The sequence below is a fragment of the Strix uralensis genome, chromosome 18 (genome assembly GCF_047716275.1).
Source record: "Strix uralensis isolate ZFMK-TIS-50842 chromosome 18, bStrUra1, whole genome shotgun sequence".
NCBI lineage: Eukaryota > Metazoa > Chordata > Aves > Strigiformes > Strigidae > Strix > Strix uralensis.
In genome coordinates, this window is record NC_133989.1 from 15,738,187 (window position 1) to 16,312,347 (window position 574,161).

Genomic DNA, 574,161 nt, shown 5'->3' on the forward strand with positions numbered 1-574,161 from the left:
CAGACTGTCCAGCAAGGAGCAAAAAGACTATAACATGCACCTAAAACTCATACAGTAGATAGAACATACCTCCAATGGGGCCCATCCAGGAGACTAACTACCTTTCACATACACCCGAGAAGCCAGTACTCCTGCAGCATAGCTGAAGGCTGGAGCTTAAGTGGGGCACCAGGACCCATGAGCAGGGCATGTGGGTGAGAGTCCCAGGTGAGCCTGGTCAGGGACATTAAGCCCTACTAGTGCACTCCAGGCCCTAACACTACTCAGCTATGCTCAAGGCGTGGAGGCCACAGACACTTTTCACTGCTGCAAACTCATTCATCATAGGCATGTGCTCAAGCATCCTCTGTGGTAACTTTGGTTAGCAAAGACTGCGGGTTCAGTGTGGCTCCAGAGCTATTAAAATAGTAGTGGGAAAGAATTTCTATGTCATGGTCAAATTCCCTTAACTATTGCTAGATCTGCAGACTCCCTCTATCCCATTTATTCATATCGTATACAACAGGAATATACAGCTGCTGTAACAGGACAGCCAAGGATTCCCTACCTCCAACTGGGAGACCAGTGATGAGACTGGCTAAAATCCAGTTCCCAGGCAGAATCTGCAAGCATAGCCAGGACTAGCATTTCAGGGGGGTTGTTTGCTTTCTTGCAGAAGCAAGGAAGAAGAGGGTGCAGATTTATCCACAGAAAATTTTGATGAATTTTTGTTTAAAAATAGGGAAAAGCAAGAGAGGGAGAGAAGTGCAAAAAAAAGTCCTGACAATAGCACTCCAGGAGAAAATTTTGAGACCTAGTAACATGCAATGAGGAAGGGTTGGGAGGCACATGAGGAAAGGTTTAAATGCTACTTAGGGTGAAATTCAAAGCTTGGGCATGGCCTCAAAGAGCTGTGCTCTCCAGCAATCCTACTTTACAGGGTGCTGGTGCCTGCTGAGCTCCCACTGAAAACAGTTGCTGTCCTATGCACAATCCTTGCTTTGGTTCCAAGTGCTGTGCTTAGCTCGCGTTTAACTCACTCTTCAACATTTCAGAGCTAAAATTTATGTTCTCCCTTTTAATGAACTACCTAGCATAGGAGCAGTAACTTCTTAGGTGAGGGTGCTGGTGATGATACCAGTATAACCTATGACTCCTCCAGTTACAGCCTTCCCATAATAGTTCTTTATCCCGAGCTCCCCATCTCTTGCAACAAAGACTAGAATAACTCCACTTCTTGCCGTGGAAGAGGTTGTTCATCTTAAGTCAAAATGAGTTCCTTGCAAATGTACAAATTATCTGAGAATATGCATTGCATAAACTAGCGTTGTTAGCAAAATGAGTTATGCGAGAAAAGTAAAATCCTTAGTATATGTAACAAAACTGGAGAACGGGTGGCTTTTTTCAGAGTATCAGATCCCATACATCAGTAAGTGAATATAAATCAGTAATTCCTAAATAAATCCAAGCAGGTCATGTTTTGTGAGCTTTTGTATAAAATGGGATCCATTTTGCTAGGAAGCAGCAACAAAGGAGGGAAGAAAGGCTAGATAACTGCATCCTTATGGTTTTAAGCCAGCTAATTCTTCTTTTTCTATATGCCAATTAACAAAGCCAGCTATTTCCACTGTTCCTAGAAAACCTCCTAAGGTGGCATTTAACAACTCCATTTCCACACACCTTATCAATGACACGCTTCCCATGTTATTAAGCTATGATGTGTTTCCCAGCACTGGTGGAATTGGATGTTACTTACGCCATATGACCTCACAAAAGATGAGAGAAAATAGAGATGGTTTTGCACAATATTCTGAATTCGCAGATTAAGTTAGCTGATTAATGAAAGTAAGAAATATTTTAGAAAGGAAAAGGTAATTCCTTTAAAAAGAGTGATTTCTGAAGAAAAATGCTTTCCAGAAATACAGGAGGAGTTATGTCAGCCACTGGGCAAAATCGCTTATTAATGAAAATCAAAGGATGTTGATAGCTTCATTGTCCAAGACAAGAGTCAGGGAGGCAATTCAAGCGGAAGAACTATTGATTGCAAAATGTGCTGAGTGCAAGTGCAAAAGCTCCAGATATCTTCTTGAAGAAAACAAAGAAGAAAGAGGCATACCAATCTATTTTAGACTTCTGGCAAGGGAAAACATCCACTTGAACAAATACAAACAAAATATCTATGATAAGGTAACTAAGGAATGGATGAGGAATAAAATATGAATAAAATGAGAATTAAATTGGAAGGCTAGAGCTGCCACATGTATCTGAATTTATACGAAATTAGCTCTTTGGCATTGCAAACTTGTAGAGGAAATTTATATGTAGCCTATACTCAGAGGTGAATTATCTCTTAAAATGCTTGAAACAGACTCAGTATGGATTTGAAAGTGAAAGAACTCTGGAGCCTATGATGTATTTTTCTCAGTGGTATTTGTGCTCTGTCACTGTGCTCTCATACAGACAATGTTTGAACCTACTCCATTTTATAAAAATATTGTAATATTGATTGAGCAGAGAGCAGAAATCATGATTTCCATTACTGTTCAGATTGCCTTCAAAAGGGAAGAACCCTCTGACCCAGGAGGTGTACAGTCTCAGTGCAGTGCCCAGCAGCAATGATCCTATCAAGCTCAAGAACATGCAAGAAATGAGAATGAACTTTTGTCTAGAGAGAGAAAAATCCCAAGAGCCACAGCCATGGCTCATCTTCAGTGAGCAAGGTAGACCTCTCATTCCCTGCTATTTTCCTTAGCACTATCAAGATGATCACAGGGATGTCCTGTTCAGGTGTCTTCATGCAGACACACTTCCTATATCCTTCCTCCAACTGTTACATTTTGTTTGTAACTCTAAAATACCTTATTAGTGATAATATACTGTCTCTTTTCTAACTATTCCCTGAAAGAGGCTCCTCAAGAGTTAGCACAAGACGAGCCAGCATATGAAGAAACTGCACATGGATGTCTCCAGGACTTAACTGTGACTCGGCTGTTAAACTCCTGAATGGTCCTGGTGTAGTTTTGGCACATGCTTGGCAATAGGTGCTGTCAAACAAGTCCAGAACGTAGTTTGGCACTCAAAATGTCCTAGGGACATTTCCTAATTACTGGTACAGATGAAGCTGTGCAGTTTAAGCCCTCTTCTTTGGCCACAGTTCTCCTGCAGTCTCTCAGCAGAATTTGAGCCTGTCCTGCCCCCATGATGTCAAAACTCCACTCAGGCACCTCTGAGTGCAACCTGAACATCAGGCAGTAAAAACCACATTCAAGAGGCTTCCCCATCCTACCCACTCTTTCCAAAGGTGGGTGAGACATGTTGGGGAACAACCTGGAACCCCCAGTGCTGAGTACAGGGGGACAATCACTTCCCTAGTCCTGCTGGCCACACTAGTTCTGACACAAGCCAGGATGCTATTGGCTGCCTTGGCCACCTGGGCACACTGCTGGCTCATATTCAGTCACCTGTTGACCAGCACCCCCAAATGAAGTATTATATCAAAATGTTGCGCTTAGGTATTTACCAGTCATGCTACAGCATGCTGGCTGAGAGTCCCGGCCTCATCCTATTTGTATCCACTGAAGCCAAGGAGGGGAGTTTGCTGCAGTGCCTGAGGAACAGCACCGTGGATTGCATCTCTATTAATCCAGCCCTCAATGCCTTGTGGTGCCCCCAGAAAAGTCAGAGTAATGGCTACATCCCCATCCTAAAGAATTCTGGCATTCAAGTTCTCACGTTAATTGGTATGCAGGTAGCTAAGAGTATTTCTGGTCTCTGTGTACACAATTTAAGGGCACAGGGGCACATTTAAAGCTGCCTCTTGAGGATGACTCTCGTAAGCCCACTGCCATAGTTGGTAAGTAGTTTCTGTTTGGGAAGAAGATTGCTTCTCAAAGAAAATAGACTGTTTCTACAGCTAGATTAAGACAATTTAAGTCTCTGAAAGGGAGCAGAGATGAGGGAGAAACAGATAAATCCACTAGAGAGCTGATTTAATGATGACAGCGAAATTGGGTGAGAAGATAAATAAGGATAAAGAGTGAAAAATTTTCTGACAGCTGAAAATTGACTGCAAGCGCTAAGGAGAAAATAACCCCTTGCTTAGTAGAAAAAGGCAACAAAATAGCCACAGCTATTCCTGCCAGTCTTTCCTGTGGAAGATCTCCTCTTGACCCCAAATCTAGCAATCGGCTTAAGCCTGGGAGCATCACCACCACAGCCAGGTTTAGCGGAGAGTTTTCTCAGGATAACTGGAAGCACCAGCATGTTGTGGTTTTTCCAGACATAGCTGCAGCCCCTTGCTTTGGAAGGGGGAAAATGAACAAAAGCCCAACCAGCTCTAAGATGTCCTGACACAGGGGTTAAAGTCCATAGCATCAAAGCTAGGAGGAGGCACAACCTCCATTGCTAACTGGAACTAAGCAGATTGGTTTATGTTCTTGTCAGCACTCCCCATCTCTTTCTCCCACAGTGCTAAAAATTCCCGACTTTTCTTCTCAGAAGAAAATGTTAGCTCTCTCCATTCCCACCCAAACCATAGATACTTTTCAGAACGGTTTAGCACCGTGGCAGGGAGGGATGGTTTGTTCATCTTACAGGTCGAGAACCATCAGTGCCGACTGGGGCTGCAGCTGTAGAGCCCATCCTTGTCCTCATGGTCTGGGGAAAGAGGCTGGGGAAGCCTTGGTGGCTCTGTTGTTGCCATTGTTGATCTTCCTAGATTCACCACCCTTCAGGTCTTCTGTGCTGCCGGAAGAGAGTGAGGGATTTAGTTCTAACTGATGCCAGCAGTGCTGCTAATTTCATTCCACCTTCACGGAAGCTTCACTGAAACAAATTACAACTTGTATTCTAGCCCGTTCCACATTATTTTGTTTACGCAGAGGAAAAATAAATTGCCTATAATTGCTCTGATATTATTTACCTGTATTCCTTCACTTGGATTATAACTGCCCAGTATCAGATGGGTAAGAATTTGCAAAGGCTTTTCCCTTTTTCTTCATTTTCTCAATTATTGTTAATTTAGAATGTGTCAAAACATGAGATAATACAGCTTATTTTTAAAAGTTACTATGGTTTAGAAGCTGAACTTCCTTAAAACCCTCTATTAATAAATGTTTCACTTCTCCTGGGAAGATAAGTGCAGTAATGACATTATGTGCATTTGTGAAGCTCTTCAGAAATTCCTAAGAACTGTCTGGTGACTTCGCTTTCTTAGTGTATTGCAGGTATGTACAAGGAGATGAAAGTACATATCTATAACCACAGATGTTTTTAATATTTGGGGAAAAATCCACTGAATGTGTTTTAAGAGTGTTTTGGTAACTATATTTCTCTATAAACGCCACAAATATCTGATTCTACGTCGTGCACTGCAATGGCATAGAGTTCTGTATTGACGTTATTTAGTGGTCAAAGTGTCTGGTTCCAGAAGACTATTGTAAAAAATCCAAATCCAGCAAGTGCTATCTTAATGAAGATTGTGGTTACGGTTCTCTTTATCCTTAAATGTATAATAATCCACAAAGAACATATATCAATGTTTGCATTGAGATGTATACTTATAGCAAGTTTAATGCATTATGTTCTTTTTAGCAGAGAGCTGGGGATGAGTCTCTTTAACCAAGTAATGAGCGATAAGACAAGAGGGAATGGCCTCAAGTTGCACCAGGGAAGATTTAGACTGGCTCTTAGGAAGTATTTCTTTGCAGAAGGGGTTGTTGGGCGTTGGAATGGGCTGCCCAGGGAGGTGGTGGAGTCCCCATCCCTGGAGGTGTTCAAGAGTCGGGTCGACCCAGCGCTGAGGGATCTGGTGTAGTTGGGATCTGTCAGTGCTGGGTTAACGGTTGGACTGGATGATCTTCAAGGTCCTTTCCAACCGAGATGATTCTGTGATTCTGTGATTTTACAAACATTGTGACAGATACATGCTAGCTATCTATTTACAGAAAGTTTTGAGCTATTAAAATGGCAAAATTAATGTTGAACTTACCATACCACTTTCAACATTCTGATTTAAAATGTTTGCTGAAAAGCTTTTAAACAAGAATTAAAGTGTAATTTAACCAGATTTTCTATTTCAAGGGAAGTCTACTGAGTTGCTTTAAAATCTATGAATAGGCATAGGTTCTTTATTCCTGGCTCCTGTATACTTGATAGATTTTTTCCTTACTTGTTCTTGCTTTCAATTTCCAAAATGCAAGATAAGTTTTACATGATTAGCTTAGAGTTTCAAACGCCGTATTTTCCTTTAATTTATGAAATTGGTTTTGCACAGCACATTTCAACATTGCTCATGCTGAAGGAGTGCAAGCTACAGTTAAATTGTATGTTTTATGTCAGTGTGACAGCTGAAGTTGTCGTACGCTCCTTCCACATTCTGTGTGAAAAAAAGAAGTCTGAGTCTTGTGTGATTGTTGAAAGTATCTTGCAATTTTTGGTTGGGTTTCGTTATTTTTTGAAAATCTAGTCCAAGTTTGAAACATTAAATTGGTTCGTGAAAGAACTAAAAATATGTATCTGTTTTGAATAATACATCTTGCAAAAAAACAACTTGCAGGTAAAATCATACTTGCCTGATTAGCAACACTGGCTTTTCTAGATTGTCCATGAAGCTGAAGAAACAAAACCCTTACTGATAGGGAAAGATGTTTCAGCTCCTAGATCAAAAAGAAAAAACACTTTAAAAAAGGGGAAGATTAAATCTTTATGTGTTTAGCATATCATCTCTGTTAAGTCATGGTTTTGTATTTCAACTCCCTACCTAGTGTAACAGCTTGTGATTGTATTTGGAAACTTCTAAATCCCATTTTCTAAGAGACTGAAACTCATAACTCACTTCTCACTGAAATATGGAGAATCCTCCCCAGTGGGTTTGTGGCATGAAGGACCTGTCAGCGGTGTTTTCCATGTGCAGCACAGCTCTAGAAATCCAAGTGGTAAATTACAGTCCGTGTCTTGCAAGAAGTGACACATGTGCTTCACTTTACACACTCCAGATGGGATAATTGGATTCAGTAATATGTTGTACAGCATTTAAACAAGCATTTTTATTAATAATAATTATTATATATTATAATTTTAAAATAATTTCAAAATTATTTTAATTATTTTGTTGTTTAACAAGTAAAAACCTCTTTTTCAGGATCTAGGCTTGCCTGCCTCACAACCAAGATCAATGCCTTGCCAGTCTTTTTGTAGGCAGAAGCCCATCCTGACTCTCCCCTGCCTGCCCACATCCCCATCCCCATCCCCATCCCATCAGTCAGAGCAAATGTTTGGCCTCAGGGTTGGGGTTTTGCTGTTGGTTCAGTTTAGCGCTTAAGAAGTGATCTTAGAGTTTTGCTAGCAAGTCCAATGAGCAAACCCTATTCAAATCAGTGTTGGACGGTATTTTAGTACTATTTTATTTAAGGATCCATTACAGCATTAATTGAAAACAGGAGCGAGGGGGTTTTTTCAGATCTGCAAAATAAGTTTGAAAAGTATGCCCACTGTGGAAATGAAAGACAAAGAAGAGAAATGTATTAAGGGAAATAATTGAGATCTAAGAATCTGCAAACCCAGTGGAAATTTATAACTGTGCTTCCATTTTAATATGACATTAAAACTTTCCAGTCTAAAGCTTCTGGGAGGGAACTAGAGGGAAATATGCAGCAAGATTTTTCACAAACTATTCAAATTCACTGAAAATTACATTCTGTGGAGAAAAAATTCACTGGCAGACTTGGCAAAAAGAAAAGAGATGGCAATGTCAAAATATCATGCTGTTATGAAAAATGTTGCCTTTCAGCACTTCCTTAATGCAACACATTGACTCTTTCACACTGTGTGTACCTTAAACTGCTGAAGAGTTTAGGCAGCAGAAAGAAATGTCTAAATGTATTAATTTATTTAAAATTTCTTTTGCAATTTGCCCTATCACATACTGATTTTTTCCCCCCTTTTTTGTTAGAGACATGTAAAATCTATATTTTACAAAATTCTAGAAAAGGGTTTGTAGTACACAAACACATTGAAAAATTTTAGTTTTCTGTTTTGATGTTGAATAGGAATTAAAAATTTATCCTGAATGTCTACTGCAATATAATTTTTTCATAATTTTAAATCCACGTTCTCACAATAAGTGTTTGTTGCGAACCTGGTTACAAAGCCTTGCTCCTGATGGTAACTGAAGTTACAGGGTCTGCCTCCATCTCCTTTTGGGAAGGAAAGACAACTCCTTCAAAGCCATCATGGGGCCCAACATAAACCAAGTTTAGTTCACTACTAAAACTTCCAAGACTAATGAACTGGGGGGTTGTTATTCAGTAAAATGGAGAAGATGTGCTGGTGACTGATGTTATGACAAGAACATTATGCATAACGAAGAATAGGTAACCGAGGAATAGAGTCCAACATATCTGCGCTGGTCCACAACTTTGCTCTCAGCTCATTTTGAAGTAGCTCTTGGGCACATTGACAGCTGTGGTGTTTGATGAGCCTCCACATCAGGAGCTTTCTCTTCTTTGATTTTTTGCACATGACCTTTAGAGGTTGCCTGTAATCTTCATGCACATTGTGGTCCTGCTTTTCCCCAGTAGAGAAATTTAAAAAGCTCAAACCACACCCTGAGTACCTTACATGCTTTTCTTTTCTACAAGGAATCCTCTCTGCAGCAGTAAATGCTGACAGTTTATCTGCACTGAATAGCAAAGTCATATTAACAAATCCTGGTCCTTAGCTTAGCCCTGGTGCAGATTGGCATCTTTTACCTTAATTAAGTTGGTCCAGATGGACACCGTTATGAAACCATGGATCAACCATGAGCAATTCAGTTATCTGCATCCAAGCCAGGGGAAAGGTTTGATTGTCTAGTTCATGCTAACCAGAACTGTTTGTGAGTCTCTTCTCTGTTCTATGTAAACTCTGTGGTCTAGGCAAAGATTCAAAAACGCTAACAGATTTTAGGTGGTGGTTGAGATCTATAGTTAGGTCTGCACCAATACTGCTTGCTTTAACAATCCCGGTTACAGAAAGGTGCCAAAAAATAGAATAAGAGTAGAGCCAGTTGCAGTTTCTCATTAGAGCTTCTTTTTCCTATAAATTTATATGTATTGCACCAGTAGAAGGGCATATGGAGATGCAAAGACACACTCTGGACACAAAGGAAGTTTTGCTAGTACGTCCATAACCTTGATTTTTTCTACTGGAGGAAATGCATGCTACCTCTAGTGCATAACAGGCCAGTCACTGCAAAGAACAGATCAGTCTGAACAGGCTGTGATCTGCTGAGAAGCTGGTTTTCCTTCTACTAGCTGTGAAAAAGAGAGTCCATATTGGATACAGTCTGAATGTTAAGAGTATAATACAAATGCAACGAGAGGCATCCTTAGGCAGCACAACAGAAATCGCCCCTAAATTTTTGTTGTTGGAACAAAACAAAAAAGGGTCAATGTAACATGATAAACTGTTTCACAGCTTGTGAGAAACCACTTCTGAGCATTTTTTAAAACAAACCTTTCAATTAAAAAACCCCACAGTGACTGATTTCCTAAGGATGGGAGTCCAGATTTCTGTCTTCCTACTTGCCATAAGAACAGATGTCACCTATCTGTCATGCGCAGTGGGAGACACGCTAGTACATAATGCAGAGGCACCATTTTTAGATATCATAAACAGCTGTTTGTTGACTCAAATAGGGAGCAAAAGAGTAGAGAAGATAGAGCTCTGGATTTTGCCTGAGCTGTGCGTAACAGCTGGTCATACTGTCAGTTCTGAAGAGCCAGTATGTTGCAGCAAGCTGCATGTGTGACCTACCTCGGGATTCCTGCAGAGCCAAATAAAGGAGGTATGATTATGGAGCAAAAGACCCCATCACAGTACTGTACTAAATAACTGAGTTACTATAGTCTCAAACAGATAAAATATTTAGATAAGAGCCAACATAGCTTTTGCAGAGAGAAGTTTTGCCCCAGAAATCTAAAAATGTTAAGGCATTAACAGGCAGAAATAAAGATCTGCTGTTGATACACCACAGATAGGGGTTTTTTTTAAAAAAAAATGCATCTTTCAACAGTGCCTTTATGAATGCACTTAAAGGAACTAAGCTGTCACAGGACAAGAATTAAGTGCAAGACTGGACACTAGTTTTGTACGCTTTGTAAAGGGTAGAAAAGAATGGTTACTTTTCAGAAAGGAAAGACAGAAGTCCGAAGGCACTTACAGGATGCCTACAGTTGCCAGGTGGTATCTAGTCCTTTTCCAGGTTACTTAAAGTTTGTTGACACAGTTATTCAGAATAACCATGCATAAAGCATCAGGAGGTCTTGCAGCAAAGCTTGGTCAATAGAATTTCAACAATTCAAAGAAATGGACGTGGAAGGTGACACCTGAATCCTTGATAACTCCATGAGCATTTTCCAAAGTAGTTATCAGAGTCATTTTCCAAATAAATTCTTAATGTCCTAAATGGCCATTAATAAAAAAATTGGGGAGGGACAACACAGCAACACACTGCATAAACCAGTGATGCATCTATATTTGGAATTCTACATGCAGTTGTGAATGTCAAAAAAGTCCAGAGAGAGGCAAAAAGGATGACCAGAGCTGAGGAACCACTTCCCATCCAAATAAATCAATGTAACACTGGTTCTCAGAAGAGATGACTGAAGAAGGTGCATGTGAAGGACCTATAAAATGGCCAATAATACAGAGAGGAAATGACTGTTCAATATTAATTGAACTCAAGAATTCAACTCAATTTTCAGACAACTGATTTAGTAAAAGATACTCAAAATATGTAAATAAGTTGTTGATTTCCTTGGTGCAGGATATTGTTGAGTTCCAAAGTAGAAAAGGATTTTTTTTTTACTTGATGGACATACAATTTGACCCACTATGGCAGTTCTTAAGAAAAGGCTTTTATCTAACGTTCTCAGATCAAGAATGATTTTTTTGGGAAATAGGTTCCTTCTAGTCTGGAAGCAGGACAAAAGTCTGTGATAAAAACAACAGTCACACATCATCTTCAAGTGCTTATTTGACCTAGAAAACCCAGTCTATGCCATGACGGCGGGGTATTGAATTCCCCCACTTTTTAAAAAAGATAAATATTTACTTCCATAGAACGAATGGATGTTAATATTTGAATCAACAGTGCTGTCTGTGCATCGCATACATACAAGTAGAACTTCTGAAAATTGCTCCCATTAGCTGCCGTAGATCGAGTTGTAGAAATGCACAAGGAATTGTGCACTCATCATCTTCCGACATGCCCAGTGGAGATAGCATCAAGCAAGAGCAGTAATCAGCCACGACATTCTCAGCTCCTGGTCTGTGCTTCGTGTCATTTAAAAATGAATGTTCTTACTGACCACTGGGCAGATGACATGGTTGGGGGCAAAATGTTTTTGATTTTACCTGTGCCCTGTTTAACTCTGAGGTTCCAGAAGTCAGTCCTTCACTTTTCTGTAGTCCTGACACAATCATTTTCAGCACTTCCTTACCTGTGAGTGTTTTTGATGCATTGCCCTTCCCAGTGTTGCCTTTTCAGTAGGCACACTCACGTCTTGTGTGCCAAGGCAAAGGCAGACTTATCTGTAGGTAATAAACGTAAGATAAAACAGTGCAAATGTTCAAGCTATTTGTAACTGAGGTTATTCTGTTTAGATACAGGTATGTACAGCACTTTTCCCCTGACAAGCTCAAGTTCCCTAAAGTAATGATTCTGCACCCAAGGCACAGCTAGAAATAAAATTTGCTCTAGTCTTTGAGCTGTGCCTGTGGTTGTATCATGGTCTGGGTCTGTTGGAGACATCACCTTCCTGGGAACAGATAGCTGTCAGTCTGACACTGCATTTCTGCACAGTTCAGGTTCAGTCTGGCTGTGCTGACAGCACATGGGCAGGACACGACCTCTAGATACTTCTGAATGTCTTTAGAAATATTCCAAAAATCCTAACATGATCCAGAAAACAGTGTATTGCAGGATGGTTATTAAAAATCACCAACTTCATTGCAGAGTAGAGGGTGCTAATAAAATGTGATGTGCTATTGGTTTTGATGGAGAAAAACCTGTTAAATGTAATAAACACTACAAATTTTCTGTCCTCAGGCAGAGCTAACTAATGATTGCATGTAAGTCAAGAGGAAAAGAGATTTGCGATATGATGCAGACAGTTAAACTCGATAGCTGTTAGTAGACACAACTGTGCTAGACACCTGTATGTCCTCACAAAGATGACCAAGATTAACGTTTTCTGGGTAGGTTTTGGCACCAGTAGCAACACTCATTCTCTTCAGTGTCTTTCGCAGTTAGTTTAAATCGTTATGAGTACAGTGTCTTACTAAAAGCAGCCCTTTCTGTTATATGTGCAACATATTTTAATTCTGAGAACAAAAGGTTTTTTATAGCAAACTATTTCCTTAATGCTCTTTCTGTGCTAAAGTTTCTGTTGCTGTAGTGTTTGGTATGAAGCAATGTATCCAATATTTGTTTTGACACTAAACAGACTTCTGTTAGTATGGTATTACCAATAGGAGTAGAACAGAGTTCTGCAGATCCATAGAGGATCATACAGATATTCAGGTGCAAACCCTTAGCTTGCTTCACTAAATACAACTTTTATCTGAATTTAGCAAATTAGTAAATATTTTAAACAATACAATTTTATAGTCCCAAGCCGTACAGAAGCTGCTGAGCCAATATCATCCTAATGCAGTAGAAATGCTAACAGCACAGGACTGAACCCGCAACTTCTTTGAGTATGTAGACAGAAGTAGTTTAAACAGTAACACCTGTAACTTCAGGTACTTACAGCTTGAGTACAGCAGTACCATATATCTTAGCAAAATGCTCAGTCGTCCTACAATGTCTCCATTGAGTGTGCCCAATATAGCTGATCACACCAGGGGTGTCTTGGAGCAGTGGGGTTCTTATCCCAGGGTGTTTGGATTCATAAAACTTGCACTCTCTGCTCTAGGCATACTAGGAGTCTGCAGACCTCACGTTAGCCTTTACATAGATGTTCTGCTCCATCAGAGCTCAAGCAGAACAAGTTCACCTCCTACACAAGGTCTTCACCACTGTCAGCTCATACACAGGTTTCAAACCATTCTAAACTAATAATCAAAAGCAAGCACAGGTTGACTAGTTATTGACAGAGACACAGAGGGGGCTTACATTTTGGAAGATGTTCTTCATTGTCAGTTCATGGTGTAGCCAAGCAGGAATGCTGAATGCCATTCATCGGATTCACTCACAGATCCTTCCCTTTTTTTCAGATCATTCGGGTACCCTCAACAGTCCAGTGCCAGCGGGGCAACTCCAGAGATGCACAGACACTCCAGACTAGTTCAGGTACTTAACCCCACCTAGATGTGCTAGTATGAAGCCCTCAACAGATTTGTTGAGATGTTTGCTTTACCCAGTGAAGCAAAGAAAGTTAGTATTTAGGATGTACACTTCAGTAGTTCTACCAGTAACATTAGTTTGTTTCAAGACTTGATGTTATCTCCAACAGAGCTGTTGCTTTCTTCCTCTTATTAGTTCTTTTATAGATGTACAGGCCTTCACAATCCAGTTGTCACTTGTAAGCTTCTTCATTCCCCTCTGTGATAGAGGACTCTCTCCCTGGGTAGGCGACATCAACCTGCAGTCAGGATATCGTTCATAATTTTTCCAGTTAACTTGAAATACCTTCCAGCTCATACTGCTTTGAATAACAAAGTTGTTGATTTTATCTTCTTTCTTGATGAGAAGTGGTTTTATTAATTCTTAAGATGCAATGTAATTAAAGGGAAAAAACATTACTTTCAAAGCTCAAATCCTGTCATTATTAACACTTTCAAAATATTTTAGTGGAATAAACAGAACATTGCAAGACAAGTATTTTGAAATAGTCATTGCCAGTTGTATCTACCTACAGACAGTGACTACATCAGATATTGTACATCTGCTTTTCTTTAAGAGGATATGAGATGTCTTCTGCTGTAGCAGACTCAAAGCTGCAGAAGTTGCAGTGCTTTTCACAGGGTACATGCTCCCAACCATTCAGAACTCATTCCTTAGCAACCCAAACTCTAGGATGTGGTTTGCTGGCTGCAGGGGCAAGAAGAACATTTTCTTTGCCCATTTCTCCCTCCTTCCCACCTCTTCCCAAAAATAAGATTAAATAGATTAGAGGATAAGGCATTGTGGTTTTTACTGCCATTCTGTACTTAAAATAAGCTATTCAAGTGTTGAACAAACGAGTCGGCACATGCCAGAATCTGTGGTCTGCATTAAATCCCGTCCTTGCATCTCCAGAACTGTTAGGACTAAACACACTGGTTTTTCTTAGGAAGTTATTTTTAAACCCATCATCATGTGAATACCTTATTATTTTAATTTTGTTGGACTGTCTCGGTGAGACACCCGTGCCGGAATGGTGCTGAACTGGACAGCTGCTGCCTGCGCGCAGCCTGCGCGGCCCCTGCGCCCCGACCGCCCGGGCTCGGCACCTCAGCCGGCAGAGGGGGGGCGAGCTCTCTCTCAGGGAAGGCGAGCTCTCTCTCAAGGGGGTGGTGGCACATTTTTATGGACGATGACCGTTGTCGGCACTGTCTACTCACAGGTGGGCAAGCGGCTCCCTGCGTGCAGCGCAGCTCCTGCTGCCCCCCGGCTGTAGTGCTGCCCTTGCGCAGGGAGTCTGAGAATTCGTCTTGGCTGGGACTGCTCAGAAGCTGCTCTCCTGGCTCAGATAACTCCAATCTTGATATTAATGTACTTAGTAAACATTAGGACTTACATACGGAAAGTGTGTCAATTTAGACTCAGCAAATAAGATGAAGGAAATCTTGTATAAAAGGAACACGAAGTTATATGACCAAGCATGAGCAGAAAAAGAAATGCCAGAACAGACATGATCAGGTATCACAGGGTCCAAAGCACATAAGAGATGATTTAAAGTAATGACTTATATAGCAATCTCCTAAATTAGTCTACTCTGCTTGATTTTGCCGCTTTTAGGGGGACATATTTTCAGGTTCTCTCAGTAACCACTATGTCCCTAACCTTGCACTTTTAGTCTTTCAAAAATGTTGGTTCTCTCTAAAGGAACAGCAAATAGCCCAGGATTCAATAAAACTGTTAAAATCAGAAACACCTGTCTCTCGTTCTTCAGAACTGCTTTTGTTACAGCATTTACTTTTAAGTTTGCAGTTAACAAGGTTCCAAAATACTCAAAAAGTAGAATCAATGCATAAATGAATCAGTTTCACAACCGATATTTCAAAATTAAATTAGACTGAAAGCACCTGAAATAAGTAACACTGGATCTAAGGTCTCTTGACATAAATAACATGTGATTAGAAACAGGCAAATAGGACAGAGAAAGTAGAGACTAAAACCAAGGCTCTGTTCTGCACCTCTCCGCCATTAAAGATGATCTATTTTCATTCAGCAGATTTTTCTTAAACAAAGATCTGTTATTTAAATGAGGTAGATTGACAGCCTGTTTAGCATATCTGGGAAATAAACTCTTCCTGAATGTGTACCTTTTTCCATCAACATGTAATACTAATTCTGTTAAGCATGTACATTAAGGAAGTATCTACTTACCCAGAAAATTTATTCCAGAAGCCTTCTCTTTCTTTTGTGTCAAGTTGGTTATAATCTCATTTCCTAAATTAGTTTCTCTTTCAGAAGGTACAAAAAAAAAATAATTAAAAAGCAGCATATGCTTCTACACAGTAGAAATGGAATGTCTAAATTAACACTAATCAAATGTTACAACTTGAAAGATCCACTTGGTTCTACTTACCCACACTGTAAAGACTCAGAAGATATAGGTGCAAGGAGCTGCTACATTTCCTTTGATAAAACAAAAAGAGGAGGAAATTGTGGTGCCCACCATTCCTGCAAGAGCCTTCAGGCTACTAGACAACTCATCTAGTAAAAGATTTGTGGTTTCATCACAGAGGCAGTTACATTTCAGTTGAAGTGAGTGGTTTCTAGCTCTAAATATGGAAATTCTCAAGTTCTTAAAAATATTTAAAATATTCTGACAGGCACAGTTTGTATGCAGTATTAATATTTTTTTCTTGCCAAACCCAATGAGAATGGATTTCAATTTTTTTTGTTTGTTTGTTTAATAGAAGCTGTGCCCCCGCTACAGTCCTGATCTGTAGTTAAAATGGACTATTCTGTTCTCTCACTGGCATACAGAGTTCTGGTTAGCCACCTGTGCAAACAGTCAGGAAGACTTACTGAAAATGCCTATATACATCTAAATGAATTTAGGTTTTACTAAACTTTTCTGACTGCTAGCCCTGGAGGCACTGGAGAGAGTACAGGGAGGCACTGAAATTCACTACATTTCTCTGTATTTCTCCTTGCCCAAGGGAAATAATGAAAGAAATTAGAATCTTTCCCTGAGTTATTAAAAAAAAAAAAAAAAAACAACATGCAAAGGTGAAGAAAAAAAAAAAAGGAAATGGTTGAAATAAGAATAAATATCTAAAATTACATCAGTATTCCACATTTCCATCCTTATTCCAGATGATTTCTTTGATCCTGCTTACTTTCAGTCGAAGCACAGCAGTAGGTGCATACCCTGGTCCCTGCTGTACTCTTGAGTGTTAGAGCTGAAGATCTAGAAACAGATGGATTCACTCAGTTTTGTAGTTGCATGTAGGGGACTGTGCCATACACGGTTTCCATTTCTTTCAATTTGAAATTGGCCAGCAGAAAGACTGCACAGCTGCAAATTGTAGCCACTCTTTAGATATATTGATGGGGTTTTTTTCCTGCGTTCAAACTGCAGCATTGTTATGCTGTCATCCGGCACAGCAATCACACATCCTGAAAACAAAAACTCATCATTCCACTGGATTCCAAGATAAAATGAATAAAAATCACTTGTTTTCCATATTTCTCCTCAGCCCTTTCTATCACATGTAACCAGATTGAAGCCAACATTCTCTTCCATCAAAGCATTCAAGAGGGGACTGAATTGTTAACTGACTTAACTTTGAACATGCAAACTGCTTTGTTTTCTAGAGGAACACAGAACATTCAGGCAGCTTTGAGATTCATAGTAATTAATTACACTTGTTTTTAGAGAGTTTCTGTTGATGGGACTCATAGTTCAAACCTGTAACTGCATGGAAAGTGGTTGGGAATTGGGAGATCTCACTTGTTTCCATCACTGCATTTCCATGTAAAGGTCACTTCACTCCTTTTCCTCATTTGTAATGATGCTGACTTCTCTTTGTAAAGCATTTTGCAGTCTAGTGACAAAAGATTATACATGTAAGAGATCAGTATTAAAGCAGTAGTGCCAATGTAATACAGCCGGTGTTCAGAGAAGAATGCGGCATGGTACCAAAACAGTGATTAAGGAACTAGAACCATACAAAACCAACAGTTTCCCCATCCCTCCCCTGAGCCTGGCTCAGACAGTGAGCAAAAAGACATGCCAATAGCGTAATTTCCTCAAACAAATCCACTCTTACTATTTTCTCCTCAATTACTTGCTACATTAAACTCCTCTTATCAGAGGATGTACAGTCACCAAAGCAGTCGGTCTGATATGTCAAGAGAATAGAGTTACCCACACTAGAAGAAAACAGTTGTGTTACCCCTTCCTTCTTCCCCTACAGTGTAACTTACCCCAAGAAGAGCACATGTCAGCTCATTTCAGAGTTTGCTGACATGCCTACAAAGGGTGAACTCTTCAACAAGCCATGATAGAGAGCAAGGGACAGCCCCTCCTTACACCACCTCTCTGGTTGTCCACCAGTTAAAGCTGGATACAGGTTTGCACTGGGCATATTGCAGCCCTGTTTATCAAGATTTGGAGGGCCGTGCTCTTTGAATAACTTTCTTGGAGTGGACTCTGAGCATATTTTATTTTTACATTCCCCAGTTTTGAACATAGGGATTGATGTAGAATTTTCAAGGAAACATCAAGAGGAAGATTACAATTGCCCTAGTGCAGCAGACCCTCTGATTTGCATGTGAAAAGTGACTGCCAAGCATAGTTATTGTCCCAGAGTTAACCGTGCTGGTGAGGAATCCTTCAATTTAACACATGGTAGCTTAAGACCAGCACAGATGTTTCATATATTGTTGTCCAGGATGTCCCCAGGCTGTCAGCTGTATGGAAAATCCACAAGCTATGACCCTCACAGAAGGCAAAAATCCTGTGCTAATCAGGGAGCCAGGAGAGAGCTGGACTCTTATGAAAGAAGATTTGGGGCAGCTCCTTCACCCAAAAGGGACAGTGCCCACATTACAAAAAAAAAAAAAAAAAAAAAAGGAGAGAGAGGAGAAAGACTTTATTCAGAAAACTTAAAAACTTCCAAATTCACAGTCATGTTTCAGATCACAAACCTCCCTTTGTTTCTGGAAAAAAAAAAATCGCCGCTCAAACTCACATAAATTGCTTTTTATGAGGTCCATGTATGTTTTGAGAGGAAGAGGCTCTCAAAAAAATCCAACCCTTACTCCTGTGAGATGTTCAGGAGGGAGAGCTAGATTCAGGGAAAAAGACTTTGTTTATGAGCAGCACACATTAGCTTTGCACTGTTGTGCAATAGTCCTCATTATTGAAACATCAGTGTGCAGAACAGAACTGCCTGGTGAGTACCACTGAGTGAGTACTTGTTGAAGATAAGGGATGACTAATAGGGATGAAGAAGAAGTGGAGGCATTCAATGCCTTTTTTGACTCAGTCTTTAATAACATTGATAGACCTTGAGTTTCCCAGTCCCCTGAGTTGGAGGACCATGAGTGTGGGAACAGTGCCTTTCCATTTGTGGACACTAAAATTGTCAGGGATCAGCTGTATCAGCTGAATATTCACAAGTCCGTGGGGCCTGATGAGATTCATCCCAGAGTGCAGAAGAGTCTGGCAGATGTTATGGCAGGACCCCTCTCGATCGTCTACCAAAGGTCTTGGGAGTCTCTAGCCAATGTTATTCCAATTTGCAGGCAGGGCATGAGGGAAGACCCAGGAAACTACAGACCTGTTAGTCTAACCTCAGTTCCTGGAAAAATTATAGAGAAGATTATACTGGGTATTATCAAAAAGCATTTAAAAAATAATGCAATCATCAGGCACAGTCAACATGGGTTCACAAAGGGGAAGTCCTGTTTTACTGATCTGATATCCTTCTACAGTAAGGTCACCCACCCAGTGGATGAAGGGAAGGTGGTGGATGTAGTTCTTCTGGATTTTAGTAAGGTTTTTGACATTGTCCTTCACAGCATGCTTCTGGACCAGTTGTCCATATGTGGGATGAGCATGTTCATGGTGCGCTGGGTGAAGAACTGACTGAAGGGCAGAGCTCAGGGGGTTGTAGTGAATGGGGCTACATCTGGCTGGTGACCAGTCACCAGCGGTGTTCCTCAGGATTCAATTCTAGAGCCAGTTCTGTTCAATGTATTTATCAATGATCTGGATGCAGGAGTTGAACGCACCATTAGCAAGTTTGCTGATGATACCAAACTGGGAGGTGCTGTTGACCCTCTTGAGGGACAAGAGGCCTTGCAGAGGGATCTAGATAAACTGGAACACTGGGCAACCATTAACGGGATGAAACTTAACAAGAACAAATGGTGGATTCTGCACCTGGGATTGAGTAACAGTGGGCACAAGTATAAACTGGGAGACAAGTGGCTTGAGACAGCCCTGCAGAAAGGGATCTGGGGGTGCTGGTTGGCAGCAGGTCAGTAGCAGCCAGCAGTGTGCCCTGGCAGCCAAAAGGGCAAACCACGTCCTGGGGTGCATCAAACACAGTGTAACCAGCTGGTCAAAAGAGGGGATTATCCCGTGTGTTCAGTGTTGGTGAGGCCTCACCTTGAGTACTGTGTGCAGTTCTGGGCCCCACCATTTGAGAAGGATGTGAAGGTCCTTGAATGCGTCCAGAGGAGAGCAACCAATATGGTGAAGGAGCTGGAAAGTATGTCCTGTGAGGAGTGGCTCAGGACTCCAGGTCTGTCTAGTTTGGAGAAAAGGAGGGTGAAGGATGACCTCATTGATCTCTGCAGCTTCCTGAGGAGGGGATGTGGAGAGGGAGGTGCCAATCAGTTCTCCCTGAAATCCAGTGACAGGACACATGGGAATGGTTCAAAGCTGCATCAGAAAAGGTTCAGACTGGACATTAGGAAGAAATTCTTTACTGGGAGGGTAGTCAAACGTTGGAACAGGCTTCCTAGAAAGGTGGTTGAAGTCCCAAGCCCATCAGTGTTTAAGAGGCATTTAGACAATGCCCAACTCCATGCTTTAACTTTTGGTCAACCCTGAAGTGGTCAGGCAGTTGGACTAGATGATTGTTGTAGGTCCCTTCCAACTGAAAATATTCTATTCTATTCTATTCTATTCTATTCTATTCTATTCTATTCTATTCTATTCTATTCTATTCTATTCTAGGCTGAAAAGCTGCCCAGTGGAAAAGGACCTGGGGATGTTGGTCAACAGCTGGCTGAATATGAGCCAGCAGTGTGCCCAGGTGGCCAAGAAGGCCAATAGCATCCTGGCTTGTATCAGAACTAGTGTGGCCAGCAGGGACAGAGAAGTGATTGTCCCACTGTACTCGGCACTGGTGAGGCCACACAGTGCTGTGTTCAGTTTTGGGCCCCTCACTACAAGAAAGACACTGTGGTGCTGGAGCGTGTCCAAAGAAGGGCAACAAAGCTGATGAAGGGTCTGGAGAGCAAGTCTTATGAGGAGCAGCTGAGGGAACCGGGGTTGTTTAGTCTGGAGAAAAGGAGGCTGAGGGGAGACCTTATCGCTCTCTACAACTACCCAAAAGGAGGTTGTAGTGAGGTGGGTGTTGGTCTCTTTTCCCAAGTAACAAGTAGTAGGACAGAGAAAATGGCCTCAAGTTGCACCAGGGGACATTTAGATTGGTTATTAGGAAAAATTTCTTCACAGAAAGGGTTATCAAACATTGGAACAGGCTGCCCAGGGAAGTGGTTGAGTCACCATCTCTGGAGGCATTTAAAAGACGTGTAGATGTGGCACTTAAGGACATGGTTTAGTGGTGGACTTGGCAGTGTTAGGTTTACAGTTGGATTCGATGATCTTAAGGGTATTTTCCAACCTAAATGATTCCATGATTCTAAACAAATGAAAATAATGTGGAAAGATTACATACATAAAACAAGATACACAAATAGGCAGAAGAATAGATACGGTCCTTCTGAGAACTTAGGGACAGATTGAAATAGTTAACAGAGCTTTTAACAAAAGTGTTGACAGAAATAAGGAAAATTTATATAAGGGACCGTTTCATTTAATTACAATTGTTTCCAGGAACAGCAAAACTTGCTTGGATTTAAGAAATTAGACATTCACATGAATATCACATACGCAGCTCTACAAACAGCCTATTCCATTTCAGAGTGATGATAATTTATCACCTTGTGGTATTGCTTTATGATGAACTCAAATACAGCAAGACCAGATGATATAGCATAGGTGGAAGATCTTAGTGGAACTGCAACAGCTATGGATTGTAACACAGCTCAATAGCAGCGGATGCGTGAAACAATGCAGTAAACACTTGAGAAGCCAGAATCCACAATACACACTTTGCAGAGGTTTTACTTTAGTCCTGCTCTAATCTGGTGCCGTGACCTGAATCGCAGAAGTTGGAGTGCGAGTGCATTAGGTGGGCTCCTGGAGTGCACCTTTGGGTGCAATTTTACTTGGAATGAACCTGGTGGCTGCAACACAAACCCAAGGGTGAGAAATGGGGTCTATCAGGAGATATCCTTCAGAAATGTACTCTTGGTCTGAACTCAGACACTAATGTAGGTGCATGTTTTACTTCACACCTACACAAAGCATGTAGAAGCAGCTTCTGTCGTAACTGCCTTGTCTTCACTAGATCCAGATGCTTACACACAGTTTTGATAGATACTATGTTTCTTAATGCTCTCTCAGTAAAAAATTACTTGCAGGTGGCTATTAGTTATTATGGAAAACTTTGATTAGCTATAGTCTACCTGGATTGCTTATCAGTAATCATGAGGAGGGAATATGCAGGCTACATCCCAGCTAACACTGTGTCTTATTCAACTTCCAAAAAAGGAGAAAAAATCCTTAAGAAGCAAAATCAATAACTTTTGGTACAAAAATAATAAATAAATTACAGATAACCTCCACTTCACTTAAGTGACATCTTACTTTCTCAAACACTACCACCAGTATGGAACAAAACAGTTGGCCCCCAGCACGATTTTAAGATGACACGTGAGATTCTGTAATCAGAAATAAAGTTTTACACAACTGTCAAATAATTGCATGTCCATTTGGTAGCACTTACATACCTAACTACCTAACCATTTCCAGGAGAACATTACCCTGCCAGCACCACTCCTTTAAAATGGTTTCCAGGTGCAAACTTCCAGGCAGACTTGAAGTCCATTTGAGAAGATAGGTTTATGGCTAAGCTGCTACACCATAATAGCTGGGGTCAGATTCTCTGATATTTGTATTATCCAGTCACTGGAACAAACCTGCAATCATCATGCAGGTAGCCCAGTCGCAGCATCATGAGAAGAGGGAGGGAGAGTACCAGGGCAGCAAATCACCCTTACGGTTTAGCTCACATGCTTTCCTTGAACTTCTCTTCTGCCACTGCTGAAGACAGAGTATGGGGTTAGGCAGACAGACAGTCTGCCCTGGTAGGCATTTCTTGGTTTTTTATGTTCATCACAGAACTTAACATCTTGGATAGTGCTAAGGATAGGGCTCCATGGGAAGGGCTGGCTTTCTGGAACTCAGCTCTTCTAGTACCAAGGTCTGAAGTTAATCCTCTGATTCTTCTTTTCTCTCCTTCTCTTTTTAAACAAGGTAACTTTCAAGGCTTTGTTTATGTATATGAGTACATGCTTTAAAGAGTCTGTGGAGATTCCAAGTAGGGTGATGTATGGACAAGCTACTAACTTAGATACACCTGTCCTAAGGATTAGGTAGAAGGATACCATAAAAAAACATACTCAGGTTTTTCAGTGGACAGCCAGAGGAAAAGCAAGAAGACGACTGAGAAGAGACGGTTAGACCATGATTTCTTCCCTTTGCTTACTTTGAGGGTAAAAGTGTCTGACCTTGCCTGAAGCTATATTGAATCCTGCCCTGGGGAATGACATGCAGACATCACACAGAGGTAGGTTAGTCCGTAATTACAAAAACTTAAGTGGCATTAGAAGAAAAGAAGAGTAAAGAAACTACATGCAACCTGAAGAATAAAGAGATCAACACTTTGCTTGATGTCCCTTACTGTCTGAAGATGCATCAGAGCTGCAGAGACTGACAAAGAAATGCCATTAGCAGGAGTTCCCATCTCAGCTCTGTTTCTTGGAGGAGAATCTCAAAAGATATGTGCAAGGAGCTGGAAGAAGGAAGGAGAGCAATCTTTGCTCCTGAAGCAGCAGCTCTGAGATTATTTTCCTTCCTTTTGATCAAGATGGATTTTTTCCCTCCTCTTTTCCCAGTACTTATTCACAACTTTCTTTTCTGACTGTTAACCAAATAGGAATGCAGTTGATGATATCTTTCTCCCTTGCTTGTTCTCTGAGCTTGGATATCTGCCACTCCCTGTTTAACAGAGGTTAGAATTCATTGCCTGATCTTTAGGCCAAAATACAATTAAACAACAACAGCTTGTCAGCAATCAAGCTTATGGCATTTGAGACCTGACAAACTGTATCACAAGAAATAGCTATTTGAATCTGAAGTTCAAAGTTCAAACCATCTTCTTCCTTACCAACTTTTGTTAACTTAAACCTGTTAGTCGCAATGATTAATTTGAAATCATTTGGAGCTGCTGTTGAGACCTGTTCATGTTAAGAATAGAGTATTGCACCAGTTCACACCGAGAAGTTGTTTTCTACACAGAGAGAAGGATGTATTCTAGCAAAAAGACATTTTCCCTGTGTGATGGTTTTGGCTGGGATAGAGTTAATTTTCTTCACAGTAGCTACTATGGGGCCATGTTTTGGATTTATGCTGGAAACAGTGTTGGTAACGCAGGGATGTTTTAGTTACTGCTGAGCAGGGCTTGCACAGAGTCGAGGCCTCTCCTGCCTCTCACCCCCCCAGCGAGCAGGCTGGGGGTGCACAAGGCGTTGGGAGGAGCCACAGCCAGGACAGCCGACCCCAGTTGGCCAAAGGGCTACCCCAGACCGTGTGGCGTCATGCTCAGCCTGTAAAGCTGGGGAAGAAGGAGGGGGAGACATTTGGAGTGATGGTGTTTGACAGAGCCCTGCTTGCCTGGAGATGGCTGAGCACCTGCCTGCCCATGGGAAGCGGTGAACGAATTCCTTGTTTTGCTTGACTTGTGTGCACGGCTTTTGCTTTACTTATTAAACTGCCTTTATCTCAACCCATGAGTCTTCTCACTTTTACTCTTCCGATTCTCTCCCCATTCCACTGCAGTGGAGTGAGCGAGTGGCTGTGTGGGTCTGAGCTGCCCACTGGGGTTAAACCACGACACCCTGAAAGCCTCATCTTGGAGGGGGAGGGAAAAAACTCGCAAAACCACCACCAACAAAAAAACAGCCAAGCATTTAGAGTCATTATTCCAAAAAGAGCACAAAGCTAAGGCAAGAAGTGATCAAAAAAGCAGGCAAGAAGTCATCAAAACCTGTTAGTGTTTTGGAGAGAGTTCATTGCAATTAATATATTTCTCCAAAATATTTTGCTTTTGTCAAGGTAGCATTTTCTGATATGCATAATTGACACAATCTTTTTCTTTTCATCACTTTCAGTGCATCTAAAAGCCAAGTTCTTGGAAACTATGCTTCAAAATTCTTCATTACAAAAAGCATAAAATAAATCTGTTCAAGATATTGCTGTACAATGTAATAATTCCATCCTTGCTGTTTTAAAAACAGCATTAGAAAAGAATAGCAGAATATGACATTATATCAGGAGACAAAAAGATGTGCTAGTAAACACACAAAAGAGAAGTGTCTTAAGATGGAGAGTGGAAAGTAATAACAAATAAAGATTTTTTCTGTGAGCCTGGGGAGTCATAAACACTGGGTCAGTGCAGTGCTTGAGCCTGAATGATAGGCCCTGAAACAAAGTTGACCTCTACGTGAACCTCACAACTAAACATTAGCCATTATTAGTATCTGTTAATTAGTAGAATCTGTATTACCATTAGTGTTAATTATTAGTATCTGATCATTAAGGAAATATGTACGCTCACTAGTGAAAGATGCAGCTTAGACAGAATATAACCAGTAGTGAGGATGAAATGCTGAGAGAACGTATCCAACTTTCCTTGCTCAGCCTTGTTCAAGGCTGACAACCCAAGTGTTTGGCCTTGTTAGAAACTCCCTTGGTTCTCCCCCCCGAGCCCTGGTCAGGCTTTGGGTGGAATCCAACAGGAGCATGAAACCAGATGTTTCCGCTCAAAACAAAGGTGCAAGTTATTCCGACTTGCTGAGTTTTGGTCTATAAGGCTGGACCTGCTTGCCATGACTTTGGATGCCTCACCTACGGGTGGATGCATCGCGTAGGACTTCCCACTTGCAGGGAAAGGGACTCCAAATCCTCGCTGCACCCGGGGCTGCCCAGCGCCTGCGGGTCTGGATGTTGGTAACGTACGCAAGTGGGGATGGATCTTTCTTCCTCACTGTTCTCCCCGTCGTGTAGTAATGATTAGGTGCATTGCCTTGCTTAACTGTATGTAGTAATCAGTAAGTGTACTATTCTGTATTTTTCTTACTGCTTATTTCCTGTGGTACTTAGTTATATCCTTTGATTATTAACAGTAAAATCAGCCTCCTCTTTTCACTCTGGTGTCTGAGTTTAATTGGCATCCTCGATCAGCAGAACAGTCAGCTGACAGAAGAAGTAACAGAAGATTTATAATAAACCAAGAGACATTTTTAATTTGGGGTACTTTGAAATAATGATCCTCAAGTAATATCATCATATTGGTAAGGTAGTAGCCAGAAAGAATATGTCAGCAAAGTGATTTTTTTGGCAAGGTAGTGGTAACAGCCACAGTAACAGCTTTGATGTTGGTTTTCCTACAGGTTTTCTTTTCAGGAAACACTCTGAATCCTTGTGTGATATGTGCATTAAAGAGAATACCTATTTGTCTTTAAATCTGGCAAACACATGTTTATAAAATAACCTGATCTGGATAGAACTTTTGTAAAAAAATGCCTTACAATGACAAAATTCTGCTCAGGCTGCCTGTTTGGATGAGAGTGAGTACAATCACTGTTCCTTCCTTCTTCTATTCCTGCTCCAGCAAATTAACGAAGAAGCTTTTTTTTCTTCCTTTGCTTTTCCTGGAGTACTTGAAATGAAACATTTATGAACATTTGGGCCAAGTCAAATGAAATATTTTATTACCAGGGACAGGACATATTCCACATTTTCTATTTTTACAAGCTAAACTTTGTGTATTTCTTCCCCTCCCCATTTTTTCAGTTAAATAAATAACATAAAAACATTAAAATCATCTACCTTCCTAGCCAGAAGGGAAGTAAATAAGAGTTACATCATAGTTATACAAATCTTTCACTTGCATTTGTTTTCTTTGATGAGCCTTTAACTTCTCACAGACTTTAACTTCACAAACTCAATGAATGTCACAATCATAATTGATTAACATTAATGCAGATATACCAGGGAGATGTCTGGCACATCATATTATGACAAACAGAATATTGCACTTACAGACTTTACAGTCTTAAATTTGCTTGCTGAAGTATTATCAGCACTGCAAGCTTGTGTGGGGGAGTCCTTGGATTTCTAACAGCAGCTTCAATGTGACACTCTACCTCTGCAGCATTTAAGAGAGTCAGTTGAAGAGCACCACTTTAAAAAGCAACTTGCAGTATTACATCTTGGCTTGTAGTAGATCCAAATCACATATATCCACTTCAGCAGGTCGCTTGCAGAGCGACCTCCACAGTCCAGAACTTTATGCCTGCCCTGCCTGCATTTTATATTACTCTTAGTCAAAACTGAGGTTTAGCTTTGTTCATGACTTCTGTTAAGATGCTCATTTGCCTTCCGGTTGCTGTGATGATTGTAGGGCCTTCAGGAGTAAGAATTGTTTCAAAAGTATCTGCTTGCTGCCGAAACAACGTTCAAAAAACCTATGCTTTCATTGTGATTTTTGAGCTGTTTTTTCCTTCGAGTATCAGCTTTTGCAGGTGGATAACTATATTAAGATCATTACAGATGTATGTTCTTATCTCCATAACTCTTCTTCTCCATAGCAGTAACCACAGTTTTCCCCTCTCCCTCACCCCAAGTTGTCTGGTTTTAATCTTGAAACTATAGGCATTTCAATGTCATAAAACAGGTATCCGGGGAGATATTCTTGTCTCTTTATATTAGCTCAAATGAGACAGAGAGAAGACAGAAAAGATATTATCAGGTCAGAAGGGACTGATTTCTGTACAGCTGGATGCAATCTATGCTCCGGCAGGGAGAACTCCTGAATGATGAAGCCAATATCCAGCTTCCTTCTCCCTATGCTCATGAACACGGGCAAAAAAAAACAAAAAAAAGAAAGAAAAAAAAAAGAACAAAATGAAAAAGAGTTCATTCAGAACTAAATCTTATCCACAGCTCACACCACACAAGATTTTACAGTTAAAAGCACACAAAATAATTCTATACATCCTGTTTTCAAACCCAAAGGTTTCCCTTTACATTTTTAGTTAGATGACTGAATTTTCACCACTGGCTTCCTTTTATCTATGTTCAAAAAACGTAAAAGAGGTTTCTGTGAAAGTACTTAAGATGCTAACAAATGACAGATGGCATGTGCTCATATGACATAGGACAATGCTCATAACTACATGACTGAGTGTGAGGTCATAACTACATGAGTGAGTGAGTGGCCTAACCCTGCAAAAACACACCAACACGTGCCTCCACATTTACCAGCCAATGCTTAGTAATATTCCTTCAGTAATAAAATAGGCTTCAAAAATCAAGACCCAACTTCACTATAATCAACAAGAACAACTTAGGGAATGCATCTTTGCAGTAAACAGCTTTTTTAGTTTTGCAGAAGTAGGATGATACTTGACCACATCTTGAAGCTAGACGACCAAGTGAAAAAAAAGCAAAAAGGTAAAATCTCCGCTCAGGATCAAAACTTATGTAGGAAAAGGTTAAGCATCTCTATCTGTAGATCTACACCAGCTTAACGATGTGATTTTCAGAGGCAATGACTATCAATAATTCCATCTTGTGCCCATGAACGGGGAGGTGCTCAACAGCACCTAAAATCTAAAGACTTGTCTCAAACATATTTTTTACAATTTATGTGCTTAAATGATTATGCATGAATATGCTAGCAGGCTTCAAAAAATTTTTTTAACTTATTAACATTCTTGTGTCAAAAAAAATCAAGCTAAATAAGGAACCAATATTCTCCAGACCATGCTTCTAATTACATACTCTGTGAACATGCACATTATTTAATTGATAGCATAGTGACACATTATTTAATTGATAGTATAACAGGTGAAAAATTTGTAACCACTTATAAAAAATATACAGAAAACTGTGATAGTTAAAATAATGAAAGTACCACTTTAATGATAGCCCCTATATTTCTGTTATCTGCTTAGTGCTTACTGGCTAGAGACTTGGAAAAAAATATCACTTCAGATAGAACTAAAAAGTGCCACTTTGAACATGAAAACTATCTGGGAATACATTGAACTCACCAAGATTTAAGCTTCTGGCTTTTGAAAATTCTTCTCCTTAAATCATCAATTTTGTACTCATAGATGCCATAGTAATGAGTCCAATGGCCATCTGGAAGAGGAAATATTTTAAATAATTTACTCATGTTGCTTTATGAACTTCAGATTTTCTAGGAGAAGGGCTGGGAGTTGTGCTGTACGTAAGTGGTTTCACTGCCCACTTCCCTCTGCTGCTGTCTCAGACCCTTTTCCTGAAAGGGGCCAGTACAGAGCTGGCTGAATGCAGGAAAGAAGGTGAGAGACATGCAAAGGGATCTAAACAAAAATTACTGGTTCCCAAAGCAAAATGCATGTGGAGAAGAGAAAAAGATTAAAACACTTTTTAAGTGTAAGGGCAGAGCTGCAAAACAAACAGTAAGTGTACTACTCCTAAGTTATCTCAAACTAAGGGTGAAGTCCATTGCTGAAGTGACACACTTCTGGAAAATGTTGTTCAAGTAACATTTAGACCTCTGATCTAACCTCAACACATTAAGATAGCCATTAATAGCTCCAGTCCTTCAACTTTGAAAATGCAAGTTCTTTAAAATCAGACCAGGACTGTGACATTAACAGAAGCTCCCCAATTCCTGCAAAGAACTTCACAGCAGAAAGTCAACAAAATGTTGATTCCTCTGTGTTTCTTGTAAAATATTCCTTTGGGAAGGAGGTCTGCAGCTTGTAAGCTTCAAATTGTTGTTGAATGCATCTGGTTCATTCAATTGGAGCTACAACGAGAAAACACAAATAATTGAGTGAGTTGCTAACTTTCTTCATAAGAAGATAAGGGGAATTTGTGACAAAGACTCATTCAAATGCTGAATCACTGTGAGTTAATGAAAGAGAAGAGGACAGGGCATTAAACTGCTGTAATTGTTTCTATAGATATATAGAAATCAAGTATTAAGACACAACATTTGTAGTAAGAAGTAATATATTAGCTCATCTGAGAGAGGCATCCAGTCTCTGAAAGGTTTTTTAGTGATGCATGCCATAGCATGCCTTGCTTTGGCTTGTACTCAGCAGTCTTGAACAAAAATTAATTTTATATTAAAGGGAGAACTACGATAAGATAGAACAATGCAGTATTATTCTCACCTGAGTATGGACCAAGGAATTAGTGTCATATAAAAATTAGGTTGAATGATTGCCCACATATTCCATTGCTGTACTCCTGGCAAACTTGCCCTTTCTGCCCAGTACTGTATGCCAAATTTTCTCTGACCACATGGTGAACCAAATGTTGTGGCTTTAACAGAAGGCACAAAGGACATGGTGATTCCAGATACCATTTCTCTGCCTGTAAGTATGTCTCAAAATCAGCCCTATCCAACTTTCTTCACTGGCCATCACCAGTAACTTCTCTTAGCACCAATTAATTTTGTCTTTAGCACTTAGCGATAAAGAAATTCCCTCTTGCCTCAAAGCTTGCTATTTTCAGGTATCATTACAGTTTTGACTACATGTGAAAAAGACCCATTTTTCTATAGGTAGATCAGGCAATCTCTGAAGGCAGAGGATGCCAGAAATACGAACAACAACAGCACATTAGAAGTATCCCAGCTGCTATAGCTGTTCCTTGGAAGGAAGAAAAGCAATTTTCTTCTCTTGTTCTAAATGTATTGAAGGAGATATCATCAGTTTGGCTACTTGGAATCACAGTTTTCAGAGCTATATTATACCCTGGGAAGGAGCCAACAGTGGTATTTAGTATTTTAGGTATAATGTCAAAAAAACAAGCCAGAGTCTTTCCTAGTGTTCCTCCCCTGTGGCCATGCTCCTAGCCATGAACATGCCAGACCAGGTCTAGATTTCTTTTATCTAGTTCACAGGCATCTAAATCTAACAGCAGTTATGTAAAATGTCGGCACCCCTGAAGAACCTGAAGTGGAAGACTGATGAACCTCATCCCTCATCTTTGTTCTGAATTCCACTTTGTGCAGAGCTAGTCTGCCACAAAAGCCTTCAGGTCATGCTAAGCCTAGTCAGGGCTCTCACAGCTCCAGGAAACCAGATAAAGTTCAACTCAGGCAGCTGGAATATAACCCCTCTTCTAATTCTAATTCTAATTCAGGCTATTAAACTATGGGGCTTATATGGATGAAAGATAGCTGCACTGGCTGTATCAATCACAGAATCGTCTAGGTTGGAAAGGACCTTGAAGGTCATCTAGTCCAACCTTTAACCTAGCATTGGCAGTTTCCAACTCCACCAGATCCCTCAGCTCTATGTTGACCCTACTCTTAAACACCTCCAGGGATGGGGACTCCACCACCTCCCTGGGCAGCCCATTCCAACGCCTAACAACCCGTTCTGTAAAGAAATACTTCCTAATATCCAGTCTAAACCTTCCCTGGCGCAACTTGAGGCCATTCCCTCTTGTCTTATCACTCATTACTTGGTTAAAGAGACTCATCCCCCCTCTCTGCAACCTCCTTTCAGGTAGTTGTAGAGAGCGATGAGTTCTCCCCTGAGCCTTCTCTTCTCCAGACTAAACCCCCCCAGTTCCCTCAGCCGCTCCCCATCAGACCTGTGCTCCAGACCCTGCACCAGCTCCATTGCCCTTCTCTGGACACACTTGAGTAATTCAATGTCCTTTTTGGAGTGAGGGGCCCAAAACTGAACCCACTCATCGAGGGGCGGCCTCACCAGTGCCGAGTCCAGGGGTGAGATCCCTTCCCTGTCCCTGCTGGCCACGCTAGTGCTGATACAGGCCAGGATGCCATTGGCCTTCTTGGCCACCTGGGCACACTGCTGGCTCCTGTTCAGCCGGCTGTCAATCAACCCCCCCAGGTCCCTCTCTGACTGGCAGCTCTCCAGCCACTCCTCCCCAAGCCTGTAGCGCTGCTGGGGGTTGTTGTGGCCCAAGTGCAGCACCCGGCATTTGGCCTTAGTGAAGCTCATACAGTTGGCCTCAGCCCATCGCTCCAGCCTGTCCAGGTCTCTCTGCAGAGCCTCCCTACCCTCGAGCCGATCAACACTCCCACCAAAATCAACAGAGATCATTTGGAGATACTAGTCTGTATTACCTGAAACAAGCCAAATTGGTGAAATGTGCTTCAAAAGGTATATGTGCTCTCTTCTCCCTGTTTTGAAAAATAAAGATAGCTGTTCATTTAGTAACCTTCAAATACAAGTTGTATGAACTGCTCAAGAACAAAGTTTCAGACATTCTGATTAGAGGTCTTTTGCAGATGTGCAGAGTTTTCTTTCTATTTCTAAAAGGACCAAAACTACACTCATGCTTTAGCTAAATAAGGGAGAGCAACAACCACTCCATTGTATTGCACAACAGTTTGGCTTGGGCTGCTCTCAAGATAAGTAGACAACCTGCCATGACCGCCAAGCAAGGACCCCTCAACAAGTACATCTCAGGCAATCATAAAATAGGATGCTTCAAGAGGAGTGATTTTTGCCACTGCAGAAAACAATTCTGAAGTGTGTAGAGCAGGTCATAATGGAGGGCTTCCTTCTGACACATCTCTTGTGTCATCACCATGAAGCTTGATTTTGACTTAATTCCCGGTTCTCTTTATTGTGAGTGTTCCAGCACATACTAGTCAGCACCAGAGGGGTATCCATGTGGAACAGAGAGCAATTTTCCTCCTGGCAAGCATATTTTTGTAAATGACTGTTCTTATTCCAGCAAAATTTATTTCATACTTTAACTTAAGAGGGGAAAACCAACCCCAAAAAAACAAACCCCAAAATCCCCACCACACTGTGGTTTAAACCACTTCATCTTGTCAAGCAACAACTGGGCTGGTGGCAGTGGAGTGACTGTGAAGCTGAGATTAAGGAACAGTCAGCAAATGCTCATAGCTAAATTCTCTTTTTGAGATCAAAACTTGAATTACTTGAGAGACTAATGATCATGGGCCGGGGTGAGAAGGTCAGACAGGGCAGCTGTCTGCTCCCATTCCTATGCCATCCTCTGCTCCCACACCTCTCGCTGCACTGACTAAGATATTTGGTAAATACTTGCTCGTTGTCCACTGCTGGAGTCAAAGCAAAATGAAAATTCAGGCTAAGAATTTGTCCTGTGGGTGATGCCGAGAGATCTTAAGTTTTCAAGGGAACACAAATCTGAACTAAAGCCTAGCACCTGCACAACATGACTTTAGGAAGGGGAACAGTACTTCCAGCAGCAGATTAATAACAGCTATTCGTTAGGCTTGAGCAGAGGCCTCATTTGCTGCAGCATGGCTCACAGAACCACCATCAGTGTTGCTGGGCCAAGTCCCACAGATTTCAGCTGCTAATATTTAATTTCAGCCCATTTGATGAGCCTCATCCAAGTATACTTCCCAAAAGCCAAGACAGATCTTTCTGAAGAAACAAACAAATCAGAAAGTCTTTCATTTTTTTGTTTTTAAGACAGAAGGCTTCATAAATTATATGAGCTTTACTCATCCTCATCAACTGAGAATTTGCAGTGGAGAAGCTACTGGAAAACATCTAAAGATTTCACGGTTTGCTTATTTACATACATGTGCCAGTGAAGAAGGGACAACAAAAGCAACACTGGTTTCCCAGCAGTCACACTACTGAATACAGTTTTCAAATTCTACATTCCTTGCACAGATACTATAAAATCTCTTTTTTCCACAGGGAGACCCTGCACTGTGCCACTTCCAGACATTATCCTACTATGGTACATATTCAGTTCTCAGCTGCCATCCACAAACAGGTGTCTCTCTTCATGCTATAGTCTATAAATATTTTGCCTTCAGCAGAAATGACTTAAGCAGTATTTTTGAAGTTCAAAGAACTGCTTTATTTCTTTTTCAGTTTTGTGTATTTCTGGCTTTGAGGAGAAGCAGAGAACCATAATTTCTTTCTCAGACAATCCTCTATTCTTCACAGAAAATCCTCTATTTATCACTCAGGTTGGTGTTGAATTTTACTACGAAACTGCCTGAGAGGTTAATTTTCACTCTATAAAATTGCAATCAATGATCAAGTTTAAAAATGCATGTTTAAGAGATCTTGAACTTCTCTTTCACTGAATAAGCGCACAAAGTAGAGGACTGTTGTATGAACCCAAGCTCAGATAAATAACAGGAGTAATTTTATTCTTTGTATGCTACTACCTTGATCCCACAAACCGCTTTATAAGGTGGACCATATATTCACATATCCATGAAAAATAATTTATTTCAAAATTTGATTAAAAAGAAGTCTTTTTTTGCTTTAGGTATAAAGTTTACTTATTTCCCCCCTGCTATTCCTATTATTTCTGAAGATAATAATAATCAAACACCTTGGATTCAGCAATAATTTTCTACAGAAAACTGTATGATCTCTTTCACCAGAAGTATAAATAGTATGAAACATTTTCTTTTTTTTTTGTTTTTTTGTATATTATATTTTTATTTCTTCTCAGAAAAATCTACATGATAAGTACTTTAAAGAACAGCTGTGACAGAGTGAATTTGCTGTTATTTGTAAATGAAAATGTTTACTGTTCTTAAATATTCAGAGGGTTGTTCTATATTCAGGAAAATATGGCAACCTGTCAAACTGTCATTTCTGCAGAATGGTAATTCTGAAAGTTTAGGCTTAAAACCAAGTCACTATTTCATATATGTCAAAACTGTGTTTATACAAACAAGGAAAAGAAAAATCTGCAAATACTGAGAGTCTGCTCAGCTGAGGTTCCAGCCCCTGCAGAAACACAGAAATACACACCTAGCAGATTAAAGTCCCTACAGACAGCTTCTTTGAATGAAACACAGGAAAATATCTCCAGATATTCACTTTTGATGTCACGGCATTTGCTTTGGGATCTAAAAAGATTAGGTTTCATGCAGTCAGAGAGATGGTAAGTCACAAGCATTTTTATTCCCAAAATAATTGATGTTTGAAATATTTATCAGATACGGTGCATTGCACTGAAACACGCATCCACAGTAAGTCAGTCAAGAGTCACATAAGTGAATATCTGAGGAAATCATCATCTGTTTGCAGACCATTTAGGAAAAGAAGTGTTACTAACTGGATTGGGTCATAAAAATAAATGCTGGCTTTTGTGTAGACCATCTTGAAATCCCTTCTCTATTAGGTATCATAAAAATTTACCAGAGCCCAACTTTTAGTTTCTCTTTCCCCCTTTAAGTTCACACAAACACACACAATCTTGAATCCACTGCCAGAGCTCAGGTGCTCTTTGGCCCCTGTTTCCCTCTGGACACTTTGATCTCTTTCCAAGTGTCATCCTGGGATTTACCTCCTGTGAACACTTACTCTGCTCTTTCCAAGCTTTGTAAGAGGATGTCCTTCCCCCTGGTCCCAAGTACTGCTTATTCTTTAGAGGTCTAAGGAAAGTTTATTGAAGAGATCAGAGCAGGGGACCAGTTTTCTGCTCTCACCACCTGACGTCCATCATTCCGAGTTTCAGTTATCCTTCCTAATTCCCAACTTCTTTATTATTCTGTGCCTGAATATGTTGAGTTTGCCTTGAAGTAGGAGACAAATGCAGAGCAAGTAGGGACAAAGCCAGGACAGCTCCTGGAAGCTTTGTCCTATTTGGATGTGAGACAATACATGATTTTCTCCAAGCACAAAGGAGATGGCAGAGGACACCTGAGACTCATCAGGAGGTAGTCAGGGCAGGGCAGCTCTCCAGACTGGTCTGTGTGCACACCTGAGGGCAGTGCTGGACTGCGCACATGCTGCTGGCAGCGAGGGGGGGGCTCTGCAGGATTCAGCACTATGCAGGGCTGAGCAATGGAGGGTTTATTTCCCTTATTTCCTCTAAGGGTCTTTGGGTCAGGTTAATCTCCTTGATACCAAAGTTATAAACCTCAGCAACTTCAAAGGCATGAAGTCTGGGACAATATGTGTGTAAAATAAATTTCATAATCAGAATAACTATGACCAGAACAAACTAAAAACATATTTTTTTTTAGCTTCCTAGACCATTTTACAACAAGCTAAACCTAGAGAGAGGACTGAAAGAGAGGACTCCTGTAGAACAAACACACTGATATAGTTAGCTAGTTAGCTAGGATGCTGCTCTAATGTTGGGGGGGTTTTTTTAAGCTCAGCTTCTTTGAATTGTTCAGCCTGCGCTGCACAGGCATCTTGCTCAGGTCTATGCTGACAACCTCACCGCATGACATTTCTGACCTTCTTTCCTGTTTTATTTTTTCCATTTAAAATAAAGTTTTTATTTCTGAAAAAGATCTGTGTTCTTGTCAAATCCATAAACTCAAGCCAGAATAGGAATTTGCAAGCTTCTTTCTCTCCCTGCATAAAGTTTACACTAGCAACTTATACCAAGATCTGTATATCAGTAATGCTGAACATTGCCCAGAGTCTCAAGACAAAATTGAGCGTTGTTCTGTGGTCTTTTACCTCACCTTTTACAACAGACAGACAAAAACTCAATATTTCTAGCAAAATCAGTGAGCATATGCACCACTGATGATGCCTTTAAATAGCCAAAGTGTGCAGGAGCAGAAAGGGTTATCTTCCCTGGCTACTCATGCTTATTTCTACCTGTTGATCACCAGATCAGGGTAATAGTGTGATCTATTTAATACTAACTAGGTTGGATTAATTTCTGATAGTCACACTGAAATTATTACTCACAGGTTTGTTAAATAGTGGGCGAGGGGAGAGCAGAGAACACTGTCTACCATGATATTCTTGTGTCCAAATTAGGACAATATAGTCTGGATAGTTGGAAAGCTAGATGGGTAAAAAAGACCTGTTTGAACAATTGGGCTGAGAAAGCAGTGCTTATATGCCACCTGAAGACCAGTAACAAGTGGAGTACTGCAGGAACCTATTCTGGGACACGTCCTGTTTAATATCTTTATCAGTGACTTGGAGGAGGCAACAGAGAACTTGCACTTCTACCCTCACTGTCCCCCATATGAACGCTCACTGGACCATGTGTAGAATACCTCACCCCGTTTTGGGCTCCCCCAGTACAAGACAGATATTAACAAACTAAAGTTCATCAGAGGGTGACCAAAGGTGCTGAGGGCACTGGAGCACTTGTTCTGTGAGGGGACACTGAGTGACCTGGGCTTGTTGAGCCAAGAGAAAAGAAGGCTTCAGGGAATCTCATTGCTACCAAAACGTAAATTCTGCTTCTGTCCAAAATATCCTGCTCAGATCTTGCACTACACCTCTAACTTTGGATGTCTTGGTTCTCTCTCTGCTCCACATGTAATGAACTTAATCTAACTAATTTGCTTTCCACACTTACAGTCGTGCAACCTGGGCCAAGTTGTCTCTATCTGTCAGAAAAGCAATATGATAATTTAGTTGCTCAGACTGCATTTCTGATTATCCTGAGCTTCCAGTCAGTGAGAATTTACCTACTTAGAAGCTCTATGTCCAGTTCAACCAGTGGAATTGCTCTAAAAAGGAAAGCAGCTGCCATGACCTGCATGTTTTTCTGGTCAGTCTTTAGATCTGCTCCTCCGAAAAAAAAAAAGTATTATCTTTGTTCTGAGCACAGGTATTGTACTGGACTCTATGTGCCTTTATGGTAAATTAGTTAATTTGCCCATCCTTAAGAAAACTTACATCTGCGTGGGGCAAGAGAGGCAATCTAGACAAAGCACTGCAACATTAAACAAAATCGAGCCCTTAAGGAAGACAAAACAAGAAAAGAAGAATGTGTCATTTATTAAGCAAACAATAAAGCATTGACTTCTTTGCAAAGAACCAAAGTACAAAAACAAAGAGTGTTCTTAGCCTAAGGATTATTTCTCAAGGACTTGTCAGATTTTTGACATGAAACCCTCCCCTCAGACTCGAAGCCTGTACCATTTCAAACTGACAAGTTATAAGGAGGTGCCACCTCCCATCTATAAGTCAACTGAAAAAAGAAATATATGTAACATCTGGAGGGGAATGTGTGGCAGAGTGCCTCTCGTCCCCCCTCCGCCCCCCAAAGCCATAACCACCTGGGGGGTTGTGATGACTGCACCCAGCTTACTTCTGAACTTCGGGGGATGGATGGCAACTTGGTAGCCAAGGGCTGTCTGGAGCGGTAAACCAGAGGGTCTTGCTGGCATGCCAATATGACTATAAGTCAATCATCTTACTCCATAAATAGTGGACAGCCCAGGGCCCGTTGAGCTCTCCAGCCCAGCAGCAGGCTGCACGCCAGCATCTCCCCCTGAGTAGGGACGCCTCTCAAGGTTACTCCCCGAGGTTGAGAGATTCCTTGCCACAACAGACTCTCGGTAAGTGATTAATAGCATGCTAAACTTTGAAATCTTATCTAAGTGATATAAAGGATTGATTGTGCATATATAATCCTGTAGACAAAAAACGTTGACCAAGTCTGGGACTAAGATAGGATCCAGCTGCACCTAGACTCCTCTTTGAGGAGTTTAGAAAGCAAGGGGGTCCTTTCTGAACCTCATGACTCAACAGGAGGTCTCCCTGACAGTTTGTCTGACCGTGTTCTCTATGCAGTAAATAATCAAGTGTACCTTGCCATCAAATATTGTTAAACCACTGTCACATTTACCATTGAATTTTTTTCTATCAATAAAGTATATTGTTGCTTCTCTCTTATGAGTGAAGTGCATGACTCCATCCGTGACAGAATGTGACCTTCCCACAGCAGTGTTTCAAACACCAGAGTCTATCCATCCTAGATCTAAGAGGATATCAAGGCCAGATGCTGCTATGGATAGTCAGCCTTAAAATGGTGATAATATTTTCCTTCCATTGCCTTTTCAAGCACTCAGATCTTTAATAAACCATGATAAACTAAGCCTTTCAAAATTTCGTCCCAAACCATGAATATTGTTTTCATTTTAATAATTAAAAAAACAGGGCAAGCATTGTCGTGGATCCTAGAAAGACCACAGAATCAATAAATTAACACGGCAATTCCACTTTCTGAGAGCTTACTAAATGTGTTCCAACTAACCTACTAGTTCTGTATCTGGAGACTCAAATCTTTGAAGTTTTTCACTGCTTCACTCACTATGTACATTGTCAGACAGCCAAATTCCAAATTATTGTAAGTCTCATAATTTTCACAGAAAGACCATAAGCACAGAAACCCATATACACAATGAATCATTTGCTAGCCATTGTCTTGAAGAACTATATGTTATAATACTACTTATTACTGCTCAACATCTGTCTTAACAGAAAAATCTTGTTAGTCTTATTCTTTGATCCTTCATTAATTAACATACATTTACTTAATCTTTCCAAAATATTTTCTGTTGAAACAAAGCTTTCTGCATTAGTTGAATTGCTTGAATTATTCATTGCAAGTAGTCTGTGCAATATTATTTTTTATTTGCATTTCAGTCTAGACATCTACAAATGCATCTTTTTATCCAGTGGAGAAAAACAGGGTGTGAGTCATCCAACATATATCGGATGTTCCTTTTAGAAAAAGATACTCTAAAGCACTTTCTGTCTTCTGATGGTGAAAGCATCGTGGGCTGATTAGCTTAGCTGTTGACATCTGCATTTAGTTACATGAATTTTATCCATAAAGACTGCAGATTCTCACTGAATACTAAATATTTCTACCTATTTCTTTAAAAACTCTGGATAAAGAGTGTAGTACCAGCAACTCAGTTGTAGACGCTCTGATCAAAACAAGGGAACCTAGAAATTCTGAGGTTGACCTCATGTCTCCAGAACAATAAACTCTTTACGAATGAGTTTAAAGCGTGACTTTGGCAAGGATAAGCACAATGCATAGCATCAAACCATGCTATTGAGGCAGGAGATGAAACATCCTGTTCCCATCAGGCTTGTGTGGGACACCCAACAGTCAGCTCCGTGTGAAATGTGCAGATAACAAAGGAGAACAAAGAAACTCAACTACTGAACAAATCCCTTACCTGTGTGGAATATTAGCTGGACTATACATCATTTTCCGTATTTATGACCTCCTTATTTAAGCAGACATTAACAAAGCTGTGCTGTGTCCCATGAGAGCCCATATTTGTGAACTAACACAAAAATCAGATAGAAAATAAACCAAAATTGTCGGATTCTCCCATGTTAAAGAAGCACTTTCTTCATATACTTTGGCTGTATACATTAGTATGCAGCTGCTTTATAGGTGAAATCAGTATCTTTTGGACTTTCATATTGTCCCTCAGAAACACAGGTACCACTGAGATGAAACATACTTTAAGAAAAAAAAAAAAAAAGATATTTCTTTTTAGTTCTGTAATCATGTGCCTTCTTAATTACTGATGACTTTCACCAAAGATGGGAAATTTTTCACGAGGTTCAAAGGGAAGAAAAATAACTCTGTGATACAAGTTATATTCCTAAGAAGTCATATACCTTTTAGCTTTTTTTGCTACTTTTTTTTTTTTTACTTTTTGCTGTTTATCAAACAGTTTGAATACACTATAATACTAAATATAATTGCTACAATTGCAAGAGCAGTAAAATATGAGTATTCTCTGAGTGGGAAGAGATGACCAAAATTCACTCAGTCTATCAAACCCTACACAGGTAAGTCACAGTGCAGTATAAAAATGCACACAGCATTTTATAGGCGTGTAATAGACATAGCATTTCAGCTGAGAACACTTTGCTAAAATTTTTGCTTTTGGTGAAAATACCAGATCCAGTGAAACTTCTGCTAAGTAAGCTACTTTTTCCAGATCTGCGGGGCTGCATGCCCTCTTTATCCGCTACAGTTTGAGTTCAGATGGAAGATAGGGAAGAGAGGCTGGAGAAGTTAGGAAACTGCCATGGATTTCCTAGAGCTGACAATCCACTCAGTGCAGTAGAGGTATTTCCAACTGGACTGCCTGCAGCCAGGGAAATGGCTGTGCATGTACTGTTTATGGACAGCAGGATGAAGATGTTCTCTATTATTTATGAATGCATTTGTGGTGGAGCACTGGCAGGACCAGCATGTGTCCCAGGCATCAGACAGCCCAGCTGGAATGGGAATGACATCTCCACTCAGACTGCCTCTCTCTACCAGAGAGAGAGCTGTGCCCATGCAAACTCGCCTCTTCTCATTCAAAGCTCACTACCAGATTTCTGTCCAGGACTTTCTGGACAGGAATACAGGCACTCTGTCCTAAACAAAAAGAGAACAGTAGCTTTAATTCATCCACTCAGCAAAACTCCCTTCAATGAAATCTATTACATTAATTTTATAGTTTCTCTTCATTTACAGAAAGGGAAACATTGTGTTTCATAGCTGACTGGCTTGAGCACTCAAGCTGGCATGTACAAACCTCGGGTGAGACTTTTGTTCTTCCCAGTCCCCAGCAAAGCACTAAGGGAGGACCTGTCACCAGTCATATGAGCATCATAATTCCTTGGCAAGGGCTAACATTTTTTTCATAGTTACAAAAGAAACCGAGAATACATTTCTGCTATGCAAAACTTTTCATTAAATTAAATTTGACTTTATGAATGACACTAGTTATAAATAAGACTTACAACCCTAGGAATCATCTGAAAGTTCAGAGAAGCACATCCCATTCAAAGAGGCCTTGTTGGAACACATCCTGTTATCTTTTAGTCAGGGGACAAAGAGGAGCATGTTTAGCTAAAACCAAGCACAATTCATAGAAGACCTCTGGTTCTTAGAAGAGCTGGATGACAAATAGAAGATATAAATGTGGAAACACTTGAGAAAGGCTCTTTGTGCCTGCTCTTTCTGGGAGACACACCTATTTGGTGTCATGCAGAGGTAAAAGGTGATTCCTTCACTGTATCATTAGCACTATGTGATGCAGGAACACCCAAGCTATGGCCAGCACACTCATGCCACGCTCTGCAGGCACCACCAGAGCCATGCACGCAACCAGCAGCCTCACAGCCACACTGGAGTGGGGCTCCCCCAAGCTGTATCACTTCTGCTTCTACTTCTGTCTTCAGTGTGTCCACCATGCCCACACCTACATAGCACTTGAGGTGAGGGGACAGACAGGACAGAGCTGTCACAGGCACCCCCAGCCCAGCCCTGGTGCCAGGGCTGGAGCAGACATGGGGCCCCAGGGGGTGTGGGGGGAGCCCCAGGGCAGCTGGGGCTGGGGACCCCCTGGCACCCTGACACTGTGAAATTATCCCAGGGTTTTTAAACTGATGTGACAGGATGTTTGGGGGAAGAAAAGGTTTCTTAGTCACTTTCACTATAATACTGAAAGGGCAGCTCATAGACTAGAGGAGTGGGATATTTTATTATACAGAGAAAATTGATGTAAGCAGAATTACTACATGATTGGAAAGTTTAAAAAATATGACTCTTTACTCCCTGGATAAAGCAAAGGAGAATATGATAAGTAGAGAGAGGAGCTGTATGCACTAAACCTTATTTGCCACAATGGGAGGAGAGTATGCTACAAGGTACAGGAGAGGTCCCTGGGCTGCGCAGCCCACTTTGCCCATGGTAGTTACACAATTACACAACTATTTCACAATGCTTCACAAATTGTCCCTTTCCAAGATGCAACTATTTTGTCCACCTGGCAGTGTTGTAGTCCCAATCAACTGCAGCAATCTCTGATGAAACAAACAGCAATAGTGTCTGCCAGTTGCTTGACGTCATCTATTTAGAGGAAAGATCAAAACTGTGGGTCATCTGCTTCTCATCTAAATTCCCACATGCTCATCTAACTTCTATGTCTTCTTTAAGCTGGTGAAAACAATCCATGTTCCTTTGTTTTATAGCAGATTTTAGAATAAAGCAGTTATTTAATTTGCCCTCAGTTCTGATGGTACTGCAAGCATATTTGTACCTAGTTTTTCCAAATATGCAATGACTTAGACAGCCATGTGTCTCCAAACCAGGTCTGTACCTTACACAGCCGTGTTAACTCTCCTGATGGTGGACTGCCAGGACTCCATAAGAGGAGCTGAAAGGCTCCTGGAAGCCTCCTGGCCTGGTCTCCACCAAAGATAGGCACACTGCTGGGAAGCGTTTTATCTTGTGCTAGGTTTGTGCATGTGGCAGGGTTTTCAGTAGCGTGCGAGGGGGCTCAGAGGTGGCTCCTGTGAGAAACTGCTAGAAGCTCCCCTGGCTCCAAGTCAGACCCGTCTCTGGCCAAGAATGAGTCAATTAGCGATGGTGGCTGCACCTCTGCAATAACACATTTAAGAAGGGAAATCTGGGAGGGGGAGTGGGAGTTGTGAGGAGGAGTTACGAGGAGGACACCTCTGCGAACACTGAAGTCTCAACTCCCCTGCAGCCCGTGGGGAGAGGGCAGGGCCGCCCCCTCGCCACCCATGGAGGTCACTGGTGGAGCAAATGCTGACCTGCAGCCCATGGAGGACCCCATGCCAGAGCAGGGGGCTGCGGCCGAAGAAGGCCGGGACTCTGTGGGAAGAAGAAGCCCCCACTGTTGTAGTTCAGCACTGGGAGGGCTGCAACAGGTGGGGGTGACCCTCACCAGAGCAGCTCAGGAAGGGCTGTGACCTGTGGAAAGGAGTCATGTCAAAGAAAGTTCATGGAGGACTGCCTCCTATGAGAGGGAGCCCACACTGGAGCAGGGGAAGAGTGTGAGGAGTCCTCTCCCCAAGGAGGAAGGAGAGGCAGGACTGACCATAACCCCCTATTCCCTGTCCCCTGCGCCGCTGGGGAGGAGGAGGTAGAGCAATCGGGAGCAAAGCTGAGTCAGGGAAGAAGGGAGGGTGGGGGGAAGGTGTTTTTAAGATGTGGTAATGCTTCTCACTGTCCTAGTCTGTCTGTTAAGTGCTGTGGTTGTTAGTGTCTGAATTAAATTGATGTTATTTTTCTTCCCCTAAGGAGTCTGTCTTTTGCCCATGACTGTAATGGGTGAGTCATCCCTCTCTGTCCTGATCTCGATTCCTGAGCCTCTCCTTTTGGTTTTCTCCTTCCCATTCCTGAGGAGGAAGGGGTGAGTGAGTGACCACATGGTGCTTTTCTTGTCGGCTGGGCCTAAACCACGACACATCTGGACAAAAAAACATCCAGCAGCACTCACCTGGAAAAAACCCTGACCAGTGCTGGGGCAGTGCAGCTGCAGGAGGAACATCAGAACAAAGTATTAGCCTGCCTTCATATGCAATACCATGATAACACGCTTCATTATATACTGAATAAATACTTCAGAGTATGTATTTGACAAACATACATACACACTTCAAACATCTTGGTTTCAAAGAGTGCACTTGTCTCTTCACCCAGACAATGCCCTTCCACCTTGCAGAATTCATTTTGAATGTCTAGTATCCAACTGTAGTGTCGGGCAACTGAGCTAATACAGACACCTTGATATCACAGGCTTGTGAAAGCAGAAATTAGTCAGATAAAAAGGGTTTTTCCTCTACAGTGTTGAGAAGAAATATACACCCCACAACAGGAGCTATGCTGGGTCCTGAAACAAATTGCTCTATATGTTTAATGACAAGGCACTGACATTTCCTCTGCAATAGATCACTTTCCCTGAATGCATCATTCTCAGCAAGATTTCTGATATATGTTTTATTAGGATATTATTTTTTACCTTAGTGATCCCACTCTAACTAAAAAGAAAACTAGGCAAAATAATGGTAAATATGCTAGATGCTATGCTGGACCTTGTTCTCACCGACAAGGAGGGGCTGGTGGGGAATGTGAAGCTCAAGGGCAGCCTTGGCTGCAGTGGCCATGGAGTTCAAGATCCTTAGGGCAGTGAGGAGGGCACACAGCAAGTTTGTTACCCTGGGCTTCAGGAGAGCGGACTTTGGCCTCTTCAGGGATCTTCTTGGTAGAGCACCATGGGACAAAGCCCTGGAGGCAAGAGGGGCCCAAGAAAGCTGGTTGATATTCAGGGATCACCTCCTACAAGCTCAGGAGCGATGCATCTCGGCAAAGAGGAAGTCAGATAAAAACTCCAGGAAGCCTGCATGGATGAACAAGGAGCTACTGGACAAGCTCAAACACAGAAAAGGAAGCCTACAGAGGGTGTAAGCAAGGATGGATAGGCTGAGAGGAATACAGAGAAACTGTCCAAGCAGCCAGTGATCAGGTTAGGAAGGCCAAAGACCTGATATAATTAAATCTGGCCAAGGACATCAAGGGCAACAAAAAAGGCTTCTATAGGTATGTCAGTGGTAAAAGGAGACTAGGGAAAATGTGAGCCATCTCCAGAAGAAAACAGGAGACCTGGTTACCCAGGATATGGAGAAGGCTGAGGTACTCAATGACTTTTCTGCCTCAGTCTTTACCAGTAAGTGCTCCAGGCACACTGCCCAAGTCACAGAAGGCAAAGGCAGGGACTGGGACAATGAAGAACTGCCCACTGTAGGAGATCAGGTTCAAGACCATCTAAGGAACCTGAAGGTACAAAAGTCCATGGGACCTGACAAGATGCATCCACAGGTCCTGAGAGAACTGATCGATGAAGTGGCTAAGCCAGTATCCATCATATTTGAGAAGTCATGGCAGCCCCCCTGACTAAAAAAGGGGAAATGTAACCCCCATTTTTAAAAAGGGAAAAAAGGAATACCCAGGAAACTACAAGCCAGTCAGTCTCACTTCTGTGCCTGGCAGATCCTCCTGGAAACTATGCTAAGGAACATGGAAAATAAGGAGGTTATTGGTGACAGACAGCATGGCCTCACTAAGGGCAAATCGTGCCTGACAAATTTGGTCGCCTTCTACAATGGGTTTACAGCATTGGTGGATAAGGTAAGAGCGACTGACATCATCTACCTGGACTTTTGAAAAGCATTTGACACTATCCTACATGGCATCCTTGTCTCTAAATTGGAAAGACATGGATTGGATGGATGGACCACTCGGTGGATGAGGAATTGGCTGGATGGCCACACTCAGAGAGTTGCGGTCAATGGCTCGATGTCCAAGTGGAGAGCAATGACGAGTGACGTTCCTCAGGGGTCGTGTTGGGACCAGCACTGTTTAACATCTTTGTTGGTGACATGGACAGTGGGATCGAGGCACCCTCAGCAAGTTTGCCAACACCGAGCTGTGTGGTGCGGTGACATGCTGGAGGGAAGGGATGTGCCATCAGAGGGACACTGACAGGCTCAAGAGGTGAGCCCATGCAAACCTCGTGAAGTTCAATAAGGCCATGTGCAAGGTCCTGCACATGCATCAAGGCAATCCCAAGCACAGATACAGGCTGGGCGAAGAGTGGATTGAGAGCAGCCCCAAGGAGAAGGACTTGGGGGTATTAGTGAATGGAAAACTGACTGTGAGCCAGCAATGTGTGCTCGCAGCCCAGAAAGCCAACCGTGTGCTGGGCTGCATCGAGAGCAGTGTGGCCAGTGAGGGGATTCATCTCCTCTACTCTGCTCTCATGAAACCCCCCCTGCAGTGCTGTATCCAGCTCTGGGGGCACCAACATCAGAAGGACACGGACCTGTTCGAGCAGGGCCAGAGGAGGCCACAAAGATGATCAGGGGGCTGGAGCACCTCCCCTGTGAGGACAGGCTGAGAGAGTTGGGGGTGTTCAGCTGGAGAAGAGAAGGTTCAGGGAGACCTTAGAGCAGCCTCCTAGTACTTAAAGGGGCTACAGGAAAGGTGGGGAGGGACTCTTGATCAGGGGTGTAGGGATAGGATGAGGGGTAATGGTTTTAAACTGGAAGAGGGGAGATTTAGGTTAGATATAAGGAAGAAATTCTTCCCTGTGAGGGTGGTGAGGCCCTGGCACAGGTTGCCCAGAGAAGCTGTGGCTGCCCCCTCCCTGGCAGTGTTCAAGGCCAGGTTGGACGGGGCTTTGGGCAACCTGGGCTAGTGGAAGGTGTCCCTGCCCATGGCAGGGGGGTTAGAACTAGATAATCTTTAAGGTCCTTTCCAATCCAAACTATTCTACAATTCTGTGAAATACTGCAAGAACAGGCAATATAGGGTATCCTTACCATAAATATTTTACAATTTAGTCTTTAAGTAAGCACAAAGGCAAGAGCCTTCTTGCAGATCTTGATGGGGCTGTGAAGTTAACTAGGACATCCTGAAAAAAGGACACATTTTTCCTTGTTTTGAAGTTAGTCTTGTCTTGTTTCAGAGTTGGTCCTGTGCACTCATTTGCAACGAAGCTTTTCAAACTAGTATTATTAGGAGTTTCTACACCAGCTACAAAGAACCTTGAGGTCCAAATTTACAGATGGTTTAAAATGAGAACTCCATTTGGACCTATTAACTTCAATCACCTGAAGATCTGGTCCTCGATATTAAACATTTTTATTCAGTACTATATATTATCACTTCTAGGCTAACAGAAAAATTAAACAATATAATTGTGTTGTGTGAAAGGGGACAGTAGAAAAATATACAGCTTGTGGAGAGAGGAGAGTTTCATCTTATACAATCAGAATTAAAACACTTGTAGAAAAAAAAATTGAGGTTTTGCTTAAAATAGCCTCAGTGACAAAAACATGTCAGTACCCTTCTCAGCTTAATTTTCTTTTAATATACAGCTTAAGAGGCCTGTTTTGTAAATATATAACCAAATTCCCTACGGGAGATCCCCTGTGTAATCACTGTCATAGGAAGCTGAAATAATCAGAGGTTTCAGGCAACTGTGAGGAGGCTCCAGCTGGTTCTGGCAAGGCTATATGCTAGCCATATGTTAGTCCAGGTTCAGCCTGATGCAAACCAGATAAACTGAAACAAGAGCAAAAAGCAGGGAAAATACTGAAAAGGAAGACAAATTGCATGGTTTCCCCTTAAAAATGAAATAAGAATTTTACATGATTACATTTCCAAATTAAACCTCAGTTAAAGTGTAAATTCAGTATTAACTGTTCTTGGTTCTCTGTCTGAACAGTTTACAACAAAAGTTGTTCCAAAACAATTTTGTAACTAGATAATAGAGAATATTTTCATCTACTGAAAGCCTTACTTCCAGCTATTGAAGATTATATGTCCAAGAGCCTGCACAGCCCCAAAACATAAGAAAAAGACCCTAGAAATTTCTTCTCACTGAAGAACATTTCACCATCTTTTTTAAGGTCCCTATCTTCGTTTATCTGCTTCAAGTTGTTCTGTTTTCTTAATTCCTTCTTGAGAAAACTTGAATGAGTAGATTGCTTACATATGTAGTTCCAGTCCCCATACTTAGCAGTGACTGACATGCTCTCGCAGCCTGTGTGTGGTACATTCTGGACTGTGAAAAAGCACAGCTCGCCATGTGCAATGCTTTCAGCCCAGTACTGCTGTCACGCCGCTAGCAAAAATAAAAATCAACAAGTTTTGCACGCAATAAAAACGACGAGAAGGCTTTTAAGACTGCACAATTCTTATTCATGCTTAGTAATTGCTTAATAAAAATTTCCATTCAAATAAATACCCTTATACTTGAGAAAAAGTAGAGCTGCAGAAAGGGAAGCGCAGAGGAGAACCTACCCTGGGCCCAGTTAGCAGAGGCAGGTCTTGCAGAAGTGGAACTCGCCTCACCAAAATGTCATCCCCAGCATCAGAGAAGCAGGAACTGGTTTGGATGCTGTAGTTCCAGACTTCTTCCTCTCCCCTTGTCCTGACATGATCTCCTTGATTCTCATCAATCCAAGTTCCATTTGGTCGCTGTGAAGCACAGCCCCTCCTCCCAGTCCTTGACTCACACAATGGAGGATGATGACCAAGTAGAAGACAGACAGAGAAAGGAGTACAGTCCTAGTAGTGGTCTGCACCTTTCTTTTCTGTGAGTATGGCTTGTACAAGCTGAAGACGTCATGAACCAGACTGTACAAAATGCCATGGGCTCTTCCCCATGCTCCCCAACACCAGAGGCTTTTGGCCACATCCCTGAAGCCCACAACCAACAGTGCCCAGGCACAGCCCTGACTCAGGACACAGCTGCTGTACAGTGTATGTCCCACAACACTTTCAGCATAAGGATGGATGACGCACCAACACCACAGCAGTAGCGTGAGGCTAACCATGCGTTACAGCCAGGCATCCATACAATCACATATTCGTTATGGTAGCTTTGTGCCTCACCCTGCTGCCCTACATGGCCAGGTTACACCCTCTTCTGCAATATTTGACCCTGCTCTGCCCTGCCCTTTTCTGTCTCCAGGACATGACAGTGTTACCACTGTGGTCCTCCTCTACTTTATGAGTGGGAAAAGAAGAGGAGCCAGAGCCAGGCTGCACTCTCCCTCCTCCTCCCATAGCCATTGGTGTTCCTCCATTTCCCGAGCAAGTTGCTGGAGTAGAGCTGCAGCACATATGGGATCAGTGAGTGCCCTGGAGGTGGGAGGGAAGGAATGCTCTTCTGTTGGGGAAGGAAGAGGTTTCTAACTGTAGAAGGGGGAAAAAGAGAAGCAGCCCCAAGCCCTCAGATGCACACTGTACTACAAGCCAACGTCATCCTGACACTAAATCAGAACCTCCTGGCAAGGAAACCCAGCAAAGGAACCAGCAAGAGGCATTTGCCTTCTCTACAATCCCCCAAATCTCACTGACCTTTTTTAACCCCCCACAAATTTGACAGGAAGCCAGAACTCAGTGGCTTGATTTTAGCATTGGATGCTCAAAGGTTCCAGTGCTGTTGCCCACCGTTACTGAGGTTAAATGAGGATTATTGTTCTGGAGGCCATGAGACCTCATGCCCCTGGAGGAGATGAAATATCTAGTTAGTGAAACCTAATTTTTGAGGGATGTGTGTTTTTCTGGAAAACCTTGAAACCCCAGTAGACCAAATGATCTGCCTCCAAAAAGGAAGATACCAAACCAATAGACTTCCCTCTATGATGGCTCTGTGGAGGTAACCTGCTATCAAGACAATACTGAATATAGTCTTTAGGCCTTTGCTTTCAACTTTTAATAGCTGCCAATACCAAAGGCACAAATCCAACAGGTCACAGCCATAGAAACATAACCATACACAGTCAAATTAACTTATATTTTCAGTTGCTTGCTCCTCTAGAACTTCATACTGGATCGCCTATGTCTTATGTACCTGATGTATAAACTTTTATTCTGTAAGTACAAAGGACCATGTGAACTGACAGCAGTAGTCCCATTTGACATTGCATTGGAGAGGGAGGAAAAAAAATTATAACCCTTTCAAAGTACCGCCCCTGCCAACGTGTCTTGCATATTCAATATAAGCAAGAACTCTCGCATCTTTAGTTCACTGATTGAAGGTTAACTTCTGATTTATATGAGAAGGAAGCAGAACCCGAATGTTAAAAATACAGACAGCAGAAGGCCTATAAGAAAGGTATGTGATAATGCATTTGGAGTCTCATTTCTAATGCAGCTGAACAAAATGTATTGAGCATATCCTGCTGTTCCTTGCTGCCTTTAGGCTATACTACAATGCCAGGATGCCTTAATGCTACAGCAGTTTTTACAGTTACCTCCTTTTCTTCAGGGGTTTATTTTTAAGAAAAATAAATCTATAGAAAGGCCTTAAAACCTGAGTTACCTAGGGAGATCTACATAAATCAAAGGATTTAGCAGGATTAACTTCACTTAACTTGCAGTGAAATTTCTTACAATGAGAAAAGCCAGAACTGCCAGTCAATGTACAGCACTTCAGCTATGACTTTCAAATCTGGCTGGAAGTACATTCTCCTCAGCTACATGCCTGGCGTGAGTAAATTATTTGTTATTTAAGTGGATGTTTTGCTTTTACTCATAAATTATTCATAAACTACTTTTTTTTAGTGTTTTTCTAAATTACAACAAACTATTTTAGGAAGATATAGCTCCAGCGAGAACTGTAGGTGTGATATGGACTTATTTAGCAAGCTAAAATGAAAATACAGGGGACAGAGAAATCTATGGTTTAAACACTCTGCTTATATGTATGCATAAATAGATATATATCATTTGTTTTAAAAGTAATAGCACTGGTCAGTTGAAACATGAAGGGTAATAACTACTCACCAGGTTTTGTGAAATAAAAAATGAGACAATGAGTTTTAGTTAAATGAAAATATTAATTTCTGCAACTCTTCTTTATGGGCAAGATAGTGTTTTCTTTCTACTTTTTAAATTATCAGTTTGCCTTTAGAAATTGGACAGTTAAGATTTGTAAGTATCTTTTCATATGAAACATCTTCTACTGCTTTTATAGTTTTGTCTCGTACTGGCCTCACATTCTTTATATTATAAGGGAAAAATACGTAGTCTCTTCATTCTGGAGAGTCAAATCTTGTTTCTGTTTCAGGAGTGATTTCACTGAATGTTAGATTGCTTTTCTTAAGCCATTTCCAAAATTTTTTCGTTGCCCTCTTCCAGTACCAGCAACTCTTATTTATAAAAATTATACATCGTATATGTTCAGATTTATACAAGATGTTTTTGTGATGTGCATAAAATTCTGAAACCTGTAAACACACTGGTGGCATTAACAAGGATCAGATGTCCGTTGCCTTTCTTGTGTAGAAAATAAGAAGGTGGGAGTTCTGAATATTTGAAGAATTTAATGAATAGGTCTTTAAATGTGATGCCTGAGTCCATGTGCATGCAGTTTTGTGGCTCTCGCAAACACGCTAAAGAAGTTTTACGCTTTAAGATTAATTCTAGCATGTATGTAAGAATGTGCACTCCATTTGTGGAAGGAGGATGGCAAGCTCTGCTAATTTTTTGTAGGGCAATTAGATGAACAATATTCATTTTCCGTACCTTTAAGTTTTAAATGGTAGAAAACAAAAAAGAAAAAAAAAAAAAAAAAAGGAAGAAAAATTTATTGTACTGTTGGTTTTGCAAGGTTTTTTTCCCCTCCTTTTCAAATTCCTTTGCAACAAAAAAATGTGCTGATTTATCTGACAACATACAGTAGGACTACTGAGAACTGCCCAATGCAAAATGTTGCAACAGACAGAAATGTGGGAACATTGATTTAGTATTATAGGGTACTTAAAATCCTTTTCTGTGTTTAATTAGCAAATAGATGTAGTAGAACAATTAAAATTCATTTAGGAGGTTCCAAGATACCACCAGCACAGCCTGTTTGAATGCTTCGATACATCCCTCAAAGCACAGTAAATCCTTAAGGTGTGAAAAATGTTGTGACTGTAACATGAATAAACAAAGCTATGAATGTGGAATGTAAATGATCTATTTAATTAAAATACTGCTCTTCCTTTCATGCGTTGGTCACAACTATCATTACAACTTGTAATTTAAAATGCAAAGAATACAAGAATTTAATGTAAAATATTGAAGCAAACCTCATTATATATATAGAATATATGTCTATAGTGCATATATTTGACATTTTGATGCGTAGTGACACACCATCAGAAATACAGCAGGTACTTCAAAGAGTAATGATAATTCCTTCCCTAAAAATATTTACAATTTAAAGTCCTGAAAACCTATCACAGACGTGATCAGAGCTGAAACAGATGTGACAAGTAACATACCTAGAAAATATTACTGGCAATAATTAACGTATGTCTGCCTCCTTTAAGTTTATGTCACTATTGCCTCTTTCTTCCCTGTGTTATTCCTAATTCTCCACTCTACCTGTTTTATTCTTGCTGTCTTTATTCTTCAGGCAAGTGAAGAAACTTTTAACTAAGGACACAGCCTCTTTTTTTACCATTTATATATAAGTTTTATACTTATAAGTATATATATAAGTATATATATAAGTAAAACTTATATATATAAAACATATGTTTTACTACTTTTTTCTATGAAAGCAGGATCAAACCAGATAAGTTTATAATTAAACCCCTTTATAATTAAACCCCTTTCTGATTAAGTATGAAAGAAAAAAAAACAAACAAACAAAAAGTTAGGATTAACCTTTTAAATAAACATAATGAAAGATGCTATGGATTAATTTTTTAAGTTTTTCAATCCATACTTTGCCTAGTATTGTTACAATACAAAAGCTTTGACATTTTCAATATTTCTATAATCAATATACTCTCTATAGTTCTCTGCAGAAATAAGGTATTTAAATTGCAAAGCAAAATCTTGTATCTCATATTTGCCACAATATTCTGAAAATTAGGGCAACACGTAAAGAAATAAGGTCAAATCTGGCTGAGAGACTTTAGAACATCATGAGAGGGAAAGACAACCCGTGTTATGAATTTCCTAGCAATGAAAAGGAACAAGAGAAGCTGTGGCAATAGTGACCACAGCATACCAACATGATTGGGAAGGGACGGGGGCACTTTTTTATGTCACATAAACACAACGGTAAATCTAGTAGCTGTAGAACAACAAAACGTGTAGCTGTGTGTGGGTTTTACTCCTTTTGACAGCTTCCAGTGAAATCGCGTGCTTTCATTTCTCAGATTTGAGGATAAACCATTAAATCCCAGACATCTCAAGCCTAAAGATAAGACATTCTTCTGAACTGATATAGTATTGTTTTACCAAAATGTAATGCAACTATTCACAATATTTTACTCAAAAGCATAAATGAGGTCAATTTCACTTGCATCATTCACATGTGTCACTTCTCCAAACGCTAAGGTTTCTCTGACGGTTCTTGAAATATGCCCATCTTCTCCATTATTTATTACAGAAAAGACATTAATTTTGTACCAGTGCAACTCCACAGAACTAGTAGCAAGAGATGTACCACTGAAATAATAATGATCTTCAACTGCCTTCCACTGATTTTTGCAAAGTCAGGTGTGCATAAAGTGGTATTTCTGAGGCTTTTGTTACGTTTATTCCCATACAAAAGCAAGAACTAGATCAGATAGAATCTGTTTAGCCAAGTGATCTGTTTTCAGGGGGGATCAGGACCTCATATTTAAGAGAATGAGAAACGTCACTGAGAGTTGATAGTCCTTCTGCAAAGGAACCCTTTCATGGCTGATTGTATTGTTCGAACCTCATCCTATCATCATGTTTCAGACATTTCATTACTCAATTATTTTTATCCATTTTGTCATGTATGGATAAGGATTTGTTTGCCTGTAATAACCTGTTCCCTTTTTAAAATATCAGGTATATAGGCTTCAAATTTCCACTCTGATGTTCTTTCTATTAAAAGATTTTTGTTAGTTGCCAGTTATTTCAGCTTTACATTCCCAGATCTCACTGTATCTGAAAAATATAAATGTTTCTAATCAGAAAATGTCTGGTAAGACGTATTATTGACTTAAATTGATTCAGAAAGCTTAGAAGAATCTCAAAGTATGGAAATGTGGAAATGTGATTTTGCTCAGGCAGGGCTTCCTATCCTTACACTGTATTGCTGCCCCAAGACACATGTCACTTCTCCTCTTAGAAGTTACCAGCATGATCACGTGAATTCTGTAATTGTCCCTTCAAATTGTCTTTCCAGACAATATGTTTAGATCACCTGCTGATATTAACGTGCCACAGAAGCAGAGAACCTTCTTCCTACTAAAACCAGTGACAGCCGTAAATATCAGAAACTTTTTTTTTAAGCTGGGCTTTCAACTTTGTCATTCATACATTAGAAAAAAACATCTTAAGCCAAGTTGCAAAAGTTTTCAGAATAGCAATGGTTTCCTGATAAAAGCATTTGCAACTAAGGAAAAAAAAAATAGAAGTGTAACATTCTTGCTCTGTATAAATGTGGCAAAATAAGGATGGATCAGGTTGCTTTCTTTCACACAAACATAAAATCAAAGAGATGTTGCTGAGAGGAGTCTGGTCTGATACAGCCATGAAAGACATCAAATCCTATTACACAGTTAAAAAAATATGATCTGTAACTATCCACAGACTATCCAGATCCTTACGGGAACAGAAGAAAAACTCCTTCTCTTGTCTCACCCCAGTCTTAATGCAATTAACAACATCTGCAGAAAGATGTGCCCATGAGGAGGATACCAGGTACAGGTAGGAGGTAGGCATGAAAGAGTCAGGGTGTTATGCAACAGTATGTGTTGGGTATAACAAACAGCGCTGAAGGGTATGGTGAGGGAGCCAGAAGAAATTACGAGGAGATGGAGAGGATGACAAAATGGGGGGAACTGACAGAGAGCAAAAAGCGTGGATAATAAAAAAAATAAGGTGAATAAAGGAAAGACAGAAAAGAGCATGAAAACATATCAAAGAGAGGAAAGGGAAACAGTTGGATAGAAAAAGAAGTGTGGAAAAACAAATGTCATAGTTCCTTCTTCATATGTTCATGAGGCAGTACAGAAGAAGAGGAAGAAAAGCCAAGATGTGCCAACTATGGAAAGAAGGCAGAAATAAGGAGAGAAAAGGAAAGTCAAAATAAATACAAAATTAAACTTACAAGAATAGAAAATATAATGAGCCAAATGAAGCACTGACTGAGATCAAACAGAGAAGAGAAAGACACACAAGTGCGCACACACACAACAAATTTTTCGCAAGGCTACAATGGCTAGTACTGTGAATGCAAACCAGGCTTCCTGTGTCATGTCTGACAACCTAAACCATTCTCCAGAGTGACAGCTGAGTTTCATTTCAAAGCATCACAGAACAAATCCCTGGGATTTCTTTCTTTCTTAAATGAGAAAATTAATTACATCCCATAAATGTCTACAATATAACGAGATGTAAATTCGGTGCCTCAAGGCTGGAATAGAAGCTCAGAGCAGAATTTGGCCCTAATTCAGATAACAGCAGTGTCTGAAAAATAGATTTTCCTTTATGGGAAATTTTGACTAAGTTATTTTTTATTTCAGATTAAAAACAAGATAAAACCAGATCACTGTTAACTTGAACTTTTGAAATGGAATAAGAACAGCAATTTTAAAATAAAGGACATTGCTGATGCTGTAAATTCCCCTGCAGATATCAGCACATAATGTTTTGTAATTTAAATTATTTCAATAGGAAAATTTGGTGGCAGTTAAAGTTTTTCATGTGATAAATGTCAATTTTAACAACTGAGAACATTCCAACCCTCTAAAATTCAATCAGTTCTACTGCTAAGTGTGCCGTTTTATATTCACCACCCAACAAAAGCGAAGCAACACAAGCAAAGAACAATGAGGGAAAAACATGTCCTTTCAAAAGCCTCAGAAATATTTTATGTTCGTGCAAGCCTGTCTTCCTCCCGCTGTTCTAGGTTTCTTCTCAGAGCTACTCAGAAGCTACTCGGAGCACCACACAGTTATTTTGGCTTATATTGTTCGTCTCCACCTGGTCCCTCAAACATTGCTTCTCAAGCATCTCAAACACGTTCAGGTAACTCACAGAACACACATTTTTTTGCCCACATTTCTGATTGCTGGACACATCTTTCCTTCATGCAGGAACTCAGTGGGTAATCCCTAAGTGCTCCAGGATCCAAGCTCTGGATGCTTTTTGGAAAAGCAGAGGCATTTCCTTTAGCAGGAACAGAAATCCCCAGATGTTCTGCAATATAATTTTGCTCATATATTAACACCAAACATCATAGTTTCTGAAAAACTTTTTGGTCTTTGCTATATTTGTCTGTAACAACAGGTGAACAACATTTAAACTGGATTTAGTTACTTAAATTGATGTCACAAAATTTAGGTAAGGTTATCTACACACGTTTCAAATCAAATGGGGGAATTAACTTTCAGTTAGATGTTCAAAGAGTTACAGGCAAAATGGCCTAAGCACGTAACATTGCCCGAAGTATCCCAATCTTCCATGGTAGAAGTTATGTCATTATATGTAATTAAACTAATTATCTGCGTATCACCTGGCTGAGTCCTTGTACATTTTTGCTGGTTTGCAAAGCACAGGCTTGGCCACAAATGCCTGGTTTCACATTAAAAACTTAGTCCCTGATGACATCTTTTCACTATTATTGCCATACTCCAGCAGCACCTATCTTAGTAACGAACATTAAAAGAGTGTTACAAATTTAGCGTGGCCAGCAGGGACAGGGAAGGGATCTTACCCCTGTACTTGGCACTGGTGAGGCCGCACCTCGATGAGTGGGTTCAGTTTTGGGCCCCTCACTACAAAAAGGACATTGAATGACTCGAGCGTGTCCAGAGAAGGGCAACGGAGCTGGTGCAGGGTCTGGAGCACAGGTATGATGGGGAGCGGCTGAGGGAACTGGGGGGGTTTAGTCTGGAGAAGAGGAGGCTGAGGGGAGACCTCATCGCCCTCTACAGCTACCTGAAAGGAGGGTGCAGAGAGGGGGGATGAGTCTCTTCAACCAAGTAACAAGTGATAGGACAAGAGGTAATGGCCTCAAGCTGTGCCAGGGAAGGTTTAGACTGGATATTAGGAAGCATTTCTTTACAGAACAGGTAGTCAGGCATTGGAATGGGCTGCCCAGGGAGGTGGTGGAGTCCCCATCCCTGGAGGGGTTGAAGAGGTGGGTTGACCCAGCGCTGAGGGATCTGGTGTAGTTGGGATCTGTCAGTGCTGGGTTAACGGTTGGACTGGATTATCTTCAAGGTCCTTTCCAACCGAGATGATTCTGTGATTCTGTGAAATGTGAGGCTTAGTTACCTTTCTTATTGTGTAACAATGTCAATATTAAATTCTTAATCACTACTACTTTGTAGGCATTTAGAAATTTTTCTTTGACAATATCAGGGCAGAGAATGGAAAAACACATTTCTTCAAATTTTCTTGCAAAAAGAGACATCTTGGATGCAGAAGGTTTTCTTTGATTTATAAAGTTATTCAGTTTGAAGCAAAAAGGTGTTAGCAGCCCTTTTTCACCCTGGTGGGGTTTAATTTAAATGCTGAATATCTACATCAGTGCTATCAGCTTACTGCAGCAGGAGTACTCCCTAGCACTGTATTTGCACAGTGATATTACGTGGTTATATAAGCCTTTTGTGAAAAGCTGATTTTTCATCAAATTTTATTCTCCAACTGTAATCATGTCCATGTAAATCTGGAATTGTTGCATTATGACTTCAGTAAAACTACTTTAGACTTCTGTCTCTGAAAAAAAATTACCTTGGATTGGGAAAACATACAAATCCATGCTCACTTTTAAGTGTTTGAATAACTTCACTCACTTCAATAGATTACCTACATACTTAAAGCACATAGTTACACGCTTTTTCTCCCCTCAGAGTCTTACCATGTCAAATTCTTTTTTAAATTGCATGGCCATGGTCTGTTCATTGGTCTGTTTCACTATGGAAGAGGAGAACTGAAGCTGCAACACTGGAAAGTTAGAACCCCAGTACAAAAAAGGAGAAAACAGCTTTTAATGGAGGAAAAAAAAAAGTAAATAAAATCAGCCTACTGACAGAATATACATACAATACTGCTGATAACAGGAGTTTCCTGGGAAATCAGTCATGACAGATATTCAGGACAATCACAAGAGCACAGTATTTTAACCCAAGCAAATAAATGGCTGCAGTCAGTGAAGAGTTGGGATAATTTACTAGAAAGAAACTGTCCGCAGTATCTTTGTTCCCTCTCAGAAGAAATCTGTGATTAAATAGATGGAAACTGACTTTTCAAACATGGCAAAAAGTGCGCTACTTTCTAGGGAGCACTCAAGGAAAAAAAAAAAAAAAAAAGGCAACTTCACAATCTGCTAGTGCCTTAAATAAGAAGTAGTAAAAAAAAAAAATTTTAAAACTTTTGATGTTTACAACATTTTCCAATATGTGGATTGTGAGGAGTGGTTCCAACTCCAAAACAGCAATTCCCATGGCCCCCTTCTTTTGCCAATGTTCCAAGTCCTGTAAAGTCAGCTTGTGTTACCTTAGTATTGTCTTTCTCACCTAAACCACCACATTTTGGGAGGCCTACTGGAAAAAAAAAAAAAAAATCTCCCAAAAAAGGTATTTTTTTCCAACCTAGGGATAGTCTTAATGAGATCCTAAGGGAACACTAAAAAACTGTCTTTATAAAAATAGACTTGTTAATCACACAAAGAAATACAAAGGGTCTGCAGTTTTATTTCACATCAGGGCCTTTCCCCCCTCTATCACCATTTTTATACAAACACTTCTGAGGCTGTTAAATCAAATTTGAACATTTGGCTTCCAAAAACCCATGGACGCTTTGTCATTTATTCCAGTCTGAAACTTTTGGTGCAAACATGAGCCATCTTGTCAGCAGCTAAATAGCTTAACAATTACTTATTTCTATCTATCCTCCTTGCACAGAACTTAACTAAGTAGGCATAAAAAAAAAAAAACAACAAAACCTCATGGCACACATGACATGCACATGGCTGTAAAATAGCCAACAAAAAGTATTAATATACCATTGAAATGCGTAATTAAACCCTTGAAATTATAAAGGAACATTTGATACATTTTGAATAATTGTGTTCACATTCTGGTGAACTCATCTGGTTTTTTGTACATGCAGTTATCAAGCTTAAGAAAAAAGCCTTTTCTCCCCTGTGTTCTTATGTTTAGTCACTCCACAGAACTATCTCATTGGAGTGGAGTTAATCAATTAAAAACTCCGCTATTTTCATGCTTAGGAAACTGCTGAGGAGCTGCTTGTGTACATGCCCAGCATTTATAATGATCTTTCTAGGGACTGAGACTGCCAGACACAGAAACTTGCAGTCATGAGCCCTAAGCAAGTACTAAAGAGTACAACAGCTTTTTTTATCTGCAGGTCTTTTCAGTTGTTGCCCTGTTCTGTACCTTTTTCCACCTGAGTGACAGAAGAAACTAGCTACCATCAGCTGAAAATGTCTCTGCTCGAAGACTGCTGGATCAGGACAGTCCCTATGGTTTTCAAATGGGGAGAAAAAGGAGGGGCTGAGGGTCAATATTCCGCCAGATTTTTTCAGAGCAACAGTGAAACAGAGAAGGGGAAAAAAAAAAAATCATTGAGGAAAAGAAGAAGTTCAAGTAGAAAAGAATAGACTGTCTATCCTCATTACACTTTTGTCAGCTCAAATTTGGTAAATGCTTCTGCACTGCTTTCGGGAGGAGGTGATATTTAAAAGCAGGCTGCTCAGCAGTCAAACGGGAGTACAAACAACTCCAAAAGCTTTGCCTATATTCTCTGCAGATCAGCAGAACAAGGGAGACCAGCTGCATTGATTTTCGTTAGGGCCTGATGAATAGGACAACAACTTACTGTTTCGGTAGGACCAAAACATTTAACCTCTTCTACAGGGCGTTTAACTTCCACTGTGTTGCTTGGACTTAAAAGATCGTGTTTTACTGCTACATGGCACTGGAAATATTTGTCTTCCTTTGCACTCAAATCAGTCCTGCAAATCTATCTCAGCGGTCTGGGAAGCCGTAAAGTTTTAAAACTCTCTTAACTTTGATATTTTACCTTTTTGCTCTTCTGCATTTATTTGCTCCAGTTTTCTCTTCAACTTCATATATTTCTTTTTAAGTATTGCCCATGAATTAGATTGTTTCAATTCTGTTTGATATATCTGGCTCTTCAACTTTTTATTGCAAATTTTGCTTTTTAGTTTACTCTACCTGTATCTAAGTTTTTTTCTGAAATTATTTGAAATGTTATATTATCTCTATACACTCCTTTATTGTGTGATTATAATGTTAAAGTACATTTCCTAAGCTGTATTTTTACACTGCTTCAATTGGTTAGCTAAATTATTTTTTTTCCCAGTCCAAGTGAGGTAAATAAAATTACTATATAATACTGAAACAAAATCTTTATTTTCCTGAAGCTTTTCTAACTCCTGAAAGATTTTAAGGGTTTAGTGTTTATTTGTTTTGGGAGTGGTAATATTTCTCTTCAAACTTTGGACTGTAATTCTTTTTCTAATTTGCCCTGTAAGTTCTCTCTATAGCACGTCTCAAAAAAGCAATTCTATGCTATACGTATCCAGGTGTCTAATCCTCCATTAATATTTGTAATATTATATAATTTTATGCAAGTTTAGCAAGCAACAGTTGCTTTACGTAGTTAACAAGATATGAAACGTAGAGACAATTTATGATTGCCATTTGTAATACCAGCATTTTTCTTCCAAGCTAAATTTCTACAGCACTTCTATCAATTTTATACTGACTGCGGTCACAGAAAATGAACAATAAAATTGTTCATTTTATTACATTTGTTATTTTCCTAAACAGATGCATTTTTTACTGTTTTCCATATTTTTGTCTCCTTTTTTCCTACTTTATTTCTCCTTGTATATTATACAGCTCTCTTTCTTTTGAGTTGCAGCCATATGATGAAAGAAAAAGATAGCTCATTGTGTTCAGAAGTGCCTTTGTTGTTTTGCTGGCGTTTTCATAGTTTGTGGGCCATCTTCTTAACATCAGAAACACTTCTGATCGAGACAGGAAGGGTCTTTAGAGATATTATTTGACCTTAGAGTCTGCACACACACCCCCTTTGAGTTACGTGCATTTTATTTGGATAGTTTAAAGTCTCTCCAGTCTACATTTTAAGCAGTTTTAGTCACATTTTCTCTCAAAAGGGTCTTTTGAGGCTATTGGGGGGGGGGGTGGGGGGGGTGGGGGGGGGATTTTTGTGGGGTTTTTTTGGTAGGTTTTGGGGGCTTTTTTTGTTGTTTGGTTTTGTTGGGTTTTTTTAAAAAGAACATGTTTCTTATTTGGCTTTCTAAATCTTGAAGTTGCACTGCCCTATGCATCTCTCACTTTACAGAAAAATTATTTTTTCTGCATTGAAGCAGGTTCAGAAAGCTTTCACGAGCGTTCTAGCCCAAATGCAAAAATACACAAATGATCACAGATAGAGAAGATAGCTAGGGAAAAAATGTTATTTTTCTTGTACACGGAAAAAAACAATCACTGAAAACAGAAGCATTTTGCCAGCTTCAGTATAGGTTTTTATCATTAGTCATCCCTTTAATCTGTTACACATGAACTGACTTGTAAGTAGAGCTACACACATGAATTAGCCCCCAGTATTTTGCAGAGTAAAGACCAACTAAAACCCTCCATTAGATAGCTAACACCTTGCTAATTAAGTGTGCATGCTCATGTGGTATACATATTTGCATAGAAGAAATATTGCCTAACTTTTTTATTTTTTAAGTTTTAACATTTCTTAAAAATAGCAAATTTAACAGAAAAACCCACTGACTTCTTGAATAGCATTTGCTTATGAAATTTGTTTTTCAAATCACACTACTTCTCTTTAATCTTCTTTGACTCAGGTGGTTAAAATTTGATTTAATTTGAAATAAGTATATTGAATTTGAGTTATAAGGAAGTAGAAAGCAGCACTGACCAGTGCTCTACTCAGGAAGCACTCACTACACCTCTTCCATTTGCTTCTCTCTGCATTTTTAAATGTTCATGCCATGAAAAAAATCTCACCTACAAATACTTAGGAAGACATTACATTAATAATAGTGTTTAATTAAGCATTTGAAACCCACTCAACATGATAATTTTAACTGTTTAGCAAAATATTAAGTATGTTTTCATCCTGTCAATAGAAGTATCCCAGTTAAAAATGTGTAAACTGAGTGTACACATATAAGCCTGTTTCTATTCTTCCTGCAGGGTACACTTTTTGTGGATTTTGCCATGTACTTTTCAAAGGTGTCTATAACTGAAGTATTCCCTGCACCAGTGTAAAGCAACCCTGAAATAAGGAGCTCTGCTCAGAGCAGCTGCAGGTCCAATATCCAGCTGCTGATGGGAATGCTGCAGCTGGTAACAACACCTGTGTTTCTTGGTGGTGGTAATATGTTTGCTTAAAAGAAAAATTATAAAGGTGACTGATCCCACTGTGGGGAACCATCCACAATGACCCGCACTGAACCATCAGTTGTAACGTATGATAAAATGAAATAAAGCTCTGTGCCGAGCAGATCTAGTTCAGTCCTGTGATCAATTAAAAACAGGAGTTAGAAAGAATCCATACAGACACCTTTCTGAGACCAAACCATTCAGAATCCACAAAGACTTATTTCCTATCCTATTTTTTACTCAAAGTGGCAGAGAAGCAAATTCGGGCAGATCATCTGAAAGCAATACACTTTGCATTTCAGGGGACACAGTGTATGAAAAAAAATAAGTACATGGCAGTTACTACATATTTTTTATATATACCTAAATAATATCTATGTATATATTATTTAGGGATTCACCCTGGGCTTTTTATCATTTGCATGTTGCATTTCAAATCTTGTTGTTTCAGCTTTCTAAGATTTTGGAATGGGCTGCTTCAGTAGGTCTGACTCAAAGCCTGACATTCTGGAGATAAATATGATTTATTTTCCTAGAGCTAATGAGCTTTCACAGATCTCAGTATTAAAAAAAAAAAAAAACAAACAACAACCTACTTTGAAATAAGTAAGTGGAGAGGTAGGTCAAGTTGGTAGGAAAACTGTAGTGCCAGTGTCTTTCTCTCCAGGATTATCTGTGAGACGTGGGTCCCCAGCATGCCCTAGCTGAAGTGAACATCCACACTCCTGGCACAGATTCAGAGATTTGTAAGATCATAAATAAAACTGAAGGGCTAATCATTAGTTAGCACATAACAGACAGTTATGTACTTTCCAGCAATTTTGCTTAGAATTCGTATTTCTTAGTAAAAAAAAAATATATATATATATAAAGTTTCTATAGTAGAAAACCTGTATCAGCCTTTGGATAGATGTTCTAAAGCATAATTGTTAGTGAGCCAGAATAGTCCAGATCTAGGAAATTTTTTACACCTGGCTTCTCATTCCAGGGACTTCATTTCACTATACCTTTGGCATCTTTCTTGAAAACCCCTCTGTCACCCCATCCTCCCTCCATCCCTACCAAGTATGTTCAGGAAGTGAGACATTCAGTTTCTCTTTGGTGTTAAAGAGACTGAGCTTTGAGAGCTCTTTTTAGACATACTTTTCCATTCCTTTGATCATTTTCACAGTTTATCCAAACTCTTTCCAGTCAATTAGTGGTGTTCTTGGAGTGTCTTCCAGAAATAGCGACACCAATCTCAAATAAATATTCTCTCTCCTATTGAAGCTGGTCCTATTTTCTCATTCAAGCACTGCATTAGCACGTATCACAGCAGTGTTACACTGTGAGCTCATTTTCACCACAACTCCCAAATGCTTTTGAGTCACTGCTTTCCAGAACAGTATTTCCCATCCTGAAGGTACATTATTCATCTTTTTCTTAGATGTTTGTCCATAATTTTTTTGTTCTTAGAATGCGTGTTATTTTCCTATGGGTAGTTTATCAATTGACACGTATCTTCCAGTCTTTTGTTCATTCTTATTTCCCACTTATGGGCCACACATGGATTTCCCATCTTCCATGAAGAAAGCTGTGCCTTATAGCACTTTGTAGAGATAGTCTAGAGCTCTTATTGATCTTGCATAGCTACCCAAGACTGATCCAACGTCTTTCTTCCATATGGCACACAATGTCTGAGTCACTGATGCCAGGTTTTTCTACACACAGACAAGAACAATGATATTGATCTTATTCTTATTTTCTATTTCCTCATTTCTAAAAGGGCATGCAAGTGCAACAAATTGATTTGCATTATGTTGCTGCAAACTTTAATGGCTCCAACCGTTATTATTTGTCCATGCCACAGCCAGGATAACACGACCTTGCCCAGATGTGGAAGGAATGTCCAGAAACATCAATTTCTCCCCCTAGTCATCAGCAATCATGACAGAAAGTTCTCCCCTTCCCCCCCATTAAGCACTTTCTTGGCTGTGGCAGGCCAACATATGTCACCAATATGCAAGTGGTACCTTCAAGCAGAAGTTATTCTTATTACCAGAGAAAGATTAACATAAGTCAGAACGCTCTAGTTTAGGATGCCAAGGATATGGGCAAGCAGGTGAGTGGGATATTTAGTTCTCTTACACATGGAATCAAATAAAATACATTTATCATTCTTTTTTAAATATAGCCCTTCAAGTTCCCTTTTGCAGGTCCTTCTGCTAACAGCTAAGGAGGAATTCCTGCCTTCTCCTTGGTGTCCAAGGGAAGGAGAGAGCCCCTGAGGAGGCATCTCCCAGCTTTTCCCCAGCAGCCTGATCCCACGTTATAGCTGCGTTGTGTCAGAGCCAGCCTTGAGCACAGGCAGCCAAATCACCAGCAGCAAGGAAGAGGCTGCAGACCCTGTTGGTACACTCCAGGCCCCAACAGTCTTTCAGATGTTACATCCTGGAATGATCACCAAGTCTGATCACCACAGCTGTACCCTGTCTTCTATGCATGTACCACACAGTAGGAACCTCTACCAACACTACATCTCCTATTACTCACTTTTTTCCATTCACTGTGAATAGGTATCGTATGGCACTCAGCACTTCTTCCAGTTCCGTTACCTTTACTGTGGAAACTCTCTGTCCTCTGACTTTCAAGCAAGTTGCTTAAAATTAATCAGCAGGAAAAGCCAGAGTGTGATTTTATTTTGGTTTTACCATCAGATATAAATCAACCATTGTTCTTATTTATCACATTGCCATGATCACCAGAAGGATTATTCTTGCCCAGATGATTTATGAAGCTAATCCACCATCAGCCTCCACCAGTCACAGATCAAATATCTCATAACTCATATCCTATTAAAAAAAAATAACTTCACCTCTTAGATGTCTTGACTGTAACATAAAAGCTAATTTGTTCCTGAATGTACAAATAGAACAAAACCTAAGACAATAGAGGCTTTATGGTAAATACAAGTAGGAAATTTCACATATCCATGTCTATAAAGTCTGTATCTAGTCAAGCATAGGAAGAGAGTAGAAGGATGTGTCAAAAACATAGTGTAACAATATGTAAGCTCTTACAAGATAATAATGGGATAAGTATTTCATATAGTTGTTTCTCTGGAAAGTGAACATGGAGCAACAATAATTTCACAGCTTCCTCTTTCCTACAGCCTTCAAAGATAGACACTTCACCACTTTCCCATTTTCTGAGAACATGCTTATCCTCCTAGAGACAGCTCCATAGAGCTGGAAGGAATTATAATTTACATTTCTCCCAAATGAGCTAGGAGAAAGACTTAAACATGCAGAAAATGAGGGACAGCCCAGAACACTTAAAGAACACTTCATAAAGTGCCCTAAATCCCAGCAGAAAGGCAGGAGTATATTTTCAAACAATCAAAGGGTCTTGTCCCTGAGCTTCAAACAACCCAAGGACCGAGAGAACACTGCTCTAAAGCAATTTTAAAATTATAAAATATTATAAAAGGTTGATGTTAGTAAAAATAAATGAGAAGATTTGAATTCTTTGAAAAGAAGCAAAATGGAGATGTGCACTGGAGATAAGCCCCCCTGATAATGCTATGCATCTATTACATGATAGCAGATGACTTGAATTTAAACCGAAAATAACAACACAAAAAAGACAAAAGTTACCAAAAGAAATTATTCTGTTCCCTACTGGGGTAAAAACAGATATTGAAAACACTTTACCTTCCACCAGTCAATCAGAGGACAGATACTGAAGTTGTTTTAAATCAACCAGTCTAAATAACTTAACACAAAGCATTTAACATGCTGGCTGATGAACAGGGAGCTTATCATAACTGAGATGTACATTCAGCATTGAGAGAGAGGAGCGCTCCTTCCCCCTGTAGTCCTTAAGGCAGGAATCCAGGATTCCTTCTATAATCAGTTGACTGATCCATCCATCCATCCATCCATCCATCCATCCATCCATCCATCCAACCACAACCCCACAGTTTCATCCCATACTGGTGGAATCAGTTGCTCCTTGAAGGAAGGCTAGATAACCAGTTTAAAGTAGGTGCTAACTGTTAAGATGGGTGGGAAGCTCATTTTCAATAAGACATGTAACAGCTAGATAATTGCTGGTAACTTAAATGGCTACGTGGACAATAAGGCAGTATCTATGAAACAATTTACAAGCACCACATCATTCATACTGATCCCTACAAATAAGCATAGAAGTTATTGATTCCCTGTGCCTTTTCACAGAATCACAGAATCATCTCGGTTGGAAGGGACCTTGAAGATCATCCAGTCCAACCATTAACCCAGCACTGACAGATCCCAACTACACCAGATCCCTCAGCGCTATGTCGACCCGACTCTTGAACACCTCCAGGGATGGGGACTCCACCACCTCCCTGGGCAGCCCATTCCAATGCCTACCTACCCGTTCTGTGAAGAAATACTTCCTAATATCTAGTCTAAACCTTCCCTGGCGCAACTTGAGGGCATTACCTCTTGTCCTATCCACTTGGGTAAAACAACAGCTCCCATCATTCAGAGTTGCTTCTTTTGACATTAGTTGTGTCTAAGTATTCCTGTTATTACAGTCTGGTTTTAGTTTTAAAATTCCCTCCATCCTCAATTGTGGCATCTAACATCTGTATGAAAAGTGAGACAAGGATCCAACCCTTTGCTTTATATGCACCATCACACTGGATAGTTTTTAAGAGGGTGTCTGGGTTTTCATTTGTTATTTTTATCTGTGTTGGCTGTGAATATGAGAAGTGACATAGCAGACTGACATACATTCCTAAATATCTCTGACTTTGGAGACAGAATAATTATCTCCAGACAAGCTATTCCAGTGCTTCCCTATCCTGAACATTGAAAGGTATTCCTTACGTCTCATCTCACACTTTTCTCCTGTAATTCAAACCTTGTTGTCCTGTCCATCTTGAGCAAAGAACACAGCATCTGAGCAGATAGGGGTGACTCTGAATGATCAATAGAAGGGAGGAGAGCAAGCAGCATAATTTATAGTGAGTTATAGTAACTGAGATGGACAAGTTTTTCTTCTAATAAGATTCTTCCTTTTTAGTCCAAACATAGTTGGTCTCTGAACCCCAGCGAGTCTTGGCTTCTAGCTGCCATAGAGTGATTCTCACCCTTTTTACCATCCTAAAATTTGAGCTATGATGGCACAGTGGACTCAGCTGAAGATCCTCAAGATGAAAATTTATTTTCTTCCTTTTCAGCCCATCTAAGCTCAAGTGGTTTTGGTCTAAATAATGTGATATATGGCTTAATTATAGGAGTTTCAATAGGCAAGTGTAGCTGCGGAGAGAAAAATAAATGCAGGGTGGTTTGAAAGAGTCTGTGCTGAGCTATCCCCTCCCTTACATACACACACAGAGTTAAAAATGATTGCATTTATATCTATCTACAAAAATAATACATACAGCATCTCTAAATCAGGGATTTTAGAAATATACAAGCCCAATTATGCCTGTCATTGCATATTGCAATGCAACAAGCACATGAGCGGCTGAGGGAACTGGGGGGGTTTAGTCTAGAGAAGAGGAGGCTGAGGGGAGACCTCATGGCCCTCTACAGCTCCCTGAAAGGAGGTTGCAGAGAGGGGGGATGAGTCTCTTTAACCAAGTAACAAGTGATAGAACAAGACGGAATGGCCTCAATTTGCGCCAGGGAAGGTTTAGACTGGATATTAGGAAGCATTTCTTTACAGAACAGGTAGGTAGGCGTTGGAATGGGCTGCCCAGGGAGGTGGTGGAGTCCCCATCCCTGGAGGGGTTGAAGAGTCGGGTTGACCCAGCGCTGAGGGATCTGGTGTAGTTGGGATCTGTCAGTGCTGGGTTAACGGTTGGACTGGATGATCTTCAAGGTCTTTTCCAACCTAGACAATTCTGTGATTCTGTGATTTCTGCACATGGCTAATCTTTTTAGATTGGCTGTGTGCCTTGTTTGTCTTAACTGCTCTGCAGTCATCAAGAAGCCCCAGGCAGTTTGAGGTCATAAGAAGGGTCTGTACAGCTTTTGCAACTGCATCTGTGTGTATGGTTATGAGACACAGATAAAGAAAAGGGTCAACTTTCTTCCATTGATCAAATTATGACTATTCTTAACAGGAATGGACTGTAGAGGATGCCATCAGCTTCATATTGATGCTTTTGTTATACATATGCATGATGTGAGATACTCAAAGGTGTAAAAGCTGTAAAGCCTCCTGCTTCAGTTACTGAAATGTGTGTTGCCCCAAACTTTGAGAACACCACCCATCCAGAGGTTGGGCACTGCAGTCCTCCAGAATTTGAGGACTGCCTTCCCCAGAATTCAATTACTGCAGTCCTCCAGGATTTGAGGACTTGAAGGATGACTGTTACGTTATCCTTTATCTAATGAAGGAACAGGTAACCTTCTACACAAGAAGAGTAAAGCTCAAAGTCAGTACAACTGAGTTTACTACAGAGATGGAACATGTCTCAGATACTCTAAGAACTGCCTTCCTTTTTCAAAGAAAAGAGGGAAGTTTGAAACAATTTTCACTGTAGCACATTTTACTTTTATTGAAAATACAGTGAAACAGTTTGATGCAATCAAGGAAATGAGGGAATGGCATATGTTAGTAAGATGCTTTTAAACTGTGCAGTTACATGTAATAACAGTGTATTAGTATCCAGGAATCCTTAAAAAATTCAAGAATATTTGACCCCTAAAGCATTGGTTCTAGGTATCGAACAAGATCCTTTTGCCTGATCATTTTCAGGTTTATCACAAGCGTATATAAATGTTCTCACATTTGTCATCAACATGTATGAGGGAATGGAGGCCTGCACCACTTTCCGCGTTAAGTCATGTCAGGTGGAGTATAAATAGGACAGTATCATTGGAGACATTGCTAGATCACATGTTATCTCAAGCATTGGTATTTTGTAACAAATTTATTACTCTCTGCTGGCATCCACTCTAATTTAAATGCATTTTTGCTCCACATGGGTGACCAAAATTGAACACAACACTCTAAATGAAGACCACTGTCTGCATACAATATCAAATGCTTTCGTATTTCTGTTACAAATACTTCTCTTGATACAACCTATAATTGAATTTTCTTTTTTCACAGCTGCATCACATTGTCACTCTTGGTCATGCTGTGATCAATACAGCCAGTTCTTCCCCTTCTATCATTTGAAATCCAGAAGCTATTAAGTTCAGAAATTTTTTTGCTCTCAAGCTTAAGTGTTTGAACTTGGCCTCTGCACTGTTGCATCTTATCCAGTTTCACTGTTTCATTCCTCAGTATTATCCAGCTGGAGATGATGAGGACAAGGTAGGGAAACAATGAAAGAGTGTAAAAGGAAGAAGAACTAAATGCATGAAAGGCAAGAGAAATTTGTCTAAAGGAAACTCTGTGTCAAAAGCAACAGGGCACAGTGGATGACTGAAAATTAAAGAAAACAAAAGGTAGAACCAGAAAATAGAAATAAAAGTAGGGGAGCAAGAAGGGTAGAGTGGGTTCAATAACTTAAAAAGATGTTAAAATTAAAATTGCACAAAACCAACATACTGCATCAAACACTACGGAAGTCTCTCTCATGCACTTATCTCTGTACAATATATACAGTTCGTTTCAGTAAACTGATTGTGGTTTTGGTATAGAGAAAGTAGAGAAAAGACAGTGTGCCCTTTGTGCTAGGCCCCTATACTTGGCAATGATAAAAATAAATATGCAAAAGACCAGAGATAAGAGTCTGGAAGAAAAAACAAAAGGAATGAGAATGAACTGAGAGAAGCCCTCCAATGCCAGTTGCCAGTTTGACTTTGGTCAATAGTATTTTATAGCCTTGTTTTCAATTTAAAGGTAAAAAGAAGCAGAAATTTGGATGTAACACACTGGCATCCCATAAAAAAATTAATCCTAGAAATTCATGTCATTTTTTTTGTTTAAAAACAAGTTAAGATTGCACCATTTTTTACAGGTGAATAAGGATTTAAACCCATTTTATAAAAAGGGAAAGCTGAGTTCTTGCAGCCACCTGGCCACAGCAGGGAGGAACTTGGTGCCCTGCCATCACACTGTGCTCCATGTGAGGGTCTCGCACAGGCAGCAGGAACACATACTTGTCTGGCAGCAGTTTGGGCAGATTGATGAAATCCCCGAGAGAAAGATATGCAACCACTGAGCTTCACTTGCAGTTCTGGCTCCAGGGTAATTTTTGGAAAGCCTAAGGGAAAATATGTGGGCTGGAGGAGAAACTTAGCTGATAGCACAAAGTAGAGTTATTAGAGGAGAACTATAAAAAGAGTCTCAACTATTACCCTTAAAAGAAAAAAGACTTGGACCTAAATTTCCTTGAAGTCTGATAAAGGTTGCTTTTCAGCTACAGACACGTCTATCTTCACAGATAGCACATGGATCGTTTTTCAACCAAACTGAGGTTATATTTAGACCCAAGCATCACAACTGCATATTTTCCATTTTTTTAGACAAGCCAAAATGCAAAGGTAGAACATGAAATAATGAATGAAGTGTCAGACTGGAACAGTCTCTCAAAACATGGAACCTGTTTTCCACAGTCACGGGCAATTTTTTAAGAGTGAATCAGAAAAGTTAGAATGGAAGATGCCCAGATAAAAGTACACAAATGGGACAATCAAATAGTGGTATTTCCCCTGGCCATTGACTAACATAAAATAGATATTGTGGGGGAAAAAAAAAAATCAAGAATCATTGACTCTTATAAATATGTAATAATGTTCAGAACATATGTAATGGCTATTATGGTTTGTGTAAAATGCATTTACGCAATGATTTTTATAGTTATATATGAACGACCCACAAACATGTAAATCTGAATTCCTGATTCAATGTCAAAACTCATTGGTAAATGGAATTAACATTGCTCTCATGAACAGCTGAGTTTGGCAGAACTCAAATGCTGTGATAATTATAAATGCAAGTGATGTGAACTAGTTAGGAACAAACCCTGCAGAGATATGCCCCTGCAAGCAGATGCAAACAGTAGAGCTGGCAGTAGCTAAGAAAATTCTCTCCAGGTAATGTAGTGTATTATTATACTACATCGAGCTGTACTGAGGAAAAGAGGAAAACTTGGAGTATTTTGAGGATTTCCTATTATGATCAGTAGCAGATGGGGATATACGGGATATTTCCCACAGGAAAAATTCTTTTATACTGACCCTGCACTTAAGGTCAAAGTGAGGGGATGGATGTGCACATGAGGAGACCCACTGTACTCTATTTCATCTTTGCTGTGGGTAGTGAGGCCATAAAAGTACTTTTGCTACGATGATTATTGGTAGCTAGGCACTTAGGTTATGGTTACGTTTAAGTGAAAGCAGCACCTTCAGTGTCACATGTGAAAGGGGGACACACTGGAGTTCAGCAGCCATCCAGCGTGAATTGCAGCACTTAACTCTCAGTGCAAAGACATCCTGGAGACACTGCTTGGGTCTGCAAGCTGTGTGAGACTGCAACGGACGGTGTGGTGACAGTGGTGATACCCTGCAGGGCACGCTGCTGGCACTGCCATGTTGACCACCCAGAAGGAGGATACAGCCACCGGTCTCAGCCTCAGGGAGCACCCCGGGCATCCCCTTGAGCCTCGCACCTCTGGGAGGTGCCTACGGGTTGGGGTGCCATGTCACCAGTGAGGGATCTGCAGGAGGGGGTTAGCAGACTCAGTGGCATCCAGAAGGACAAGGCTGAACCCAGTGCCCACATCAAGAGGAAGCCGTGGGAGATAGTGACCAAAGACAATCTACTGGAGATGGAGGCCTCTATCTGCCAAACTCCAAACTTGTTCTAGGGCTGAGATTTGGGAAGTTGCAGAGAGACTGCCAAGGTTCTTCTGGAGCCTTGTGCTATTACCCGTTGCTGCCCAACCACACAGCCACCAACAACACAGCCAAAGGAGGCTTTGTGCATATCCAGAGTGACTCAAGCAGTCGGTGGAGCAGGCATAGGTTAGGTACTTGATGTCTTCTCCAGACTGGTCAGGTCTGATTTTGGCCTCAGCTTAGAGGCAGAGCCCCTGGGAACATGGCATTGCCCACTGCAGAGGAAGATACAGTGCAGAGTGCACTTAAACCAGCTGGACATAGAAAAGTCCATGGGACCAAGCAGGTGCATCCCAGGGTGCCGAAGATGCTGACTGATGTTACTGCCAGGCTGCTTGCTTTGAAAGGTCATGGCAAGTGGGCAAGGCTCCTCATGCCTGGAAAAAGGAAATATCACATCCACCTTCAAAAGAGGCAAGAAGAGAATCCACGGAACTACAGGTCAGCTGGGCTGACCTCAGTCCCTGTGAAGGTGATAGAGCAAATATTCCTTGAAGCTATTTCCAGCCACAGGAAGGACAAAAAGGAATTGTGAACAGCAAGCATGGATATACCAAAGGTAAATCATACCTGACCAAACTGATTGCCTTCTGTGCTGAGGTGACTGAAGGTGTGAATAACTGGGTGCATACAAAAATGGAAAGGAGAGCATACTGCTCTCCTGAATTATGCAATATGCTCTCCTGCATATACCCTGAATTCAAGAGGGCCTTTGACAAAGTCTCCTACAGTCTCCTTATAGCCAAACTGGCAAGATACAGCCTGGATTAGTGGGCCATGAAGGAGGTGGAAAACTGGCTGGTGCACAGGCTTAAGGTGTGGTGATCACTGGTATGAAGTCCAGCTGTTGGGCAGTTACTAGTGGAGTCCATCAAAGGTCAAAACTGGGGCCAGTACTGCTTAACATCTTTATTAATGATTTAGTTGATGGAACAACAGTTGTACACTCTCAGAAAGTTTGCTTGTCATACCAAGTTGGTCGGAGTGGCTGATAGGCTGGAGGAGCAAGTCAAACAAGAGGTTTTGTGAACTCTGCCCATGGAGATATTCAGGTCTTGACTGCCTGACACCCCAAGTCAATGTGATCTAATATGACACTGGTTTGAGCAGGAGGTAGGACTACAGATCTCCATATATCCCTTACTGCCTAAACTACTGTACAGCTCAATGGCAAATGACTTGTCAAAGTTGATTTAAGGAATACAGTTACACAGCACCACAGAGATTATAAAAGTATCTCATGTTATATAATAAAGACAGAGGGGTGCATGGTTGTTTTCTCCAATAGCTGAGCAAGAAAGGAAGAAGAGACAATTCAGTGCTGCAGGATAACGTTGCCACAAGGCCCATAAATATATAGGGGCAAAGAACAAATTCAGGCAGAAAATTAAAAGGAAATTCAATTTCTATATGGAAAGTAAGGAGGGAGATATAGAAGGGTTTTACAATTGGAATAACAGAAGTCTACCTAGTCTTGAACCTACAATGAGACAAACATGTGCTGATTGTGGGGGATAACAGTGTACTGGACACAGCAATTAAAGAAGTTCCACTCAGTTTTTCTTCCTCCATCCTCAAGAACTAGAGGGTTAATCATAGAATCATAGAACCACAGAATGGTTTGGGCTAGAAGGGATCTTGAAGATCATCCAGTTCCAACATCCCTGCCATGGGCAGGGACACCTTCCACTAGCCCAGGTTGCCCAAAGCCCCGTCCAACCTGGCCTTGAACACTGCCAGGGAGGGGGCAGCCACAGCTTCTCTGGGTGGTGAGCCAGTGTCTCACCACCCTCCCAGTAAAGAATTTCTTCCTTATATCTAACCTAAATCTACCTTCCTTCAGTTTAAAACCATTACCCCTCATCTTATTACAACCCTCCATGATGGAGTCCCTCCCCATCTCTCCTGTAGCCCCCTTTAAGTACTGGGAGGCTGCTCTAAGGTCTCCCCAGAGCCTTCTTTTCTCCAGCTGAACCCCCCCAACTCTCTCAGCCTGTCCTCACAGGGGGGTGCTCCAGCCCCCTGAGCATCTTCATGGCCTCCTCTGGCCCTGCTCGAGCAGGTCTGTGTCCTTCTGATGTTGGTGCCCCCAGAGCTGGACACAGCACTGCAGGGGGGTCTCACCAGAGCGGAGCAGAGGGGGAGAATCCCCGCCTCGACCTGCTGGCCACACTGCTCTCGATGCAGCCCAGCACACGGTTGGCTTTCTGGGCTGCGAGCACACATTGCTGGCTCACAGTCAGTTTTCCATCCACTAATACCCCCAGGTCCCTCGGGGCTGCTCTCCATCCACTCATCCCCCAGCCTGTGTTTGTGCTGGGGATTGCCCCAACCCATGTGCAGGACCTTGCACTTGGCCTTCTTGAACTTCACGAGGTCTGCCAGGCCCACCTCTCAAGCAATCATACCAGATGTGATTACAACATCAAAAATTTCAAATTGCAAAATATCAAAATGAAAAAGTTTTCAATCCCCTTCTTTCACAGTTAACAAGAATGCCAAACTTGTGTCAATTGTTCTAAGCATTTTTTTCCTAACAGACTGTCACATATTTGCTCTTAATCATTTGATTCAGTTTCATTTTAGCTTTCTAACCACAAACAAATTTTCTGAACACTGGGGTTTTTTACTTTGGATTTGTTTCTTGTATGGTTTTACCTATCATTTCCGAATTTATGGATATCTGTTTTCTTAACTCCATTGGTTTAGTTTGCTCCTCTCTGTCAAACATCTGTATTTGCTCTTAATGGTTCTTCTATACTATGAAACAATTTCCTATGGGGTAATGTCTCTTCTGCTGTTGTAACCTTCTGTTATTAATCTTCTTACTGCTTTTGAAGATTTCACATTTCTTCTTAGTTCTCAGCTTTACCACACATATGCTGTATTTACTCGTGGTGTTCTCTCCCCCATATTCATTTCTTTTCGGAAATTTCACATGAATTTCCTGAATACACAGTATAGAAGGTCATTATAGCCCTTGAAGACTTTATCTAGGAAATTCTAGTTTACTTATTAATATTTTTATGAGGAAATGGTGTGCTCCTAGTGATAAGCCTTTAACATCAGCCCCAATTCAAATCTTCATACCTAACACTTTCTGCTTTAGCATTGTTGTTCCCAGAGTCAACAATGACATTGCTAAAGGACCATCAAGTCTGAGATTGTCATTACTCACTAGATAACTGTAAATCAGCTTTGACTCCATTGATGGTTCTTATTACATATTTAGCCTTGTAATGTGTGAAAGTGTCAATGATGTGTGTGAAACCTGTCTGGAGCAAACAGCAATTTAAAAGTGATTTTCTTCTATTGAAATCACAAGTAATCATACTCCTTCAGAATGGCAGACAACTTGTCTTCCCAAATATATCATACTCTCACAGTTTCTTTTAATCACTCTTGGGCCACTGACAGGGGTTTTTCTTCCTTTACTTCAGAAATTTCAGTGACTTTCCTTGAATCATAGCTGAAGATTTCTCTGCTGAAGTGGTAGATTAAGTAACCTTTTATGTTTAATATTAGTTAAGGAACTCTTAGACCTTTAGTTTCCTGACAGTTTTCCTCAATAGTTGTCATTTTGTTCAAGACAGCATGCTAAAATATTTGCCACAGCATATTTCCTCAATTGTTTCTCTATACATTCTCTTTCACTTATACTATAGTATCTAACTGAGCATTTCTCAGCAGCCGCACCCCTGAATAGCTTTTAATTTTTGTAGATAGCTTAGGGAATTGTTCCAGGAATTAAAACTTTTTTGGCACAGCTCTGACGGTTGTTGCATGTATACACCTTCCCATTAGATCAAGCCACACCAGACACTGTCTTTATGATGAGGATGAGAGAAGAACGAGTCAGTCACTTCTCTTCTTACAAAATGTCAGCAAGGCAAGTCATGGATGTAATGTTTCCTCCCTTTTTGAGAAATAAGCTTCCCCTATCACTAACATGTGTGATAGATCGTTACCTAACAGAGTCAATGAAGGTGATAAAGTTTAGAAAACATTTGGAAACTGAACTTCATGGGCAATCCCAGAGAAACTCTTCACCTCAGTCTGAAGTGCAGGCTGTATAAAATAACCTGTATTGGTCCTCCTCCAACAACTTGAACAGTGTAATCACAACTGCCAAGTTGTATTTAAAGCAAAGTATTATTAGATCAGAACGCTGAGGAAAACATATTCCCTGACATACCCAGGAAATTAAAAATTTCTTGTGTTTTTGTTGCTTAGGATGTGCTCAAGTATTTGGCTTTTGCAATTGCATTTGAAAAGCTTGAAAACTGGATCCTCAAATGGCCTAAGAACTCAAAGACCAGAACACAACAGAGGAACAGAAACGTGCTGTTATTTTCCTTCTCATGCTTCCAAGGGCCGATCTCATAACACACAAAGGCTAGAAACCACACCAAACCAACCAGAATTGAGCATATGTTAAGCGTGTACGCATACTACATAGCCACATGTTTGTAAAGCTGCTATTGTTAAGCGCTCGTTGAACTATTCTCATATTTCAATGGCATGCAAACCAAGGGCAGATGCGTTGGGTGGGGTTGGTAAAGAACTTTCCAGGTGAGCGTGGAAAAACTTGGGAAGGGGATTGAGGAATTCAGGTGTCTACTCAAACACCAAAAACTCGCTGCAAGATTTGTCCCTGTGATCCTTCTTTCAGAACCTCAGAGATATGTGAAAGGTCCATGCAAAAAGGGGGCCTAAGATTTTCAGTGCAACACTGAATGAAACAACTCAAAGGCACTGAGATTCGGGTTAGACTCCAAACAGGGCCTCCAGGTTTATTCTGTGGGGAGACCTTTGCTTGCATTGATTTTATTTTAACTTATTTTGTGGATTGCAGATGAATAGCAGCTATTTCCTTATATTTACTCATGTGTTTTTGCATCTTGACAATGCCCTTTAAAGCCTTGAAAAGGCACATATCTTTGCTTTGCATTCTGTGCAGTCAATGCTAACCTGCTGTTAGGAAACTAATACTGCAGAGGAACGCCCATGGCCGGAGGCAGTGGAGCGCTGCCTGGAGCACTATGATTCCCATCTGTCTCAGGTGGAATCATTCTTTTCCCTCCAAATGCCCCTTAACACGCCATTTCCCTTTTTATTGCTATTCCTTAGCTGAAACCTGCTGGTTGAGATGGGATTGCTCTGGAGATTAGATAGCACAGCTCTAGATGACCATGAAATAATTACTCAGAACCTCCACAGTCTTCCTATTAACCTCCGCATTTAATTTCCTAACTTTTTCAGTCTCTCTTCATCTTAAAATCTCAACACCTTTAAAGACATCCACTAATTCTTGCTTTATTTCGTGCATTCCCTCTTTCTCTGTCTTACCCTTTTTGAAGTGGGAGCACAGCAGCAGAGCATAGGTGAAGATTTGTCAGCAAGCTACTGAGTGATGTAACAGTCTTCAGTATTTTATATTTCTTTGTTCACATACTTTAACATTTTATTTTTCTAAGCAGCTGTTTTCAGCTATTTATAATTTCAGCTTGTCCCTTCCAGTGTTTATGGCAGACTTTATGTATGAATGTCTCAACTGTTCACTCTGTTGTTATATGAGGATAAATCTCCAAAAAGAGTGAAATCAGCTGTGACAGGAAATGAGTTCGCCTCAAAAGTGTTGAATGTACAGGGTGTTTCTTGGGAAATCAAATGTCTTCATGAAGACTTTTAATATGACATCACAAAAAATATAGGAAAAAGAGACAAAAACTGTTTCACATCATCCGTCATTGTCCAAATTTACATTCAGGAAAAATGCTCGTGACAGCTAACAATTGGAGTAAATATTAAAATACCATATTTACATATTAAATATAATAAGCCAAAGCACAGAAGAAATGGCATAGAAAAGGGTACTGAGATCTCTGATGACAGTTAACAAACTTTTAAATACTTGCTTTTGTTTCTAAATGAACTTCTGTCATTCTCTTGACAATAAAGGGCACTGCCACATGTTAACTATTTCCTTACAGAATTTGCTGAACTGCAGCTAAAGTTTAGTGGCTAGATTTGAGTGCTGTGCAAACCAAGTCTCCATAAACAACAATGAAAAAAATAATATGTTTAAGTTCTTCTAGTACCTTTTAGCTTCATTAAAGCAATAAATGGTCACCCTCTAAAGATACTGCTATTAAAGTAATTTACTTCTCCATTATTAGGAGCTCAATAGGAAAATAAACTCTTTTAAAAATAAGTGTTCATAGAAAAGCAGATATGAAGCTTGCTGAAGCTAAGGAAAATAGCTTTAAGGCAAATTGCCTTAAACAGCCTCTGATGAGTCCCAGAAAGAAAATTAGGAAAATAATGAGGAAAATCAGGAAGTAAACCTCTCTTTAATGCCAATAGAAAAAAAAAAAAAAGCAAACTCGGGCAAAGGTTTGGTGATAACGTTGCAAAAGATGAATCCCAAGATTACAAGCACCTTTTTTCTCATCTACACTTCTGATTCCACTTTCCACCTCTCACCCTTTCATGAACTCTGCTGCACACACCTAGCAGACTATGCTGCTCTAAGGAGTGTTACCTTTCTAGCCAGTTGGTATAGTTTTCAGATCAAATGCATATTCATAATATATATATTTTCCAGGTTCAGTCACTTGAAGGCTGCAAAATCCCCACCACATAAGTGCTTTTGGCAGAAAAGCAAAAACACGTGCACAAAAATTCAAATCAACACATGCAGCTAGGTTTGCATTTTAACACTCGAGCATGTTCAGATGTCACTCCGTTTGAAGTGAACAGATGCAAGCTGTAAAATTTTACTATTTTATTACATTTGCACAGGCACAGTTGCATTCATTGGCAGTTTTGCTGAGACAAAGACAAGGAATTACAACGGATACAACATTTTGGGATGGAAGAAGTTTATTTAAACAGTACTTTGGGGGCACGTCAACATGGTCTCCAGCAGACAGTTATGTGCCAGCCGTGCAGATGGGCAGCACATAGTGATCTGAAAATCATAGATATGTTATAGAGCATATCCTGTAACTAGGCTAAAAAGATGTTTAAGAAAGCAAAATCTACAGCATGAACACCACTATGTGCAAATCTAAACAGCTTCCAGTTCACATCTTGCTCTCTTCACTCCAGCTCAGAGCATGGAAAGAATTAGAGCCCAAATATCTATATCTACCTGTCATAGACATTCCCTGTGTCATAGAATCATAGAACGGTTTGGGTTGGAAGGGACCTTTAAAGGTCATCTAGTCCAACCCACCTGCCATGGGCAGGGACATCTTCTACTAGATCAGGTTGCTTAGAGCCCCGTCCAAACTGACCTTCCATGTTTCCAGGGATGGGGCATTTAGCACCTCTCTGGGCAACCTGTGCCAGGGTTTCACCATCCTCATAAAAGATTTCTTCCTTCCCTGTATGCCTGGATCCTGCAAAAATCAGCATACTTAAATGTTAAGCAAGCTAAGATTTTTTAAGTAATATATTTTATTTGACCAACTGCATATTTGGAAAATGTAGACAAGCTTTTGGGAATACAAGCTGTTATTCAGCTCTTTTTTGAATTTTAAGCATATACTTAGAATATGAACATCACCAGGGATACTCAGGTTGGTAAAATTAGTTACATAAAAAGAAGTTCTAATTTTGACCTGAATGGTTACGGTTATGACCTAAATGGTTATCTACATACATAACTATACGTTAGAACAGTCTTTAGAAAGCATCAAGAAATCTCAGTCCTGTTTGGGCATCTTTGGGAAAGGAGATGGGAAAAAACTAGAAAAGGGTATCTCTGCTGCGTGGAAAAGAAAATGAGGCTAGGTTCCTGACGTAGCAAATATTTTCAGATACTTCCCATTATTCTTAGGCAATTACCACAGCCAAAGGCTGAACTTCTGTATAAGAATTTGCAAGACCAGAGTATGTAAAAATTGAAAACAGACATGCCATCTTGATTCTTTACTAAATCGCAATAGCTGAAAATTCAATCCCACAATTTTACCATCACAACAAATTTTCATGGCAGGACTTGTTCCTTTTGTTAATTGCAAATTACATTTTCTTTTAAAGAAGATGTACTTTCTCTTTAGTAGGTGATTTGTGACCAAATTAAAGACTCCTCCCATATCATATACAAAATTTTAATCAGCTTATTCAAAGGATACATCTATCCGCAGTCATGACTCTGATCCAGCTTGGGTCTAACTTTCATACCAGCTTTGAACTACACCAGCTGCATATAATTTGAAATACAGACATAGCACCACTCAGTTCCCCATAGGTTAATCCCTCCCTACTGCAAAACTCCAAGCTCAGATATATCTATTTCAGTTGCAGCTCATGCAGATGTCTAAATCACAAAGGATCCACCACATGTGGCCCTGCAAATGCTAACAGAGTCCTAATAGACTGGGTGCATTCCCTCACAACACAGCTATAACCAGCAGCGTCGATGTACTCAGCACTGATTTGTTACATGAGCACGGCCTGTAGAACAGTCTTAGAAATGAGCCCAAACACTTGGAATTAGAGGTGTAATATTCAACATCTCACAAGGAAGAGTGGGTCAGTGGAGGCTATAAAAGCAAGTGTAATACAGACTCAATTTAGCAGCAGTGATTAGACTGAAGCTCTTCCAATGCAGAAACTCTTTATCTTTTAACTCTCTAGTAATTAAGTCATTACAGCCAGATTAATTGCCCAAAACATTTGGTTTCACTCCCTCTTTTTACAGCTACTAGTAGTTTTTCACTGACAAAAAGCTACCCACAAATCTGGAAGTGCCTCTGGGGGAAGGTTCCCATAACTCTGACACAGCCTAAAACTAACATATATGGAAATAAAAACAAACTGCAAACTGCAACAGTGTTAAGAATCTACAAGAAAAGGAGACGAGGATGGTGATATGCTCTGTGTACCCTGTATAGCTGCACTGTGTCATGCAGAGGTTGGCCAGGGCCAGTGGCTTGCTTCCAAGGTGTATGGCCCCATTCTGCAAAGCTCAGGTTTCTCCATAAGTATGCTCAAATTCCATAGATTTTGGTACATCTTAGAAGTTATTAACTACATACTAAACCCTAAGGGTTTACGTCACTGGACCTTTTATAACTTGTATGAGTTATGGCTATGATTCACTGGCTATGATTCAGAGAAGCCATATTAGGGTATAATAAAACAAGATATTTCTTCATTACTTATTTTCAAATGAAGAAAATGAATAGGAAACATAATTGATTTTTTTTTAATTATCATTATTTTTCTCGGTTTTCTAGAACAAATTCGTAAACAAGATTTTCTGGGAAAAATCTGATGATGTGATTGAGCTGGTCAAAAGTGACATCAGAAGTTCTCCCCTTGGTCATACACTAAACAACACCATAAAACTCAGTGGGGAGAACTCACAGCTTTTGGGAAAATAAACCTTTTGAGAAAAGAAAGGAAAAATTATTTTAAAAGATCATCTAAGAATTTTATTTGAGACAGCATTTTTCCACTCAGACAACTGCAATCTTAAGTATTCTGGTATCGGAGGCAAAGTGCTGCAGACAATTGTCAAAGGCACGTTGCTAAAGCTGCACAACATGACACAAAACCATTGCTGAGATTCATATCCTTGTGTCTCTCCTACATGCAGGTTTTGACCGACTTTGGTTTTCATGACAATGGAATTTTTCCTCCCCAGGATGGAAAGTAAGAACCTCTTCCTAAGCCTATTGCTCTGCTACAGTTTGCTCAGAGCTGCCAATTCTCATATGGTAATTGAAGAGAAGACAGAATGCAACCTGTCAAGGAGCAACAAAATGAATCTCTCAGATCTCCCACCCATCTCCATAGTAGGTTAGTAAAATCTGCCATTTGGTGCCAAATTAACAAGATTTGCAGAAAATACAATTGTCAATTAATATGGATTATTTTGACAGTTTACTGCAACATTGCGATTCAGGCAAAAGCCTTAGCAGTATGCAGATCTGCAGTGGCAATGCAGCCACAGAATCCAAGAATGGCACTGTTGCAAACCACAGTTTGGAGTTCAAAAAAAAATTAAAAATCAGGCAACTTATTGTAGTTTTACAGATTTCACTTTAGGTCCTATCATACTGTAAGTCTTTTTATATTGAAAATAAGTGTTTTTCTGTTAATGCGGGCATCGATCTTTCTCTGAAAGTCTAGTGCAAATGGAGGAAGTGAACATAACTTTTTTTTTTAGGATCTGTTCTTGTGGAAGAGAAATCAACAGTTCTGTAAGGTATTAATATAACCTCAATTTAGCTGTGTGCCAAGTGATCTTTAATCAGAGAAAAAAGAGCACTGGAAGGGACAGCAGAGGTCATCTCTTTATCCAAGACAGGCCCAGCTATGTCCCTACCGTTACTGACAGGTGACCATCTGTCCTGTTAGGGAAGGACCTTGTTAGGGCAATGCCAGAGACACCTCCTCCCGCAGCAGCAGAGCATCCATGTGTCCTCAGCAGTCCGTGGTGAAGCCCAGCTGCGCTGCTTTACTCTCATTCTTCTCCTACATGCATACAGAATGAACGTTTGACACTGAAAATGCAAGAATAATTCAAAGGAGCAGATCCTGGCATAACACTCACCTCTTCTGTAGTCCACTTGTCTTGGCTGACTATTCTGAAGAGGAAAATACAGATGCAAAACCCACTGTAACACCATTGTCCGGGGCTGCGCTCACTTTCTTGGGGCACAAGGCATTTCCAGAGGTATCCCAAGGACTTTCTACAGCCCAGCTGTTCAAAGGCAAGAGGCCAGTCTGTTCCTCTACTACCCCACACCTAAAGAAAATTGGAAAAGTACAAAGTGAGTAATAAAACTGAGACAAATCATTCCTCTTTTTCTCATTCAAAGGAATCTGGCCTATGTTTTGAAATAGTTTATTTTAGAGCTCAAATGGCACATGATCAAACTTTTCTGGGTTTTATTCCAGACAACCAGTAGCCACATTGTCTCTATCACTTATTAACTAACATAATTGAGTTATAACTTGATAAACTAAATATAAATTAATCAAAAGCATGCACTAGTTCATGGTGTATGAAGAGCATTTGAAAGTCCCTAGCCATGACCTTTCAAATGGGTGGAGAAAGAAGGTGCAGGAGAATGGACATGCACTGACATTGTTTTGGAGTTCAGGTGACCAGACCAAGGGACCTTCCAACCCTGCTGATACAGGGTCTGCCGAGAGCAGGAGGATGACAGCAGATCTCACCATTTTCACAGGCACGTCACCTGCCTCAATCCAGCATATTGTGAGACACAACTGGAGGCCCATCCTCTTCCCCTGATTTTTGCCAGGGTCTGTGCGTTATGCAGCAGCTGGATGCAGTAATGGAGCCGTGCCCTTCACAGAACTGGGGGCTGAAATGAGCGGGAAGAGTGGCTAGAGGCTGAGACACTGCCTTGGAAACAATCCTGCAGAGGATGGAAACAGGTCAAAATGGGAGAAATTAATGCAAACAGGGGAAAGCTGCTGGCAAAAGCAGCCTGACAGGAGCAGGAAGGGCAGGTGCAGAGATGACTTCTCCAGCTGCTTCCTCTGCCTGCAGCCCCAGCAAACCCCCTGCAATGCTCCGGGGGGAGAATGAAGCCGCACATGGTAATATTTATTATAACAACAGTGTCATGGCAAAAGGCTGACAGGCTGGTCTTTCCCATCACTGCCACAGAAACAATTAATTTAGAGCAAATATTAAGAGAGCATTTAGATAACCACAGCCTCCTCTCCCCTCCTGATACTGTCAATTTCTTAATGATTTATCAGTTATAATTTGTCATGCTGATGTACATAATGTATTTTTGTATAAGCTAACAGAAATATTTCTTGTCAGCTTGGTTTAAACATTTTGGATGGAGCTTCCCATCTCAGTGACATTCTCTTCTACCAAGTCCTGTTCCTTCTGGTTGGCCACACAGAACAGAGATGAAGGCACTCGTGTTACAGCTCAGTTCTTAAATGTTGCTGTAGCCATACTTGAGTAATAAAACTCATTTTCAGTCAGCTGTTTACACACCTGTTTACACATCAATCACAGTGCTTATAGTATCAAAAGATGATATGTCTGGCTCAAATTCAATAAAACCCGGGACTGGATTTGAATCACACCTTGAAAGGTAAGCAGAGGATTTGCTAGCATCAACTAGTAAAACATGCAATCATCTAATTACTACATGGTTTTTATAGCACTTCAAATCACAGGTGTATCAACAGGGGTGAGAGGTGTGTGTTATCGATATTTTCACAAGCCTGTATTACATTTTCCCATATCATCACAGATGAGATTTGTGAGGAGCTCATCAGTTGGGCAGCTGTTGAAAACATGGTACGTAGAGCATGAGGAATATGAGATTAGAAACCAGGTGGGAAAAGCAAGTGTTTTACCCAACCCCGAGATAGTATAGAAGAGACAATTACACCACTCACCTGTCAAAAAAAAGCATCTATACGTTTCCCTCTCATTTGCACACTGGGCATCATTTTCTTCTTTACCAAACTCCCTGGAATAATTAAAGCACGTTTACATCACACCAATGTTTAAGTCTCTGCTTAAATGGCATCATATACACTGTAACTCAATGTTATCAAAACAATTTTGTAGGTAAAGCGATCCAGACAATCCTGTACTATAGAAAGTTAAATTAATGTAGACAAGTATCCTGGTTACTGTCAGAAAGTTTCAAATGACAGCATACCAAAACCAGCATAATCTGCCAGCTGGAACTGGAGCTGAACCACTAGTCCTAGTTAGCACAATGCCTTTTTTAACATGTGCTCTTATTAAGTGACAATAACTTCACATGCTTGAAGCGTGATTTTTTTTTCTCCCACTGTTTCTTAAAGATGTAGAACCCTAACTATAATGATGCAAGATAATAACTGAAACCCCTCCCAAAACAGCCCAAAATGTGTATTCTTCATTCTGTAATTCTGCAAATCCCGTCAATTATTAAATACTCAAAAATATATAGATAACAAATACTGGAATAGACAAGGAGCCACCATTCATCACCATTCACTATGTATCACCATTCAATATGTAAATTTTTTATCCTGATCATTCATTACATACAAGTGGCGCTTATTATAAACCTCACACACACAGAATAAAGGTATCAAAAATACCACAACAGATTAGTGAGCTGGAAAGTGTCTCACACTTTAACAGTCTTGCTGTGTTATATCCCAAGACAAGTCTTAGTCATGGAGTTTATATATAGTAATAAATAGCATTAGAGCTGATATAATAATAATAATAATAATAACTGCAGTAAATGCTATTAGCCCTCAAGGCATAACACGAGGAAGTTCACAAATACTAGTGATTCGATCTAAAAAAAAAAAAGTTACGTCAGGCATAGTCTGAACACCACCCCCTAAATTTACCAGATCCAAAATTTAACTCTACAAATATTCACAAATCTTTCAAAGCTTCAGGCACATCAACACAACCTTTGCAGGTAACATTTGGTAAAATAAGATGGTAGGTGAAAAAGGAACAAAGAACTGAAGAATTAAAGGTGGCATCATACAGATGAAGAGTTTATGCCAAATCAGCAAGAGTATTTTGCTTCTGAAAACCAGCATGCACTTGTTAATTCCTGTCAAAATTATACAGGTAACACCACCTTTTGACAGAAAAAAACAGGGAATTCTAAAGGTTTTTCCTATTTTTGTTCATGTGACTAATGTGCATACCCCTATCTTTTACACAGATACCTTTAATTTTATTTCTCTGAAATTATTTTCCTTGTTCGCATCTGACCAAACAATGTGTAAAAAAGCCCTCCTAAAATACAAACATCAGTGCTCTTTTGCTTCACACAAGCAACAGTGACAGCGTAAGCTCAGACACATTACGTGTAAGCGAGGACGGCTCCCAGGACAAATGTCTTCACTGCAAAACATGCGGCGATGAGGTGGCGTTGCACGTTATCTGCCTTCTTTCTCTTGCACAAAAACAGTATTAAGCATCTCAATCAAATCACATGTGCTGTCAAATTGATTTAATATTATTGTGCTATTCTCTTTGAAGATTTAACTAAAAGATCCCAGAAAGTCAGCAGGAAAGAGGCAGAGAACAGGAAAGCTTCCAAGGTAGGTGGCTGTTCAGAAAACATTGTTGAATTAGAACTGTTTAGTATAGTACTTCATTTGCAAAGTTTTTACAGCCATTCCCTGATTTAAATAATTTACATACAGTTTGAAGCTCTAAATACTGTAAAAAAGATGGAAAACATTAACAGCGGAAATAAAACTATGTGACCTTAGACTAGTTAGAAGTTATTGTTTGTGTTTGGGGGTCTCATTGGTTTTGATTTTGCTTTGGTTTTTACAGTCCTCTCTCACACAAAAGGTACCTTAACCATGAGCTGGTTTAAGTATTTGTAAAATTATTTAGGCATCATTCCCAGTCACGCTGCATGGGTTAACTGTACAGGCTCTGCAGCCCAGGGGCACAAATGCACTATCTACTGATTTTTAACTGCAGGTGCCAAAAAATTAAAGGCATACAATGAAGTTGGTATTTGTTTGAAAATGTTAACGGGTAATTTTATGAGATCAGTAGATTCAGACTGATAGATTTCCTTAATATGTTACTCATAGGTCTTAAATGTGAAGTATTACACAGGCTGGACTCTGATATTTTAAAGATTGTCTAGAAGAGTAGAAAATAGCATTTTTACTTTATTTTTAGTGTGTCATGATAGCCATTTATAGCCAATCCAGACATTGCTGCAACCAGAAACATTTAGAGCTCCTTCTTTCCCTTTTTAATTGATGTCTTGTGTGGTTAACCTTCCTTGAAACACTTCCTAAATTTGTAGGATGACCCGGGTTGAAAGGGGCCTCAGGACATCATTTAGTTCCACCTTCAGCTCAGAGCAGGACATTCTTGCAATCAAACTTTGTCAAAATATTTTGGCTTAAAAGCTCCTAAGGCACTTAGAGACTACAGAACATTTTACCTTAAAATGGAAATTCCTGAGAAATTACAAAGTTAAAAAAGCGCATAAGGTGCCTGTAGCTGGAAGAGTCCACAGATCTCTCCCAGGTCCCAGGCACATGCTGATCAACCCAAAGTCTTCTGCCTTTCCAAATCACAGCCAGAGAAGCAGCACTCCTTGGGTAAGCTGAGATCTTCATCTCACTTACCTGTGGCTGCAGTTAAGGATTCTCATGCACAAATGTGATGCACTAAGGATTACCAAGCTCCAAAGGCAGCTTGACAACCAAACCATGGGAGGTAGAGCATTGCCAAGTCACCTCCCCTCTCTCTCAGCCTTGCAGCTCAGGAGACAAAGCAGGTACCAGACCCACAGATTGACAGGGAGGTTTCACTTGTCCATGTGAAAAGTTTGGGCATCCAAGAGTAATTCCTTACTTTGTTTTACTGATAATGGTTGTCTTTGCAGATTCTTGCATCCTTTTCTTCACTTCTACCACATTCTTACCTACAGAGCATTTTCCAATTCTCTATCCAGTCATGTTTCTAATTTCTCAAAATATGGGGATCATGAGGTTTACCATTTTGCTCAGTAGGTTGGTCCCAAACCAGCATTTCCCCTGATCCAGTCCCACCACATCTCTATATTGGTACTAATACAGGTCTCACTGCTAGCAACCGCCTACTAATCTCAAGCCAGAAGCTTCCACAGTTCATTTTCTTTGCTCCTATGCTTTATTCTGACCCATACTAATTTTATTTTTATATTAATTTTTATGTTTTTTTCCTTCTAGAAAAATGCTCAGCTGAAGGCACCTCCAAAACCAAGGCCCACACCAGCTGCTGACTGTGTGCCAAACTTCAAAACCTGCAAACCACACTTGAATTCATGTTGTAACTACTGTGCTTTGTGCAAATGCCGGATTTTTCAGACCATCTGCCAATGTCTAATGTTAAACCCAAAGTGCTAAGCCAAACTGGGAACACAATAAGGCTTCTGTCTTTCCTTAGCTTCTCAAGCGTGTATTTCAAACTGCCCCATGTGTATAGTAATCAAAGTAGAGAGCTCTGAAGCTGTCAGCTTGGATTTGCCCCTCTTAAAATTAAATGGACAATGTTTTTTTTCCATGGGGTTAATGCTATCATAAACAGGATTTTTTATCAGGGAGCAGACAATCAGGGAGACTGACATTGAACAGGTGTTTTTAGCAAAACTGGCCAGAGTTTTAAGAAGTATTCTGGGTTCTTGTTGGTTTGGAGTTTTCTTGTTTGTTTGGGGTTTTAAGGTGGTTTTTTTTTTGAAGGGTCATATTAACCACAGACTGCAGTATGGTCTAACTGGCACTGCAAAACCTGCACCAATGGCATGCAAATGGCCACACTAAAACAGGACTGGTTAATCCAGTGAGGGACTAAAGCTAGGGTTTGCCTACAAGGACAGCACAGCACCAGCTTCCAGCACAAAGTATCATGCTGGAAACACATATTTCAGGGTTAACTCCCTTTTCATGCATTCAGCAAAATTCAGGATGAGAATTTATATACATTATTCTACCTGAAAAGACAGATCCAAACCAATAAGGCAAGTTTTTAATCATCCCCAGATGAGCATCAGTACATCCACCTCCAGGGCTTTTAGTCATTCTACCAGTAACCAGTATCTCCAAGGTGTGTAATACACATGTATATTTGAACCCTGAATGTATCTCTGCCTCATGACTTAAAAATCAGAATTTTTTCCCCAGCTGTATTCATAGGAATAGAGTCCTCAACCCTTCCTCTCCTGCTGCCAAGGACACAGTGCACATGGAGCCCGAAAGTAGGAACACATATCCAGGACTCTGAGGAAGAAAGGGAAGATCAGCAAAACATGAATGTGTACCCCACATGTACATCTTGAAGAAAACCATTACAAGCAATCAATCTTTCTTTGCCCATTCTTAATATGAGCAACTCCAGGACCTACCCAAAGCATGAATTTAGGTGACAATGTCCATGTGCTGCACACAACCAGTGACCACAGGAAAAAACCAAAACAAAACAACAAACGCTGTATCAACTCTTAAAGGCTCAGAAACAGCTCTGAAGGTGTGGGTGAAGCTCAAAGCAGCAGCAAACAGGTGTCTAGAAGATATCTTTCTCTTATTCTTGAAGCTCTTTGCCTTAATCTTTAGTTATGCAAGATGGCACAAGAAACAACCCTTTCTTGATTAAACTACCAGGACAGATGTGATAGGTCACAGGAGAACAAAGAGGTAGCAGACCCAGAAGCTGTCCCCAACTTTTCATTTGCCCTGATTTTCCATCTGCCAGACTCAAGCTCTTGCTATTAACATCCTCTGTTCTGTATCCACAATGTTCCTCTTCCCCATTGATTGATTCTTCAGTGAGCCTTTTTCAATTTTCTTTCTCTTGTGAGATTCCTCTACAGTGCTGGGTCCAGCTCTGAGGGTCCCCAACATCAGAAGGACATGGACCTGTTCGAGCAGGGCCAGAGGAGGCCATGAGGATGCTCGGGGGGCTGGAGCACCTCCCCTGTGAGGACAGGCTGAGAGAGTTGGGGGTGTTCAGCTGGAGAAGAGAAGGCTCTGGGGAGACCTTAGAGCAGCCTCCCAGGACTTAAAGGGGGCTACAGGAAATGGAAGGTAGTGATAGGATGTGGTTTTAAACTGAAAAAGGGTAGATTTGGATTAGATATGAGGAAGAAATTCTTTACTGGGAGAGTGGTGAGGCCCTGGCACAGGTTGCCCAGAGAAGCTGTGGCTGCCCCCTCCCTGGCAGTGTTCAAGGCCAGGTTGGACGGGGCTTTGAGGCACCTGGGCTAGTGGAAGGTGTCCCTGCCTGTGGCAGGGGGGTTAGAACTAGATGATCTTCCAGCCCAAACCATTCTATGATGGAGTATTTTCTCTTTGTCCCACTGCTATTGGCAGTCACCACAGGATCCATGTGCACTCTCAGGGCTAAATCCACACCTGTGTTCACTCTACCTGCCTGCTAGGTGAATGCAGCTGTGTCCCTACCACTGGTCTTCAGCTTTCACAATCAGATATTTTCTAACTATGTATTTCTAATTCCAATCCTGGATTTTCTAATTCTCTGTGCAGGTCAAAGAATATATATAATGAAGTAGGGCTACAAAAATCTTCCAGGCAGGCAAAAATGATACAGATGACACTCTAAAGGGGCTCAAGCCATGTGAACTTTTCTAACAATCAGTTCAAAGCCCATAACTCAAAACATAGATCAGATGTTGACAGAAATGTTTATCTTCAAGATATATATGAGAGAGATGGCAGAGATAAATCTAAGAACAAGCCCAAATGATGACAGGATGTCATTGTGTTCCTTATCTTTTATAAAATACATCAGCTGTCATTTATGATGCAAGCTTAAATTCTTTCAAATTAATATAAATATGTCTTTTAATCAGATATCCTGGCCCAGAAATCTGTAATCCTTTCACTTATGATAAAAAGAAGATGAGAAGGAAAAATGATACATTACAATGGGCTTAGGAAATAGAATCGGGCCCCTTCTTTTACTAGGGAAAGATTTAAGTTCCCATCAAGTTGCTTCAAAACTCTCATAACTATAAAAAATTGCCCTTAGTGATACTAAAATCATATCAATAACCACAAAAAACTTCTCATGTGGAAACAATATCATTTTCTTACCAGAATGTCCAGGCAGTCAGAAAAATTATGTTTTACCAGGATGGAGGGGAGCAGGAAGAAGAAAGTTAAGGAAGGAGAGCCAGAAATCAAACAGCTGTTCTCTGGACAGCACCTCCCACTCCAGCTTTGCAGAACCACAGAACAGCTGAGGTTAGCAGGGACCTCTGGAAGTCATCTGGTCCAACCCCTGCTGAAGCAGGGCCACCTGGAGCTGGTTGCCCAGGACCATGTCCAGACATTAATATCTCCAAGGAGGGAGGCTCCACAACCTCCCTGTGCAAACTGTGCCAGTGCTCAGCCATCCTTGACATAAAAAAGTGTTTTGTGATGTTTGAATGTATGTCCATGTCTCTTGTACTGGGGAGCCCTGAACTGGACCCAGCACTCCAGGTGTGGCATTACCAGTGCAGAGCAGAGGGGAAGGATCACCTCCTTGACCTGCTGGCAAGAGCCCTCCTAACACAGCCCAGGACACCACTTGCCACCTTTGCTGCAAGGGCACGGTGCTGGCTCATGTTCAACTTGGTGTTCACCAGAACCCCCAGGGCCTTTTCCACAAAGCTGCTTTCCAGTTGGGTGGGCCCCAGCATATGTTCATGCACAGGGCTGTTCCTCCCCAGGTGCAGGATTCTGCGCTTCTTGAACTGCATGAGGTTCCTGTCAGAACCTTTCTCCAGACTGTCAAGGTCCCCCTGGATGGCAGCATGACCCTCTGGCATAACAGCCACTCCTTCTAGTTGTGTGTCACATGCAGCCTTGCTGAGGACACACTCTGCCCCATCATCCAGATCGTTAATGAAGATGTTAGCCACAGCTTGCGGCTGTCAGCTAAGGAAATGGAAAGTGCCGAGACCCACAATGAGGAGCTAGAGACAGGGAAGCTAAACCAGCAAAGTACAGGATGGTGCATGTATGCTGTGAGGGAAGAGGAATGATCCTTTCATATCAGAATGAAGGGATATGTTTTTCAACACATATGCACATACTTATAAATGCTATATTAAAATGTAGTGCATTTTGACAGACTTAATAAGCCTTTTTTGTAACTGGAACTGATTAGAAAGAGGTTATGCTTTCTTTGCCATTCATCTATCACACCAAAGAATATATATAATCAAGTACTCTGAAGTTATCAGCCTTAGTGACTTTACTATTCTGGGTAAAGATCACATTGCATAAGGTATTGACAGGATACAGAAATCAGTAAAACGTGTACACCTAATATTTGTTTCCTGTATTTAGTTTGAACAGATTTATATTGAGGAGTTGCTTGTATGTGTAAGAGTTCCCTAAGCAACCTATCTGAAACATCATCAAGCACACACATACGCATGACAAAGATGGAGTGTTTAATTTTTAGTTGTCACATTCCAAAAATGTATCCACTGAAAACTTACTGGAATTGAAGCTTAAAGACAGATCCAGTAATGCTCCATGACAGAGTCATTTTGCTCCTAGAGACTAATGGAAATTCTACCCTAATTACAGCTTAGTAGGATTAAGCACAAATAAATCACTATTAGCTTCTCCAAATATTGCCTATCTTGTGTGAATTTAAAACAGACACTGTATTTTCCAACCCAAAGTCCTGACTTGATCTTATTGTCACGCTCAAAGACCATAAAGTCCAAGTTTATCCTGATGGATAAAACAAATGGTAGCATCTTAACGACTATACCAAACTAGCTCTAAACACCTCAGTTCTCCAGGCTAATTACTGAAACTGTCTGGGAGACTCCAGAAGGAGAACAAACAACTCTCCATGTCAGTCTTTAAGATATTCTCACAGAAGGAAAGATTTGATGGAAGGTAGAACAACTTTTTCCAAGTTCTATAGATGAGTCAACAGTATCTGTGATGCTGCTTTGGCTGAGGGTGATGAAAGATTCAATAAAGTCCCTTTGAGATGCAGATAGTGCTAACCTCATGATGAAATGAATTACAGGAGAACCAGATGGAGAACTGTATAACATGCCATGCCCGAAGCTGACTCTATGGGAGCTCTAATTTACAGTGCAACAATCACATCATGTTAGTCCTACGGCAAACATGCCTCTTGGAGTATTGTGACAAACACTATTCATGAGATATTCCAGTTTTGAGGTCACTTACTGTATGGGTGTAGACATCAAGTGACATCCAAGGCCAGTGCAAAAAAAGCATTAAATCATAACATTTTTCAAAGCATTTCAAGTTGAATTAGACCATTCTATGGCCAGAAGTGATAAGCACACCAAATAGACCAATTCAGCATTTGTTCACACCCAGCACCCTATTTAACTCAGACACATATGACTGAGTTGCAGAATCAGGGCTGAAAGAAAATAATTAAAAACAGACTCCCCTAACAAATGCATGAGCACTTCACTTTTTTTTTTTCTGTCTAATTCTGAGCTCTGAACTGTTGCCCTTCTGGACAGCCTTCTCCACACAGTGATCTCCAACATACAAACACATGGGATGGCCTGCTATGGTTTCTGCATTGCAAAATCCCAGTTACCACTGTAATACCTGGAACAGGCTGGTCACAGAATTTCCAAAACTGAAAGTGCACAGCAAACAGCTACTCATTTCCAAACATAATCTTGGAAATTTGTAGTATGCTTAATAGTTGAAGAGAAATAACTGTTTCCTGTGTCAGATGCAAACCACCTCCAACATCGCATGCTTTTCTAACTGTGGGGATGAGACAAAGTCCCATGTCACTTTTGAAGAGCACCCCAAAGGCAATAAGTGAAGTCCCCCAGTCTGCTCAAGGCTACAGTTAGCAAGTCATAACGATGCAACTGGGGGCATTACAGGTGGGCCCACACATGGGCAGTGCTGAATTGGGCCTCCATGAGTGGTTCTTTCATCTCTGTTCATACAGTCTCCAATCTGAATTGTTTCTACTTTCATTTTGCCAGTATCCAGACTCCACTAGGTATTTTTCAATGGCATCATCAGCTCCCACCAATGCAGGCACAGCACAAAGCACATGAACAGATAGAATAGACTTACAATTCATTTCCTCACTCTTAGTAGCTCCTTAAGCCTGTAAAATGGAAGCAAAACCTTGTGGGTTCTCACCCAAGTTAGTTACACAGCAGCTACAGGAGCTGTTATCATATCCCAGTACTCATAACATGCTTAACACCATTCTTGAGCACAACAAAAAAGGCAACACCTGCTCCAGAAAGCTCCAGATTAGAGATCCTGAGATGTTCTGCTGGTAACTTAGCCAATGTGCTTTAACAATGATCCTGATTTCTTCAGGTCCGACAATATACTGAGGATCCTGAAGTCAGCAGGAGCCTGGAGCTCTGTGGTTGATGATCTATTTCCAGTATGTTGAACAACAGGGAGAAGCTTTTATACCTAGAGAGGATTTGATGGAATTTTCTTCCCCCTTCCCCAGCAAGTTACCCTGACCTGGGGGCCAAGACACCCAAATGTCACTGTGGCATGCCAGGCTAGTTTAGGTTTTTCTGGTCAGCATAGGTATTTTCTGCTTCTTGCACAGCTGTATTTGAAGGAGCTAAGAAGAGGGATATGAAAATTTGCTGCCCTCCCCCCCCACTTCTTTTTTCACCCCCCTGGTAACTGACTTTCACAAAAGGACCAATTCAGCAGCATCAGCTTAAGTGCTCAGTGGCATCTTGGACACATCAGGAACACCCATGCAAGGCTGGAAAATGTGACATGGGACCTACAGGAGACTATCCCCTCCTGGAGCAGCAGCACAAGGCCAGACACACATTAGGCTGCCTGAAAGAACAATCACTCTCTCAAAGTGCCCTTCTTAAATCTGTGGTGCCTGAAGATTACTTTGAGGTAATACAAAGATTTTATTTTCAAACTTCTCAGATGATATGCAGATGGCCAACATATGGCTAAGTCCCTCTCCCACCTCTCCCAGAAGAAAAAGAGGCTTTAGTCTTTTCTGCACGATTTTTCAATGAAATGAAACGATATTACAATTGCTGCATGGCATATGCACACGTATTTCTATCCAGGAAATCCTTTGAGATGAAATCCTGGCCTGAAATATGGGAGCCCTAAAACAGCTCTAATAGTGTCATAACACAATTCACATATGGCATTCATTTAATGCATCTCAAGGCAGGAAAAGACAAAAATATGCCCTCCCTAGTGATCAGTTCAGGCCCCTTTGAATCAGTGGAAATCTATTGACATTAATATACTTTCATAAACAACTTCACTGCTCACTCTCTACCGTCAGGTGGATTGAGCTAATAACAGTGTTCTTGTGGTACCCTTGCTATTTCTGGCACTTTCCTCAGCTAAAATGTAATTTGTGATCTCATATGGGCTTCCCTTCGCTCTGCACAGCTGTCTCAAATAGATAAACAGTATTATACAACTTGTAACAGTAACAGCCAGAAATCACCACAAGAATATGGTCTCACTCTTCCTTGTGTTCCATAAGAAACAAGTGGCATTTTAAAACATATAAATTCATTAAAGGTTAATGGTTCTTTAGATCTTCCAGAAGGGACATGAGAGCAGATGCATTTAAAGTAATTCAGCAGCCAGAGGTCCCTCACTCTGAAAAGGCCTCAGAAGTATCTGGCAGAGCCAGATCGCTTGAAGTAAAGATTTTATTTAGTATTTAAAAGACCTCCCTGCTATAAAGCTGTGATACAATTCATAATTTCTCCATCTGGGAAGCAAGTATTTGGAGCACTAAATGAGCATACCAGAACATTTACTTCCCTTTATTCTCTGCTCAACATCCCTCCATCACTACTGCTTTCTTCTAAGTGCAAGGGTTTGGTCAGAGATGTTGTTCTTTACCTACAAAATGGCATCTTGGTGGCAGGTCAGGCAGTATCACAGGCAAAGGCCTTCACTGCCAGAAAGGGCCAAACAGACTTTGTATCTAGTTGTTAATGAAATACACATAGGAAGCAAGTTTTGGAGGAGAGGAAAAACAGGATCACCAAATGTTTGTTCTGAGTGGCAATCAATAATGCAAAGCAGATACCTACAATAAGCACTAGCTCAAAATAAAATCCGTGTGTCAGCCTGATTACTAAGCATTTAAAGTGCTTCCAACATCTGCAATATTGCAACTAAGATGATGTGCAGTTTACTTAAAATGCTGCTGTTCCATCAGGGAAAAGGAACACATGCCTATAAGTGTGACCCACGTAATATTCCCTTACAGAAATGTTTTCCCAGTTGATGAAACCAAAACCAGAGTGCTACAGAAAAGCAACAGGTTTGCTGAAAAGTGTCTCTGGACTCTACAGGTGGAACAGGAATTAAAAAACTTTGCTATAGACTTTCTAAATATCCTAAAGATTTTAATTTCTCTGCTACACAATTTCAGGGAATTAGACAAGCAGAAGATATCTCAGCCCCCACCCCGTTCAAAAGGATGCTGCGGAACCTTAAACCCTTTTTGATTTTATTGTATTAGCTTCTGGAAGTATTTTTCCACAGGACTTTTTTTCTTCTTTCAGTGTTTTATTTGTTTTTGCTTTTTCTAAATTAGCATACAAACCACAAGCACTCATGAAGCGTTCGTGATTTTAAAAAGGGAAAAAACACTTAATTCCAATTGATACTTCTTACAGTTGTGCAAAGTTGTCCAGTGGCAAACAATGCTACTGTAAAAACTGAGGCTTTACAGCGTGTATTTACTACATTTGATTTATCTTAACAAAAAAGCCCCAAAGGCTAGAAATCACAATTGGCTTCTGAGAAACTGTGTCATCTTCAAGAACACTGCTATGAAAACAAGCTCAGTCATGAATCACAGTCATCAGTGGAACATTCATTTACCCATCCTTTGTTCTCTGCTCACAATGATCCATATTTCCTAAGGCTCTCTCTACACCTCCAAACTCCATTTAACATAACATCTAGCCATGCAAAAAAAGACAGAGCAGGACCTAGCAAGATTGTATTGCAAGTCATTTGTGTATCTGGTTGAGATAAATGGAGAAAGATGTACAGCCTGTACTCGTACCACTTCAGACTCAACCCTGGAAGGAAAACAGGGGCAAGAGTTGCCATATTTAAATTAGAATAGTATTTTCACTGGTAACAATAAGGAAAGCATTAACAGAAAATGAATCTGTAAGACATTGAGGAAATACGTGATTACTCTTCTTGGCCAAATCAGAGCCCTGTCTAAAGACTAGGAGTACAATCCATCATTAATTGGAAAGCTCACTTATTTTTGCCTGTCAAAATGAGCCTGCAAACAAGATTGGAAGCAGCAACTGATAAGCTGCTCTAACTTACTGCATTTGCTCAGCCTTGTTGAGGACATGAGGCCGACAAACACCGCAGTCGAGCGGCACTCCTCGCTGCTCCAGGACAGCCTCCTTATAGAATCTTTCACGGAGAACACGTACAGCTAAGTGCATCACCCTGCTTGTCCATATACCAGGCCTGCTGAGTTCCATAAATTTGAGTACAAAACTTCCATTTGTTCCCACTTCACATGCTCATCCCTGCCTGTACAAAGGTCTATATTTGCAACACGGCACAATGACCCATCTGCCCTCCTCTGGGATCCTGTGTATCAGATCCAGAGAGCCTGCAGCTCACATCTCACCCCATCTCTGTGACATCTGCTGTGCAGAGCCACATAAGCGAGAAAAGCTGTAGTCTGTCACTGTCATATGACTCACCACGTCAGATGTGGGACGCCTTATGAGCTGATGCATGGGGTTTCGGAGCCAGGGAGGGGGCACTCACAAGCCTCAATACCTACAAATGCTGGGCTCTCTTCAGGGCTATTGTTCTGCATTCATTAGCTCCTGCTAAAGCAATTGTAAGGTAATCACAGTGGGACTGACAACCCATATTCAGGGAATCAAGATGCTCAACCTCAGACTAGACCGAATACTGAATTAATTGCACGTCAGTCTCAGTCCAGACGGGATCAGGGCGACGCACAGAAGAATGACCAACTCACACCAGTTTGTTGAAGGGGGGGCATTGTCAAGGGCAAATGCTGTTGCACTATGTGCAAGCTCCCAATTTATTACCACCTGTTTACATCAGTTCATTTTTACTTTTACATCCTACTGACCTTCAGGTTTTGCCTTTTTATTGCTCACACGCTCACCACACTCTGCAGGGGGTGTTTTTTACTGCCGTTTTTCACACAACACGGTGTTACATAATGCTGCCTCAGTTTCCCACAATCATTCTTCTAACCTCAAGGTCAGTTTACATTTTGGTAATCACCAATTCTTAATTCCCACAATTGCATGCAGATTAAAACAAAAAAAAATGAGAAAAAAGCTAAAAAGTCAGTTGTAAATGACTTAGAGAAACTCTCAGTGACAGCAGATGTGCTCTTGCCAATAAGAAGCAATAAGGCTCAGTGATTTCATAGAATCATTTAGGTTGGAAAAGACCTTTAAGATCATTGAGTCCAACCATTAACTCAGCACTGCCAAGTCCACCACTAAGCCATGTCCCTAAGCACCACATCTACACGTCTTTTAAATACCTCCAAAGATGGTGACTCAACCGCTTCCCTTGGCAGCCTGTTCCAATGCTTGACAACCCCTTCTGTGAAGAAATTTCTCCTAATATCCAATCTAAACCCCTCCTGGTGTAACTTGAGGCCATTTCCTCTCATCCTTTCACTTGGGAGAAGAGACTGACACCCACACCTCACTACAATCTCCTTTTGGGTAGTTGTAGAGAGCGATAAGGTCTCCCCTCAGCCTCCTTTTCTCCAGACTAAACAACCCCAGTTCCCTCAGCTGCTCCTCATAAGACTTGCTCTCCAGACCCTTCATCAGCTTTGTTGCTCTTCTTTGGACACGCTCCAGCATCTCAATGTCTTTCTTGTAGTGAGGGGCCCAAACTGAACACAGTACTCTAGGTGTGGCCTCACCAGTGCTGAGTACAAAGGGACAATCACTTCCCTGTCCCTGCTGGCCACACTAGTTCTGACACAAGCCAGGATGTTATTGGCCTTCTTGGCCACCCAGGCACACTTTTCCTTCAATACAGATCAGACATCTGTTGAGAAATCAGCAGGGAGTCAGGACATGAGATAACAATACACATTTTTTTAAAAGAAATCAGCTGCTACACCTTTCAAAGTCTTCCATCCATTCTGGAAAGATTCAGAAATGGAAGTGAAATCTGCATATTTTACTGTAAAGGTTATTCAAAATTGCCTTTAAAGAGGAGTTCAAACTGAAGTAACACTTGAGTTTGGCCAACGTATCGCTCATACCATAGCAAGAGGTAAGATGAGTCGGTTTATGAAGAGAGGCTGCTAAGCTGTACCTAAGCAATGGCTACGTAGTGCAGAACAACGGCTGAACAAAAATATCAAAACATCCTCTTGTATTAATGCTGCCAATTCACAAACCATACCATTGAGAGGTACCAGACATAGCATTTCTTCTGCGGGCAGCACTAAACCACAATTGCACTGCAGGGAGTGGGTGGGAGGAACAGATATTCTACCAATGTTTTTTTTAGGGTCTGAGTTTGATCTAGTCCTCTTCAACCAATAAAACAGAAGATCTAGCGGAATACATTCCAAATATAAATTTTATATTTTATCAACTCAAACCATGGTTCAAGTCAAATTCACATCCAGAAACAGAGGTGACCTGCTGTATAATGATGAAGAGGACAGTGACAAGAGAAGACTTCCATGACATATATGAACATATAAGGAGATAAATCTCTGTGGGCAGAGGGGAAGGGTGTTTTTCCTATAAGATTCAGCCCTTCAAATACCTAAACCTGAGCAGCAGCTCGTCCCAGCTCAAGTATATGATGCAGACTAGCCACAGCACTGGCTTTTGCCTTGAGGAAACCCCATGTGGATACCTGAAATATTTTCAGTAGCTTAAGGATCACACAAAAGTAAACAAATCCATGGCAAAACCCAAAGCATCTCACTACACAAAACAAGTCAGGCCACAGTCAGATCTTTAATAAAAGCACTTTGAGTCAGTGACAAACAAGATACAGCAGACATGACAACTAAGAAGAATCAAGTTGGGGGTAGAAGTGTGCTACTGGTGTTTTCAGAGGATCGAACAAGGTCCCTAAACCTAATCATCTGCTCAGTGGCTTCTCAGCTGTTCACGACACACTGGAAGGCTGCTAAAAAAGTCACTCTTGCCTCACACCATCTCAGATTGGTATGGAAGCAGCACAGAAGGGTCTTTGTTCTGACCAAAACTGATGGAGTAAGTTAACCCAGAAAAAAACTCCAGCTCTAATCTCTGAGCAGGAAGTTGACTTTATAGGAAGGAGACTAAGCAATCTATACTCCTCCCTACTTCCTCCAGTTTCACAACATGCACTTCAGCTAGGGCACCTTTGGGGAGAGAATCCTGACACTGCCAGTCTCCTAGTAAGATTCATGTAATTTGAGCAGGGCATGGCATAAAGCATTTCCCTGTAGAAACCGTTTCCCATCTTATTGGTTAAGTCTGTTCAAAGAGGCTGTCAGCCACATGTTTGACAGGACTACACATTTTCATTTAGCAATCTTCTGTCCTACTCCCCTTATTGGGACATTAGGAGCCGATAAAAGGTGCATAGGATCCTTTTCACCATGACATTAGCTAAGTAACCAATTCTAATACCAAGACTCAGAGTGATCCTCTTTCACTAACAAATAAGGCCCTGAAGGTCCCTTGGTAAGGGGAGGGGTTCTGCAGCACTGAGAAGAGTATGGCAAAGGGCTTGTTCTCAGAAGCCCAGCACACACAAGAGCTTTGGAAGGTTGTATCCCTGCACTTTGGTCTTTGGGTAGTGCCACCTGCTCAGTATCTGTAGTGGTCTGGCTTGAATGGCCCATCTCTTGATAAGCCTAGGTATTTGGCCTGCTTGTCACTTAGCTTCGTCAGCTTCACACACAGTTTATCCAGATGAGCAGCAGCCACAGCTTCATCCAGCTGGAAAACAAAACATTGAGACAAGAATATTAGCAGAGCAGAGTCTTGTTAGTTTAGGAAGCCATGGTTAACAGTGAGAAATGAATACGTGAAAACCAATAGCAGCCCCAAGGAGAACTTAACATACTGACACAGACTGAACAGTAAGACAGCTCTTTTCCTGCCACCATACCTCACCTGCTTGAGCACAGAGGCATCTGCTTTGAGCACAGAACTGCATTCAGATGAAAAAGCCTTGGAGGGAGTCAAGTTAGGCTTAAGTGAGACAGACAACTTTATATAAACAAGCCCATTTCAATCTCATTTACACATTCACATCCATCCACCAAGAACACAGATCAAACTATTCAGAGAATACCCAGTTTTGTAGATTGGTAAAGCCCCAGTCATGTCTCCACTACAAATATACTTGGGCATACTAGACTATCATCTTACAATTTTATGTAAGTTCTAATACTGGAAAAAATGCATCTCCTTTCTAGATATCCCATCTTAGGGTTACATGTATTAAGAAATTAATTCCAAAATCACTAATTGGGCAAGAATACTAGTATCTATTACCACTGTCTTCAAGAGAATAAAGCCAAAGTGGGCTCTAGGACATTGGCTCAGAAATTCTGATACACTTTCTTTATCCCAAAGGCACCAGGCAGACATGCAAACTCAAGGGACTGAAAAATGTGTAAAGTTACAAGACAATTAAGAGCTACAGGAGATAGGTACAGGAGAGTCAGAAAACAAACACTAAAATTATAAAGTAGCTGCTATGTCAGAGGTGAACATACAGCCATAAAGGATATTAAAAGACAGAACGGAGAGCACTAAGAAGGGATCAGGTACTACTGAGTTACAACAGAAGGACAAGTTTGTCCACCATTTGTAATTCCTGCAAAACACAAGTAATCATTGCTAAGGAAACAGATAAACAGTAAGTCTAAATTCCAGCAACATGGGAAAGACAGTGATATTTCTCCCATAATAAATAGATGTGAAAGGCTGCAGTATATTTGAAGGGCAATAAATCAACAAAACAATCAAGGGCCAGATCTTCAGCTTGTGTGAACCAGCATGTCCTAAATGATTCAATACCTAGTCCTAGATTTCCCACTCAAAGGGAGCGTGGTAACAAGCAACTACTCTGAAGTCATCCCATTGTAATGACCCAGGTAAAAAGCTACATCTGTACAGAGAGCTGCAGCTCAACCTGCTCATAAGGAACATGGAACTGCCAACATCTCTTGGAAACCAACACAGCCAAAGATGTACAAGACAAAATTAAAAACAGAAGATGAGTTAGCTAAAGAATGTGGAAGTGAACCATGAAAGCTACTGAAAACTACATAAGAATCAAGAAAACCATGAAAGAAAAAGCTAACTGGAAGGACTGTGTTTAGAAGGGAAACAAGTATTTAAGCTTACTATATCCTACCAGGAAAAAAAAGGGGAGTTAAAAATTGAATGCATATCTGGTTGTCTAGACTGACATGTGAAGATCCGATAGGTGCATTTCCAGCAAGTTTAAGACAGATTACACACACCCGAAAAGGAGCTGAGTCCCTGGCATTTCCCAGATCAGATTCTCCAACTGCAGAGATAAATTGTGTCACAGCTGCTTGAGCTTGGGGACTTACAGATTTAGATAAAAAGGTACACAAATTTAGATGAAGGTAAACTGACATTCTCACCTTAAAATCAGATAGCTGAGCATAAGGATGGACAGATTTGGTAACAAGAGACACAACAGTTTGGCTAGATTTCTGGGAACACATATTGCATAAATGTGTGCATGTTTGTAATAGTTGATCATCAAAGCAATATTCTTGCAGTCAAAGAAAGTGCAAGGTAAGATACTTGGTAATTCTCAAATTTTACATTTGGACCTCAAAGCTATTCCACAGAACAAGGAAAGATATTAGCCAGAAAGTTATCAGAGGAAGCTCTTCTACCCATCTTCTGTTGGTTCTGACAAGGTGACTGCTTTATTTTTTTAAATTCTCTATGGAACGCAGAGGGTAAAAAGAGCATTTTGTCACACTACATGAACCCAAAGAGATCCCTGCCATATGCTCCACTAACATGCAACTCCATTCGTAAGTAACTGATCTGAGCATTACTTCTTATTTCCAGTTCAAGTACGCTTACTGAAAATTGTTATTCAGGAAGAGGATGAAGCCACACTTTATTAGCAACACCGGACTATCATTTTCAAGAGAACTGACAACAAAACTTTTCCTTTGAAGATGATTATGTGTCAGCTTGCTGATCAACTCCCACACCATATTTCTGGTATGCTTTGCTTGATCATTAAGGGATGGTTTTGGAAGCTTAAATCCTTCAAGCAAACACTTCATAAGTAAGCCCGAACATACACACTCTACTTCCCAAATCACAAGTATTTTCAGATTTAGTCTCACATCTGATTGCTTTCCAAAGGCAGATTTAACTCCAGCATCTTTTTCATTTACCATCTCAAATTCTCAGGCTTGTTTTGGAAAATTAAAACCAGGTTAGTTTTCTAAAAGGAATTTGCAAGTTGTGACATGACCCAGATTTTTCCAAGAACAAAGAATACAGAGGTAAGTTTAAAGGGAAGCCCAAGGGAATGTCATTAGTGTTCTGCGAAGCTATTAGGATCAGATTGTGATAACCTTTGCTCATGTGCAAATGGGACCCAGACTATCAATCACAACAAAAGCAATTTCTAGTTTCACTCCAGCTTCAACTCTGCCCCACTAGACTTTGCTGCAGAATAGGCGTGTAAAAGCTCACTGTGAGTGCTGACATTCAGCAGAAGGAACAAGTTCGTTGGGAGAAGCTCCCTGACTACCCTGAGGCAGCACAGGGCTTCCCAGCACCTTAAAGAAGAGCCCCAGTTCAAGCCAACTGGACATTCCTATCACAGGACAGACAAGTCCCAGTTCTGCACAACAGGTTAGCCACAAAAAACAGCCCACTTCAGACTCAGCATGACCAAAGCTAAGCATTCACAGAGGGATAGGAGCTCCTTGCAACAACATTCAGTAGGAAAATGAGCTTAAGCACAAACAAAACAAATCTACACAATCACAGCTGAAGCTGGCTTCCTTACAAACCGGCATCTTTCTGCCATTCTAACTCACCTTCTTTGGCAGGAAATGGACTCCGACAGAGTACTTGTCACTATTGGTCCACAGCTCGATCTGTGCCAGCACCTGGTTGGTGAAGGAGTTGCTCATAACAAAGCTGGGGTGACCCATGGCACAGCCCAAGTTGACCAGTCGGCCCTCCGCCAGCAGTATAATATGACGGCCATTCCTCAGCGTATAGCGATCCACCTGGGTGGGAAAAAGCAAGAGCAGCAGGATGTCAGAGTAAGAGAGCATTTTAAATCATGCAAAGCTTTGTGGGTTTTCTTTCTACATCAACAATTCAGCAGTGGGCTTGCAACACAGACTCTGATTACAATTGAGACACCCCTCCCTCAATTCCCAGCCAGTGCTTGCAAAGCTTGCAGCTATTCTGGACTTCACACAACATGAATCTTAGCATCTGCTTCATATTTAACCAGTTATTCAGTTCTTCTGGCTTTTCCACATGCATGCTGTCTCAAATGGCTGTGGTGGGCAGCATGCTGCTAGCTGTGAAATGAAGTTCATACAGGCCTAATTTTAACAACCAGTATGGAGAGACAGGAGAGAAGAGGGAACACCTCTACATGCAACAGGCCAGAGTCTTTGCATCTAACACAGGGTAAGAGCCAGAGTCCTCAGCCTGCTGAAGCTGCCCCCCTGTAACTCTTCCCACTTCCATAAGGCCAGTGCTCTGCAGTACAATGAACAGCTGTCCTAGCTTCTGGTGTACCCTCCTTCACTCTCAGGGGGGCAAAGACCCCATCCTCCACTCAGACTGATTTCCAAGCTATGCTGGTGACCACAGGACACTACACAGAATCAAGTCTCAGGTGGGCTAAGGAGATGGGTCTTCAGCTATATGAGTCCCACAAAACTGTGGAGATAATGTCACTTAATATGTGCCTCAACTGTCTGGGCTCCTCTAATATTAAAGTTAACTCTGCTTCTCATTTCCATGAGTCACTAGTTCTTCTCTCCCCTGCCTTCACCCCTGTAGAAGGTTACAAAGTTAAAGCCCAGAATGAAACACCAATATGACTTATAAATTACAAAAATAGACAGTATTCACTGGTATTTATTGTTCATGTGTCATGGTTTAACCCCAGCCAGCAATTTAGCACCACACAGCTGCTCACTCTTCCCCTGCTTCCAGCAGGATGGGGAGGAGCATTGAAAGAAAAAAGTAAAGTTCATGGGTTAAGATAAGAATAGTTTAGTAAATAAAAGATTATAAACATAGCAATTAAAAAACATTAATAAGATTAATATAACAAAAGAGAGAAATAAAGCCCAAGAAAAGACAAGTGATGCACAAGGCAATTGCTTACCACCCGAGCAGCGATTCCCCCCCTCCCAGCCAGCTCCCCCCGGTTTATACAGTGGCCATGACATTCTACGGTATGGAATAGCCCTTTGGCTAGTTCGGGTCAGCTCTCCTGGCCATGCTCCCTCCCAGCTTTTGTGCACCTCCTCGCTGGCAGAGCACGGGAAGCAAAAGTTCTTCACTTAGGATAAGCACTACTTAGCAACAACTAAAACTGTTATCAACATTATTCTTGCACTAAATCCAAAACACAGCACTGTACCATGCCAAGCACATGGCAGCAGAGCAAACCTTTGGAAAGACTTAAAAGATAATCAATGACCAATTTTGACAAAGGTTAATGCTTTAGACAAGTCCATTTATCTTACGCTGTCATAACACAGCAACTGTGAAAGACATAAAAGAGTCCCTCCCCACAGCTGTTATTTCCACTTTTGGTCTCAAAAGTTATTTAATATGAAGCAAAACACACATCACTTTCAGTTCTATTCTTAAAGCTTTGGTCTGTAAGTTAAAAGCCATGTGGGATGAAGCTTGAATTGCAACAATACCACATTCTGAAAAAACATTTTTGTGCAGGTCCTTAGCAGAGGGGTAATGAGTAAATCAATAGAAACCACTTGATTAGAACAGGTATTTTGCCTTCACAGCAGGTCTATGCCTCTACCTGTCTTCACCGGCTATGCTTCAATCACAGCACTATTTTCTACTTCCTGGGTTCATATTCAGATCACTGTTTTCAGCACAACATATGCAGACAGTAACCACCTCAAACAGAATCCCTAAATAACATTCTTCATTTCTCTTGCCCAAGAGCAGAACATCAAGGTAGGGTTAGTAAGAATGCTCTCCACTGACAATCTGCAATATTTCTTACAGATGATGATTCTCCATTGTGGACCACCAGTGACAGTGCTCAGTCCACCCAAAAAATACCATATAGACTATCATATGGGAAGGAATCATGAAACGAAGAAGGACGCAGCCAGAAAGCAGAACACTAAAAACCTTGAGAACAGCTACAACATTGCTTATATTAAACATTATATTTATAGATTAAACTACTAGAAGGTAGGAGTTAAGTAGCATTTCAGTTCTGAAGTCTGAATTGGGTGGTTTATGGGTCAAGTATGATATCCATATAATATCCACACAACTTGCACCTGCATAGCTGCTGGCTTGTGCATGGAATCACATACCTTCAGCAACCTGCTGACGTGACTCATTCAATGCACAGAGTAAAGCAGAAAATGCAAGTTAATGTCTTTGCACAGAAATAAATACAAAATAGTAGTGGTACCAGCAGAGGCTTAAGTCAGTACTGTGGAAGCACATCTTATCTATGGGCAGATAAACAGGCTGATTCATAAACTCAAGAAACTGCTGCAGAAGTAGCATTCAAGTTATCCAAGTATTAAGTTCATCTTCACACTTACACAAATGCCTCCTCCCTTTCCCCATTGGCATTTAGCTTGCTCTGGACTTTCTGGCTGCTTTGAACTTCCCTCCACACCATGATACATGAATTATTTATTTTCAGAGCTGAAGTTCATTGAGCCTACCCCAACCTTTCCTTCCCCTCTAGAGTCAAGCTTGTGCTACACATCAGTCTCTAACACTAGAATACAGTTGAGCAAGACATATTCAAAATAACATACCAGCTTTACAATAATAAGCTTATTTCCTCCTTAACCATACCCTGAAAGCAACAGGTAAGTCAGAACAGCACAGTAAGATGTTTAATACTTGGGAAAGGAAAACATTTCTTCCACGAGTTCCCCACTTGTAGATGTTGACCATATGGTACTGAAAACTACCAAGTTGGACACTTCACAATTACTCTATACCTCTAGCTGAAGTCTACTAACCTTCAGCTCTGGTATTAATCCTCTAAATCAAGAGACAGATGTCTTCACAGGAGGTTAGAGATTTTTGCTGTTGTACTATATTCCCTTCCCCGATACAGGATATAGAAGAAAGCTGCTAGGTCTTCATAAAAATTTGAATATAGTACTTGGTGTTATAAAACATAGGATACCTCACCCAGAACACTGATGTGAAAAAACGTTATTCTAAGGATAAGGGCAAGATCTCACATTCTTAACAGAACTGACCTCCCCATGAGGCCCCCAGTCTGGGGACAAGATGACCACAGAAGCATCCCTTTGATGAATATGAGCAACAGAACTGAGAAACCAGCAATGGCCTAATTGGCAGACATAATTTCCTTCCCAGATTTCAGTGTAAGAGCAATTCCATATATTACTGTAATGACTCATCACTGCTGCCCTGAGAAAGGTCTCAACACATGCAGATGAATTCCCATGCAGGTGGTGAGGGACAGAAGCAGCAGGATACTCCTGGGAGCTTGTTTCTAAACCTAAAGTTAATGCATGTCCTGGAAGAGGTTAAGCAATTACAGTAAGTTTCTACTCAATGCCTTTTAATTTGTTTCAAACATGGAACTTGAGGCTCTAAAGTCAGATTTTGTCTCCCCATCCTGACTTTCCCCTTTTGAAATGAGTAAGCTTTTTAGATGTGTATTAGTCCACTCCTGCTCAACTGCCCAGCCACCATGGCAATCAGGCACAGAGACTGAAAATGAAGAATAACAAAGCTTTTACACAGAAGAACTTGTTCATGTAACCTGCTGAGCAGGTACTTCCTTACCTTGTGATGCAGGGACAAGAGATCTTAACAAGCACAAAATGGAACATACCATTAGCACAGTGTAGCTACATATAGCATTAAGTACACCAATAACAGAGTCCAACTGGAGATTCAAACTAGTTAACAGTGCTTCAGATTCACTGCTAGAAGTCAACAAAACCCAACTACTAACCTGAGTCAGGGACCAGCTTTTATGGAGCTTGGCAATGTACACATCTATAGGTCATCCTCACTTCAGTAAAGGTTCAAACATGTGAAATGGCCTGTGTAAAATCAGATTTACCTCTAGGTACACCCCATCTCCAGTGGTAGCCAGCGGATTGCTAAGGAAAAGTACAGGAACAGCCCAAGAGTAAAGTGCTACTTCCCCTAGTAAATCTTCTCAGCTTCAGCTATCTGTGCATCAAGCTGAGACAGAGGTGGTCCACTCAGGGCTGTCAGACACCTTTAACTTTAGCTAATGACTTTTAAGCAAACACACTTGTGGCACCCACAGCATGCTGGTCAGTTGTTTTCACAGCTTTTGCTCTTTGAGCATGGATCTCCTTTGCATCACTCTGAACATCCTGCTTGCAACAGCAGCAGTTTATATAACAGACCAGAGAGGTTCAGGATAGGAGATAGGTCTTCAGCATTAAATCATATGGATGACTTTGACCCCCATCCTTCTGAAAAGTTAATATTCTGTTTTTAACCAGAAACTTGTTACAGTTTTCATACCTTGGACTAGGCTGCATCTCACTGCATCTGTGACAGACTGGCTCCTTCAATACAGACTATATAAAGAAAAAGGGACTACTACCTCTGCCAACAGTGACAAATTTTCATATGGACTTTAAAAGCCATGCTGAATGCCCATGTGCAGGTAGTTTGTACATCACTATATTAATACCCTATTTAGCCTTCAGTGTTTACTTTTTGAGCAGTCAGTTCTACTTTTAAAACCTGAGCTACCGGAAAGCAAGCAGGTAGCTGCAGGCTCCTCTAAGACAAGAGCTGTTGAGCAAAGTCAGCTCCACACTAATGTCATGGGCAAGAACAGACTTGAATGTAGCAAGAACTTGAGGGTACAACTTCATACCTAGTTGAGCCTATGTAGAACGTCCCAACAGCAACCAGGATCATGGAGGGACTCACAACTGCTTTACTAAGAGTTTGATGTGGGTGGCCAATAAGCCACAGGGGAGTTATGAAAATTGGAAGGGCAGATTAAAATCTATTAAGACACATGCTTGGGTGTGGTGCTTTTAAAAAGTAGAGAACCTGTCCCAGAATCCTGCTATCAGCAAGCACACTCCCTCTTTAAAAGGTAACAAGAAGTCTCATGCCAAGTCAGACAAAGCCTGTATAGCTTTATGTGATTTTCTCCCTCAGTGCTGGTGTTAGAAAACAGTTTTGATTTAGATTAGTTTTTGTTTCTCTGCTTTAGGACACACAGCTGAAAAGCTGAAATTTTTAGATCCCTATTTTCCTATGTAGCTACAGCCATAGCTTGAAACAAATACATGGTGGGAATGCAAGCTGAGCAAGGATAAAACATCTTGCCTTGTCTGCCTACGCATAGACTTCTGGTCTACACAACTTTCTAAAATGAAGCCACTAAGTCTGGAAGAGAAGTCTGAGCTTGGCAGAGCTCCAGATAGGCTTTCCTGAGGCTTCAATCTTTAGTAAAAAAATGCTTTGAAAACGAAGAGGTGTGAATTTTTTTCAAACCTTGACAGAAACCCAGAAGACATTCTCTTGAGATTCACTCTAATCCTGGCACCCTGCACCAGGACCGATTGTCTGGTGCAGAGCAGTAGACAAGCAAGCAGCTTCTTGACAGGAAATTCAGATCAGCCACTAGGCAATCTATGGGCTCTGTTCTTCGTACAGTCTCTAATGGTCTGTTCTGCATTCATCATCTAACTTGCTTTTTGAAACTGAGTTATGACATCCTTGTCTCTAAATTGGAGAGACATGGATTTGACAGATGGACCACTTAGTGATGAGGAATTGGCTGGATGGCCACACTCAGAGTTGTGGTCAACAGCTCCATGTCCAGGTGGAGAGCAGTGATGAGTGGCATCTCAGGGGTCAGTGTTGGGACCAGCGCTGTTTAACATCTTTGTTGGTGACATGGACAGTGGGATCGAGGCACCCTCAGCAAGTTCACAGACAACACCGACCTGCGTGGTGCGGTTGACATACTGGAGGGAAGGGATGTGCCATCCAGAGGGACCTGGACAGGCTGGAGAGGTGGGACATGCAAACCTCATGGAGTTCAAGAAGGTCAAGTGCAAGGTCCTGCACATGGGTTGGGGCAACCTGGGGTCCCCAACATCAGAAGGACACAGACCTGCTTCAGAGGAGGCCACGAAGATGATCATGGGGCTGGAGCACCTCCCCTGTGAGGACAGGCTGAGAGAGTTGGGGGTGTTCAGCCTGAAGAAGAGAAGGTTCTGGGGAGACATTATAGCAGCCTTCCAGTACTTAAAGGGGCTACAGGAAAGATGGGGAGGGACTCTTGATCAGGAAGGGTAGTGATAGAACAAGGGGTAATGGTTTTAAACTGAAAGAGGGCAGATTTAGATACAAGGAAGAAATTCTTTCCTGTGAGGGTGGTGAGACACTGGCACAGGTTGCCCAGAGAAGCTGTGGCTGCCCCCTCCCTGGCAGGGTTCAAGGCCAGGTTGGACGGGGCTTTGGGCAACCTGGGCTAGTGGAAGGTGTCCCTGACCATGGTAGGGGGGTGGGAACTAGATGGTCTTTAAGGTCCCTTCCAGCCCAAACCATTCTATGATTTTTCAGCTGGGGGATATTAAAGAAAGCACATTTCTGTATCTCCTCACCACACCCCAAACAAAGCTGACTTCCTGTAGTGAATGGACTTGATGCAATTAATTGTCTACACAACCACCAGTAAGGGGTAGGCTCCTGTTTGTCAAGGAAGTAGGAACACATGGGGAAAGATGCATCCATACCAGGTGCCTCTTGCCAGAGACCATGCTGTACACTTGGGCACTGGCTGGAACCAATTGCTTGTTCCAGGTTAATCAGGGAAGAGCACAGCAGAATCTCCATTCTGATTAGCCCAGAGCAACACTGGCTTCCAAGAAAGCTAGAAACCAAAGTACCTGAAAAGAAATACCCCCCTTTCTGGAAACAGCCACTGAGTAGCTATTGCTTCTTTCTAACAGGAGAGCTTGTGCAAGGGCTGTCTCACCTGAGGTTTAACATTCACCGCCTCTACTGCATTTTCATTCAGCCACTTCGCATCAACTTCCACATCAAAATGGCCAATATTACACACTATGGCATCATCCTTCATCTGCTCAAAGTGCCTGCAAAAAAAGTTATATCAAAAGTTAATGTACAAAAAAATTATTCAGCATCAGAAAATGCTCTGGTCCATAGCTCTGCTGGCTCACTAACTGCGTTTGACTCTCACAAGATGTGTGGGTCTAGTAATTTTCCAGACACATCAAGTTTACTGGAAAAAAAACTCTCAAGCTTCTACAGAAGGACACTTCCCAAAGATATAAGAGGTTATTGGAGAGAAAAATATTTTCCTAGTATGGAAAGTAAAACTGTTTTAATTGGTCAAAACTAAAATATCTGCAGTTATTCTCTTTCCTACACAGAAGAAATCATTTGCTTCATGACCTTCCAGCAGTTCCCACCTCTAGAGACTAATATCATTATCTCCTCCCACTTAATCTGATCTTCCACTACAACATGTACAAACATAATGGCAAAGATAAGAATGAGTTTGTGTAGAGTGGAGGGGCTATAAATTGAGATCTAAGAAGTGGTAACAAAAAACTGCAGGGTAGCTTATTGAAAACAGGCTAGTTTCAAGTCTGCTATGTGCACTCACAGATGGAATCACTTTCAACCTTTTCAACCTTTATCAAACTCCTCTTCTGTTCACATTTATCTGTCCTAACACTGATTTTAACCCCGGTGCTCTCCAGAAGTCTATCTACCCCTCTACGCTTTTTGTTTCTCCATCATTACACGCTGTAAGACAGAACAATTGCAATGTGGCAACATCCAACAGAACTGAAAGACCAAAGCCCTGATTTCTCACTAAATTGATGCTAAATTTTGATGTCCAGAAATGAGACTGCATGCTAACCCTCACCATACTGCTGACAACTTAGGATTGTATTGAAAAAAATCTAACTGTACAGGTATGCTTGCACTAAAGTGGCTAGACCATACCTGCCCTGAACAATGTCAGTACAGCCCGTGGTGGTAACAAAGATATTGCCTTCTTTGCAGGCCTCCTCCATGGTTGTAACTTCATAACCTGAAAAGAGAAAGAGTTATTCCTCTATGTAACCACCAGCATTTACTTAAAAATGAGATACAACAGTAGAACAGTACAGAGAAAGAACAAGAGAAGTCTGTGCCAACAGGAGGATGCTATGGAGGATGCAAGGTAGTGGGTATACTTGTCTTACTAAATACCAATGTAGAATGGAAATATCTATCCCTCACCTGTTTCCAATCTATAGATCTGTACATTCAATGTCTTATGTCCATAGGTGTAATATCTGGCACAGCATTCAGACTGGATTCAGGGGGCCAAGTCTGCAAAGAAAGTGCACCCACAGCACCTGCAGATTCTAGCCAGGGATGAATAGAAATGGGATAAACTGGTACTAAGCAGCATAGTTACACGAGACACCCACAGAAGAGGAGCACAGCTCCCACAACATGCTGTGAGCACAGCTGGAAAGGCAGAGAGCACAGCAGTGCTCTTCAAAAACATTTACTGAAGGTAAGGCCTAGTGTTTTACTGTGGAGATATTCTAGTGAAGTCTTAACCCACACTGGAGATTAGAGTTGCACAACTTGAAGATAATGAACCCATTCAAAACCAGGCTTGCAGCGTTATGAAGTGGGGGCTTTATCCCACTATGCTATTTATATCCTTGACTCCAAACACCTCTTCAAGGACTATACTAATAAACTCCTTCCCTAACTGCAAGGAAAGACTTCCTACAATTAAACCAGAGTCACCTCTAACTCAGCAGGGACAGGGCTGAAACCCACGGAAACTTTCTTGGCCAACTATCATTTATCCCTCTGCACTGACACGCAGAGACCCCCCATCAGATGCATTAATTTCTGCATCTCCTTCAGTTCTCACCTTCCATGGCTGCCTGCAGTGCGTTAATGGGATCAATTTCAGTGATGATGACTCTGGCTCCAAAGCTCCGCAGGGCCTGAGCGCAGCCTTTCCCCACATCGCCATAACCTGCCACGACTGCTACCTTCCCAGCAATCATGACATCTGTAGCACGTTTGATGCCATCGATGAGGGACTCTCTGCAACCATAAAGGTTATCAAACTTGCTCTGAGGAAGAAAAAGGAGCAGTTTTAGAACAGATGAAAGTCACTCAAGTAAAATTCCTTAGACAAACAAAATGGACTTGTATGCAAGTCCTACAAACCTGGAGGCTGACAGTCATCTAAATACTTCAACCACAATGAGGGATGGGAAGAAGATAACCTGGTTTGATGTTTTTATTTATCCAGTTTCAATCTATACAGTTATACCAAATACAGGCTTCAGCACACCCCTGGTGAGAAGCATTTCATAAATATGTTGCATCTACTAAGGCCTGGACATGTTAAAAGCTTGTTAGAGGTAACCTGAATTTATCAAGTAAAAGCACAAACAATCCTTGAGTACATAAGTAGGGCTGAGTTCCTTAACCAGATGTTCACCAGTTCTCTGCTGCTGTTTATCAGTCAATGAACTGAACCAAGTGCTACAGGTAGGCAAAAAACACCAGCAGAATATGTGGCCAATTGGTTAGCTCATATTCTTATCTTTGCAAGACACATGGACCCTGCAGAAGCAGCAAGTTGCCCACATCAACCATGAGAAATTGGTTCCTGCAGCCCAGGAAGACCAAAATTACATTTGCCCCCAGGAAAAGGTACACTAACACTGCCAGACCTCACCACTGCTCAGGTCTAGCTAAATCCAGCAAGCAGCCATTCACAGTACTGGTCACTGCAACCGAGAACCCCTGGATTTCATCTCCTAATGCCCCATCACACAACATCCTCCTACTGTCACATTAACACATGAGCTTAACAGCCAGACCTCCAAATCAAATTTCCCTGTAAGTCAAATGTCAAATGGTACTCTACCTGAACTGTTCCCTAAACTCAGAAACACATTGCTGTACACTGATTTTTGTAATGCTCCTCCTTCTCCTTGGGCCCTTTGTTCTGACCAGAGGGATGGGCCATAGAAACAGATTTCATTATCTGAAGAGTTACAGAAGCCAAGAATTTGAAAAAAAAAAACCACCTTGCTACCGAAGTTGTGCTATGCTTCCCAAGGCAGGGGTATAAAGAACTCACCGTTGACAGCAAAATTCAGAAGAGCAGCAAAATTCTGGTCTCAAAGCCTGCCCCATGTTTTCTAGACTGCATGTGAGTAGGGGCACTGATCTTTCAAATGGAACCTACCTTGCAGCTACAGCTGGTGCCATCTAGCATGTGTAAGGTGATGTTACAGTTTGGTTTTCAGTCTACAGCTTACAACTGTAAAATTTTTATAATAAAAAAGCAAAATCCACATATAAAAACGTTGCTAAAAATGACTGCAATGCATTATCTGAGCAAGTTACAAGGTACAGCGACATATCAGTCACAGCCTCAGAAGCTGACCAAGGCCTAATGTGTAAAAAGTTATACTTCAGGTCCAGAAGTTCCTGATTCAGTGCCTGTAACTCCTGCCACAGGCACATTTGCCATTAATATTTCAGAAAGTTTGCGTTACCAATCCTTCAAATTCCAAAGCTAGCGCCAGTTGGTAATCCTCTTTTCTAGTCCTCCAGCAGATTTTCCTTGCAGCATAAGCCTTCTTATGAAGGAAAACAGCATGGTCAGATTTGATTCCTCGTCACCAAATCCCCCAATTACAATCAAAGCCTTTCAGGTGCCTGTGCACTCCCATGCAGGCAAGGTAGTAGAGTGCCAGATGCAGACATCTGTCCCACCCAAAAATACATTTAAGCAGCAGGAGGGAGGAACAGAACTGGATGCTGCCTGCCTTCTCTGTCCAAATACTGGTATAGGACCTGGCACCAGCTGAAAGTATTAAACTGGGAGAGTAGAATTTGTCAGCTCAATTGCATGTCTTCCTGGACATCTGTAACTGATTAGTACAAATCTTTTACTACATAAATCATAATCATAGAATGGTTTGGGCCAGAAGGGACCTTAAAGATCATCCAGTTCCAACCCCCTGCCATGGGCAGGGACACCTTCCACTAGCCCAGATTGCCCAAAGCCCCATCCAACCTGGCCTTGAACACTGCCAGGGAGGGGGCAGCCACAGCTTCTCCGGGCAACCTGTGCCAGTGTCTCACCACCCTCACAGGAAAGAATTTCTTCCTTGTATCTAAATCTGCACTCCTTCAGTTTAAACACCAAACAGTACTTGAAAATAAGCACTTGTTTGGCACTAGAATAAAGTGAGCTCAATCCAAATCCATTCAAGAGGCTTTTTTAGAAACATCTGAATTTCCAAATCTGCTGAACAGTATTAATAGTCATGATGCAGGAGGCACAAATTTAGGTGAAAAGGATGTAAAGAAACAAGCTTCCTCCAAGATCAACTGGATTCCATCCCACTAGCTATGAAATAAAGATGCCAGATGCATCTCTGAGCAGAAAGGAGATACTCTTCAGATAGCAAACTGCAGAGGAAGCAGGCCAAACAGTGAGAACTGCCATGTCCAACAGAATAATGTTAGTATGGTAACTCGAGATAGATTTAGCAACTAGATTTAAAAAACATCTAGATGCATAAACATTAAGTACACTTGAAATTCCCACTGTAATTCATCTGCATCCAAAAAGCACCAGCAGCCTTCAAACACCATTCCTCCTCATCCCTCAATTCACCAGGATTTGTCTCAGAAAGCAGTAATATAGCTAAGCAAGGAATAAATACTTCCTGCCCTATCCTTTGCAACTGTTGCTCACAGAGATACCTTGTCAAATCAACCAACCCTTAGCAGTCACAACCTCACGTAGGTCACACTCTTTCCAGCTGGTACCTGCCACCTACCTGTGGGCTTTAGGCTACTCAGAGGACCATGCCCCTTGCCACAGAAACTGACTGTACCCCAGGAGCCACGACTTCAAAAGGTGTTTCCACATTATTAAAATGCAGAAGAACGTATGTCCTTACATACATAAAAAGCCCTCGATGTTCTGAAAACAGGGTATTTACAATGGCATGTCTCATTGGAGACATCATGGGCTCAGTTCAAGGGTATGGTGAGAATCTACTCAGTACCAGGTCAAGAACAGCTCAGCAAAAGAAGGAACAGTTGCATGAGAATGACAACATCCAAACAGGTCAGACAGCAGAACACAGCAGAAGGGCTCTAGCTGCATTACCTTGGTGACAGAGTCATTAACATTGATAGCTGGCACTTTCAGGGTCCCACTGGCCTTCATCTTGTACAGGTTGTGAACTCCAGTGGTTGTCTCTTCTGAAATACCTCTAATTCCTGTGGGGAGAGTAAAAAGACTCACTTTAGTTGGGAATTAACACTGCTGCAAAACAACACATCCAGGTGCTGGGAGCATCCACCAGAAGCCCAAGTTAAACCCTTTGCAGGAAGCAGGGAAGAGATGAGAATCCTCACATCTGGATCCTCAAACAGTAGTTCGAAACTTCAAACCAGTTTCTTCCCCCACAAAGCAATTAGAAGTGCAGAATAAAATATTCTCTGGAAAAATGGAAGTGACTGGCTCTAGACCAGGGATTCAGGAAACTATTTTCTCACAAAATGATCAAAAAACTCTTCTGCAAAAAGGACCAGATGTTCACCTCAGTGATGTTTTTACAGCCTAGTCCATTCTTGCAAGATGGCTTGAAAGTAGATCAAATACAGTTCACCATTCCCAATCCTCTTGTTGTAATCAACTTCAGCTCTGATTAAACAGCTGACACCCCCCCTAAATCTGGATCCTAGCTACATGAAACTTCAGTTTCATGGGTATTACTAGCACAATCAAAAAACATTATTTCAAATATATCCTTGTTTGAAACAGTCCAGGAGGCAGAGACCAGAGACAGGACTGTCTAGAAACACCAACATCATATAGCAGACTAAGGTCATGATAACACAGGAACTGTCATGGGTTACCTGACTCCACACTACATCAAAAAGCCAAAGCTGTAAAGGCTCCCCCTGCTTTAAGGACCCTGACTCTTCATGAACCTTTTGGCAGAAGCCAATTCTTCAGAAGTGGCATCATCGCACATGACTTCTGGATATCTCTCCTCTCTAACGTCTCAATAATACCTCATTGTATACCCACTGTCTACACTGGGCAACAGCCTGATTACTTAGAAAGCCTATCTGCACAAGAAGGTACTCAATTTATGAAAATCAGAATAAATCTGAAACTAAACTATCCAGAGTCTTGATGAATTTCCACTGTAGGGGATATGGTAATTATGTTTGCTCTTTAAGGACTGGAGGCACCCTGCAAGAAAATTATTTTGTTGACATATGAACGACTGGGGGAAAGCATAGGAATTCTGCTAAACCAGGTTGAACCCACCAACACAAGCAACATCTCTACAAAGAGATCCATGTGGCATTTGGCACTAATTCAGATTCACAAGAGAAATATATTAAAACACTGAATACCAAGTTCTACATACACCAGAGGTTTACGCAGAGAAGATACTGCCCCTCCAGGCAAGTGACCTCTCACATTGATGTCATAGGATAAAACTGAAAGGATACTTGAAGCAAAATAATTTTACAGTCATTTTGATAGAACAACTCTAAAAAACATTCATCAATTGTTCTGTTTGGGCCCTTTTACTCATGAAGCAGGTGACAGTCCAGATTATCCTATGCAAGTACATGTGAACATACAAAAATATTGCTCCTTTAGGTGTCATTTTTCTTAATTCCTCCCTCACTATATAACATATCACTCCTAATTACATTTTTTTTATCAACACTATCCATAGCCCTCCCAGTATTTCAAAAAGGTGAGCACTAGCCTTCCTATTTCACAAATAGCAAAAGCAGAGGGGCCAAAGGACTTGCCCAAGCTCACCAGCCAGCAGCAACAGTGGAGCTCCTCAACCACAGGCCAAGCACCTCCTCAGTAGCCAGTATTTCTTTAGGGATGGGCAAGTGGGAACAACAATAACCCCCAGCAAAATCCCCAAAACTATTCATGTAGTCTGTTAATTCTAGGTATCAAAGAGAAGCATCCAAGTGTCACTACCCCCCCAGCAAGCAAAACCTGTCAGAAGTTTATAGGACAGGATGAATAACTGGAGAATCATCTCTCCAAATGGCACGCAGAAGTCATCGCTGTTGGGAGCAACAGCATCAGCACAGCCCAAGGCAGGAACAGGAACAAAGCGAATGAGATCAGCACCTCAGATGAGCAGCCAGCTTTGCCCACAGATGACAAATGAAGAGGAGAGCCATCCCAGGGACCTGAAGGCTCCAGGGAGGCTCCTTGAGGCCAGACCAGGACCCTGCAGGAACACCAGAGGGCAGGAAGGCCAGAGCACACATTTCAGAGCTACAAGTACGTGCACCCTCCAGGCACACAGGGGTGCTGTGCCTCCCAGACCCAGCTCCCCAGCAGGTACCTGCACCCTGAGCACGGCTCCCCAGCGGGCTACAGGAGCATGGCTCCTGGGAGAAGGCAGGCAGGTGCTTTGCCTGAACCCTTTGGGTGCCACCTGCCCAGCTGGAACAAGAGCCTTGGCAACAGCTGCCAGGAACCCAGGGGCTCGAGTCACCCCCCAGCAAGTGGAGGGAGCGAAAGGGAGGAAATGGGAATCCCAAACTTGTACCAGAGCTCAATTAAGCAAGAAAGAATAAAGCTTGTTAAAGTCATCTTCAAAGTTCACGGCCCAAACCCTTGGGAAGCCCGACTCGATGCCACATCTGGCAGACACATGCTCCTACCCAAGGCCTTCCCACTCCCAAATGGGGGGACCTGCAGTTACCATCCCCCCACCACCCCCAACCCACACTCTGCAGCACAACACCGCCCTCTAGCGCACGACACCCCCCCCAGACCCCCAGTCACAGTCACACAACCCCCCCACCCAAACCCCGCCAGCCAGGTGAGCAGCACCTAGCACACGGGTGCCCATTCTGGTTACAACCCATCCCTACTGCTTAAGAAAAAAGCTGCGAACTGATCTGAGCCTGGATGAGCTAGACAAGGCCAAAAACATGGAAAACTTCGGTTTAAGCCACTGAGCGTGACTCAAAGTGGTTTTCAAACCAGAATTTATACAGACGTATGTCTCAGTGGAGTTTAAGACAGAGCCATTAGAGCTCCCTTTGGCTTCCCAGACCACCAGGTAGAAGCACTGGCACTGTGTCACATGAAGGAAATAAGACCAACAACACTAGAAGGAAGTAGAGCTTGATTAGGCCAATTGACCCCTACAGAGGTCTGTCTCATCACAGACCTGACAGAGCCTTTGGGAACTACACTCCCCACATGGTTACCTGCAGAAAGAACAAGTTTGGCGTATTTGGGGCTTGCTTGGAGGGGATGGAACAGTTTAAAGAACATTGCCTGGTGCACAGTGAAATATAGAAATATCTCCCAAAAGTATCAATTTACCAGCACAACTGCCTAGATCAAGTATAATCATCCCCCTTGTGAAGGAAATCTGTGGGAGGTCACGGCAGAAACCTCCAGTTCAAAGCTGCCCTTTCTTCTGCTCTATCTGGCAACAGGAGACACACTCATCACCCTTCAAAAACTCTCCAGGCTGACATTTCTAAGATCAGCAGATTGTCTTTAAAATCGCACTAAGCAAACCTCACACCATGGACACCCGCAGCTTCCCTTCCCTGAAGACCACCTTCCTGCTGCCTCCAGGTGACATTTATAGCTGGTCTAAACTACTCTGCAACTCTGCTAAAAGTAGTACTGTCTACACCACTCAATTTCAATGCCTGAGTGACTGGAGAACAGTGAAGGGCCTACAGCAAGGAAAAGGTTAAACAAACTGAAAAAGCCTTCCTGAACACTCAGACCTGCTTCACTCCCCTGTATTTCTTACTGGATCGATGAGCAAGTCTGCATCAATGGATCTCAAATGATCCAGTCTTCTCCATCCTTTCTCAACAGTAGTCTTCCACACAGATTTCAGAGACCTCCCTTGCACAAGTTCAGATGACTTTCTCCTTTGTTCAGTTCTAGCTTTTCCCTGCCTACCTTCATATATCTTGGTTTTAAGGGCATGTAGTTTAGTGGAATAAGCCAATAGTACAAAGGCCATTCTGCCCTTTAACAGCAGGGAGAGGGGAAGCTTGCTGAGCATTTCCACACAGGTATTTAACACATCTCCTAGTGAAGCACACTTGAATGAGCCCTACTTTCAACTGTTAGTAGCACACTAGGGCTGAACGAACTTCTACATAAATTAGAAGCAGCTAAAGCACAGAAGACAGATAGTGCCCTCTGAAATTAGCCCAGAAAACTCGTCCAGCCTTTAAAAGGCAAATGGCACTTTCAGATGCTGCATGACAAAATGTCTCCTGCACTCATGATCCAGTCTTTCCACACACTGTGCATGCTCTGCTAATGTCACTCTTGTCCTATCTCTCCCCCAAAGAGGTCAAATATCACCACAAGCCCTTAGGACATTATTAGCCTCTATTATCTTCAAGATACAAAAAAATGGATGCCACACACTTCATTTAAGCAGTCTTTGCAGCACAGGGCTAAGTGCAGAGCTCAGTTAAATGAGATCAAGACCCTACTCAATGGGTCCCATTCTGGAAGGTTTGCTGTTTCCAAGGAGCAATGGACTGAAAGGTAAAACAGATCAAGCTCTGTCACCCTCCACAGAGATCAGTCTTAATTAGTTGACTGAACTGCTGCAAGGAGGCCTTTCAACAGTCAGTGCAGATAGCGCACACAATTTGGCAAGGGAAATATTTACAGGTATGGCAATCTGCCTAGACTCTCCAAAAACCCAGTGGAAGAGTCATTCCTATGAATTTAGGAAGCAACCCCAGGCAGTAGGGATGGTTTTTATCAAGGACAGACTAGAGATGGATGCTAAGACAGGAGATGGTTCAATAGCCATTGTCCTACTGCACCATACTATACCAGTCCCTTCCATTCCAGGAGCACAAGACAAGTAAGAGGGAGCAGAGGGCTGGAGGGGAGAAAGATGCTGGCAGCAGGAGGGCTGGAAATGTGAAAGAAACTCAGCACAAGGACCCCCAGGAACAGGGACAGCAACTGAGGTGTTGCTTTGTGCATGGCTGGGAAAAAACCCTGCAAAACAGAGTGCGAACATGGAAAATGCATTTTCTGGCCTCTGACAATGCCAAGATGACAAGCAGGCATGATCACCTGCGGTACTTCTTGGCATCAAATGGCAGGAAAGCAAGAGGTAATGAACAGAGGCAATCTAGGAAGCAAGAGACCTTTGGCAGAAGAGAGGGGATCCCAGCATGGCTGAGTAGACACCAATGAAAACCTCTCATTACAGTTTAAGTACCACAAAGATGCTGACCGTTGGATTACTAGTGACATCAGGTTGAGGACGAAGGAGAAAGCGAGGCCTGTCACACAACAGAAGTCTCCTCTCTTCCTGGTGCCCCTACCTGCATGAGCACACAGATGGGGAGCAGCCCCAGACTCCTACCCTCACACAGCCCTACCCATGGCCTGCCACCTTCAGATGTTTCCCCCAGAGCTCCCTCTTAAAGCAGTGCAAGAGTCAGAGGAGAGCTGATCCAGCAGGCTTCTACAGCAACCTCACCTCTACAGACCAAGAACATGAGCACATCCCACTATCAGTTTGGTTTCTACCCCATATCACCATCCAATTTCCTGCGCATCCCAGATCAAATATGCCCTTTAACAACATTCAGAAGCTGTGGATTGCAGCTGCACAGACAATGGACACTGGCAGAGCTAAGGAGAAACTGTCATACTTGCCAGGCACATATCAGCTTGCTACTATAGGTCATGCCAAATTCCCTTCAGACAAATATTTTTTACATAACCACGTGCTAGTAAGACCACACTGATCTGTTTTGTTTTACTAAGTTACACTGAAGGCAATAAGTCAACAAACCAAGAGTTCCAACCCTGAATCCATCACCATCTTCACTGACAAACCAGATGAGTTAATGCCTTGTAGTTTATATAAGGTAGAAAACTGTTCCCTTTCCAAGAAAGGCTACAGGTTGTCATGACTTCATCCAGAGGCACACTAAGATGATGGGGAAGAAAAAGCATTAATGTTAAAAATATTAACTGCAAGCAGACATTAAGCAATTCTAAAACACAGCCCTTTTTCAGGAAGCTTTTAGCACAGCAGCAGTACCACTGGTCATTCTCGGGTAATAGACACTGCAGCTTATATACTACAGAGCAGAGATGGAAACAGCTCCTGCAGGTAAGAGATTCTGGTCTTGGACTGTAAGCAATTTTCATAGACTCATTCACAACCTGTTTGCACACGCCTGTCCCTCTTCCCCCACCCCTTTTACACAAGCAGGGAATTCCCACAGAAACAGACTGCCTAAACAGCCTCCCAAGCAGAACTGTGCCTAACAACACAAAACACAAGTCACCTTTCAAGAGCTGTGGGTATTTGGTATGAACTAGGTTGGTAAGATCTCCACCATCATCCAAAATCATGTTGAGGGGCTGCCCATCCTTGAAGTACAGGGTCTGCTCAATGCACCACAAATATTCCTCGTCGGTCTCCCCTTTCCAGGCAAACACTACATAGGAACAAACAGACACAATTAGCCAGTTTCTTACTCAGCGTGTAGTAAAGCAGCCAAAGGAAGATTTCATCAGCAGCTCTCAGTAGCAGAGCCAACAGACAGATGATTATCTGTGCCTGCAGGCCAGAAGAGACATTTACATTGAAATTAAGATCTCAGAATGAGCAGAAGTGAAATCACTTTGCCTTCTGTTCCAGGCTATGAACTTGGTCAAAATACTGAGACTTCACTGCTGCTCTTATTCTTCTTCCATGTTAAAAGGGAGAAGGCAAAGCAAACTAAAGCAGACTCATAAGCACAACACCCCACTTGCTCTGCTAATACACCCAACGCTACCAGGAATTAGAAATAGCCACTGGATATATTGATACAAATGAAAACACAACTACAGCATTTTCTAGCACAGCAGAAAAGAGGGACTAGACTTCAGCATGAGCTAAACACCACACTATAAACTCTTCAGCAACTTTAAATTCCAGTCTCTAGCACAGCGCTGAAATCCAAGCTGTCGTGCCTTGTCTGCTCTTACTAGGGCATATTTCTGTATCAGTACATCTACCACCAGCAACACGCTGCAACCATGAGCATGCTACATCTATCAGTGTTGTTGCCTTTCCAGGTATTTGTACTGGCTTCATGCAATACTTGAGCCTCAGTGGCACTCAGCCATCCAAACATATATTAGGCACATGATTTACATACCCCAACATTTGACTAAATTGACATGTTCTCACTGTTTACACAGAAAACTAACCTTGAGCCATGAAGAGCCAATCATGCAATTGCCCCTTCTGAAGAAATGTGCATCAGTATCTCCTGTTAGTATCCAAAGGATCAGCATTCCTCCAAGGTCTCAAATTCAGTATATGAAGTGCAATATTAACAAATAGAGCAAGTTCCACAATACAAGGGTACCAAAGGCAGAGGTCAAAAATTAGACAAACACTCCACCTGTAAACTGCTCTTCAGTTGAGTTTTGGGTGTTGAGAGCAGTGAGGAAGGCAATATCCTAACATCAGATCTAGAGAGTTCCACCTGGTCCTTTGACATCACAGGCCAGAGACAGGCAGGAGGTGATGCCTGCAGCTAGTAATGCCAAAGGAGCTGATGAAGGGACCACTTTCTTCTGTTACCTTAGAATGGACCACAGCTGGGGAAGGACTTGTGACAATAGCTAATTGTAACAGGAAGGAAAGACACCTCCCAAAGCAAAAAAACAGGCTGCCAGAAATAAGATTTTGCCTCTGCCAACATCGAGGCTTGGGCCATGCAGTTCCCAGCACAGAGCCGTGAGGACTGCATGTCCTTAAGCTGAGTAACACAGCAGACAGCTAAATGTATTCATACTGATCCCACAAGGGATAGGTCTTCATTGAAAGGTGACAGTAACAAAACAGCAGCATCCTCAAACTGCTTCAGGGATATTAGGCAGCAACACAGCTGGCCTAGCTCTAGCCTAAAAATATCTTGAGTATTGAGGCTGTCACTGTAACAGGGCACACTGCAGTTAACATCCCTTCCCTGACTGTAATTGAGCACCAAGCTTGCTGGAAAGCACCAAACACCTCCATCTACACACACCTACACACCAATCCATTTAATTACCAGCCCACTCAATCATCTTAATAACCAGGCTTAAAGCTGGTAACATACCACCAGGCTCTTCCATAGCCTAACACCAGCCACTGCCAGAAGTGTTACACAGTCTGATGCAAACAGTCACAGACACAGTCACTGCCTTCAATTGGCTATTTGTATCCCGAGGCTTGTTCAGGAGAGCTTGATTTGTACACAGTTTGATTTAGCTAGAACAGGCAGTACAACCCCAATGCAGAGCCAAATTAGAACATGGAAAACTTACCAGGGATACCAGCTTTTGCAATAGCAGCTGCAGCATGGTCCTGAGTGGAGAAAATGTTGCAGCTTGACCATTGTACCTGGAAAACAACCCAAGTTTTGTTTGCTGAACAAAGTTCTGAGTTATCAGGCACACTTCCACACAAGAGTTATAAAGGGAACAAGAGCTTATTAGTGCAGATTCCTGCCTTTCTCAGTAGTTCTGCAAAGTTAAGGTGAAAACTAAGTATCTGACTAGGCCGAGGAAAATAATGTCATTTTGGGAGAGAATGTAATAGAGCTTTAGCTGTGCCACATATTCAGCCATCTCCTTACTCACAAGAGTTTCTGCCAGACAGCCAGAGCGTACATTCAGCTATAGATCTTCAGGAAGTGCACAGTAGGGTGGGTTTAGAAAGTTTTGGTCAATAAAGTTCAGATTTTCAGAACAGCCACATAGCAAGTGTCCACTGAGGGATATGGACATGCAGCAACACACCTGCTGGCACTCAGAAGTGTCAGAAATGCAGCTGAAACACTACACTCAGTCAACAGACATTCTCCAAGATTATGCTCACCCAACTCCCACTCTGTGCTCCAGTCACAGCAGCTTTTCCAGCTGAGCTAAGTGTTTTCCACACACATTTCATAACTAGGCTCAGGCACCTAGAAAAGCAACAGCATCTTGCTGAGTTGCATTGAAAATTATCTGCATACCTACTGCAGCTCCCCAGCGGGCACAGAAACCACCACATCCCAGAGACACACGAGTTGTCACTCCACTCCCTACAGGGCTGCCTGGCAGGTATTTGCATGCTTATTTGTAACAGACCTTGAGGAGAGAGGGCAATAAGGCACAATCCTTCAGCCTGTTTTCAGACACTCATCCCACTCTATCAAGAATTGACACTTCAAGGGGCTGCAGTAGGAAGCACCTCATCTGAGCCTACACAGGCAAAGTTTGTTAGTGAAAACACACCTGGAAGGAACACAGGAAAACTGAATTCATGACCTTAAGCACTGCACCTCCTCACCTGGGTTTTCCTAAGCTCCCTCCATATCCATACAGATGACATGAAATCCAAAGTATACAGAATACCTACATATTATTTACACTTCAAGCAACTCAATACAAGACATAGGCCACTTCAACACTACATCCTCAGATCTATAATACCAGTTTCTGATAATGGCACAGACCCTGAAATAACAGGCATACCTGATGGGCTCAGAGCCCAATATATACATCAGTGGTTATGAAGAGGATGCATTTTTATTACCATTTTAGAACTTATACTCTGAGGCACAAAGTATTTATTCTTTGTTAACCCAGCCAAAAAGGGATACCAAGACTACTATGTAGAAGTGACCTACATCCTCATTATGCAGCATATGGTTTCATCAGTTTCACTCCTCCCTCCCAGGCACCAAAGTTCTGGCAGAACAGATGAACTAGGGCTGAATCCAAACTCAAGTCAAAGTCTAAACTAACATGCAGACATCAGGACAAGAAACTAACACAACAGCACACATCTTAAAGGCACAACCTTATGCTTAGAGAAACCAAATCTCTGCAGGTACCTCCCTGACAGACTTGGATGAATCCCATACAACACTGACCTGGGGTTGTGCTCAGACTAAAGCAGCCTGGCAGTGTTTAAGTAAGCACACAGCTGCTGCCTAGGCCAGCCATACTGGGATACAGCAACCAACAGGAGCAGCAAGGAGCATCCCAAATTTCAGTGGCTACTGCTTTGTTTTAAATCCTGTGGATGTACAAGAGTTTCATACACAGAGTAGCTGGAATGAAGCCAGGACCGTACCTCCACACCAAAGCTCTCCTACAGCACTGTGCATGATTTGCAACAATGGAACAGCTCTGAACAGGCTGAAGAGCACCTGTACAACAGCATGTACCTTGCCCAGGCTGACCTGGCATGCTGTCTAGACCTAAATCCCTCCACTTCTGGAGGAAATGCCTTAGCTGCTACAGATAGAGCTTCCCCTTCTCCCAGCACCTTTTGATCAGCATGGCACTTCTCTTTTAACCATTCCCAGGGAGGGATCCCATATAGGACACCTCTGGGCAGCCTGAGTTCAGGCAGCTAAACTTTAGATCACATATGTACTTAACATAATCCATCATCAAGTTCCTGTCAGCTCCCTGCTCAGCACAAGCCCTGCGGATTGTGCTCAGATACCTGGCTCTCCTCATGCCTCATACAGTGAACACTCAGCTGTGATGTTTGGACTTCATTCAGCAAGCCAGGCAGAGGACACCATGCAGTAAATGGCTTATCTCAGTCTTTACTACGGACCAGGGTAACTGGTCCATAGTGACACAACAAATTCGAAGTCAGTGGAGCCCCCAGTCCTCGATCACTGAACCACACTGCCTCCCTGTCGTTTTCCTGCACAGCCTAAGGGCCAGCATGAGCTTGCAGAAAGCTTCATTAGTTTTTGCTGACTTTACTAGGGCACGGTGTGGTTCCTAATACAGGCTAATCTGTGCTGGAGGCAGTCACTGGAGCTTCAGCATCACCAGCAACAGCACTGCATGCCCGAGCACAAAACTGCGTGGGAGCAGCTTTCGGCACTGCTGCTCAGGGAGCTGTACACACAGCTGATGGAGTGCTGAAGCCAGCAACCCAGCCCAAAACAGGCACTCACGAAGATGCAGCTTGTCCAAATGGAAGACACGTACCACATCCCAGAGGCACATGTAGTACAGGTGACAAGCTTTTTGCTTAAGGAGAGAAGACATAATCCATCTACCTGGAGACCACAGCACAATCTCTTCCAAAAAGTACCGGTATCTGCCAGGATCCCCTAAGGTAGTTATATAAGCAACAGCAGTGCCCCAGGCAGAGCATTACCTAAGGGCACACCGAAGGAGAAACTCAGAGACTTTACCTCAGCTCCCAGCTCTATAAGGGTCTCTATGAGAACTGCCGTCTGCACAGTCATATGAAGGCAACCAGCAATACGTGCACCTTTCAGTGGCTTTGTCGCAGCATACATCTCCCGCATCTTCATCAGCCCTGGCATCTCATTCTCCGCAATCTCAATGGCCTTGCGACCCCAGTCCGCAAGGCTGATGTCAGCTGCAAGAGAAGGAGGACAGGTGTCAGAGTTTAAATAGCTGAGACCTTGGTATCTGTTGACACACTTGTGGATTTGTGCACTTGTGGATAGTGCAACAGCTGAACTGAACACCCAACAACAGCTGGGAAACAAACTTGGGGGAAGAACAGAGCCTATTCCAGTTACTCCCTGCTTTTTTACTATGGTACACAGGCTTTCAAAGTTTAGACCAAACCTAACACCCTCTCTGAAAAAAGTGTGCTCCTGCATGAGCATAATCAACTGATCAAGTGTGCAGACATCCTGAGGCCCATTAATTTTGTAAGCCTTAAGCACTCCTACTTACGGATACTGCCCAAGGGTCTGAGACTTCCTACACAGATTTAATTCCACAGTATTAAGACCTGGGAAGGGGGGGCTGCCTGTATGGCAATAGCTTCCCCACAGGAGAACACGCATGCTATGTGCGCCTGGAGTTGAGCCCAGCCCAGCTCCAGCTCTTAAGAGCTAAGCTGCAGGGTTTCTAACCCCTTAGAACCACAAAGATTATTTTCAAGGCACCATAATTACCTTAGTTACAAGTCTACTTCTGCCTTTGTAAAAAGGATCTATAGTAGAAAAGTTCAGCAAAAACTGAACAAAAAAGACTTCTGACAGGCTAGCTCACAGTAGAAAATACTGCACTCATCATAGATGTCGGACTCCAGTCTTACAAAGGCAAGGGTCAAACAGCTAATGCCTAGGTACACCACTCTGCAGCAGTGCCCAGCACCAAGCGTTCCTCTCACTCGGTTAGCTCTTTCAGAGGAGATTTCAGAACCTTACCATTTCACTGAGGAACATGGTCGATACCTTTTTTTCCACCTACCTAGCGAACACAGGCTGTTTAAAGCACTTGGACCTCTGAGTCAGACTGCCGCCTGTATTACAGACAAGCTAATTACATTTTGCTCCAGAATGAAGCCTGGGGGCCACTGAAGCTATTGCCCACGCTTTGGCTGACTGGTGCACAGCCTGTACACCAACAGGGCACTGAAAAAAGCCCAGGCAAAGGAAGGACCATGGAAACAACTATATCAAGGCAGGGGTGGTGAATCTTACCCCTCTTAAGGGCTCAGTAGTTTTACCAGGGCTGCTTAAAAATTTATCCTGTAATATTTCAGGCTCACAGCCCCCAAGGCAAATTATTTATGAAACTGAGCCTTATAGACTAATAATTCTTCTCTTTGAATTAAGCCTTCGAAGAACACACAACTCTTTACAAAAATTAGGTTTTCTGTGGAGTTTCAGGTCTACAAAAAGGTGTAACACGAGTCCCAGATTCGAGATACTTTCACATTCAAAGTGAACGCCTGTTCCCAGCGAAGGGCTCCCGGCGAGCGGTCAGAGCCGGAGATGGTCTAGGCACGGGGCTGCCGGGCGCGCCCGCGCCGTGGGCTCCGGGGCAGGAGAGCAGCAAAATCGCGGGTGGAAACCCCACTGGTGCCGCGCTGCGGAGAGAAACAGCAGCTCCAGAGCGCCGGTGCAGCCCGCCCAGAGGCCCCCTCCTTTCTCCGCGGGTGCAAACCCGGCCCTGCCCCCCGGCGCGGGGCTGGGGTCAGGCTCAGCTTCCCGCCTACCCGCCCTCCCCGCGGCCGCACAGCGAACGCGCAGCTGCCATCTTCTCCCCGCAGCCGCCGCACCGGGGCCGCGGAGCCCCCGCTACGCTCCGCGGGGCTCCCCGGCGCGGCCGCGGCCCAGCCCCGCCACAGCGGGCCCCGCACTGCGCTCGTCGGGCCGCGGGGGGGGAAGGAGAAAGCCGCCAGAGCCCCGCGGGGCGGGCCGGGCCCGGGGCTCGCACTCACCCACTTTGTACGGCAGCCTGTCCGACATGCTGGCGGGCCGCGGCAGCCGGCGGAGGAGGAGGAGGAGGCGGCGGCAGCCCCGAGCGCGCCTTAAGTAGAGGCGGCGCCGCCGCCTGCGTGGGGCGGGGCGGGCCGCGGCGGCACGTGCGCGCGGGGGCCGGGCCGGTGCCCGCGTGAGGGGACCCGGCCGGTGGCGCGCGCGGCCTCCCCGGGCCCGCCGCGGATCCGCCTGCCCCGCGGCCAGGGAGGGCCCCGGAGGGTGACACCACCACCCCCGGTACCACGGTGGGCTCCAGAGGCCTCCTCTGCCCCTGGGACCTGCGTGAGCCGCAGAGCCACGGCGGGGCAGGCGCTGGCGCCCTCCGGTACCGGGAGCGGCCCTGCCGCCCACCACCACCGGTGCCAGGACGGGCCTTGGAGCCACACAGGCCCAGAGCAGGGCTCAGGGCAGCGCCAGGACGGGCCCTGGTCCCCAGTCGCGGCTCTGGCCGTGGCGCCGCTGTGGGCACGGAGCAGGCCGCATGGCGCTCCCGCTCTCCCGGGAGGCTCCGCGGTCGTTGCCGTGGCGTGGGGCGGCGGGGCCGAGGGCACTGTGCCACTCGGCCGGGGAGGCTGCGCGGCAGGGCCGGGCGCCGCGGAGGTGCCACGCAGACAGAGCTGAGGCGCGGCACGTGAGCCGCCCTATCTGCCTGGACCTTGGACTTGGCCATGGCCTGTTCCTCTGCCCAGCCCACGGCCGGCTTGCCAGGTGCAGGGCAGGAAAGGTGCGGGCAGGCCTGCCGGCCCCTGCCCCCCGCCACAGCCAATGCCCGCTGCACAGCACGAGGCAGAGCCCTGAGTCAGCCTTGTCTGGGGGTCACTCGTGTATTCGCTCCTGGTCTGACATCTGCAATACGTTTCCCACTAGCCTCAGTCATAAACTTTGCAACCAGGGTGTTACACACGTCTTATTTTATCTGTGAAATAAATTTAAGAGTGAGGATTTCCTCACACTTAACCCAGAAATTCTCACTGAATTATTTTGCAAAGTTTGAAATAATTCTCAGTGCAGAGTCCACTCTGAGACCCCAACTCACAGTGCTCCCCAGAAATGAGGTTCATTATTTGTTCCCTGAGCAGCAGCTGATCTTCAGTGACCTACAGTGAACAGTCCACACAGAAAGACAGAAGTCCCGGTAGGAAACCTGTAGCCCTACAGCCGGTACCTGTGCATGTGGTAACGTTTGTGCTTGATATTCGGAGTGCTGCAGGAGCACCAGCACACCTGATGCCATACCAAGCGGTTCTGTAAATCAAAAGGTGCCCAAAGGAGTAGCATGTCTGTCCCACGGGGATGGTTCATCTAACTTAGTCATGCTTTCATTGGTTTCTATCGCCAGCAACCTTTTTGTCCCAGATCGAATGCACTGGCTCGCAGCAGCAGGACAGCAGTTGGGCTCTTGGCAGTTCCCCACCCACTCATTCGAGACACCAAGGTCGGAGCACAGGCAGTTTCCACATGCTCCTGCACACCTGCCTCCGCCGACAGGCAAACAGGGAACTTCCCAACTCCTCTATGTTCCACAGTGTGACCTAAGGGCATCAAAATGCTTCAAAGGGGCCTTGCGTGAGGTGTCAGCCTCCCCAGCAAACCTGATCATCAGTTTGTCAGTTTTCATCAATGTCTTCATGCACTAACTCATAGCAATCCCTACACATAAAATATCCTTCCTAAATTAATGAGCAAGGCCAAAACAAAGACATCACTTCATATAACTCCCACTAATTTCAGCTCAAGGCATACTTCCCTGTGAAGGCTGAAAGGGAGCAGCACCTGGCTACAGCTAAGGCAAGGAGTGGGTGGCGGGAGCTGACAGTATTTATTAAACGAGGACAGATCAGCTCCACCTAGTGTGAAGGTGCTCCAATGCTTGTCAAAATATTCTCAGTTGTTTATAAGGAGTGCTTAAGGACAAGTCATGCTAGCGACACGGTTTGCCTTGACCCTCTGATTTAGGAGATTAATACCTCATAGCACTGTATTATGCTACATCTTAATTCGTCAGTGCCTTGACTATTCATACACACCCTGGTCCTTTCATTGTTGCTGTCACTGGTGGATTTGGGACACCAGATGGCACAAGATAGGCACTAAATGGAGGGAATAGGATATAGTGAAGAAGAAGAAACAGGAAAAAGAACAAAGAGTGCAAAAAACAACTGCGTAACAGACTATGTGAAACAGTCACAGGATGTTATTCATGTCATATAGACATCCTGTGACTGTTTCATTTACTGTAGTAGTTCAAGTAGGGAAGTTCTGGGTTGTAAATTTAAATATTTCACAGTCACCGAAAAGCTGTGAAACTCAGGGAAAAAACACTTTTTTAAAAAATGAGAATATGACATTTCTTTGGAACTATATTTAAAAAAAGATTGGGTTTACTGGCGTGGCTAGGAAATACTGTAGATTTCAAGACTAGGAGAAAACATCAGTCTAAACTTCTGTAGAATACAGGTGATACTTCACACAGGTACTCCACACAGAGCCAGTTAGTTGCCTGACTGGAGCAATTTATATATTATATACATTATAAGAAGCATTTTGTGCAATCCGATTTTTTTTTTTATTTATTAAAAAAAATGCCTGTGCTTTGTTCAACAGGTTTCTCACTTGACAGTGCACTGGGAGGATCTGTGCTGAGTGTGAATTAGAAATGTACAGAAAATGAGGCAGTTGTTCACAGGACTTCATTTGTCACAGCAGGTAGAAGATGGGTGTCAAAGAGCAGCAAGAATGCAGTGACAATTAATGCAGCACTGTAGGAGCATGGAGAACTGGGCTCTATCCTTACCATAGCACATCATCCCCTTGTGGTGCTGGCTCAGTCCCTTCGGACAGGCTTTGCGCAAGTGATCATTAATTTCATACTCATTTTCTAGGTGCCCATGATGAGCATCCTCTGCTCTTTTCTATTCTTTGACCAATGTTCTGCATGGACTGAAGTCCAGACTACAACAGTGACTTCAGAAAAATGCAGCACAATGCCAAATACTCTGCCAAAACAAACCCTGCATGTCTCAAAGTGGTACCCGCAAACAATGAGAGCATTTGATGTTACATTCTGTACATCAGTTCACCCTTACCAATAAACTGCAGACAATGATTTCACTTTCCCACAAATTTACATACACATTGCAAAAATAAATTCACTTTTGCCTGTGAAGCACTATGACATTGTGGTGGCAGCATTCAGGAGCACTCTGAATTAGGAAACTAATGTTGTTTTACCCTGCATAGAGGTTTGATGAGGAGTGAAGAAGAATCCCCATAGTGAAAGATGCAGCTGAAAGAGGTGGTGTCTAACTACTGTTCCAGCAAGCACCAGCCATTCTGTGCAGTGGGGCAGGTACAGTGTTTGATGATCCAGTTAAATTGTATCATGATAAACGTCACAAGGTGCCTAATGTACGTTGTAACAGTGATGGCACCACTGGTGTCTTCTGAGCATGCGCTTCACTCTAGCCTTACTGCTTGTGAGGGCCCCAGCCAGCAGCTGAAGGTTGCAGCAGCCTTCTTACATGCACACTGCTAATTTAGCTTAGCAGGGGTCCCGTGTGGACTTGTTCGTGCTTTAAATTGGCTTTTTTTTAGTGCTGTTAACGGGTAGCATAGACATACACTTACAGTACTCACAAATGTCATGCCACAAGTAAACTCTCCCTACCTGCCTCAAACATAAACTCTGAGACATGTATTGCCTCCTGTTTGCACAAAGTCCTTCACAACGTGATTTCCTGCTCACTATCATCTTGTGCAGCAGAACAGAGCAACAGCACTGGGGAGCTAGCTCAGTTAATACTATCTCAATCCACAGCAACATTTATATACTGTAGCAACCATTAGCATTATGATGATAATACCATATGCCCCAGTGATATTAAATTCAACACGTTCCAGATTCACCACAGATAACTTTCTCCTCCCCTCTCCTCAGTAAAGGCTTCTGCCCTTCACCAGGTCCTGATTTAGTGCTTATGGTACCATCCACTTCCCATCATTAGCTGCCCAACAGAGGGCAGAGAGCGCCTTCGTTTTGACTTCCCTGTGAATGAGGACTAACAACATTTAAATAAGAGTTTGGTATGATCAAGCTGGTGCCTTTTGGGAAGAGTACAGTTAGTCCAAGGGTTAAAAGGAGGCTATGTTTTTGTTGCAAGAACACTAGAAATTATTTACTTGTGAACAATGCTGTCTGTACAGCCAGTGCAAGCATGAACTGAAGCAAGAGCTAGAAGAGGAACTGGCATAAAGGGAAGTTTGAACTGATTTTACTTCTTGTCTCTTATTTTCCTTATACCCCCGACAAGAGAAAAAACACCAGATTTTGTTTCTTAGAAAAAACACCAGATTTTTTTTCTTAGAGGAACCCTGGGGCCAGCCTGTTACACAAGAGGCTGGTTCAGTCCCTGAGGGCCTGAGGCTCTGGGTTGGTGGTAAATCAGTACAAAATCTTCTCCTCCCTCTCGCAGTTGTAGCAAACATGAGCATAACATGAACTGAGGAGCAAGCTCTGAGCCTTGTAGAGCAAGTTTAACCAAGTAAATTCTCCCTTAATCCAGTCTGGGAAATTATGAGCAGTGCACCTGGTATGTTAATGGCATGCAATGGGACTGGTACAGCAACCTTCCTGCCCCTTGTTGTTACTCACCTTAAGTTTGCAATTCAGCTGCCCAGTTACTTAGTGCACACTGAGCATAAGAAAGGCTGGATAAAATAAATAGAGTAAATGAGCAAGATTACTGCTCAGTAAGGGATATTCAAAGCCTGGACCTGTTAGCTTCCTTGCAGTCCAAGACTAGAGGTTTAGTTCAGAGTTCTTGTTCAGAAGTGTAATGCTGCAGCTCTAAAGGACAGATGGACTTAGTGAAACACACAGCTTGACCTCTTACTCAACGGGATCAATAGCTTGGATGGTTTTGTTCTTTTTAGTGGAGGGCACGGGGGTATCCTGGTACAAGGTTACTACATAAGGTAAAGAAGGGACAGACCCCTGAAGCTGATAAAAGACTTTTAAAGAATTCACAATGGAAACCAGTTCATTAGCTTTATTTGGCTTTGGATCAAGCCCCAGGTATTTAAATCATACCTTCTCCCTTTGTATTAGTTTTGACATTACATAGCTTTTTATCAGCATCTGTTCTGCTCAGAAATGCAAGCTGATTTATACCAGAGCAATTTGCAAGGAGGTAAACCGCTCAGGGGATGAGTCAGCCTTCCTGATGTAGATAATTTACAACTGTATAAATGAGGGAGGTTATCAGGGTGGGACAGGAATAAACGTGGGTCTAAGCAAGATAAAGACTCCCTCTCTACTAGCATCTCCATTTCAAAAACTCTTCTCAAAGAGCCTGGCAGAAGCTCACACTGACACTGAGAAAATGCATGTTACTGTCCTTTGAGAGTCCTAGATGCAGCACCCAGAGAGCAAAGCCATAGCTGGGATCCAAGCGGTGCCGGTGGGTACTCTGCATATCTGCCATGCTGTCTCACCACGGGCCCAGCTGACCTGGAGGCTGTTTGCAAGGTCTCTATGTAGGTAAGAGCTGGACAGAGCCGTCAGTTAAAAAATGCGTGGTGTGTTTCACCTATCCCAGCACCAGCATGTCACGACTTTTCTGAAAACTCCCCAGCAGATTTATGATATCATGTTCTTCAGTCCCATGGAAAAATAATTCAGCATGGGGAAGAGAGGAACAATTTTCCCGGTATCTTGTCCTTCATTTAAAACATCTACATATCTTGGTTGTGTCATTTCCGTTCTCAAGACACCTAATCACTCCCTCCCAGTTCTCTGATTATGCACTGTAGAGCAATTGAGTAATAAAATACTTAATTAAATAGCCACATGTCTTTGTTTTACCCTTTAATTAGATTACTCGGAAATAATAATAATTTCTCACCAACCTGAGGGTTTCGCTCATTCCTTCTCCAGATAACAGGAAGCAATTTATCTTTTCCTACTGATACTTTTCTAAATCCCAAGTCAAATTAATCAATTCCAATTTTAAAGTCAATTAGAAATAGATACACTCTGACACTGCACTACCTTCATGAGTGAAATCATAAATTCAGACTCTGATAATAAGGCAGCACAAGAAAAATTCTTTTTAGTGTTGACAGTTTCAGGATAGCAAGTCTGATTTTAAAATATAAAGCACTTGCTGCGATAATTAATTGTTAACATAAAGCTCCAGGAGACTTATTTATAAGACTTACTTTATAATTTTTATAAAGTATTTTTATATTTTTATATAATATAAAAATATATTTTATATTTTATACAGTATAATTTTTTTATAAAGTGCTTTGAAATCCAGTGATGAAAAATGATGTGAAAACAAAATATTCCTGCATTTATAAATCACCAACTTTACAAAGCCTTAAGTCAGACAGAAGTGTAAGCCACTATTAAAGATTTAAAATAGTTTAGCAGCTAATGGATGCTGATGACATCTGATGACTATTCAACAGTCATTGTGTGATATTTGCTTGGGGCTGTGTCTAGTGGGTAAGCATTCACACTGTCAAAATTGCTTCTATGGAGGGATGGTCACTGTGGTCTCTTCAGTACCAGGACCAGCTTTATGTTGTCATGTAGCATTACTGGACTGAGATCCTAAATGAAGGTGGACAAAAACCTCAGGAAACTCAACAAAGACAGATATGGGTGCTCAAAGATGTGTCTGTGTCTGGGAGGGAGTAATACCAATTCAGCAGCACATGGGGTCGACTGCCTAGAAAGCAATTTGGTGGAGGAGGTGCTGGGATCCTGGTAAACAAGTTGAGTAGGAGTCCACCGAGTGCCTCTGTGACAAAGAAGGGCAACTGCATCCAGGGCTGTGTCATCAAGAGTGCAGCCAGCAAGGTGAGATAAGGGAACCTTGCCCTTTACTCTGCAGTGGTAGGAACCCATCTGCTAGTGCCGGGTCCAGTTTGAGCTCCCTGGAATAAGACAGGCACTGATGTACCAGAGGCCAGGGAAGGCCACTAAGATTATCAGGGATGGAGCACAGGACGTACTATGAGATGTTGGGAGAGCTGGTTCTGATCAGTTTGGAGAAGAGAAGGCAAAGGGGGATCTTACTGCTGTCTACAACTGCCTGATGGGAAGCTGTAAAGAAGATGGAGCCATACTCTTTGCAGAGGCAGACAGGGACAGGATGAGCGACAAGAAGAAATACTTCCTACAAGTGAAATTCCAATTAGATATAAGGAAAAAATATCACTATGTGGGTCATCAAACACTCGACCAGGGCATGAAGAGGCTCCATCCTTGAAAATATTTGTCTCTCAACTGAACAAGGCCCTGTGCAACCTTATCTAAGTTGGTTCTGGTCCAAGGAGGGAGTGGACCTAGAGGCCTCCAAAGGTTCCTTCCTACCTAAATTATTTTGTATTTATGTGATTCTGTCTGGATTTTTGTGTGCCTCACTAAAATTAAAAAAAAAAAATAAATCATTAAACACTTGTCAAGGAGCTAAGAAACACAGTTCTGTTTCCAACTCTGACAGCGACTTGCTGTGCAACCTTTAGACAACTATGTAATCTTGGAAAGAATAGGTTTGTCATATGCAAGGTCAATAGGGATCTGTTGGTTGAGAGTGGAAAAAGGAAGTGAATGAAGGCAGGGTCTGTTTCAGGAGAGGGGATCCCATACTCTAGGGATAGCAAAATAGTAAGGGTGTTCAGTGCTTCTAGTAGACAGTCTTGTCCCAGCCCTCTAGCTGAGGACCCAAAGGCTTTGAGGTATCAGAGAGCACTCTCCATTTACAGACTCAAAAATCTAATAGAATTGCAATATTTTAATGATCCTGCAGGATTTTTTTATTACCACCTGAAAGATTCAAACATGGCAGTGATTTACACAACTAGGCCACACACACTTATCCTCAATGGTTTCCCATTCAATTCCCGGCACCACCAGCACTAATTTAGTGTGCTAGTTCTGGCTGTAACAACACAGTTAAGACTGTATTAGTGATTTGAATGTTGTTGCTTACAATAGCCCAAGTGAGAATAAATGCTATACATATTTTGTCACAAGAAACCATCTCTGTCCCAGTGACCTTGAAATCTGGATTGGATTGAGAAAGAATGGAAAAAATATTATGATTATTATTCAATATTATCTCTCAGAAATTAACTCCCAGCAGCACTGCTAGACCATAGCAAACCTAGGAAATCTGAAAAGCTATGAAGTGTAGTTTTCCTTTTACAGTTTTCCTAAAAAGCCTTTGTACAAGGTCATCCTGGGCAGCTGTAGCAAACTTTTGTAATCTGTTGGGGTTCTTACTAGTCAAAAGAAAGTTATGACAGGGAATAGCAAGAAAATTCCATCCTGCCTGAGTATCTTGTAGTTATAGAAAGTATAGTAAAATAGAAAATAATCAAGTAGTCTCCTCCTTTCCCCAAATAAGCAAACAAAAGACAGGTAAAATCTTGGCTACATAGCTCTTCTGCCACTCCATTATATTCATCTGTGCTTGCCACATTGTTCTGGCATTAATTCATTATTTGGTGTTTCAGTTCACTGATATGTCATGATTTTTAATGGTGAAAGTGATCTCTGAAGGAGTGTGAATTTGAGGATTTATCTACGTTCATCTTGTCCTGGCAAGCATAAACTAATCAGTAGTCTGTGCACCTGCAATGCATTTTTTCTCATGAATTTTACAGAGCAGGTAGCACCAGTGGAACTTGACTTGAGGCACCAGAAGCTGAAAAATAAAAATATTGGGGTTGCTGGGGTTGAACAACAACCACTTTTCTGAAATGCCAGTTACAAAAGGAGGAAAAAAAATGGTAACACAGCGGACAACTTATGTGGTGTCCTTGAAAAGAGACACTGAATGTTATTAATTCACATCTGCTTTAGCAACCTTTACCTTGGAAACCTAAAAAACAGTAAGACAAAAACAGACTGCAAATGGCCACACTGCCCTAGGGATATATGCACAGCTGTTGAATTTGATAGGAGTCACGGGGTAGCATTCAGCTTCTTCCTGCAAACACTAAACTTCTACTAAAGTTAAAAGTAATTCAGACAGCTGGGGTAAAAGGTCATAGTACACCTAGCTGCAATGTTCCTACAGTTTTGGGAATCATACCACAGGCAATGTGCAAAACCAAGCCCAATGTTATGTACCAGCTGGGAGACAGAACAAATGCAGTGTAAAGGAAATCCAGTTATGCAGCTGAAGTCAGCCTGAGCTTTACTGTCCTGCCGGGACAGGAATCTGTACTGCAACAATGGATGAGAGGCGACTGTTTCTGTAGGTGATGTATGAGAGAGAAATTTCTGTTAAGGCTTCAGAACTCATTTTTATTGTTATTAATTTGAACAGACCGTTTAAATACGGAACTGTAAATGTATGCATACATGGTTGAAAATCCGTAAAGGAACATAAAGACGTAAAGGTGCATAGAAAAGCTTTAGAGAAAAAAAAAAAACAACAACCTTCAGAACATATTTCAGCTGTTCAATTTGTTTAGTTCTTACATTGGGCTGTAACCTTGGCTTCAAACTTGCTTCCCAGGGACGCACACCTTTCTGACAAAGCCACACACTGCTCACCATTCAGTACACACAGGCTCTGACTGCACAGCATATATTGTTTTGTGCTGGAATTTAAGTGATTGCTGTGCTCGAAGTTATGTTCATATATGCCTTGGTCAAGCATGACTGCAGATGTTACCAAAAAACTCGGAATAAAACTTATCAACACCAATTGATGCAGATAAGCAGACACTTCTTTACTGATGGCCGGGTACGCGGGTGAATGTTTTCACCAATGACGCACACCATGCACCAAAATCATACATCTTATATAGAACTTATTCATACATATTCATTAAGTATTCATGCATAAACATAACAATTCCTGGAAATCATTATCATACTCTCCTCCTATTTCTGATTCTGCGCAGTAGAGTCCAGAAGCACCTGGAAATGGGTCTGGGGTGTAATGTGAGTCGGTGGTTAATGAGTCGGTGGTTGCGATCTCCCCCTGTCGGAATTACCTATTGCTTGAGGACACGGTTTCTTGGCTTAAACTTACATGTTGCTTCAGTCGATTTCCCCGTTTTCCCATTAATCTGGATTCTGACATCTCTCTGCATTCTTTCAGGTTATAAAATACCTTATAAGTAAAATTATCTTGAATCTTAAGCCTGTTATCTATAGTTCTAAATGTTCCTACTAGGTGATTCTGACCAATTCTTTCGGCCTTGGTACCAGGCTGTACAGGGGATTTCATAGTAGCCTCGGTTCCTGTATAGAGTGCAAATGCAGCATATGATTTCTACTAAATATCTCCTATAATTCTATATTCCTATTAAAATTAAACAAATTAATGCTAATCTATATTAAATCAATAACATATCATATCAGTAACACAGATGGCTGACTGCCATTGAAACACGTAAGTTATGCTGTTAGGGGAAAACATTCTGAGTTGTTTTCTTGCTTAGGCCTCATCAACAGAAACGCTCACTTAGTTGTAGCTGTGGGATCTTTCTTACTGGAGTATATGTGTGAAGTAGGGAAGACAAGATGGATTTTCACATCCCTACCAGTTGTAATTGCACTTGTAAAGTGTGTAATTTTCCTGAAAAATTAGTGAGGATATTCACCTGCTCTTTGAAAATGAAAGAGTCTTTTCTCCGATTTTGAAGCATGGAAACTGAGCTCTCTCATTCCTCACCATCAAAGAGGAGGTGTATTGTAATTTCACTTATGCAATAGTGCATTCTGGTTAACAAAAAATACACTTGTAACAAGCAAGGTTTTATGTAAGGGTTAAGTAATATCAATAGCTTAAGGATCTGCAGTGGATACATCAAAACCGCAAAACCTTAGTTGTGTGTCACAAAGCCCACACAGCCACCAGTGATGTCCCAGTTGCTTAACTGTTAGAGACTCAGGTTACCCAGTATGTCCCTTTGTGCCATCAGAAACTTCCAGTTATTAGGGTTACTGTGATAACCCAGCGCTACGGAGAGCCACAGGCTCCTTAGGGCATTCTTGTAGCATTAGCCTAGCTGGCAGGGTTGCTTTGATGATCAACGATTTTTACTGTAGTGTGTGTATACATGCACACACACACATATATATACACATGCACTCTGTGTGTATATATACATAATGCTTTTCCGGGACCTGGCCCAGAAAGGTTGCTGCGGGAGGTGAGGGGATGACCAGGCCCCAACAGCTCCCTGCTGCCCCGGGCAGCCTCCCCGGCGCGCGGGCAAACCCCAGCTGCGGCCTGGGAACCCAGCGCTATGGCGAGGCGTTCACGAGCGCGTAGCGCCAAGGCCCGGGCACACAAACCGCAGCCACGGGCGAACCGGGGGAGCGGCCCCGCCAGCCAGGCCGGCTCCTCGCGCTGGGCCCGCCGCGCCCGGCCCGGCCCGGCCCGGCCCGGCCCGGCCCTCACTGCCGGGCGGCCCCTCCGGCGCCGTGCGCATGCGCAGCGCCTGGCGCGGAGCACGCCGGGACTTGTAGTCACTGCGCGCCCGTGGCCGCGGGGCGACTCGGCACATGCGCAGATCGCGCCCGACTTTGGAAAGTCGCTGCCTCAGGTTGGGCTCGGACCGGCTGCCATCTTGGCCGAGGGACGGAGGAGCTGCTACGCCGCCGTGCCCGGTGAGGGGAGCGGGGGTCCGTGCTGCGGGCGGGGCGGGAAGGAGGAGGCGGAGGCGGCGGTAGCGGTGGGGACGGGACCCTGCGGGGCGGCGGGGCGCGGCAGGGCGGCCCCGCTGCTCTCCTCGGCTCCGGGCGGCCGTGGCGCGGCGGCGGGGGCAGAGGGGCGCGGGGGACCCCGGCGGGGGTAGGCCTGGGGCTCTTGAGGAGCTTCTCGGCCCCGGGAGGGCCTCGCTGAGGGAGGCTCTCCCCGCCGCGCAGCTTCCCCGGGCCCCGGCGGGGGCGGCTCGTGGGCCGGGGGCCGGTTTGGGACGGCAGCATCGTTACTCCCCGGGGCGCGGGGCGGCGGTCGCGGGACCCCGGCGCTCCCCTGCGAGGGCTGCCTGGCCCCGCCGCCCCTTCTCCGGCGCTGCCGGCCTGCGCTGCCGAGCCCTTACTCTGCTCCGGCTGGTGTGGGCACCTGTCCGGACCCTGGGCTGGGGTGCCCCTTTCCCCTCGCTTGTTCTAGTTGTCCCCAGCAGCGTTTGCTTCCCCTCCCCGATCGGACCCTGCCATCCTTTCTAGGCTCCTTGTCGTTGAGATCAGCCTCTAAACCTTCGCCCTCTTAGGGCCTTGGGGATTCGCTCCCGTCAGAGGCTTTGCTTTCCGGCAGTCGTTCCGTAGCACAACCCTCTTTCCAGCCTTTGTATTTAGTCCTTTCTAAGGAGCACGTCCCCTCTGTCCCGGGGTCTTCTGCCAGATGTAGCTGCTGCTGCAGCCGCTTTACGAGGGTTCGCTGCTTTTGTGTTGTCAGGGTACAGCCATGCCTTGAAGTAATGTTTCCCAGCGATAAAGCATGACTATAGCTGGAGGTTTGTACTGAACTATGTTCCCTCTTGTAAACACAGCAGAATGGCAACGCTGGTGCCACCGCTTTATTTTGGAAACACGGACAGGTTCTAGCTGTTAACCCTCCTGCTTCCAAACAGGGTATTTGACCTTGTCTGGCAATAGTATCCAGATAAAAGCAGAAGAGGGTGTTTGAGGGTTCCTTTATCAAATTGGCTCTGATATCCAAGAATTCAGCTTGTTTTAATAGCTGTAATTGGTGATGTTAAATTGACAAAAGAACTTCAGATCTGTGCGTGATGCAGAGAAAGGTGGATGTAGCATTTGGGATATCTGTTGTCATTTGTGTGGTATCCTTTACCCTTGAAGCTTCAGAAAATATCCCCAGCAGAACTTACCTTCATAGCTTAGAACTGAAGAAGTCAGAAACCGGGCTATTTTAGACCATCTTTTTCCAATATATTACTGCTTATTTCAGTGAGTTTCTCATAGTTTTGTTTGATGTCTGCTACCCTGCTGCTCATCCTTTTCAGAGAGAAAAGGAGAGAAATCCAGACTGGTATTTGTAAGAAGACAGTCTGTGTTGAGAGAATGACAGTAGATCCAACTATTGCTGGCTTGTATTTACCTCAAAAAATGTGTAGATGTTTGAGAATGAAACATGAACTACAAGCTGTCTTCAGTTCTGAGGATTATAATGCTTAAAAAAAAATCTTGTTTGAAAAAACATATTTAAATCATTTTCTCTCTTCTTACAGCAAAAGTACAAAGTAGTTCTAGTTTAATTACAGTTATACTGCTCTTTGCTACAGCCGTTTAAATCTGAACTTGGTCTAGTGTGCGTTCTTAGTTGTGGCTTGGCTGACAGTTTTAATCACTACACTTGAATGCATTCATCTCCAAGTGATCACTGGAATAATATGTAGCATTCCGATCCAAAGTGAATTTTTTTGTCTTTAAAACAAAGAACTGATACAGTACACGTGAAAGATGATGCTGCAGTGGAAAATAACTGAGACTTCTGAGTGCTAACTTTGAAAGCTTCTTACAGATTAAACAGTTATTTTGGGGCTTGAGAGAGATTGAGAGAAGATTATTTATATGAATTTATTAGTTAAGCAGCATCACCCCATTTTTTTCCCTTCAATTTTCTCTCCCTTCTTAAACTTCTGTTTCTTCTGTGGTGAAACAGGTCTGAAATACAAAGTTGTCTTGTTTCTTTGTTTCTAAATTTCAAAATGGTTTGGGGAAGTTAACTACAGAATAAATAAGCTAATAGGAAGACAGGTAGTAAAGTAGCATGATGTTTCTCTTGTGGAGTTTAAATTAATCATTGTTTCTAAGAAAGCTTGCCTTAGGACTGCTTGAAAAAACGTTTCATGAGAGATTTACAAAAATTTTCTTCTATTTTAAGAAGTTGCTTCTCAACAGCATTATCAGTATCAGTCAGTGATAGCATCTAAAAAAATATCTTTTGTAAATTTAAGCTGTTTAAACAAAGTGGTAAACATGCAACCATAGTGAAGTGTTTTTCATGTTGCAGCAAAATCAATTTGATTGCTTAAAAGCAAGGAAAAGAGTATATAGGATTGAAGAAGAAGAAAAACCTGTTGCAAGTGGTAATGGTGAACCTTCTGGGACTGCTATTGCTGATGCTGTTTATTTTTAAGCCTTTCTGTTTGACTATCCAGTTATGTTCATGTAATGTTCCAATTTTTGTCAGTCTGCTGTACTTACATGTAATTGAAGGAACTCCCTTGTGCCCTTACACCTAGGGAAAGCGAATACATGTGCATAACCTAGAGGAGAGTATTTGCCTCAGTTGCTTAGTGTAACGTGCTTTGCCCAACTATAGAAACACTTTGAAGTGTGTGCTCACCTCAGAAGAGGAAGTAGACAAGCCATGATTACAGTCTAGCTTGGGAGTATTCTGTTTTTCTAGATATTTACTTTTTACTGTCTCATAAATTGAGTATTTTTAAAGGTTTTAGGCAATCCTTCTTGGGCTGGGTTTGACTATTACCTGAGCTAATTCTGGGGAGGGAAGGGTGGTTTTTCTTCATCCCTCTCATCTGAAGAATAAAGCATTGACTTGAGCATTTTCTGTAAGTGACTGGCATTCAGATTTTACTTATTGTAGTGCAGAGATACTACTGTTGAAGGATTGGTCTTATTCTTCATAAGAATTGCAAATTACACTTAATAGAAATGAAAGTATTGTAACAAACTGGGAAAGAGCATCTTAAAGAAATGAAGTCCCTATTTCATACGACCAGCTCTTAAGTCATGCCTGGAATTTCTACTTTTACTACACTGGGGCATAGAACAAACTTTCTGGTAAAACAAGGGCAGATTTTTTTTCTCCCCCCTCTGAGGAAACACAGTACTAGATCTCGTTACGCTGGTTATTCAAATCATTATTTAAAACTTGGCAGTATGTTAATACGCTGTTCTTTTTTTTTTTTTTCAAAAAAGTTTTATTACAGTCCTCCCATTTAGAAACTGATAATGCCTGCCTTCCACCCACCTGCCTGAGCTATTCTAAACTGTGCTGGTAGGAGAGGCCTATTGTTTCAGTCATGAACAGAACTACTTACATGTTTGCATTTAGATCATTGATTTGGAAGTTCAGAGCTTAGACTCAAATGGTATTGTTGTTGAGGAAGAAAAGGCCTATTCTCTTCAGCTGGATTGTTAAAAGTTTTATTGTGTGGAACCCTGCTTCTCATGAAGAAGTTAGGTGACTTACCTTTTACCTGAAATGTGCAGATCTCAGGTTTTTGACATGGGTAGGTCGTGATATGGATGCTGCAGCTTTCAAGAAGAGGGTGTTAATATCAACCTCTACAAAATGTTCACGCTCTCTGTTTTCTGTTCTTTAAAGGTCTAGCTTTTTGTCAAGGGTGGCCTTTAGACATACTTTTTCTCTTAGTATTAGCTAGATACCCAGTATACTTAAAGTTTAATACTAAGGAAAAGAAACATCAGTTAAGGTTTAAAGCAATCTTGAGTAGAAAAAGACACAGTAAAGACAGGTCTATAATCTGATTCAGATTTGTTCATTAATTCATCAAATGGATAGCCATTTGCAGTGAAATATCCATCAAGAATGTAAAATTTGTGACTGGGAGCATGTTCATTTACTTAAAAATAAAATGGGCTTCTTGATTCCTTCAGTTTTACATGACTGTGATAGAAGTTTTACCCGTGCGAGTCATTCGTAAGTGGTTACTGCCCTTTTAGCTTTGCCTCCTCCGGTACAGTGAAAAAAGACTGAGGAAGACTAGATGCTGAGCAAGTTGAAGAGTATGTACTGAGACATAAAAGAGTGGATTATGTTAATTTTTAAGATGCTTTTGGTCAGTATCCATCCCTAGTACCTCTTCCTACCCCCAGTGCTAGCTGTCTTTTAATTATATATTAATAATCATTATTCTTCCCTGACAGTTAGGGTTGTCAGATATCCAAATTTTTATTTTTCCACTGCTGGTTTCATAAACATTTGAATGGATTAAGACCTGTTGCTCCAAATAGTGCATTTGTACTTTTCTGACACCTTAATTTTTGCTCTGCCACTGCCATGAGCTGCTCTGCTCTTGATTTATTTGCAGAGCAGCTACATGGAGTGAGTTCATTCTTTATAAGGATTATTCAACTTTACTTTGGCTTGTCAAAGCCTGAATTAATTGACCTTTGGATCACTTTGATTAATTTCTCTTCATAGAGCTTGCCTCTACGAGTGTGCCTTGTGTGTATGTATGTGTGTATTTTCTACTGCTGTAAATGTAGCATTTCAGACATTAGATAAAAAATGTGGTGATTAATACATAAAAATGTTCATAAGGTGACAATGTGTTTGGTCTAATCTTTAATCAGTTTTGCTAACTTCTGTGAAGGTGATGAGCTGCATATTTTCACTAGATTTTACCTGAAATTGAACACCCTTTCCTCTCTATTCAAGCTAAGACCTTCTGGGATGATCCTGCATATGAGGGGCACTTCACTCTATGAAGGAAGTGAGAAAAAAGAAAATACAGGAGCTTAGAAAATAAAAAGTAATAATGTGACACTAATTTCTTTCTTGTAAAGGATAGCAAGGCTGCTTCTGTTCTTAAACATATGCGATTCATCCAGTGCATGTGTTGTCATCAATGATGCAGTCTTCAAAGCAGCTTCTTATTCCATCTGTTTGAAAGGCAATAATGTGTATAATGATAAGAGAAAAGAGGAGGGAAATGCTGAAGGTTTAGGAAAATGCTCTGACCACCTCACTCTCCATCAAAAAAAGTTTGTATAGCAATCCGAACTAAATAGCTGTCACCTGTGTTTTCAGGGATTTTTTACATTGTGTTATTCAGTAAATACTGGCCATGTGTAACATTTCTAATTCCACTTAAAAGTGTTCATCACCTAAAGATACAGAGAAAGACTTAGGATCAATGGGCAGTACTTCTGCAGATATTTGACATACTCCTTTTTGTGCTTGTTAAATTGAGTTTACCAGTAAAACATGAGAATATCTTTTTTGTCTTTTGTAAACGTGAGGTGTGCTGTGTATTAGAATGACCAATTTCCAGAGCAGTGCTACGTTTGTTAAACATTTGCCTGAACCAAATCTAGTTCAGGTCAATGAATAAGCTATCACAGGGCAAGGGTGTTCTCATTGTTCTTTTTGTGCACCCATTGAATCAGTGTATTTAACCCCTGTTCTGAAATCTAATTTGGGCAAGTGGATTTGCTCTGTGTGGAAGCCTGTTGACATTGCTGGTGCTTTATTTAGATATTCTCAATGGTTTAAAGGTTTTAAACATAGTCCTGTGAGGTGTGGCGTATTATTACTTTTTTCCTTTCCCTTCCTTTCCACCCCTCATCAGATCCTCCGAACTAAAGACTTTTATGACATTAGTGATGATTTATTAAAGCAAAAGATAACATTTGAGAAAAGTCTTGCTTTCATCTGGGATGTGAATGTCTGGACAAAATAATACTGTCCTGGTGGTGATATTAGAGGTGAAAATGCTTTCAGGCTAATGTGTGTTTACTTCGAAGCAGTGAACCTCCCAGTGAACTTTGTTTTGAGTGTAGAAGATACCAGCAAAATGAAATTTGCAGTTAGGGGTGGAAGATGTGGGAGTTGACAGGGAAGGGACTTTGTAGACAGTAATGATAGGGTTAGGATCTATTATGAGAGAAAGCCTGTGCCACAGCTGGGATTTCTTTGCTTTTTGGAATTTCACTTCCTATTTTTAAAATAGTAAACTCTGTGCTTTGTATTTTGTATTTCTACCTTCATGACTTATAATCAAACACAGTAAGGTTCTTACGCATTCCAAACTAAAGTGTCTGAACAAAATTTAGAAGAACAACTGTCAGAACTCTTCATATGATTTACACTCAGGGTTTGTATCTGGAAGAATTCTTTGCTGACTACGAAGGTCATTACATAGCATTATAACCCTATGGGCCTATACTTTTACTCCAGTGTATGAGTACCTTTTTGGTTTGCCACATAATGCACGGACAGGTAACCTGTGAAGGGTTGTAATAAGTGTGTTCATGCTGAATTACACTCCTTGTATAGAATAGTTGGTCACGGTGTGCAAAATATGCCTATTTGATTAAAAAAAAAAAAGTTTTGCAGTTATCAGAGGCCCTAAGCTGTTATTTTCCCTGAGGATTTACTGAATTTAAACAAGTCAGTGTCAATTTAGCACTAGAATTGGCACAAAGGGAAGGACTGTGTAACTGGGAGGAGTGTAAAGGTGAAGGTGGGAGCACTCCTTCAGCCATATCAAGCTGCCGGAGTGGAGCTCACCATCTGCGCTCCCCTGATAGCTGCAGCATCGGTATTGCTGTCACTCTTAGTGTACAGTTCTGTGGGCTTGAAGTTGTATCCCTGCAGTAGGGTGATTCCCTTGAATTTCAAGAATGCAATTAATGTTTGTTGTTAACAGATAATCCTGTTCTTTTTTGAAATGTGCAGTTGTTAGTTCTTCATACAGAAGATCTAGGATGTAAAGTCTGAAACTTTCATTCAAGGATTTTATTTATTACTACAGTCATAAGTCTTGGGTAACCCAAGATTTCAGAAGAGAAGTCTACTTTTATCTTCTGATAAAGGGCAAAAGGGTTTTAGGGCAGCCCCACAAAAAACAAGTTAAATGGAAGTGCTGAGAATATGGAAATAATGATGCAGTTCTAAGCCATCTTTTTGCTATAGTTTCTGTTTTATTTTTCAGAGATGTGTGAACTGGAATGCAGCAAGCATTACATTTTGCAGGGTTGGGATGGTTGTGTTGTCCACTCCTGGCTATGCTTACCTGTTGCCATCTGGTCACTTGCAAAAGATTCCTAGGAAGCAGGTGATGGTCTTCTGTTGCAATTAGAAAACATGAAGATGATTCCTGTGGAACTCAAGATTTTGCTTGCAGCAGTTTGCAGTTTTAAAAAGCAGTGACCTGTAGAAGACTTTCAGATACCTCAGTATTTACTTAAGTAATCTAAATTTTTTTTTTCTAGAAGTTCTCTTTTCCATTACATCTTTCAGATTTGTGTGCTTTAGTACTGCATAATTTAGGTTGGAAAGATGCAACCTTTTTTTTCCAGCTGACATTGAATTTAGCACACAGGAATATTACTTTATTTTGTTGCAAATACTAGATTTCCAGTTTTAGTTTCTTTGATTGTTTGTAACACTTAAGAGTATTCAGAGAAGCAGCTTATTTTTCTTACGGAGCAATGTATGTATATTCATACCTTGGTAACTAGCTAACTGCAAGAATTTCAGTGCATTGGCGACAGTACAGCTGAGTCGAAGTTAATCAAGAGGAACTACGTCTTATACCATCTAATTTGCTAAAGCAAGTAGAAGCAGCAAGTGACAAAGAACATTCAACAGATTTCAAATCAGCAAATTTCTGATTTGTGGTTGTCACTGGTAGCAGAGAATGATTCATCATTTCTTTGATGCACTTTGCCAGGTTGAATTGCAGATCTGTGCAGTCTGTTTTGATTTGGTGTATTGCTCAGGTACCTACAGCGACGATCTCTTTAGCAAGATAGTTTTTGTCAGGCAATATCATTTGCCAGTATCTTTCTACTGATACCTCCGTGGCCCTTTTTATCTGCATTCTTGGGAGCAAAGAAACAGAGCTGTATCTCTAGAGGGAGGTACCTTTGTGCGTGCGTGAACCTTCATCAGTGCTACTGAACACTCTTGGAACAAGGTGGGTTGTGTGTTGTACAGTTCTGTACAGAACATAATGAAGAATCATGTTTAGGTTAATGTAGATGCCAGCTTTATTATGCTTTTGAAAAACGTATCTGCTAGATTTGAATCTTCCAGGTGACAGGATCTGGTTTTAGTTCTGGGTTTATAGACTGCTAGCAGACAGCCTTTCAAAAGGCTCCTGTTAAATAAAAACATTCTTTAAAATAACTATAATAGTTGGTGAAGTTGTCATTTTTTGTAATGAATACAGGCAATAGTGTAATTTAATGGTCAAGCTTTCTGTGTTTTTTTCCATTCCCCCAGAAGTTAAAAACTTTATGTAGGTTTGTTTGAATAGAGGTATGAACCATTGATAATGAAATGTAGTGCTGAGAATGGAATGGGGAAATAGGTTGGAGCAAGCATTGAGCTGTAAACAAGAAGAAAAACTAATGGCTGGAGATTACAAAATCCTCTATAGGTACTGTCCTCTGTTAATAACTGAATATGTAACTGCTTCTAAAGTGACTTCTTTAAAAGCTGCAAGGTGGATGGTGAAACAGAAGGTGGTGGCCTTGTGTTTTGTTTTACTGTGAGAGTTTATAATACAGAGATTGTTTCTTATTGACACTTCAAAGGTTATGCCTTTGAAATACATTTAAAAATAGCTGTATTACAAAAACATTAGTTTCTTCTGATGCCAAATCACAGAATCAGTCACATTAGTTAAAGCTCAAGTTGTTCTCCAACATACCTACTAATATCAGCCTTTTCTCTCTCTTCCCATGAGCATGAAATTAAGTTCTGCAGTTCCTGGAATTTGCTCATGAAGATTAATGATTTCCGCCTTTTTAATTGGAAAATAATATAAAACTGTAATCTGAACTGTGATGCTATGTGGATGTTTCTGTAATAATGAGATAGAGCTAAATGTATGTATTGGGAACTGCGAAATGAGTGAAAGTTAGTGGATATGTTAAAACCATAAGGCTCAAGTGGTAGAACAGCACATGGATGTGAATTTACTAGCTTGGTATGCAGCTATGCTGTGCCTCCACGATCAAGTTATCTGTAGTTATCATTGGGATTTCTGGCAGCATCATTTTTGTTTGGTTTTAGTGTCATAAGTGAAACTTCATTGCCATTCTCTCCCACTGAGATACGGATTATTTTATATAGATACCTAGGAGAAACTTTTAGAAATTGTTAGAGAATCAACATCCTTTAAGTGACGCTCCAGCCCAAATTTGTCACACATGGGATATTTTTAATGTAAAACAGAATATTTAGTTTGACAGAGTACTGTAGAGATGGGGACAGATGCTTTATAGATGCATAGGAGAAATACGGAGCAACATACAGGTAACTGTCCAGATTTGCTGTGGGAAGTTACCCCCATGTGAGTTAAAATGAAGGAAATTCTTGAAGGTATGAACAGTTGGACACTTGCTAATAGCAAAGTAAAATGTCTTTTTGAATAAATAGAATATCGACCATGATATTCAATGACTCCCTATCTCTGATGTTACATAAATAATGAAGGGTTAACACAGGTTTCAAGGCAGTGACATGTGAATGTTTTATGAGGCTTCTTATCAGGGCATAAGAAAATAAAAATAAGCCAGGAAAGCAGTGTTCATATGAAGTGTATAACAGCATTCTTTCTGTTGGGACAGTTGAACTTGACCTTGAACTTTGCATGTTTTTCAGTTTCACCTTACCTAGTTGTCATTAATTGAAGCTAGCTAACACTTTGGTATGTACAGTCTTGGACATTTTGTAGAAGATTGACTCAAGCTGTATTTTTTTGTTCTCTAGAATAGAGAGCAGCAATAAGGTAAATGAAAGTAGTTTTTAAAAGTGAGAAAAAATACCTAGTGTAGGCTTGTGCATTGAATTTTAATATAGGACTTGGAAAAAGCTGTCGAAATTAAAGTAGACGTTGCTCAGGATGAAGAATACTGAACCTGAAGAACGTGCATGCTGGCTTATGCAGTCTGTGCCTTTCTATTCAAAGTAGTAAAACTTAAGCTGTAATCAATAACTGGACACTGAAAGGGAACCTCAGTTTGAGGGGGGGGGAAATTCTATATAACCAACTTGATAGGTGTCTCTTTAGAGGAGGAATCTGCTAGAAGACAGAGACTTAAAGAGAACAAGCAGGAGGAACAGGACAGGTACAATAGGAATTATTGAATTTGTTTTAGGGAGATCAAAGAATCACAGAATAATTGAAGTTAGAAGGGACTTCTGGACGTTGGTCCAAACTTATCTGCTTAAGGTAAGGCCAGTTAGAACAGTCAGTAATGTGTTCAGTTGGGTTTGGAATATCTCTCAGGATGAAGATCTCAAGCTTCCCCACTGTTCAACCACCTCACAGTAAAATAAATAACTAAATTCCCTGTTTTTAAGGAGGATTTCCTGTATTTTATTTGTGCCCACTGCCTATTGTTCCATCACTGAGAACTGCTGGGGAGAGCCTGGCTTTATCTTTTTTAGCCCTTTATACAAGCTTCAGGTATTTGTACACACTGATAAGATCCTCCTGAGCATTCTCTTTCCCAGGCTTAACAATTCTAGCTCTCAGCCTCTCCCTGTATGTCATGTTCCAATCACTTAATCATCTCTTTGCTGGTGTCCCTCCAGTATGTGTCACTCTTGATTTGGGGAGCCCAGAACTAGACACACTAGCACACCATCTCACTGATGTTGAGCAGAGGGGAAGAACCACCTTCCTCATCCTGCTAGTGATGCTTTTCCTAATGCAGCCCAGGATGTTGGTGACCCTTTTTTTTGCTGCAAGAAAGCATTGCTAGTTTGTGTTCTACAGGACCAGTTTTTTCTGCAAAGTTGCTTTCTGTCCAGCTCCCCCCCCAGCCTTTACTGCTGTGTGAGTTTATTCCTCCACAGGTGCAGAACTTTGCACTTCCCTTTGTGGAACTTTTGTTTCATCAGCATATTTGCTGAGAGTGAGCTTGGTCCCATTGTCCAGGTCATAAATGAAGAAGTTAAACAGTATTGGCCAAGCGTGTGCCCCTGGGGTACAGCACTAACGACTGGCCTCTAACTGGACTGTGTACTGCAGATCACAACACTTGGAGCCTCGCAGTTCAGCCAGGTTTTCAGTCCACCCCAGTCCTCTGTCTGGTCCATACTTCATCATCTTGTCTATGAGAATGTTAGAGGAGATGGCGTCAAAGATAATCAGCATCCACTGCTGTCTTCTCCACTATCAAGTTATCTTGTCATAGAAAGCTCTCAGGTTGGTCAAACATGATTTCCCTTCATAAATCCATGCTGACTAATGCAAATCACCTTCTTGTCCATAATATGTTTGGAAGTAGCTCCTCTGAGAACTTGGTCCCTGACCTTCCCGGGGATTGAGATGAGACTGACTAGCCTGTAGTTTCGTCCTTTTGAAGAAAGGAGTGACATTTGCTTTTTTCAGTACCTGGGAATGTACAGAGTCACTCAAAGGAGTTGAGGGACCTTTTCACTTTTACGTGGCACAGCGTGGGCTTCACTGAGCTCAAACATGACTTCGGAGATTTATCAGAAACTTTAGTTTTGACAAACGATTTTTCTCTAGCATATAGAATGAATGGGAAAAGAAACTTGCAGTTTTTCAGCATCTCTGTAGATACTTAATACTTTTTGAAAGGTATCCTCCTTGTAAAAACAAACATCTGTGTTTACACAGGTAGTGGTACTCGGTTACTGGGCTTCCTCCCACATGAAAGAAGCAGTGCTGTGGTCCAGCACATTGCTTAGGCCTCAGAGAAACACAATCCTTTATCCTATTTGAAGACACAAATACTTTGTGTTTTGTGACGGAGCTTTCTTTTTTACCTACAGCATTAATCATTCAAGTTACAATAGATACATGCTTTAAATGCAATCTTAATCTAGTTGACTAAAAAGATCCTTATTATTTACTTAGTTTTAACTGCTGTGGTCATGTCTTTCCAGTAGTTTTGCAGAAACAGTTTTCTAGCTGAGATTTTGTGCAGCAGAGAAAAAACAGGTCTATCCCAGTGGTGGAGAGTGGGAAACTTTGGGGTTTTCTTTTTATATTTTTATAAAGGAAAATGTTCTGTAAAAGAGTCTAATCTGAAACTGTCAAAACAGAGTGAAAGGTAGAAATCTTGAAACAAAGTGACTAAGCATACTCATGCATGAAAATACTTATATCCACATTCACTGAATTAAAGAAAAATAACGCAGAAGCATGAGCTTAAGTCAGTGGACAGAATTTAGACCTCTGGAGGTTTTCATATGGCCAGAATGCATACCAGAGAGGAACAGGTGATGCGGAAACAGGGAATGCATCTGCGTTAGTGTTTTTATTGTTTTAGTTTGAACAAGGAGTGCAATTTGGAAGTGAATTCCCTGATTGTTCTCACAGACTGCACTTTGACTTATAAAATGAGCTTGGATCAAGGAAGCTGAATTGCTTTTGGATGAAACTAAACTGGAAGCTGCAGTCCAATTGGTGTGGGGCTCTGGGATCAGAGTAGTGCTTTTCCAAACTAAAACTCCAGAAACATACATGTCGGTATTGGGTCTACAGACCTGTCTTAGTTCCTTGCTCCACTTCTGTTATATTGCACTGCTTGCTGATGTGGACATAGCTACAGCAAATCAGATTGAGGAAGGTACAGGGAGAGTTCAAAGACTGTCATCACTGGAAAAAGGTTCTTGCCATTCTAAAAGACGGCATAACAAAAGAGAGACAGGATGACTACAGTATGTGCAAGGAGTTTTGAGAAAGATTAGAGTACAGGAGGTGAAAAATGGGTCTGTAAGAAAACAGGAATGTGTTTTGGCAGGTATTTCCCTCAGTGAGGCTTAGAAGCCATAAGGCAACGCAATAAGCCAATACAAGCTAAAAGGAAATAGCCCTATTTTAAATACAACTTTTAGAAAGGAATTATTTTAATTTTTCTTGAATGTGTACAATATGAACTAGTGTAGAAAATGAAGAAGCAGTAAAAGTCTTTAAGAACAAAAAAGAAACCTAGCTTGAGAAAAAGGGAAGCATTTATATGGATTTTTTATTAATGAAAGGTACAGGGAAACACACGTCCTAAGGTGTTAAAGGAATAGCTATTACATTCACTAAACCCAGAATTATTTTTGAAAAACAGTGAAATGGAGAATGCTTCAGAAGGAGTTAGTTCAGAAGTTCAGTCTTTCAACTGAGAGCCATATGAAATGAATGTATAAACATCTACTGGAAAAATTATTACACTTCTGAGAATTAAATAATGTAACAAAATAAATCTTGTAATATAAAAATTTTTTTGGAACTATTAGATTTGCCCTCTGGTTTTAGTAAAGCAGTTTGATTTACAAGTTTGCATGAAGTCTTGAAAGAAGTAAATTATCCTGACTGTGAGAAATCTCTTACGAAAGCTGGCTTGTAACTGAACTTGGTTCGAAGGTGACTGCTTAGGGTAGAAGAGGCAGTTGTCTTTGGAGTTCACCTGTTTCATTTATTCACTATTTCTCCATCTTATTGCAAACATGAAGCGGCGTAAAAGTTCTAAGGAATGCAGCTTTAGGTAACTGCATATTTTAACTTTCATGTTAAATATGTTTTGTTTCTCTTGATGACTCTTTGTAGCAGTATGGGATATGTGAAAGGCCTGAAACGTAGGAATGTAAGGCATTTGTGCACATTAGGAAAACAGGAGATGCATTTGTGTAAAACCACAGAGACGCTCACTCTGTTGTTAGTGTATCTGGAAATTTGATGAGATACCTTTAGTACAACTTGTTTCTTGCTACTACTTTAGTGTACTGAACATTTTTATGAGACACTGAGCTGCTTGTCTAACGTTGAAGTTGGCCCTGTTTTGGGAGGGTGCTGGACAGGATGACCTCCAGGGGTCCTTTCTAGCCTAAATTATTGTGTGGTTCTATAAAAAAAAAAAAAAATTGGGAAGAAATTAGAAAGTAATTCATAGAAGTGTGTTCTCATTTTAAGATACCCTTGTTTCCTCACATGCTCTTTCAGTAACACATTTTCATTTATGTTATTTTCAGATCACTTTTAGATATTTTTTGTTAAATGCACAGCATAGGGGAGAACAAAAATATACGTAGGAAGGTTCTGAGAGATGGGATAAGATATAAATGCTGCTTGACAGTTGTTTAGACTGTGTTCAGGGAAGTCTGAGAGTAAAACTGAGCAAATTTTTCCCATCCTGTGTGAAATTTTTTGCAAGGCTTTGTACCGTGACTTTAAATTCAGTGACTGTTCTGCGTATTTTTTCTCCCTTTCCTTAATTTTTGGGCACTTCATAACAGGCAAAATTTTGGTATTTATGGTGTATTTTTTATATTTCAAGTTTTGTTAATGTGTTTTATGTGAAATAACTTCTAATTCTTTAATACCTTTGTTTTAAATATGGAAACGTTATTTGTGTTTTCCCTGCCTATTTCTAGTAACTTCTTGCATTTCAGGAAAACTGTTAAAACTGCAAAAAGGTGAGTAAAAGGGAGATGATTTGAAATATCTCTTCCAGGCAATTATTGGTTAATAGATTACAAGTAGGGAAATTGCTTAAAGGGAAAAAAACTTACAATTTTGACTTAATATTTTTACTCTGGGTGATCACACTAAGATTATTTCATTGGCCTAATTAAAAAATAATTGAATAACATGAATAAGTAGCTTATGGCTTGTGGATTTGTGTGACCATCTCTTCTCACTACTGTGTCACATAGCTAAAGTAGCGAGAAGCAGAGGCCTCCAGATAAATTCTTGCCTTCCTCTTCCCGTAGTAACAGGCAGGAAGAGACTTTGGGTAAAGTTCTTCAGAAGATTTCCTTTTCACACTTTCATGGTAAGGTCTAAAATAACCTGTTGCTAACACCAACGTTAATATTTGACTGAGATGCTCAAGACTGGGATTTTTGCTTTGTAGGAACCTCTCAGACTCAGAGCCAGCTGAAGCATAAGTGTAGCTGCTAAATGAGATTTTATAGGGCAGGCAACAAAAAATATTGCTTAGTTTGGTAACTCTGTTTTGTAACTATCTTCAAGTTCTCTTTGGGGCTTCTTTGTGCTCCAAGTTGTCCTTTGTGATAAAATTTGAGTAGTGTTGAGAAACAATCTTGAAATTACAAAACAAATGCATGTATTTCTGCAGTTAGGGTACAGTGTTACTTAGGTAAATGGTAACCAAGGCTGCACGCTGTAGAACACTGTGTTTATGAAACAGCTGCAATTCAAAGAAAGCACTAAATGCTTTCGGATACCTGATCAGCTTACTGTTGGTGCACAGTTTAACAGTGACTGCTTGTTAACTATCTGGCCACACTATCTGCTTCTCCCTTGAGAAAATTCTCTTCCAAGGTTACCACTGGAAAAAGTTGTTTATATGTTCTAGGTACTTTCTTTTTAGAAACCTGGAAATATAACAATATTGTTTTTTAAAAGTGAAATACAAAAGGGTTTTTTCCTGTAAGAGCTTGGTCGTTATGTGTCGATTACATTGCTTCAGCCTTTGTCACTGTCTTTTCCTCTCTGAGGAAGGATGTCCATGAATTTACAGTACAGATTATTTTTTTTAACCTGTATTTCCACAAAGCTCCATATAGGACATGGTTCATAGTGGAAGGAAGTGGAAGAATTAAGAGGGAAAGCTGTAATTAATTTCTACAAGATGTAAGAGTTCTAATCACTAGAACTGCATGCTTTTCTGTTAAAGATCTATAATAAGTTTAACAGTTCTAATAACAGGAACCGTGTAAGATCAGAGGAACTCTGGTATTTGGAGGTGAAAAGGATATTTCCCTATGAAAGAAAAATATTGCTCATTCTTAGAAGTTGGTTCGCTATACAGTCAATCACCCCCAGTTCTGGAACTTTCACCTCTTCAGGGCATAAACTCTGTGATCATACCACTGTCAGCTGGTAGGTTTCAGATTGTGAGTTTAATTTGTACTTTGGAAGCTGAACTTCCTTTAAACCATCCTAAAAGAAATGTGTTGTAGCTGAAATGTGATGGTCACAGTAGGCCAGTGTGTTGGGATAACCATGGCTGGCTGCCAGGTGCCCACCAAGCCGCTTTCTCACTCTCCCTCTTCAGCAGGAAACAGGAGAAGATAAGATTGAAAAAGCTCATTAGTCAAGATAAGGATGTGGAGATCAGTCACCAGTTACCATCATGTGGAAAACAGACTTGACTCGGGGAGGATGAATTTATTGCCAATTAAAAATAGAGTAGGATAGCAAGAAAAACAAAACTAAAACCAAAACTATAAACACCTTCCCCCCCACTCCCCCCTTTTTTCCAGGCTCAACTTCATTCTTTCATTCCCAGCTCTTCTACCTCCTCCCTGCCCTGAGCAGCACAGAGGAGTAGGGGATGGAAGTTGCAGGTAGTTCATAACACTTTATATCTGCCAGTCCTTTGTCCTCACACTTTTCCTTTGCTCCAGCATCAGGTCCCTCCCATAGGATACAGTCCTTCACAAACTTCTCCAGTGTGGGTCCTTCCATGGGCTGCAGTTCTTCAAGAATTGCTCCATTGCGGCTCCCTTTCCGTGGGGTGCAGTCCTTCAGGAACACACTCCTTCAGTGTGGGTCCCCCATGGGCCACAGGTCCTGCCAGAAAACCTGCTCCCACATGGGCTGCAGCTCCTGCCAGAAGCCTGCCCCGGTGTGGGGCCCTCCCCGGGCTGCAGGGGGGCATCTGCTCTGCCCTTAACGTCCCTGGGTGCAGGGCAGAGCTGCCTCACCATGGGCTTCTCCACGGGCTGCAAGGGAATCTCTGCTCTGGTGCCTGAAGCACCTCCTCCCCCTCCTTCACCGACCTTCATGTTTGCGGAGTTGTTTCTCTCACACAGCTGCTGCACAGTGTTTTTTACATTTTCCTAAACATGTTATCACAGAGACGCCACCTGCACTGCTGATGGGCTCAGCTTTGGCCAGCAGTGGGGTCTGTTTTGGAGCTGGCTCTGTCCAACATGGGGGCAACCCCTGGTCTCTTCTCACAGTGGCCACCCCTGCAGCCCTTCTGCTACCAAAACCTTGACCTATAGGGGAAGCTTCCAGAAGAGGGGGCCTAGGAAAATAGTTTTGCCCATCATGAAATGGATAAAAGAACTTTTACTTTGCGAGTGTATTGTCAACCCATGATAACACCTGGGTACTTTCAGCCATAAGAGGAATTGGCTTGTATATCTGGTTCCTTGAATGAAAAGCAATTTGTCTTGCTTTGCAAGTAGCAAGGTAACTGCTTACCTTCCAGTCCACAGATTGTAACATTGTTCTGGTTGTGCACTACCACTGAAAAATTTTCCTGAAACTGCATCACAGAAGTATTAAGGTGAAACACAGTTCTGAGCCAAAGCAGTATTGTGTTGAAGCTATATTACTATAATATAGCTGTATTATAAAAAATATATATTTTTTTAAAAAAGAGTTTAAAAGGCCAAAATGACTTTCTAAAAGCAGTGGTTTATAAGATGCAGGAGTTAATCCAGTTAATGTCTAGTTAATATCAGTAAATCCAGCAGTTCAAAAATCTGTTGAAGTTTGTGGTAGTTACAGTGATGCCAGCTTCACTGTCTTCTCCTCTGTCTTTCTAATACCAGTTTAATTCTTTCTACTGTGGGTTAACATGCACACCAAGTTTAATATATCTTGTTTTCCAATGGTGGTATTTAAGAACCAGCCATTTTAAGTATTGCTGTATTTCTAAGATTACATCAGTGAACCAGTTTTAGCTTAGTGGTTTGCATATATGAATTGTTGTCCTCTTTGAAATGGATTGTACCATGAGAAGGAAATGGCTGAAATAAAAATAGACTATCTCTTTGTTTTCACAAATGGTTTTAATTATCTTGTGCAGCTCTCTGCAGTGGCTTTTCTTGCCAGGCTTTTTGGAATCAAGCGAAAGGCATATGATGTTCATGTACACTTTTGTCTTTTTTTTTTTTTTTTTCCCCTCTTTGAGCATTTCTTAAAAGTTAGTAAAAGCTGTCCTTTTAGTTAGGAAGGAAGTTCATTGGCAAGTTATCTGAGTTGGTGGCTAAGTCTGTCCTTTTGTCCTGCCTGCCACAGTTTTAGTCTAAGAACAGCTTGTGGTTGGGTAATTACTGATGTACTACTGAAAGGGGGAAAAAACTGTAAAATTACATGATATTTTTTTTCTTTGAATTTTCTATATGCAGTACTGTTTCTTTACATGTCTTTTTTCCAATTCTTTTATTCAGTATCAAATACTATATGTATGTAGAGAAAAGTCATATGAAACATTTCTGCTGAGGTGCAGGTTATACAGGGAGGCTTCTTAGTGCATAGAAATGCTAATGAATGAATTCTCTATAATTTTGATGTAAGTCTTCAGTTTGGGAGGCCTGAAGACATAGTTTAATTTGAATTGCAAGCAGTGTTGTTGGAAGCATTTTTCTCTGCAGGTTGAAGTTGATGGACCAGTTTTTCTAATCTGCGCAGTTTGCATAAGGAACATGAGTGATCCCTGGTATTGAGGTAAAAGTTACAGTGTGAATACCACTGGGTGTCTGGCCACAACGTTTCCAGAATTATTCTGTCTTTTCTTGGGCAATCTCTTTGTTTTGATAGTCAGGTTAAATGTTCTGCAGCTTTTCCATCTTCAAAACTTTGGATTCAGAAGAGTTTCCCATGTTCAGTTCTCTTTTGAAGTGGTAGATACTCAGGAAAAACAAGGAATCAGTGCTGAGGATTAGTGTTGCATAAATAATTGTCTGGGTGTTTTTAGAAAAGGTGTTTAAGGCTGTTAGTCTGTAGTTCCTTAGTCTTTGCTACTGTAATTTTGAATCTGTTCATGACCTAGAATAGAGCCATCTTTTGATCCTATTGTAGGATATCAATATGTTGTCAGAATGATTATCATTCTTATTGTGTATGAGGTTGCAGGAAATTAGTGTAACAAAACTCAGACTTTACAGGAAGGGATGTGGTATTTACTTTTAAAGTCTCAAATTAATTTTACCTACTCATTCTCTCAGACATTTCATTTACTCTCTCACACTGTGTGTGAGATGTTTCTGTGTGTTGAGGTGGTATAGCCAATGTCTCATGTGCAACATGGAGGTGAAAGTAATGGTATCTGTCAACTGTTTGTCACCAAAAGGAACCCAAAGCATGATAAAGAACTACTTTATAGATGCATATTTTATATCCTTTGGGAGTCGAGTTGTTCTACACTAGTCCTTTGCTTTAGAATCTGGCTTATTTAAACCTCCATTAATCTTAAGTGGAGGATGATGCTAGTTGTTTTTTTCCTTATCTGGAATGTCTGTATCTTTATAGCTACAGTATGTTTTCCTGTTGAGTTAACAGGAAAAGGAATGACATATGTGATGTGACATAACCCTCTCCTCTCTTTAAAGCACAGGCTCTTTTGCTGGCCAGTCATCTGTGCCGTAGTCTTACCAGAGTGAAGGCATCCTGGTCTGGACACAAACACTCCTTAGTTTTACTGCTGCAAGAAGTGTTCTTTGTTACCCATAAAAGCCATTCTTTTAACCTTTGTTTTGCTGGGGTTTTTTATTTATACGTTCACGTTTCCATTAGTTTGTTGTTCATACCAATCTTAACATCTTCATTACAATTCTCTGCAAGTTGTGTTTGCTTGTAGCAGAAAAACATCCAATAGAAAGATTCAGGATTATAGCTCTCTAGAATAGATTCAGATAATCTCACTCATAAAGTATAATTATACTTGTTCATTTAAAGGAGATGTGACTTCTGACTCTGATACACCACTGTACTTTGAAAGGGTGTAGAAATGATAGTCTGTAAGCAGGCATAACAAGAAAGTAATTCCTTGTTGAGCCAAAAGTACAATGGATCGTATATACTGTATACATGAATTAGGGAAAAATGTAAAATATACATTTTAAGATAGCATAAGGGATGAAGTTTCTACTTCAATGTCAAAGATTTCTCATTAGAAAGCCCGTAGTAGGGAAAGGACAGAATTCGGGCACTTCTGTGTTTTGTGGCTTATGTATCTTGCTTTTCTCCCGTTGCAGCCTCTGAAGGTCACGTCACTTGGGTTACTTCCCAAACTGATTACATTTTATTTCCCACAAATATATTTTTAGCTAGTACATTGAATTAGCTCGAGTGTTGTCTTTGAGTCTGCATCTCACTCATTCTTATCAGAACAGCTGCCTGTATGTTGTTAGCTTTGTAAATAGTTAAACTGAGTATGTAGGCAGCAGAAGGGAGGTGTGCCTGTAGTGGGAACTGGCATATCAGTGCTGGCTCTGACCTGGTGGGTACAGTTACTGATAGCAGTGAAGATGTGTCAACAGCAGCTCGGTAATTCGGCCTGAAGTCTGTGTTTGGACCCAGCATGCACTGTATTTCACATTTGTTCAAAAAACAATTTAGGCATCTGAATTTCAAATTTCAACAGATGTGTTATGGCAGAGACTACTTTGATGGGACTGCATCTTCAGTAAATAGGTGTAGTGCTGCTCACATGCAGTAACAGCCAAGGGTGCTAAGCTGCATTCTGCTGTTAAAACCCTCTGTTTCCATTCCTTATATAAATATCCCTTGATGCAAACCTCATAATTGCTTCCATTTTCAGTGTATACTCAACACTCTTATAATCTGAGTCTATTCTTTTCATCCTGGTTGATTACTCAGCAGTTTCTTTCTGTATGTCGTCTTGTTTGGGCAAAACTGACCATGTCCTTAAAACTTATTTTAGGGGGAAAAAAAAATTATAAAAATGTAAAACAATACAACCAGCTTTGTCAAAGCACTTTTTACTTAAAAGATGAAACTTGAACAGTTGAAGTAATTGCAGATTTGCTAAACAAGTAAGTTGCCAAACTACCTGTCTCTGCCTACGCTTACTGGATAATTATATCTAACATTTAAGAGAAAAGAACTTTTCCACAATATGCATGCCTTCAATTAAAAAGAGACTTCAGTCTTCTGGGCAAAGGAGAGGAAGCATTTGTATTTAATTTCTCACACACACAAAAGTGCTGTATTGATGTAAATAGGTGACTTTGAACTTTCTCTGAAATATCTAGTCTAATTTCTTCTTAATTGTCTGCAACTCACCTGTTGATAAAGAAAATAAGTTATTGTAAAGGTGACATGTTACATCTTGCATGCAGTTTTTTAAGCAAAACTTTGTATACTTTACACTTTTCCTGTGTTACACAGTGAGGTTTTCAAAACTATTGTTACATTACTAAGTAAGTTAAAGAATTTTTTTCATTATGCAATTTTTTTTTCTGAATTTTTGAAACAGCAAATACGCTTTGAATTGGTACACCTGTAAAGAGCAGTTTAGCCTGTTCTTAAAATTAATTGCTAAACATAAGGCTTACAGCAGCCAACAATTTGCAATTATTTCAGTATTTTTTAAATTATAAAGAGCATGTGCCAACATATTTTCAAAGCTATGCATGTATAATATACAGTCACAGGATTTAATTCTGACCTAGCTGTGTCTTCTATTCTTTCAAATAAATATGATACCTTCTTCAGGAGTTCAGCTCTTTAACAGGTGAAGCCCATCGGTGGGTAAAGTCACCTAAGTTAAATTGGTGTGACATTCTGAAGATCTCTCAAGCCTTTGATAGCATTTTTCTTCTATTTATACTCCCTGATTCTGTGGGCAAGAAGATCCTTCCCACCTCTTCCCTTACTTTGCTTTAACCAAGAAGCACACAGAGCTCTTTTTCTCCCCACTCTTTTTCATGTTTTCTTAAAAGAAAAATAAATGAGGATCCTCCCTTTCTGCCTTTCTTTTTCTGAGTGTTTGTAACATCTGGGCTGTGCTCCTCCAGAATTTCTTATTTCTTCCACACCACACTCAGGAGGAAAAAAAAAAAAATCTGGTAATGAAGTTTGCTGTCTTGGATCAAAATGCCACTGAAGGTGATGCACTTTGGCCTAATGGCATCAGGTCGGGCCATAGGAGAGGCTTCTGAGAAAGCGCTCTGGTTAGAGGTGGAATTCAAAGAACTGAATCCTGAAAGGATGTGTGGCCCGAGTTTCCTACTGTGAGGCAGATTTATTTTAAGCAATGTTTGTTCAAACCTGGCTGACTACAAACAATGGCAGATGCAGTTATGAAGTTGAGCATAATTTATCTAATAATCTACACATTACGGTAGCATGTTATAAAAACAAACCAACCTCCTTGGGAGTAGATGTGCAGCCACAGAAGAAATTCAGGCAAGCATTTGAATAGTTTATTTTTAATGACAAGAAGATATTCTGTATTATTATATCTTTTTATATGTCAAATACTTTATCTTATTAATTTCTAAGAAAATTATATTTATGTGATCATGATCAGAGTGTCTGTTACACTGCCCTGCTCTCTCTGTCACGGCTTTGAAGCCTTTCAACTGATGTTCCTAAATTTCAAATTCTGTCAGGTTTCTTGGAAGTGGGTATTGGCATCTGAGGGGAAAAAATGGCAATATGAGCTTACTGTAATTTAAAACAAAACAAAACCAGAACAAAAAAACCCCAAAACCAAACCAAATCCCTCAATACTTATGAAGTTGTGTGTAATTTTCTACTGCAGAAATGTTGGAATGACAGTTTGAACTTGTGGAAGTACTTGTTGCATTACATTGAAGCAGACGTACCCAGTTTATAGGATTTCCCAAATTATATTTTTGTTTATAAAAAGATTATTTATAATGTAATTTGGAAAGCAATCATTATACTCCTTTCCACTGGCAAGAGGTTCAAAGGTCTAGTACAGTTAAAATACTTGTTTGTGTTCACACATGATGGCCTGTTCATACCCAGCTGCTGACAGAACTGCTGGTCTTAAAGACATTTGCTTTTCACAGAATCCTAAATATTGTTTCTATTGCAATAAAACTAAATGGAAATATTTTACTAATGATTGAGGAGTGTACGTTGTTTTATTTTGTGATTAAGCTTGTAAGTAGCCCTAGGCTGGTTTTGAGTTGAAATCATATGCAGTATTGCCATTAAAAATAGCTGTTAATACAGTAGTTTCTTACCAAACAGATTTAATTTGTGTATGTATTTGTTATATAAACAGAGAAGGTAAATGCTAAAAATTAGGTTGAAATATAGAAATCAGCTAGATGTGACTTGTGGGGTTATTGTCTTTTGCAGTCTCTTTGTGCTTCTTCAAAGTGTAGTTCACTAACCATCACAGATTCTTATTTGACTAATCAATGTATTTGAGCCTTGTTTCCTCGGAAGGAGGTACATACCATGCCACCTGCCAATCCTGTTCTGCTCGCTTTTTTTTGTGGGTTGCACTACGGACTTTCTTAATTGCTGATCCATTCCAGTTAAAAATTGATGGAGATGGAGGTGTCAAAGTTGATTAAATTTCTATGAATTATGAAAGATTTGGATGGGATTATATACATGCGTGGTAGGGAAGAGTCTTAAATTAGTGCCCAGATGAGAGAAGAATGTAAGTGTGAGCTCGGTGATTATTCCTTGCTGGATGTCTGCCTTGGAACTCTGCTTGTTGAGTCTTTCAGCTGGCAGTTAAGGAGAGCGGAAGGGGCACTGGAGTCAAGGTATTTGAAAACATCAAAAGAGGAATAGGTCTATTGAAGTGCAGGGCACAGGTAAATTGTTGTTTTCTGCTTCTTCCTTTGGAACTCTCCTTTTTCCTGACTGACTAATGGAGCTTGCTTTAAGTGAAGAGCCTCTTGATTTTTAGCAACCATGCAATAAAATAAGACTCTTCAGTTTTATTGTTCAAAAATAATTAGAAACTTGGTGGCAGCTGAGAGAACTAATCAATGTGTAATGTAGTTTCTTTTTTTTAGAAATACTAGGAGGCAATAGATTCTTGACATGTTAATTAAGCTAGTTAGTGAAAACTATGTCTCACTACGTACACACTTGCACACACATGTGCTAACTCAAATGTTTGCAGGACAGTCATTTCAGATGTGATTAAGCTGCTAGAATTTTTGCTGCATATTTTCAGTGAAAATGATCAAATATTAATAAAATCCTTTTAATGAGTGTATTTTTCAGGCTTAGAAATTACAGTTAGCTTTAACATGTGCTTCTGAATGAGTGTTGTATGCCATATGTGCTTACTGTATGACTTCAGTTGAAAATTATCGCCTTCAGTAATTGCATTTGTATTATGTGCAGTGTCATCTCTCCGAGCGGAAAATAGAATCTCTTCTGTAAATGCAAACTCTTTAGGCTGTCTGGTATGTCTGTATTGGTCTAGAAGCTATTCAGCAGCTTCCTTAAAGTGTAAAGGATACCTAGTGAGTTTGATAAAACTAATCACAGGCTCAGAATTAAGAATTGTCCTCCAAATCTTTTAAATTTAGACTGCTTTTTAAATACTTATATTAAAAGCTTTTTCACTCTAGCAGGATTTAGATTTGTGTGATTTGTGTCTGGAATCTAGTAATTAACAGTACTGGACTCCAGTAATAAACTGTATACTATTCAAGCAAGTCATTAGTACTTTTTTTGGTAGTGTCATATTCTCCAGTAGTTAACACTCGCATCAGCAAGCTGTAGGGTGCAAGAACCTCCCATTTTACCACATTCAAAATACCTGTGGAATTATCAGTTTCACAGTAATTGTCACAGTATACAGATTTTTGCTTCAGATTGCAGCCTCTAAAAAGAAAGTTGCGTTACTCAGATGAGGTCTCCTTTTACAAGTTCTGTTTTGCATGGCATGCAGAGCATAAGACATGCACTTGTTTAGACTGCTTGTGCTGTTATCAGTTGGTAAATTCATACATACAGCTTTCTGTACTCAAGATACAGATTATCAGCAGCTTAAGCTAACATGTTACTTTCCTTTTTGGAAATAATGTGTACAGAAGATGACCTGAGAGCTGGCACATGATCATTGATCTGCTTTGGGGTTCAGATTTGGTGGCTGACCAAAGATGTGCAGCAGTGGGCTGGGAGATGTGCAGGTGCTGATAAGCCAACCCCTTGGCTCCAGTAGCTGAGCTTCACAACATGTGGGAGCCCAAAGAGAGATGTACAGGTGGATGAATGGTTTTGCAGTAGGTTGTGACCACAGAAGACAGTGAGGAAATGGCACAAAGGAGGGAACATGGCATGAAGAGGTATCGCAGTAAGTAGTCTGGAAGTTGTATCCAGCAGATAATTCGGAGTCTGCGATAACCCATTCATTTTCCAGTGGGTAATCTGCTGTAGAGGACTTATTGATGTATATCTAGTGTAGTTGGTAAGGGATGTTGAGCTGAAAATGTGTTTTAAAAATTAAGAGGAGGCAAGGATATCTGAGTATTTCCAAAGTGATGTCTATTTTTAATATAATAGCACACTATTTCATTTCTGTCTGTTAATATCAAAACTATGTGGTGCATATTGTCCACTTTCTCCCCCCTGGCCCCCAAAACCAGTCACTGAACTGATTAAAGTTCAAAGAATAATAGGAGTACCTGCTTGCTTTGGTGCTGGGAGGATCAGTCTAGCACAGGTTTGAGGACTGAGGTGTGTAAGAAGGAAGGTTGGACCGTAAATGAAGGTTGTCTTACCCTTTTTCAGAAGTGATGTATCAACACTTTGGAGATTTACAGCCTCTGTCTGTAGGTTTGATCTGACCAAGTGAAAATGAAAGATATACAGAAGCAGGTTTCTCTGAATTTGAAATTCACTTTTTAATAATTCATTTTCAGCCTTTTTTGTATGCTTGTGAATTGTGGTTTTCTTTTTCCTTTTTTTTCCAAGTAATACTTGACATAGGAAGATAAACTTCTTACCCAGGACTTACAACATCAGAACAGGCAGATATTTTCAGACATAAGAGGTACAGCAAACTTTGCGATTAGAACATTGTTCACTCTTGGTTAATTGGCAAATTAAAGGGACAAAATCAAAAGACCTGTTTTGCCTAGGACATGATTATTTACAGATTGTATAGTAGAGACTAATTCCTTTTGTAAAAAATTTTCTGTACTTTGGGGAAATGGAAAGGAACTAGAAAGAAAACAAGTGTGGTGGTTTAGTTTGCAGTATGATGAATCTACATGTCAAAAGAAAAGATGATTCAGTTTTTGAGTTTCTGAGGATTCTAATGTTTATATTGTCTCTTTATCCAGATTCAAGATCCAGCCCGTATTATGGCTGGCAGTGGGTCCAGATCAGGACCATCCAGTGGGTTTTCCATGAAATCACAGCTGCAAATCACCGGTAAGACTTCTGAAAGGATATATCTTTTCTGGATAGAAATGTGAAAGTGTTTTTCCCACAATTAACTGGAAGTTACTAGTATGTTGCATTTCAGGAAGTTTGAATTTTACATAACCCAAGAGAAGTCACACAGTAAGACTGGTGGTGTTATGCCATTATTACTTGGCAGAAATATAGCTATTTTATTCAAGATTTTATCTAAAATGTATTTTGAAATGATAATTTGTGTAAAAAATGGAAGGAATAGTTCTTTTTGAATGCTGTTAAGTAAATTGTACAGAACAGTCCTCTCTGAAATGCAATAATGTATTGTGATACTGCTTTCAGTTACTAACATTTGACATAATACCAAATCTAACACCTTCTCCTGACAGTCTTTTTACATCTCAAGCTAAGTGAATCTGAACTGCTCTTCATTAAATTTGACTTACTGCTTCTCCATTGTTACATGTTTTTATGGCCACCATTGTAAAGGAGCTTTAATAAAAGTGTTGGTGAGCATATTACTGTAATTGAGCACCTGTAGATTGCATAGGAATGGTTTTACATGACATGCTTCACTTTTTGTAGTGCCCCACCCACAGCGCAGCTGTTGAAACTTAATTACCAAGTTTTCCTCACTTTTGCTCTCTGACAAATTTTACTGAAGCATAAAAGCTTGAAGCCTGGGAGTGGGAGATCTGTGATTGTATGCAGGAATATGTTTAGAAGCATCAAGGGTAAAGTTTGCCCCATCAGAGTGGAAGATCTGTGGGTATATGCAGAAGTTTCACAATGTTGATGTTGAGGGGATGAAAAGAATTGTCAAAAATAGATATGAAAGCTTTAGACTAGAAAGGAGGTTGGAACTCGGTAAGTTATACTGGTTCTAGCTGTCACACTGGGGTTACAAGCTTGTTTTTTCTCAGTAGGCCATGAGATGAAGAGAAATCTTGGTCCCTACAGGTTGATATTGGAGAGAAAAATTGAAGAGGTTTGGGCGGAGGTACATCCGCACATGGCTCTGCAGAGCAGAGCTGAGGGCTGGAGTGGTGATTGCTGTCAAAGGCTCGCTCCGTTAAAGGCCTCTGACTAGCATAAAGAAAGTGAAGTTGAAGAAATGATTCAGTGTTTAGAATTGAGACTATTAAGAAGTTTGAATGGTTGTTAATTTCTGTAGAAGTTCAGCCACAGTCTGCAAGCAATTTCCTGTGCGAGCAGGCATTACCTTTTTGTAGACATTTGCATGAACAGCACCCCCCACCTGCCCTACCCTCACCTCCCCATTCTGCTGTCTTCATTAGTTTTAAATGAACTTTCACGTTGTCTGGGTAAGTAAGAACCTTGAAAGTAGGTACATGACTGCTGATTTGTGCTGCCTCTAAGTAGGTCTTGATGCCTTTGAGATAGCTAGTGATGTTGAGGCATGAGATGCTGTAGTACAGAAGTACTGGAGACATGAGGGGAAGGGGAGCTATTTATGAAAATTAATGTTAGCTGACTGAAATTAATTTCTGTAGGATGTCTGTAATATAGAGAGAAAGAGTTTCCCTTGGGAGCAGTTCAGAGCAGTTTATACTAAGCTACTTCTCTAAATCTCTAAAGGAGCATAGACTATAAAGGGAATCTAGGTAGATTAGCCATATGGGCTTGAATTACTCATCTTTTTTTTAAGGATGTAGTGCAGCTGAGGTGGGTGACGAAAACACAGGAGACCAAGTTGTTATTTGTTAGAGTGGAGTTCTCTGGCCAATTAGAAATGTTAATATTTTTGTGTTAAGTACTGTTTGGTGAGTTTAGCATCCACTAATGCACATGCATGCTGCTTTGGCTAAACGGAGGCCAGTGTTCAGCAAGACAGGAGTGTTGCAGTCAATGATGTTGAATGTTTGGGGGGGGAAAAAACCAACCACAAAACAAAACAAACAACCACCACAAAAACCCAAAACCAACCAACCGAAAAACTAAACCACCTCACACACACACACACCCAATTAAAGCTCTGGAGCTGCAAGTCCTGTTCGGGTTTTGTTGTTTCTAGCACAGTAGGTAGTTCTTGGAATTCAGTTTGCCTTTAGCTTTTCTGTAAGCTTTCTTCGATACAGAAAACATAACACAAAGTTCTTTTTCTTAATGGTGTTCTTCTCACCACAAGTGGTGACAGTTTTACATGATTCTTTAATGAGACAGATCATGTTTTGGGTGTTTTAACAAGCAAGTGTAATAAACTCCAGGAATTTTCTTGGCTGGTTATAGACTGGAGGAGGTTATAGAGGATATTTGCTACTTTCAACACCTAAATGCTTTTGTGGATCTTATACTGATCATTATTAATTATAGTGTCTGAAATTATGGAAGTACTGTTGCATGTTTTAGGCATTTGTGTGAGCTATAACATTGTATAAAATGATCTGGAATGCAAGAGCATTTTTGTCCATCTAATGTATGTTTTTCCTTGAGCATTATTGTCAGGTATCAGTGACATAATACTTGAATATTGAAGCACACAACTGAAAAATATTATTTGCAGTTGAAATCTTACTGAGTAAATAATTATTTTTCTTTTTCTTAACAGTTATTTCAGCCAAACTAAAAGAAAAAAATAAATGGTTTGGACCTAGCCCATATGTGGAAGTCTCAGTAGATGGACAGTCAAAGAAGACAGAAAAATGCAACAATACAAATAGTCCAAAGTGGAAGCAGCATCTTACAGTGTAGGTTTGATGGTTTTGTTTCCAATTTATTTGAGCTAAATTAATGCAATTGACAGTGGACTTAAGGGTTATGTTTTTATTTTAAGCAAAGCATTCAGTGTTACATGATTTGAAGGTATTTGTGTAATTTTTGGAGCAAATGCACTACAGTCTGGAATATATATTTACAGACTATTGCATTATGTCCTATGGAAAGGACCCAGTGCTCATGAAGGAAAATATTCTTTATTAATGTATGTGGTGTATCAAAGGAGCTTTAATTCTATGAGTTAGTAAGGAAAACAAGGTAATTTGATATTAAAACTGAGAGTCCCATAGATGTTTTTGTTGTCACATTTAAGGTTACAGTGTTTCTGAAATACTGTGGCTGAAAAGCATAGCTGTTCTTTGTGTACAGCTTTGTTGTGTACCATGCCATAGCACAGGTAGTGAGCGCTGTCTTGCACGCATCTAAATTCAATCACAAGTACAAAATTCCTGATTAGCTTGTGCCTTCAGAGTACAAAACTAACATTAGATTCAAGATGAACAGAGCTGTTGATTTTTGCTTTGCCCAGTATTTGTGTTGTGAGATGATAGGAAGCATAAAGCACAGGAAAAAAATTATCTGCATCTTCTATGAAATTTAGTTTTCACTTAAGAATATGCCAGATGGAACACAGGGATAAAGGTCAGTCTTGTGCTTGCACATTTGCTTATACTTAAATTCTAGATTATTATTCTTGGGGCACCTCGAACATTCCTGCCTGATGAAAACCTTTTTTGTGCCTGTTCTGTTCTTGTAATTCAGATTATTATGAAGTTTTAGTTATTACTATTTACATTACTTTCCACTTCAAAGAATTATTTTAAGAAAAAGAAAACTGTGTGCTTTACATGCATATCAATGTGCAAGAGCAGATTCTTCTTTCAGCTTTTAAAGTCTGCCTTATTTCTTTTTTTTTTTTTACTTGAAATGTTTGTGGCTTGCGCTGTGCAAGTCTACACAATAATACATGGGCAATTTTTGCTCTTGTTCAGTAAGCACCAAACAGAAACACCCAATGCATATCAACTTAATTGAAGATTACACTAATGCTGTGTGGAACTTAGTGGAGTAAGTTAATTGTTTTTCAGGAAATATTTTGACACAGCTCCTTACGTTCAGATTCAGAATAAAAAGGAAAAGTGTAATGGCTTCAGCGAATGGATATGGACCATGGGTTCCTCTTCTAACAAGCAGTCTGTTAGCTGGAGCTGCATATTCTGAAGGGATCGCCTGACTGTAGAAGTCTGGACTTATCAACCATATACAAGTGAAATTACCCGCTGAAAATAGTCATTTGTAATATCTGTTTCTCACAATTAAAATAATTTTAAAATATATAAATGTTAGAATGTTCCCTATAGAGAAAGAATATCAGTGTTAAAAATTACTTTGGAGTTGCTGTTAGGAATTTTCAGAAAAAACAGAAACATGTTCATACAATGTCAGCAACTGATAGTGACGTAAATTTGTTTCTCTGTGTAAGGCTTCTCAAAACTCAAGGGAGCGTGGGGAGGCAGGTGAATATTTTACCTCTAAGAGCAGCTTTCCGGAAAAAAAAGTTTTGTGAGTCCGTTCTTAATTGTAGTATCAGCTATTTTGTGACTCTCATTTTTCTGCTGTTGTCATAATACTTTTAAGAAGGAAAAAGAAAAATCTAGGCTTTTAGTTTTTTCTTATCACTGGGAGAGTTCCTTTATTCTCCAAGATTTGCCTGATTGCATGCGTTATCTCAGCTGTCATCATCTTGCTGCAAAATGTTCGGTGAGATTTAGTAATTTTGAAATGAGCATGGTTTGATTCAGCTTATTTTGGAGCTAGAGGGAGGAAGACTAACTACTCTGGCAGAAAATATTTCTGTTTGCATGTGTTTCTTCTCCAGTAAGGGGCTCTCCCAGCACATAACCGCTGGCATAGATCTGGGAGTGGAAGGTCTTACTGCATAGGTAATCCTTGATGAAGAGCTTTCAGGTCTAGGGAGTGATTCTGCTGACGGCTTTTCTAGGAGCAGAGATGTACCTTCTCTGCCACAAGTTGACAAATTCAAGCTGTCTGTGTGTTTGGCAGAGGCTACAGTATTGTGGTTCATGACCTTACCAGGCCACAAGCTTTTTCAGAGAGAACTTTGGCTCTTGTTTGGACTACATAGGGGCTTACGGTTGGTACCATTTGGTACTGTGCCTGCTCTCTGGAAGGCATCTTTCCAGGTTGTAGCACCATGCTTTGAATCAAGTTCAGATTTTTGTGTCACTGAAACAAGTAAAAAATTAAGAAAAGCCTCAGGGAAGTGAAAAGGGAATATAAGTAAATAGTTGAATAATTCTTTGAATTACTTGATTTGGAATTAAGAGAAACTGTTGTGATAGTTGGGTCCATAAGGGACTTTTCTGGTAGTAAACCTGGAACCAATTCTCCAAATTAGCACACTGTAGAAGTAAATACCTCCTACTCCTGGACATGGTGAGGAAAGTTTTTGAATTGTTAAGCCATGGAAGATGTAGTGTGTTCTTCTGTTCTCAGTAAATGCATTGTGAAGCCAGAAGTATACTGGTAAAATGTTAAATATAATTTTGTATATATTCCTGCTGCTTTGTCATAGTATAAGTATGTACCAGTTTATTAGGGGAACAGTCATCTTCTAAAAATACTTGAGATAATTTTTAGTATTTGAGTACTTCTCTTTTGATGGGTTGTCCTAAAATTTTCTGATAACCTCTTCAGAAGGCAAATTTGCTGTCTTCCTGCTCTGTGAAAAATTCTCACATCAAGGTACATAAATGCTGAACGCTCATGAAATGTGAACCTGCAAGAATCAGTCTTTTTTTTTTCCTAATCCTGGTTACACTCAGATGCTAATTGAGCTGGTAGTTTTTCTATAGATATTTCCCTTAAAATAGTAATAGTAAAAAATGTACTCAGTCAGTGAACAGTCTTGCAACAGTCTTCATTTACATGACATATAAAGGTGACTGCATACTAGAATGTGATAATTAGAAATGGTTTGATGTTACCACGATTATTACTTTGTTTTGAAGTAATTTTAAGTGAGAGTTGGAGTGCTCAGTTCACCCACTTTCCCTGCCAAAAAATGACCTTACATGTTGCTCAACTTTTTCTTTTCAGAATTGTCACTCCTGTAAGTAAATTAAACTTTCGAGTCTGGAGCCACCAAACATTAAAATCTGATGTCCTTCTAGGAAGCGCAGCTCTGGATATTCATGAGACTTTGAAATCAAACAGTATGAAACGTAAGTATAGGATTAACGATACCTTGGGATGTTGCAGAATTTGTCAGGAATTTGTCTGTTAATGAGTGCAGTGTGCAGCTCTGTAGATGGCCCTTAATTCCTTTTTTTGCTACAGATTGCATTTATGAGCTTCCTCCTACTTTTTCAGTGTAATCTTTTTTCATTATATACAGTCTGCTATGGTGTCAATGAAAACATGGTATTTTTCCCTTTGCTAGTATATGCAAGAGGGAAAACCTGATTAAAGGAAAGAGTGTTTCCTTTTATATAGCTTAAAAATGACGACTCTGATGTTTCTGGTGCTAGACCAGGAAATGTGTAAAGTTATTTTTGTTCTAAATAGTGTTATAGGGATATATTATTTAATGCATCTTAGAACTAGTTGGCCTTTAGGCAGTATGTGCATCTTGTGAAGCTTGAACGAGAAATTCTACACACCTGTTAGAGAGTTTATGTTGCTACACCATATAGCTTTGTGCTGTCATACTTACGTTCTGTGCTTTAAAGAAGTGTTTTATTCTGGACTTTCAGATGTGGGCATTGTAAATGCAGCATGTTGATTGTGGTGTAATAAGCTTGTTCTACTGACAGAATGTTACTGTCCTGCTGAATCTGGGTGAAAATTACCTTGGGTAGCTACATATAGCAGATACCCTGCTGTAATTCATTGGATTTTGTTTCAGACCATTTCATCAAGAATGCTTATTTACAGTTCTGTTCCATTGAAAAACAGTTATTTACCCTGAAAATACTTTTGGTCTGGGGATGTGATGCAAAATCTTCACATTCTAAATGTGAATCCTGATGTCATTAGATAAATGTGAAGTATTTTAATCAGAAGATGGAATTGATATCTGCTCTGTATGAAGAATAAGGTGAATTGCATTCCCTAACTCTAGGGTTTCAAGGACAGGTATATTAATTGCTGCACAAATGTGGGCAGAAATGTGAGACTCAGTCTGCTGTAATGATAATCCTTTCTTTAGGCAGCAACAAGCTTATGCTCCAGTTTTCCCCTTTTTCTAGAAATAATAACTTTTTACTGACATCCAGAAAAGATTAATTTTACCACACAAAAGAAAAAATTATGGAGAGACAGAGGGTTCTGGGGTTTGTTTTGGTTTGGTTTTTTCCCTTGATCACTACAGTCTATAATTGGCTCCTTGAATAAAATGCAGGTTTTTGTCATGTAGTAAGATAAACTCTGATTCATTTCCATACTTTTTCAGTTGAGCAGGTAGTGGTGACATTGCATCTAGTTGGTGACAGAGAACCAGCAGAAGTGGTAGGAGATTTGTCTGTCTGTCTAGATGGAATGCAGGTAGATCCTGAGCTCCTAACCAACGGTGATGCTTCAAGTACAAGAAGTAAGTACCTTTCAGTTCAAATGTGCCCTCTACATATATCTGGTATACACAGTTGCTTTTTCTGGAAGCTTTAACACAATAATCTTAATAACAGTGGTTTCTATAACTGACTGTTTGTAGAGACCAGGACTCATGCATTTTTATTTGAGGTAGAGTCATAGTCCACAGTGAAGATTTTCCAGCCTTACTGTAATGAAAATAACATTAACATCTTTATTTTCTGGGCTTTGCTAGTTTATATCTAGCAATCCCAAACTTTAATGAAAGCCTCTAGCTTCCCTAAATGTTTAATAACATCATAAAGAGAAAATAATATAAAATAAGTTTCATCTCATCATCATAAGTATTCTGCTCTCTAGGAGACATTGGTTTATATTTGTTTTTCTTGAAATATCTCATTTAAATGTTTTCATAGATTTTGTTCCCTGTGGAGTGCTGCAGAGAGGGATCCACTATTCTGTTTAGTTGGTGTCTTCAGTTTCAGATAACTAGTATGATTTTTAACTGAAAATCTTGAATACACGTAAGATGTGTAATTACACTAAAATAAAAAGTAAGGGGTTTTAATTTCATTGGTGCAGGACAGGCAACAGAGCATTTTTGAGGGTATTGTACGTTGCAGAGTAGAGAATAAGAGGTTATTCCTCCAGAAGACAGCATTGGAGAGACTGTCTGCTGTAGCAACTAGCTAGACAGTTAATTGGCAATTTTTAGGCTTCTGGATTTATTTTTTTTTTAAAGGACTAGAAGAAGTTGCTTTGAGATTTCATGTAAGTATAGGAAAACTGAATTAACACGCTAGCTTTGTAACCATTATTTCTTAAAGCTTTTAGTCCATATTTCTTTGCATCTTGTTAAAAGGATCAATTACATGATCTGATGGTGTGGGATTTTTTTGTAAATAAAAGCCAGATACTGGGATCGTGTGGGGCTTGTAGAGCAGTTATGTTGATAGAAATATGTAATGAAAGTAACAAATTTCCCTCTTATTCAATACTTGGTTTTCATCTATGCTTTCTTCTATTTCCTCAAATTCACCTACAGAGGAAAAGGTGTTAGCAAGTAGAAAAAGGCATGCTACCTGCATGGAACAAGAACTAAATAGAGTTTTGGGCTTGACAGTAAAGACAGACATTGACAGACCAAGTCAGATGTTCAGCAGAGAGTTCCCAGGTAATCAGGGGACTGTAGCACTTAAGGAAAGACTTAAAGTAGTCCAACACGTTCTTATTGTACAGGCTAAAGGTACTTGCAGGCAAATACAATGTTTATCAAGTAGCTTTTTAAGTTAAGATTTCTATTTCTGGGATTAAAATCAGTTCCGTGCACAGCCCACTAACAGCACATTATCATAAGCCTTTTACATGACTACATCTTGTCTTTGGTTTAGATCTGTACATAGTTGCCATCAGAATTGATAACTGATTTCTTTCTTAATGACATTTGTTTAATTCTATGGAAATAAAGTATTTGTGCTGTCTACATGAATGAGCATTTCTATGCTGCGTAGTCAAGTATTGCAAATGCTGGCACAAAAGGCAAATATTTCCAAGCTGGCTGAATAAGCAGTCGCAAAACATTTGCAAATCTAGGCTGAGCTGCTATAATTCTGTTTGGAGTGCAGCCATATTTTGTACCTGCTTGAATGCCTTTATGCTAAAAAATTTACAGAGAAAGGGAAGGGTCCGGGCTAGAGAGCCCCAGAAAACAAAGCCCCTGTGGTTGCTTGCTAGCCAACTAGAGAGAAGATTTTAGAGAAGTTGTTGCCCTTCCTGCTCTACCTGTCATCATTGAAAAGGGAGTGAACATGAAAAGCCAGGTCCACTTGAAGAATGGAGAACACTGATACTGCTACAAAGACACGAGACTGTGTTATTTAACTGTGTGTGTTTGAGAATATTCATACAGTCAAATGATATCCTGTTATATCTTTCTTAAGGTGAAAATATTACTCTGTGGCAGTGGCTTAAAAAAAATGTATACACAGACAGACATGCAAAATGTATACAGTTTGAAATAAGACAGTAGATAAGGAGCACATAGTGCATCACCTCCAGATTTGAAAGAAATTTGAGTATTAAAGACTACTACTTTTGTTGGAAGTGGTTCAGAATGTTGCTTATACTTCCATTGTCTTTTTCTTTCTGATATTTAAGGTCCTACGCAGAATGATAGCTCCAAAGTAAGGAATGATACACGGTAAGACTTTTTTCCTCATTTTTTATACTGCATTTTAGTGTTTGCCATTTTGGAAGAGGAATTGTATGTTTTATAAAGAAGACAATTGAAAAGTTTCTGAGTATGCCCTACAACAGTATCCGCTGAGATCTGAGCATGTCCTAAACAAAACTACTATACTGTTGCACATTCACATATTAAATTGTTTTCCATATGAGCTCCATCGCCTAGCTTCAGTTTGCCTCCATATCTGATCTTTTGGGTTTTTTTCCCCCTTCATGTCCTCATCTTTCTCCCAATGATTAACCAAAGTAAAATAAAAAAAACTTTAAAAAAATCCCACTGGTGAGTAAATGGCACTAGTTATTTTTAAAGTGTTTCTTTCACTTTATAGCGTGGAGGTATCAGAATTATATTTAGCTTTGTTAAGAAGATACCAAAAGCTGTCTAGCAGTTGCAGTGTTTTAAGGTCAGTATTGGATTATGTACCCTGCTGCTTGGTAGGGTAAAAGTGTGACCATACTTGATGGTGGATTAACCTGCAATGAGCACCATGCCACTTCAGTTCCCAGTACTACAAGTATTTTAAGGATCTGTACAATGCACAGCATTCTTGGATGACATCTGGAGTACCTAAGTTAAATTTCACTATTTTTTTAATGGATCATAACTCCCTTACCTATATTGTCTAAAGTCTTCCCATGAAAGTTTATTTTTGTTCTGTTTCCTTTTCATGCTCAGAAGAATGTTTCCATGCCTGGGTATTCAGAATGCCTGATAGTGTAATAGTACAGTAATGATAGTAATAATATCTGATTTTTAGTACCAACTGGTGGGGTTTTTGGTGTTTATTAAAGGTTCGTTTTGAGGATCATGTAAATCATCTGGAATATGTCTAGCATATTGTTACATGTATAATAATGTTTTGATATGCATTGTTATACCTTAAGCCAACTGGTCGAATCACTAAAGATAAAAGGTTACACTTATGACTAATGTTCAAACAGCAGCAGTATGCTTTCTGGAACTGAGGAAAACCCAGGCTATAGCTCTTACCAGCTTTGGATCACTGATGATTTGTACACACTTTCATAGTCATTTACCTAGGGGTGGTGTGGTATGGTATGAATTACATGCACCACACCTGGTATAGAGCAAAAGTGTGTTTGGCGGTGATATTGAGGTCAAACGTACACAATTCTCCTTGATCCTTCATGACTTGTGATTTACTTAAGCTTGCCTATCACTTTTTATTTTGTGTACATCTAAATGAGTGTAACTTCAGAGGTACTGGACTGAAACAGTAACCTGTGGTTTTATTACTGATGGCCTGTGTACTTCACCTGCCAATCCACTAGAATCTTAGTTGACAGTCTTTATTTAGAAATACTTATATTAGAAATAAAGCTATAGATACCTGTAACTCTGCTTAAGGAGCTACAAATATATCAGGATAATACACTGCTAGGTATAACTGAACAGTACGGAATGGGTGAGTACTGCTATTTAGTTCCTTAATTCTTGTAAAGTTGAGAAGCTTATATTCATAGCTGTTTGTCAAAACTTTAACTCTTAGTCCTAAAGTTTCCAGCCCTTTCCAGAATTGAGTTTAGGGGAAAAATTGGTGTATGTGTAATTAAGTTTTCTAAAAATTTGAAGCATTTGTGTTCTGAGCATATGCTAGCCCAGTGGAACAAATGCACACAGACTTGTTCTCAGGTCTTAGTCAGCTTTCCATCTCATTAGAGACAAGTGGAATTCATGGGCAGAAATAGCTGAATAGCAAAATCCCGAGCCTGGGCCTAAAGGCAGGTGTATCGAGTCGGGAAATGAAAGAGGAGGTTTCAGTGACAGATGTTATATATAACTATTTCACAGCCTTTTCATCAGTTGAGGTTTCATGGACCTCAGGAGATAAACTCTTAATATGTTTACACAGATGTATAGGTTTTTATAATTATTATGAATGTAAGAATCTCACCTAGTCATAACCGTTACATTCTAGTGTCTTCTGCAAAGTTTAATGTCATCCATACACTATCAGAACACTTCTGCTTTCTGTCTTTTCCTGCAAAAGGACTAACTCCAATGACCTTGAAAGCTGTGAAGATGCTCCTCCCAATGAAAACAAGACTGTTAATGGCAGTGATTCTCCATTACTCACAAATGGAAACTGCAAACCTTCTAGACCTCCCAGGCCTTCTAGACCACCTCCACCCACCCCCCGGAGACCTGCTTCAGTAGCTGGTATGTAATCTAGGGCCTGGCATTCATTTCAAAGCCACATAATCTTTGAATGAACACAGTTGTTTCTGATGCTGATTTTTAACTACCTTTTTTCATGGTAAATTCTTTGGCAAATAACTTCTGCAGGATTATTTTCTAGCTTGCATTCAGTACATGTTGTTTAACCGTTGTTCATATTATTAGAAATTTCTTGCTTCCATGTCTGTTAAGTAATGATTGTAATGATGCTGCCACATAGAGTGGAGCTGGGACCAAAAGAATACAAGTGAATGCTGCTGTTGCACTAAGACATCCACTCAGTTTGAGGCTTGAGATGAAGTCTACTGAAGGACTCACAGAACTGTCTCAAGTTGATAATACTGGGGTTTGAAATACTAGTTATTTGTTTCTACAGTTCTAGTTAAATTCTCTGAAATAGCAGGACTTAAAGTTTTGTAGTTTTTAAATAATCAGATAAAATAAAAAAAAAGCCTATCCATTTCAGTGCAAGAGAGTAATGAATGCTTTAAGACAAGTAGTCCTTAATAGTTAGTTAATGTTTTTAGGGTAACTACTTTTACCTGCATACACTGCAAGCTGTTTCAATAGTCTCATTATTACAATTGATAAATGCTGAGTCTGGATGGGAAACAGCGATACAGTAATTACTTAAAAAGATTAATCCAGTGTAGTTCAGTAATAAGGCTGGGGTTGTATATAACTTTTAATCCCACCCAGCAAATAGCATTCAGAAAAAAATGAAAACATTTAAAGAATATATGTATTCCCCTCCCATTCCAATAATTTCTTTCCATGCAATGTCAGATCTCTTCTTGAAAGTTTTATGCTTGTTATCTTCAATTATTACTTCAAACAATAAATGGGAAATAATTAACTCATCAATGCAAGAAAGTAGTTTTTTTGTTTATAATTGTTCAGTGTTTACAGAATGCAGACAACTTGTTTTGGTAAACATGATTTATTCTGTCAGAAATATCAAAATTGTGCCATTAATGGCAGTTCTTGGGTTAAAGCATTTTTAAAAAGAGAGACAAAATTGCTTTTTAGTTTTTGTGTAAGCTGTAAAATGTGACTGGATGTGTGCACTTGGAAATACCAGTTCTTGCATGTTTACTTTTGTGATTTACAACTTCTAAAACAGATTGATGATAAATATCAATTAAAGGATTTTTTGTTCTGTCTTTGGTATCTCTGACATCATAGCAAGTGTAAATGGTCCTTCATCCACATCTACAGAAAATGATGGGGCCAGTGCAGGATCACTGGCAGGTACAGCTGCACATACATCTTCAGAACAGAGCCCTGAGGGGGCAACAGCTGCAACCACAGCTCCTGCAACTGCTGCACTCACCACACCTCCAGTATCAAGACAAGTCCAGCCAGTAAATCCTCCACCTCAGGCACTTACTACAGTCAGTCAAGGTCCTCTTCCACCTGGGTATGAGTTTAATGACTTTTTTTTTTCTGTGCTGACATTTCTGGTTTTACTTTATTTCACTTATAGTAGGTGTAACAAAGCTGCATAACAAAAATCCCCCCCATACTAATTTGGAGATTTTCATAACTATTTTGTCTGGTAGGCCTTCAAGCATGGTTTATTCTTTTCTAAGAAACTTTATTTTTGATACTTGTTATACATTCCCGTGTCAGTGAAACATAGAAGTTTTAAATAGTGTGACAGCTTGCTGTCTTCAAATTAGAATGAAGTTAGGTAGTAAAATATTGGTATAGGTAAGTAGAAGAAAACCCGCTACTGCAATACATTATCTGCGATATGTCTGGAAGTTTTGGACTTTATACTGCAGCTCCTAGAAGTAGTGGGGGCACACTGTTGTGTATCAGGCACGTGTGGAATTTGCCAGATGGTTGGTCTGTTGCCTCAAAGCTCTCATTTAGATTGTAAACTTAAAAAAAAAAGGGGGGGGGGGGGATCTGGACTCTTTGAGTGAGGGAAGGCAAAAGCTTCCCAATGTGAATGGTGTAATTGGTGAAATATCTGCCTTAATTTGCAGGCAGTTGAACCAAAAGGTAGGAGAGGTCTGAATTACTTTGCTTACTCACAGAACATCTATGAAACATAAAAGCAGTCTTGAAAACATTGGTTGTTGCTTTACCATTTTGATTTCAACAGAAATGGGAAATTAGCATGGTTTTTTTCCTGTGATCATAGAATTGTTTAGGTTGGAAAAAACCTTTAAGATCATCGAGTCCAACCATTAACCCAACACTGCCAAGTCCACCACTAAGCCATGTCCCGAAGCACCACATCTACACGTCTTTTAAATACCTCCAGGGATGGTGACTCAACCGCTTCCCTGGGCAGCCTGTTCCAATGCTTGACAACACTTTCCATGAAGAAATTTTTTCTGATATCCAATCTAAACGTCCCCTGGTGCAACTTGAGGCCATTTCCTCTTGTCCTTTCACTTGCTACTTAGGAGAAGAGACTGACACCCACCTTGCTACAACCAGAGCAATAAGGTCTCCCCTCAGCCTCCTTTTCTCCAGACTAAACAACCCCAGTTCCCTCAGCTGCTCCTCATAAGACTTGTGCTCTTGATCCTTTGCCAGCTTCGTTGCTCTTCTCTGGATCCACTCCAGCACCTCAATGTCTTTCTTGTAGTGAGGGGCCCAAAACTGAACACAGTATTTGAGGTGCGGCCTCACCAGTGCCAAGTACAGGGAGACAATCACTTCTCTGTCCCTGCTGGCCTCACTAGTTGTGACACAAGCCAGGATGCCATTGGCCTTCTTGGCCACCTGGGCACACTGCTGGCTCACATTCAGCTGGCTGTTGACCAACCCCCCCTAGGTCCTTTTCTGCTCGGCAGCTTTCCAGCCACTCTGCCCCAAACCTGTAGCATTGTGTGAGGTTGTTGTGACCCCAGTGCAGGACTCGGCACGTGGTCTTGTTGAACCTCATACAGTTGGTCTCATCCCATTGATCCAACCTGTCCAGATCCCTCTGTAGACCCTTTCTACCCTCAGGCAGATCAACACTCCCACCCAACTTGGTGTCATCTGCAAATTTACTGAGGGTGCACCTGGTCCGCTTGTCCAGATTATTGATAAAGATATCAAACAGAACTGGACCCAATACTGAGCCCTGGGGAACACCAGCAAGGTTACACTTGATGCACATACAGGGGTGAGTCAGTATCCCAGGTGCAGTATATGCAGAAAATGTGTTGCTAGTGCCCTTAAGATGAATTCTGTGTATATGTGATCTTCACAAAATTTGCATATTTTGAGGGTTCAAATTAAATTGTTACTCAAAATGGATTATGCTCTACAGATGATTCTGTTCAACAGGTTATTGATATACTTGATACTGAATACAAAACCTTGCTTTCTTGCTTGCTAAAATTGTATGCGTAGGCATGTATTTTAGCTTCAGTTTCCCAGAAACTGAAGGTGGTCATGTCGACCATTTTTTGTATTCTAGTTGACGTAGAATTACTGCCAATATGAACATGGCACCACTGTATATTGTACAGCATTTTGGTGCATCTTGTGAACCAAGTCTGTTTCAAGCCTTTTGTTTAGAAATAAGCATTTTATGAAAACAAGCGTTTCTCATCTTTATATAGTGGATGAATGGTTGGAGTAGTTTGATCTGGAGGAAAATAAAAATAGTGTTTTATTTTCAGTTGGGAGCAAAGAGTAGACCAACATGGTCGAGTATACTATGTAGATCATGTTGAAAAAAGAACAACGTGGGATCGGCCAGAACCTCTTCCTCCAAGGTGAGCCAGGATAAGTCATGTGATTGTCTAAGATATGTCTGGACTTTTCAGAAATTGACTGGCCATTTACTAAAGCTAGAAAGCATGTTTGTAAACAGGAATGTGAACCCAGTGCTAACAAACAGTTGCTCCAGGTTGTCTCCAAGGAGCTCCACAAAAATGCATAGTACATAGTATGGAAAACAGTTGAATGCCAAAAATAATGGAATCTGAATTTGCTGTCAAAGATGAAGGAAGTGCATCTTTACTGAGTAACAGATTAAAGTTAAAGACAGTAGACACCCCCAACTGTAAAAAGAACCAAACCCACAGAAAAGTATTTAGGGATTGAGGTAACTATCAGTTTAAGCAAGAATGCCCTTGGTTACCTCTTTATCCTGAGGTTACTGTTTGCAGTCCTCTGATCTTGTCTCAGGGTTCCCATCTGCTAATTTATTATGCTCTTATAAAACAGCTTTGGTAATTAGGCTTTTCCACCTGATAGCATCAGAACAGCCAGTGATGTTAGTCTCTACATGAAAGCAGTGCTATCTTTCTTACAGCATTTGTGCTATCTTTCTTAGTTTTTAAAAAAATATAAGGAAAACATAAGAATTATTCTCTTGGACTTCATACTGAAGTGGTTCACACACTATACAGAATTACAAAGTAAAAATGTGGGATAGTAAAGAGAAATTGATATTAAAGAACAAAACCTGGCAGAGAGTCTCGTAAAGGGAACCCACCTGTCATAATCTATTTTGAACCCTGAGAGGATTGAGCAGTGTATTACTTAAACTTATTCAGAATGGTAGTGTTTTCATTCAAGTTCTGTAAATAGTACTGATTTTGTATTAACTGAAAATAGTAAAAATCCAAATCCAAACCAAACAAACTAAACCAAAACCCAATGTTCACACCTTCCTTTTCTGCCAGAGTGTGAGGAAATCTTGCATTATGCAGCCCACACTGTCAGGGTTTTTGCTGTATTTTTAAGAGAAACCAGCAGATTTATGGATTCAATGGGATAAATGCAGTAATGACAGTATAGTATTGACAGTGCTTTGTGTATCTCTTAAACTGTTTCAAAAAATCCTGGAAGTACAGTAAATGGAATGAGTCTGACTTGGTGTAATATACAGCAAAGTAAAAGTGCTTCTCCTCAGACAATTTTAGCTCTTGCGTAGTTTTTGTGGAGTGTAAAAGGAGAAAAAAAAGTCTGCTGTGAGCCCGTACTTTGTACCTACTTCCAACTTACTGCCTGTTTGTGTAAAAGTGCTTCTGAGCCCTTAAAATTGTCTGCTATTGAGAACGGTTGCTTATAATTTTTCTAAAAGCTGGGAGCGACGAGTTGACAACATGGGGAGAATTTATTATGTCGACCACTTCACTAGAACAACAACGTGGCAAAGACCAACATTAGAGTCTGTCCGAAATTATGAGCAGTGGCAGCTTCAGCGCAGTCAGCTTCAAGGAGCTATGCAGCAGTTTAATCAGAGATTTATATATGGGGTAAGTAATACAATGATGACTATAAAGGTTAAGTAAGAGAGGTATATTTTTCAAATTTTCAACCCATTAGTCTTTTCTGCGTATTGAAAGCATATATGTATTTGGGTTTTGGGCATGTTTGTGGGTGACTTTTCTCCATAAGATACCAGAGTTTGTTATGGTTTATTTTATGATAATCTATTATCTTTGTATGTGTTCATGTCCTTGCAGTGACTGCAGGCAGCACATGCAGTGTGATGGTTGTCAGCTGGTGGTGTTCCTTCATAAAATTTATGGACAATATTGATAAAAGTCATTGGTTCAAAACAAATAACTGGTTTATTTGTATTGTGTCACTTGGCCAAAGACCTGGAAGGCAAGCAAGCTCACAGTACATATATGTCTGATCTTGGTAAAATGAAATAATGCAGGGAAACTAAAAATATCCTTCCAGAGTTTTAAATCCATTGTTTACCTTTGATGAATAGTAGACTTTAGATAACTCCAATGCATGCTACTAGTTTTATCAGGAATAGTGTAGGTTCTAAATTAGCTGTATGTGTAGAGAATAAAAATGGACCTCATAAATGGTGGTAGGGAGAACTGAACTGAATGCAGGAATTAAGTGGTTTGCTTTCTGATTGTTTTGGGTGCTGCTGTACTAATTTCCCTTCTGCGTAGGCAGGGGGACTAAACAAAGAATAATTATTTTCTTGGCATTGTAGTTAATTAAGTATGCCAAGGTCTGTAAAATAGGCATTCTCTGTGGAGAAAAATAAATTGTTGGCATCTTTGCTTATATGTAACATCAACAAAAATGCATTTACTTCAGTAATTCATGATGGCTATGGTAGAACATCTGGAAAGCAAATGACTAGTCATTAATGTACCATTTGTTTGTGTGACTTGCAGAACCAGGACTTTTCATCCACACAGAACAAAGAGTTTGATCCTCTTGGGCCTCTGCCACATGGATGGGGTAAGACTGACTTGAAAGTGGTTTTTAGTGCAATGTAATTAAACATTAAATTATACTTCTGCCAAATTTTGTCAGCTGTTCTAGGCTAGCTTTTTAAAATGAAAATGTGGATTAAAAATATTTTAAAATTAAATCTAATCAAATGTGCTGTTAAAGCAGAGTCCCAACAAGGATGTGCAGTTTCAAAGTAGATTAGAAACTGTAAAGTATTCTGTTTTACTCCCTGTAACTATCATAATAGCTTCTTTCACACTGTGATCCTTTTTTAACTACTTTCATTAGGCAGGATTCCCTACCCACCATCTCATTCCTGACAAATCAGACTCCAAATCCCCTCTAAATCAGACTGCCAAATTCCCTCTCCAAGCTGATTCTTGGAGAGTTTTGTTGGTCTGAAAAGTATTTTTTATAATGACAACTAACCACTTCTTGACTTGCCCCTCTCCCTGGTATAAATTTGGTTTTGTACTTTACAGGGTTAACAACTTACAATTAATATAATTGGGAGGGGTGTGTACAAAAATGTAAGTGTAAAACTAATTTCTAGTGTGACTATCAAGTGGATATAAGAAATCAAGTTTAATGACACATAGGCAAAGTTCTCAGGATTGTGTAATTTTAAAGCAAGTAATTACTTGGCAAAGTTAGACCTGGGTTTTTGGCTTGTCTGTTTCAAACATAACTATTTGCATTTTTAGTTCTGGTATTGATGCAATTTCATGTTGTAAAATCATTCCTCACACTTGTGCTTTCTTGCGTTACATATATAAAAATTCAAAGAAAGTTCTTTAGGCTGGCATTGCCCAGGAAACAACAAAACTGAGTTTCCACCTCATGTTGAATTCTGCTATCAATAGACAAGTGTCTACTTCCAGACTTCTCTTGTAAACTGAAGCTTTTTACCTGTGGTAGTGAGATTTTGGCCTGTTTTTTATAATTTGTATTCTATATTCTGTATTTCTCTTGCAAAGCTAAATAAAAATTGTATGAAAGGCTGCAGAATGGTACAGAAGACCAAGCTGGGGAATTTATCATAAGCTTTGTTCAGTCATGGTTATACACTAAACTATCTGAGAGAAAATATAAATGTATTTTCTTGGAAACTGCATTGATCATTTTTTATTCCCTGCTCATAACTTGAATATGAAGCCCCTGTACTTTCTTGATCCTTGTGTATGCATCTGTTACCTATTTTGTGTTTACTGTCTATATTGCTTGTAAGGTATGTCATAATAATCAAAGCAACTGGAATTTCCTGTGGAGAAAACAGCTTACGTTTTTTCTTTCTTCCAATTAATTTTTTCCTACAATTGAAAAATAAATAGCATGGTAAAGGATCGTAATATGGAAATTTGAACTTCATTAGTATTTTAATCTATATAAATTTTTAACTTGCAAAATACTGAAAAACCTTTTTAAGAAGTGTAAACGGTAGGCCAGTAGATCTAGTGAAGGTCAATCTCCTGTGGTGAGCTACTTCCTTCACGCAAATGTTTATGTTGTTGTTACGATGCCCAGAATCTCTTTTGTGATCAGGATTGTTGGTATAAGTAGTGCAGGTAGAGATACCTGAACATTTCAGGGTAAGAACTGAGATACAAAGAACTTGCCTATGAACAGCATTAAGTACAGTTTTTCCCTGAGGGAGGTGATGGTGCAGTTTCATCTGACTATTAGCAGTCAGTAGTATTAAGACAGGTTCCTGTTTGTCAACAGCCTATTAAGGAATAATGTCAATGACAGTGGAAAGATGTTGAGTCAAAGTTGATACAGAGAAACCTGAAGATAGCAGAGGCTGCGGCAGAGGGTGTCGACTGATTTTATTTATTTTATTTGATGTAGTCTCAGCAATACATTAAGCAGGTACTGAGTTTTTTTTCCTTTTGCATCTTTTCAGAAAAGAGAACTGACAGCAATGGCAGAGTGTATTTTGTCAATCACAACACACGAATCACTCAGTGGGAAGATCCCAGGAGTCAAGGGTAAGAAATCAGTTGCATCTTCATGTAAGTCTAGAATGAAAAGGTAACAAAGTAGTGAGCTAGGAAATGCTGCCCACAGCTGAAACATGGACTGTCCTACACAAAACTTCAGACAGCCTGTTAAAATATTAAAAGGTACTAGCTAAAATGGAAACTTTCAAAATATTACTTAGTAAAAATACAATTACCAGGAAAGTCTTGGTCAACAACAGTAAGTTCATTCCCCAGAACAGCTCCTATTCTCTTTTTAATTAGACACACATGTCTAAACATTTGTATCATTGGGGGAGGGAGGGATTTCTTCCATACGGTGATGGGATAGTGCAGAGGATCCTAGACAGTTAATAGCTAAGAGACAGAAAGAAGACAGACTTGAAAAACTGCAGCACCCCTCCTCACACCTTTTAGAAAAAGAAAACTTGAGGCACTATTAGAAGTAATGGAGTATTGTTAATTTTAGGATCTGATCACTCTGACTTTTTGAGGGTAGGGTATGTAGGCAGGAGATGGAGGGTGAAGGCTCTTCCATCCCAGGCCTTCCTGTTTCAGCTGAAAATTTCCGTTTGGTGAAGCAACTTCCATCTGTCCTTCATAGAGAAGGAGGAGGAGGGCAATAGCCCAGTACATGTGGAGGGGTGATAGCTCTAGCCAGAGGTGACAACTTTTCTACTGCAGTCATGTCTGCAGCAGCTGACTGTGGAGAACACTATTACTCTTAATACAACCAACAACCAAATGTGCTGCCTTAACAGTTAGGAACATGGTCCTACAGTGTAGTTCTGTGGAGGGAAGTCACTATGAGAGCACTGATACTACTCAGGTCTTCCAAATATCTTGAGATTTTTGTGTATATCCAAATTGAGTTGGAAGTTGTCAAAAAATTATACAAGATCAGTATTTTCATTTATTTTTGTCATTCTGAAACTTTTTTGTCTGCTGTGATTTATACATGAGGTACTAAAAGCTATTTATTAAAACTATGTCAGTTTTCAAGTAAAAACCTAATAGAATATAAAATTCTGTTAAGTGGAGGAAGTATTGATAGACCTTACATACATTTTTCCCTTAAGTTTTTATTTGTCGTTATTCCAGGTAGTGCAACCAGATAAGCTGATGTTTATTTAAACAGTCATTTTGGTCTAATTGAGAGCTGACATGAAAATTTATGAGGAAAAAAATGCAGAATAAATGCTGAATGGAAAGTTTCTCAATCCATAGTTTTTCTAGATCTGCCAAAATTTTTACTGTCTCAGGTATTGTTCAATTGACTTAATGTGTTAAGTTGATCAGTTACGTGTATTTCCTTGTATCCGTAGTCAATTAAATGAGAAACCTTTACCAGAGGGCTGGGAAATGCGATTTACTGTGGATGGCATTCCATATTTTGTGGATCACAATAGGAGAACCACTACATACATAGATCCTCGCACCGGCAAGTCTGCTCTGTAAGTGCTCTGTAACATGATACTAAATTTTCAAAAGCACAGTTTAGCACACATCATTTTTGAAAGTTATTTTTCCCTCTTTGTACCTGTTTTATGCAGAAAGTTTTACATGTAGTAATGCTTCTTAATTTTCTGGGTTTTTTTCATCCACTGATAACTGTCCCTGAAGAAGGCAGTGTTTTGAACACTTTAGAATCCTTCTTGCCAAGTAGTTTATAAGATTTGAGGGTAATGGAGGAGCCTCATCAGTACTGTTGATGACCGGATCCCTTCCTTCCAGTTACTGGTCAGTCTTTTTAAAAGTACACTCAACCCTTACTCTTTGATTTTTAGGAACCAGAATGGAGTTAAAACCAGAATTAACTCCCAACTTAAATTAGTGGAATCTCATCCCATCTTTACTGTTAGAATCTTTTTGGCAGTTAATAATCAGGTACTGTTTAAAAAGTACTGTGTATGCCCTCCACAATTTGCAAAGGAAGATTTTTTTTTTTTTAGTTTAAAAACAAGAAAATTAAACCCCAGAATCAAAAAATCTGAATAAGAATCTTCCAACTAGATTCCAACTAAGCCATACAGCTACGTAACTAATACATTTCCAGGCTTTTACTTAAATTACAAAACTACTTTTGAAATTAATTTTCTTTTTTTCTCCTTTGGTTCCAGAGACAATGGACCCCAGATAGCTTATGTGCGTGATTTCAAGGCAAAGGTCCATTATTTCAGATTCTGGTGTCAGGTATGATTTCATTTCTTGAGAATATTTGCTTGCATTTTTGGTTTTTGCTTACATGCTTTAAATGAACTCTCAGTGCTTTGCATGTACAGGTAATCAAACTACTCTAAGGTTAAAGATGAGTTAAATTAGGAGGGAGTAACTACAGGACTTGAATAAACTAATGTAAGCTTTAAAGCTAGGTAAACTATGGCTTTAAAACTTTAGAATAAAGGAAAACATTAATTTAGCTACTTTTTTTTTTAAGTGGTAGGTTTCAGAATAGTGTTTTCTTTCTGCTGTTAATAAGGGAATATATGGAGGCACAGTGTTTTTATAGTTAATACAAGATCTACTTTCTGAACAGATACCTACTTTTGGAAGAAAATGCAGGGCATTTGACACAGAACATGCATGTCTAAACATTGAAGAATATACTGTGGTGCATGTTACCATGCTCTAACGTAATATCAAATTCCAGTGTGTCAGAGTCTTGGTCCTCTAAACTCTGTGTATATCAAAAGATTAAGTACCTTGGTGTGTAGAAAAAAGTCTTAGGTTTAAATGTTTCAGAAGTTTTCAAGAGTCAATGAATTATCCTTTGAAAAATAGCGGAGAAACTAGCCTAATTTTTCACTTTGAATTTTGTGCAGAAATAACCTAGATTTTCAAATTTTTTATTAAATCCTGGGGTAGAAAGCCTTGCTGACTCAGAATATGTTATTGATCTTAATGTTTTCTGATGTCTTGTAAGAGTACAGTATTTGAACCCGTTCTAAGCAGGATCTGGAGGCATGTATACCTCATTGTAGATACCAGTATTGGAAGCAATTTGTTCGTGGAGTGATTACAATGCAATTATCTTGATTACTGGGGTTTTTATATGGATTGGCGAAATTCAACTGTACCTCTTAAAATAATGTATACAACAAATAACAGTCCAAACTCAGTATTAGAATCTTTAAGTGATTGTACACTTCACTTCTAAAAAATTTCATTTCAGCAACTGGCAATGCCACAACACATAAAGATTACAGTGAGCAGAAAAACATTATTTGAGGACTCATTTCAGCAGGTATTGTATTAAAATGTGTTAGTAGTGGGCATGAGAAGTTGAGTTGATTTAAATTTATTGCCACATGTCATTCCTGATCCTTTGACATCTTGCTATTGTCATTTTAATTGAGACTAACAAAAATACTAGTTTAATAGTTAGGATCCATCCATGCTTATATATTAAAAGATCATCTTAAAATATGAAGTTCTGGCTCTAAAGACTGATTCATCTAACAGAGAAAGGTGGTTTTAAATTTTTTTTATTTGTCCTCAGAATTCTTTAAATTGAGTTAATTGAGGTGAGCGCTGTGGCAGAGCAGCCCCCCATTCTCAGGAAGTTTTCATGTTGTGCTTATGTTTGTTGTCGCATTTTTCCGAACAGTGTTACATAACCATGGGTTACGTACCAAAATATATTAAGTTCATCTTGGTTAACATCATTAAGTTGATCTTAGTCAGGGTGTTAGGGATCTTTAAATGAGTAATGAAATGGTTAAAAGAAAATAAAAATTCTGTTTAGATTATTAGTAGCAAAATCCTTGTTAATGTTTGTAGACTTAAACCCTGGTTAAAATTTGGTCCTATACTATACTTCCAAGTGCTTTTGAATTTTACTTTTTGAATGTTCATTGTGGCAGTAAATCACTCCCATTGCTTGTTAAAATTGAAGCCAAAAGCAGCTTTTGTCAGTCTAGTAAGATACGTAGAAAAAAAGCTTGGAAGTGCACAGAATGGTCCGTCTTGGCCAATACTCCTCTTGGCCACTTCTGTATTTTTCTGACTTAAAAGTAGCTTAAGAAAAGGCAGACCTTAAATAAGAAGATAGGAAGTTTTAGCTTCCTCTGTCCCTAGCTGAATTTTTTTAATCTTCCTATATGTCTTCAGGTTTCATTTCTTGTCGGAATTATCACAGATGTGTCATGCCAGGAAATTTGAACAAATAGAATAGTATGTTTTGAGTCAAATATATTCTTAAATCAGGATTAATGCTTTCTTGTTCAAATTACTGTAAATTGGCTTAGAAGCAACAAATAGTGGAGTTGGCTAGTCTTTTCTTTTGGAACAGTGATGTCTTGAAATAAAAGGGGTTAGAAGGGGACAAAAATAAATCTCGTTACTGAAAGTTAGCTCCAGCATTGTTTCTAAAATTGTACTTGGTCCTTTTACAGTAACCATAGAGGTAATGAAATTGCACTGTACTGGAAAGAATCAAGAGAGAGATTATGGAATTATGTAAACATCAGCAAACCTAGGTTTCCTTAGGAAAATAGGGTGCCTTATCAATAGTATAGGTGTCGTAATTGCAAAGACCCAAGTTAATTTTTTATACTTGTTAGTCATTCATCTTTTGCAGATATCTCTGGGGTTATAAAATTTTTTGTGGTGATTACTACAGACATCTAGGAGAGATTTTTAATATGCAAATCTTGACCCAAATTCTGTGCCTCTCCCTGCAAACAAAGTTCTTGGACACACACAAGTGTTATGTGAAATTTCTTTATGTAAACCTCTGATAATTGACCAGCATAATTACAAATTTGGTCATTGTATTAAAACCAGCATTAGTAAAGTTCCTTAGCATCTATGATTCTTCCTAACTTTTAAAAAACAAACAAACCAGCTAGATTTTGATTATCCTCTTTAGGAGATGAAGCTGTAAAATGAAAAAATACATACGTGTGTTACTGTTTCATTTCTAATTTATTTCTTTGAGTCCTTGATCATGACTCTTCATTACTTGTAACTGAGATATTCAGTATGCTATTTAACAAATACCAAATTTACTCACTTTGGGCCTGTTATTTATTGGCTGGATTTCTGTTTTATACTTACAGACAGGCTGCTGGCCTAAGTATCCCGAGTCTTTAATTTCAGAATTATTATTTTCTTTTCTTTTACATCTTTTACTTTTTAATCTATGGAAATAGGTTTGTACTAACGCTTCAGATTCCATGAACATTCCATAAGCAGGTACTTCACGTACTCATAGTTCATTTTATGGTCTGAATTATTAAATGCCTTATTGCTTGATAGCATATAGTAATAAGTCTAGCCAGTGCTCATAGCTGTTTTCTTAAAAAGAATTGATTGTTTTTCTTTTACTAAGATAATGAGCTTCAGCCCTCAGGATCTACGGAGACGTTTATGGGTTATTTTCCCTGGTGAAGAAGGCTTAGATTATGGAGGTGTTGCAAGGTAAACTAAACTGAAATGGCGAATATCTTTTTCTGCAAGTTGTTGGTGTGAAGACTTCCCCAAAGTAAATACTTAAACTGCAGTGCTTTCAAAATATTAGTGAAGTTTATTCCTTATCTTTCCCTGGAGTATCTGAGGAAGACAGTTCCTGAAGATAGATGCATGTCTTAAAACTGTATAAAATGATTTTCAATTCGTATTAGGAATTACTTTAATTGTCTCAGTGATTGGAGATGCACATTTTACTGAACTAAAGTAAGACTTTGGCACAACTGTTAATATCAAAGTAGTTTTGTTGAAAAAGATGAATAGAAATCTACTTTCAAGTCAAAAGTCTTTACTGGAATGTAACCAAGAATTACATATATTAGCATTCCCTAAAACCCTGAAGTTTAAATCAGTGGTAGACTTTTAACCTGCTCATTTAGTTAAGGGTGTTTTTTTATCCAAACCACTGACAGATTTATATCTTTGTAACTTTGTATATTAATTTGTAATTTATGTTAGTTTCAATTTGGTTTCAGTTTGGTCTATCATACTTTCTGGTAAAGAAGTCGGATTGACTACCTGTGTGTCAACAAGTTCCTAAGTCAACGCGAGTTAACTGAAGTAATTTCTAATTTAATTTATTTTGAAATGTGTTTTTATTGTTTGTGTGATTTCAGGGAATGGTTCTTTCTATTGTCACATGAAGTTTTGAACCCAATGTATTGCCTGTTTGAATATGCAGGGAAAGATAACTACTGCTTACAGATAAACCCAGCCTCTTATATTAATCCAGACCATCTGAAATACTTCAGATTTATTGGAAGATTCATTGCCATGGTAAGTTCAAAAGTAGACAGAGGTTCTTTCATGTAATTTTCCTATAAATAAATATTGTACCATCAGATGGATAATTAAACAGTTCATTTTTGAGCTGATACCATTATCAGATGTTTGGAGATAACTACTGTTGGTGTAAGTTAATTCAGTTTATTAGCAGTGATGATATTCTCGGTTGCTTTAATTCTTTGGCTGTCAGATTTCATTGGTAGAGAGTACAGAATGTTGTCACATTAAGTATTCAATCGTCCTTTGCATTATTTTGTCTGGTTTTGTGTTCTTCAGGCTTTGTTCCATGGGAAGTTCATTGACACTGGTTTCTCTCTGCCGTTTTATAAACGTATCCTAAACAAACCAGTAGGACTCAAGGATTTAGAATCTGTTGACCCAGAGTTTTACAACTCTCTCATCTGGGTAAAGTGAGTTTGACTTGATTTTGTTCTTGAAATAGCAGTATAATGTTTTTAATTTTCACTTATGCTAGGAAGTAGGTGTGAATGTATTACTAAAAACCCCACTGGAAAGTATAATATATCAATTGCAGAGGAGTATTGGAATTCTTACTTTAATTTTAGATACACAAATAATAATTTGATAATGCAAAAGCCTTTCTGGTTCATTGAGTATTCTGCACAGCATCTTGCATTTGATTTTTGCTGTTTTTAATGAATCTAGCCACATCTGTATAATTAATTACACAGATGTGGCAGTCTTGAACAGTTATTTATCAAATGGCTTGAGTAAATTCCAGTGAAACTTTTCAGATAACTGATTAAAAGACATCAGCAAAAATCCACTTAATGTTTCTCTCTCTAGTACCTGGTTTAGTTAGAAAACATAAAAAGTTTAGTGCTACAATAATGTGGAGTTAACAAATGTAGTTTATTATTTACTGCTGCAAAATTCTTCTATTGGTCATACCTGAAATTTGACTTAAAGGTTAATATCAATGATTTAATGCTTTAAGGAAGTTAATGTTCATGCTTTTTTCTAAGTGTCCTTGGTTTTTTGCTCCAAGTTGAATGATTCAAGACCACTTTTACATATAGCCTTCCATATATGCATTGTCAGTCATCTGTCTGTTCTACAGTCATACTCTTTTTGAGTCCTCCTTCTCCACTCCTTTGCAGATTCCTTTCCAGAAAGGAGCAAATCAAAAGGTTCTGGAGTTTGTAGACCATAATTATTTTTGAATTATATGTTAAAAATATTTTAACAAATAATTTAAAAAACCTCTTAGATCTAAAGCGTTGTAATTCTGTACTTATTTTTCTGTACTTACAATAGCAGGACTCCAGGATGCTGTAGTCCATGGTTGATGTGCACCATTTGTTTCAGTAACACAGGCGGGTTAAAAAGACCACACAAAAATTAGAAGGGAAAGATAAAGGCAAATTTTTTTGCTTCTGCTGTAGTAAAAACAATTTAGCAGAAAAAATAGTCTTTTTTTACATGACTAGGGAGATAAAATATTTTACTTGAGAATCACACAAAACCAGGTTAGTTTTAAAAATGCTTTAAGAAATTCATAAAAGGTGTGGGAATAGATGGTTTTTAAAATGCAGAAATAAAGGTAAAAGACAAGATTGTCATCTCCTATAGTGGTGAATCTTGGAAGCATTACCCTGAATAATGAGGTGGGGGCAAGGCAGCTTTATGAGATGATTACAAATTCAGATAGGAATTTTGATTTGTTTTTCAAAGAGTAGTATGTTCTGTACTCAGTATATGTGCTGCTAAAAGGTGTGGTGAGTTAAAATTCCATTAGGAAAACTTAGAATAGTTGTTATTTGAGTAAAGATGCCGTGAAACTGAGACCTGAAAAGGAAGAAAGTGTCTCAAGGCTGTAAGTCCTGATTTCTGTAATTAAGGAATCCTGTCATTTATTTTATAGTCAGAAAATGTATGTATATTTTTTTAAAAGGGCACTTTTTTGTCATCTTGCGACTTACTGAGTTTTAGAGACCAAGCAAATATTATACTGAAAAATGCAAGTTATAGTGAAGAAATCTGCATTAAATTGTGGGGAAAGCTATTACTGGTGGATGATCTTCTGACTAAATTGTAGCAAGTTGCACATATAACAACATTTACCTTATGAACAATATCAATCCGTTAATATTTCGTGGAAAGTCTAGAGTAAAAGGGTGTTACTTTAAGACATTATCTGTAGATGTAGCTGTATCCCTGCATTTGTGTGTGTAGTGCACATAAGCTGGCCACTTTTCACTTTTGAAAGCAATGGGTGTTCTTTATAACACCCAGTAATTGCAAGGTCTTTCAGTGCTGCTCAAGGGTGTTACATTTGTTCTATGTATGGTTCTTTTGGTGCATGTGTAGTTTATAACGGTGTAAAAGAGAGTACAGAGGCTTTTGGATGTCCATATTAGGCTGCTTGTCTATGGCAATAAATGGGAACTTGTCACAGACATCACAGACTACTTTTTCCCCTCATTTTAATTAGAAATATACAGTGTTGCCAGATACCACCCAGTGGATTGTTGGTGTGAAACTTCCAAGACTGAATTCTTGGGTACCAGCAGTCCCTAATGAAAGATGTTGTCAAAGACAGGAGAAGCCTGCATCTGTAGCAAGGAACTAGAAAACTCAGAACTTACTGTCGAGAGCAACTCCTACATCTCACTCTGTATATGAGGGTTTCAAATGACTAAGATGTGCTGGCTGCATATGCTTTTATTAATCTGCACTCAGTGTTTGGGTTTTCTCTTTCTTTTTTCCTTTTGTTTTTTCCTTTTTTTCTTTTTTTTTAACCACAGAAGAAAGCAATAGGGAACCTTCAGGCTATAACAAGAACTTTCCTGAAGACTGTCTCTAGAGCAAATATAACCCAAATATCAGTAGCAATTTCTGTAGTGATAAAGAAATCTTCTAGGTTGAAGTCCATGAAAGGCTTTTCCCCTTTGAAAAACACTTAAGGATATGAAAACTCTGGAGAAAAATCTTCAGACCTGAAGGGATGCATATCGACCTCTAAGTACCGAGACCCACACTTCAAGTTCAGTATAGTTGAGCCTACTTATCTGTGAAGCTGATGAAGTTATACTCTTAAGGAAATGACTGCAAATTTGTAGGGGGAGAAAAATTCATGTCTGTCAGGGCAGATGTAATTTTGTTCCTCACGAAAAAAAGCACATTTTATAACTTTCCAGGAAGCTTTCAGTAGTTTTGAATTTCTTGGCACTTCTCCCATCAGGTGGCCATTTTTCTCATTCCCACAATTCTGAAAATTTCACAGAATCATTGAGTTTGGAAGGGGACCTCTGGAGGTCATCTAGTCAAACCTCTGCTCAAACTGAACTAGAGCAGGTATCTTTCATTTTAAAAGGAAGGGGTGATTTTATTTCATTGTCCACCCATCTGAAGCCTTCCCTCCTCATCTGAGTTTTCATGTAATAGTGTGTAATAATTTTGGAAAGATCAAGTTCAGAAGCCCTGTTGCATCACCGTGCTGGATAAACCACAGTGATGTTTTCAAGAGTGACATTACTGTGTGATGGTTCAGAACAAATATCTTGATTTTGCACTTTATTTTGGGGGAAAATGGTCACCAAAACTTTATGCATATGCAGGTGATTCTTCACTTTCCAGAAGCACATATCAACATATAAATTAGTGTTGTACTTGTTGTTCTCCTGTCTATTAATGCCTGTAAACACAACAGAGTTTATTTGAACAATGTTTGTTGGCTACAGATTCTTCCTATTTTGAAATTTCTAAGATAATTGCTCTTCAGCAGGAGTATTTGTACTTTGTTAACTTAGAAGCTTGGGACTTTTCAGTATATGCTTACAAGATATTCCCATAAATATACTGGAGTTGAAGATAATTCATTAAGCATGCAAAGTCTTAGTTGCTTGTTATCTGTGATTCTCTGACAAAGTGACAGTTACATTAACTGTTAGAAGAAACAATCACGCAATGAAATATGCAAAAATGTCATTATTTGAAAAGTTCCTGTATTCCATAGACATTCCATAAATTGTAGTCAGCAGGTAGTTTGTCAGCCTTGTGATTGGTAAATTTAAAGGTATTACTGATCAAAAACTTTTGATCAGGAGTACAATTCATGTATGCACATTGGTAAAATGAGTCAGTACTTCTTGCAAAACTGTAATTATTGTGTAAGGACTATTTCTTTATCTTGATTATTTAGCTCCGAACCTTTTTTTCTTAAGGTTCTCCTCTACTGAGTACAAGGTCTTGACAGAGTTATTTAAAAGTGTATTTTTTCCTTACAGAGAGAATGATATTGAAGAATGTGGCTTGGAAATGTTTTTCTCAGTTGATAAAGAAATTCTAGGTGAAATCAAAAGCCATGATTTGAAGCCAAATGGTAGCAACATTCTGGTCACTGAAGAAAACAAAGAAGAATATATTAGGTGAGAATAAACGAAGATTTTAAAATACTAATATCTCCATCATTTTCTTTTTTGAATTCTAACAAGAAAAGATTATCAAACTGTGTAATCTGAAGCGTTGCTGAAATTCTGAGTAATTGCTGATGTTGGCAACAAGTGGCAATTGTTTGGATATCATATCTGAAAGAAGAATATTGATGGAAATAAGTTTTTTAAATCCATTTTTCCCAAGGATTACAGTTAGTAAAAGATACACTTTTTTCCTAGAGATACTTACGTGTAGCAGAACATCGTGACAACAAATGTGCATGTCAGCTATTTTGTGAAATCATTGCATGTGTTTATTACTGGAATTACATTGCTTCATAGCCTGCTGATACTCTACCCAGCCATTTATGTTTGGGGTTTTTTTAAACTTAAGAACATTTTTGGATACTTTCGTGATGATTCTTACTTTTTAAAGATACTCGGGATCGCTACTAGTTTTATCTGAACTGGTCTTATAGTATAATTAGGTCTTGGTATTTGTAACAGGATAGTGGTTATGAATGATGTCATAAGTTGTACTGTCATAAATGAAGGATTATATTTGCAGTACCAGAATGTTTTAAAGCAGTAGGTTAAGAGGGAAGAGCCTAAGAGCGATTAAAGAATAAAAATGTGACAGTCACCTGCTTTGCTTGAAATATCCCTTTCTTTCTCAATGTGCAGCAGTATGTAAGCTCTGCTTTAAGGTGTGAACTTCAACATATAAGCTTGGAGGATGTGCTTGCAAAAAAAAAAAAGTCACACATTGCAGGCACAAAATAAACTGAATCACAGTAGAATTTTCCTCTCTTACGATGTGTTCTGTGAAGGCTTCTTTCACGGGAAGGGGTGAGGAAGAAGGGAGTGGATTTTGTTTTCATCGCATATCTGAAAACATTTCAGTGATTCACAGAAAAAGTAGTATTTGCGGAAGAAACGTACTTGCATTCTGCAGTTTTGTGAAGTATTAATATTGGGGTTGAAAATAGGGAGGATCTGCAGAAAACCATTCTCTTCTAGTTTCGAGGAACCCAGGGAGAGCTCAGATTCCAGTTTCACACGTACTCTTCTGTCTTACTCTGAGTCCTGCTTTAAGTCCCCAAAGTTTCTAGGATTGAAATCAGAAAATAGCCATCTCTCCTTTAGACTCCAGTTCTCCTGACAGGTTAGGCTTGAATTCAGCATAATATCTGCTTCTCCCTGGGTTCAGGTTCTTCGGGTCTCCTGCCTGCTTTTCACCCTTTTATTAATGGAGAGTGGAGTTTCTGCCACAGAGCAAAGTTTCATGATTAACAGAAACAAATATGGAACTTTCCAAATGGACATAGTCGTTTCTTGGTAAGCTAGCAGTCCTACTTATCTTCACCAGTACAACTTGACCTAGTTTTTACCTTTTCATGGATAATGACTGAGATTTCTGGGGAGAATTAGACAAATATAGCTCTGCATTTTTTTTTCTTTCTTCAAATACCTAGGGACTGCTGTGCTCTCATTAATATAATCAGTGAATAGATGCTGCCTCCTCTTTGCGTCTGAAATACTTTCCGTAGCAGACTGGTTGGAAACGTAGGGTTTTAACTTAAAAAAACAAAATCGTTTGCACAGAGTAAAGGTTACTAATAAAATTATGCAATGCTCTATCCCCAGAACTTTCCAGACTTTCCATAATTTTTTTTAACTTAGCTTACAGTTCATCTCAAAATAGGCTGACAAAGATGAGGACTTGGGTTAGCACAGGCCGTTTAAATTATCTCTCTGTATCTTCTTTTACAGGCTAGTAGCAGAATGGAGACTTTCCCGAGGTGTTGAGGAGCAGACACAGGCTTTCTTTGAAGGCTTCAATGAAATTCTGCCACAGCAGTATTTGCAGTATTTTGATGCTAAGGAACTGGAGGTAAAGGACGGTTTGGCTATTACTAGATCCAGGTTGTTACACATAAAATACTTAAACTCCAATCAGTGTGTCTGAAGAGCAGACCTCTCAGTAAGTTTGCAGATGACACCAAGTTGGGTGGGAGTGTTGATTTGCTCGAGGGTAGGGAGGCTCTGTAGAGAGATCTGGACAGGCTGGAGCGATGGGCTAAGGCCAGCTGGGGGAGTTTCAATAAGGCCAAGTGCCGGGTGCTGCACTTGGGCCACAACAACCCCCAGCAGCGCTACAGGCTTGGGGAGGAGTGGCTGGAGAGCTGCCAGTCAGAGAGGGACCTGGGGGGGGTGATTGACAGCCGGCTGAACAGGAGCCAGCAGTGTGCCCAGGTGGCCAAGAAGGCCAGTGGCATCCTGGCTTGTGTCAGCACTAGCGTGGCCAGCAGGGACAGGGAAGGGATCTTACCCCTGTACTCAGCACTGGTGAGGCTGCACCTCGATGAATGGGTTCAGTTTTGGGCCCCTCACTCCAAAAAGGCCATTGAATGACTCGAGCGTGTCCAGAGAAGGGCAACGGAGCTGGTGCAGGGTCTGGAGCACAGGTCTGATGGGGAGCGGCTGAGGGAACTGGGGGGGTTTAGTCTGGAGAAGAGGCTGAGGGGAGACCTCATGGCCCTCTGCAACTCCCTGAAAGGAGGGTGCAGGGAGGGGGGATGAGTCTCTTGAACCAAGTAATGAGTGATAAGACAAGAGGGAATGGCCTCAAGCTGCGCCAGGGCAGGGTCAGACTGGCTCTTAGGAAGGATTTCTTTGCAGAACGGGTTGTTGGGCGTTGGAATGGGCTGCCCAGGGAGGTGGTGGAGTCCCCATCCCTGGAGGGGTTGAAGAGGCGGGTTGACCCAGCGCTGAGGGATCTGGTGGAGTTGGGATCTGTCAGTGCTGGGTTAACGGTTGGACTGGATGATCTTCAAGGTCCTTTCCAACCGAGATGATTCTGTGATTCACTAAGGCTGACAACTCTGTTTTATAGGGCATATGAAGGAGACTTGATGGAGTAATACTTGATTAGTGTGTTTCCTTTCACCCTGCCTCTTTGCAGTCTACTTCACAGTTTCTAAAGGCTATAATTCTCTCAGTAGAAATTTCTTATCACGTTGCCTTTGTAATCCTCAGCAATTTGATTTGCCTAAGTTCAAAGAATGAGGAACTTGACAGAAGGGGAGGTAAAACCAGATATGCAACGGATAATTGCATATAGTCTGGACCGGGTTCTAGATGGTTTTGATCTCTCAAAATTACACTTTCTGAAGCATGTGTTCAGTTTAAAAAGATATAAACAAAACATCCTGTTCCTAGCAAAAAATTGTATGGCTGGGCAATGATAAACTGTTCCTGGCTTGAATGCCTAAAGGCAAGCAATTACTCTATTTTTCATGACAGAGGTGCTTTCTATTTTGTGGCCTCTCCAAATAAACTTCACGAGCAGTCATCATTCTTTGTTGTAGAAGTTTTGGATGAAGTTTAAAATTAAAAACAATATATTACCATTGCAGATGCTTCTGAGTATGGGTGCAGTTGATGTTCTATTTTGCTCTGTGGGAAGTCATAGAAGGCAAGGCATAACTTGTACTCACATGTTTGTTGCCCTTTTTCTTCCCTAAAGGTGCTTCTATGTGGAATGCAAGAAATTGATTTGAATGACTGGCAGAGACATACCATCTACCGGCACTATACCAGGACCAGCAGGCAAATAGTATGGTTCTGGCAGGTTTGTAGCCTTTGTTTTATTCTCAGACCAACAGAAATTAGAGAGCACAGCTGCAACTTAGTAAACAATAGTCAGAATAATTGAACAGATCTGTAGTGTACAAATAGTTACTGCTAATCCAGCTATTCATAACAGTCATGTAATTTGTTAATCTATGGATGATGAGGATGTGAAAATCTGAATATCAAATCTATACCTAAATGTTTATTTCAATTACTATTTTTCAGTTTGTGAAAGAAATAGATAATGAGAAGAGAATGAGGCTCTTGCAGTTTGTTACTGGAACATGCAGATTACCAGTGGGAGGATTTGCTGACCTCATGGGTATGCATTAATAATCCCTCTAATGCATTAGATAATTTTTTTAAAAGAACCAAGTTACATATTTATGGACATTTTAAATTAGTTTTATATTGAATGCTATTTTGTAAGTCCTGCATATACTTGAGCTGTGATGGAAAAAGAGATGGAGGGAATGTTTACACCTGTTGTATTAAGTTTCAAAATCAAATTTATGCGTTTCACCACGTGCATACTTTGATCCAGACATAGTGAAGGTCAGATGTCTTTTTCCTGTGCGAGTAATGGTAATCTTGTCTTGTGTTTAGGCCTTTCACACTTCAATTGTAATGTATTACCTACTGAGATAAAGGTAGCTAGACCTATGCCTTCTTTATTTGAATTTGTTACAGGGAGCAACGGACCCCAAAAATTTTGTATTGAAAAAGTTGGAAAGGAAAACTGGTTGCCTAGAAGTCATACCTGGTGAGTATGTAACAAATCAGAGTATTACTACTGTTCTGGTTTTTGTTGACAACAATCTACTTGGAGATTTTAGTAAATGGGTAATATGCTTAAAGGGTTGAGACTGTGTGAAAGCAAACACCAAGTTATAGCAGTAAACTTCGTTATTGAATAATAGCTGAACTTCTGAAAAACTCTTGTGGTATGGAGTAGATTCCACTGTAAATTCCATGGATTTGTGTAGTACTGAAAATTTAAAGTAATAAACAGTACTGTCTGAAGAGGTTGGGACTGATCTTTTGTTATCACTACACTCCATTTTGATAGTGAAGGAGCCACATTCACACTCCCTCTTCCCTAGAGAAAAGGTGTTTTCTACTCAGTTCCTCGGGTGTATTAGTGGTCAGTAAAAACACAAAAATTAAAAATTTCAAATGTGAATGATGACTCTCATTAACCAACTACAAAAGGTTAGTGAAGCTTCCTACCAAGTGCACTACATTTCTAGAAAACTATGACTGTTCAGGCACTTGAACTCTAAATTTTGCTCTCAGAAATATTTAAATTTATGTTGGTAGTCAGCTTGTCACAGGATATAAATCCAGGTATCCATCTACACAGTAAAAAGCTTAGTTACCCATATTCAGAATGGATTTTTTTGTGATGGTTTAATTATTTTTCAGTACTTAAGTTTTTTCTTTATTTTCAGTTTCAATCGTTTAGACCTTCCACCCTATAAGAATTATGAGCAGTTGAAGGAAAAGCTGTTGTTTGCAATTGAAGAAACAGAAGGATTTGGACAAGAATAGCTAAAATTTGCACCTTGAAGAATGTGAACTCAATATGATATATGTTCTTCACTTCTTCTGCTTGTTGCACACTTCGTTGTAAAGTAGACTTGACTTGGATTTATTTAACAATACTAATGTGTAAGTAAATGGATGTTATCCTGAGGTGTTATCCACATTAACTCTGGATTTCTACTGAGCACTTTCAGAAATCAAATGAGCGATCAGATATGGCTACAAATGAATTGCGACCTAAGTAGAGGTTTACTACAGCTTTGGGCTCTGCTTTGTTTTACCATTCATTAATTAGAATGTGTCCTTAATGACTGACAGATTTTTAACAATAGTTTTGTCTTTCCTTTTTAGTAGCATTTTTTGCTACTGATGCACTGGGAAGTTCATTGGTAGCTGCAATGCTGCAGCATCATCATAAGCCTCTTCACAGCAGTGTTATTAGAGCCAGCTCCTAACCATCCTCTGCGTACCATGAGCAAATTCATTGCTTAAGCTCTTTTTTCTAACTCGAGTGTGGCCAGACTGTTTTTTCCCCGCCTGGAGTCTGCTCACATGCCAGCTGGACTCAAGCTGCTGTTAAGGGGATGTCAAACTGTGGCACAAATCCAGGGCATAGCTTTGCTTTGTTTTTTTCCCCAATCCTGCCAATTTCAGCAAAACAGACACCTGCCCAAAGTTGTTGGAACATTTCTGTGTGCCCTCAGAAGAATTCTGATCTTTTTCTGTGTAACACATTTAACTTTTAAATCAATATTAACACTGTGGTACTTCACTTGTTTTGCAAAAGACAAGACCACCTGGAATTGCACTGATTCCATTCAAATTCCTGTTTGCAGAATGATGTTTCTTGTCAAAAGTGTTAATGGACATTATTCTCAGTGTTATTCTTACATGTTGCAGTCAGTTTGCTCTGAAGACTTTATTGAGTTTTCAGGAAGAGGTGCATAACGACTGGATTCAGAAAATGATAATACTTATCATTTTTGCTGATGAACTGATAGGCAATACTGGCTAAGGCTAAGAGGATTAGAAAGTTCAGATACGGATTACAGGTTTTTGAAGAGATGGAGCATCAGTAAATAGTTCTATAAAGTTTGAAATGAAAGTTTTTTTGGGGGAGGTTTCTAAGCTAATTCACCCTAAGCTGCTTCTAGCTAGTAACTTTTGTAGTGAGTTCCTACTGGATTAATAACACCTTTTACTTCCTTTTAGAATCTGTTAATATTCAATTCTCTTCTGGTTTACAATAACATTTTGCATTTTACTGCTCCTTTAGACTGAATGCACTTTTTGGGTATGGTCAGCTCTTTCCCTGCCTGAAGGGAGGAAAGCAAACTTCCATGAGATGAGCTGTTAGCCATAGTAAGAGAGGTGACACTTGAAGTAGCATGTAGCACATAGCAAAGCGTAACTGTAGCTCAGAGCGTTGGGACGGGAGCTGTTCTTAAGAGGCTTCTAGGTATCGGAGCTGAAAGAGGACAGTGGGAAACTGTAAAACTGAACTTCCAGTCTTAAAAGAATATTTCTTTCCTGCTGTCCCTTCTGTCTAAACTATAAGAGGGGAAAACCGATTCAGGCCTAAGAACAACCAAAAGAGTACAGTTTTTAACTGAGTTCAACAGTTTTTCGGGTCATATGAAGTGATACATGCTTATTGGAAGGCAGAATATTTAGACTGTAGAGTGAATAGCTTGTTTTGTGATGCATATTCTAAGAAGGGCATGGAAAAGAGTTTCTGATGATACAGAAATTACCCTCTTCTACAGTTTCATTGATGGCGAGAACTAACCTGACTTCATGGGTTTACTAGGAGGAAAATCTGCCAACTTCAACACATTTTATGGATATATTATAGTATACAACTCATGAGGAGAAAAAAAGCCTTATAAATATTTTCTGTTTATATTCTTACGATGAAATGTAGTTATCTAACATATTTACAAGAGAGATTAAATTAAGCAAGATAATGCAAGATTAAGCTATGAAAAATAGTCTGTGTTCTGCGTAATGCTTTATGATTCATGTAGGGAACCTAGAAATATTGTTAATGTATAAATACCACCCAAAAGGCTTTCAGCCCTATATTTTTAAAATAAAGAATAGTTATAATTGAAATAGCCTTAGCCCTAGTTCTATAGGGTATGGCTGTTTAATATTTTTATGGTTGAAATGTTTAGTTCAGGAAAAAGGTAAATGCTTGTATATATTTTTGCAGTCCGGGATTCCACTTATTCAATTTTTTGTTCTTTAATTTAAATGGCATGTTTTTATGTCTTTTCTGCTGTATCAGGATGGGGGAAAGGGGGCTGGATATCCCAAGCACCAGATACGATTTTAAAATATTACAAATGAAGAATTAATTGGGGGAAAAAAAAAAATCTATGAAATAGATTTGGCCAAAATATAAAAAATTTTTACTGTGTTAAATTGGCAGTATTTCTGAAGTCAAAGGTTAAGATTACTTAGGCATTTTACTTTGTCAGCATTGTGAATGCTAACAAATCTGTTAATTTTTTACAGCATGTTGTGTAGAAATAAAAAGGAATTAATATAAGCCACTGGTGCACTTTTCTGTTTTTTGTGGGGATCTGGTGAAAACAACATGTGGATGAGCCCACAGCATCTGGTATCCCAGATAATAGGTTCATACCAATTGGACTTACAAGTAAGATTTTTAGCAGAGATTAATGAGTTTGTCTCCCACTACTTCAACTGATTTAGCAACCTGAGCTGCATAAATTCATAGCATGTCACAAATGTATATTCATATGCAACTGTCAGTTGATCCTAATTTTCAAATATTAAAATAACTTTTTATTTAGAATTTTGCCTTATGAGAATGACATGAGAAAATTAAATGCTGAGCTGCTGAGCTAAGAATTAACAAAGCCTTATTGTTCTGGGTAGCTCAGGAAATGTTAATATACTAATGAAATGCACAGTAAATGCGTCATGTCTTCATCTGATCTAGTATGGAAGTGGGGTTTTTTTTTAATCCAGTTGCTTGTGTTTTAAGAAAAGCTTTTTTTTATTATTCTGAGAAAAGTAAAACAAACAAAAAAAGCCTGTTTAATTTTTTTGCTTGCATTTTTATTAGATGCTGCACTGGATTTGTAATCTCAACACCTTCTGTTATATTGGTATCTCCAGCCCCCTTTTTCTGGTGTCTTTTAATTTTCTTCAAGAGTCACTGTTTCTGTACATGTGTTCTAGTGAACTCGTATGTAAACTGGGATCAGCAGCACTGGATTGTAAAATACTGTACTGAAATTCGTTGTTGAAATTTCCTTGCATTGTAATTTCAAATACTCAGGTAACTGTAACAGTATCTCAGTAAGTCAAATACTTTTATAAAACTACTTAAAGAGCTGGTAGTCTCGTTATTACTCCTTCTGTGTTATGAAGCATCCTTGTGCAAATAAATTGTGTGTCTGCTCTTTTGGGGGTGAGGGGTTAGGCTGTCTGAAGTTCTCCTTCTAGCAAGGTTCTTCAGGAAAGTTTCTTTCCGGAGACTTCTTGTGCCATTGTGGATTGTATTGGAAATTCATTAGGAGATGCCAGACAGCTGCCTTTGTGACTGGTTAGAAACTGCAGATAAAAATTCCTGAATTTTTAGTGCTCGTGGTCCTGGGGATGCTGCCCCAAGGAGACAGGCTGCTGGCCTGTTAGCGGTGGTAGTCTGAGGGAGCTGGTCTGGAGAAAGGTTCTGCAGGAGCCACAGCTTTAACATTTTCTTGTACCGCTATTGCAATTATAAAAAAAATGAGGTATGACTGTGCAAGTCTGTGTTTTCTGTTTAGGAATAGCAGGGTGACAGGAAGGAGGGAGAAAAAGCTCAAATGAGAGTGACCAGCCTTGTAGTTACCCTGATCTTCCTCCTCGAAGGGAGAAGTGGTTTCTACACACTTCCTGTCATCAGGAACCTCTCCTGATTGCCGTGACCTTTCAAAGATAATTGACATCTGCTTCACAGTAACATTGGCCAGCTCCCTCAGCGCTCCTGGGTACATCCCATCAGGTCTCATGAACTTGTTTGCTCAAAGGTCCAGTTTGTTTGAATGTTTCCTAACGGATCCTTCTCCACTGAGGGGTAACCTTCCTTGCTGCAGACCTTCCCACTGGGTTGGCGCTCTGCTTACTTTCCCAGACGCCCACATAGGCTCAGTTAATAGCATTTTGTTAGTAGCAGCAAATCCCAAGGATGTTTTTCTATGCCAAGTAAATGTATGCAATAATAATTGTCTTTTTTCTGGAGCAGGGGAGGTTGGTTTTGAGTTGCTTCGTCCATGCTTTGGATGAATCACTTAAAAGCATGCTAGTAAGTTGTGTAAACCCCAAATTTGATGCTGCTTTGGGTAGTTTTAGGTTAGTACAGCTTATGAGCATATTTCACATGTATCTGAAGTTTAAAAAAAGGCAAAAAACCCAAAACAGAATCACAATGCAATGTGTGATAAATGTATGGTATGATGAATGTACAACTCAGTTGCACCATTGCATTAGTTCTCTGCTATTTTCTTTTATGGTGATGTGGCTTATGTCAATACCAGTCCTGGGTGGGGTTATTGATGGTTTCTTACATGTTAAGGTGGGAGTGCTTGTTTAGTTTAAACAAAACCTTGTTTGCTTTAGGTCTGATGGCAGCTGTGCACTGCTTACCTGTTGACCAAATCTTACTGTCACTGGTGGGACTAGAAGTTGAATTAGTCTATGGTAGAATGACTTCCAGTAAGCAAGCTTTAAAACTTACTGCTGGACTGATAAGAGAGCTTAGAATTCAAATTAATTAGGTTGCAGAGCTGTAAATATCCACTAGAAGAGACAACAGCTGTGTCTGTTGTATCCTAATGAAGGATTTGTTCCTGATGTCTGCAGATGCCTGATCCCATGTCCACTCTCAACCTATTAGCTCTACAGTAGTGCACAAATTACAGGGTTTGTTGGAGAAATCTTCTGTTTTCTCTGAGCAGAAACTAGTTCCTGCTGGATTCGAAGGACCAGTGAGGTTATCTGCTGTCGCAGTAGAGACGGACACAACAAACATCAGATTGTGCAAAATGGCTACTTTATTGTTCTAACAAGCCTTTTTATATCCTTCTTCAAAGTATGTGTTCGTACAGGATCGGTTTACTTAGTAACTAACAGTTCATGATTGGGTAATAGTTTCCCTGCTGAGTTGTCAGGACAGTTCCTCTTATCTTTGTCTTGCAGTTCCTTAATCTTGTTTCCATGGCTCTTCTCAGGACTTTCCGGCCCCTCATGGATACACTGGAATTTCGTCAAGGCTAAATTATTCTTCAGTCAGGCTGATGGCAGACCTGCTGCCTCCCCCGACAATTCCCCCTATTTGTATTTGTGCTAAAATATTGCGAGAGCAGTCTTCTGCAGGGCCCTTTGCAGAAGACTGACAAGACAGGGCAACATTAAAAGCACGGTCACAGTTATCAAGATCACGACCCCCACCGTCTTGACCAGAGATATCAACCATCCAGAAAGTCCCCAACCTTTAAACATCCTTGTTAGCCAGTCTAATCCATCATCTTCTGTTAAACGCTTGACACCATCCTTTAGCTGCTGTATGCTTTTGAAAATAGATTCTGAGTGGTCAGACAAATTCACGCAACACATTCCATCAAAATCTTCACATCCGTGTCCTTGCGCTAAAAGCAAAAAGTCAATAGCAGCTCTATTTTGTAGCGTAGCATGTCTGACACTACCAACATCAGTTAAAAGACCACTAAGGGCTAATGAGGTAGCATTAGTTTGTTTGCTAAGCCAACACCCTAACTTTGTTAGTTTTTTCAATGCAGAGTTACCCAGACGTTCTGTTTGGGTTGTGGAACTACCCATCCTTCACCCTGATGCAGGTTCCTGCACAGGCCGAACACACCGAGCAGGAACCCAGCGAGGGCCGGCATCTGTGGAGACACAAGCATAGCCCCTGCCCCAGGTTAATAGCTCACATGGTCCACTCCACTGGCCAGTAATTAGATCTCTAACGTGTACTTTGACGCCCTTTTGCAAATCCTGTTTTGAAAAAAGAGGAGAGAAATGCTGAAAAAGAGGAGGCAGAGAAGAATTATCCCCATAATGGAGAAAGTTGAGAACGGCTTTATCCAAACGTGCCCGTGGTGGTTCCCCAATCATTCCCCCTTTTTGTTTTTGAAGCTGCCGCTTCAACGTGCCATGTGCACGCTCAACAATTGCTTGTCCTGTTGGGGAATGGGGAATCCCTGTAACATGAGCAACACCCCACAAATTAAAAAATGTTTGAACTTTCTGTGAGACATATGCGGGGCCATTGTCCGTTTTAATTTGGCGTGGCACCCCAAGCGTAGAAAAAGCCTTTTGGAAATGTCAAATTACATCTTTTCCTGTTTCTCCATTATGTGCTGTTGCTACTCAGGTATGAGAATAAATATCAGTAGAAACATGAACATATTTCTGTTGGCCAAGTTCATTTATATCAGTTTGCCAACATATATCTCAGTTTGCCAAATCTGTAAAGTCTGCATACCTCTGGGATTAGCACCAAAATACACTGGTGTGTGAGTTCCTTGGCAATCAGGGCAGGCAGCCACAATGGAACAAGCTTCAGTATGAGACAAGCCGAACTGCCGTCGTAAAGCTCGAAATCCTTGGTGAAAAAAATTGATGTGATAATACAGCTTGTTGCTTTATGTTAGGAACAGTACTCAGAGCCATAGCAGAAGCAAAGAGCATCCGCTCTGGCATTACCTTCTGTATAAAATCCTGGTAAAGTGGTGTGACTACGGATGTGCATGATGAAATAAGGTTCTGTTCGTAGTTGAATACTTTTCCAGAGTTCTAAAAGTACATCAAATAATAATTGATTGTCTGACATGGTCAAAACCACTTTGTCTAGTCAAGAAACTAAGTTAGCTACATACGCTGAGTCAGTTACAATATTTACAGGAGTAGAAAAAAATAGAAAAAAACACAGCCATTGCACGCAGCTCTGCTACTTGTGGAGAACCATTTTGCTATACTACTTTGTTGTTCCAGTTGTTGTTTTCATCCCATACTACTGCTGCTTTACCTGTTTTTCCTGAGCCATCTGTAAAAACAGTAAGGCCATTCACTGGTTCTGGTTGGCTTAAATTTTTCTGACCAAATGGTACTTCTCAAGCAAATTTCAGCAGTGGGTGTGATGGCAGGTGATACGATATCTGTCCCTGAAAGCCTGCCATGGCTGCTTGCAGCTCGTAATTATTCACCAGACACCATTCAAAATACCAATTTTGAACAGGTAAAACAATCGTAGTTGGATCACGCCCTGTTAGTTCTGTACATCGTTTCCTGCCTTTTATGATCACATCAGCAATAAGCTCAAACAGTCCAGGAGCAGTTTTTTGTGGTCGGAATGACAGAAACATCCATTCCAAAATATGTAATGGGTCATCCCACTCAGGATTCCACTGCACTGAAGCACCAAATGGCACAGTTCTGTCAGGTAGTACAAAGAGTTGTACCAGCTGAGACAGATCTATTCAAGAAACAAATTTTTCGTGTATAGATCATTCCACCATGTGAATTAGACTTAATGCTTCCTTATTTAATATTCTGGGTTCTGCTGGATCATTGGAATTTCTTAATAATTCCAATAAAGGTTGCAATTGCGATTGGTCAGTCCAAGATAGGGCCTAATCCAATTCAGGGATCCCATTAATTTCTGTACATCATTAAGGGTTTTAATTTCAAGGTTAAGTTTCACAGGTTGAGACATTACCTGCTTACCTGTAACTGTCATTCCCAGATATTTCCAGGGTTCTACCTTTTGTACCTTTTCAGGGGCAACAACCAATCCGTATTGTTGTCATGAATCTCTGGCCAAATTCTCCATGTCGTTCAACTGCTCCTTGCTGTGTGATGCTAACAGGATGTCATCCATGTAATAGTAACAATAGCTAGTAGGGAATTTTTCCCTTACAGGTGACAAAGCTTGTGCCACAAACCACTGACAAATTGTTGGTGAGTTTTTCACGCCCTGCGGCAGAACTCTCCATTGATATCTTTTTGCAGGTTCTGCATGATTGACAGAGGGCACAGAGAATGCAAATTTTTCTCTGTCTTGAGAGGCTAATGGTATTGTTAAAAAACAGTCCTTAACGTCCATGACAGTGATTTCCCAGTCTTGAGGGATCATGGCAGGTGAAGGCATGCCTGGTTGCAGAGCCCCCATCGTGGCCATGACAGCATTGACCTGCCGCAGGTCAGGCAAAAATCGCCATTTTCCTGATTTCGTTTTTATCACAAACACTGGAGTATTCCATGGGCTCTGAGAGGGTTCAGTGTGTCCAGCAGCTAGTTGTTCCGTCACCAATTCTTTCAGGGTCTTTAATTTTTCAATTGGCAGGGGCCACTGATCCACCCACACAGGGTTATTTGTTAACCAGGTTAATGCAAGTGTGGGTTGTTCAACACCCTGCAACGCAGTGGCCCCCATCAAAAATCCGTAGTGATTTTTATGCCCCACTGGGATAAACAATCACGTCCCCACAAAGTTAAAGCTGTTAATGTAAGGTCGTACCGTGGCTCTCTGCCCCTCAGGATTCACGATCGTGACCGGAAGAGCAGAGAGCTCACAATGAGACATTCCTTCCAAACCCACAATCCCTGTGTCTGCCGCCACTGTGGGCCAGTTAAGTGGCCAGTTGGTGCGACAGACAGTAGTTACGTCTGCTCCAGTGTCCAGAAGTCCACGAACTTCAGCAGAGGGAGGATGACTGTCTCGGTTGTAGATGGTGCATTTCATGGACAGATGATCCATCTCTACGGGTTGTGACCAAAAGGCCATCGGTGATCCAGTCGATCCGAAGTTGCCATCCCCACGGAGGTGCCGCTCTGCTTTCGGGACACAGCTCAGAAAGGGTATAAGTTGAGTAATGCGAGTGCCTTTTGGAATGGTTACTGGTGGGTAAGGAGTAGAAATCATAGCACAAATTTGTCCAGCAAAATCGGCATCAATAATTCCCACATGCACAATTAATCCATTCAAAGTGCTGCTAGATCTCCCCATTAATAAAGCACTCGACCCTCGCCCTATAGGTCCTTTCGCATCAAGCGGCACTTTAACAATGTCTTTTGTTAAAAGTGTTACTGTGTCGGCGGTGGATACATCCATCCCTGCGGAGCCGGCGGTTTCGGCTGTGAGCTGCTCACAGAGGGGTGGTGAGGAGCCCCTGACGGGCGGGAGGGATTTTGTATCTCTCGTGCTCTTTTTCCCGTTTCCCTGGTGTCCACTGGCATGAAATTTAGACCGACACTGTGGCGCGAAATGACCGCGTTTCCCGCAACGGTTGCAGGTTATTCCTGCAGAGCTGTTTGCTCTGCTTTTTGAGGACTTATTAACAGGGCAGCTGGCTTTAATGTGGCCTGTCTGGTTACATCTAAAACATCTTTGTGGCTTATCTTTTAGCGCTGTAGCAAGGGTGGTAACCATATGTTCCACTGTCCCAACCTTAGAACATGCGGCCACCATGTCGGGAATAGAAGGATCTCCTGGTAAAGCCTGTATTATTTTTTGACAGTCCTCATTAGCATTATCTTTTGCTAACTGTTTGCACATCATTTGTCTTAACACCTCATCTTCTACCTGTTTTTCCAATGAGGCAGATATTTTTTCTACAAACTGTAAAAAGGGCTCTCTGGGGCCTTGGCGGATAGCAATGTATTTTTGCTTCGGAGCTGCCATTTCCATGGTTCGCTTTAATGCCGTAATTCCTATATGTTGTGCCTGCTCGAGAACAATCGGAGGCCATGTAGCTTGCAGTTGAGGGTTACTAAATGGCCCCTCACCAAGCAAAGCATCCTCTCCAAGGCCTAGCCTCGGGTCATCCTGTGGCAGTCGTAAATTATTCTGTGCAGCTGCGCGTGCCATCTGCCTCCAAGTAGATTGAAACACTTGTAACTGCACGGGCTGAAACAGCACTTGTGCGAGATGTGTAATGTCATATGGACACAGCAGATCTGTGCTGATTATTCGAATAAGTTGCATCACCTCAGGAGAATTGATTCCAAATTTCTGTGCTTTATTCTGCAAATCCTGCACCACCTTCCAGCCGATTGGGTTGTGCTCATCGTGCTGGTTTGTGCCTGCAGCAGCTTTGTAAACAGGGAATGCACCAGGAGCCTCTGCTGCTCTATCTACAGGCTGTGGACATGCCGGGGTTGGGGAGTACGGGCTGAGGCGTTCAACCAGATCCCAGTTGCCAGCTTCAGCAGCATACTTCCTAACTCCCTCCCAAAATCGATCAGGGGATCTTGGCACTACAGTTATTGTGGATGGAGGGAGAGTCCATGGCTGGGCTTTTTTCACTATGGGTTTATCTGCAAGATGCAGAGTTCGCATAGCGGCAGTTAAAGCTTCTTCTCCCTCACTTTCATTTTCACTCTCACTTTCCGGCTCTGTGTTATTCGCCGGATTCGCTCTATTTTCCTCCTCGGGGGGGGGGGCCGATGGAGTCACCCCTTCTGCTGCTGCGCCGCTAGGGGCCGCCGCTGCACCGCTAGGTGGGGGGGGACCCTCATTGCCCCGTAAAATATTTAATGGCGGAGGAGGAGGAGGTGGGCGAGGGCGTGATCTCCTTTTGCCCGTGAGGGGTTTCCTGCCTGCTACTGCCGACGCTGCGGCATCGGCTTCATTTGCCCCTTGGGCACAATCTTTCCCCTTCCTGACATTTTCTGGCTTCTCATCTTTCTTTTGCTCATCATTCGCCTCACATTCTGCTTTCCATTCCTTCAGGGTCTCGCTTAATAGACGCCATGTGGTCGCCAACTCACATGCCTCTTTCTGTCCTTTAGAGACCTCATCCCATAGTTTCCATCCTACTGCTTGCCATGCACTCACGCTGAATGCAGTAACTGTGGTGGCTTCAAAGCCTTGCATCTTACTCCATAGCAAAATCTTTTTCAGGCTTTGTTCTGTGGTTTTAACCCCTTTTCTTTTTAATAGGGCTTTCCAGGTAGACAAAATCGTCTCCTCTTCCTTTGTTAATTGCTGCCCCATAATTACAGTCCCGTTCAGGGTGGCTCACCTTTTTAGGTGTTGAAGTTCAGGTCCGGACCAAGCAGATTCCCTCTGCTCTCAGCTTCACCGGGCTCCGTCTCCGCAGCTCTTCCCACCGCCGCTATACTTCTCTGCAGCTCTCCCCGCCGCAGAGTGTGTCGCCTTTAAATGATCGCTTCGCCCGATCACGTCGGGGTCACCGTTTGTCACAGTAGAGACAGACACAACAAACATCAGATTGTGCAAAATGGCTACTTTATTGTTCTAACAAGCCTTTTTATATCCTTCTTCAAAGTATGTGTTCGTACAGGATTGGTTTACTTAGTAACTAACAGTTCATGATTGGGTAATAGTTTCCCTGCTGAGTTGTCAGGACAGTTCCTCTTATCTTTGTCTTGCAGTTCCTTAATCTTGTTTCCATGGCTCTTCTCAGGACTTTCCGGCCCCTCATGGATACACTGGAACTTGGTCAAGACTAAAGTCTTCTTCAGTCAGGCTGATGGCAGACCTGCTGCCTCCCCCGACAATCTGCTATGTCAAATCCTGGTTTTCAGAGTATCTTAGGAAAAAAAAAAAAAAAAGAAAAATACTTCATGAGGTCATGTTTCTCCTTTTTATCCAACAAATACCTGCTTTCCATAGCTGTTGGGAGGTGTTAGCTTAATGTCAGTTTTCTGCTTGCAGGGTCGTAATGCTGAAAGAAGCAGGGAATGGATTCCAGATGAAGGGGGGGAAAGTACCAAATACTATCATTGTGTATGTATGATACCAGCTGGGGTTACGTTTGATGCAGTTCTCGAGCCTGTTAGTTTTGCCTTCAGAGTGTCGGACGCCCCGATCCTTTCCAATGGCGAGCTGAGCGTTTACCCTTTTCATCCCGACAGGGGCAGAAGCCACCGATCCCCGCAGCAGCTACGTTCCAAGGGTTTTCGCTGTCCCCTCTCTTTTACAGAATCACAGAATCATCTGGGTTGGAAAGGACCTTGAAGATCATCCAGTCCAACCGTTAACCCAGCACTGACAAATCCCAACTCCACCAGATCCCTCAGCGCTGGGTCAACCCGACTCTTCAACCCCTCCAGGGATGGGGACTCCCCCCCTGCCCTGGGCAGCCCATTCCAACGCCCAACAACCCCTTCTGCAAAGAAATCCTTCCTAAGAGCCAGTCTGACCCTGCCCTGGCGCAGCTTGAGGCCGTTCCCTCTTGTCCTGGCGCTGGTTCCTTGGCTCAAGAGACTCATCCCCCCTCTCTGCACCCTCCTTTCAGGGAGTTGTAGAAGGCCATGAGGTCTCTCTCCCCTCAGCCTCCTCTTCTCCAGACTAACCCCTTTAGGGGTGCACGAAGCCTGCAAGGTGTCAGTGGGGCCTGGACTGACCTTCCCGCTCTGCCCCGCGCCTCCCCTTGTCTTGGGGGGCTTCAGCGGCCGCTGAGGAGGTGGCGGGATGTCACTGCTCCCCGCCCCGTTCACTTTATTTGAGGGATAAAGTTGTGAGGGTTTGCACTGAAGGTGTTTACACGAGATGAACGACCCGACGGGGCCCAAGGGCCGGGTCTCGGCGCCGCCGCCGGGCCCTGAGGCGATGGGGGGGGGGGGGTGGGGGGGGTGGGGGGGGGTGGGGCCGGTGTGTTACCACGGAAACGCCGCTGCCGCCGCCGGGCAAGTGCTTCCGGGTCGAGGCGGGGCCGGTCCCGCCCCCTCCCCGCCGATTGGCGGAGCGGGCGGCGCACGCGCGCGGTGCCGTGACGCGGCGCAGAGGCAGCGGTTCGAGATGGTGGGTGAGGCGGCGGCGGGCGTGGGGCCCTGCCCGGCCGGCGGCACCGGGGCCTTGTCTGCACCGGGGCGGGGGCGGCGCGTCCCCTCCGGCGCTGCCCCGCGGCTAGGCGGGTCCGGGCGGGCGGGCGGACGAGCCCTGTGCCGCGGGGGGGAAGCGCCGCCGCTCTTGCCCGGCCCTCGGGGGCGCCCCGGCGGGGGGAACCGCCCGGCCCGCAGCAGGCGCAGGACGAGGCGGAGGGGCCCGGTCCTGGGACCTCCTCGGCCGGAGGGGCCGCCCTGCCCGCGCCCCGGTGCCATGCACCGAGTAAAAGCGAGACCCAGTTGCGGGCGGCTGTTCCATCTCTCTCCGGTTTCTCTTCATCCCCCCGGTTTGGCCTGGGTTCGGTTTCTGCGCTGGGGACGCGCGGGTGGGGCCCTGGTTTGGTTAAGCGGGTGTTTTGGCCGGAGGTTTCGGTACCGCGTGGCTGGCCGGTGCTTCACACGCCGGCGCCCGAGTCGGGCCGCTGAGGAGGCCCCTGCGTTGTCACGGAGGGGTTTCACCGTGACGGCGGAGCCCGGCCTGCCTGGCGGCGCGGGCCGCGGCCCCGAAATCCTTGCGGTGGAAAGCACATCGTTCCTATAAACCTTCAGTTAATTCTGTCAAGCACTGAGATACACCGTGTGATGGCAGGCTGAAGATACGTTCAGAGGAATATCTTTGCATTTCTTATGGCTACCAGGTTACAATTCCTAAAACTGAAAGCAATCGGGAAAAAAAAGCCTGTTTTAAGACAACTGTTTAACATTCTGAGGAACCTGGAACGTATTTATTTTATTGTAATTGTATTGGAGGTTGCTTCTTGTTCAGATGTGTTGTTGGCTAGCACATATTCATGAAATTGGGGCTCAAAATATGTGGAAAAGTTTCTAAAGAAACAGTGATATAACTTGTAGATGGGCAATTGAAATGTTCTAATAAGACATTTTTAGGCAAACCTAGGAGTTAAAGCTTTGTAGATGAAAAAAGGAATGTAAAGGTTACGGTTGTATATACAGCAAAGGTTATATAAGAGCAAATTGGTGATGGGGGAGTATTTACTCTGCTTTTCTGGAGTGCATCCTTCCTTCCCCATGCATTGCCTTTTTTTGTTTGTTTCACAAGCTAAATATATAATTTTTTTCTCAGTAATATTTTTGCTGGTCTGGCAAGTTGAACAGACTTGCGGAGGTGTTGGACAAGCACCAGAGCTAGTGTGTGTGAAGTGGTACATGTGTGCCGGGGAGTAAGAATGGGAGGAGCAAGACATGTCAACAGCAGTGAACTGTTAGAGCAGATCATCCCACCTTGTGAGTTCCATTATCTGTTGGTTGTTAGAAGAAATTAAAAATCGGTATCATTCTGCATGGATGATGCTTTGCATACAAATTTGTTACAGTCCAATAAAGAAAAGTATTTGATGAATCCGGACTTAAATACAGCTAGTAAATAGTCAGGAAATTTTCAGACTTAACAGTTTTCCACTGTGTTTCTCTCGGCATTTGTGCACCCTGTAGCTTGTTCTTTGTTTCACTTCCCTTGACTCCCATGTGAAAATAGTCCCAGCATTCAGAAATAATCAAGAGCTTTGTTGAAAAGACTGGTCTTTTCTGTGCTGGTTAAGACAGAAAAACTCTGCTTCATGAAGACCAATTCAGGTGGTACCATCTCTTACCAGTTCATGTTACTCCAAGCTACCTATACCTACAGCGCTCTGCAGAAAGCTTGCTAGAAGTTCTGAGGTTGAGGCCATGTTGTTTTGTTAGGACAAGTCCTCTTCCCAGCGAACAAGACTTATAACATGACTGGGCTCGTTTGCTGTGGGTGGGAACGGAGAGAGGGTTATTCACAGTGCCCAAGAAACACAACGGCCAGACGCCCCATACAGCTCTCACCTTTCCCAAGTTCAGGTGATTCTTGTTTTCCCTCCTAGACCATTTCTGTGGGACTCTTGCAGGATCTGAAAGATGCTGCATGTCTCTGTTTCCTTTAACCGGAATAAAAATATGCCAAATACTCACCCAGCTGTGGAAAGCAGCTCAGGTGCTGAGGTTTTATGACCCTGTTAGACAACCTACAGTTAAATTTTGATTGGTGTCTTGTAGCAGTGGAAGTTGTGCAGTAGGGTCTGAAAGCTCTTCTGAAGTTGAAGGTGATTTTTACAGAGAAGGCAAAGGGACTATTGCCTTGGCCTTCAGTTTTCATTTTTCCTTTTTTTAAGTTGATTTTGCAAAGTTGTAGATTGTTGTTAGTAGTTATAATCTTGTAGCTATCTCAACATGAATCATAAATAAATAACATTCATTGTTTTCCCCCTCACTTTTCTTATTTATAATTGTTCTTAGCATTCATTTGATAAGAGAACATAGTCTTGCACACAGAATGTATCTCTTTCTACTTTTTTCATAAATTCCATGTGTATTTTCATACATGATTTTTGCTTGCCACCTAAATTGTAGCAGTCTGATTAATCAGTCTTCCAGTTGCAAACCTACAGTAAGGAACTGATGTGTGATGTTGCAGGAGGACTGAGGAGGAGGAGAGGGGGAAGGATTAGAGGGGAGTTCTGAGTTTCCACAAGATTATAATCACAAATGAGAAAAGACTGATGGAAAACTACTGAGAAGGTCATGCAGAAAAGGTCATACCACAGTACGGACACTTTGCTGTATAGAACAGTGTGCGTAGTATCTGAATCACCTTTGTGCAGCTTTATTTTCAGACACATTATTACAAAGCTGTGGTGGAAAGCAAATAGCAGCTGTAATCTTCTATTGATTTGTGCTTTCTCCATTTGCAGGCTGAGGTGGAAGAAACACTGAAGCGAATTCAGAGCCAGAAAGGAGTGCAAGGAATCATTGTTGTTAATTCTGAAGGTACTGTGTCTGTCTCGGTTTTCTGAGATATAACTTATTCTAAACACGCACTTTAAGGGCCGCTGAGTGTACTCCTTGCCGTTCAGTTACACTCTGCCTTGAGCAAAGGTTTCCCTGTAGCCAAAGCAGATAGACAACAGTTAGGCTACAAGAGAAAACTGTATTCCCATTTCTGCTTTTCTGCAATCTCACTTCATTATTTTAGGAACTAAATGAAATAAATTGCAAAAGCTTAGAAATATTTGAGTTATGCCAGTGTTTGAGACTGTTCTGTCAAAATCAAACCTTTATCAGTAGCGCTAAAAGCTCTCATGGCATCTGAAATCTTGCTGCTGTGCGTGTCCAGAATGCTGCTGTCTTGGCAGACTCAGGTGGCTTAGCAGCTGCCTCGTGCTCGTGGCCTCGGGAGACTCATAAGCTCGTTGTGTCTTTTTGAAGTCATTGAAGGGTCTGACAGAGGAGACTTGCTCAGAGCACTCTAAATACACCGTGCACAGCCCAACTTCTTAAAATGGTGTGATTATCAATTTAAATGGAATATTTCCTGAAAATAATCCTTAGAAAAGATGATTGATAGCAGCTATATATAAGCACTTTGAAGATCAGATCACTGTGGACTTGCATGGAGCTTGTGTTCCTGCTCGCTGCTTTTTCATGATACGGAATAACGGGTTGTGCTCTCCAGGCTGAAGCTGCACTTATTTGAACATACACCTGCAGCAGTTTTTCTGCCACGCCAGTATTGGGTAGTTGGCTGCTGCATTGTTCTGACACATGAGCTGAATTTTGACTGGCTTTTTGTGGGAAAACATATTTAATGGTGGCAGAAGTATAAGGGAAGGAAAGCCCTGGCCAAACAGTGTCAGTGTGTCTGCCCTCTTGGCTGGTGCACAGGAATTGAACCAGGGACCTTACAGGACTGCATCAGCTCATACGGCTGAATGCTGGCGCCTCAGCTTTGTAACTGTGTGATGCAGCAGCTGATGTCCCCTATAATCAGCGCCGATCCCAGCCTAGCTTACTTGAATATCATTTAACTCTGATGTTCAGGAGCCTTTCTGAAAGGAAAAGCTGTCCCTAGTCAGGAGAACAAAACTGAAACATTGGTATTTCCTTTCTCCCCCCACCCTGATCTATGTTGTTTTTTATTTTTATTTATAAATCTCATAAATAAATAAATGAAAAAGCAAAAGTATGTTTTGCTGATTAAGGATACCAATTAAACTCAGACACCACAGTGAAAAAGAGTAGGTGTGTTTTACTGGAATTAACTAAATAATGTAACAATAATACAGAAAACGTACAGTAAGAAAAGGCAGAATAGTGCACTTAAACAGGAAAACACAGGGTAATGCATCAAATCATTACTACCTGGGAGAGAGAACAGTGATTAAGGAAGACCCATCACCACTTGCACCCGTTCCCACCATGCAGACCCGCAGGCGCTGGGCAGCCCCGGGTGCAGCGAGGATTTGTTGAGCCTGTCCCGGTGAGTGGGAAATCCTGCGCGGGGCGTCCACCCGTAGCTGAGGCTTCCAGAGTCGCTGTAAGTGGGTCCAGCCTTACAGACCAAAAATCAGCAAGTCAGAATAGCTGGCACCTTTGTTTTCAGCGGAACATCTGGTTTCAATCTCACATTAGATTCCCCCCCAGTGCCTGGCCAGGGCTCAAGGGAGAAGCTAAGGGAGTTTCCCTGCTTATCTAATTTATTTATGTTCTTTTTAGAACAAGGCCACACGTCTGGTCCCAAGGCCGGACAGCTGGCTTCATGGCTTTGTTAACTTGCCTCTACGCAAAGAAGAAGAAAGATACATTCAGGATAGACATGTTTGCATTACATTCATCATCAGTAATGAGTATATGATATCTAAGCTGCATCTTTCATTAATGAGCATACATATTTTGCTAATGACTACATACTAAGTTAGCAGCTTCGGCTTGGGGCCTGTTGTTCAGGCTTCAGTATTTCAATGCTTTAGCACTTTTTACATCAGCAGAAGTGGGTTGTTATAACTTAGTACAATACCTACTAGCACAGTGGTTATCAGTTATAAAATATACAGGATTCATCTATAGGTCAACTCTGGCTTGGGCCTATTGTCCCAGCCTTAGCACTTCAAAATAAAGCACTGGTGCTACTAGAGGTAAACAGTTATGTTCATGTTGTTCTTTTAAACCTTTAAAAAGAACACTCCTAATCCCTGGTGTAGTGACAACATCTGCTTAGATTAAATAGCCACCCCAGTTGGACCTGATGATGCCGAGGGGGTTAGTTCTGGAGTTTTGCCCTGACCCTGTCACTGACCCTTGCTGTCCCCTGTTTCTTTGCAGGTATTCCTATCAAAAGTACTATGGACAACTCCACGACGATTCAGTATGCGAGCCTCATGCACGGCTTCATCATGAAGGCAAGGAGCACTGTGCGAGACATTGATCCCCAGAACGACCTCACGTTCCTGCGGATCCGCTCCAAGAAAAACGAAATCATGGTTGCACCAGGTAAAAGTGAGTGGGGTGAAAGCAGGCATTGGGGGATCCAGCAGAATTCGTTTCTTGTGAGATTGACACTGTCAGCCTGAGAGAAAAGTTCTGCCTGCTGTTTTTATTCATATTGTATAATCTCTTCCAAGAAGCTGTTTTGCTTTCTTCAGAGTGGAAAGCTTTTATCAGTGATCTAAGTTTGCTTTTCGTGTTTGATTGTGGGAAATCACTTTCCTCATTTCATGTTCATCAAAGTAGAAGGTGTTAAATAGTGTATGACAGCGTGTTGCAGCCTCTCATGCTTTGTGTTTTTCAGTATAAAACCACAAGAGTCAGAAAGGAATATGTTTTGAGAGCATTTTCAGTTCAGTGCTGTAGACTAAATGATAAGGCAAAACAGTCTTAATAGATTTTCCCATTCAGAGAAAAGGAATAGAGCATATTGTAGCTGCAATCATGAACTGTAGACTTGCAGCAGCAACCTCCTTTTCAGGAAACGTCCTCAGTATTTCATCAAATTAGGAAACGGGAAGCAATGAGATGAGTACAGTTCACTAATGTGACAGGAACTCAGCTTTGTTCCTTCAGAAGGCATCGGCTCCGTGGTGGGATTATGCTGATGGAGAGGCAGAGGAGGAGGGGATTGCAGTTGCAGTAGACTGCTCTGCAGGGACTGGTCAAGGCAGATCTTAGGACAAGGCTTTGGGGTTTATGCTGAGGCAGCCTCTGGTTTCCATATGAAGGATGAAAAGAAAGGAATAAGTGTTGTTCCAGCAAAAAATGAAGCTACAGCCACTGTAGCCCAGCAGTGTGGCTGTGAGATAAAGGAAATCGCTGTCTTGCACCACCTGTTTTGATTCCATCATTGCATGTGCCAGTTGCTGTTATCTCCTAGGCACAAACTGAGTTAAATTCAATTGGCCTTGGGAGCATGAAATTTCTAAAGCTGAGATTTTTTTCTCAGTCAGACTCATAAAAATAAGCGATCTGACATGCCAAGCCTGTTTTGCTTATTGAAAAGGAATGTCAGGACTATATAGTTCCCATGTTGTATCAGTGAGATAGGAGAAAATCTTGAAATTTACTGTTGCTTTGAATAAATATTAGCAATGAAAGCATAATTATGTTTTTTTTCTCTCCAGATAAAGACTACTTCCTGATTGTCATCCAGAATCCAACTGAATGATTACACTGACTTGGTCTGTTTTTTCCCCTTTATCCAACTGTTTTTTTTTTTAATTTAATGGTGAAGAATAGAGCATTAGTGTTAACTCTGCTGTGCCACTTCAACAATATCTAGAAAAACAAAAGGTTTTGTTGTTTACAAACAGAAAAAGTGGCTTTTTTTTTTTTGTATCACAAGTCATTTCGAGGAGGAGTTGGTGAATTAGGCAGTAAAAAATGCAACAGATTCTTTTACTGGTTAAGAAGATAATATAAAATTCTAATAATATTCTAAAATATTATTCTTTGTATGTTTCCATGCTTCTGTCACCACTGTTTGAGATACGCTTTTACACTATTACTTTTGAATGACTGTAAATATGAAACTTGCCTGTCCTCTAGTTCTGTCTTATTCTGTTGGTTTTACAAGTTACTTTGAAAAACTCTGACCATATCAAATTAAAAACTGTCATCAGTGATTGTTTGTCTTATGTGTTTTCCTTCTGAGGATTTTAATTATTCTTACGATTGATTGAGCTTTTCTTCAAAAAATAGAACCTTCCTAGGACTATTTTTACTCATCTGTTGCTTTCTCTAAACTGGGATTTAGTCTAAGCACATGTGCAATGTACTCACAGTTGCCTCGTATGTTGGAGCATTTCCCACCCCCCTTCCTTTTTGTTTCAGACAGAAGTGTTGTGGCTAACTAAGACCACCAAGACGACCTGTTGGAGCTCTCATACTATCACAATTCACTAGCCAATTTGATCTGGTATCTTCCTTTAGTAATTTTTTTATTGATGGCCATTTGGGACAAAAAAAAAAGTCATCTGGTTCCTCCAGAATAATAAAGGGGTTATTTTTGTGGCCTTGGAAGAGCCTTGTAATTGCATGCAGAGCTCAAGAATTTGAGCAAAATGTCTGCATTGAAGGTGTTTGTCACATGTTTGACAATGGACACAACTCTGGCTTGTGCTGAAGAGTCTTAGTGGTGTGCAGAACGTCACAGCCCAGGTTCAGAAATGATCCATTTTGTCTTGTGCTATGTTTTCGTTGCGTACTGGGGTAGGTCAGTGCCCCGTGATTGAGTAACTGCAGTTCTGTTAGAGGATGCTGTTTCTTGTGCTGGGGAGGGCTCACTCCTGGCTCATGTATCTGTTAGAAGTGTATAGCCTGTGTTTAGACCTGCTCTTTCAAATTTGCAAGCAGTAGTAGGAACATGCGATACTGTCCAGTTCTACACTGAGGAACAGACTAAGAATTTATGGGTGATCTCAGCAGGTTAGGAAGTATTCCAGACAGTTGGCTGCAGTGCATTTTTGGGAGTCTTTAGTAAAAATGTTGGTGTCGACGTGGACACTTTTCTGGATTTCAGAGCAGGAAGTGATGGGGTGAATAATGTGGTGACTTAAACACTTAAGATAACCTGTGTGTTCAGCATTTGTTTTCTGTGCATTTTCAGACTTGGGCATTAATTTATAGACTGTGTCTAATTTTTTTTAGGTAGTGTTTATGACCACAAAGGTCAGAAATGCTTTTTGAGATCTGTCAAGGCATCTGGGTGAGGGTGCTTTACGGTATTTTGGGTATCTCAGCTGTCACTGTGACTCAGTGTTGAATTGTTTCTGCCGTCAGCGTATGACTAAATTGGTGTAGCCCTGGGATCGCATTTTGTGCAAAGAAGTGACTGACATAAGCATCCATCTCCTAGTCATAGAAAACTGACAGGTAACTCGCACAGCACATACTCGGTGGCCCTTTTATTGTTGGCCCTTGGTTTAAGCCATGCCATTGAACCAATGGCTAGGGTCTGAAACCATGCTCTGCGTTTGGAGTAGTTCCTGATACACAGCAGCTTATATAATGTGATCTGTCATCATTTAATTGAATGCTGTCTCCAAAAAAAATCATCTCCAGCAAGCTGAAGTGTCTGAATAGTGAGGCAAGGCAGAAGAAAAACGTGACTTCAGTTATCTCCCTTATCTTTTGTTGTTCATAGCCAGAGAAATGTTTCCTTGGAGGTGGTGACCTGCTTATGCATTTTGGCTTTCCCTAGCAGGTGGCAGTGTTACTCTTCAGAACAGTGAAGAATTTCTTTAGTGTCCTGCATTCTTTTGGAAGCTTCCTTAAGGATAGCTGTCCTGCGGTGGTTTTGTGTCATATCTGAGTTTAGGACAGAGTGTGTTGAGGTGCTTTTTTTTTTTTTTTTAAACAAGCTGTAATAAATAACCCTATTGCAAAACAAAATTCATGCCCATTTTCTGCATTGTGTTGAGACCATAAACTTGCGGTGAAATTACTGAGTTCCTTGCTATATGCTGATTGTTTGGGGTTTTAGAAGGGGTTTGCAGGTTGGTTGGGGGGGATGGGGATGAGTTTGGTTTTGTGGAGTTTTGGTTGGTTGGGTTTTTTTTCAAGGACTATTAGCAGTCTGACTTGAAATAGAGTCAGGAATTTGAATAAAGGTGTCTTGAAGCTGGTTTTGGAATCTGGAGGAGCTTTTTTTTAAAAATGGGGAAGGGGTGGATGAAGCTGAAGAACAACAACTTCCATTTAGATACTTACTATGGAGAAGAAGTGTCTTGGATAAGGAGCATCAGAGTCAGAGATCTGGCTGGAAGCAATTCCTCTGTATGCAAGTTAGGGGAGGATTTCACTGTTCCCATGTTCTCTTAAAGAGGGTCAAGAAAGAGATGGGATGAAGCTCTGCTGAGTCGGGGCCTAGTCATTTGTATGGTAAAATTATTGTCAAATTGAGGAAGAACAGAAAAATAAGCATGGTTGTCATCCTTTTTTGTAGCCAGAAAGCATGATAAGGCAGTTCAGAGGAGGGCTTGAATAACCTTTGTGATGTGTGCCTTAGAGCTGCTTTGTGTTGTGGTTGGAGACTGGCCTAATTTGCTGTCTTAGAGAAGTCAGTTTTGACAGATCCCTCTCTGAAAGCAGAGGAAGCATCTGCTGCTGAGATGTGGATACAAACCCTAATGCATTAGGAAGCTAATGAAAGGAGGTTTGAGGTGTGGCTCTGGGCAGTGAAGAGCAGCACTTGAGGCCCAAGGACGTGCTCTCTTGTGCTGACTTTGCTCTGAGATAAGGCTCTGGCAGAGGAATGGAGGTGATGACATATTAATACTGCAAAAGCTAGGCTTGTCGAAACTCATCTTCTGTGGATCTTACAGCAGCTCTTTTAAGCTGCTCCAGCTTCTGTTTGCTCCAGAGCCCTCCCAAGTGACTTTGTCTGCCTGAGATGGCTGAGCTCTGATTGTGCAGTGCTGCTCTTCACGTGCAGGATGTTCTTGTCTTAATGCTTTTGCTGTGTGTAGCTACGTCTATAGGGGATGACAGTCTGGCATAGATAGTTACACCAATATAGGCTGGCCTTATGTTGGTAGAGCTAGAGCAGCTCCTTGAACCAGTAGAGTCTGTAGGAGAAGCTGTGGCAGCTGGGGTGTGCAGGGGCAGCGAGCTCTGACACACACCACCATGTCAGCAGAAGCCTGAGCATCAACACCATTTCTGTTGACAAAAATACACTTCCTTTAGCAGCATGACAGCATTCCTTTGGGGAGATTTCCCTCCACTAGCATGGTTTCACAAGCATCCAGGGGTGCTTATTACCAGTGGTGTTTACTCTGTAGGAATGCTGGCACGTGTAAAGCTTGGTGTTGCTCCTAGGTGATGTTAGGGCTGTGCTGGGTTGATACGGCTGGTTCTTTCCATCATCTTTAAACCTTTGATTGATCCAGGGGTTTTTGGATCTGAAGTGCATCTCCTTAAACAAGGAGATTTGCCAATGACGTCAGTAAGAACAGACGAGAGGTATTCATGTATGCAAGATTTTTTATGAAAGCTGAGGGCTGAAGGAAGAAGTGTATAAATCATACTCTGTTATATTAGAAGTAAAGCTTCCTCGATCCATGCCCCGTTTTTGTAAGTACATTAACATGCTGAGAAGCGCCAGAGCTTCCATGAACCGCTGTCTTTTCTCCCAGTCCGGGTGTATGGATGATCTCCTGTGGAGTTATGGCCCCAGTGCTGCAGTGAGGTCTGCATGGATAAAATCAGGGCTCTGATCGCTAAATTAGAGTTCCTCATGCCTCTCATCAAAAAGGGGTTAGTGCTTTATAACAATAGTAATAGAAAATCCCTTACCTGAGGGTGCAGTCTGTAAAGTTGACCGGCTTGCCACGTTTAATTCAACGTTAGTGCTTTCCCTTAGGTATTTTCTGATTGAAAGGACCTATATCAGAAATGAATGTCTCTACCTGCATCTTAATTATAAAAGTGAATCTGAAGAGTTTACACCTCCTTTACCAATATCTCTGTGTTTAACTACTGCTACTGCTCGGTCAGGGAAAATCCATGATGTTAGTCATGAAAGTAATTATTTCCTTTCTTGGGTAAACTCTACAAGGAGAAAAGCATTTGTTCAACTGCAGTTAAATATACTTTTCTTTTAATTGGTGACACTTTTAATAATTGGAGCAGTTTTTTAATCGATGCATCTTTCGTGTCTTTTTTTTACCAAGGCTGTACTTAATCGTTTAATATTTTGTGTTCACTTGTGTTCACGCCAGTTCGCTGTACACGATGCTTCAGCAGTTGCCGCTTTTGGTGCGGCCTAGGTTGGGGAGGAATGGTAAACGTGGTGCTTTGTGAAACGGTGACACTGTGTTTGCAGCCGGTTTTGGATTCATTTACTGTAGCTCCAGAAGCAGCCTGTGCTCTCTGAGACCCTCAGCGGAGCGGCGGCTCTGGAGGCAGTGGGGACACCAGCCCCGTCGGTGGAGCAGTGACAGCGGCAGCCGGGGCACCCGCGGACACCTGCCGCTCCCGGGGGGCTGGATGCGTCCGTGTCTGGCGGCGGCAGCAGCTCCGACACACGCACGGTCTGGGCTGTCCCGCCCGGGATCCCCGGGCTTTGCTGGCGGGAGCAAAGCGCCCGAGCCGAGACCTCCCGAAGCGGCGGCGGAGCCGTGGCCGCCTCGGTCCTTCGAGCCCCCGGGACCGTCCCCGCCGGCGGCTGCTCCTGCTCGGCCGCCTCACGCCCTGTGCGCTCCGTGTGCTCCTCCGCCGCCTGCCTTAGTGCCTTCCCCGCACCGTCCCGCTCGGGTGTCAGCACCGCCGGGGCTGCTCGTGGCCGCCCGGCCGGGACAGGAGGCGCCGAGACCCCGGGTCCCTCCTCGGTCGCTTTCCGCTCCCGGTTCCGCCGGCGGGGCGGGGGGGGGCGGAGCTCGGGGGGGGGGGGGCGGGCCGCCTAGCCCCGCCCCCTCGGGCGTGCCGCGGTGACGTCACCGGCCCGCTCCGCCGCAGCCCCAGCGCAGGCCGCGCCGCCAGACGGAGCCGCCCGCCGGCACCCGCGCCCCGGCCCGGCCCGGCCCGCCGCCCCCCGCCCGGCCGCCATGCCCTCGGACCGGCCCTTCAAGCAGCGCCGCACCTTCGGTGAGCCGGGCGGGGGTCAGCCGGGGCGGGGCGGGGCGGGGGGGTCCCGCAGCCTCCCCGCCGTGCTGACCTTCGGGGCGACGCCCCCCACCCTCCGCGGGGCGCCCCGGAGGCTCGGCCGCCGTCGGGCTCCGCCGTGCGAAGCCGCGGGAAGGGAGGCGGGGGCCGGGGGGCGGCGGTGCCGCAGCCGCCGCGCGGTGATGTCATCCCGGCCGGCAGCGCGGCGGGGCGCCCACCCCGCACCGGGGCCCGCCCCGGGGTCTCTGGCCGTGCGGCGGGGGCAGCAGCCCCGGGGTTGCGCCGGAGGCGGCGGGAGCTGGAGCCGGAGGACGGGTCGCGCCCAAGCGGCCGGGAGGCGTTCGGAGCCCCCCCGCGTGTGTGCGGGAGTCCTGCGCCTCCGGAGCTGAATAGCGTCACTCGTGGCCAGAGTATTTATATATGTGCTTTACGTATGTCAGCTTTACATTTATATCTGCTCTTTATGTCAGCTTCGGGCGTTATCCCTCCATGGGGAGACGCGTGCTCCGTAAGCCTCCATTTTCTATAAAGCATGGAATAACGAACCTGCCCGAGCGAGCACAGCTGGAAGGGCAGTAGTTGAGCGCAAGAAACCCGCGGGCAGCGTGTGCCGAGCCATCGCCCTCCTGGGTCCGTCTTGCGTGTCCATCCGAGCAACTGGGGTGACTGGGGTGGGGTGACGGCTGCCAGGGGCTCTGAAATCTACAGGGCGAGCGTAGTAGTCAAGAGGTAAATATTCTTTCATTCTTCGAATCTTTTGACTGTCAGAGCACAACGACCTCTTCAAAAATTACCTTCCATGCTCCCCATCTCATTAGCATTCGAGTAGTTGCTGTTCCAAGAATCTGATACACCCTCTCTAATTGGTCCTGAGACCCAGAAGAGTTAATGCTCCCATCGTACCCGTCCCTTTGTTAAATGTACATGGTGGGAAAACTCAGATGACAAGGAGGTTACCGTAGAAGGTACCAGATTTGATTGCCAGACCTGATAGTGAAATCAGATGAAACATCAACTGCTGTTTCCCTTGACCTTTGCCAGCTGGCACTGGGAGAGGTGCATGTTTCTGGTGGGTTACATCCCGAGGGTGGAATTGGTTGAGCTTTACTGCCTGAATAATGCTGTAATCAGTGTATTCATGCCAAACAAGGCCTCATTTTGTGTCAGATACTGTCCAAACGCAGGTGAAGGTGTGTTTCTTACACGAGTTTTAAAATTGGAGCTTTTTCCTACTGAACTGCTGATCCAACCCCTCGCTGCTCTCTTGGAAGCTGTTTGGTAATTTATTGGCACGACCCTTCCGGCCTTGAATGCTCACCCAGCCTTGTCCTGCCGCAGCGACCGAGCCAAGTGAACATGCACAAATGAGAATAAAATGAAGTCTGGGTGCCCTGGGATACTTCCCTGGGACCCTGCTGTGTTCTCCTAAGCTACGCCTTAAAAGCAGTAAAGTCCTAAATCAAATCCTTAGTAACTACCTACTGTTAAAACTGGTGAGAATCAGCTTATTATGGTCAGAAGGAGTCTGGTTTGCCTTTGCAGATTGCTCAGACTTTGTATGAGCCAGAAGGAAAACAAAATCCGAGGCTCAGAGTAGTTGAAAGAAAGCAGGATTAAAATAGCCCAGGATGGAAGGAGGGGGGTGAGGGATTTTGGTGCCGGCAACTGCAAGTGCTCCTTGTTTCTGTGTACTTTCCTCTGCCCTTTTGCTCTCTCAGCTGACTGGTCTGCAGAGCTCAGCCAGGAGGAGGGGAGGGAGGAGGAGGCCTGGCAGCCCACACAGTTGCGTTGGGTCAGGGCTGGAATTGCTGGGTTGGAGAAAGTAAATACAGCTTGTTTTTGTATTTGAATCATTACACAACAGGAGCAGGAAGTGATTGTTTACAATGCAGTTGGAGAGGGCTGATGGAAAACATTGCCAGTGACACTGTACCCCCAGAATGGCTTATTTTTTAAGGCTTCAAAACTTTATAGAAGTGGAACGGTTCCAAAAAAACAGAGAAAAGGCAGAGTCAGGAATATGACTGTTTACGAAAGGCACCCAGGCTCCAGTTTCACAGCAAGTGACTTGCTTAGGTCTTGGTCTGCCACCCCTTGCTGAAGATTCTGCTTTCCTCAATGCATGTTTTTTCCCTTCTTGTATTTTTGAGATTGTTTTTTCATGAATTTCTTTTGCTTGTTCATTTGCTTTGTCTTGGGTCTATCCTGAATAAAATTCCTGGATTTCTATTTATCATTGTTGAGGAACTGAAAGAGGGACTGGGTGGGAGATGCCAGGGGTTTGAGCCACGGTGTGTCGAGGGCACCGAGCGCTAACTTCTCCCATGATCTGGTGTGTTATTAGTGGTGAGAGGGTGATGCTCTGTGACCTGGTCCAGTCCTTGGCACGTCTGCAGCAGAGCATCGTTGGTCTGGGTGCATGGGGGTAAAATCTGACAGTAACCCTCTGCTTTCATGTGCTGAACCCAGCTGTAGACACCGAGGCGGCTGTCTTCTGTGTAGTCAGATCCATCGTAGGAGTCCAAAACAATTCCCAGAACAAAGCTGTGGTCTGTGTCAAAGGAACAGGGTGTCCTGGCTGTAGCGAGAGCGTGCGGCAGCCTGACGACACCCTTGCACTTCCCATAAAGAGCAGAGTCCTTCAGAGCATTGGGTAGTGCTCACACCTCCCACTGTTCTTGAAGTGGTTGTTTTGAATTGGTTGCTCTGCTCTTGCATAGCTGCCAGCAGGCTTCGAGCTTTGTTTTCAATGCAGTGCATAACCAGTGTGGTTATGGACGTGGACCTTAAACCTAGACCAGTCGGGCAACTGAAAGTAAGCTGGCCTTGTGCCCCAGCATCCTGCCGGAACGGAGGCACTTCCCAGTAAGAGACATACTCATGTGTCCTGTTGGTCAGCTGGAGCCCCTGGTTAGGTGACAAACACAGAGGTTTGACCTCAGCCCCTCAGGACTGAGTATTCCCATCCCACGTTCAGTCCTCTGGGAGATCTGCTTGTAGTGCTGGGAAGCCACTTCTCTTTAGAGGAGAGGCAGCAGTAGATAAAGGCAGCGTGTCGAGCTGAATTCCCTCTCCTTTTGGCTCTGGGGAAAACTGAACTTTGCCTTCTCTGGGGACTCATCTAGTGTAAGCCAGCCGTGCTTGTACAAGTCTCATGCACCATCCTGTGCTTGTCATAACGGTTTTGCTTGGTGGTGGCTTGGAAAAGTGTCTTGATCTTGATCTGAGGTTGGTTAGTGAGTCAGCTTGTCCTCATACTCTGTGCTTGGGGTAATTGTGCTCTAGCAGTTGTGCTTTAAGAGCTGGGATTCCTTGAAATGAGGCTGCTGGTGCAAGTTGATGCTTAGCTGCCTGTGTCTAGTTGTATTAATTACTGAGGGCATTCTGTGACGTGATTTGATGAGGGGTTAATTATCAGCATTGAAGAAAATATTGGTACAAGAAGAACTGAACAAACATCCAGAGCAAATGCCAGCCAGACATGTAGACAACAAATACTGATTTTTTTTTATTATTATTCTTTTATATAACAAAAGGTCCTGACTGGCAGCCAGGAATAATAAAACCTGTATGTCCTTTGTTCATTGCTTAATACTCTATTCACTACAAAAACTTCAGATATCCCCTTGAGCCAGAAGGGTGGAGACTGATGAATGTGGGAGCTGTAAGACTGGTAGACTCTTGCTGCTTCTGTCATCGAGTAGCCACGGGCCACAGACAAGTCATCTCCCTTGGCTTCTGTGTTCTTTCCTTGGTCAGTCCCAGTGGGGATCACGGCCAGGAAGGTCACTCAGGAGGTCTGTGCTTGTGTGATGCTCTGCGGTCGACCTGCAGCGTGTAAACGCCTCTGGCTCTGCTGTCATGCAGTTGTTTGCTGCCTTTTGTCTTCAGAAGGCAGTTTGGAAATAGGCTGCAAGAGAAAATGAAGGAATAAATTCAGGATTTTTGTGTCTGGCACATCTCCCCAAATAGGCCCTGCAAACCCGTGCATGTCCAGGCATGTTTGTGCACAAATAGCAATGACCCGGGCTGTGCAAAGTCTCTTTGTGCATACACATGTGTGGGGTTCTGTATTAAAATACAGTTCTGGCAGGAGGGCCAGTTCTTTGAGCAGTTTGAAGTGTCCTGAGAAGTTCTGAGAAATTTGAGTGCATTCCTGCTGTCTTGGAGGTTTATAATTTTTAAGGTTGACAAGACGGCAGAAAAGGTCAAACAGAAGCTAGAGGGAAGCCCTGGCAGAGGACGGCCTCCTCCTGGCTCATGCGGAGGGAACTTGCTGTTCTTTTGACAAGGCTAGTGAAACTGTGATGAAACACTGAGTGAAAGACCCAGTTTGTTACCTGGAACTCTGATGTAAATACTGCAGACACCATCCAGACACGGCACAGAAGGTATTGCCTGTTTGCCCCCCGTGCTCAGGAGGTGTAGTGAGTTAGAAGCCCTGTTTTAAGCTCATCCTGCATGGCTCGTGGCAGGGGTGACACGGTACTGTGCAACCAGAGAACAAGTGTTCTGACATGAGTTCAGACTTCACAGTTGTTGTGTGGCTCTGCTTGGTCACGAGCTGAGCCCTTATCGTGGATTTGCCAGATAGAAATACTCATTCCTGGAGCCAGGATCAAAATCATACTCAAGTTAAATTTTGAAACTGCTAAAAAAAATGGAGGTGGTTCCTGTTTGTCTTTTAAAATCCATTTTCAAGCTCTGCTCTGGAACCAGGAAGGTTGGGAATTTATGCAGATGAACAAGACTGCTGAGATCCTTCTGCAATCACAGGCATTCAGAAATCCTCGCAGACATTACACATCTTGTAGTGAAGCTGTACCAAGGAAATGGATAGTCATGCAGACAGATCATCAGTTGCTCCGCATCCTTGTTGGTAACACCTTCCTGTGACAGTGGAACATCAGCCTCTACCTATGCTGTGTTGCAGAGATGCACTTTCTATCAGACATTAAGTTCAAAACAGTGTAGTTGTGGTCCTGAGTCGTTCGTTCTGTCTGGAGCACCCCAGCTTTGCAGACAGAAGTAGTAAAATACAACCAGTGCATAACCTGGGACAAGCACCCTTTCTTAGTAGTGGGGACAGCTTTCCCAGGGCAGGGCTGGCTTTGCAAGCTCTGCCCTCCTTTCCTGGATGTGGGAGTCTCCTCTTGCTCCTCCTGTGGTGCCACTGGCCTGAGAACAAGCTCCCCAGCATTGGGCAAGGCCAGGTCAGGTCACTGTTGTGTGAGCCATGACACATACACGGGGATGAATTTCCTGGTGGTTAGAGGTGTCTGGCCTTAGGGTGGTGTGACATTACAAAAATATTTATTGATGTTCATCTGGAATGACCTGCATAACTTGCCTGTGTCTTCAGCAGTTGCCAGCTCATTCCAGACATACCCTGATTTCAAACCATCCAATTCTTCCTCTCCTTGAAGAAAATCTCTTGGAGAAAGGACCGTGTTCTAGCAACCCTCTGCCCTGGGACTGCCCACAGCATTTTCTTGAAGAAACATGTTCCTTTTTGTGTCTGCTTCAGGTTCAGGGCAGATTGACCCCCAGACCAGCTGGCAGCTGTGGATGGCAGTGAGAAAGCCACAGGGCTGGCAGCCTGCTGCGAGTGGCAGGGATGTCTGCACGCTCCCTTTGTGCCGTGGGCATCTGCCCCCGGAGCCCTGGGACCACAGGGAGAGGCAGTAGCTCATGGATGAATTTCTACTCTCTACTTTGCTTTCCACACGTAGCTCTTGCTCAGCTCAGGAGCTGTTGACCTGGTAGCATGTTGATGATATTTCCAGGTGGTGTTTTTTCTTAATGGTGTTTTCTTAACAGCATTCCTGTTGGTCACAAGCAGCAGGGCTGGTTGTAGAGTCCATCTGCTGCCCTAGGGCAGCACCAGTGCCTGACCAGTGTTTGTCTAGTGTCTCCTGAAAAATGCTGTCCCTTACGCAACTGCACTGTTGGAGAACTTGCCATATGTTTTCCTTCTGTTCCATCATCTGTATCTTTTGTCTGATTAAGCTTTTTTGCATCCAGGGCTGTCCTTGCATCCAGTATCTGCATGGTGCCCAGCACAGGAGAGATCTGTCTCCCATAGCCAGGGTTCCTGGGCACTGCTGATAAAAAAGATTAATGCTCAGAAAATCTGGCTTAAAATTTTCTGCTGTTCTTCTTAACTGTCATAACGATCTCATCCTGCATTGCTATGGGATACATTGTGTGCCCAGATCTTTGGGAGAACAGCTTGGGAAGGACCTCAGTCAAGAAAACAGCTGAGATTCTAGTGTTTTGGGCAATTTGCGAGCTTTGCTGTTGGTACTTAACAGTTGAAACAGCAGTTTGAGGAGAAATAGGCAATTTTCCTGGCATATGCAATGCTACAAAAATACTCCTGTCTTTCATAAGGCCCTAACAGTGAAATTTTGCTAGGAATAACCAGTAAAAAGTGTGGTTTTTATCTTGCTGCCATCTTGAGCTCTCACACCCTGGCACTGGGGAGAAGCCCCGCTTCCCTCATGGCAGATGTGTGGTGCCCACACCAGGGAGTAGAGATGATGCTCTTCCCTCTGTGTGCAGTTCATTAATCTTAGCTCAGCTCCTTCAGGACAGCAGCTGACTGTAATTCATGTCCTCTTGCTTGAAGTCCCTGAGCTGCTGAAATTAGGTGTGGTGTTTTGCTTCTCCTTGCAGCGAGGAGGGGCCAGAGAAAAAAACGTAGATAGGGACTGGGTTGTGTAAACAGTTCTGGTTTGCTTTACATATAGGCTAAGGATTAACTATAGCCAGGTGCTAGAGAAAAGGGGAAAGTCTTAACCTCAATTAGCACAGCTGTAATTTGGGAGAGCTGCAGGAGAAGAACAAGGCTTGTAAAATCAGACCTGTCAGGTGTGAAGTGTGCGTGTGCAACCGCTGCCAGTGAAAGGGTGGAGGGAGCGTACCTGTCTGCAGCGCTGTACGTGCCGTGAGCTTGGGGCTGGGCTGGCATCTCCACTGGTGTCTCTCCAAAGTGCCCTTTAATGGTGTTCTCTTTATTCCTGTGACTTAGATTAGACTACATAGATATTCAGTTAAAGGTGGTATTCATAGCCATTCCTTGCTGTGTGATGTTGAAGATGCTTTCATGAGACACAGGGTCAACCTCTAGCTCCCACTGCAGGTTAAGGAGGGTGTGGGTGACCATCACCTGTTTCTGACGGGAGATCTCTAGTGCCTGAACTATTGTGTGCACAGCAATTACCCTTTTGCAGGGTTTGATGCAGGATAGCTTCTCCCGATTCCCCAGCCTACTTGATTGGATCCCCAAGGCTAGGATGGGACTGAATGTGCTCCTTTGCAGAGCTTCAGATGTCCTGGAAATTTCTGCCTGTATCTTCGAGCACCTGAACAGCTTAGGTGGGCCTGTTTCCAGCTGCCTTCCTGAATGAAGTTGCTGAAATGGGCATCTCCTGGGCAGAGGAAGAAGTGCAGTGCGTGTAGTTGCAGTCACACGTACCTGCTGAAGGGATCCGGCAGCCCCTGGAGCAGAGCAGCACCTACTGTCATTGCATTGTGGTAACCTGCAAATCAGCCACCTCCCACAGGGTCCTCTGAGATCAGAAGGGCTGCAAAAGCCCTGGGCCCATCTGACCAGAGGGACCCAGGTCCTGGGCACGCAGCAGGTCTTGGAGTGAGGCAGGAGAGCTGCTGCTGCAGGACATCAGATTTGAGGCTAGTTGAGAACTTTATCGCTGGTGGCTCGTGCCCTTAATTGCTGCTGAGTGTGGAGTCAGCAAGACATGGGAGAAACATGCTGCAGCAGCAGCCTGGCCTCCCTCTGTCAGAGGCACCTGCAAGTCTGTACCCCTTGGGGGACAAAGGACTCAGAGGTGGGATCCTGAGACACTGATGTGAGGCTGGATAGATGATGCACCATTTTATTCTCTGTGTGGCTTCTATTTCAGTGTGATGGGCAGGGGGGCACCTTTAGCTCCTCGGAGGAAGCGGAGGTGTGATGGCTGCCAGCCTTGTGCTGGATTTGATGATGCTTCCAGGCAGCAAGAAGGGGTATCAGGCATGTTGCTGCCCTTTGGCACATGCAGCCTAGACTAGTTGGATGCTCTGAGATTATCTCCATTACAAGCTGTGATAACGTGCAAAGGCTTGGCAAATTGCTTCTCAAACCCTTCTCATAATTACCTGCACTGTTGGGGCTTCCTGTGCAAACAGTGCTGTGACCTTACAGGGAAATGCATAACAGCTGGGAAGTTCATCCACATGGCCCTCTGATAGTATGGAGAGAGGTGCAGGGTAGGGTGGATACTGAAGCTGGAAAAACTATCCAGCCATGGGGACACAGCTTTGTGCAGGCTCTGTTAATACCCAGCAAGGCTGAGTTGACTGCAGTCAAGCTGCCTAAAGTACTTATGCTGGTAAGTGTTGTCCATTCGTGCTCTGGATCTCCAGCCTTTCGGATGTTCTGTCCTGCTGAAGCTGGTACACGATGAACACGTGGGAGCGGAGCTCTGCAGGAGGGGGACACGCGCTTCTGGCTGGCTGCTCAGGTTGGGTGCTGTGTGTTGGCTGCTTGCGTCCTGGGTCCTTCTTGTCACTGTGTCCTTCAGCATTCCTGAAGAGGCGTTGCTGTGCCAGTGTCACATGCAGTGCTGATTTCTGCGTAATTCCTTGCTGATTTGGACCTCAGGGGAAAATTGTCTGTATCACAAGGATAACTCTGAATGCCCTGGGGCATTGGATAGGGTGAAAAGGAAGCATAAGGAACTATATCTTTAGTCATAAAACCCCAAATACATGCCCAAATTTTCCATTAAATCCAAATAATCTTGCTCTGTCTTGCTAGTCCATGGTGTCCTACAGAAAAAGGTCTAGCAGTTCCTAGCAGAGGGATAACTTCCTCTTGGAGGAGACAGAAATGGTGCTGAAAAGCTCCCGTGATCTGATGATTTTGTAGTCTTGCAGCCTCTAAAGAAACTCCAGTCTCTTCCCAAAGTAGTGTCTAGCCAAATTCAATTTATAAGCAATAAGGTTTTATTGAGTGGTTAGATGAAAAATGCTCAGCATTTGTGAAGAGAAAACACACTCCAACACATCACTTATCCTGCCCTGCATGATCCTGCCGGGTCGTGCCAAACTGGGGCTGTGTGAAGCAGGGGAGGGGACTCGGGCTTGGAGGGGGTGCTGCACTGGTGACTGTGTGTGTGTCAGGATGATCCCATGACAGATCCTGCGATACCCAGATCTTGTGTTTCTAGGCAATCCTTAGTCGTTGGCCTTTACCCACTGGCTTACCTACATGGAACTGCTTCCCCTGGGCGCTTCGGATGGGCCGTTGTAGGCTGTGAAGCACTTCCCAGGGTAATGGTAATGCAGGGAGGAGCGTAGGTCTGTAGTGTCCCAGGAAGAGCACGCACAGAGCCGTACCAGGCCCTCGTATGGCTTCTTCCCCTCTTTCTGCTGTTTTGAAGTGTGGAAAGTGGAGGACCCTCTGGTAAAGCAGTGAGAGGACATTGAAATTCTCCTGTAAGCTCGAAGACCGTAGAGGCTTTTATGTGCTGCCTGTTGTGTGTGTCAGTAAACATGAACTGTAGAGGAAAATGGTTTAGAAAGTGTGAGAAGAATCGCAGAAAAAATCTTTTAGTACCTGGGTCATCTCCTTGCTTAAGTTTTTCTTCCTGTTTCCACGACAGGTGTAGAAATACTTTCTGTCAGGCCGGTAGCTGTTGTAGCTCCCGTGTAGATCTAAGATAGTGAAGGAGTCCTCCTTGGCAAGGCGTGTCTCTCTCTTGGACTGAGGCACTGTGCCAGGTAGGGCTTGGAAGTGTGCAACAGTCAGAAGGAAATGGCTAAAACCCAGCCCCAGTTGGAGAATCTTCTCCTCTGGGGAAACAGCCAGGAGACACAAAGAGCCTGAACTTCCAGAACGGAGACCTTTAAGCTGTGCTGCTGCCTGGCACTGATGGTCATGAGCTGCATTTGCTTAAGGTAGATTCAGAAGTACAGTTTTTTAAGCCTTACCACCTCATTCAAGTAATTTGGTTTCCATGTCTGTTGCCCAGTTTTACTGGGCAGGGTAGCATGTCCCCGCTTTGTGGGATGATTGGGGTGGTAGGAAGCCATGACATCACTGAAGCTGACATCTGGCTGACCATCTCACTGCTGCAAAATGTTCAGAAAAGGCCTGATGAACAGAATTTGCATTTCTTTTGCAATGTCCCTCTTTGTCAGTTTGTGGCTTGCAGGGTGGTTACCTCGTTTTTGCCTGAACCAGCACAGCCAGATGTTCCTAACTTTGTTTCTTTACTTCCTTCTTTCCAGCGGATCGTTGTAAAGAAGTACAGCAGATCCGAGAGCAGCATCCAAACAAAATCCCGGTAAGTTATCATTCTTGCTGTTCTGCATTAGACTTTGTTCTCATGACCCCTCTGTGCTGCTGGATAGCCTCCACCAGCCAGCCACAGAGGTTACAAAACTTTGCTCCCCAGAATCAACACAGGACACTCTCCATAGGCCACCAGTGCCTTGTGCGTGCCAGCTGCTCAGTAGTAGACTACATTCTCAGCAGTGCAAAATACAGTCTTAAGCTTCATACCTGCCCTAGAGGCAAGGAACTGATTTGATCTCAAATCTGCTAATCTAGTTCCAAGCAAGTACAGCAGGAGAAAACTGAAATGGCCTTTTTTTTTTTTCTTTTTGGTTGATTGCAGTAGCTACCTGACTTTTCCTGGATAATCTGGTAGGGATTTCTCTGCATCTGCCCAGAGGAAGATGTGTGAGATGATCTTCACTGTATTGAAAGCAAAGAGACTCTGTTAGGATAATTCATACCACAGCCAAGCAGTCACACCCGTTCTGTGCTTTCCCAGTGCTTGTTGTTGACACGCGTAGGTGAGACTCCATGAATTGCCTCCAGTCCTTCCTGCCCATGTCAGACCTAAAATGCTGTCTTGATCTTTAGCTGTGACTGTGCTTTTGATATCCTAGCTGAGTATTTGCTTCTCTTCCTGAGAAGATGGAGAACTTAGAGAAATAGCATACTTGGGGCTTGCTCGAGGTAGTATTTGCAATGCCATAGCACGTTTGACCAAAAAATGGGATGTGTTCCTAGTTCAGCTCACTGTCAGTGTTGGATGGACATCAGCCTTGTCTTAAAATTGCATACAGTCTTGGTATTTAGCCTTCAAGGTTTAATGTCTCAAACTGCTCTTGGCACATACTAGTCCATTGCTGCCTCGCTTTCTTTTGATTTTAGCACAGCATCTCCTACCAAAAAGAATTCTTTCTCTTCCTTCTCTTCCACCACCATTGTGGTGTCCACGTGTTGTCAGCTCAGCAGAGCAGGGCTTGCCCCTTACAGCACACTGAATACCAGTATGCCATGTCATCTACACATTTATTGATCACTGCTCTTAACATGGTTTTCATGGCTCTGCATTTCTCCAGAGTTGTTGCAGAACTAATTACAATTCTTTAAGGCTCTATCAATAAGGACAGGCTAGAAATAAGTTGTACATAAGATGTACACACATGCATATATGAAGTGCCTGTACACAAATGCATGTTGCCTGGGAAATGAACAGAAGGAGCCAGAGCTTGGCATCCACATGCAGGATTTTACCAGCATTACTGAAACGTGGTGGGAGAGCTTCCACGGCTGGAGTGTTCTTTGTGTTAGGGTCAGACACCACATGCCCTGTGCCATCAGGACCTGGCCACTGGGGTGGTTGTCCAGGGAGTTGTGTGTGTGTGGTGGTTTAGCCATGGCAGAGACCCGAGCCCTCCCACACCTGCTCCAGTGACCTCTTTGTTCAGTGCCTTATTGTCCTTGATAGTGTCCTGAGTGCCAGCACTGTGAGAGGGTGAGGGACTCAGCTGAACGCTCAGCACTTTTGCTTTCCTGGGCTGACTGGCATGACAGGGGAGGATATGTTTAGCTGCAAGTTCTGCTGGAGCAGTAAAAAGAATCATGGGGAGAGAAGGGTGTTGAAGGCCTTGGGGGGGGTCCAGCTGTGTTTGTGTCAGTGATACCTCTAAAGGCCTGGTCCTGATGAGGCTTTGACACCAAGTTTGATGCTGTCTCTTCTCTTTTACATAGCAAAGTTCCTGCAAGTCACTGTACGTAGCTGTCAGTGCTAGGGCTGGGAGCAAAGCCTTGTACTGCGACATGGAGCGTGGTGTGGGGGGTGGCTGTGGGTCTGAGCAGTGCAGTGCAGGCAAATTGGCTGTAGGAAGGTCTTGGACTTCTGTGGAAGGCAGGAGCTGTGTTTGCCAAGTGACTGGCTTCCTTGGAGAGGGACTTGGAATTAGCAAAGGGGTTTGAGCACCCAGCTCAGGGAATCAAGCAGAAGATGGCCCTTACTGCTGGCAGAAATCACAGCAAGCTGTGCTGCAGCTGCTGCCCTTTTCTTGCATCTCCAGTTTCCACTCAGAGCCCTTGGGCAAGTCCCCTTTTGCTTTGACAGAGGACCAGGAGGATTTGCAGAGTGCATGGCCTGGCTTTGTGCCCAGGGAACGGCATTCCTCTCCTGTTTCCATGAGGGTACTTCCAGAGGAGGCTGAGACAGGGGCTGTGCGACACACACATGGGTAGACTGTGGGAGAGTGGGGTGGTGTGTCTGTCTGAGCCCACCAGTAGGTAACCTGGACTCTGCCTGAGGTGTGGAGTTGTCTGCACGTGTTTGAAGGGAAATCACATCCCAGGACACCTCACTGCCACATGTAATAAGGAGATAGGCAGGAACTAGGGGCTCCTCGTGTTTCCCTATCCATCTCGTGCCAGGAGCTCCTTTGCTGTCTGCATTCCCCAAAGCTGGCTGCACTTTCATGGTAAAAAGTGCTGACCACAGGAACACACAGCTTTTCCTGAGTGTTGGCACTGCTCACGCTTGGCACTGCTGGGAAGGAGCCTCCAGCTGCCCCTTGCAGGCAGGGTGGCTCCTCCTAGGACAGTCAGAGCAAGCAGAGAGCTTCCTGCCTTCTCGCTGGGACCTCCATCCACATCCTCAGCAGATGCTTCAGAAGTCATCTTCTGTCCTGTTAGAGGACAGACTGAGCTTATGCCTGCTGTCACCCTAGTGCTCTCTTTCTGGAGCCCATTGAACTGGGGCCTGTTGAGGAGCCACTGCGAGCTTTAAGCCAGCTGCAGTGAGCCTTGAAGAGTCTAAAATCACTGGGGAACAGCTTGTGCTGGGCAGCAACAGGAGCAAACCACTGCCCAAAGCACTGTAATGCTAAATTCAGCAAGGCCTAGTGAGTCACGGGCTGCACTGCTGCAGAGGGTGGGTTAGGGGAGAGCCACCTCTCATGCTGATAGGGAAGGCTCAGGATGTGTTTGGGCCTTGCAGAGGTCTCTGTTAGGTTATGTGATAAAAAGCTCATCTGCACACCCACAGAGGAGCATGTAAAGGCAATGGCAGGTGGACCCAAATAATTCCCTGCCCTGGCACAACAGTGGATAGAAACCCAGATTACGAACTTGGAGGAAGGGACAACCTTCTCTGCGAGGGCTGTTCTGGGGAGCTGCAGACCCAGTGTCCAGGGCTGACATGACTCAAGATGGATCAACACCAGAGCACCTTTGGACTGAGGGGGGTTACTGTATGTATTCCCACTAAAGGACCTCCACCCTGCTCAGCTGGAGAGGGACAGGGTGAGGCTGTTGGTGCTGTCTGTGTGTGAGTGCTCTGCGTGTCTGTGTTGATCACTGTGGCTGGCCATCTATACAGGTATGGATGTTAAATATACACATCTGTGTGTCCGTGCCTACTGGGAATACATTCTCAGCCTTTCTGCTTGTTGGACCGGGGGGACATAGAGCAGTGGCAGCCTTGTCTCTTTCAGGCTGCCAGATCTGGCCCCATTCCCTACCAAAATCCCTTTCTACCTCTTCAGACTTGCCCCAGAACAAGGGTTGAGTTTATAAATGTGTGCTGGGTTTGTGTGATGGGGTTTTTGGTAGCAGGGGAGGGGGCTACAGCAGTGGCCTCCTGTGAGAAGCTTCTCGAAAGCTCCCCTGGCTGCAAGTCAGACCCGCCTGTGGTCAAGGCCGAGCCAATTAGTGATGGTGGCTATGCCTCTGCAATAATGTATTTAAGAAAGGGAATCTGAGAGGGGATTGAGACTTTGAGGATGAGTTACAAGAAGGACACCTATTCAAACACTGAGGTCAGTGGAGGGAAGGCGGAGGAAGAGGGCGAGGTTGTGCCAGAGCAGAGCCTGTGGTGAGAGAGCAGGGCCACCCCCCTGCCACCCATGGGGGTCACCAGAGGAGCAGAGATTCACCTGTGGAGGACCCCCAGGACTGTGGGAAGAAGCAGCCCCCGCTGTTGTAGTTTGATGCTGGGAGGGCTGCAGGACGTGGACGTGACCCACGCTGGAGCATCTTGAGAAGACTGTATCCTGTGGGGAGGAGTCATGATGGAGAAGGTTTGGGGAGGACTGTCTCCTGTGGGAGGGACGCCTCGTGGAGCAGGGGGAAGAATGCAGCAGAGTGCTTCCCCCGCCCTTGCAGGAAGAAGCAGCAGACTGACCGCACCCCCCATCCCCTGCCGCTGAGGGGAGGAGGTAGAGATATTGGGAAGAAGGGAGGGGTGAGGGGAGGTGTTTTTAAGATACGGTAATGCTTCTCACTGTCCCATTCTGTCTGTTAAGTGTTGTTGTTAGTGTTTTGAATTAAAGTGCTGTTCTTGTTTTTTCTTCCCCTAACGAGCCTGTCTTTTGCCTGGGACCATAATGGGTGAGCTCCCCCTCGCTGTCGTTATCTCCAGTTTTGAGCCTTTTGATTCATTTTCTCCTTCCCAGCGCTGTGGGGAAAGCTGTGTGGTGCTCAGTTGCCCTCTGGGCTCAAACCATGATAAAATGCTGCCCAAGCCCCCTCTGCAGTGGGACCGGCACCCCAGGCTCTGCCCTGAGCCTTTCCACCTGTGCCCAGCTCGTGTTATTTCTGCAGTGAGATCTGTGGTAGGTTCCCCCTGAAAGAGCAGATGTCCCACACTAAAGAACCCCCTGGCCTGAGGCAGCAGCTTGGAAGAGGATATGGGAGGGGAGGTGGCTTTGTACACAAGCCCTGTAGCCACAGGGATGTCATATTAGCATTTGATCACGCATTTCCCTCCAGAACTAGTCAAGAATGTTTTGTCCATTGGCCACCTGTTCCCATAGCTGGCTTACCCAAATAGCAGCTCATGTTCTGGAAACAGAAACTCTTGGAGCAGTTCTACATGACAGACTCTCTGTCTGCTCAGGGCACGAGACAGCTGCTGCTTAAACAGCCAGGACATCCTTCTCAGCCCATTCTTGGACTAATTGAGAGGCTTTTCTTTGTGGGGTGGAAGTGGCTGGTAATTAGAGACGTGTGCCTCTGTTCCTGCTAGATGTGAGTGCGAAACGAGGCGTAGCTCAGGTGTACAGGGCCCTCTGCATGTAAAGGTATATGCACAAACAGTTGCTGCGTAGCTGCCCCATTGTGAAAACCACTTAAAAATTTGAGGTCCTGCTGTTGCATCTGTGTTTCCCTGTGGCCAGAGCAGCATCCCTGTATGTGGCTGTTGTGAGTGTCCAGCCCCTTAAGACTGTTAACTCCCTATAGCCAAAATACTCATCAGTCGAAGTCAGACCCTAATTAAATACAGTAGGGTTGTTCTGCTGGTCTTTGTCCTTCCTCTGCCCTCCTCCTGGAGGGAGGAAGGGACCTCAGCAGGTTGGTAAGGGACATCCTGATGCATGATTTAGTCTGTTGCAGAGAATTGTTCTTTCATCAGGACCCATCCTGCAAAAGGAGCCATACCTGGCTTTCCCTAGTTGTTTTCTCTGCCACTCTTGCTCAGTATCAAGAGGAGACCTGGTCAATGTGATAATACATTGGTGGATTCATGGGGGCCTTCATATGCTGCTTGGCCCTGGGGCTCCTGGGTTCCCCTTGCACAAGGTTTGTCCAGGATGGGCTCTTCAGAGGGCATTTACGTGCAGAGCTCTCACCAAGGCACCTTGCACCCCTTCCTTATCCGGGAACTGTCCGCAACGTAGCTTGGCACATCCTGGTAGACCTTGGGATAAGCCCTGCACTCTGGGGAACTCCTCAGACATTCCCAGCTCACTGGTGATGCCGCAGAATCCCAACCGCAGTGTCTGATTTGGGTTTGGTGTAGACAGGCCGCAGGAGTTACGCTGCTGCTGATAGAGGCTGGTGTGTCAACAAGTGATGAAGGGAAAGCCAGATCAGTGTGGAGGTTCGCCTGTTCCCTTTGGCTCGACAGAGCCATCTTCTGGGGGTCCTGATCTCTGCATGCTGCTCCATCTCTCCTCTGTCCAAAGGCATTTGCAGTCTCACGTGTATTTTTGAAAAAGACCTGGGAAAATGATTTGTGGGACCTCCTTGCCTTATAATCAAACATGACGTTCAGTCTCAACTCGGAGAAGACGATGAACTGATTAGTATACAAGTGTTTCTGTTGAGGAAACAGCTAAGTACTGGAGAGATGTGAGAGAGTGTCACTGTAATGGGAACATATTGAGCTTTATAAGTAATATCATTACTTATTTTAACTGCCTACCACCTTGAATACAAATAGTACATTTCCAAGCTGGTTTAGAATAGCAACTATAGCTGTCAGTAGACACTCCTTAACAGAAGAAATTAATTAATTATAATATCAGGAAAACTGAACAGAAATCATTATTTAGCTGTTTCAGAATGTAGGTGTAGTAAGAGCTTTCCCAAGGAAGACCTTTTGCAGGGGACAGGTTGGGCTGTCCCCGTGGTGGCACTGTGCTGAAGCGCCCTGGAAGCTCACACAGAAGTGCCCATGGGTTTCTGATCCTTTCTGGAGTCAGTGTGTCTGAGTGTTAACATCAGGAGTGGGACTGGCGAAATCCAAACTCCCCCTTTCTGAAGAAATGCCTTGGGTGGCTTCCCAGTGATTTCTAAAAACTGCTTGTTTGGGTATATCCACAGCTCTTTCTGAGCAAGCAGGTGATGCTGAGTGGTAGCAGTCCAGAGTTGTGGCACAGAAGGGAAGGAAAATGTCTCTTGCTGTGCACCATGAGTTCAGTCCTTAGCTCAAGCCATCAAAACCTGTGGTTTTGGTCAGTCTGAAAATGATGTTAAAATACTCTTTCACATCTCTTGCATGGTGGGGGAGGTAGCTAAATCAACCCACTAACACCTGCTGTTTCTCAGCAAGCCAGAGCAATTGGTGCTTTAGTTCACTTGTCTTGGATGATCTCTACTGTCTGGCTCAGGCAAACTCTGCTCAAGAGCTGTCTGCAGCCAACCTGATGGTCACTACTCATGTCCTTTGTTTTGTTCTCCTGTGAGGGTCTTACCTCAACTTTTCCACTTGTACTAATTTGATCGGTGTTTGACCTTGAGGCCAGTGCTTGGGGCACCGTAAACTGTGGTTAACCCTACCATTGACTTCCTCCCCAGGTCATCATTGAACGCTATAAAGGGGAGAAACAGCTGCCAGTGCTGGACAAGACCAAGTTCCTTGTCCCAGACCATGTCAACATGAGTGAATTGGTCAAAATAATCCGGTGAGTGGGGTGGCCCCAACTGGCGTGCTGGGAACTTGTCCTCACCCACAGGCCCTGAACACAGCGTGGTGGGGTGAGGATGAGGCAGAGGCAGCTGCTGAGGATGGGGATGAAGACATGACAACCACAGCAGCCTTGAGCTGTTGGGGGTGGTCAAGGCGGGGGGAGGTTCTTAGCATCTGGTGAAGGACTGTGACCCCTCCCTCATAGGGACACTCCATGAGCTGATGAGGGGGACTCCAATCCCCTTCAGCTCAGATGGAAGAGGTCCCTCTGCTTTGCCCTTGCCAGCAGCATGTGGAGAAAGGGGCTTTGCAGAGTCCTGACTCAGGAGGCCTCAGAACCACGTCCTGAGCGTGTGGGAGGAGGTCCTGGCTGTGCAGGCCTGGCCCCACATGAACAGCATTGCTGGGGGGAGGTAAAAATTGCTGTCACCGTGCCCGCCCCAAGTGGGTTGACCCAGGTGCTCCTGCCCTTGCCTCCACAGGCGCCGCTTGCAGCTGAATCCCACCCAGGCTTTCTTCCTGCTGGTGAACCAGCACAGCATGGTGAGTGTGTCTACCCCCATCTCGGAGATCTACGAGCAGGAGAAGGACGAGGATGGCTTCCTCTACATGGTCTATGCTTCCCAGGAGACCTTTGGCTACTGAGGCCTGCTGAGAGGTGACATGTGGAGACAGATGAACTGTGGCGCACAGGCCCCAAGCCTTGGAAGACAGCAGAACCAGAGGCTCACGAGGGGGACTGTGCTGACTCCCTTTGTCTCCCTCCCTCCCCTTCCCATCACCCTGTCACCAAAGAGGCTCGCAGCGTGTGTTGGACTCACACACCCTTCAACTCTGTGTAATTAGTCCCACTCCCTCCACACACACGCACCCACGTGCGCCCATACGTACAGACACCCACGCGCACACGCGGGGCCTCGGCTCCCATCCCCTCCCCTTCGTGTAACCCTCAGCTGCTCTCACTGTGCTGTGTATGTGTGTGTGTGCGTGTTTGTAGCCTGCTGCCAAAACAGTTCGGCTGGTGGTGGAGAGAGGACAGGACGCTGTCGCCTTCACTTTCAGCACAGGGAGAGCCGCCTCTCCTCCAAGACACTAATAAAGGGCAGGAGGTCTGCGAAAGCAGCAAACAGATGCTACTATTGCTCCCGAGTTTTAATTGATTTTAATTACACCCATATCAGATTCTTGGTGCTACTGAGTAGATGTAGGCTTCTCTATAGGACTGTGGATAATGTATATTCTTTAGATTTATTTTATTGGGGTTTTTTTTGTTTGTTTTTTTGGTTTTTTAGGGATAGATTGGAATGGGGAGAGGGGGTAATCTTTCCTGTATTCTGTAGGTAAATAAATCAGGCTTCACTGCACTTTAAAGCATAGTAGATGTCAGAGTGGAATTTACTTTTAATTTATACAGGTTTGCCATATATAGTGCTGCTCCTCTGTTGACAGTTGTACCTAGATTGTCTTTGTTTCTTTTTTTTTATAAATAAAATCAATTTCCCTTCTCTCTGTCTCCCCATTGCATGCAATTTTTCAGTCTCAGTGTGGCAAAGAGTTCATTCAAGGAATGTACTGATTTATATTTGCTATGTTCCTGTTCCTGTTTCTCATGTATTATACCAAAAAAATGTATATGATAAAATCCCACCCAGTTTAATCTATACAAAGGTATATATATATAAATATATATATATAAAATAAACATAAATTCAAGTCGTGTCTTGTAGGAATGTTCTGTTCCTATCTCATTTGTCTGTGTTAACGTCCCTCGTGTCAAGTAAGAGTGGTGCGTGTTCCCCGTGTTCACTGGTGCACTGTACGCCTGCCCAGGCTTTGGAGCTGGTGAGTCCAAGCTGTGGCAAAAGCAGCTGGCTGGGGTTGAGGGGCCAAGGCAAAGGTGGAAGCTTGGTTTAGAGGACAGAGCACTGGATAGTGATGTGGGAAACATGGTTCTCCTTGCCATACCGCTAAGTCTCTTGTTCTGCGACCGAGTTTCCTCATCTGGGGAAAAAAAAACCCTGAGGTGGAGGGCATTTGCAAAGTCACTGCTTTTAATGGAAACTTTGAGCAGTGCAGGAAATGTCCCTGAGCATTCAGTCAGAACAGTTTTCCAACCAAAGGTAGGGGCTGATGGCTATTTAACATTTCAGTGTGATTCCCTGCCCCTCGGCTCGCTCTACTTCGTTTGCACTGCCCAGCAGAGAGGGGTTTAGATACCGTTCGCTTGAGTTGCAGCTGACTGTCTTGTTTATGTCCTGTGCCTGCAGGGAATCTTCTCGCCATGGAAGGAGCTGGTGTAAGGGACAGATGCAGCAGAGTGCACACAGGTGGGTAGGTGCTGAAGAAAGATGGTGGGAAGCCAGCTAGAAACACAGCACCCAGCATGAGTCCTGGCAGCTGGAGCAGCAGTGGGGGTTGCCCCTTGTTAAGCACCAACCTCACAGTATTTAAACTCTAGTCCCTGAGCTAAGGTCCTCTCCCATCCACCTCCCTGTGGGATGGGCTCCTGCAGGTGATGGGGCTGTGCGTTGCGTCGGCGGCCCCTCAGCAGCGTCAGCCCAGCTGAGGCCTCTCCCTGTGGGAATTGGTAAAGGAGTAGCAGAGGTGCTTAAAAACAGTGAGCTGGAGCCCTGGGTGGGGGGGACCATGAATGCAGTCACCTGGAGATGTGCTTCACCACTAGGGCTCTCTGCTACATGGGCCCTCAGCCAGCAGAAGGATGCTTTCCAAAGGCAGAGCGATGGGAGAGGCAGAACTGGGGTTGTTACTCTGCACAAAAGGAGGCTGAGGGGAGACTATCACTCTACAACTATCAGAAAGGACGTTGTAGTAAGGAGGGGGTGGGTCTCTTCTCCCAAGTAACAAGTGACAGGACAAGAGAAAACGGCCTCAAGTTGCTCTGCAAAATGCTCCTGTCAAGGCACCTTGTCCCCAGGCTAAGCAAGCCATGCTCCCACAGCCCCATCCTACAGCCTGTGCACTCCAGACCACTCACCACTAGGGGGTCCACAGGACTCACTTCAGTTTAGCACCATATTTCTTCTCAGGACTAGGCTCCAATTGCACACACTATTGCAAAAGTGGTGGGCAAGGCCTGAGTAAAGGGAACCAGTGAATAACCTGCATCCACTAGCCATGTTACCACCAGTGTCAGTGCCAGAGTACCTTGCTCCTCTAACCCTAAGAAAGGCCTCTGCGATGGCTGCAACTGTCTGTTAGGCAGATTTTTCCCTGGGAAGCTCCAGAATTTTGGAATACTTGCAGCTAGACTCCCGTTCAAGCTCAGAAGCTACAAAGGATTCCAAGGTGCAGCAAGCACTGTCAGCAACTTCTCTGGTACCAACTCATTGCCCCCCAGTGCCACTGCCTGCCGGCCATCCGGAGGAGAAACCTCCGAGCACGGGCCTCCCTGTGGGGCTTCTCCTGTGGCCTCCCAGGTGCCATCCCCTCCTGGCTGCCCCCCGCCTGACGCGCCTCCTCCTGCTTGTTTTCAGGCACAGCTTTGACCACGCTGTCTGCAGCGACGTCTGGCTTCCTCTCGGATTCGGCGTCGCTGCTGACCGTCTGGGGCAGCTGGGCACCTTCCTGTCCCAGCTCAGGTTGGGAGCAGGTTGGGCCTTTGTCCAAAGCTGCTTTCAATCTCCTGCATCGCCTTGATTTCAGGGAGATCCTCGTGCTCTTGGGTGCAGGTGGGCAGGATGGTTTCTGAGGCTGCAGCAGCCGCTGTGCTAAGCGAGAAGTGTCGATGGCTGCCGGCGCTTTGGGGGCATCCTTGAATTTGGCCAGGTGCTGCCGAAGCCTCTCCTGAAAGGTGACACCAGGTTGTGGCTCGCTGTTGCCTGGACAAGCGCTCACGCCCCGCTGTACTGAGGCTTCATGTGGCCCCAGGCCAGCAGTCGCCCCCAAAGGCCCATGGGGGCCCGAGGGGAAATGGGAAGGTCAACAGAGAGGCCTCGAGGAGGCCACAGTACGGCCTGGCTTGGACGAAGGCAGGCACAAGCAAGCACTCGGCCGTAAACTCTTTTATTGCACCCACAATCGAGTAAGGCCTGTGTTTGCTGCCTGCTGGAGCTGCCCGGGGGCCACACAACTCCTCAGGGCATCGTCCACGAGCCTCCCAGCTAACGCCCTCGTCTCTGACAGGGGCTGCTGGGGCCGGCCGTGGACAAGCTGTACGCGCGACACTGGGCGCCGTGCTCCTCTCTGGGCTGGGGCCTTCGGACCCGCCGGAGGGACGGGCTGTCTGCAAAACTGCAGGCCCGTGGAGGGAAGGGTGCCCGCAGCGGGACAGCTCTCCCTTCCGTCCTGTGGGGCGGGCGGTTTTGCGACACCCCTTCCAGACTTCAGTTCCAGGGTCAGTGCAGGCCCACGTTGACATGTCTGCTCTAATACGGTGTCAACGATCTCTCTTGCCGTGGTCCTTATAGCCAATGTTTTGGCTGAGGCTCTTGGCTCTGGCTTCACTCCTCCCTCTAACTTCTTCACCGCCATTCCAAGAGCCTCGGGGACCACAGTTCCAGCATTCCCAGTCTGTTCTGCATTGCACTGCTGAACTCAGGAGATGGCATTTTGGATCTTTTCCTCTGCTCTCATCTCCTCTATACAGCTCCTCAGGACGTTGTCCACGAGCCTCCCAGCTAACGCCCTCGTCTCTGACAGGGGCTGCTGGGGCCGGCCGTGGACAAGCTGTACGCGCGGCACTGGGCGCCGTGCTCCTCTCTGGGCTGGGGCCTTCGGACCCGCCGGAGGGACGGGCTGTCTGCAAAACTGCAGGCCCGTGGAGGGAAGGGTGCCCGCAGCGGGACAGCTCTCCCTTCCGTCCTGTGGGGCGGGCAGTTTTGCGACACCCCTTCGGGCGTCAGCGCAGGCCCACATTGACACGTCCGCGTCAACGATCGCTCTTGCCGTGGTCCTTCTAGCCAACGTTTTGGCTGAGGCTCTTGGATTTGGCTTAATTTCTCTCTGTAACTTCTTCCGCGCCATTCCAAGAGCCTCGGGGACCACAGTTCCGGCATTGCCAGCCCGTTCTGCCTGGCGCTGCTGAACTCTGGAGACGCCATTTTGGATGCTCTCCCTGGCGATCGTGGGACTCAGTCGCCAGAGCTGAGCAGCGGCTCTATTTGGCAGCAGCGGTGGTGACACCGGCCACTTTGCGCCCTCGCTTGCTTCCAGGCTCTGCTGTTGCCATGCTCTGGGGAATCCTTGTCCTTCTCCCAGGCCCTGCCTTGAGAAAGGCATCTGGGATGGCTGCGGCTGCGTCTTGGGGAGATTTCTCTTGGGAAGCTCCAGGGTTTTGGAATATTTGCGCTAGAGTCTTGCTCAAGCTGAGAAGCTCCAAGCTCTTTGCCCCCCAGTGCCACTGCCTGCCGGCCATCCAGAGGAGAAGCCTCCGAACACTGTCCCCTTCCACGGGCCTCCCCGTGGGGCTTCTCCTGTGGCCCCCCCCGGCGCCGTCCCCTCGCGGCTGGCCCCCGCCCCACGCGCCTCCTCCCGCCCCCTGCCCCAGCAGCTCCACGCAGCCCGCAGCAACAGCGCCGCGCGCTCCTCTGATTGGTCGCAGCTCCGCTGCCGCGGGCTCCTCCCATTGGTCACAGCTCTGGCGCGCACGGCGGGGATTGGCCCGGGCGACCGCCACAGGCGGCCCCGCCCAGGCCCAGAGCCAGAGCCAGCGCCCGGCCCGGGCCGGCACCCGCCGGTCGTGCCGCGTCCGTCCCGCCGCTTTCTGCTGTGGAGGACAGGCTGGGAGCTGGGCCTCCGGCTGCGGCTGCGGCTGCTGCTCTCGCTTCTACCGCGTCTTCCGTTTTTAGGGGCTCTCTACCCCTTCTCCTTTCTGCTCCCTCTTGCCCGAGCTGTTTCCTGCGGAAGGCAGGTAGGAGCCTGGCTGCCGGCTCCTGCTGTGCTCACCTTCTCCCTCGGCCTCCTTACATAGGAAGAACCTACACAAAGCTCCTCCTAAGAGGCCTGTTCTGGGTACGGAACAGAAAGGAATGGCCAGTGGCCCCGTGACTCAGAAAGCAGCCCAAGGCCTGGGAGCTGTGGCATATTACTCAGCGCAGCTGTCACCGAAATTGGGAATAAACCTCTTAACACCAATGTAGCATCAAGAAGCAGGCGTTCTTTGTAATGCAGCGCTGGGGGCAGGGGGCATCGCTCCACCTGACGTGCCGAACGAAAGACGAAGGCACGCTCATTCTAGACGATAAAAACAAAAAGAAAAGCGTGTCATTTCTGAGGAGTAGCCGCCTCTTTTCAGGGAACCTAGCGCATATGTTAATAGATTGCACAGGCGTACTAAAAGTTGGGGCAGGGTCTCTGAGGGGCTTCCGTGGGGGTTTCGGTGCTCTGTGGTGGTCACTAGTGGCTGTTGAAGAGGTGTCTAACCTTAGTGTCCTTTCCACGAACACTGAGTCTTTCTTCATAGAAGGTTTTGTCTTGGCTCATCGCTCTGTCTGGAAAGCTTCTCAGGTTCATTATCTTTGGTTTCCACGGGGGTCTGCAGGTTTAGCTGCCCTGCCGGGGATGTACCCATCACAGTTGCAAGAATGATGGCCTTGGGTGCTTGCGTGCCTGAGGCCCCTTACATGCTTGCCTGAGGCCCTTTACAGCAAAACTAGAGCCCGTAGTTTTAAAAAGAAAGCGGACTAACCACTATACCCTTGAAGAGAAACCAAAAGAGAGATTCTCTACCCGGTTTTGACGTCCTTGACCTTCTCCCTCGACTTTGCCCGGCTGAAAAGAGGCCTGGAGCCGGGCAGCAGAGGGATCCTGACCCCGAGGGGGACGTCCAGCAGCTCGGGGTCCAGCAGCCCCGTAGCTCCTTCTCCCAGGTGCCGTCTTCTGTGCCCGGCCTAGCAAAACAGAGACACTCAGGCGCCAGCTCCGTTAGCCTCCTGCACGGCAGTTGCAAGGAAGGGCACGTCCCGAGGTCCCCAGAGCACCCGCCACGTCCCAGGCTCCCCGGGGAGGCCCGCAAAGAGAGATGGCGGGATTTGGGGGCACCGAAAAGCAAACGTACAAGCTCGGTTGCCCCCAAAGGCCCATGGGGGCCCGAGGGGAATGGGAAGGCCGGCAGAGGGGCCTCGAGGAGGCCACGGTACGGCCTGGCTTGGACGAAGGCAGGCACAAGCAAGCACTCGGCCGTAAACTCTTTTATTGCACCCACAATCGAGTAAGGCCTGTGTTTGCTGCCTGCTGGAGCTGCCCGGGGGCCACACAACTCCTCAGGGCATCGTCCACGAGCCTCCCAGCTAACGCCCTCGTCTCTGACAGGGGCTGCTGGGGCCGGCCGTGGACAAGCTGTACGCGCGGCACTGGGCGCCGTGCTCCTCTCTGGGCTGGGGCCTTCGGACCCGCCGGAGGGACGGGCTGTCTGCAAAACTGCAGGCCCGTGGAGGGAAGGGTGCCCGCAGCGGGACAGCTCTCCCTTCCGTCCTGTGGGGCGGGCGGTTTTGCGACACCCCTTCGGGCGTCAGCGCAGGCCCACGTTGACACGTCTGCGTCAACGATCGCTCTTGCCGTGGTCCTTCTAGCCAACGTTTTGGCTGAGGCTCTTGGATTTGGCTTAATTTCTCTCTGTAACTTCTTCCGCGCCATTCCAAGAGCCTCGGGGACCACAGTTCCGGCATTGCCAGCCCGTTCTGCCTGGCGCTGCTGAACTCTGGAGACGCCATTTTGGATGCTCTCCCTGGCGATCGTGGGACTCAGTCGCCAGAGCTGAGCAGCGGCTCTATTTGGCAGCAGCGGTGGTGACACCGGCCACTTTGCGCCCTCGCTTGCTTCCAGGCTCTGCTGTTGCCATGCTCTGGGGAATCCTTGTCCTTCTCCCAGGCCCTGCCTTGAGAAAGGCATCTGGGATGGCTGCGGCTGCGTCTTGGGGAGATTTCTCTTGGGAAGCTCCAGGGTTTTGGAATATTTGCACTAGCTGCTTTCAATATTTTTTATCACTCTTATTTCAGAGAGATCCTCCTGCTCTTGGGTGGAGAATCATTCAGGTTTGAAAAGACCTTTTTTTATCATCGAGTCCAACCCTCAGCCCGACTCTACAAAGTTCTCCCCTACTCCACATCCCCCAGCATCTCATTGAAACGACCCTTAAACACCTCCAGGGATGGGGACTCCACCCCCTCCCCGGGCAGCCTATTCCACTCTCTGACCACTCTTGCTGGGAAACATTTTTTCCTCATGTCCAGTCTGAACCTCCACTGTCGCAGTTTAAAGCCGTTCCCTCTCGTTCTGTCACTAATCCCCTGTGAGAAGAGACCAGCACCAACCTCTCCACAACGTCCTTTCAGGGAGCTGTAGAGAGTGATGAGGTCTCCCCTCAGCCTTCTCCTCCTCACACTGAACAGTCCCAGCTCCTTCAATCTCTCCTCACAGGATTTATTCTCCCGGCCCTTCCCCAGCTCGTTGCCCTCCTCTGCCCTCGCTCCAGCCCCTCGAGATCTCTCTTGTATTGAGGTGCCCAAAACTGGACACAACCCTCCAGGTGTGGCCTCACCAGTGCAGAGCACAGGGGGACTGTCACCTCCCTGCTTCTGCTGGTCACACTATTTCTAATCCAAGCCAGGGTCCTCAGTAGAAATGGCAGCCTGAGCTCTCCTCGGGCAAAGAACAAGAGGCCTGGCATCAGCAGCATTGAGGAGGGTGGGGGGACCTTTGCTGGCTTGTCTTGTGTCTTGACAAAGGGTTCCCCTCCAGCTTTTGCAGGCGGGGCAAAGAGGCTGTCCTGAGCACAGCCTCAGCGGCATGGAAGCCGAGCTGCTGTCAGCTTGAGTCAGCAAGGAAAAGGCCAGCACCGGCTGTTCACGCAGCAGAGCACGTTCACAAAGCTGCTTTGCCAAAAATGAAATCCCTGTCCCACATTTTTATAACCCAATGTCCTCACAGTTTCTCTGGGGGAGCAGCAGCACCTTCTGGCCTGGGATTGCCAGGCACGGTGACTCCTCCAGCTCCAAGCACGTCACGGGTGCACTGATGCCTATTGCACTGCTCAGATTTGCCAGCCAAACCGCCCCGTGTGCCAGGCTGGCTGTGGGCACGGCGCTCCAAGATCCCCTTTTCAGCAAATATGAATTCAAACTTCTGGTGTCAGTATGGTTAAGCCAATGACAGAACAAGTGATTCATGTGGTGGCACAGCATCTCCCCCCACCCAAAATCCCTGATAAAAATAATCTAGTAAATCCATGTGAAAGTACGGGCTACCAACTGCTCTTTCAGACCCTCTGAACAAAATGAGGCTGGGCCAGGGGGGGCTGTCACCCACAGCCACCTCCTCCTCCTTCAACCTGTCACCACGAGGCATCATTGCTGGTCCCAAGTGAGACAAAGGAGAGAAATGGAGTGTGACAAAGCCCTTGGGTCTCTCTGGTGACACAGTGAAAACTCAATAACCGGAGTTATTAAGCAGGTATTCCTTTATTATGGTGCCGGGTGTGTGTGTGATCTCTCATAACACACACACGAGTTAAAAGCCCCTGGGCTATATAGGCAGTATATACATACACACACATGAGTTTTACGAGAACAGGCCGGAGTATTCAGATGGTTTCCGGGTGGTCAGAACCAGTCTCCATATAATCCCATTGTCTTCCAGGCAGGTTTATCTTCAAAGACCTGCTGTTTTTATCAGTTCTCTGCAGCTAGGTGGGCAAAAGGCTCAGAGTCTTAAAGGTACAGATTAGTTATTAACTTTTTCCCTTCATCACTGCGGTAGTAGAGAAACCCACACCTCCACCTGGGTGCACAGCTCACAGAATCATCTCGGTTGGAAAAGCCCTTGAAGCTCCTCCAGTCCAACCATGAACCTCACCCTGACCGTTCCCAACTCCACCAGATCCCTCAGCGCTGGGTCAACCCGACTCTTCAACCCCTCCAGGGATGGGGACTCCCCCCCTGCCCTGGGCAGCCCATTCCAACGCCCAACAACCCCTTCCGCAAAGAAATCCTTCCTAAGAGCCAGTCTGACCCTGCCCTGGCGCAGCTGGAGGCCATTCCCTCTTGTCCTGGCGCTCAGAAGCATGTCACCTCCTTTCAGACGGGGCCGGTTTCAGGGCAGGACCAGCGGCCGACGAGCTGCCAGCCCCTCCTCGGGGCTTCCACACGCGCCTGCTGAAGACCGTCCGGCTGCGGGCAAAGGCAACGCGAGGCAGCCCCGGCAGGAAGGAAACGACCCCGCCGTGAGAGAAGAGGCCCCGGAGAAAGACCTCGGTCCTCCCGCATCTGCTCGGACTGAGGCAGGGCCAGGCGCCGCCGCGAGCCCCTCGGCGCCCTCCTGTGCCCGCAGCCAGAGGCGGGTGCGTGGAAGAATCCCCGAGGGACGGCGACCTAGAGCTGCCGGTGCCCGGCTCTGAGCCCTTCCCGCGGCGGAAGCGCACCCAGGGCCTGCCCGCGGCAGCCCCGGCCCGGCGCAGGAAGAGGCGGTGCGGCCGCCGCCGTCCCCTTCCGGCCTCCCCGCGCAGCCGCAGCCCGCGCCGCCGGGCCGGAGCGCTGCCCGGAGCCCCGCCGCGCTGCCATGGCGCCGAGGCGGCGCCGGGGCCTGGTGGCGGCGGGCTCCCTGCTGCCGCTGCTCTGCGCGCTGCTCCGCGCCGCCGCCGACACCAGCACCGGCCGGGTACGTCTGGAGCGGGGCCGGGCGGGGCGCTGAGGGGCGCGGGGCTTGGGCGGCTCAGCGGGGCGGCGGGGCTGCAGCTGGGGCCGGGGGAGCGGGCGGCGGGGAGCGCGGGGCCGTGCGCTGTGCTGGCGCGGGGGCGGGCGGCGGCGCCCCGGCTCCTCCGCGCCCGGTTCCAGCCCCGCCGCCGCGCCCGGGCGCTGCCGCCCGCCGGCAGTCTGCCCGCCTCCCCTGCAGGCCCGCGTCGTGCCGCTCTCGGCAGCTGCTGCCCGGCTGGGCTCAGGAGTGCGGCCGCAGGCGCTGGCAGCTCCTCTGCCTGTGCCTGGCAGGTGGAGGCAGCGTCCTCTCCTGCCTGCTCTTCCCTGAGCATCGGCCTCCCGCGAGGAGCCTCTTGGTGCCTGTGCGGGCCCTTCCCCCGCGTCCGAGCCTGGCCGGGAGGGGCAGGGGGTTCGGTTCGGTTGGTGTGCGCTGCCCTTGCTGCTCAAGGACGGCTTCTTTTGGTCAGACCACTGGGGCGTGAGTTCCAGCACGCCGTGTTTGTCAGAGGCCAGCGCTGGAGGCCAAGGCAGGGGTAGCAAATGTCCAGTTTCCACGCAGTTTTGCAGCTTGGCTTGTCCTGAGCCACTGGCGATGCCCATGTTGAATAGCGCTGCGCGTCCATTGACTTGGTGAACTTTAATATGCCCAGACCAGATGCTGGCTTATACCTTCTTTCTCCCGCTTTGGAAGCAAGCCCCTTCTCTCCTCCCAACGGATTCGGGTATCTTGTTGCCCTAAAGAAATGGGGATTGTTCTCCTTGTGCTGCTCCTGATTTGAGCCCCTTTCCTCTGTAATGTTACGGGACGACGTGTCTCTGCTCTCCCCCCTGCTCTGAGTGATCAGGCTGCGGGTGTGAGAGCAGCACACGAAGCTGTTTCATCAGCGTTTGTGTGTTGAGGACTGCGTCCTGTGGGTCAGATGAATTGTCCTTGTGGCTGGAAAAAGCTTACAGGATATCTGTCGATCTTGTAGTAATCCTGGTCTAAGTATTGAATCACAGGGCTGGGGTACTGGCCAGAAAGAGGAAGCACTAGGGTGTGTGCATGAAAAGTTATGGTGAAAAGTTTTTGCAAGCAAACCTTCATTCACGTTTTATTGGCACTTGCACTTAATGGTGCATTAATATCCCTTGTTCTCATGGTATCAGAGTGAGAGGGGGTGAAAAGAAGGGAGGAAAAAAAATATCCTGAATTAATGGGTGGTTTTGAAAATGCTGTCCTTAGTATTTTGACAAGTCTGACGTGGTTTTTATCTAAGGCTGCATTTTGGGGGGGAGGCGGAGAAGGAGACAAAGCTCCTTGAGGAGAGTTGGCTGTTTTCCTGTTCTGACAATTTGCTGGATATCTGCTATTAGTAGAGGAAGAGTCCATCTAATCAGAGTCCCTGCACACTTTCTAAGTGTGGGGTTTTTTTGTTTGGTTTGTTGGTTTTGGTTGTTTGGGTTTTTTTAAAGAAATACTCCTGTGCTCAGTGCAAGCATAAAGCTGAACTTGTGTTTGTGGGGATTGCCCAGGCCTGTTTGTTCAGCTGTTTGCTTGGAGTGATGGTCCAAAGGCAGGAGTAGGTGTTGGGCTGTGGGTTACTGGAGGCGTGCTGCTATGGGGACTGAGGAATCTCGTAATAGCGAGATGACAGAGTGCACAGGAGGTCTCTAGAACAAGGACAGAGCTTCTTGGGCATTTCTGGTGCTCCAAAGACCTAAGTCTGCCCCAGTTACTTATTAGTGATGACAGCTATTTTTAATTGGCAGGTCTGCATTGTCAGGACAAGTGATATTAAGTTGGGTCTTCAGCCCTTCCCAGGGATCAGATGATATTACCAAACCTAACCAAAAAAAGAGAGGTGCTTGAGTTTTTTGCACTAGTCCGTCACTTTTCCTTTGGAGGAAATGTTCTGATCTGTTAAGTTGAAAACTTACCGTGGCATCTTACCATCTGTTTCTTTCTTTTTCAGGGTTGGTTAAAAACTTACGGCTACTTACTTCCATCTGACAGCCAAATGTCTGCCTTGCAGTCAGGAAAAGCTGTGCAGTCTGCGGTTGCCACTATGCAACAGTTTTATGGGATCCCAGTAACAGGAGTTTTGGACCAGACAACTATTGAGTAAGATTAACGTAGGCTAATTGTCACATTACACGCTGTAATATTGTACACATTGTCATATTACTTGGATAATTATTTAAGCTACAAGAAGCCCTCAAAAGGGATATATTTGACTGACTCAACCAGAACAGTCTTGATTATGAAAAGGTGACCCTAACAAAAACGTGGACAACTCCACCTTTTCTTTTTGCCAACAGTACTGTTGGCAAGTGTGAGGAGAAGCTCTTGTTAAATGTTGTCCTCTGTACATAGATGCCCATTGCCAGTGCACAGGCAAAACATGAATCCTGTGAGCTTCTGAAAGCAGAGAACATCAGGGATTTCATTTATTTCCATCTCCATCTGGATTTAGGTGAAAATCTGGCTCTAGAAATGGCTTCTAATGTATTGCTTGCTTAATTGGAGTTGTGGATCTCCATAGATGCTATTTGTGGAGATCTGTAATTCCAAGTTGAAGTGAGTGGTTGCAGTCTTACGATGATAGTCAAGACTACTTAGCTGTTGATAGTTGCCATTTGTTGCACATGAGATGTTCTCTGCTGTATGTTGACTGTGTGTTATTTGTTGTTTGTGATCAGTGTCTTGATAGCACAGAAGCATTGGTATAAATCACCTAGGCCAGAGGGACTCTGTTCTTTGAAGGCTGTTGCCTTTAGTCTGCTGCTCAGCATGTACTGCGAAGCGTGGTGTGGAAGTGGTGTTTGTTGCTGCTACTTGACTGGCTTCCTGTCCTCTGATTGCCTGGATGTCGTGTATTGTCTGAATCTTTCTGCTCTTGGTCTGGACTAGGGGAGAATCTGTTGACTAAAGCAGAATGCAAATAAGGTCTTACTGATACTTTCTGGGAAGAAGCAGCATCTCGTGGTGAGCAAAAAAAAGAAAGCACAAATAATAGAACTTGTTTAGGCCCTGCCTAAGAGTCTTCCCTTGACCTTTTCTTACTGTATTAGCAGACCCTTTTAGAGTGTGTTCTGCCTAGTTTTTCATCTCTCCTGTTAGGGCACTCTGCTGGCAAAAGGGACACAGCAGCACAAAAGAAGGGGACGCAAAGTAACCAAATAGCATGAAGAACAAAGGGGGTTGGTTGTATGCCTTCCAGACTATAAGAAGAGGGAGAAACAGAAGAAATTAGTGAATTAGGCAGGAGGGGATCATCCTGGACTGGGAGTGCCTCTCCAGTGAATGTAATGTTCCCTCCTTTAGCTCACAGGAAAAGCCCTTTGTTCTCCATTAAGGGATAGAGAAAATCCTGTTTGTTTGCTTTTCAAATAAGTTGAAAATGAAATGCTTTGTAAAGGTGGGGATTTCCCATCTGAGATCTCTTTGCCGTTAATAATACAGTTTGTAAGTGAATGCCGAAGCAGAGCCAGAGAGCAAGGTTGTGTATGTGCAGTTGCTGTGTAGAAGCTTGCAGTTGGGATGCTTTTGAGTTGGAAGGGGGTGGGGGAAGAAGAAGCTATGATATTGGGATGCGAGTTTGGAAACTTAGGGAGCTGCTTCTGCTGCCCTGTGGGTGACAGGGGAAGGGAGCAAACTGCATGTGGGAGTCCCTGCTTTAGTAAGGAAAAGTATTTTTCTGGACGAAAGGAAGATGTTGCCCACGTTTTACTGAGTTTATATACAGGCAGGGCTTGATGGGTGCATGAATACCCAAAGGCTGATTGATGGGTGTAACACCTAGATGGTTCTCTCTTCTGCAATTCGAGCCTCCAAAGGCTTGAAACCTCAGCTGCAGCCAAACGCGGGTGTGCTTTGCTGGCAGTTCAGTTGCTCTACTTCCATCTGTCCTGCATCAGTAGGTCCATATGTTGTATGGCAGGGTGGAGCAGGAGTACCTACCTAGAGATTACAGGAAAGGAAAAAGAGATCCTAATTGCTGTTAGCAGTGAGCCTGTGTTTTGAGTTGGAGGGCATGTCTGGCTGGGCCTTCTTGGGCTGTTGCTTCCTCAGACTTGGTTCTGGAAGCTGAGCAAAAGGAGAACTGGCAAGGCAGGCTGGCTGTGAGAGCTCTGAATTACTTGGGCGTTTGCTAAGCTGTTATTTCAGTCTGTGTTACGAGTTTTGAGACTGCAATTACAAGTTTTTCTGTCACTTCTGTCAGTGTCATAAGCTCTGTCCCTTTGAAGTGACTTTAGAATCAGTCAGAGTGCGAAGTTATTATTTTCTGTGGTTTCTTTGTTAGGCAACAAATTCTGCATATTCTGTTTACACTTACTATGGAAGCCTGAAGTTTTTCATCTCTTTCCCCACACGCCCCCAAATCCTGAGCTTGTTCTTTCCTCCAAGAGTGGTACCCAAGTGTGTGAAAGTTACCCTGCAGGTGCTGCCGGTGGGAGTGGGAAATGGGAAGGAACAACACCATTGATGTTGCTTACTGGTATCCGAAAGGCAGGTGGGATGGGAGTCTGTTCAGCAGAGGGGCTGCCTTGAGGTAGCAGGTTGAGGATGTTTAGTTTCCTGTAAGGAGATCAGGGGAGAATATGTAAAATGGCCTCCTCATACCCTGCAATTGACAGTGCAGCAGCAAACTTTGTGTCTGCCTGCAGCTAGTGGGTTGAATTGTAATTTTGGTCAGCGACTAGGCGAGGGTGTAGTCCTGGGAGCGAGCTGGGAGAGAAGGCACGCTAGCACCTAACAAAAGCAGTGGCTGTTGTGTTTGTCATAGTCAATCATGTGGCCCTGGAGGGAACCAAGAAATAGTCTTGCTTGTGTCTTGTGTATTGTGCTTTGTCTGGAGCCTGTTGTGTAGGTCCCTCACCTTGGCATGTATGACACAGATATTTAAAAATACCACTTCCACCAGCTCAATAGTAGGTGATTGAGAGTGACAGCTTCCTCTGTTTAGGAGAGTTTTGTGGAGGGCTTGGTGCCTGAACTGGGGAAAGCAGCTGTATCTGAACAAGAGCTGTATGTCACTGCTTTTTGAAATGACCTGTTTGCTGCATGCCGAGCAGCTGGAGGAATGCAATAGTTTATGTGTAAACAATACCAAGTATAAATTTTGATGATCCAGTGTTATTGGTGCCCCCATTTAAAAAAAAAAAAAAAAAGTGGGGTGGAGGGGGCAAGCCACCATAAGTTTCTGAATCCTGCTTCAAGTGATTGTCTTTTGTTGTTGTTTCTGATGTGGTGTGTTTTTATAAATCTGCTGGAACACAGAAAGGGTTAATCCAAACTGCTCAGTAGAGAGTGGCTGTCAAAAAACTCAGATAAAGAAGGTCAACGGCAGCAAGCTACAGCTTTGTGATTATTTTGCCATAGATCTGTGTTGTTGAGAAAAGAAGAGATGACTGGACTTGTACCCTGGCCCATGTGATTAGATGAGGGCCCATATGTCTGGGAAGTAAGTTGAATCAGGGAACTGATCCAGATTCATTCTCAGCTTGACATTAGCACAGGCTGTTGACAAGTTGAGTGCTGCCTAGCTCTAACCAGGTAGTTGGGCTTTTTTACAAAGTCTATTTCAGAAAGCGTGTAGCTGAGCTCTGGAACAAACTGTGGTAGAATATGGGGGTTCAGACAGGCCTAAGTGGAGCGGGGTTGGAAGAGGAGTTAGCCAGCTGTGCGTAACGTAAGTCTGTCGCAGCTCTGCAAATGCTGATACCTTGGAGGCTTTGGCTCAAGAAGCCCTTCAAGCCCAGGGTGCTGGTATTACAGCTTGCTTCTGGAGCAGCCCCATGCCCTGCCCCGTGTCCGTACATTGTGATGGAGCTGCCGCAAGGGCAGGGAATTTGACTGTTATTGAGGGAATTAACTTTTGGTCAGGTCTCTTCTGATGGGCTTTGACAGCATGAGGCTGATCTGTGTGTGGGCTGATTTCCTGCAGCCTGCTCGGCATAGGGCAGGTGTTGGGAAGGTGCAGCTGGTGTTCATACAGGAAACAGATGTTGAGGTGTGAGGGGCTGGCTGATGTATTGCTACTGTGTCAGCACAGCCAGCACTGGCCTGGAAAGTCCTGGTGACTTGTCCTACACATCCACGTTGGTTTGGTAGTACTCCCCTGTTACCCTTCTGTCTTCTAGATGATACTAGTAAAGATAAAACAGAAGGTCACTTTCTGACTGTAGTCAGGGCCTGATGATGGTGATGTTCAGAGTACCGGAGTTCTCATGAAGCTCAAGAGATGAAAACCTGATTCACACTACAGTTTGTGTAAGGTTATGCTAAAAGCTCTGTACCATATCATATGACTGGAAATGTAAAAAAAAAAAAAACCTTGGGAAATATCTAGGAGAATACAGGCTACAGGAAGCCTAACATCTCTCTAGAAAAGTGGTAGAAGCAATGCAAAGAACACAAATAAAGGACACTTGGAAAAACACAGTGTGTTGAGGTTGAATTAATACGGCTTTTCTAAAAGCAAACCTTAGATGTACCACTTTTCTTTGAAGGTGGCAGCAGTTGTGTGGGCAAGACAGATCTGATTTCCACAGTTTGCTTAGATTTCTGAAAGACATACCATACTGATAAATGTAAAGTAATGTAAGTGGGGAAGATCTGTGCTAGCTTTATATACACAGCTTGGGTTCTTGTTATACATGTTGTACTGTACCTGACAGCTCTCATTTGCTCTGTTCTTGGTGGGCAGAAGTTGACAGATGACTGTACTGAAATTTGTAAGCACCCGTAGTTTTTGCATATAGGAAGTGGACTAAGGAAAGGTCGGCTGCTTGGCCTGAACTGTGAGCAGGTATGGGTGCTGTGAAAGAATGTTCTTGTGAGGCTGTACAAGGCAAAGTGTCTGTCTATTTGTTTTTTATTTAAAAGGTGTTCCAGAAAGAAGTCTTGCAAACCATCTACTGGTGTTGGGAAGACACTTCCTTCCTGAAGGTGGGGGGCTAATATTTTTGATAGATAAGATGTACATTGTTTAGGCTTAGAGGTCTTCCAGTCACCCCCTGACTTCTTTTGAATCTGATTTCCAAGCTCTTTGTTAGCTTGCTCTTTCTTTCCTTCCCTTCCAGGTGGATGAAGAAGCCTCGCTGTGGAGTTCCAGATCATCCCCACCTACGCCATAGCCGGAGGAAAAAGCGGTATGCACTAACTGGACAAAAGTGGAGGCAGAAGCATATAACCTACAGGTACAGCCCCCTCCCTGCCCCTTTTTGTTTGGGGAAAAAAATGTTCTGTACTTGTTTGGTATGCAAATTTTGTAAGTACTTTTAAAAACTGGATTTTCCCTGTGATGCCTTGAGGCTTTCATTCTCAGAACATGGTGGAGGGAAATACTTTCAGAGAGCTGAAGTAACTGAGAAGTCTATTCTTAATTAGAAAATAACTTATCACTAAAGACTTCTAATTCCCATCCATCAATTGTGTAATTTTGGCAGGAAAATCCTAGTATGCCCCTTTCTGTTCCCTTAGAAATCTAAGGCTCTAGCCCTTAGATCACGTGTCGTCTTTAACAAACCATTAAAGCAGAAGGAACATCTTTGTCGAAAGGTGTGATGCTTTCTCCCTCTACTGATTTGCAACATGTTACTGAAAGTTTATTTTTGCAGAGGTGTTTCTTTTGCTCGTGTAGTAGAACTCTTGCTTTTGTCCAGACTTAGTCGAGGCAATATGCTGAAGTGAGCTGCAGGTGTCAAATGATTGTTACATAATGATGATAGTTTCTTAGAGATGTGTTTTGTTTGTGTCATTTAGGCCCTTAGCTTTTGAAAGGCAATTGCAGAATAATGCTAATGGAAGTTTCTGACAATAAGAATGTCACTTAAAAATAAAATTAAACACCCCTCTAGTTCAAAGTATAGGCTTCTATTTTTTTTTGAAGGGGGAAAAGAGGTTGCAGAGGAGTAAAAATTAGGAGTGTAGACATTAAAGAAAAGATACAGGTGAGCAAAGCTAAGACAGAAAGAAAGTCTGTGGTGAAGAGGTAGAAATATGAGTGACCATCATGGGGAAGGTGCCAGAATGTGTAGGAAGAGGTATGATGGATTGAAGGGAAAGAGAATTAGGGGCTGGGGCACCCTGTTGCTTCTGCTGAGAGCTCTGAGAAAGAAGGAGAATTCTTCAGGTAATGGTGAGGGACTGCAGAGACTGGGAGGAGGGACTCGTTCAAAACTTCCACCCATAATCATTCCTTTAACTCAGATTGTAAAGGGACATTTCCTGTATGTGAAGATCTGAGAGTCAGATCCTGATTTTAACCTTTTCTGGACCTTGGGGCAAACTGGTATCTAATCATATAAATAAAACATACCTTAAGTTTATGCTTAACCTCAGGAAGCAGGTTGGCAGATGGCTTCACTTCTGCCATTGTCAACTAGTAGCTGTTTAACTTCCCAATTTCAGTATTTGTAGTGTGCCATTGAAGTGATAGATACCTTGTTTTACCACTGAATGTATTACAGTGTCTTTCCTCTGTCAATCATTGTATTAAATTGAACCAGTTTCATTAAAAACTGAAAGTTGTTTCCATGACAGATATTTCATATTCCCCAAGACAAGTTTAACAGATTTTGAGTCTGTTATATGCACACACAAAAACCACCCCATGAACAGCACTTTTTAAGCTAAATTTTACAATTATGGGAAATTTATGTGCACTTAATCTCCACTCGCCACTCCCCATAAACTCTGTATCACCAGCTGTCGTGGACTGGGTTGCACAAAATTGGCAGGTCTGTCGCTCCTATGAGCTCTTAAGTATTTTGAGTAGTCCTGAGAATGAAGCTACTCATATAAGTAAGGTTGTATAGTTTACTGAAAGGTTTGTTTCTCAAAAAGAGTTTTAGTAGTCAGGTTTTTTCATACATTGGATTCCATTATAGCGTGATAATTTCAGACAAAATCTGAAGTAATTTACATTTTTAAACTAAGTTACACCAGGATTTGAAAGGTTGTCAGGTTTTTAGGAATTGATGCAAGATCAACCAAAGTATCAAGAAGATTCTTACTAATAAATGTAGACTTCAGGGCTGTAGTTTTGTTGGTAACTTTATTTGTAACAGCAAAGCTTTGCATGCACAAAGTAGTGTCTGCAAGAAATAAAGACCCTTTGGAAACTGTAGATGTGGTTATGTATTGAAAATAAAATAAGAAGTCTCAAATGTATTCTGCAAATTTAAACAACCCTTCTTTTTCATTCACACAGTGTACACAACTATACCCCCAAGGTTGGAGAGATTGATACAAGGAGAGCCATTCGTCAGGCATTTGATGTTTGGCAGAGAGTGACACCACTTACCTTTGAAGAGGTCCCTTACCATGAAATTAAAAATGACAGAAAGGAGGCAGATATTATGATATTTTTTGCTTCTGGTTTCCATGGAGACAGTTCTCCGTTTGATGGAGAAGGTGGATTCCTAGCTCATGCTTACTTTCCTGGACCAGGAATAGGAGGAGATACTCACTTCGATTCAGATGAGCCGTGGACCCTGGGGAATTCTAATCATGATGGTAAGAGCGCAGGTCATTTTTTTGAAACAAGGATAAATTGAATGTGGATACATTGACAAGCTTTCAGTTAGAAAGTATTTGGTTAGTGGAGCTTTTGCCTCCCATGCAACGGTTCCAATGTTTTCTAAAACATGTATTCTATCTTAAATGGGTAAATTTACTAGTAAGTTTGTGACTCTGCGTGCCTCTGTGCACATGTGTGAGTGTTGAGGAGTGAACAGAAGTGTGTGCTGGCTTTTTACATCTCAAGATTTGGACCATAGTTGCTACAGAAACCACATCTCTGGGAGGGAACAGGTGAACAAGAGAGTGTTGAAATGTAAAGTCTGTATCTCATGGAATGCTTAACAAGGGCTATTAGAGTTAGTTGTAATGGTGAATAGAAAGTTGAGAGAGTGAAGACATTTGTATGTTGTCAAGTCATTTTGATCCATATTTGTTTTCCCACAGTCTGAGTATGATCATAATCCCTCCCATCAGAAGTTGGGGATGGTGGATTTGTTGAGGAGGACTGATGATTAGGACAACTCTCTGTGTGATACTAAGCAATGAAGAGTTTCTGCATCTTTCTAGCTTTATTTTACTCTCTAATGGCAATGAGCACTTTCTGATCTATCTTCAAACCTTTGTTTGAGGACAGTGATGACTTGTAAAGTGTTTAAGTTGGAAAACCAGAATTTTATAGTGGTCTCGTAAAATATCACTCCGATTTCCACAGTCTTAGTGACTTGGGAAGGACAACGTGTCTTTAAACCTTTAGGGGTTCAAAATTATGTTTTGAAACATTTTATAAGGATTAGAAGTTTCCTTGGAATGTAATATGGCTCGATTTTTAAATTGTGTAAAAACATAGTAGTGTTGTTCTGGCCATGATGTCTAAGGACATATGCAGAGGTAATGTCTTTCATTAGACCAAACATTGTAGGTTAAAAAGGAGAAACACTTTCAGTCATGCAAGCCATCTTCAGACCTGACCTAAAAGTGACAGCTTGCTTTCAGAATGGAATGCAAATTGAGAAAATCCCTCAGAGTTTTGAGTCAGTGTCTATCAGATTATCTTTGAAAGGAAATGGAGCTGGCAAGTTCAATGTGGGAATGCTAATTTGTAGGAAAGCAGAAATGATATGGTACTTGTCTTCTCAGGGAAAGAGATGTAATGTTTCCTGGCATGTTTAAACGACTACATTAGATGTAGGCAGAGAAAGAGAGAGGTTATAGCCTGTGGGATGTGGATAGTGTGGGAGGTTATGGTGTGGCAGAACAGCAGTGTCTTGCTATCCTGAAATGTTCTGAATTTTTATTGCTAGGTTTGTGGCTGGAGGGCAGTTTATAGGTTTCTCTTGAGGATCAGGATTGACAGTCCAGAGACTGATTATCTTGTGAGAGCTGCTTTTGCAGCAGTTAAGTGTGTTTGTGCTTTATCAGTGGTCTGTGCAAGTTCAGTCTGATCTTGGTAGTTATTTGATCTCGACTATGGGGTGTGAGGGTGGCTTGTGTGCTGGATATGACTTCCCAGGTAAGCCCATGTATGAGACCTGGGAGTGCTGGTGTCTGGGATAGAAGGTCTTTACAGGAAGATGGAAGGGAAGGTTTTGACAAGTTGTACTTGTTTTTTTCTTTTTTTCTTTTTCCGCACGACAATCTTCCTTCTGATGATAAGCTTACCAAGGTTGGGAGGCAGTTTAAAGACTGGCAGGGATGCCTCTGAGGACAATTTTCCACTGGGTAGGATGTTCTAACATAGATTATAACTTTTTTGAGGGTTTTTTGTGTAGTTTTTAGGATGGTCTTTGAGAGCAGTGTATACAATGAGTAGAGGGTCTCTTTTTTTATAAAAGCTATTTCTTATGCAGGATCCACGTGGCCCTTTCAAAAACATGATGTATTTCTGTGGTGTGCTGAGTGTCTGTCATGAGCAGTGTCCTCGGAGTGCATGTAAGTGGTATTTGACAGGCTAGTGTTGGTTTTGAGTGTAAAAATTGATAGAAGAGTTGAGATTTCCATTCTGGAGGATACATGTCATTTGTGTATTTGTTTTCAAATAACCATTCTGCATAGACTGAGTGGCACGGTTATTTGAAAACTCTTTTTTTAAAAAGTCACCAGCAAGGATGTTGAGAATGGTGGGGTCATATTTGTCCCCTCCACCTGGGGGAAGTGCTGATGATAGAAAGGGAATTTCATGTGTTGAGGATGACAGGGGTAAGCCTATAGTCAGAACATTATAGATGTGAGTGTTAAATGTGAGGAATTTGGTTTTGCCTGTGTTCTTTACCTTGGTATGCAAATGTGAACATGGCCTATCTCCTCATTGGATGATCCAGGCCTTTTTAGGAGGGTTTTCCCTTCTGTTTCACGATTTCTTGTCATTGGAGCTCTCACTAGCTCCAGGTTCTCACCTCTGATGTGTTTTATTTGAAATGCTGTTAGCAGGTCTTAAAGAGTTTCTTCTTGGTCAGAGGTTTCCTGCACTAATCAGTTCACTACCTTTTTTCATTGGAAATAAGGTGTTAGTAAGGACAATATTATCTTTTTAACAGGAAGTATTCAAACATAGTCTTGCTTGTCCTTGTATGTATTTTAGGGCGGTGGGGTTGTTCAGGCTGGAACTGAGTAAGTCTATCAGTGAAAGGATAAAAATACCCTACCAGTAGATCAGTAGCAAAGCTCTCATTTGTTCACATGCAAAAAAGGAACTGTTTTGGCCATTCAGCATCCATTCAGTGATTATAGAAATCTTAAAATAGCCGTGAAGTAACAATAGTATCTTTACATCAACACGCAAAATATCACCATGTGAAATGTTCCATTCCTGACAGGAATGTGTATTAGTTGAAGGGAAAATTTGAACAATCTGCCTCAAAGCTCTCTTAGCCTTGCAACAATTATAAAGGTAAATCTCTGGTCTGCAAAGCAGGATACTGAAACTGGCACTGTAGGTCCTCATAATATTTGGCTGATCTGTTTAGTCCCTATAGTTTTGTAACAAACCAGTACGGTCTGAAGCTTTGCTTGTGTTGGTGTACATTTGTCTTACTGTGTGGTGGCACCTGAAGAGTTTCAGTAAGTCCATGTTTGGATGCGGTTGTCACCCCACAGAACTGTTTTGGAGTCCTCGCTAGCAGTGCAAATCATGTGGATAAAAGCAAAACATTTCAGATGAAGTACTACCCAGTCAGAAAAAATGAAGAATGATTTGAACAGATCTTTCTGTGAAAACAGATTTGTACATGGAGAACATGATATATCCTGTTGATGGAAGTGTCAGTTTTGTAAAGATACCTTGTGGTAATCTGCTAGGGTTCATGAGTGATTCATCACACCAGCTAGTCGGTTGTTAGTTGGGATTTATTATTCGTTACCATTTTGCATGATCATTATTACACTGATTTTTGCCCCTTGTGGACAGCATGACCATTACCATGTCCCTTAAAATTATTAGTATAATCATAAGAGCTGTTGGTTGTCTTTATGAGACTGTGGTAATAGGGGCACGTGCACCAGCACTTCTGTTATCTGCTGCTGTGAAGAATGATCCTGCATAAGCTTTCAAAGTGAATGCAAAGTTTCCTTCCTCCTGAATATTAGTTACAGTTCCACTCATGCATACAATTCCTTTGGCTGAGTAATACTGTACTTTCAATTCAAGATTGCTGATTTATCATCTTAATTGTACTGCCTTCTCTGACATTCCCGTAAGCAAGCTGTGGAAGATTAATTTAGATAATACTATGATGAGGATGTGCAAAAACAGATAGGAAGTTGACTCCTGGAGCAGTCCTTATTAACTGGGGTCATGGGATACAGAATTCATTTGTGAAGTTTTCAGATGAGATGTCAGTGGGAGCACCTAGAAGCATGAAGCAGACTACTGGAATTTGGAAGGATCAAGGCAAATCAGAAGTGATATGGCAAACAGGATGCAACAGAAAAAGAGGAGGAATGTGGTTTTACATTTAGAGATAAATCATCTACACAGCCACACAATGAGGAGCAACTGGCATGGTCACGGGTTGTGGGGACTTCCCATGTTTTTCCTGGAAGGTGCTCCTCAATAGAGAGGAAAGCAGCTCTTGGCCTTTAGTTTATCCTGGACTTGTAGCAGTAAGGGCTCCAGTTTATCAGACTTTGATGTATAGGCACTTGGAGTCAATTGAAGCTGGTTTTGGAGTCTTTTAGTGGTACGTTGTGTGTAGCTGCTTGCCAGCCAAGTGGCCCCTTTTGGCTGCTTAGATGCAGCGTTTGGTCGCTGAGTTACACGTCAGTGCAGACATTCTCCGTATCCCAATTGCTTGCGTTACCAGAAGGGACACCAAAGGTGACTATGTTCTATTTTCTCCAAGTCTTGGGCTTTTTTTACTTGAAATGTGCTGTAGAAACAGCCAAGCAAACTTTAAACTGCCCATCTCACAACTCGCAGCCGCTGACATACGTTGCTCACTGTAGGCAGCCAAGCTTGTGCCTGAAGGAGGACAGACAGACTTGGCTGTGCTGGGATCTCTCTCCCTTGGCTGCCTCAGTATCTTACCTAACTTGGCTCAAGCACAGAGGTGCTGCATGAAATCTTTTATTAACTGGCCAAATCAAGGATTTCCTAGCCTTTATATAAAAATAATAATGATACTTATATATTATCTCCAACAACAGGTTGAAAAGGAATCCTGGGTGGCTGAAAGTAAGTTGTGTCAGTTTAAATATCCACATTACACATAACTGCTCTTACACCCCTCTGACAACTCAAACGTTTGTTTAATCCAGGTTAATTACAGAAACTAAATTTTAATGTCTGGTTTAACATTGAAAATAGTATCAATAGTAATCCCAGGTAAATCTTCTTTACGGTCTTTTAAAAGTAAAAGACCATTGCTGATATGCGTGTTTTCAGCACTATACCACTAAGTATTTGGTGTCTGCCAACCCACTGCAGATATTAACTTTATAGCTATATAGTTATAGCTGTATATAGCTATGAGCTATATTCCTCTGTTGGTAGTGACAATACTTGCTCTGTCACCATCACTGCAAATAGCAGTACCTGTGTCTTGCTGTGCTGGTGCTAGCAGCACGCACCTCCGCAGTAACTGCCCGTGGCTGTTGCTGCAGGGTGGGTGACCAGAACTGCCACTGCTGGGGCTCTCCCATCTGCAACAGTGATACCTGCTGTCAGTCTTCCTGCGTGATCCAGATTTCATTCCAAAGCTTATGTGTACCAGGCACCGCACTGGTCAGGAGATGCACTGAAGCAGTAGTAGAAGGCTTAAAGTGGAGCGGGATTGATTTAGGGAAGACATTAAGAGAACTGTTTTAATGCTAAAGGAGCGTAAGTACTGAGGTATCCATGCCCTGCCAGGGATCACCAGAATTTTTTTCCTTCAGCATGCCCAGAGTTGAGCCCTAAGACCCGCTCTATCATCTGCTCTTGTGTGGCATTGTAAGTGAGAGTGTGCCCAAGGGCAGCCACTTCAGCTTCTTCAGGAAACAATCCCAGCTGACAAGTTATTCCCATCTCAATTTCACATCAAGTTTGATCATTTTGCAGTTCACAGGATTAATCTTTCAGTATCCTCTCTCACAGGGACTCTCCCACACTGCACAGCTTCACACCTGTATCAGGTTCCCTTTGTAAATGTAGGATTAACGCTGTGACTGCTCTTAAGATATTGGCAAGAAATGCTAAGCTTTGCTAACAGCAAGTAAACAAATATTGTAGTTGTTACAACAGACATATCCTCATAGATCCCGGTGGGTTCCTCCAGAGGTTTCTTTGGAAAACATTTTGTTCAGGGCTTCTGAAGAAAAGCCAGGTTTACAAGGCACTGCCAGAACCAGTACAGGAGATGAGACCTCGTGGGTTGCTTTCAGTGCCAGAACACTGCAGGATCTTCTACAGAAGTTCTGGAGGAGAAGGGCCTGAACCACCTTCTGGGAAGGCTTCTGTCAGCCACAGAAGAGAGGAACTGGACAGATTTTCCTCTGTGATTCCACCACAGGGACTAGTGTTGTTTCAGTGGGCGTCTGCCTGGACAACAGAGCAAGCACTCCTGAAGCCACCATCTGTACACCGCATATGTTCAGGAACCTGAGCAGGTTTTTCAGGACAGCCAAATACTAAGCTGACTAATCTGAATGTTCAGCAAGGATCTCCAGGAGAAAGTTATGATTAGAGTAGCTAATTTTGGAGAAGAATCTTGCTGATAGTCAGTAAGTGTGACAGCCTATTGTACCTGTTGGTGGGGTCATGCGTAGCTTTGAGCTGATGCTTAATCTGCTGGTCAGCGTGTTCAGAGTGGTGTCTTCACTGGAGATTTGTTGTTTTCTATCATGGCAGCACTAATGTCACAAACCTTCTTGATTCTGTTAACATTTGTAGTCCTGTTTCTAAAGCTGGGATTCTGTCTCTCATCTCTATGTTTACAGTGGAATTCAGTTGTACAAACAGGCATTTAGCCAAGCTTTGAGGGAGCCACTCTCCTATCACAGCTTGGACTGGTCTTGTTATGAAATCAGGTGCACAAAATTAATTTGAGCTTGAACTTGAATGTCCTGGTACTCTTTTTTTATTCCTGCTACGAGTACAAAGTTCTTAAAATTGCCCAGGCACCTACAGATTTTCTCCCACAGTGGTGCCTCTGCTTGGAGTCTGATCACTGACCTTTATCCGTTTGGTCCATCTTAGGTGTCTTATGGACAATGTCCCATGCTTCTGATACTTGTCTTTACCATCTCATCTGAGTACTTTAACCTGCTCACTTGTCTTGAATACTCTAGAAGCCATTACAGATACAATATGGAAGGTTTCTTCTAAAAATGCAGTTGCTGAGCAATATCGTTACACTTTATGGACTGTGTCTGGCTAGAACAGGTTCTTCTACAGACTGTCTTCAAGCAATAGGTGTATTGGCTTTCCCTGTTCAGATTCCTGCATCTTGGAGGGATGAGGGTCTTTCAAAGCCCTAAATAATTTGACCTTGAATGAGAAACAGAATTCAAGTACCATGCTTTTATTCCTAGCTTCTGGAACTTGGTTTGCAGACTAGTGCTCTAGGTCTCCAGTCAGATGCTTGAGGTCTCCGCTCAGTTTAAACTCCTGCACGAGGGATTCTGCACATGCTTCCTCCCATCGCTGTCATGTTTTTCCCAGCATTTCTTTCTCTCATCACCTTTGAACCAGGGGAAGGTTGAAGTGGCCACAGTGTGAACCAGATAAGGGAATGGATGTAGCCAAATGTTGTTTGTCTTTCTTTTCCTTTCTCCTGATTTGGTTTACCTTAGCGCCACCCCAGCTCTTAGGCCCAAATGAAAGAGGAGGTAGAGGTGGGTGGCTGGGGCAAGAAAAAGGGCTATTGCCCTTTCAGCTGCAAGATGCACATCTTGATAATAGAACCACAACAGAACTATTGCCTGTCTACGTTCTGGGTAGAGTTTTATTTCTTCAGACTGATCTGTTAGTCTCTGCCTGCCATTTTCCTTGCCTTTTTTCTTCCTGTTCTTTGTCACTATTTTCATCCAGAAAGCTTTTCTTGTTCCTTCGCTGGGTCTTTCTGCAAAGCCACCTTCACTTTTGTCAGTAGTGCATGGTTGAAACCAGTGATGTTTCAAGTTTAACAAGAATGGAGTGTGGTGTTTGGGCGCCTCCCGTACACGAAAGGTGTCAACAAACTGGGAAGAGTCCAGTGCAGGAGCGCTGAGGTGATAAGGGATTGGAGCAAGAAGAAACCAGGGGAACTGGGCTTGTGTAGTCTAGTGAGGAGGAGGAGGAGGATGGGGTGGGGATGAAGCATCTAATAGCAGTCTTCCACCTGGGGAGATACTATAGAGAGAACAGAGCTGCACTCTTCCTGGAGGTGAACAGAGAAAGGAACAAAAGGCAATGGGCACAGGTAGCAACAAGGAAAACTCCATCTGGGCATAAAGAAAAAAATTCTTTGCTAACAGAGTGGTATAACTCCGAGGCTGTGCCTGGAGAGGTTGCAGAGACTCTCATCATTTGACACTTTGAAAACTTGGCTGGATGATGCCCTGAACAACCTGATACAGTTTTGAGATTAGCCCTGCTTGAAGCAGAACATTAAACTCTATGACTTCCAGACATGCCTTTCAATCTAAATTTTTCCATAATTCTTTAGCGTTGCCAGATAGAATTTTTGTTCCTAGAACTTAAGAGCAAATTGCAGTTACTTCTCACGGCAACTCTGAGCTGTAACAAGGTATTTGGCTCATAAAACTCTCTTTTCAATCACCAAATTCCCTGCTAAAACCAGAAATCTTTTAATAGTGAGGTTCCTCATGAAGGAGAGCTGGTGATGCTCATACCTGCATAAAAAGATTGCTGGCAATATTTTTTGCCCAATATTTGATGTTTTTGAAGTACCACCTCTTACTGTTTTTTTTTTTTAATGCAAAAAAGTACAAGGTTTCTGTAAGCATTCACTAGATTAATCATATAAATATTGAATGTGTGTTAGGATGCATTATATAACAGATCCCCTAGTATTAAGCAGTATGTGTAAGCAGGTTTGCCTTTTTTTTCACCTGGTAGTTCTTTATTATCAAAGACTTCCAATCACTTTGGCAACATTGCCAACTAAACATTCTTTATCCTATTTAATTTGTTTGATTACAATCGTGATATTTTAGGTGGAGGAAGTAGACTAAGAGGAGTGAAGAATACCCAGTTGTTGCTTTTTTTTTTTTTCTTTGAGATTTGTATTGGTATCCACTTTTCTAGGCTGACTCTTTACTACCTAGTCCAGCCCACTTACCTAACTTGTACAGGTACAGTGCACGCTTGCTTAAAAAGAAAATACAGCTTCCCTTAACCCCTGTACATTCACCCAGCATATTGCCAGAACTTGGTACTCTTTTCTCCTCAGTTCCTGTTTCCTCTGCGTTTTGCCTTGCTTTCTGCCTCATTTCTCTCTTTACCAGTTTTTTCATGTTCATTTTCCATGGAAATGTTGAGGCCAGCAAAGACAATCTACAAAATATCAATGTAATGAGCAATTTGACAGAGCGTGCATGTACACCCAACACAGTACACATATATTCTTTGTGCTATTTGGCTGTTAAATACTTTTAAAATTTTCTTTCTCTGATTTCTCAGGTATAGAACATCTCCACATCTAAAGAGTTTTGTTCTAACAAATGGCATTTTGAATTCATCATTATTTTTCAGGCTTCTGACACTGTTGTTGAAAACGAGCATCAGTATTTTTCAGAGCGAAAATCAGAGCTGCTTTGAAGTTACTCATGTGTCCTTTAATGCAGAAGACCTGTTATCTGAAAGACTTTCATCTAGATGTTGGAAGTCAAGTGGGACATAAGTTGTATTAAAATTTTGATTTATTCTATCAGGGCTTTTTATGATACTTCACCAGATCATGCTGTTGGTCAGTACTTTTGTTCGTTGAAGACCAGTTCAATATTTAGTCTCTAGAACATACCTACTTAACATTGGTTTCATCCTGTAGCTGCTTAGAGAGACTTGTTCTCATAAGCCAGAGTTCTCTAAAATCATATATTCATGTTGAACCAAATTTGAGCAAGCATATAGACACGTGGTCTCAAGACAGCCAGCCACAGTAAAAAGAAATCAAATCAGGAGGCTTAAATCAGCAACAGTTTGAGAGTACCCCCCTGTCATGTCAATCCAAACATAGAAGGCCATAAATAGAGAACTTGCAAATTAAAATTTTTTACAAAAGTGAAGAGAGAAAGCCCACCAGCACACACGAAAGACTTCTGTCTTCAGATTCTTCTTCTTCGCTACTGGACAGCATCTCTGTAAGTAGTGCTTTCTTTTGTTGTATATGCTGTCATTATACAAACATAGAAGTGGCATTACAGTAGTGCTGTGCTAGTGCAGTCTGAATTTTGAAGCTTTGCAGTATTGACAGTGCTAGTTACTGATTACAGCTGAAATTCATTAATAAGAATCACCTGCAGATTCCACTTTCAAAACAGTGTACTTGTAAATACACCTGATGTTCACAGTGTTCTATGGAGAAAACTATTATCTGTTGCTTTTGTCAGTAATTGTTTAATACACAGAGTATGAATACAGTTATGTAGGTGTTTGGAATCCTATTGATTTCTGTATAATCAAAGTAAAATATTTTATTTCTTTCCACAGAGAATGAGGTACTCTGAGATTCATAGCAAGGAGCCAGTAAGGATCAAAATGATGTGTTACTCCCTTAAAAAGAGAGAGGAAAAAGAAAAAAAGGCAGGTCATGAGAGTCAAGGTGAGCCAAAAAGTCTCTTTTTGCTGCGTTCCTTTGTAAAGCAGAAACAGATGATGTGAAGTGAGCCAAAACGCAGCAGTATTTAATAAACTTGCTGCATTCCTCTTGCTGAAGGGAGAGGAGTAAAATAACAGGCGTTCAGGAAGAGGAAAAAATGAAAAATAGACGAATTCTTGAAGAGAGTTTGCTGGTCATTGCAGTCAGAGGTGGATTGTGGCATGAGTAGTGAAATGACACCTAATACTCTAGATTTTGACATCACAACCAAGCGGCAAACTTGGGAGTTGTTTAAACTACTTTTTTTTTTTTCCTCCTGTTTCTGAAGAGCACAAGATTTGAAGACGGTTGAACTAGTATTGCCTTCTCTACCCAAATCCACCAAGAATACCACTTTGAGCAGGGAATGTCTCTTACATCCCAGTTCTCTTACTTCTCAGTCCTGCTCAGTCTTTGCATCCCCATCAGGAATCTCTGTGTCAGGGGAGGACAAAACCAGTAAGTCTCCTGTCCCAGGTAGAAAACACCCTCTTTGAAGCAGAAAGCTACTCTCATACCTTCCAGAACAGCACTTTCTCTGTTGCCAGCACCAGGAGTTAAATATAATTTAAACTTGACTGGCAAAAAAGATTCCCAAATAGCACAAACTGGGTTGTATCCGCACAGCTTATGCCAGGACCTGTTTGGAACATGCTGGGCCAGCCCTCTAACTGTTTCAAAATATCTTTTTTCTTTTTTTTTTTTTTTTTTGTAGTTACCTTCCAGTTGTTTCATAGCTGGGTCAAGTACTAAATTCTGTCTGTAGACCCTGGTGTATTTAAATACTTAAAAAAAATAAAACCAGCAGCATAACTTCTTTTCAAGACTGATGGAATGAAAGTCATACCTACATTCTCCATGTTCTTATGAGTATTTTTCTTTTCTTTACCATTTGTTCTACCAAATTAGGGAATGATATAGGCAAATGTGAGTTTTCATTTGGGGATTGGTAATTCTTTGGTATTGAATTACTTATTGAATTACAACCTACACTTGTGAAAGATAGGGGAATGTTTTTCAGCAGAATGCTCTTACTCCACTGAATGTCAGGCTGCTGAGCCAGCTGAAGCCGTCACGACTTTCGCTCTCTCTGACTGCCCACTCTTGCCTCCACATCACTCAGTTTTGGTCTCTAAAATATATTTTACATTTTTCCTGTGAATTTCTACAGGACATTGTCCTCATAGTGCCATCTGTGCCATGTCAGATAAAGCACAGCTTGCAACATGAATCAGGTCTGTAACACAGCAAAGAGACCTGGTTTGCACACTGACTTTCGGGGACAATAAGGCAAACTACCTGTCTTTCATGATGATTGGTGACATTATGCAGCTCTTTGTCCTTCTGCAGTCACTTGATCTCGTAGAGATCAGTTTGCTAACGTGGCTGTGGTACAGTTTCTGTTAACACCACGTATTGCTCATTCTTCTTTCTCCAGTGAAGGTGTTTAAAGACACTCGTAAGAGTTCTCATGAAGTCCTTAAGATGCATTATATTCATTGCTACATTTATAATGATAATAGTTTTGAACAAAATGAAACCTATATTTCTTTTTACATGTATTTTCTTCCTTTCTAGATTGAAAAGCTGTTTTCCACATCTCATTTGAAGCAAACAAATGGAAGAGCAGTATCGCCACTTCTTCAGGGTCTTCAGAAGATTGAAAAGCTTTTCTTGAGCAGAGCATGTTGTGGAGGTGAATGGAGGAGTACAGACAAACAACATGTTCTTCTGTTTGACAGTTCAGATCTACCAGGTCTGAAGATGCAAGAGCCAAGGCATAGCTTAGAGTAGCCCTAAAGCTTCTTTAAGTTGTGCTTGGAAAACAGTTGTCTCTACATGGCTGTTGGAGTGCAAGGGATCATTTTAGTGTATTTAAAGCATGTTTAGTTCACACCATCTTTTCTGTAATTACCCTAGGCATGCTGTTGTCACAACCAATGGTCTGATTCTTCAGTATCATTCTTTAATAAAATTTCAAAATTTAACCTTTATATGTCTTTTTAATTATGTCTGAGTAAACTGCAGTACATAGATGTGTTAACATGATGATACAGTTCATAAAGTTTAAAACTAATAGTTGAAAACTAATATGACAAAGATTGGAGATTCACAATCAGATATATGATATTATTTGTACTTTTGTTGTCTTAGAAGCTCTGTCCTGGATTTACACTCCACTGTGCTAGGTGCTCTACAGAGTCTACCTACACTCATTGCAGCTATATATACAGCTACTGTGCTCAGGGGTAAATGCTGATGGTAATATCACAACATTGCCATAATAGTATCCCTGTGACCTATTACTGTAGAGGTATTTAAATCAGTGTTTTCGCTGACCTACAGCAATTGGATACCCTATTATGCAATGAGTTACCTAACCAAATAAAGAAAAGGGTTTGATATGGGTTTTCATCATTAAAATGGATGAAAATGTGCAAGAAGGCATGTGCTAGCAGTTTCACAAAGAAAAACCTTTCTCAAGATGCCTGTTACCTGATTTAACAGTTGTTTTTCCAGCTGAAGATAAAAATCAAAAAAGCATGGGTGATGGAATATATGACTAGAAGGAAGATCATACATAAATCATCTGTGACTGCAGTGTTCTCTGTGTTGTTGCAAAAAAACCATGTGTTTCTTATCTCTGCAGGGAAAGTTAGTATATTGTAAACAATTTGAGAGTGCTTAACCAAAGAGCTGGTTTTGATGTGATTATATTGCAATTTATCTTAAGTAAGTTAGGTCAGCTGGGAATACATCAGCTAACAGGAGGTTTATTGAACACAAATTTAGATTACTAATACTTTCTAGTTGAATTTTTTTAAGCTTCAAGTTGTGTGTATTCTGTGTCTGATGTGTGCATGGGGAGTATAGAGCTATTAAACAATGTAAGATAAGCAGTGTATTCACCTGGTTTGACATCATGATAATGGGCAATGCTTTTATATTGTTATAGGTGTGTCCCCAGTTATAACTCCTCTGGTGATAACATTGTTTTGGTGAGGACAACACATCAGCGACTTTAAAGCTGAATTAACTGTGTTTCTTTATGTTTTAGTGTAGCAGGTCAAACTATTTCACTCAATGAATCAACTTACAAAACTACCCCCGGTTTTACAGGTCATCCTCTCTCTGGTGCTTATTGGTGGACTTTTGGATGTGTCCTGAGAATCGAGAAGGAGGAAGCTCAGGCAGGTCTCTGACCAGACCTGCTTATTTTGTACAGATGGTGCAAATGAGCAGAAATGGCTGGATTTCTCTTGGGACCTTTCCCTGCAAATGCAAAGCAAGGGTGGTCAGTTCCTTCACGATACTGTCTTACCCACATGGCTGGTATACACTGAATATAAGTTTTACTTGGTCTTGGTCGTGGGGCGGAGGGTTGAACAGGAAATTAAGGAGCTTTATCCAATTGCCTGACCTTGTTTCCGTATGAGTAGCAAAGTATCAAGCTAGGTTATTGGTTCTCCTTTCTGAATCTTGATCCAAGGAGATGGGCATTATTGAGTGCTGTTCAGACAAGAACTGTGGAGAACATGAAGGTCAGAGGCCTTACTGCATTTTCGAGAACTAACAGAAGCAATTTGAGAGTTACAGGCTCCGTTCAAGACTCCTGCAGATCAGCTGAGTGGACAGTTTCCAAACAGCAGCTAAACAGCAGTGGGTAACAGTACACAAAGAGCCATCACAGCTCCAAACTAAGGGCTGTGGGATGACATAAGTACGCTGTCAGACTATAGTTTTATGCCTTGATACTTTCTTTTCAGAGCAAATCCTAGCCCACGCTTTGAAATGAAAATGAATAGTGTGTTTTCTTCCATGCTATGAAACTCCCTACCATTTACAAAAATAAAAGGAACTTCTTCCTTAACAATATTATTGATATAAACTGACCCCTCAGGAGAAGTAGGATGATGAATCCAGAGCTGGGTTTTCAAGCACTCTGTGCTTACAAAATGGTCTTAGACTTTTTTTTCTCCTGTCTCCACTTCCTATGAAATGCATGCTGTCCACTTGCCCTCTGAGAATGACTTAGCTGCTTTCAGACTTGGGACCCTCTTACAGAATACAGCAGGGTGGAGAAGACATGACGTGGGCATGTTGGGAGAGAACTATGAATGTGTCTGGGAGGAGGCTAGAACAAAAAGAAGGGTGAGTGGATGAAACTGGTGAGAAATCTTTGGCCAAGGCAGGGAGCAGAAGGAGAGGGAGCTCTGCTCAGTCTACTGCCTTTCAGCAAAGGCTTTGAGATGAGAAGCAACCACAGCACTGAGAACCAGAGTATTTGTTGAGAACCAAGAGGAGCTTCTTGTCCTACTTTCTGTGGAAGTCATTTTATTTCCTAGAAATTTTCATTAGCTCCAGTTCATCTGCTCCAGCCACCACCTCACAGCACACTGCTGCTCCAGTTCGAGTGGCCTCCTAGCAATGTATCCTCTCTTAGGAGGATAGCTTTTCTACTCCAGTGTTGACCTGTCCTCTGTGACTGTGCTAGAAGATTTCACAGTGAGTCCCTTACCTTTAGATGCAAGGAAGCAGAGCTCCCCAGCCAAATTTTCCCATGCTCTGTGGCACCCTCACACACTGCTGTCAGTCAGAATGGTGTTTTAAAACTGGACAGCAGTATCTGTTTTCCTCAGTTGTCTGTATTTCCAGGTATAATTATTTCATAAGGATAACTATGAAAAGGTGCATTTCTGTTCAGTAGTGGAAGAGCCGGTTGGCCTGCCCACCATGGTTGGCCTGCTTCCTCAGGTACGAACCTTCGTCTTTCTGATCATCTCAGAACTCTTCCTAGTTGTCTCACTGGTGATCAAGGAACCAACAAAGACATGATCTGCTGAACCTGATACTTAAGAAGGAAGAATTGGTGGGTAGTTGTGAAGATCAGTAGCATCCTTGGCTGCAGTAACCATGAGATGGTGGAGTTCAGGATATGTGATACTGAGGTCAATACTGTTTCATATCTTCATAAATTACCTCAGTGATACAGCAGACTACACCCTCAGGAAGTTTGAAGATGAGACAAAATTCGGAGAAGAGGTTGATATACTAAATAGTGGTGGTATCACCTCGAGAGGCTGGAGAAATGGGCTGGCAGGAATCTAATGAAGTTGAGCAAAGAAAAGGGCAAAGCCTTGCACCTAGGCTTTACTGGTGACCGACAGACTGGAAAGCAGCTTTGCAGAGAAGGACCCGGGGGTCCTGGTTGACACCAAGTTGGACATGAGTCAGCAGTGTGCCCCTGCAGCACAGAAGGCCAACAGCATCCAGGGCTGCATTAGGAAGAGCATTACCAGCAGGTCAAGGGAGATGATCATTCCCTTCTACTCAGCACATCTGGAGTGCTGTGTACAGGGCTTCCCAATGCAAGAAACTTGAAATTCAAAGCCAGACTGGATACAGTCCTGGACAACCTGCTTCACTTGACCTTGCTTGAGCTGAGGGGTTGGACTAGACAATCTCCAGGGCTGTCTTCCAACCTCAACCATTCTATGAATCTGTGTGACTCTGTTTTCCAGCTGTGAAGTGGGCTGGCATTTGTTTTGGGCAGAAACAAGCTATTTAAAACTAATTTAAATCAGGATAGTGTCTGATCTTATGCTCCTGATAAAGATTTAGCACATAGAGGCAAGTAACTTAACAGGTTTATATGTAGACTTACATAGAGATAACTTCTAGACATGCTGTCAGTACAAAGGCTCTTCGGATGCTTTAGCAAGGAGGAAAATGCCACCAAATTCGTGAGGGAAAAGGTCTCCAAGCACTTAGCACAGGCACAGCCCATGAGTCTGTGGTAAAAGTCACTCAGTACAGAGTGACTTACCATCGATTTCCATGTGTGAGTAGCTGTGGTAGCAATGAAAACCAGGCTTCCATGAGCATTTAAGTGACATAGGAGAGTCCATTTAATTCTCAACAGGACTTTGTATCTTTGAATCCCTTTTGAAAACTGGGTGCATCTTCTAAGCTTAAGTGTTTTTGAAAGCCCATGAAGAGTGATCAGTCCTCCGGACTTTACCATGAAATTACTTAATGTATTTTATACTGTGCTGTTGGACATTTTATTGGCTTGTTCTGCACACACCAGATTTTTCAGCAACAGATAAGAAAAAATTACTATGTAAGTCCCCATTTGGATTTCCTGAATACAGAAATTCTGGAATTTTAAATACATACATGGCTAAATTTTATCCCACATATGTTTTCAGACATTTGTATTTGAACAAATGTATTTGAATATTTGTTTGAAATGCATTTGGCTATTTTAACATGTCTTGCATATTCAAATGCAACATAAACATGCTTGCATGTTTAGACAATTTAACCATTTTGGTGTGGTATGTATGACCAGTTGAGCACTGTTGGTTACTGACTTTAGGTATCTTGAGATGCTGGTAAAGCACCCTACTGTGAAGACTTGCAGACCCCTGAACCTATGCTGTCACATTTTTATGGGTAACAGCGAAGCAATAAGTATTTAAAAGGTGGAGATAGTTCTACATGAATCCCTGTTGCAAGTCCTGTCCCAAGCAGATCTCAGCTGTGTACACAAAACTGAACTTTGTTACCTCTAAGATAGGTGCAGTTTGGAGGTGTGGGGAACAAAGATACACTGCTTGGAGATGCTGCAGATCAGCCACTGAGCTGCCACTGCCAACTGCTTTCTCCCATGTCTGATTGCAAGTGCTCTTGGTTTGTGCCTTGCCAGAAAAAGCAGAGAAGCCCTATTCAGGCAGAATTGAGGGCTCATTTTATTGACATGGGGAGACTCTTATATCTGTCCTTGCTGGCTGCATCTTCATCCCTCTCACGGCATTGCCTGTGTCACCTCCCATGTCAAGGTGCCCTCACGGAGTAGGACATCCAGGGACCACACTAGATCAAGCAGATGAGGGTCCCAGATCCATGGGACTGAAGAGGAGTGTATGCCTGTAACATAGAGTTGAAGGTACCCCTACTTTGCACTCCTACCAGCTTCTGGACCAGAGAGGGCTCCTCAGCCCTTACTCTTCCTGGCAGGAGCATGTCCCTTCTTTCCTCCTTCCTCCTTCTCCCTCCTGCCATTGGGATCCGACCCAACCTTTCCCTGTGTGGCTCTGCCTCCTGCAGGATGGTGCTACCTGTGCTCACCTCCTCCCGCAGACATGGCAGTGCCAGGAGTCCAGCAAAGTAAAAGCATGTTGAGGAGCCTGTGCTAGAGGAGATGGGGTTGTGTCAGGTACTACATTGCTACGGTGGGTGTTAGCCCTGATCTTCTCTGTCCTTCCTCCTGCCTTGCCAGGTGCCTTACAGATCTCCCCTAGGATATGGTGATCCAGGTCAGCACTGGAGGACCCAGAAGGGGGACAGAGCTCCCTTCCCACCATGTGCCCTTGTTGCTAAGCTGACTGGCAGTGCTCTCACCTCTCCTGGCAGCACTCAGATGAGGAGGCAGTGGTATCGGGGCAGCCTATTTTGTTGGCCATTTTCTGTAGACTCTCTACAGAAGAGTCTACAGTCAGTATCCTTTCACTCCAGGCAGCTGCCTGTTTTACTTGGCCTGAGGATGCTCATGGCCCTGGGTGGTCACGAACTAGGAGCCTCCTGCCCATTCTGTGATAATGACTGTAAAAGCTTCACAGACCTTCAGGACTAAAACCATCTCCAGGAACTGACCCTGGCACTGTGACCTGCTGTGCAATAGGATAGCAAAGCATTTGCTTCCTGCTTTATGAGTAAGTGGGGCTTGGGATTGTGTCAGGCTGTGGCTGTGTACTAACCTGGCTGTGCCTTTCTTCCACAGGGAATGATCTCTTTCTGGTCGCAGTCCATGAGCTGGGACATGCGCTGGGTCTGGAACACTCCAATGATCCCAGTGCTATCATGGCTCCTTTCTACCAGTACATGGAAACACACAACTTCAAACTGCCCCAGGATGACCTCCAAGGAATTCAGAAAATCTATGGTGAGCAACGCTATCCACTCATCTATTTACACTGGGCTCGAGTCTAGCGAGTATTTTACAGCCACAGACAGGTAGCCCCCAAAATGCTTGCAGCTGGTGGACTGGATTTCCTGCCATAGCTGAATGGGGAACCACGTAAAGCCCTTGATCCACAGCCAAATGTCAGATGACTGTCCCAGTGGCAATATCTTTGCACAAGTCAGGATAACCAAACTTCTGTGATCTCGCTGCTGCTCCATCCCTCACTATATCCCCAATATCAGGAACACTAGAAAGGGAAGAACAGGCAATTGCTGTGCCCAAGGTTTGTCCATTAGGAACAGCCAGTGCAAATAGAAGGGAAGAATGTGAAGAACATGGAACATCAAGGAAAGGTATGCACTGTTTTTTTTTCTCCGTACATAGAAAGTAGGGAAAAAAGTTTGGATCTGCTTAGGGAACACTTTTAATCTCCAGCTGAACGTTGTTGTACAACATGTGCCACAAAGATATGGGCTCAGGGAAAAGAGATAAAAGGAGGCAGAGGGATTATGGGAGAAAACCCATAGGGAAGGGGCTGGAGATGATGTGGTACCATGTGATGGGATCATGGATACCAGGGTGTGAGGACAGGCAACTTCAGAGAATTATTGGCTGAAGAAAACCTTGGGAGCAGAGGGAAATGCAGGTTTTAGAAGCCACAGTCAAGGGGAGGCTGAGCTAGAGGATGCTAATGGATACAGACTATGGCAGCCCGTGGAAAACAGGTTTTGTCAAACATCCCTGATTTTGTTCTTTGAGGAAAGTACAAGCTAGACACAGAGGTTACTTAATAAATGTAGCCTAGAGCAACTGTGCTATGTAACTATGCAACATTTGCAGTTGCGTGACATCTTGCGTGACATCAAAAATTAACTCCCAGTGTGAGCAGAGCAGATATTATATGAATTAGACCTGAAAAAACACCCCTTATGAGATGGTTGTCAGTGTTTCTAAGGGATTGCTGCTGGCATCAGTGGTAGACCTGACACTAGTCAACATTTGCATCAGTGATCTGCCAGTGGATTTTAAATTATTGCTAATAGAACTTGTGCCAAGACCTATAAGACTCTGAAGCAGTACAGCAAGACTTTAGAGTTCTAAGCTGTATGTCAATTGTTTGAGTCTGATTTTTTTTTTTTTTTTTGTAACTGGAATGAGATTCATTTGTTCAAACATAGATGCCTAAAGAAGAGAAAGCTCTTTCTGGGCTAGTTTCCCTGATACCTGTCTGGGCAATAGGAAGAAACAGGCATTTATAGAGTGCAGTTCATCCTCGGTGTAAGGCAGATATCCAAGTAAGGTCCAACATTTAAAATAAGATGGCTTGAAATATACCCAGGGGGAACTGGCTCTTCCTATTAGTGCATATGAACTTTTCTCTTTATTGTTCATTACCAGGATGAAGTTGCATGGCAACTGTCCTATGGTATCATTTAATTACGCATACTTTAACTTAGTGTATATTCAAATACTCAGGATAACAGAGATTCTGGGTGATTTTGAAATAAAGTGCTGGGGTAGTAAGTGTTAAATTTTCATTAAATAATATACCTAAGTTTTCATTTTTGAAAGCTGCTAAAATGCCATTACGCTGTTTCTATTTTGGAATGTTGATTTAGTTCCTGTGAACTTTGACTAATGAGAAAGAAAAAAAAAATTTATCGCTGACAGTGAAAGTGCAGTCAAGAAAAAATTACTGGTCTCTCTGTTTTCAGATACCTTTTTTGGAAAGGGAGCAGATAAGGAATTGACACCCATGCTTCTTCACATTTGTGGTTCAAGCCAGTATCAGCAGTGGCTGAGCTGAGGACCAGCACTCCCCCAGTACAGCTTGGGCAGGGACCCAGTGCCCAGGGCTGAGCTGAAATGGGGCTCCTGGGCCCATGGGTGGGGGTGGAGGTACCAGGTGGTGCTGGTCAGGGCCATTAAGACCTATTAGTGCCCTCAGGGCCCTGGCAGTTGGTGAGAGCACTGCACGATGTCTTGTGCACAGCTGTGACAGAGCAGAGAGCTCAGGATTCTACTGCCTATGGCTTGGTAGCAGTACCACTACACTTCCACTTATTTTTTACTTAAACTTCACTTGACATTAAACTTTAGCCACATACTATGTTAAGATTCTCTGTATGCAATATAATATGCTTAAAATTTTAACTCTGCTTGAAAAAAGCAGTGTGAGCGAATTACTGCCTGGTGCAGTAGTAATTAGGAATTAGTTTGGTGACTATTCATGGAGTTGTGCAAGGCTCCTCTCTGAGGTCTTTGAACTGGTTGGGGATGGTGTTGGTGGTTGCAGAGATAACCAGTCCTGTGGGGAGAAGAAGGAGCAGCTTCTGCAGTAGGAGCTTTGATTCCCCCAGGTGGAGATTTCAGCCCTTAGCACAGAGTTACCGACCAAAAACTAAAGTTTAGTTTAAAACTAGGTTTTACTCTTATGGTTCACAAAGAAAAGATGGAGAATGCAGATTATGTTTCTCCCTGGAACTGGAGATAAGAGAACAGATCCTTTTATCTGAGCTTCTTACAACTGAGAAGGGTCTGAAATATCCTTCTTGTAGCTTTAGCAGGAACATTCAACTAATGTGTTTTATTTCCACAGTGCCAGTCTGCTTTGTTGTGCCTTGGGAATGCCAAAAGCCCATCTACTGGAGCACCTGTCCAAAAATCAAAACCTCCTGCTTTCATGCTGTTTTGACATTCTCTACAGTGCAGCAGCATGTGCTCAATACGTTTTATTTAGGAGCCTACTATGCAAAATAAGTCATAGAGCCAGAGCCACTGCCTTGCCTGTAGCATCCTTTTTAAAAAATAAATTCAATTAAAACTTCCAATTTTTCATTCCGCTGAATTGCTAGAACAAAGAAGAGAAGCTCTACTAAAGTTTAAGTCCATTTTGTCTCCTTCTTTTGAGAATGATGCATTTCAAATGTATTTTTAGGTTGTATCTGTGTTTACCCATTAGGAAAGAAATATGTCTAAATCTGTCATATAATGATTTGTTGAATTACTAAGTTATTTTCTGCTGGATTTATTTCAAAACTCACCTAAAGAGAGGCGATACAAACTCTTGTTTGTGCTTCATGCTGGTTAGTATAAGGTCAATGTTTAAAATGTTATTTCCACTTATGAGCTAATGATGAAAAGGCCAGCAGCTCACTGTGTGTGGCAGAGTAGACTGTATGACAATTCAGCAGTATTTCCATCTTCTGATAGGTGCTTCTTGTAGCTTGTTCCTTGACACAATGAGGGAAATATCATCACTGTTCTTCACATGTCTTTTTCTGAAGGATCTCTCGCACTGTACTCGTACCCACGTCACAAGTGACATGCCCAGAAAGGAATTAAACTGGAAATAATAACCATTATGTAGGTCCCCTGGATACCCTCTTAAGCTGACTGTCTCTTAATTTTGCTAGTGTTGCAGCCAGGGCTGCATGCAACTACAGTGCAGATGGAAAGGGGAGACACACTCAGCCAGCCATGGCCTTGTCACACAGCCTGAACTGTTCTTCACATCCTGCTCTAAGTACCCTTTTGCAGTAGGCTGTGAAGCATCCTCCCATGTTAGGAGTGATTCTTCTGACACTGTGCCTGGGGAGCAGAAGGGTTGACATCATATGCAGGAAGAACTCGTGTTCACACAGATGCTTGGAGCTGGTAAACCAGGCCATTACCTTCAAGGCCCTTTCAAAGCCTCAGGTCACAAAGGAAATGTCTCCTTATCACTCAAAGACAGACCAAATCATTAAGCCTGGAGAAAAGCTTAAGGATCCGGGTAGTCCCAGATCTCACTGAGGACATGTCAACCTCACACATCCTTTCTGCAGCTCAAGAGAAGAGCTCCCTGTCAGCGTACATGCTGCATCCCATGAGGGCTGAGGTCCAGGGTGGTCATGAAACCACACCAGCCCCTGGCCAAGGAACTAGACACCAACTCTGACATCCAGGAACAGGGGATCAGCAGGGCACAGTGTCCCTGAGCAAATAGCACCTTCTGCCGGCCTCATTGCTCCTGTGCAGCGAGCACGGGTTTCATAACCTCCCTCCCCTTTTCCCAGTGGCAGTTCACAGAGCAATCCCAGATCCTTGTAACCCACATGTGTGTGTGAGATGGCTTGTGATGGAACAGCAGAAAAACCTGATGCAAAATGCTTCGCGTGGTGACACTGCATTGTGGGTGACCATCAGAGATGATCACTCAAGACTCAAAAATCACATCAAGATTTGCTGTCATGCAGCACCTGGAAATGTTAGGCATAGGACTGTTTTCTGATAATGTCCTCTTGAATGTGGAAGAAAATGGAGTAACATGCAAGACCTTGTCTGTAGAAGCTGCAAGATCTGGGACTTCTGGATCCCTGCCCCATGGTACTGAGCTTGTAGGAGGGTGGGGAAGGAAAAATGTGTGGCAATAAGAGAGCTGGAGGGACCTGCCCTGATGCCATATCTCTGGCACGTTGCAGAGATACCAGACTCACTCTCTATGTTGCATCCCTTCATTTGCACCTTTCCTCCTGTCCAGAGACTCTGTTGGACCCAGCAGGAAATACCAGACTCCACCTCCGGTGCATCCACTGAGTCTCACCTGCCCTGTGCCAGGTCTGCGTTCCTGTTCCTCTGAAAAACAGGCAGGGAGGAACCACCTGGTTCCTGGTGCCGTCCTTGGGGTCCACCTGCCACGTGGAGGACTCTGCCATGACACAGGGACTCACCTGTGCCCACATCAGCCCTGGAGCTGCGCACATGGGGTGTGAGAGGAGGGAGCTGGTCAGCTGCCTCCTGACGAAGGAGGAGCTGAGGAGGAGCCCACCTCTCTTGGGAGGTTTCTGAGCTGATGGAGAAACACTGCTTTATGTTATGGCTGTGCATGAAATACTTACCCTACAGATCCTTCTGAGTATAAAAAAAATGTTCTGTTTTGCAGTGGAGCAGATGTCAGGCTTCTTAAAGTTTTTCCAGAGGGGACCTGGGCTGCAAGCACCACAGCTGGAGCATCTTGCAGAGCCCCAAACTTTCATCATTTGCCTGCCTAAGCCTAGGAATTTTGGACCCAGTTTTCTTGCACCCAAAGCAGAGAACCCAACCCAAGGTGAATCACCTCGTTACAGAGCCCAGGAGAGCATTCCCTCTGGCTTAGAGCAAGGATTTCAGCCACGGACACTTGTCTTCCAGGTGAATTCTCTATCACCTGAGTGGCAGTTGGTCATTCAGAGGAGAATGTCTGTGTGAGACGGGCTCGAGAAACCCTTCCTGATGATCACGAGGGCCTTGACTGCCCAGCTCTTGGGTAGACTGTGGGTGCTGGGGCTTGTTCTGCAGACCGTAGCACACTGGGGCAAGAATACCCAAACTAACTGACATGTCTGACCCCAGAAGTGCAAAGTGCTCTGTGGACAGGTTTACCAAGCGGGCAAGGAAAACGAGTCCTTTCTGAGCTCTGAGCTGTTGTGGATGGACCATCTCTCATCCCTGAGATAGCTTGTTGACAGCTAGCTTATTTAATATGAACAGGAACCACTCTCCACTGCCCTGGAGTCTGCAGAGCAGCCAGGTGGGTTTCTCTCACTCTCCCTGGCTCATTTGGATCATACGTTTTGATTTGAAACTGAGGAGCCTTTCCAGCTGGTGCAGTCCTGCAGAAACATGCAGGCAGCTCAGCTTTGTGCAGCCAAAAAACTCCTGTATGTTATTCAAAAGTGTAACTGCCTGCCTGTGGTCTGGATGATAGTTTTATTCTTGGAGTGAATATGAAGGAGATAAAGACAGGCCTTTGTTTGCAGGTGGATCGTTACCTCCCCTGATCTGAAACAAAGGGCGTCCTCTGCACTGGCAGGCTTGGAGAGCCGCCTGGCTCACGCAGAGTTGGCTGTGACGGACGCTGAGCCATGCGAGATGCTGAGCCTCCAGGCAGGTGTTGTGCAGTTGAGGGAACACTCTGTCCATAGCCAGGAGGACAGTACAATTATATTTTGTCCTCAACTATCGACACAGTGGCTCCTAAATGCCTCCTCTCTCTGTGTTATCTTCACAGGTCACCTTGGTATTCAGATGGTCTGCGACAGAGGAAGCATGAAGGGAGGAGGCTAAGTGCCAGTGGCGGGAGTCACACTCTGAAGGTGATCTGCTGTGACCCAAAAGCTTTCTGACATTCTTTGCCTTGGTTGTGCTAGAGAGGAAGAAAGTCTTCTTCTCCACACAGTGTCTGTAAAATCCCTGCAAGTTGCTTCCCTCCAGAACCTAGAGTTTCCAGCTCCAGCAGGTTTCTTACCTGCTTCCCGTGTGGAAGTGGCTGCAGGTTCAGCCCTGGGGGTGGGTTCGTCTCCGGTGCTGGGATCACACCCAATAGCCAGGGTTCAGGCCCAATTGCAGGCCCATGCAATAGCCTCTCTCGCTTAATTTTTCTCTCAATGAGAGTTGCTCTGACTGATTCTCTGAAGTTGCTTGGAAACGTAGTGATAGAGGCTGTGATTTGCATGCGATGCTGCCTGGTTAGTTGTATCGGTGGTGGGTGTAATCAGCTCCTGTAATAAATACCAAGGTGCCAGCATCTCTCGAGTAGCTCTTAGTTCACATGGTCATCTCTGCTGCTCATAAACCTGTTGTATCCTGCCTTTACCTGTCTGTTCTGGAGGCAGGTTACTGTGATGAGATTCTAGAAATAGTAATGACTGGCAAACTATATCAGGTCTTTTCATTCTGCTTTCATGCCAGGTTGTGCTCAGAAGTGGCTTAGGTCTTACAAGACAGCATCTTTCTTCAGCAGTGGAAAGTCTGTGCTTCTGCTTCCCATCCCCCTAACTATAGACCAAATTCTGCCCACTTGGACCCGAGGATTTTCATGTTGTATGTGTTCTGCTCTGCTCTTTGCATGTGCATAACTGTAGGATTACCTTCCACCTTTAGCTGTAAGTCCACCCTCCCTCAGTGACAAAGTGAAGGCAGCAATTAAAAATAAAAATGCAATCTGTATAACCATAAGAGGAGACAAGACTTTAATCAGGATAAATTAGAGGGCCCAGAATACATAAAAACAAGAAGAGAAGCAAAAGATGACAAGGAAAAATCCATGGCTGGCAGGGAAAGACAGTAAGAGGAATATTTGAAGTAAAATGACAAAGCCTGCGTCCCAGCAAGTTGCAGTACCTCCTGCAAAATGTTTGGGAAGCCTTGTCAGTGCTGGGTACCTCCTTCGGAGCAATCGCCAGCACTAGTTTGGCCATTACAAGCAGTGAGTATATACAGTGGCCCAGCTCCCGTTATTAGTCCTGACCTGTGAGCTCTTTGCACAGCTCTAGCAAATGTTTCAGTGGATGCAAATCTCGGGTTCACTTGAATCGTTGCTGATTTGCACCATCCTGACCGCAGTGTGTACAACTGCTTCTGCCTTGCAAGTTTACTGCACTTTGTTTCATCTTAGGGCTCATTAAAATCAGTCCCCTGGGTTGCAGGTGCTGTTTTAACTTTCCTCTTCTCCATGGAAGACTCTGACAGACTTTGGGCACTTAAGTTGAACGTGAGAGAGTTGAACATGACTGCTGTCCTGCAGCAGGGGCAGAGCAGGCTGTAACCTGGTATACGAGTGGTCCTCACTTGTGAAGAGAGAGTGCATCTTTAATAAGTCCAATCATGCATGAGATGGTAAATTTTTAGCATATAACCACAATCCTATAGTCCCTGTTCTGCACCTTACTACCAGATTCTACGTGTCTTTGTGACCCATCAGGCACATTCATCATAATTTTCTTTAGCTGGTACTCCTGTCCTGTCTCATACTTTTTTCTTTTAAATGAGAGGGGGAAAAATTAATGTCATGTCCTCACCTTACTGCTCATGGTCATCTCTATAAAACTCTATTCTTGCTTTCTTCTCCTCTCAAAGTGTGGAGTTTTTGGCTTGTGATTTCTGGAAATCCAGAACTGCTGTTGATTTGAGTATCTCCATCTGTTTGCTGTGGCTGAGAAGCAGAACCGCCCTGACTTGGCAATCACTCCCTTCCGTACTCTTGTGTCTTTCCAGTGAGCAGTTTGAATACGTAACATACAGTGACTTCTTGTGTCACTCCCAGAGTTCCCTCTGACAGCAGGTGTGCTTCTGCATTGCAGGTTGCTACACGTCTCACCCTGTTTAAAGGCAACAGTGCTCCTTGGAGTCCTCCTTACAATCACGTTGTGAATTTCCTTCTAGCTGCCTCTCACAACGCTGGGGTCTATCCTGTGCTGGAGCTGGTGGCAGTCTTCCACAAACTACCAAATAGCTGTCTGATGAAATTGCTCCACTGTGACAATTAAACTGACCACCAAAGAGGCTTTTCTGATCCATACATGGCAACAGAAATGCGTCTCTCATTGGTCAGCACACGGCAGCGTGAGCCTCTTGCAAAGAGGAGGGAATGAACAACGACACCTCCCTTGTGCTTCCGTAGCAAGATGCTGTAGTGTCATTTTGAAAGGTGATCCTTGTATCAGTTGTTGGCAGGGGAATCCTATGGTGTAGGACATGCATTAGAGGTTTTTCAAGGTTATTTACCAAACACACGCACTACAGCCGTGTGGATGGCAGCACAGGAGTGACAAGATCCCACTGCTCTTTAATGAGACCTGCAGCTTGCAGTGAGTCACTGCTTATTGTTTCCTGCTTAGGTCCCAGTCGAGACTTACCTTTCCTTAATGCAAGCATTTCCAGTCTTCAGCAAGCATGTAAACTGCTGGTTTTCGAACTTAATTTATTCAGGTACTATAACTGGCACCAGGTGCCATTTTTGGCAGCCAAAGCAGGTTACCAGTTTCCTGCTCCTTTAATTCACCAAAGCAGGAGCTGAACACTGCTCCCACATCCCATCTCAACAAACCAGTGTAAGATCTGCCTGGGACCTATTTCCCTATTCCCATCCCTTTCTCTGCAGCATATCCCACTGTACCAACTTAATCCTACCTCTGTGAGCTTTCCAGCCTGAACCAGAAGTGTCAGCTAGTGTAACACTTGGAGGAGATGCCTTTGCACAGCCCATGTGCTTCACACCACAACAAGTTAACAGTCAGTGTGAGGTTAATGGTTGGACTGGATGATCTTCAAGGTCTTTTCCAACCAAGATGATTCTGTGATTCTGTGAAGTTGCCTATGGCTGCATTAGCAAACAACGTCTGTGGCTGCTAGCAAGAATAATAGTAGCACATCTGTAGATAGAGCAGTATTTAGGGATGGTTTTAAGTAAATAGAAGGCTGAGTACTTGACAGCCAGTCTGTGTGCGTTTTGGTGAAGGGGTGGTTATTGTGGGTTAGCTCTAGCTGTGCCCTGTGATGCCTATTTGCAGCTGCAGCATGCTTGATGCACTCCAGAAGTGCATCTTCAAGTTGAGCTTTGTCCAAAAAGAATGCATTTTGAGAACTTCAGTGTGAATCAAAGCACAGAAATTGCAAATGATGGAGCAGCTCTTCAAAAGCAGACTCCTGAGCTGTGCTGAAACATGAGTGTGGATGCACCCATAGTGCCTGGCTAACAAGGGGGTCCAGCCCTGTTCCTCCTGTGATGGGCAATGCCTGGAGACCTTTGCTGCACACCATTTGGGGAGAATTCACAGATCACTAGCAGCAGCAGTATCACAGTTTGGGAATTTTATTTAAAAGAACTTTATGGTCTGCTAAGATTCTGGGCACTGAACAGCTAAGAATGGAGGGGGATGAGAAGTATACAATATCAGTAGAATATTTTTATCCATGTCATGTAGACAGCTTTCCAAGAATAATTATCAACAGAGAATCCTTGTCTAAAGGATTTCTGTGAGCAGTATTTCATGTCTTTTATTAAAATTCTAGAATAAAAGTAAATAGAAACAGTTGCAAATAAAAATAGTTGCTAATAAAAATTGCATATGGCACAGAATATCACATTATGAGGATGTCACCTTGAAGAAATATAGTGATCCATTTGAAAAGCTTTAGAAAAGAGCTGTAAGAGTAAGTGTCAAGATCTTAAAACGAAAAGACACTGAAGCAACAGACAGAAGGAACTGGTCCATGTAGCTCCTTAAGGAGAATTTAAAAAGCATCTTCATCAAGGTCTGTAGATGATTAAATGTTGAGACACTAGAGATAAGGAGAAAATATTGACTCTAAAGCTGCACAAACTCAGACAGTAGGTGAGACACAGACTTTAGCAGTGACAGGGCTTAATCATTGGAACAATTTGCTGTGCATTATAGAGGATTTTCTGTGCCTCAAAATCTGGAGAATGTGCTGTATCTGCACCAGAAGCACTAGGCTCATCACAGAGCTCACAGGTGGAGGTTTCTGGCCTGGTACTGCAGAAAGTTGGACTATGTTATCTAAGTGGCACTTTCTGAACATGATAGCCATGAAACCTACACACCAGATTCTTCCTGTTACAACGTTAATAACAATTAAGTGTGATGGCTTTGATGACTATTGTCACTAGCTGCGATGATTTTGACCAACCCAGTCACCGCTCCAGGACGTGGTAAACACATTCATTATTGGAACCTTTTCAAAATGTAACATTTAAGAGCTAAGTTGACACAGGGACTTGAGACCTAACCACCATTTTAGGCAGCACAGTTCAAAATGTTTATCTGCAGAAGTCCTCTTCTAATCCCACAGGTGCACAGCCTCCGCGGGTATCTAAATCCTTACTCTGACATTCCTCCTCTGGGTATGGGCACGGCAGTCACCCCCACACAGCGTAACCCTCCTGCAGCCTGTGAGGATGAGCCTTGTCCAGTGCAAGTGGTCAGTCATTCCAGCGGTTGTGAAGCGCATCAGCAGTGCTGTTGAACCCATAAAACAGTGAGACTGATAGAGCAACTGCAGAAGTCAGCCCCCGTTCTGCCCACTGGTGGAGGTCTGTCCTGCAGGCTCTCCTCATAGCCCCTTCAAAAGCACCGTTCAGAAAGAGATTGAAGCCATAATCCATGCAAATAAACAATCAAAGCCCATTTGATTACATCAGATATAAAACTTGCCAAAATCTCTTGCTTCGAGTAGCCTTCTGCTTATTGCCTTATGAACTTGTGGCCTTCTCTGAGAAGCAACAAGAAATCTATGACTCTTAATTAGATTTGGTCCAGATTTTATCACTACCTGTTAATGAAATCATCCTGCGGCAGAGTCTGTTTAAAAGCAGACCTCTACTCCAAGTCTTAAGAAGTCACTTGTCTTTTTATAGCTCTTTACATTCCAGCAGCCTTGTCAGATCTCAAAGCTGAGCTGGGTAAGGCTCGAAGGGGAGAGCTGTGCTTGTGGGGGAGCATCATTTGAATGAGAGCATGGTCCCTTACACCATTGTTGGTCAGCAGCGCAAAGATTCCTGACTAAACTGTAACAGCTTTCTAATTTCTAAATTCCCCTGCAGTTCCCCTTAGATTGTAGCATTGGTTTTCACACCCTAACTTTTTAATGGTTTTGCTTTGGGGTTGGTTTTTTTTTTTTTTTTTGGTCTACTAAGCATTTCTATTCAAGGGTTATTAGCTTTCATTTCAGTTGGGAACGTGATTGGTGTGGCTTCTCCTTCCTTTTAGCTCCAGCCTCCTCGGGAAGACCTACAAAAACATACTGGCTCTTCTCCAGTTCTTATCACTCATCTGTTTTGGGACATCTTTTACGTGTGGATGCATCTCGTTCTGCTCCCCATTTCTAGGGAATCAGCTCTGCACAAGGAGTATGTAAATTCCTCGTAATGCTATTCATCCAGCCTGTTGCCTTTTAAAACCTACGAGGGAAGCACAGAAAATCCAAACCTGTCCACTTTGCTAAACATTTTTCTTTTCACTTCTAGGTCCTCCTGTTGAGCCCCTGGAGCCAACCAGGCCTTTACCCACTCTTCCTGTTCGCAGAATTCACTCCACTTCGGAAAGAAAACACGAGAGACAGCCAAGACCTCCTAGTCCTCCTCTGGGTGATAGGCCATCTCCTCCTGGCATGAAACCGAATATCTGTGATGGCAACTTTAACACCGTGGCTCTCTTTAGAGGAGAAATGTTTGTTTTCAAGGTACTAAGAATTCCTGCTTACCCATGAATCTTTCTTTAGTTTTATTGCTGGAAAAGATTAATAGAAATGTAAGGTAGTAAGATTTGAAATGTCTGTGAAAATAGCTCTGTTCCGAGGCTGATGAATGAGCGATATTAGAAGGACATGTAAGCAGATTGGCTCTGTAATATTTGGAAACAGCGCCTGAGGGGATTCACAAAATGCCCAAGCAGCCTGTGCACCAAAATGTGAACTGGATGCACTGGCAGAGACTTCAGACACCATCAAGCTCAGAGAGGAGCTACCTGTAAAGCCAGAAAGCAATACCAGTACTTAACCAGGAATTAAGCATCGTTGCCTCCAGAGATGGCATGCAGTGAACCCTGAGCTTCTGGGAGCACTCAGCTACCTGAAGCTCTTGGGGAGTTTGAGTCAACCTTGCTTGCAGACTGCAGCCAGGGAAGAAGGAGAGGCTTTGCACAATAACCCACGTCAGAGTGCCTTGAATATGGAAATCCATGGTCCCATTCACAAAATACCTGTAGCTTTCACTCTGCCCAGTGGGTGTGAATGTGGAGAGGGATCTATTGAAGGTCATTAAACCACATCAGTTGCAGAAAATGCCTGAACTGAAAATAGTTGAAGGCGGGGACAGTACCTGGGAGAAGGCTCACAGGCTCACTCTTCCTGGAGCATCCACTATGGCTTTAACTAATGATCTCATATCTAAAGGGATATTTGATAACTCCTTTGTGCCTTTGGACACCATGTGCTTGACACAGTCACCAGGTATTGTTAAGGCTGTACAGCTTTCCTGGGGTCTGATAGTTGAGCACCAGTTGTACCAGGACAAGTGTGACACGCAGAGAGGTCGCTCACAAATGAGTTCATAACGCTTATAACTGTGGACTTGCTTCCCCCTGCTCCTTTTTCCTCTCCTTCTTTCCGCCCTTTTTCACAGCACCAGCAATCAACTTCTCACCCTTTTGGCTGCCATCTTCCCCATGAAGCGCTTCCCTCACTGGAGACAGTGTTGGGCTGGGTTGGAGCTGTCATCTGAACCAGAACTGCTGTCTTTAATGGTTAGGGGCCTAGGCAGGGATTAGTAATGCTTGATGCTGGACACCCAGCCTGATTTGACTGCAAGATAAAAAATACTCAGTCTGAAGAAGCTTCTGGTTTTCTCAGGATCGCTGGTTCTGGCGTCTGCGCAACAACCGAGTGCAGGAGGGATATCCCATGCAAATTGAGCAGTTCTGGAAAGGCCTCCCCGCAAAGATTGATGCAGCCTATGAGCGGTCTGATGGAAAATTCGTTTTCTTCAAAGGTACAGTACATTTCAGTACAAGCCTACCACACCTGCCTCACATCACACTGTTATGGCATGAAGAGGGTGAAAACAGGTACGCTGCATCCTTGTCCTTTTCCAAGGGGACACTTCAAGCAGCCACTGATCCTTAAAATAGTGTGGGCTGACCTTGCCAGGACAATCTCTGTAATGTCTCTAATGCTCTAATATGCTCTAATGTCTCTAATATGCTCTAAAGCTAATGTTGATTAGTGGCAGTTGGTTTCCATGGGATAACAAGAAATAGCTCCTATTTCCCAGAGAGTGTCAGTCTCTTGCCCATCTCCTTGAACGTGTTTTGGCAGGGCATTAGGGCCTCTCCAGGTATAGGGCACTCCCAAACCACATTTCTGGACAATTGTCCCCTAAAGAGACAAAATGACCAACCTTATGCTGGGGCCCACATTAGCTCCTTGCACTGTGACGGTGTCTGAACAGGAGCCTGTAACTGGAGAGCAAGTTGTGAGCAAGGAGGAGTGGCTGGAAAGCATCAGCCTGTACAAAAACACACTACCTGCTCTTCTGAATTTCTGTCTGCAGCTTCAGCCTCTCAGCTCAATAAACTGTACTGAAACTTGAGAAGGCTCAGAGAAAGGCAACAGAAATGATTGAAAAATAAGGGCTGACCTCCTGCAAGGAACTCCTCAGCCTGAATGAGGGATGGCAAAGAGCAGGTATGAGAGAAGTCTTTGAAATCATGCCTAGCTTAGAGAAGGTGAACGGGGAGGGGTTGTTTAGCATCTCTTCCAAAACAAGACCCGAGGAGTGGCAAATGAAATCAGGAGGTTTGAGGTTCAAAATGGAGGATCAGCTTTTTCACATAACACAGTTAAGCCTGGAAGTCCTCACCGTGCTGTGGTTCATTGGAGCTATTTTACATTTATATCATTTTAACTACTAATTAGGCAAATCTGTTGTTTGTGTCCCCATTTATCTTTAGGAGATAAATACTGGGTTTTTAAAGAAGTGACAGCAGAGCCAGGCTACCCACACAGTCTGGTGGAGCTGGGGAATTGTCTGCCCCGGGAAGGCATCGACACGGCTCTGCGCTGGGAGCCGGTAGGCAAAACCTACTTCTTCAAAGGTGACAGGTACTGGAGGTACAACGAGGACAAGAGAGCAACGGACCCAGGATACCCAAAGCCCATCACCGTGTGGAGAGGAATCCCTCAGGCCCCACAGGGCGCATTTATCAGCAAAGAAGGCTGTATGTATCTGCAGTCGTTACGCCCGTTAGATCGGTAATAGCTTGTCCACCTTGGGAGCTGGGTTGTTGGATGGGGGCGGTTTTGAATATCTCCTGAGACAGGAATCAAGTCTCTGAAGTCCTGGGGTCACACCGGCACCTGTGAGCACTGGCAGTCTGAGATCCCTCCTGACCCTCAGCCCAACCCATGTACCCCCTCAACTGCTGAACCACGTTACCGCAATGCCAGCTCTGGGGGATGGGAAGGGAACTTTTTCTACTTTTGCTGTCACAACAGTCCCTACCCAAGTTTCCCTGGGCCCTGATTGTGAGGACGCCAAGACTTACATTTTCCTCAGTTTCTTCCCTGTAGCTCAGTCACTCTGTTACAGCTCCAACCTGCCTGGTGTACTGCAGAGCTAACCATGCTCTGAGTAGGGGGTTGGACCTCCACAGGCTCCTTCCAACACATTCCTTTCTCTGATTTGAAGATTTCTTCCTCTTCTTCCAGCTGGTGAAAGAACTAACAGAAGGAGCTTGTGCTGTTGAGGCCATGTTTAAATTTGGGGCTGTGGTGTGAGACGAGGGCTGTAGGGCTGGGCTAGGCTGGAGGAGCTGGAGGAGCAGTGAGAGCCAGCCAAGCGGTCCTGGAGACCCAACGCTTTCACCACTGCTCCCTTCTCCTTTTTTCTTTTTTTTTCTAATCACTTGAGAGTGGTCTGGGGAGATGAGGGGTACTTCAGACATGTAGCAGAAACCATCAGCCTTTTACTAGCAGCAGGACAAGACTGGTCCTTAACAAAGGCCAAATCTGGATTCTGTGCCTGAAAGGACTCATCTTATTCAGCATCAACTCCCTCAGGCTGGGTGAACAGAAACCTCACATATTCTTCCAAACACTACTGCACCCAGGCACACACTGTCATTCCGCTGATTATGTTAATTGCTTGGTAATGACGAGCACATATTTACAGATGCTTTAGTGAAAAATAACTCATTGCAGAACACTTTAAAGTTAGTTGGGGTTTTTTTATTCACAGCTTGTCTTGGCCAAGGGAATGGTGCTGTGTGGGCAACGTTGCAACCACAAGCCAGGGTTATGGCTTCTCCTTTGAATCCTGACTCCCAAACCACCTTGACTGCTCAGTGGTTTTGGGATGCCCTGGATGAATGTGTTTTATTGGCCCAGGCAGCCACCACCTCCAGCCTTTCAGGCTCTCTGCACGTCCTCACACAAGCACAGCTTATCAAGTTGGAAGCGGCGTGGTGAGAAATTTTCTCTGTTTTGTCTCCTAGTTTACACCTACTTTTACAAAGGGAAGGAGTATTGGAAGTTCGATAACCAGAGGCTGAGTGTGGAGCCAGGCTACCCCAGGTCAATCCTCAAAGACTGGATGGGCTGTAACCAGAAGGACGTTGAACGAAGCAAAGACAGACGCCTCCCCCACGACGATGTGGATATTATGGTGACAATAAACGATGTGCCTAGCACTGTAAATGCCATTGCAGTTGTGATCCCTTGCATTTTGTCTCTGTGTATCCTTGTCTTGGTATACACGATCTTCCAGTTTAAAAACAAAGAGGTGCAGCAAAATGTTGTGTATTACAAAAGACCTGTCCAGGAATGGGTATGACACAGCCCGCTGCACATCTCAACTCATTGATCTGATGAGGACTATGGACAAAAACAAAAGAAAAAAAAAATGCATTCAAAAGCCTACCAAACAAAACTACTTCAGTGACCTACAAGTTTTGGACAGCCTGGGACTGAAAGAAGCAGGAAAACTGGAAAAAAATACAGGCAGCCTTGCAGCGTGGAGCCTCTTTCCTTCTTACTGCCTCAGTCGCGTGTCAGTCTTGGTGTGCCATCCTCCACAGGCTCACTCTGCTAACATCAGTCTTCAAGACAGGTTTCAACTGACCTGGGAAACTTCCTTCAGTTCCCTGCACCAGTGCTCCCTGTTAAACCCAGCATTCTCCAGTGTAGCTAAACCACCTCTGAACAGAACCATTTTTTTAATAGCTGTCTCATAAATGAATTAAGATCATGAAATCTATGAACAGGAACAATTCAGTATCATAAGCAGAAGACATTCTGATGCTGAACCATTCTAAAAGATCTTCTTAGTTTATTACAAAGTCCAGGGAATTACCTGGATACAATTTTCCAATACCTGCTGGTCAGATGTTTTGTACATTCATAACTAATCAACGCTGCCACTCAGCACAGTGCATGAGGAACCACTAAGCACTCAGAGAGGTAAATGAGTGCAGAGCAGAAGCTCAAGAAGCACCAAACCAGACACCATAATGTCACCTGGCAACATCAAGCCCTAGATTGGGACAATCTGAAGACGAAGTAATTGGGTCTAAAAAAGCAATCATGGGAATACATGTTTTTGTTTTGGGAGCCATTCATGAAAGAAATATTTAAATGTCATAGGATGTTGTTTTAAGCTCCCATCAGCACAAACCAACGAACCAACGGTTACAGATATACTGAAAAATATGTATAGATGTAGACTGCACTCTGCCCCTGTTAAGATGCTGGGAAAAGATGAATTGTTGTTATGTGGCATGTATAACTAGATTGTGGAATTTGTATGTTGGGTTTCAGGAAAATGGAAATGTTTGTTTGGAGTGAAGATAATCATTATATTTTGCTGAAATAGTCAAGATACAGTAAGAATTAGGCCTGTTTATAAACTAAATCCAATCCCCATAGATGTTACAAACATTGTATGCCTTCGAAATTTGTTCTTTGTTTTTGCTCACTTCTTCACAGGCAAATATTTGGCAAGGACCAAAGGAAGCATGCCACACAGTAGAATGAGTTCATCACTAGCCACATTTGACAGAGACATAAAAATCAGGTAAAGGCTAGGTCAGTATCTGAGCTTCCGGCTAGTAACTTTTCACAAGTCTCTTCCTACAACAGTAGCTTCTGCTTATCCCTCTTACAGTTGTGAATGGTTGAGGATGTTGTGTCCTAACCACAACCCTAAGTGTTGATGCTGGTATTTCTACCACATGCAAGAGTGGAAGAAGAGTTTCTTGCAGTGCAATGTAATGGTGAAGTCCAGCCCTGTACAGAAGTGCCATTCACGTAAGTGTATGAACTGCTTTGCACACTCCCTAAGGAACAGGGATTAGCGTAAGCCCTCTGCCTATAACTGAATTTTATTCAGTGCAATGGAAGTGCAACACACAGAATGTCCAGTTAGTATAGAAAAAGTACAGCTCTATAACGTCAGCTGTGAAAAAAAATCCAAGGATGAGAAACACGCTAAAAATATTCCAAATTACAACGATGAGGAATGAAGAAGCAGAAAGCTTGTCAGCATTCTGAATTTCTAACTAGTGCTCAAATATTGCTATGGTGAAGCAGGATAGACAAATAGATACTTCTAGTGAAGCCCACTAGGACTGCATAACACATGGTCTCAAACTGTATTTTGTCCTTCATAATTGATTTCCATAGCCAAGTTGTTTATTGTGTTTAAACATAAAAAAAATATTACAAACATATAACAAAGTAAGTGAGAAGCTAGTAGATGCAAAACTGAATTTTAGTGAAAAAAATGTGATAACGTCTCATGATGGGTGAAGGAGTGCAAAGGACCAAATGAAATCGGAGCTACTAATTAGACACCCCCCCCACATGCTACTCCGTACGTTGCTATGTGTACTCTGTATGTGGTAGAATGCACACTATGAACGCCACAGCCACATGGCACATCGAACTCATCTGTACGCTGCCATCTCCTCTGGGACTGTGACAGCCCAAACCTTTGAGCAACTTCCAACAGCCATCATTAAAAAAAAAAAAAAAAAAAAAAAATTTACAACCTACAGAAATGTCTGGTTTTGTTTGTATTTGTTTCCTCCTGCCCAAAGGTAGATTTTTTGTGGTCTGTTCAAAACCTTGCACTGAGTAACAAGCTGTCCTGGGTCTGTAGCCAGCTGAGCCTGAAAGACAGTGTTTTAATGGCAAAAAACACCTCAGACAGCTGCGTGTCGCCTCCCAGAGCCAGGCGCCCCACGGCAGTAAGCAAGCTGCCTGCCCTGTACTGCCAAAGTTCACCTTCCTCCAGGAACTGCTGCTTCAAAGAACCAGAGAAATAGTTTTGTGCCTTTTCTAACTGCTTCATAACCAGCTCCTGGTGCAGATGCTACATATTTGAGCTTGCCAGGGGTGAGAGGTTTTGTGTAGGGGTTTAAGGGACGGAGAAGCAGCCCTCTACAGTTACAAGTGCTGGTGGGGCTGGGAGGTGAGCAGCTGACCCACTTTCCCCAGTACAATCCCATTCATGCTGCTGTCATCTCTCTCTTGTCAAGATTAGCACCTCTGCAGTCCCGGGGTGACCTGGATTTGGGCACAAACATCAGTATTCATGTAAGGGATAGTTCCTTAATATTCCCACACCTCAGCTCTTTGCTGGGATCCTGTATTATGCTACAGCAACACAGCACCCGATCAGCAGCGTATCGACCCCCCCTGCCTCCCATCACACAGCTAAAGCATCTCCACGGACAGGTGGCCATGCTGCAGTTCCTGTTCAGAAATGCAGTGCCAAGGACATGTTGCCAGGGCAGGGGAGCAGGGAACAGCAGTGAGCAAGAGGCTCTCCCAGGCGTGCTCCTGGCGCGGGACGGCTCAGCCAGAGGGGAGGCCTGGACCGTGTCTACCTCCAGCACAGCAGCTGCAGCCCCTCCGGCGAGCGGCCCACTACATACACTGCACTGCACTCACCATTCTACATCATGGTTTTTTCAGTTTTTGACTCCTTTGAGTAATTTCACCACCAGTAAGGTAATTCTTCCAGGTAAGGTAGGAAGATGCTGGGATACGCAGTCACTACAGTCAGAACAGAGGTGGTCCTCCACAATAAAAGGGATTAGCTGTTCCTAACATAATCAGTTATTAAACCTCAAGGGCATCTCCCATCTCACACCATGAGGACTCAGGTTTTTAAAAACATCTGTGAAGGATTCTGGCAAAAGTTTCTGGACATTAAAGCACACTATGGCAGCCAAAGCTGCCCACCCCACAACTTCTTCACTGAACCTTGAGTTGCAAGACATTAATTCCTCCCTCAAAAACCTCTGGACAACTCTTCTCCACCCTGTGACATTCATCCCAGGGCTTGATTCAACCTTTCTCATAGTATCAGACTTACTTGTCCAAGCTGGAATCACCTCAGATCATTCCTGCAGCCCTTCCTAATATCTGAAGTCACATGTTGCCTTCCTCTGCCCGATAGCAAAGGTGGTATATAGCCGTGGTAGGGAACCCACAGCTTCCTAGTTCAGCAATTAAATTTTCAAGAATCCCGAGATCTCATGTAGCAATACCCAGCACTGGGAATATAGAACTTGATTTACTGACTATTCCTTAACACCTTCTTTTGGCATCACCACTGGAGAATGCCACCTTTGAGATAAAGTACATAAAAAGGGGTCAGTGAAGTGTTGCCCAGTGCTTTATCTGCCTCAAGCTGTGCAATGCCAAGGGCCTGCCACTTGGAATTCTGCCTTTCTGTAACCCTTCACCGTTGGTTTCTCCCTTACTGTTTCACTGTTGTTCCCAGTCTCATCCTCGTGGCCCTGCACCTGCAAGCTCTGACACTGCTAGGCAGGTTCTCATGGGAAATAATCAGCAATAGCATGAGAATCTCACTCCTCCTTTACCCTGGCTTCTTTTGGAGTTCGTAGTTTACAGAAGAACAAAGAAGTAGATATGCATTACCCAAAAATTACATATTTGCAGAAAAACTTGGCAACCACTGTGCAACACTTGCACCTAATCTACACGTAGTACTCAAGATGAAGATGCGTCACAGATTTACAGATAATGATGCTTTGGGCTTGCCTTTCCTAATTAACTCCAAACATTCAGTTTGGTTTTTTGACTGTTACTGAGCACATCCTTGTTCAGATACATACCTTCAGGCCAAGCATTTGCTCTTGCACTGCTCACAGTTCATCACTACAGGTGTGAAATCTGGATTCTTAACCACAACATGCTTCACTTCACGTTCAGCTGCACTGAATTTACCTTTCTATCAAGCCATCAGCCAGTCCTCATCCTTACTAGTCTGAGTCAGTGAGCACGGGCAAACCTCCCTGCACTAATCCACTGCCTCTCCTAAACAGGACACAGTAACGCTGAACCTTGTGGCTCCCAACGGAGCTCCCTGTGAAACTCCTGGAAAATCTAAACATTAACTCTTTTTTCCCCCCATCCTCAAGCATGTGAAAGGGCTTCCCTCTCCCTCTCATTCCATGGGATCACTCACCCAGGGTGTTCAAAAGCCTTTGGCACAAAAACCTTCAAATGTCTGTTGGAAATACAAATAACAGACCTTCTCCACATCCCTGTGGACTCCTTTAAAACTCCACAGGTCTTGCAAGACATGACTTGCCATTAAAACACCAAGTTTCTACACTCTCATGACATCATGTATCCATGTTTCTACTAATTCCATTCTTTATTATAGTTTCTGTTGTCCTTGTACAGAGGTCCATCTCACTAATTCAGACCTCCCCAAACCCTTGTTTAGCATGGGTATCATGTTTCCCACCTTCCAGTTCCCAAACCTCAACACAACTTTTGTAACAGGTCACACACCACAGTTAGCAACACCCTATTCTGCTGTCTTCAATCCTCTTCAGCATATCACAACCCCCAACAGCGTACCAGTATCTTTTCTACTTAAGGATCTGGATTACACAGAGACTGGATCATTTTTCTTGTTTACCTCTAAGTAATTTTTAACATGTAACACACATTGAGGCCACCAATATAAACCAGGATTCCTGCCTATCAACCAGAATGGAATGAGTTACAGAAGTTGCAGAGGAAAACTTCAGCCTTACTCGTTTCACACTTGATGAATACACGCTAACACCAACAGCAATAGTCAGACCTTTTGCCATTTACACCCAAGAACAGAGCCCTGTGTCGTGGCCAAAGGAAAGCAGCTTCTCACTCTATGCTACGAGGAGACCTGGAGTCAGTTCCAAGACAGGTAGTCCACAATAGCAAAGGGGCCATAAACACTAAAAATTGTTAGCTGTAACAGCAAGGAGCTGTGAGCTGCTCACAGGCTTCCCCAGCAGCAGCAGGAAGGTGAGCTGTCTGGAAATGGCAGCCCCTGGCTCAGCCACCATTCCAGACAGACCAGATGAGAGGGCTGCTATGATCAGAGAAGATCCTATGGCAATCTTCGTCTAAAAGGTTAAGGAGCAACTTTTAATCAACCCAAACTTATAAAACCTTCCCTAAACATCCAGACAGTAAAACAAAAAAATGGAAGTTTATTTGATTTTTTACAAAGCCTGAAGCACCAGGGTCAAAAAAGAGCCCTGCCCACCCTGCCTTCAAGACAGCACTCCTCAAGAGAACCCAGCTGACAGTAATGCAGCCGTGTGGAAGCAAACGAGGAGCTTCCACATACCCTTAGGATGGGAAGTGGAGGCATTTCTATGCCTTCAGTACACCTTTAACGGGCAAGCAGAAGAAAAGCAACTGAAATGAGAGATCAGTGAGCAACAGCTCTGTTTAGAAGCAAATTACTATCTTCTACCTGAAAGCAGTATCTACAGCTCCTTTTTGTCATCATCACTCCCTGGCAAAGGCAGAACTCTTACTTAGCAAGCTCCCAAATCTCTAACATCTGACTGAATGTTAGAACCATGTTACTTAACCGTTGTCTCCAAGATAACTCAAGATGAGGTGGGTTAAATGTTTTTTGATTTGCTGACTTCTAAGAGTTTCTAGCATAGGTGGCTAACTCCTGTAGAACAAATTTAAGCCCACTGGCCACAGCATGCTTTTCTAAGCTCTCTCTTGCAGATGCCTCAGAAGCAGCACAAATACCACTGTTCCAGAGGCAGTCACACAATGTTGCTGTTAGAAGCCCCTGGACTGACTTTGAGAAACTCCAATTTTAATCAGAGAGAATTGCTTCAGAATCATGGGCCCTGTGGGAACAGCTGCAAGTCAGGGCCAGAGAGCAGGTGATGACTTCTGAATTATTTTGTGGCAAGTAAACTACTATATTTTTGGTATTGGACATACAAGGGGCTCTCAAGTCTTCCTGAAACACCACTCTTTAACAAGAGTGTGGAAAGGGCAGTGCCAAACAGACTGCTGTGCAGCAGAACACCAATGCATTATTTAAGGCAAAATAATCTCTAGTCATTAATATTCAAGAGCCAGAAGAGTAAATACTGTGAGCTAATTTGAGGGGCTCAGTCACCATCACAAAACAAGAAAGCACAGCCGAAAAAACAGAAAATGTCAGCAAAGGGATAGAGAGCATTCCTTATTTGTAACTTGGGTATGTTATTTGTCAGTTTTTGTAATAGTACTTAGTTTACAAAACACAGAAAGTTGGTTTTGTAGCCTCTTCCTTGGGGCAGGCCTGCAGAAACAACATCAGAAGGTCTAGATGTCTGTAATCCAAAGTGCAGCTTGACACTTCACTCCTTAGGAGCTTTCTGGAAAGTAGGAACCAACACTGCTCATGTCAAGCTAAAAAGACAAAACAGAAAGGAGATTTAGCAGACGAGTGCCAGAGAGTGCAGAAGGTATTTCAAAACACCAGTACTGTCAGTTCTCAACCACCAATTACAAAGGCCCAGTAGAAATTTCCCTTCCTAGAACATACACGTCTATGAAAAGAGAGAAGCAGACCTGACAGCTGCCAACAGCCAGCCATGAGAACACACTTGTCAAGCTGGCAAAGGCAAAATGTACACTCAGCCTGGCCTGGGTAGTTATCAAAAGCTCAGAGCAAGTTTAATTATGGCTCTGTTACGCTCAGAGGCATCAAGCCTTTACATAGGAACTGAAAAAAGGCAGCAAAGAACTGTCTCAAAGGGTTCTTCATTCCAGAAATTGTTTCTCCCATGCCATAAACCATTCCCATACGAATGAGATAACTGAGAACTCAGCCACTAAGTTACAATGGCCTAGGTAGCTCAACACACCCCTAGCACTGCAGCAACGATGCTGAGAGTTGTAATCAGATGAAAGCCCAAATGAAGTTTGCATAGGACGTTCATCTACGTGTATGCCTAAACCTTGTAAAGAAATGGGCATACATTAATGAGTGGGGAAGGTCCTACATCACTGCCACTCCAGGCAGAGAACAAGAAAACCTGCCTCCCATTAAAAGTCAACTAGGACAAAGCCTTTGACAAAAAGGCTTAAAAAAAAAAAAAATAATAAAATAAGGCAGCAGCCTTAAATTAAAAAGATTTAAGGCAGCAGCTGACAAGCTCCAAAGTCTTTTTGGCTCCAGAAATGGTTGTAGCAGGCATTTGGAATAATAATTTTATGGGTTACAACAATCAAAATCCAAGATGTCAAGCAAAGTCATTGGCATTTTAACTTTTAAAACAAGATTTGTTTAAAAAAATCTATTCATGTCATAGCTAAGCACTGACCAGCTAGGGAAAAGAAGTATCTGAAAGCTGAAATGGATACTATTTCTCACAAAAAGTATTATAACAGCAACAAAACCCCTTACACTTTCCATACAGGACTAAGCAGGCTCATCGTCTACAAGGAAACAAACCCTTCTGCAACGAAGTAATCGCTGTCGGTAACCCAACGAAAGGAAAGAGGAAGTAAAAAAAAAAACCAAACAAAAACCCCACACCTAAAAATTTAAGAAAAAGATAAATCAACTGTGAAAACAGCTACTTTTATAGTAAAATCTTGCCTGGTTTGATCCTGACTGTACACAGACCTGGATCCTCCTTACCTGTCAATCAAGGAATCCCTCATGTTGGTAGCAATGGTACTTGGCTGAGCTTCGTTCAGCCTGAAGATGCTCTCGATGACGGAGAGCTCCGTGCTGGTTGTGTCCAGCCCACAGAAGGCACACCAGTCATTTACAACCATTCCTGCTGCAATCACCTCGCTGCCACGATTCACCGTTCCAGCCTAGCAAAAACAAAGTGGGAAGAGTTAACAGGGCACGCTGACAGCAACACATTTTGTTACGCATCCTTACTACAAGTCTTTAGTGGAGGGCCTCAACTCAACACTCCTGAAAAGATTAGAGCTTCTGCCATCAACAAAGGTGTAAAGACTTCAGATGAAAAGATAAAAAGGACAGACTTCAATCTCTGGAGAGAAAACTGTGTGACACTCAGTGAAATAAAATCTAACAAGTAGGAAGCATAAAGGCACAGCAATTGTGAAATTCACAAATCCAATTAGGCAGGCACAGGATTTTATTACTTAATTTTTTTAAACACTGCCTTTGGCCAAATGACAGACAATTCACATTCTGTATGAATCAATCAGTACAACTTGTGTAGTCGCAGCAGAGCAATGTTTTAGAATCGAACTAGAGGCGCTAAGCAGCTTATTCAGACTCAGAAAAGACAGGGAAAATGTCTCATAAGACTTGTGCCGTTCAAGGCTTCTCCTCATCTCCCACTTGGAACAGCTCTGCAGAAAAAACAGTGTCTAAGAGCCCACGAGATGCAGAAACATTAAAACTGAGAACTGGGTTGGAAAGGAGCGGCAAGAGAAAACAGAAACCCACAAATGCCTTACCACGAGTGGGACCTGAAGCAACGAAGACAGTTCATCCTGATCATCAATTGAAGTTTTGGGGTGGACAATTCCTCCTTGATTACTAAAAACACAGTAACTTCCTACCAGCACCTGATCTGCTACCGTTTGTCTGAAAACCTCAACCTTCAGTACATCTGCCAGGATCTCTTCCGTCTCCTGCAAACAGAATGAGAGAATAAAGTCCTCAGCAAAATGGTATCATAGAATTTGAAGTCAGGCTATTCCTGCACGCAACCATCAGCTGGGATCCTCCCCTCTGAAAGCCTGCCCACGCTTTCACCATCCAGTGCAATCCAATCACTATACAACACTTACTCAACCTCTAGACTCCAGCTGTTCCCAGTTACCTGTGCATACTGAGCTGGGCACTCTGACTGAACACCCCACCGGGCCTTTCCTGAGGAATGCTCTTCCTCCTCCCCCGGAGGATGCTGGCAGTACATCGGCTGGGTCAGTGCCTGCTCCCTAGCACCCCCTGGGAACCCGTCCTCTTGTCCCAGACCACCGGGACAAAACTGCCTTATCCTCTGCAGAACTCTACAAACTTCCTTCCCCACCACGTTTCCACTGTGAATTATTTTGATTTCTCCCTCTCTGTCCATCTTGCCTTACTTCTTACACTATGCAAAACGTAATATGCTGCAAAGACCACTACCTTTCCCCATCTCCCTTTTTTTTTTTCTTTGCACACCAAGTCCCATTTCTTCATCACCTTTAGCACAAACTGAAAGCAAACACTGTAAGGACCTTCACTACCTGTAGCCACACAACACACCTCTCTCTCATATGAAGATATCAGTTCTCAAACATAAAGGAGAAGAAGCTCTGCCCTTATTTTAAAGTTTCATACAAGAATCTTCATTTTTCTTTCACCCCTCTGTAACCATGCACACCACCACCACATCCACGGCCTCTTTCAACTATTACAAATTCCAGCTAGCTCAGCAGTAGCTTGTAACTACTACTGTAGTCCTGACTAAACTCTTCTTTACGCTCTCGTTATTACACACATGCACACTCTCTTTAATTCATTCAATCTAACACATGCAAAGCAAATTGCACCCAACAATATACTTCTGTATTCCACTCCCTCCCTTCTACAAGAGCATTCACTACAGCATGCTGAACAAGAGGGCTCACGCTATATTGGGGCAGGGTCCACACCCACAAATAAAGACAAATACAGGAAAAGAGGCAGATCAACTGAAGCCAAGTTAGAAGTCCAAAACCCAATTCTGAGACTTCTCTCTTCAGAAGAAAGGAAACATGAGGCAGCACAGCCTCCTACATGATGTTAGCTCAGCTGTTAACATAGGTCTTCTGATCCCCATGCTACATACAGCAACCCTCAACAACTACAAACCCAAACTGCAGCTTGGCAATCATTTCACATGCATCCACCGGGAATTCAGAAGTATTATAGAGCCATGTACCCTGTCAAGATCTGGATGAACCAGAGCTACATAGTCATTGCAGGTAGTGACATTGCCCAGCGCCGAGAGACGCTCTTCTACTCGTTGAATTCGTACAGAATCTGGAAGACTATTGCGGATATGTTGAAGCTCCTGGTCTGTTGTACTGCTTGGGACCAACAATCCATGTCTGTTTCCTAAAGTGACATTAAAAAAAAAGATAAAAGAAAAAAAAAATGTTTCCACAAGGCTTCCTACTTTCCTGATGTTCATATAATAGCTTGAATTGTCCTTGCCCTGTCCACTCCTCCCAGGCCCAGATTTCAGCCCAAGAGAAAGAACGTTATGATTTAAAAATAACACAGCACCACAGGTAAGGGAAAACCAGGATGAAGCACACTTATGTCAGAGCAGAAATGGGTGAATGGCACTATCTTTAATCAATTTTCTTTTTCAACAAAACTAAAGGAAGACCAAGGTTCTCAGTGAAACACTTTGACTAGGAATTTTCCCTATAGATGCCAATTACCCCACAAAACACACAGATGCTGCTTGTTTGTGTTATTTTACTGTGGTGAAGCTGTAAGACAGGATGGACAAAAACATTCTTTTCACAGAAACAAAACCCAAGGAAGAAGTTCGTCTGCCTGAATAGGGTCTCACTAGCCTGAGACAGATGAAAGACTTTTCTTTGACTTTCACATTTGTTAATGCCTCCCCCTCCCCAGGCTCTGCCCTCCACTGAACCATTAACCTTAAGAAAAACAGAATTCCTCCCAGTTTACCAGAAAGCCGACTTACACGTGTCTTTAGCCCATCTTCAGACCCCGAGAGGCAAACACTCCCCACTACCCCAGCTCTTTAAGTTTTAGTTTTTCCGCTTTCGTTCCTCCTCTTCACACACTTGAAGCGTTGAAATAAAAACTCTGAGGATGAGGGGTGCTGCCCGTTGGACTCCCCGCCACGGGATGTCACAGCGTGCACCAACCCATCACGGGATCCCTCCCGGGCTCCCCTCACCCCGGGGGTGCGCTCCGGGGGCGAAGGGCCGCCCCGACACCTACCCACACACATTCTGCCGATGATGCGGCAGCCGGCGATGGAGGCGTGCACCACCGGGATGGTCCCGAAGAGCTCCCCCTCGAAGACGCTGCAAGGAGAAAGCGCCGTCAGGGCACTGCCGCGGGGCTCGCCGAGCGGCGGGGCCGGGCCGCGCCCTCGGGGCTCCCTCACCTGTAGAAGTTCTCGGAGCCGCCGATGGCCACGAGGCAGTAGGCGTTGGTGAGCTTGGCGAAGCAGCCCAACTCGTTGTTGTTCTCGAAGCTGGCGCGGACAGCCATGGCCGGGCCGGGGACAGGCCGCACCGCGGGGCCGGGCCGGGCGGGCAACGGGCGCCGCAGTCTCTGCCCCACGCACGCGGCGCCGCCGCTTCCGCTTCCGGCGGGCGGGAGGGGCGGGGCAGAGCGGCCCCGGCCGCGCCTGGGGGGGGACAGCGCCCCCACCGCCCGGGAGGGCCGCTCGCCCCGGCCGCCGCCACCGCCGCCTTGAGGGGGCGCGCGGGAGCTGCCCCGGCGCCGGCCCCCCGTGACGGCAGCGCGTCACCGTGTCACCGTGTGCCGGGACCAGCACCGCAGGCTGAGGCCACCCGAGCGCCCGCACAGGCCGCCTGTACCTGAAGATGCCACCATGGGCCCAGGCCAGGCCGGCGCTGCCTGCGAGCACCTGGGGCCTGCAAATTGAGGCCTGTAACAAGTAGTGACAAGAGAAGCGTTCCATTGTACCTTCTGTGGGCATGCTGCATACACAGCTGAAGTCTCAAAGGGGAAAATATTAAGAAATTTGTTTACCAGTATTTAACTTAGTGTTTAACTAAGCATGTCCAGCGAAGAGCAATGGAGCTAGTGCAGGGTCTGGAGCACAGGTCTGATGGGGAGCGGCTGAGGGAACTGGGGGGGTTTAGTCTGGAGAAGAGGAGGCTGAGGGGAGACCTCATGGCCCTCTGCAACTCCCTGAAAGGAGGGTGCAGAGAGGGGGGATGAGTCTCTTGACCCAAGGAACAAGCACCAGGCCAAGAGGGAATGGCCTCAAGCTGCGCCAGGGCAGGGTCAGACTGGCTCTTAGGAAGGATTTCTTTGCAGAAGGGGTTGTTGGGCGTTGGAATGGGCTGCCCAGGGCAGGGGGGGAGTCCCCATCCCTGGAGGGGTTGAAGAGTTGAGTCGACCCAGCGCTGAGGGATCTGGTGTAGTTGGGATCTGTCAGTGCTGGGTTAACGGTTGGACTGGATGATCTTGGAGGTCCTTTCCAACCGAGATGATTCTGTGATTCTGTATTTAACAAGGCCTGAGCGATTAAAGCCTACAGAGAAGACATCCTAACCTTGAGAATAGACACATCCTGGCAGAAATGCTCAAATAAAGTGGGTAAGAGAGAACAGCCTGGCTGGACAACAGAGCTGGGAAACATCCAAGGAGAAGAAATTGTCCTCAAAAGACTCGTGACCATAAAAGGGAAAAAGGAGTAGGGGGTTAACTCCCCAAATAACCACTGACGACCACCCGAGACCCCCACGCATGTGCAGTGTAGTTTTGCAATGCCAGCGTTATGTAAATGTAGTAGACAGGCAGAAAGGTGGAGACTTCTTGGAAAATGTATGAATATTCGTGTCTTTAAGGTACACAAGGGATGAACTTTTGTTTTAGCGTGTGCACGTTAGGTGGAATGATCCCCCGTGCATCCAGCGCTGCAATAAAGAACGCCTGCTTTCTAAAACTTCAAACTAAGTCTTAGAGGGTTCTTTTGAGACCAAATTTACGGTAACAACGCCGCCGCGGGCCGCCGCCACCTGTGCGCAGACACAATCCACAGCCAGATGCTGCCCACCCACGTGCAGACACACCATCCCTGTTCAGCCTGCGTCCAAGCACCAGCTTTGCGCTGGCACCGTCTGTGTACAACAGCACGCGGCTGTACACCTGTGTGCAGGCACACCGCCCGGGATCCAGCTGCCACCCCAGTGCCTCAGCATGCCACTCGTGTCCAGGGGCCACCCATGTCCAGGTACCACGTGTTCAGATATGACCTTCGCGCCGACAGCACCCGCGTGGTGATCCCACCCCTGTGCAGACACCGCTTACGTGCCAATGTCAACCACAGGCAGATGCCAACCAGGTGCCCAGACACGCCACCCGTATCCCCTCCTGGCAGGGCACAGCTCAGCACAGAGGGGCCCTGGCCACGCCCAGGGAGCTCACCTCCCCATGAGGGACCCAACACAGCTCTTTCCAGCAAAACAGCTCCTTTATTTTTAACATTACCCTGCCTTTGACCATTTAATTTTCAGCACATGCACACAGGGAGAGGAATTGCACAGTACAAAGAGAACCTGGGTTCACCCTGAAGACCTCAGCAGCCAGTTTCCAGCTGTAGCCGTGGTTTTGCTGTATGTTCGGGGGGGAATGGTTCCTTCCCAAATGGGTAAAAAGAACATAGAAGTGTGGATTGTGTTTATGTCATTTTCTCTCCTGTCATGATCTTGTAATTGAAAATTTGAACAGCACTTGCTAATCTCATCTGAATCAATTATCTGCATATATTAGAAACAGCACAGACACCTTTTAATAGGAACAAGATTAATTTGCCACCCATATTTTGATTTCAAGTCCCAGATATGATGATTGGTGGGGAAAAGCAACCACTTGAAAATAAGACCAAAGGACACTTCGAGGCCCGGTCAGAGTTCAAACCGACTGTGTATATGTTTAGATTTTAACTTGTTGTACTTGGTGATCAGATCCAGCTTACTGTGCCCGAGAGTCATTCTCTTCTCAGCCCCGTATGCGCTGTTCTTTTCCATCAGCATGTCCTCAGTGAGTTTGTCATAGCAAGGAACTACAGGCTTTTTATCTCGTTTTAGCTGGTTGTATGGGGATAGCAGGTCCAATTTTCCTTGTCCAGGACTCCGTCTTTTTTCCATCCCATCAAAAGTGTTGTCATTTTCTGCTGTCGGTTCCCTGGAGGTAGCAGCAGGCCCCATCTGCTTCATGCTTGTCCCATTGCTACTGGCACCCTCAGAAAGGGACTGCAATGTCTGCTCCTGTCTTAGTGGGGAGCAGTGGCTGCTGTTAGCCTTACTGTCCCCTTGATAACTAGGTTTATTGGAGCTCAGGGCAGGGGAAGGCTCCGGCTGCAAGAATGTCCTTGCTGTCATAAGATTTGATTTGTGATACAAGGCTGGGGTGGGTTTATTTGGAGGACTGTTCGCTGAGTCCGGTGGCTCTCCTGGCTGCTTAGGGCAAGTGGGCTTCAGAGATATGTCTTCCTTCCCCTTATTACCAGAATCAGAGCTTGAATCTTGCTTTTCCTGGTGTACGTTGCAGCTGGAGTTTTTCAGGAAGGGAGACACTTTTACGCTTCTGATGCTTAGATTGGAAAGGCTGCTGGAGGGGCTCAAGGTTTCAGCGTCGTTCACCTGTGGGGGTTTTAAAAGGGAGTTGGCAGCTGTAGAGGTATTCTGAGAAGAGGAGCACGGTCCAGGATCTGGCACACAGAAGCTGGTCACTGCTCTGGACTCTGCATACAGGTACCGAAATTCCTTTTCAAACTCCGCAACAATTTGACCACGGAAGTGGGTCACCAGGCTGGTGTGGACTTGGCTGCAAAGCCAGGTGAAACTGCAAAAAAAAAAAGCAAAAAAAAGGCAAAAAAAGCACATGTAACTTTAGTTCACGGAGTGCCAAGACACCTAGCATTGATTTTAACATTTGAGTGATGTATTGCTACCCAATTTATGTCATTAAAACTTTCTCTGAAGTATGCAAGTCTGAGATTACTAGTAGAGATGAACGTACTCATTACATAATTACAGAACAACCCTAAAATGGTCATTTAATTTCAGCTCGGTGACGTATCAAACTGTATGAAGATATAAACAATGAACAAGAAATATCAGCTGGTTTTCTTCAGCCTTATGAAGGATGTAGAGCAGCAATTGGTCCCTGCCTAAAAAGCATAGCAGCATGTTTTCAGGCCTTTTCTTCTCCAGCTTCCTCTTGCCAGCGCGCCCTGCCCACAAGCAAGGAACCATCGTTTCCCGTTCCCCGTTAGGTCCGTGTGATGGAGAGGAGGAGCTCACCCTCTGTGGGCAGGCTTGTCAGTCCCTGCAGGGCGGGTACCGTGGTGTGCGTGGTTCCTATTAAGCAGGCAGGGGCAAGCAGAGCTCCGACTGCCTGGAGATGGTGTGGCTATGGGACAGTGAGAGACGAAGCACGGGGCACTGAAGGGCTCTTTCTGCCCAACTTGTATTGCAGACTTTCTAGCTCAGCATTGGGCTAGCACAGTCCACTGCAACCACACCTTCCACAGAGGGCGAAGAGACTGTTTGGGGGCATCTCAAGGCATGCCTGCTCTCCTGCTCTCTTCCCTTGCCTTGGCAGGAGCTACCTTCTCATGTCTTTAACATCTGCAACATGGGATGGACTTGAAGGAGCCGCTTAGACAGGCAGGAGGGTGAGGAATGGAGATCTTGGGCACTGCCTTGAGGAGCAGAGGTCTCCAGAGCCCCACAGGAATACCTCAGGACAGGAAGGGTGATGATGTTTTCCATAAGTATTGCTGTGAGATTGCCCAGCCTCTATCTTTTCCTTGCCATCCAGTTAAGAGATGCATGGTGTTAGAAGTATACTGCTCAGCAAGTCCAGTCCCTGCTCGTGCAGTACATTGTCTTGAGATCTTTTACGGGAGGATGTTATGTTCCACCTTAAAACAAATTAGGTTTTGCCCCAGCTGGGGAAGAACTTTCACTGATTGCCACTCTGCATATTTTCCTTATCTGTTTAACCCTACCTGTTGTTTGTGTCAAAACTATAACTTAATTAGCTCCCCCCCATATATCTACAGATAGTGGCCACATTTCTCCTCCTAATCTTCATTTTCCTAGATTAAACAGGGAAGCTCCTTTTACAGAGTTGGCTCCCCAGGCTCCTGGTCATCCTAGTCATCAGCTGCTTCTTTTATTCTTCCTATAGTCAATCCACATTAGCAGACTAATTGTGTTAAATAAAAGAGAACCTACATCTTAGGGCTGTACTAGCAGCTGCTAAAGCAAGATACTGGCTTTTCAAGAGCAGGATGAAATCACAGAAACTACAGGACAGCAATTGTAATGGGAGATTCCAATTATTCTCAAGTAAATGTAATTTCAGGACAAGATACTGGCACTATGCTTTGGGACCTCATCAGTGTTTACTTCACAAGACAGCTCTTTGGGAACTTTTATCAGGAAAAACAGCTCTTGGCTTGTTCCTGAGCAGTATGCAGTTGTTATGGTTCACAACGTTGTTCTGAAGAAAGTAGTATACTTACACTCAGCATACACACGCCCCAAAGAGCAACATCAAATGAAAAGATCAATACTATTCTGCTTAATATCGAACCAGGTAAATTAAGTAAGAACGAAGAAGTAGTAATAGAATGAAAGACCTTTGCAAGTGGCATGAAGACTGTTCAGAAATACCATATCAGAGGCTCAAAGTAAATGCATACAATTTCACAGAGAGACATGAGAAAGAGAACCAGAAAATAGCTGGGATGGCTAAGGGACAGAAGAGAAGCTATTAAGACCAGAAAGCTCATCTTTCAAAGAGGTTGGGTCACTCATTGCAAAAGGCATAAGAAATAATATTCAGAGCTCTGTGGGGCCAGCACATGGTCCCTGTGTAATAGGAGCGCTCAGATAATTCCTCTGCATCAGTGCTTATTGTACAGGAGCTTGGGATGATCCCTGCCCTGAACCCACCTTTATATAAAGCATAAGGGAGGATCAGTCTCATGTTGAAATCTCTGTAGAAGAGATTAGAAAACATATCAACAAAGCAGATAGTAACAAACTGGCAGGACCAGGTAATGTTAATTCACGAGTGCCAAAGGAATGCAAGGATGAAATAGCTCAACTACTAACCAGGATGTGTTATCTCTCACTTGAAAGTGCCTTGGTTATCAGAAGAGTGGAAGGTAGCTAATATGCTATAATTTTTTTAATGTTCCAGACCATTAATTCTCATAACTGCACAACACAAATTAGTAGAGACTCTTCTAAAGAATACAATTAATGGCCATATAGGTAAATATGATATAATAGGAAAGACAGCTTTTGCAAAGGGAAGTTATCTCTCACAAAGCTGTGAGAGTTCTTTGAAGAAATCCAAGAGTCCAGACAGGAGATTTTGGGTAGCCTGTATCGACACTTTCAGAGGCATCTATCCCAGGGGCACTGCCTGGCTCCCAGGAGTGCTGGTGTTCCCATCCACGTTCCTTACAGCTATTACCCTTCCACACAGGAGTGCTGCATCTGCACTGCACAGTGCTCAGACGTACCCCAACTCAGGACCTACTCCTGAGGACACTCACACATATGCTTGTGTTCACTTCAACTCCTCAAAACCACAAATGTGCTCAGAGGGCTGCGCACCCTCTCCTCTGGAGGGGCAGGCTTGCATCCCTCACACTGCCCGCGTTGTCCCAGGAACTGTGAGAGGCCCCTGGGCAGCCGGGTGGAGGATGATGCCTGCCATCCCTTCACCCAGCCTGGCACTGCTGTTGCCAGCAGACCTGGAAACAGGCTGTGTGAACGGTCACGTTTGCCTCCTCGTTCTGGCTAGGAGGTCTCACGTCTCAGACTCTAATGGTCTAGCAGGAACATCACAACAGCTACCCGTCAAGGCCTCTAGTAGGAAGTGAACAACAGGTTTTGCTCAGGTTTTCCTTCCTTCCCCAGACTTCCACCTTCTGCCTTCTCGCAGCACCCTCTGACCCCAGTACTGCCTCCTTAGGGAAGCGCACGAGAGGTTTCCACAATAGGATGATGTGGCCTTGGCAACCGTGGCTATTCCCATCACTACAAACTGACAAAGGTCCATGAACGGCATGGAGGAAATAGCCAGGAAGTGATCATTCTTGGTCTTTTCTGGTATAAAAATCACAGAATCATTCAGGTTGGAAAAGCCCCTCGGGATCATCGAGTCCAACCCCCAGCCCGACTCTACAAAGTTCTCCCCTACCCCACATCCCCCCACAGCTCATCCAAACGGCCCTTAAACACCCCCAGGGAGGGGGACTCCACCCCCTCCCTGGGCAGCCTGTTCCATGAAGCACTGAATGAAGTTAACAGGTTACAAATTCCATACAGACAAGAAGAGGGACTTCCTTGCACAACACAACACACAGGCGAGCTGGGCAGCTGCTCACCTCAGGCCACTGCGGACGCTGGAAGCTCACCCAAGTTTCTAAAAGCGGTAGGACTTTCCTGCCATTATTTTTTCCGTAACAAACTGCTGCACGCAGAGATCCCGCACCCAGTTCTGAATCACCCTGGGGCACAAATTCCAGGAGTAGCTGCAGGCTCGGAGCCCTGCCCTGCTTGCAGCCCCCGCTGGGGCAGCCCCTGCAGCTCAGCCTTTGGCCAGGAGATGGAGCCGCAGCACCCCCGCACAGGACTGGCAGTTCTTACACTCGGCTTCTCTGCTTCCCCTATTTCCAACTGAGGAGATACCAATTTGCAGCAGAATGTTTTTTGCTTCTTTCAGTAGTTTCTCTTACTCATTTTTATTGCTTTTCTGTCACTTTGGCTCAAAGCCTTTCTTTTCTTTCCGTATGCCAATACAAACCTCTGTGTACCATTTTTGTCCATTGCTAAATGTAGATACTCATTACTAGACCTTTAATTTCAAGTGACATTTTCTTTGATAAGATGTCAATAATCTGACTTTATTATAGTAAGCTCTTTAAGCTTGCTTCCAATGCACTTGAAATCATTTCCACGCCTCATTTTTCATCTTCATCTTGATTACAAACAGTGCAATGTATTCAGTTAGTTTGGGAATCCCATCTCAGTTCTCTCTTATCTCTTATTCATCCTTACAGCAGCATGCCTTGTCTCTGTCTTCTGGATTCATTTTTTATTTATACACCTGAGGACTTCTTCCTCTCTGCTTTGGTGTGCTCTGCAACATTATATATAACTTTTCTTCTGGCAATGCTCACTTCATTGCTACACCTATCAGCCTGGGGTTTCCTTGCTGAAACACTACGCTTTCCATTCCTTATGCATTCACTTTCTGCTTAATTATAATTTCTTTCTTGAGGTAACTGTTCATCGAGTTAGATCTGGAACTTTCTCTTAAAAGCTCTTTCCTCCTCCTTGGGACGTGGATACCTGAGAGTATGAGCACTTTTCTTTTAAAGAAATTCCACGCCTCCTCCAGCTTCAAACCCATGTAGCTTTACCTGTCCATTACCAAATACTTATGTAGTTATTTTTTCTTCTGTACTGAGGCCAGGTGCAGAGCTTTTGTAACCCTCTCAACTTTCTCCTCTCATTTTTCAGTTGTGTCAGCTTCAACCCCAAGTCTTGAGTTTCTTTCACTACAATATAGCAATCAATGAGCTCCTTCCTCTCTGTGCCAGTGGCAGGACACATACTGATACTTTGGCCACCTTCCATTTTGAGCTGAGAAATTTAATCTCCTCTAAGGCAACTCAAACAGCCACGTAACACCTTTTCAGGCTGACAACACCACCTCTTCTCTCTAGTCCTAGCCTGGCAAATGTTTACTCTAGTTTTCCTGTTCAAGATCCTGTTTATCTCTAGCCTCATTTGCCCTTAGGCTCATCTGCTGCATTAGTAAATGCCTTGATATCCTTCACTCTGTTAACGTATGTTAAATAAGTGCTCAAAGAAACATACTATTTCTTTTGGTGCCCAGAATAATACTAAATAACTAGATATATCATGATATTTAGGATTTTAGATTATTGCTTTTCCTAGATATCTCCATAAACCCTGTTTTCTCCTTGTCTTCATTTAGAGGAAATATAATGTTAAAGATGGAAAACACAGGGAAATATTTAATCAGTAAACACATAAGAGTTGAGGGGTCTAAAATAATTTGCCTACAGATGTTTAAGATAAGAGCAGTAAGCCTGGTTCCCATGTTTAGAAAACTCTCCAAAACCACATCTGATTCATAGCAATAGACAGTAATAAATCAGAATGAGTTCAGCTTGCCAAGAGTATTTTGGAAAATAAGAAGGGCTTTTGCAAAACTATCAAGGAAAATGTCAGCATAGAGAACAACAGTATCAACATATGGAGTTCAAGAAGAAAAGGTCAGTTCATATACTGCATGTGTGTAATACTGCATATAGGACTCACAGAAGAGAGAATCTGATGACTAGAGACTAAAAATGGATTTCACGCATAATTTGAGCATGCATTTGAGGAGAAAAGAGTCTCTTCTTACAGCTGAGAATTCAAAGACACTCACTGAATACCTGAATAGTCAAGGATAGAGGAGGACAATACCCCTCTGCAAGAGAGGATGCAGAGAGACTAGACATCTGTCAACACAGAAGGATGTGCTGAAACTCTGAAGGGATCTAGCATCTTGGCTCTGGTGCTATCTACTATCTTCATGAGCAGCCTAAATAACAGAAGAGTGTACACTCATTAAATTCACAAATCATATCTAATGGACCAATGGAGAGGACTGCACAGAGTTTGATAAAGGTTCTGAAAAAAATGGATACAATGGATACAGTGGAAAATATTAAAAGAAAATACATTCCAGGCAGTCACAATCAGGTGCACAAATACAGGCTGGAGAATGAGGAGGCAGCAGCTCTTGGGATTAGAGTATGTCTTAAGGAAAACACACATCTGTAGTGTCACAGTGTTGGGAAAAAAAACCCCCAAACATCCTGGGGGTGTATGAACTACATTCTGGCCTACAAGATGTGTAATCCTTTCCCTCGACTTGAATCCTCTGAGGAACAGGAGATGTTGAGTCTGGAAAAAGAGACAACTGTCGGTCAGCGTGGTAACTGTCCCCAGGTTGTACAAACCAAGCTATACGGAAGGTGTCCGTGGGAGACAGCCAGCACACAGATGTAGTCCTCAGGCAGGATGACATCAAAGAACGAAGAGTGAGGTGCTCACTGGGATGAAAGATAGTAGAGACGTTTGGAGCACTACAGAGAAGCCACTGGTCAATGTCTGTATAGGTCCCATTAACATAAAAAGAGACAGGATGAGTCTCAGGGGTAAAATAAAAGCACCTAAGTAGGAAGCTAAAAAAGATCACGATTTTATCGGTAGCCTTATAAAATGCTCCCTCTTCCATGCTTAGACTGGGGCAGAGAAGTAAAAGAGCATTTCAGGACATGGTTATGGAAATTATGTTTGCGGAAACGATGGTAGAATCATAAGAAAATGGAAAATTGTAGGAACATAGTAGCTCTATAAAGAAAGCTGGATTCCATCTTAACCTAAATGAAACCTGGCCGCTGCACAATCTATTGCAGTATAGGGAGGCTTTAAATGAGAATCTGCAGCAAAGCTGTGATGTGTAGAAGGCCACGCAGTTTGAGATTGCCCACTTTACCTTAGGAATAAAAGCAAGAAAACTGTATTCTGATATAAGGGCAGGATGGAAGTCATTGACACTTAGATAAGAAATTAGAATTGATTCTAAACTGTGTTTAGAAAAGTACATGGTGGTGAAAAAACAGATCAGATCGAAAGAAACAGACTGATGTTGTGAAATACCTGAGCTGAAAATGATGACTCTGACACAGGAAGCAGCTCAGAAACTTACTGGGTAGAAGAAAATCAAGGAAGAGTATAACAACAAGGGCAGGAATTATACAGAAAGGACACATAGAGGATATATTGCTGGGACAGTGGCACAATACATTAAAAAAAAAAGTCAACTAAGGTAAATGATATATCAACAAATTCCTGTTGGATTAAAATTCCACTCCTAAATAGGAAAAACATCGTATTAGGGCTATACTGTAAACTTTCTGAGCAGAGTGCTGAGGGTAAATATGACATCCCAAGGAAGTGCTGAGAGGCTAAGAATGCAGAAAGAAAAGGAATAAAGGGAGATTCAATTATAGCCACGTTGAATGGAGGCCATTAGTAAAAGAGTTGCAGAAACTGCATTTTAGACACTATAAATGACTGCTTTTTGGAGAAACTAACCAGAAAACCAACAAAAGGAGAAATAACATTACTAGTTCAGAAAGTTTCTTTGGAAAGGCCACTCGGCAAAAAAATAACTATGACGTACCCATATAAAATATTCTTTCAGGACCGAAATAATCCACAACAGTAATAGTTAACTTAAAAGAGACATTGAGGAATGCTATTAAAAAGAAATTTAAAAGAGTAGCCAAAAAGGTTAAATGCTTGAGGCAGCATGAAGATTGTTTAAAGATGCTATATTAGAGTCTCAGAGAAAATGTACCTATCAAAATAAAGACATTTTAAAACATCCAAAAAGTCACCATAGTTAAAAGGTGCTTTAAAGGAAAATATTAAAGTAAACAGCCTTCAAAAACTGGAAGTCAGCAATTTTCCAATTATTAACCAGTGAATAACCTATCATTTAAAATTGAACATAGTAGCAGAGGACTGGAAAGTAGTAAATGTGAAGCTTTTAAAGAGCTCCTGGAAAACTCCAAACCAGCCAGTCTTATTTCCATACTGAACAAACTGGTGGAAGCAAATAGAGAGTAAAATGATTAGATGCATAAATAACTATAATCATAATGCTGAAGACTCAGCATATTTTTGTGGAAGGAAGCCATGCCTCAAAAGCCTTTTGCAGTTCTTTGAAGGAGGCAGCAAGCACACAGATGCATATGATCTGCTTGATGTTAGATACTTGAATTTTCAAAGCGATTTTGACAGGGTCATTAAGCAAGGACTCTTAGAAAAATTAAGTGATCATGGAGTACAAAGAAAGGTCTTCCCGAGCAGTAACAGTTGATTAAAGATGGGATGCAAATGCTAGCAATAGTTTTAATTTACCCACTGGAATCCCACAAGTTTTGTGCTGGGATTGCTGCTGTGCAACATACTCAGAAAATGGTAGAAACAGTCCATGTCAGAGCTCATGAGAAAATTATGGTGGGTGGTCAAAAGAAAACTGGATAATCAGAAGCTGGAAGAGGATCTTATGGTATGGGGTGAATAAGTGACAAAGTGATAGACAAAATTCAACATCAACAAATTCCAACTGTTGCAAAAGCCCTGACGGTCTCTGTATATTGATGAGTTCTCAGATACTAACACTTAGGAAACAGGTCAGGGGTCCCATGGACAGTTCAGAAAAATGATCACTTAGCATTGGTCAAAAAGGAAAACAGCAGACTAGGAACTGCCACACAGGAAAAGAGGAAAAGACAGAAGTTGCCATTATACTACAATACCAAAGTGGGGGTTATCCTGACCACTTCACGCAGTTCTGGTCAATTCGTCTCACAAAAGACAGACATTCCGATTAAAGGCCTGGAAGTTCTCCTGCACGAGAAATGACTGAAGAGCTGAGGATACTTCAGCTGGAGAGAGATGATTCACATGAGGGATTATAATGGAGGAGGACAAAATCATGGATGCAGTCAAGAAAATTAATAGGAAACTGATTTACTGTGCCCAGGTTATGGGAATTGGGGGGCATCAAATATAATTATCTAGCAGTAGGTCTAACGTAAATACAATGGATCACTTCTTCACACAAAACATAAATTAAACTGCATAACCTATTGCCAGAGGGTATTGTGGTGGCTAACCACGGTGGGAAAAAGTCTCCTATGGCAAACTGAACATATAGAAGCACATATAACACATAACCCTGGAGGTTCTGAATCCTCTGATCCTTGCACACAAGATTGTTGATCTGTAAAACCTGCCACTGCATCATCCTGTATCTTCCCTGTATCATCCTGTATCATCCCAAGACACCCCTGGATCCACGCTGAATCATTGGCTTTACTCAGTAACTATCCTTATCCTTTGAACCTAGCTTTCCCATCTGCAAGGAGAGTAACCTAAATACCTACTATACTAGGTACAGTACCAGGCTGCAGTATACCCAGTAGCAGACTTCCTGCTTTTCTCCTGTGGAAGTGTTTCTGACCACTGTTGAACAAATTCCACAAGAAGAGACTGTTTCTTTTAGTCCAGAACATCATGTGCTTACTGGGACAGCAGAAAATTAGATATAAGACCCTATTCAACTGAATAATTATCTTCCAGAACTCAAGAAGTTTCAGCTATACAGAGATCTATAGAAAGAGAGCACATCACAGACCCAAATCCCTGTCCCAGATCAGCAGAGGGAGGAAGTGACCCAGAGAACTGAATCCATGTTTTCAGCAATACCCTGACTCTGGGCCACGGGGAAATAAGATGCTCCTCCAGCTGTGGAGTTCAATCCAGCTGACACATGCTCAATTTTAGTCATTCATAAATGAGTGGTCTCAGTTATCTAATCCCCACCCCCTGCAGTCAGTGGAGATGGATAGATGTTTCCAGTGATTCACTCCATTGTTCCTAGAGACATGTCTTGGGATGCTCAGAATGCTGCCAGACACTGCTCTCCATATTGTTTACATAGAAACTCTACAAAACCAGTTTCAACTGGGTACTTGTATTTTTTACTGCCAGAGTTTGATAAGGTGAGACCTCCACACTTGGAGATGATGAAGTCAGAAGCAGAGGAGAAGGTGCAGCTTGGAGCTACAGCACTGATGAGGACACTGGTAGACTGAGGGTCCAGCACGTGCTGGGTGGGAGACGGAAAAGAGAGAGAAAGGGAGAGGGAGAGGGATGTTCAAGGAGACCTGGTGGAAGGAGAATAAAAGTATTGCCAGGGCACCAAATTCACAGAAATATCAGAACAATCTGTCCTGGGGAGTTGTACTGTTTGTGAAGGGTAATACGATGTGCAACAGTGTGAAAATACTGTGGGAAAGATCTGTAGGTGGAAAACTCAGGTCTAAAAATAAAAATACAGTACAAGAACAGTACCCCTGCCCCTCTGATCAGAACAGTGATGGTGATCAGACAATGTTCACTGAGATTACAGAGGCTGCAAAATTAGAACAGGTAGTAATAGTGGGAGAGTTCATCCACTCATATACATACTAGGTTAATGCTTACTGGGATGAGCTGTGGATTTATTGGAAGCAATAAATGATTACTTGCCAGAATTAACTAGTCTAAATTGTTTGACCCACAAGAAAAGATGTTATTCAGGATGTGGTCTGGAATGATGCATAAGACTCAGTTCCAGAGGTAGAAGTGTAAGAGCCCATTTATAATAATGCTCACAACACAATTTAACCCTGTAGTGGGAGAGAGCAATCTAAATAAATGCAGCATGTGGATATTAAATTTCAAGAAAGGTAACTATGTAAAAATGCAGCAATTAGTCAAAAAGAGCTGAAAAGCAGCCGTCCAAAACACCCAAGATGACTACAGCTTGTAGGTTGTTCAGAAATGCTGTTCTGGCAGTTAAGAAATGGTGGGCCCATTTGAGACCTATGGGTCAGAAGGGGCATTCAGTGATGACAAGACCACAGCAGAGAACCTCAATGAATTTTTTGCACCCATTGCTAATGGTGGTGACACTAGATGTGTTTCACTCCTGTGTTCCAGGGCCACTGCAAAGGCTGCTTTGCTGAGGACTGGGAGGTTTCCAATATGATCCCATCTACAGAGAGGGCTCTGGGCGTAATCTGGAGGCCCACATACCACTGGAGCTGACCCCCACCCTGGGACATGGCAGACTGTGCTGTGAAGAACAAGATTATTGATGGCATGGAGAAGCACGGCCTCTGGGAAAAAGGTCAACAGGACCAAAGGCAAGCCCTGCCTCACAGACCTGCTGGAGTTTGGGAGGGAGCCAGTGAGCACAAGGATAAAGGGACCACTCAAACTACATATTTTTAGGTTTTCAAACAGCCTTTGACAAGGTTCTACACCAAAGCCTTTTAAGAAACTAAGTTGCCATGGGCATGGAGGAGAGGTCTTGTTATGGACCAAGAGCTGGTGAAAGCACAGGATGCAAAGGGTAGGGCTTAATGGTCATTTTTCAGCGTGGGTAAGAGTCAGCAGTGAGGCCCCAGAGACTGGGGATGGGACTGGTTTTCATCCTGTTGGTGACCTCAGGCATGGAGGGGCACAGTGAAATCCCCAGGTTTGCAGAGGATCCTCAGTTCCTGCAGGTGGTTGGATACCTCACTGAAGGTGAGGAAATCCAGAAGAACTTCACAGAACTGAGCAAACAGACAAATATGTGGCAGATGAACTTCAGCGTAGGAAAATGTGGTGTACCCATAGGAAAAAAATTATCTGTATCAGGTCTGTGTGATGTTGAGCCTGGAACAGCTCAGAAAGGAGCTCAGAATCATCGTCAGCAGTTCTCTGAAATCATCAGCTCAGTGTGCAATGGCAGCTAAAAAATTCAATGAATGTTGGCCACTGTCAGCAAGGGTGATAATCACACAGCATGGAGCATCATTTTGACCCTCTAGAACACCTTGGTGCAGACATGTCTTGGGGGCTGCGTGCAGTTCTGGTCCCTGCATCTCACGAAGGACATAGTGAGGTTACAGAGGGTGCAGAGAAAGATAATTAAAATGACTGAGGGATGAAGCAGCTGCCATATGAGGAGAGACTGAAAAGGCCAAGATCATCACTTTAGATAAGAAAAGGGCAGGGAGGGTGGATAAGATGAAGGCTTGGAAAATTGTGAAAGCAATGACTTAGCTGAATTTAGGACAGCTGTTTTACCAATCTGCAGCAGTAGAGCTAGGGGCACTTCATGAAATTAGTAGGAGATTGGTTGAGAACAATGAGTTAGGGCAAAGTCACGGACAATAGATACAGAACAGATACTGACAATAAGTAGGGTTGTATGCAACGATTGTGCATGCTGGGGGATGGACCATGGACAGAAGTTTGTGCTGCTCTCCCCAAACAGCATCACCTGGAGACAGAATCTAGGCTAGGGGGAGCATCAGCTGACCTGGTAGAACATTTTTAAGAAATGAAGTGATACTCATAGACAGATGTGTCCAGGAGGTGTCAATGTTGGCAGACAAGCAGTTAATGCTATCTGAAAGCTACACAGCAAGGTAAGAGCAAGAGGATGGAGTAGAAGGTGGTAAAGCATCAAAATGAAACCTGAGCTTTATAAGAGGAAATGAAGAGGAAAACCAGTGTATCATCATGGAGGAAAAAAAAAAAAAAAAAAGAGCTACATTATTCAGTATTTTGGCAATGAATATTTCTGTGTCACTAGTCTTTGTCACAGTAGTTGCTACTTTTTCTTACCTGTATGTACCAGCAAGAACTTGGTCACAATCAATCAGGATAAACTTCTCCAGAACCTGTCCTGCAAATTTCTTGCCTGCTTTGCTGTAGTATGTGTCTCCACTCAAACACCTTACGCGCATGTTCTGAAACCAAAGAAAGCAGAGTTGGTAAGGGGACAAGTATTGAATTAAACTGAAATGTTCCCCTGTGCATCCCTGATGGACTCCCTCAAGCAGGATCTCTGCTCCCAGAGGCAGAACGCAGCAAGGCATTACGTATTTCTTGGCTTCTACGTACCAAATATTTTGTCACACTGTATGCTTCTATAAGATAAAAATACCTATTAACAAGTTGCACTTAGGTACAACTACTGGTTTGAAAAAAATTTGAAGAATCCTATGAGCCTACAGATCATTTCTGAAGTATGTACGACTATACAATTTTTTCCAGATTACTGATAATATTCAACTAACCACACTAGCTGATGGCTCTGCATTTAAACTAAATTTTGACCCATAACAAATAACTGGTTTCTAATCAATTGAATATGCTGTTCTATTTTTATACAGTGACAGGCTTCTTAAAACCAAAATATCGCTCAGGAGAAAAGCCTTACAGAAAGGTATATCTATATTTTAAGAATTGCCTTTTATCAGTATATTTAAAAATTATATTAAAATTTTCAGCTGCTGTACTCTAGTGAAACAGACCTGATCCTCACCTGTTTTAAAGACTGCAAAGAACTTCTCTGATACAACTTCAGCCTGTAAAACCGTACAAAATGGGAAATAAGGCCCTCAGTATTCATCGGGAGTCTTTTTAATAATATGAGGGTTTTGCCCATAATAAAAATTATTTGCACCTCAGTTAAGGAAGCAGAAGAGGACAACAGTCACTGGAAACAGTTACTGGCATGGTCTGTATGATAGATACAGTGCCAAACAAAACATCTCGTTTGTAAATAGACATCCCTAAGGCTGCACCTGTGCTGGCCTGCCAGATCATCCCTTGGTGCCCCTCCAGGCCAGCTCCCCGGCCACCAGCAGTGGCTTTAGCACACCAGGAGTTGTCACAAACTGTCACCACCTGCATTTGGCCTGTCAGATCCCTTTGTGGGCAGCTCATACCTGCCTAGCACCAGCCCCACAAAAGATGGAGACCCACGGCAGTTGGCATGGGCTGCACGTGCTGCCGGGGCCGCTTTGCCCCTTGGCGGAGGTGGGTGCTGCCCGTGGCCAGTGGGTGCTCCTGGTGCGGGTGGCAGCCACCCCTCCACCACGCAGCACGGTTCAGTCTGGTCAGACACAGCAGTTTGTAACAGCCAGTGCTGCAGACAAACGACAAGCACGAGCAGTTGTGATTTGCCTACAGATGCTCTCCGCAGGGTGCAGACCCCTGCCCCTGCCACCCCTGCAGGAGCTGCTCCTGGGCATCGCTGCACCCCCTTCTCCCCCTCCTCCTCCCAGGCAGGTTGAGCACTCGTGGGCTCCCCAGGCCGCCTGTACGCAGCCTGGGACCGGCTCGCCCAGTCTCTGGCCTCACGTGGGGTTCACGGCAGGGAAGTTGTGCCTCGGGGGTGAGGAGCAGGAGGCAGTCACCCTGCGGCGGGTGACTCCACTCCTGACAGCTTTCCTCTTCCGCCAGAGTCCCTGCAGACAGGAGGTGGACTTCCCGGAAACATCTGCTGGGGAGCTCATGGCAGCAGGGCGGGAAAGGCTTGGCTCTCACGTCGCACTGAGGAAGTCTCCCCACCTACCCAAGGAGCACCACTGCCTTCAGGGCTTCAGAACAACAGCAAATCTCCTCCAGCCCGGGGAGCATCTGACCCAAAGGTCTATGTCTACAGTGGGCAATAGCAGCTGGAGAAGAGCAGGAAGAAGGCAATCATTTATGATGCTGCCCCCTAATAGTGCTGCTGACTCTGTTTTCTGCTCAGGGGATTTCCTTGGGGTTTGTCTTAGTGGGAAGCCCCCCTTGACCTCTTCTCCAAGTATTTGTCCAGTCTTCTCTTGAGTTCATGGAAACTTTTAGCAGGGACAGAGCTGAAGCTTCACAGTCTTTGCATTGCAGCTCTCACTTGTTGCCTTCTTGTGCCCAGAACATGTCCTCATCTCTCACCTATGAGAAGGGAGAAACTTCTTCCCCGTAAGGACACTTATGCACTGGAACAAGTTACCCAGAGATGTTGTGCAGTCTCCATGCTTGGAGATTTTCATGACTAGACTAGGTAGGGCCCTCAACAACTATGTCTGACCTCACAGGTGACGCTGCTTTGAGCAGGAGGTTGGACTTGATGACTTCTTGAGGTCCCTGCTAACTTGCATTAACCCGTGATACTCTGAAATGCCACCGCAAGTTGATGATATAGTGCAAGATACGTTGGATGCTTGGGGAGGTGTTCACCTAATCCTCTTGCCAATCAACACAGGGATTTTTTTCTTCCAGTGCTGAGGTTTTAGTAATACTAGTTCTCACCGGGAGGAGCTTCCTCTCCCTGCCCCCAGGGAAGTTAAAACCACCTCAAGTAAGGGATATCCCATAGATTTGTCACCACGGTATTTCTTCATTCCCTCTATCCTTTCCAAGACTGGGTGAGTTTCTGATATCTGGCTCATTTTTTCCATCCTCTTCTTGGCAATCCAGGCCCTGAATTGTCCAAACAAGATGAGAATCCTGCAGTCTTGCACAAAAGCAAGACTGCCAGGTACCACTCTCATTCAATTTGGACAGTAATTTTAGGTTCAGCAGACAGTCATTTGAAAAAAATCCAACAGTTAAGTCCTCTGCTGTGACTGCTGCCAATGCTCGATGCACCACTACAGGATTTGCTGATGTTCAGCACCAGGATTTGACAGCCCTGGGCTCACACAATGTTCTTAGAAGTAAGGAGCTGGAGGGGCAATTGCCCCAAATTCCCCATTAAGCCCCAAATTGTCAGCAATTATTCCAAACGGAGATTGAGCATCACATCCTGTTGCAACTCAGAGCCAGGAATAAAATATGTACACTCATTCCACTTAGATGCGAATATCAAGCGTGTATGTTAATGTCCTGCTTGAGATGCATCAGCTTTAAGAGGTGCTTCACATTGAGACCTGCCGATGAGTCACTGAATGGGGGAGGCAAGTGTTAATTAGCCATTCAAGTACAAGACATGACATCAGGCCTAACAAAGAAATGCAGACGTCACCATGGATGTAACCTCATTCTAATTTTAATTAAAAACGATAGCCAGGCTCTTGGATAAGAAGCAAATAAAATAAATTTGAGAGATGGAATTTATCTGGATCCACCAGGTGACTTTAGTGATGCAGTTGTTTATGAAAGCAAACACGCTCCAGCATGAAGCAGTTTTCCCTAACGGGTGCTGTCTCAAGAGGAGGCAGGATGAAATGGGTCTGGCTTGCGAGAAGCAAGAAAGGACAGAGCATCACCAACATGGGGGAAGAAGGAAGCCTCTCTAAATTAACCTTTTTGCAGAGAGGTGAAAAACTAGGGGAAATGAAGACATTTGTAACTGCATCTATTATGGATGCTGTAAAACATTATTTTTGCATTTTCCCTAGCCTGTTTTTTAGTTAAGACTGGTTTTGAGGGAACTGGATAACTTCCAAGCATTCCCCACTGAGATGAAGGGAAAACCTATGAAATTAGTGGCTGGAAGAAGATCAGTCCTCCAGGGAATCCAGTAAAGGAGCACAGCCAGGACTGCTGGCCTTGCAGGACTAACAAATGACAACAAAAAACCAACTTCCATTGATAGGTGGTAGCCAGAAAGGCTATATGGGGAGCAGCAAGATTCTGGGATGCAATTCTGAGTCTGCAAGCTCCCAAGAGAGCTTGTCGCACTGACACATTAATTTTTATTCTTTGCCTGCTCTGGGCATCACACACCATTGCTGATGGGCACCCCACTGAGTGGCGAATCAGGCTCTTCACAAATCCCTCATGAACCCACAATTGAATTGCAAAGCCTAAAAGCAGATCTTAACATGAGATTTTTAACATGTGGTTTTACATTGAGGCAGCACAGCTAGGAGGAAATGGTGGGCTTTGCATCAGGACATCTGAGGGGACCCACTGCTTCCCTTCCCCACGCAGCTACTGCACTACAGCAGCTCTGGCCAGAATCTAAACTGAGCTCAGGGATCTGAATTACGAGCAATTTAAGTATCACAATTCTATGTCCTAGAGCAAGGGCTGAGAGGGGACAAGGAAAGGAGATGATACAGGTCCACATGAACATAAGTTTTCTGGTCTAACTCCGCCTATCTGCACCAGCCCAGCAAAGTGTTCAGTAATGCACTGCATCTTATTGGCCTTGACTTTACACTTCTTGTGTGTAAAACTGAAATGAGGACCACAAAACATCAAGATATGGGCCTAGGAGGCTCCTCCACTTCTTCCCCTGTGCTTCCAGGCAGATCTTGATCTCCCAGATCAAACAGCCATGGTCTCTTAGCCTGGGACAGTGGGAGAAGTGGTAAGTCCTAGGGACCAGGCACATGGAACAGAACAAAAGGTACATGGTTTTTATCAATTCCAAGACTGTTTATCATGTCCAGTGTGTGACTGAAAACTTACTGGGAAGTTGTCCTGAGTAAGAGCCATTTTATTGCACATTTCCACAAAATGCTTCAAGTACTTTTCATCCAGGATCAGGTAAACGGGGACGTGCCGTCTGCTTGAGGCCTCCAGCAGGTCACACAGTATTTCCATGTCTGTAAACAGATCCATCACAATTGCTATCACCTAGCCAGGAGAAAAGAAGGGAGCGGGGGGGGGAAAACCAAGAGACTGTTGAAATCTCGTGCCCAAGTGGACTGTGCTATAAACTATGAATTAAGCATTCAAACCTCCTGAGTTACTGTCTGTGGCCACATGAGTGGAGATTGCTTCTGGACCTTTGTATTTAACAGCCCTTACCCCTCCATGGCAGATAAAATCACTTTTAATAACTATGAAGACATTCCCCATCCAGCTACTGTCTCATCTGTCATTTACAGAAAGAAACAGCTGAAAGGGTAATGCATGTGCACAAACTCTGAATATCATTGATGCGACAAGTATGTATTGCCTTAAGCAAATTGCCAGAAATATAGTATATAAATGGATGAGCTGAGACTGACCAAAATCATTATTCAATCAGCATGAGTGATTCCATAGATGACTAGCATATTAATATAAAGAAATATCGTTTTTCACAGGAAGGACACACTGCCAGGTAAGGGATAAGGCATCTCAATCGAGTATGTACATGCCCTTGTTCCAAGATTACATCCTAGGGGTGACTAGACAAAATCATAGAATAACGTGTAGGAAGGATCCCTTCCCTTTCCCTGCTGGCAGCACTCCTGCTAACGCAGCCCAGGATGCCAGCGATAGTTATGAAACCTAACAGTAGGAAGAAGGAATAACATTATTTTAAAAAAAAAGAAAAATCAAGAAAATCTATCTCAATAAACTGAAGACTTGCAAGATAAGGTCTCCAAGGGAGGGGTTTTAAAAAGGAAAAGAATTTTAAGGAGAATTGCCAGTTCTTTAAAGAATGAAACTGAAGAAGGCCATGGCAACCCGTCGCACTGTAGAAATGGAATTGGAGGCAGCAGACCATCTTGGCTAAAGGAATTCTCCAAAAACTGGGAGGAAAATACAGAAAATGGAAGGTAGGTCATGACAAGTACCTACTACAACTGAGGTGACCCAGAATTAGAAAATTCAAAATACAGTATGACCTGCAACCAGAACAATGGATCAAGGGAAGTCAACCATAAATAGATTAGGATGGAGAAGCTGTTCTACTGTTCCTCACAGAGTGAGGCTGCCAGCAGACAACATCAAGGCAGCCATTATTTGGATCAGGAAGGGACTGCTGGGATCCATCTGTTGGCCATCACCATTAGTGACAGGAATCAGGGGGACATCTTGGAGAAGGAAGGAACAGGCAAGAGAGCACTTGCTGAGCTTGATGATTTGTCAGGCCCGATGCACTTCATTTGAAGATGCTTGCAGATCAATCCAGTGACTTAGACCTTGAACCCTTAACAGTTAACACTGAGAACTCACGGAGGATGGCAACACACTGGGGGACTGAAAAAGGCAAAGTGGTGAAGGATTTACCGACAGCCCAGCTTCATTTCAAAAGCTGAAAAAATAATGGAACTACTGACCAGGTACTTCTGTCTCAGTCTTTACCATATCTTAGCCATAAATAAGTAACTGTTTGGGACTTTTAAGTTCTGTGCATAACTCTGATTTTGAGTTTCTGCACTTAGTAGAGGATGCCCAAATAAAGATGACCCAAAAAGCACTGAGTTTTGGAGTGAAACTTCAATGGCCTACTTCACCCTGCTACTCAGTTTTCATGCTCTGTGCTACATCTTGCACGTGAGATGCACGACAGAGTTTGCTCTGCTGCTCATCCTGCACCCTGTGAGGAGGCAGGAATCATGTTTTCAAACACCTCCTCTGCCTGTGTTAGAGCAAGGCCATGAATGTAATTCTCCACAGTCCACATCACCCTGCGGAGCAGACCATGTAGGGTGAGCTTTCCTCTGCTGCTTCTGTTCAGCCGCTCCTCTTTAAACAGAGTTAAATGCAGAGGACAGCAGTGAGGTTGACTTTTACATGTGCAGTGGTTCAAGCTTCAAACAGGAACAAGCTGAATCACACAGATCTGACCTGGAATAGCTTCAGAAAAGAGTAGAGGAGCTCCATGGATCACTGTCCTTGGATGTGGGGACAGGCTCATGTCTGCTCCAGACTGACACGCTGGCCCCAGATCACTCACTACCCAGTAACTCTTCTGCTCTGTTTTCATTAATAAACTGCCTCTTTCCAGGCTCATACTCATGGCCTAGGTGCTGCGTGGAGGCCGCTGCCATGGGCAGAGTGGGGCCCCATTGGCCTCCCCATGCTCCCCTGCCCAGTCTTTTGCTTGGCAAGCTGGCTCCTCTCAGTCCCGCTCCACCCGCATGGAGAGACCCTCTGCACCAGAGCCATGGCAGAGGAGGGCAGCGATGCCATGAGGTTGCTTCCTGCTGTCTCGGGGATTTATCCCTTTTGCAGATGGACAAAATTTCTTGTCTCTGATTTGTCCCCAAAGGCCATCTCTGTGGTGATGCCTTACACACTGTCATTGGTCCTCAACATCTTGCAGAAGACCCCAGGCCTGGCCCACCAGAGCAGGGTTTGGGGAAGAACCTTCCTGGAGGCTGGTGTGATCCCAGGCATCCACGTGGAATGCAAGGCAGCTGTCATCAAGAGCTAAAAATCATTCCTACTGTCCAGGCCAAAACCACATCTCCACCCTCTCACCCTGGCCCTGGGAGATAAGGCTTCAGAGCCTGACGCCAAAGGGCACCTTTTTTGTAGCCCTTGTCGGGCTCTGGCAAACTCTCCTCCCCTCCTGAAATGCGCCCATCTGGCACAGACAGCAGAGTCAGCCCTGGAAGAGCTCTGAAAATAGTGAGAAGCATCTTCAACTTCTCAAATTAATGTTGCTGCTGGACTATCAGCATTAGGTACCGCTGAGACCCACCCAAAAAAGCAGGACTTCACCATGTCATTCCACATCAGCCTTCAGCCAAAGACCAAAGGCAATTTAGCCAAATGACTTTGATGGGCCACCCATCCTCTAATGATGAAGCACCAAGAAAAAACTATAGCCCAAACCTTGTGTAAGGCTTCAGGCAAGTCCCTCTCAGCCACACTTGCCTCATGATATCCCAGCTCATCTCAAGTTTAGGTCTGATGCAGGCTTGGCCCTGGAGACAATCTAAACTTGGCTTGGGAAGTCAATATGATGGAGTCAAGAGAGACCGATGCTCCTTCATCCCCAGACCCCACGTGCTCAGAGGCACTGCCTGTGCCTAGTGTGCACGGAAGGTCCACACCATCTCGCTTTTCTCTACCAGTGCTCACAGGCTCTGGCAGAGTCCAGGGCTGTTGCTTGCCCAAAAAGGGCACTGCCAGTCTGCAGCGCCCGCTGTGAGAGGGATGGGGCTGAGCAGGCAGGAGCAGAGCTGCGCAGGGCAGCGTGTGGCACAGAGTCACCCGTGGCACCCCGTGCCCTGGGCTGGATGCAGCTGGCTGCCAGGCAGACCTGCATCTCCTGGCAGCCTCGTGGCAGGGCTCTGGCGTCGGCGCGGGAGCGAGCGCCCCAGGCAGTGGGACACCAGCTTGTGCAACCTGGGTGGAGCCCGGTGTGATAGTCAGACTCATGTTTTCCAAAGTGGGTCTTCGCTTGGCATCAGGAGGTGGAACAGGCTATAGACCGATTCATGGCCTCCTCACAGGCAATGCCTTCACAGGAGGGATTTGGGTAGAGCTGCTCCTGGTGGTGCTGGCAGGCACCCACAGCTGATCTCGGGCAAGAAGCCTGGTAGCCCCATGTGCACTGCAGTCTGCAGTAAGGAGCGTTGCCATGGGGAAAGAGGGGAGGTTGTGCCCTGCCACAGCCTCGTGTGGTGGAGATCCAGGCACCCGTGGTGGGGTAGCTCATTCTAAGCACGGGTGCCACAGGACAACCGTAAGGGCCACTCAGGTCACCATATCCTCTCGGTAAACAAAGCAGACAGCTCTCATAATAACATCAGCTCAACCCCAAAGCCAAGAGGTTTTGGGGGAAGACCCTGGAAGCCTTCCCCTTGAAGCCTCCTAAGGATGTGTTGTCACAAAAGTGAGGTCTAAAGCCTCAAAGATAATTTCCAGCAGCTCTATAAAGCAGTGGAAGTTAGAGACCTAAGTACCGTCTGCAGTTCAGGCTCCCGACAACTCGTGTCTCACATTTAAAAGCCTCGGGCGATTAAGTCAATCTGTCCTTGCAAATTTAAGCAATGTATGTCCAGTGCCTCCAGCCCCTCGGTTTCAGTGGTGGGAGCTGCAAGGCTGGGGCTGGCTCAGAGCATCCCTGTTCCTCACCATGCTGATCACAGCCTCCAAGCCCATGGCACAGCCTTGTCGGATCAGGACATTGTAAAGACACGGCTGCCCCACAGGCTCTCGAAAATTCACACCTTGTCACTGTAGGGTTAAATCATGACATTTCTAAATCCACTTCTGGAAACTCGCAATTCAGCAATTACTGCAGTCATCACTTCGGGAATTACAGCACTTACCAGCACCCCACCGGGGTTGCCATCTGTCTGGTTTCTAACCAGCACAGCTGGTTTTACTGGTATTTGCCAATAGCAGTGTGGTTTTGGTCATTACCGTAGTGTTGCCATTTGAAGAGATACACTGCTTCTCTGCGGGACCATCAGGGACCCTTCTACCATCACACCTAAACGCAGATGCACAGCCAGTGTCAGAGTTGTACAAGAGAGGTGAAAGGAGAAGCATGGACAGTTCAAAATAGATTGGAGCTCATCCAACAAAAATAAAATTGTAATAGTATTATCAAATGAAGGCTAAGGTGTGGCTGCGCTGCATCTTCTTACGTCTGCAAAGAGAAAAGCTCAAATCTGAAAATACATCTTCAAAGACAGCTGGTTAAATACGGCAAAGTAGAAAGACAAACCGCACCAGCAAAAGGTACCAATAAAACAAGTGTCTTTTTTGCTGATTTGTCAGTACAAATATGCTGTTGCAAAATATGTCAGCTGATGTTGTTCTGTATGACTGTACAGGAGAAAACAGCAAACAACATTTCAAGACACACGCCTTCCTGTCTACAGGACCCAGGAAAAGCATTCAGGGATCTCAACATCTTTCCCACATCCCACTAGCACTGTGTCCCCCTTCTATGTTAGCTGTAAGCCCACAGGAGGAAAAACACTCTAAAGGAGGGATATATGACAAGGGCTTAAAGTCTAGTGGAGGCAACATCTGAAATGCAGAAACAGCAGTTGAAAAGCAAAAAAGCAAGTGGTTCTCCACGCCGTTGCTACTGGAACTTCAAGCAAAAGATGTTTGTACCTCTGGTTGCTGTTTTGTCATTAAAAGACATACAGGTAACATCCTTTTGGATGGTCTGATGAGCAAAATGACTCAGTAACTACTTAAAGATGCGTAACTGGGGTTGTGAATGAGAACTGCCATCAATCATAGAGTTAATCATGGGAAGCACTGGTCAGAGCTGCTAACCTAGAAGCCAGTAGAACACCAGTAATAAACCAGCAAGATGGTTGAAAACTCATTCTCACATTTCACACAACAATTAAAAACACTGTGTGAAGATCCCTAGCTTGAACATAAAGGGCTGAAGATTGTCAGTGCTTTTTCAAGCCAAGCAAAAAAAGTAAAAAGCTCAAAAAGTACAATAAAGCACCCACTGCCTGGGCAACCTCCCTGCAGCAATAAAGAAGTTCCTGTGAACTGAGAAAGCAGCAAGATGTTTGTCGTGTGGTTTAAAGGATCATAGTATCATCAGAGATCCGGGACACGTGCTAAGTGACAGGGGACATTTCTTGGTAGTCATTTACTTTGTGCATTCTGCCATGACTGTGTCTGAATCCACATTGCTGAAAAGGACTCAGTAAGTGTCACAGGACTTTTCAGATCATTTAAGATATCATAAATCAGCTGCCTGCAAGGACAAACAAAGCTTTTTGTCACTAACTTCCTGGACAAAACTTCCTGTATTTGCCTACAAAGGTGCAACAGAAGTTCAGGCATTAAGCAATGGCTGCTTACAACTGAGCAGTAGCTTACGTGGCAAAACGGTCTTCTTTTGGACAAAAGAAAAAAAGATCCTAATTTACCTCATATCATGCCCAAGTTTCAATGATACGTGGTTCTTTGATGATGTTATGATGCTGCACAGCAATGTGAGCTGCTGCATGGCCTCAGTTTCATCTGCTGGGGACAACATAACTTTGCTCAACTGTGCAGACAGTGACAGAAAATAACACTTCAGCTCAGACTGCCTTGTCTCTTGTGCTCTTGACACAGCTGAAGTCCAGGCTTAACAATGTTTTACCTCCCTCTTTCTGCACTAGGCAGTAATGAATTTAAGGAGTGACTGTAAAGTTAAATAAAAAACTACTGGAGTGATAAGAGAAATTGTCTAGAAGCTGACTGGTTAAAAGTGAACTTTGCACTAAAAGTTTACTCAATATCACCACACTATTGAAACAGAGTACTATAAAAGAAAATTAGCATAGAACAGATGAAAAGAATCATAAAGAGGACGAAGACAATAAAAGCTGAAAATATGTCTGAGATACAACTGTCCAAGCTGCTGCTTTAGTACACAGTCAGTGGCAAAGTAAAAAGAAACAAGGAGCATAATCTAGTGAGTAAATTCAGGCCAGGATTGTGCTTGGTAGGCAAGTATTGTAGTCATCCAGTTTTTATTACATCCAAGGGTTGGCAATCTCTACCAAGCAAAAACTATGTGACCGGGGCAAAATGGGCTGATTTTACTCATCCTCAAAGAGGCACAGACATCAAGTCTAGAAGATATGATGATGTATTCTAACCTACTTCAATACCACAGGCAGGGATTTTCAGTCCCACAAGTTTACTCAGGTCCCACGTTCTCCCACAGCAACTCACCGGTGGTACCCTCTTGTCCTGCTTAACATGATGTCCAGGGGTTGAGAAAAGCCCTGGCTGTGCAGACTCCCTGGCAGAGGGCAGCAGGGCTGGCCGGTGCACGATTGCCAGCTGAGGAGAGCTGGGCGTTAACGCTGCACGCCCTGCCACTCACTCGCTCCAGGCTTTGGTACTGCGCTCTGCACACCCACAAACACCGACACACAGTGCCTTAAAGGGCACTGCCTGTGTGACATGAAGTCCCAGGCAGAAAGAAATTACAGGAAAGGAAAGGAGCAGGAACAGTTACAGATCTGCTAGAGAAAAAGCAATCATATGCCAGACATCTAGAGAGCAGCAACAGCTGTCCAGTTGTGGGACCAGCCACCAGGACTGAGGTGCTGTGGCACAAGACCCCACTCTAGGGACACAGCTCTATACATACCGTCCGTGCCCGGCTGATCAGAGACCGTAGCAAATCCTTAATGCTGTTAGCTTTGTTTCTTTGGAAAATCACAGTGGCTTGAGTCAGGCCAGACACCGTGAGGAGCGGCATCCCTGGCCACCCCAGCTCCAGCTCTGGAGGGTGCACATCAGACATGAGCGGGAAGTAGGTGCCAGACGTTAGCTCAGAGTTGACGGAGGACCTGTCTCCAGTGTCCGCATCGCCAGGGTCAGCCTCTTTGTCTTTCATTGCATTGGGATCTGGAAAGCTTTGGTTTCTCTGATGGCTCATATATTCCATGTCCAGTGTGGACAGAAAAGGCAGCTCCCGTTCCTCAGTGATGGCGCTCAGGTAGCCGCGTTCCCCCTGCTCAAGAAAGGCATCTATAGCAAGCCTGGCTGTTTCACTGTGCTGAAGCACCAGTGGCGTGGGCTCCCTCCACCACGGCTTCTTCAGCTGCTCTAGGCGGCTCTTCAGTGGCCCAGACACAGCTTGCTGGCCCCCATAGCTGCGGTGGAACTGGGGTCTCACCTCTACTGCTAGGTAGTTAAACATGACCAGAGCTGTTGATGCTCAGAAGTGCCTCTCCAGCTGGATTAGTCCTCTGCCCGACTCCAGGTCTTCTCTGGCCCTCTTGCACTCCTGAGCCCCTCCCAACAGGTTCCTTCAGGACTCGGCATGAGCTCCACTCCTCTGCTTGGGAGTTAATCACCAGGTACAGCCTCCCATTCTGGGGGAGGAGCTGGCTTTCCCCAGCTCCCTCACTTAGCTTCCTCAGACACACACCTGATACCTGGTGCTTAGAGTATCCCTTTTGCAAGGGGAGGAAGATCAGCTCTTCAAGCTGCTCCTTCCCCTTCCTTTAACTGATTCATGTACTGCCCTCCCCTTCCCTACCGAGAGGTCCCCACCCTTGGCCAAGCAGGCTCTAACCTGTTTTGTCCCTCATTGTGCTCACAGTGGAAATGCAGATGCTGAAACTTGTTCCTGCTTGAAATTTGTTCCAAATCAAACATGCTTCTCAGTGTCAGTTATAATGAAATACAAATATCCCAAGTGGGTAATCAGACTCGGCCAAGAAACTTATTCATCCCTGAATGATAGCTAATGCTCCTCCTTAGCATTTCTTAGGAGCCCTGGCTCTGCTAGGCTGGCACCCAGCAGAGAAGCCAAAACACCATCTTTTTGATATCACAGGATCACAGTGTTTGTACGAAGTACAGCAGGAACCTCAGCACAGCTCATGTCATGAGACTACACGTCATGCTACAAGAGCAATAGCTCATGTGGTCTTTTAGCATCTCACTGCAAATCCTTCAAGAAAGGGACATTCAAATTTAGGAGTCTGGTGCTCTGTGAATGACAATACTGTCCACATGCTGTGTATTTTGGGATTAGTTAACTCCAGTATCCCAAAAGCATCATGGCACTATTTTTTGAGAAACAATACAGGCGGACATTAATATGCGATCTAAAACGCTGTGTTGGGAACACACCACCCAGAACACAATGCAGTACATGAAAAATTGTGCACAGGAGGCACACAGGAGACGCCAGACTGCAACGCAGACCTCCCCCACCCCATTCAGCTCCCTTACCCTGGAGCTACTAAACTCTGCGGAGGCTAACCAGAGAATGAAGAACTGGCTGGATAGTTGATCTAATCAGCTAGCCTTTTATCTACAAGTTACAAACCCCCTGTAGATTAAATTCATCCAGCCTAAATTAAGTCGTCTAAAAGCTAAATGTCTCCTCTCTAATAATCACTGAGCTATAGTCAATGGAGAGAGAAAGCCATGCCTAAGTGTGAAGCAGCACATTCAGACACTAAATTCTGTATCAGCTGGGATGAATCATGTCCCCAAGGGACTGTCACTCTCCATGAGCTACAGCTGGAGTGGGATGATTAGTTTAGATTATCTGTCTAGTCTAGATCCCTGAAGTCAGAATCAACTCTTACCGGGACTGCGCAAACTGCAAGAACAGAAGCAAAGGTACGCTTAATCCAAAAATTTCAGTTGCCTGCCAAAGCTGTGCTGCAATGCAGCAAGCAGGTGTAGAGCTAGCAGCTGTGGACAATAGATATGGGACAAAATTATAAGAAAGCTGCTGGTATAGAAGTGTTACAGGTGTAAATAAGTGTTAAAGCATCTTAAAAAATAACATAAACTTAAAATGTGAGGTGAACAGCCAAACACAATGTAAGGAAGTTTGGGGAAAAAACAAAGGGAAGGAGCAATAACATGATGGGCCTTTTTCTGGAGCTGCTTTGCCAGGGTGGTAAGGTCACCTTGGTGATAACATAAAAAAGGGTAACATCACCCTACTTTTTGCCTTCCTAAAAGAGGTGAAAAGAGTGTGAATTTTAAAAAAAGTCATCAAATGCATGTTTTCTGCCAGATAAATAACTGCTGCTGATTCTGTAAAGTAAAGGGATTTCCACTGTCTCCGGCTAGTGTTTGGTAACGACCAACTCTCCTCCAGGAATTTCTCATGGACCTCAGCACATGAAAGCACATACCATGTAAAACATCTGCAGCTGAGCTTCTTCAGCTGAGCTGCAGGCTGGCCTTCTTCACTGCTGGTGGGGAGAGGCAGATTTCTAGAGAATCAGTTACCTCAGCCTGCAGCACAGCTGAAGCAGGTCAGAAGAAATGTGCCTAGAAAGTGCTTATCTCTCCACTGAGCAGAAGGAGAACTCAGGCTGCCAGTCAGTGACAGAGGTTTACCATGCAGACATCTAAAATTAGATGAGAGGTATTCTGTCCCTGCTGTCTGGCAAAGAGATAAATGTCTATAATTGGCACACCACAGACTGATTGGCCAATGTAGGATGTGGGAATCACATCGGCCAATTTTTGCCAGCTAAAAGCAAGGACCTTATCTGGAAGTGTTGTCTATGCAGCTTCTGCAATCAGCAGAGGAAAAACAAGGGGAGAACTCCCTCTGGCTAAACACACACACACATCAAGTCCTACTTCCAAGTCAGTGTCCCTAGGCAGCTATACCCTGGCTGATACCTGAGCTCAGTCAGGATCCAAGCATTAGGCAATACTTCATTCTTGTGTCCCACTACAGATGTTTTTGGAGCTCACCAAACACAAACACATCGCCTGGGCTTTCCACAAAATGTACCTGCTGCTTCCTCTTCAAGCAAAAATGGAAGGAGCCTGCCAACTTGTTTCATGATAGTACAGTTCTTGGAGAGCATTCACCTCGGAACACAAGAAGCCAGATTTCCTTCTTTCGCCCTCTCTTTATTTCAGGCTGAAATCCACATCTTCCACCATAAAACATCATGGTGTTCAAACACATTTATCTACAGGCATTTCTGGAAGGTATCTGCATGGCAATGTTCCACTGTGCAGAAATCCCTGGCCAGATGTAAACAACAAGCACAGACTTGAGAGAAGTCCAAATTTTAGTTACTGCACTGAAATCTGTGTCAGCACTGAACTCAACAGACAGAGCAGTGCAAAGTCAAGTCTCCCAGTTGCTTGTCTGAGGTTCCTGACCGTGGCATTACAGGATCATTTTTCCAAATGCAGCAGCAGCACACAAATTCCTTGTTTCATTTTTTCCATTTGTATGTTAAGATTCTTCCAAATCAGGGGCGAGGCAGCTTTGTACCCACTCAGCTGAAGGAGGGCACTGCACACCAGTTGCCAGCTACAGGCCAAATGATCTAACCACTAGTGACGGCAGGGGAGGCAGACAACCCTACCTCCTCCGCTGGCTCCCTGCTCAGTGCCCAGCACACAGGTTCTTTCCAGTTGCCGCTCCAAGGTCCCTACAACCCACGTGCCATGTAGGGAAGCCAATGTGTGGCCATGGAGTCGCTCTGGTGGCCCTTCAAAGTCCAGCCCTGAGCTGCCCGGGGTGCCAATTCACAGCTGTCATGAGAAGGACCACAGTGTCTCTTCCCTAAGCTGCTGCCCTGTACTGAACACGCGAGAAAGCACTTTCAGACACCTCTTCCTTCTCTCCTTCCAAAGGAAATACATAGAAATAGAACTGGGCATTGTAACATCAGTGGGTTCAGTTACCAGCAGGAAGAGGGTACGAAGGGAAGGATGTGGGACAATGAGCAAATCCTCATACGATGCCTGGCTTTGACAGGATGTGGAGCAGCCCATGAGGCTGGCAGGTGGGATGAGGAATGAACGAGCCCAGCTCACTCTTTTAGTCAGTGACGTAATTGTTAATGAAGGCTTTGAATGTGCAAGACTCCTCGCTTCCTAAATAAGCATGAAGGAGCTCTTACCTCCCAGGAGAGCTGCAGTAGCACAGCAACACCAACAGGATCCAGTCTCAGCAACAAGTTGCAGGGTCCTCCTACATGAACATACCTGCACAAGACAGTAAGAACAGGACAGTAGGTATTTCTGGTTCCTGCACTTGTGCGCAGGAAATTGTTTACACTAGTGTGCCCCAGGTCCCTCCAAGCAGATCTACTGCCACAAGACCTAAACTCCCTGGCTGCTCCCAGCACATCACATCTGGAGCAGACATTGAAATGCAACAGCAGAAGGTGGAATCCTGCTCATGTGAGCTCCTGCTCTGCATTCCCAGTGGAAGGACGAGGCCCAAACATCTGTCCCACAAATGAGCAGAGCAAGCTGTTGAGCAGGTTGAATGACTGTAAGCAAAACAAGTACTCCCTCAACATGTTCAGCAACTTCAGGAAGAACACATGTAGAATGCACAGGACAGCCACAAACACCTGAAGAAGGGCCAGCGGTAAAGAAACCCTCACCAGAGGGGTCTGGGAAGGGTTGTGAGTCTATGGATATGTAATTGCCCCATGACAGTGCAGGAGGCCAGGCTGCCCACAGCACCAGTGGGTGATACTCCCTTTGCAGGCAGAGAAGAGAGGTGGATACTACACAAGCACAGCACAATTGCCTAAGCAGCAGAGCCTACCACTCACTCATGTTGAGCCTCAGGGTCTTTCCTATGTCCTTGCCAACTTTCCCAGGCTCCTGTGTAAGTTTCTGTCCTTTCCTTGACTTCTCAGAGCTTCAAGAAAAGACAGATAGCACTGAGGGCCAGGCTGTGCAGACACAGTATGTCCAAAAGATGGAGATATTGCTCCCTAAGGCATGCCGCAGAGTGGGAGAAGTACCATCACCCAGACTGCTGGAAGAAGTGTTAATCTAGCCTTAGGACACCAAAGGCCCAGTCAAGCCCGATACAGCACTGTTCAGCAGAAAGAACGCGGCACAGGTTTATCACAGTCTCTTGTAGAGAAAAGAGCAAAAAAGTCTTGATCAGCATTTGTTATGCAGGAAGAAAACAGAGATCAGAAAAGCACAGCAAATGTGAAGATGCAGTTGGGGAGGGGAGGGATCTACCAAGAAATTAGCTGCCACCAGCATCATCCAAAAAAACCCCATGTACTACGCTAAGACCACAACCAAGCATCTGCACTGGGGCCTGAGAAACCGTAGAGCTTCACACCAGATGACCGCTGTATTTGTGGCACAACTCTATTAGCAGAAGAGTTAGAAAGACACTCGGTAATTCCTGGGTATTAATGTAAACATTTGCGACTCCCAACACTGGTATTTCCATCTTCCTGGAAGAAAGCACGCACAGTACAGTTTTGGAGCTCAAGATGGGCAATGAATTGCTCAGCATACCTGTAGAGGGGATCAACAAACTTCTCCAAAACACTTCTCAAGCAGTACTTCAGCACATCCCTGGGATGCAGACAACCTTTGCTACACACTCAGGATTAAACTGGTCCCACAGAAATGCTACAAGTAGACTGCACCAAGTCTATGTTGGTTTGATTTCTGAAGGAAGACCTCCTTTGGCAGGGTTTTGGAAGTAGGAGAGTGTGGAAAAATATGAGAGTGGATCACAGGGTATGGTACAGCTCTCACTGCTCCTCAAAGTGCTGTCATGCAGCAGCACACATCACAGGGACCATGCTTGCAGAACCCATCACCATCGCCTCCCAGCTGATGCTTTCCCTCCCATGGCCTTGCTATTCTTCATCTACTCTACATTCATCTAATTTAAAGCTCTGGTGGAAAAATTTGCGTTTACTCAGTCTCCAGCTTCTGCTTACCTTATCTCCAAGCCAAAGGCAGGGTAAGTGAGACAGGTCAGTAGTTAAGTCCAACTGCTATATCAGGAGCAGCAATTCTGACCCGAAGGCTTGGTGTGGCAGAAGCATGACTAAAGACTTCACTTTGTGGAAGGCGAGGATAGAGTCAGAAATCTGGGAAGTGGTAACTGCACTTTAACAGGGCTTAGGCACCTGGACAGTACAGGAAATGTGGAGATCACCAAGGATGCCTGTGCTCTTAGCACTTTAGCTGTTTAAAGAAGCAGGAGAAAACTGTTAGATATAAATATCAAAAGGCAGTGTGAACACAGAAGCTGACATGACACAGGAAACATTTAATCACCTAAAATACAGAGTCAGCATCGAAGGGTATCAGATGACTCCTCCCCCACTCCAAAATGTTTCAGTCTGAAGCAAGAGACTTCCCAAGTTTGACCCTGTGGGCAAAACATGCACCTACTTTCCCACTGGTGCAAAACAGCAGAGAAGGAAGGGAAGACATTGAGCATTGGCCCTTCTTTTCTGCTTACAGAAAGAAGAAAGGCAGGATCTAGCTGAAATGATGAGTGCTTCCTACAGGCTCAGGTCTCTTGATTTGAAGACACCTGGGAAAGTTGGGGGAACAAGTCCTTTGGAATAATAAGCAATGTCCAAATTCCATATATGAGCTAGGAGATCAGGTTGGATGATAAAGTGCTCAACACAGCTCATTCCAGAAGAAATGTGCATACATATATTCACTTAAAATATAGTAAGTGTCCCCAAGCCCATGCTCTGAGACCACTGTCAAAAAACCCAGCAGCATAAACAAAGAACTGTCCATAAGCAAAACACCGTCAGTCATTCCCTCTGCAAAACCTCGAAGATGGGAAAAGATGGGCTTTACAATGTTTGGTGAAAAACCCTGCATTCTGCTGCACTTGAAGCAGTACTGTACATAGGCATCACTTTTAACAGCTAACCATTGCTGCTGCAATGCCTGTAAGGTGCAGATTTTGCTACTGGAAATGTATTCTCAGGGACTCCAAATACTGGATGTAAAGATGTCTTTATGTAAGATACTGGCTATGGCAGCCACCTCTCAAGAGTAAGAGGGGTCATATTCTACATCCATATCCTGTCTCCAAGTAACTAATGGCTGGGAAGCAACGTCTTCTCTTGTCCTGTGTAGCCTCCAGTGTATTTTTCCTCTCTAACAGATTACCCTTTCAATTCATAGACAGTTTCTGCCTTATTCTCTTAACAGGCAACAAACTTCTGTCCAAAACACACCCTGACTGCTGGCTCAGCTCGGTAACAGCGGGGTGGTTGAAGGCATTTTATGGAACAAGCAGAGAGCCATGATTATAGGTCTTTATTCTCATATTAATAAAAAGTGCAAAAGCAGATGCCAATGACCACAATCTGGCACCAGCATGATTTCTGGAGCCTCCTGCCCATAAACATAGGAAAGGGTTCAATTTTGAACACATGGCTGCCCCATATTCAGAGTACAAAAGGCATTGTCATCTCCGGACTAGTGGTCCCATGAATTCTACTGGCTTCACAGCATCAGCACCACAGACACTACACGATCTCTGACCTGTATGCAGCACCAGGTTGGATGGTGGTGTACTCAGTCCTGTGTTCCCATGGCATGGATAACATGAGTCCAGGTTTAAATTACATAGCAGGAAAGGGGTTAAAGTTTAAATGACTGTTTTGTATATGAATTAATGTATGTAGCTTTGAGCCAAAATATCTACCATTAATTTTTCCACCTATTTCAGGAGCAGTAAGATACACAAAGTAAAGTTTATTTTGGTACTTGGTATACTTCACTCTCATTAAAAATAAATTAATCAGCAAATTCCTACACAGCTCAGCCTTCTTTTATGTAAATACAACCCAGCTGTAATGAATTACAAGGTGTTATTATCTCACACACACTGTATAATACTTCACACATAAGAGGTTTCTCTGCTTAGCTCAGCTTTCAACAAAAGCATCTTAAATAAACTGCAAGCAAGTTGTTTGGTCTGTAATGTTTTCACAGAGAAGGGATACACCTCACACATAGAGGGTTTCTTTACATGACTCATTTTATAACAAGTTAAACTGAGGAAGTTCGCCTTGGAAAAAAAATAACAAAATGCCTTTTTTATACACAGAAGGCTCCCTAAGAGAAGATTAAACAAAAAAAATGCAAGCCAGTGTTTGGGAGCCTATATTCTGCATCCCACTGCTCTTTACACAGAGAAGGGATGTCAAATACTCCTCAAAACACACAACGTGAAAAAAGCAACTTCAGAAGGAAGAATAGTCACAGCCAGGCAGTCACACTTTCACCAGATTAAGGATTAATTTCACAAATTAAGGGTTATTACCTTTGACTTTTGTTTAATAGTTTTATTAGGAATAAATCCTGATATTATAGGGCTTATTCTTATCAAAAGCGCACATGGCACAGAAAACACACACACATCAGTTTTACCCAGACTGACATTTATTATTGACTAGGATTTTAGACAGGAGAAAAATGAAAACTGTTTTTGTCACTGACCTGGAAATAGCCTGGTGAACCATCCACCTACACAGTACACCTCAGCCTCTGCTTATTTAATCAGTGGAGCTCTTGCTTCTGTAATTACTATGTTGGCGTAATTTGCCTGCACAGCCATATAAAGTTTTCACTGGGGTTGATAGGTCTTATTAAAAAACCCTGGACCACTGCTTTGGGGGATGGAGGATAGCATAGTCCTGTTCCACTAAGAGCCATGGATAGAAACAGAGATGTTCTTTTCATAAATAAATTCTTAGACCACAACTCTAAAAAGAATATGGAAATATCAGCAAGGCAGACTGAAATACCAAGTACTCTGAGGCAGCTTTTAGTGACAGTCCAGACACATTTTTGAGTTTATTCTCATTAGGATGGCTAGAGTCATAGAGGATTACTGGGGACTGCACATTATTCTTTGCATCCTCCTATCCTGTGCAACAGAGCAGAGAGCTCCTAAAAAGGATTTTCACAGAAAACCCTTCAGAATCTGTTAAAGCAATTCTTAACTCCACTAAAGCAAAAATGGACCATTCCATCTTGGTATCAGGCTTTTAAAATACATTAACATCTAATATGCAAAGCTCAGATTTGCATTCACAACCATTCAGTGAGCGAGGAACACCGTTGTGTCTCTATGTAGCAGCTCTCCAAACAAGGCAAAGGACAGAAATGTCTTCTTGAGATAACTCTAAGTCACGGTAAAATATCTGCTTTTCTAAAGACAGAAGGCAGGTCTTTCAATTTGTCAGCAGGGATCACTCAGTGCCATAAAAAGGACAGAGGTTCTCAAACAAACTAGAATTTATTCAGAAGAGTATGGCTGTCCAGTTTGCTACTGAGGCGCCACAGATAGGATACCTCATTAAATATTTTCTTTTCAACAGCAGTTTCCTTCCTGACCTCACAGCCTCACCCCAGTTCAATTTCAGGCTTGCTTCCCCAAGCTGATCTGACAAATTGATAGAAATGTCAGGCGCTGGCACTCTCAGAGTCCTTCGTCATTGTAAACAGGGGAAAGGGGCTTGAGGATGCTGCGGGCGTTGCTCTCCACGAGCGGCCGCCAGCTCACCTCACCCGTCAGCAGTAGGTCCTCCCCACTCAGCGCGTCCAGGTGCTGCACCTGCAAGGACAGGGCGTTAGTGCAAGGTGTCCCATCACCCGTTCAGGTTCCTCAAGAGCTACGCAAACATGTCACTGTCCAGAAAGCAAGCAGAACGGGGAGATTTTAGCGTACTTTGCCATTTGTGTGAGGTAGACCTAAAAAGATAATTTAGGACTGCTTAAGTGGCATGGAAAGGCCAGGAGATAAGTATCTGCAGATCCACTGGAGGTAACTGCGTAAGGTCTTCTACTGACACCTTAGCTAATGCTTCCTCAGAACGTGTGGCAACAAGACAAAGAAGAGCCACACAAAGCTAACATGAGTCAATTTATCTTCCCAGCAGTTAATTCAGATGACACACTGCTAGTATCATCATCTACATGGAGTGCTCTCATAGAAGTGGTTTCACGTAGACCAAGGCTTTTCACTACGGAAAAAGAGCCTGAGCAGCAGGGAACACCTGAGATTTATAATATAAAAGCACATGAGCTGGAGGGGGTGAATATGGAATGAATGCTCATTTTCACAATGCAAGAAACACTTGGGATCAAATGAAATTTTAAGGTGCAATGTAAGCAAAATAAAAACCTCTTGTCACACAACATCGGGTTAAGTTGCTGCCACAGGACACTGTAATGGTGGGGGGAGGTTGCGGTGGGGAAAGAAAAAAAAGAAAAAAAGTCCATCAAGGGTCAGTAAAAGACAAAACCACCATTTCTGACTCAGGAGGTCTGTGAATGCACATTGCTAGGAGTCTTGACCAGGGAAATAGTACACATGCTTGCCCTGTTTCTATATTCTTCTCTGGCATTCATTGTTAAAAGGCAGGATCAGCAAGAAATTGTGGGAAAGACCTGTACACAATGCTTACTGGAAACAAAAGATAATTGGACAAGGAATTTCTCAACAGGGGAAGGAATACACCAATGACCACGGAGGGTTAGACTGAAGAGCCACCTAAGCACAATATCCTGTTGCTGACAGTCACCATCAGCAGATTTCCCAGGAGGAGTTGCGTACAACGTGTGCATACAATGTTATCTTCCTTTTTTATTTTCCCTCCCTCTCAAAATCTGTTAGTTCAGGGATTTTGAACCCGAAGTGGTTGCTGTGGATTTCATAGCCCTGGACAGACTTCTCTTCCATAAACCTTGCCAGTGGCTTTGAAACCCATGTGCAGTTGTGGCATCCCAAACAACCTGCAGCAATGTTATGTCCCCACAGCCTTTTCTTGCTCACCTTTCATACGCCTTCAAGATTTTCCAGAGCTGTCTCATATTCTTTCTCAGCTGTTTTTCAGGCAGAGGATCCTACTCATTGCTAATAAAGGAGCTGTTTCATGTCACCCTTACCGCTCTTCTCTGAGGCTTCTTCAGTTCAGTTTTTAATCTTTCTTGAGGGTCGGAACCCAAACCATACACATTATTCAAGATCACAAGGGTAGCATGAATTTAAAAAGTGGCACGACAATGCTATTTTATTCTCTGTTTCCTTCCTTAGTAGTTCTAAGCATTTGTTTTACTTTTTTTAAACACCACAGAGTGCTGAGCTGACATTTTGATAATGCAATTATAATCTCAGGGACTCATTCCTGTATGGTAACAGACAGTTTAGAGCTCATCAATGTCTACGTAAAGCGGGACTGTTTTTTGCAAATGCACCACTGTAGAGTTGACTACAGGAATGACCTGTCTTCACAGAAGCTGTGATGATTCTTACCCAACGTGCCACATTTATCTGTGTGATCACTGTTTCCTATTCAACTGCCGATAGATTCTGTCCTATCCTTTGCTTGAATATACAGAAGTGCAACACTTGGCAGCAAATTGTCCCAAATTACATACTTTTTATACGTACTTGCTCCCTGTCAATCTTCAGTTTTAAACTTTCCTTCAGCCTCACTTATGGTAAGCATCAGCAACCTTACACATTAAATTAAGTCTGTCCCTCCTGATAAGCCTTCTAGCATTCCAAAAGTGTCCTCGGCCCCTTAAAGTTCAGCCCTTTACTTCCCAGACCATTTTCTCAGACACACCTGAAATACCATCTCTCCAAATCTCTATCTGGTCCTGAATACAGTATTGGAAACATTACATAAAATGCTCTTGAGGAGGTTCTGGTCTTCAACTCCCTGTCCAACAGCTTATACTCTTCCTCCAGAACCTCTCTCACCCCTCTTCTGTCTTTGGTACCCGCCTGGCGTATATCCTACCAACATTTCCTAGAAACCTGGTTCACAAACCTCCTAAGGGTTGAGAAGACAAACACTACTTAGTATTGTTTCCTCCAGGTAATAACTGAAAGAAACAGAAATAATTCTGGAAAACAAAACCTTTTACTTGTTTCCCACAAAGATCATTGGGAGACTTTCAAGCTCTGTGTGCTAGTTCATTATGAAGAGGATCCCAACTCCCCAACATCAATTGTAATTCCACAACAAGTTGCAGCCCACTTCTGACACATTTTGTGAAGCCCCTCCACAGCATAGGTTCAGAAAAAGATGAGCAGGATTGCTTTCAATATTCTGTGAACTTCTCTGCAGCCATTTTTCATCAAACTGCGTTAAATATCAGACAGTTTTTATATTTTTGCCTTTTCCCCCCTAAAAATAATCACTGAATATAAAAATCAGTTATATTTATGAGAACTGAGCTACATAGTATGCAAGCAATAAAAATAAATATTTAATATTCTAAACAAGAGAACGAAGAGAATTCACACCATGAGCTGTAGTGTACCTGTTTGCGTACGTATTCTACAAGTAACTCCAAATGTCGAGGGTCCTCACAGTTCTTGTTAAAAAGGTTTCTCCAAAGAGCTGCTGCCAGAACATGATCATCAGACAAGATTCCCTAAAGGAAGTACAGAAGGGATTAAAAATTGCACGTGAAGAGGGTCTGAACACAAGACAACATGTTACTCTACTTGGCAACTGACAATATCAGCTGTCTCAAAGCCCACAGCTGGTATGGACTGTACATATGAAAAGGCATCAACATCACTCTTTCCCAAAACGGAAGAACAACCCTGGCCTTCATTTACAGAGCAGCCTGTAACAAATATTCTGGCAAGTTAACTTGGAGGAAAAAAAATGCGTCAGGGTATTCCTAATATAGGAGTCGATAATTACATTTCTACGTTATGAAATATTTACCATAAAAATTCTGGCCTTACAGAGAAGACAGCATCACCTCACAGAACTGTGTGAAGCCCATGACACTTGGAAAAGAAAAATTAAAGGATGTTGAATACAATGCTGCAGAAACATAGTCAGGACTTTGCTATTTTGCTTTGCTTTTCTATTTTTCATTCTAAATGAGAAAGAGAGAACTCCTCCTCATCAAGAACTATCTAGATATTTCCAGTTAAATCTAATATTAAATTTGGCTTATACAAGAATCACATCCACGAGTGCTTTTTGTCTAAATTCTCTCCCACTTTTATTGTCTTTCCAGATTATGTGGTGTTATGACCGTAGTCTCATAACTCTTGTCTTCTGCTGACACATTTGCCAAAGGCAAGAGAGATTTTAAAATATTCAGTTAAAAATAAAAAAGGTCAACATTTGTCTTTAATTTAACTAGTCATTTTGTTTCCAAAAAGAGCGTCAACAAAAAGAGAAAAGAAAAAAAGACAGACACAGGCAGACATAGCCTGGCTGTACTTAAAACTAGATTACAGACTTGCATGCATAACATTGTCCACAACTCTATGAAGTTTACATTTACAAGATATTAATAATGCAAATCACCATGCAAAAAATACTATCACCATGTGAAAGAGCAACACCCACTAGAGCAAAAAAATAACTACTAAAAGAGATGATGCAATTATATTTTCTTCTTGAAAGTCCTGCAGGCACTTGTGCACAGTGGTGCTTTTGCCTCCCCATATTATTAGATACTTCCTATAAATACCCTCTCACGTAGACTCCCTATAAATAAATACTCTCTTCGCTTTCAAACTATAGCTGAGCACAATGGGATTCAGAGGGACAAAATGATTTATTGATGGTCAAGTAGTGATGGTGAAGTAGTACAAAGAACATCCCTCCTTCCGTGTCTCATGGTTTAAATCAATATTCTGTGTGCTTGCTTTCTTCTTAAAAGCATGTTAATTCAAGGCATAACATGATTGCAATAACTAAGAAGTCTGCTTCCATAATGTAACATTTCTCCAAGGATATGTACGGCAAATGTTTTACCCATCTGGAGTATTCTGTGTTCATGATTTAGATCGTCTACTTGTTCTTGCACATCATCCTCTGAAAACATCCTTCTTACCTCATCATATCCAAATAGAGCTGCATAGAAATTTTCTACCATAGTTCTTAAATCTTCCTTTAGAACAACAGAATTAATCTGAAAAATAAACCAGAAAACCATCTGTACAGGCTCTGAAAGGAGGTGATGAGAAAATATTATCAGTTTCACTGAGTAGGCAAAGAAGAAACAGTGCCTTGGCCCACACAGCTTAGGATTTGGCTGTAAGAGATGATGTTAATGCAATCACAGATTTTAGAACAACATGCAATACAGCTCTGTTAATTCTGTACACAAATGGAAGCCAGTGTTACTCAGAATATATGAATGGCAGAAAAATCCTCAGTCAACAGCACAGACATACAGGCATATAAGCAGAGAAAAAATGCAGCTGGGGAAAGAGTGAAGGCAAGGCTGTCCTTTCAGTGGCAGCATAGGCTAAGATAACGAAGACTCCTCTGTATTTTAATTAATAAGTAGGTTTTCCAGATTCATTCATACAGGTCTTTTAGACACTTGGAGGTTTTCAAGGTTTTTTTCTAAAGCATGGACTGTAGAGCTAGATGTGCTATTACAGTAAAAGCACTGCAATGCTAAAGATAGAGGCACCATCCCTACCACTACTCCTTACTTACTTATCAATATTGACCTTCTCCTTCAGGAATCACATGAATTCTGTTTCTACAGCATCTCACTAGAAGCTCAGACTTACTAGTTTTTGACTACGACTAAATTTCTTTCAGAGTTTGTGATGATCCAGCTACCTCCTCCCATGCTTATAAGCGCGACTCAGTCCAAGTTCCACACTGACTGTTAACTAAATGTAACAGTTACTTAAGTATTTGCTGGTTTGGCCTAAGCTACCTGTTGCTTGCAGAACTGACCCCATGTCAGCTTAAGACAGAACCAAAAGAGATCAACTGCTAGATCCAGAGTGATGGCTGAAATACCCTGCATGCATCTCCCTCATACAAACGGTCTATTCCTTTTGCCTGTACTTTTTACTTCTATCGAACAAAATAATTCAATGACCAGTTCCTCTCCTGAGGGCTAAGCTACACTTCAATTGGTAAAGCTTTTTCTTTGGATTGACTCTCATGAGAGATCTAAGAGATACCAAGCATTTCTTTTCTACAGATCTCACATATGACATAAGTATATATGACAAGGATAATTGTCTTCGTACCCACATACTCGCAGAACACTTAGCTATGAGACTGTATCTTGGAGACAGGTTTTACAAAAAAGAAACTGCCAACAGGAATACAGGGCAGGACATCAGTTCTGCTACAGAATAACCACTGCTGTCTTTGATGTGCAGCTTATCACACTTATGACAGTGTGAACCACATGTCCTAAATACTTTCTTAGTATCCTTAAAAGTATTCACCTTGGCAATTATGCAACAGCTTTTCTAACAAAATATGAATTAGTTTTTGCTACACTAGCAAATCTCCAGTTCAAATATCCTTCCATTAAACCACTATCTTTTTTCATCTGTTGATTTTTATAGAAATGCATACAGTGCAAACACAAGGAAAATTCCTTTTATGTCAGTTACTCATATTTTCCCATTAATATAAACTATTAAAATTCATGCAGATATTTTATAGGCTATCAAGATTTGGAGACTGGTTATTACTGAATGTTTAAAAAAAGAACTAAACATAAGAAATCAGAGGGTTAAATGATGACTGCAACTTCTGTAATGACTTAATTAAATTTTTATTGAGTACATAAACTATGATGTCATTTCTACCCAACCATGCTCAAACTTTCTATGCATGTCAGAGATCGTGGTTTTTCTCAATAGAACATACTTCTAAATAAGCTGCACTTCTACAGCTCTAATAAGGGGGAGCAGGTCTCATGTAACACACTCAATAAATTATCCTTCCATTTTAAACAAACAAATTCCATGAGTTATTATATATTTGCCACGCACTTTTTATGACATAATAAAAATGTTACCTCAAGGATTACTTAACACATACTACAAATGTTACAGCAGGCAACTGCAAGGGGCAAAGAAAACAAATAGTCCCATTACAGAGACAAGTCCTGGACTATACATCCCTAGGGACACAGCTTTCTATACTAAAAACAAAGAGCAGCAGCTTTAAGTTAGCAAGAAATAGATTGATGAGGGAGATAACCAAGTTAAACAAACATGGCAATAAATACATCTTAAAAGACAAACAGTTTAAAATATAAAATATGACTTTGGGGATGGAGCAGTATCTCAGGCAATAAAATTACATTTAAAGCAATATTGCAGTTTCTGAAGAATACAACTGGCATTAGTTAAGTACAAATGTTGCAGGAAGAAAATCCTTCTTTATAAGACAAGAAAAATGAGTAAATCCAAATCAGCGTTTGTTGGAAACGCTTCCTCTTTTTATGCTTGTACATGTTCTTACCACTGGCAAGTTTCATGATCTAGTTGGTCATGATTCTGCTGACTCTTCCACAGTTTGTTATTAAGAAGAAAAACTGCTAGACAATTCCAAGTGAGTAATTGCTAATAACAAGAAAAAAATCAGTAACATCTGGAGCTCTTCTAGGGACTTAGCCCCTTTGCCTTCTTTGGAACAACCCATTGCAGAGCTGTCACCAGAATAAATTTATATACCACCGCCTAAAATGACACACAGAACTATCTTAGTTCAAAACAAGGAATAAATCTTTGGTACATCTCTCACATTTACAAGACCTTTAAAAAAAAGAAACTTACAGCTAACATACCTTCCTGCTACATGTCACAGCTTCTCATTGAAACACTCCACGATCCCACATTCTGCCTGCAAGACAACTACAGCCTATGACTACTGCATTTTCATTATTATATTGCCATAAGAAACCTCATCTTCAGCCTCAACGAGTTCAATATGCATCATTCAACAGCCAACTGTGAGGCTTACTGCTATATCCAACAATTTACAATATCATGTTAAGGTTTTGTATTCTAACAAAATTTCTAGGAAAGTAAGAGCACACTACTTCATTGTATGTGCTAGACATGTATGAAAATATCTTATGTATGGGCAGTTTTTAAAGTGAAAGCTGCTATAGGATTAATCCACATTAATGTCTTTTGTTGGAATGAGAGCATTCTTTTGTAACGGATCTCCTCCTGATCCCCACTCACCATGCTTTGGTTTACACTGCAGAGAAGTCTCAGCATGCACAACCTGGAAAATGTTCTCTCATGCCCTCTACCTGCTAAGAGACATTCAGCCCACGGGATCGGCCTAGAACCAGCACAAGGTAAAGATCATCCCCGTGGAACAGGGATGCTGGATCGTCAACTGTTTCACTCCACAAATGTGCTCCTGTCAGATCACACTACATGCTAGTGTAGACGTAGCTGTGATGTCCATGAGCTACACTATTTGAAAGCACTTTAACAGAAGTTTCTTTCTGTTACAGCTTTTGCCAGCATGTGCTGCACCCTTAAGCTACTTTAACACATGAATCCATCCATAGACTATAAAGCCAGAAGGGACACTTCTAACTGCACCTTGTACAAGCACTAGTCATTGAATTTCATGCAGCAATTCCTCTCTTTAGGCCATAAGTTATGGTTGAACTGTTTTTTTTTATGAAGAGATTTCAGCCAGAAGAAATGATTAGATCATAGAACTTGACCCTCTGCATATCACAGACCGTTACATTTCACTGGGTTCCCTCTGTACTAAGCTCTGTAAGTTGTGTTTGGCTAAAGCATATCACCCTCACAGTTGAACATGTGTATCCCATTTCATATTTGAATTTTCTGGCTTAAGTTTCCACCCCCTCATTCTCATTATACCATTCCTGCTAGAATGAAAAGCTTCTTCTATACAATGTATTTGCTCCTGTACCTGTACACAGTAGATGTGTCAGCACAGCCATTGTTTCAAACCAAGCCTAGGCTCTTTAAGGTAACGTTTACACTGACATACTACATCATCAGCGCACTCCTGGAGCAGTCAAAGTTGTAAGAGCAAAGTAGTGCTTTATGTTGATACAGTACAAATTAATCCATCTCTTGTGCAAAACAAGTTACGCAGGTATGAGTTCCCTTTGTTGTTATGAGTGAGCCTGTTCTGGGGACTTCTGTTAGCCACACTGCCATGAACATCAACCGACTCTTATTGACACTTCAATTACTGGAGCATTCAATATCAGCAGAAGTTCCTGAAGGAGGTACAGGACAAATCTTTCATGATAAAAAATGTCACTCCTCAAACATTTAGGCTTTTTTATGCACCTTCTCACAAGTTGCATTAATGCACAGTTTACATTAGTTATAAATAACATATAACCACATATAGTTATATATGGGCTTTTTAAGTGTTTGCTGCCCTTTTAACAAATGCACATGACATTAAATGGGAAAACCTGCATTCAACCCTTTTATTTCCTCCAATAACATGACTAATACTTGTAGGACAGTAATTTCGAAAATGACTGAGACTGTAGCTAGGATCAAAAAGATTAAATTAATAAAACAGATTAAAAATATCTCTGTAGCAAGGGGCCAAAATGCCCAGTTCCTTCAGGCAATCTCACATAGCTGTCAAATGACAAAGACATTGCAGAAATTATTTTTCCAATCTACAGTTTTTGAGTCTTTTATTAACCACTCTGTTACTTTGTCTGCAAACAAGCTTACTGGTTTGTAATTAGCTACAGCTGTGAGTCCCCATATACTTCAGATTATTAACTTTTCTGATAAATTCTCTAACTTTCTAATTAAAAGTAACTAATTTTGTAACGCACCTCAGTAGGTAATTAACTGCAGAGAATAGTCTTTAAAGCTTTCTTCAATGTTCAGTGACAACCTACTTCAATATTCTATTAACCTAGACAAAAGCTGAATGTTAGATTTTATCAGAACCAGTTCCTGCCAAAATCTTCAATCCATAAAAATATTAATGGAAAAAGACTTTTGCCTGCTCTGCTACCTTTACAACAATTGCATAATCATCAATAACACTCCTTAGAGCATTTTTATTTCAAGCAGACATAGAAAAGCAAGTTATACAACATCATCTACGTATTTCAGCAAAAACAGATGGTCATCCCCAGCTGTCTGGTATCAAGAAAACGAGGTACGTTTCTATCTTGTAGTTATTAATTTGGAAACTCTGCCATGGTAACAGTTAAAGATGCAGAGTAGATCACAGTACAACCCTAACTGCATTAAATATACGGGGGCTTATTCCAAGTTCCTTTTTCTCTGTAGTACGTGGCTGGCAGAGCTCACTGACCACCTCTCAAGAGAAAGGATCAGGGGAAAGAAGTCAAATCACTCTGCTCTCTGTCTAGTTAATGCTGAGTCTCTGGAAGGGCGAGCAGTTGTAGAGGGTTTTTCCTGTAATACCTCTTAAAAAACTATTTGCTACAAGACTAAAACTGATCATGAACGTGTTTCTGAACACACCAGAATCAAGAATTTAGTCTGATAAACTGAAAGGAAGTTACATAAGCAAGTTTAAAAGAGGCACTTGGAGAAGACAGTAGTAAAGGTAAATAAATTGCTGAGGTAGACACTTACCATGAGCACTTCTGGAGATCCTGTAAAACTCAATCTCATTACTGAGACAAACCTCAGTAACTGTCAGAAAGAGTCATACAGAGAAAACACTGCACTGGATCAGTCCAAGGGTCCACCTAACATGGTATCTTGCCTTCAACAGTAGCCAATACATTGAGAAAAGTAGAAAGACTATATGCTTCCTCCAAGTATTCTCCCAGCCAGTTTCAGCTCTGGACAATTCTCAACCCTTGATATTTGTTTATGTAGTATGTTGGGTTTGTGTGTAGCGGGGTTTTTGTTAGTGGGGGAGGGGGCTCAGATGTAGCTCCTGAGAGAAGCTTCTTGAAGCTCCCCTGGCTCCAAGTCAGACCCTCCTCTGGCCAAGGCCGGGCCAATTAGCAATTAGCGATGGTGACTGCACCTCTGTGATAAACCTGTTTAAGAAGGGGAACCTGGGAGGAGGAGTTGGAGTTGTGAGGGAAATACCCCTGCAAACACCGAGGTCAGTGGAAGAAAGGAGAAGGGGGGGAGGTTTGCTGGTGCAGAGACCCCCCCCTGCAGCCCGTGGGGAGAGGGCAGGGCCGCCCCCCGCCAGCCATGGAGGTCACCGGGGGAGCAGATGCCGACCTGCAGCCCGTGGAGGAGCCCACGCCGGAGCAGGGGGCTGCGGCCGAAGAAGGCCGGGACTCTGAGGGCAGCCCGTGCTGGAGCAGCCCGTTGCTGGGAGCCCTGCAGCCCATGGCAAGGACCCACGCCGGGGCAGTTTGGGAAGAGCTGCGGCCCGTGGGAAGGACTCACATGGGAGAAGTTCATGGAGGACTGTCTCCTGTGAGAGGGACCTCACGCTGGAGCAGGGGGAGAGTGTGGGGAGTCCTGCCCCTGCGGAGGAAGGAGCAGCAGAAACAACGGGTGATGAACTGACCACAACCCCCATCCCTGCCCCCTGCGCTGCTGGAGGGGAGGAGGGAGAGAAATGGGGAGCAAAACTGAGCCTGGGAAGAATGGAGGGGTGGGGGGAAGGTGTTTTTAAGATGTATTTTCACTGTTCTACTCTGTTTGATTGGTAAATTAAGTGGTGGTGGTGTTCAAATTAAATTGATGTGCTTTTTCTTCTTCCCCAATCAAGTCTGTCTTTTGCCTGTGACCATAATTGGTGAGTCATCCCTTCCTGTCCTTGTCTCCATCCCAGAATCTTTTATTTTCTCCTCCCCATCCCTGAGGGGGAAGGAGTGAGCAAGTGACTTCTGGTGCTCAGTTGCCCTCTGGGCTTAAACCACAACAATAGTAACCTTCAAAAGGTCTATGTCAAGCAACTTGTCCAGTAAACTTTCTGCTTCAGCAAGAAGTACCCTGGTCTACTACCCATGACGAGAACCAGCACCTCCTGTTTGTTTCTTCTGAAACTGGCTCCTGCTAGTTTCATCTGGTGGCCCAGTTTTTTCACTGGATGAGACAGTAAACATACATTGCTCCATCACCTTCTCCCGGCACTCAGGATTCTGAGTGTCCATCATATTCCATGTGATATGATCTGCCCATAGAAAAACACTTAAGATAACTTAATAAAAGTCAAGAGCAACAAAATCCCTGGGATCATAAAGTACTAAACTAAATGAAACCTATTAGGTGACATTTAACAGGACTGCAGAGCCATGAAAGGTGGCATCCATTTTGAAAAGTACTTCAGCAGAACTAGGTAAGTACAAATTAGTAGAAAATACAATAATAAATTAAAATAACATCCACAGATAATTATAACCAGTAATATTCAGTGCTGATAAAGATACAGTAGCATTAAACACCCCCCCCCCCCAAATCTATATAACAATGCACACACATTTAACAGCTACAATTCCAGAAATGGATCTTACAAGAGAATTTGTGGAGAAATTGAAAAAATTCAGTTCAAGAAAACAGTAGTGAAGAAAAAGACCAATAAATTTTAGGAATTATCATAAAAGGAATATAGAACAAAAGAGGAACCCTATTCTGCCATAAATCTATAGTGTACCCACATATAAAATGATGCACATGTTTATTACCTTTTCATCTCAGAACAGGCAGAAAAGAAATAGAAAACACACAGAAAAGACCAAGGTGATTAGCCATATGAGGAAACACTAGTTATATTCAGGGAGAAATGAGAAGGAAGATGATGAAGAGGTAAAATCATGAGTGGTATCAAGCAGGTAAACAAGGAATTACTCTTCACTGTTTCTCATAAAAAAGATGTAGAAAAAAAGCTGAATAAATGACCATATAATACTTTAAAAATAAAATACAAGTACTTTCTCATTCAACACAATTAAGTGGCAGTAGTCATTGCCCCAGGACATTAAAGAGGAAAAAATACGAAAGAGGTAAAGAGGGACTGCACATTCATAGAGGATTTCTGTTAGTAGCTATTAAGTATGATGGTCCCCCTGCAACTCTCATATTACTTGTTAGTGAATGACGAGAGAATACACCAGAAGAAATACTGATATACAGTTCTGTTTCTTACACTTTTTCCCAAATATCTCTGGTCATTCCTAGAAACAGTACCCTGGATCTTCATCTGATATTAGAAGAATGACTTCTGAGTATGTTCAGTTTTGTTCATTTTTTTGCTGATCTTTGCAGATATCAACTGGTATCTCTTCTGTCTGTAATATCTCTTCCTGCCCTGACTTGCAGCAAGACAGCTACAGCTCAGCCACAGCTCATTAGATGATCCTGGATACCAGTCATCAGGCCACTTTGCTGACTTGATAGGAATTTCACCTGAAATATGCTAGTACAATTTTTTCAAAAAATGCTACCTTTACCATAGCTTTTACTAACCTCATGGGAAGAAAAATTTGGGACCAGAACAAGTTTCTATTGCATAGGAACAGCAAGTCACCCATCTCCTCTCCTAAAAAACTCTCCATAAAAAAAAAAGTTTATTTCATTTTAAAATGAAGTGATAATTGCTAAAGTACATACAATTGATAAGCAATTAACAAGCTTAATCCTTGATGCTAACGCCTAGTACTGCTACAACCTTTATCCAGTGATTAAGGCCAGGACAAATGCAAATACTCACTCTTACTATCTCACTTTCAAATTCATTTTTGTAGTGCCTAGCAGACTGGTGTATCTGTATTTGCTCCATCAGACTTCCCACTATTTCCTAGCACAGCCCTGTTCATACATGACCTGTTTGACATTCTCCCATCAGTTCCACATTTGGGTAAAATTCTAATTTGAAGTCACATTGCTTTCACCTTCTACCAATATTCTGCACCTTCTGGTTTCAATCATAAGCTGAGAAAAACCCGATTTCCCCAAGCACTCCTCCTCCCCAGGGCTTCAAACACACGCATGCCACAGAATAGTTAACAGTTAAATATTTTCTTGCCAATATTTTAAGAGTGCAGAAGGTTCCAAATTGCTGGTAAAATAAACAATGCCAGACTGTGAAAACTCCTGCCTGCCATATACTCTGATGTTAACAAGAGTTTCTTTATTACTGTAACCTTTCAGAAGCGAACAAAAATTATTTCTCTACCCTAGTTCTGCCCTCAAGTAAAAGGCAAAGGAGGAAAGCGAACCATGAAAAAGCTGCATGGTAAGATACTGTGAGTTTTCCATCCTACTTCTGTATTTCATTCAGACTTGATGCTGCTGTGAATAAACAAACTTCCAGAAGATCCTAAAAGCGTGGGCAAGGATTTTAAGCAGCCAAAAATTTCCTTACACACTGCTTCTTGAATAATACAGATTAAACCTACATATGGGGCATCTTCCCTCTTGCATAATAAAACAGGAAACAGAAAAGGGCAAATTTCGGATGCTCTCAATGGGACACATTATTTTCAAGCTTCTCAGCACATAGCTCTGTCATCTGGGCTTTAGTCATGGACTTCCATCAATTACATGGTCTCTGCCATTTCCTCACTTTTAAAAAATGAAGTCTTCAAATAGCATCTACAAATAGAAGGAATTGGTAGCACTTTTAGCACAAATGAGACAAATGACTATATGGTTCAGGTGACACCCCCTAAAACCACTGGTCATTCACAGCCCTGCCAGCCTTCTGCTACCGCTCAAATATATTTGGAGTTATGGAATCCACACCCAAGCCATCTGAAGACCAACTCAGATCAGTGTTGCTCATTTCACATAAACCAAGATTGTACTGACCCCATCTTCCATCCATGACACCAAATACCACTAGCTGAATCTCCCCTTTTATGTGCATTCTTGTAGCCACAAGGCCATCTGACTAACTTGAAAATCAACATGATGTACATTTTGCTAGCAACAAACAGAGATCTCTAAGATCAGATACACTGGCACTTTGGTCAAATCTTTTAACCTTTTGCATAATTTCCTGCCCTTTGAATATGGAAACAACAACATTCAAGTTCTTACAGAAGTGTAGTGATAATTAACTTGTAGAGACACAGCAAGTGCTGTGTATGACCAGAAACAGAAGAGGAAGACAACAACTGAGGACAAAGGAATAGAAAGAATCTATTGAGATTCCTAAACCAGAATGGAAAACAGAACAAGACATCAGTTTGCCTAAATGTGCACAAGTGTCATATGCCATTGCTTATACTAAGGTAGTAAAAGAAATCAAAGAAGCTAGCAAGCATGAAAGCAAGCATTGGAATTATTGAATGCATTGCATTTGCACTTCCCAATCATTATCATTTATTCTACTGTGGGAGCTGTTAGCAAAAGCAGTCAAAAATAAGGGCTTTATAAACGGATAAAATGGGCCAGAGAAATCAGAAAATGAAGTAACTGAGTTCTAACAGGGAAATACAAACGTTTGCAACCCACTTACCTAGCCAGGCTACAAGGCACTGTAGTATGTGCATTATAAACATGAAGACATTCTGTCTGCAGCAGAATTTAAGACTGGCCTTTGAAGGAGTTTGACAATTAAACTGGCACAGAGCTGCACGCAGGGGAAGCTGATTCAGACTGTCAGCACTGGCAGATTGCCCACCAACTCCCCAGTACATACTACAAGCAAAAAAACCCACTAGTGGAGACAGTCAGGACACATAATGTCAGTGAGCCACAAGCCAGAGCTGATCCTTGCAGCAGTTTCAGAAGACATATGAGCGATGTCTAGGTCAGAGAGAGAGAAAAAGATGAGGCACGAGGATAATAGCAGAGGAAAGCACTGACGATGGCAAATATGCAAAGAGATTTAGGATGGGAAAGCAAGTGTTCAAATAAAGAAATAAAGGAATTGAAGAAGACAGATCTGGAGCTGAAAGAAGCAAAGTCACGAAGACGCTTCAACATGCAAGGGTGGGTTTGAAGCAAGCAGACAAGAGGACAGATCCTGAGCTTCCATTGTGGACCTTTGCAACAGGAGGTTGCTGGATGAGCACGTTGAATAAAGGCAGCACGTGGCCACTGACTCAGTGAAGCAGCATGCCAGGGATGGAGAGCAGGCACAGCTGGCACTGATGGTTGTACAAGGATTCACTGAACATGAAGAAACACAAGGGAAGGGAGAGATGTGGTAGTGCCAGTCTGACATACAGAAAGGGGTCCTGCAAGAAAACAGAGACTTAACAAGAGGTAAGAAAAAGTAGAGAGAGAAACTAGTATCTCTGCAAGATAAAAAGTAGGAAGGGAGAAGTGTGTGATGTACTGACAGAAAGGAACTGTAAAAACAGGTGCACACCCTGAAAAGAGAATCAGATACAAGCTCCAATGAATTCAGGCATTAGGGTAACACAAAAACAACCAAGGACAAGGAGAGGAAAAAAAAGCACTGAGAATGGGTGTGATTAATTAAGACCTTAAGTAGTTGCTTATGTACTGCAAGTAAATGCCAAAATTAGGCATACCTGAGAACAGTAATACAGTCAGTGTACCATAGAGCAAAGCAATCAGTGGGGAAGTAAACTTTCACTGTACCTGACAAAATGGAAGTGTCAAGCAAGGAAGGCAACTCAGAGTAACAGGACCATGCTCTTCTAACAGGATAGCAGGACCGAGAGAGAACAAGACTAATTACCACAGTTGTACAGATATAAGCTTGATGAAGATTGCATTAGCCTGAATGCATTGGCCGTCACAGAGAAAACAAAGAAAAGAAATTCTCTTGCACGCTGTGCCTCTTTCTCTCCTGGAAACAATCACTGTAGTCTGTAAAGCTGCACTCATGTTTTGCTCTCATAAATAAAACGTCACTAATCTTTCCCCAAAATAAAGGTTAGAGAAGACATCCCAAGTACCAAACAGACCTCACTCGTGCTATCTGTGCCCTATGAAGACAAGTCCAGAATTTGTGTAAAATACAGCACTTCAACCACTCCTTAGTTTAGCCAGAATTAGCATTTGGAAGCATTCAGTGAAAGCTGAATGTGTAGAGAAAACCAACGAACCTCTCCTCGTCAGCAGCAGTTACCAAACACCACCTGGTACCATCTGGCAACTAGAACCTCCTGATCCAGGAGCAAGGGAATAGCCAGAGATGCTACAGAAGGTGGCAGTGGCAATCGGTGAGCTGCCAAGAGCAGCTGCACACTGTTTTAATCAAAGCCACAACACATGGGTGCTGCTGAGTCCGCCAGAGACATGAAAAGAAGTTGTGTGAGGGCAAGGGAATGAGCAGCCTCTCAAACCTCTGCAGCACCCCCAGACCATATCAGAACCTTAACTCATGTTTATGTTATTGTCTTTCAAGACAGGCAGGCACCAAAAACATAAGGAAAAGTTACCCATTCCTAAAGAGGAACCAGAAGATACCAGTGACATTCTACCAGCAGCGAAAAGTGCAAGCAACAGTAACCTCTTCATGGTTTGTTTGATTACTCTGATTTAGAAGAGACATTGGTCTTGGCATTTTTCTGTATTTACAAAGGAGCTTAAAAGTGCATTCATGTTTTCACTGCAGCAGCTTAGAGTTGTTAAAAAAGAATTACAACCACAACAGAAGATACCTCGCTTCCAAGAGTCTCAACAGGCTTAGCCAAGCAGACCAGCTGATCTCAGTTGAGGAATTCTGGGGCAAACTCCAGAAGGATGGAAGCTGATAATGTATATGCTCAAAATACATAGTATAAGAGCATGTTACTTAACCCTGCGCTGACCGCAGGCAAATCCCAAACTGGATCATGAGTGATACACAGAGCACTGGCAGGAGCCAAACAGTGACAATACAGGTGCTACCCATTCCGCTGAGCCTGGAGACTGCAGCAGGTCCTGTAAGGATCATTTTCCTGTTTCCACCATCATCTCTACACTGTCAAAATAAAAATTATGCAGTTGTAGTGAGCAGTATTTCATTGCTCAGCATTTGAATTTTGGCAACTACACGATGTTCTGGAGAGTTTGAGAAACACGGGGCAGCACTTAACACCTACAAGCACTCCATGGTAAAATCGATTTTGGCATGTGAGCCTCACTGGCACAGAACATGGGGAATAAAGGTGCTACAAGGCACTTTCCAGTGTACTTCTTGCAGGCACCAGAAGGAGGCACAAAATAGACCAAGGACACTACCTTACAGTATCAGGATCCAACACATCTGGGAAATGTAAATTGATTTTTTTTATGCCAGACTCTATAGAAAACTGAGGCAGGCCAGTTGAAAAGAACCCAAGCATATATTATACCTGGATTTCAACACCAGGTATCCTTGGCACGCCCCAAACATGCCTATACTTAAGATAACCGGGTGCGCTAGTTCCATGGGCACTGGTTCTAGAACAACTACATTAAAAACAACATAAGAAAGAGACCCCTATTTCAAAACTCCATGACCTGGTAAAGTTAAATTTGCATCACCATGCATATTGTTTGTTCCAGACCTCATCACAGTCAAGATATTTGCAAGGTAACATTCCAGACACATGCATTTTCCTGCATATTTATTAAGATTTCCAGAATCAAATTTACTGAATTTACTCCAGAACAGTACCTGATACTATTATTCATTTATGAAATGCCAAAATACTGGAAATTTGCTGTGAACTTTCAAGCTCTTTGAGAAAGGATCAAGGGTTGATGACCTATTTCTTTTGTGATATTCTTAAAACACTAAGTTCAGTTAAAACATATCACACAATGCCTAGTATCCTATTAAACAAAACAAGCACAAAACACACACATAGCAATGTTGATCTCAGTACTTTGGCAAGTAAGTTTGTTTTGTTTTTAAGAGGGAACACTAGAAACTGGTAAAGTGTTATATATAATGTTTTCTAAATAGTCATTAAAAAACTCATAACAACTTTCTCCTTAAAATGTACTAGTAAAGTCCATTTCAAAATATACACAGACCATTTGAAATGAAAACTTTTCCTCTTTAGTTTTATAGGTTTTAAAAAACCGTTCTCAACTGTACTGAACACTATCCTCTATCTCATATCCCAGTCCATTTCCTCAAACAAAATCACTACCTTCTCTGTAATGCTTTGCTTCAGTACACTTCCTCCATCTCAACTCCCCCTCCACTGCACTGCCAGAACACTGCACACACTCCCCTTCTGCCCCAGCTCCACCCCTGTTCTCCCATGATAATGTAGTTTCTCTTCTGTGCATCCCAAATTGACTCCATGACTTCCCATCAGATTTTAGAGACAGGCCTGAAAAGGAGCCCCTGAGTATTCACGTACAGTAGCTTCCCACTGTAAGTGTATCAACTGCAATAGTTCAATTCATACACAGAGCAAGTTCTATTTTAAAATTCTATCCATTTCATGCCCTGTCCTCTCATCTTCTAAAGCCATTCTAGAATCTTACTTGTCTTGCTCTGACCATGATTTCTGAGTTTTTAGTTAGAAGTGTCAGACTCTTTTTTTTCCACAGTAAGAATAACATAAACTGAACTCTATCAAGTTTAGGAAGTTTTCTAGCTACTGTAAGGTAAAATAGCATTTTTAATCATCTGAAGTCTTCTAACTGTGAGAAGAGTATTAAGACAGAAAATGGTGTTTAAGTTCACGAAGCTAAATTCTGCTCTCAGTTACGCTGATGTAAACTATGTTATTGATTCTGATGGCATTACTTCAGATGTACAGCAATGTAACTGAGAGCAAATTATGGGTCACTGTATATAAACAGCTCTAGCCGAAAGTATAACAAAGACTGTATTGTGCTATGCACAGCAGAGCCAATAAACGAATTCAAAAGACACCTAGATGTGTTCCTGGAAAAAAAAGGGGGCAGGGGTCTAAGTGGTCTGGTGGGAAAACAGGAAAGTGAGATTAAGATAAATTAAAACAGGCTTGGCACACTGGGCTTGACAGCCCCTCCCATGCTTATCTCTTTTGCAGCTTTTAGAACATGTATCGTTATAAAATGAAGTTATTTTGCACTGAAAAAAACCTTATGTGTTTCAGAAGCAGAATGCCACCACAACACACAAGACTGACACTGTTAAAATGAGCCTACAACAATTTACAGGTATTCAAGTAAGTCTGATGTATCTTTCTTAGACAGCATGTGACTTGCACCCAGAAGTGTTAGTATGGGGTTCTTGAAGGAGGGGGACATGGGCGGGGAAGGGGTGTTGGGGTTTTTTTTCATGGGTTTTTGGGGGGGTTTTGGGGCAGGGGAAGGGGAGTTGTCTTTTTTTAACCTCATATCTATTGTCCGATTACCAGCTGAAATCCCATTCCAGGGAACTCCAGCATCTACAAGTCCTGATCAACTCTGCAGCTTCAGCTAAGGGTATTAAAAAACACTTAAACTTATAACAACTGCTTTTATATACACACAGTTACTAAAACACAATACTCAGGTCAGTAAGGTTAATATTGAGGGTGCTAAAGAACTCTGTTAGGAAGACAAATCGCAGCAACTTCTAGCACTGACTGAATTCCCCTTACAAACTGATTAGGCAGCTGCCAGTTTGCATAGTATAAATCTATTCACTGCAAGCCACAAGGTGGAGATCTCTGGCAAAGTAGGATCGAAAGGAAGTCTTTTACCCAGCCTAATGTTACTATTAACACTTTGAGCCATTGCATCAAGCCAATTTTTCTGTTTGTTTTTAAAGTTTGATAGAAATGTCACTAGTGGAAAAATTAAGTCAAGAGCACTGGTTAGCCACAGAACTGGACACACCTGGCTGCAAACCCACCAAAAGAAACTGACTTCATTAGTACTAGGGACAGCAGAGTAAAATTTATATCTGAAATATGCCTGCACCAGTAGAATTTGCTGAGGCCACAGGCTCTCTGTGTGTTTTTACAGCTGTGTCAAGTTTTGGTTTCTGACTCTTGCCGACATTCAGGAGTGCTGAAGGAGCTCAGGCTAACAGGTCCCAAAACTTTGTAGCTGAGATTTAGATCTCAGCAGTTTTAACAACCAGGTTTTGAAATAATACAAACTCCATTTGGAGTTGGAGCTGATGTAAATTAGTAGTTAAAATGCCTTACATTCTATCACTTTCAGCTCCAATGAACTTGTATATTTAAGAGCAGATGGCATATTTTAATAAACCATCAATATCAATTCAGGAATATAGTATCCATTTTCTGCATCAAGTGTTGGAATTGTTGCTAGATGTGGAAACAAGCTGAGGAACTACAGCTTTGTCTGTCAACAAGTTAAACTAATTGCATCCAACTAGCAATTTTACAGAGGTGCTCTGTCACTTATACCACAATAGAGGAATGTACCAATTGGAGTTAAATACTGACCTTTGATACCCTCCATGAGAGAAAAAGTAAGAAATGGAATATCCTAGGCACTGACTTAGTGCCATAGAAGTATTCAGTAAAGTTTTTTTTCATTTAACTTATTTCTGAGAAAGGCTCAGATTCTGAAATTTGAAAGCATCAACAGAGGAACATTAAGGTTGTCTTCTTTTGGAGGTAGCATATATACTGATTGCAGGACTAAATTACTTGAAAATAAATAGCTGTTACACATATTCCTCAATCAGCTCACAGACCTTTTGTCATTATGTCAGCTTCATTTGAGAAGAACCATTAGGGACAAATATCAAGATTAGTAAGTAGATCCTAACACTCAGGCTAACTGCCCTTTACTTATTTCTCACTTAAAACTCCTTGCTGCTGCTAAAGATGAGATGAGAGAAAGAGTTCAATCAGGGCACATCTATGTGATGGGGAGGAAAGTAAGTGAAGAAGAGTGAACAAGCATGGAAGAAACAGGAACTGCCCATTCAGGGGCATGGGTGAAGTGGCATATTAAGCTGGGATCGCTAGCACCAAGGAAGGAAAATAAAGCAGTGATAAGAAGCAAGGGAACAGCTAACCTCTTCAAACATCAATGCATAAATTATTTTCATCTAACATACAATAAATACTACTAGAAGAGACAAAAAAGTTCATTCATCTTGACAAAATAATTAATGAAAGATTAGGAATAATTAAAAGATGAAAGGAAAAAAAAACCACTAGAAGATTATGAAAGCCCTATGCCTTCACAAACACTATGGGGAAGAGAACAGTTCTAACTTCCAAGTTTACAATCTATGCTTTCTTACACACCCTTAATGCCTGGTCGAGTAAGCTGTTACCTCAAGAGTTCACATTCTCTCACAAGGAGTCTCATTAAAATCAATGGGCCTCTGTGCAGCTAAACTATATTAAATATACACACAGATGTAACTGTTTTTGAGATCAAGCCTTTAAATGTGTACATACTTCATTTAAGCATCAGCTATTGCCACATAAAAGCTATGTTAACACTAGGTTACAGTCAAAAGCATATTATAGGAATCATATTATTGCAAACTAAGCATGTTCATTATTACATTGCATGCTCATTACTACAAACAAAGATTGCGAAATTTAAATTCAAGGATAAACTGAAAAGATGCCTAACCTGCCAAGGCAGAGAATGAATGGCATTCAAACAACCTGAGCTCTCCTTGCAGTTGCATCATACAGCAACCATACCATTATAATATGCATGTAATAACATTTGAGGCTCCAGACTGGATGAAAACATAAGGATACTGGTGGGTTTTTTTACTCTTTGAGGAATTTTGGGGAGCAATGGAATAGTTTAGTTTGCAGAAATGGAAACCCTTTGCTTCCCTTTACAAAGAGCTGACTGTAAGCACTGTCTTTTTTTTTCTTACAGTTTACTGAAAAAAAATCTTGATACAGGTCTAACTTAGACCATGCTTTATTTTTGAGTTCTGCATCCTTGTAAGGGTAGCAAATGACTAGCTCTCCTTCTCTTTGCTGCTGCTTCAGATCCTACAAGGAACACTACAAGATGGCATTTGAGGTGAGTTCATATAAGGCAAAATGAGGATGAAAAGGAACAGAGAAATAATTTCCTGTTTCAAAGCAGCATTCTCTCTGTGCACAGATGGAATCAAAAGATCTCTGAAGAGATTCTGGGGGGCTCTGGGAGGCGGGGTGTTTGGCTAGGTGGTGGTGGTGGTTTGTTTTTTTTTCTTTTCAAGAAGAGCACCCTTAAATTTATACCCAGAATGAAGATCTGAGCTGCCTCCGGTTCCTACAGAGAGCAGAATCAACCACTGATAGGACATTGAAGACATCGGATAAGGACAAAAATGCATAAGCTGTTTGATTCAAACTTCTCCTCTAGTACTATCATCTAATTTGTCTAGGCTCACTCACACTGCCTTATGGCATCTGACCAGGACAGTGAAGATTCCTATACTGGAATTTATGTAAACCCATTAATGTAGAAAGAAATTCTAAAATGCCTGAATTTAGATTTAATCCAAAAGAAGATTAAGAGCATGATTTATCTTTAAAAGCAAGCTGTAACATACTAAAGCTATGAAATTTCCAACAATTATGAAAAGAGAGCCATTGCTGATAGAATAACTCAAGTTGCACCAAAATCAACACTTTTTAAAACCACATACAAAATAAAAGATCAGAGAAGCTTCTTGAATTACTAGCAGGATCGCATACCAAATCCTAACTCACTGGTTAACTCCCTTGTTTGTCACCAATAGGGATACTGTAGCAGCCTCTCCAAATATGGCTGACAACTAAGACTTGACAATATGCCATTATTGCTCTATGAAAACTGTCACTTCTCTAACAGACCAATTTGTTTTAATCACAGACAAACCTCTATTTAATCACTGAACAGTTCTTTTTCCACAACACAGGAGATCTTTCCCAGCCCTATTCTCCCACTAGAAGTGCCCTGAATGTAGGCACCCTCAAATGTAGCGGGTCCCCTGTCACCACTGTGATACTGGGGTTATGAAAACCATCTCCTCCTTCAATTGCTTGGGCACTGCCTGCTCTGAAGACCAAGGCTGGAGAAACGCACTTACAGACTTTAAGGCCAGAAATGACCATTACAACTAACTAGCATCACCTTCCTCAGAACAGGCCAAAAAGATGCAATCTTGTTCTTCCTTCAAACTTGCAAATGAACTATCCTTGGAGCTACTCTCTCCTTACAATGTTTCTTTTGTGATAAAGACTAGGTATACTGGAGAATCCAAATGAAAAATAAACTAATGACTAGTTATAGTCATGTACAGGAACTTAACATAAAAACCTTGTCTCTTAACTTTCCTTTTACTCAACATCCTAGATACAGAGAAAACTAAAAGCTCCGCTGGAACTACTTAAGTTGCAGTTATACATTTGGCACCAGTCACGTTTCTCCCTAACTCATCTGCTTATTTCTATCCGCAAACGCCCATTCTGCTACAGCAGCATCCACTTCTACAATCACATGGCAAACCACATGGAAAATTAATCACTTTCAGACAAAGCAGTATCTTCACCCAGGCCATGGTGCAGTTTCAGAAACAAGGTCAGTGGCTCAATACAACAGGCAGTACAGCTGCGGGAGTGAATGGTCAGGAGTAAGGGCTACATACACCAGCTTACGCTAATAAATAAGCAAGCAGCTACAGGTTGATTCGTAGGCATTCTTCTAAGATATGCAAAGTTACAAAAGCATTGAAAGATGTGAAATCATCAAGATTATCACCACCAAAGATGACTTACCCCCATCACCTTACCACGCTGTTCAACATCCTCCCACATGCAGTGAACTATATAGCGACACATGTATTTTCCTGAGCGACCCTCCTGCTTCATTCGTAGCAGACACATCCTGCAAGAATATAAACACCAAATTCATCACTTCTAGTTTTTCTTCATATGTAAAGAGTAAATTAAATATATTTAAGTTCATTTAAGATTCTCCTTACAGTTTTGTTTTTGTGATCAGGAAAAAAACCCCAAAGATTTCTATTTTTAAAAAAAGTAGACTATCACAAACTTTTCTGTTCTGTACTCAAGAGCTCTATCTGATGGATTTTGGCCAATTTAGCTATGGAAGAGTGACAGTGGACTCTATTCTGGCTGACAGTACTGTAATCTAGTTAAACAGTACTGCAACCTAAATTCCTCAGCCTTAAGAATATCACCCTTTGGAGCAGGAAAAAATGTCTTGTCTAATCCTATGCTACAAGCCAGCTGTAATTCAGCTTGGCATACTAAAGTGCTCTAAGAGTCCAAACTAGCCAAGCTGTGAAGATTTAAGCAAGTTACAGACTTCACCCAAGTTCACATTAGCATTGTCCTAAGTTATTCAACTAAAGGGGTCTTTGGATACATCTCCAACCACTTGGCAAGCCCCCTACATGCAGTACATGCTAGAAGAACTCACAAGTTTGTAAATGCATTGTGGGATCTTAATGAGAATACCAGGTTGAGTTGGTTTACTTTTTTTTTAAGCACTAAAGCCACTTGAACTTCATTGCTGCTGTTCTGTCTAAAAAATAAATCATCAGAAAAAATTTTATTTTGCCTCTTTTACAACATCTGTAAACAGCATGAATTGAAATACAGGCTAATCCCTCACTAAACTAAGAGACCAATCCCATCACCATCCCACCTTCTCTACCTCACTAATCAGCTCTACGCCCGTGTTATGAGTCAGAAGTGCCTGTCCAGGATAGACTGAGTTACTGGAGATGAGGTGATGCTCAAACACTGGAGCTAAAAGAGGTCACTGCTTTGCATAGAGACAAGCTATAGGTGGGAGGCTGCTCACAGGAAATTCTTCTCACAGCTTATGTAAAAACAACAGAGCAGAGCTGCTGGAGGCCACTTTGAAGCAGTTGCATACTAACAATAGTGAATGTGCCACAAGAGTTAAGAAGTGAAAATGATGGTTTTTTTTTTTTTAATCTGTTCTTCAGTGGACAGAAGTTCTGTGACTCCCTACAGGCATTAAAAGTATTTGGTGATCTGTGAATGCCAGCTCAACAGGGAGAGTCATAAACACTTGAAGCTAGTCTGTTGGGCTGACCTGTAAAAGGACAGATGCCAAACTTTATGATGGTTTCTATCTTGTCTACTGATTAGTAAAGGAAAGATATTTTTTAGCCTGTAAAGGAAGCAAAACTTATTGCCAGCCATGAGTCACAGAGACAAAACAAACTGAAGGTAACAAAAACTGCATTAATCCTATATTCTTTTTTCTGATTATAACCATACATCTAAGTCATATACAAGGGTCATTCAACTGAGACACCAAAATTGAAAGAAAAGCCCATGGACCAGAATCTGATTTCTAGATGGAGAGCTTCTGAAAATGACACTGGCCATACAAGGGGCCAGCTCGGGCTCCCGACACAAGCCAGGCGGAATGAGGTCAGAGATGGAGAGAGGGACTGAGAAGCAGACCGATGATCAAAGGGTGGAGTGACTGAGAGAAGATGGGTAGAGGCTTCTCTCAGAAGCTGGGTAGAAGCTGGATAGAGAAGGGGAAGGGCAGCAGGCAGCAAAGGGAACATTGGGAACACTGGCAATTTCTGTCTCAGGAAACAGAGCTGTGTAAGGATTCCCAAGGTTTATAATGTGGCAGTGACAACTTGGTATCTGTCCAACAGCACCACTGTCCCAGCAAACAAATGCAATTAAGACAGTATCGAGAAATGAATCCTCATCTTGCTCACAGAAAGATGACAAAGCTTTCTGCTAAAACAGTGGTCCAGAACCCAGAGAACAGCTGTCCAGTTACCAGTCCTTCCACAAAACAAACGCACAAAGAGCTCAGAACTTTTGTGTCTTACTTCCACCAGTTTCAAAACCTTTGTTCCTCTTGTGCATTCACATAACTGAGCTGTATGAAAGTGTTACTGTATCCCAAATTTTTACCCACTCTTAACTAGCCAAAGAGAAAAAGACTCAGTTTAAAAGACTAATTTTGGGCTAAGAAAAGCATTTTTAAACTTCTTTTGCTGAATACACAAGCTCAGGGGGAAAAAGTAAGACTGGCTTGGCAAGAAAACCTCCTCCCGAGCATAAATACTGGTTCCTATCCAGTCTGCCTTCAGTGGTGGTGAAGCAGGAGAGAGCAGTGCACAGACCAACAGCTAACAATTGGTCACTGATGAGCAGGACTGGAGTGGTGTTCAGAGTAAAACCTGCTACCCACAAAGCCTAAAAGGCAGCTCTGTGTTTGGATGCATAGTGCTGTCACAGAGCTGTTCTGCAGCACCGTGAGTGAGATCATGGAATTTTGCAGTTTATTTGAAAATTTGGTAGTTTGTTACTACACCTGCCGTCTGAGGTTTAAAAGACACAGACTCTTTAAAGACTATAAACCTTCTAACTAGATCAACAGAGTGTGAAACATTTTATCGTTTCACTACAGAATCCGTTCTGTAGTTTAGTCAAATACTGACTCATCTTCATCAAACCATGAAAGAAAAATTATTCCAGACTATCTTCAGAAAGATGTCTACCTGACATTTGTTGCGTTGGATAATTTATCCTGTATTTAAGTTATGCAGAGAGATTATGTTAGAAGAAAATTATATGAAAGGCTGCCTGAAAAGGAACAGGAGCCTCTATAACTCCACCCATCTTAGATGAGATGTCGCAGTTTCCCACAACAGCCCCAGCTATAACTGCTTCTGTCAGTATTCCCACAGTGCCAACAGACTGGCTTAAACACCAGAAGCGGTAGTTGACACCACCCTGTCAACTGTTGTGAGGTGGCTCAGTGCCATGCAGTCAAGGTGTGATCACACATTACACTTCTAAGGCCAAAGCCCACTCAAGAGCTTCCTGCCATCCCCTGCAGCTGCCCACTCACTCCTGCTTCCTCGGTTGCTCCAGAGCAATTATTTCTGGGGCTATGTTATACTTGTTCAGAGAAATTACTCTGGCTTAACACCACAAGTATCAACAGCGATTTTGAAAGGCTTTATTCTGTTTAACCCATTCATGAATGGCCAGCAACTTAGGGGATGGGAGAAGGAAGCTCCTGAATCTACTCTGTCATCAGCTATATGTTGTGACACACACTTCTATGAATAATGGTAACAAGCAGAATTCTGAACGTTTCATGATTAGGTCTACATGTTGTTCTGTGCCCCAGCCTAGCAAGTTCACCAACTACTGCATTTACAGCCACATACAGGTCTTTGCTGGGGCACAGACTAACAGAACCGAGCATGGCTGTGCAGTCTTCCCCTCCCCCGGTGCCTTTGCTCAAGCCATGCAGCCCATTCCTTCATGTTAAGGCAGGATCAACTAAATGCCTAAGACATCCCAGATAAACTTGTTCTTAAAACAAATCTCCAGCAAGATTCCTCTGATGTAATTTAAACACCTTTCTGCCTGCCCTCTCTACCACGAAACAGTTTATTCCCTTTCTTCTGAAGCAGCACATTTCAAAACAGTATGGTATCCCCAGTCTTCTCCATGCAAATCTGAGAAATCTTTTCCTGCAGCAACTGTTTTCTACATACTTGGTGGTTCTTATTCTCCTCTGGACTCTCTCAGACTATCAACACTTTCTCAAGTGCAGATTTCCTTATCAGAAACAATGCTCAGATGAATTCTTGCAACATATCTTTGAGTCTTTGGTAACAGGAATTGTACCACCTCTCTATTTTGATCCTAAATATTTTAGAGATGTCACCGTACTTGGTGTGCTAATAATACAAATGGAGCTCTAGGTATCTACATGATACATCCTGCACCAAAACATTTCTTAGAACAGTCACAAAAGTCATCTCTTTGGGCAGTTTCATAACAGCTCTGGACACAGCCAATATTCCATTTAGACTGCCACCGCATGGGAAAAGGCAAACCCAGCAGTGGAGATGAACAGCTTGATTTTCTGAAAGGTCTGGACTTCTAAATGTAAAAGAAAGAGTCCTCCTGACATCAAAGGTATGAAGTAGCAGAGACAGCCTATAAAACCATGACATTCAGGAAAGAATATTGATATGTAGATTTTCTAAAGTATCATTTTAGCACTGCACTGGAAGGCACTGGAGTGTACCTAAAGGAACATTATCTTGAAAGAAGTTAGCAAAAGCAGAGGCTAAACACGAGAGCCTGAATTTCTCCCCTTTCTGACTGGAGGCAAGTAGGAAAACTCTATTCACAGGCAAGAAAAAATAAGAGCCAGATTCAAACAGAGGACTTGTCAGAATCTGTAACACAAGAACGTATGCTCTGACAAGCATCTTAAGTCTACAAAAGTGGGATGCATAAAGCACAGAAACACAGCTGACTAGAACATGATGGGCAATGACAACAGTAAGGAGGCAGGGTTTGCCAAACTAGGAAAAATTCTCATCTTCTCCACCTCCAGAAGACACTCTGAATCAGCTGAAACTAAAACTCTGAAGGAGAGGGAAGAAGTACACCAGAAAGTGATCCAGACTGCACTGCAAGGTGGAACAGGAACACTTTAACAGATGGTGATCAGAATCTACATGTTCAGGTCGTTGGCCACCAGATCAGGAAGGTTTCCAGCCTCTTAGGCAAAAGGTCCAGCAGGAAAGACAGAGGTACTGCAGCCTTCAGACAGGGGTAGGATGTCCTTGGTCTTCCCAGAGCTAGCAGAATCAATAATGTTCCGCTCCCACTTTACTGAGGTCAAATGGATTAAAGAAAGAGAATCACAGAGAACATAAGTTTACAATAAACCTGATCGTGAAAGCAAAATTATGTCATGGCAAAATCCTGGTCACTAAGCTGATCGCAAGCAAAGCCTGCATCATTCCCCAATGACCCAGGCAGTGAGCAGGCCTATCACAGGCTTCTCTGTATCCTGGAATATCAAAATGGATCTCTCATTTGTGGTTCAGAATGACAGCACTCCTTAGGTCAAGCTGCCAGGAACACAGAGGACCCAGGCACACAGACCCTGGAAAAATTAACCTTTAGTGCTAACCTCCGCACTCGACTTTTCATTGCTGTTATACAAAGTAGAGGGATTTGGTTCCTTCCTGCTTGTGTAGTATATTGCTGTCAACCTGTCCACCGTATCTTAAACAGAAGTACTTCCATTTCCCTCATTGGCTCCTTAACATCACCAGCTCAAAGGGTGGCAACTCTTGGCCTTCTCCAATGATCTCAGACTTTTTGTGTCTATCCCATACCAGTTTCATCTCTATCATAGTCCCCTTGTTTATTTTTATGCCTGTCATGAAAGAAGACTATGTATGTTGAATATGATGCTGTGTATCACAGGGTACATTTTCCTGTCAATGTAAAATCAAGATGATGTGAAAAAACATGTGTTCTTTGCAGATTCATGTCACCCCTCTTTGTTTTTCCCCGGATACTTACTAAGTTTGGTTTTGAATGTTTATTACAGTAGTTTTCCAAATATTGATATGAATGACTAGCTTATCAAGTAATTTTTTCCCCAAACTGCAAATCTCAAGGGTTTTCCTTATTTGATTCTACTGATTTCATTAACTGATTATAATTTCAATGGTTCTGCTGATTTATTCATTCTTTAGTGAATGAGTTGCCCCATCTTTCAATGTATTGAGGAGACAGGAAATTAAAAGGAGGGAAGGGGAAAAAAAGGAGGCAAGGAAATAAGGGGCCTATGCTTAAGTGCAGCTATTTCAGTACAAACTTCCTTTCAGCCTTTGGATAACTGAACGTTAAGTCTACGGACTTCAGTTTCCTGAAAGATCTGGCACTTAACAAAAATTACTGTACTCCCTTGTGCATCCCTCTGACCTTTACAAGTATGTAATGCTAGATGAAAACCTGATTTTTTTGGCTACTATTTTCACAAATGAAAAAAGGAAAAATCTTAATGTTTAAAGTGTTAAATATTTTTAGATGTAGCCAAGCTGGCATTCACCAACCTGTACGCACATTTCAGAGGTGCAAGAATAAATGCCAATGCTATAATTTGTTAAATGCTTCTGACGAGCAGCAACTTCAGTCACCACAAATTCTCCCAATTTAAATGACTTTTACATAAATTTAAACTTTTCCTAAAACACCCCAGTAAGATTTTTCCACATAGGCTGAGCAAGGCTTTTAGAAAACTCATGGCAAAGATCATTCCACTACTGAGGAGTTTAGAGATGTAAAATATGTTAGCTTCTCTAGGGGACTTTTTTGTTCTTTAGTAGAAAACTGCTAAAATTCAGTAATTAGTACATTGAACATAACCACTATTATCAATAACCATGGAGCCTACTTTTTCTCACATTAAGGTACATTATCACTCTATTTCCTGAAAATAGTTATATTACTATTTTACTTTGCACTTACCAGACATGAAGCTGGGCTACTAGAAACCATGAATTCAAAGTATCAGGCATTTGGCACCCTTGATGGGAGAGGGAAAAAAACACAAAAACAAAACTAAATATTAATTTAATCACATTTTGCACCTAACAGAAATTCACTGAAAAATCTGGATACATTTCAGGAATTTAATTTCTGGCCCTAAACAGTAGATACATATCAGAAACAAACATCATCTACTGTCACATTTGTGCTTAAACTCTAGAACACGCAGCCACAGGACGCTGTAGATTCTGAAAGATTTCATGTGTTTAGAATTCACTTTTTACATTTATGGGGGGGAAAAAATTCCAAAACAGAGAATTAGACAAACGTGGCTTCTAGCTCAGGAAGTCCCAAGGCAGTAGAGTGTAACAGGGAAGCATCAACAGATGCTTTGCTCCATTCTTACACTCTTCCTTTAACGTGTGCTGTTGCCTCCTGCCAGGGACAGAATAGTGTGATAGCTGAGCATGCCTTGCCTCTAGCCGTTCTACGTTAGGATTAAAACCACCAACCAACCACAGAAACAACTTCCGTCTCCAGATTTACCTCTACTCTGATAGCCACTGGGTTTTCCAGAGGTGGTTTGTCCATATGCATGTTCACACTATGGATCTGCATGTGTCGTTAGGATGTGATGCTGGAGATTTAGGCTATGTGGCACAGAAACCATACTCCTCTTCCTCATGCTTGGAATGTGCACATTAAGTCCTTCAGATCCTGTCATTCTTAAACCTTCATCCTAGGAAGTTACCTCTACATCTGTTTCCTGGAGAAGTTTTCAAGAGGGGTACTTCTAATGAGAAGGATCTGACACAGTCACCTTGGCCTACCCAGCACTTGGGTCTTGTCTTGTGGAGTGTTCAAACCTAGCTGTAAGAAGGCCAGAGAGCATTCAGAAATGGACTCTCCAGTCAGATGTGCCCCAAGGAAGTCAACCTTATTTTTTCTGTGTGGAATATATTCCTTCCTGACTCCTACACTTCTTGGCTCTCAAGTACTATCAAAGAGATTCACCTAGACCATGAAGCAATACTTTTCACAGATTCTTTGGTTTTATATGCCAACTATGGTCAGGCAGCCACCAGAAGAACCAAGCAAATCATCACTATTCCTCCCTCCTTAGAGAGATGACTTCATCAGAGCCTAGGAGGTGCCAAGCTTCAGCATCAGTGCCCATACATCACCTATGCCACCTCTAAGACAGTATAAAGACACTAACAGTCTATGTTTGGAGATTAACCACAAGTTTCCCTCACCCTTCTCCCCTTTTGGCTCTCTCATTCCTATTAGAAATAGTTCATGTGCCTAGAAATAACTCCTTAGACCTGAAGGCATGCCAAGGCATCTCTAACTAGGACAAGAGTACACAATTCTTGCATTAATCAAACCTTTTAATTAAATGAAGGTTCCACAGACAAGATTCAACAGACAGAGGTTTCTGAAGTAGAAGTTACCATGTATCACTCTCCCACCACAGAAATCACTCTTCAGTGGAAAGTAAAGCTCGCACCTCTACTACCGGAAAGTTTTTAAAGACCTATTCAGTACCCAGGAGGGAAGAATTTTTTCTCTAACTTTCCAAGTGTTTCACTTCTATTTTTATAATTCATTTTTTAACTTCTATATTAGGACTGTCTACATTGTAAATTTAAAGGAGGGATGGCTCCTTTAAAGCAACAAGCTTGCCCCAGATACCAGCTCTTTAAAAAGAATGCAATTCTAAAATTTGGGATTTTAGAACACCTTATTCTGGGAAACTACTTGGGGAACAATTAATTAAACAGAAAATTATTCCCTTCAGAATACAGTTAGATACAGATAAAATGTCTGATGGTAAAGCTACCTATGAAATTACTGTGATTATCATCAGCTGGGGAATAAATCCATTCTGCCCACAGAATACATCCTGCTTACACGTCTGCATATGATAACAGACATGAATGTTCAGCATTACGAGGACATACCTCCTCCTCCAGTCATATTCTGTAAAATTCATCAGGTAAGGGATGAAAAACTTGAACATGGACTTTCTTTCATGATAGATCATCTTTGCCACTACCACAATTTTAGGAAGGACACAATAGGATAATATCCCCACATCCTGAAAAAAACCCAGGCGTACTATGTCAGTGCTCCCCTGAGCTTGACAGATAGCTGCCAACAAGCCACCTGATGGGCTAAGGGAGACAGAAGAATCCAGAATCCTGCAGGTAAACTCCAGCCCTTTCAAGCTGCTTGGTAGCCCCATGAGGAGCCATCTGAAAGGCTGTTTTGACAGGGCCAGCTCTTTACTACTGCAGTTGCACAACAGTGGAACAATTAACAGTATTAACAGCTCAAGATGAATTCAAGGTAACCCTACACTCCATGTTCATCAGACAAATTTCAGCTCAGCTCTCAGTATCACCTACCTGATCCTAAAAGACCTTTCAAGTATAAGGTTAGGCATGAAACATGTTCCTCACAGGTGGCTACCTCCTTCATTTTGTTAGAACTACCCTAGCTCTGGAAGCTTTGTGTACAGAAAGCTTGGCACCAGTAATCTTGCTATTCCCTCTACTACTCCTCTGTTCTCCTTTAAACAAGAAACAGCTGGAGTCCTAAAACATCTCCACCTTCCATATAAGCAGCACAGCACAGACATCTGGGATGTAGGCTCTAAAGCAGAGTTCCCGAAGTTTTGTCCATGAATGATCACAAAACAAAGAGACAACAGAATGGCAGGTGTAATAAAATGAACTGCAGTATAATACTAGAGAGTGTCAACTAAAACACTTCCTTTATTTACTACAGCAGCCTCACCACTTGCATCTCTATGATCTATATTTTGGGAACTGCAGTTCTAAGGCATTAATACAGAGAAAGGCAGTAGTTCACAGGGCTCATACTGCATAACAGAAAGTCTCAGAAATTTTGCTAGGTATCAGCAGAAATGCACTGAGGTAGCAAAACAGCCTTAAGGCATGAAACGCTATCATTGTCCTAGTCCCCAACACCTTACTATCCACTCTTTACACTCTATGCTAGTTTCCAAAATGCAAGTTTCAACAGATTCTGTAGGATTAAGGGCACCTTTAAGAGTAATTCCCCATATTTTTAGGGTGCCAAATTAATGTTCTCTGTCAGAGAACTACCTGACAAAACCCACATCCCAATCCAAGTTCCATAAGGTCATACTGCAGTTGTTATTCACGCCACAACGTAACCACATCACAAAAGCATGTCCAGAAACACTGAGGAAGGCTCCATGAAGAACTGGTTCTGATCACACAGGGTTAACGAGCCCACAAGTGGTTTTACACATGCATGGATGTACAGTTCCCAAGGCCAGCTCAGTAGGATAACAACTCTCACAAACGGCAGAGAAAAAGCTAATAAGCTCTCCAGAGACTAGAGCTGACTCTATGCAGTTCACTTGGATATCGCAACACCATGCAACTAGAGCCAGAAGTGCTGGGGGCAGCAAAGCATAAATACACCGCTAGGTCTACAGACAGTCAGTATGGACACATACACCACATACAGTCAGCTCTAGCTCAGGCAGACCTGGGCCGGGTCCATGTAGCAGCTTTACTACTCTTAGGGTTCCTAAGCAGTGCAATTCATCATGTGGTGGCAGCACCCACATCAGCATAGTCTCAGGCACACCTCTGCTTGCTGCATCAGCAAGGGAAAGAGTTAACGAGTTAGTTGCTTCCTGTTCCTACTAGACCCTAAGGCTGCTCTTCTGGGACTGTGCTGCAGTCCTGGCTTAAGCAATGCCCATCTCTATTTGAAAAAGGAGTAATTCAGAACAGAAGAAAACAGCTCCTGACTGATGTAGTTTGATGAAGACATGGTGAACTGAACTGAAAGTTGGATACCTTGCTTCATGCCATGTTCCCCTCTCTGCGTACTCCTCACCACCTACTTTACGCCACAGCTGTTGTCCATCAGACCGTTCATGTGCCACTTTAATTCACTAACACAGCAAAACAGTAAGTCAGTAAAAAAAACAACCATTTTCTTTCAGTGACCTAAACAGTTCACCAGAGGACATGATAATTGTTGTGTCCACAACACAGGCAGAGGAAGATGGAGAAGAGAGCCTTTTCCCTTTGGCCACTACTTCAAGTCAGCTGCCCATGGAACCACAGCCTAAAGCTTCTTCATTGGCAAAACCGATTTAAAAGGTTCCTGCCCATTCCACACACAGTCTGTTTTAGGGGAACTACTTTTTAAGCATGGATCACGTGTCTGTCAAATTTTAGAGCTAATCCCACAAACAACTGAAACTGTAAGTAGACAGAAGTAACAGAAACTTCTTATATCTGTTTTTATATGAAAGCAATGATTTCTTTGGAACCACAACCATAGACCCCAACACCACAGGTGTTCTTATAACAGCAACAGGTGCATCACACACTCTGTCAATCTCAGCAAAACAAAATATCTTGTTCCTTACCTAACAACAGTCTCAAGTCAATGCAAACATAAGTTTCCCTGGGTGTAAATTCAGAGCTGGACTGGCTACAACTTGTACTACAGAGCAAAAAGACAAAAGGAGCAACGAGCACATTCTGGAGCAAATGGTGAAACTTCAAGGAGAGGCTGCCTGCTGTTTGAGATATGTTTGAAGTGAGGGGGAGCTCTGGGAATTCTCTCTTCAAAACAGTAAGACAATATCAAGAACACAACTGAAGTAATTTTACTCAGTATTGAACCTGAAAATCTGCGCCAGTATCATCTTCACAGACATGTTTTGAAATTCCTTTACAATTTAATCTAGGGCAACATTTATGTATCAACATTTATACAAAATTAACCTGTTAAGCAGAGACAGTGAAACACCAGCTCTCTATTTGAGAGGCCTCTATTCTGACAAACAGAAGAGAACTATATGAGAAAGCCTGAGAGGGCACACAGCTGGGGAGAGGTGTGTGCACAGGAAAAATGAGGTTCTAATTTTTTGATCACTAATGATGAATCCTGCTGCTCACAGAGTTCTCTCACTCCTGCAACTGCTGAAACCACATCACAGTTTTGGAAAACCTCCTGAAAACCACTGGAAAATCTTGCAGCAGCAACATGATGTACCAAACCACACTCAATAAGCTCTGCACTAGATGAACACACGAAGATGTCCCTTCAGCTGATCTCTCAAGAGGCAGCAGCAGCAGCCCCAGCCTGTGCTGGTGCACTGTAAAGTCCTAAGAAAGCATTTGGAAGCTCAGGAATTCAGGTGACAGGCCAGATCCAGGCAACAAGTTTACTACCAGCTAAATCACACTGACATAGGAAATAATCCACATAAGAATAAAATATTACCAAAGTTTATGTAAGTCTCAAGAACACATCTTCACCATTCACCAGCCAGATTAGATACTACTAAAGCAGCAACAGATTTTTTTAGCTAATAGCTAAAAAACTGTGTGCCACATGGAAAAGCCATCCCATTTCAAGCCAATATTATTCCTATATACTTGAAGGAGGGACTTGTGTCTCTGTTCTAGTTGTACTTTCTACCCAGTCAAGAGATGTGTCCTTGTTTAATGCGATTGTGGTCAGTAAAATGTAGAAAGTCTCTAAGTTCTAACCAAACCTTCCCCAGCCATACGGAAGAGAGACAGGTAGGACCCTGTGATCAAGCTGACCCTGTACTGAAAAAAAAGTCGTGCATCAGTGGATGGGGATGGTTCTCATATCTGCATCCCAGTTATACTGGACTTTCTCACAAGTGGACATGAGACAGAGTTGAACAGAGACCATGTGACCACAGTAAAAAGGGAAGAGATATCTGGATCCTTACATTACACCACCCCTGGTAATAAAAAAGGCAATACCCTCCAAAGTCCAGGGTATTCTGGGTTTTACCTATCCCACCCTTGCTCTTGTTCTCCATTGCAGTGGGCAAAATGTAACAATCCCAGACTCCAGAGTCTGTACTTGAACCCTTGCCACTTGAGAGCATAAGGGAACACTGTATTACAGTCAGCTTCTAGTTAACCACATGCTATTAGGGTCTGAAAAGTCTTTTTGCTGTCATATTTATTGGTATAAATATATCTAATGAAGTTTCATCAGAGGTTCTCTCACCAAGGCAGTAGTCCAAATACCATCAAGTACTTACTGTTAAAAAATTCCTCATAGTCAGTTTTCTCCACACAGCATGTGTACATGCGCAAAGCTGCTACCTTAATTTTCTAAAGAAAAAGAAAAGACAATACTTAAAATATTCATCATGAGAGCTAGTGAACACTACTGTTTTTATAAAATACATACACTATCCTTTTCTGAAAAGACTACTTCTGAGAATCACAATCACTTGAGATTTTCAGGAGCACATTAAACTATTGTATATCCCAGGAATGACACAAGTATAATCATTCTTGCCCTGAGGGTAAAAAATTATTAAATGGCTTCTTGAACACCCTTCCAAATCTAGTTTAATACAATACCATCATTACAGAAAAACAAACGAAATGGCTTTCCTTCCAGAGACTCCAAAGATGCCAATTCACAATTCCCGATTTCCTCCAATAACTTTAATTGATGTATACCACTCACAGTGTTTTGCATAATCTAAGTTTTAAATATTAAAGAATTGACATACCAGACATGTCCTAAAACTATCTTTTTTCCTACAAAACCAAAAATTGACCAACTAAGTTTCACAAGTGAGAAAGGAATCCCAAATGATGAATGACATGAAGCATACTTAGGTGCTTTGGCACTTCTAATTTTGTTCTTGGCCTGTCACTGTACCAGAAACACCTCCAGTGCATCATTTATAACAAAAATAATGTGCTGAAGCTTCAAAAAGCACGATAACTGACAGCGAAGACCTTAAAGAGAAGAGCTGCCAGCCATTCCTGTTTACTGACATCAAGGGGAGACAATACATTTTAAAACTCCAGAGCCCACTCCCCTACCTAAGCCAGGAAGCAGCACTGGGTTTGGATTGTGGTTTTTTGTTTTTTTTTTCTTTTTTTTCTTTTTATTTTCAGGGACATATACTAAGGATCATCTCAGTGCTCCCTATACTACAGAGATAAGCACTATGCCTATCAAATGGCACTTCAAATTACCAAAGTAATTATTTGTGTCTCCTCCAACCAAAAGAAAAATAATGACGTTGTAACTGATCTCCTGCTGTGGAAACACAGGCACCATTATTTTTCTTATTCAATAACCTCAGGCTTCTGTCAAAAATCAAGTATACATCTAAACTTCTTGCAGCAAAATAATTTACACTACTTACTGGAGTTCTGAAGGTTTCTTTTTTAAAGGAAACGCTGCCTGGCCTGGGAGTAGAGATCTCCCCAGTGAAAGCCACTGCCCCAGACCAGGCATTATTAGACATTAAAAACATATTGTAAAGAACAGTCCCTGCAATCCAGCCCTTAAATAAGGCAGGTAACACAGGAGAAATTGGTGAAATTTAATCATGGAAGTTTTAGGGTGTAGAAGAGGTGTGGGGGAAGGGAAAGGAATATGGAAAAAAGAAGAAATATTAAGAAACTTCCCTAAGATCTCATAGAGAGCACTGGCAAGGCCAAAAATGAACTCAGGTCTCTTGGGCCTTAACCACAAAATAACTCTCTCCAAACCCAGGTTCCCTAGCCAAAAGCAGGCAGTAAAGAGCACCAATTAAGGAGAACTCTGAATCAACACTTAGAGCTAACAAGAATCTTTATTACAACAATATGTACACAAGCACATGGGAGAGAAACTACTCTTGCATGAGGTTTAGCATCACCTGATTAAAAGCAACTGATTCTAACCAAAATACCTAACCCCTTTAAGTGTCAGTCGTTGTATTTTATTTCTGAGGAGTGAGATGCAATCAGTAGCAGTTTCAGATCAGTCTTGGAGGAGGTCCACTCCGCCCTGCAGATACTCAAAGCACCTTCTAGGTTTTTAATTCCTGCACACTTGGGCTCAGCCCTTCCTTTAAGATGCCTTTTCCTCTCACTCCTTTATACTGTGTCCTAGTTCAGAGAAAAAAAATTATGAATTTCATCCCTTTTTCCTTCTGCATAAGGAACTGAAAGTGTCTCTTACAGAACTGCTCTCATTTAGTCAATTTAAAAACACAAAAGGACCTATCTGTGACTCTGCCCCAGTTACCTACTACCAAAGAGCAACTCCAACAGCAATCGTAACATATCTCACTACCTTCTGTTTGGGAGACCCCCCTGTCACAGAAATACAGAACACTGAAAGAGGTTCAGAGAAGGGCAACAAAAATCAAAACATGAAAGAGCCTCAATAACAGAAACAAGTTAGACTAAGTCTCCTCAGTCCAGAAAAAGACTAAGATATTATGGAATATATGAGTTTATAAAATCATCAGTGGAAGGGAAAGTGTGAACATACACTTCAAGGAAAGAATAATCACCATTATTTTAAGCACAAAATTAAAAGGCACCAACTGAAAACAACTGCACTTCTTCCCCCAGTGAGTATTCAAGCTATGGAACTCCCTGATACTGAATAGTATGGATGCTATGAACGTAAAAGAGTTCAAAGTGCTACTGGACAAATTTATAATAGAAAAATCCAACCATAGATATTACAGAAAAACGCCTAGTTTCATGCAGGAAGTCCTGAAACGGACAACTGTTGTAGGCTGGAGGAGCACACGAGACAAATATCACAATATGCTTTTCCTGTAATTAAATTCTGTCTAGATAACTGCAATTATTAGAGACAGGATGATGGTCTAAGTGGGTGTTTGACTTAGATAGTAAGGCTGTTATTGTGGTCTTTGGTGCACAAATGAAGTGTAAAATAAAATATCTGAAGAAATTCAGGAAGGCTTAAGACTCTACAGACTTATGGCAATGATGGCAATACATAGATCAAGGAAGGTTCAAGCTATGAGTTATTAATCCTCACATAACAAAACAGGAATTTACATGGGTAATAATTAGAACTTTTCCATTAAGTACTGCTCCTATCATAAGAAAAAAAGTGGGTTTTTTTTTTGTTTTTTATAACTCAGAAAGTATCAAACAACTGAAAGAATTCTTAAACAAATGCTTTACCCATCTGCTGTACTTCAGTGGTCCTGTGAAACCCATTGCTTCTATTATCCTTGTGAAAGCCCCCACTTTCTCTTCAGACGGCTGCAAGGAATCTTTTGCAGAAAGATGCTGTAAAATTGAAATACCACATATTTAAGTCTTAGCAACTAAATCAGACAAATCATCTCAGAAAAGCTACAAGTTTAAGAGAAAATTATATGTTTTCTGTTTACTTTCTTTGTTCAACAAATCAAATAAATTTGTCTTCTCTGCAAAATATTACACTGTTTTTCCTATGTGACATTCTTCTGTTTATGAATGCAAACACGGCATAACCATTTAGATAAAAGTATCCCACTGGAAGCTCAGACTCAAATAGTTTGTACAGAAACCCGCTGTCCAAACTATGGCTCCCATTCTAGATTCCCATATTCTTTCTAGATATGTGTCTTTACTTGGGCTTAAATCTTTTGCAGATAAAACAAGCAAACAAATCACAGAAAAAGAGTAAATAAAGCTAACTTTTCACATTCCCTCTCTTACTCTCAGAGGCATATCATATTCTAATTATATAAACCAATCAGCTCCATCTTCAAACTAATGAAGCTACATAAACTCACTGTTCTTACTGAAAAGCTCCCCCAGATTGTTATTCCCTTTACAGTTAATCTAAATGGTACTTGCACAAAATCTAGATCAGGGAAGTATTTAGTCCCCAATGATTTGCAGTGCCTGCAAACATGAAGATAAATGTTCCCTTCCAGATTAACTACACACTTTAAACACCATTGGACTGATAAGAAATCTTCGTGGCATTCTGCCTCTAAGCGTTCCGGCAGTAGCAATCAGCCATCAGCAATTACCATTTATACTCCAGCAAATAGGAAATGTGTGTTTCGCAGTTTTTTCGCTGTTTTGCTTTTCCCACACTCCCAACAATTTTTAATGAATTAAGTATGTAATATAAACATTTTGTTATCAAGAAATTACTTTTAACTCATCTAACCAAAATCTAATGCACATGAATCTCCTACATATACTTGAGGAATACAGCTGAGAACCATTATAATCGGAGAAAGTTCCCTGACGAAAGCAATGTTAAATTGCTTTAAGTTGCTGGAATTTTACCTTAAACACTTCCTCCTAAGACATGAACATACTAAGAAAAGAATTTTCCTTGTAGGGAATCAATTTAGCAACATAAGGACTGCCATACATGGCCAGAACAAACACTTCAACCAGCACACCATCTCCAGTAAGGACCAGTAGCAGACACTTGGACGAGACACAAAAGCAAAGAAATATGGCACATCCCCCGCAGTTTCCTGGGGTGTACCTGCCCAGCTTTTGACAGTCATTCCTGCACTACAACATGCATCCACACATTCATTTTTGGCAGCTACAATTGGATGCACCTTCAGCACCCAGCGTTTAACCTCCATAACCCAGAGTTGTGGTACATGGGTTTCACAGTTTAGTTATGTAAAAAAAATTCCCTTGAGCCTGTTTTAACTCTAACCTTGCCATTTCATTGGATGCTCCCAAATCTCCTATAAGAAGCCACAAATAACCATTTCCTATTTCCTTTTTCAGCATCTTGTATGACTTTTAGAGGGCAATATCATACATATGCCCATCAGTTATCTCTCCTTAGTTTAGAAGGGTCTTAAAATAGCCTCTTCTCATACTGAGAGTTTTTCACATTTCTGATCATTCTGGCTGTATTATCTATAGCTTCCCTAGCACTAGTATAGTAAATTTTGAAATGGCATGAATGATAAATAAATACATATTAAAATACAGATATATATATCCTGCAGAAGTTGCTATACTTAATTAAAAACTAACTGTAAAGGTGACAAAAACTGTAGCTTTGAGACATAATCAATCCCTATGTATATCCACACACAAGCTTTAGCATTTGAGATAAAATGCTTTGCACTTGTGTACTACCCATAGATGGCTATTAATGTCTTGAACCTCATGTCTAGTCTTCAGGTAAATAGGAAGAAACATGCTCAGTGACATTTTAATATCTATCAGTCACCTAGTAAGACAGCATAACACTGTCCACGACCTCCTTTAATACTCAGATCCTTGTTTTATATGTAAAACCTGTTCACCAGTTCCCCTATGATCACCCAGAAGTCTTCAAAGGCACCTTCCCACCCTCTGCCACGTGATGGACCCAGTAAGTCTACCAACATATATGTGAATATTTAAATCAATTTTAAGTACTTTCTCTTCAAGATTATCCCATGCAACACTCTTCTTCTCTACACTAAAAATGACACCTAACCTCACATCATAAGATAACTCCATAAGCCCCCTCCAGCCAGGCAATGACAGGACATGCTCAATGCAGAACTTGTCTCCCAAAAGCCACTGCTGTACCAAACTCACAAAATCAACTTTCACCTCCTCCAAAGGAATTAAAATCAGAGTAAACCCCTAGAGAATCTAGGCAGATTAATTTTACTACATGCCTCTTATCCACACATGCATTATGAAGTCTACCTCAGTACAGATTTTTCATTATGCAGAGGAAGTTAAGTTAAAAACCAAAGCTATCTCGATTCAACTGTTGTTAGCTCATCATCAAAAGAATGACTGACTGGAAAACAGTCGTCTTCTAAGAAATGCCATGATTCTTGCTTCATTCTTTTGCAAGTCTGCCTGGACTAGCTCAAGAGATGGAGAGAGGATTTAAGCAGTGAGTGTTTGGTTCAACCTATGGATAGAGGTATGTAGTTCATCTGGCCAATGCTAGGAGCACAGCCAAACACAATTAAACAGCCCTATAAGCATATATAAAATCAGATCTAGAGGATCTGATACATATGGAGGAAACTTCAAAAATACATTTTTTAACTCACTCAAAACAAGCTCATCAATACACTGAAAGGGACATAAGCCCACTTCAGGCTGACTTTCTGGCTCAACACCTGAAATTCAGTGCTCAAAGCAAACAATCCTCTTAATTTTGACATCAAATATAAAAATTAAACAATTGGAGTTCACTATTAATTCTAAACCACTTTCCCATAAGGACTGCGTATTCAAGTTCACATTTCAAAGATTAATAAGTACTCCTCTATTCAAAATAATGAGGTTGCAGTCCAAAAACTTACCTCAAACCTTACCTACTGTTGGAAACGGTTTCCTCTCTGGTCATAAATCCTGCCTGGCTTCTTATACTATGGCTGTTTTAACCGGGAAGTTTCCCAATCCATCTTTCAACCTTTGAACCCCTCTCTTAGCCCTTTCCAATACATCAAAAGCAAGTCTCTGACCCATGCCTTGAAGATTTTCACGGCACTGCTGGCTTGTTAAATTTACCATCTTGTCATCTGTCGCTCTCCCATATCTGCTCTGCAAATGATGCTTGTTCAGGTATAAGAGGGGTGGCTCAGGCAGGCACAGGGACTAGGGGCATGCACCATGTTTGAGAGGCTGGATTAGCTCTCTGGATTCTACTCTTAGCTCTGGCCATGGTAAATTGTGCAAGCCATTTCACATGCTTCAATCTCTTTGTCTGCAAAATGTTTGGTTTACCTCACCAGCTGAAAAACACTGGAAATTTGACTAAAAAAAGAAAAACCTCTAGTTAAGATCTAGATGCAAACAGCAGCCAGGGGCTCTCTCCTTCCACACATCTTGTTTTCTTTCATTTTGTCTATCCATGTCAAAATAACCAATTTAAAATACTTCTTAGTATTTACCTCTAACTCTACACCAGCAAAATACAGTTAGGCAGATAGCAAACTGGGATTGTTGCTTTTATACAAGATTTACCCACTAATCCCTAACTTTCTTTTTCCTTCTGTCCTCTTATTTCTCACGCACACACTCCCTTTTGCCATTTTCTTCACGCTATGTTAACAAGAGGAGGATCAGGATATTTATTAGCTGAGAGATGCTGACTCCCTTGGATGAAGTGCTAAACTAATGGAGATGATTCATGGTCCAGAAAACTTCTATTCCAAGACAAAAGACAATAAATACAAGAGGTGCAGAGACCACAAATTAACAAAATACTACAGATGAACAGTAAATAAATTATTAGTCATTATTAGTAGATTGTATGACAATTTTCAGTGTTTAGCAAATAGCAAAACTGTCGTTACACATTACTCACAAGCTAAAGAATCAGGAAACATCTTGTCCCTTCTAATATGTACAGGCAACTTCTGTGTTTCCCTTTTTAAAGGTAAGAACGGAACACCTGCCCCTCACCCCAATAACTACTCTCCTTAACTTAGGTTCTTTCCTCACTGGAAAGAAGCCCTCAGGCTTATCACTGGAATCTCCACCCCAGATAACCCAACTACCACTGCACCCCTATGCTAGCTTCATTTCCTGGAAAGAAACAGAGAGCACTTGGCAAATTATTGTTCACGCTATACTAAAACATGTTATATAAAAGTTGAATCATCTCCTACATGTTTTGAAAAGTGTTGTGTTACTTGTATCTGTACAATCCCTGGCACAATGTACCCTCTGACAATAGAAACATCAAACTCTTCTAACCTGATTTGTATTGTAAAACGATCTGTTTTGCTGTGTAATGGCTCCATTGGCTTGAATCAATCCACCACAGGATTTAGACAGTCGGAGCTGGCCAGCCTTGCGTCTCTGGTAAAAATGGTAAAAGCAAAGAAAAAAATTAAGAGACCATTGACTAGTAAACGCTTAACTTTACACCAATTACCCTTAGTTTGCTTCCAAGTTAATTACAGTTCAGTCTAATGCTGAAAAACTTTATATTACAAAAAGCACAAATTTATTATCATAACTGTTACAAACAAAATGGTTGTCCATGCTTAATGCTCCTCACCACACATTTTCTAGCATACTCTAAATGTACTGATGGAATGGACTGGCAGAACACTCAAAAACCACAGGCTACGTGCTTTGATTTTCTCACACGCTACTTCTAATTATGGGTTTTGCCTCTTAATAAAGAATAATTCTTTTTCCTGGCCTTGCAGAGAAAGAGAGTTTATGCTTTTTTTAATCTATAACTGTCCATTCAATTGTCTTTGTGGCCAGGACTTGAGAAAAACAAATTACAGGGTAAAAGCTAGCACTACAACCACTATAACTTCACAGCATGTGTTTTGTACTAGAGACCTAATGCTCAATAAAGAAAACTATCAAGTAGGAGTGAGTGGGATCTCCAGGTAAGAAGATGCACACTGAACTGAACGGCAAGCATAGCCTCCCAGCACACCCAGATTAGCAGTAAGTTGTTTATGAATAAATTCAGACAAAGTAACTATGCTGGTTTGTTCAGAGTAGTCAGCCCCAGAAGTCTACTGAATCTACTGGTGGCTCAGAGTAAGCCCCAGCTTTATCAATCAACTTCACAACTGCTCATTTCCCTCTCTACTTCCAACATTGTATGTTACTTGATATGGACTAGTGCTTTAATAGTATGGTTGTGTCACAAAACCATGGGCAATTTTCCAAGGCCTGGAAGGTCTTATCTGAGAAAAGATATCCAAGCCAAAGAGCTTACAGGTAAGTTTCCAATTCTGTAAGTCATGGCTCTATCATACAATTTCTAATATATAGGAGGACAAAGAAGAGGCTTAATCTCCTCCCATTTCACTGTACATGAGAAGGAAACACCAAGATATACTCTAATTCTGTTCAGATAGCCTGCATCTACCCATTTTCTACATGTTTTTCACTTCTATTATTAACTGCTATTACATGATGTTCTAGTTAATTTACAATGTATAGACACAATCTGACACTATGCATGCTATTACAGAACTGGAAGCAAAACTGCAAAGCAGTGCTTTCCACTGAAACAACACTACTTAATGTTATGCTGTGCTAGATAAACATACCATCAGTACAACAAAGTCCAAGGTTACTGTACAGTGGAGACATTATAAAGTGTTGGAAATTACATGCAGTTGGGACTAGCTGTTTTGAAAACATGACACCTACATTTGGACTTCTGCATTTAATCTACTCATGACAGATCATCTGGATCCCTGAAAAGACTGCATAGCTGGCATGAAGATAACTGTGTAGTAAAGAGTGGGAGCTCACCCTTTTAGCAGCAGAAAGCTTTTAAGTTGCCTTCATATTTCAGCAATACACAGGCAGTGAAGACATCACATTTGGAAGCCTCTTTATTTAAAAAACATTACTTTTTCTTACTAATTTAAGCTTATCCCATTTTTTACACACTTTAACATACTCTGATATCCTACCTGGAAAATACCATAGAGCACCCATCTACACTGGCCTTGGACTGGAGTTGTCTGTAATAATCCACTGCATGCGGTTATCCACTGAGGTACTCCAGTTTGGCAGCTCTGGAACAGAGAGACTAGCAATGAAGGACCCTAATACTCAGAAACAGTTTAACTCTCCTCCTGCTTCCACAGGTTTTATTAATTTATACAGCAATCCTCAGATTAAAGCCCCGACTTGCACTTGACAGAAGTATAAATTTTGATTTTAAAAACAATCTTGCCTTCCAGTAGAAGCATGCAACCCAAGTTTGATGGCAGAAACAGATCAGTCAAAGGAAATGGTGGGCTGTCTACATCATAAAACCACACATTTTTTAGATCTATACAATAAATTCAAATCCTTAAGAAGCATTCTTCATTTTACTGAGTGATCCCTAAAAAGCCCTCATCCAACTCTCTCAGCTTTTATGCATCTTTGTCTTACTCAGGCACAGCTAAGAATTTTAGTATTTCAAAAGCTTATATTGTCCCCATAAATTTCAGTGAAGATATTTTCTGTAATGAAAATGTCAGGTAATATGGAAAAGAGGTGGGGTTTTCTTTGCGTGCACTTTCTTTGCACTTTTCATTTCCTGCAATATTCAAGTTAGTACAATATTTGCCTCCTTCATACATGTTCTATATTAATACTGGAAATAACATGTTTATTATTCAAATAGATATGCTTTTTTCTAATAAAAATAGCTTCATTTTCAATTGGCCACAATGATCATTAAGAGATCGAAGCATCCAACATGAGGAGAGCTTTAGCTTTGAGAAAAGAGACTCCAGGGAAATCTTATCAATTTGTATAAATACCTGATGGGGTGGGCAGTCAAACTCTTCTTTGTGGTGCCCAGGGGAAGGACAACTATGAGACTAGCAGATCTGCCCCAAGGTTAGGAGGAACAGACACAAAACCAACTTCCCTGTAGCCGCACAGTTGCTGCTGTTCCTCAGGTGCAGTGTGCAGCCTCCTCAGGCTGTCCCTCCTCAACTCCTCAGAGCTGGAGGGAATTGGTTTGGGTTTTTAAAAACTGCAAGGGGAGAGGTGCACTACCATGACAAGTGTGACTAGTGTTCACTACTACTATAGCTTCCCACTTCTACTCTAGTGATACTACTTAGTTTCTGCTCTTTCTCGGTAACATCATTACCCAGCAAGTAATATTATGAAAATGATACGTTTCTACTCAAAAAGACATTTCAGCTGAGTACCACAAAGTACTTCTTGAGGTAATCCAATGCTCTGCCATAAACAGTTTAAAAAACACTTAAGTGAGAAAGAAAATTCACCATTTTTTACAAATAATTACTACAAGATTCCAAGGCATCCAACATTTTTTTTTTGAGGTTTTTTCTTTATAAGAAGGAAAACATGCCTTAAGTTGTGATATGTCTTAGAGCTGGAGTTTATCGCTGTTGAAAAGCACTGCTGCAACAAAACTGGACAGAGACATGTGAAAACATAAAATAAGCATACACACTTAGAGGTGAGATGTGATAAACAATCAAGTAATAAAGAAAAAGACAACAGCAGAAAGTGGCAGAGCAACAGAAAGGGAACACCAAGAGCTAAGGAATCTTCCCTAAGCCAGCATCACTGTTTGCAGATCATAACCTTCCTTTCAAACTACAAGTGCTTCTTTTACTTCTCCATTTGCCTGAAAGAAAATGTACAAAGCATAAACTGAACAGTATTACTCAGGAATAGCCTGCAGACAGGGCAAGCACCTCCTGTGGCTAGCTGCCTTGTCAAGATACAGGTGAAAGAATATCACTGTGGTCTTCTAAATCCTCCTGGCAACCATTAGGTAAGCCTTAGGTAGCAGACAACTATTCCTCAGGATGTCTTCTTAGGTGAAGAACAGCTTTATCATAATGGCAGTATTAACTAGTGGAGCTGAAATGTATGGACAATAATCAGGGCAGTATCATAAGCTGTGAGCTCCTGAGAAGGCTTGAAGACAGAAGAAAAAAAAACATTTTCCTTATTTCCAGTACAGAGAAGACACACTGAAAGTTTGAAGGCAACTATTAAATTCTAAGGCAAAAGCAGATGCTGGGAGATGCCAAGGATCAGCAAAGCTTGATCTGAAGCATATTGACTGTCAGAAGTCCCCTGCCTCCCAACCGTGTACTCCCACCACTGGCTGCAGCTCATGTGCTTCTCTGATTACAAGGTCAGGTACTTCAGGTCACAAAAAAGGCAAACAGCTACACCTCCTCCACTCCAAAAAGAAATTTTCCTGGCCAGGCTGAAAAGTCAAATCAGCTTACTTTGCCAGCTGGCAAAGGAGTTGTGCAGAAACAGGTAAGCCTAGGAGACAAGTCCTTCGCCTTCTGCAGCAGGTTTTCATTGCAAACCACACCCTGGGGTACAGCTCCACGGACAGCTGAACCCACCTGGTGACTTACTGCTTCTCTGTCACTCGCCCTGCTCCCCTCCTCCCTTTTTGCTAGTGATTGCCTCTTTAACACATTAAAACTGCAGGAAACTTTTTATGTTGCCACAGTTCTGCTGTTCCAGCATTTAGAGCATAGGAGCCAAGAAAAGTGCTGGAGGAGGCAATGGCAGGCAACAGTGCGAAGACATGAGCGAGGCGTGGGAATGGAAGGAGAAGCAGGAAGTCCAGCTCACTGCAGTTCGGCTGCTCTCGGGCAGGTTTGCTCAGTTGCTTTCAGCTTGAGAGCTGAAAGGACAGGGCTCACCATGCTTGTAAAAACCACACCCTGAGACATCAGTTCCAAGAACTTAGTGGATTAATTTCGTAAGTGGTTATTGCCCTCTGACTAAAGGTCTTTCATGTTCTTGACAAATATGTCTCCACCATGCAGCGCTGGCCATCCATGCATTTGTGGTGTGACAGAATATCTGACCCAGGCACAAACTTCCTTTTTTTAGGTTATCTGGTAAAAAGTGCTCTGCTCCAAAGAAAGGCTAGTAGAAAGAAGAAAAAAAAAAAGCACACAAATGCATGAGACAGAAGAAAGGAGTTGCATGTTTAGTAACTCTCATTCACAGGAACCCAATCTCTTCCACTTAACACAGAAACTGGAATTTTTATATTACTCTTGCTATCAAACACCTCTAAAGTGATAAGTGAACCTCTAAAAATGGCAGTCCTCATCCCACAGGACACATACCCTGTGCCCAAAGCAACAAGCACCAGCCTGAAAAAATGATTTCTCAAGCCCCAAGCAGGAGCACTAAGCCCTTGCAGAATTCTTATGTAAATACAAACTCTGAAGGAAAAGCTCGACCGGCTCCTTCACCTGAGAGGGGCCGGGGGAGGGGACCACGGGGAGGCGGGAACAGTCCCGGGTGCCGCAACCCCCCGCAGACACCCCCACGGCTTCACAAACGCCGCCGAGCAGCCTCTTCCTCACACCCGCTGTCTGGGGAGAGGCCGCGCCGCAGACAAGCCGCGCACAGGGCAGCCCGCCGGGACCGCGGGGACAGCCCTGGCACCACAGCGGCAGCGGCGCCGCTCCCGGCCGCGCACGCCGCTCGTTTCCTCGGCGTCGCGTCGCGCCGCCCCAGAGGCGGAGAAGGCGGCCCCGGGGCGGAGAAGGTGGAACCCGGCCGCCGCCGCCACTCACCGCGGCTCGCGCCAGCGCCGCCATGGATCCTCGGCGCCGCTTCCGGCCGCGCGGCCAGCCCGGCCCCACCCCTTCCGGCCCGGAGCTTGCGCATGCGCGCGGTGGGCGGGGCGCGCGGCCGGCGGGCTGTGCCGCGGAGGGGCGCGGGCTTTGGCCGGGCTGCGCTGTGGGAGGCGGGAAGGTGGCGAATCGGTGCTGCCCGTCATCGTCCGTCCCCTCCTCTGGAAGGCCCGCCTGTAAGGCGCGTGGTGGCTGCGCTTTCGCTCCGAGCAGCCTGAAAGCAGCGATGGTTTCCTCTGGCTGAGGTTGAGCCAACCTCATTGGATCGGTGGCCAACGTCAACGGGATGAGCTTCAACAAGGCCGAGTGCCAGGTCCTGCACTTGGGCCACAACAGCCCCCTGCGTGGCTACAGGCTCGGGGAGGTGTGGCTGGAGCTGTCTGGAAGAGAAGGATCTGGGGGTTCTCACTGACAAGCAGCTGACCATGAGCCAGCAGTGTGCCCAGGTGGCCAAGAAAGCCAACGGCATCCTGGCTTGGATTAGAAATAGTGTGACCAGCAGAAGCAGGGAGGTGACAGTCCCCCTGTGCTCTGCACTGGTGAGGCCACACCTGGAGGGTTGTGTCCAGTTTTGGGCACCTCAATACGAGAGAGATCTCGAGGGGCTGGAGCGAGGGCAGAGGAGGGCAACGAGCTGGGGAAGGGCCTGGAGAATAAATCCTGTGAGGAGAGATTGAAGGAGCTGGGACTGTTCAGTGTGAGGAGGAGAAGGCTGAGGGGAGACCTCATCACTCTCTACAGCTCCCTGAAAGGACGTTGTAGAGAGGTTGGTGCTGGTCTCTTCTCACAGGTGATTAGTGACAGAACAAGAGGGAACGGCTTTAAACTGCAACAGGGGAGGTTCAGGCTGGAGATGAGGAAAAAACGTTTCCCAGCAAGAGTGGTCAGAGAGTGGAATAGGCTGCCCAGGGAGGGGGTGGAGTCACCATCCCTGGGTGTGTTTAAGGGCCGTTTGGATGAGCTGTGGGGGGATGTGGTGTAGGGGAGAACTTTGTAGAGTCGGGCTGAGGGTTGGACTCGATGATCCCGAGGGGCTTTTCCAACCTGAATGATTCTGTGATTCTGAGCTGGCCCTTCCTGCGGCCCCAAGCAGCAGCAGGCAGCATCTGTGTGAGCCTGCACAGGTGCCAGCACAGTGGTGGTCCCAGGAGAACATGGCAGAGCCCCTCATGCCAGTGTCCACACAGGCCCTGGAGCCAGCACCTAGCTGCCAGGAGCGATCCCACCTGTCCCTGGTGCGTATTCCCTGCTCCTTGCTTCTGCTGGCACCGGCTTTCACGAGGCCGCAGAGTGAACCCGAGCAGCAACCCAATGGGTTGAAAAGAGCTGGCTTGTTTTGCCAGGTTAGTCTTAAGCTGGATCACATCTGCATCACCTCACAAATGTTAGTCCTGGTACATGGGAGGCTGGTGCAGATGTGAGCAAGAGCAGCTGGGGAAGAGAGCGAGGCTGCTTGTTTCAGCAGCAGTGCTGGCTTAAAGGGCTTGGGGAACTATAATATTCTACTACTCTCTTTCCCAGCATATTTACTGGGATGTCAGCTTCTCAAGAGGGCAGTAGCAGCTGCTTTAATGACCCTGAAACTCCACAGTAGTCCTTAGAAATCTTTCATATGTTCTTAAATGTCAGGCCTCAGGGGGCCAATGGAATCACCTGCTTGGCCTTCCTTTCCACAGGCATCCCAGATCCCTGTGCCTGCAGTCGATCTTTTCCAAGATGTTCTGACTCACCACAGCTATCTGCTGAAATAGGTTTAACTGTATCTGACAACATGGTTAGTGAACGAGGTGTTCTGATGCAGAGCTAGGTGTTGAACAACACAGGGAACTGTAGATCTCTGTCAGGGAAACGCTTCATTTCATTTCATTCTTGTGTCTGAGGCTAATTCTAGGGAGGAAGGTTAAAGCTAGCTCTGCTTCTTTCTATTTGCTTAGCTGTCCTCTGTGTATTAGACTCAAAGCAATATTAAATAATATTGTTAATAGCAAATTTTTTTGTGTGAAGGCAATGGAGGAGAATGTGCTTTCATGAATGTGCTAAAACATGCTGGGGAACATTAACAATGGCCTTAGGTGTGTTGGCAACCAGGTGACTCAACAGGAAAGAAGAATGAGAAAGGATATGATGATATTTATTTATATAATGAATTATGAAATAAGTTTTGGATTATTATAATAATTAATTTATTAAGAACATTCTATTTAAGGGGCATGTCTTCTCTCTTACTTGCAGGCCTGGAAGCTGGCTTCAAGTTTGCCATTCCAAGTGGCTGGAGGGAGCAGCTGTTAGAGGGAGGAGATAAGGGGCCACAAATCATGGGCTGAGAGAAAGTAGTCTAGAGGAGTTTAAGTGAAGGAGAAATGGAAAACAAAGAGGGATAGAGGAACTTCCTTCCCTGAATGTGCTAAAATGTGCTGGAGAACAGCAGTGGTTGGGCTGGATGTATGTGTTCGTGGAGAATGAGAGAGGATACTAATCGGGCACCGGTGCATGGAGACAGCAATGAGCACAGACTCAGAGGCCGGGGGAGGGAAAAGGCACAGGAGGGAGAGAGTGAGGAATTGCAGAATCCTCCAAATAGGTGATGTTTGCCATTTTTTAAGTGTGCCCGAGAAGGGATATGGGACTGCTGCATGCTTAAGGCAGAGAAGCAGGGTGCAAAAAGCAAGTGAATGCCAGGTGGAGAGATGACTCTCTGCTATCTACCCACAAAGTCCTCTCTTTAGGACACTGGTGGAGGAGGAAAAGCCTGATGACAGCAGGAATGGTTGCTTTGGGTGGCTGGGGCTGTGCTGTGCAGTCCTACATGCTGTGTCCCTACAAATGTGTGCAGTGATGATCCACACATGTCAGGATGGTGGGAGAGGCCTCCCTTTGCTCCTGCATGTCGGCTTAGATGGAGCTGGCGGGTGAATTAAGGATATAGTTTGACAATACAACTAAGCAGATAAAATTACTAATTGCTGAAAGGAGAGGTCCTGCACTTTGCTGTGGTAGGACTAGCATTGGTGTAATGAATGCTGAGCCAGTGAGCTAGTTGAAGGAGCTAGACCAGCAGAAAATTGTCTTCTGGTTGTGTTTAGTTGGATTTATTTTCTGTGAGCTTAGCTACATGAACCAGCTCTCCTCAGGATCAGAGGAATGCCAGGAATGTGTATCTAGGGACAAGATGGGGAGAGCAGATCAGCTGTTTTGGCAGCAGCCAGCTCTTCGGTCAGCTTAGCTGTATTGTCAAACTGCCATCCTGACTGCGGCTGCTGTCAGCAGTAGTCCTCGTGATGGTAGTGATTCCTTTCCCGCAGGTGATAGAAGGGGTAAGGAGAGAAGTAGTAACAATCACCCTGAAGCCCTGTCCCGAAACAGGCAAGCACAGGCAAAAACCTTTTTCCCCAGGTGGCCATTTTGACACCAGGATGCTTGAACTGCTCTTGATGAGGTCCTGTGCTGGCATTTCCCAGCAGAATCCAGGCAGGCCCCAGATGCCTTCTCAGGCCCTTTTGGGATAGTTCTAGCCTAGATGTGGAGAATGATTAACACTTTCCTGAAGCTGTGCAAGAACAGACACTCTGTTGGGGCCTGCCTTGGGTTCAGTTTGAGTTTCACTTTGGCTCTGTAGAGCATAAGCTTTTCTAGAGCACGCTGGTTCTAGGATAAGGCTGTTGGGGTGGTTGGCAAGGCTTCGTTTTGTCAAGTCAATTACTGTGCAGAACAGCAAGGGAGACATAATTCTAGCCTATTAGTTAAAGCCTATTAGTCAGTCCAGTGAGCATCCAAACACAAAGGGCGAGTGTGAAGCTTATCCAAACTTAAAAAAACTCATGGAGGAAAAATTCCGCATCTACCTGTTATCCAGTTATGTGAAGACAGGGTAAGAGTCCAAATCCCCTCATTACCAAGAACAGAGATGACAAGGGGCTGTGATTTTTTTAGCCCAAAAGCAGGAGGGAACTGGCAGTGAAGGGCTGGGGTTAAAATCACATAGGCATTTCTTCAGTGTTAAAATATTACACCAAAATGAAGTGGATTGACAGAACTGAGCCCTTTGAAACAACTGACAGATCCAAATTGTCTGTAACATTTATTTTTAACAATTTTGATTTGGTTTAGCACATGCAAACCAGCATAGGAATTTTTATCTTATTCTTACTGCTATTTTGCTCCAGTCTCAGGTGGCTTTCTACTGACTTAACTGTTTTTCAGGACCACAGCCCCATTCAATTACAGGCAGCCTATTTGCAGAGTACGTAAGGAAAGAAGAGTTTCAACAGAAGAGTTAAGTATTATCAGCTGGGAGACTGGGACACCTGATAATGAAACATTCATCAGAACAGAAACTGACTTTCTGATTCAGTGAATTGCTAATTAGTGATATAAAGTGCCACAAGAATGGAAGAGAGGCAGAGGCCTCTCTAACATAATTGCAATGACCACCCTCAGCGTGAAAAATTCTTATTAATATCCCTTAATCTTAATCAAGGCAAAGCTTGAAGATTGATAGTATTGCGCAGACATACCTCAGCTTATGTCACCAGCTGCTCTCCATCGGGAGAGTGGGCCAGAGGGTCTGTATTTTGTCCAACAATTCTATGCTGGTTTCAGAATGCCACCTTGTCAAAACTGGGTATTTATCCACCCTCAAAACTTCAGTTTTGAGAAACTGTCATTTTTACATGAAGAAGTATTGTCAAAATGTTCCAGGCTGGCTGTGATGCTTAGATGATTTGCTAGTTTTAAAATGTTTGTCCTCACTTGGGTGTTCTAGGCTATGGTAGAGACTGAGACTTTGATTCTGGGTTGTTATATTATTCCTTGATTGGCATAATTAATTACAGACATTTGCAAATCCTGTAGGTATGTAGCTAAAAAGATCATCTAGACCATCCTCACTTCCAGAACTAAATGTACTTAGACCTCTCTGGTGCATGTTTCTCTGACCACCTAAAAATTTCAGCAAGGGGATTGCCAATTTCCATATGAAGCTCCTTCCAGTCTTTCTCTGTGAAAGTTTTCTCATACCTAACATAAAGATGCTCAGTATGAGCCCCATTCTTCCCCCTTTGATGTCAAGTTCCTAAAGGTATTAGCCAAGAGCAAAGTTGACTAATACTTTAAGAAATCAGCCTCAGGCTATTTGCTGTGAGAAGCATTGTAGAGATGTGTAGGAACTCTTGGCTGCCTATTCTGGAGATGAGGCTTCATATCACATCTCTGCAAGCTTTTCCTTACATAACCATCATCATATTTCACCCTGTTAACAGATATACATATATTTCCTCATAATAAAAGAGAATGAAACAGGTTTGATTTTTTTTTTTTAAGTAGCTTTTTGTAGTGCCATCAGAAATAAGAAGCACAAATAGGCATGTGGAGACTATTGTCAAAAATACGAGACATAGTGTGGTGAGCCAGTAATCCAGGTCCAGTGTGGCCTCTGCTTATCTCTGCCTTGAGGAATGCTTCTGTCTTTCAGAGTGAGCAATACAGTACTGAAAAGACAAAGGGGTTTCACCCAAGAATTTTGCACAGTGAGAACTGCCTGATCTGCCAAGCTGGAATCTCCCGGTTAAATCTTTCCTGAATTTTCCACTTTTTGGACTTCAGAGACAGGCACCTCTATGACCTCTGGTATTTTTTACTTGCCACATTTCCTCCTCTCCAGCAGCGATGATGTTTCATGCAGACCACTCTGCAGTCAGACTTTCTGTGTGTAACTTGCCAGGAAACAGATTTTCTCTGTTTTTTTAATCTGTGTATTTCTGTCCACTTTCAAAAGACTCTCCATAGACTGCAAAGAGGTTCTTGAGCTATTGCAGTCCTGAGATTACTTATGCATTTAACCTCTCCCAAACTGGTTCAGTGGTCATTACTACAATTCTATTTCTTTTTTGACTGAATTAACAAGGAATGATAAATAACTTCTAAACAAAGACACTTAAAAATATATGATGTTCCTGTCCTCCTAATTTCCTATCAGCACATAATTTTATTTCAAGTGTTATCACAGAACATGCTTTTTCTGTTTCACACAGAAAAGCAGACTGACCATTTTTATGTAGGCCTGTGTTCTTGTATTTTAAAGCGTAGCTATGCAAGTTAATCAACCATTTTGAAATATTCTAAATATATAAAGTCCCATGACAACTTCTTGTATTTTTCTCTTCTCAGTCACATGAAGAATCAAAATCAACTTGATAAGGCAATTTTTAGCCCAACATTTGCTAGGGAGAGCTCCCTCCTTCTGAAAAACAAACATACTTTAGACTAGGGCAAAAGTACAGGTCTTTCAACTTCAATCTTTCCTCTGCTCGGTCTAGAATTCCTGTCTAAGTGCAGATTTAAAATTATATTCATTTTCCTTCTTAACCACCTGCTCCTGCTTCTGCAGAAGAAAAGTCAAAGGAAATCTCATGATCATATGGGGAAACAGGATCTCTTCACATTACCTGGGGTAAGCAGGGCCGGGGCACTCCAGATAACAAGGAGAATAGTCCATATGGGTATTCCAGGACGCTCTGGAGATCATGATAAAGAGAAACCCAATTGCAAAAACTCAGTTCAGGTCCAGCAGGTCTTATTAACTCTGGTTCAGTGCCAATACTGCAAGACTGCCAGCTGGCCCCTGCACTATTTGAGTGTCTTTGCAGCATACTTTCCCAGTGCTCCAGGTTCTGAAAGGGCCTTGTATGTACCAACAGAGCCAGTGCAGGTCTGGCACTACGTTCTGTCTCATGCACTCTTTTAGGACCTGAAGTGTAGATCAGTGATATCAGGCCCTTGGAGCCCTGGTGTATGTGGATTGACTTCTTCCAGAGCTTACTTGGATGTCTCTGCACTGCTCTTACCAGAACTGCAAGTTCCAGAAATGCAGTGAGGGGCCATCTGACCGCATGGGGAAACCCAAGTTCTGCTGGATTTCTAGCTCTGGCTGTGTGCTGAAGGGAAATGGCATTTCTAAGGTTGAACTGGTAGTTTATAACAAATTTTTCATACTTCATCTTCGCAAAATTTTTCTCCCTTGCATACAGAGTAAATCTGGACATTTTGAGACCAGGTCCGCCCTTAGTATGACATCACAAGCTGGAAAAGGACTTTTAATGGAAGCTAATTATATTTTTATCAACTTAAAGATGCTTAGTCCTCTCCATAAGACTGAATACTGTTTGGGGTGTCAGTGTGCATACATTCAGTACCGCCGTTTCCCAGGATAAATGCTGTTTAAAAATATGAAAATAAGATAATTTTTTGATAAAAGTACAATCCTTACAATGCATTATGGACCTTGAAAGCTTTGGCAAGTATGGAGATTGATTCCCTGATCTGGAATTCCTTGGCTAGGGGTGCAAAGTGGTCCTTGCTCTGGTCTCCGGGAGGGAGAGTGCTGTGGGAGGAAAAGCAGATGTGAAACAGAACAGGCTCCTCAGTGCTGCACCTCACTGAGTTTGGTGAAGCCTAGCAAGCAAAACCTGAACTCCATGGCTGAACTGTTCAGGGGAAGTAGAAATAGAACCTGATTACTTTTTCCAAGCTTCTATATCCTAGTGGCTGCTGCTACTGTTAAATATGATAAACTCCTATTTGTTCACTTTAGCTTGCCATCAGTACTCACTGTTTGCTGGGGCAAGCCCAGGACGTTTCCCTCCCCACCTGTCAAACCTGGAGTGTGCTTTGGCACCCTGCCACTGCAGAGTCTCAACGACTTGAGCAGACTGCTTCAGAAACAAGACATCCCAGTACTACGCCGCCTCTACTTCATGAGCTTTTCTTCCCATCTGTATGCCTTCTGAAGAAGAAAGTGTTTGCTGGTCAGAGAGGTTTTCCACTTGCGCCTTCTTCAGCTTTCCATTACCGCTCAGAGGTTATATGGGGTGCAGTGCTATACACTGTACTGTACTATATGCAGAGGTGTTCAGACTTAATTTATTCCCTTCTCCTGGATAAAGATTATTGCAGCTGTGTGTTTTGGAAAACTATCAATGAAGGGAGTTCAGCTCATACAACACACTTTCAATAGGGTACTGTACTCTATATTTCCAGGTTCTGTTTTAATTACACTTGCATATTACCTTGGAGGAAGCTGAAATCTGGAAAATGTTTTCTCATATACCATGTCTTAAACCTTCCTGACCTTCTGTTTTATACCAAGTACATTTATGTTTGTGATGAAAGCCATATAATATGGGGCAAGGTTTGGCTATCCGGGATAATCTATCAGAGGCATGCTGTCAGTCCCTCCTAGCAAAGACTGAGCAATTTTCACCAAGAAATGTCCCCATCATCCCTCACCCCACCACCTTCCAGCAGTCAGTCCCTCTTCCCTTCACGTGGCTCTCAACAAGAGCCAGAGGAGTTGGCCACGTGTTGTGAATAGGGCAGAATAGTGGCCCTCTCCTGGGGCAGCGAGAGGCTCCTGCTGCTCTGAAGAATCCTTGAGGGCCTGAGCAACAGGATGGCTCATGCAGTGTCAATATATTGCCCATATCCCGAAAAAAACAAGCACAATCCTCATTTAGAGAGGCTGTGTCCAGCAGTGCACCCCCAGAGCTTCGCAGAGGCTGGTGAGCAGGAGCAGCACCGGAGTCCTCAGTGTGCCACGCACCACTCCTGCCGGGCCAGGGACGTGAGCACTGCTGGTGAGCTTCTGTATTGTCTGTGCTGGAGACCACTGGAAAAAAACAGCCCAATGTCCAGAATTAAACCCTCCTCAAGACAGCTGGCACTGTGCAGGGAGAGCAGGGCACCAGGGGGAACTTCTGCATGCCACATACCCTCTAGCCAGGAATAAGCGGTTACAAGCAGGTTACAGAAGTGCCCTATGAACTCGCAGCAAGAGGTACAAACCTTCTTCAGCGATCGGAAAGTGTGTGCTTCTCAGGGCTGACAGCAGAACAAAATCTGTATGAATCAGGCATCTGCTCCAGAGCACCTTTCAAGTAAGCTTTAAATCCATGCCAAAGAGAACACATCTTGATCTTCACATCCTTAGGATGTCTGGAGAATGTCCTGAGAGAAAGGGTTTTAGTGAATATGTGTGAGCACCAGAGAGTCTGTCAGTCCTCTGCCCAGCTCTTGGAGCTCAGCACGTCAACATTCAAGAAGTGCAGATTGCTGTCAGCATCTTCCTTCTGTGACTTCTGGAAGAGTTCACTCCTCCTGGAGGCAGAGGTACGTGGTGAGCCCTCCAGCCTGGGACACAGGTCTCTGCTCCTGAGTCTAGCACTGACAGAGCTTGTGAGGTTGTGCCTTTACTTGTCTCAATGCCTCACCCTAAAAAGCAAAGTAACTTTTACTTCATAATGAGTAAAGGGAATTATATAAATCTTGTCAAGCAGGAACCTTTTAGTGGGACTAAGCTGCTTTTTCACTTGGCTGTAAACAAGGATTTTCAACTATGGGGCAAGAACTTATAAAATGGAAAGTTTTTCATTAGAAAGCAGTGATTATGGAAAACCAGCGTTGGTCATAATAGAAGGCTGAGTTTGAACTCCTAATGTGATGGTGTAGATGAGAGGGAAAGCTGAACCCTGAACTGTAATGAAGGTCAAAATCCAGTAAAAGTACAGAGTTACTAGTGTCTCTGTGGTACTGATGAGACTGTTACTGCAACATTAAAGGAGTTCTGGTGTTCACACTACAGAAAGTATTTGGAGTAAGAGTCTAAAGAAAAACGCACAAGAAGAAGAAAAAAATCTGGTAAGGAAGGTGCACAGCAAAAGCATAACCAAGTTGATCTACCTCTTCCATAGAAAATAAAAGAAAAAAATTCATCATAGTCCGCCTAGGTAGAACAATGCCCGTGGGAGTAAGTTTTTTCATGTAGCAGACAAAGAAGCCAATTCACTGATTCAAAGTGGAAACTGGACAGTAGGTAGAAATAGCTACTTATTAAAAAATGAAGTGCTAATATTCACAAAATTAGCTTAGAGCTGAATGTGGTGAGCTTTTTAAAACTTTCGGTCTTTAAATCAATCCTGGATCTCTCTTTCCAAATACTTCCAAATACCCAACTATTACGTAGCGTCATTTAATTCCAAGGAACTTTAAAAATAGTCTTCCTTTAAAAATAATGGTGGGTAAAGAGACACCACATCAGAAAGCCATGCTTCTCTAACAGGACAGCGGCCAAAGCCCTGGTAAGTCCTACTCAACTGATTAAGCCAGGAGGTCCCACTGTACTAGTTCACTGCAAGTTTTGGGCTGCATACAGAACATAAGAATGGTTTTACCAAGTCAGACCATGGATCTGTCTAGTCCATCTCCTATAGACAACAGCAGATCCCTGAAAAGAAAATAAGGACAGGACAAATGTGCAGCTAGGTTTTCCTGGCACAGCTTCTCAGCTTCCATCTACCAGTGGCTCAGAAAGTCCCATGGACTTATGTTCAGCAGCTTTTCATGGATTTTTCTTCCATGAACTTATTCAGTTTTTTAAACATATGTAGACTTTTAGCATCCAAAACAGGGTATGCTCAGGAGTTCTGCAGCTGGGCTACACTGTAAGGAATCAGTATCTTCCTGCTTGTTTCAAACCTGTCCTGAACTGGTTTCATTTGGTACATTGTGGTTCTTGTGTGGGAGAAAACTTGCTCCCAGTTCACATTCTTAGCCCTCATCACTTTTCCTTCTTGCTCCAGTCACCTCTCACTGAAGGGCTCCAGTCTATCTAATTACTCCTCTTGCAGAAGCTGTTTCATACTTCCAGTCATTCTTATTGCCCTTCTCCAGCTCTACTGTATCACAGAGTGTTCAAGAGTCATGTAAACCCCTGGAGTGCCTGCATATTGTTTTCTCATTTGTTCTCTATTTCTCTCCCAGTCATTCCTAAAGTTGCATTCGCTGCCTTGGTTGCTATAAAAACTGAACTGACATTTCAAGGACTCAGAGGTAAAATTTTTTACCTCGGGTAAGCAGGGCTCATCGGGCTAAATCTTAATTGTTCTTCCTGCCCTTATCGCCTATGAATTAAACTACCATTCTTCAATCACATTATAAGATTCAGTCAGTATCAACAGTCCCATAATTTGCTCATAATTGCCAGGTCAGCACAGTGACCCTTTATAGAACTGAATTAAATTCCTTTTCTCCTGAGTCTCCCAAACCTCTGGAATTTCCCCAGAATTCCAAGATTTATTAAAAATCAGTAGGCTTATTGGTGCGGGTTAAATGTTTTAAAACTGACAACGCCAGCACATGCTCCTCATCACTTTCTTATCTTACTGGCATGGGGGATATTTCATTACTGTTGCAAGAAGTGAATTATTTCTTATGGCTTTTTCTCTTACCAAAAACATTATAATGTTTTGGGAGACAGATAGCTCCACTGTGTTTACATTTTGAGATAAATAGCAAATTATTTTGCTTAGAACTCCAAAGAATCAATCTGTTTCTAAAGTTTCTATGCCTCAGAAAGATTCCAGCTTACATTTTCTGAAACTTATTGAACAAATATTCACACAATGTTATTCTATAGGAAAAAAAATGAAGTCATCAATAAACTTGTCCCATTCCTGTAATATTTCTGCATACATCTGAGATTCATCTTCCATCACCGACCCACACCAAGTGGGTTTAAATTCCAGTACAGACGCTATGAAGTGAAGATGTGTGGACTGCAGGCACTAGATGTTCAAATATGTCAGCCTTGACCAAGCCTGGGCACCATGCTATAGCTCAGGGATCTGTAAAAATACTGTGACATGTATCATCACTGGTGTCAGTGACACCTTCTCGCAAACGCCTTCATGTGCTAGAGTAGCTGCCTGGATGCATGCCCAGAGCCTGAGTATCAGCTATGCTGCTGCCAATCGCTCAAGTCCTTTCTTTCTCTCCTCTCTCCCGCCTCACACTCGGTATTTCTTGCCTGTAGGACTCATACAGCAGCTGTTCTCACAATGTACCTAAAGTATCAGGCTGTCTGTAATACAGCTGTTTACCTAAGGGCCCAGCAGTAAGAGGAATCAGTTGAATGTGGAAGCATTTAGTACAAGGCCTTCCTCTGTGTGATTCATATCAGAAATCTAGGTCAGATCACCTGTTCCCCAAAGGGCGCACTCCCTACAAGGGGTACCAGGGTAGATGTCTATCTCAGCCCTCCTTTGCAAGCTCTCCAGCTTCATACTGCAGGGTGCAGGCAGGAATGTGACTTTCCCAAGTAGCGGTCCGCATGCAGCTGCGCAGTGGGAGACATGAAGAGTTCCCACCTCCTGGTGCCTCCAAGCCAGGTAGAAGTGCAGCAGGGAGAAGGAACTGAGCCCAAGCCCTCTGCACTCTGGGCGAGTAAAAAGAAAAAACAAAACCAGAGACTATTATGTTTATCGGGACCCTCTTCACTGTTTTTTCTTTCTTAGACAGTAAGATGCTCTCATGCCTGCAGCTGAATCCCAAAGGGACAGAGGGACCCAATCTGCAGGTACATCGCCCTCTACAACTCCCTGAAAGGAGGTTGCAGAGAGCTGGGGATGAGTCTCTTTAACCAAGTAATAAGCAATAGGACAAGAGGGAATGGCCTCAGGCTGCGCCAGGGCAGGGTCAGACTGGCTCTTAGGAAGGATTTCTTTGCAGAAGGGGTTGTTGGGCGTTGGAATGGGCTGCCCAGGGCAGGGGGGGAGTCCCCATCCCTGGAGGGGTTGACGAGTCGGGTCGACATAGCACTGAGGGATCTGGTGGAGTTAGGAACTGTCAGTGTGAGGTGAATGGTTGGACTGGGTGATCTTCAAAGTCTTTTCCAACCTAGATGATTCTGTGACTCTGTGTACCTGTGCCCAGAGAGGAAACTCGTTCGGGGCACTGTGCCTGGTGTTGCCCATCAGCTCCCTGCTCAGCACACAGATGCTTCAGTTTGCTCTCCCAGGGCCTGGTCTTCCCTCTAACTGTCTGTGAAGCTGCTTACTTTAGTGCTCTGAATCAGCCTGCTGCAGCCAAGGGCTGTTGCAAAAAGCACAAAAATGCCAAAGTTAGGCACTTGAGGTAACTGTCCAGGGCTGCATGATCAGTCTTTTTAACCTCAGGCTGCACATGGCCTGGAGAAGACAGACTGTGTGGCCAGCAGTGAAATTCGTGATCCATCTGAAAATCTCGTAACCAAAAGTGCCTCATCATCCAGACTCAGGTGTCTCAGTTCTGTTGCTTTGGACCTCCCACAACAGCACACACGGCCACAGTCAGTATTGTGCTAAAGCTACCGCTGTTTCTGGCCGTTCAATGCCACTGTCAGAAGCTATTTGCCTTTGCTGGGCTTCAGCAGCCTGCTCTTGCTCTAAACCCTCAGCAGCTTCTGGGCCAGAGGTCTGAGTAAAGCCCTGAAAGCCACTACCATGAGAAGGACAGGCAAGTGTAAAGGAGAAGAGTTGCTCACACCAACCTCTCAGGAAAAGGTTTTTTTTTCCTGGTAGGAATGTAGACACGTCTATTCCCACCAGCAGCACTGCCAGCCAACCCATCTCATGTTCTGTTTGGGTGTACTACAGTCGCTCCTGCATTCAGTCCATCTTGTTATTCAATCTTTCATCCAGTCCCCAGCCCCTGCTGTCCTGTGCTGCTGTGGGACTGCCTATCTGCCTCCCCCCGAAAGCCACTTCTCCCTGAGTCCTTTCTCCCAAGCCACATTCCCTCGAGTATTTCTTTAGAGCACCTCTTCCTGTGGCATGTGCTGCTCCATGCACTACCATTAGCCTTTTACCCTCTCTAGCTGGGTCCCTGTAATCTGATCACTAACCATATGAGTTAATGACTTCTTTGACATCTAAATGTTATGAGTCCTATTGCGTCTTTGCAGAAAAGAGAGCTCCCGTGAAGATATACAGCCCCTTCTCTAAGCCCGTGGAGGACCCAAGTTGTGTTTCTCTTTCAACATTTCTGGAGGAAGATTAATGTTTTGAAGCCATTTGCATGAGCAAAATGAAATGTGTCTGGTTTTATCAATAAAAAGCTTATTTCTGACTTTTTGCCATGATAAATGGCACCTTGTGAAAAACAGACAGACAGTAACTGAACGTGCAGAAGGAATTCCCTCATTTTAATGGCATTTCTCTGGCAGTACAATGGGCAGAGTCTGCTCAGCCTGGATTCCTGGATGGCAAAGCCTGGCACAAGATATTATAGCAAAGAGACCCTCAGAGAAAAACCAGTGAAAAGAGCATTTTCTGTCCCCTAGCAGAAGGTCAGCCAATTAATCACTATTATTATTAACAAAGTCATTTTTTCTTGACAGCTGTGCCCTTCAAAATGACATCAGGGAAAACTGAACCCATTTGCATTACTTCAGCTAGCCAAATCATTGCAGAAAGTTGAAACTAGTTCTGAAAAAAAAAAACCCAGCAAAATAGGGACATCAGTGAACTTGGGCTGACAGAATAAATAGACTATTCTGAGCAGTCAGCAAAGTGTATTTACTGCACCGTGTTTACTATTTTTCCAAAAATGTTAAGATTTCCTTGTTTATTAAATTTGTTGAGAAGCAATGAAATCTCATGCAATTTTATTTTTAAATATCATTTTACTACCCAACAGCAACAGTAAATTCATAAAATAACACGCGACTGACCAGGACTATGGAGTAAAAAAAAATTGTTTGCTTTGTACATTCTTATTAGTCTTGGCTAAGATGTTATAAAAGCAGTATCTTTTAACACCTTTTATTATACAAGGGTCAAGGGGTTTTTATGTTTCTTAAAGAAAGCTTCAAATAGCCCACATAGTGGGTTACTGCATCTTTCATATGGCTGCTGTATAAACAAGCACATTTTACACAGGAAATGACATAACCATGTAAAAGTGTACATGGAGTTTAGGCACATATTCAAACACTAATGGGAATGCATTGTTTTAAATGGCATACTTTTATGTTTACCTATTGAGCTTAGTACCCATATTTTAGCCAAATACAACAAAAATTATCCACACATACCTGTCTTATAGTGTACTGTTTATTTGAAATTTGGACCTTCACAAAGACTCTCAAGGGACAGATAATGACCCTAAAAAGTAAATACAAATGAGGCATTCTCAGTGAGAGAGTGAAACCTGCCATCATAAAGGTGGAAAGCTGAACTTTTAACCTGTATTGCTTTACAGCTCAGGTTTCTGTGCGTTTCTACCATCCAGTTGCTAACACCAACTCACCCATGGGAAGAAAGCTGTAACAATAATTTAGGGTGTCTATCTTTGCACTTTATATAATGACCAGGGTAAAGAAAGTAGTGCCAAACTCCTGCAATTTCAAGGTCCTCTGTTTCTTTCCAGTTTCTTTGCTGTGTGTCAGCCCCAGCCTGTGCCCTATCCCTAAACCTCTGTTTGCAGAGAGCAATGAGGGTTGAGTGAAGTCCACCTGAGTTGTGCTTTTGTGCTTATTGGTGATAACGAATGTTTGTAGTGGCCACCATTTACGTATCTTAGGAAGTTTCGATACATGTTTCTGTTCTCACACCAGATAACTGAAATTGCAGATTTCCATGGAAAGTCTTGACAAGATTTGCAATGGTTTGTGAGTAGAAATGGAATGGGTATGTGGAATTCAGAGAAAAAAAAAAAAGCTCACTGTGGCAGCATCTTTTTGTTGCTACTGAAATTTTGGGTGAACTAAGAAACTGCTTTGAGAAGAGCAGTGAAAGAGGTCGCTCCCTTCGATACTGTAGATTGAAGTGATCATAACCATTCATTAAGTATCTTATAACTAATTACAGAGGCAGAAGGCTGTGCCAGATGATCCCAATGGCTCAAACAATACACCAATAAAGCACCTATCGGCTGGTAGACATTTACACCATGGTGAAAGTCAGTAAGCCACTCCAGCATAAAATAGCATTGAACTGGAATTCCTTGAGTTATCAAACAATCTCAGTAGCTGAAATGCAAAAGCATACTTTGGACATCACCAAGAAAATTCAATTTGAGAGTTAAAAGTGAAAAAACTACCTTAATCCTGCCATCTACTAAGGCCACCATTATAAACTCCTCGCTTTCAGCTGGACCAAGCTTGAGTAGTGCCAGGACCATCCCTTCTGGATGTCACCACATCTGAGCTACCACCTAAGCAAAGTGAATGTCATGTTACCTCCTAACCTGAATGCTTGGGCTGAAATTGCTTCTGTTTAGGCCAAACCCAATATCTGGCAATTTTGATGCAGTAATAATCCATTATAATTCTAGCATTTTAGTGTCTGTAGTTTCAAATTTGTTTAAATTGATTTTAAAGACCTACGAGTGTTTTGGGTTTTTTTCCCCTTCAAGGTATAACTACAACCCAGCAGAATTTTGGTTTTTGAACCATTACCAAAGGGTGTTTTTTAAAACTTTAGTATGTCAGTATTTCTTTTAATTTTTCCTCAGTTCATACTGTTTGCTTTGGGATAATTGCAAAATCTTAGCAATTTTTTTCCATTTTGATGCTGATACATATTTAATTTCATTTTACCATTTACCTGAATCTTTATCGTGCTTTATTCATGTATTGTGAAATTCATACGAGGTCAGGAAACAAGAACTGCAGAGAGATACCTACTAGGTTTTAAAAACTTTTTATCATGACCAGCGTCACCAGGACGCTCAGGCTGATCAACAGCTCTGCAGTGTGAAGTGTATAGCAATTTTCCTCCTCAGATTTCCAAACTATCATGCATTGCATGTAGTATCAATGCTACCTTCCTCCAAAGCTGTTGCAGCATCTCATGAATCCAGCTGGCACTGAAGAAAACTGCTCTTTTCAGGCAGTTACAATCCCAGGAGTTAACTTGTCTGTTAAGACAACTTAGGTTTGCTTCAAGTGAATTTAAACAGGCGATTTTAAACTGATCACGCTTAGCCATTGAGGAATGTGCCTGTCATTAATAAATGGCATGTCACAGCTGTATCTGTCATACTTGAGAACAGGGATTTCACTGGGAATGTGCAGACAGGCATGTGCATGGGGAGCAGCACTCTCATGCAAGGAAGAAAGGAGATGGCCCTTTCTCATGGTCATCTAGCCAAGCTCTCCAGAAGGTAGCTGAGGTCAGTGCTAGAGCATCCTTAACAGCTGCAGGACAGTCACCTAGAAAACAGCCAGGAGCAAGAAAAGAACTGCTTGAACAGAATGGGCAAAAAAAGTCTGAGATGCCCTCTTGGCTGTGGACTTGGCAGGAGAATGTTTGTAGCGATGGTAAATCATATCTAAATAAGCTTGTAGTAGTCCTTGTTGTTTTGGAAGTCATATGAGACCGGCTGGTGATAAGCAGTCAGTGCAGGGGACAGTGACTGCTGGTCCTGGCCCAAGACTTCACTGGGATGAGGAAGAGCAGGACCTGGGAAGCACACACGCTTAGAGTCCAGGAGGGAGACAGAGGAGCCCTGGGAACAGCCCTGGCCCACAAAATAGATCCCTAAGATGCCAGAATTTCACAGAATCACAGAATCATAGAATCGTCTAGGTTGGAAAAGACCTTGAAGATCATCCAGTCCAACCATTAGCCTAACATTGACAGTTCTCAACTACACCATATCGCTAAGTGATATGTCAACCCGACTCTTAAATACCTCCAGGGATGGGGACTCCCTGGGCAGCCCATTCCAATGCCTGACTACCCGTTCTGTAAAGAAATGCTTCCTAATATCCAGTCTAAACCTTCCCTGGCGCAACTTGAGGCCATTACTTCTTGTCCTATCACCTATTACTTGATTAAAGAGACTCATCCCCCCTCTCTGCAACCTCCTTTCAGGTAGCTGTAGAGGGCGACGAGGTCTCCCCTCAGCCTCCTCTTCTCCAGACTAAACCCCCCCAGTTCCCTCAGCCGCTCCCCATCAGACCTGTGCTCCAGACCCTGCACCAGCTCCGTTGCCCTTCTCTGGACACGCTCAAGTCATTCAATCTCCTTTTTGTAGTGAAGGGCCCAAAACTGGACCCAGTAATTGAGGTGCGGCCTCACCAGTGCTGAGTACAGGGGTAAGATCCCTTCCCTGTCCCTGCTGGCCACACTATTGCTGATATAAGCCAGGATGCCATTGGCCTTCTTGGCCACCTGGGCACACTGCTGGCTCCTGTTCAGCCGGCTGTCAATCAACACCCCCAGGTCCCTCTCTGACTGGCATCTCATCTGACTCATCTGACCGACTTCTCATGCACATGTTACAAAGTAGCTTCAAGTGCTCCTCATTCTACATGCCTGTTAACCTGTTAGTTAGTGATTCGCCTTCCTGTCAAGTAACAGCATTCTGACCCACCTTCTTTTGTGTCATCACATGGCCTGCACCAAGCAGGATCAATTCCTGCAGGCAGAGATCGTGGCGCTGAGCTATTATGAAGAGATCGTACATACGAAAGCTCCCTGCAGTGCTTTTTCTGTATCACCACGCTATAGGTTATGGTACCGGGCAGGTCTGCCCACACAGGGGAACTCCATGTGTCTGGCAGCAAGGCCACTTAACCAGGTATTTTAAGCTGATTAAAGGCTCAGCTGCCTAGAGAGTGCAGGAGGAAGGGCAGAGCTCTTGGTCACTGTTTCACTACAGCTGTTGACCAGGAATTGAGGATGGTTTGTCACTAGTGTGAGCTAGAGCATGTCCAGTCTGGGGTACCGACCAGGAGGACCTCAGGGGCCATATTCAGCTCCCTGCCACTACCCACACCAGCGATGCTGGGCAGAGTTCAAATCCAGGAAATTATGTGACTTGATGGTTTAAACTGTGATGAAACAACATAAAACCTTAGAATTTATATTTTATACTATTCATAAGCTACTTCAACAATTTCTGATGGTTCTTACGGCCTTTCTGATCTGTCTACAGTTGAACATCTGGTAACCAGTTTTGTAGGTGGAAACATACACAGAATAATCGCACAATAAATTTATAATCCATGTCTAGAATAGATAAAGCAGATACGCAAACACACAGCCCTTGGAGGTTGGAATGGAAGGATACCAGAGCTCTTTTGCAATCATCTGCATAACTCATTTTTGCCCCAGATACATCAAGTGATAGTGTCATTCCCCAGCAGATCAAACCATGCCATATTTTCAGATCTTTCTTCCAATGTTTCCACAGTTTCTCCCTGTGGCAGCAGAGTTAGAGGCAAGCAAAATACATGGACGTGTTTTGCATACCACTGGTATTCTGCTGCACTGAAAAATCCCTTTCACTTGTATTTATTGTACAAAACCATTAAAAAACAATTTCTTAATAGCATTGTAATTATGCAGAGTTGGACAGCTAGACACAATGTAGCACTGTGTCAATAATTTATTACATCTTATGCCATAATTGAACACTTTTACTATGAGCATTTGAGAACAACTTGGACCTTATACAGAGTAATATATCTTGCTACATAATAATGGAAGGGTGGATACTTAAGAAAGATATGTAGCTCGGAGAAAAACATACATGGAAGCAAATACCTCCTGCATCATCTATCTCCATGTAAAACTTAAAACTAAATCAACATATTATATTTAATGACTCCTTTTTTATATATGCATAGTTTCAAGAGCTAATCAGAAAGAAATCATATTACAGTGTAACTATTTACACCAAGATGGGAGCACACCAGAACACAACCTTCTCTTCTAGACATCAGGACTCTTTTCTTACATTTCTTAATGGATAAAGCACATGGGACTCAGACATAAATTCAGTGTCAAGAACATTGTTCAAAGGATCGAAGAGGTCATATCCACAGCTCACTGATACCATCTTTACCCACTGCCTCGAGGCTAAAAGCAGGTGATCTAGAGGTGTGGAGGTATAATCTTCTCTGTCATGGACTTCAGATAGAGCCAGTCTCATGTCGCTGACACAAGGCCTTATATCAGGTTGCACGACAGCATCCCAATGCTACTGAAATATGCCCATGGTGGAGAGACATATAGGAGCACTGGATTTATTGCTACATCCTTGTAAACATACTTACCCTAGAGGTAAGAAATCTAGTTAACCTTGTTTGAGGAGAGGTTATGTTCAGTGTGTCATATTACCTTTCATAACATATTCATGTGAGCAACTGTTCTGCTACCTACAACCACATGACTCCACCACCATGTCCTCATATTGCTTGTACACCACGTTGTTTGCAGAGTCAATGAAAAGAATGCTAATAGGACTCAGCCTAGTTGGGACACAGCAAGTCGGGGGTGTTGATTCTGGGTCCATTGAGTTCATTAATGTTTGGATAACTGCATGATTGGTGGGCTCCAGATGGGATCGAAGGGGGAATTCACAGAGCCCTTCGCAGTGATAGGCTTCATACTCTAGAGGGGCTATTATCCAGTCATCCCAGCCCATATCCTTAAAGTTCACATGGAGGGCTTTTCTGCTACACCTTGCCTTCAGATTCTTAGTGGGCCTCTTCCCTTGCCGTGTTGCTAGAGGAGCTCTTCTCTTCCGCCTCTGATTGAATAAGTACTCATAAACAGTCTTGTCATCTTGGCCAGATCTAGCTTTGATTTCATTGAAGAATAAGTCTCTTTTTTTCGTCCTCCCAAATACCAAGAAGAGAGCCTTTTCATTGACCTGTCTTCCCGTTCTATTAAATCCCACACTCCTGAGATCAACAGCTCTCCCCCTGTCAAAAGTTTCCAGTTCAAAACACAAGTTAACCAAGTTCTTAAAGTTCCTGAAAAGTTTCCAGATGTCAAACACTTCCCACTTTGGTGTATCTGTGATACTGACAGGACGAGAGTCCAGGAGTGTTGCTGCTTGTCTGTTTGTAGAGCAACTAAATAATTTCACTTGGGAAGTTTTTCCAGAAGAATGAGACTTCCATGTATCAGAAGGCTTCTTCCTCAATATTCGAAGCTCTGCTCCCAGCAAACCATCTTTTTCTAATGCACTGATGTCAAAAATATATTTTTGTTTTCTTATAGTTGGCGCTCGCTCATCTAAAAAAAGCACACACATTTTTAAATGTATATCAAGCACAGATCAAGATCAGTTATTCAATTCTTAATGGTTTTCCTGAAGTTTGCTCATAAGTCTGGAAGTTTCCTTAATTAGCCCACCAAACAGAAAGAGCAATTTTTGTCTAAGGGATCAGTTCTGTGCAGGGACCCAGAAGAACCCAGTGACTCAACAGGGAAATGAGTTTCTGAGTTTGCCTTGTAGAAATCTCATTTCTTTCACTGGCGGGCATTTTCTAGCTTCAAAGCAGCAATTAACCAATTGAAAAATAGTCCTTTTTCAGGGCTGAGCACTCACAGGGCCTATTCACCACTTATATCCTACTTAAATTACTGAAACAGAGCTTCAGTGGTGCCCAGGCCTCATGCTGGCTCCAAACATGAGCAAATTTACCCTTAGACGATACAATAGTGAATTAGTCCTTTAAAACCAACATCCCCCAGGAACTGCCAGACACAAGGATAATTGCCTTATTAACTTAACTCCACATGATTCACAACTTTTTCAAATTGGGCAGAAAAACATACCTCCCTTTAACCTGAAGTTACATTTGCTTGGTTAAGCTCATAAGCAACACTAACAAGGAATATGGCTGAGCCAACGTTTTAGCGACATTACATTAACAATGCCTTCCACTGGCTAGCTGAGAACCTGAATGCAGCGCTTGTGAGCAGCGTGCCATCCCTTCCCAGAAGCCAAGCTATTCATAATTAATTGGCAAACAAATCCAGTCCTGGCTGAGTCTTCCATCACTATTACTTTATCAGCTGTAGCCTGTGTTGCTTCCCTAAGTACATGACAAATCACTGGAAGCAACATGGGGCTCTCCAACCAGAGCGGTGAGGTGAACATCATTCTTCAGGAGCCTGGTTATTTCTTGTGTGAAAGCAGACACTAGTCCAAATTTCAAAAAAAGTTTGGAACCAGAATGTTGAACAGCAAGTTCTGGAGTCCCAGAAGTTATTACTCTTGTTCGTCTGTGCTTAGCTGTGGGGCTTCTGTGGACAGAAGTTTGGTGGAACCTGGAAGCGTGAGCTCCGAGCTAGCACAGATACACCCACCCTACGCTGTAATGACTCTGGGTCTGCAGTGTAGTTCCTCATGATTCTACCTTGAACAAATCAAGCTGACCCTTTGATTACTGAAACTTGTGGGTTTTTCACAGAATAGCCCCGTTCTTAGCGTATCATGTGTTTTTAGACATACTTTACAATACAATCTAATGTCAACAGCTTCCAGGAGCTAGTTATGGAAAGAAAATAAGGCAAAAATTTAAAAGATTTTTAAACGCCTAAGCATGCAAAGATTGATTGACTTTCAACAATATGCATCTAAAATATTTTCTAAATGTTTTGTTTGGCTGCCACACAACCATCAAGTGCTGCCTCTAAATGAATTTTCTAAGATAAGGCAGGAGGACAAAATCTGCAGCAAAGATGTACGATTTAATTTACATTAAAAAAAGCTATTTGACTTTAACAAAGTATGATTATTTTCTGATACTCTCTACGTGTATAAACACTCAGACATCTCTCTGTACACACACACACACACACACACACACACGAGCTCCTTTCTTACCTTGTCCTTTGTCTATAAAGCTGGTTATTGTATTGGCAAGTCCAGCCTCCAGTTTTACACTTCCATTAACACCTTTTCTTTCTGCATCTGAGAGAGTCCTGTACAAAGAGAGCATGTATTCATGTGGCGTTATAGGGGGATGTCTGAAAGTTTCCTTAGTTTCCCTCTGGGTTACAGGCTCTTTAGTCTTTTTGGTTTTGAAAGAATCAGTGTCAGTACTGCTTGTGCCAGTTTTTTTCAAAGCCACCTTGCTGCTAAGATTTTGAACCTTTGGAGTCACTGTCCTTACTCCAGAAGGTCTGCTGGGGAGTTGTCCTACCTTGCCCTCCGTGGCTGCTGTTCTTGAGAGAACCTTCTTTGATTCATCGTTCTTGGCCAGCAGAGCTCCAGCCTGAACAGCACTGCTTTTAGTCCTAGCCTTTGAGGTCCCAGTACTATATCCATGGCTTGCAGTCCTCAGTGTACCTGCCCGTGCTGAGGGATTCCTCTCTTTTCCTTCTGCTTTTAAAAAACCTAGTTTAGATCCTGGATTACTTTGACCTGCTTCAGAATTACTCAGCGCTCCAGGAACGAGATCCAGAGACAGCCAAGTCAAATGCCAAAGCAGTAAAGTGAGAAAATGCAGGATTTTCATCCTCTGGTCTTCCTCTGAATGCCACTAAAGAAAAAATCAGAAAAGGTTCCTCCAGTTTGGCAGAAGAAAACATGAAAGAAATTAAAAACCAAAGTCAGCAAAAAGGGTTTTCGTTTGAGATTAAAACATTTCAAATCTCGTTGTTCAATACTTGTATCCAGTCCCATAGTGGAAATGCTCATGTACTCAGATACGAGCTCCCCTGACTTCAGTCAGCAGCTATAAAGAACTTGTTCTTGAAAAGAGAAAGTTTACCACCTCGTTTTCTTCTGTAAAACTGACTGAAAACTTGAAGGAGTCCTGTTTAAATCCAAGGGGTTTTTTTTCCAAGAAGGAAGAATGGCGTAATGCTGCCTCTGTGTTAAAAGGTTTTTTTAAAGTTTTGAATCCTTTCCAGTGAAAATATTTCACACACACAGACCTGCAGGTGCTCAGAAATCTTTTACAAACCTGAACTCAGGAATTGGAAACGGAATTCCAACAAACCTATTTAATTACTCTCTGATGTCATGCTGTCTAAACTAATTTAACTGCGATATATTTCTTTAAAAAAATCTTCTTTACCCTTTTCATTAGCATGAGTCATACTCTGCCTCATGTGAAACAGCTCCACAGGCTCAACACTCCAGAGGATGCCTTTTCAAGTGGCAATACGACCTCTACCTTAGCCTTCAATGAACTTCACATTTAAACGGGACAAACTGCAAGATCAACAACTGAGACCTGTCATACAGTCCACTGGACACATACATTAAAATATCTAAGTATAATTAATTTAGCTCTTTTCCAGAGAACTGTAACAGTGGCTTCACTTTGTACTCCAGTGACTGAAGGGCTGAGCTGGTAACGCAGGCGCTTAACAAGGGTAAAGTTTAATTTTTCACAAACACAACTCGGCCATGCCCACAGTCAGTGTATTTTGGCATATTTATTGCTATGCTTTAAAAAAATGCATGTAAGCCCAGTTGGAGAAGAAGCTTCTGCGGGTGGGGATGCCCGCAGGGTGGGCGGCGGAGCAGTGCGGGGCAGCAGTGCACCCTGCAGGCAGGCAGCCTCCTCCTCCTGCCAGAGCCACTCTGGAGACACCCCGAAACCCCAGTCCTTCCTCCAGAGGCTGCTGAACACCAGACTTTGTTTTAAAATTAGATGCACGACTTCCAAGAGCCGCCTACCTCATGGCCACAAGGCTGGTAGTTAGAAATCAGCGTTACTTACGTGTCAAGGCTATCCTGCTGCTTTCAGCGGTACAAAAGAGCGTGTGGAGCAAGCGAGTCTTTCATAAGCTGCAAAAAATGAGCTGTTGTTGTTCTAAATGAGCCTTTGGGAAATGAGGCACTGGGCTGGATTGAACAGGGATTAACGGGACCCTTCTCTCATCTTGCACTGATGCTAAACCCAGTCCTCCTCCTTCAGTTGTTTTTATTTCTGAGGCAAGCAGAAAGGGGAAAGATACACCACTTTTTAGCTTGATTTGTGCGTGCTGTAGCATTTCCCACCCTGACTGGTATCAGAAACACCAAACTACTTTCATGAATAACAACCTGCAGCCCTTTCTACATGAGGAGCTCTGAATGCTTTACCTTGTTTTGATGGCGGATAGAGGAATTTACAGATGTCACAAATAAGGTAGATCCAAAAACTCACCCTCCTTAACGGGCCTTCCTCTGATGTCAGTTGTAGTTTTGATATTCCCCATCAAAATAAAGCAGCTTTTTGCTGAGTAAGTTCTGACAAAACCATTCTCCAGCAGTTGCTCCACACCATTGCCATGGCCGTCCCAACCATGCCATCCTTTTACCCCTCCCATACTCCTGGGCAGGAGGCGGTGTGCCGTGTCAAGTTCTGTGCTATTGGAGCATTGATTAGCTCGCCAGTAGGCCACAAAACCAGCTAAATTTTGAGCTCCCACTTTTAACCAAGCGGGAGACCTGAGATTCTCCTGAGAAGGACCCTGCTGCTGCCTGCTGCAACACTGGGTAGGACTTTGGTTGGCCAGAGTTCAGTGGCAGTGCTGCATCCAAATGACAAACATCTATGGGTGCCAATGTGATCACAAGGTGTGTGCTTCAGGTGTTAGTGTGTGTCTGTGGCCAAGCATTAAAGAAGAGTATAAGCAGAAGTGCACGTTGCTGGCTCACAGTCAGTTTTCCACCCACTAATCCCCCCAGGTCCTTCTCCTCGGGGCTGCTCTCCATCCACTCATCCCCCAGCCTGTATTTGTGCTGGGGATTGCCCCGACCCATGGGCAGGACCTTGCCCTTGGCCTTGTTGAACTTCACGAGGTTTGCACGTCCCACCTCTCCAGCCTGTCCAGGTCCCTCTGGATGGCACACCCCTTCCCTCCAGCGTGGCTGCTGCAATGATGCATATCTGGTAGGTCCAGAAAGCCAGGCACAGCATGAAAAAGGAAACAGCATTTTTGGATGTCGCTTGGAATCAATGGAAAGCCAGTTGTCTTGGGATCTGAGTAGTCTCAAAACAGTGAAGATCTGGAACAAGAGTCTCAGGAGACCTTATGCAAGAAGTTCACCTGAAACACTACAGGTAAGAATGAAGCCGGGACACTGGGAATCAAGCCCGATGATGACAGCCCAGCTGAGGCTGCAGCATTTTGCTAGCAAGGCTGGAGAACTCTTGTTTCTGCTGTAGATCTAAGGATACAGAAGCCTTAGAGTGCTCCGAGCTGCCCCCACCATGTCCCACACCCCAGGCACAGCAGGTCTGGAGAGGTGTGAGAGAACATGGTTGGAGCCATCCAGCTGTTTGCTGTGACTCTGACAGCCAGTCCCTTTGGAGACTGAGTCCGACATGGTCTTACACACAAGTAGAAGCTCTGAGCTCTTACAGAGCAGCAGTTTAGTTCAGGAAGATATGAAAAGTCGAGACAGCAGCAGTGCTGTATATGGAAGGGCATCATATTTATAGGTTGAACTTGTCTAGCTGCAGTTTCAGAAATTTCTTTTCTATCTTTGTCTCATTTGAAAGGAATTTATAGCTTTAAATTAACCTCTCTCTTCATCTTCTGATCAATAAGCTAGAGCTCCTACAGCCACTTCATATAAAGCAGGTTTTCAGAGCTCATTCCTGAAACGCCTTTTTGTAATCACTGCTTTGTAAGATGCTACCCCCAGTTCTGAGTATTTTCGGTTTTGCATAGATTTGTAATGATGCTTTAGCTATGTTAGAATACATAGAGCTGAATCCATCTCAATTATATTTAGGCTTCCACTGTGTTGGAGATGATTATCTGGACAGCCTTAACAGTCAAGAGAGAAAAATAAGATACGAACTAGAACTGTAGGAAGTCCCCCATCCGGTAACTGGTTCACCACCTTGTGCCATCCGCACGCTGCCACACTTGTGACTGGCTGCGAGGTGCCAGTGAAACGGCTTCCACACACCCCCTGGGAGGGCAGCAGCAGCTGTGCCTACCTGTGCTGCTCTTTACTGGACTGGCTTTGCTGGGAAAGCCCTGAGAGCTCTTGGCTTAGCAAAGCCTTCGGCAGCTCAAGTACATTTGTCCTTCTCCCAGGAATTGCTACTGGCACTCGTCCTATCACTGGGTGAGCGGAGGGTGCGCAGGTATCTGTGTATTCAGCGCGCTTCACAGAATCACAGAATCATCTCGGTTGGAAAGGACCTTGAAGGTCATCTAATCCAACCGTTAACCCAGCACTGACAGATCCCAACTACACCAGATCCCTCAGCGCTATGTCGACCTGACTCTTAAACACCTCCAGGGATGGGGACTCCACCATCTCCCTGGGCAGCCCATTCCAACGCCCAACAACCCCTTCTGGAAAGAAATCCTTCCTAATATCCAGTCTAAACCTTCCCTGGCACAGCTTGAGGCCATCACCTCTTGTCCTATTGCTTATTACTTGGTTAAAGAGGCTCATCCCCCCTCTCTGCACCCTCTTTTCAGGTAGCTGTAGAGGGCCATGAGGTCCCCCCTCGGTCTCCTCCAGACTAAACCCCCCCAGTTCCCTCAGCCGCTCCCCATCAGACCTGTGCTCCAGACCCTGCACCAGCTCCGTTGCCCTTCTGTGGACACGCTCGAGTCATTCAATGGCCTTTTCGTAGTGAGGGGCAGCTGAGCTTGCCCTCCTGCCCAGCCGAAGCCCTGCTGCAATGGGCAACCGCCCCCCGCCGCTGTGCTGGCCTGACTCATGGTGGGCGGGCTGGGGCGGCTCACGGGTCCCACTGCTGCCGGGGTGGCCTCTCCCTGCTGAGGGTGTGCCTGTCTGGGGGAGAAGAGCTCTCTGCCAGGCAGGACTCTATCAGTTTGCTGCTGCACCAGCACAGGCAGCAGGAAGAGAAGTGCCGGAAGCTGCAGCAAAGCCTGGAGCAACTGGAGCAGGAGTGCCAGACGGCCAGCAGCCACCAGCAGCACCTGCAGTCGCTGGTGGAAGCACTCAGAAGGTGAGTGTTCCCTCCCCCTCCTGTGGTCTGGAGGCAATCTGCTTCCAGTTCTGGGAGTTCAGAGGTGTTATGGGCAAAGAAGTCGCCTGCCCTCCCCATGTATGCCCCTGTTTGGCACTTCAGCATCCTCCTGTCACTGCTGTTCCTGCTCTAGTGTGAATCCTAAGGCTGTCCTGGAGACTCAGAGCGATGTTGGAATACGAGACGCCTCCCTCTCGGCATGCTGCTTCTCTGAATTCTGTTCTTTGGGGCCCTTTCCTAGCCACGGCTTCTCAGTGAATGAAGGCAAAAGCCTGCCTGCCTTCCTCTGTCCCTCTCCAGTGACCTTGTGAGGGGAAGGGCAAGTTCTTCCTTACCGTGCTGCCCACAGCGCCAGCCTGGAGTGGCTGGAATGGCATCCGTGACTCTTCAGGCCTGTTCATTCTTCTGACTGAGCCTTGTCTCTGCAGTGACTGTGCAAACCTCGAGAAAACCAGGGCAGAGCTACAGCAACAGCTTGAAGAGACAGAGCAAGACGCCTCGCGTCTGCGTCAGAGTAACACTGAGCTGCAGCTGAGGGAAGATGCAGCCCAGGGGGAGAGGGTGGAGCAGCAGCAGAGGATGGAGAGAGCGTGTCGTGACCAGGAGCTCCTGTGAGCATTAAAGCTTCCTCTGGGCAGGGGTGGGTGCTGCCGGACGGTGGGAGGCCCCCCTAAAAGAATGGATTTTGTCTGCTCAGCATGTGTAGCACAGACTGGTGAAGGGAGCCCGTGGGCAGGGCTGGCTCCCTGCTGACACACAGCAGAGGTGCCTCCTTGTACTTTCTTTATGGCCCTTGAAAAAAATCATTCCAAAGCTGACCAGAGTAGTTGATGACAGGCCTAAGGTGAAACAAGGAGGTTCAGGCTGGCTTTAAGGAGAACAAAAAATGGAACCATGAAGGCAATCCTGCAGCAGAACAGGTTGCTCAGAAAGGTTGTGCAGATTCCATCCCTGGGAATTTGGAAGGCCCAAGTGGATCGAGCCTTGAGCAACCTGGACTGATCCCATAGCTGACCCCAGGTGCTTTGAGCTGAAGATTGGGCTAGAGGCCTCCTGGGGTCCCTGCCAGCCTGAATCATCCTGTCATCTTATGGTTATTGGATTGGAAATTCATACAGATCTTTGTGTTTGTTCTGGACATGCTTCCTGCTAGTTTTGTCATTATCCCCCATTCTGGTTTTGAGACAGACTGGAAACATTCAGCCACTTAATGGTTTTACAAATGTCTTTAGTATTTCCAGGTCCCTCCCTCTTAACCATTTCTTGTCCATCATGAAGACTTCCACATCTACATGTCCCTCTCAGGGAAGCTATTTAACATCTTTGGTCATCCTCTTTGACCTTCACTGTATATTCTCATTTCTATAGTTCTACTTTCCTTGGATAACCAGACAATATACAAGATGTGGGTGAAGCATGTATTTCTGCAGTGATAAAATACTACGGTTTTGTCCTCCATTCTTTTTACCTGTTACATCATGATTTCAGAGCTGCTCTTTGAAAGAAACCACATTATCAGCTAACCCCTGTGCATTGCTCTGAACCTAGTCACGAGCCACCTTCCCTGTCATGGGATTCTTGATGAATTGATCCTTGAAGCAACCTCTGACAGCATTTATAAATATAGTCTAGATATCAGCACTGTACCGATCTATACGGATGCAACTGCATTACCTGATATAATGCTGTGGCATACCTGATCTATACGGATCCAACTGAAATCTCCCATTGTTTCCACTTTTTTTGCCCTTGTCACTTCTCTGCTCCCCATCAACAGATCACAATCCCTGTCATCATCCTGATCAGGCTGGTAGTAACATTTCTCAAGTAATGTATCAATGTATAATACATAAATATAGTATATTATTAGTAGCCTTTTTTATGTGCCTGTATACTAAAGTAATGCTAAAAGTATTGGCAGAATCCCAGGCAAGTTTGCAGCTGCTCCGCTAGCAGTACCTGATTCAGATCACCATCTGCCTTAGTGCTTTTTGGAAAGTGGCACAGGTATATCCTGAATGCGAAATGAAGCCTTTAACCAGATCAGGCAATGGGACAAATTCCATTCTTTTCAATACACTGGAAAAGCTGGACCTCAGAAATCTACATCTCTGAAAGCAGCCTCGAAGCACCATCAGTGTTGCTGCTGTTCAGCCATCGTGATACAATTCTACTGAGTTTAGTACATTACTCTGGTCACTGGTGCCCCTTCCTTTCCATGCCAAATCCTAACCACAACATGTTGGCCAGGCTTGCCCAGACAGGAGAGAACCAATTACCCATCCCCAGCTTTTGCACCTGAGGTAATTTTAACAGCAAGCTCCGTAGTTCCTTCAGTAGCCCTGGGCTTGACAGAAAACATTCCAGCAGGTGAATGGTCTCCGGCCGGAGCTATACAGACAGGCAAACCTGCTGGCTGCAAGCATGGTTTCTCTGGCCAAGCAGGTCATGTATTTATGGGAATATTCCCATATCTTTATGGGAAACATCTTTAGAATCCTTCACAGACATTTTAGTTGACAGATGATCAATCCCACTGCCTACCTGATGATGAAACCGGTCTGTGTCCCTCTCTGAAACCATACTCTGCAGGATGGCTATTTCTTCCCTCAGAGTCCCACCAGCCGTTTCACTCTTGGTAAGGGCAAGAGTCAGTGCTTGTGCCTTCTCTTTCCATTCCATTTCTCTGCTTTCGCTCTGCTTCAGAATAGCCATCACACGCTCCAATTCTTCCCCCTTTGCTTTAGACTCATCCTCCAGTTGTTGGGTTAGCTCCTTCTGCCTTTGCAAGAGGTGGTCTCTCTCCTGGAGAATCTTCCTCTTCTCTGCTTCCTCTTCCTCCCATTTTTGGAGTTTCTGGATTTGTTTTTTTAGGGTCTCCCCTTTATCTTCCCACCGCAAAGCTGATGTTAGCTGTTTCAGGAGTTTACTCTGCCTCCCAAGCTCTTGTTCCCTCCCCGTCAGAGTCTTCTCTAAATACCTGACTCAGTCTCTCTGGCACTTGATCTCTTCCTCCTTCTTTGTCAGAGTCTGCTGAACGTGCTGGAGATCTTCCCGAAGAGCTCTTATTTCCTCTTCTGACTCTTTCTGATCACTGTGAGCCTTGGTCTCTCGTTCCCTCTCAGGCAAGGCTTCTTCCAGGAGATTCTCTTGCTCTCTGGGATGTCTAACCTCGTCATTCTTCTCGGTTAGCCTAAGCTGGAGATTCTGCAGGGGCTTCAGTTCTTCTTCTTGGCGCTGCAGTTTTTGCCTAAGAGTTTCATTCTCTTCACCTCTCTTCCTCACCACTTCCTCAAGCAGATTCACTTGCTTCTGGCATGATGTCAGTGCTACTTTCATGCTTTCTTCACGAAGCTGGAACACGTTCATTTGCTCCGTCTGCCTGAGGAACTCCACATGCTTCTCCTTCACTCTTTGGCTCATTTTGTCTAGATCCTGCTCTAGACTCTTGGCCTGCTTGCCTTCTAACTCCCTCTGCTCTCGAAGGCCCTGGACGTGCTCTTGCAAAGACTCTATCTCTTGGTCTCTAGCTTCTAGAGAAGATTCAGCGTATTCTAGTTTTTGCAGTATAGCTTTAGTCTGCATCGCTGCCTCCTCCTTTTGCTGTTGAAGCCTAGAGACAGCCTCTTCCAGAGCTTCTATCTTTTTTTCTCCTTCTTTCAGAGTCTGTTTTGTTGCTTGAAAATTGTCTTGCTCAGCTTCGTGCTTTTTCTCCTTTTCCTTGCATGCCTCACATTGCTTTCTAAGGGATAGAATTTCTTGCTCTTGTTCCTTTAGCGTCACTTGAAGACGTTGCAGAATCTCCTTCTGCTGTTCAGAGTCTCGTTCGTGTTTTTGCAAGGTCTCGATCAGTTCCTTCTGAGATTCAACCACGACATCCTTCTCTTTCAGTATTGCCTTAGTGCATTCTAAGTCTCTGTGTAAGACATTCACCCGTTCTTCTGTTTTTTCCTCATAGTTCTGTGTTTGTTGCTTTTGGATATCTATGAGTCTGTCCTTTTCTCTTAAGGTTTCTAAGGCCTGCTCCAGTTGGTCACGGACAGTCCTTAACTGCATCTCCATGACTTCTTCACCTTCCTGGATTTGCTTCTGTTGCGACTCAAGCTCTCGATCTTTTTGAGATAAAGAAAGTGTCATCTTTTCTACTCTACCATGAAGCTCTTGCAGGTGCCCCTCTTGCTGCTCCTTGTACTGCTGCAAGAGTCTTAACTGATCCCTCTGAGAATGGCACTCACTCTCTCTGTCCTTAAGAGCTGCCCTCAGGTGTTCAAGGCTTGTGTGCAGAGACTTCACCTCTTCTCTCTCCTTTTCCAGTTCTTGGATCTGCTGAGTCAGAGACATAAGCTCTATGTTTTTCTCCTTCAAGTTTTCTTTCATATGATCCAGATCCACAAGCAGATTTCTCACTTGTGATGCACCGTGTTGTTCTAGAATCATTATTTTCCCCTCCTGGAATTTGATCTCCTGGTCTCTCTCCTCCAGCTCTTTGCTCATCTTGCTGACAGCAGTGCTCTGCATCTCTCGCTGCTTCTCCAGCTCCTGTATCTGTTCTTGTTGGGATCTGATCTCTTGGTCTCTCTCCTCCAGCTCTTTGCTCATCTTGCTCACCACAGTCCTCTGCATCTCTCTCTGCTTCTCCAGCTCCCATATCTGTTCTTGCTGGGATCTGATCTCCTGGTTCTTCTAGGTACCTGTTGATAGACTCAGTGTACTCTCAAATTGAAGAACTAGAGTCCTTAATTACCAGCTATGAAAAAGCTATTACATAGCAAAAACTATTTCTGTTGAACACAATGGTGGCTGCATTCGTAGAATCACAACAGAAATCGAACAAACTGTTGGACATAACTAGTATGACATTGTTATGGAATACGCACCATCTGTAAGTGGCATATGCACCTTATGATATTGTATTGTGTTATATTTTATAAGTTTTGTTATTAGTATTCTTGTATGTCTGTGTTTATTGCTTATCTTGCTGTGTTTAAAACACACACCATCAATTGTTCTCTGATTATGAACCATGAAGCCAGACTTCAGTGAAAGGGTTCAGAACTTTCCCCTGTGCTCACCCCCCGCAAGGCAAGAGGAGTAACTACCCCCACTTGCCGAAGCAAGATGTTTGACCATGCCAAGGGGTGTAGCGTCAGTATTCACTCAACTCCCGCTCAGGTTTTGGCTAACCTGGCTCATGCCGAGGCCTGACATATGCTGGGAGCCCTTAGGCTGAAGCGAGAGCAGCCCGCAGGCAGCGCAGGTGGCCAGCAAGGGCTGAGGGGCCATGATGCGTCCACCATCTCCTGCAGCTGCCTGTCTCGTGCAGCCACCAGCTCGGTCTGGCAGTATTGTCAGAATCTGCCGAGTTTTGGAAATGATATAGACCAGACTTCCAAGCTGGAAGGTACGAAACATCAGCTTACCCAAAAAGCCTTTGAGGCAGATCCAACAGCCGCTGGACTGCTGAGGCTTTTGTGCCTCGCAGTGGGATACAGGGGATGCCCGCACCATGACAGAGGAGGAAGGATGAGCACTCTCACTAGGGAACTAGTTTATTTTTTCTTTCTTTGCTCGTAAGTGCACGACTTAAATGTTACCAGTTGGAAGTTATGAAACCTCATGGCTTGAGTGGTGAACAAGTGAATTCATGCAATAGTCCCCTTTGCCCAGACTAGTCTGAGCCCTATTTGTCATGTTGGATTGTTGTATTTCTTCATGCGCTCATGAAATACAGCTTAATTCACAGAGTACATTGTCCTGTGAATTCGAAGTTTTCTCTCCCATAGTGGTTTCTCTCTAGCTGCTTGCAGTCTGTCCCGTTCTTGCTGCAAAACAGGGAGAAAAACATTCAGCAATTCCATCTATGTGGGCTGGGGTTTGGTGCTAGACTGGAACTCCTGCTCCAGCGGCAGCCAAGGGCTGAAGTTGGAGCTTGGAGCAGAAAGTGGCAGCTTCCCTGTGGGTCTCTTCTCTGTCCCTTCTTGCCCCCGTGTCCCCACACCCCCCCTGTTTCCTCCCGCTCCCTCTCTCCCAGACTCTGCCGCAGCGCCTTTTGCCGCCGCCGCTCCCCGGGACCGTTAACGCGGCCCCGTCAGCGAGGAGCGCCCAGGGCAGCGCTGCCGCCAGCGGCCCCGAGCGAGCCCGGCTCTGCCCCCCGCGGCCCCGGGGCCTGGCAGGCGGCGGAGCCCAGCGGGCGGCGGGCCCGGCGGGCGAGCGGGGCCATGGCGGCGGGGCCCGGGGAGGCGGCGCGGGGCCGGGCCTCTCTGCGGCGCCGGCTGCAGAGCTCGCAGGAGGCGCAGCAGCGGCAGGCGGGGCTGGTGCGGCAGCTGCAGGCGAAGGTGAGAGCGGGGCCGCCGGCCGGGGGGACCTGCCCGGGGCGGGGGGGGGGCCGGGCCGCGCTGAGCGGGGCCTCGGCGGCGGCCATTTGGGGGACGCGACCGCGCGGCCTCAACCGGGCCCTCCGCGGGGCCGTCCCCGGCGCTGCCGCGGGCGGGAGGACGCCGAGCCCGGAGGAGGCGCCGGGAGCCGCCCGGCCCGACCCGACCCGGTGTGCTGGGCCCTGCCGCTGCGCCCCCACGAGCCTCCCGTGAGGGCTCTGGCGGGAGGAGGGTGCCCGAGCTGGGCGCAGGGTCGGGGCAGGCCCAGAGCCCGACGGTGGGCCCGGCGCTGCTGCCAGGTCATCCTGCTTCTGCCCCTGCTGTCTGCTGCAGCCGCCAGGGATCTGCAGGGGCTGGGCAGGGCTGGCTCGGAACTAACTGCATTTGCTGAATATTGAAAAGTGATTCTGAAAACTCATTTCTCCAACTTCGAGGGCCCGCTGGACTTCCCGCCCATTGGGAATACTGGTTTGGGGTCCACAGGGGCCATGGGCCGGGCACGGCTGGCTGGGCCCATCTCCTCATTCTGCTGCCATCGCTGAGCAGGGAGCGCCACGGGGAAAAGAGACAAGTGATAGGACAAGAGGGAACGGCCTCAGGCTGCGCCAGGGCAGGGTCAGACTGGCTCTTAGGAAGGATTTCTTTGCAGAAGGGGTTGTTGGGCGTTGGAATGGGCTGCCCAGGGCAGGGGGGGAGTCCCCGTCCCTGGAGGGGTTGAAGAGTCGGGTTGACCCAGCACTGAGGGATCTGGTGGAGTTGGGAACAGTCAGTGTGAGGTTCATGGTTGGACTGGAGGAGCTTCAAGGGCTTTTCCAACCTTGATGATTCTGTGACTCTGAAACCCTGTCTTAAGTTCTTTAATAATAGACAAGGTGAAGCTTCCCTGTATCATAACGGCTTCTTGCTGGCTGTATCGGCAGCACTGGGGAATGTGCTGTGCTGGGGCTGTGAAGATTCAGAGAAAAGCTGGTGCGGGAGGAGCCGAGTCTGTTACAAGCTGCATTTCCTCATCTTTGTTCTCTTTATCCCCCCAGGTGCTGCAGTACCGGACTCGGTGTCAAGAGCTGGAGCAGCAGCTGGGAGCAGGAGGGGTGAGTGTGGAGGTTGCTAACTACAGATAGCGTGCGTAGCATTCGTTCACACAGACAAAAAGCTCCTGAAAACAATGACGGAGGAAACCAAGATTTTGCTACCTGGGGATTTAAAGAAGCGCTGTAAGTTTGCCCATCAGTGTTTTGTCCAGTTGCCATTCTTACAGCAGCCAGTAGTCCCAGAAATGCCAGTCCAGGAAACCCATTGAAGAAGGATTTTAATTTTGTGGAAGAGTGTTTTATTGCTGGAGTGACATTTGTCCTAGGTCTCAGGAGAGGGCTGTACTGCCTGTTACATTATATGTCTGCCTCTGAAAAAGAGTCAGCTGAAACATAGCATTTTGGAAGGCAGGAATGGTGGCGTTCAGCACACAGAGCCGGCCCTCTGCTTTTTCTGCTTGACAGCTAAAGTAAACCGAGGAAACAAAGGACAGGAGAGTATTCCCAGGCTTCAAGTCTAAGTGAGCACTCACAGTCATGAGTTAAGGATACCCAGCTGTGAGAGTGCAACAGTGGGAGGCTGAGGAGAGTAACACCTTTCCCCTGCCTTCCCCTCCATGGTCACGACACTGTTATGCCTGAAAGAAGCCACGAGCTCCTGAGGTGCCAAAGAAATGGAGGGGAAAGCAGTGGATGCTGACACTAGTGAAGGGAACACAAGAATTTGACTAAACCTTTGCTTTCTTCTTAAGGGATCCCTTCCAGGCAGGTGGGAAGCCACAGAAGACCACAGCCTGGAGAAAGCACTGCTTCAGTTGGAAGAGGAGCAGCAAAGGTAAAGGGAAGAAGTGTTACCTTACACTTGGTATCCTGGATGCTTATGAAAGTGAGGGAAAACCTGTCAGTGCTACCTAGTCTCCTTGAGAGAAGCGGCTGGGCAAGTTGTTTAGAAAGGAGAAAAGTCCACAATCTGTTCTATGGTGCAGTAATAGTGTTGCGTGCTGAATGGCTCTGTTTTGAGCAGGGGGTTGCTCTGGGTGACCTCCAGAGGTCCCTTTCCAGCCTAAATTAATCTGTGGTTCAGTAGGTGAGTGATTTAGGACAATGCTAGAGAAAGGTGATGCATCCGGTGATCAGACAGCACGAAGGGGAGACAAGATGTTAACTGTGGGCATCATCAAAGTTGAAGATGAAACCAAAATTGTAGGTGGAAATTGAAGGCTCAAAGTAAGGAGAAGCAAATGAGTATGCCATCACAGAGAGATCTTAGTTAATCCTAGAAGGCACTTTTGCTGCCTCTCAGTTTGACAACAGTCAGCGTTGAGGAGTTGGAAAGTCACGGGGATGCTGCCTGTGGACAGCAGTTGTTCCGTGACCTCGTTGCTGTTTTTCCCTTTCCAAGGTGTGAGAATCTGGCAGACGTGAACACTCTCCTGCGGGAGCACCTCGATAAAGCCAGAGAGGTTAATTCAGCCCTTAAAGAAGATGTTGGAAAACTGACGGCGGATTGGATGAGGGCCCGGGAGGAGCTGGAATTGAAGGAGAGCGAATGGCGCAGTGAACGTGAGGTAGGGATAAGGCTGCGGGAATGTCAGACGTGATGCCAGAGTGGAATGCGTTTTATTTTTTGGTGTAGGTGACTTGCTGTGTGAAAGTTGTGGCTCCATCGAGGCTGTGTTGGTGCTGACTGCAGGAGGCAGGGGAGTGAGATGGAGGAGTGTCAGCAGACTGTGGGGATGGGAGATACCCCCTGCTGTGACCACACTGCTTGGTCTGAAAGGCAAACACTTGCTGTTGCTGGACACTGTAGGGCAGTCCCACGTGAACAGTCGTTGTTTTAACGGTTCCTAAATCTATCTACAGCAGTGCAGAGCAGAGAGGTCTGTGTGTTTTCAGACTCAGAGTAGCCAACAGCAGAACAGGACAGGCCTCCCTTACCAGTAGCCTGTTGTAAGCAAACAGGCACTGGTCTTGGAGGGGCTTGTTTTTGTCTTCTTCCACCAAGACTGTTCGACACCTCTGTGAGGCGAGGTGATGAATCATGATCAGTTTGCTTTGCTGATCCCCACTCCTGCAGGAGAAGTGTGGATGTTCCCTTCTCTGAAGTCAGGTGGCAGGTCCACCGAGGATGCTTCTGTGGAACCTCTTCAGTCCTTGATGCCCCTGTTGGAATTGTTATTAAAGGAGACCTGGTGATGATGGTTGTACTCTCTCCTATGTGAAAGACTCGTACAGTGACAGCAGAGGCTGAATTGGCATTTCTTGCTGTCTTTGCATGTTTAGCTTTCTGATAACTACTTAAGGGGTGAACGTAACCGTCTGCTCAGCCTGTGGCGCCAGGTGGTGACCTTCCGCCGTCATTTCCTGGAAATGAAGACTGCCACTGACCGGTGAGTAAAGTTCAGGCTGGATCTCGTGCAGAAAAAATGTAGCTTCCCTTCACAGCTGCTTTTTCAGCCTTGATGTTACTTTAGTTGCAGCTAAAGATAGGATTTCTTCTTTGGTAGTCTGAAGCAATGCCATTAAGCATGCTTTTGGCTATTTTCAGAATATTTTTTGATGCTGGTTTTCTGAGCACACTGCGGGGCTCAGGCTATAAGCAGTGCCGAGGCCCTGAACAGATGAACTTGACTCTGTTGATGTTTGGGCGCATTAACACAGACAGGGGCACGTGAGGACACCTTGGAAGAGACTCAGCAGAGCTGTGCGTGCAGCACGTAGAGCCGTCCCCTTCACTGCCTTAAATCTCACTGGCTTTCTTCTCCCACTGCTCCTGATGGAAAGGTCATTAATTTATTTTTTTTTTCCTTCTCATTTCCAGTTTACATTTATTCTGGTCAGTTTGCATCCGTTTATTCCTGTACCAACATTGTTGAGAGAAAGAATAGCTTCTTGACCCTGTTATTGCGTTCATCCAGTGTATTTTGCTTAGTTTGATACCTTCTTTTTATGATTGTTTTCTTGTTCTTGGTCTCTCTGAGGTTCCTTTCTCACAGTTGCCGTCTATGCAAACAAAACCAGTGTAGCCATAATAGTACATTCTTCTGCTGTCAGCATGCAATTTCAAACTCTGGGTTACCGTCAGCCATTTACCTTGCTTGACTGTAAGCTTTCCTCAATGTGCAGGGTATGCCCTGACCTACTAGTTAATTCTTGAAGCCTTCTGACTGTTCCAATACATTTCTTCTTATCTCTGAGGAGAAAATAGCCTCACTCCTCAAACCGTCAAATCGACCCATTGCTCAACTATCAGGATGTGTCCTGATCCCAAAGTGTCAGATGGATGATTTGTCCCCAGCAAAGATGTCATCTCTCCTGCCAGCTTTTACTGCTGCACCATTAACGTGCTTTGAAAGTGGGTCAGCTGATAAAGATGGTGGTGTGAGTATGATCTCTTTCTTGATCCTTCTGCAGAGATTTGTCCGAGCTGAAGGCAGAGCAGATGAGGCTTTCTGGATCTATACTTGTAAACTGCTCCCGCCTGCACTCTGGCGTGCAGCTCTGGGAGCCCGTCAGTCTGGGCAGACCTGTCCTAAAGGGTCAGGCACAGCAGCAAGCGGAACAGGAAACAAGCCAGAAGACTTGGGAAGTGATGCACTTACAAGTCAAGGGGGACCTGGAGAAGAAGGAGCTTCAGGACAGGTAAATGTGTTTTAAACTTTGCTATTACCAACATTACCTTTTGTGGCTGCTTCTTGGATTCGTAGATGGGCTGTGTTCACGTTTAAAACCCACCCGTTCCGCACAGCCTTGTTTCTGTCCCTAGCCAAGCTATGGCCTTCAACAGCACGGGTAGAAAAACACATCTGACCCACAGAAGCTTTTGTAAGACAAGACTGGAAAAGAGATTGTGTATAACAATGTTTTTGCTGTTACCTGGTTCTTGGTGAGAAGTTGAGACCAGCATAAAGAGAGCTGTGTCTCTTGTACAGCCCTTTTGCTACCCAGGGCTGTGCAGAGGAGTTGGGAGGAATTTGCCCAGGGACATCTGTGCCTCTGTACTGACAATTCCTTGCAAGACTGAGTGCAGAAGTCCTTTGGGGCAGGAAGTGCCATTTTGCAACATCAGGCATACTAACCTGTAGAGATGAACGCTGCCTTTGCTCTATTTTCTGGGCTGAACTTTCTCTGCTGTGCTTCTGGGAGCTGCTTAGCTCTTCAGCGGGTGCTGGTGTGCGATGCTTTTGGAATGGCACGTGGACCTTCTCTTCTCAGGGTGACGGAGCTCTCAGCCTTGCTCGTACAGTCTCAGAAGCAGAATGAGGAGAAGGAGAAGACAGTGAAAACACTTAACGACACTGTGGAGATTCTAGTATGTTTTACCTTTATTTGGGAGATGGCCCAATGGTTGTTCTCCAGCTTTAGCACAAAGGGGTGTGGTTTCCTCAAGAGAAAGAGCGGTGAGGACGCTGATGTGTGGGAGCATCAGGCACGTGTGAGTCAGCCCAGGGGCAGGCAGTGGCGGGGGAGCTGCAGACAGTTCCGGGGGTTGCACCAGTGCTATTCTGCCTGTGACTAAATCTCTAGGGATCAAAGTTCCTTGGAATTGACAGCTTCATAGCAGCCTGTGAAAACCAGCTGTTGGTCTTTCTTGTCTTAAGTTTTAGCAAAGAAGGAGTTCAATAGATGTGGGAAGGAACATACTGGAATCACTAGGGCTGAGGCTTGTCAGCACGATGATGCTGCTGAGGCTGGGAATGCTGCAGAGGGGAGCAGCTCTTCCCTGCCCACCCTTTGCTTATTCTATTCTCAGGAAGCAAGTCGGTTAGAGAAAGAATATGAAGCTTCATTGACTAAAAGTGTCAAAGAAGAGAATCTTTCCCTGCAAAAGCTGATAAAAGATATAACAGAGGTGAGTACAGAGTTGGGACATCCCTGTAATTTGATTTAAAAGTACTTGAGGAAGGCAAACGACTGGCCCAGGGAATAGATAGATGTGTTTTATACTGTCTGTGTTAACTGCCACTGGCTGTTTAATTATTATACCACTTTTCTGCCATCAGACCTGCTATAACTTCTGAGTTGGCTGTCCTGTGACACTTGAGCTAAGTCACTAGAAGTTTCCGTACCTTTGCCTTTCCTGTAAGGTCTCTATTTGACTTTGCTTTCTGAGTTGGCTACTTGACATTTGTGTTCTAGTGTTGCCTGGAGGCTTCTCCCACCCTCCTTGAGCAATGACTCTGTTGTTCTTTAGATTTTTATAAAAGGTCACTGACTGAATCAATGCACTTGCCAACTCTGCTCCTTTGCTCTGCATTCACTGACCATTATTATCTCCCCAGAATTGCACCTGATCTAACTGTTTAGGGCTAACTTTAGCTTAGTCCTAGACCTCACTCTAGGGAGGGGGGTTTAATCATCAGATGTTTTACACAGCTTCTCACAAAGTCAGTTCTTTCCCCTTATGTAGTCATTTTTATCCTCTTGTGCTACTGCTCAGAATAATTATAAACATTAGCTTTTTCATTGCTGTTTTCCAGTATTCATCAGCTTCCTTCTTCCCTGGGTAGCATTAATATTTCCTTTCATTGCTATTTCCAGTGTTGATCTGGTGCTCCTAGTGTCTGTGGCTCTAAGAAGCTGAAGGAGACTAAAATCATTCAAGAAACTGATCATTCAGGCAGCCTCCAGCCACTTCACACTTGTTTTTTCTTGTTTGTAGTAGCTGTATTCAGAAACCCCTGGAGCACTTGTGACCGCAGGGACAAAACTTCTTTGTTGACTGAAGAAATGAGAGAATTGAGTTTTTAATGACTCTAGGGTGAAGTGGGGGAAAAGGAGAAATAGACAAAATCAAGTAGAATGAGCAGAGAGTAACAGCTTGATGTGGGATTTCAGGTGGTGTTAGATGAATGTGACAGCATGGTCAGCATTATCTGCACTGACAGCTCCCAGCAGGCAGAGTCTGGCAATGTCCTCTCTTGTCTGAGCTCCGTTGATGCAGAACGTGCCTTTGTATTGGTTCAAGAAGCACTGGCAAGGAGGAGAGGAGCAACACAGGTGAGAATTTCTCCTTGCCTTCACCACTGGCCACAGGCTCAGCTGCTGATGCCTTGCTTATCTTGAAACCTTTCCATTCCCTTAGCCAGTTTCTTTCTAGCCATCCCACTCTTGGTACTATATCGCCTCACCAGTCTCACCAGCTCTGTGTTCTGCTGCTTTTCTCTCTTTGATCTCCACCCCCTCATCACAACTTTTGCCTTCAGGTGAGCTGTCTTGCTGCTTGCTTCTCTCACAGCTATCAGGAGCCGTCTTCCCTGCTCCTTATTGCTTGTTTGTGCTTTTCCCTGCCCATTCCTTGCAGGCCCTAAAAGAAGAGCTCTCTGCCAGGCAGGACTCTATCAGTTTGCTGCTGCACCAGCACAGGCAGCAGGAAGAGAAGTGCCGGAAGCTGCAGCAAAGCCTGGAGCAACTGGAGCAGGAGTGCCAGACGGCCAGCAGCCACCAGCAGCACCTGCAGTCGCTGGTGGAAGCACTCAGAAGGTGAGTGTTCCCTCCCCCTCCTGTGGTCTGGAGGCAATCTGCTTCCAGTTCTGGGAGTTCAGAGGTGTTATGGGCAAAGAAGTCGCCTGCCCTCCCCATGTATGCCCCTGTTTGGCACTTCAGCATCCTCCTGTCACTGCTGTTCCTGCTCTAGTGTGAATCCTAAGGCTGTCCTGGAGACTCAGAGCGATGTTGGAATACGAGACGCCTCCCTCTCGGCATGCTGCTTCTCTGAATTCTGTTCTTTGGGGCCCTTTCCTAGCCACGGCTTCTCAGTGAATGAAGGCAAAAGCCTGCCTGCCTTCCTCTGTCCCTCTCCAGTGACCTTGTGAGGGGAAGGGCAAGTTCTTCCTTACCGTGCTGCCCACAGCGCCAGCCTGGAGTGGCTGGAATGGCATCCGTGACTCTTCAGGCCTGTTCATTCTTCTGACTGAGCCTTGTCTCTGCAGTGACTGTGCAAACCTCGAGAAAACCAGGGCAGAGCTACAGCAACAGCTTGAAGAGACGGAGCAAGACGCCTCGCGTCTGCGTCAGAGTAACACTGAGCTGCAGCTGAGGGAAGATGCAGCCCAGGGGGAGAGGGTGGAGCAGCAGCAGAGGATGGAGAGAGCGTGTCGTGACCAGGAGCTCCTGTGAGCATTAAAGCTTCCTCTGGGCAGGGGTGGGCGCTGCCGGACGGTGGGAGGCCCCCCTAAAAGAATGGATTTTGTCTGCTCAGCATGTGTAGCACAGACTGGTGAAGGGAGCCCGTGGGCAGGGCTGGCTCCCTGCTGACACACAGCAGAGGTGCCTCCTTGTACTTTCTTTATGGCCCTTGAAAAAAATCATTCCAAAGCTGACCGGAGTAGTTGATGACAGGCCTAAGGTGAAACAAGGAGGTTCAGGCTGGCTTTAAGGAGAACAAAAAATGGAACCATGAAGGCAATCCTGCAGCAGAACAGGTTGCTCAGAAAGGTTGTGCAGATTCCATCCCTGGGAATTTGGAAGGCCCAAGTGGATCGAGCCTTGAGCAACCTGGACTGATCCCATAGCTGACCCCAGGTGCTTTGAGCTGAAGTCCTCCTGGGGTCCCTGCCAGCCTGAAGCATCATGTGATTTTATGATTATTGGATTGGAAATTCATACAGATCTCCCCAAATAGATTGCAGGGTCTTTCATCGTTTAATTGTCACAGGCAAGAATAATGGAGAGAGTTTAAAAGTCTGTCTTATGGAAAGAAGAACTTTGGAAAGTCTGGTGTCTGATGTATCAAAAAGGAGAGAGAGAGCTAACAGGCAGGAAGCTGTTGGGAGCATCTGAACTTTTTGGAAACCTGTGATTTCTGGAAGCTTGTTTTACTTTCTCAGTGATGAATGTTTCACCTGGGTCAATGACAAAGACTGATGCAGCGCTAGGCAGGAAATTACAGCATTCTTTAGGGGTAAATAGAAAGCTGTTGCAAATCATTCAAACTGCCATATCTTGGAAATAGTATGTAATCTTGGTTTTGGAAATGAGAATGTTTTTAAATTAAAAACTTGTTTGTCTTTCCCCTTCTCATAGGCTGAAGGACTTAGCTGCACTTGAAGAAAAACATTCTTTATTACAGAGCGAGCTGGTAGTTGCAAGAGAGAAACTGGAGGAATCGCACCTTCAGAGGGATCTGCTGAAGCAAGAGAAACATGAGCTTACCATGGCCCTGGAGAAGGTGTGGTCACCTTATTCCTAGGCAGCACTGGTGGGAGAGGGAGTTGTGATAGCAAGACCAGCACAGGTGCCGTTTCTGTCAGCAGAAGACAGTGACAGTGTTGTTCTCCTTCTTGGAAAAGGGTGATCAGACCACACAGGCTCCTTGGTGCAGTCAGTCCCCACGTGGTTCTTGGGAGCGCTGGGCTGGGGGTGTGTCAGAGACACCAAAGGAGTCGCTGCTTAAAGTCAGGGATTTTCTTGTCTTTGCTTTCATGTTGTTCTTTTGTCTCTTCAGGCAGAGCAGTCAGTAGCAGAGTTGAGAGGGGCTCAGAATAAGCTGAGTGCTGAAGTAGCTGATCTACACATTGCAGCAGCGAAGATGAGCGGCATCAGTGAAGCTCTTGCACTGGATAAAGTGCAGCTGAACAAACTTGTGTTGCAGGTGAGCAGTTGCCAAAGATCTTGCCAAGTGTTCGTCTGCAGCTGCTGCTTCTTTTCAGACTTCTTGCCTTCAGACGTATGACTGCCTGAATATGGAAATGTTCCTTTTTCTGTCCAAGCCAAACCTTCTACATGGTACATCTTACTGTATTTTCTTTCATCTGTGCTTCTGTGACTGCAGCTGGAGCAAGAGAATGAAGTTCTGTCAGGTAACGTGGATGAGCTGGAGAGAGTAAGGATCTCTGACCAGGAGAAGCTGAGCTTGTGTGAAAGAACAAATGAAGAGCTCAGTGCAGAGAAAGCCCACCTGGAGCAGCTGCTGAAGAAAGTGGAGGAGCAACAGGAGGGGCTGCAGGTGGAGCTGAGGATACTGGCAGAGGAGAAGGCAGAAACCCAAGAGCAGCTCAGTCAGGTGAGACCAAACACCTGGTGCTTTCGGGGTGGGCTTTTGGCTGCTCGGCTCAGTGAAGCTCAGTCTGTTGGATCCTGCGGTGGTTTTGTCAAGGAGACACTTGGTAGTGCTGGAGGTCAGCAGCTTTGTTTACTGCCTTTTGGAAATGTGTTGATGGCTGGCAGAGCTGTTCTGCAGTTCTCTCGGTTGTCCTCTGCTGCTACAGATGACTTCAATCCACCTGCCTGTGGTGGCCTCTCTTTTGGCTTTTGATAAGCTGCAGAGAGATGATTTGTCTTGCCCATGAATCTGAGTGAGGCTGCTACTCTCCCAATGTGGCAAAAGAAGCAAACAGCGTAGCTCTTCACCCTTTTTCTGAGTAAAAAAAACCCGGGGTTGCATGTTTCTATTCATGCTTTTTGTTGTGAATCTGCACCTTTCAAAACTCCATTTGTTCGAGCCTGGAGAGCGGGACAAAGCTGCAAGTCAATGTCTGCTGTCTTGTACTGCTAAGAACGGGAATGAGATCTTGAAATTGTTGAAATTGTATTTTAAGACATACATGCAACTTTGTGCCTGGAAATTTGACTGGGGGAAAAGTACCTGGGGGTGCTGGTCAGCAGCTGGCTGATTATGAGCTGGCAGTGTGTCCAGGTGGCCAAGAAGGCCAATGGCATCCTGGCTTCTGTCAGAACTAGTGTGGCCAGCAGGGACAGGGAAGTGATTGTCCCCCTGTGCTCATCTCTGGTGAGGCCGCACCTCGATTACTGTGCTCAGTTTTGGGCCCCTCACCACAAGAAAGACATTGAGATGCTGGAGCATGTCCAGAGAAGGGCAACGGAGCTGGTGCAGGGTCTGGAGCACAGGTCTGATGGGGCGTGGCTGAGGGAACTGGGGGGGTTTAGTCTGGAGACAAGGAGGCTGAGGGGAGACCTCATTGCCCTCTACAACTACCCAAGATGTTGTAACAAGGTGGGTGTCGGTCTCTTTTCCCAAGTTAGAAGCGATAGAATGAGAGGAAATGGCCTCAAGTTGCACCAGGGGACGTTTAGATTGGATATTAGGAAAAATTTCTTCACAGAAAGGGTTGTCAGGCCTTGGAACAGGCTGCCCAGGGAATTGGTTGAGTCACCATCCCTCGAGATATTTAAAAGCCATGTGGATGTGGTGCTTAGGGACATGGCTTAGTGGTGGGCTTGGCAGTGTTGGTTTAACAATTGGACTTGATGATCTTAGAGGTCTTTTCCAACCTAAATGGTTCTATGATTCTGTGAGTTGTTGGAGCCTCTTCAGGCTTTGAGGAAGATGAGAAAGAGGTGATCATACAAGACTCTTCACTCGGGACTAACTGATTTTGGTACCCTGGAAAAAGAGCTTGGGAGACTCATGTCACTGAAGGAGACCAGGGAGTTTGTCATCATTTAAATGTCAGTTTCATAACGTACAACCTTGGATATTATGGGATAACTTTGACAGAATTGTTTGTTTCTGATGGTCTGTTCTCTGTTAGATAGTCAGTCTTGGAGTCCACGGTATGTTTGGCAAATACCCAGCAGAGGTGTTATATTGAAGAAAAAAGCTAAAGAATCATGGTTAATCTCAAGTTTGAATACCAGCAAGGTATATTAGACAACTTCTTTGTGTGAAACAAGCAGACAGTGTTGTTGACATGAACTACTGTAGGAATAGAGTCTACCATCTCTTTGGCTGCATCAGCCAGACATTCATAAATCACCCCAAGGACTGTTTCCCTGCCCAGCATCACCTCATTGCAGCCAATGCACTTTGATCTTTTTCTTTTTTTCTAGAAGGAGAAACCATGTGTATTTTCACTTTCTTCAGCCAGCAAATTTGCTTTTGCTCAAACTTTTCTGAAAATTGCCAGCACTGGGATAGATTCTGATAGAACTCCAGTTTGCAAGGTGGCAGTTCTGGAAGATGCCGTATTTTTGCGTGCAAACACGTAGTCTGGTGTATTTATGTTTGCTGTGAAGGAGCTGTGTGGTCCCAGGCAGCCCAGCGTGGCCTTACTCATCACTTTCAAGTTAACAGTCCCAGTGCCTTTTGGCAGCCCAGGGTATTAGCGTGGTATGGAGCAGATGCTCTTAAACTTCCAGCCCGCAGTACAGGAGCTCTTTCTCCTCCAGCTGAGGCAGAAGTGGCACTGGCTGGCTCTGCACAGAACTCCAGAGAAAGGGCTCTAACTGCCTTTTGTCCTGCTTTCAGGTTTACCGCCAGCAAGAGTCAGCTCGCAGCGGTCTGGAGCAGCTGCGCCAGGAGTCCTCTCGCCAGGGGCATGCACTGGCCACGGTGTCCAAAGAGAAGGAGTTCCTGGTCCACGAGAAGGCTGCCCTAGAGGTGCGCCTGGCAGCCCTGCAGCGGGACAGACAAGGCCTGTCAGAGCAGCTGGCAGAGGCCAGGTAAGGGCGGGGAGGAAACCCTAGGCAGGACATTATATAATGGCTGTAATTGTAAAGGTGGTAATCATTCCACGAGGATTTATGGCATCCTGTGTGCTTTTCAAATGTTTTCACCTTCCACGGGCAGAAAATGAAAGAATCTTGAGCAAAATGAAAAAAAGTATACTATGATTTTAATGTTGTTTTCCTGACAGCTAAAACTAGCAAACATCTCCTGGGCCTCAGGCTCATGTTTATGCCCCCTTGCACATTCCTGTGTGAAGTCCAAAGCAAGGCAGCTTGGCTCTGAATTGAGTAATAATTAAACCCTGCAGACGTTTACTGAAACTGAAGTTTCTCTCTGGTTTTGGTTTCTTGTTCTATGCATTTGGAAATAGATCTGTCCTTATCAAGTAGTTTGACTATCGATGGCTGTTCCATGCAGACGTTGTGAGTAGGACACTGCCATCTAGGGTGGAGCCAGAGGCTGGTGCTGCAAATCTTGAGGGTCTTCTGGTTGGAAGCTAACTCTTGTTACCTGTGGTGCAGGACCCAGGGCTGGTTACACCGGCAGCTGGGAAACCTCTTTTGAATCCTCACGTCTCTGAGGATTCTTGCCCATCACTGATGTCTGTGTCCTGTACTCCTTAGCACCTGCTGTTTAGAGACAGATGTCGTGGAGAGGTTACACAGGGAAGGAACAAGATTCTGTCCTTCTGCCTTTCTAAGGTCATATGTGACAAGTTCTGCTTTTCAGAAAAAAAATAATAATGGAGTTGTTTGTCCTCCTTGTAGGTGTTTTTTAGAAGACTCCTGAACTTGCAGAGCTGTACAAATGATGTTTTAGGCATTGTTTCTCATGTTTCTTGACTTTTGCACTTTATTACTCCAGAGTATGTCGTTAGGATGGCTGATAAACACCCATTTTGACTCAGTGTGTTTCCTGAGAGCTGCTGCTTCTTCTGAGCTCCAGCTTCTCTTTTTTGATCCAGCTGAGTTATGTTTGGTCAATTATTGGGCTGTTACTAAACTATTAAATGTTTAGCTCCCTTTTAAAATTTTTTTTTAAAAGTATACATTTTTTTAAAAAGAGATAAATTAGTTGTGAAGAACCTTTGACAATATATAAAAATTCAGCAACTGTTCTTGCCAGATGTTGTTCTCAAGAGCCTTTTGTTGCACAGTTTTGGACTCTATCTTTTCTGTTCTATTTTAGAGACTGATTCTATTTATCCTAAAATGGAGCATATTTACTTTGGACTGCCAGAGATTGGCATAATCAGAAATATGTGCTTGTTCTCCTTCTTGAAGATACACCCTCCATTGTCCATCCAAGTAGTGAAATTCTACTGTTGTGGTTTTTATTGCATCCCCGGCCTAGTGAGGCAGTGCTGTGTGTTGTGGGAACCTGGCACACAGGGCGCTGTGTTAGATCAGGGAGGTCACTTCAGCTCCTGGTTCCAGAACCCTGCGTGTCATACGCAGCAGTTGGTTGAAGTCTGTGGCTGTAAGAATTTGGCTCTGCAGTACTACAGCTTCCATTTTAAAGAGCAACAAGTCACTTGGGCTGCTACCTACTTAGTTAGCAACACTTAGAGAAAAGTAGCAAACTTTTCTCTTGAACTTTCAACAGTTGAAACTGAAGGCTGCCATCTCTCCTTTCAGGTGGTCCTTGTTCAGAGAAAATCTAGTTCAGGTTTCTTACGAATGCTGCTCCAAGCGAGAGATCTTACTATATCATCTGATGTATTTCTTGAGTCCCTTTTAAAATACAGGGAGTCTGGAAAGTTACTTACCTATAGCTACACTGTGAACAGCATTCAAAAAGTCATGAGTCATCCAGGGAAATACTCTTATTCTGTCCCCCTGCAGAGCAACTTGGAAGTGCTGATGAGCTGAGGGCTGTGAGCAGTGACCGGGCTTTTGCTTGTTGGCACAGACTTTGTGGGCACAGCTACTTGTGTGTCAGCCAACAGCAATTTCAGATTTGGCCATTGAGATCAAATTCGGCTGGGCTTTCTGTGTTATGCTGGGTCATAAGCAAAGCCTGGGCATCCCCCGGAGGGGCCTGCATTGCTATTTTAAATGGCAGAAACATGCTTTCTGTACACAAGTTTCCTTGCAACCCATTTTCCGTACTCAGGGGTAGGGATCTTGAATGACTTCTTACTGGAATAACTCTCAGTGGGTGTCAGGAGCAACAAACTCATTTCTCTCTGTATTCACAACTCACAGGTCAGTGAAGGAGACGCTGGAATCCAGCCTGTTTGAAGCTCAGCAGCACTTATCTCAGCTGGAGATCACCAGGAGTCAGCTTGAAATCCAACTTCACACAGTCACGCAGGCCAAGGAGGTGATACAAGGTGAGAGCCTCCTGTCTCTGGTGATCCCCCTGCCTAAGGAAGATGGTATAAAAATAGCTCTGTGTCCGCAGTGCTTCTGAGGAGTGAAGGAGATAGAGGCAGATCTCTCCTGCACTGAAATTCAGATGGCGTAAGGTCAGTGAAGTCAGAACCATTGTGTAGACTCTGAATCTTGCCATTTGTCCTGTTTGCAGGGGAAGTGAAGTGCCTTCAGTGTGAGCTGGAAGCAGAGCGATCTCTAATGAGGCAGGAACGGGAAAACATGGCACAACAGCTCCTGCAGACGGAACAGCAGTATAACAATACCCTCAAACTGCAGCAAACTGATCATGAAGTGGAAATAAACCAGCTCCTGCAAGACCTGGTAGGAAACAATATGCTTCTGAATTCTTCAAGCGAGCTTTGTGGGCTGGCTTTAGAAGTGTAATAGCCTGAGTGTGTGAAATGGCAGCAACCATCTGTCGTAGGTCACACCTTGCTAGGCCAGGCAGCAGAGCCAGTGGCTCGTACTTGAAGGCATGTGAAGACCCCCGGGACTCTGCCAGGACAGTAAAGGCAGCCACAGATTCAGTGTGGGCCTAAGGCGAGTTTAGCTGGAGGTTGGGTGCTCCCCACCCAAAGCCTGGCAGGAAAGGGGTAGGATCTTACCAGACTCCTGTCTGCCATGAAGTAGACCCCTCACATTGCTGCCAATTGCAGTCACGGGAACTTTCTTCCTTTCTTTCTGTCCTTTCACTGTCATCAGAGGTGTTATCTCTGGGCTTGACGCATGTGGAACAGGCCCCTTGTTCCTGGTACTTCAGTTCGTGGCCTGTCTTGTAACTAGGGCATCAGGGTATCGGTCTCTTTCTCACCCTGCAGTCCATCTACATCTTTTCACTGATGGAAAGGGATGTGAGCTTTGAAAGCAGGCTCTTAAGAATAGAGAGAAATCCTGAGGAGACGGGTGCTAGGAAACAGGCAGCCATTGGAGAGAGGAAGGTAACATCTCCTTTTCATAATGGTTGGACTCAATGATCTTAAAGGTCTTTTCCAACCTAAATGATTCTATGATTCTTCCACCTGCTGACCTGCCTTTTAAGCTCCTTGACAGGACGTGATTTATGGAGAGCACAAAGCCATTGTTGTGCACTGTTGAGATGGGGGGTTGTGGGAGGGATGAAGCTTCACATCTGTTTGAGGAGCATGGCTGGGACTTCACCTTGAAGTCTTTCCCTCCACTCATCAGGCAAGCGAGCAGGAAGGGCATCATTCAGAGCTGCAGAAGATACTGGAGCAATGGGAAAAAGAGAAGGCGGAGACAGAAGGGGAACACGAAAAGAAGCTGTTTGATATGAAGCAGAAAGTTGCTGCCATGCAAGCTCAACAAGAGGAGGAACGAACCAGAGTTGAAAATGCCAAGCAAGAGGTAAAGACTGTGAAAGGAGAATTTGTGTAGCTTTTTTGCAAGGCTAGAGCCATGGGAGATGTCTGGATGTCAGGCTGTGTGGAGCATGCTCTACATGTTTTCTACATTGAATTTGGTGAGGTGAAAGACAAGCAGGGTTCTCTTTGGGACTAGGAGTGAGACCTGTCAGAGGAAGCCGGGCAGAAGCATCACCTTTCAGTTGAGATTTTTGTGCTGCTACTGTTTGGGGTTTTTTAAGACATACCTCAGAGTATCTTCACAGTTCTCTTAACGGTCCTCTTTTGATCTTTACTGATACATGCTTATAACCTTAACTCCATTAAAGACCAAACTGAATTTGTAGGACTGAATCCCCATGAGGATGGGGTTTTTGTTCGGGGGGGACAGGGGGGCATGGCAGGATTGTTGACAAAAGAAAAAAAAATTTAAAGACTCCTCTGAAATATTTCTGAGCAGTAAAACAGGGGTGTCTTCTGGGCTGTTTTAAGTCACTTGCTGGTAAGCTCTTTTGTGCCCAGATCTCCTGTGCAACCCTGTGACACAGTGAGAGTCCTCCTTGTGTCCCACCCAAAGTCCTCTTCACGGAGTCTGCCTGGGGACAGCAGTACCCCCAGCTGTGTCTGCAGGTATTGAAATGCCAGGGCAGTGCTCAGAGATGTCAGTGTGTCCCTGTGATGTCAGTACTTTACTAAAGTCTAATGAATGCCTTAAAAATGAAGTGATTTTCACCAAACCCCACTTGGAATACAGGAGTTTTCTGAAGGAGCTGCTCGCTTCAGCCCTCTGGCAGCCCTGCATTTTCTCTGCTGCTAACTAGGAGTAAAAGTCACTATTGAAAGACAAACAGGACACAGCAGAAGATGAGGGATACCCTCACCAGCAAGGCGAGACATTTGAGAAGTGCCACACATTTTCCTGTTAGATGTTTGATGGAGGTTCAATCACAGGGGGACTGTGGCTGGACCATGTTCATACGGCCAGTCTCACTTAGGAAGCTGTGTCTGCAAGTGGGCAGAGAAGGGCCTGGGAGAGCAGCAACACAGCGCTTTGAGAACGCGTCAGCCCGTCGGGGTTGGAGCCTTGCCACACAACTTCTGTATGGGAAGTTTAAACCTGTCTTCTCTTTGTTTCTGTGCAGGTCCTGCAAGAAAAGGAGCTCGAGAAGAATGCTTTATTAGAGACACTACTTCAAACTCAGGGAGAGCTAAGAGAAGCCAACCAGCAGCTGGAGCAGCTCAGGCAGGAGGTGAAAGAGCAGCGTGAGAGTGGGCAGGTAAGTCTGACTAGTAGGGTGGGTTGAAGGAACAGGCCGTTGGCAACTGGACGTAAGCTGAGAGAGGCTGAGAGACCCAGGTAACAGAGTGAAGGGCAGTAACAAGGAAATAAAGCCTAAGTGCTGTGACTGAGGAGGCAGGGACTGCTGCAGGCACTGAAAGCACAGAGCCTGATGAGCTCCAGAGATCAGCAACAGGAAGGAAGTGTTACAGTGGAAGCAGAGCTGGGTAGAAAAGCAGAAGTGGCTGAATGAATGTGATTTTGAGACAGAAAGAAGAGAAAGCTGAACCTGATGGCAGGTCCCAGTAGCTTGCTCTCCATTTGTGTTTGCAGAACATCACAGAAAAACTGCAAGCAGAGCTGCAGGAAACTCAGAGTAAGATCAAGGCAGTGGAGAAGAGGCACAAGGAAGAAATCAAAACAATGAAAGAAGAAATTAATGTCCTCCTTCAGCAGAGGGATGCTCTACAAAAGCAGGTGACGGAAACAGCAATAGCTACTCCAGTCATCAACCAGGTGGTCTCTCCCCTTCTTGCCTTCCCATGGCAGAGCAGCAGGGGATGGGGTGAGTCCCTCTGGCTGCCATCACACTGTGGTCTCCATCTCAGCTGGGCTGAAGGAGACTGACCGGCCAGCTGCTGCCCTGGACAGATGGGCTGCTCTTTGTGCCTGTTTGCCAGCACTCATCAGAATGGATTTCTGCTGGCCTGGTACTGCTAGCCTTGTTTTTTAAGGTGCTTTTTCAGATGAACATGGTGACCCACTTAGATTTTTTAAACAAGCCATCTGCATCCATTGTGAATCTGGTACTTTCATGAAAGGTGAAATTGAAAGTTCTTTCCCTTTCCTCACAGTATATGATATGGCTGATATGGCTGACAGTGGCTAGCTGTAGTCTTTGACTGCTTTGTTGTGTTTTACTTGAGGTGGAAGAGTTGACATCTCAACTAGCAGCCTCTGAAGAATCCCAGCAAGTGATTGGCCTCAAAGCTCAGCAAGATCTGAGTGAGGCACAGGAACTGTCAAGGCAGAAGGTGCTGGAGGTTGTGCACCTCCAGAAGATCCTGGAGGAGAAGAAGAGTCAGTGGGAGAAGGTAGAACATCAGAACAAGGAGCTGCAAGTGTGTTTGCAGTCCTTGGAGGGGGAAAGGAGTCGATGGGGAGAAGTGGAGCGTCACAACACAGAATTTCAGGCTTCGCTGAAGGTCCTAGAGAATGAAAAAGCCAGGTAAATGAAAGTCTGTTAAACTCTCTGTTCTGTTTAATGGATTCCCTCTTTCAGATCTTCGCATATACAAGTGGCTCAGGCAGCATTTCCTAAAAAGCAGTTCTGAACTATCCATGCAGATATGCTTCATTCTCTTGATGTGGTGTTTCATTTTCTTTTCTTTTAATCCTTCACTTACAGTTTTTCTGAAGACAGTGGCTTTTGGAGTAGTCCTTTCCTTAAAATGAGGTGGTGTTTTATTAGGTCAGCATGTTAATGCTGTGAAATGAAACTTTCAGGGGTTTCAAACCTGAGACACACCAAAGGAGGCAGAACGAGCTGCAGTGTAATGAGCTAGATACATCCATCAGCTCTGCGTTGGGTCTAGTAAACTTTAAACATTTGGGATCTGTATCAGTCTTCCATCCTGATGCCTTTGGTTAAAACCATGATTTTGAACTGAGATTCCCCTCTGAGGCACCCAAGAAATAAGCATGTTTCTTATTGCCATCTGTTTCCTCATTCCTCAAAAAATCCCAACGGGTATCTGGAAGGGCTTGAGCAGGGTCCCTGCCAGCCTCGACAGTTACAGATGTTACTGACTGTCCAAGGAACGCAAGAAAGAAGAGAAAGGGTAGGTAGGGTACTTCACCTGGTAAAGACTTGCCAGCCTTCAACACACACCTTCACTGAAGAAGAGAAATAAAAGGCTGTGCCCTCTTGCTTCCCCCGTGAGGGATCTGGCATCTTATATAAGGATCTGAGTATTTCCTCCAAAGCTCCATTACTGCTTCTGGCATCAGCCTTCATTTCTCTAGCTAAAAGTAATATGGGTGCTGCAAGTCTTATGAAACTGCCCAAAGATCACCTGGCTGTCAGTTGCTGCTGTTCCTACCAGGACATACAAGTTAGGGGAAGAAAATGTCCCTTCATTATTGTCAAAACCTTTCCCTTGGAATCTCATTAGTCAAAAGAAAAATTTTCCTCTGCCCTAACGTCTTCATTTCAAGACTTCATTGTGTTTCTATTCACATACCCATCTCAAAAAAAAAAATAGGGTATTTAGCCAATAATTCCCCTTTCTTCTGTGGAAAAAAGCATAGTGGGCACGTGCTTGGGTGTGGTTGCCAACCTGGCTGAGGACTGAACAAGCAGCCTAGTTGTTCAGACAAACCTCAGCAGACAAATCAATTTTCCCCTTGGTGGTGGAAGTCCTAAGAGTTTATTAAATGTTATATACCATGTAGTAATGAGTTGCATGCTCTGACTTTCAGGCTGACTGTGTCTCTGGAAGAGAAGGAACTGAGCCTCAGAACCCTGGAAGAAAACAACCTTGCCCAGCACAACAAGGTGTCTCAGCTTCTTTCTGCTCTTCACCAGGCCGAGCAGCTCCATTCAGACCACAGAAGAGAAATACAAGAGCTCAACAACCAGGTGACCTGTGCACTAGCATCCTCTTCTCCAGGGACATAGAATACCACCTTCAGCTTGTAGGCCTCAACTTGTTTTCCCTCCCAACAACATACACTCCTTCTGTGGTCTGCCCAGAGACTGCACACTGAGGCTGGATCTGCTGTGTTCTGCCTCGGTTTTCCCCGGTTCTCTCATGGTTCATGGCATTAAATGTCTGAGGAGAAACAGAAGACTCCTTTGGAGCTTCTCAGTATCTCTGTTACAGATGTTGTCCCCAGATGGTGTTTCTGCCTCTGCCAGGCCCTGAGCAGTCTGGTGAGACAGCATTGGTTATGGCAGTCTGTGGGAGCACTCCCGGCTCGGCCGTTCAGCTGGCATTGGGGAGGTGCCCCATGAAGGGTGCCGATTGTCTCCCCTTTGCTTCTAATCCCAAGCGTCCCTGGCAGCCCCACTCTCCATGCAGGAATGCTTTGTCTGCCACCTCACCCTGCCAGCCAGCCCCTCGCACCCTCACAGAAACCTTCATTTCTGAGGTTGGAAAGCACGAAAACCTGACAGTTTGACTGTTCCTTTGGGGATGGGGAAACTTCCTTTAGGCCCCTTAGCCTCCAGGTACCAGGTAGCTTGTTTTGCTCAGTTTGAATCCTTGGCCTCGTGCGTTCTGTTTCCAGTGTGGTTTTTGGCTTGAAGTAATTTCTCCTTCGCCCCTTCCTCTAGTCCTGCTCTGGTGCCTCAGCAGCAGCGCTGTCCCTGAGCGCTGTGCGTCTGTGTTACAGGTGCAGTCGCTGCAGGAGGCAGCACTGCAGAAGGAGGCTGCCCTGGCAGCTCGGGAGGAGCAGCTGCTGCGGGATCTGGAGGAGTCCCAAGCAGGCGAACGGTGCTCGAGGAACTCTCTGCACATGCTGGAGGCTGAGGTGTCTGAACTGCGTTTGAGGCTCTGTAGCACAGAGAGCAGAGCACAGGCATTGGCCACGGAGTGTCAGCAGGCCAACAGTGCCCACCACGAAGCCCGATCCCAGCTGGACAAACTGTACTTGGTTCTCCAGCGCACAGTCTGTGACAGCAGAGACTTAGTCCCTTGGAGTTCAGGCAAGTGTGGGGCTGGGTTCACAGGTCTGTAGGCGGGTATAGGGGAGCAGGTGTTGGGGGGGATGGTTCTTTGTAATCCTGATGTGACAGACCTGTCCTTTCAGTTTAGGCTGATTCAAGCCTTGGGAAGTCTTGAAAGCCTGACATCCCTGCAGAGACAAGTCCGTGTTTGTATGTGGGGAAATGACCAGCATCAGAATGAAATAGGGCCCAAGTCACAGGGCACGTGCATCCTTCCTTGAGGCAGTGCTGACATTAGTGGTCATCAAAATAATGTTAGCCCGGGACACATGTCTTGCTGTAACACGAGCTCTAGGACGACATCAAAGGCACTGCCACCTCCTCCTGTGCATAAAGAGGCCTTGTTTGTTGGAGACCCTTCCGGTTAAAGCTTGCAACAGAATGGCTTCTCTCTCCAGAACAGGGTCATGCCTGGGGCCCAGCTGTTTCCCAGGCCAGGGACCTCCCTGCAGAGCTCACAGTGGAAAGAGTGGCTGCAGCCCTACAAGACCTGCGTCAGCACCTGGAGCAGATGCAGCAAGATCTGGTAACTTGTGTCTAGTGCACCCAGAAATCCCGTCCTGCTGCTGCACTGAGCTGACAAGCAGAGTGCCAAAGCCAGAATGGGTGTAAATTCTTGTGGGCCAGGTTGGCTTGCTGCCACAGGGAGAAAGGAGAATCCCCATCCCATGTACCATTACTGTCCAGCTGCCCCCTCCCACCTTGGCTGTTTCTGCCTGTGTGTTTGTACCTCTCTCCTGCCAGCAGTGGCTCTGTGAGGTGATGCTTCTTTTCTTACCTCTTCCAGAATGATGCCAGGAAGAAGATACAGGACTCAGAGCTGGAGCTGAGCAAGAGGCAAGCTGAGAAGGAGTATTTCAGTGCCCACAATCAAGAGCTGCAGAAACAGTTGGCTCAAAGCCAGGAAGGTACAACTTCCCTTTTCCAACCCACTGACCCCATCCTGTCTCACCAGTGGGGATCTCTAATACCACGCAGAGGAAAAATGCAGTGCCCAGAGATGGGAAGTGGAGAAAAACAACAAGCGTGAGACTTATCTATAGAACTACCAGGGAAAGATTTCTGTAGAGAAAGATCCAGTGTCTGGCAGTGCATCTGGCTGTGTGACTGGTGATAATGTGCAGAGGTGGTGCCTTTCAGGTCCCATGTCACTGCTAAGTATGTGCAGCGTGATGCCTCACAGTATCCTTCTCTGTATGGTCTTTAAAAGCACCAACCTCAAAAATCCTTGTCTTTATTGACTTCCTTTTCCTCTTACATGGCAGACTCACAGAGCATGAGTTCAGTGTTAAGTTCCTGTGTTACTGCATCCTTTCTTCTGCTGCTTTTCCTCGTTCTCTGGTACCTCGTGCTTCTACATCCTTCTTACCTGTTTTCTTGCCGATATTGATTTGGTGTCTGAGCTCACAGCCATAGAAAACACAATTTCTTACTTCCGTAGCCACTTCTTATGCCTTTGGTAACATATTCATACTGTGTTTATCTATAAACTGGTTTTCACATGTAGCTAGTTGCCTCTTCCTCTAATCTCCAGGCCATCCCAGAGCCTCCAGGGCTATTGTCCTCTCTATATTATAGCTGGACAGACATTCCTTCTCCTTTCTCTGTCATTGCTTTCCCACTCTCCACATCAGAATTGGGTTTTATCTCATTGTCGTGTTCTCCTTGTCCCAGACTACAGGAACAGGGAGGTGTGGGCATTGCTCGTTGCCTCCCCCATAGGCTGTCACCTGCTCATGTAGAGCCTTTACCTGTTCAGTATTTCTTCATGTTCCCTCTCTGAGATGGAACTGCTGATCATTTTTCAGACTCTTTACATGAGAGTTTTCCAGGCCTTAGATCATTGGTTTTTTTCTGGAACATTCATAGTTTTTACTACATATGTTACATATGATAACAGCTTATATACTTGAAATTCTGCCATTGGATGGATCCTGCTTGTCCCACTAGTCAGTTCTTGCCATCTTTAGTTCCTGTCTATTAGTTTAGTGTATTAGTTCAGTTTTAGTTCCTGTCTATCTGTAGTCATCCTTGCTTCAGCTCTCGGTACTGGTGTGATGCTCAGTTGTTTTTTCCTTGCCATTGTCCTAGTATCACTGAATATTTCCTTTCTTCTTTTTTCTGCCAGTGCACAACATACTCCCCTAGCATTCTTTTGAACAAATACCAAAGTGCATCTTCAAGCACAACGTTGACAGATCTGTTTTTTTCTGTAAAGTCTCTTAAGTCTTCCTGGTCAATGAACTGTGTCATAGTCAGTCTTCACTTTTGCTGCTTCTTCCTTTTCCTTTAGGACACCAGATCTGACTCTCACCTCCTGTCTCTGCCCGTGTTTCACTGATGTCAGTTCTACCTGCTTCTCACACTGTGGGTGATGTGCTGCCATGCCCTTAGCCCTGCCTTTTCAACTCACAGAAGAGCAAGCACATTTTCATATTCTTCTGAACCTTCCCACTCTCATTCTTCTTTTATTCTCTGCCTGGAAGTTTCCTTTATTTATGTGTGCTTTGAAAGTCCTTGTGGGCTTAGGGCCTGGAAAACACAGACAGGCAGATAAGAAAATGATGTTTTCTCTGTAGGATGCAAATCAGTTTGGTTTTGCTTTGCTTGTCATCTTCTCCTTCACCTTTCCTGCTGCAGAGACACAGATGGCAGAACGCAAGAAGAACTCTCTACAAAGTGCCTTGCAGGAGGAGGCTGCTGCTCTAAAGAAGGAGATTATGACTCTACGTCAAGAGGTGGCATCTTTGGAAAGGAAACTTGAGACCACTGAGAAGCACAGAAAGGATGTCCTGGTGAGGCTGACAGATGCCATGAAGAGCCATTTCTTACACATTTTTTGGCCTTCTGTTAATAATTTTAAGGAGCAACTTTTTCCAGTGGAGATCTGATTTTAGGTGGTCTTGTACAAGTGCAGTCCAGATCTGAGAAGGTAGAGAATATGCAAATGCTCACCAAGCTTCCCTCATTTTCCCCTTCCATTCATCATTCCTGTTTCCCAGACTTGCTCTCCTGCCAGGCCAGGTAAGCTGAATTAGCAGGGTGATCACCTTGGGTAAGAGAAGACAGTCCAGGAAGGAGAGATCATTGAAATGTCTCACAGACTTTGTGGAGAGACCACAGACCACCATAAGAGCAGAAGAATATTGTTTATATCAGTGGCTGTTTTTTAGTTTAACTTTTCCAGTTACGTCCTTCTGAATAAGTAGGAAACAATGCTGTAGTCATATAAAATTCAGTTAAGATTCAGGGTGTTTATTTTCCTCTATTTTGACGATTTCTCTCCTTGAAGTTTAAGTCAAAGTAATTTTCAAACTTGTCTCTATTTACATTGCATGGCTTTGGGCTGTTATTTGTGTCCAAATCCATATTTAGATTTCTAAATATCTGGATCAGAAAAAATGGGTGAGAATACAAAAGTTTGCTAATAATAGAAAACTGTTCAACATTGCCATCTGTGAGCAGACAGTGGGGAAAAAATAGAGACATTTGAGAAACAAAAGTGCTGATCCAGATAAATATGTCTGCCTGCAAGGGGACAGCTAGTCCTGATTTGAAACACAGAATGACAGTCTGTGCTCTGACCATCCCTCCTTCGAGAGGCCACAGTGTGGTTCTGGAGGATGGTACTGTGAAAACGCTACACAGTAGAGGTCCAAAAACACCCCCAACCCCCAAAATGGGAAATCAAATGTCAGGGTTGTTCTCTCTTCCCTTCCTCCCTGATAGAGAGAACATCTTTGTGCCGCTGCCTAAATCATGCTTAGTCTGGACTTTAAATCCTGGCTGCAGTTCTGGTGGCTCGTCCCCAGAAGAACATCCCAGAAGTTCAGAGAAGGGCAAAAAGGAAGATAGGACTGGCTGAGTAAGCTGGGAAAGACTCAGCCTAAAGGGTAGCCCAGGAAAGGTCTGCAGCATCCTGAGAGGCAGGGAGGGGGCAGCGGTCGTTCACTCTATTTCCAAGAGCCGTCTGATGAAGCGAGAGCCGTGCTGCAAGTGACAGGAGGTGGTGTGCTTACAGCAGAGCAGACCTGTGGAACTCCTTGGCAAAGAGTGTTGTAAATACAACAGGTCGATGTGGGGTCAGGTGGAGACAGTGAAAGGTCTCACAAGCTGGGACAGTGCTGGGGCTGGGAAGGGGACGTGTCATCTAAGTCTACCCCACCGTTAGGCTTCCTGCCCTGGGTGCACACTTACAGCACCGGCACATGCAGGACACCAGCCTGGACACTGAGCCAGCGCAGCTGTTCTTGCATGACCAAAAATGAGTCACAGACAGAGTTGGATAAATACAATACGGTTCTCAAATCTTTTTTGAGTCACAGTAAAACATTTACATTGAACAGGGAAACCAGCTGAATAGCTTGAATTTTCTACTAAAAGCTCAAACTTCAGCCCTTGACTGGAGCAGGAGTTCAAATCTAGTATGAAAACCAAGTTATTGAATCTTTTCCTCCCTGTTTCACAGCAGGATCGGGACAGACTGCAAGCAGTTGAAGAAAAACTGGTACAGGAGATAAAACTACTTCAGGAATCAGTCACAGCCTCTGAAACCCGAGCAAATACAGTAACAGATATGCATCACTGCCTTGAGCAAGAATTCCAAAGTACGCTGTCTCTATTAAAAATTAAAAATGAGGAAGTGGAAGTGCAGTGGGAGAAAATCCAGATGCTCCAGGAAGAGGCAGCACAGGGAAAAGCTCTGCAGGAGACTCTTACTTGTATGACTGCCATCCTGTCAGAGAGGGAGGGAGAAGTGAAGTTGTGCCAGGAAGAGAGGAGAATGCTGGAAAAGCAGAAAGAAATGCATAAAACTACTCTCGATCAGGTTATTGAGGACATAACAGAGAAAAAAATGAAGATCACGTCCCAGGAAGAACAGATACAGGAACTGGAAAAGCAGCAAGAAAAACAAAGGATTGCTGTAAGCAAAATGAGCAAAGAGTTGGAAGAGAGAGACCAAGAGATCAGATCCCAGCAAGAACAGATACGGGAGCTGGAGAAGCAGGGAGAGATGCAGAGGACAGTGGTGAGCAAGATGAGCAAAGAGCTGGAGGAGAGAGACCAAGAGATCAGATCCCAACAAGAACAGATACAGGAGCTGGAGAAGCAGCGAGAGATGCAGAGCACTGCTGTCAGCAAGATGAGCAAAGAGCTGGAGGAGAGAGACCAGGAGATCAAATTCCAGGAGGGGAAAATAATGATTCTAGAACAACACGGTGCATCACAAGTGAGAAATCTGCTTGTGGATCTGGATCATATGAAAGAAAACTTGAAGGAGAAAAACATAGAGCTTATGTCTCTGACTCAGCAGATCCAAGAACTGGAAAAGGAGAGAGAAGAGGTGAAGTCTCTGCACACAAGCCTTGAACACCTGAGGGCAGCTCTTAAGGACAGAGAGAGCGAGTGCCATTCTCAGAGGGATCAGTTAAGACTCTTGCAGCAGTACAAGGAGCAGCAAGAGGGGCACCTGCAAGAGCTTCATGGTAGAGTAGAAAAGATGACACTTTCTTTATCTCAAAAAGATCGAGAGCTTGAGTCGCAACAGAAGCAAATCCAGGAAGGTGAAGAAGTCATGGAGATGCAGTTAAGGACTGTCCGTGACCAACTGGAGCAGGCCTTAGAAACCTTAAGAGAAAAGGAGAGACTCATAGATATCCAAAAGCAACAAACACAGAACTATGAGGAAAAAACAGAAGAACGGGTGAATGTCTTACACAGAGACTTAGAATGCACTAAGGCAATACTGAAAGAGAAGGATGTCGTGGTTGAATCTCAGAAGGAACTGATCGAGACCTTGCAAAAACACGAACGAGACTCTGAACAGCAGAAGGAGATTCTGCAACGTCTTCAAGTGACGCTAAAGGAACAAGAGCAAGAAATTCTATCCCTTAGAAAGCAATGTGAGGCATGCAAGGAAAAGGAGAAAAAGCACGAAGCTGAGCAAGACAATTTTCAAGCAACAAAACAGACTCTGAAAGAAGGAGAAAAAAAGATAGAGGCTCTGGAAGAGGCTGTCTCTAGGCTTCAACAGCAAAAGGAGGAGGCAGCGATGCAGACTAAAGCTATACTGCAAAAACTAGAATACGCTGAATCTTCTCTAGAAGCTAGAGACCAAGAGATAGAGTCTTTGCAAGAGCACGTCCAGGGCCTTCGAGAGCAGAGGGAGTTAGAAGGCAAGCAGGCCAAGAGTCTAGAGCAGGATCTAGACAAAATGAGCCAAAGAGTGAAGGAGAAGCATGTGGAGTTCCTCAGGCAGACGGAGCAAATGAACGTGTTCCAGCTTCGTGAAGAAAGCATGAAAGTAGCACTGACATCATGCCAGAAGCAAGTGAATCTGCTTGAGGAAGTGGTGAGGAAGAGAGGTGAAGAGAATGAAACTCTTAGGCAAAAACTGCAGCGCCAAGAAGAAGAACTGAAGACCCTGCAGAATCTCCAGCTTAGGCTAACCGAGAAGAATGACGAGGTTAGACATCCCAGAGAGCAAGAGAATCTCCTGGAAGAAGCCTTGCCTGAGAGGGAACGAGAGACCAAGGCTCACAGTGATCAGAAAGAGTCAGAAGAGGAAATAAGAGCTCTTCGGGAAGATCTCCAGCACGTTCAGCAGACTCTGACAAAGAAGGAGGAAGAGATCAAGTGCCAGAGAGACCGAGTCAGGTATTTAGAGAAGACTCTGACGGGGAGGGAACAAGAGCTTGGGAGGCAGAGTAAACTCCTGAAACAACTAACATCAGCTTTGCGGTGGGAAGATAAAGGGGAGACCCTAAAAAAACAAATCCAGAAACTCCAAAAATGGGAGGAAGAGGAAGCAGAGAAGAGGAAGATTCTCCAGGAGAGAGACCACCTCTTGCAAAGGCAGAAGGAGCTAACCCAACAACTGGAGGATGAGTCTAAAGCAAAGGGGGAAGAATTGGAGCGTGTGATGGCTATTCTGAAGCAGAGCGAAAGCAGAGAAATGGAATGGAAAGAGAAGGCACAAGCACTGACTCTTGCCCTTACCAAGAGTGAAACGGCTGGTGGGACTCTGAGGGAAGAAATAGCCATCCTGCAGAGTATGGTTTCAGAGAGGGACACAGACCGGTTTCATCATCAGGTAGGCAGTGGGATTGATCATCTGTCAACTAAAATGTCTGTGAAGGATTCTAAAGATGTTTCCCATAAAGATATGGGAATATTCCCATAAATACATGACCTGCTTGGCCAGAGAAACCATGCTTGCAGCCAGCAGGTTTGCCTGTCTGTATAGCTCCGGCCGGAGACCATTCACCTGCTGGAATGTTTTCTGTCAAGCCCAGGGCTACTGAAGGAACTACGGAGCTTGCTGTTAAAATTACCTCAGGTGCAAAAGCTGGGGATGGGTAATTGGTTCTCTCCTGTCTGGGCAAGCCTGGCCAACATGTTGTGGTTAGGATTTGGCATGGAAAGGAAGGGGCACCAGTGACCAGAGTAATGTACTAAACTCAGTAGAATTGTATCACGATGGCTGAACAGCAGCAACACCGATGGTGCTTCGAGGCTGGTTTCAGAGATGTAGATTTCTGAGGTCCAGCTTTTCCAGTGTATTGAAAAGAATGGAATTTGTCCCATTGCCTGATCTGGTTAAAGGCTTCATTTCGCATTCAGGATATACCTGTGCCACTTTCCAAAAAGCACGAAGGCAAATTTGCATGGATTTCTCCAAGGTGATCTGGAGGAGGGCCCCTAGGAAGAGAGAGTGTTGTCTTGGCCTGTGGACCGGGAGGAGAAGGGACTTAGCACTGTCCATGCCTTGGGCCGGTCACTCTCCCCGACTTGTTGATTCTGGCCCTTCCAACCCTGATGTGGCAGCAGCTCACGTAATCCCCTCTCTGTACCCAGCAGGCTGCTGCAGAAGGGGAGCAGCTCTCATGGCTCTCGGAGAAGAGACTCCTGTCGCAGCGGCTGGAACATCTGCAGCAAGCGGTTGCAAGGCTGGAACTTGAGAAGACGGAGCTGAAGCAACTCAATGCTGAGCTCAGGAGGACTCTTGAGCAGGTAAAACTGGCTTTCACTGCCTCTGCAAAGCCTCACAGTCCTCTGGAACACAGCACATTTCCACAGACAGCACTTTGGAGTCCTCTGCTTGTTTCCTTCCCTCTCCCACTTTCCCATGTGGACACACACTTTGGTATTTTCTCTCTCTTCTCCCACCCCATTGCCTTCACAAATGCACATTCACTCCGGTACCACCCTTCTTGCCCCAGTGTCCCCATACGCACACATTTGCCACTCTCGTGTCAGGAACTGTTTCCTCTTCCGTAGTCTGCTTCGAGTGCTTTTTGCCCTCGCTGTTCTCTGGTGCAGTTACAGTCTCTGAGCAGAAATCTCCTTGCCATGATGTCCAGAGGTCCCTTCGCTCCTTGTTTGGTGGCAGCTTTCTGTGACCCTTTCTCCTGTCCGACGTGCAGGTGGAGCGTGAACGGAGGAGACTGAAGAGATGTTACAGCGGTCGGTCGCTGCCAGATGCACGAGGATTTTCTGTCTCTGACCAGCACAAGATCCCTGCTTCTAGAGAGGTGAGAACAGAGTCTTACTTGGTGGGAGGAGGGTCTGGCCATACAGAGCAATGATGGCAAATCCCAGTGGCAGCAGCCCCCCAGTATAGACCCAATAGAAGTTGAGTACAGACCATGGCCCTGACCAAACTGGAGACTGAAAAGAAATCCTTGTGTTTTCTTCCCAGGAGTCGTCTCAGGCTCGCTGCAGTCATCGATTAGCTGAGTTGCAGAACCAGGTGAGTAGGAAAGCTTTCATCAACAGCTGCTGTGCCCGTGCTGATGGGCACAACTTTGCACGGTGCTACAGCCCCAGTTCTGTCTGGCTGTCAGGAGGTGAGTGCAGCAGGCGCTGGGAGGGCCCCGTCAGACACATCTGTTGGCCATGGCCAAACAACATCAGTCACCTGGGTCTAGTCTCTGACTTGCCTAAAGGTCAGGCATGGTGGGAAAGGGGTTGGAGGAAATTCAGAAAACTGGAACTCGACAGAAAATAAAGAATATTCTAAGGATGTTCCCCTTGAGTTTTACTCATCTTGTTGACTGTTTCCCTTTTCCCTTGACTCTGTTAACAGTGGTCTTTGCATCATATCAGAGCTCCAGGGATCTGAGGCAGTACCAGAGCTTAGAGCCTTGAGGCAATCATTAGTCTTGTAGTGCTGTGCTGTGCTAATCATGATCCCAATAGCGGACTGAGTCAGAGTCCTAAGCACTGTATGGACATTTGTTTTATCAGTGTAAGAATGTACATTCCAGCTACTGAACCCTTTTGCATCCTTTGACAGTGGTGTTGGCAGTAGCAGCAGTCGCCAGACTTCTCTTCCATGTACTTTTATGGGTCTGGTACACCCTGGTCTCCCTGAGGACGTGAATCTTCACGGGTATTCAGGACGAAACGTTTGTAAGATTTATGGGAGTAAAGTGTGTCATGCTTGGCTCTGGCAGATGAGCCGAGGATACTGCTGGAGCCATCAAGTTATCTCTGAGGGCTGTTTTCACCAGGAAGCCTCAGTGTCTGAAGTTCTGTTGCTGCAGCTAACTAACTGAACCCCATTCCCTTGTGTCTGCCGGCACTGTGGACCTGCTCGAGCAGTTCAGCAGGGAAATGGAGGTGCTCTGCTCAAAGCATCATCCTCAGCTGGCTGGCTGGGGCACACCTCTGGGTCTGGGAAACAGCGCAACTGGAACTTGATCTCCTGCTTCCTGGGAGATGCTCTTAGCAGCAGACAGCCACTTCTCCCACTCATACCTCTGGGCTACCTACCAAAGCGTGGGAGGGTTTTTCAGGCTTCTAAGCCCAGTTTCACAGAGGTGCCCTTATTATTTCAGAGAGAAGGTCAGATCTGTCCCTTTCTTCAGTGGTGGTATTCCCTAGCCTATGCATATTGTTTGCTGTGAAGTCCCTTTGACGTCTTACTTCCCATGTGCACTGCTGGCTTCACATTCAGCGCTGCCTGAGTTTCACATCTAGTCTGCTCTCGATGCTTAGCAGATTAGGGTCCCCCTCTTCATCTGGTTTGGCTTTATGTTGACAGACCTTGGTATTGTAATTCAAATGTAGCAGGTTCCATAAGCCACAGAACTCCTTTAGGAATTGCTTCTGTTGTTTGAGTTCACTTGCCAAGAGAATATTTTCATATTCCCAGCTTGAGGTTGGGGGTGGCATTCCCATGGGGAACACAGCCCTTGGCAAAGCACATGTCACTTTGTAAACAGAGAAGCCTCTGACCTGAGCTGTTTCCCCAAAACAGCAAAGCCCCGAGCGCTGCCCCCGGTGCTGGCATCTCCCGCTCTCCAGAGCAGGCAGAGGGCAACATGCCAGAGCTGCTGTGGCTGCACCGCACTGCAAACCTACCGGGGGGTGGGAGCAGCGGGGTCTGTCCCACCAAAAAGCCCAGCAGGCACCACCCTGTGTTGCCAGGAAATGGTAGAGTTTGAGGATTGTCAAGGCCTCAGCAGCCCTTTAAGGCTCATTACCCTCTGGGCTTTGTTCATCAAATTATTCTCTGCTCATTTGTGAAATGCTCTAAGGTTAGGAAGAATGAGAGGCTGCTCCCTTTTCATGTACTAGCTGCCAGGTTTTTAAACTAGACCATAACAGAGCAGTTCTTCACTACCGTGTGTAACCAGTAGCCCTCCTGCTGAGGAAAAAACAAGTGGAACTAAGGTGTCAGTAGCCCAGATCTCTCTTTTGAAAAATAATTGGGTTACTCAATTCTGTAGGAACTTCTGCCTTTAATATGCATGTAATGTCTCAGTGTTGTACATGGGAACGGTACGCCAGAAAGAATCTTGGATTGTTGATAATCTGAGCTCAGTTCAGGGTGACTCTGGGAACCTGTTACTCTCCATTCCACAAGGACAAAGTGTTTGTCAGGGCTGGAGTCAGAAGGTGTGTCTTCCCTGGCAGCTGGTACTGCTGTGCTACGGATGGTCCTGGCGCTGTGGGCTTGTCTGAGCTCGGCCTTTTTCCTCTTTCAGGTGTCCCTTCTGCAGACGCAGCTGGCACAAGAACGAAAATACAAGCAGGACTATATTGAGTGCTGTGCAAAGACCAGCCAGGAGCTGTCAGACCTTCACCAAGAGCTGTCTTGCTCCTTAGCAGCTGTGGTCAGGGAGCCCGAAGCTGCTGTGCTGGAGGCAGAGACCCGGAAGCTCGATCAGTCTCTGAACCTTAACTTGGCACTAATATCTCTAGACCATCAATTTCCTGAGAGACAGCCGCTGCATTCAACAGCCAGATCCACCAGAAGCGATGACCTGAGGTGACAGCACCAGTGAACAGCAAAAGGCCTCAGCAGGAGCCAAGTCAGGACCTGCTGTAGCCTGTAGAAACAGCTGATCATCTATTTCTCTTCTTCTTCCTCAAAGCGTAAAGAGGCTCTAGCAATTCAAAGATGCACATATGCCTTAAAATACAATTTCAACAATTTCAAGGTCTCATTCCCGTTCTTAGCAGTACAAGACAGCAGACATTGACCTGCAGCTTTGTCCCACTCTCCAGGCTCGAACAAATGGAGTTTTGAAAGGTGCAGATTCACAACAAAAAGCATGAATAGAAACATGCAACCCCGGGTTTTTTTGACTCAGAAAAAGGGTGAAGAGCTACGCTGTTTGCTTCTTTTGCCACATTGGGAGAGTAGCAGCCTCACTCAGATTCATGGGCAAGACAAATCATCTCTCTGCAGCTTATCAAAAGCCAAAAGAGAGGCCACCACAGGCAGGTGGATTGAAGTCATCTGTAGCAGCAGAGGACAACCGAGAGAACTGCAGAACAGCTCTGCCAGCCATCAACACATTTCCAAAAGGCAGTAAACAAAGCTGCTGACCTCCAGCACTACCAAGTGTCTCCTTGACAAAACCACCGCAGGATCCAACAGACTGAGCTTCACTGAGCCGAGCAGCCAAAAGCCCACCCCGAAAGCACCAGGTGTTTGGTCTCACCTGACTGAGCTGCTCTTGGGTTTCTGCCTTCTCCTCTGCCAGTATCCTCAGCTCCACCTGCAGCCCCTCCTGTTGCTCCTCCACTTTCTTCAGCAGCTGCTCCAGGTGGGCTTTCTCTGCACTGAGCTCTTCATTTGTTCTTTCACACAAGCTCAGCTTCTCCTGGTCAGAGATCTTTGCTCAGCTACTTCAGCACTCAGCTTATTCTGAGCTTATTCTCAGCTTATTCCTCTCAACTCTTGCTACTGACTGCTCTGCCTGAAGAGACAAAAGAGAACAATTTCTATGACCCGACATGAGGAATGAATAGCAACACATGCTAAAACATCTAATAATGGTGAAAACCAAGATAAAATTTGAACAAAGCCTATGCTGCAGAAATACCTTTAGTTATAAAGTGCTCAGCCTCCAGTGGTGCACTGAGAAGAACATAACATCTCCTTACTCATGAACCAGCCAAGAGGGAAAGCACAGTAGAAGTTGTATCTCTTCTAGATACAATAGGGGTTAAACTTTATCAGTTCTCAAGTCTTCCAGTTCAGTATACTAGAAATGTGACTATGGATGGATGGATAAGAATTGAATTAACCCAACAGAGCCTGACTTTTCTCTTTAGTAAAGACAGAAAAACACCCTCCCTCAGTTTCCAAATTACGTTTCTTTGAAAAACCAAAAGGAATTCAGAGTTGTGCTTAATGACTGGGCAGAACAACTTTCATCTAGGTGGGGTACGTACATATAAATACAGAAGCAATATCAAAAGAACATGAGACCGAAGGTTACATACAAGAATAGAAAAACATTCATGCAAACAGCAATAAGTGAAGCGAAATAGTCTCACTGGGATTTAACATTCATGCAGGCAGAAATGGAACAAAATAAAAAGGATGAAATAACTTTTTTCTTACAAGTGGACAAACTTTTTTTTTAACAGTTTTAGTTTTTCACCATTTCCACTGTTTCTTGTTCCTTCAGACACATGAATATTGCATAAAGACAGGGAGGAGAACTTGTGTTAAAACAAGTTATGTCCAAGACTTACTTTGCAAAAAAAAGATTCTCAGGAGACCATCAGATGTCCTTTGGGCATAAAGGTTACCATGGTGTAAGGATATTTACGAAATAATTCTGGGATCACATAAGATTTGGGTAACACATTTTTTCTGAAAAAGTCTGTGATCCAGGGGCTTGATTTTTTATGAAAAACCCTCAGGACATTTAGAATGCCAAACACAAGTGAAATGTGGTTTGAATCTATTCCAGCAGATGCTACCCTGGGATGGGGTAACGGACTTGCATCTCTTAAGAGCATGAGATTCATAGGCTACCTACTTCAAAACTGGGATTCCCATTGGTCAATATACACATACACATACCATATTGTCAATAAATAACTCAGAATATTGAAATGTGGTTGTAACTAATAAAACCTGATATTCAGTAACTCTTAAGAAGGGCCTGCATGAGCTGTACGCACTCACACAGTATTTAAAAATGAAAAAAAAATGGAGAGCAATTACTGATAAGCTGATTTTGGTGGCTACTCATTAATGTTCTCCTGATTAGGAAGGTAACTGAGTTTAGCTAATGTTAACAAACTTGTATGTAATTTGTATCTACAGGACCTCTGAACTCTGTCTTAATGGAAGGATTTCTGCCAAGCCAAAGACAAAGAATCAAGGCTTTTGGATGTGAGAAGTGGGATGAGCTCCTCTGGGCAAGGCCACTCCCTGCCTTTTCCCTGTATTCCTCTCGCATTCAGCAGGTGCTGTCAAACCTCCCCTTATGATGAATAGTAGAATCTACAAAGTATTATTTCAGGCAGATGATTTCTGGGGACAAAATATGAGTATGTGAGAACAAAAACATAGGTAAGGAGAGAGAACTATGTATGGAAAAGGAAATCCAAACAAGTAATGAATAATCCCTGAAAGAGAAGACTTTTTCTGTGACACATCTATCCTAGGACAGCTACTCAACCAAAGTAAAAGGACATAAAGATTGAGCTACACAGAATTAAAGCTAACATAACTAAACAAATGAAATTGCACCTTATGCAGTGCTGGTTCTGTTTTGCATATGTGTTAGTCCTGTGTCTCCTTCGTATTCTACTTTCTGAAAACAACAGTTTCAACTTGCTTCTACCCAGGAGAGAAGTTAAGAGTTTTGAAGATGTTAACACCAAGCACACGACAAAAAGTTCACAAGCTCAGATCGGGATTACATTGACAGTCAGATTTACAAAGTGCTTCTGAATGGGACCCTTCTCAAAGATGCCTGTGCAGATTCCCTGGCTGGAGATCGATTAAACAACAGTGACCCTCAGGAGCAGGAGAGAGAAACTGAAAAGCTGGTGTGCTAGCTTCAGTATTTGACTAGCACCAAAAAATAATAGTATGGACTCATGTCTTACCATCAGTTGTACAAATGTCATATAGCTACCCTGACATGAGGCAAGGAGAGCGGTGCAATGGAACAAACATAGTACTGACATTCTTGTTCACCCCCTTATCCTCTGCTGAGTCAAATCGGTAGGGAATAGAAGTCACAAAAATACTGTCAGTCATCACAGTTTTGTGCCAAATAGGTCTACTAAAATTACTATTTTTATTGGATTGTTAATGTGGTTTATGATTATAACAGTTTGGAATATTCAGGCTTAGACATTCAACTTCATCCTGTGTGACATTTTTAAGTGTATCAATAGGACTGAGCATTAATGCAGACCTTGAGGGTGCGCTGGGTTTGTGTGTGTGATGGGGTTTTTGGTAGCAGGGGAGGGGGCTACAGCAGTGGCCCTTGTGAGAAGCTTCTCAAAAGCTCCCCTGGCTCCAAGGCAGATCTGCCTCTGGCCAAGGCTGAGCCAGTTAGCGAAGGTGGTTGCAACTCTGATAACGTGTTTGAAAAGGGGAACCTGGAAGGGGGTTGGAACTTGTGAGGAGGGGTTAGGAGAAGGACACCTCTGCGAACACCGAGGTCTGGAAGGAAGGAGGAGCAGGGGAGGTGTGCCTGAGCAGAAAGCCCCCCTGTACCCTGTGGGGAGAGGGCAGGGCTGCCCCCCCCCACCCAGGGGGGTCACCAGTGAGCAGATCCTGACCTGCAGCCGTGGAGGACCCCACACCAGAGCAGGGGGCTGCGCCCGGAGAAGACCAGGACTCGAGGGGAGGAGAAGCCCCCGCTGTTGTAGTTGGGCGCTGGCAGGGCTGCAACATGCGGGGGTGACCCACGCTGGAGCAGCATGGGAACGGCTGTGGCCCGTGGGAAGGACTCGTGGAGAAAATCCGTGGAGGATTGTCTCCCATGAGAGGGGAACCACCCTGGCGCAGGGGAGAATGTGAGGAGTGTGTGTGCCCTTCCCCCTCCCTTGGAGTAAGGAGCGGAGAACTGACTGCACCCCCCATCCCTGCGCCTGCGCAGCTGGAGGGCAGGAGGTAGAGTTACCGGGAGCAAAGCTGAGCCTGGGAAGAAGGGAGGGGTGTGGGAAGGTGTTTTGAAGATGTGGTAATGCTTCTCACTGTCCCACTCTGTTAAGTGTTGGTTTTGTTAGTGTTTGAATTAAAGGGATATTCTTTTTTTTCCTTCCCCTATTTGCCCATGTCCATAACGGGTCAGCATCCCTCTCTGTCCTTATCTCCAGTCCTGAGCCTTTTGCTTTATTTTCTCCTTCCCAGCACTGGGGGGGAAGGGGTGAGTGAGTGGCTGCATGGTGCACAGTTGCCCTCTGGGCTCAAACCACAACAAAGGGATCAAAAATCACATGCACACAACTTCTTATGTGAATCATGATCCAAACAAGATATTTCCAGGGGAGCTCACAGAGCTTTGACCAATACTGGTCAAGATCTTTACTTGTAATTAAAGGTGAAAAAAACCTTCTCCCTTCTGTAAACTGAAAAACACTCGACCAAACCAAAACAAAGAATTATGAAGAAAGGCTATACTGAGGCACAAAAGAGTCTCCCCTTCATGTACAAAAAGACCAGGCTCTGAGCTGTCCATTTCCCTTGGGGGTCAGGGAAAACTCCTTGATTGTTGGTTGCTGCCATGAAAACATCGCCCAAGAAAAGAGTGGGGGGAAAAAGGGGGGGGGGAAATGAAATGTTAGAAATAGCTAGGAAAGCAATTGAGAACAAAAAGAAGAAAAACATTATGCCACTGCCTATGTCATGCCTAGCCTGGATCTCAACCCTGGGTGCAGAATTGACCTCCAGACAGAACTAGGGAGAAACCCAGCAGTGAAGCTCAGAGGTCAAATGGCTTCCACAAAGGACCGTCTGAGTAAGCTGGGACTCTTCAGCAGGGGAAAGACAGTGGGCTGGCACAGGAAAGGTCTGTGACATCCTGAGAGGCAGGGAGAGAGCAGGCAGCAGTTGTTCACTCTTTTCCAGCAGAGGAACAAGGGCCTTTGGATACAGCTAGTGGGAGCAAGCAGATGAGGGGAGGTGTTTTTTCTTACAGCAGAGCAGGCCTGCTGAACGCCTCGCAACAGGGTGTTGTGAGTGCAAAATGTTTACATGGGTTCATGGTGAGATGGGAAAAGTACCTGATAGAGACCACTGAGGGCTTTCAATAGACTGTAACAGACTCAGGAGATCCCGAGAGCTGAAAGCAGTTGCACATGAAGAAAAGTATTAGGGGCCTTTTTTCCTCATTATTTAATGTGACAGAATTCCCAGAAAGTGGAAAGTCTGTCTGCCCATCACCCCTCCTCCTACCCCTTTTCACTGTCCTCAAAACACCAATATTCCTAACTCAGCCTCCAAAAGGTCTGCAGTAACCACATAGTCCTTTCTGGTTTTCAACTGTATTTTCTCCAGTGTAAACCCTTCATTTTTCAGTTCAGCTGTGCAGGACTTCTGGGGCACATGCAATTAGAGACCTACCTCACCTCACCCCCTCCTCTACACACACAAAGTACTTGCTCTCAGGCCAGCCAGCTTGCATTCATGCCTATTACAGAGAACAGATGCAATGCAGAGATGCTTCTTGTTAACTCAGGTACGTGCTGTGCAGTTGTAAAGCCTGGCTGTAGTAAGGTTGCTGTTGTCATGCTAGTTTAAGCACATAAAGCAAGTTCTGTGGGAAGAAGTGAAATATTTCATTAGAACAACTAATATTGTGGGGAAAAACAGGCCAGGTTTTTGCACGATAGTGCTTCTTCATTTCATCTTTAGAAACTGGGCTCAAAAGGTTGCTATTTTTTCTCCAAATACACCAGCTACTCCCACAAAGCACATTCGAATTCTCCCCCTGACCTTTGCCTCAGTGGTACGGGTTAGACTGGAGTGAGTGATAGGAAGGGGGGGACAAAAAGCAGGCTGAAACTAAAGCTTTTTCTGAAACCTTTACTACAAACTTCACACTTCAAAAACTTGATCAAGGGAACTGCAAACATTCCATTAAACCACAAATCTTTTAAATCAAGTTCCTGTTAAAGATACAAGACATAAACTACCACTATTAACTCTGACCACTGTGCATTTATATATATGCTTGAGGAAGTCCCTTACAACTTACATGTTACTCTAAAAGTTCTGAATTGCTTTAAAATTCTCCTGAGATACCTTCCAAAATATCCCTTCTAGAGATACTGATATTCAGGTGCTGGACTGAACACCTTACTTGAGGATGTTTTACAGCAGAGCAGCAAAGTTTGATGGAACAAGTGAGCCTGTTTCTGGGCATTCTGTCATTCTCCTCCAAGTTCTTCCACATCCATGTGGCAGCATCTCCAGAAAACACAGTCCATCCAGGTTTTCCCATTAGCTAAGGAGAACTTCCCTGCTGCAGAGCACCCTCCCTGCTTTCCTGGGGGTCTGTGTGAGAAGTCAGTATGTGAGAAACTACCTGGGGTGCCCTGAGCCCCCAGGGCTCTGTGGGCACAATACTGTTGGGGTGGAAATCCATGACCTGGTTTCCCCAGGGAGTGGGATCACACTCTGAGATCCACATCAAAAAGGTGGGATGCTGTTTTAAGAAGGCTGAGAAGTTTAAGAGCTGCTGCTGTGTTCTGGAGAGCCTGCTGAACATGTATGCATTGGGAATTGCTTACTTTTGACTTGGCTTCTTGTGCAGGAATCCGGTGACTGCCTCTGGTTTCTTCCTGATGTCTTTCCTTGGACCTGCAGATTGACTGAACAGGTCTTGAATGCAGAAGCTTCCCTCTTGTGGATGGCAGAAAGCAGGTTATCCCTATCCAGCACCTTTCAGGAGTCTCTGTTTCTGCTCCAGATCTCTCCTGGAGTCAGAATACGATCGAGGGCCTGAAGTCTGTGAGGAACTCGGTTCACAGCCCCTGTTGTCCCTGCATTCGGTGTGTAGGGGCCTTTGATTGCACTCGCATCTCTCATCTCCTTGGGCAAAAACATGTTGAACTAACTCAGGGCATGACATGTCTTTCCTTTGTGCTTCAGGTATTGCTAAGATTGCTGTGGCTGCTTAAATTTGATAACAGCAAGGTGTCTCGTGTCATATTCCTTCTCATACAGCCTGCTAGTTTTAGCAGTCCTGACAGCCCCATGCCAACAAGTGCAATTATTGTCCCCCCTCCTTTGAAAGCAGAAGACACATACCAGAAGGACACACAAGTAGACAAATGTCCCACTGAGCAGCTGCTTTGTCAGTGGAGATGAAGATAGTCTGGATCAAGTATGAGAATTCAGCACTTTCTGGGCCTTTTCTGCTCCCCACTGCTGGGAAGACCAAGCAGACAGCTTGGTACAGCTGTCGGGGTCTCTCCTAGTTGTTGGAAATGCCTTGGATCTTATTGAGCCAAGGGATGATGTTCCAAATTCTGTCCCACAGACAATGATATTTCAACCATTCACAGACCCTTGTTTTCTCTGGCCAGGCTTCTTGCACTGACTTAGAAGCTGAAGCATGCTAACGATACTCCTGGTAAGGACACAGACTAAACCCTTGGCTTTCCATTGCAACTATTTTTGACATGTACACTAGCTGATGTAGACAAAGGGCTGCAAGAAATCTAGAAGTCCTCCAAAAGGTCCTGTGAAGATCTTCAGCTTGTCAAAACCCATCAACCTACCCAGCAGCAGTTTTTAGAGAGGACTCTCCTGGGCATTCTTTTTTAAAAATGCTGCCTATAAATATAGACTTTCATTCTTACCTGCTGTAATGGCTGACTCCGTATCAGTTACCTGGATATAGTATATGGGGCTGGTCTATTTTTGCAGCATCAGACCTTGTCAAAAGCAGCCACTAGAGTTTACAATGGCTCTTACAGACTCCTTCTATCTGAAACTGGGTCTAAGACAGCTGCAGAGAGCCTTGAAAAAGAGAAGGAAAAGGCAGTTTGTAGAAAAATCCATCAGTGGCAGGATTTGCCATGATTTCTGGTCAGTGGTGCTATCACCACAGCTGACATTGTTAACAAGAGCCTCCCAAGAGCTCAGAGCTCTGTTTGGAGAAAGTCTTTTCTTTCAGATGGTCCCATCTTCACTGTCATATGAACATCAGTCAGGTGCCTGCTAGGGACAGGGTTCTGGCACAGAAGTGAAACCTTTGCTGATTGGTTTTGAGGATCCTGGGGTGGCCTGAAGACCTTAAGTAGTGTTGTGCTGTCCTCATGGTGTCCTTCTTTTGCAGATCCACTTGATAGGGCACAACTATGTCTTTTCAGACCAGGAGTGCACAAAGTACAGACCCAGGGGCAATGTCCAAGCACCCCCCTCGTTACCAGGTGCACTGGTCCCCCTCTACCTGAGTTGTTCTGTAACGTGTTCAAAGGCTGGAGGGCAGCAGGGAGCATCTGTGCATCCCCCCTTCCCCCTCGTTTTCAACCAAAATCCCTTTCAACTTTGAGGGGATTGATTTTGTGGGGAGACACAGACTGCAATCAATATGCATTCAAACACTTTTTAATAATTAAGCTAGTACCATTCAGAGATTCAAGCTGTTGTTAGTAGTAGAAGGTAACTTTACACAGCACATTCACTTACTCATTCACACACTTGTAGTTGCCCATTTGGGGCAGCAACAGGGAGGCCAATGCCCATTATGTACTCAGACACAGACATAGTGATGTGCCAGTGGCAGGGGTTTAGAAAGTCTTCAGAAGGTCCTTTTTCCATCTGCTTCGTGCAGGTATCTACCTAGCTACAACATATACGTCAACATATGTGTGTGTAGAGGAGGCTCTGCTGTTGTGGATGTTTCTGCTGTTTTCTGCTAAGTACTTATGGTTACAAGCTGCTATTTTCTGGTCACTGTTTCTCTGTCCACAGCTACAGGTACACACAGAAAAGTCCTTCATGCACACTTACAAGGAAGGGGCCTTGCAGGCTGTGGGGAGCACAGTTTCCCACCCATCCCTGCATGGCAGACGTCCCCCTGGCCCAGCACACACACTGCAGAGCAGCTTTGGCTAACTGTTGCCACATCAGTTCCTTTTTCCAGGAGCTCCTCCACTTGCCCTAGCCCTCGTAAGAAAGGAGAGAAGTGTGTTAAAGCTCCTCAGTTCCTAGTCCACTCTGCTCAAGTGTCACACCTGCTTTGGTTTGGGCATCAGGCCTGGGCACATGAAGAAGCACTGGCTTTGGAGGAGCAGCCAAGGTGTGGGAAGGGCAGGGGTGCAGGGGGAGGCTCACAGAGTGAAGGGGAAGGAGTGGAGAGATTGCAGCACACGTCTGTGCACAGGTGGGGGCTGCCCTGTGTGCATCTTTGTGGTTATTAGTGCACGACAGAAGAGGTTCCTGGGGGAACATAGGGAGAAGAGATTTGTTACCATGTATGACCACATGTCTATGTGGGAAGGTGTTGCTGTGCCAGGAGAATCACCTGCTCTTGTTCTCATCATCTGCTGTGCCAGGAGGATCATCTGTGTCTGTTACTGTGCAGGGTATCTTTCCACGAAGGAGCCTGTGATGGCTGATGTGCCCTCATGTGTGTGTGAGGGACTGCATGGGAGGGGCAGGTTGCTGCACTCACAGAATCATTTAGGTTGGAAAAGACCCTTAAGATCATCGAGTCCAACTGTTAGCCTAACACTGCCAAGTCCAAAGTCCACCACTACTTGAGCAGGCTTACTACTCAACTGTCCACTCCACAGTCAGGAAGATCACACACCCACTGCCCGCTCCGACGGGAGTTCACAGCCACCATCTCTAGGATGCCTGCGCTCACCGTCCCATGCTCATTCTTCTTCAACACCCAGTGCAGCTCTTTGCTTCCTGTTATTTGTGACCCTAATGTCAGTGCTACTGCTCAGCTCTGTACTGCACAGACAGCACAGGCACCCACTGCCCATTCCAACTCAGGAGTTTCAAATGGAACTCCTTTAGCCTGCTCATTCTTGCCTTCCCACCCACCTCTCAGCCCTAACACACTGCTGCCCACTGCGCACAAACCTGGGCGCACAGCCCCTGCCCCCAGCAGCTCACAGCCACGCTACGCTGCGCTTCCCACTGCCCTTCTTCTCACACACCCGCTTCTCCACCCTGCTGCACGACACACAGACCTGCTGACTGGGGAGGGATGGAGGTGCAGCAATGGCGCAGGCCCGCAAAGCACACCGGCGTCTGGTTTCAGCTGAAGTTTCAAGCCTTTGGACACTTGAGTTTCAGAAGAGGTAATATCTAGCTTTTTGACCCATCGGCCTTTCATGCACCGATGAATCCCTGCCTGTATACACATTCTGTAAAACCCGGGCACTACCTTTCTTCCCTCCTTCTCCAGAAAAATACTTTACTTAATAAAGCAGGGGCTCCTACAGGCAGTTTGCTCCCTTTCCCTCTGCAACCCAACTGGCAGCAGAAGTAGCAGCTCCCTAACTTCCCCATGCAGGATCTCAATATCATACTCTTTCTTCCCCACCCCATCCAAACATCAAGCACCCCAGCTGGAGAGCTTTACACACCCTTGCACAGGTACAACCTTGTTCTCCTCTGGCTGTGCTTCCCTGTTCTGGGCCAGAACTGCAGACTGCAAGCAAACCAGCAAAGCACTACGGTTTTGGTGCTTGGCAGCACCTATTTATGGTGGCCTTGTAGGCCCTGTCAGGCTTACAAAAAAGCCTGCACACAGGTCGAAAGAGGCGTTGCCACTGCTTCTGGGCTTAAGCAAAGGGTCACCTGCAAATTGTGTTATTAATGGAAAAGAAATCTCAGCCAGAAAATCCCTGTCTTTAAAAGCATTAGCAGCAGCTGAGGGAACCGGGGGGGTTTAGTCTGGAGAAGAGGAGGCTGAGGGGAGACCTCATGGCCCTCTACAACCCCCTGAAAGGAGGGTGCAGAGAGGGGGGATGAGTCTCTTGAACCAAGTGACAAGTGATAGGACAAGAAGGAATGGCCTCGAGTTGCGCCAGGGAAGGTTTAGACTGGATATTAGGAAACATTTCTTTGCAGAAGGGGTTGTTGGGTGTTGGAATGGGCTGCCCAGGGAGGTGGTGGAGTCCCCATCCCTGGAGGGGTTGAAGAGTAAAGTTGACTTAGCGCTGAGGGGTCTGGTGGAGTTGGGATCTATCAGTGTTAGGTCAATGGTTGGACTGGATGATCTTCAAGGTCTTTTTCAGCCTAGACGATTCTGTGATTCTGTGATTTAATTTTCAACACATTTAAACAGCAAACAGATCTTTCTCTACCCATTAACAGAGAACAAGGGGCTTCTCATGTGAGCAGAGGGAGGAAAACCTATATTGATCAGAGAGGTGTTCCCAGTGCAGGATGACTGCTCTCTGACCAATTCACTCTTTTCTTCTTTTTCTCCTTCTTGTCTTGAAGGCAACCAAAACCTGTTGATCTTAACACTGGTTACTTTGTGCCACCATGTCCCTTATACTGGCAGAGTGCCATAACAGGAGAGATGAAGAATTAGGCAGAGCACACTTTAAAAGGGTCTTTTAAACACGTAAGAAAAGGTCAAGGGAAAACTGCCAGGCAGGGCTTGAGTAAGTTCTATTATTTGTGCTTTCTTTTTTGCTCACCACGAGATGCCTCCCTTCCCCAGAAAGCATTAGTAAGACCTTATCTGTATTCTGCTTGAGTCAATTGTTGCTCCACTAGACCAGATCATCCACAGACAGATTCTTCTGACACACAACATCCAGGTGATGGGACAACAGGAATCCAGTCAGGCAGCAGAGCAGCAACCAACGCCACTTCCACACCACGCTACACACTGAGCAGCTGACTAAAGGCAACAGCTTTCAAAGAACAAAAGTCCCTCTGGCCTAGGTGATGTAGCTCAATGCTTCTGCTCTATCAAGATGCTTAATGCATATTTATTAACTGAGTTTGCACTATTTTGTTGCAATTTTGCTGCCTCTGGTCTGTTTAGTCTAGCTTCTTCTAACAGCACAGGCAAGGGCACTGTTGGTCAAACTCTCATTCACATTTTTTTCAAAGCCATCTTTACATTGTAGGTTTTCTTATGTAACAAGCATGATACTCCTTATTCAGCTGCTTGTGATGTCATAGGTGGCTGAGTAGCTGTTAGGGCAGGAGAAGTCACCTGGGTTGTGCAGCTGCTTGTGATGTCACAGGGGGCTGAGATGGTGACTGGGCAGGAGCAGGCCTCTGGCTTCTGCAGGTGCTTTTGATGTCACTTGTGTCTGAGTAACCGATTGGGTATGAGAAGTCACCTGGCTGGTGCAGCTGCTTGTGATGTCACTGGTTCCTGAGCTGCTGTCAGGGCAGGAGCATGCGCCGGGCTCGCGGTGGTGTTTGTGATGTCGTAGGTGGCTGAGTTGGTAAAAGGCTGGAGCAGGCCCCTGACTTGTGCAGGTTCTTTTGATGTCACTGGTAGGTCTGTAGCTGTTCGGGCAGGATCCTGCAGCTGGCTTGTGCAGGTGCTTGTAAAGTCCTGGGGGGCTGAGCTGGTGACATTGACAGTGTTGTCCCACAAGCGGGGTCGTTCCCCCAGCCCGCACTACGCCAGTATACACACAGAGCAGAGCTGTTTGATTTCTTTCACGTCTGCGCCAAGATGGGTAATCCCACAAAGCTAGCACACCCCTCAGAAGAACCTGACTGTATTTATAGGTGTCAGAGTACACGAATACGCATTTCCTGCAACGACCACGGGTTCATTTCTTACCCTTTTGCCCCTCACTGGTTATATTTAAATCAGCCTCGCTCGCTATGCACATTAGCACGCATGCTCCTTACAGGCGTGGGGGGGGGCAAGTCTTTCTGGTCTTGAATTGAGTCAGCGGTCGTGATCTCCCCCTGCCACCTTTACCTTTCCCCTGGTTACTGTAGATTTTTGCTGACTTTCTGCTTCTTTGGCAATTGCTCAACTTTCAGCGCCTTCTGGGCAGGATGGAGCCTCTTTATGTGTCTTTTGGTTTCTTCAAGCATATAGTGGTTAGTAAGGCCTGCCTCGTTTATACAAAGTAACCAGGCTCACACAATAAAACCTCTATTCCCTGTCCTCCTCAGAGGATTTAAATGCAGTATATCTAATTCTAACTTGAGTAGTGTCACTATAACCAGGTGCTTGTGCTGCCACTGGTGGATCTGTAGCTGTTGGGACAGGAGCCCGCAGCTGGCTTGTGCCAGTTCTGTACTGCTAAAGAGCTCTTCAGAGTCCGACCTAAATTATTGTAGAGCTGATCTCCTAACCCAAAGGGGCTCCACAGGAAGTTTTACCACCCAACATTCTTTATATTCCCACTGGACTCAGCTTAAAGACTCTCCCATCTTAATGCACTGAGTCCCATCAGAAATGGCTTCCAGCAAGCAAGCTGTCACCCTGTTATAAAGCCACTCTTTCTAGCATCCTCTTACTTGCTTGCTAAAATGTAACAAATTGTTGGGTTTTTTTTTTTTCCCAAGTATGTTTTATTGCCAAAAGCTGAGCATCATTATTTGTAAAAACGTGCAATTGGAGTGTGATCTCTAGTACAAAGTACTGAAAAAAGTAGCGATCCTACCCTCAAAGCCAAAGGAGTGACACAGAGTATAAAAGAGACACAGTGCAGCTGAAAAGGAAGACTTTTTAAAAAGTTCAAAAGCTCATGTTCTGTTTGGGAAAAGGTATCATTCACAGTGCTATTTATTAAAGATAACACTACAAGAAGAGCAGAGCACGGATAATCTTACATCCCGTTGGGTGCTGGGAACCCTGAGCAGTGTAGCATCAAAGAAGACTTTGATGAACACCCAGCACGCTGTGCAGACCCCACCCATAAAGAAGGCACCCCCTTTTCGTGGTTCAAGCTGTTGTAGGATTTTCTTGCAGGAGGACAGTTTTATTCATTGTTTCTACTGTCAAACAAAAAGAAGCTCTCATGAGAACTCCTTGCTGTGCTGTTAGACAAAAGCCCGGCCCGGTGGGTGGCATAATCACAGGTACCAGGGTCCTCAGTTACAATGAGCTGCTGAGCTTATCATGCAGGCAGGGACTTGTGTGTAGGCCATGCTTTGTGCGTGGCACAGCGCAGGCCTGGGCATGCTCAGGTTAATGTGATGTGGAACGCTGTCTCCTTGACATACCACTAGTGGTCTTCTGGTCAGGATGACTGCAGGTGGGAAGATACGTGTTGGGATCAGAGTGCAGGGTGGTGGGTCCGGACTCTGCTATAGCACACGGTGGGAGATGACCCAGACCAAATGGCAGTGCTTTGGTTGGGGGTCTGACCTTTCACAGAATCACAGAATCACAGAATCAACTAGGTTGGAAAGGACCTTGAAGATCATCTAGTCCAACCATTAACCAAACACTGCCAGTTCCCATCTACACCATATCTCTCAGCGCTATGTCGACCCTACTCTTAAACACCTCCAGGGATGGGGACTCCACCACCTCCCTGGGCAATCCATTCCACTGCCTAATAACCCGTTCTGTAAAGAAATACTTCCTGACATCTAGTCTAAGTTAGCCCAGCAACAGTGAAATGGCACTGCTAGGCAGTGACCACAGAAACCACCGAGGAAGGTGCATAAATCGCTCCCAGTTTGAGCGCTCCTGAGGAGCAGCTAGCCTGTGCCTTGGTGAGCTCCCGTTACTTAGGATGCCAGGTGAGGATACTTTCCTTGGAATTGAGTGATTCCTATTAGGTAGATTATAAGGAATTTGGAATAGAAGCAGAATAATCCCCACTCTCAGGGTGGTGTAATTGTTATCTACCTAATAAGTGCCTTATCCTAATAAACCTTACTGTGTGCCTTGGACTCGGAGCCTCCTTCCTTCAAGGGGTAGATGGTGGCAGAGGGTCCGACCATGACACACACTCAGCATGATCAGAAGAGTCAGAGGTGGGTGCTCCTAATGGCTCAATTTAACTTGCAGTCTGTCCAAGCCCTTGCCCAGAATCAAAAGAAGGGAGTTCTTCAAAGAGAGATTCACGGTAGTAAAAATCAAAGTTTTGGTCTGACTTACCTCTGAAAGAGACTGTCTCTCTCCCCATTGACTATAAAAAAAGCAGGGAGGTGTGAGGCATATGAGCCTGATATTGGTGCTTATGAAGGCCAATTGCTTGGCTGAATCAGCTTCTCTGAATGTTTCCAGTATGTTGAACTCCTTTGGGGATGTGGGGCTGAAGATATGGGCAAGTGGCTGCAGATGTCACCAGTGACAACAAGCTCCCTGTGCAGGAGATTCCTGTATGTAGGGTTGGGATAGACCATCTTCCCTGGTCATGTTAGTGTATCATTAGGGGAAAAAAATCATAAACTGAGAATCAGATCAAGGTGGTAACACTCATAAAAGGGATATCCATGTGGATAAATACAAAAAGAATAACAATAAATAAGGCTGGAAGAGAGCTTGAGAGGGCATCTAAACCACACTGCCAGTCCAGAAACTGCCTTTTCCAAGATGCCCCTAAAAGTTTTCAGTTTCACAGCCTCCCCTAGGTTTGCTACTGGAATTTGTTGGGTTTGCTTTTTCCCTAACTGTTACCTAGATCTTTCTTTTGGCCTTTGACTTCTTGTCCCGTCTGTATTGGATCTTGTGAACAGTTCCTCCCATCCATCTATTTTTTAAACTAAATCTTTACCTGAGTTCCTTCCATCCTTTCTGGAAGCATTTTCTAGACCCCTGACCATGCTTGTTGCTTTTCTCTGGAGTACATCCTGCCTGTCCGTGTGTTTTCTGAACTAGGGTCTCAGGACCAGACACTGTGCAAGCTGAAGTCTCAGCAGAGCTGAGCAGACTGAGGAAGATGATGGTGTGTGTCTGACTGTCGGTACTACTGGTGATGCACGGTGTTTGCTTTCTCCACAGCAGTAGGACACTGCTGACACAGGGAAGCTTGCAATCAGCTGTAATCCCCAGCTGTTTTCTAGGGATTGGATCTCTAGCCTGTCATTGGCAGTGTTGTCTTTGTGCAGCTGATGGAGAGAAATACGAACCTCTAGATGCCAGTTCATCTGACCTGCTTGTCCTATCTGTCTTTAGATAAAAGGACTTTTCCTCTGGAAGTGTCTGTCTTTCTGCATTGATTATGCAACAAGCAGAGTAATAACTCAGACGGAGACATCTAACATTAGCCACTTAGGTGAGGGCAGAAAAATCCTCCCATGGGTGGCACTTTTTAACTTGTCCTTATTAAACTGCAACCTATTTTTTTATAGAATCACAGAGTGTTTGAAGTTGGAAGGGACTCCAGAGGATGACTTTGTCCAGCCCCCTGTTCTGTGAAGACCACCCAGAGCTGGTTGCCCAGGACCATGTTCAGGCGGCTCCTGGGTATCTCCATGGGTGGAGACTCCACAACCTCCCTGGGCCGCCTGTGCCAGCGCTCGGTCACCCTCACAGTGGAAAAGTGTTTCCTGATGTTCAGAGGGACCCTCCTGGGTGCCAGTTTGTGCCCACAGCCTCTGGTCCTGTCCCTGGGCACCACTGAGAGGACCCTGGCTCCGTCCTCTCTGCACCCTCCCTCCAGGTCTCTGTACACACTGGGGGGATCCCCCTGAGCCCGCCCTGCTCCGGGCTGAACAGTCCCAGCTCTCAGCCTCTCCCCGTGGTGGATGCTTCATCACTTCATCACTTCATGGCCCTTCGCTGGACTCTCTCCGGTATGTCCCTGCCTCTCCTGTACTGGGAGCCCAGCACTGGACCCAGCACTGCAGGGGTGGCCTCCCCAGTGCTGAGCAGAGGGGAAGGATCACCTCCCTCCCACTGCTGTGACACTCCTCCTAACGCAGCCCAGGACACCGTTCGCCGCCTTTGCTGCGAGGGCACGTTGCTGGCTCATGGTCAGTGTTGTGTCCACCAGCACCCCCAGGGTGTTTCTGTCAAGCTTTAGCTTTCCAGCTGGGCAGCCCCCAGCATATATTGGTGTCTGGGGTTGCACCTGGGGGTGCAGGACTTTGCACTTCCCCTTGTTGAACTTGATGAGGTTCCTGTTAGCCCATTTCTCCAGTCTGGCAAGGTCCCTCTGGCTGGCAGCGTGTCCCTCTGGCATATCTGCCACTCCTCCCAGTTTTGTGTCATCAGGAAACTTGCTGGGGGCACACTCTGCCCCATCATCCAGCTCATTAATGAAGGTGATAAAAAAAACTGGACCCAGTATTGTCCTCTGGGGTACACCGCTAGTTACTGGCCTCCAACTAGACTTCGTGCCACTGATCACCGTGTATTCAAGGAGGCAGTGAATTTGGGAGAGCCATGTTTGCATGTCTGGTACATATTCAGGAACGTTTGGCAGGATTTACAACAGTGATTTCTGTTCCATGTCATACATGGGAAAAAATGTAACGTTCCATGCTCCCCCTCACCAGAGGTGGGTAAAGAAAAAGCAGTACTGTGTTGGTGACAATGGATGTCATCTGAATAGGGACCATGCTAGACTGGTGCACCATATTGTGGAAAGGAATACTCCAAGAAAGTTGAAAGTTGGGGTTTAGAGATGATTTGAAGACTATTCTTCAAACCATATAAGCCCATATTTTGTGGAGACCAGGAACAATTTACTTTCTCCCTGGGCAAGGGCTGAAACTGTGATTCTGTGAGATAGTTAGGGAGCTCCTGAGCCAGTTAGACATACAGCAGTTCATAGGACCAGAGGGTGCTAAGGGAGCTATCATCATTGGAAAATCATGGCAACAGAGGGTGTCTCCTGAGAACTGGAAGGACCATCACACCAATCTTCAAGATGGGCACAAAGGAGGGTCCGAGGAACTACAGGCTAGTCAACTCCATTGCAATCCCTGGGAAGGTGATGGAACAAATCCTCCTGGAATCCACTTTCAAGAACCTATGAGGGAAATAAATTTACCAAGAGGAACCAATGCCTGACCGACTTGATTGGCTTCTGCAATAAAATGAATGCCTGTGTGAATAATGGGAGATCAGTAATGTTGTTTACCTGACATTAGCAAGACATTCGACAGTCAAATAGTCTCCTTATAGCCAGACTGGTGAGATATGGGCTGAATAAGTGAGTGGTGAAGTGAGAGCAAAACTGACTGAACCAGTGGGCTCAGAACTGGTGGATCAGTTGTATGAGATGGCCAGTGTGTAGTGGCACCCCTCAGGATTCAACACTGGAGCTAATATTGCTCTTTATTAATGATGTGGATGACAGGACAGATCCAAAGTCACAGTCAGCATGAAACGGGAGGGAATGGTCAACACACCAAAGGGCAGGGCTGCAAGTCAATGGGACCTTGACAGGCTGGAGAAGTGGGCTGGACTAAGAGGAGCCAGGAATCCTTGCTCTCAACCACCTATCTTAAGCCTACAAAAGCCCCCCCCTCTCCCAGTGGAGGGATAGACTGTCAGAGTTACGGCACCCAGCACTCTCTAACACGTCATCTTTCCTTGCTGGCTTTTGCTGGGAACACAAACACCATTAATGACTTGCCCTTCATTGTCCAAATGAGAGGTTTTGTTGCACTTAACGACCATTTTAATCCTAATTCTTTACACTCTTTTTCCTGGCACTGCTGACTTCCTGATCGGTCAGCAGACTGCTTTTATGTTTTTGTAATAAAGGCGTTCTCTAGCTCTTGTTTCCAGAGCTGATGTGAATGTATAAACCACTTATTAAACGGACAAGCAATTAGAAGACTGACCCTGAAGAAGTGCTCAGCAAAAGCCTTTTCCCAGGTAGAGGGCAGACCCATGGTCCTTTCCATTAGCCAATTCCTTCTCCCATCAAGCAATTCAGTGTAGATCCATTTTACATATCAGAGTCTAAAATGTTTTTGAGAGAGCTCTAGAACAGTTGAGATAAAGGTCACACTCTGTCTTTGTCTTGAGTACAGCTGCTTCCTGTTTGGCTATTCCGAGGTTTAAACAAACTGCCCTTTCAGGGCAGAATCAGCAGTTTCAGCTCCTGGTAACGACATATTGTCTCATTAAAACTTTGAACTCTATATGAGTCTCCACAGAATAAATTCAATAAAGAAGAAAAGGGTGAGCGGAAGAAAAGTTTACTCATTTCAAACAAAACCTAAACCTGTAGTTTGCAATTGTTAAAAGCAAAAATAATAATAAAAAAAGAGTAGTGGTGAAAAAAAGATGCTGGGAACTTAGTTTTAAAGATGGGTGGGTGATGGAGAATGCTTTTTTTTTTTTTTTAATAAGAGTTGATTTCAAAATCACTTTCAGAAATAGTGACCTGCAGCTGATATCTAGAGCTGATGTCAGATATTGACTGAAAATTTAGGCAAGAGTTATGTCGGGAGTGGGGGGGTGTGAGGGTGGATGGGAACCACAACAAAAGGAGAGGGAGAGGGAGAAGACGGAGAGGGAGAAGGAGAAGGAGAGAAGGGAAAGGGAACATTGTCTCCAGAGAGCAGCCAAGAAGAGCAGCAACTAGATTTTGAGGTGAGTGTCCTCGCACAGGCTGCTGTGGCAGGGGGTTCCCAACACTTCTATGAAATGACTGCATGCTTCTCCTCAGGAGCTTCTCAAATGCCCTATTAGCCACTATTCCTATGGTGCCTTTCTCAGAGGGAGGTGCAGTTTGCTGATTAGCTAGAAGAGGACCCAGATATCCAGAGCCCTGGGGAGAACTCAGGTGACAAAGGTACGACATGCTCCCTGCTCTAACTCCTGGACTTCCACTAATGGCTGACAAACACAGGTGTCCAGGTTTGCAGGCACCCTGCCCTTCTCTTTCCACTCAATGCTTCATCCACAAACTGCAGAAGCAAACAAACATCCAGGACATGAGGAACATCCTTCCTGCAAGCTAGAGGAGGACCCAGGTGTTCAGGACTCCTTCAAACCCCCCATTTTCCTTTTACCCATGGGAGGACAAAGGCATGCACCCCCTTCCTGCTCTAACCTCAAGGTTCCCACCCATCTGGCAGGAGCACCTGGAGCCCAGGGAATCCTGTGATGGACCCTGTGGAAGAACCCAACCTTCCTGCTCCCACACCAGCCTCCCTGGGAAGCCACAGCCTTGGTGCCCATCCTGCTTATAGAGTCCTGGTGCCACCAGGGCAGAAGGCCCCACTGAGTGGCAGCACTGCATCTTCCTGATCGGAGCCACCCCTCATTTCTATGGTCCCCAGAGGCTCACAGGCACGCTGCCCACTGACATCACGTCCAGCCTCAGCTCCTTCTTGCATCCTATGATCGCCACAGGAGAGAACCACAGACAAGAGAGACAGAAGCCATGTTGTCAGTCTTCCCAGCCTTCAAGGTATATAAGCCTCCACCTTTTACAACTGGTCAAGGATCAGGACACCAGACAGTGAGTCTTCAGCACTGAGAGATGACATCCTAGTTGTGTAGTCTCGGCCCAATTAGAGGATCTAGTCTCCCCAGGAACTGCCCTTTGACCTCATGGCAGGTACCAGCCAACACTTGGAGATGATGCCTTGGCAGCCTGGCAATCCCTGGACCCATGATCCCTATCAGGACGTTTCACCTCAACATACCAACACAATCCAAGTTTGACTTTGGTGGTAGCCTCTGAGCCAATGGCGATGACTTGAGCCTGTTGAAACTTCGAGCTCCTTTTACTATTTCACCTGCCTCATGCCCTCTTGAGTCCCCCATGCTCCCCTTGACACCACCTCATCATCCTTTTATTGGGTTTACATGGGTAGCAGCAGGGCTGCAGGGGTGTCAACCAGAGACAGCTGCAGCCAGCTTCAAGATGGACCTGCCACTGGCCAAAGATGAGACAATCAGCAGTGTTAGTAGCACCTCTGTGATAACATCATAGAATCATAGAATGGTTTGGGTTGGAAGGGACCTTAAAGATCATCTAGTTTCAAGGCCCCTGCCACGGGCAGGGACACCTTCCACTAGCCCAGGTTGCCCAAAGCCCCGTCCAATCTGGCCTTGAACCCTTCCAGGGAGGGGGCAGTCACAGCTTCTCTGGGCAACCTGTGCCAGTGTTTCACCACCCTCAGTAAAGAATTTTTTCCTTAATCTAATCTAAATCTAAATCTCCCCTCTTTCAGTTTAAAACCATTACCCCTCATCCTATCCCTACATTCTCTTATCAAGAGTCCCTCCCCCCTTTCCTGTAGCCCCTTTAAGCACTGGGAGGCCGCTCTAAGGTCTCCCCGGAGCCTTCTCTTCTCCAGCTGAACTCTCCCCCCAACTCTCTCAGCCTGTCCTCACAGGGAGGTGCTCCAGCCTTCGGATCATCTTAATGGCCTCCTCTGGACCCGCTCGAGCAGGTCCGTGTCCTTCTGATGTTGGTGGTCCCAGAGCTGGAGTCTCACGAGAGCACTGTAGAGGAGAGGAATCCCCTCCCTCGACCTGCTGGCCACACTTCTCTTGATGCAGCCTAGGATATGGTTGACTTCCTGGGCTGTGAGTGCACATTGCTGGCTCATGGTCAGTTTTCCATCCACTACTACTCCCAAGTCCTTCTCCTCAGGGCTGCTCTCCATCCACTCATCCCCCAGCCTGTGTTTGTGCTGGGGATTGCCCCGACCCATGTGCCCTTGGCCTTGTTGAACTCCATGAGATTTGCGTGTCCCACCTCTCCAGCCTGTCCAGGTCCCTCTGGATGGCACATCCCTTCCCTCCAGCGTGTCAACCGCACCACACAGCTTGGTGTCGTGGGAGAACTTGCTGAGGGTGCACTCGATCCTACTGTCCATGTCACCAACAAAGGTGTTAAACAGCGCCAGTCCCAATACTGGCTGCTGAGGAACATCGCTCGTCATATTTAACATATTAAAGAAGGAGTAAAAACTGCTGTGCAACAGCAGCTGGGAGGGAGGAGCGAGAATCTGTGAGAAACAACTCTGCAGGCACCAAGGTCAGAGAGAAGGAGGGAGAGGAGGTGCGGGAGCAGAGATCTCCCCTGCAGCCTGTGGTGCAGACCGTGGTGAGGCAGCTGTCCCCTGCAGCCCCTGGAGGGTAACGGTGGAGCAGATATCTACCTGCAGCCCATGGAGGACCCCACGCCCGAGCAGGTGGAGATGTCCTGAAGGGAGCTGCAGCCCATGGAGAGCCCACACTGGAGCAGGCTCCTGGCAGCGGCTGCAGCCTGTGGAAAGGAGTCCACACAGGAGCGGGTCTGGCAGGACTCATGGCCCCATGGGGGACCCACGCTGGAGCAGTCTGTTCCTGAAGGACTGCACCCTGTGTAAAGGACCCACGCTGGAGCAGTTCTTGAAGAACTGCAGCCTGTGGGAAGGACCCACATGGGAGAAGTTAGCATAGGACTATCTCCCATGGGAGGGACCCCACGCTGGAGCAGGGGAACAGAGTGAGGAAGAAGGAGCAGCAGAGATGAAGTGTTATGAGCTGACCCCAACCCACATTCCCCATTCCCCTGCGCAGCTCAGGAGAGGAAGTAGAAGAGTTGGGAGTGAAGTTGAGCCTGGAAAGAAGGCAGGGGTGGGGGGAAGGTGTTTTTAGGTTTGTTCTTTTTCTCATTATCCTACTCTGCTTAACTGGCAATAAATTAAATTAATTTCCCTAAGTCGAGTCTGTTTTGCCTGTGACAGTAATTGGTGGGTGATCTCTCTGTCCTTATCATGACCCATGAGATTTTCATTATATTTTCTCCCCCCTGTCCTGTCAAAGAGGGGGAGTGAAAAGCAGCTTGATGGGCACCTGGTAGCTAGCCAAGCTCTCCCCACCACAGTCCTCTAAACCCCTTCATCACCGCCTTCACCTTCCACACACACCCAGTCAGCCATGACCTCTCCATGTCCCCTGACCACCCTGTTTAGTGAAGAGTCTACCAGCACTGCAACATTTATTATTGTACTTTATTTCACCCCCCTCAAGGCATGCCAATGGCACATGCTACCCCATGACTTTCAGTGGCCTAGGCCCCCCATCTGCTCCCAACCCTCCTGTTCAGTCCTGCTGCAGGGCTGGTCAGTCTGGTATTGTCTGTGGCAAGTCCATGGTGAGTCCACGACAGGTCTGTGGTGGTCCTGTGGCCCAGCTGGCAATGCCCCCTCTGTGGGGACATCCTCACATTCTGTCCATGTGGTCCTGCAGCCTCCCCAGCACTCCTTGCATCCGCTTCAGCACCTCCTCCTCATCCACACTGTTGAAGGCCTTGTTGGGAGTGATGGGGAAGGGGTGGTAACTCGGGTACTGGGTGGCCTTGCTATCCACACCACAGCCATGCAACCACTCCACCTCCTCTGTCAGGCCCCTCAGCTTTGGCTCCACTGCCTCCAGCCATTGGGCCAGTCCCAGCAGCCCCACTGGAGCCTCAAAGACCTCACTATGGCAAAGTATGGCAGCCACCAGCGCCTTCTCCAGGGCCTGGTGCACCTTGAAGAGGACCCAGTTGGGGCAGCAGTGCCTGATGTCATTGTGGGCTGCCTGCAGGTCACTCTTGGCCTGCTGCAGCCACCGCTGGGCCTCTGGGATGGATGGAGTCATGGCCATGGCCTTGGAAAACCAAGAGCCATGGCCTTCCCATCCCCAGCAGTAGCGCTGGGTTGCCAGGCTGTGACCCACATTGCCATTCACCTCTGGCACCAGGCTGTGCCAATCCTTCCATGGCTTCCCCTCTGCCACAGCCTCCTCCTGCAGCCTCTTCAGCTCTCGCTCCAGCTCTGGTGCCATGACCTCCTCTGTCTCTGGTGCAGCACCCACCAGAGCCACATCATTCTCCTCCAAAACAAAGGCCACGTCCCGTGGCTCCTGGCAGACCAGCATTTCACGCAGCACTGACAAGGCGGGTGCATCCAGCTGTCCACCCAGGATGATATTGATCTCCTGCGCTAGTGTCTCCAGGATCCTCAGCTGGTGACGGTCCAGCACCATCTCTGCATGCCGGATGTAGAGGAGTCGCTGGGCTCCACCAGCCGAGCACACATGGATGACCCGTGGCTGGGAGCTGCCCTCCACCTTTGCACCACGGTGGACCAGCATAGTGCAGATGTCCTCGCAGCACTGCACTTTCAGCTGCTCCACTGCAAAGCCGCCATCCCCCTCTATTCTCATCATAGCCCTGTGGCTCTGCCACCGGAGCAGAGCCTTCAGCCCCATCTTAAACCATGGTGATACCAGCAGGGTCTGCAGACGCCTCTGCCCAGGACAGTGAGAACCATAGCGGCATAGCCGTGGACTGCCCTCCTCCAGCTGCTGCTCTGTCACCTCTGAGAGTGCCCGTGGCCGCAGGTGCTGTGGTAGCATTTGTAGCAGCTGCCACGTATTACACCCGGTCCCTGGCAGTTCAGCCATAAACACAAAGGTCTTCTCTAAGGCTTTAGAGATATTTGAGGACACGCAGTCATTGAAGTACAGCTTGTGGGATGACTCTAGGCAGTCAGCAGTGCTCAGCAAGTACAGCTCATCCACAGTGGAGAGATGAGGGGGCTCCCGTGCCTCCTGCAGCAGCTTAAAGAAATGCCTTGTGGCCAGCAGGACTGTCTTCTTCTGGATAGTACTGAGAATCCCACTGGCATGGCTTTCCTGGTGGATTTTGGCCAGGACATGGCTGTAGTGAGTCAGTGTGGGGAGCAGGACCACCCCAAGGTGTTGCAGCAGGTCTCCATAGGCAGCCACATGAGAGTCAGGCGTGAGAAGATAGGGATAAAAGTCAGCCTCATCCGGGAGTGATGTCACCACTTGATGTGGCATGGCCATGTCCCCTGACTTGGCAAGCACCACAGGCAGCTCAGCAAGGTGCCCTGTGTCCACCTCCTTCAGATGGGTCTGCAAGAAGTTGTACACCTTCTGGAGCACACTGGCCCGTGTGTTCACCTGCTCTTGCGTGTGGCAGGCTGCCCTGCACACCTGCTCCAGGTTGGCCATCACCAGGGAAGTGGGTATCTCTACAAGGACTCCCATGGCCTCCAGGAGGTCCTGCTTGAGTTCAAAGGACTTTGGCAGGATGATGGCTGATGTCCACACGAGCTCAGCCACATCTTCTTGGCAGTGGTAAATGCTGCCCTTCAGGGCCACAGGCTTAGTGCAGGCTGCAAATGGGGGGTGGAGGTTCATCAGGCTTGGGGGGATGTCCAGTGGAGGCAGGAAGCGGATTGAGGCAATTTGCCCCAGGAAAGCCTCTGACACGGGCTTGCCCAACAGGGTGCAAAGCTCTTTAAGCATCTCCTGCTGTTGTGACAGCAGGTCTTCAGTGTGGCACCCACCCTGAGTTGCTTGCTGCTCTATCTCCTGGGCCAGTGCCACAAAATCCTCCACAGAGAGGCTGGTGCGGACACCCACCTGAAGCAGGAAATCCTTAGCAGCTTCCTGCTTGTAATCTAGCTCCACAAAGAAAGACTCGGGCACAAAGCGGTGTTGGAGCCGCAGAGTGCGGAAGGAGAACGTGTTGTCATAGAAGTAGGAGGCTTGGCACAGCACACCGTGGGTATTGGGTATAAAGGCCACAGTCTGAAAAGCTGCCACAACAGTTTCCTTGAACTTAACATCACAGATGGGTTGCAGAGCAAAGAACAAGCGCAGAGCTTCCATAAGCTCTTGCACTGTGAGCTGGGACAGCCGGGGCAGCACCACAGTCAGGAAGAGCTGCTGGTCATCTGTAAGCTCCCACTGCAAATCCTTGGCCAAGTCCTGGTGGATCTTGTCTGCTGTGAGCAGCAACATGTCCTTCTCCAGGTTGTACAGGGCTTGGGCACCCCGGGTCAGTTCTAGGAAGTGGCTGCTGAGCACCAGCACCTTGCGGTAGGGTGCCACAGGTACATAGTCCCCACCGTACTTCCGGAAGAGAGGCAGGAGCCGGAGCTGCTCCATTGCCAACGAATCCACTTTTCCCCGCACAAAATTCAGCAGCATAGTAACTTCCCAGTTGTTTAAGTCCTTCCAGCGGAGATCAGCTCTGGCGTTCGCCAGCTGGGCCAGCACAGCCCTGGGCTCAGTGGCCTGCAGTGCCCTTGCCTTCAGGCAGTGGTAGGCAAAGTCAAAAGGCAGCAGAGACTGTAGGAGCATAGGGATGCCCAGTTTGTGCAGCACCTTGGCCACCTCTGTGTCACACTCATAAAGAACACTGGGGAGGGAGGATAGTGGTAGTAGGTGCTTCGAGCCTCTCTCATGCCCCTGAACAGGCAGCACCACCACATCCTGGAGATGATTCATGAATGACTTCATGTCCGCCTCCAAGTTCTTTTTGGTCTTTATGGGTGTGTAGACCACAGTGCTGAAGAACTTCCACAGATCCCTGAGCCACTTCTCTCCCTCTTTGGTCCAGTTCAGCTGACCCAGTGCCTTCTTGATGAATGGTGTGGCCTCCAGGAGGCCAAGTTTCTTCACAAAGCAGGGCAGGGTCAAGTCAGAAGTGAATTTGTCAGCAAAACAGTGGTGATGGTGGGGGAAGAGGTGGGCAAAGGTGTTGTCGAAGACTGGGTGGTGGATGCTGAGGGCATTCAGGCAGCCATCTTGTGTGGCCAGCAACGGCAGGCCTTCCAGTTCTGCTTGGTCCACATCCGTGGGCTCCAGGCAGAGTTTCAGCAGGATGGAGCAGCTCTCTGGGGTCCTCAGGGGTGTCTCAGCCACCATGCGGGGCACGGGGATTGCCAGGGCCTTGAGGAAGCGCCGGAGAGAGTGTGGCTGCAAGACAACAGCATCCACATGGGCTTCAGAGAACTCCTCATAGATCTTCCGCAGGTGGGGGAATGCTGGCACCAGGTTCATGTTCAGGCGCTGCAGCACATTCTGGAGAGCTTGCTCAGGCATCACCTTAAGGAAGTATGGCTCTGTTAGCACGTCCCCACCACCTGGAGATGCCCAGGTGATTGTCACCACGTTTTTAGGTGGCTTCACGTGGTACACAGGCACCAGGGGCAGATGTGCATGACTTAGGTGCCTATAGACATCCCTCACCAGGTCCTGAAAGACAGGTAGCTCCTTTCTCACAGTAGGGAAGAACTGGAGGTAATGGGAGGCCAGGTGCTTCTCGCAGACCTGCAGGGACTTGTACTGGAGCCCTTCAGGTCCCAGAGCTTTCCACTGCCTAGTGAGAAAGGCACAGTATAGTGGAGCCACCAAACGCTGGAGCAAGAAGCCATTCCAGGCTGCTTCTGTGCTGCCTGGGTCCTGGCGGAGATTGCGCCTGGCTGTATCCACAGAGAAGTTGGCATTGATGTGCACAGGCAGGCCTGTGGTCAGCAGCAGTGGGAGGGTGCAGAAAGCTTTGCCCTTGAATTTGTCCAAGTCCAATGGCTTCAGGCGGGCAGCTACAGCTCCATAGGGCAGACGCTCAAGCACCGGAGACTCCTCCGCCCCCTCCTGAACCCCAGTTTGGGAGATCACCCTCCACACAGTGCTGGTCTTGGTCTTGCTGTTTTTGACTGCCATGGTATAGGAGACAGAGGTGGGGCTGTTCCCATCCACAGCTTGGCTCAATCTCGCTTGAAAACCCCGTCTCAGTTCTGCATCACGATCTGTCAACTCTGTGGCCACCCGCAGCCTCTCCAGCAGGTTCCTCCCATCTCGGGGGATCTCAGAGAAGACCACTGTGCGGAGGTGCCGGAGGAAGAGCACCAAGTCCTCACCTTCCTCAGCCAGTACTCTCTCCATGGCCATGAGGTCTTGGTCCCTCACAACCATGCCAGACACCTTGGAGGTAGCAGCCCCAATTGCAGTGCGGAGGGGCAGCCGGAAAAGGACACCCTGGTTCAGGTTGAAGAAGGAGGGTAGGAAGGTGCCATAAATGTCTCGAAAGGTTCTCTTGAATTCAGGGTTGACAGCGAACATCCCACCAGGACTCTCAACTGTGGCTACGGGCACATAGTAGAGATGGGGATCAAAGACACACAAAGCACTGTCTCCAGTAAGGAAGGCTGGGCAATCAGTAAAGTGGAAGACGGTGTTGAAGCCAAGGCCGTATTTGCCTGTGACATCCTGCCGGCCTCGCTTGCCACCCACCCCCAGACGCTGAATGCCTTCAATGTCCTGCTGCTGGAAGGGGCTGTCACTGAAGATGCAGAGGGCAGGGCCCTGCAGGTCATTCCATTTCTCACTGAAAGTGGCAGCCACTGGGTGCTGCCGGCGGTCCCACACAAAGTGCACAAGACTTGCACCAGCATCATCTGCATTCTGGAGCAACTCTGTCACGATATCACGAGCAGATGCTGGGTACTCACCCAAGATGTTCTGCAGTCGTGTAGGCAAGTCTTCACGGGCACCAAATGGCTGTGCCCAGAGGTTCAGGTCTGCAGTGAGCAGTTGGCTCCTCTCCAGCGCCCGGTGGCGTGTGGTAGGCACCCCACAGCGCAGGGCTGTGGGTCGGGACAGCTGTTCATGGCACAGCAGGACATTTCTGTCCACTGGCATCCATGGCGTATCATTGAAGTGGAGCTTGTCCCGTGGACGCAAAATGCCCTCCTGATCAGGTAGAAAGAGTTGCTGGGTCTGGTAGGCATCTGGCTCTTTGTCATCTGCCATCAAGCCAAAAGACACCAGCCGCAAGGCCAGAGCCAGCTCCCTGTCTGGCAGCGGCTCTCCAGCATGCATGTCTGCCAGGGTGCAGAGCACTTGGGCATAATCGTCCCAGGTGAATGTGTGGCGCAGCCCCACACACTCCCAGAGTTGGCTGTAGAGGCAGTACTGCTCTGGGAGCTGGTGAAGATATGGGACAGCCTCAAATGACAGCGTCTCAGCCACAGCCGTGACTGGCACAAAATGGGAGCCTATCAAGATGAAGGGCTCCTTTTGGGCCACCGCAGAAGCCACCTCATCCCAGTTGGAGTGATCTCTCTGGAGCAGCCTGTTCAGGTACTTGTAGCAGCAGTGGGCTTTGTTCTGCAGGTTCTCCAAAGGGAGAGCATTGGAGCTACAGGTCAGTGCCTTCAGCTGCTCAAGGACTGTCGCTGCTGGTAGCTGCCGGTCCAGCCCCAAGAAGGATGCAACCTCCTTGGAGAGGCTGAAGTTTTCCCCCAGCACTTCAGGAGCCAAGACAGGGTGGATGAGCCCCACTAGTGGGGCACAGTTGTGATGGTAGAGCTGGGCAGCTGGCAACAGCACATTTTCACCAGTGGGCAGTGTACCAGGGAGGAAGGGCACAGTCTGGAAAGCTGCCTGCAAGGTGTTGTTCACCCTCTTCTCCACTGCATCCTGAAGCAGCTCAAGGATGCAGGCAGCCCTCCGGTAGCCCTGGGCACGGTCCTTGGTCCAGATAAGTTGCACTGTCTTTGCCCGTTCCAGTAGCTCTGCCAAGGCCATTGTGTCCTTAACCATGCCCAGCCTCTCCAGTCGGCTTAGTCTTTCTGGGGAAAGGAAGGCATCCCCAGTGGGGAAGCGCCCGTCCTTAGGGTCATATAAAGAGGCAGTGCGGCCTCTGGGATGCACCAGGCAATTGATGAGCTGCAGGTGGCCATGAGGGGTGGCAGGAATGCAGGGCACTGTCTGCAGCACTTTGTCTACCTCATCATGGGACATATCCAGTGCATGGAGAAGCAGTGAGTCCCGGTCAACAACAGAGAGGTCTTCCAAGTTGGGAAGCACAAGTTCACAGTAAAAGCGGGGCCAGTCATAGGTGCCAGCATCCACTGCCCGCCCAAGGCCCCTCTGCACGTGCTCTGGCAAGGCCACAGCTAACAGGGGATGGGGCAGGATGGAGGCAAAGACACGCTTTGCCACGGCACCCAGCTTGGGGTGTCTGACCACAGCCTGGTGCAGGAAGCGGGCGTCCTGCAGTGAGCACCATGAGCAGCCATCAGAGAAGAGCCTGGGGCCATTCTTGGCTGTCACAGCCTCGTAGAAACCAGTCACAGCCTCCGTAAAGGGGTAACGGGCAGTGTTAGTGTCCGGCCAGAAGACATGATATTCATAGCTCTTCAACTCACCTGCCTCATGCATGATGCGGAGGTGGTCCAGCGCCCGGAGCCAGGCAAGTGGCACAGCATTGCGGAGCAGTGCCCGGTTCCACTCACCCCGCTCCGCTGTGTCCCACAGCCCCTTGCGGTTTGAGAGGATGCTGAAGGCCCCATGCACGTGGACTGGCAGCCCTGAGGTGATTGGCATGGGAAGGTGGCAGAAGACTTGTCCCTTCTCAGCATCCAGACGTGGCACCCACTTGCCATCTGCAGTAAGGGCAAGGGGAAGAGCCACACCAGCCATGGGAGACAGGGAATGGAGCCCTGCCTGTCTGTTCTGGTGAAACAGTTGCAGCAACTTCCCATCACCCTGACACACCAAAACTAGGTAGTGCCATGTGGTCTTGGATGCCTCTTCACAGGCTGTGAGCCGCTCGATGGCTGCCCAGCTTGGGGGATCCCCAGGGGCCCCCAAGTCCTGAATCTCCTTTCGCCGTAGCATGGCCAGAGGCATGGTATGCTCCGCAGAGGTGGCTGTGTCTGGCAGCATCTCCAAGGACATCTCCCTCACCTTCTGCAGGAAGAGCAGCAGGAGCCGGTTAGAGCCAAGGAAGCCAGTGCCAAGGGACTGGATGCGCTTGGTACCAAAGGCCTCTGAGCAAATCTGGGATGTCACAGCTTCCTCTTCAGTGCGAAAAGGCAGGCGGAAAAGGCTCCCTGGAAAGGCTCCTGGCTCAGGCAGGCGGCACCCAAAGATACCATGGTAGGGCCAGAACTGCTCAGCAAAGGCACGGAGGATGCGTGGTCGTCTGGAGAAGTCCAGGCGGATGCCAGGGCAGCCGGTCTTGGGGATGTGCTTGCCCAGATGGGTGCCATTGGGATCAAAGATGAGCATTGTCTCCCCACTCAGCACTGCTGGCACATCTGTGACACGGTAGACAGAGCTGAAGCCCAGTCCAAAACGTCCGATCTGGCCTGCCTGGCCCTCCTTCGTAGCAGCCCCAACTCGTGTGATGTTACGGAGGTCATCCTCTGTGAACAGGGCATTGTTGTAGGCCCAGAGGGCTGGGCCATGGCAGGCAAGCATGTCGGGGTCTAGCAGCCCAGACGTGGCCTTTCTGCAGTGTCGGAGGTCCAGGAGGAAGCGGCACACAGTAGCTCCAGCATCCTCTGCATTCTGGACCATCTCTGTGAAGAGGTCGCCTTCCTCACCATACTCCCGGAGGATGTTGCGGAGCCGTAAGGTGATGGGCTCTGAGGGGCCACAGGCAGTGAACAGCTCTGGCCCTAGCACCCGTGTACTGAGCAGCTCTGCCCCGAGGAATATGGCTGTGCTGGATGGCACTGACTCATGCACCACCTCTTGAACATCCTCCTCTGCCTCCAGCTCCATGTCCAGGTACACGGTAGAGGCAGCTGGGCGGAGGGCAAAACCTGAGCCCTCCGAGATCCTCACAGGAACTGGCACTGTGCCCTTGCCCTGGTGCCCCCGACTCTTAAGCCACTCCAGGACAGCTACAGCCACCTGCAACTCTGCTGCAGTGCCCTCTCTGGAGCTGCGTGTGTCTATGTCTTGCCCCAGGCAGCGCAGGGCTGCAACCGCCCTCTCCTCACTCACCCTCGCCTGCACCCCCCAAGCCTGGAAGAGGCAGCTGTAGGGCAGGAAGTCAGGGGGCACCCGGGGCACCAGCATCCCCAGCTCCAGCTCATCAGGATAGCCCAGTACGGCATCACATGGCAGGACAAATCCAGACCCGGTCCACACCACAGCATCATCCGGGGCAGCCCCAAAGGTCTTCAGGTTTTCCTGCATGTGTTGGTAGACAGGCCGGAGTGCAGGACCTACCTCACCCATGTCCCTGCACGCTGCCAGCTGTCTCAGCTGCTTCCACACTCTCTCTGGCGGTGGGGTCTGGCTCAGTCCCAGCTTATTCTCTGCCTCTGGCACAAAGGCACCCGTCAGGTGCATGGCAAGCCCCACCAGGGGCTGGTACTGGATGGACCGCAGCTCCCTGGGGGGCAGGAAGTGTTGCCTAGGACTTCCAGTGCACTTGGAACGAGGCACCCACGGCAGGGCCTGGAGCTCCCTAAGCGTTGCAGTGCTGAAGCCAGCCAGTGCCTTGGGGCGGTTGCAGACCTTGATCAGTGCCTGAGCCCTGTTCAGAGCCACTGCGTCACCCTGACGCACACTTGCTGCAGCCTTTAGGATGTCCGAAGGTGCCAGGCAGTCTTTACCGTGCCGCAAGCCCAAGGTTCTCAAGGCACGGAGGACAGGTGGACTGCGGAAGGTGGCAGGAGGAAAGTGTTCAGGGCCCAGCAGTGCCTGCAAGGTGCTCTCGCAGGGGTCGTAGAGGTCTCGTGGGCACACAGGGCCGTTGGGAGTCTCCAGGAAGGCCAGCCTGCTGCAGGCCTGCTGCAGCGGGGGACTCTGTGCAAAGAGGATGTCTCCATGCTGCAGTACCCAGAGCAGCAGAGCCTGTGTCTCAGCCGCTCGCCCTGCATAGGCACCCTGGTCCACGGCTCTGACAGCCTCCAGCATCACGTTGGCTACACTGGTGAAGGACGTTTTGATCCTCCCAAGGAGCCGCCGGTCAGCTTCATCCCGGCACTGCAACATGGCCTCTGGCAGCACCACATCTCTGAGCACCTCCAGCTGTGGCTCCAGGGCAGGGGTGGCACCAGCTGGTACCAGCTCCGTGGGCTGTGGGGTGGCCAAGCAGGGGAGTGGGGTGAAGAGGGGCAGAGCGGCCAGTGTGGCCCTGTCCTGCTTTTCCAGGGAGGGGAGGTCTGCCAGGTAGAGCCGGAGTGTGTCCACATCCGCAGCAGGCAGCGAGGCCAGGCAGGGGGCCACAACTGCGACTCCCCGCCTGCCCAGGGCCCGCAAGGCATTGAGGGGGGATGGAGGCAGGACATAGAGGGACAGGGAGCGGTGCCACATGCCTGGTGGCACCACTGGGCAACCCAAGACCTCCAGCACAGAGGCCACAGCAGGTGGCAGGCACTGGTCCTCCCATGCCTGGAAGATAAGACTGGACTGGGGTAGCAGCGGAGCCAGACGGATGCTGTGGTCACCCAGTGGGGTCAGGGAGATGAGAGGGAGCCCCTCCAGAGGGCTCAGGTCTTCCATGTGGTGGGCCAGAAATTGCCACAGGGCTGGGAACCAGGAGGCTGGAGGCTGGGGGGGGCCTCGCGCCGGGCACCAGGTCACTGGGGTTGAAGATTGGGACGTCCAGGCAGGGGGAAGAGCCAAGCGTAGGGTCTGGGCAGTCACAGTTGGGTCCAGCAGAACCAGGTTGGGGAAGAGACCTGTGTGCGGGAGGCAGAGGCTGGATGAGGACTACATGGGACCTAGGACCTGGCAGGAGGACCCAGGGGAGAAAGAACCTGAGATCTGCAGGGGACTGGGGGGGCCCCCATACTGGGGATGGGAAGACCTGGGCTCTGGAAGGACAGTGGATACCCTGAACAGGGGGAACAGTGGAACCCCAGATTGGTGGGGATAGAGGAGAGCTGAGAGGGAAAAAGGTATTAGCAGGACCACTACTGGGGGGCACAGAGGTCCTCAGATGGGGAACACAGGGAGACCCAGGATCCAAGGGAGCACAGAGGAGACAGAGAAATGTGGCAAGGACAGGGGACTCCCCAGAGACACAGGGAGATGCAGGATAGGAGAGGTGGCCCTGGGCTCAGACAACACACCCCAAACTGGTGACAGTGAGACTTGGGATCTACAGTTCTGTTGAATGAATGGGGGAAGCCCAGAGCAGGGCCTCGGACAGGGCTCAGGGGCCCCAGGTATGTATAGGGAGTATCAGTGTGGTACAGGGAGATACTGGGGCTGCAGAGGAGCCCCAGGGTGTACAAGGGTGCCTAGGGCTGTTGAGGTTTAGAGGAATATGAGGGGACCCAAAGGAGGTCCAGGAACCCCCCTGTCTCTTACCCGCCTTAGCAATGCCTCGCAGAAGGCTGTCCAAGCCTGGCTCCAGGTCTGAGGGCAGGAATGACCCAGTCAGGCCAGGCAGGAGCTCCCTGTGGGGACAAATGGAGGTTCTGGAGGACTAGAGGAGTAACGGGGGGCAGGCAGCTTCCTGGACACCTGGCTCAGCTCCCACCCAGTGATACTGGGGGAGAGGAGGAGGGCAGTGAGGCACCCAAACGTTCAGGTTTGACTATGGGGCCATTCAGCTCAGGAGCAGGTGCTGTGCCCTGGGTAACTGGCTCACCTGCCCACTCCTGCAGGGAATGGGGCTGCCTGAAGCCACAAACTCACCTGGGGCAGTCTGACGTGTCCACGTAGACAATGGCTGACTCGGTTCCAAAGGCCACAAAGGTCCCATCGGCGCGAGGCAGGAGGGGGAGACCCCGCAGTTCAGCATGGCGCCCATCCCCAGCCACGTAGCGCAGCAGGGAGAGCTGGTCAGTGGCGGGGAAGCCTACGGTCCCATGGCGACGCAGCACCTCCCGCACGTGGCCCGCCGTGGCCTCCCGTACGCCTTCCACCATCCCCAACGCCAGCGCCCTCCGGACATGGGCTGGGACCTCAGCCACTGGCTCCCCGGCTGCCACCAGCAAGGCCTGGACCACCCGCCGTGTGGCCATGTCCCCTGTGGCCTCCGGCAGCAGCACAGCCTCAGCGGCCCGCAGCCGCCCCACAGCCCCCTTTGCGGCTGGCACCAGGGTGCGGGCAGATGCCAGCTCCCGGCAGACACGGGTCACCAAACTGCGGATGCGGCCACCGCTCGGCGTGTGCTCAGGGTCTGGCCAGATGCTGTAGGTGTCTGTGTCAGGCAGAGCCATGGCCACAGCAGCCATGTGGCTGTAGACCCGTGGCAGGAGGTCAAGGAGCAGCAGGGCATTCCAGCGGGCATCGTTGCCGCCCTTCTCGCCCTCCTCAGGCCAGCGGAGGTGGCGGCGGTCGTCAGAGAGGGCGAAGGGGGCACTGGCGTGGACGGGCAGCCCTGTGGTCATCTCATCTGTGGCTGGCAGGGGTAGGAAGCAGCACAGCCGCCCTCGGCAGGGCCCACAGAGGGGGTGCGCCAGGCTCAGCTCAGGGCAGCACCCCAGCCCTGAGCCCAGTGCCACCATCGGCCCCTCTGTGGCCCTGCCCGTGGCCACCAGCCACTTGCTCCCATCCCCCACCCCAGCCCCGTGCAGGGCCACCAGGCGCCACGCCAGACTCAGTCCCTCATCCCCTAATGGCCCTGGCACAGGGAGAGGCTGAGGGGATGCCACAAGGGTCCCCATGAGTGTCTGTGTTCCATCAGGGGCCATGTGGTGCACGGCCACGCGACGGATGTGGCGGAGGAAGAGGAGGGCGAGAGGGGCCTCTGCAAGGAAGGTCTGGAGGAGGTTATGGAGGCGCTTAGGATCGGAGACCGCTGCAGTGATTTCCGAGGGTTGCCGGCGGAGGGGGAAGCGGAAGAGGGTGCCCTGGGCAGAGTCACGGTGCTGTCCCACAGCTTCCAGCCCAGCCCAGAAGGGCTCGAAAAGGCCAGGAAGGCCCTGGGCTGCAGAGACATCCCAGCGGGCACCACCACCTGGCAGCACCTGGCATTCAGGATCCATCACCCCCAAGGATGGGGGGCTCAGCACACCTGGCAGGTCTGGGGACATGAGAACCATGAGGCCACAGGGATGGCATGGACACCACTGCCTCCTCTGATCGTCCCAACCCATCACTGCCCCATGTGCCCACCCAGTACCCTCAAGTTTGACCCCACAGTGCCTCCCATAATCCCAAGCTTAATCCCAATTCATCAGTCTTCCCTCAGTTTTCCTCTGCAGCCCTGCCCTCCGCCACCATCCAGCCTCCCGGTGCTTCAGGTTTCCTCTGAGACACAGCCCTCCATTTTGCACCCCTCAGTGCCCCCAGTACTCCCCAGCACCTGTAGTTCAGTGCCTCCAGTACAACCCCAGCTCAGTCCCAGCTGAGGCCCCCAGTGCTGCTCACCGGTGAGGTGGTAGACAGAGGTGAAGCCCAGGCCGAAGCGCCCCACAGTGCTGGGGTCCTCCCGCTTGTGTGACACCCCTGGGCGCAGGATCCCTGTCCAGTCCTGGGGGCACATCAGGGCATCATTGTAGGCCAGGAGAGCTGGGCCTGAGGAGTCAGGACCACGGGTTAGGGGGGACTTGGGACATGTAGGGGGGATCGTGACCCACACTCAGTATCCCCACAACCTCAGTTTCACCTCCAGTCCCACAAAATCCCCCTCGGTCCTCCCAGTACCCTCAGTGCCCCCAACACATTCCAGAACACCTCACTGGTTCCAGTTCCCCCAGTCCACCGTGATCTTTCTTCAGTTCTTCACCAGTATCCCCCAAACCCTCCCAGTACTTGCCAGTGCCACCCCTGCGCTTTGTCCAGTTTTTCCCAGTGCCCGTAGCACCTCTCACCCTGGGTGCCCTCCAGCCCTCCTCTGGTGATGTCAAACTCCCGCTCGTCGGACACAAAGACGACCTCGTTAGCACCAGCATCGTCCGCATTCTGCACCAGCTCCTGGGTTCAGGGATCAGTGTCAGGACACCTCCCCCCGCAACCCCCCAGCCCCCAGAGAAAAGCACCGATCCGCTCTCCCGCTGGCCAGCAAGGTCCAGGGGTTGGTGCTGGGCAAGGACCACCGCCCACCCCAGCTGCCTGCGGTCTGTCTGCCCAGCTGGGCAAGAGAGCCCGGGGTGGCTGGGCTCCCTGGGGGGTCTCACCTTGAGGATTTGCCCCCCATCGGGGTACTTCTGCAGGATACTGTGCAGGTAGTCAAGGAAGATGGGTGCCCGCTGGCAGAAGGTCTCCCTGCAAAGCGGAGAGAAGGGGCGGGGGGGAGCAGGGCAGAGCTCACCTCCATGGGCAGCCAGGATCCCCTTGTCCTGCTCAGATCACCCAGGAGGGGGGAGTCAAGGACCCCATGTCCTCCCGGGACCCACTGAAACAACCACCTCCAGGGTCCCCCCACACGTCCCCAAGGCCCCCATCTCTTCCTGGGATCCTCCAGCAACCCTGACACCTCCCCATATACCCCCTGCAAGCCTCCAGGTCTCCCCAGTAACCCTTGAGCCCCCAGTCCCACCAGTGGCCCTCAGTGACCCCTGGAACTCTCCAGCCATCCCTCACGTCCCCCATAAAACCCCAGTAACACCCCGGTGCCCCCCCTCGCCACAGCCCCACTCACGCTTTCGGCTCCTTGTGGGCCATGACGGGGGCTGTGGGGGGACACCGGCTCCCCCCGATGCGCAGAGTCACTGTGGCTCCGCTGGCCCTGGCCCCACCCCCTCACCCTGCAGTTTCGTTTCCTTGCTGAACACGCCTCTCGGCTCTTTTAACCCAAAAATTGAAACTGTGGAGGGGGGGGTGGGGGGGTGGGGGGGGTGCTGGGAGCCAGTTGACAGGGAGGATACAGCGATAGGTCGCAGTGGGGGGAGGGTCTGAGGCCATGGCTATGGGGCAGGGACAAGGGAATATGGCTATGGGGCAAGGACCATCAGGCCATGGTAATGGGGCTGTGGCTATGGGGTGGGGGCCACTGGGCGACAGGAGTATCTGCTCGAGGGTAGGGAGGCTCTGCAGAGAGACCTGGCCAGGCTGGAGCGATGGGCTGAGGCCAACTGGGGGAGTTTCACTAAGGGCAAATGCTGGGTGCTGCCCTTGGGCCACAACAACCCCCAGCAGCGCTACAGGCTTGGGGAGGAGTGGCTGGAGAGCTGCCAGTCAGAGAGGGACCTGGGGGGGGTGATTGACAGCTGGCTGAACAGGAGCCAGCAGTGTGCCCAGGTGGCCAAGAAGGCCAATGGCATCCTGGCTTGTATCAGCCCTAGCGTGGCCAGCAGGGACAGGGAAGGGATCTTACCCCTGTACTCGGTACTGGTGAGGCCGCACCTCAATGAGTGGGTTCAGTTTTGGGCCCCTCACTCCAAAAAGGCCATTGAATGACTCGAGCGTGTCCAGAGAAGGGCAACGGAGCTGGTGCAGGGTCTGGAGCACAGGTCTGATGGGGAGCGGCTGAGGGAACTGGGGGGGTTTAGTCTGGAGAAGAGGAGGCTGAGGGGAGACCTCATGGCCCTCTGCAACTCCCTGAAAGGAGGGTGCAGAGAGGGGGGATGAGTCTCTTTAACCAAGTAATGAGCGGTAAGACAAGAGGGAATGGCCTCAAGCTGCGCCAGGGCAGGGTCAGACTGGCTCTTAGGAAGGATTTCTTTGCAGAAGGGGTTGTTGGGCGTTGGAATGGGCTGCCCAGGGCAGGGGGGGAGTCCCCATCCCTGGAGGGGTTGAAGAGTCGGGTTGAGCCAGCGCTGAGGGATCTGGTGGAGTTGGGAACGGTCAGTGTGAGGTTCATGGTTGGACTGGAGGAGCTTCAGGGTCTTTTCCAACCGAGATGATTCTGTGATTCTGAGTATGGATGGGGGGGGGGGGGGGGGGGGGCATGTGGGTATGACTATGGGTTGGGGACCATGGCAATGGGGCAGGGGGGGCATAGGGATATGGCTATAGGTATGGGGCCACCGGCATATGGCAATGGGAGAAAGATACATGGAAATATGTCTGTGGGGCAGAGTACCATGGGACCATGGCTATGGGCCTGGGCCCACGGAGTCATGGCCATTGGGCAAGGGCTCTGGGGCCATGGCTATGGATCAGGGGCCATAAGGACATGTCTGTGGGTCATGGCTCCCAATACCATGGCAGTGGGATGGGGTCCACTGGGGTATGGCAGTGGGGCAAGGGCCGTGGGGATATGGCTATGGAGCAGGTGGCCGTGGGGCCATGGCAATGGGGTGGGAGCCACGGGTATACAGCTATGGGGTGATGGAGTTACATGGGACATAGCTGTCTATGGGGTGGGATTGCTGTGAGCAGGGGCACTTTGCTATGGCATGTGGGGACACGGAGACAGAGCTGTGGGGTGGCATTGCTACAGGTGAGGGAGACACTGGGATGTGGCTATAATGGTGGGGGCATGGAGGACATGGCAGTGGAGTGGGGAGAACATGGAGACATGGAAATGGTGTAGGGAGGATGTGGAGGATGTATATGGGGTGATGGGTACATGTGGGACATAGCGAGAGGGGCACTTTGAGACATGTCTGTGGGATAGAGAGGACATGGGGACATGGCCATGGGTTGAAGAGCTGTGGTGGGGTTGATGGAAGGGAAGGCTTAGCAGGTCTCTTCCAAATCCCCTGGTCAAAAGGAAACTCTGGGTGACCATGAGCCCACCTGACTCCTTCAAAGAGGTCACCTCTTAGAGGGATGTCCCTGCCTGGTGGACCTGGTAGATCCCATGCGGCATGTCCCCATGGACAGGCAGCTGAGGACATCCCCCAGTCACAAGAACTGTGTGGGGACAGAGGGAATGGGAGGATACGAGGACCTGGAGGGCACTGAGAAAGGCATCTCCAGGGACATAGGCAATGGGGAACAAAGGACATGGGCTGTCCCTGCCCTGCAGAGTCCCTGAGCCCAGGGGCAGTCAGGGACAGAGGGGCTGGTGAGGTATGGGGACAGCAAGGATCCCTGTTGTGGACTCAGCTGGGCACAGAGCTGGACCTCTGGCCATCTATAGGGGTTTCTGGGGGGAGGTAGAACCAGGACATGTGTCTGGGTGGGAAATGTGGGACAATACATGTGTCAAAGATGAGGAGGGACCGAGACATATCTGGGGGCAACACATGGGAGCCGGACATATATCCAGGAAGATGTGGGACCAGGATGTGTGTTTGTGGAGGGCAACTATGTCAGACCAGGGCTTCACAGACCCTCTTCATCCCTCCCTCCCTCCCTCCCTTTGACTCTTACCATCTCACTACATGTTGTGGGCTGCTCAGGCAGGACAGTACACCAGTGAGTGTCCACAGATTCTCTGGGGAGAGGTTACAGGGGGACATCAGTGCTAAGGACAAGGCTGGGAGGGACAGGGACCCCAGGGGGGTAGTTTCTGGTCCCCTGTTTATGACTGGCCAACAGAATCATCTGAACTGTCCTGGATCAAGGGGCTGTATCAAATGGATCATGGGGACCATATGGAGATCACTTCCACTGCATAAATTACATGAGACCAATTTAGGCACATGGACTGTTACAGACCATGTGGAGACCACAGGAAATCCCACTGATTGCACAGACACGTGAGAACCACTGGGACACCACACTGAGGCTGCATGGACCACAGCCCACAGAGACTGTATGAAGACCATAAAGACATGGAGACCACTTGGAACATGCGAAGATAAGAGCACCTATAGGACATGCTGCCTTGGGGTGAATGTAGGACAAATTTCAGGGGATGCAGTGGGACACCTCTTCAAGGAAGCCCCCTCACCGCCTTCCTTCTGTCACCTTGCTCCTGACCACAGTGGTGTGCAGGTCGGTGCCTCATGGCTTCATTCCCTCTCCATGCAGATTCACACTCTCCCAAACTCTTCATCTCCATGAAACTCAGAGCTGTGATGGGACTGGGGACAACCATGAGCACATGCTACATGTGCCAGTGCTGGGGCGTGATGTTCCTCCTCTGCAGGGATGGAGATGGAGTCCCCCAGCAGTGCCAGGATGCACCAGCCAGCCAGGTGGACAGTGAGCCACATCCCTTCTGCTGCACCAGAAGGGAGGAGCCAGCTGTCCCACTGGACTCCAGTGGCCCCTAGAACTGGAAATTGTTATGTTATGTGATAAAAAGCTCATCTGCAAGTGCATGGAGCATAGACGAGCCATGGCATGTGAAGGTGTAACTGCTCAGCAACGGTAATTTGTGACCAAGGAATGATCTGGCATGGCAGGTCAGGATGTCCAGCTGCAGAAAGGGTTAAACTGGCTGGGAGCAGGAATGCCAGGGACATCAACTCCTGTCTGGGAGTGAAATTTTCCTTGCTGATGAGGTAAGAAGTGCAGCAGCCCTGTCTTGTAGCCGTCATGCCATGCAATCCCTGAGGAGCCACCTGTGGTCAGTAGAGCTGGCGCTGGGGGATGAACCTGTGCTCACAGGACTGGTGCTTTGGTGCTGGTGCAAGTGTATATGAGGAATTGGCTCATGCTGCATCTTTTCAGACTCCTTGTAGAACTGCTTACGGCAGTAGGACTCTGCCCAATACATGGTTCATCAAAGCTTTTTGTATTTAAGCTCAAATTCGCCTCAGGGGGTACATCCTGATCATCCAGGGAGGGGAGCAGGATGAGGCCGTTGGTGCTGTTTGTGTGAGCGCTCGATGTGCCTGTATTGATCTGGGTGGCCGGCTGTATATATGTGTGTGTACAGGCATGCCTGCGTGCCTGCCTGCTGGACATACGCTGTCGGCTCCACGACTGGCTGGACCTGGGGGCGTGGAGCTGTGTCAGCCTCGTCCCTCTCAGGCTGCTGGATGCAGCAACCCCTTACAGTGGTGACAGAGGGCAAAGTTCTTTCCATGGGCACATGCCCTGGGCTTGCACCCACAGGTAGGTGTCCAGCTGGGGGATGTGAGGAAAGAGTCCAACGTGCCCACGGATGGGCCCCACGGCAATGCCACCAGCTCTGTCCTGGCCTGCGTTAGCCAGGGCACAGCCAGCGGGGTGAGCCAGGGGCTTGTTCTCCACTGGGCACTGGTGAGGCCAGAGCAGTCTGGTGTCCCTCAGCCCAGCATGGACAGTGGAAGCTGTTGAGATGATTGGGCCTGAAGGGAGATGCCAAGAATTGGTTGAGCCTGGGGGAGGCAAAGAGGGGGGGTTAGACAGGAGACAGGGCCAGGAGAGGTGCCCCAGAAAAGAAAGCCATAGGACACCCTGCTGCAAAACTTCTCTTACCCCATGGTATCTCCAAGGGAGACCAAAAGGGCTGAAGGGGGAAGGAAGAAAAATGTAGAGGGGGTCTAGGGAGGACCACGTGGGGCAGCCGAGAGCCCTGGAGAAGTTCAGTGGCTGCTTCGCCTTTTCCCCCTAGATTACGGCCATATAAACACCATCTGCCGAGCGCTGAGCCCTGCGGTTTTGTTGCTGCTGGGGCCAGTCGCGGCAGAGGTTGTGCACAGTCAGAGGAGGGCAGGACGTGCCTGCCTGCAGCTTGCAGGAGGGCAGGGAGCTACAGATGCTGCAGCACTGTGGGATCCCTGGACAAGCTGCCACCTGTCCTACACAGCTCCAGTCCCACAACCCACCCTTTCCATGCCCCCCTCACTCCTACATCACCCAAAGGTGCAAGCGGCTTCCCCTGTTTGATTAACCCTTCGTTATTGCCAAAGGGAGCTCTGTCTGCACCACGGCCAACCCTGACTAGATGGCAGCTGAGGAGGCTGGAGGCCTGGCTCCAGGTGTGGAGGAAGCGAGCAGTTATTTGGAGTAAGGACCTTGCCGTTGCTCCAGCACAGGGCTGGATGGATGAGGAATGGGGCCAGTTCTGTGGGGTGGATCCAGACAGAACCACAGATTCAGAGAATCAACTAGGTTGGAAAGGACCTTGAAGATCATCCAGTCCAACCATTAACCTAGCACTGCCAGTTCCCATCTACACCATATCTCTCAGCGCTATGTCGACCCTACTCTTAAACACCTCCAGGGATGGGGACTCCACCACCTCCCTGGGCAATCCATTCCACTGCCTAATAACCCGTTCTGTAAAGAAATACTTCCTGACATCTAGTCTAATAGACCTACAGGTAGGAGCTGTTGCTGTCCCTCCTCCAAAGAAAGACACAATAGGCCAGGTGGGATGAAACATCCCCTTAGGAGGCCAAAAGGGAAGCTAGGTTGCTTCCCTCCTACTCCACTCTGTGGAGCCACCAAGCCTGCCCCACAGCTGTGGGGAAGAGCCCAGCCTGGACACAGCCTGTGGCTGGACCCAGTGTCCCTTCCCCCTCCGCTACCTGCTCGGCACTGGGGCGGGGGCACCACGCAGGGTTTCTGGGCACAACAAGGGAGCGTGACACGGTGCAGAGGTCCTCCTGGACCTCGGTGAGAAAGGCCTGACAACAAATGGAGTGATAAAATATCTGTTTTAATGACATAGAATAAAAAGGATTAATATAGATCACAAGTAAATCTTACGCCCCTTCAGATGCTGGACTCATCTCTACCGATGGGATTTGCGCAGCATGCCATGGGAAAATCTCTGTGGGGTCCATCAGTGCTGCAGGAAAGTGGGGTGTCCTGCCTCTGAAGGGATGTACTTGCTATCTATAGTCCCCTTTTCATTCTGCCTTATTAAAACAGCTATTTTGTGATGCCACTTGTTGGAGCTTTCTCACCAAGATTTAGAAAGAGTCCTGCACTGTCTCTTCTCCCCGCCCCAGCTGCAAATCATCACCCTATTTCGCAAGGGCTGAGAGGAAGCCATTGCCCCATCAAGTGACCAGAGCCAAGAAACAGAAACAAAAAGTCTCGGTAGCTTCTCTCCTAAGGTCCACAGGATCCTCAGAACAGGACCTCGCGGGTGCCCAGGGCTGGGCAGGTGACTGGGACATTCTGGTTCCAGTTCAACCATCCCAGCCCTGCAGTTGGGTCTGCAGAAACCCAAGCTGTGGGACAGAAGGTGGTTTGTGGCAACGAGGGCATATCAGGACCCGCAGGAAGCCACCCAGCTGCTCACTGCCTCCGGCCAAAACCTTCCTCTGAAGAAGGCTGCTCAAGCTGAGGATGGAGGGAGCCCAGAGGGACATGATGCTGCCCGTGACCCCCGTGCTAGCCTTCAGTGAGTGCCAGAGGCTGTGTGGGCTCCCAGAGGTGTCTGGGACTCCATCGAGATGTTACACGGCTGTTTCTCTTGCAGGTGCTTGGCTGGTGGCACAGAGCAAGGCTACACCAAGTGAGTATCATGAGGAGGTAGACACGGAGTTTGGATACATCTCTGGTCCCCCACCCATTTCTGAGGGCTCTTCGCCAGCCCCACAGAACAAAACTCACCCTTATGTGGAGATGGGGCCTGGAGCCAGCTCCAGGCCGACTGCAGGGCCAGGGGTCTGTCTGGCAGCATCTCTCTCCCTGTGCAGGTGCCCCCACAATCTCCATCTTCCTGAAGCCGCCTGGGGTGATCCCACCAGGAGGCTCCACCACCATCTGCTGCAGTTGCCAGTGTGACAAAGGGACCTTCGTGCTGTACAAGGATGGCTGCCAGCTCCGTACCCTGGAGCTGCGTGGCAGCAGGGCCTAATTCTCCATCTCTAATGCCACCCGGGAGGAACAGGCGCCTACAGCTGCCATTACCTGGGTGGACGCACTGTGCTGGCTCACAGTGAAACCCTGGACGTCACGGTGCAAGGTGAGGGATGTGCTGTTACCCCTTCGTGTGGGGTCAGATGCCACGTGGGCAGACCAGGATGCACATAGCCACGTGGCTTCCTTGTTCACATGATGGGCAGGGTTTCTCCCCTCTTCCTGAGCTTGGAGAGGTGGGACCATCGTCAGCTCTGCCTGAGCCAGCTGGTGTGATCCTGGAGATCCTGGTGGTTCCTGGCACCATGTCAAAGCCCTTCACATCTTCTCATGCCCTCTCCTCTCCCCACAGAGTTCCATCTCCCTCCACCTGTCCTCTCTGTCCTGCCTGGGCAGAAGGTGGCTGCAGGAGCTTCCATGATTTGCCGTTGCACCATCACACACTCAACGCTGGCTGTTTCCTATACCTGGAGGGCCAGGTCAAAGCTCTCGACTTCCTCCCTAAGGAACGAGATGATTCCAGCCTCTCCCATGTGCATTGAGGCAGTGGGGGCCGCTGCAGCTGCCGGTGTTTCACCAAGGTTGCTTTGGTCGAACGGTCTCCTGTCAGCCAGCCCGTGGATTTGGTGGTGAGAGGTGAGACATCCCCACAGCCACAGCCTGCTCTTCCCTCCCTTGGCATCTGACACATCCTGGGGAACGAGAAATGAGGATGTGAGGGAAGAAAGCAGCTGTGCCAGGAGTCCGGGCAGAGGATTACAGCTTCCTTCAGAAGTGTCTGAGCCTCGCCAGCTCCTCAGAGACCCTGTGGTTGAGACCCTATAGGCACATGCTAGGCCACCCGTTGGGGGGCAGGGGGCAGGGGACGCCTCTGCCTGCACCTGCCAGCCCCAGGGGCAGTTGTACGTCTCATTGCAGCCCGGTGGCACCGGCCGGCTGGCAGTGGCCAGTGAGGGCCAGCTCCATGCTCCTGTCCTCATCCCCGTCTTTGGAGCCACTGGGCGGGGTGACAGGTCAGAGACTGTGAGGAGGGGGTGTCCCAGGCAGCGGGGATGGGGGAAGTAGAGCTGACAGGAGCCCCCGAGGCTCCCTTCGCTCCCTCTGAACTCCCCTTTACCCCTCTTTGGCCCAGGAGCTCCCCAGCGCGTCCCCGTGTGTCTGTTTGTCCTGGGAGGCCCATGTGTACCCTTGGGTCACCTGCTGCCCCCACGGGTGCCCTGTGCTCTGGGAGCTCCCGGGGGCTCCTCCCGGGGCCCCCAGTCACGGTCCCTTCCTTCTCCCCACAGACCGCACCCGGCGCACCGCGGGGCTCCCGCTCCTGCTGGGGCCGATCCCGGCCGAGGCCGTGCGGCCCCCCCGGAGCTCCCCGCCCGCCCTGGCTGGGACCGGGACCAGGACCGGAACGCCGGGATTTCCCTCCAGGGGGGATAAATAACCCGTCCCTGCCCCGCCGGCTGCCTCCGGGGGTCACTGCGGGGGGCACCGGGCGGCTCCGGGCTGCGGCGGCTGCGGGAGGCCGGGGCAGGGGGCGGGACGGGGGGCGGGGCCAACGGAGGGGGCGGGGCTCGGCGGGGGTGGGGCCGGGGGCCGTGTGTTTGTGTGTGTGTGTGTGTGTGTGTGTGTCCGTCCATGTGCGTGTCCGTCCGTGTGTGTGTGTCTGTGTGTGCGCGCGTGTGTGTGTCCGTGTGTGTGTGTGTCCATGTGTGTGCACGCCTGTGTGTGTCCGTGTGTGTCTGTGTGTCCGTGTGTGTGTGTGTCCGTGTGTCCGTGTGCATCCGTGTGGGTGTCCGTATGTCTGTCCCCATGTGTGTGTGTGTCCGTGTGCCTGTGTGTGTGCCTATGTGTGTGTCTGTGTGTCCATGTGTGTGTTCATGTGTGTGTCTGTGTGTGTCCATCCGTGTGTGTGTGTCTGTGTGTGTGTCCGTGTGTGAGTCTGTGTGTCTGTCTGTGTGTCCATGTGTGTCCGTGTGTGTGTGTCCGTGTGTGTCCATGTGTGTCCCTGTGTGTCCCCCATGTGTCCGTGTGTGTCCATGTGTCTGTGTGTCCATGTGTGTCCATGTGTGTGTCCATGTGTGTGTCTGTGTGTCCATGTGTGTCCATCCATGTGTGAGTCCGTGTGTGTCTGTGTGTGTGTCCGTGTATGTCCATGTGTGTCCGTGTGTGTGTCCGTGTGTGTGTCTATATGTGTGTGTCTGTGTGTCCACGTGTGTCCATGTGTCTGTCTGTGTGTCCATGTGTGTCCATCCATGTGTGAGTCCGTGTGTGTGTGTCCGTGTATGTCCATGTGTGTCCGTGTGTGTGTCCATGTGTGTGTCTGTGTGTCTGTGTGTGTGTGTCTCTATATGTGTGTGTCTGTGTGTCCATGTGTCCATCTGTGTGTCTGTGTGTGTCCGTCCGTGTGTGTCTGTGTGTATGTCCGTGTGTGTGTGTCCATATGTCCGTGTGTGTGTCCGTGTGTGTCCATGTGTGTCCGTGTGTGTGTGTCTGTGTGTGTGTCTGTGTGTGTCCCGTGTGTGTGTGTCCGTGTGTGTGTCCCTGTGTGTGTGTGTCCGTGTGTGTGTCCGCTTCCTCCTGTCCCCGCAGGGACAAGCGCCTTTCCCCAGAGCCGAATAACCGGGCTCGGGCTGCACAGATTTCCGTTGCTCACATTCGTTTATTATTTTAAAACACTGACGAAATACATCACACCATGATCTATATATATAAATTTACTTTTATACAGATATAAATTTATATATATAGGACCTTTAAACCTCTGTATACTCAGGACACAAAGTTCCAGAATAGCTTCACTGGCTACAACAAAAGTATTTTTGTTATGAAAACACAAAGAGGTGCGAATATCAAAAAACGCAGAAAAAAAGAAATTAAAAACGAGTGCAAAATGAATGAAAGTGCAAAAAAGCTTTTGTTATCATAATCACACTCCTTCCAAAATACGCCCCCCTCTTTCCTCCCCTCCGGCCGCCGAGGGCCGGGCAGGCTGGCAGGGAGGGAGCCAGGCTGCAGCCCTGCGCCGGGGGTCCCCTCCCCAGCGGAGCAGTGAGGGACAGAGGAGCAGAGGTGGCCACGTCACAACCCTCTCGTAGCCCCCTCCTCTCCTCCAACGCCCCTCATTGCACTCACATCCCCACGTTCTCTCTGCAGGCGGCAGCCGTCCCAAGCCCTCGACCCTCCTCGACAATTTGGAGGGTTTCTGTCTGTTCTAAAAGTGCCTGCGGTGGCCGCGGGAAGCGGCGGCGGGAGGCCGAGGTGGGCATGGCCCCTCCGCGCTGAGCTTCAGGCTGGCTGCTCTCACGGGAACGGAGACCTTGGCTCGCACCATCACGGTGCTGCCCGTTTCCACGAGGGAAAACACCTCCCTGAGAGGCTCCAACCGCTCCCACGCACCCGGAGGCACCTGCGGACCAGCCACTCCAGAAGAGACCCTGTCCCCAAGGCTGGAGCATCTGGTGGGACATGTCCCAGGGCTCCAGCTGAGCCCTGCCAACACCACCTGCAGCAGCAGGAATGGCAGGAGCACAGGCTTGGGGGCCTCCACTCAAAAAAACCATTTGACTTAAAAGTTTCTTCATTGACTTAAAAATTTTGGCTGCAGTCACGTCTCTCAGAAAGACCCCAGAGAGGAAACTGTGGGGCAGACTCAGCCCCATTGTCCTCTCCAGTTTCTTAGTGACATGGCAGTGGACATCCCTGTAAGGAGTTTGGTCAGGCAACAGGGCAAGGGTGAAAACCTTTGGTGCTTCTGCCTTGGTCACTGCTGCCCTTGATCCCAACCGATGCTCTGTGGAGATGGAGGACCTGCCCAGGCCAGGGCTGCAGCAAACCTTCCTTCCCCTGGCTCCCCTGCTGGGACCAGAGACAACTCCTGCTCATGGAGGACACTTTGCCTGCGACCCCGGGACCAGAGCCTGCCACCTCCACAGCCACGGAGACCCCCACGCTAACACAGCAACACACCAACTGCAGGGGAAACGGCGTCGTGGTACTTCCACAGACATCCCTCCACACATACACACACAATGCTTTGGGTTTGGTTTGGTTTAAAGGAAACAAGAAGGTTTTAAGTTTTAACAGTAAATAGCCCTTGACCACCTACGAAGCCTGTAACTCTCACCCAGATGAATCCAGCAGCTTTGTACCCAAACGGCTGCTCAAGACAGCAGGTCAGCGTGTGCCACAGACCCTCACGTCTCCCATCACCCCTCCAGCGGGGCTGCTCCCAGCGCAGAGCCCAGACCTCTGCGCAGCCAGACCCCCCACCCACGGGGAGCACCTAGGTAGGCCCGTCGGGTTGCATCTGCTCTCTCCGCAGGAGGTCAGAGGCGCCCAGGTGAGGCCGCAGCCCAGGGCTGGCACAGCACACACCTCTGCTGGTGGCCAGGCAGAGCACGGCCAGCCTGCACCCAGCACCAGGGCAAGAGCTAATGGCGGTGGGTGTCCTGCGGGCCAGCCATGGCCTGGCTCACGGCTCCTCTGCCCCTCAGCAGGGATCTTCTGAGCTCACCCTCACCTCTGCTCTCCAGGGCAGCCCTGGCAGGGACAAGGCTCCCCAGCCTTGGGGCTAGTTTCAGATCTGGCACCTGGGCAGCAGCTCCTCGCCCAGCACCCAGGGACAGTGCTTAGTCCCTGCCCAACAGGAGGAATGACAGCACGAGGGAGATGAGAACAGGGTGCTTTCACAAGATGTTTCCTTACAAGCTCAATAACCACATTCTATGCAAGGGAGCTGTTCTGTTCCAGATCACACCTGGAGAGGGCTGAGCACTGCTCGCACAGAGTCTCACAGCTGGAGGTCTCAGGTCTCCTCCTCTTCTCCCCCAGCACACAGTGGCCCAGAACGAGACTCCCCATCAGCTGAAGAGACCAACTTCAGGACCATTTACTGCAGACCAAGGGTGACTTGGGGAGTGACTGTGGGACCTAGGGACACAGCTGTTCCTTCCCACTCCCCTCTCTCCACAGCTGGCCACATCGCAGTGCTTGAAGAGATGGAAGAAGATAAGAAAGGGAAGGGAGAGGGAGAGCTGCCTAAATCAAACCCAAGCATTGACAAAACAAACACATGGACTAGTTGCAAGTCCTGCATGAAAAGCAAGCAGCAGACGTTTCAAGAGCAGGTCAAATGTGACCCCAAATATTCAATAACAAAGAGTCAAAATGCTACATTTCCATGGGAAGCCTAGAACAGATTGACCCAGGTGTGACAGCGGCTCCCAAGGCAGCGCTGCTCCGACACATTGCTGGTGCACTTGCTAAGATCCCTTCATCCCTGTCTTTGGGCACTGGGAAAGTGGGAAAATTTGTTTTGCTACTGATATGTCATTCTTGGGAATGGGAAAGACAGTGGACGTGGGACTCGGATCACATCACTGCAGACTATGGAGAGCCCTGGGGGCAGGTGGCCGCCCTCCAGCACTGCATTGCCACACCACTGCGCCAACAGCACCCACGGCAGGCGTGCACAGGGTGACAGACACAGCAGGAGCAGCGTGGGGGATGCCAGGACACACAGGGACTACCAGAAGCTGCCTGGGACTCTGCCAGGACCCCCCAGGTAACGTTGGCTTTCCTGGCTCTGGAGTCCTAGCCTACTCGACCTCTCCTCCATGACAAGGGACAGTGTTACATGGGCATTCCCCAAGTGCCCGCACCCTTGTTGAAAAGGTGCTGTGTTACTGAAAGGACAGAAAAAAAAGTTAACTGCTGAATTTCTTTTAGCTCTGCTCCAGGGACAGAAGATGCTGCTCATCAGACAGCAAAACCCGGGGGCCTTGTGAGGGCAAAAAAGGGGGAGAAGGCAGCTTGGCAGGATCAAGTCAGACAACTCAGGAATGCCTTCAGAAGCGAGCCGTGGATCTGCCTACGGAGGAATGGATGCTTCTTGTCCTTGGCAGCTGTCTCTGCTCTAGAAAGGGACCAAAGAGGGCCCAGATCTCCTTTGCAGAGGGTTTTTTTAATTGCTGCAAAGGGATAGTTAATCAAGCATCCTTTCTCCCAGAGACGTGCTAGCCAAGACAGCCTGAAGTGCAAGAGGAAATGGAGCTTGTTCTGCACCCACCCAGCTCGGGCCCCGTGGGCCCCGGGGCTGCTGCATTACAGTAAAGAGGAATAAAGCACAGACGCTGGTCGTGGACAGAGCAGCAGCCAGGACACGTTGCTCCCTGGAAGGAGCAAGAGGTGGGTCACTGGTTCCCAGTGCAGCGAAGGGGCAGGGCAAAGTCATCATCTGGTGTTGAAAGGGAAAGTCAAAAGAATTCAGAGAAAAAGGCAAAGTGAGCTGAAGCTCCTTGCGACCGTCCTGTGGAAACGATGTTAGCACAAGCCCCCCCAGAGGAACACACTGAGGGGAAAAAAACTACCTCTCAGCTGCTGAGCAAAGCCAAGACCAGCCTTTAAACAGGTGCAAGTACGTACGCAGACAGTCAGTCCCTTCCCTTCTCTGGGTGACTTGAGTAGTGGTGTCAGCCCCCAGCTGCTGCACCCTCCGCACTGCTCCCCCATCCCTCAACACCCCCCTGGACCGGGGCAGTCACAGCAGGACATGGGGGGCGGCTGTCGCGCTAAGACAGACTAGTCCCACGCCCACCCCCCGTCCCTGCAGCCGCGCCCAAGGCTCGGGGTCAGCCTGTACCCAGCGCTGGAGGAGAAGGGCAGCGTGGAGGGGAGGGGAGAGGATGGGAGATGGACTGGTGGGAGAGCGGAGATGCGGCATCCGAGAGGACATGAGCAGGACATGACAAGCTGTGGTTGGTCGGGGGGAATCTCTGTCCTGACCAGTTAGTTTGGCAGCACCAGTGCTGAGGGAGGGTCCCGATCGGGCCAAGAAAAGTCACTTTAAGGTGTCATCAGCGTTCTTGAACATGAGGATGGCATTGTAGATCTTGAGTGCCGGGCCCAGCTTGACACTCATAATCTTGACGATGTCAGCCTGCGTCAGCAAGAGGAACGCCTCACCATCGATCATCTGGAGAGGAGAGCAGGGACAAAGGCACTCACTGAAACCCTGGGCTGTGACTTCCAAGGGACAGCCAGCACGGGCACAGCCTGGGGACATGCACAGTCGTGCTCACCCTTAGCTAGGTGCCACAGATGATCCCAGGGAGTAGGGCAGGGGGCAGAACTGGGAGCTGACGTGCCCAGGAACAGGGCAGAGACAGGGAAAGGCCCTTCCAGGGGCCACCCCAGGAGCTCACACTGCAGCCAGCCTGGGCTTCTGTGCCAGACTGCAATGGGCACAGCACACAGTCAGCAGGCAACCCGCTCTGGGCAAACACCCGTCCATTCCCTGGCTCCAGGCAGGCGTGGAGGCTGCCCCCAGCTCAGCTTTGTGTGCCTGAGCACCCTTAAAGCTCAGGGGCCGTTTACGAACAGGCTGGGACACTTGCTGTACTCGGCACGCCCAGGCTCAGCCCGCCCCGGGTGTAAGGCTGGTGCCGGAAAGCAGCCGCTCCGCGTGTCTGTCTACAGAGGTGTCTGAAAACGGAGAACCTGGCCGACAGACAGCAATGCCACCACACTGCTGTGCTGCTGAGAGAATGCAGGTGGGGAAGGATGAACTGGGGAGGAGTAAGCAGCTTCCCGCAGGAGGTGATGGTGCTATTAAAGCTGCAGCACCAGCCTCCCACTCCCCCATCCCAGCCTCCCCTCACTGATGCTGGGAGAGCAGGGCAGCACAGCTCCTCGGGGCTCAGCATCTCCCCTCCCGCCACCGTATCTGCACAGGCAGAGGGCGGAACACTTGCATGCAGTGGGGCTGCTGCCCCCAGGGCTGCAGGGTGGGATCACTGCCTGGTGCTGGACGTGCTCTCAGCATCCAGCAGCAATCTGCTGCAGGAAGGTCCCTGGCCAGTCCCACCCTGCCCTGTCAGCAAACAGCTGTCCTCAGCCACCCGCACTCATCTTCCAGCCCTTCTCACCTCATCCTTGAAGAGCTTGGCTTGGTCCTCGCAACCCGTCAGAGTCTGAACAAAGCTAAAGACCTTGGAATAAACAGAGAAAAACGTCAAGACAGAGGCAATGTTTCCAGCTGGAGACCCCCGCCACGAGCCCACATCCTCACTCCCACAGAAACATTTTGCACCCCGTAAGGTACCATGTGGCTGCTGGGGCAAAGGCGGCGGTTGCAGCACCCTCCCGTGCCTAGAGATCACCCCCAGACCAGGGCACAGGTGCTGGGCTCTGCCAGCCCCAAGCAGAAATGCTCCAGCAGCTCCATCTCCAATGAGCCACATCCAGCACAGCCAGATGATTCCCTCCGAGGGGTGGGGGCAGGAGAGGGGCACACAGGGGGTAATGGGGAAATCGGGCAGGGCTGGCTGCTGGGGCTAGTGCCAGAGTGCCAGCGACCCAGGCCTTAAGAGGGGCCACTGCAGATGCCCAAGGAAGTGAATGAAGGCGACAATGAAAAACCTGGAGGTAAAGATTTCTTCAGAGAAACAGGGAAGTGACTTCTCATCTGCAGAGTCTACAGTTTAATTTTTCAACTTGGCAAAGATAAAACTGATTTCTTTGGAAAACCGTAACATGTTAAATGAAGAGACTGCTGTTTGCCTTCACCTGCCTGCCCTGGGCTAGTGTCATATTCAAGCCAAGCAAGAACCTGATAGTTCTGCCTGTGTTTCCCAGAAGCTGCCATCAGAGCTCATGTCTGGCAGCTGTCCACACAGTACCCCACAAGCGTGTCCAGTGGACCACCTTCTCACTAGCCCAGTGGCCACCGAAGCACGTCCATGCCTGGTACATGTACCGTGGTGTCACACAGCCAGGTAGAGTGCTCCCAGCTATGCCAGGGGGTTAGGAGCCAGCATGCAGTCTTCAAAACCATCTTACCTCATCAATGGTCCACTTGGCCACTGTGGTTGCTGTGATGCCAGCCACCCCTGGCAGGAGTTTGCAGTGCTGCTCCCAGCAGAGCGACAGGGAGCGGTCGGGGTGGGCAGACAGGGCAGACATGAAGAGAGACTGGTGCATATTGTCTGAAGAAATAGCTGGTAAAAAAAATGCAAGATGTGATACAAGGTAGAGGGATGAAAACATGCCATCCCATCCTATCCTGCAAGCCTTGGGGAGGACCCTGGGCTGGCAGCTGACGGTCTCAGGGGTCCAGGTATCAAGAGCTAGTGGTTCTCCCTTGAATTAACAGGACATTAGTGTATCCAAGTGCTCAGTTTGGTGGGACTGGGGATGGCAGGGGAAGAAGTTTAGAGGCAAGCTGGCTTTGCGCTGTTCTCAGCACCTTCTATCATTCATTTTCCATACTGAACTAGACTTCAATGTCAAATTTCACACCAGAATGCCATCCTGTATCATTCAGTTCATTTCACATTTTTAACAAAGCTTTTCCCTTGCTCTCTGCTCCAAGGAGTCAAGGATGGCTCCCAAGAAAAGATCCTCTTCATTCACCCCCAGCGCTGGGGTAGGCAGCAGGACAGTCCATGGTAAAATGGATACTGGCTGGAATAAACGTCTTATGTCAGTCATCAGAACTAAATGCCAAGCAAACTGTTCAGCATCAGTTTCTGTGCTGCAGCGAAAATTTAGCACTTCACAACCACACTGATATTCTGGGGGACAGCAGTCACAGGATGAAGGCAGAGCATCCCTGTCTGAAGAGCACAAAGCACTGGGGAAAATGCCCTGCTATAGAGAGAGGATCCTAATTCCCTGTCCTACAGCACTCAAGAGATTCACAGTCAAACCAAGAGACGTGACGAGGGTCCCAGCAGAGCTCTGGTAAGAGGCAGGGACGTTTCGTGTCATATGGCAAACATTGGCAGGCGACCACAAGCTCCTCACCGGTGCTGACCTGCGCGAGGCCGGACTGAGCGAGCCAGGGGAGACCTGCCTCCAACAGCCCCCACCCCAGCTCCTCGAGCCTCGCCCCTGCAATGACACCGTGGCAGAGGATGGCACTTACTCTGGAAGTCTTCCTGCTGGATCTTCCGGTACTTTGGAGGTCGCCCTCTAAAGAGACAGGAAGACTGATTTCCAACTGGGTTGGGACTGGCCCGAGGGCCCTCCTCCACACCGCACAGAGCAATGCCTTGGCAGTGGGAGCAAGGATTACCTCTTGGACCCTGACCCAAAGGGTTGACAGCTAAAGACACAAAACACGGGAAGAAAAACCAAGAGAGGTGCCCAACAGAGCTGGAAGGACAAACGCCAGCTGCCAGCAACCGTGCTCCCCCGCGGTCAGGAGCCTCTCCGGCTTGACCATCCCTCCCAGGGATGGCAGTCGCGGCACAGGGCCCTGCGCGGCTGCACGGGGCTCACCGGGCTCGCCCCTACCTCCCGTGGTGCCGAGACTTCTTTCGCTGAGGGAAGCCAATCAGGTTTCTCTTGCGAGTTGAGGCCTCGGTGTCGGACAAGTCCGCCTTAAGCCTGCCCTGGTTCTTCTCTGCCAGCGGGCACCCTGAGAGGCAGTAATGGGCCGTGAATCTCCCAGTCACGTGTCCTGACCCGTCGCAACCCGGCGTGGGGCACTTCCTAGAGAACAGAGGGGAGGCAAGCGTTGGACCCGGCTCAGAGCAGCATGAGGGGCGAGCCAGCAGGGCCACCCCTCTGCCCCTGAGCACAGGAAGCCATAGCCCTGGCCACAGAAAGCAGAGTAAAGACGTGTTGAACAAATTCCCGGGGTGAGGACGCTGGATGAAGAGGCTGGACACACCCAGTCCCTCAAGGTACAAACACCTGCCATCACAGCGACCCTGCGCAAGTCACCACAGTCCTGATCAAGCAGGTCACTGGGGTTCACAGAGTCTCCATCTTCCTTTCCTTGACCCCACAGGCATTCAGACTAGTCTCAGAGTGAGGAGGAAGCAAGTGTCACAAGAGAAGGAGCCAGACCTGCCTTCCCCATCCTCACGGAAGCTCCAGCATACTCGCTCCTCTTGACACCAGCCTACTGTGCTGGGGTCAGCACTACACCATGCCTGGTTCCCCTCGGAAAAGGTCACACAAGTGACTGACTGAGCTGGAGGAGATGCACTGTTCCTTCTCAGGACTTCCCAGCTCACAACCTCACAGCGAAAGAAATCCATGACGGGCGGGAGAAACATCATCCTCAAAGCTGGTGTCAGTGAGCAGCATCTTAGAGGCATTGTCCCCTCCCAGCCCATACGTCCCCATGGGTAGGCAGGCACGTAGGGCACTCCCAGGGGCTCTGAGTGGCGCAGGACAGGCGCAGAGTGGGGGCTCACAGGAGTTACAGTAGCCACAGGCTCCAGGCTGCCTTGGGGCCTGGCCTGGGGAGAGCAAGGGCTGCCCCTAAGCAGGGTAGGAGGGCTGTGCATGGGGTGGGTGCAGGGAAGGGCTGGTCGCTGGTGGGGGTGGCAGGGGGGAGCAGAGGAAGGACGGGCAGGGAAGCTGTGCCCCTCTGAGCCGCGCTGGGGAACTCACCTGTGGTGAAAGCTGTACTTGGAGCTCTTGGTGTGAGGGATGTTCTTGCAGCCCAGGGTTGGGCAGCCCCCATGGGCAGAGGAGGCTGGTTCCTTTGGCCCTACACCAGGAGGAGAAACAGGAGAGAGACTGTCACGGCTGCAGACCCAGGGCTCCGGCCTCCCTGCCTGTGCCACACAGGGAGGACTTTTCCAGCTGACAACTCCACGGAAAAGCCCGTCCTCCCTGCCCACTCTCGGACAGCATCTGTCCCCCCATTTCTGTGCGTGGCAGGCGGCAGTGACAGTGGGCATCTGGCACGCCTGGGCCCTGGTGTGAGGGACTGCCCCAGGCGCAGGACTTACTGAGAGGAGGCTGCAGTGGGTGTCCAGTTTTCGAGCACCAGCCTATGGGGTGGATGTCGGGATGATCTGCATCAATCCAGAAATCATAGACGTGGCTCCAGCCATCAAAATGGATCTGAGGAAACAAGCAGATAGGTCACCCTTCAAACCTCAGGGCACCTCCCTGAGGAGCTCTGGAGCCCTCCAAGCTAACAGCAGGGCAGAGCTGAACACAAGGGTCTCCCCCATTCCTGGAGTGAGGCACTGGGACCTGCCAACCTGTGCATGATGTGCTTCCACAGACCTCCACACACTTTGCCACGGGCAGTGAGTTGGGAAGCACAGGAGCAAGTCACCAGTGCGTGGACACAGGCTCAGCACTGAGACTCCAGCACCCACCTTTATCCTGTGATCTTCCACGTCCTCCACACTGGCCACTCGGATGAAGGAAGGAGTCCTCCTGTCTACTGCTTCCAGCTTCATGTTGACCAGGAAGCCATGGGGTGGGCGCTGGGGCCAGGAAGAACCGAGGTCAGTGGGGAGCAGGGCCTTGCTTCAGGCTCCCACGCCCCTCAGCAGCTTTCCCAGCAGCATATGCTTCTCAAGCCCAGCTCCCAGCCCTGGCCTGGCCGGATAAGAGCCATCCCAGCTCACAGTGACAACAGGAAAGAGTGGGGACAGGCCTCCCGGATCTGAGCTGTGTTTTGACAAGATGGGGCAGCTGTGCCCAAGGGAAGAAGGTCTCTAAGAGAGACATTCTGGGGATCTATATTGCAGCCACACTTGGCTGGACACAGCTGCTGTCACTGCAGTTAGACACAACAACTATAAAGCAAGCCTAAATGATTCCCCATCATTCCCATCCCTGTCTAGCTGAGGGCATGGTCATACTTCCCATTTTTCCCAGTTTTGAACTATTTGCCCAAGATAGCCCTGACTTCTGAAACTTGAATGTAGATCTGAACACCAGGCCTGTGGCAGGAGCATATTGAACATCACTTGACTTTTCACAAAAGCAAAGACCTGACAATGGAGAAAACCTGAATTCCTGCCCAGGCACGTTGGACCAGATGATGTGGCACTCACCACTTTAAAGGCCCAGGCTGGGACAGCAGATGCTCCGGTTTCCTTTAAGTACTTTTCCCAGGTGAAGTTGTCAGGGTCAGGATAATCTAGAAGGGGGAAGATGCAGAAGGTCAGACATAGGAAGATGGTAAGTACCGCAGAATGTTCTACTGCCCTGAAGGACCAATCAAGTCTGTGCCAGGCACACGGGAACCTGACAGACATCAAGAAGTGCTACTATTTTCTCATGGACCATGAAATCCAGGATACAAAGAAGCAGAAACATCTGGGCCTGCACAGACAGCTTGGGTCCTCCTCGTGTCTCCACTCAGCCTGACACAACCACCATGCTGCACCTGAACACGTGTACAGAAGCCTCAGTGGGAACATGTCACCTCCTTGGCTGTGGCCTTCCTGAAGGAAACTGCCTGGGCTTGCAGACAAGCAAGGGCCATGGGGTCTGTTCCCCCAGGTTCCCCACACCACCCTGAGAAGCCCATCTCCAGGGGGACTCACCACTGAAGGCTTCGCTCCCAGGCGACTGACTCACCTTGAGGAGGTGTGAGGGGTTTGCCATGCTCCTGACACCATCCAACTGGGTGGATGTACGGACTGCTGGGGTCACACCTAGAAAACACACCCAAATTCTTAGACAGGGCTGTGATACCTGGCTAATAACTGCAGTGCGGGCTGTGGGGGCCCAGGGCAGGCCACTTAGCAGCACACCCAGGCCTGCACCACCGGCAGAAGCCCTGGGTCTTCCAGAGCACACTTGTCCCTGAGAGACCCAGGGAACCACAGGCTCTGGAGAGGCAAGGGCTAGAGCAGGGGACTCTAGCTCAGAGGGGCAGGACACAAACACCCCCCAGGTGCAGGCCCTGCCGCAGAGCAGCCCAGGGAACAGCAACCCTCTGCTGCAAGCGGGGAGACAGGCCATGCTCTTCAGAGCTCAGAGCAGTGAGAGCTGAGCAATCCGGGGGGCTCACGTCCTGGTCACGGCTCCCAGTAGGTCACAGCACACTCGGGTGTTGCTGCTTCGCAGGTCTGCCCTGGGACAGAGCAGGTAGCTGCACAGCACCAGCGCGGGAGGAGCAGCTGGGTACAGAAACCACTGCAGCCCCGCAGCTCCTCGGGGCGAGAAGTAAGAGAAGGTCAGAGGGCTTCAGCCACAAGGGAAACAGAGCTGCTCTCAGGACCCTGATTGTACTAACGGGCCATTTTAATTGGTCTCAACTGGGACATCTCCCTGCCCTGGCCACAATCCCCTGACTACAGACACAGGAGCTCTTTTTAAGATCAGGCCTTCAGTCTCTGCATTGCAGGTGGCCCCACTCCCAGGTGGGTTTCAGGGCGAGCCCACAGGATGCAATCACGCCTGTCTTTGCCCCATGGTAACTACAGGGCCATGGCAATGTGACATGGAACAGGTAAAGGTCTGTCCCCCAGCACAGGGGGGTGGCCCTCTGCCTCACTGGACCACTGGTGGCCTGTCTGCAGCAGCATGTCAGGATTGTCCCATGCCTTCCTGAGCACCCCTGTCCCTCTTGCTGAAGCAATGGCAGCGTCTCCCCAGCACTGGCACCTCAGGAGCCCCTGTGCACTTACCAGTAGTCATAAGTATCATCCCAGTTGTCAAAGTGCACCAAAAAGCGATTGTCCACCACGTCAGTCACTGTGGCAACACAGATCAGGGAAGGGTTCATGCGATCCACAGCTTCGAGCTTCATGCCCACCTCAAAGCCCGGGGAAGCCTCGTGCTGGGAGGAGAGAAGGGCAGGTTTCTTTCAGAGCCACGGTCCCAGCACCCTCCTCACCACTTCTCTCGCCTGCTGCAAGGAGGCACCTGCCCGAACCCTTCCAAAACCAGATCCTCCCTGGCCTCCAGGCAGGCCCAGGACCATCCAGGATCCCAGAAGGGCAGAGCCCTGCTGCGCATGCAAGAAAAGAGGCAGCGAGTAAGTAACTCAGCTTGACCACACAACGAAAGAGGAAAAGAAGTCTTCAGAACCTCCAAGAGAAAAACAGGCTCCAACTTACACTGATTCAAATTTTGTCACAACACACTTGTTTGTGGTCACACTCCTCCAGTGTTAGCTGCGACTGATGCCCTAGGCTAGGCAGGAGGAGCTGGGATGGGGCCCTTCATCCTACCTTGCCTTTATTTCTTGGATCTGAAATCTGTGCAAAATGCTGCATCACGCACACTAGTGGGATTGTTGCAGCCATGAACAGGAGGGTTTAGTCACAATAAATGACTTGGAGAGGCTGATTTATCAGTAGGTTTGAGTTTCCTCTGCAGCTGACAAAGAAAGCATGACCATTTTGCTATATTCCCACTTTTCTTACCCAAGCTGCCATATGAAAAATTAAAGGCAGAGACAGAAACAATGAAGATTCAAAACAGAGACAAAAGAATTACACTTATGAAACATTAACTGAGAGTTTTGGGCAAAATAATTGCTGAGAGTAGCAGTTACTTCACCTCACCAGTACTTTTGCAACAGATTTACAGGTCCATAAGACCAAACTGGATGAAACAGTGCATCAGACCAATGCTAATTCTGGGCACACCAAACTAGTGTCCAAGCTACAGATCCTCAGCAGCAAAGCATGCCACAGCTCATTAAGAAATTCCCACAGTACACTCTCCTGTGGCTTTGTGGGCACTGTGGGCTTTGAGAAGTGTGGGGTGGACAGAGGAAAGCCCAGCACTGGTGGAGGCATTCTGCTCAGCGGGAGGGGAAGAAGTCACACCTGAACCTGCGGGCTCTGGCAGGAAGGAGAGGCTGCTACTCACAGTGTTTCGGACCATGAAGAGGTGCTTAGGAGCTGCTTGAGCCTTTGTTATCTTCAGGTAGTTTGTCCAGCTGAATTCTTCTTCCTTATAACCTACAACCCCTCAGGAAGAGAAACGAGAGCAGCAAGTTCACAGAGAGCAGCCAGGAGGTTGTGAGGCCGAGCCCAGCCATCCCTGACCAGCCCTCACCCTGCCAGGCGTGTCCTGCTGTGGGCAGACGGGGTCTACGGCAGCCCTGGGAAACCCAGAGCCCGTGGCTTAGGCCTAATGGCTGATTTTGAAGGGATGCTAGGAAACATTAGCAGTGGAATGGAAATCCAGAGCTCAGCTCCTCCCTGGAAACCATCAGTCCCACCTGCCCTGGGGCACAGCTGCTGGCTCCAGCCTGGCACTGGGACATCCCAGGCGACAGGGCTTTGCCCCAAAATGGAAGTGAGCAGAGATCTTTAGCGTGACGGGTGCCTGAAAGGTTGTCCTGTGGAACCGCCCCAGTACAGAGTAACAGAATCATCAAGGTTGGAAAAGCCCCTGAAGCTCCTCCAGCCCAACCATGAACCTCACCCTGACCGTTCCCAACTCCACCAGATCCCTCAGCGCTGGGTCAACCCGACTCTTCAACCCCTCCAGGGATGGGGACTCCCTCCCTGCCCTGGGCAGCCCATTCCAACGCCCAACAACCCCTTCTGCAAAGAAATACTTCCTAAGAGCCAGTCTGACCCTGCCCTGGTGCAGCTTGAGGCCATTCCCTCTTGCCCTGGTGCTTGTTTCTTGGGTCAAGAGACTCATCCCCCCTCTCTGCACCCTCCTTTCAGGGAGTTGTAGAGGGCCATGAGGTCTCCCCTCACCCTCCTCTTCCCCAGACTAAACCTCCCCAGTTCCCTCAGCCGATCCCCACCAGACCTGTGCTCCAGACCCTGCACCAGCTTCATTGCAGCATCCTCTGCTGGGCCCCATGGAGCCACACTGTCCCCATCTCCAGCTCTACATTTGGGGGCCCACTACTCATCCTCCTCCTTCAACAGTGCCCACCGAGACTTGCTAACTCCTTACCTTTTGGGGGTTGGAGTTTGTGCCCCGTCTCCTCAAACCAGCCAGCAGGGTGGATGTCGGGGGAATCGGCATTCAGCCAGAAATCATGGCACTCCGAGTAGCCATCAAAATGGAGGCGCATCCGGTAACCACACACCTACCAGCAGGGAGGGCAGGAAAAGGAAAGGACCATGGAAACCTCCTGCTGTCCCTGGCTGAGCATCACACCTCCCCTCCCGCACACAATCTCAGCATATCACTTAGGCAAGCCAAGAGCTAATCATAGGCAGTGCCCAAACAGGAGGCACATGCCAGTCCCAGAAGGTGTCCAGCATGGAACAGGGTAAGTGCAAGGCCACCAGAAGCCAGCCCTAAGAAGGGAGGTTCAGGCTGGGGCGTGAGATGCCGTGGTGGAGCACCTTGGTGGCTCCAGCAAGTGCAAGGATTCCCTTTTCTGCACCCAGGGGAGATGCTGGTGCAGGATTTTGGCTAAATGCCATGCTGCTTTCGTGAAATGTCTCCAGCAGCAAAACCAGCAGTCACCGTTGTGTGACTGATCTCCCTGGCTGCACGGGGAGTGCTGCGAGGCAAGGCTGGTTCGGCTGCCACATGGCTGAGAGACTCCAGACAGGGCCACCACGGACACAAGGAAGAGCAGTGGCCTGTCTCCACACCCACCATCTCAAGGGGCATCAGCTCGAAGATAAGAAGCTGTTGCCACACCACAGTCTCTCCCGCCATGGCCCTGCTGTGTCAGGGTGATGGAGAGGCCAGCTAGGCTGCGGCACGGCAGCTGCTCCACAGCGCTGAGAACTGGAAGGAAACTCCCTGTTTGCTTGCCCAAGGCACTGGAGCACCAGTTCATCTCACGCAGTGAGAGGCAGGCGAGGGCCCAAAGCCTGTCTCCTCCGCAGGAGAGCCGGCAGCACCTCTGCTCCCACAGAGCCCCCCACCGTGCAGGCGCCAGGAGGAACCAAGGAACACGGGAGCCGGAGGCGCCTTACCTCAGCCACCGTCAGGATAAAGTACATAGATGGGTGCTGCGGATCGATGCCCTCCAGCTTCATTCCCACTTTAAAGCCATTCTTGTGCTGGGAAGCTACTTGGTACTGGAAACAAAAATTAAACTACAATGTAAAGAACAACACAGGTAGTTGGGTCTAGAACATCCCAAGGAGCAACCACCAGGCAATGGGAGCTACTGGGACCAGGAGATTGTGGGTGACAGGTTATGTTGTCGTCCGAATTTTAATTCTTTTCTCATAGAAAAACACATTATTCCACCTCCATGTAGGTTTGCAACTCTTTCTACTGGCAGGGCAGGTGTCCCTGGGCTAACAGCCACAGCCAGGGAGACTGGGGCACGGGCCTGGCTCCTTTTGCACCCTGGCAATCAGACACCTGGGAGCAGGGGTGCAGCACAGCAGCGTGGCCTCAGGAGAGCCCACACCTGGCTTTGAGGAAGGGCTGGAAAGGCTCCACCACCCTGCCAGAGCCACAGGGGTGTCCTAGGCAAATGTGGGGTGCTTGGGAAGGGGGACAGCACCCTGCTAGGGAGTGGAACTCAGGGCAAATCAAAACTGGAGGCTGACTGGTCACATCCAGGTGAAGATGGGAGCTTGCTTATTGCTCAGAGTCCCGCAAAAAGGGAAGCAAGGAAGTGAGGAGAAGGAGGAGGGGTGGGAAAAAAAAAGGTAAAGAAAAAGAGAAGATGAAAGAGGGAAAAAGACAGGAAAATCCCAACTCACATCCTGGAAGAGATCTAAAGGGGCAGCGACAGCTTTCTGCTCCTCCAAGTAGGACGCCCAAGACCAGCCTTCTTTCTTCTCCTCACTGGCACCTGAGCGCAGCACAAACGCACACACAAGAGGCGCTGCTGAGGGTCCGCTCCAGCCCCCCTCTCCGTCCCTGCCTCGGGGCAGCACGCAGGGCAGGTGAGCGCATGGGTCCTGCTGGGGCCACATCCCGCTCTCTCGCACAGTCCTGCACCCCTGCAAAGCTCAGCACCATCCTACCAGAGCCCCTTCTGGACACACTTAGCCGGTTGCCTGAGGAGGGACAGAGCCAACCGGCCCCCATGACCCAAATGTCCTGTGTCACTGTACAATGCTCTGGTAAGGCACCGAAGGAGCCCGAGGGCCAAGCTCTCCTGTGCAAAGCACCAGGACACCTCTGCAGCTCGTCCTCCTCCAGCCAGGCCATCCAAAATGGCCACACCACTGATGGATTTGGGGCAGCCAGCAGGACCCATCCAGAGGTCTGGGAATCACTCCCAGCTGCGAGGGACTCCCGGCCAGTCAAACCAACAGCAGGCTCACATCCCACCGCCGCTCCAGAGGTACCAGCTCTGCTATCCTCTGCTCTGAGACAACCACCTGAGCCCCCCCTGGCACACTGGGGCCACCCTGATGCCCTAGAGATGCATTTACCCTTATGGTATTCACAAAAAGAAGACACCTACACCTCTTCATAGGCAGTGAGGAGATCCTTCATGCCTTTGACCCCTTTGGGAAGGCCACAAAAGGCCTTGCCTGAGGCACACTGGACACGATCCAAGTCTTCTGCTCTCCAGCCACTTTCTCTCCCTGCTTCACACTGCCTGAAGGGACTGACTCCAGGAGTGCTGTGCCTATTCCAGCACTGAGTAATTCACAGCTACAGGTCAGCCATGGCCGACAGCCTTGGGTAGGACAGGCAAGAAATGCAGGGGAAAAATAGACCAACTCCTTCCTCCCTTGGGCTCAGGGGAAGTGGAGATGGAAAAAACAGGAACTTGTGAAAGAAATTAAAGCTGAACTTCAGTGAGCAAGGTTACTAACCTACATGCTTTGCTAACACTTAAGAGTGATGAACACCTTTATTATTCTTTAGGACACAGAAAAAAGTGGCAGGCATGTTTGGGGAATGCTGAAATAACAAGGCTCAGCACTGCTTACTTATATGCTGCATACAAGCTCTGAGCATGCTCAGGGCTCAGACTGTAGAGAAAAGGACCTGGCAAGCAAGTATGAGTTCCCTTTCTAATAGTGGTTAACTCAGTGTTAACATCAGGGGTTAATGACATCAGGGGTTAATGACATCAGGGGTTAATGACATCAGGCCCCTGCTACTGTCCCTACATTTGGCCATGGAGAGGAGGATGAAGCTGGAACAGTTTAATTTTAGAATTACTTTGAGTATGACCTCTCACTATCAAAGACAAAAAGTTTCCCATAAATGTTATTTTCAGTATCTTCCCAACTTTTCCTTCCCCCTTTCCCCCACCATATTGCAGGGAAAAAAACCAAACCCACAAACACTGCATCCCTCAGCTTGTCTCCCTTCCCTCTGTGTTGATGGCTCTGCATTTGAGATCTTCTCTGATACGGTCCAGGAATAGATCCCCATGAGATGAGACAACCCCAAATCACTCAGCTTCTGTGGGACCAGACCTACAGAGGCAGCTCCCAAACTTGTGAGCTCCCAATTACGTGAAGGAAGTTCCCTGTAAGACTGTCCAAAGGTGGGGCAAAGCCAGACGTGGCACAGAGTCATGTTACTGCTCAGGATAATGCCTCTCGGAGCAAACATGGTATCCACAAGCAAGTAATGAATTCAGCTCCCAAGGGGAGGGACCAGAAAGCACTGTACAGTACAGCCCAATGCCTGAAGAAGGCACAGCTGTACCTGTAAGGGTGCATCTTCCCACGGAGAGAAAGAGAGGAAAGGAGAGAAATGGAAAGAGACAGAGAGAGCAGGATCAAGCAAGCAGAGGAGCTCACAAGCCTTCAGGAACATGTACCAGTGTGTTGCACTGGGAGTTTGACTCTGCTGGAGCACCAAAATTCTGTCTCAGCCCCACAGCAGGACCCCACACCCCACCGCCCGCCTGGCCCTCCATACCGTGCTGACTCCCGTTCCATGCATCAGCCTCTGGATTGCTGATGGCCGAGTCTCCCGCGGAGTTTTTCCTCTCTTCCTGCTTTTCCTCCTAGACGTGAGATCAGACAAAACAGAAACCCATCATGTTGGAGGTCTGCACAGAGGTTTATGCTGTGCGTTGGTGCCAAGGGCCATACTGTGCTCTGCAACGGCCGTGACTTGACTGATGCTTGGCCCAGAAATGGGCATCAAAGATCTGATGATGGGAGCTCGGGGCGGATTTTGGTGCTGAGTGGTAGCAATCACACGTGGAGTGGATCTGTTACAGTCAGGGCTGGCAAGCAGAGCTTCCTTGACTTGCCAGTCTCTCTCCCTTCCCCAAGATACACATCACACACACAGACACTCTCTTGCTTCAAAACTTACTTTAGTGGCCCAGAGTCAAGAGAGCAGCTGAGTGCGCTTGATACCTACAGCTCAATCAGGACGTGTCCAGCACTGCCCAATCTGAGAGCTCGGCGTGCCAAACAGCCAGCCAAGTGTCTAGAAGCCCTCATGCTCCACACATCCAAGTCTTTTTGGGCATTAACAGCCCAGAAGTTACCCCTTCAACATACAGCTGACGTAGCACTGAAAAGCACCGACAAGAACCGCGCATACAGCGGGGGCCCATGGCTCAGCCTTGACATCAGCATGGGCACACACATGCACTCCCTGCCCTCTTCCTACCATTTGCTCAGATTCATATTCTTCCTCCGAAGGGCTCTGGTAGTCCTTTCTCTTTCGTTTCTTCACCGGCTTGAGGATTTCGGTGGTATTGGTGCTGCTGGCAGAGTTTTCCACAATGACGGACCTGCACAGAGGAAGGAGAGTAACCACTGCAGCGCGGTGTGTCGCAATGGCTGGGGTCTCAGTAAGGGAGTGGCTGCTGGAGCATTCCTGTCACCCCATTTCTTACTCACGCATGCTCCCATCCCTGCTGACTAATGTATGTGCTCCTCTTAGCACAGGAGTTGGCAAGAGATTAGAACCAGGGTACAGACCAGAAACACCCTCACACTCTTGGGTGTCAGAAACCTGAACCCAGGGATGGATCAAAAGCAATCTAGTTCCATAGCAGGGCTCTAAGCTGCGTCACAGTCACACAGAGATGCTGGAAAATGAGTCCCAGGAGTCACGCATCAGTAAGCAGAGGGGCTGGAAATGCCCTTGTGACCCATGCCTCCCACTGCTGCTCAGCCTGGAAGCACTCACTGCAGCAACCTCCTGCTGCAGCCCTGCCCCAGCAGATACATATTTATGAGGCCACAAATTGGGCAGGAGAAAAATCTGGCTCCTGTGCTTGCTGCTGTCCCCTGGGACAAGTCCTCATCCCCCCCCCTGCAGCCAGGGCACTCTGCCTACAGGAAAGAGGGAAACAAGTGGGGTCCCCAGCACCTGCTGGAGACACATCTGCTTGCATCCCTTGCTGGAGCAAGAGAGCGAGGGGAGGGAGAGCAGACAGACAGATGGATATGGCTCTGCACGGAACAGACTGCCCTTCACTCACCTTTCTTTGAACTGCTGGTGGCAGTGCTCGCTGCAGAAGCCCCTGCCTTCCCGGGCGCCATCCGACACGTGTCTCCGGCCACAGGTATCACAGTGGCACATGCTTTCTGCTGATGGCAGCTTGGTCTGCTCGGGCACATCTGAGTCAGAGACAAGAGGAGCAGTGAGGCACAAAGCGCAGCCAGGAACGGAGAGCAGGAGGCAGAAGACATTTGCCTCACACAGGGCCTCCGCCAGACAATGCCTGCTGGGTGACGGTACCCGCCCCAGAAGTGCCACCACGGTGCCCTTACCCTGAGCCACGGTAGGATTGTCCCTGCTGGTGGGTGTCACCTCTGAGTCGCCATCTTTCTCTGTGTGACCCTCCTTTATAGCTTCCACTGGAGGCATCTTATCAGCACTCACCACCTTCAGCGTCCCGTACTCATTTATTCGAAACTATGTCATGGAACCAAAAAACAAGGAAAAATAGTTAACAAGGAGGATAGAAATGTAACTTGACTCTAGCAGGTGCATGTGAGCTCTGAGAATGAGAGGGACACGGTTTGGTCATTAGCTCTTCCAATGACAGAGGCGAGCACAGCAGCAAAGCCACTGCTGAGCCTGCCAGAGCAAGTACACTGCCTGCACCTGGGTGAGCCCAGCACTGGCTGGCAGCACGAGGGGCAGGGTGATGGCAGGAGGACGTGGTGCCCTGAGGCTCAGTAGCAGCTGAGAAATCGGTGCATTTTGTGCAAGCTATTTCAGGGGTACACCTAAAGGTACCGCTGTCTGATGAGCACAAGGCCACTGTTTCCAAGGTGAGTGCTGGAGTTTGGTGAGAGCCAACTCCGGCACAGATTGGAAAGGAAAAATGCCCTGCACAGCACGTGGCATCCCTCTGCCTCCCTGTGCAGGGCAGAGCTGCTGCAGCCCCCCAGGCACCATGTGTGTGCTCTCTGCTAAGCTTACAAGATGAAGGGGCAAAGGGATGGGGCACCAAGAAGAGCCTCGCACACCCGGAACAGCCAAAGCATCCTCCAGCTGGGGCGCGGGTACTGCCAGGGGCCACGTCACATCCTGGTGGTCCCTGCCTGGCACACGCTGGGGCACTGCCACTTACACGGGCAGGCAGCTGTGGGGAGGGCTGGGGACAGGCAGACACGGGGGCTCGAAGGCTACACTTACCCGCAGGTTACTCCCAGGCAAAGTGGCCACTCCATCCTTCCACTCCAGCACACGGACTGTGCTGCAGGTCTGCACCCCGCTGATCTGGGGAATGACAGTAGCTGTGATGGGCTCACTCCCTGCTCCCCTCTCTGGCCTCTCGGGCCCTGTGCTTCTCTGTGGTTCCCGGGGAAATCGCTGAATTTCTAAGGTGCTCGTGGGAAGGTTGATGGTAGTGGCATTTGCTTGAGAAGGGAAGAAAGGAAACAAACAACCAGAGGCATACACAGAACACTTAACTGATGCAAATAAGGCTCAAAGGCAGCACAAAATGATAGAGCGGACACTGTCTCCCAGCCGAGGGCTCAGTGCTGTGGGCTAAAGAACCCACAAGCAGGCAGCGTGACCCAACAACATCTGCAGCCAGCAATGGCTTCTGCTGGGGGTGGCACCAACACTATCCACATTCAAGGGTTCCTACTTCAGCCTAATCTCAGACTGTTTCCATGACCAGGATGCCCTGATGTGGCAGGATTGTGCTGGTGAGCTCCTGGACTGCATCCTCCAGTTTTGTTCCCTTTCAAAGGAACACACTGTGCAGCCCAGGGCCTCTCCACAGTGAGAACGAAGGCACTGGGAGCAGGAAAAAAATGGGAGACTTGCTTCTAAAGAACACCCCTGATCTGACCTCACACACATCTGTGCTTCGCTCGCACACCTCCTGTAAGACAGTGGTCAGCTGGTCTGAAAACTGTTGTTCCAGTTTTCCAGAAGGGTAAGAAGGACAACCCTGGTAACTACAGGCCTGTCAGTCACACTTCAGTGCCTGGTAAAATTATGGAGAAGGTTATTCTGGGACTTACTGAAAAACACTTGAGAGACAATGCAGTCATTGGTCATAGCCAACACAGGTTCACGAGGGGAAAGTCCTGCTTAACTAACTTCCCTTTTATGAAAAGTTGACCAAGGGAAGCCAATAGATGTGGGTTTTTTTCATTTTAGCAAAGCTTTTGATACTGTCTCTCGCAGTATTCTTCTGGACAAAATGGCCAGCACACAGCTAGACAAGTCCACAATACGATGGGTGAACAACTGGCTGATGAGTTGGGCTCAAAGATTTACAGTAAATGGGGTGACATCAGGCTGGCGGCCAGTCACCAGTGGGGTTCTGCAGGGCTCAGTGCTCTTTAATGTTCTTATAAACGATCTGGATGCAGAAGTCAAATGTACATTAAGTTTGCCACTGACACTAAACCAGGAGGAGCTGTGGACCCCCTTGAGGGTTGAGAGGCCTTACAGAGAGATCTGAATAGACTAAAGAGCTGGTCAATCACCAACTGTATGAAATTTAACAAGAGCAAGTGTCAGATTCTGTACCTGGGACAGGGCAATCCCAGTTACACGCACAAACTGGGGGACGAGAGGCTGGAGAGCAGCCCCGCGGAAAGAGATCTGGGGGTTTGGGTTGATGGCGAGTTGAGTAAGAGTCAGCAGTGAGCCCTGGCAGCCAAAAGGGCCAGCCCTGTCCTGGGGCGCATCAAGCACAGCGTCACTGGCCGGTCGAGGGAGGTGACTGTCCCGCTCTACGCTGCACGGGCACGGCCCCACCTCGAGCACGGGGAGCAGTTTTGGGCGCCTCAGTATACGAAGGACATCGAACTACCAGAGGGTGTCCAGAGGAGGGCGACCAGGATGGTGAAAGGTCTCGAGGGCAAGACTTACGAGGAGCGGCTGAGGTCACTTGGCTTGTTCAGCTTGGAGAAGAGAAGGCTGAGGGGTGCCCTCATCGCAGTCTACAACTTCCTCAAGGGGGGCAGCGGAGGGGGAGGTGCTGATCTCCTCTCTCTGGTGACCAGCGATAGGACACGAGGAAATGGAATGAAGCTGCGTCAGGGGAAGTTCAGATCGGACATTAGGAAAAGGTTCTTCCCTGGGAGGGTGGTGGGTCCCTGGAACAGACTCCCCAGGGAAGTGGTCACAGCACCAAGCCTGTCAGAGTTCAAGGCACATCTGGACAATGGTCTTAGTCGTGTGGTTTAGTTTTAGGTAGTCCTGCAAGGAGCAGGGAGTTGGACTCAATGATCCTTATGGGTCCCTTCCAACTTGAGATATTCTGTAATTCTGTGATAATGCAGCAACCCAGGAGCCCACATGCCCTGCAGAGCAGGCACCCCGCACACTGCGGTGCACTGACACAGGGCCCCAGACATTAGGGCTTTGGTTTAAAAATCAAGAAGTTTTGATCACTCACAAATTGTCCAAGTGATGGATAGCCACAGAGAACCTCTAAGATGGCAACAGCAGCACGGCTTTGCCTCCCAAGGTTTGGGAGAAGCACAGATATACAAGGAGTGGGAGGTACCAGTGCGGTGGGAGAAGGCTGGGGAGGCACCAGTTAAGAGTGCAGTTCTGCATACCTGGTATGATGAAGGCAGTTGTTGGCAGGTGGGTGCTCTGCACAGTGCTCTCGGTGGTGACCACGTGGACACTGACCTCCCCAGCAGCACTCCCCTTTGTGCTCCTCACAACCTCCATCTCTGCTCTGCTGTCCATCACCTTGCCTGGGCACAGAGCGAGACACTGGACAAGAAAGAAATCAAGTTGGGTACAAGTACAAACACAACAAAGGAGTGAGAAAGAGACCGTGGAGGACGACCCCTCCCTTTCCACCATCTCCCAGTAGAAACCCCTGTAAGATGTATTAAAGGCCCATTGAACCCAACAGAGAACAGCATGAAGGTCACAGCTGGTACCAACATGACCTAGTAAAGCCCCTGTTGAGAGATTCTAGCTCAGAGCCTGTAAGTGCTGAGGGCTTTTTCTTACCTGGCACCACCATAAGATGGTATCAGCACAGCAGGTCCACAAGCTATGGCTGCTCCTGGCTCCCGCTGGGGCCTACACCACTCTGACACAGACTGTGACTGAGGGTTGGCAAATCCCACCCTGGAGGAGACTGACGTCTCTGAAGTTCCCCTTCCAGTTCTCCCTTGGGCAGTCACCCTTGATCTTCTAACTGGCTGTAAGAGAGAATTTCACAAGTGACAGGAGTTAACTGGGGTGGTGGGGAACACAAAGTCCACTGCATGCAGCTGAGTTTCTCACAGAACTGGCAATGTCAACACTAGCCATGAATTTCAAGGAGTAGGCAAGGGGCAGGCCCTTACTAGCCCTGACCTGCCCCCCTGGGACCCCCACCCATGGGCCCAGGGGCTCCGCGTCAACCCACCCTCAGCCTGTCTATGCCATGCTGCAGCAGTGCTGGTCTCCAGCCAGGCTGGCATCCTGGCTTGATCTCAGACCTGAGCTCCTAAGCTGGACCTGGCCACAGCAGCCCTGCCAGCTGCCTCCCTCAGCTCCCTGTCCCTGGGGCAGCAGCTGGCCCCTGCTGCGTCCCAGCAGGCAGGATCCTGCCTACACCAGGATGTCCCCAGACCAGGGCCTGCCTGCAAGCCAGAGGGAAGAACAGCACTGCCTCCAGGTGCCCAGGGCACCTTGGCGAGGGAGGGCTCTTGGTGCTGCTCCTGCCTTAGTGAAAAACACAATGGACAGGCTGAGCTAAGCAGAAAACCAGCAGTATCATCAGACATGCTCAGGGAAGGGGGTGTCTCCATGCCTACTGAAAATGATGGTCCGAATGTCCCAGAGACTGCTGGAGTCTGAGCACACTGGGCTGAGGAAGGATTTTGGACCTGCCCTGTTTTCCACACCCTCTTCAAAGCACTTGCTGCTGGGATGGAGGCAGGGCTGCTATGGGCACCATGCTCATGTCTTGGTTGCTTTTGATGCAACCTGAATTTGAAAGACAGCCATGTGGAAAACAGGATGATCATTTCAGTGAAGCACAGTTAAATAAGAATCTGGCTACAAAGGGCAAAGTCTGGAATTTTAAAACTTGAGACAGTAGGAAAAAGTTGTTACAACCAGAGGGTAAAGAGTGGGATGGTGTGCTCATGTTAGGGGGAGATCTACTCCTTCCTCGCTCTTACAGTGCTGCCAGGTTTGTGATCAGAAATAACTGATGTTCAACTGACAGGTGGTACGGACCTTTAAGGCCCCCCAGCTGCAACGTCAGAAAAGCACTGTTAAGTGTCAGGAGAACTGAAGGAACTGAGTAACTCAGCTGGACACTGGACTCCAACTGAAAGCCAAAATGAATTTGGCAGCCAACCTATCTTGGTGCTTCCTAATACTCACTAGGAACCTATCTGCTTTCTTAGGCACTTAAATCTGGTATTTATCCTTGATTCATCACTTCGGCCATATGTTTCAAGGATAGCTCCTCATTTTGTGTGAGCTGTTGGCTGCTTCTTATTTAAACAGAACTTCGGACTGGAAATGCCTAGAAAGGAAGAGAAATAACTAGATCCAGTGCCCAAGCTGGGTGATGCTCAAACTCATCTCTGTACAGCAGTCTATGATGCGAACACAAAAGCAAATAATTGCACAGAAAATAACCAGCAGTAATTATGACGTGTCACTCTCCAAATCCTTGTGGGGCTGCCTGCCGATGCTGTCGAGACTGGTTCTCCTGTACCTGATGAGTTCAGGGTGAACAGAATTAATTTGGATTATAGATTGCAGCACTATTCCTTAAACTGGAAGAACTAAATAACTGACATTTAGGACTTAACCTCCAGACAATCTCTCTTCCAACAACCTCCTGGGAAAGACCTCACTGCAGCAAAGGGCACGTCCCCCCAGCTCAGAGGGTCAGGAGCCCTCTAAGGAGCTTGAGGGAGGCTGATGAGCCCATCCAGCCCATGGCCCTGCCCTACAATAGTCACTCCTGTTCCTCTTATCTGCCCCTCCACAGCAGTATCCGTGCTTCCCCTGGCACCTCTGGAAAAAGCAACCTCTTTCTCGTTGGCAGAAAGCTTTCCTAACACCTTGCCTCAACTCCTGCCCTTCAAGCACATGTGGAGCACAAATTCTGTAAACAACCCTTGAGCATGTGTCCTGCTCCATTCTGCAGGGGAGCAAAGGCTTTGAGGTCCTGGACACCACAAAACCTTACGCTTACAGACATCTCAAGTCACATTTCTCTCCTTTTAAGATCCATGAGGGGGGAGACAGGCCCAAAGTTATTTCAAGACCACACATGAGCAGCAAGAACATTGTTGGTGTGAACTTGTAAGCACATTGTTGCCACAAGTGAAACCCAGCAACTCTCAGGGCTCTCCCTCCTCTTATCAAGGGCTTCCACAGTGTTAGACAATTTACCACCAACACTGCTCACATCAACCATAGCACATATCGTTCAATTTTTAACTAGGATTTTTGAGATAATCCCTGCACAGACAGTCCCAAGCCCCAGAGCACTGCTCTGGACCACTGCCCCGCAATGCTCTGGAGCCTTGCTGGTGGGATGGGTGCAGGCACGACATGGCTGCAGAGCTCCATCCCCAACCCGGAGGAGTGAGAATCAGGATTGGAGACATTGTTTGCAGCTCACAGTTTTCAAAACCCTGGCAGAAAAAACCTTGGAAGCCCAACCTGCTGTGAAATATCTCAGGTCAGGAGCAGCATATGAGAAAAATGGAGCACAGCCACAGCTATGGTCTGCCCTAGCATCACTGTCACAGCAGGAAAAAGGCACTGGCACACATCTCTTCGGACAACCCTGCTCCCTGAGAGCAGGACCTCTGAGAGATGTCAGGGAGAGGATGCCCGTGGCTGGGACAAGTATGGTTGCTTCAGCGCATGGAGCCAGAGATGGGCAGACACCACCACTCCAGAGATCATTTCAAGGGGTCTCCTGCAAGCTCTGGTATGACCCATTAAGGATCACAGCATAATTCAGGCTCAGGAGGTCTCTAGTCCAACCTCCTGCTCACAGCAGGGTCAGCTATGGGATCAGACCAGGTTGCTCAGGACTTTATCCAGTCTGGCCTTGAAAACCTCCCAGGATGAAAACCATGCTTCCTGAAAATTAGCACAACAATTAGCAAAACAAAGTAACACATTCCCTTTCTGGTGACTGTTCTAGACTATGAACAAAAGGTTTATTTATTTTCTAAATTTTTTATTTAGTTGGGATCTTAAAAAGCTTTTGGCCTACAGGTGCCCCAGTGACATCTGACAAAACTCTGCCTGCCCCAACAGGACCAGAATTAGACCAACACTTAGCAGCTTTCAAAACTCCCACCATCCAGATTTTAAACTAGCAAGCAATTGTAAAGGTGAAAGCTATTTTGGACTTATTAGTGAGGCCCCGAGTTCTCCATTTTTCCTGGTATTGAGTGTAACTCCATATGCCTTACAGAGCATGTAGGTCAGTCTGCCTCCCCAACAAGCCTGCCATTTAGTCTTTCCTTTAGGCCCACAGGGACCTAAAACTCTGCACACCCACTCCTCTCCTCTGCCTTCTGCTGAGGGACAGCCAAGGACCTCGGGCTCCCATTCTGGAGAAGCCAGAAAGGAGAAAAGTCACCCTAGGAAACCCTGGCCACACATACACCCTGACCCACGGTCCCTCCAGAGACCACCACAACACGCTGGCTGGAAGGAGGAATGTTTCAAGGCAACTTTCACCCAGAAGCACTCTCTGTCTTGGCCTGCTTTGCTCCAGTAAAGCAGTTCTTGCAATAACACTCGCCGTGTATGAGTATGTACGTGCCTATGGCCGTCTGTCTGCAGCCAGACCCCACCAGCTTATTTCATGCAGTTCTGACAGCAAGATTAGATGTCTCTGTAACAGTGGGCTCTACCAGTCAAACCTTCAAGTTTGGGAAACGAAGCATCTGCACAGAGAACAGGGTCTCTGCATTGCCCCTCACCTCGCAGGGGAAGGCACGAGCACTGAGCAGGGGCTGAACTTCCTGAGCACCAGAGAGGGGCTGGGCACAGCTGATCTGTGCACACATACTCACACGTGCAGAGGAAGCTGGCTACAGACCACACGTTTTAAGGCAACCAGGCTTTACTGGTTCTGCTGCTCACAAAGTTTCTGCTCATCAAACAAGAAACGTTGGGTGTTGGCACACCAGCACTCTGGACCAGTGACACAGGGGCTTGGAAAGCAAACATTTCTATGGCTGCTATACACACAAGCCTCCAACTCTGCCACAGTCTCACACCCACCCCCTTGCAAAGCCCCAGCAAATCCAGGGAACGATCCGCTGTTTGGAAAGAGGAGGGAAATGCTGCATGCAACAGGCCATAGAGGAGCACGGAGAAAAGCAGCTCCCAGCACAGAGACACCGTACAGCCCCATCAGCACTTTATAAAGCAGTCTGGTCAAAATACGTGTTTCTTTTCATCACAAAATTGGCTTAAAATAACTGTATTTCAAAAAATATTAACATGTTTATTGGCTTTGTGGCTTCTCAGATTTTTAAACATTCCTGAAATCCACAGTGGTTTATGCTGGGGGCTGCCCAGCTGGAAAGCTAAAGCTTGACAGAAACACCCTGGGGGTGCTGGTGGACACAACACTGACCATGAGCCAGCAACGTGCCCTCGCAGCAAAGGCAGCAAACGGTGTCCTGGGCTGCGTTAGGAGAAGTGTCACAGCAGCGGGAGGGAGGTGATCCTTCCCCTCTGCTCAGCACTGGGGAGGCCACCCCTGCAGTGCTGGGTCCAGTGCTGGGCTCCCAGTACAGGAGAGGCAGGGACATACTGGAGAGAGTCCAGCGAAGGGCCATGAAGTGATGAAGGGACTGGAGCATCCACCACGGGGAGAGGCTGAGAGCTGGGACTGTTCAGCCCGGAGCAGGGCGGGCTCAGGGGGATCCCCCCAGTGTGTACAGAGACCTGGAGGGAGGGTGCAGAGAGGACGGAGCCAGGGTCCTCTCAGTGGTGCCCAGGGACAGGACCAGAGGCCGTGGGCACAAACTGGCACCCAGGAGGGTCCCTCTGAACATCAGGAAACACTTCTCCACGGTGAGGGTGACCGAGCGCTGGCACAGGCGGCCCAGGGAGGTTGTGGAGTCTCCACCCATGGAGATACTCAGGAGCCGCCTGAACACGGTCCTGGGCAACCAGCTCTGGGTGGTCTTGACTGAGCAGGGGGCTGGACAAAGTCACCTCCAGAGGTGCCTCCAATCCCAACCAGCCTGTGATTCTGTCAATTATTTTTTCAAGAATTTCCTCAGCTATAACAGAGAACTTTCCCATCCTTAGCAAATTGAGATATGGACTATTAATTACCTCCAGTGGCAAAATTGGACCTTTAAGAAAAAGCACCAGCTAGTATCATGCTAAAACAAGTGGTGCGCCAGAGCACTGGAGACACGGTGGGCTGGGAGCTGCTCCCCTGGGTCTTCCCGTCTTCTGGCATTGCACTGGGCAGGCGTTTAAGAGACTAATGGCACTGCAGAAAGTATATGCTCCATGTAACGCACAGGAGCTCACTCAGCAACACCCTCTGCACAGGCAGGTGGTCCAGCAGAGAAAGGCAAACACAACACGCCTCTTCCCTTCCAAATGTGTCTGTTGCTTTACATCCAGGAGGCAATGCCTCTGCCTCCTCTGGAATGAACCAGGGGCCACAAAGTCCTCCTAGGTTCTGCTGCAGCATGGGGTGAGGTTTGGAATTGCCCATGGTATTTATCAACATCTCAACAGAGAATGACATGTCCTTCCACGCAGTCAGAGGCTGTTTGTGTTGCACATTTCAAAACAGCAAATAGATTCTGTGAAGACAGGGACTGGAGGGAGAAGGGCAAGAGAGCAGCAGGGTGCCTTCAGCTTTAGGGTCAGACAAAGCTAACAGAGCAGAGACCCAGAGGCTGGGTGTCACCTGCTGTCCCCAGGAGTGTCACTGCCACTGGGACTAGCTCTTGGGCCTGTGGGGCTCAGACCCACAGGTGGGGAGAATGAGCAGTTACCAGTGACCTCATATGCCACCCCAAAGGGCTCAAGGTGACACCATCCAAGCTCAAGGCCAGAAGGCAGCCTGAAGCCCGGGTGGCTCCGACTGGGCGCAGACCCCCAGCCACCGCTGAGAGGCACGAAGGGGACAGTCACATCCCACCTTCCACTCTGCCGCCTACTGATAGTGCCAGCCCTGCTGCAGCATCCAGCCCTGCACAGGGTTAGGGCACAACACAGGACATCTTTCCACAAGTACAAGTCACACGTATAAGCAGGCAGAAACGTCCAAAGAGGACTGAAACATGATCCCAAAATATTTTGAATGTCCAGTCTTTTATCTTCTTTTATAACTGGTAAAGAAGCAAATCCAGAACCTGGCCTAGACCACATGGAGCATCCTCTCCGTTGCCTGGGCTGTTTGTTCCGTGTCCTGCTAGGCTGGACTAACGCCCTCCGTGCAGCAGGACCCTTCCAGGGGCTGCAGTGGCGCCGTGTCCAGGCCCCAGGGCAGCGTCTGCTCACGCGGGCTTTGAGAAACAGCAGAAGGAACATGCTCAGGTGTCCGCCTTGGAAGGGGCTTCCAACCGCCGTGTGTCCCAGAGAGGGTTCCCTGGAAAAGCCGCGCAAGTCCCATGCCCCGTCTCCACTGGGTCACACCCGGCCAGCGCCTCGCACCACGCACCCGCACCTGGGACCAGTCAGCCCAGTGGGACCCGCAGCCGCACCAGTACAGAGCTCGGCCGAAGGAGATAAGCACCCGCACGTCCCTTCTTTTTTTAATATTTTTTTATAAGCTGTTGGGCGTAGCGGCTTGCCTTGAGAAAAACACTTTGCTGCACACGAACGTTGCCGTCCTAAGCCGACGCGCAGCGGGCCCGCCGTCCCCCCGCGGGGCGGGCACCCCCGGGCACCCCCGGCCCGCTCCGCTCCCGGCCGGCCCGGCCCGGCCCCCTCCCCGCGCCGCCCGCCGTGGCCAGGACGCGGCGCCGCCGGGCCCGGGCCGCCCCGCCCCGCCCGCCCGGGGTGGCTTTTGGTAAAAGGCGGCGATGGCGGAGCGTCCCTCCCCCGCCGGGCCCGGGGCCGCCCCGGCTGCAGGGGGCGGCGCGGAGCGGGCCCGGCCCCGCCGTCCCAGCCCCGGCAGGCCCCGGCCCCGCTCGCCCGGCCGCGGCCTCGCCTGCGGCGGCGGCGAGCCCGGGCGGGGAGGCGGCCCCCGGGGTGCGCAGCGCCTCCTTACCTCCACGGCGGGGGCCCGGCGGCCCGGGCCCGGCCAGGGCGCTGCTCCGAGCCGCGGCGGGGCTGCCCGGCCCGGCGTGCGCTGCGCGGAGCCGCCTTACGGCAGGGCCGCCGCCGCGGCGCCCGCACGGCCCGGCCCGGCCCGGGGCTGCGAGCCGAGCAGGGCCGCACCGGGCGGGGGGCACACGCGGGAGCGGGGCGGCGGAGCCCGCGGCGGGAGGGGCGCGGGGCCGAGTGTGAGTGTGAGTGAGTGTGCGTGAGTGTGTGCGCGGGGGGAGGGGGCGGTAATTGGGCAGGTTGAAAATGCATGCACTTAATGAGCGCCGTCGCCATGGCAACCCGTGTATTCCTCCACGCCGCAGTGGCAGTGTTTAATCCCGCCGCAGGATTTCGGGGAGCTGCCTGGGGGGGGGCGGCCGAGGGGGGGGAGGTGGCCATGGCAACGCGCGGCCCGCGGAGCCCCCCAGCCCGGGCGCCCCAAGGCCGCCCCCCCCTCGCTCCCCCGGGCCGTGGCCTGTCCCCACAGCGCCGAGGAGCCCGGGGCTGGCACCGGGCACCTGAAGGCGAGTGTTGAGCTCAGGGGTGCCAGCGGCCCCCACCCTCACCTTGCCGGGGCTGCGAGGCGGCTGGAACGCTCTTTCCCACTGGTTTTCTCTCTCGGGTTAGGTGGGACAGGAGAGCGCGAGAGCCAGAAGCTGCTTTTTCTCTCAGTCACTGGTATAAGCCGAACCCGCCGCGTAGAGCAATTGGGCTGCATCGCTGGTGGCAACGTGCCCTCCTCCAGCCGGGCGGCCCCGGGAACCAAACCTGCTCCCCAGGCCTCGTCTGACATGGGCACGGGCTGCGGGGCAGAGCCTCTCCTCCTCGGCTCTCATACCACGGGTTAGAGGAATCATCAGAGAACGTGAAAACGAAATCCCCAAGATCACCGGGAAGCAAAAGGATTGCTCGAAGTAGTTCTCCAGAGGAAAGGCAGTGCTGGCCCTTGCACAGCGCCGAGCAGCACTTGGTGAGCGCTCTGGTCAAACACCAGGGCAGCTTCCCTGCCCACCCTTTAGTATTTTATGTCCACGCAAGACACGTGCCTTTTAGACACTTGCACAATGTCTGTCCCACTTAACCGCAGAAGGTGGGAGTGGAAGGAACCAAGGCTGGAAGCACAAGGACCAACAATGGACCAAGAGCCGCTGAGAACGGCGCTCGATGCGTGTTGGACTCCTCACCGTGGAGGCCAGCTCCTGCCCGACCCAACCCAGGGCAAGGAGTGTGCTCGCTCGCTTCGGGGAGAGCAGGAACAAACTCTTTGATCTAGCATAAGTATCTGCCAGTTTTTTCATCACCTTGAGTTTTGTACTCTGAAATACATCAGAAAAGATGAAGTCAAAGGCTGATGAAAGAATTAGATGCTGAAAATCAGGAAGTAAGTAACAGGTATCTCCTTTGCAGCTACTGCCTTCTTCCCCCTTTTTAAATAAACCTAAAGTGGCACAGTACAGAAAAAGGTCTTCCCATATAAATCCTTTATGCTGCAGTGCGAGGTTCAAATAGATTCACATCAGGAGCAGAGTGAAACTCAGCCACTTGAAAAGCAACCCAGCATTCAGCTTCTCCCAGCGGTTCCCTGTTCCTGGTTATGCTTACGATAAAAAAACCCCATTAATTGAGAATGATGAATCCCTGGGAAACAGCTACTTTAGGCAAAAAAAGAGGGGGCATCCCTGGCTGCCCAGCGAGCCTTCTGCCTGATGTAATACCAGACCATTTCTCCCTCCTGTGCCTCAACTTCCATTTCTGCAACCTCTGTTATAAAGTGTCTTGGGCAACAAGAGGCTGGAGAGCAGCCCCGCGGAAAGAGATCTGGGGGTTTGGGTTGATGGCGAGTTGAGTAAGAGTCAGCAGTGAGCCCTGGCAGCCAAAAGGGCCAGCCCTGTCCTGGGGCGCATCAAGCACAGCGTCACTGGCCGGTCGAGGGAGGTGACTGTCCCGCTCTACGCTGCACGGGCACGGCCCCACCTCGAGCACGGGGAGCAGTTTTGGGCGCCTCAGTATACGAAGGACATCGAACTACCAGAGGGTGTCCAGAGGAGGGCGACCAGGATGGTGAAAGGTCTCGAGGGCAAGACTTACGAGGAGCGGCTGAGGTCACTTGGCTTGTTCAGCTTGGAGAAGAGAAGGCTGAGGGGTGCCCTCATCGCAGTCTACAACTTCCTCAAGGGGGGCAGCGGAGGGGGAGGTGCTGATCTCCTCTCTCTGGTGACCAGCGATAGGACACGAGGAATGGAATGAAGCTGCGTCAGGGGAAGTTCAGATCGGACATTAGGAAAAGGTTCTTCCCTGGGAGGGTGGTGGGTCCCTGGAACAGACTCCCCAGGGAAGTGGTCACAGCACCAAGCCTGTCAGAGTTCAAGGCGCGCCTGGATGATGCTCTTAGTCGTGTGGTGTAGTTTTAGGTAGTCCTGCGAGGAGCAGGAGTTGGACTCGATTATCCTTATGTGTCACTGCCAGCTTGAGATACTCTCTGATTCTATGAAGTTTTATTTAAACTTAGCTCTTAGTAATGCTCTTATTATTTAATTTATTCTGACAGGGTTTATCAGACTCTGCTGCAGCATTAACACCACTAGACCTAACTAGTGCAGACTGCAGCAGGGCTGTGCTTCACAAGAGATGCTCTGGGACACGTTAGGCCAGGATTCATCCCCACATATTCTGCTACTCACAGGTTGGCAGCATCCGCAGGTGGCTGTGCCTGCCACTCCTGTCCTCACCCACAGTCATGTCCCATGCTAATTTAACCCAAAAGCCTGATAGAGACCTTGCAAAACATGAAGCAACAGGAGTAAGTTTGAAGTACAAACTGGCATCCGTAGCTTTTATTCCCACTGGGCGAGTCACTGCAATTCTGTGCCTCAGTTTCACACTCTGGAGGGGACTTCTGTGTATGGAGAACTACAAAACAATTCTGCTCTGGGTTGTCAAACATACATAGCTGACACCTAAATTATGGCAAATGATGGATTACACTTTCAGCTCACAGAGCAATAATTCTTAATTATCAGCAAATAGACGAGGTAAGCGGAGAGGCTCTTTCAAAGTGTTTTCTCCTGTCTCTCCAGTTACTGTCAGCACTTACCGCACGCTGAGTGGCATGCTTGTACCAGAGAGTCGAGCAGAAGAGGAGATGCCACCCCAGGGCAGCTCTTGCACCCTGCCATTGCCCCTCAGGTTAATTGTACAGCAGCACTGCTGCGCCATGGTGATCACGAGAGACTGTTTGCTGTATTATTTTCTTCTCGTGTCGGTGCTGAGCAAGGATGCTGACAGCTGACACTGAGCAGAACAAGGAACACAAATGCTGCGCAGGGGAAAGCATTCTGCACTTTACCCATTTCTACATTGCTCTTCGACTAGCAGATCACCTGGGTGCAACTGCATATTGTGATTACACCTGGCAGATCAGATGGATCTATTTAACATCTACTGACTTAACAGCACTAACTTTTCTTATTCATGTTTACAGGATAATCCTGCTCCAGGAGCTGCACACACCAGTAATAAATTTGCTCAAGTAATTCCCCCCATGACTCCATCCACATGACAGCACAGGCTGCATCTTCCAGTCACCTCCAACCCCGGCATCACCAACAGAGTTTTCTGCCACTATTTTCAGTATTTTGGACTGAAATCACTGGACTCAGTTCTTGTCCAAAGGCAAAACATTGGAACAAAAGTTAAGCATTTGTTTTTAAAATGAGTAAAAATGCTGATTTTTAAAAATGAGTGTTTGAGATATTCTAAATTAGACACCCCTGCAGAAGTCACTTTCTGTGAACAAGAGGAAGAGGATGTAGCCCTCGAGTCAGAGAATCACCCAGAATCGTGTTCAAAACTTGAGTATTAGTGCAAACCATTGTGCAGTGCACCCCGAAGCATGCATTAGCTGCAGACATTTTCCCATTGCCACTACTTTTTCCGTGGTATGGATCATACTAACTGCCGGGATCCATTCCCTCATGTTCATCCACCTGTGTTCATCCAACCAACTTAGATCTAGCTAAAAGGGTAATTGTTTATGAGCCACTTCAGAGCAGTTTATTTCAATTTTTTATTGGATCAAGAAACAACCAAAACTTCCCCTCCAACATCTACATACACATTTAGCAAAAATAATAATGAGTGAAGAAGCTTTGAGAGTTAAGAGCCCACTTTCTGCTATTTGATTCTTTCCACCTTACCACAAAACAAAACATGGGGGGAAAGGGCTGATCACAACGTTAACAGATACCATTATGATCCCAAGAATAGATAGTTAAAATTCTTGAACCGTTAATAGCTGCCACTTCACAAAGCAATACTTCACAGACTCACGGAATCATCTGGGTTGGAAAAGACCTTGAAGCTCCTCCAGTCCAACCATTGACCTAACACTGACAGTTCCCAACCACACCAGATCCCTCAGCGCTATGTCGACCCGACTCTTAAACCCCTCCGGGGATGGCGACTCCACCACCTCCCTGGGCAGCCCATTCCAACGCCCAACAACCCCTTCTGCAAAGAAATACTTCCTAATATCTAGTCTAAACCTTCCCTGGCACAATTTGAGGCCATTACCTCTTGTCCTATCGCTTATTACTTGGTTAAAGAGACTCATCCCCAGATACTAATTTGTATTAGTTTTGCTTCTCACCTTTTAAAGTAATGCATTCCTATTCACATTAAATAGACATTACAAAGTGCAATGAAACACGGCAAAGATCTGCTAATTGTGTCACATGAACTTTACCTTCTGATCAACATTTGAACTGTGCCTCTTTTAAATAACCACAGCATTTTGCATCATCTGCCAAGGACATACCAAACACCAGCTCAGCTAAATTTTCAGGATTTCCAGGCTCCTGAGCCAAATTCCTACTTTCCCAGCTTTCGCTCTTTGCCTTATGTGATTGCTCTGTGGATGTGACAATGCCAACCCAAACTGAATTTAAGTAGGAATTGGAAACAGTTCAAGTTATTCCACGTGTGGATTTACAATCCAGCAATCATCTTTTAAACGCCCCTCCCCATGGCTCAATCTCATTTGGGACAGAGTAATCCCCCAATTGTAAGTGGCTGCTAAAGCTGCACTGTTATAGTAGGAAAAAGGAGTGCCACCCATTCTAGCCACTCACAGTTCCACTCTAAGCACAGTAATATAGGGGAGATACTTATTTTGGTGTACATCAAACACAGAAGTTGTGCTCTTCCTAACAGCAAGCCAAGATACTGTACCTGTTTCCTCTCAGTAATGTAAATAGCTGTTTCAGAGGGCATGTTTTGCAACAGCATGTTTTAAGACCTCTTGTTCTTAGTCCATCTCCTCTTTTATTAAGATTTTTGAACTCTCGGCATGAAAGAGGCCTGCGTGTCTGCCTATTAAAGCATGCTGCGTTCCTCTTCACGGTGCCACAGGGACTTGCTGAAGCAGAACCACTTGCATGGGCTCGGCTAGTAACTGTGTTACCAGCTTCTGAGAATCCCGTGTAGTGGATGTAAAGGCTAAGGTAAGAGTTAAGTACTCATCTGTCCCCACGACTGGCTTTGGGGACAATCAAATGACTTTCCTTACCAGCTAGATGCTCAGCGTAGTCCCCAAACCCTCAAGCACTACCTCATTCTCGCTTCAGGACTCAATCACCTACCTAGATCAGGAATAATCACATTTTGCAGCTTGCTTCCTCACCAGACCAGGTGCATTAGGGATTTGTTCTCTTCTCCATCAGAGCACTAAGCTAGAAGCCAAAGCATGGAAGAAAACACCTTTTTGAGCTGGGAACCAGAATTCTCTCTCATGACCTCCTGACACAGGCAGTCAAGGAGATTAAGTTCAACGCACACAAACGATGGGTCACCCAGAAACTCCGGGCAAGAGTGAATTTTGTTGAATAGCAGATTTCCCCGTTCGTGCGTGATAGTGTCACTGCTGTCCAAGGGAAATGGTGCAAGGAAGATTTCGATTCACTTCCAAGGTGGCTTCATGAAGAGCACTGACTCACCACCGACATGAAGTAGAAACACTTTCCTACTATCTGCCAGGGTTTAAGTGAGACACACTGAAGGGGAGAGGTGTTTTCAACATCTAATTTAAAGCAGGTATTGTACATCACAGGAATCATTGATTTAAGGACAGAACTTGCATTTATGTTGAACAGGGAGAGATGCTATTTTAAATACAGGACAAGGCTAGGAACAGGCTCCAAATTCAGACCCAGATTTCAAGTTTCACTTTTTTTTTTAATGGTAGACTGTTGATTTCTCCTTCACAATTTGCTATAGGACACTAACATTTTAAGTCAATCCTGCATTCCACATTCAATGAGAAGGTATGTTTCTCTTTTTTATTAAGAATAAATTTATATTGGTTATACCAAACGCAGAAAAAAAAAAGTCGGGATGCCTAATACTAAAGCATGTCCCTGAAAAGATGGCTCCACAGTTAGGTTAAAAACTGAGCTATGAGCAACACCAGATGGTTTTGCCATCAACTATTGCTACTACTGCAGGCCAACGCAAAACACACGCCACAGCTGCAAGCATGCAAGTCTTCTACGGTCTCTTACTCTTCTCTGAAGTTTAAGACGTTTATCCAAACCACGCTTTTGTAACACCTACAAGACATCTCAGAAATAATCACACTTGTGATCACAAATACGCTCCAGACTGATAGTCTTCCACTCCTACAAAAAACGGTGCTGACAGAGCTGGAGGGATTACGGTGTTTGGGTTTTGTTGGTGGGTTCTTCAGAGTTATCACAAGCCTTGCACTTCCCTGCACTGGCTCAGTATCTGGTGCTACTGAAACCCGACTGGCTTTCCAGAGGAAACAAATCCAGAAGGATGCAAGTCATGCCAAGGAATTCCTGCTTCATTTGCACAGTCAAGGGCCGTTTCTCTTTTGCATAGCAGCCAAGGGAGACATCGCATGCGGCTCCAGTAACAGAAAAAGAAATCTTCAATATTTAAAGGAGTTACAGGCGAGTTGGTTAAACCCAATCTAGGCCCTCCCTGTAAGTAATTCATGAATAAAGATGATTTCAAACATAACCATTGTCATAACAACCTCATTTCAGAAAGCTAAGAATATAGTTGGTAAAAGCCATCGTTATGCATCGTTAACCAAGACGGGTGCTAACGGTTACTGTAAGGCCAAGACATTCTCACACTGACACTGGAAATCAGTTTTAGAAACAAGCCGTTACTAGTATCTACAAGCACGTGCAAAAAAGTAGTCAACATCGTTTTCTCACAGCAAAGACATAGAGATGCTGAAAATTCGCAGATATACCTCTTAACCTACCGATCTCGGAGCTCGGTTCGTTTCCAGGAGTACGGCGTGTGTTAGTGAAGACCTCTGGAGGCCAATCAAAGAGCAGTTCTCCATGAAGTCTGACCTCCCCATGATCAGCATAAATGAAGTCAAAGGGACATAACGCTTTTCTAGCAACAGTTTACGGGAGGTACATATTTCCCCAAGTGTAGCTTATGGCTGTAAACCTGCACTAAACTATTCTTGCAGTCTTCTGCGGGGTCCCCAGTACTCATTTGGAATCCAGTGCCGAAGTCTTACCTGCAGTGATCACTACAGCATCTGATTTTTCTAGTCATTATGCTAAAATACACCTTAAGTGTAACAGCTTCAATTTGAAAAAAAAAAAAAAATCACAAATTAACTAAACAGAAGTCACCTCATTCCAGGTGCAGAGCGTAAAACTTTAGTACTAAATTCACCCTGCGGAAGCGTGGACTTAAGTCATGCCAGAAGTACCTGCAAGACTCTGGTTTTACGAATAATCATGGGGAAGCTTGGCTTGGCAGCTCAAATACAGCTGCTTTTCCACACTTGGGATAAAGTCTAGAAAAGTACACAACATAAAAGCAACAGCACCCCCATCTTACAGCAACAAGGCCACATAACCACTTCCCATTCGGGTTCCTTTGGGAATGTGAGCGCATCAGGGAAAACTACTCCCCTGGGATCCCTTCTTGTACTAACACCGCTACTTGTACGCAAGAGGCAAAAGCTCAAGCTTTCTAGATATGACAAGGAAATGGTAAGAAACTTGAGTATTAAATTTCAAGAGAACTGCTTAGATCATAAAGCAATTCTAGGAGAGAAATGTTGGCGTCAAGTCGCATTTGAACGTGCACTTGCTGTGCTCCTTGTGCCCCATCCAATTCACCTGAGCAGGTGTGTAAAATCCCGACCAGAGGCACTGCTTCACATCCACTCACCCCTCAGAGAAGGGCAACGGGCTGGGCCAGACAGCGCTTGGCTGGCCAGCTGCTCCCAAGCACAAAACCAAGTGCACTTCAAGAGCTCCAAGTCTCTTACTAAAACAAAGTTACTCCAGCAAAATAGGTAAGTAGGATAAATTGTGATTTCCCCAGCACGAGAGGCAGAAAAAGAATCCCATTACACTGCAATAAACACAAGAGTTTGAGTCACCAATTTAATTTTATACAAGTCAAACTACACGTTGTATAAAGAGTACAAGGCAGTTCTAATGTTTGCTATTGCATGTTACAAAAATCAATTTAGCTATAAAGGGGACTTTTTAGGATGAGTCCTATTCCACAATTTAAGTGAATTGGCAACTGTGGTTTAGCAAAGCCTTTGTTAAGACTAGAACTCTAGCTCAAAGAGATTACATTTCCAATAAAGTTCAGACTTACACACAATAGGATTATAGTTCTCCTAGTCTGAAGCAAAATGTTAACATAAGTGAGTCAAAAGGGAGGGAAGACAGTTTTATTTACCTAGTTTTCATATCCAATAGGTATTTAGAGGCTGACAAACCATACAACATACTAGTGACTTGGACCACACCCAGGAGACACGTTAGTGTCCGACAACAGTGACACTTGATATTCAAGCAAGAAAATGTCAGAAAGCTTTCATTCTTTCAAGTTTGAAACGTAGGATTTTTCAGCAATACTGTATGATACAGGTTCCAGAGTACCTTTATTACCTTTAATACAGTCACAGTATGGGGGAGGGGTAGGGGGGAATGTTCTTTTGGCAAGTTAAGATACAACACAAATGCTCCAACTTGAGTTTATTGCTGGTCTAAAATCTCCCTAGTATTGTTACCGGTTTATACAGTTTGCAGCCTGCTTCCAGAAATTAAGATAAACCAGAGAACTATCTGACCTGCCCAGCAAGGCAATCCTGCCTTTGGTAGCAAGCTGTAACCTATTAAGCTAATGATACCCATAGTTCTAAAACAATGAAAAAAATAGGAAAAAATGATACTTTCAAAAAAGCCCAGATTTAAGCCTGTTTATATTGTTTATTTTTAATATAAAAACCACTTTGCACTTAAGAGTAAAGTTACTCCTGCAGAAATGCTATAAAATCAAACTTTTAGCTGAATTTCTACAAAAGGGGGACACTTCCTGCTTTGTACCACCATACGATCTTGTATTTTCAAATTTGGGATACAAATTAAACCTTTATGCCTCATTACTTAGTTCTTAGGCCATTCACTCCTGCAAGAGAAAAAAACCAACTTCTGAAGTACTAACATAACACTAATGGCCTGACAAGTAGGAAAAGGTTCCATAATAGTGTGCAATGTAAGAGGAGAGTTCTAGTCTTAATCTCTTGAACTAGATCTTGATCGTGAGCGAGATTTTGAACGAGATCTGGAGCGGGACCTCGATGCAGCTCTTTTGGGTGGCGACTCTGAACGAGCCTTGGCAGATGGCTGCTGCTGCGGAGAATTGGAACGAGACCTACTCCTTGACCTGGACTTAGACTTAGCATCTCCTTTACCATTTTCTTTGGGAGATCGAGACCTGGACCTGGATCTGGACCGAGACTTCTCAGACTTCTCCTTGGATCTGCTGTGAGAGCGTGAACCCCTGTCAGACTTGGGTTTCGATTTGCTCTTTGATCTAGACTTCCTGCTTTTAGATCTGGAGCGTGAGCGGTCTTTGCTTCGTGACCTGGATTTAGACCTTTCAAGAAGAGACAGAGTTTATTCTGCATGAACCAAAGTGTACTTACAGCAGTTGCAAACATCTATCAATTAGGAAGTAGCAATTCCTGTACCAACAGAAAACAACGTAACACTTACCGGGAACGGCTTTTGGAGACACTACGGGACCTGCTGCGGCTGCTCCTACTTCTACGACTTCTGCTTCTAGATCGTCTTCTAGATCGTGACCTAGAAACATTTAAAATGCAATTTGTCCCCTACTCTTTGTCTGGTGTGGCCGCTATGCTATCTAGCAGAGAAAAGCTGCTCAAGAACTCCTCAAAAATAAGTATGACCACATCAAGACGTACTATTAATCCACTTAGATGTGATATACTGTCAATGAATTGTATCTGATGCTTCATGTGTGAAAAACCCCCCAAACGGACTTTGCTGTGTTACATAAAATAATTCCTGCTACATTTTCAGGCATCCTCCTATTCCTAAACAGCATAAGTGGCCTCGATGCCGAGACTGACGTGCCCCAGAAGTTACCTTGACCTGCTGCCAGAGTAAGATCGCCTATGGCTTGACCGTGGCTTGTCTTCAACCAGCCTGATCTTCCTTCCGTTTATCTCTGTGCCATCCAGTTTCTCCAGGGCACGCTTCATGTCCGAGTAAGATCGGAACTCAATCACTCCTTCATTTGTACGTTCTTTGTGAGCATCTGCATAGGTCACCTCACCAGCTTGCCTCATGAAATCCTTCAAGGAGTAGATGAAGAATTACATAACCATGCCACATGCTTATGCTCTGCAAGCACATTAGCTTAAGACAAGTCTGAGCAAACGCAAGAAGCATTAATTGCGCGTAAACATTCACGCACAAGTACTTCTCAATTACTTCTATCTAAATCAAAATGAACATCGATATCAAAGGAAGTTAGTGCTTCCTGCTAGTCACAACAGGCTCTATGATAGAACATCAATACATACTTTCAAATCCTGCCAACTACAGCGACTGGAAAGGTTTTCAACAATCAGTCTGTGCTCTGTACGAACAGGCGGTCCGTATTTATCTCTTCCAGATTGTCTCCGACTGCTATATCCGCCACCACCCCCACCTTTATTGTACAAAGAAATAAAGTTAGATTGTCTCCTAGCATGAAGAAAACTAAATGTTCTGAAAAAGTTAGTTAAACAGTTATATTTACTGGAGTAGGACTTTATTTCTCTAAGCCTCCAATAAACTTTGCAATTTTGCCATAATCTATATTAATGGCAAATCAAACAGACTAAAATCCTACAAGTCTGAACTCCTAAGATCTGTTAGAGAGTGACTGCTCCTTATTAGATTCACCTTGCTAAGTTTTATTTTACAGAACATTGTAAAATATAAAACTTAACTGATTACATGCATTTCTACATTTTACAAAAACGTTTACTAGTTACACTAAGTACTTACATCACAGTATGAGGTTTTTGGTGGTGGTTTGGCCACAAAACACGCAAGGTAACAGTCACCTAGTTCAGTTTAACCAGTTTTGTCTAACCCTTGGAATCCTCACCATCACCCTGCGTCTAATGGCAAAAGGCTGCTGTCGTCATGGCTTCCGGTAAGGTCAGCCAAAGGGTCATAGGGCAAGGGTCACACAATGTATGGAAAAGCCATGGCCAATCAGGAAAGGCAGTCATCTTAGCCTCAGTGGACACAGCCTCAGCCCCACTGGTCACTTTTAAATTGAAACATCAAGGACTTGTTAAAAAGTTTGAATTGAACATGCAACAGTTTTAAACAACATACATTTGATTCTTTTTAAAAAGACAGATACCCACCCCCCCAAATACCAAGCTTCTAGAGATTACTGAAAGAGGCACCTCAGTACTTTTAATTACAGTACTAGGCCAGTTAAGTTCTATATAGTTCAGCTCAAGAAGCTATACAAGTTAGCTGAACGTAGAAATATTTACAATATCCCCCACTTAGTACAATAGATTCCTGCTTGAAAACCTCCCCCCGCCCTTCCTATATATTCAACTGAAACATTCACATGAAAGTTCACAGCTGAGTGCTTCTACCCCAATTATGCAACGATATTTATTCATTAACATTAGTGATGCAACATCACTGTTTCATCTAAATGCTCCCAAGAACACTGGAGCCCTTAAATTAGGGGAGCATATCGTTTCTAATTAACAAGAAACCCTTTCTAGAAGGCCACAAATCTGCAGCCTGAATTACTTTGCTATTTGCCCTCTTAAGTTTCTTAGGGGATATCCGAGTGCAGCGCTGGTGCCAGGAAAAACGTCTGCAGCACTAAGTCAGCAGACAGCTTGCTCCCAGCGATGCACCCGCCATCCCCCGACACCGTGCTCCCCGACATAGCGACCCCCGCCCCCCCTCCGCCCCACGGGACTCGGTCCCAGCCGCTCCATCACCCCCGGCTCTGCCCTGCCAACACAGCCGAGCCGCCTCCCCTCCTCCTGCCCCTCGCCCGAAGCAGCCGAATAACCACGCACAACGATGGGCCCGTACTCACTGCGACTACTGTAGCTGTACCCGTCCCTGTCGCGGCGGGGGCCGCGGGCGTGCTCCACGATCACGCGTTCCCCGCACAGGTCCTTGCCGTTCAGCTCGTAAACGGCATCGTCGGCGTCTCGGGAGTCCTCGAACTCCACGAAGCCGTAACTGCGGGAAGGAGAAAGGCGCCGTCAGCCGCCCGCCCGCGGCTCCCGGGGCAGCGGGGCCGCGCGGGCCGGGCCGGGACAATGGGAGCCGGCCCCGCCGCAGCGCCCCCGCTCCCCCCGCGCCGCCGCCATCTTGAGCCGGGCGCCACGCGGCAGCGCGGGCGGGAGAGGCCGACAACATGGGGGAGGGGGAAGGGAGGGGAGCGGCGGGCGCGGCCCGCCCGGCCCCAGGGACGGCAACGGGGCGGGGGGGGGGGCGAGGAGGGGGGGTGGAGGGGCGCCCGGCGGGCGGCAGCGGCCTGGAGGCCGCGGGACAGCGCTCACCCGTTTTTGAGGTCGACCTCGAGCAGGCGGCCATAGCCGCTGAAGAAGCGCTGGATGTCCTTCTCCCGGACGTGGTAGCTCAGGCGCCCGATATAGACGCGCGGCATGTCCGCGGCGGGGGGGGAAGGGGAGGGAGAGGAGAAGAGAGAGAGGGGGGAGGGGAAGAGAGAGAAAGAAGCGGCGAGAGGGGCGCGGGGAGCGGCGCTGCAGGCCCGCACGCTGCCACCGCCGCGACCTGCTCCGCAGCACAATGGCGCCCGCCGCCCGCCGCCGCTTTTATAGCGGGGGGCGGGGCCCAGTGCGGACGTTGCGACGCGGGCCGGGCGGGGCCGGGGAGCGCGGCGGCGGCGGCGTCATCGCGCTCCCGCCAGCGGGCGGGGGCAGGCGGGCGCGTGGCGGTGCGCATGCGCGGGTTTCCCTGCGTGCGTGCGTGCGTCCGCCCGCGGGGCGGCGGCCCGCGCTGCGCACGCGCTGGGCGCTGGCGCGCTCCGGCGAGCGGAGCGGGGCGGGGCGGGGCTGCGCGTGCGCAACGGCGCCTCCCGGGGGCGCTGGGACCGGCCCAGCGCCGGGCGGGCCGGGTCGGCCTGAGGGCCCCGGCCTGGGGCCACACTGCTCAGCCCCGCCGCGGCCCCCCGCCCCGCCCCGCCCCGCCCCGCGGCTGCAGGCCAGAGCGGGACCGCCGGGTGGCGGCTGAGCCGGTGAGGGCCGCGGTCGGCTTTGTCAGCTAGGACCGGGCCCGCTCCCCCCCGAGGTGTGCGTGACGGCCGGGCGGGGCCGGGCTCTGGCGGGGCCGGCCGGCGGGCGGACAGCGGCCAGAGCAGCGGCCGGGGGCGGAGCGCTCCAGCTCGGCCTGCTGGCGGTCCGGGTACATGGGAGCAATCCCTCACAGCAGCCCGAAGTTAGCGAGCGCTGTGTCCTGGTTCCCCTTTAACACATGTTCTGAATTAGAAAAATCCTCACGATATATTAATAAACCCACTGTTTCAGTCTGCTGGGCTTCACATTTTAACACTTCTATAGTGTATACTCTGATTTGTACATTGATACAAACCATATATTCTAGTACATATAACACTTTAATATTGTATACCATTCAAACATTTAGAGCGGAAGGGGCACGTTTACTCGTACCGTGGAGCTTTCCCAGCCACGTGGAGAGCAGCTCGCGTTCCCCTGATGCTACAACACCGTGAGCATCCATGTGGGAACAGCCCACCAAAGACACCCTGTTTGCCTTCAGTTTTCAGGTGTTGCCCTCAGTTAACCTGTAGCAAAGCAACTTCTGGGTTTGAGTTGAAGTGGGGGAAATCTCTCGAGTCTCATTTGTTCTCATTTAATAAAAGCTTGATTCATATAGTACAACAGACAATGAGCGACCTCTTCTGTTACAGTGGACAGTGCTTGGAAGATTTCATGAGTTCACTGTTTTCTATCTGCTTTAGAAAGACTTACACTAATTTACAGGCCTGATGTAGTTTTTTCATACAATATCACCAGGAGATATTTTGACTTATAGGTAAATTCAACCATTAGCCAGGCTGTAGTGTTCATCAGCTCTGTGTAGAGAATTCAAAAGGGTTTTATTTCAGTCTTGAATAGCCCAGCACAGAGGGGAACACCACAAGATAGGCTGTACCTTGCCCTGAGCCTACTGAAATAAAAGCTCTCCTGGAAGAGTTGGGATGTATCTCAACTCAGGGTCTTCAACTTTCAGCTGTTCTGTTTAGACAACAAGCTCTGAAGCACCAATGCTTTCTCAGAAACAGATAAGTGGGAAAAGTCTTATAGCTATTTATTGCTAAAATGTAGCAGTATCTCTGAGCCTCTCCATGACAGCAGTACCACTGCGTTGAGTGTTGTGTACACAGAACTAAAGGGTGGCTTCTCCTACCAAAAACTTACAATATGAAAAAATCCATTCAAGTCATTTGTGTCTTCTTTGAGATAACTGCAGGTTATAATGTCTGATTATAAAGGTCTTCTCCCTGCTACAGTCATATTCTGTTGTTTTCCACTTCTGTTCTCATAAGAGGATAATGAGTCACTGGCCCAAATTTTGAAAACCTTGGGTATGAGCATTCATCTGAAATTGTCTGTGCTGACACCTATGGAGTAGGAGAGCTGCATGCTAAGACTTGCTGGAAATAACCCAAGGAGATAGTTCTTGCTAAAACATCTTGTGCTTGGTTGAAGATAGTGTGGATGCCTGGACTGAAGTTCAAGGAAAGGAAGGAAAGCTAAGCCTGTTCTTAAGGGATTCCCTTCAAGTGGATGCTCTTCAGGATCAGAGCCTTAAATAACTGCCTTTCCTGAAGGATCTGCAGTTCTATATTTTCCTCACAGCTCATAAAAGCTGCTCTCTCATAGGTGATGACACTCATTTCAACATCTCTGCCTCTTAGTATAAGGAATTTCTTTCCCCCTTCCAATAGGGAAAATAAATTCTGCATGACAAAAGTGCTGTCCGTGCATCCTCTGAGCTCTGAGACCTCAGCTGGTGTTTATATCACTGCCTTTTCTTGGGAGAATTTCCCCACACGATGCCCTAGAAATGGATAAAAACCAGTCTGTTCAGCTAAGGGCCATATGGAGCATGACTGAGCAGAGGCAGTCCCTGCACTTTCTGGCCTGTTTTTGTGCATGCAAAGAACTGAGCTTGGGACCTACCCATCCTGAGCACTGGGATGACAAGCAGGAGCAAACAAAAGCAAACGAGTGAGATGGTCCTCATGTAATGAGACAATCAGGGAAAGCACTGCCAAAAGCAGTGTCGGGTTGGGAAAAATCCCCAAGCGAGTAAGGAACAAAGCAGTGCAGAAGACAGAGGGGTCGGGAAAGGGACAAATGGCACTAGGAATGCATTTGCTGTGTCAAGGGAGTGTCTAGGAAGGGAAAGGAGAGACAGGTGCCTGATTCTGTCTCTGCTTGGTCTGTCTCGTTACTAGCAACCGCACATTCTGCTGCTGAGGCAAGCAGAGCTGCCTGGGCCTGAGGCAGCGGGGACCTCCCCAGTGCCGGGCCCTAAAGCACACAGGCAGGACAGCTCTCCATCGTACACATGCTGAGCACATCCAGCGACAGGAGCCCCGTGGGTATCTCCACATGTGCAGTGCCCCATATGCTGTTTAGAAGCATACAGAGGATGTGGCCGTATAGGATGTGAAGTCCCATGTTCCATGGGATACTGATACACAGTGTTGGCTGGTGGGTCTTTCAGGCTTCCAAGGGCCCCCATTGTATGATGGCCCTCCCTGGGAGGACACCTCAAAGCTCTTGGCAGGTGGCAACAGAGAGAGATTTGCTGAGGCCACATGGAAAGCGAGGGAGGATTCACATTAGGATCTTGCAGCCTTGTTTCGTTTTCCTGTTCCTGTACATGAGGAGGAGTAGAGGGTCTTCAAGGTGCCTTCTCACTGGGTGTCATGCTCTGTGTCCCCCTCCAGTGGCCCCTCAAACCATTTTTAAATCCTTGAAATCCTTCTCACACCCTTGCCCTTTTTTCACTCTTTGTCCCCCATAATCAGTTATCTGTTTTTCACATTGTTTCTTCTTCCTCTAGCCTTCTCCCACCTTGGGGGGCTTGATGGCTGGGTTAGGACCAGCCTGGTGCCTAGAAGGAGAATGACAAAAGCTCCCCTGTTTCAAGGACATTTAGGGGCCTATCTGACCAGCCATGGCTGTAATTAGAATGGCCTCAGCCCTGTGCTGTCTTATTCCTTTCCTTATGGTCTGTTGGTAACCCTGGAAGGCAAGAAGTGCCTGTAAAACAGTGACATAGTGACCAGAGATGAACCCTCACCTCTTACGCAGTCCAGGCAGGCTGCTGGATGTTGCTCAAAGGAGGTGCAGATAAGATCCAGTTATCTTCTTCATCCTCTGGATCGGTGGTCCCTGGCTGTTTCCCTGATCTATCTCTGTCGTGTCCTATTATTTTTATGCCCTTGATTTAACAGTCCTATTCCTGATGTACATGGGCATACGCAGCAGCAGGTTCAGCCTCTGAATCAATAGCCTTTCTCGCACACCAAGGGACGTGTGTTCCTGACCTCTGGAAGCCCAGGATAAACATTTCAAATGCATTATTTTATGGCCTGATCCGCCAAATCAGCTGGTGCTGCAGAACTGGGAATTGCAACTCTGTAGTTCAGCCCTTTGGTGCTTTTTCCTGGGCACTTAAGACAATGGAGAAAGAAGTATTACAGTCTTTCTGTGCCACTTCCACAGTGGAAGGTGGGAGGAGCATCATAAGAAATTACAATTCATCTTTTTTCCTCCTAAGGGTGAAAGGCTCTAATCTCTCTCTACAAAGGTTTGAAGTCTGTAATTAATCATAATCTGTGAGATATGAAGCAGAGCACTGGTAACCTTTTATGGGTCTTTTATTGTTAGTCCAATAAAAAGTATCACATGTAATTTGTCTGTCTTGTTGAGGGCTAATATTTGGCTAGTGATTAGTTCCTATAATCTGTTGTCAGAGGAGCCCTCAGTGTGAAATTCATGTTCTTTCTCCAGTCTTGCCAGCAGCGGGTATGGCCATATGCGAGTGTCTCGTGCAAACAGTATAAAATATGCATATCATGAATTTGTTATGCACCAGCTGTTTGTTGCAAGACTGGCATCTCAGAATGCTGCTGTCAAGTGCCTGACTGTTTCTGTTACACTTCCCTCTCCCATCGCCTCGTGCTTGTCACATCTCTCTGACGGAGAACCCCGTTCTGAACCCGGGTGCTGCTCAGGAGGTAAAACGGGCAGGCTGGCAGCGTGGCTGGTTTTCTGATGTTTTCCCATAGCTCCTTTGTGTGAATCCCACAGGCGCTGACACTGGAGGGCAAGTCTGGGTTCACATGCAAAACGTGGGCCGATTCAGCTCAGGTCTTTGGCAGGATTATCTGGGTACTGCGTTCATCGGGTATTTCGCTGCTGTGATCACACCCGTCATCACTGGATATTTCGCTGCGGACATACCTGAATCTTCATTCTGTTTGTGGGGAGTGGAGGCTTAGGGAGAGGTCTCCCTGGCAGGGCCTACCCACATGGGTCCTTCTTCTTGCACATGGCTCCTCCTCCCCAAAATTCAGGGTCAAGGAGCATTGCAAGGGATAAAATTCTCTTCCATAGGATGGGGGGAAGAAAGCAGACTGTCAAAGAAGTGCTGTCTCAGAGACAGGCCATGCAAACCAGCGTGCTTTAAATGGATGATTTCCTGTGGATTTTTAGTCCTCCAGCTGCAACAACCTGTTAAAACATGAGAGCTCCAAGAGCTATTGTCATCCAGTCACGGCGCAAACTAAAAAATGTCTCTAAGTGAGCCAAGGCACGGGAGATGTTAACAGCTCCCAGGAGCTGTTGTTCAAGCAGCTCATTCATCTGCTGTGCCTTAGCAGCTCCTTCGGAGCCACCACGTGAAGTCAGCCCAGCCACTGACTCACAAGCACCAGTTTGGGCTTTGGACCAAAATAGGTCCTCTTGGACTGACCGTGACTGTTTCTGTGCATTAGTGGCTAGAATGTGACTTTTTTCTACTGCTTTTTTTGCAGTATGTGGGTCCCTTCTGGGCATGGTCTTTGAAGTCCCCGGTTCAGGACAGTAGCCAAGCACAGATGCATGTGGGCTTTAGTGGCTTTCAGTCTCTTGCCCTCTCTTCTGAAATGGACCCTCCATCTGAGCAGGGGCACCCAGCATCAGTCTGAATGGGTGCTTATACACCTAGGGCTTACACATACAGGGAGAAATGGATATCCTTGGCCTCTGAAAGTGTTTGTTCTCCCCAGTAGCACTGGCTGATGTTATGTGGACTATTGCATCTCCTACACGGTCATAGACTCCAGCAAGAATTCCCTCTCCACTCCAGGTGGAGGAACTGCCTGCCCCTGAGGAAGGTCACAGGAGGAACACCATCCATTCTGTGGCCAGACAAAGCACTAATTACACCCTGAACCCACATTTCTTGTATTATTCAATTTGGGGGCTGTATATAAAGACCTGTCATTTCAGGTCATCCTATGTATATTTATATAAAATCAATTGATCCATCTGTATGAAGTGCTTAGATATAGCTGGGTTAATACCATGTGCTGGTTTGGGCTGGGGTAGCCTTGATTTTCTTCACGGTAGCTAGTATGGGGCTGTGTTTTGGATTTATGCTGGAAACAGTGTTGGTAACGCAGGGATGTTTTAGTTACTGCTGAGCAGGGCTTGCACAGAGTCGAGGCCTCTCCTGCCTCTCACCCCCCCAGCGAGCAGGCTGGGGGTGCACAAGGCGTTGGAGGGGGCCACATCCAGGACAGCCGACCCCAGCTGGCCGAAGGGCTACCCCAGACCGTGTGGTGTCATGCTCAGCCTGTAAAGCTGGGGAAGAAGGAGGAAGGGGGGATGTTTGGAGTGATGGCGTTTGTCTTCCCAAGTCACCATCACATGTGACGGAGCCCTGCTTGCCTGGAGATGGCTGAGCACCTGCCTGCCCATGGGAAGCGGTGAACGAATTCCTTGTTTTGCTTGGCTTGTGTGCGCGGTTTTTGCTTTACCTATTAAATCTGAACCCACGAGTCTCCTCACTTTTACCCTTCTGATTCTCTCCCCATCCCACTGGGGGTAGTGAGCGAGCAGCTGCGGGGGGCTGAGCTGCCAGCTGGGGTTAAATCCTGACACACAACACACGTGTCACAGAATGCATGTGAAACCTTTGGCTGAGCTTAGGCTAAAAAACCTCTGATCTGAGATGTCTCCAAGTCTGAATCCCCAACCTGTGCTGCCTTACAAGAATATAAAAGATGAATGGGATTTTTTTATATATATGCTTCTTATCCAGAGATCTAGAAAAGCAGGGCAAGGATTCCCAGCTTATTTTTCATTCAGTGATTCTCCTGCTGAAAGTCTCTGATTTGATCCTATCCCCCGCAGGCAGAACAGGACCGGGGGGACGTTAGCATGGACTCCAGTTTGACTGGCCATAGGACTGGTGGAGATCTTCCACACTGGAAATTTTGATGAAGTTATTTTTCTTTCACTGGCATTTTTATTTTAAAAACATGTTGTTGTTTTTTTTTTCTTCCCTGCTGGCCCTCGTTCCTGCCCAACGCTGCGATTCTTTGCCACATTATTTAGCAATTGTAGTGACTACCCAGCAGAGGGATGTAGAAACCAATATACAGCCCGAAAACTCTCTCCCATTTCCCCCATTTTGCCATCCTGCTCTCCAGTAGGCAGCTCCTGCCCTCACTCCAGCATCGTGAGCCGTGGCAGCTGCGGGGCTGAGGGCCACAAGTCGTGGGGGGACCCACCTGCTGAGCCCCGGTGCTGGCGCCAGCCGTGGGGCCGCTGTGGGGTGGCGGGGACAGAGAGAAGGCAGGGAAGGGAGGGTGGTGGAGGCGATAAGAAGCCTGCCAAGCCACTCAGGAGCTTGCGTTGGTGTGGCCCAGTACCACTGACCTGCTCTGGGCACAGTGCCGGGGATGTGCCTTGCCCATCGCTGCCGTGCCGCAGGCAGCGCAGGGACAAGACACCAGCCTGGTGGCTGCCGGCACGAGGGGTTCTGGCTGAGAGCATGAGGTGAAGGAACCCCTCAGGAGTGCTCTGCTGCTGCGTGAGGTGAAGGTGGGCTGTTTCAGGGGCTGACAGAGGTCCCAGCCTTTCCTGGCTTTATTTGCTTGGAGTGGTGTGAGCCGGATGCCTTCAAGAGCTGGGAAAAGCTACCCACACCTGGGCAGGCAGCAGGCTTGAGGCAAGGTTCATCGTATCTCTCGGGAGCTCTGGCCATCCTTCCACCCCACTGGTGACTGGAGCAGGATGTGACTTGCTCATGAATGGCAGCAGTGCTTTGCCTTCTTTAGCATCCTCTCCTTTCCACCTTTTCATTCATGGCTGGCTGCAGGCTGGTCTGCCGCTCAGACAGCTGCCTGTGATGTGTGTTTTCCTAACGAGACACTTCAGGGCCTTCAAATTATGTCCAAATTTCCTTCTCTCCATCTGCTTTCCAGCCTCTGTCCATCTGCTCTCAGTTCGCGTCAGGCCTGGCTGAAATTTGTCACTGCGGGACGGCTCTTCGGAGGCACAGCGCAAGGAGCCCGCTGGGACGCCCTGATAAGCACTCGCCTGCCCGTCCCTGACGCTGCCGGTGCCGCCTGCCAGATCTGTGGCCAGGATGACTATCACTGCCTGGCCACCACTGTGCAGGCAGGGTCTGCCCACACCCAGCCCTGCCTGTCCCCGCAGGCAGTCCCTGTGTCCCCGTCCTTGAGACGCAGGCAGCACTGCAGCCCCGTGGAAGGGCTCGTCCCCGCTCTCCCAGCCCCCCTTGATGTTGTCAGATGGTGTGGAGGGATCTTGGGGTAGAGGATGGGAAGAGCCTGGCGTAGGCACAGGTTTGTAGGTGGATGGGTGGGGCTCCAAAACCTCAAGTCTGGTGTGAGAATGGTGATTTGCTTTACATGGCATCCTGGGGGGCTTTCATCGCCTTCTCCAGCTATTCTCCTTCCCCCTGGGGTTCAGCACTTTTTATTCTGAGTAAAAAGCAAAAATTCTCTGGACTCCAGGAGCTGGATGAGTGGAAGGACTTTGCAGCATTGTGGCAGAAGTGTTGACTCATTAAACTGATGTCACAGAAAATGCTCTTTGCATTAAGGAGATTAATCACAGAATGTTGGGTTTTTTTAAAGGAAACCTCTTTAACTTCTGTGAATCCTTCTCTATGCTGCCCATGATACTTAGCCTCCTTGACTCAGGCTGAGACTTATTTAGCATTAAAAATCCCACTCCCAGCAGTATTAATAAAACCTAAACCCTTATGAGCTGGAAATTCAAAGACATGATCTCCCTAAAAGAAGCAACCTGTCAGAGCTCCTTCCAAACCCCAGGGAAGGAGCAGGGTTTGCAACAGGGGCAGCATGAATAAAAATGTTTCTGGAATGAAGTACAGGGTTAAGGCTTGACGGCAAAACGCCTCCCCTGGTAGTGCAGCTGGCGTGGACCTGGTGGCATGTGGAGATGGTGCACATGCCCTTTGGTCTGCGGAACTGTGCTGGCCTGGTGGGTGGGAGGCTCTCCTTGGGATGCCCGCAGGGATTGCAGCTGAAGCACCATGATGAAGCCAAGCAGGAGAGTGGGACCCTGCTGCCAGAGGCTCCAGAGAAGTATGGAGGAGCCCCAGCTCCAGGAGATATCGTGAGCGGAGCAGATGTGTTGGGGAAGAGCAGGCAGGAAATGGAATGGTGGTGGATGAGGTGATGCCACCCCTCTGGGACAGGGCCGGAGGGCAAACAGAGGCATCCTGGCACACGGGAGCGGGGCTGGACTCAGCAGTGGCTTTTAGGCAACGGCTCTTTACTGTCCAGGGAGGGGAAAGGTAATTCATTCACTCTGGTAGGACCTCAGAGCATTTCTATCAAGTCAAGAGACCAGCAGCCAGTGCTCATCTGCTTATCCTGAAAGCCAAACATCTCATGAATGGTATAAGACTTTCACACATGTTGCAAGGATAAACATTATTAAATTTATTCTTAGCAGAATACATGAGCAGAGATGGAGATTTATTCTCACCAGTGCAAACTGCTTTCCATGAAGGTTATGTCTCTGGGCTTTGAATTAAGATGTCTTGAGTTTATTTTTCTCTGCCACAGCTTCATGTGATCAGACTTTGGAATTAACCTGGTAAATCCAGCAAAACATCTGTGGGCTATGCCGTGTGTGTGAGAGTGCACGTGACTAAACGGAAGAGTGGCTCTGGTGCAGGTAACTGCTTGCACGATTGGGCAGCCTTGTTGTGCTTACAGAGCCCGGGATGGAAGGTGTTACTGAAACGGGAACATTTTTGTGCCTTTTAAATGACACAGAGTAGGAAATCAGCGTGTTTGTGAATTTTTCAGGAAAGGGTAACCTCTGTAAGAATAGTTCATTAATTTGCCTTTCCCCAGATTTTATTGAGTTGATGTTTTCTTAGTTTCTTTCTGTTTTGAAAGCATTACAGATTTCCATACAAAAAAAAAAGTTTTCAATTCATGTCTTAATTTCACCCTTTTCCCATGACTTGTGGCTTGCTGACAAGCCTATTTATAAGAATGATTTAGTTTTCACTGAGTACAAACCTCAGTGGAAGATTGTTTAGTCATTTAAGTAATTTAATTTTTTTTTTTTCATTTCAGTAAAACCTAAAATGCATCCATTGCTCCAGAAAATAAAAAACTAGGTTATCAACCATGCCTGTAGCATTTGCCACGTGGTGTGAAGACACTGCAGCTGGCTGCACTCCTGGCACCTTGGTGGTGCCGGCACACAGCGGCGCAGAGAGAGCTTGCCCAGGCTCCCCGGGGCCGTGGGCAGCAGATCTCTCAGTTTCAGTTGAAACCAGGTGTGGATCTGAGATTTTCCATGAGATGGCACAGAGGACCTTGAAAGGCTCTTTCTACGACCACGGTGACCTCACCACGTGTTATATCTGTGGTGGTGTGGGTGATGTGCAGGAGTTTTCCCAGTGCCTCCAGCATCTGATCCTGCTCCAACAGGGAGCTGTTGTAAGCTGGGCTGAGCCCTGGAGCCAGATATCGCACAGTCCTCTCAACTGGGGCATTGCATTGGTCATCACCATGAGAGCCCCAGGAAAGGCCTGATTACCAGGGGCAGAGACACAACCTTTTTGAAGAAGTTGGTATCTTTATCAGGGAATTGACCCACCAGCCCCTTCTCAAAGCTTCTTAAATGCCTCGTCTTCCACCTCTGCGTAGTGATCCTTGGGAATGAAGCCTTGAGCAGCTAATAAGAGATATAGGTGCAACTTGGCCAGCTGAATCTGAGCCTTCAAGTCCTTACAGCAAGTGTGACCTCCCAGGATGCACTTAAAGTTGCCCTAGGCCAGACTTTAATACAGCTCTGGCTTATAGTCCCTGCATGAAACATGCTGCACAGGTGGATACAGCCAGGCAGATACAGGGACATAAGGAGGAAAGGAGAGTGCACAGGGTGAGAAGTGATGGCATTAGAGCTGCCTGTAGGGACTGTGGGAAAGAAAAGCTGATTTTATTTAGGCAATACAGGCACTGGAGTGGAATGGCTGCATTTCATCCCACGCCTGGACAGGGAGAGCTGTGGGAAGGCAAGTCAGAAAGTGGCCTGGACCCCGCGTATCATGTGGCCTCTCTGGGATAAGATATCCCTGAGGTGTAGTAAGGGTAAAGTTCAGCCCAGAGGGTGACACTTCACAAGCAATATGCCTCCCTCAGCAATATGAAAAAGCAATCAGTCTGTCTTGCAAGTGATTACCGGTGACCTTCCCTTGCAACTCCTCTGCTCTTGTTTATCAATCCAAAGACATCAGCACCTCCTAATAATGCTGGAGCTGCTGGGCAGGGATGGAAAATAGATTGTTTGACCTGACACTGCCCCATTTGCAAGCACTTAGCCTCCTCCTCTGAGTCCTGCAGGCGCAAGGAAACTGGGCCAGCAGTGGCTGAAATCTGTGCAGCGTGTTGGGCTTCCTCCACATTGCAGGACTGGACCACTTTGAGTTGGGTACTAGGGCAAAAGAATTCACACTTGCAGATCTTGTCTGCACTCCCTCCGGGCCCCCTGGGTGCTGGCAGCATGCTGGAAGACCAGGCATAGGCTGGGACTTTGTAGTCCACAGTGCTATACAACCACAGAACAAAAAGATGTTTGCTGTGCAAGCTAAGTAGGAGAAAACTGACAGTCAGCTGGTAAACATGAGCTTTCTCCTCATAGATATATAATATAAGGCTTTCTTCAAATCCCTTTGCCAGCAAAAGGTTTTTTCTGTCAGGGACCGCGCCCTTTGTATTAGAGGGGTTGGGGTCTTCTCAAACTCTCTTTGGAGATCTCTTTGGAGTTCTTCTGTCCAAATAATTGTTGGCTGCTGAATCAGCCTCTGATTTAACCAGCTGACATGGTTTTTTCTCTTTCCATCCCCACTGCTCTCTCTTGCAATGGGCTTGGAGCTGCAGTCACAGCATTATCTGTGAAGCAATTTGCACCTTTTAGATTCTCCAAGAGCATCTCCCCAGGGGTGCAGTTTGCTCACAGTGAACAGCATTGTTTTCCCCAGGTGACTGAAAAAAGCAATGAGACCAGAGTCTCTCATGTCCCCAGTACCAAGCAGATAGGACCTGTTAGAGGAGCCTGTGGGCCCTCCAGCCACCAGCTGGCTGGTGTTGACCCCAGAACATCTCAAACTCTTTAAAGAGGTAGCAGCACATGTTAGAGAAGCATGTTTCTCATGAATAAAAAGCAAGCAAGACAGAGTAGCAGCCAGAAGATGTGACAATCTAAGAGTTCCCCTGTTCAGGATTCATGGATTGCCAGGCTTGTGACCTCCTGAGCATCTTTCCTATGTCTTTGCCTCCTGAGGTACGTGCTGAGGAGAGGATGTTGGAGAGTCCACTGGTGAGCATGATGGGCACAGAAGGCCACCGCCATGCAGACCTTCATATGGGACTGGGGGGACTGTAGCATCCCAAAATCCCACTGGACTGGAGCTCCAGCACAGAGCAGGGCTGAGCACCAGACACAAATAAATACAGAGGTCACAAAGGAGGGATTTGCCTTTTCCACAAACCAGGCAGGAGAATGAGAACCAGGGAAATACTTTCCCCTCATCCAGGAAAAGGGATAAAACTTGATGCATTTCTGCCTGCCATGTGCTTTAGGAGCCTTTGATGGCATATCCCCGTGAGTGGGGTTTGCTCTTGCTCTTAAGGTCTGCAGGTTGAAAAGAGCATCCTGGTTCACTGGGACTAGGGCAAAGCCAATAGGTCTCATTAATAAAACAAGAACAGTGGAAGAAGAGAGAGCTGTACGTGGTGGGAGAGAGGAGAGGTGCCAAGTGGGCACCGTGCAGCATCTGGTGGGATGGGATCAGCCAAGCACGCACTGCTGATCTCACCCCAGACACTCACTGCTGACTCCACTCCAGGTGGTGCAGAAGGTCCTGCTGGGTCTGTGCTGGGGACACTGAGGTGGAGCCAGAGGGAGAGAGAAGTCCAGACGCCTCAGCAAGACCACAGGTTCTCATTGGGGTGTCAGCGAAGTCCGATACTAATGATCCCTTTGCCTTCCTGCACCAGAGGTGGACACAGCCTGCAAGGTGCTATCACCAGAGAGCTCCTAACAGCACCCTGGGTCTTGTGCCTCCAGGCACATGTTTGTGAGTGCTCTTCCTGCTGCAGAGAGCAGGTCTAGGACCCTTGTCCTGGATGTGTCTTACCCTCCCTCTAAGGAGAGGCTATAGTTACAGTTGTTCCATAACTTTTCCTTGGGAAAGGTATGGAACAAATCCTCCTGGGGGCTATCACAAGTGAAATGAAGCACATGATTGGGAAAAGCCAGCACAGATTCACCAAGGGCGAATCGTGCTTGACAAACCTGATCACCTTCTATGACAAAGTAACCTACCCGGTTGAGCGGTGGACATTGTCAAACTGGATTTCTCCAAGGTTTTGATACGGTTCCCCACAGCCTCCTCCTAGAGAAACTGGTATGTTACAGTCTAGACAAGTGTCTGTGCAGTGGGTGGGGAACTGGCTGACAGTCTGCACCTGGAGAGTGGTGGGAAATAGTTCCTTTTCAAAGTGGCAACCTGCCACAAGTGGGGTCCCCCAGGGATTGATACTGGACCCAATGCTGTTTAATATCTTCATAAGTGGTCTGGACGATGGATCAAGTGCACTCTGATGAAGTCTGCTGATGATCCCAAACTGAGTGGGGAAGTGGACACCGCGGAAGGGAGAGCCACCCTGCAGGAAGAGCTGGATAGGCTGGAAGAGTGGGCTAACAAGAACCTTATGAAATTCAGCAAGGACAAGCGTAAGATCTTGCACCTGGGAAAATATAATCCAGGAGTGCAGCACAGGCTGAGATCTACCCGGCTGGGGACCAGCTCTGTGGAAAGAGCCCTGGGGTCCTGGTGGACAAGAAGCTCAACAGGAGTGAACAGTGTGTTGCAGCGGCATGGAAAGCCAATGGAGTGCTGGGTTGCATCACCAAGAGATAAAGAAGTCATTATCCCACTCTACTCAGCGCTTGTCAGGCCACACCTGGAATACTGTGTGCATGTTTGGTCCCTGCTGTACAAAAAAGATGTGGCCAGGCTGGAGAGGGTCCAGAGAAGGCCCGCAAAGATGATCAAGGGACTGGGCATCCTGCCATGTGAGGAAAGGATGAGAGAACTGGGTTTGTTCAGCCTTGAGAAGAGAAGGCTTAGGGGAGACCTCATCACCATGTTCCAGTATTTAAAGGGTGGCTACAAAGGTGATGGAGCCTGCCTTTTTACGTGGAAAAGATAAGGGTTAATGGGTGTGCTCTGCTTCTCTGTGGGCATCCTCAGGACGAGGTTGGTCAGGCAGCAGGTGTGGGGTGTGCTGAGCAGGGTGGGGCTCTGATACCCTGCCCCGACCTGCTGGTCCACCATTGCAGGGGCACTGCAGTGACCAATCTTCTCCTTTGCATTGCCCAAAACTTCCACGCTGTTCCCAGCAGGGCTCAGGGACTACTTTGGGAGCAGTTTCCCTGCAGTGGGAAGGAAGCTCTCCTCCTCTCCCAAGTGGCTCCATCCCCAGCCGATGGAATGAAGCCCATGGTGTGCTCCAGACGCACTTACCGTGCTGGCTGGCTGCCAGAGGTGTCCACAGAGAGGAGAAGCAGGCAGGCTCCCAGGCCATCCAGGGATGGAGATGAGCCCAGAACGCTGCGTATGCTCTCAAGGGCTGCAGCATGTTTCCCACTCCCCGGGGAGGCTGCACACCAGCCCTGTCTGAGCTGTCACTTGCTCTTGTCCCCTGGACCAGTCACAAGCCTGAGTGCTCACTGCTGAACTCACCCCCGCTCTGATTGCAGTGGCTCAGTAAAGCTCTTTGCTCGGGGATGAGCACCCATGTAACATCTCACACGCTGCCCCTGCCGTGGGATCTGGAGGTGCCCGAGTGCAGTGGTGGGCAGCAGGCAGCTCCCCGCCATCCCATGGGCACTCCACAGGGTGAGGAAAGCGCCCATGGCGGTAGCCCAGGGTCCTGCGGGTACTGGAAGCCAAGTGGATGGGCCAAGGGGAGAGGGGTGCTGGGGCAGGAGGTGCTCGCAGGGCAGGTGAAGGGGAGCATAGCACTACTCCTGTCCTTCAGAAGTGTGGGTATCAATTCCCTGCTGCAGTGACTGCCAAATAGAGAAAGCAGGAAGAATTAATTGCTGTGTTGTTATTTCAGCTGCAGTAAATTTTCCCTGTGTAGAGAAGAAGGACAGAAATAAACGACCAGCTTGGTCTGTCCCATCCCCTTGACACATTCAGGCCTCGCTGCTGTAGCCTGCAGATCCAGTCTCTCAACGAGTGATCACAATCCAAAGGATTTCCCTGGGCTTATTCTTGTGGATGGATCACTGGAGACGTCAACTTCTTTGGGAGTGATTTGGGATCAGGTTAGTTTTTCCAGTCTGCTTTTTGCCGGTTCCTTTTCACACCAAAGAGCTTGTCTGGTTGCTAAAATTAGCCTGGCTCTGTATAATCAGCTCTTACCAGAGACCCAGAAGTGCTCCTCTGACGTCTCACATTCAGCAGCACTTGAGGAGAGAGCGAGGCTGTCATCTGGGAGCATCCTCAGATGAGCCACTTCTCATCGGGCAGAGGTACGAGGACATGCCCTGCTCAAACCGCCCTTTGCCTCTCGCCCCTGGATCCATCTAAACCTGCTTCCACAAGTCTGGCTGGGACTTGTTCCAAAGCACTGGTTCCCCGGAGCTCGCCGTGGCCAAGGGCAGGTGAACCATTCTGCCCGTCAGGCCGGCAGCGCTGTGTGGGGGGTGGGTGAAGCTGGGAGCCGCCGGGCAGCACTGGGGGTGTGCTGGGTGTGCTGGGCAGCTCCGCTGGCAGCCCGGCACTGCGGGGCCAGCTGCGGGCACACCATCGGGCGTCTTCTGAGAGCCTGGTTTGGAAGTTTAATCGTCTCTCATTAATGTAAAACCTTGGATAAACTTTGGTATATTGCAAACGATGGTTAATTTTGTGACGGGGTTGCCGAGGCACAGGCCATGTCTGACATGGATACAGCAGAGCCCGGCCTGGCAGAGCCAGCGCTGTCAGCGCTGCAGATGGTAACTGCTGGTTGTGATGCCCAGCAGAGAGGGCATCTCACTTATTTTTCTCTCACCACATGAGGACCCATTATTTTGGCACGTAGCAAGAAGTGACATTTTTACTTCCTGCCTGGCACAAAGGAGGCAGTTTCCAGTCTTGCTATGTAAGGGTTGCTCAGCCTGGAGTGCAGTAGCTCTGGTGGGTTCCCAAGCGAGCTGTCCCCCACGGAGTCCCCATATCACTGCGCTGGGGCGCTGCACCCTCCCTGCCCTGGTGCAATGACTTTGTCAGCTCCATAGCGCTGGAATGTGCTGGGCCTTTCTGCTTTGCTCAGCGGTTCAGGCACCGATGCTGCAAGTTGCTGGATTCTTCCTACACCCAGCTGATGTCCACTGGCCCTCCTACACTGAGGGACTGGATGGCGTTAGTGCTCCAGCATTTACCTGTTGGTCATGCAAAGTTAGCACAAAATTATCAAAGCAGGCAGTCAAAACTTTATTTTTCCCTACGGATTATTGGTGGCAGAGATTTTGATCACCTTCAAGGCAAGAGCTAATTAGCAACTAACTGAATTAAGTAGAAGGTGCAGCATATGAACTGACTTTTTGCTGCTTTTGTGGCTGTCATGAAGATTACTCATACCAATGAAATAATTGTTTCCATAGCAACTAATGTACTTAGTCGGGGAAGAATTGGAGACACAAATAACAAAGACAAAGGCCAAATCTATAATGCTAAGAGGCATATGCAAACAGAATAAACCACAGTGCAGTGCATTGTGGTGGCTTCAGCGTGTGCCGCCTCTGACACTCTATGGGATGGCGTAAGGGGAATTGCACAAGCAGAGGAGGGTGGGGAAGAAATTGGGCAGGGCAAGGGGCTGTGTGGCTTGGTGCAAAGGCCATAATCTCTTCTGGTGAGTTCAGGTGGTTGTTACTGCAGGATTTCTTGCTCAGCAACTGTCACAGCTCCCCTTAGAAGCACCGTGATTTTAAAGCTAGCCCAGTATGTGCAGAAACAGCACAGCGTGTGGAAAATAAGGAGGAATTAAATCTTCCCTTCACCTCTGCGGTGGGATCATACCTGACTTTATCCAGGTGAGTGATCCACCAGTCTTTTGCCTTATTCTGGCTGCAAGTCTTGTTTTTATAGCCCTGGAATTCCAGTGATCCCATCCGCAAGAGCAAACTGCCTCAACCTGCCAGCACCACCCTCTCTGTTGTTTACTAAATTATAGGGACTGCAGAGGAATGTGCCCATGAGCAGCCTGGCCCCAGCCTACAGCTCATAACCCCTGTGCATTACTGCAGGTCCAAAATAGCTTTTATATTTCTGGCTGCCAAAGGGCCTTGTGGAGTCCTTTAACTACAAGGATCTGAAGAACAGGTTGAATGAGCAGCCACGAAGGCTGGCCTAGATATATTTATCCTTTGTCAGTGCGGAGAGGGGGATGTTCTGACCTCTAAGATGTCCACACTCCTGTAACAACCTACTATGCAACCGCTGCCCAAGAAGTCCTTGTTTTCTACACTACATTTCTGTCTTTATCTTTGTACCAAGAGGCATAAATCTGGCCAGGGAAGAGGATTTACCTGTGCAGCAGTCCAGCACAAGGTCTTATTTAGTTGTCAACTTTTGCTAGAAACGCACAAGCACAAGGTCTCAGCTCAGCAGGAGCCTGGTTTGCTGTCATGACTTCAACCCAGCACCAGAGTGTCACCATGGAAGGAGACAAAGCAAATGAGATCCAGGCAGGCATATTTGCAACCCCTTGGTACAAATGCAGAACCAGGCACAGAAGGATTGAAGGTCCAGTTTCCAAAGCTCCCAGCATTGCTCAGCATCTCCCTGGTAAGAGTTCTGGGCCAGCCTGATGCCAAAGTGTCTGGGATCCCTCCTGGTTTGCCTGGAATAAGGTCAGACAAGAGGCCTGCACACATGAAACTGAGACTGATCCCAGGTGACCTAAGTGCTAGAACCTATAAACATCCTACAACCCATATTACCAGTCCTATAACCATGAAATACTCCTGCTCCACCACCCCCAGATCTGAAGTCCTAGGACATACCTAGAGCTTCTCCCAGACTTCTGTACCAGTGTCAACTGAAACACAGCAAAGATTTTATACTAGTTGTTTAATAAACCAGACAGGTCAGATAGGTGTTCTCCTCAAGTCCCACAGCCGTAGCTGCAGATGTGTTTATGGTTAGCACAGAGGCTACAGGGTTCTTGCTGCTGGGAAGGTGCCTCTAACCCAGCAGCCACGGTGCTGCCTGGAACATGTGGGAAGTTTGATGGCTGGGATGGCTTAGGGAAGGGAGGAGGAAGGAGACACTGTGCTGAATCAAAATAAGCAAGCCAGGAGAGCTGATACTGACTTCTGGCTCTGGACCCTGAACACCTCGAGCTGTGGACTAAAGGTCCTGTCAGGTATCAGACAGAGCCTGAGGTTTCGGGGCTGTGACAGCCCTCTGTGCTCTTGTTCACAGGCTCTCCTCTTTCAGAGGCAGTCTGTTCAAGTACAAGCTGGCAAGGAGAATGCCACCCCTGTTCTCTGTTTTTTTCTCTGGGGAGAAGGACCTAAAAGTGCCATCACAGCTCTGGGACTGGAGTGCTCACTCTTTCTTTGCATAAGCAACGTTCCTGCATCCTGGCCTGCCTGCACAAGTGTACACTGTTACAAAACACACCTCTTGCATGCTCAAATGCCTTTGTCTGTTGCAAATATCCCTGAGGTCTCTTACGTAAGCCAATGCTGGTTTGCTGAAGCAGAAGAACATTTGCAAGAAATGTGAGAAATAGCATCTCTCCTTCCCGAGGTAAACCCAAGCCCCAGCTTTTTGGGCAGGAGAAAGAAGGAGGGGTAGATTAAGACTGATGAGTCTTAATGATGAGCCCCCCTGCCACAGCCCCAGCCCGGGGCTGCCCCATCCTCCCTCTCCCAGCCCATCCCTGCCTGCTCCCCCAGCCACCTTGCTGGCCTCTGCAAATCTGGCTCTCCTGGGCCCCAGGTTCTTCAGCCCAGGAGACAGGACTGCAGTTGCCCACAGCTGGATCAGGCCGATGCTCTTCAGCCTCCTGCTGCACATCTGGAGGCTGTGCTGGGGCTTGTGCAGCAGGGGCTGGTGCAAAGCTGGCTGAGGTCTTCCATGGTGGGCTGTCTGTGGGCAGAAGGTCTCACAGGAGTGAGAAGCCTGCGGAGCATCCTGGCTGTCAGCTTTTGTTGAAGAGCCTCTCAGCAGAGATGCCACAGCAGAGCAGCAGGGAAGATGGTGCCTCTCCATCAACCATGTCCCGTGTCAGAGGACTGCAGCTGACAGTGGTCCACCCGGCAAAGTCCTTAGTTGTATCCAGAGTGTTAGAGGGACTCAGAGCGTGATGACCACAGCCCGTCTGGCTGGTTGCAGTTACCCTCACTTCTTTTTTTTTGACTGAATATGTTGCTTTCTTCTGTAGAAAAAGCCTCTTCAAAAGAAAAATATATACTGTTTCTTGTGAGCACCCCTCCTGCCCTCCACCATCTTTCACTTGTGTCGTGGTTTTACCCCAGCCAGCAACTAAGCAGCACACAGCTGCTCACTCACTCTTCCTCCCTCCCAGTGGGATGGAAAGGAGAATCGAAAAAAAGTTAAACTCACGGGTTGAGATAAGAGCAGTTTA

At 45.1% G+C, this 574,161-nt stretch overlaps 15 protein-coding genes and 1 long non-coding RNA gene across 30 annotated transcripts; 7 read left to right on the forward strand and 9 right to left on the reverse strand.

Annotated features, from left to right (window-relative positions):
• The first annotated feature begins 81,369 nt into the window (after positions 1–81,369).
• ASIP (agouti signaling protein) lies at positions 81,370–87,822 on the forward strand. Its single transcript, XM_074888605.1, has 3 exons — positions 81,370–81,732; positions 85,940–86,001; positions 87,646–87,822. The coding sequence occupies exons 1-3, from the start codon at positions 81,552–81,554 to the stop codon at positions 87,820–87,822; spliced, it is 420 nt and encodes a 139-aa protein (XP_074744706.1). The 5' UTR covers positions 81,370–81,551.
• Positions 87,823–99,436: 11,614 nt separating this feature from the next.
• On the reverse strand, positions 99,437–129,227 carry AHCY (adenosylhomocysteinase). The gene is made up of 10 exons (XM_074888606.1): positions 129,092–129,227; positions 127,077–127,267; positions 124,189–124,264; positions 122,169–122,321; positions 115,957–116,069; positions 112,675–112,882; positions 111,741–111,828; positions 110,740–110,857; positions 103,550–103,744; positions 99,437–100,430 (listed from the first exon to the last, which is right to left on the reverse strand). Exons 1-10 carry the CDS (start codon positions 129,117–129,119, stop codon positions 100,299–100,301), a joined length of 1,302 nt encoding a protein of 433 aa, XP_074744707.1. The 5' UTR covers positions 129,120–129,227; the 3' UTR covers positions 99,437–100,298.
• Positions 129,228–140,695: 11,468 nt separating this feature from the next.
• ITCH (itchy E3 ubiquitin protein ligase) lies at positions 140,696–206,127 on the forward strand. Of its 4 annotated transcripts, none has more exons than XM_074888609.1 (24): positions 140,696–140,778; positions 166,913–167,003; positions 169,558–169,696; positions 172,845–172,969; positions 174,199–174,336; positions 176,493–176,535; positions 178,592–178,761; positions 179,965–180,199; positions 182,412–182,507; positions 183,824–183,998; positions 184,890–184,956; positions 186,854–186,938; positions 188,255–188,383; positions 189,050–189,122; positions 190,102–190,173; positions 192,262–192,350; positions 193,016–193,175; positions 193,461–193,594; positions 197,435–197,575; positions 199,355–199,475; positions 201,111–201,215; positions 201,443–201,539; positions 201,908–201,980; positions 202,669–206,127. In XM_074888609.1, the coding sequence occupies exons 2-24, from the start codon at positions 166,934–166,936 to the stop codon at positions 202,766–202,768; spliced, it is 2,637 nt and encodes an 878-aa protein (XP_074744710.1). In that variant the 5' UTR covers positions 140,696–140,778; positions 166,913–166,933; the 3' UTR covers positions 202,769–206,127. The 4 variants fall into 4 exon arrangements, 3 of the variants coding, with proteins under 3 accessions (XP_074744710.1, XP_074744711.1, XP_074744712.1); XM_074888610.1 differs by having other exon boundaries at positions 179,998–180,199; XM_074888611.1 differs by lacking the exon at positions 190,102–190,173.
• Positions 206,128–215,507: 9,380 nt separating this feature from the next.
• DYNLRB1 (dynein light chain roadblock-type 1) lies at positions 215,508–222,582 on the forward strand. The gene is made up of 4 exons (XM_074888019.1): positions 215,508–215,564; positions 218,383–218,458; positions 220,790–220,957; positions 222,082–222,582. The coding sequence occupies exons 1-4, from the start codon at positions 215,562–215,564 to the stop codon at positions 222,123–222,125; spliced, it is 291 nt and encodes a 96-aa protein (XP_074744120.1). The 5' UTR covers positions 215,508–215,561; the 3' UTR covers positions 222,126–222,582.
• A 4,817-nt stretch (positions 222,583–227,399) lies between these two features.
• On the forward strand, positions 227,400–246,808 carry MAP1LC3A (microtubule associated protein 1 light chain 3 alpha). Its single transcript, XM_074888026.1, has 4 exons — positions 227,400–227,545; positions 237,863–237,918; positions 244,971–245,077; positions 245,565–246,808. The coding sequence occupies exons 1-4, from the start codon at positions 227,506–227,508 to the stop codon at positions 245,725–245,727; spliced, it is 366 nt and encodes a 121-aa protein (XP_074744127.1). The 5' UTR covers positions 227,400–227,505; the 3' UTR covers positions 245,728–246,808.
• An 8,734-nt stretch (positions 246,809–255,542) lies between these two features.
• On the forward strand, positions 255,543–301,850 carry MMP24 (matrix metallopeptidase 24). The gene is made up of 9 exons (XM_074888507.1): positions 255,543–255,693; positions 257,684–257,832; positions 262,797–262,913; positions 264,929–265,233; positions 283,300–283,461; positions 295,271–295,485; positions 296,653–296,791; positions 297,753–298,019; positions 299,295–301,850. The coding sequence occupies exons 1-9, from the start codon at positions 255,595–255,597 to the stop codon at positions 299,630–299,632; spliced, it is 1,791 nt and encodes a 596-aa protein (XP_074744608.1). The 5' UTR covers positions 255,543–255,594; the 3' UTR covers positions 299,633–301,850.
• Positions 275,484–277,505, forward strand: LOC141951814 (uncharacterized). Its single transcript, XR_012631456.1, has 2 exons — positions 275,484–275,972; positions 277,092–277,505. It is a non-coding gene; the product is annotated as an uncharacterized LOC141951814 (long non-coding RNA).
• Positions 301,851–305,293: 3,443 nt separating the features above from the next.
• Positions 305,294–311,434, reverse strand: EIF6 (eukaryotic translation initiation factor 6). Its single transcript, XM_074888508.1, has 6 exons — positions 311,244–311,434; positions 311,075–311,160; positions 310,032–310,207; positions 308,578–308,754; positions 307,775–307,956; positions 305,294–306,537 (listed from the first exon to the last, which is right to left on the reverse strand). The coding sequence occupies exons 1-6, from the start codon at positions 311,348–311,350 to the stop codon at positions 306,528–306,530; spliced, it is 738 nt and encodes a 245-aa protein (XP_074744609.1). The 5' UTR covers positions 311,351–311,434; the 3' UTR covers positions 305,294–306,527.
• Positions 311,435–313,600: 2,166 nt separating this feature from the next.
• On the reverse strand, positions 313,601–339,779 carry FAM83C (family with sequence similarity 83 member C). Its single transcript, XM_074888505.1, has 4 exons — positions 339,095–339,779; positions 331,756–331,923; positions 327,190–327,314; positions 313,601–314,680 (listed from the first exon to the last, which is right to left on the reverse strand). The coding sequence occupies exons 1-4, from the start codon at positions 339,647–339,649 to the stop codon at positions 313,741–313,743; spliced, it is 1,788 nt and encodes a 595-aa protein (XP_074744606.1). The 5' UTR covers positions 339,650–339,779; the 3' UTR covers positions 313,601–313,740.
• A 7,858-nt stretch (positions 339,780–347,637) lies between these two features.
• UQCC1 (ubiquinol-cytochrome c reductase complex assembly factor 1) lies at positions 347,638–398,034 on the reverse strand. Its single transcript, XM_074888084.1, has 10 exons — positions 397,976–398,034; positions 394,349–394,453; positions 392,649–392,753; positions 388,140–388,247; positions 385,220–385,292; positions 379,090–379,147; positions 372,538–372,646; positions 353,098–353,175; positions 351,553–351,666; positions 347,638–348,832 (listed from the first exon to the last, which is right to left on the reverse strand). Exons 1-10 carry the CDS (start codon positions 397,997–397,999, stop codon positions 348,698–348,700), a joined length of 909 nt encoding a protein of 302 aa, XP_074744185.1. The 5' UTR covers positions 398,000–398,034; the 3' UTR covers positions 347,638–348,697.
• A 19,286-nt stretch (positions 398,035–417,320) lies between these two features.
• On the reverse strand, positions 417,321–421,112 carry GDF5 (growth differentiation factor 5). The gene is made up of 2 exons (XM_074887841.1): positions 420,479–421,112; positions 417,321–418,878 (listed from the first exon to the last, which is right to left on the reverse strand). The coding sequence occupies exons 1-2, from the start codon at positions 421,110–421,112 to the stop codon at positions 418,010–418,012; spliced, it is 1,503 nt and encodes a 500-aa protein (XP_074743942.1). The 3' UTR covers positions 417,321–418,009.
• A 5,302-nt stretch (positions 421,113–426,414) lies between these two features.
• On the reverse strand, positions 426,415–431,063 carry LOC141951640 (uncharacterized). Its single transcript, XM_074888155.1, has 4 exons — positions 430,740–431,063; positions 428,638–430,238; positions 428,100–428,535; positions 426,415–426,423 (listed from the first exon to the last, which is right to left on the reverse strand). Exons 1-4 carry the CDS (start codon positions 431,061–431,063, stop codon positions 426,415–426,417), a joined length of 2,370 nt encoding a protein of 789 aa, XP_074744256.1.
• Positions 431,064–431,773: 710 nt separating this feature from the next.
• Positions 431,774–467,760, forward strand: LOC141951504 (uncharacterized). Of its 10 annotated transcripts, none has more exons than XR_012631368.1 (32): positions 431,774–431,890; positions 432,964–433,020; positions 433,713–433,795; positions 434,363–434,528; positions 435,244–435,350; positions 436,375–436,602; positions 437,176–437,272; positions 437,714–437,812; positions 438,799–438,960; positions 439,265–439,443; positions 439,893–440,075; positions 440,986–441,130; positions 441,407–441,553; positions 441,734–441,964; positions 444,170–444,363; positions 446,578–446,705; positions 446,900–447,069; positions 447,934–448,113; positions 449,252–449,386; positions 449,722–449,865; positions 450,315–450,616; positions 451,870–452,029; positions 452,785–453,097; positions 453,517–453,644; positions 453,906–454,026; positions 455,759–455,913; positions 457,587–460,211; positions 460,976–461,131; positions 461,545–461,652; positions 461,820–461,870; positions 464,113–465,803; positions 466,698–467,760. XR_012631368.1 is itself a non-coding variant. In XM_074887842.1 (31 exons), the coding sequence occupies exons 1-31, from the start codon at positions 431,774–431,776 to the stop codon at positions 464,398–464,400; spliced, it is 7,359 nt and encodes a 2,452-aa protein (XP_074743943.1). In that variant the 3' UTR covers positions 464,401–467,760. The 10 variants fall into 10 exon arrangements, 6 of the variants coding, with proteins under 6 accessions (XP_074743943.1, XP_074743945.1, XP_074743946.1 ...); XR_012631369.1 differs by having other exon boundaries at positions 464,113–465,180; XR_012631370.1 differs by having other exon boundaries at positions 464,113–465,061.
• Positions 467,761–487,157: 19,397 nt separating this feature from the next.
• On the reverse strand, positions 487,158–501,407 carry LOC141951595 (sacsin-like). Of its 3 annotated transcripts, none has more exons than XM_074888069.1 (7): positions 501,311–501,407; positions 500,847–500,934; positions 500,541–500,643; positions 500,098–500,200; positions 498,418–499,750; positions 498,088–498,176; positions 487,158–497,453 (listed from the first exon to the last, which is right to left on the reverse strand). In XM_074888069.1, the coding sequence occupies exons 2-7, from the start codon at positions 500,864–500,866 to the stop codon at positions 487,387–487,389; spliced, it is 11,715 nt and encodes a 3,904-aa protein (XP_074744170.1). In that variant the 5' UTR covers positions 500,867–500,934; positions 501,311–501,407; the 3' UTR covers positions 487,158–487,386. The 3 variants fall into 3 exon arrangements, with proteins under 3 accessions (XP_074744170.1, XP_074744168.1, XP_074744169.1); XM_074888067.1 differs by having other exon boundaries at positions 500,098–500,244; positions 501,311–501,401; XM_074888068.1 differs by lacking the exon at positions 501,311–501,407 and having other exon boundaries at positions 500,847–501,295.
• A 9,476-nt stretch (positions 501,408–510,883) lies between these two features.
• On the reverse strand, positions 510,884–542,107 carry L3MBTL1 (L3MBTL histone methyl-lysine binding protein 1). The gene is made up of 23 exons (XM_074888285.1): positions 542,076–542,107; positions 534,247–534,440; positions 533,838–533,981; positions 531,442–531,665; positions 530,568–530,712; positions 530,276–530,414; positions 529,456–529,579; positions 528,748–528,835; positions 526,614–526,705; positions 525,870–525,974; positions 524,887–525,022; positions 523,837–523,928; positions 522,645–522,796; positions 521,590–521,666; positions 521,061–521,146; positions 520,374–520,484; positions 519,996–520,110; positions 519,652–519,751; positions 518,542–518,739; positions 518,171–518,217; positions 517,084–517,241; positions 516,171–516,233; positions 510,884–515,218 (listed from the first exon to the last, which is right to left on the reverse strand). The coding sequence occupies exons 2-23, from the start codon at positions 534,257–534,259 to the stop codon at positions 515,084–515,086; spliced, it is 2,544 nt and encodes an 847-aa protein (XP_074744386.1). The 5' UTR covers positions 534,260–534,440; positions 542,076–542,107; the 3' UTR covers positions 510,884–515,083.
• A 7,835-nt stretch (positions 542,108–549,942) lies between these two features.
• On the reverse strand, positions 549,943–554,694 carry SRSF6 (serine and arginine rich splicing factor 6). Its single transcript, XM_074887930.1, has 6 exons — positions 554,438–554,694; positions 553,966–554,114; positions 552,422–552,549; positions 551,982–552,190; positions 551,586–551,675; positions 549,943–551,466 (listed from the first exon to the last, which is right to left on the reverse strand). The coding sequence occupies exons 1-6, from the start codon at positions 554,542–554,544 to the stop codon at positions 551,103–551,105; spliced, it is 1,047 nt and encodes a 348-aa protein (XP_074744031.1). The 5' UTR covers positions 554,545–554,694; the 3' UTR covers positions 549,943–551,102.
• Positions 554,695–574,161: the final 19,467 nt, after the last annotated feature.

Coding starts and splice junctions, on each gene's coding strand:
- UQCC1 (XM_074888084.1), bottom strand. CDS start 397,999: ATGGCGGCGCTGGCGCGAGCCGCG. Junction 388,248..392,648: donor CGTTTTACAATACAAATCAG/GTTAGAAGAGTT, acceptor TCAATTTTACAG/CATCTTTCTGCAAAAGATTC. Junction 379,148..385,219: donor CTATGAGGAATTTTTTAACA/GTAAGTACTTGA, acceptor TCTCCCATCAAG/GGTGCCAAATGCCTGATACT.
- FAM83C (XM_074888505.1), bottom strand. CDS start 339,649: ATGTTTAACTACCTAGCAGTAGAGGTGAGACCCCAGTTCCACCGCAGC. Junction 327,315..331,755: donor TTACTCAGGACAACTTCCCA/GTAAGTTTTCAG, acceptor CTTTGGTTTCAG/AACATGCGCGTAAGGTGTTT. Junction 314,681..327,189: donor GTTCTTGCTGGTACATACAG/GTAAGAAAAAGT, acceptor TTTTTTTTGCAG/TTTCACCTGGCTTTGCAGCC.
- AHCY (XM_074888606.1), bottom strand. CDS start 129,119: ATGTCGGACAGGCTGCCGTACAAAGTGG. Junction 116,070..122,168: donor ATACCCACAGCTCTTGAAAG/GTGACTTGTGTT, acceptor CTCTCCCCACAG/GAATTAGAGGTATTTCAGAA. Junction 110,858..111,740: donor ACTGACATTGTTCAGGGCAG/GTATGGTCTAGC, acceptor CTTTTTTTGCAG/GCACTTTGAGCAGATGAAGG.
- DYNLRB1 (XM_074888019.1), top strand. Junction 218,459..220,789: donor CATTGTTGTTAATTCTGAAG/GTACTGTGTCTG, acceptor GTTTCTTTGCAG/GTATTCCTATCAAAAGTACT. Junction 220,958..222,081: donor CGAAATCATGGTTGCACCAG/GTAAAAGTGAGT, acceptor TTTTCTCTCCAG/ATAAAGACTACTTCCTGATT.
- L3MBTL1 (XM_074888285.1), bottom strand. Junction 526,706..528,747: donor ATGGAACGGGAGTCAGCACG/GTATGGAGGGCC, acceptor TGCTGCGCTCAG/GTGCCAGTGAGGAGAAGAAA. Junction 525,023..525,869: donor TTATCCTGACGGTGGCTGAG/GTAAGGCGCCTC, acceptor CCCTGCTGGTAG/GTGTGTGGTTACCGGATGCG.
- ITCH (XM_074888609.1), top strand. CDS start 166,934: ATGGCTGGCAGTGGGTCCAGATCAGGACCATCCAGTGGGTTTTCCATG. Junction 176,536..178,591: donor AAAGTAAGGAATGATACACG/GTAAGACTTTTT, acceptor TTCCTGCAAAAG/GACTAACTCCAATGACCTTG. Junction 190,174..192,261: donor TTGAGGACTCATTTCAGCAG/GTATTGTATTAA, acceptor TCTTTTACTAAG/ATAATGAGCTTCAGCCCTCA.
- LOC141951504 (XM_074887842.1), top strand. CDS start 431,774: ATGGCGGCGGGGCCCGGGGAGGCGGCGCGGGGCCGGGCCTCTCTGCGG. Junction 444,364..446,577: donor GAGCAGCTGGCAGAGGCCAG/GTAAGGGCGGGG, acceptor CACAACTCACAG/GTCAGTGAAGGAGACGCTGG. Junction 455,914..457,586: donor AGCACAGAAAGGATGTCCTG/GTGAGGCTGACA, acceptor CCTGTTTCACAG/CAGGATCGGGACAGACTGCA.
- SRSF6 (XM_074887930.1), bottom strand. CDS start 554,544: ATGCCGCGCGTCTATATCGGGCGCCTGAGCTACCACGTCCGGGAGAAG. Junction 552,191..552,421: donor GTAGTTGGCAGGATTTGAAA/GTATGTATTGAT, acceptor TACTCCTTGAAG/GATTTCATGAGGCAAGCTGG. Junction 551,467..551,585: donor GTCTCCAAAAGCCGTTCCCG/GTAAGTGTTACG, acceptor TCTTCTTGAAAG/GTCTAAATCCAGGTCACGAA.
- MAP1LC3A (XM_074888026.1), top strand. CDS start 227,506: ATGCCCTCGGACCGGCCCTTCAAGCAGCGCCGCACCTTCG. Junction 227,546..237,862: donor CAAGCAGCGCCGCACCTTCG/GTGAGCCGGGCG, acceptor CCTTCTTTCCAG/CGGATCGTTGTAAAGAAGTA. Junction 245,078..245,564: donor GAATTGGTCAAAATAATCCG/GTGAGTGGGGTG, acceptor TTGCCTCCACAG/GCGCCGCTTGCAGCTGAATC.
- GDF5 (XM_074887841.1), bottom strand. CDS start 421,112: ATGAAAATCCTGCATTTTCTCACTTTACTGCTTTGGCATTTGACTTGG. Junction 418,879..420,478: donor CTTTATAGACAAAGGACAAG/GTAAGAAAGGAG, acceptor TGCTTTTTTTAG/ATGAGCGAGCGCCAACTATA.
- LOC141951640 (XM_074888155.1), bottom strand. CDS start 431,063: ATGGTGCGGGCATCCCCTGTATCCCACTGCGAGGCACAAAAGCCTCAG. Junction 430,239..430,739: donor CAGGCCTCGGCATGAGCCAG/GTTAGCCAAAAC, acceptor ACAGGTACCTAG/AAGAACCAGGAGATCAGATC. Junction 428,536..428,637: donor GCTCACAGTGATCAGAAAGA/GTCAGAAGAGGA, acceptor AGACTGAGTCAG/GTATTTAGAGAAGACTCTGA.
- EIF6 (XM_074888508.1), bottom strand. CDS start 311,350: ATGGCTGTCCGCGCCAGCTTCGAGAACAACAACGAGTTGGGCTGCTTC. Junction 310,208..311,074: donor CATCGGCAGAATGTGTGTGG/GTAGGTGTCGGG, acceptor ATGTCACTTTAG/GAAACAGACATGGATTGTTG. Junction 308,755..310,031: donor TTCATCCAGATCTTGACAGG/GTACATGGCTCT, acceptor TTCTGTTTGCAG/GAGACGGAAGAGATCCTGGC.
- ASIP (XM_074888605.1), top strand. CDS start 81,552: ATGACAATGGAATTTTTCCTCCCCAGGATGGAAAGTAAGAACCTCTTC. Junction 81,733..85,939: donor CCCACCCATCTCCATAGTAG/GTTAGTAAAATC, acceptor TTCTCTTTGAAG/ATTTAACTAAAAGATCCCAG. Junction 86,002..87,645: donor AGAACAGGAAAGCTTCCAAG/GTAGGTGGCTGT, acceptor TTTTCCTTCTAG/AAAAATGCTCAGCTGAAGGC.
- LOC141951595 (XM_074888067.1), bottom strand. CDS start 501,333: ATGGCCCACAAGGAGCCGAAAGC. Junction 500,935..501,310: donor GCCCACAAGGAGCCGAAAGC/GTGAGTGGGGCT, acceptor TCCGCTTTGCAG/GGAGACCTTCTGCCAGCGGG. Junction 499,751..500,097: donor CTCTGTCTACCACCTCACCG/GTGAGCAGCACT, acceptor TCATGTCCCCAG/ACCTGCCAGGTGTGCTGAGC.
- MMP24 (XM_074888507.1), top strand. CDS start 255,595: ATGGCGCCGAGGCGGCGCCGGGGCCTGGTGGCGGCGGGCTCCCTGCTG. Junction 255,694..257,683: donor CCGACACCAGCACCGGCCGG/GTACGTCTGGAG, acceptor TTTCTTTTTCAG/GGTTGGTTAAAAACTTACGG. Junction 295,486..296,652: donor GAGAAATGTTTGTTTTCAAG/GTACTAAGAATT, acceptor TGGTTTTCTCAG/GATCGCTGGTTCTGGCGTCT.